The 576,716-nt window shown below is 37.5% G+C and overlaps 12 protein-coding genes and 8 long non-coding RNA genes across 47 annotated transcripts in view; 13 read left to right on the forward strand and 7 right to left on the reverse strand.

Annotated features, from left to right (window-relative positions):
* Nucleotides 1–5,995: 5,995 nt before the first annotated feature.
* Nucleotides 5,996–105,139, reverse strand: LOC107218639 (multidrug resistance protein homolog 49). 15 transcript variants are annotated; one of them, XM_015656569.2, is made up of 17 exons: nt 104,908–105,139; nt 90,172–90,279; nt 78,118–78,553; nt 77,647–77,852; nt 39,503–39,639; nt 33,724–33,793; nt 31,840–31,921; nt 30,284–30,477; nt 28,707–28,955; nt 25,977–26,814; nt 23,217–23,420; nt 17,318–17,669; nt 16,995–17,222; nt 15,938–16,887; nt 14,716–15,117; nt 13,651–13,797; nt 5,996–11,268 (listed from the first exon to the last, which is right to left on the reverse strand). In XM_015656569.2, the coding sequence occupies exons 5-17, from the start codon at nt 39,615–39,617 to the stop codon at nt 11,065–11,067; spliced, it is 4,035 nt and encodes a 1,344-aa protein (XP_015512055.1). In that variant the 5' UTR covers nt 39,618–39,639; nt 77,647–77,852; nt 78,118–78,553; nt 90,172–90,279; nt 104,908–105,139; the 3' UTR covers nt 5,996–11,064. The 15 variants fall into 15 exon arrangements, 14 of the variants coding, with proteins under 14 accessions (XP_015512055.1, XP_046594087.1, XP_015512053.1 ...); XM_046738131.1 differs by lacking the exon at nt 33,724–33,793; XR_001525574.2 differs by lacking the exons at nt 77,647–77,852; nt 78,118–78,553; nt 90,172–90,279; nt 104,908–105,139 and adding an exon at nt 52,704–53,071 and having other exon boundaries at nt 5,996–9,313; nt 10,868–11,268.
* Nucleotides 48,897–52,706, forward strand: LOC124294151. The gene is made up of 3 exons (XR_006904041.1): nt 48,897–49,370; nt 51,456–51,556; nt 52,325–52,706. It is a non-coding gene; the product is annotated as an uncharacterized LOC124294151 (long non-coding RNA).
* LOC124294150 lies at nt 66,969–102,462 on the forward strand. Its single transcript, XR_006904038.1, has 3 exons — nt 66,969–67,070; nt 102,140–102,259; nt 102,326–102,462. It is a non-coding gene; the product is annotated as an uncharacterized LOC124294150 (long non-coding RNA).
* LOC124294143 lies at nt 67,708–71,027 on the forward strand. Its single transcript, XR_006904031.1, has 3 exons — nt 67,708–69,128; nt 69,402–69,590; nt 69,947–71,027. It is a non-coding gene; the product is annotated as an uncharacterized LOC124294143 (long non-coding RNA).
* A 16,544-nt stretch (nt 105,140–121,683) lies between the features above and the next one.
* LOC107218640 lies at nt 121,684–179,408 on the reverse strand. 3 transcript variants are annotated; one of them, XR_006903989.1, is made up of 51 exons: nt 179,039–179,408; nt 156,845–156,921; nt 156,478–156,701; nt 156,235–156,377; nt 156,018–156,148; nt 155,496–155,881; nt 155,062–155,379; nt 154,733–154,985; nt 154,449–154,640; nt 154,133–154,350; nt 152,547–152,757; nt 152,066–152,442; nt 151,590–151,869; nt 149,027–149,209; nt 148,736–148,941; nt 148,195–148,388; nt 145,536–146,041; nt 144,660–145,058; nt 143,921–144,580; nt 142,620–142,829; nt 142,151–142,236; nt 141,855–142,059; nt 140,906–141,084; nt 140,582–140,792; nt 140,118–140,494; nt 139,910–140,040; nt 139,484–139,806; nt 139,196–139,400; nt 138,960–139,100; nt 138,051–138,867; nt 137,729–137,849; nt 137,292–137,482; nt 137,020–137,158; nt 136,735–136,942; nt 133,072–133,215; nt 132,458–132,650; nt 132,182–132,379; nt 131,563–132,102; nt 131,296–131,474; nt 130,568–130,835; nt 130,386–130,485; nt 130,076–130,218; nt 128,663–128,872; nt 128,030–128,210; nt 127,260–127,372; nt 126,347–127,172; nt 126,105–126,253; nt 125,778–125,960; nt 124,792–125,035; nt 124,384–124,533; nt 122,120–122,257 (listed from the first exon to the last, which is right to left on the reverse strand). XR_006903989.1 is itself a non-coding variant. In XM_015656572.2 (50 exons), the coding sequence occupies exons 2-50, from the start codon at nt 156,905–156,907 to the stop codon at nt 122,111–122,113; spliced, it is 12,306 nt and encodes a 4,101-aa protein (XP_015512058.2). In that variant the 5' UTR covers nt 156,908–156,921; nt 179,039–179,289; the 3' UTR covers nt 121,684–122,110. The 3 variants fall into 3 exon arrangements, 2 of the variants coding, with proteins under 2 accessions (XP_015512058.2, XP_046594025.1); XM_015656572.2 differs by lacking the exon at nt 124,384–124,533 and having other exon boundaries at nt 121,684–122,257; nt 179,039–179,289; XM_046738069.1 differs by lacking the exons at nt 124,384–124,533; nt 133,072–133,215 and having other exon boundaries at nt 121,684–122,257; nt 179,039–179,287.
* A 178-nt stretch (nt 179,409–179,586) lies between these two features.
* Nucleotides 179,587–182,928, forward strand: LOC124294144. Of its 2 annotated transcripts, none has more exons than XR_006904032.1 (3): nt 179,587–179,982; nt 181,475–182,635; nt 182,775–182,928. It is a non-coding gene; the product is annotated as an uncharacterized LOC124294144 (long non-coding RNA). The 2 variants fall into 2 exon arrangements; XR_006904033.1 differs by having other exon boundaries at nt 181,475–182,578.
* Nucleotides 182,929–184,115: 1,187 nt separating this feature from the next.
* Nucleotides 184,116–332,634, forward strand: LOC107228000 (glutathione S-transferase 1). 5 transcript variants are annotated; one of them, XM_046731077.1, is made up of 7 exons: nt 184,116–184,248; nt 212,614–212,817; nt 311,210–311,375; nt 311,457–311,515; nt 313,708–313,849; nt 329,324–329,491; nt 332,215–332,634. In XM_046731077.1, the coding sequence occupies exons 3-7, from the start codon at nt 311,232–311,234 to the stop codon at nt 332,356–332,358; spliced, it is 657 nt and encodes a 218-aa protein (XP_046587033.1). In that variant the 5' UTR covers nt 184,116–184,248; nt 212,614–212,817; nt 311,210–311,231; the 3' UTR covers nt 332,359–332,634. The 5 variants fall into 5 exon arrangements, with proteins under 5 accessions (XP_046587033.1, XP_046587037.1, XP_046587040.1 ...); XM_046731081.1 differs by lacking the exon at nt 184,116–184,248 and adding an exon at nt 206,879–207,013; XM_046731084.1 differs by lacking the exons at nt 184,116–184,248; nt 212,614–212,817 and adding an exon at nt 297,915–297,981.
* LOC107218636 lies at nt 246,974–247,783 on the reverse strand. The gene has a single exon (XM_015656563.1). It carries the CDS (start codon nt 247,781–247,783, stop codon nt 246,974–246,976), a length of 810 nt encoding a protein of 269 aa, XP_015512049.1.
* Nucleotides 332,635–340,915: 8,281 nt separating the features above from the next.
* On the forward strand, nt 340,916–365,179 carry LOC107221012 (zinc transporter 9). 2 transcript variants are annotated; one of them, XM_015659851.2, is made up of 11 exons: nt 340,916–341,204; nt 342,539–343,069; nt 343,234–343,429; nt 343,530–343,612; nt 343,801–343,924; nt 353,058–353,196; nt 354,251–354,574; nt 362,625–362,837; nt 362,998–363,132; nt 363,203–363,316; nt 364,759–365,179. In XM_015659851.2, the coding sequence occupies exons 2-11, from the start codon at nt 342,565–342,567 to the stop codon at nt 364,801–364,803; spliced, it is 1,878 nt and encodes a 625-aa protein (XP_015515337.1). In that variant the 5' UTR covers nt 340,916–341,204; nt 342,539–342,564; the 3' UTR covers nt 364,804–365,179. The 2 variants fall into 2 exon arrangements, with proteins under 2 accessions (XP_015515337.1, XP_046587020.1); XM_046731064.1 differs by lacking the exon at nt 340,916–341,204 and adding an exon at nt 342,175–342,218.
* A 4,895-nt stretch (nt 365,180–370,074) lies between these two features.
* LOC124292827 lies at nt 370,075–371,171 on the forward strand. Its single transcript, XR_006902762.1, has 5 exons — nt 370,075–370,105; nt 370,346–370,429; nt 370,536–370,611; nt 370,695–370,760; nt 371,114–371,171. It is a non-coding gene; the product is annotated as an uncharacterized LOC124292827 (long non-coding RNA).
* Nucleotides 371,172–381,188: 10,017 nt separating this feature from the next.
* LOC124292775 lies at nt 381,189–384,100 on the reverse strand. The gene is made up of 4 exons (XR_006902689.1): nt 383,544–384,100; nt 383,211–383,303; nt 382,805–382,938; nt 381,189–381,436 (listed from the first exon to the last, which is right to left on the reverse strand). It is a non-coding gene; the product is annotated as an uncharacterized LOC124292775 (long non-coding RNA).
* LOC124292778 lies at nt 381,763–387,159 on the forward strand. The gene is made up of 3 exons (XR_006902696.1): nt 381,763–382,058; nt 385,422–385,425; nt 387,147–387,159. It is a non-coding gene; the product is annotated as an uncharacterized LOC124292778 (long non-coding RNA).
* Nucleotides 387,160–391,129: 3,970 nt separating this feature from the next.
* Nucleotides 391,130–392,215, forward strand: LOC124293108. The gene is made up of 2 exons (XM_046732615.1): nt 391,130–391,811; nt 392,096–392,215. Exon 1 carries the CDS (start codon nt 391,143–391,145, stop codon nt 391,806–391,808), a length of 666 nt encoding a protein of 221 aa, XP_046588571.1. The 5' UTR covers nt 391,130–391,142; the 3' UTR covers nt 391,809–391,811; nt 392,096–392,215.
* Nucleotides 392,216–395,735: 3,520 nt separating this feature from the next.
* On the reverse strand, nt 395,736–436,590 carry LOC107227009 (SRSF protein kinase 3). Of its 3 annotated transcripts, XM_046735478.1 has the most exons (7): nt 436,516–436,590; nt 435,875–436,355; nt 421,162–421,375; nt 405,617–405,932; nt 400,276–400,869; nt 396,626–396,941; nt 395,736–396,412 (listed from the first exon to the last, which is right to left on the reverse strand). In XM_046735478.1, exons 2-7 carry the CDS (start codon nt 436,081–436,083, stop codon nt 396,121–396,123), a joined length of 1,941 nt encoding a protein of 646 aa, XP_046591434.1. In that variant the 5' UTR covers nt 436,084–436,355; nt 436,516–436,590; the 3' UTR covers nt 395,736–396,120. The 3 variants fall into 3 exon arrangements, with proteins under 3 accessions (XP_046591434.1, XP_046591424.1, XP_046591437.1); XM_046735468.1 differs by having other exon boundaries at nt 435,875–436,585; XM_046735481.1 differs by having other exon boundaries at nt 421,162–421,357; nt 435,875–436,584.
* Nucleotides 408,023–410,190, forward strand: LOC124293661. Its single transcript, XR_006903548.1, has 3 exons — nt 408,023–408,568; nt 409,220–409,674; nt 410,051–410,190. It is a non-coding gene; the product is annotated as an uncharacterized LOC124293661 (long non-coding RNA).
* A 4,593-nt stretch (nt 436,591–441,183) lies between the features above and the next one.
* On the forward strand, nt 441,184–445,889 carry LOC107217745 (nucleolar protein 11). Of its 3 annotated transcripts, none has more exons than XM_015655389.2 (4): nt 441,184–441,509; nt 442,062–442,593; nt 442,675–443,714; nt 445,730–445,889. In XM_015655389.2, the coding sequence occupies exons 1-4, from the start codon at nt 441,378–441,380 to the stop codon at nt 445,856–445,858; spliced, it is 1,833 nt and encodes a 610-aa protein (XP_015510875.1). In that variant the 5' UTR covers nt 441,184–441,377; the 3' UTR covers nt 445,859–445,889. The 3 variants fall into 3 exon arrangements, with proteins under 3 accessions (XP_015510875.1, XP_015510876.1, XP_046602669.1); XM_015655390.2 differs by lacking the exon at nt 441,184–441,509 and adding an exon at nt 441,539–441,755; XM_046746713.1 differs by lacking the exon at nt 441,184–441,509 and having other exon boundaries at nt 442,062–442,144; nt 442,282–442,593.
* A 1,401-nt stretch (nt 445,890–447,290) lies between these two features.
* On the reverse strand, nt 447,291–456,366 carry LOC107217743 (cytochrome b-c1 complex subunit 2, mitochondrial). Its single transcript, XM_015655386.2, has 7 exons — nt 456,210–456,366; nt 455,818–455,957; nt 454,850–455,041; nt 451,826–452,042; nt 450,116–450,547; nt 449,820–450,041; nt 447,291–447,553 (listed from the first exon to the last, which is right to left on the reverse strand). Exons 1-7 carry the CDS (start codon nt 456,252–456,254, stop codon nt 447,467–447,469), a joined length of 1,335 nt encoding a protein of 444 aa, XP_015510872.1. The 5' UTR covers nt 456,255–456,366; the 3' UTR covers nt 447,291–447,466.
* Nucleotides 456,367–458,171: 1,805 nt separating this feature from the next.
* LOC107217747 (nuclear pore complex protein Nup107) lies at nt 458,172–466,058 on the forward strand. Of its 2 annotated transcripts, none has more exons than XM_015655393.2 (8): nt 458,172–458,436; nt 458,785–459,346; nt 460,166–460,641; nt 461,069–461,276; nt 461,402–462,255; nt 462,538–462,855; nt 464,303–464,554; nt 464,714–466,058. In XM_015655393.2, exons 2-8 carry the CDS (start codon nt 458,791–458,793, stop codon nt 464,813–464,815), a joined length of 2,766 nt encoding a protein of 921 aa, XP_015510879.1. In that variant the 5' UTR covers nt 458,172–458,436; nt 458,785–458,790; the 3' UTR covers nt 464,816–466,058. The 2 variants fall into 2 exon arrangements, with proteins under 2 accessions (XP_015510879.1, XP_046602666.1); XM_046746710.1 differs by having other exon boundaries at nt 458,172–458,335.
* A 14,939-nt stretch (nt 466,059–480,997) lies between these two features.
* On the reverse strand, nt 480,998–550,349 carry LOC107217737 (protein Skeletor, isoforms B/C). The gene is made up of 11 exons (XM_046746711.1): nt 549,890–550,349; nt 524,824–525,049; nt 523,352–523,463; nt 493,954–494,192; nt 492,104–492,284; nt 491,517–491,537; nt 488,920–489,286; nt 486,967–487,287; nt 485,100–485,223; nt 483,817–484,111; nt 480,998–481,346 (listed from the first exon to the last, which is right to left on the reverse strand). The coding sequence occupies exons 1-11, from the start codon at nt 549,954–549,956 to the stop codon at nt 481,200–481,202; spliced, it is 2,100 nt and encodes a 699-aa protein (XP_046602667.1). The 5' UTR covers nt 549,957–550,349; the 3' UTR covers nt 480,998–481,199.
* A 25,711-nt stretch (nt 550,350–576,060) lies between these two features.
* LOC107217746 (protein BCCIP homolog) overlaps nt 576,061–576,716 on the forward strand; it is a 6,508-nt gene continuing 5,852 nt past the window's right edge. The window contains exon 1 of the mRNA XM_046746714.1: nt 576,061–576,105. The gene's annotated coding sequence lies outside the window, so the exon portion shown is untranslated. The remainder of the gene's footprint in view (nt 576,106–576,716) is intronic.

Consider the following 576,716-nt stretch of genomic DNA (forward strand, 5'->3'; position numbering starts at 1 on the left):
GTTTTCGAGATCAGGATTAGCAGGAGTGACTTAGAGACAGAAAAGTCGAGCAACTTTCTTTTTTTCGTAAACAATTAGGATGCAACAGGAACGGACCGAGTTTTAGACAGAGCACTTTCCATATACTTATCCAGGTATACTTGCTAAGAAAACTAATGAACCTACCGCCTCCAATTAAGGTCATATTAAATATAATAAATAATCTTATTATCCGTCTCTTTTCCACACCATGTAAACTAAATCCCTTACCACGTCCCTAGTTCCGTACAGTAACAATAAACTGTACGACACTTCTTATCCGACTCCAGAACTGACTCCTACATCCAATTTTTAAACCATTTACTTCAAAATCACCTCCCATCACCTTAATTCGTCATTTAATCGTTTCGAGCTTGACACGTGATCATTCTATACATGCACTAGGGGGGCTTTGCTGTAATTGTTTCGATTTATTACCGGCTCCTCAGTTTAGAATATTTACGGTTCGCTTGACACCCACCGCTGGTGATAGCGCCATTTCGGATTTTTCAATTTACTCAACTGTTAAACTTATTTTTACTCGATTACACTTTCCACAAAAGATATCGTTTCATTGACCACTGAAATGACAAATCTGAGGTAGTTTCATGGACAAAATTTAAACTCGCCACAAATTTTTCTCTCTCTATTGATTCGTACTTGATTTTCTCTCACAGAGTATATGTCAAAAAAAAGATTTCCGTACCTGCAAAAATGAACCTAACTTTTATTGGAGTATTGTATCTTTCAATTCGATGATTTATTGTTAGTGACGATTTTTTTAGGTCCCGAAATGGAACTTGAACGAGAACATTAGATACGTTCGTCACTCGTTCGTAGGATGCAGAATTCAGCATTGCAATGGTTGCCTGAAAATAGAATTACTTCGAAGACAGAAAATGTCTTGAAATTATTATTAATTTAATTTTATTTAAACTTTGCATTGGTATTGAGTGATCAAAAAACTGTCAGCGTCTCAACCAGACAATCGAATGAGGTGTAAAAAAACGAATAAAATTTTCCTTTCAGACTGATAGTTCGGAAGTTACATCTTGCTAAAATTAATTTTTACGTGTACAGAAATCTCGAAATCCATTTTTACTTATTGTTTTCCATGACTGCCTTGAAAAGTTACTCTCAACTCGGCAGAAGAAGTCCGTTTTGAAAATTTCATCTTTTATAATCTTTATTTTGGAAAGCACCGGACAGAAAAATTCAAGCTTAGATCTGTCACAGCCTGTTATTGTAAACTTTTACAAAAAAAATCATTACTAAAATATGAGACGCGGCTTCATTTGTTTACCAGGCTTACTTTCCAAACATGAAAACCATTTCGCATGAGCCACTATAACGCGCAGAATACTTGCTTACGTGAAATTCTATCTTTGCGTAGCCGCCTGGTCGACTCGTGACGCGAGATTTACTTGGTTGATTTATTGCTGTGGGTATAAAAAATGCGTAAAACACGTTGCTGCTTCTCTGCTCTGCCCCCCTATTCAATGACGCCACCATCGCCACCGCTGGTTTTTCCGCCTCCCGGACCAAAAAGGTTTTGTTTGAGCAGAACCAGGCTGCTCGGTGTATTCCCGGCTAACGTCACGCCACTGCTCTTGCTGATGTATCACCCCGTTGAAATTGGGTGCTCTCGAGCGAATCTCCTTCACTAGTTGTCGCCTACGGAATGGAACGTCCACCAATTTCGAACCGGCCGTTTGGCTCACTCGGTACTGGCTCCCGCTTGTAAAGGTCGAGGAAAAACTCTATCGAATGACTGGAATTTATTTATCGATAATCGTAAATGTGTCTGAGCAGATTCGGGCTTCGCTCTATCCCTCAGACTTCTAACGAAAAAAACCAGCTCTGTTTCTGGATATGTGTTTCACCCGCAATATGTGTAGAAATTGCTAGGTGTACAGATGCTAGTCTCGGGTTTTCTTCGTTTTTAAATTCTCCGTGTAAAAGTTCTTTGTTCTAATTCTTGCATTATTACATCGTACGTTCAAAGTGGATGAGCATATTTTTCAACTGCATGCGACGTGACAAGCAACTTAAAATCCAGCTGTTCCTGAAAACATGTTGAAAGAATTAGAGAATTCTCATTGAAATATTTCAACGGTCAAACGAACTTACCTGTTGTGAAGTTCGATCGTAATTGTATGAAGAGTCTCTTTCGAATGATAACTACGTAGATGTCTCGGAAATTCTCTAATTACTGATCTTCGATGTTTAATAATAATACTTATTTATTATCTAATCACAAAATGTATTTTTTTTTTTTTTATTTGACCTCAACATTGGCCGTAACACGTCGCAATATATGTACGTGAAACTAATCAATGACCGCGCTCCGCGCTCGAAAAAGTACCTTGTATCTGATACAATAGGTGGATTATAAAATTTAGCAAAGATCTGAGAATCTTTCGACCAGCCAGCTATACACCGTGAATTCTTTGCTTCTTATATAGAAACGCCTTAATCCATCTACCAATAATTTGAGGATACGTAGCTCAATAAGGTTTTCGAATCGTCATCAATGAATCATCAATATTAATACGGAGTGATTCTGATGTGCTATATCGATGTAATTTTGCATTTCCTATAATCACGATTTTAAAATACTGTCAAAATTCACGAGGTGTTCGCCAATTACAAGTCAGTATAGGGATTCTTGACACAAAAAAAAATTGTGTGCGTCAAGTCCACGCACTACAGAAGTGAAACTTTTTGCTAATTAGTTGTGAATAGAGATAAGTTATCAGTATTGCAGTTAGAAAACCTACAGCGCAGGAACTACGGAGTGCCATTCCTAAAAATCGAATTTCATCGGTTAAGGACCTAGAAAGCCGAAACTATCAAGCGCTAGTCCTGGAAATCGATATCCACCACGTAGAAGGCCTAGAGCATAGGATGCAGGAGATAGAGGACCTGGTGCTCAAAATTTGCGGAGCCCACTGCGCGGTTATTTCCGGACTGAGGAATTCGGCCAATTGATTTCCGTCGTCAAAACTTAATTTCTGGACCATTTCGTAACTAGCAATTCCCCTCACGCGGTCTTAATTTTCGTAACGCTTCACCTCACGCGGTCCTCATTTTCGTAACACTAGAAAATTGTTCCCCCCTCGGCAAAGAAGTTTCACTTCTAAAGTTTCTTGACGATAATGTAGTTCACTATTCCAAAGCTAAAATCCAGGCATTGAAATTATCACACAATTGTATTCTCTGGGAGATATTATCATTAGGGTTTACCGGAAATGTGCTGAAATTTTTGGTAAAATAGTGTCGACTTTGTCGGGAATACCTATTCTTAAACTCGAAATTCCTACTAGTGAACACGGAGAGTGCCTTAGGTGTATAATAAAGCGGACAAATATAAGTAATTCTTCGTGCCATTCAACCAATGAATTTCTGAACAACCTCGTATTTAAAGATTAATAACAAATTACTCCATTCAGTAGAGGCGATAAAATACCCGGATTATTTTGAAATTTGTTTTTCTATCACTTTTGTGATAATGATTTCCCAAAGTTTACCTACCGGCTTCCGTTGCAACATGAGATCAAGAATTGATCACGGTCGCGCATTTTTTAATTTAAAACGAATATCTGCAAATACTATTTTTGCGTGGAAAAGTCTCAGTTTGGAGATAAAAATGCATTGGCTTTAAATGAGCATGAGAAATTGATTTTCTGTATCAGACCCCTTTTTGCTGGCGATGAAAATATTAGTCGTGTCTTATAAGTACCTGCACAAATTACATACGAGTACCACTATATAATTTCATCCCTTTATTGTAACTCCTTCGACTATTTTATTAATGTTTTTATCACGAACTGGTTTCTAACAGTCAATCGTGTATACCTACCTAGTTGTACACGTATTCATATAACATTATTTTTGCCGATGTGATTGAGATATAGTTAGAATAACGTTGCTCAATTTGGCTGAAGCGAATTGCCTCAATTGAATTTGCACAGTTGTGGAGGACATACGGCGTATATACAGCGATTCACGAAAATTTTAATCGGTGGTCATTGTAGAGTCGGAAAAGTTTCCAACGTGGAAAGCTTCCGTGATTCTATAGTAAAAAAAAACGAGGATTGGAGGATGAGATATGGATATAAGTAATCAAAACACTCGATTGAGCCAAGAAAATTATTGCAATTTATTGGCTCGAAGGGGAAAAGCCGCTCAGGCATAAAAACCCCGTATTATCTAGTAATAGTGTCGTGTCAAGAGTGTATGAGGTGTGCGTGCACGATCAATGGTTTTTTCTCGCATGCGGAAGGCTGCCGTGAGATTCAGAGGCCTGAAGGCGTGATTCTACGGAGGTTCGATTGACTGGCGAGAAACTACTGATTTTAATTGAAGAGGAGAGGAACAGAGACTCAACTGAGAGGATGGGAGTATGAGAATACCTAAGATGATCCGCGGCGATGTTACCGTTACCGTAAACTCGATCAGACTGAGCGTACGAGCCTCGATTCCCGGTTACTTATCGCTTTCGTCCAATAATCAGCGCCATCTTTCGTGATTAACGACAATCGCTCATAAAATTGCCAGCGGCTTGCTGGTAGCGGTGGAGATTCCCGGTATCAGACGGGGTAGAAGGCGCGCGCTGACATGGGATAGAAAAGGATAAGTTTGGTATAAACAGTCATTTTATGGTCATAATACTATCCGATACTGCATTATCCATCTAGGTACATGTTACGGTAATATTATTTCTTTTCGATTTTACATAGCGACGGTTTACCGACTTGAGTTGCGCGACACAGAGGGAGTCGCTTGACGACGAATTCACCTCGTCCATTTTCCATTACGGAGAGCCCCATTAGGTCAGCAGTCTTTGAAGAAGGTTCGGAAAATTTATGGAAACACACTGTACATGCATTATCAGCTGATTCGTACTTGCTTCCAAATTTTTGCAATTGACTGTATATCTAAATACCATATATTTTGAAGCAGTCAATTCGCCGTAGTTTTTGTCCGGCTCGAGAGAAAAGCGCCTTACATCTCCAGGCACTGGAATCTCTAGAAAATTCTAAGAGTCCCGTCATCTTTAATAGTTAAGTATAAAGTGGGATAACACTGAAGAAAGTCACATGTTTCACAGAACTTCTGGCCCGAATCAGATTCAAAACTATCCGTAACTGACTTCACGTAATTATTTTCATGGATTTACTACTTGGTAACAGTTTTCAGATCCACTATTGATGGTATATCATTATATGTATATATTCAAATCATAAATTTGTTTGCTGAAAGAATTAACAATGACGTTGTCTCGATCATAGAAAAGAGAGACCGTATTTCATTAATAGATTTATCGAGAAATTTCTAGGAATATTATTTGGTTCTCTTAATTAGTTAATAGTTTGACTGCGAAACGACTGTATTTATGCAGCCTGTACGGGAAAAATCTTATCTCGCTACCAGCGTAAGCTTTGCTTGGTGTCAGCGTGTCTCGCCCTATACATCTCGCCTGGACTTGAGCTAGTTTGAATTCCCGAAACTTACCACGAACTGCTACATCACATCCTCTGCTGGTAATAAAACATTCCTGCGACACTGCTGCTTTTCCTGGCATTTCGCCATCATCTACGGTATTCAACATTTCAACGCAGCGCTAACAATAAGTATTTTGCGATAATAGGCGCACAAATAGGCTTATTGTTAATTCAATTTTTCATACGATAGATACCTCAGTATATGTGTATGTTTTTCAATCGTGTTGGTAGAACACTTATCGATTTTTTCAACGTGATGTTTATGTATGATTGAAAATTCTTCATTAAAATAACATTTTAGCATATAATTCATGAACTTGATTGAAAAATATCTTTGAATAATGCTATTTCGTGTGCCTAGAGGCAGCGTTGCTTAGTATCCAATTATCTTTCAGTGCTGATTACTGTGATATTATAATTTATCACGAGCAGCTGAAACATTACTCGATAATTAAAAAATTCCCAACCAATACTATCGTCATGTTTAATAAATTCATAACTTACATAGAGTATACATAGAAGTGTAGTTACGTGTCATCTAAAACATACATTTTTAGAATGGATGTCTTTTACAATTCTTCCATCATTTGATGTGTATTCGGTGGATTCTCACATCAGCAAATGCTACGTGGAAGCAACTAAACCTTTTAGCTGTACCTCTGCAGATTTTCTGTATATACTTGTCGAAACGTGAATTATATTCTATGTGTAAATCCATGTCCCATAACATACAGTAGATTCAGGCAGTTAGCCAGTATAGTTAGACACATACGAGTACCTCTAGACCCAAGCCTGATATCGTGTACCTAGTCATGGTTTAATAAATCCGTCCCACTTTCTTCTTCCGGTATAAGAAGAGCTTGCAAAGTTTGCTCAAAGTATTCTTACGGATTATTGGTTAAAAAACAGCTCGAAGAAAGCCTCAAATATTTTATTCTATTCTTTCAATTAGAATTGGACCAGTGAGTATGAAATTGAATACTTTAATTACTCGTATTATTAGGACAACAATAATACCGACGTACATCGTACTCACATGTAACGGATTCCCGTTTCCATCAAATTTTTATCTCAACATCTTGGAATTTGCTATTCATGTATTGTTAAAATTCTCAGGTACACTTAACTCCATCATAGATTGAGACGAGGTACGGAAAATTTTATCGAAAGGTAAAAATTAAATTAAATTAAACTGCAACGGTCTGTTGGCTTATAATCATTTATTCATGCTTCTTATTTCAAGTGAATATATACGCATATATATGTATATATGTATAATTATAACAGAATATATGATTTTTTATAGCAAAAAGGAATACTATATTACCGTCATATACTGCTAGTATCACTGTAGGTACATTCACAACAATCACTTGCGTTTTGTCTACAATAAGTAAAATTAAGTTTCTATGTTGTTGAGTGAATTGTGATATCTTTAAGCAAAAAATATGAGTGTTGTGCAACAGAAAACTTCCAGCCCTCAAGTTTGTTACCATCTTTGCGAATATAAATATTGATAAGAATTTGATAATGTAAATACCATAACCAGATCAGGCCTAAAAAACGGTAAACGGTTTCTTTCATTCTTACGTACTCACTGAATTTTCCCGAACGATGAAGATTACTTAACCCTAGTCACATACACCTACGGAAACTTTCACGTTACTTACATGGGTCACCTAGACCCCAGCCAACCTTGGAACGTTATCACTGTACACAACATTACGTTACGACTTGAACAAAATTTTGAGACAAAATTTAACAATTCAGAAACAGAATTCAATCTTAGTTTTAGCAAAAGACGATGGAGGATATGGGAAAAAATTCTTAAAGCAAAAAAAGTAAAACAATATGCAATACATACATGGGGTCTCTAAGGTCCGAAATATTTTTCAATCATTCTTCATTTTACCTGCACAAACAAACATGATTCAATCACGCTGAATTTAAAATTGTACGTTAAAGTCGGTTCTGGAGTCAATTGGACCCGCGTAAGCGACTAGGGTTAATTTTACAGAGAGCAATTCGATTTCGAATTGCCTTCGTTATTTATTCATTTTTCTTCTACATTTCACAATATACTTTGCATATTTTACACAAGTATTCTTAAGTATCATTTAGTCATTAGCGATAACAAGCACCGCTTTTTAGCCCTCACTGCTACTACAGTCATATATATCTTAATCTTGATTACGTATTGTCGTTTCAATAAAGCACTGCGGTATACGTTTTGCGAATTGATTCATTCTTAAGTACTGCGTATCGAATGGAAAGATCGTATTAAGAACTGGCTTGAAAAGCTTTTCACTCTACTGATTGATTAACATCACCCACTTCGTATGATAAATCAATTAACCTGTAGGTACTCCTGGTCACACACTTCAACCCTACCGTAAATTTACAAAGATTTTCAACTAGCATAAAGTATCGAAATTTCTTACTGATTATCGTTACTCTTTTCTTAAGGCTTCACACTACAGTAGGATCGAGGAAAAGGCACTTGTGCTGATTGCGCGAACCACAAACCAACTACATGATGATAAGAAATAGGAAAGTAAGTGGAAACCATGATGGCAAAAAAAGGGTGAGCCACACTCCAGTGATGTATAATCTGTTGCCAAGTGTAACAGATTTTCATAAAACAAACTTTCGTACTCTTCTGAGCAAGTCTTATTGTTAACTATCTTATGAAATATTATTTCATCAAAAAGAGTATTCGAAAATACTCAAGTCATTCATCCGACACGAATCCGTGCCACAGCCGTCACAACCAGCCGTCACTCTAAAATTTTATTATAATTTTTGGTCACATTTTTTATTTCTACTTATACACCTATTCTTTGCGTAATGGTTTGAGAAAAAAGTGATTAAATGGCAACAGTTTTCACTGGCATAAATAATACGTATTTTACATAGCTTGATTAGGTAAAGGCTTAAATTTTTCTCGGAAAGCCTAGTTGTGTAATAATCAAGTGCCGCAATTCTACAGAAATTGTGATCTAATTGTAAAATGAAATTAGAATTTACAAATAACCAATTCTCATCCCTGACAATTTAGAAATAAGCATATTCTACTCCTTCAACTCTTTAGTAAAAAATGTTTTGACAAAAGATTCTCAAAGCTTTTGTCATATTTTTCGTTCGAATAAATCCTTCTCTCGAGAAACAGTCTTGAATACAAGCAACTTGAGCAGTACGTCTACACACAAGTATAAGTACATATGTCGGTTTATAAATAACTCATAATCAATGAGTTTGTCCGAAGATCTCGACAATAATAAAATATGTGAAAAGATCTTCCTCTCTCATAAGTACAGACAGTGAAATTCAATCTAAATCAATTAGGAATTGGTAGGTGTTAGTGAAACAATGTTTTATGTGCTGAACCCATGGACAAACATGACGTGATTCAACTTTTACGGATATAAAAATAATAGCCTAGTAATTACACACATTACATCCATAAGTAGTATATCTGAGAGGTCTGGACACAGATTCCTCCTACCGACACAATTACCGACATCTTATCCAGACTCGAACCCTTCCCCGCGGTGACGTCATCGCATAGAAGGGTTTGAATCTGGGTCAAATGTTGGTAAGTGTGTCGGTAATAGGAATCTGTATCTATAACTCTCACAGCTATACTAGTTGTATATTTATCGTTGAATAATATTACTATGATATAATCAAACGAAAAATCAATTTATATTATTCAATTCAGAATTGTGCCTTTAAGTTTGAAAGGTTGCCAAACCCCAGAACGGTTGAAGTGCGTAATATCCCAATTGCTGGAAAATCAAGTATTTGGTAAGAAATTTCGTTCCGAACAATTTAGCACCATAGTGACAATGAAGGTTTGATGTTGAAACGACTAATGGCGAAGAAGCACGACAATTCAAAGTAGTTGAAAGATATGCTAGAGTGTGGATAATGCATATTTTATATCTAATATGAATGTGCATGAACGAATACATGGGGAAATGAAAATCGAAGCTTTGATTAATAGACGCCGAAGACTCACAAGGTTATCGTGCATATGTAAAATATTCCTACCCTATATGAATATGACAAAATTCTCTCAGTAAGACTTTTCTCTTGGGGATAATTTATTATAGAGTGTATACCAGAAAAATTCCGTGAATGCGACTACTCAATACCGGTAGCTAGGCGATCGAAACTACATCTAGAATAATGGTTAATTCTCGCTCACGTCGAAAGCCGATATTTTTTTCGAGTAAGTTTTTCAACTTACGACTACATTCCAAACTATTTTTGTTTTTGCACTTGCTGGGTTGACCACTTACTTATCAAAAATTTTATAGAATTATCAATTGTCAACTTATGACATTATTTTAATCAAAGTTGACTCGTTCTATGGAAAAAATTACCAAAATACATTACATAAATTTTTATCTGCACGGTTCAAATTGTAATAATCGACATTGTACTTGAATAAAAAATGAAAAAAAGGTCGAAAGTATCAAAAAAAAAAAAAATCAAATTCATACAAACTTTTGACTTTTTTGTAAACATTCTTCTAATTCAGCGCAGATAATTAGAATTGAAATTGTTGAAAATGAATTTATTTCACATATTTGTAAACTCGGTATGCAACAGTCAGTTTCGTTTCAGCGGATGCATATTAAAACATTGATAATAAATCGAGAAAAATTCCTGCCATATTGAATCAAGGATGAAAATGTTTTTTTTTTTTTTTTGCAATTAAAAAAAAGATTATCAAAATCACAAATACTGTATTTTTTGGAAATATCAAATGGCATGATTATTCGATAAAATCCCGTCATTGATTACGATGGAATTCCGTATCAGTTTTTTCACAAATTTTAACATTTTATGTTTTGGCATTTTTTTTTCCTAAACCAAATTATTTTTGAGACAAAGAATCTCGTCAGTTAAGAACTAGTAGTTCTTCGAAATTTACAATACATGATTAGTCAAACCAGTATACGCAAAAAAAAAAACGTTCTGAATTATAGTTTCACGATGAAAAAAGTGACTTAAAATTTGCTTTCATTTTAATAGTTTTATCTTGAATGAGAATTGCTCATAGTTAAGAATACGAAATGTAATTTCAGTTGCCTATCTGCCGGCGTTGAGCAGCGAAATTCACGGAATTTTCCGGTATATTTAATAGCTACGATGATTGAGACTACATTAATAATCTTGACTGATTATAAAATTCAATTCATTTGGAAATCAGTGTAGTGTCGTTGGTACGAAGAATTGTAACATTGTAAACAAAAATAATGACAGTGATATTCCTTTAAAAATAAGTACGTTGATTGTTTACTCAAACAAATTGAACACCAGTTAAAACTCACCTTCGGCTCGGCACTTCTTCTTTCTGGGCGCTTACTTTATATTTGTTATTCTGCCATTGTACAAAGCGTTTCAGCCGATTATTGTACTGCAGAAATATGTATGTGCGATGAACGTTTGCGGAATAGAGAGAAGGCGCAAGGTTGACGGTTGAAGGTGAAGGGTCGAGGGTTGAGATTTAAGGCAAAAGTCACAAGTTCTACTCTAGCGCGGCTTCTTGAAGAGCGTGTAAGTGGGCGTAAAGGCCATCTGCCGCGATCAGATCTTCGTGGGTTCCCATTTCAGCGACAGTTCCCTTTTCCAAAACGCAAATTACGTCTGCATTTTGAATAGTAGCGAGTCGATGAGCGATGGTGATGCATGTCCGGCCTTCCATTGCTTTGTCCAGAGCAGCTTGTACAATCTGGAAAACGAGAGAACAACCGTTTTTGAGTTCAGCGGACTAACAGTAATATAAAGCTCAGAAAGTTTCAAGGATTTGTTTTCTTCATCGAGCCCCTTGATCGTGAGTAATGCATTATGATCGGGTTTATGGATTCACCAAACGTACAGTACGGTCAAAGAGGTGCGAGGACGGAAATATCATGCAAGGAAGGCACGAAAGTGCAACTGAAGTTCATCGAGTTAAATTTACTTGAAACAATATTTCCTTACTATGAAAAACGTTTAAAAACCATAAGCTTCAGGTACAGTAGCATAATTATTGATGAATGAAGAGATTGCAGCATTGAATCTTTCCTACAACGAAGAAATTGCATTGTTTCAACGATTTTAATAAACTCAGATTCATTTTGATAGTAAATCAATTCTCGACAAATCTGCAGTGTCATATTTTCTATTTGGCTTTTCGGTTGATCGAAAAAACATGATGAGTGAAACCATCACAAGTAATAAATAGTAAACTTCTACCTTAGTGAAAAATACTCCAACGTTATGCGAAATCTGATTTCGTAAATTTTTAGAGAATTCATTTACGAACAAAATGAGCCGTAGTTCATGAAAATTGGCCAAACGATGCGATTTTTTTATTGCCAAACTTATCTTCTAGGTCATCGGTAATTTTGCTATTATAGCTATAATTAATGGTTTTTATATTTTTTTTTCTCCACTAAGGAAATAGTGTTCCAACTCGATTACTGTCAGTTGCACTTTTGGACCTTGTCATATCATATTTAAGTATATTTCATATTTCATATTTCACGATTTTTTAGAATTCATGCCATTTCTTTATTTATGCTTTAAATAAAAATGTATTTGAATGGTTTGTGAAAAGCAACAATTCGCGGTCAGTTTTTTTATGGTCCTTTACGGAGAAGACGGATATCTGACTGACAAAATTACAATTATGGTTGAAAAAATATTGTCAATGCAAATAAATTTTATCTTTGTAAGTAGTTTTGCTTAAATCAAGAATGATGATAAATATTTAGATTTATAGGTGTAGAATGTTCGTGAGAATATAAATCTTAAGATAATCAACCATGATTCAAACAAATGACGGTGAACTAAACGTTGAGTAAGTCCATGCCCAGGACTTGAATATTTTAAACTATTTACAGCATATCGTGATACGAGAATAAGTTACATAGTAAAGCAGTGTGCAGTCGGGAATTGATATTGAAAAAAAAAAATCATTGACATATTATACGCGTTTATAATCTTGGTCGTTGCAAATTGTTCGCGTAATTTTTTTCAATATTTAAATCAAAAGTGCTGCAGCATTAAAAACGTCAATAATGACCAACACCGTCCGGCCACTGCAGCTACAATAAAAATACGAAGCTCCGCAGCTTGATTCTTTATTGCCAACGTAACCGATAGGTTCGAGAAAAGAGCCGTCTCAGAATCACTGATCCCAAGTATATCGTACTGGTTACCATTTGAAACTATATAGGACTAAGCATATTCGTATGTAGCAGCATCAATACAGTATGTGTATGTTTATGTGTATATATTCCCTTACATATTTCATTCTGAGGCATACCTTAAATAAAATGGAGCGTGGAAAAGCAGTTTACTTAGCAGGTTTTGATTGCTTTAGGCAAATGCGTCGCGAAAGAAAAAACATACAATAAGAAGTTTCATACCCAACTCGACGAGTTTCACGGGAGAAAAATAATGCTGATACGGGTTGACTTCTGGATTGTGCAATTTTTTAAATATTGCAAGTAGCATCTGATTTTTAATAAAGATCACGTAATTTGGATATGCACAGCCTATAGCGAGATGACAGAAAATCATCAAAAATGTAATAGAAAAATTTGTTTGTAAATTTTTTTTTCGGTTTGTTTTTCATCAACTCAGTTTCCGCACTTATTCATTGTCCTTCATCTTCGCTGAAAGGTTTTTAATCATGATTTATGATGCAAACTAAAATTTACTATGAAAATTATTGTACATCGTTTCAAATTCGATAATGAATACGCGCAGGAGCTAAGGTGAAAGAAAAAGACTGGATGAAGAAAAAGTTATAAAAATATTTCAACAAAATGTTGTTTTCTTTTTTTTTGAATTTTTGAATTTGTCTTTGACCTCGCGATCCTCTGCCATATCCAAAATACGTGTTTCCTACCTAAAATGAGACGTTAATTCCAGAATTTCGCAAATAGCACAATCCGCAAGTCAACTTGTATCAGCATCAAATTTCCCCTTAACAGTCTCCGGATTTTGTACGAAACTTTTCTTGTATCTCTTTTCGTTTCTGGGATATTTATCTGAGATAATTGAAACAGAGTACCCCTTACATAATATATACATGTATGTATCGAGTGCGTACTGTACCAACCTTTTCACTTTGGGTGTCGAGTGCAGACGTGGCTTCGTCCAGGAGTAGAATTCTAGGGTTCCTTACGAGGGCACGGGCAATAGCTATTCTTTGTTTCTGACCTCCGGAAAGCTGAGTTCCCTTGGTTCCAAGTCTAGTCTCGTAACCCTAGAAATGAAAACGCAGATCCATTTTCATCACACCATTTTTTGTATAACTTATTCGCACAGCTCACAAATTAATAGAGGCATCTCACGGACACCGTTAAAACAATAGAGAATCGAATACCTATTGTCCAAAGTTTATATCTAACACCCCGTGAGCATGAATTTTTTACATAACATGTCCCTTCGATTTAAAAAAAAAATTTTTCTGATCTATCAATGTGTATTAAGCAAATCTATGAAGTTCTAAAGTGGTGGGCCGAAACTTGTGACTCAATAATCGTGTGAGGCTCTATCTTCTTTGACTCTGGCTAGACACCCAAGTGACGCCATGATTATTCGCATGCAGAAAATTTTTCGTTTAATTGTGTATATTAATTATTTTTTTCTTTTGTAACGCATGGAAGCTGCGAATCTATTTTCACAGAGACGCATTAACAGAGTCCAATTCTTCTAATTTCACGTAACAAAACACAGTCTAAAGGATTTGATTGAGCTTTGCAACTATGCAACTGGTACTTTATATATTGATAAATTTCACTTTGTTTCGCTAATATGTACGGTAATGGTGAATAAAACTTTAAGCTTTTGAAAAGTTTTATAACTTTTACTCTACCCTGTTTTTTTAACAAAATTATCAAATTACGAAGTTACGTGTGTCTGAACTCTTTGTTCCAACAATAGTTCGTAGCAACCTCACCGACGATTTTAAGGCACATTATATCGATCACGATGTAAAATGATCGTCCGCTGTTTACGATTGCTAAATGGGTCTGTCATTCCGTCTTTCCACGTTAGTGGAAATCTTTCCAAAATAAGAAAAAAATATACACTTTTTTGACCGCGTTATTTACGTGAATAATTATTGAGTCTTTGCGCGCTCCATATTAAATATTATATTATACACATCCGTCATACTTACCAACGGTAAAGAACTGACAAAGCTATGGATGTTCGACTTTTTTGCCGCTTCAATGACCTCATCCATGGATGGTGTGCGACTGTTATCACCATACGCTATATTTTCAGCAATAGTTCTGTCAAAGAGTACTGGTTCCTGACCTACAACACCAAGCTGAGATCGCAGGGCTGATAAAGAGACTGATGATATATCACGGCGGTCCATTGTCACAGTTCCCGACAGTGGATCGTACAAGCGTTGAAGCAGTTGAATGCAAGTTGATTTTCCGCAACCACTTTGACCAACTAGCGCAACCATTTGACCTGGTTTGACAACGAGATTGAGACCTCGCAGAATCTGAGACTCCGTACGAGTTGGATAATGAAATTCAACTTTAGAGAATTGAATCAGACCGTCTGCTTTCTGGAATCACAAAGGAAACGGACATATAGTAACGTATGTGATTGCTAATGGTAAGGAAGATATGTACAGTGTTTAAGATATTGAATGCGATTTGTGATGATACGAATATATTACAGAGACATTAATAAATCATTACTCATTGTCAGTGAATCCCCAGCGTGCATAGCATGGAAGTTTCAATGCGTATCAGATCTTGTGTAATCATTCTCACCATGGTCAACTATTTTTTCACAGTGATGAGACTTTCAATATTCTTACTTCACTAGTTGAAAAGAAAGCGTTATCATCACATCTAAATGAACGTTGCCAAAAATTCGATCGCATTGATAGTATGGAATTGTTAGGGACTCATGGCTAGGTAGAAAAATAAACCATCTCGATCTAATGTTTGATGCTCACTAACTGGTACTTGTACTTATCCCCGAGGGGTTGTTTACTGAGATATCGTCGTATTGCAAGACGAGCTTTTTTACCGTCTCTTACTACCTCTCGCCATCTTGTACACCGTTTCTCTCACCGTCTCTTGCAATCTTTATCGTATTTTCAAGCCCCACTCACTGATTTCTCAGTGAACAATTCCTCAATCATCTCTAAGAGTAGTGAACGGACCATCTAGTTTGATAAACTATCCGCCTGTTTTCCGTTTTCTTTTCGTAAATAAGTGCAAAATGAAATCATTCTGCTATAAAATTCTAAATCTCGATTGTAAAAACGTACTTTACATCATAAACAGACCATGCAGCCTGTAATGAAACCACCCCGATAAAGGGCAAGTCTACGAATATGTCGAGAATTGAGGATAATAAACACTTCAACTTACCCAATCAGTGTCCTTCCCTTCGAGATCCGCAGGCGTCGTGATTTCGGGTACGCGATCGAGTAATCTGAATATGCGTCCAGCGGAAATTTTAGCGGTATTGAAGTTAGGGGCGAAGGCAAGTGCTTGTCCCAACATCCAAGAGCCAAAGATCAATGCTTCGGATACCTTGATTACATTCTGATAATCGAGATTTTCTCTGGCCACTAGGTACCCGCCATAATATAAACTAAGTGCATAGCCAAAGTAGGGTGTAGTTTGACCGCAGGAAAATACTAGACCCCTAAGTCGGTTACGTATTCTCGTAGCTTTGGCGACGTGCGCTAATTCTACACAATAGCGATCCAAGAAGGCCTTCTCTTTTCCCAGACTTGCAACGGTGCGGATATTACCGATTGCTTCAACAGCAATTCGTGTTGCTCCTTCCATCTTTTTCTTCTCCTGTAACCCCTGGCCACTCATGATTCTCGCCTCGAAGAAAACTGCGCCCAGTACCAATGGAATAGACACCACAGAAACCAGAGTCATTTTCCAAGTGTAATACATCGACACACCGATACCGAGGACGAGAGTTGAAAGTGCTTGGAGAATTGCACCGATTCGAGTCCCAGTCGCACCTTGCACCGCACCTGCATCTGATGACAATCTGGCGCATAATGCACCAACGCTGTTTTTGTCTTCGTCAAACCATCCCATTTCTTGCTTCAACATCGCTTCGAAGGTTATCTTTCGGATTCTTGTTGTCATGCGAACTCCAGCTAGACCAAACATGTACATTTGCAGAAATGTGCCTATGCCTGTTATGACACCGACGATAATGAAGAGTATGGAAAAATTGATTGTTTCGTCGCGGACTTCTTGTGGATCCTGTAATCCCAAAACGTAGTAGACTTCACCGAAGAGAACCGCAAATGCTGGAAAAGATGCTCCTACTGTAGCAGCGGCGAGACAGCCTGGAAAAATAAACAAAATGTAGTAGATCCGTTTTATTCGAGCATAGAAACAAGCCAAGAATATCAGTTTCAAGGTATTCGGAAAGGAAAGCTAGCTTGCTAATTACCGACTATATTGAACGGCCATTCGGGCTTGTTCAAACCAAAGATTCGCATTACTGGAGCTTCATAGGGTTTCTCATGTTCTTCGAGTTCTTCTTCGGAGCCCTCGGAAGCAGCAGCTAACGAAAGACGATGAGAGTGCATCGAAAGGGTAGAAAATTGCTTCTTGAGCGGTGGTTTGGGCTTTGGTTTGGCTGCGGTAACAGTTTTTGCAGCAGCAGCAGTTGCTTTAGCTATAAATGGATTTTGGAAGGATTTTCTGAATCAAAGATACCAGTCTATGATGGTCGTGTTTGCATACAATAATATCGAGGATTCGATAATGTACCTTTGGCTGCCGCGTTGGAGTCCGCAGAGACCAGAGCATGATAGTGATTTCCAAGTGCAATCAACTCCTCATGAGTTCCCATTTCGGCAACCTTTCCGTCTTTGATAAAAACGATCCTATCGGCATTTGTGATGGTCGACAGCCTGTGTGTCACTATTACTGTTGTTCTACCCTTCGATGCAGCGTCTAAGGCTCTCTGAACTGTGGCCTCACTATGGAGATCCAGTGCTGACGTAGCCTCGTCTAGTAATAAAATAGCTGGTCTACGTACCAAAGCACGAGCAATAGCTATTCTTTGTTTTTGACCACCTGATAGCTGCGAGCCTCTTTCGCCAACTGGACTGTCATAACCCTACGGCAAACAGAAGGAAAACCATTCACTTTACGTATTATCATCAGACAGTAAATCATTTTTACGATCTGATTCATAATTTACGGCAATTTATATCATTTTGACCCTTACTTTCCACACTTCTATAGAATCACCTACTTTCCAGACTGCTTCACATCCGAGTGACAAAAATTGTTATAAAAAATAAACTGTGGAACATTTTCACTTGAATTTTTTATTAGAACACATTGAAAGTTTACTTTAAAGGATCATGTAGTTGCTTTAGTGAAAAATTGAATTTAAGTAGACAAAAAAAAAAAAAAAATACGACAGAAATTTAAAAAAATAAATAGCTATTTTTACGAAAATATGCGATTTTTTTTTTCATTTCATTCAATTAAGGGAAAAACGAACTTGGGTGGTCTACATCCCATGGTGGCAAGTAAGGGTCAACCACTGTTCACATATTCCGGACTATGCAAATTGACAATGATTTTAGAAGATCTTGACTGATTAAGACATCTTGTAGAAAACTGAAGAAATTCTCCTCAACTATGATAATTCACTGACGTATAATAATTTTATTTGCGAAAAAAGAAATGGCCGCAATTTTATGAATCAACCATAATTTCTCAATTCAGAAAGTAGTTGGTTCCTAACTTCAAAATTATTTAACTCATGCCTTGCCCTTGTAATAATTTTCGATTGTGATAAAATTGGCATTCACATTTTAATGAATTCACTATAGTCTTAAATTCAATAGTAATCGAACCTCACGCTCCGAAACCTTCACAATTGTGAGGTTATTCGCCAGCTTCCATAAAATAGTAAGATTGCAAAAATTTTACGACGGTCTGAGGTACGTTCGGATGATTTCAAAAAATTTCGTCAGCCTTCCAAGAGATTCAAACAAATGTCAAAAATTTTCCAAATATCCAATGACACTACGCAATTCCACGAATATTATGACATTAAAATATTTACAAAATTTTAACATGTTATTCCTTAGGATTTTGGAAGACCTTAGAAGTTTCTAACGTACTTCTAACGATTTCATCAGAACTTAAAGGATATCGAAGCTTTCAAGGGTTTGTCCTAATTTCAAAAGATTCGATTAAATACTAGGCATTAGATTTCAGTGATGTTTTTGTTCATGAAACCGCTTTTATATCTTCGTGTCGCTCATTTTCGTGTATAAAATAGACCTCATACGTACGCAGAAAATTTGAAATCATACGATAGAAATGATTTTTTAAAATTTTCATTAACGCGTGTATTACGTGTACAGATCTCGTTAACGTTTCAGATATGAGCACTATTTTACCAACGTAACATTGGCCATCGGTACTTGTGATTGCCTCAATATCCGTGAGTGAATTTCCACCAGCTGTAGCCAAAGGCCAAGCATGACCCAAATCATACACTAAAGTTGGCTCGCTTGCAGTCTGCAGTCTGGTGCTTTCGGGTGTTCATTCATTAATCGCAGCTTCTTTTCTCGCTTACGTATGAATGACGTCAATAGCATCCTAAACGACTAACGTACATAATATGCATTATGACGCCACAACTCAAACTAAAGACTATGAAATAAGTGCTATTAATATGCTTATTGGTAATTTGATTGAATCACTTCGTATGTAATGGTAAACATTGATCGAGTATGTGAACAAATTCGCAACAATTATCTGGACGTATCTGTTTCCAAAATACAAATGCACCGATGTCATGCCTCTCCGCTGTGTGAGAAATGTCAACGTAATAACTTCCGAATCGTCAAATTCCGTATCGTTTAGAGCTTAGGTCATGTGACAGCCGACGAATGACACGGTCAAATTTAATATTCAAGTGAAACAAATCCTTGGCATTCTCAGACGATTGGCCAATGATCGTTTCGCAAAGTAACTGTATAAATAACTCTCATTTATTTGCTGAGAGTGCGTAAAGGGGATTCACAACTGCTAAAATGCGCATCGTGAATTCACAGCTTATAACTTTCATACCTGTGATCAAATATTGCCATTTCGAAAATAACGATACTATCGTTATTCTTGGGCCTGATATCAGATTTGTCATCGCGGAACAAAGTCACGACGAAAAAAGATTGTTTAGAACTTGGAAAAATGTTTCACTACTTTCTTGTTTTCTGGAACTTGCTGACATTTATTCATGCGTGAAACATTTCAAACTCGACTTACTTGTATTTAGAAAATGGTAAGAGTGTAAGATTTTTAATAGTTATCGAGTATATCTTGATTTCCAGAGGCTATATAGACTGATGGAATTAAATTTTAGAGACAAATCACGGCTAATCTGTCGAAGATGTGGCATGAATTTATATGATGAAATATGATGATTTTTATTCAATTTACACAGAATATCTTACACGACTTCTCGTTGGTCATGAACTTTCTTTTAGGTTTATTTAAAGTGCTTATGCAAAGTATTTGAAGTCACCAATCGTCTTAGCTGAAGTAGATAATAGAGACGGAAAAATTACGTATCAAACAAACCAAAATACAAATGTGCCCTACCTGGCAGACCCATGAAAATTTTATATTTATAAATATTACTTCTATAATTTTACTGTGATACTCTCAATTTATTCTTAAGATATCCACTTTTCTACACGCAAAACAATTAAATGGTTACCATTTCGCCAACGGTATTTCGCACAAGAATCCGAAGCAATTGTGAAAAAATCTGCAGTAAATGTGATAAATTCTCGTTACTGTCTTATGAGTTTTACATTTTAGTCCGATTGCTGTGGATCCTACGGGAAAACATTTTTTGCACAATAGTTATCGCATTAGATGTACAGAAAGCTGGATAGATTCCAACCCTTTTGATATCTCTAGAAATTTTTCCACCCCCGGTTTTGCATGTGCACCGTTTGCGCCTCAGTCCGACCACCAAACAAAAAAGAGTCTGTCGAAAAATTTCTAGGGATATCGAAAGGGTCGGAATCTATCCAACTTTCTGTACACTCTACAACTTATTTTTCTTTTTCTTGTTATAATTGGAAATTCTCAGGACATAGGAAAGTAGCTCAATGGTAAATACTTTTTAGAAATGATATGAAGAATTCGCATAGAGAATTATCATGAAAAATATGTTCTTTTGTTCTCTGTGCTTGTAATTCCGTAGGAGTTAACGAAGTTTAATAAGATTGAGGAGTATATCAGTCTTCTGTGGGATTTAGCGCTCGTTATGGGGTTTCGAGAATTTGAATGGGAATCGCCGGCGGCCATAGTAGTCTATAAATTGTTTTATGTTTTTCATGGAGTCTGTCTTCAATAACTTGTAGACAGCATCAGCAGTGTCCGTATATTGGAAAACATAAAAAAAATATCGCCATGTACTTTTTAGTTCGACAGAGAAACGTGCAACAAGTTTTCGAAGAAGTAACGAACCGAACTGTGCTATTAGTGATGGAATGGAGGTTTTTTTATCATCCAGGTGATTAAACTCTTCTCGGTTAACCCTTTCGTGCATACAATTAACCTTACATGGGATTCACTTGAAATTTTACATGCTTAGGTTTTTGGGGTCGCTGGTTAGGAATCTGAACTGGAAAATCGAAAATTCAAAATGGTGAATCTAATATGGCGGGAAAACAAAATCAACAAGAAGACAAAATTTTTTGGTGACTATTAAGTTTGAGTGACAATTGGCATTCAGATTTTTTTGTTAGATTAGCAGAAAATGCTTTAGTTTGTAAAAAAGTAAGAATTTCGATCATTTTGTTACATGTCCTATTTTTGCAATGAATAAATAAATCAATTTTATATTCCTTTTAAGACTCGGAAATATGTTGGGGACCATGTAGAATCAAAAAAATTCTGCAGTTGTTATCGAAAAAGCAGTTTAATAAATAAAAAGCTGCAAAAAAAAGGTGGGACGTCGAGCGTCCCAACGTGAATTAAAGGCTTAAGGCATCCTGAGAAAAAATATTGCTAATTGATGTTGCGCCACACCTTTCAATTTGAGTTAAACTAATTTTGCAATATTGTTGGCACGTTAATCGGGCATGAGCCATTTTGGCACTACGTAGACATCGAGAATGCTGCGCGGTATCACTTCTAGGCCTTTCTATAAACGATGAAATCGACGGCGGACTCATCCTCAGATATCCGCTTGATGCCAGAACTACGAGGGAATAAAATAATGTACGATCTTGATATTTTTCATAAATTTTAAAATGATCTACGCGAACTACACGTATCAACACGCCATCATTCGGTAATAGGTATCTTTATCAATGCTTGTATAAATCCAGATACTGTGGATTGACAAATATCCCGACAATTATTCAAGAAACGATAAATACAACGTCATTTCCTTGACTTACAATCAGTCCTGTCGAATGGAGCGGGTTTGAAGTTAGGAATTTGAAAGCGCCTAATTCCGTATCATTTGGTGGTGAAAGTTAAAGTAAAGAAATCAAGCTTTCACGAAACAACAAAGTTTTGAACGGCTGGGAAACCGGTGGCTCAAAGTTCCGAAAAGTATAATTCCGATAGAGCAAAATATAGAAAAATTAAGTTTCGATAGAGTAAAATTCCAAAATTTGAAATATCCTCGCGCAGCATAGTTTACTCAACGAGTGGGTGTAAAAAGAGGAAAACCCGAAAGTCAGAATGACCAAGATTGAACACAAAGATCAAAGTGGCAAAATTCCACCGAACCAAAAATTTAAAAAAACTAAAAATCGTCGATCATTCGGAATTTCGAACGTTCGGATTTAAAAATTTTCTCATTTTCGCACTTTCGTAACTTTGACTTTTCCGAGTTACGCCCTTTCGGCCTTTTGTTCTTTCGATATTTTGCCCTTTCTAAACTTTGAGCGTCAGGTTTCGGACCATTCGAAACGTTGATATTTCGTCAAAATTTGATTTCTTTACTTTCAGTTGCGCTACCGAAAAATTCGGAATGCGGCGCTTTCAGAATCTTTTGAATTCGGGATTTCAACCCCGCCCCACTTGAAAGTCCAACTAATCTATTCAAATAATCTTTGTGAATAATATTTACACCATGGTCAACAGGTTTGATTACCGATGCTCTTTGTGTGAAGAGAACTCCGACGGCGATAAGCCCTGCTTTTTAAACTTAAACCCCTATCGTGATCGGCATGAGTACCATAAATTTACCCATATGGATGAGTTGAGTGAGAAATGGGTATATATTTATTATTTACCACCAAAAATTGGCTGCATTTTTGAGAAAATCACGCGTAACGTTATAGGGGGAAATATGATTTGAATCTATCATGGATCGTATGACTTTATGTTTCAGTTCATTGAAAAGCATGGAACCATTATACTACAATGTATGGTATACCTTGACACATTGCATACTGTAAACTATAGTTAATTGCAGTTTAATAAGTGTTATAGATCTCGCTGGAACCGAGAAATGAGCCTTCTAGGAAAAATTCCAGTATGAAAAGTACAATAATTATTTGTGTTAGAAAATGCAATTTGATAGCAGAAAGTCTTCGACATATTGATTATAATATCGTACAGCAGAAGTATCGGTGATTTATAGGAAAATGACTAAGCTTTCACTGACCTCTGGAAGTTTGCTGATAAAATCGTGTGCGTTCGCTTCTTTTGCTGCCTTTATCATTTCCTCTTCCGTTACGTTTTCGTTTCCATAGCGTATGTTCTCGCGAATAGTAGTGTCAAATAACACCGGCTCTTGACCTACAACACCAATATGTGAGCGGAGCCACTGTACGTTCAACTTTGAGATGTCAACCCCGTCGAGATGCACCTGCGTTGGTAAAAAAGTTGAAGCTTTTATTCAGTACTATTCATGCGAACGAGGATTATTCCACCAATTTTTACTGGAATATCTTCACATTTATTTTAATAGAATATGACGGGATCGTATGGTTGTCCGCATGAGTTCAATTCGCTTGTGAAAACTCCATCTCAGAATTTCGCTGAACAACATCGTTCGACCAAAGTGATCTGCGAGTACATACGACGCTTTCGATCGAAATTCTGAGATGGGGTTTTTTTTGCTCTCAGCCGATGAATTGATTATTCGATTCAAAGATGGCAGCTTATCCTAACGACCACAGTAACTTTGATCATTCGTGCAATTTTTTTCTTTTTTTACAAAGAATACTCGTAATAAATAGCTGCTACCAAGTTATCAGCTTCTTTTTTTTTGCTGGGAACTGCGCTGTGCAGTATGAAGATAAGATTATTCATATGAAAATTTGTCTCAATGAGATTAACGACAAACTGTAATCAATTATTGCTAAAAAAAATGAAGTTATGATTTTCATCAATATAATGCAAAAGATAACGATAAAATCCAAAGATTCTTGATACATTAGAAACAACGAACCGTTGACGCGAAAAAATATTGTTGTTGCTTCGAACGTTTTTTTCCAACATAAGAAAAGCATGGATGATGAGATCAACTAAATAATGTACGTTCTTCAAAACAACTAGAGATTCGGTTAAATCAAGTGAAATTTACTTGAAACAATAAAATATTTTTTCGTCATCATTAGCACAAAATTTTTGTTTGGCTGACAATAAAACAATCCTTTCTTGCAGTGTAGATCAATCGCAAACGATCTTTTTTATAAAAATGATTTTATTCAATTATTTATTTTCGTAAAGTTACACCAGAGTCTGGACTCCCAATGACATTAAGTCCTGAGAAAAATTTACCTCATATTTATACCGTAAAATTACTACGACTGAAGCCTATCAGAAAATAGAAAAATAGTAATAGGAATAGGAAATAAGCATTGTTCTTCAACTGGTATCAATTATTAGAACAGTATTAAAGAAAACACCGATCTCGATTAGATAATTCTTATTTCCACTCATGTTTTTTTTTTTTTTTTGCATTTTGCGATGGCTTAGTAATTAACTCGAGGTTTCAATCGATCGATTGAACGAAGATACGATTTGTAGAACGAGCCGATCAATCGATTAATCGAGAAGACGATCAATCGGAAAATTGATTCGACAAAATTTTGAACAACCGATCAACTAACGAAACAATTATTGAAAGTTAACAATTTATCGACTAATCAGATAGCTCTGCTATTGTCGTAATCAGTTACATATTTTCATTAGAATATTTTCGTCAGCTGATGAAACATTGAGAAAAATCTCGAAAACCTACGGCACATGCGTTGTTTTTGAAATTATTTATTTAGGTGCATACGATGTTTACAATAATTTGAAAATGAGTTACATCGGAGAATTGTTGTGTACTTGATGAAATGCCAACAAATATCGGATGTACGAGTATGAAGCGGTTTTCCATAAAGTAGCAGTCCTGTGATTTTAGTAAACTTCCTCTAATATAGTTCTATTATTCCGTGTTGGCAATTCCTTTATACAACGTGAGCATGTCTTACACGTTTTTCATGCGTGTTTTCCGTATACAAAGTACCCGTTTCTACGATGGTCAAGTGAGTCTGCGAATGCGCATGCGCGAAGTACCGAAAAGACCGCTTTTAAGTCCTAGAAGTTAAAAGTGATCCCTTCTGCACTGCGCGCATGCGCTGTAGCGAACAAATCTGACATTACGCGATCCTAACCTCAATTTCGTGCCTCGTCAAAAAATGCGTAACACACTCTTGTTATGTAACGAATCATGCGCAGAAAAGAGGCAACGGTCTTTTTGCCTTGTGTACTTGCAACATTCGTCTTCGGCTCACATGACGACCGAGTGGTTAATCACTCATGGATTTAATGTACACCTGATTTCAAGATTATAAAGGTTTGACAAGATTTCAGGGAATTCAAGTGATTTCGAAAGATTACAAAAAATTTCAGAAGTTTTAAAAATATTTTAAGAGATTCAGATGATTTTAAAATATTACAAGAAACTTCAGATGATCTGAAATGTTTCGAAGATTTTATATGATTTCAAAGGATTGCAAAAGATTTTGAATGATTTCAGACGATTTCAGAAGATTTCTAAGGATCTTCAAGGATTGCAAGTTATTTCAAGAGATTTCCAATGAGTCTAGGATATTTCAGAAGATTTAAAAAATTACAAAAGATTTTGAGCATTTGAGAGGATTTCGTAATATTTCAAGAGACTCCAACAGAATTCGAATGATCTCAAGAGTGATTTCAAGAGAATTGTAAGGATTTCAGAAAATTTCAAACATTTCAAGAGACTTCACAAGATTCAGGGAAAAGTGTATACCAGATTTCAGGAATGATTAACACCTCGCCTACAACTCGTACTGCAAACTTACGCTCGGCCCGAAAAGACCTAACTTGCCTCCTTGCTACACAACATACTATTCTGAGAAAATAACAAGCGAAATCAAATAGTACGCACCTCACCCTGGTGAGGATCATACAGCCTTTGAATCAGCTGAAGGCACGTTGACTTGCCGCATCCAGAACCTCCAACTAACGCGACTGTTTCACCGTGATTAATTTTCAAATTTAAGCCCTGGAGTACTTTCACATCTTTCCTCGCAGGATACTTGAAGTGCACGTCCTTGAATTCTATATCGCCATTGACACCCTTGAGCTTCTGACCGTTGGGACTTAAGCTATCGATAATCGGCACACGGTCTAAAACTGTAAATACGGCAGCAGCCGATCCTCTGGCCACAGCGAATGCTTCGAGATGAGGTGAAGTTAGTCCCATATTTTGTGCACCGGCTAACACGCCGAAAAATACGATGACGAGTACGGCTGGTGTGTAGTCCTTTTTTTCATTCGGTCGATCTTCCAAAATCAATTGAACGCCATACCAGAAAGCTAAAGCATAGCTCAAGTAGATGATGAACCACATGACACCTCCACCTACTCCGGACCACATTCCACGTCGCGTACCCGTTCTGTCAGCTGGAACCAACTTCTCCGCGTAGCGACTTACTTCCTTTTTTTCACCACCGAAGGCCACGACCGTTCTTATCGCCCCAAGCACCTCTTCAGCTACGTTACCCGCCTGCCCATAAGCAGCCAACTCCTGAGCCGTCAGCGAACTCTGAACCTTAGCTACGATCGCCGTTGCTATAACAATTATCGGTGCACAACTAAGGACCACCAGTGTCAGCTTCCAACCGTAAATGAAAGAGATGATTATTGAGGAGATGAAGGAGACCATCAAGTATGTAAAGATACCAAGTTTCTCGCCAATCCCGTCTTTCATCTTGTCAAGATCTCTGGAAAGAGATATAAAGGCTTGATTATTTATTAGGGTATCCATGATTTTTTGCTGGCCTTACAATTAATGAGAATGACAAGCCCACACAGATCAAGCTTCTCATTTTTCAGGTGTGAATTCGGTGTTTTCACCGTTACTGAAAAGAAAAATCAACACTCTTGTTCTTTTCAACAGCTGGCTTAAGTTTAAACTGAATTATTGACAATGATAGAGTGGTTATGAAGTAGGATATCCATTTTGAAACTCATGAACTTTTAATCTTTGTGATGTATTGCCGAAAATTGAATTTTCTTCTTCTTCTTATTATCATTATTATTATCATTATTATTATTATTATTTTTTACACATAAACAAAGTAATCCACATCATAAATTTTTATTATATCACCCATTCTCCAGACAAAGGACTCAGAACCGTACGAAAATCATGTTTCAGTCGCATTAACTGATTTCATGACATTTTGTAATTTCTTCAGGAGACATGGGAAAAAGTCAATCATAATGAATGTAACGTACAATTTCTGTAATTTCTATCCTTTTCTTTATTCTGAGTAGCCTCTTACATTCTGATTTTTGTGTCTGACTTAGAACTTTTCACTGGTACGTGTTTAAAGCTCATAAAACATTATGTAATGATATCTCATGTTATTTCTTTATTTTTTTTTTTTTGATTCTATTTTACTTGAATACTTTGAAAACCACTCAGCTATTGAAATTCCAAAATTCACTCAATTGTACGCTGCGAACACCTGCGTCGTTTGGCAATAAAATCACCATATTAAAAAACCAATCACATCCAAAATCTAATCGGTTTTAAGTTAAGAAAAAGCCCGTCGATTGAGACGAAAATCACTCAAATCTGTTTCATTCGTTCTCAAAATATCGTCGGGTAGAAATTATTTAAATCACACACACACACGGACATATCCATGCATCGGAAAATTCTAACAAAAACTTGACTTTTTATTCTCAGGATGATTACAATCACTTTCCTTACCCAGCGGGGGGTGAGAAAGTTATCGGATCCAAAAATCATGAATATCTATTGATAATCAAGACTCTACATTTTTATTTTTTTTTGTTAATATAATCACGAAAAAGTTGCAGGTATTGAGTTTTTATCAAAATATTATAACTCCTAACCTACAACAATTTTTTTCATTCATTTTGATTACAGAGAGATGGAATATTAAAATTTTATGTGAACGATTAGATATCGATTCTTATTTGAAACGATTTAAAATGGTACAAAGCGTAGTAGATTCGTATTACATTTCACTCCACAATTACCCCACTTTATTCAGAAGAACATTCTCTATACAAACCCACTAAAATACGTTCCTATCACATTGGTATCGTTAAATATTTCATTTTCCAACAATGCACCGATAATTATTTTAATCAAAAAAAGACAATACTGAATTGACTATATTGAGTAGGAAGTTCCCTGAAAAAAAATCCGAGTGACAAAAACTACGTGGTGTTAATCGTGGTAATATTTGAGATGAATGAGTGAAATTTTCCAGTAGATTAGTAATAATTGACTACGCTTGGCGCGAGGTGTTTTTACCTAATGTTAGTGTGGTTGGTAAACATGATCAAATATCGTTATTAAAATTTTAGACAACTTAACTATCGATTTCAATATCTTACTAGAATCTTCCAGTAGCTAACTAGAAGTCAATGACGTTGTAGGTCTCAAAGTATTGTGCATTCTACACGTAGCCACTTCAACTTAAACGTAACACAAGCTCTGTTGCCTTGAACTGATATTACAGATCTACACTCATAGTGCACAAAATTATCGATAGCAGAGAAGTGTATTTGATTCTGAATTCTCGTCACAAACGAGAAGTGTAATATTATGTGATAATCTAGATTGTCAACTTACTCTGTTATCCTGCTGGCAAAGTTCGTTGAAGTGTTAGTGTCGTACCATGCCATGTCTTGCCTGAGCACCGCTTGTAAGAACATCCTGCGTACTCTAGCAATCTGTCTGAACGCAGCTACGTTAAGAAGGTCTACGGTGAATATGGCAAAAAAGAACTGTAAGGCTGATAGTGCGGCACAGGAGACACCGAATGCCTTGGAATCATCGTATAAAGCGTCCATACGTTCATCGCGAGTAGCATTAGGACCTCTGAAATATTCAAAGAAATCGAGTCATGGATTTGTTATTTGAGACGATGAAAACTGACATTGTCAATGTAGCAAGTATACAAGGCTTATTCTTCGGCAACTCAAAAAGTGTCAACATTTCGTTTCTCAGGAAAACATATTTGCCAATGATGAAACATGTAGCGTGTAATTTACAAGCCAGTCAAGGGTGGTAATAAGTTGACGAGAATATGCCCAAGTTGTTATTGGGAAGACAGCATCGTGGCAAGATGTACCCGTGAAATATTCATTGAGTTTTATTCTGTTTTATCAAGTTAGAATAAACCTATTTATTCACTCCGTGCATTCTGAATTCTTTGATTTGATTGTTCTTTTCTTAGGTGAGAAATTTGTCTCGTAAATAGAATATTATTCGACGAATGCTACGTAAAAAAGAGTCTTAGACATGCTAGTCAGATTTTCGGTTACTTTATATAATAACCGAACGTAACCGGAAACTGAGGCCACTCAATCGAGTTAAGTATTAAATGACAATTACTAGGTGCAAGAAATATTACATGCCAAAAACACTAATTATGAGTTTAAGAGAGATTCCTCAGTATTATCGACACTAAGATCGTATTAATATTATCCATTGATATTGAGAATACTCAGTTAAAGAAAGCTAATAGTAAGTATTTCATTGTAGATCAGTGCAATAATTATTCCCTCGATACGATACTAGCTAGACAATCGATTGTTTTGTGTGCCTTGTTAATTCACAGTCCAAAGTACGGTAGTAATCGTACCTTATTATCGTCTCATTGGTCATTAAATTACTTCACTTATTTTCATCAACGCGTAGATAGAATGAAGAAGAAAATCTTAGAAAAAAAGTGAGGTGAACGCTGGAAAACAAAACTGAGCGCGACTTCCTTTATTATTTCATAACAAGTACTGAAACAAGCAAAGTTCTGCGTACAGATCCCGATACCGACATCTTACCGACATTTTTCGACGCTTCAAAGCTCAGATGCAAACTCTTTTTTCCGATGATCGGTAAAGTTGACCAGATCGGTGATTACCCCCACCCGAAGAAAGGGGTTTGTGTCTGAGTTGTGAAGCGGCTAAAAATGTCGGTAAGATGTCGGTATCGGGATCTGCACGGAGAACTTTTCTTGTTATAATGCTATACTGCGAACGTATAAATTACTTATGGCTCTATACTCGTATGATAACCGACGATATTCGCCGTGCATCATGTGACAAGGTGGAGTATTTTCGTCTATCAATACATTATGATACGGTATTGATACTATGACATGCGAATCGAGCTGAAAAAAATATTTGTTGCCATCGAAGTAAACTCACAAAACTTTTCCACCGCCGAACCACTCCAGGATCAAGGTTGGTGTGCTGGTTTGATTTTCCATATTACGATCGACAAGTAGGGTCGTGAACTCGCCGTATTGTATGGTGGAGACGGGAATACAGAGTCCCGTTAGGGTGCCCATAAAGAGTCCACCGAACACTAGCATTAGCTCACTGCATGTCGCGAATCGGAACTGTAACCAGAAGAATAAAAGAATGTAGTAAATAGCACCGGAATATGGAGCTTGGGATGCGTAACTCGTTAAGTGGTACCCTGGTCGATTTCGAGGTTGGCATCCATGTATTTCAAACGCAAAAAGGGTTTAACAGCCCCATTCTATACACAATTCTGAACAAAAACATTCCGACACGTTTTCATTTGACGCAGAAATAAAGAAATTATGTGAATTTGCAAATTTACTACTACGGTTTCGTAGAATTCGTACCATTGCTTTATTTCTACGTCAAATGAAAATTCCTTGCAGAGTTTTTGTTCAGAACTGTGTGTAGAATGGGCCTGGTTGAGCCCTTTTCCGCGTTTGAGAGACTTCGACTTCAATATTTGCAAATATATACGTAAACGTCAAAATCGACCAGGTCACCCCCTTAAAAGGGAAAGTTTACCAAGGTTACACAAATTTCAGCTACATGATTTGTTCGTGTTGAGGGCATAATACATTCATCGGTGCAATAGTTTTTATTTGAAAATCAATAATCGTAAAATAAGAATAGTCCGAACATTTTTTAATCCGTTTCAATTTTTTTTCAATGGAAAAATTCAGTTATACCCACACTTATCAAGGTTGGTTTGTAAATACTAATTTCCTATTTGGCAATAAACTATCGACTTGAAAAATTAATCAACTTACATTGTAGAAGTATGATTATTTCGAAAAACTTTGTTTGCTACCTGAAAATAATGCCGATGTTCTCTTATCACGAATGATTAGTTATGTAATCGGGTTCTATAAAATCAGCTGATTAACAGTGTTTCGGCTCTTGATGGTGAAAAACGATTATTTCAAGGAGAACAAAGTACTTGAAATATTAAAACTTACTTCTTTGATTCAAAAATGTTCTGCGACGTGTAAATAAATTTTTTACGAATATGTACGTATCACGGCGCAAGTAGTTTAGTTCGATGTAAGGCAGTCACAACTAACCCTACGACCGTGACGATCTAGATGTGAGTAGGTCACCTCAATAGCATTCAGAGGTGACTTTAAAAATCTGTGTGACAAATTTTTACGGAAGATGTCAATTTGCTCTTTAAATGATAATTTAAGAAGGGATTCGTCCTGATACAAATTTGTGACATGTTGTTGAAATGTATCCAGACATCGCTAGAATATATTTTCATCCGTGAATATGAAACTTTATTTTCTAGAAGTGGTTATACTTTGCTGAAATAAAAATTTGGGAAAAGATCAATAATTCTTCAATTACGAAATTCTATCATTATTGTACTGTGCACGAATATTATTGAATTATTGACACGCAAAAGTTATTAGTAAAATACAGTGAGCGGCAAATTATTTGTGACCAGATCTACTTACAAGCCTATAATAAGGTACTGGTGGTAGACTTGGCTGAGGAGCTGGCTTTTCCTCCTCTTTCTTCTGTGGAGGAACAAATTCACTGTGGACAGAAAATATGTTTGGTTACTGAGACACCTACAGATAATATCAAGATATATTGAGTATGATTACTTAAAAAATTTTAAGCTATTTTTCCCAGAATTGCGAACAAGCATACAGAGTTGACGATTCTCTTTTTCAAAAAAACAAATTAGGGATTTCTTGATTCTGACCCGTCCTGTTAGAATCCAAAATAATTATTTACTGTATTTCTTTAGCGGTAGTCATAAACGTATGTAAAATCTGTAAAGTTTTCCAAAAGAGTCATCAAGAGGGATTAAATTTGAAAATGTAGTTTAGTCGAAGAAATTTTCCAAATTTTTTTGTTCGAACGTTTGATGACTACTGGAAGTGCACAGTTCCATTTTAGTTTTTTGTTCCAATTTTTTATTCAATCCGTACAGTCAAAATCCTGAAACAACGTGGATATCTAACAATTTGATTTTCACTTTTGAGTGTACTGGTTCAGGCACTTTGACCTTTACAAAGAAGTTGGAATTCACCTGAGGATCCAAGTTTTCATTATATTCAACCATTATGTACGTGTTGAAGTAAGCTCAGCAATCTTAATCTCAAATTGAATTATTGTATATTCTTCACAAATATGATACCAGAAATAATGCGCATAATGGATTGTTTTTTTTCGATCAATATTCAAAAATATTAAAGTAAGGAGAAAACACAAAACGATCCACGTAGTTGAGTGTCAAAAAATTTTCTTATTGTGTTCGTAATATTTGAATATAAGGTAAAACTAAACACAATTAAAGCAGATTATAGGTTCATCCACACAATGTGTTCCAATTTGGTTTTTAGATCAAGCGACAAAAAAAGTGTAGCTAAAGTCGCAAAGAATGTTGAAAATATACTATTTCTAATACTTTGTGTGAAATTTTTTGTCATTGATTAGGAATACATGGTGAAAATGTGATTATAATGAATCTCACAATTAATGAAAAATTCGTCATGTTTTTGTTAAAAATCCACGAAGCAACTAATTCGTCATTTATAGTACTTTTCAAACAACCTTTCGTTGCACAATAAATTTTAGTAGCAATTGCCAGAATATTTTCATTATTCCAGTCTAGAACCCGAAACGTAGGCACAATGTTTGCGTGAATAGCGTTGAGTTCGGTGAAACCAGTATATTTTGTCCACGACGGTACTCTCGATTTAGAATCGTTTTCTGGCATTGCGATAGTACTTCAAGACGGAACGCACCTGCCAAACATATGTCAAAGTAATCGTCACAATTCCGCGCAATTCTGGGAAAGGTAAATATGCAGACGTATACCCCTCTTAAGGTCATGTAGTACTCCTCCCTTTACCTACCGAGCAAGCTTACCTTTTTTTCTTCTTCTATATTAAATAAACAAACGAACAGAAAGGGTTCAAATTTTGAATTTTCGAAATTTAAGCAAAACCGAACCCTTTCCGTTTTTTTTTTTTTTTTTGTGTTATTTAACAAAGGAAGACAAAGGGTGAGATTGCTCGGTCGGTAAAGGTAGGATTACTACATGACCTTAAACCACACGCAAGAGCTCGGCCGAATTGCATTCTGAACTCAATTTCTTTTCAATCCTAATCGGATAAATCGACCCTATTCGGGATCTATGAATTTTTCGTTCCTTTGCTCCCTTTTTGTCGTCTAAAATGTGAATAATGTAACTTGTGGATTCTCATCGTTATCGCCTCTGGAAGATTTTCAGTCGAGTTTCTTTCCCGGATAGGGATTACCCATCCATTCACGTCCAAAACCTTCTTATTGTCATCTAAATTAATTTTCTCAATAATATGCCGTACATTGGTTCGCCATTTTCTTGCAGCATGTACTCAGTCTCCTGATTATCCTTCTCCTTGTCGACCTGCGTGTCTGTAATGAAACACAACTTTCCGTACTCACTCACCCATATCAAAACTGATAAAACATAAGTATAACCACAACCAATCAAGATTTTTGTAATACTATTATTGGAAAAAACAATTAACCCGTAAAATTTCAACAATAATCATGTAATAATATGAAGACACAGACTTTCTTAAGGATAAATTATAGTATATTTATAGCATAATCCACAGTATTGATCGAAAAGTTTAGCTAGCCATATAGACTTATAGTAATCGCCGAAATAAAGAAATGCATAAATTCGTAAAATACATGTTTTGAAAAGATTCCACAGTCCTAATTTTTATGTAAGCTGATATTCATCCGCTATTTTTCGTTATATCAATGGTAGATTTCGATCGTAATCGCAATTGCCGATGAAGAAGAACGACGCAAAATATATCAGATAAGCAGAAAGGCGATTGGCGAAAATCCTAATGGTGCTTGGATAGGAAAAAAGGTGACGTACGTCTTTGCCTCACGCCGTAGCGTGGCGAAAGATTTTGGTCTTGGGATATAAATCAAATTGATGGCCAGGTGGATTAACCCTTGACAAATGGTTCCATTGCTTATTCCTTCACCGTGAAATTACTATTCAATGCGCTTAGAGTAATAATAATATCTGGCGAAGGCGAATATTTCGTTTTCCAAAGTAACTAAACAAAATTTATGACAGCCGTAATTATTGTAACTCTGATCAATTCACCCAGCAAACACGTATAGTTTCGGTCCGTACGGTCCAGATATATTACATTATGTAACAAAGTTTTCACGTATGACATGGCACACGAAATTTGATCAAGAGATATCTAACGATATACAGGGTGTCCCAATTTAAAAGACGCATTACGTTTTTATCCTAACTAATGGTTCAGTTGGAAAATGTATCTTAGAAACGTTTTATGATTCCATGATTCCATTAAAATAAAAAACTGGTCCATCTTCCAAAACATTACCGGTTATGATGCTGGACCACTTGAATTTTTTTTTTTCTTAATGTTCCCATCAGAACCATACAACTTTTGTAGGACACATTTTCCAATTGAACCATTAGGTTGGCTGAAAACGGACGACGCCTTTTAAATTGGGACACTTTTTATGTTATACCAAAAGAATGAATTCATTTGCTAATGATACACTATAGTTTAAGAGGTATCAAACAATTATATGAGATTAGTTTATTTTATGTCACAAATGAACGCAGAATGTTTTTTTTTTTATTTTTCGTATGAGTCGTTCCCGAATTCCCGGAAGAATTTTGTACGTCTCCGCCATCATTTTGGTTCTAATTTTTTTCGTAAATAGTAAGTATCACAAAATACAACTGCTACTGCTTTCAAAATTTTTTGACTCTTAATTTCGTGAAAATCATGGATCATGGATTTTTCGAATAATCAAAATCAAGCCATTTTGTTCGTAATTTTCAGCGCCCCTTTTATACGTAACGAAAAATGAAGCTTAGTTATCCCTGCGTAAAAAGTCCTCAGGATTCTGAAAAAATATAAATTTTGAATTTTGACGTCAAGAAACCTTGGAAAATTGGCTTCAAAGTACAAAAAGTTGTTTTTTATCGCTCTACTTTTATCCCAATTAGATCTTTTGTTTTTTATTCGAAATTCTTTACAACAAAATATGGCTTTTCCAAATTGGGCAGTAGATGGGTTTTCGATGAAACAAAAACATGAATGATCTACGTATTATAAGCACTAAAAATTGGAAGAAGAATTACAAGAATTCGATTATTTAAAAATAGATGCTATGGTTCTGAAAAAAGACAAATCAAAAAAAAAACTGAAAAACAGGATTCACAGTAGTTTGTAATATGGACTATTTAATCTCAAAATTAAAATCAAATTGGTGGAAGTAAGGTAGAAACATGTTCGGAGACTTTGGAAAATGACCCACCATATGCATGTCAAACAAAATTTAGTCCCGAAAAATTGTCATCGTGATTACAAATTTTTATAATACTGCAGTTTATGTTTATCAACCTTGACCAATTCATCGAATTCTTTTCGAAACGGTATTTATATTCCGCAACGTCCATATATCCGTAATTCAACAAAAGAACCACATTTTTATTATGATGTACGTGTTTTCAAGTGCGAGTAAAACTGCTTAAACTGACAGTTGTAAAACATAACCTGAGATTGATGCAGCCCGGTTGCTTTCGCAAGAAATAAATAACTGCAGGTTGATCGAGATAATTCCATCATAACATACATTAGCATACAATGAACTATAATTTGTTATAGCAACTACACAATTATTCCAGGCTGTCAAGTGTTTTCAATAAAAAGTGATCAAGAGTATCGATTAAGAAGTGACGTGTTACGCTAAATTTTTTTCAGAAAATACCAAACTCACATTCACCAAAAAATCATTCTTCATTATGTTCGAATTGATCGTGTTGTATGTTCGATGTAAATTTTCAGTTGCCGGTGCAAATACTGTTGCAAAAGTACAACAGTCTCTCAGCAACTTTGATACAAGTGCTACAGATTGCACATGATAAGTAGTATAAAGAACAAAGGTTGTCATTCGAGTCGTAATCTGATTGATGTTTTATCAGCAAAAATTGTTTTAATGAATCATTTTTATACAATTAAAACTGACATGTACAGACAGTGCAAACTTTCATACTTTTCGGTTGAATGTCAAAAGGCATTCGGGGCGGGATTGAAATTACGAGTTTGGAGTTCTGAAAGGGCCAAATTCTGAATTTCTTGGTGATAAAACTTGAATCAAAGAATGCAAACTTCCGAAGGGACAAAATTCCGAAAGAACAATATGCCGAAAGGGCATAATTCTGACAAGTCAAAGTTCCGAAAACGCGGAAATGAGAAAAAATCCCTAACATCGAAATTCCGAATGGTCGAAGATTTTCCAATCCGTGAATTTCTGACATGGGAAAAGTTCGCACGATTCGGACCTATCTTTGTTTTTCATTTTCGATGTATGTAAGATCGGAATCCTGGTCATTCTGATTTTCGGTTTTTTTTGATTTTTCACACCCACTCGTTGAGTAAACTATGCTGTGTAAGGATTTTTTAATTTTCGAAACTCCAATTCTCGGAATCTTTCGTTTCGAAACTTTGAGCCCTTGGGTTTAAGACCATTCGAAACTTGGTCGTTTCTTAAAGGTTTGATTTCTTTACTTCGAGTTTCGTCACCCAAATAATTCGGAATAAGGCGCTTCGGGAATTTTTCAAATTCGGAACTTCAACTCTGCCCCAAGTATTCATAGAATACTTTCTTTCATGGATTCTAGAAAGAAAAATCCAGTATCTAGTTTTAACTCGTATAACGTGATGCCACCAGAAACCTATAGCTAGTTTTTTTTTCCATACAACGCGCTAAGAATACCCAATTATAAAACGCCCGCCACTTCATAAACATAAAGCATTTCTGAACAAACTGTTGTGACTGATTCGGCGAAGCAACTTTGGAAGATTTACGCATCATGTTCCGGGTCAATAGATTATACAAAGGTTCAGTGCCAGAGTAGCCTGACCCACATTATCGATGAGGCTCACCTTAACTGTCCTAAGCCATTTAAAATGAGCCTTATCGGCAACGTGGGTTAGCCTACTCTGACACTGAACCCTTCATATATCCTCCAACTCAATCCCGATTAGCAAAATTTAACCCTTAACTTGCACACTTCACCACAATAACATGATTCGCACAATGGGATATTTGAGAGCCCAACCTCAGAGAATATTCCCTCCGCAGAAGTTGTTCATTATTTTGACTTGAAAAAATTCCTAGCCAATCGTTTAAAGTTGTTTCAAGATGATTTATAACTAATTTTAGTAAAACTCAATGTTGAAAATAAAATAATTGGAAAATCAGAAAAATGATTTAAAAAAAAAAAACATTTTCACGAAAAATTGTAGATTTTTCTCAAATCTCCTTGCTTGGAGCTGAAATTGTCGGTGGACACTCTTGAGATTAACATTCCAAGAAAAAAATTGTATAACAGTCGAGGCTTAAAAAATAAGTATTTATTTGAAAAGTTGAAAGGACGAATTTCAGCCAAGAAAGCATTAGTCATTTTTACAAATAATGTTTTTTTTTATGTAGAACATGTAACAGATTACAAACTAGACTGGAAAAGCATGGAAATGTATTTTTGGACAAAAATAGATTAACAAAAAATCGTCGTTAACTACCCATTAGCACAGCATCTAATGTAAGCGAAATAAGATTTGACATCATTTAAGAATGTCCAAAAACAAGCTCGACCCCTAAACACACAATACTGAACTTTTGACACATAAAAATAACAAAATTCGTCGAAAATGAAATTGATAAGCAATCACAAAAATAATTATAACCGGCACGCTGGGGTCTGTGACGAGCCTCATCCATTTCGACATACTTTGAACTAATGAGATATGGTGTCGCGAGCATCGTTTGCACGATATAAAGTAGTTTAAGTTGAAGATCAATTATTATCGGGGCTCGTCTCATATCCCATAAAGCCAACTAAGGATTAAGAAAGAATTAGAGAATTATTCCACTCAGATACATTGATATTGGGAAATGAGGACCAGACAGGCGTAACAAAAGTTTCTTCGACTTCTCACAACGTTGCAGTCGCCATTGAGGCCTAATCACAGTTTGAACATGGAAGCGCCATAATATGAAAAATAAAAGAGGAGCCATAAGATTTTTCCAAGACACGGCTTTTCAACATCATAGGGATTGATATCTACAAAAATATACCAACTGGAATCAATCTAAACGAAATGAGAACTACTTATTTTCACGATTACTGTTACTAGTGGAACTTTCGTATTTTTGTAAAACGATTTTAGTGTTGGTTATGTGTTTCCATAGAGGAATACGTAGTTCAGAATTATTCGATGATGAAAACTGTATGGTCTGTTTACACGAACTTTAGAATAAAATATGGTGCGTTTTTGGCTAACGGCACCACACCGAAAAATTCCACCAGCTACCCTGCCTGAAAAAGTTGCTGGGTGAGACAGAAATAACGTTATCACGTAGTATTAGAATTTGCGCAACTATAACCTTTGAAACTTGTGCGGTACGGCTGCCAAAAACCGTCATCATCCTTATTCGTAAATTGAGTATTTATTCATGGGTATGATTATTTTTTACAAATAACAGTGCATAAAAATAATGTTCCACTACGATCGCTCATTTCCAATATAGACTCTCTAGCTTCCAAATTATCAAACTGTTGTGCAGATAACGTGTGCAACGTAATTATACCATTCCAACAGACCATGTCGTACTACTTTTGGATACTACATCGTTATACATGAATATTCCCACAAAACTAGAACTTGTGGCTTTCGGAAAAAATTGTAGTCTCATAAAAGACACAATGGTGAATGAAAAGAACTTCCTCGAATCTGGAAAACCATTTTTCAGACTCTACCAATAAAATGACACACACGATAAGCAGATTTTTGGGGTATATAGCAATAGACTTTCCCATAGCCCAATTGTAGAGAATATCACAATGGACTGCATACAAATTTTTGAAGAAAATCAGAAACAGTGATGGCCCGACGTTGGTTGTATTGGCGTGGAATGCCCCATACACTTGAGCTCTTGCCTTACTTTTTACAGTACTGTAGCAGGTTGCGTAAATTGTACGACACGAAATGGCATGTAACAATAAGTTTATATTGAGGCTACTGAATATGAATACAAACTTACACCTCGAGGGGATTTTTTCCTGGCGGCGTGAGTTTAATTTGAGGGGTTCCATTTGCAAGTCCTGCTGCTGTCCCTCGCGAGGGTTCGAAGACCACTGGTAAATTCTCTGTGTCATTGCGCATTCTCAATTAGCAACTCTGAAACAAAAAGGAGAGGGCAAATTTGTAGTATGATGAAAAGACGAATGAAAAATTGCACAGCAAAAAATAATATCGGATGCATTGAAAAACTACAGTCGGTTACTGAAATTTTTTTTTATCGACCTTATCATGAAGATCGATAAACATAAGGATTATCTTTGTTGTTTTTCTTGCCCTGTGAAGCATCCGTAAATAGAAAGGTAAATAGAGGTATTTAAGTCGCATCGTGTCATTTAAGTCATCGTACGGGTTTTATGTAATACGAGCTATGACTTGCATAATTTTTTGGACATTCACCATTCGAAACCATTTGATAAATGAATTTTTCTTGTGTCCTGGAAATGTTATATTTTGAATGTCCTTGAATAACCTGAAAATGTCCTAGAAATATCTTGGAAATGTTCTCGAATTTTTTACAGATTTTTCACTAGACACCATGTTTATTTATGCAAGAAAAGCATTGAGGTTAGAGTCGCGTAACGTCAGATATGTTTGTGACTGCGCATGCGCGGAGTAGGTAAAAGACCACTTTCAACTCCTAGGAGTCACTTTAATATTATAGAAACGAGTACTTTGCTTACGTAAAATACGCATGAAAAGACGCGTAAAACATGCTTGCGTTATACAAAAGATTTAATTCACCAGACACGGTATTGGAAATGTTTTTTTAAGGGGTAACACCACTGTAAAAAATAAAGAAGAGTGCTTTTTGACCACTTTTTTCGGATGAAAGGAAAAGTAGTAAGATAATAATATTTAAGGAGGTTATTAAGCATTTATTTAAGTACAATACGAAAAATTCATATAAAAAAACATTCAAAAATGGTGACACTGGAGTCATTCTCGCGAGACATGTTGAATTCTGCGATACTGACGCAAATTTGAATCAAGAAAAGAAAACTAATCTACATATTTATAGCTAGAGAAATATATGAAGATTGTGAACGTGTTGATTTTTGTGTAATTAGCGATTATCAGAATAAAAATCTTCAATTTTCGACCAAAAAAGGGCACTTATTTGTTAATAAATAATGTTCAAATTAACTTATCGAAAATCCTCGATGTATTTCTGTAGCTTTTAATATGTAGATTATTTTTTTTTTTTTTTAGTTCATATTTACACCGGTTACACTGCATGCCGCTTGTCTCGCGAGAATGGCTCCAGTGTCAACATTTTTTAATATTCGTAGATGGCAATTTTTTGTATTATCCTTAAATATATAGTTAACAACTTCCTAAAATATTATTGTTGTACCATCTTTTCTGCCAATCCAAAAAAAAAAAAAAAAATGGAGCATCTTTTTAGGTTTAAAAGTCGTATAACTCCTTCATTCAGATCAATGTGCTTTCTCTTGATAATGAAAATTGTTGGTCTAGCCACTTCCTTTCGAACCAAACGGCATTCCATCTTTGGTGAAATCAAGAAATGGATTCCCTGTACGTACTGTTATTATTTTATTTACTCATTTCTAAATGGTACAATTCTGTTCTTTGATGTAACCAGTATCAACATATCAACCTCCTTCTTACTTGTACAGAGAAAAAAATTTCTGAGACCTTGATGAGAGACCCTGAGTATGACACTCTGATCAGGATCGATGTTTCAGGGAGAAAGGGGGTGGAAAAAAAATAACTCTGTACTTCAAAGTAAAGTACTTCAAGCAGCCGATTCGGAGAAATTGAATGTCAAAAATTCAAGTGGATTTGGTCCGCGCTTACGGAACTGACGTCCCGGCTTCAATTTGGGGCATGAATTTCTTTTTTTATGGCTTGTCTGGAAAGTTTCTTTGTTGGTGCCCGTGAAACATGCGTAACGTACCCCACTTTCGAAAAGCGCGGTAAAACGACGTTGGCGCATGCGCAGAACTAAAATGCTATATTTTACGTACTACTACGTGAGATTTCTTTGGTACATGCGCACTTTGAATAATTCCATTTTACACACTGTGTCTTGTTACCAAATCCCAAGTTTACGCGCTCTCGGTCACACTTTTCTTACTTCTGAATTCAGACTTCTCTTCAGAGGTGATGTAAAAATAGCGTGTGTCGGAGATATTAGAGTCATGTGATTACAGTAGGTACTCGCTTTGACACATGTTGCAAACTTCACACTCAGCGGAAATTGTCATCTCCTTAGACCTGTTACACAATATACTATTTCTGTTTATGCTTACATTTCCCCCTTCAATTGTCTTTCTTAAATTTCATGCAGTTACACCTCGCGCTACAAGTATCACCTCGAAAAACAGGTTGTTGAAGTTTTTATTCAAATTACACGTATCTAACATTTTATACGGTTACAGAGAGAAATGATTAGAAAAATCGAGGGTAACAAAAAAAAAGAAGAAAAATAAACAAATGGATAAAAATATTTCTCATACACGATGAACTTGCTGCAATCATTACGAAATGGATTCTCGTAACTTTTTTAATTTGAAGCTCAGGTTCATCTGATCTACTCGTAACCTGCTTACAGTCTATCCCGATCGCAACGTCACACTTGGAGAGTACTTTTTATGAGACCAGGCCGTTTTCCTTAAAATCAAAGAGTTGAAGAGTTACCACGAATGAAGTTTTGAAGCTCAATCACAGACGTAAATGATCGGACTATCTTAGATGGGATATGATGAGGTACATTTATTGCTAATGCAGTGTTGATCAGAATTAATGATTATAAAATATACTACGATTGATTTATTTTATTAGAGGAAGAGATTTCTCGGTACATGGGTCATAGTAGAAGGTCAGCAAATGAATAAGATGTCTATTGTTTATGACAAAATCATTAGAATCGAGAGAATATTTTATACAAGTAAGATTTCTTGAATAAAAAATATCATAGAAATTTGGGTGACAATTCTAAAACAGTAAAAATTGTGAGAATAAGACACTATCACAAAAAATGTATAAATTAGGTTACGCAGGCGAATCTGGCGATAAACAAAACGAGCTATCATGGCAATAATTTAAACAAGTTGGTTCGAGAAATATGAATAATGTGGCTCGCAGCCTCCGATGTTGAGATTAATTATATTCGCAACGATTTTTCGACGAATAATGAATACAATGAAACATAAAACGATCAAGGCTACTTACAATTCAACGAGATAGCTATTCAGTAATTCGACGTGACGAAATGGTGCGAAACGATGCGGAACGGAGCGGTAATTAATAATGACGGGAAGAAAGTATAACGACTGCCAAAAATGACGGTAAACTGCGGTGTTTTATAAAACTAGTTACCCCAGTTGGGCTCGATAAATTAAATAGTGTCAATAATGATGAATGGGATGCATTAACGTTATGAAAGTAAATATGATCAGCCGCGGATATACGGATGATCTAGTTCATTGTCTTATCATCTTGATCTGCTCACAGCTAAGCATATACAGCTAGGCGAAAAAGAGGAATACGTGGTCTTGTTAGAGCGAATAGAACTATACAAGAGAAAGTTAATCATAATTGTCAAATAAATCGAAAGCATCGTAAGGGTTGTCCTACAATTATCAGGTAATTCAATTGTTTTAACACATTTTTACATTTTGAAATGAACGTTTGAAATGTTTCGAAATGACAACTCGCGAAAATCTGGCAACAGTTCGGAATATTACAGGTATGTACGTTAGGGTGGCCCTTAAAAAAGTTATTTCCGAATTTCTATACTCCCAACGGCCCAAGCACTTCCATGTCGATCAAAAAAAAAAAAATCACAAAAAATTTACAGCCCTTACACACTTAACTAACGTGTGTAGTGTAAAAACTTTGGCCGCCGTGGGACAAACATTAGGATTTTTGTGATTTTTTTTGATCGATACGGAAGTGTTTAGGCCGTTGGGAGCATAGAAATTCGGAAATAACCTTTTTAAGGACCACCCTAGTGTACATAGAATGCGTCTTGTATGACATACCATGCGTGAATTAAGGAGGGCACTCCCTTCAGAGGCATCAAAAAATGCATTTTTTTGTGGCATAAATTTATAGTTTCAAGCTTATGGAATACCATGCAGTTAGTGATTTTGGACAATTTTAAAAATGACGCTCCGAGAGTGTAATGTGTGGATATGTATGACGAGGTATATATAACATGTGCGCGATACGTATTGACAATATACCGTATCATAGACATAAGATTGTAATCATTATTGTCATAACGAGCGACGTATAACGGGCGGGGAAATGTCTGACTCTCGCCTGAGACTCGGTCACGGCCGAGTGTACGCTCGTGTGTCTTACTTGAAATGTATACATACGTTAATACAGTAATTTACTACGTGTTATTTAATAACCCAATTATTTGACAGAGAGCCTTTGAACTCCGATCGGCAACGAATCGAGCGGCAAAAGAAGCACAGCTTTTTGGCGACAAAAGAGGTCCCTAAATCACGCAGAGAGCTGAAATGATTATATATACATTACTTACCCTGGAAATTAAATTATAAAAATCACTAAGACTTGACGTTCTACAGGGAGACAAACACGACTAAGAAATCCTGGGTAACATTTTTTTTTTCGATCTAGCTGATACTCCCATCACGACGTAGGAAGTGAAATTCGCATTCTCGTAGAATGACGTCAAAATTTAATGGGAGTTTTATCGGCCTTTGATGACCATTGGCCAGTTAATTTTTGATTACAGGCAATATAAGTCGGATTTGTCGTTACTCTACACGAAACATATTTCAACTCTAGTCTTTCAGTCACTTTTGTGTAACCTGTGAAGAATAAATGGATAACAGGTGTATATTATCCAATTACGTTTGTGAATATTAACAATTTTTACGAACAATCGCATTTAGTGATGTGCGTATCAGATTGGTCGTCGCAAGAAACATTGCTTGGACATATTACAATTTGACTATATAATTTGTATATTTTATAAATAATCGTATTTGTGGGTAGTACTATTTTATTTTGGTTTTCAAACAATACTAACACGCTAGCAATAACAATATTTTATTTCGCTAAACCAGCAGTCGAGATGCTGTGGACATGCTGTTAAAATCATTCGCATAAATCTTATAAGTTTCATCAATCATACAATATTCATGAACTTTTATCACCACCCCGTAAAACCGTGTAGAAAGGCACAAGGGTGACAAGTGATGAACGGACGGATGAGATTAGGGTGAAAAAGTGAAAAAAACGTGTATCACTGCGGTGGGAACAAAGTGACGGTGTGCTCAGACAACTCAGAGAACAGAGGTGATGAATTTTTTTGAAGATGTTTGCAAGTCGTTGGAAAAAATCGAAAGTAAATTACACTTAGTTTTATGTTTAACGAAACAAAAGCCGTCAGTCTTAACAATTTCTGGCTTTGTGAAATTATTCAGGCACCGCTATATTTGTAGCATAGTTTTCAGGGTGTCTCATCAACAACATCAAAGAGGTTAGTGAAATGTTGATAAACAAACCGCAGAGTGAAGGTTTTGCTTGACTTGAATGAAACCGTACTCGATTATTTTATTTATTTATTTTTTTTAACATATTAAGAAGAATTGATTTTCGATTACTGGAATAAATGCTGCGAAAACAAAATTTTTCACAGCCATGTATCAAAGCAATTGCGAATGAGAAAAAAATAAATATGAGATATATAAGTCAGTTAAGCTGATCAGATCCGTAGCTTTTATACCACTCGTGAAACGTGACTGAGATTTTTCGGAGGAGTCGTGAATCTCTTTCAGATTGACTGGGGAAAAGTCGCAAAGAAAATGCGTTACGGAAATAGATGAGAAACACCTCTGATCATTGCTTTTTTCTAACAAGTTTATATGTTACTAGGCCTTCATCTGAACTAAAAAGGAAATTTTAGTACAAATGACGGCTTTTCCCGATACGAATGAGTGATTGTATTTGAACGCGTGAATTGGCGGTAAATTTTAAGGCTGGATCTGCAAGTGGCATTGTTTTCGCATTTAGATAACGTAGGAAAAAAAATACGTACTCAAAAACATCAGTGTAATAGAAAATTTGATAGAGCTGAGTGAGAAACAGCTGTTCACAGATATTTGTGTAGAAGTGGCTGAGTTGTCCTTGAATTTAATCACTTAATACCAAGTTTTCGGCTGAGCAAGTAGCAAAGGGTAGAAGTTCATAGAGAAACGAGGGGAAGTGACAACCTAATTACGCCACCGCACATAGCACATGAAACGTCAACTTCTACTTTCACGTTTACAAGACAAATACCTTATAAGTTTTTTTTATTATTACGGGGAGTTTTCTATACCTCGTGGAATGTACGTAGAAAGTTTTCTCGGTTTAACTAAATGTGACTTAACGTTTAATCGTAAGCCATAACGGGGAGCTGCTTCTCAGAAATAGAACGATTAAACATATTTTACAACAGAATGTGATGTTACAAAACATAATACTGAATAAGTTCAAAGAAAGAAAAGGTAAAGGAATAGAATCCAATAGTATTTTGACTTACATTCAGATACGTAAAAAACCGGCATCAGTGCCGAAAAATAAGAAAATTCACAACGAAGAACAAAGAAAGGTCAAAATGAGATCTGGGTTGTCACCTACAAAGAATGATTCCGGTATTGATGGATTTGAATGTAATTTTTGATTTCAACTGTTTTTCGTAGATGGTGATTCAGCTCTCAATTTGACCTCTGTTTGTTCTTCGACGCAAATTTTCTTATTTTTCGCCACTGAAGCCGGTTTTACGTGTCCGAATGTAAGTCAAAATATTGTAACGTTTTGGACGTTACGTTAATAAAATATGGATCCGCGAGTTTACTTATTATCAAATCAAAAGAAATCAAGAGCGTGAATAAAATATCGTGAAAAATGCTTTTAATGCAAGATATGTGTTTCTTGTTTAAAGTCTGAAACAAGACTGTTTTTACAATAAAGTTTGTTTGGCGCAGCAACCTTATTCTTTTTAAAGACATAAGAGGTTTATAAACGTCTTTTATCTATGCTGACTACTAGATCATTAAAGAGGGGGCAAAACGGGTGATTTCACCCTTTATAACAATATCATTAGATTCTATCCCCTTACCTTTTTTAACTTTCAATTTATTCAGTATTATGTTTTATAACATCACATTCTGCTGTAATATATATGTATATAATTTTTTTCAATAAATGGTTCTATTCCCGAGAAGCCCCCCCCCCCCCCCATTAGAGCCGAAACGTCAACGCACATTTGAGTTTTCTTCTTTTTGACCCGACGACACCGAGAAAAATTTCTACTTGTAAGTTTCGTTGGCTGGAATTTTCACAAGTTGGGTTTTTCCATTGAGAAACTTAGTTCCTTTTGTTTCCACCGCACCAGTATGCCAGTAAAGTAACAATTTCGTACACATCCTCGTACAAACATGGTTCAGCATGTTTTTCAAGATTTACTTTTGTTCGACTCTTCTGTCAATTCACGTTCAATCCTATCAGTGGGTTCGTTTACTACACTGCCGTTGCTTCCGATATTTAAATGCAGAATATATTCGGATTCTGGTTATTTATGTTTTCATCCTATCGTACTGCAAACATAACATAAAGTACTATCAGAATCTGAAGTTTTCTCGGTCCTGTGGGAGCTTGATTGCTATCTCTGTAAAGTGAAGTATGTGATCCGAATGTCCTTTGAAGTGATCAATCAAAAACGGTTGGGTATTTTCCACGCGGAAGATTCCCAAGAAGTTTTTTACGCGAGCGTTACGTATAGATCCTAATACATCAAAGGCGAAAATTATACCTTGTGATTATCTTTCCTTTCGCTCGAAATCAACGCTATTTGAGGATCGTATATATAATTGAATTTATCTCGCTGTGAGGTTTTTTATACTAAAAAGACATCAGAAATGAGAGCGAGGTGGATATTATATTCTTGAGACCGGCTTACCGGAGTAAGTAACTTTGGCTATTGATTCATTTTTCAAGTGTTTCATATTCTAGGATGTGGTCCTATCCAAACCATGTATATCGGTTAAATATCTGTCACAACATTATTAAATTAGTCATCTTGGAAGCAGAGTTGAAATTTCGAATTTGAAGAGTTCCGAAAACGCCAAATTTTGAATTTTTTGCTAGCGAAACTTAAAGTAAAGAAATCAAACTTTGATGAAACATCAAAATTTCGAATAGACCGAAACCCGAGACTCAAAGTTCTGAAAGTGCAAAGTTCCGAAAATGAGAAAATTTTTAAATCTGAAACATCGAAATTCCGAATGATCGAAGATTTTCAGTTCTGTGAATTTCTGGCTTGGTGAAAGTTTACCACTTGGATCTTTCTTTGTTTTAGATTTTCGGTTTTCCTAATTTTTTACACCCATTCGTTGAGTAAACTATGCTGTGTGAGGATATTTTAATTTTCGGAATTTTGCTCTATCGAAACTTCATATTTCGGAATTCTGCTCTATCGCAACTTCAATTTTCGGTATCTTGCATTTTGGAATTTTGAGCCGTCAGGTTTCCGACCATTAGAAACTTTAATCTTTCTAAAAGTTTGATTTCTTTACTTCAAGTTTCTCCACCAAATAATTCGGAGTTAGTTCTTTTCGGAATTTTTCAAACTCATAACTTCAGCCCCGCCCCATCGCTACGATTCACCACTTACAGAACGATTTTGAGGGAATTACAAAAATACAGTTAAAAGCGCTCATTTCCCACGAGCTGTGACTACTGAAATTTGAAATCCCCTCGATAGACGCCATCGCCAGATCACAGTATTAACGTGCGTGTTATTTTTGTCGTATTGAAAGATTTCCCTGACGCGTGTTACATGCCAGTCTTGAGCAGTACCTAATGAGCGTCATGGTATTGGATTGGAAAATCTAAATTTAGAATTTTTCGACACGGACGAGGTTAGAATCGAAATACGGCGGTCTTCGTAATGACTTATGAAAACAGCTCTTATTGGGTTAACCGCATTACAGCAATGTAAAAAAAGTTGTCGCAATTGTTTTTTTTTTTTTGCAATTCCCTGTTACATTTTCCGTCATTAGATTTTCAGGCGTGTGAAATCATCATGACTCAGAACTACATCAACTTGGAATATACAGAACATTTTTCTGATTGATTGTCATAGGGATTTCTATTAGTCTAAATCTTACACGATAGTAAAACGCTAATACGGTTAACGAGATCAATAAATTTTTATAATCATACAAAGAATTGTTTACAGTGACGGTTGAGAAAACGTCATTCCGACTGACTGTGTCAAAATCCCATTCATAGAGCAATTTCAAAAATATCATGCAAATTGGATAATGCATAAGATACTCAGCAATATTCTTTAAAAAAAAAAGGAACTCAAGATCTTTGAAATCATCGAAGGCAGTCGATTTATCGGTGATAATGAGTGATAATCAATTTGAATTATTAATTTCGAACCAACGGTTGAATTTTTGCATTTTTTAATATCAAGGTTGAGTTTCTAGGAACGAACAAGCATATCAGATTTTAAAAAAATATGTAAGTGCCTGATTGACCCTCAGGGTACGGACTGGGTTAGAAAAAACCAAAGCGAATTTTGAAAGTAGCGCCATTTTGGATGAAGTCGATGGTGGGGTCTGGACCTGGAGGGGGGAAAATCTCTGAGGTCCTAACAGTCGGAGTCAGTTGGCAGCGTCAGTCTGCCATTGTTATTCAAGTCAAACACTTTGGAAAATTATAGTCGGGTCGTTCACACCCAGTCCGTACGAAACGTCACAAAATCCAACACTTGTGAAAATTAAAATTTGTCCGAAACGATCTGTTTTCAGTTGAAAAAGTGATCAAAAGTAAAATATCAGTGTTACACAGAAACGCTGCAATTTGTCTCCCATTTCGCTTGACCGCAAAACATTTTATAAATGTTTAAGATGTGATAAGCCGATGTGCAAAAAACATCGATATTAAGTTTTTCATTTACTGAAATTCACGATTTTTTATGGTTTCTGTACGATTTAAGTTTATTTTGTAATATTCACATGTTCTAATCCCTCTTTATAATTTCACTTGAATCACGGAAAATTTGACGATGATTTGATAAAAAAAAAAAAAAAACTGTTTAACCAATTGATGTTGTTTATTCACGCTATACTCATCAATATCATCTATAACAAGTACTTTCTGCATTATCGAACATTATTTTTACGAGATTTATGATGAATTCATTGGATAACTTTTTTTCACTACACCAAAAACCGCTTACTTTCGTACCTCGATGAGAGTGTATTTTTTGAGTAAATTGAGAAACAAATAATACTTATCCAAAGTACAACTTTTTAGCTTTCCTACGCAATTTCTTAAATATCGATACCTTTTTTTCATAAAAATATCAACTTTTGAAGAAAAGAAGAATTTTCAAAGAAGTTTCTGCAGTGCTGTTTATATTTTCAACTATAACGTTTATCAATAAAAAAAATATCACAAATCTGGTAAAACCATCGTATTTCAAAGAAAATTTCCGGTAGATTGTAAGAAAAAACAATGTTTCAATTCATGAATTACAACGCAATACAGCTGATAGTCAGATTGAAGTGAAACTCAGAGTCGAACGAAAATTTTTGCAATATCTTTGTTTGATTTTGTTTTTTGTAATCAATTTCTTCAACTCACGTAACTTTCCGACATAATCATTTTTCTCGCTTTTGTTGACGATTGTTTTGACACACGCGCAACTGGATCGTTCGAATCTACGAAATTAGAGAAATCCGTTAGTCAGTAACGGAAAAATTAATCAAATTAGTTGATCTGATATAACACAAATCTTGTCCACATTGACAAGAAATTTAGTCTTATCTGAGAACATTTATTACTTGAACTGTAGAAATTGACGTTACGATGTTGAAAAAGATTGAATGACATGTTGTCCAAGATTTAAAAAACAAATTTCTGAATAAAATCTCTCCGTAGCCACGACCTTGATATTGATGAAGAAACTTAGTCCAACATGATGTTCAATTCGATGGCAGTATAATTGTGTCAAATCGGTCAATTTCTCCTGTTACTAACGTTCAAATTTTCCTCCCAAACATGTACACTTGGATACTTCAACTTTGTGTCAGAAAGAAAAGAGAAAGAAAGAAAGAAATAATGAAGATGTGCAGAAGCTGAGCTCGTCATCAGTTTCTCGTACACAAAATAGGCGGTTTCTTTCTAAAATTGAAAGCTATAACTTGCCAAATCTCGGGAGACGTGGCAGTCCACAAGTAAACCTAGACCAGCATCACCTTTTTTTTCCAGCCCCTCCCAAGTGTTTCATAAAACTTTTTCCTCTCTCCCTTTTCGTTTTCGACATATTCGCTTGGGGCAATAAATTAAATCACCCTGCAGACTTTACACGATGCTGGAGTTATTTAGAGTTTGAATAAATTTTCATCGGCTCGTCCGGCGTCCGGAAAATTAATTTAAAATGAATTAAAATAAACCTGGTGATCGTCAAAAATTTCAACTACAATATTCAACTCACCCTACAGAAGATGACATATTTTCGCCGATAGCATTTCAGCATCGGACCAATTACATGCGTAAAAAAGGCAAAATTCAAAAAATATTACGTAAAATGCTGCTGCGTGGTTAAAAATTGTCACCACTTTCACTTGAAATTGGTATGGATTGTACATGCCAATACAGTGTTGTTTATTAATACATTTTTAATGAATATTGTGTCAGCAAAGAGGGTTAAAAAAAAAAAACCTGCATCCGTAATGGATGACGAACACGAATTTCTGAAAATTTCGTATTTTACAAACGATATTCAATCCAATAATACATTGATAACTGCAAAGATTGCGAAAATCTATGTATCTTACTGATTGATGCAAAAAATATATACTTGTTGGAGGAAGGTATGATATTCAAAGAAACTTCAATAATTACAGGATTTGGTATGATTTGGATGGAATCGATTTCGGGGTCCATAGAAATCTAATTGGAGCCTAAATAATGATCTCTTTGAGACGTGCACTGCAATTTGATTCAAGTAGGTATAAACAATGGACTTTCGCATTATTATCTGGGGGGCCGAAACTAATACCAACCGACCAGGGATTCATTAATATTCAAAGAAAACTCGGCATTATCACTATCACATCCTATGTTTTCTGTAATTTATGAAATTTTGGCAAATTTTTTTAGCCTTCCTGACCGGCTTTCGAAACAAAAAATGTATGTACTGAGTTAAATTCGGTTTTTTTATACCGACATCCGTTTTCTTGCGCATCCTCTATCTATGGAAGCGTTCTACTGAAGGGAAAAAAATCGTCAAAATACGTTTTTCTGTACAAAGAGCAACCTTTAATTTGGAATCTCAAAAGATGTTTTCACTCATAAGTACGCCGGAAAAATGGTTCCAAATTTTAAGGAATCATCCTAGTGTAAGATTCTCAACAAAAATAGACACCTTTTTTTCAGTTTTTGTAAGTAGACAATTTGTATGAAAATTTAGATGCGTTTTTCTCGAAACGTGGTTTTTCAAAACGGTGCAAAGAAGGAGTTTCCAAGCTGTACGTCTCAAATTTGAACACAATATTCTTCATCCCATTCTTTATTTTACTATGGAAGCTTTTTTCAAATCTTCATATTTTTTTTTTTTAACGAAACTGTCGACCAAACAGACTATAGTCGATATCGTTTTTTCAGACCACTGCCATTTTGTCGATTTTCACAAAAAAGAAAAGAAAACAATAACTCCATAGCAAGATACCGGCTTTCCTACAAATTAATAAACTTTCTACAAATTTTGTTTCAGAAACATTTACGGCCACAATCGTGTAGGTACACCGTGAGGACTCCTTTTTTCGAAGACGTTTTCAATCGTTAAAAAAATGTGAAAAAAAAACAGACGTTTAAAAATTTATCTTCCGTTCTTCACGAGTGCTTCGAATTGACGTGAAAAATCAGACTGATTAGCGTATTTTAACTATCGAAAAAGAAGTCGCGAATATCAACTATTCTCCGATCCGTACACTAGAACGATCCCTTAATAATATCTTTATTCTATAACTATCGATCTTGCAGCAATTACTTTATCGGAATACCCAGAATCGAATGATGCGATTCGTTGATGTTGTATAACATTTATCGGAAATAGCATCTGATCAGCGTGGCCTAATTTATGAAAATCCTACCGTTTACTGCTTCCAATCAATGTCCCAAATATGCCTGATTTCGGATGAGATGGTTTTCGGTGCGATAGCGAGGCCCTTCATAAGTTTCCTTCGCAAGTAACACTTTCAGGGGTCCACTGTCAGGTGATCTATGCACTGTCACTGTTATCTGTTTTTCGTAGAGTGTGAAATTTCACAGATGAGTGTAATCTTTAAGAAATTATAAAATTAACCGAATCGATAACACGTTTACGAAAATTAACGTTTACTCCATCTTGAAAACTATAACACCGGACTATGTGGAATAATTTTTCACTCCCGCACTTATTGTCTCTTTAACAAACACTCAGCGCCACTAGATTCCATCATTCAGGTGAAAATTGATAACACTAAAAATAAGTGACTTAGGTATAATATTCATTCAGTGAAGTTGGTATTGCAATTTTTATTCACAATCTTTTTAATATTCATTCAAAATCAGATTTCAGAAAATATACTCAGCGAGCCTGAAAATTTCTTACGTGAATGATGGAAGCGAGGATTCAATATGAGTTATTCGATTCGAATGATTTTCAGCAATTTCTTGCGCTTTGAGGACAGATTTGACCATGTTAGACTACATAAATTCATTTTTGAAGAGTCAATTTCGGTACAATTCAAAGATGAAAATTAACTCCATAAAATCGGACATGGATAAAACTGTGACCTTCAGTTTCAACCCTTAATTTGACGTGTACAAGTATTGGAAAATTAAAACTAGATTTAAAATCATGGTTAATCCTGATAAGTCGCAGATAACGTTACTCTGTCAAATAACTATTCAAAACTTGCAATATCACTGCAATACTATTGTTCCGTCATCAATAACGAGCTTCAAAAGCCTTACCGGGAGTTTAATGATTAGGAGTTATAGGTGACCTACTCTTAGGCAGGTTCAAATTTTTATGAGACCATAAGTGATAAGTATTTCGTAGCAATACGGGGGCGAATGAAAAAAACCATGGCGAAGGAACTGACTCAAGATGGTGGGATAAACTTTTTCGTAATAATGATAGACTGAATGTAATCAAACTGCATGGACATCTGTAGGACACGTTGAACATTTGAAAAAATAGATAATGCGTCAAATTCAATTCTGTTACATTAATAAAAAAAAAAATTGAGTATGAACTTCTGAATACAGATATATTTTCGAAACTATTTGTAAGATTTCATCACGAATGTCAGTTCGTGCTCTCACAGCTTCAACAGCCGCTTTCACGAATTGATTGGATCTTACTATTACACGCAACATCTCAGAGTTTTGTTTTTTTCCTACTTCGACCTGATCATAAATCAAAAATTTCATCTAAACTTTCGTCATAAATCGTGGTGAGACTACTTGTAAAAAATTATTCTTTCGCGCATGACGATAATTCGAATCAGTTTTATCTGGCCAACTAATAATTCTTCCTCAAAGATGTAACGCAATCATTCTCAAGTCAATATTGCAGACAGAGCGCACAATTAATACCACAAGGGTATCCCCTCCCCGTCCTCCCCCCCCCCCCCCCCCAAATCATCCCTACTCCCCGACGGAGCTTGCGATCCTAGCGCCATTTTGGTCTACCGTCAATGACCTTGACCCCGTACGGACCGCGACACGAGTGGACATTATCATCGAGTTCCGAGGATGAAAAATCTGGTAATTCATAGCGCAGATCGTGTGCACGTATCACCTTTGTCCGATGATTTGTTCTCCTTTGCGGGCACGTATGTGTACAGATCTATACGTATACACTTTACTCTGTAGAAATCTGCACGGTCGAAAAGGGGTTTTATATTTTCGCGTACCGTAGAGCTTTGCGGCGCTCGACCGACTGACGCCACGACGTCCCGACGTCCAGACTCTTACGCAACTACCCTCTTCCCCTCTTCGTCTAAGAACGACGCATTGCGTCCACGAGGAGAACGTCCATCCCCAGATCTGAATGCGGTGGTATCTGGTGCCAGCTACGACACCGTCGGACCAGACGATATTTACCTTTAGTCACGTGTCGAAGACGTCGCGGATTCGTTAACGGCCGGCCGACGAAGATGCGCGCTGTGTGGACGTTTCTTAAATTTCAACTCAACGTGAGACTGTAGCATTCAGACTCGACGATGTGAGCCGGAGTAGACGTGTATTTTTGAAACGCGGCCTAGACTTCCGTGTACAGACAAATTGTTACCCTGCACTGAGAAAGAGTGACGCCAAAGATGTTGTGGCGACCCCCACGTCGCGCGGGTGTCTAGAGCGCAAGCTTGGCTCGGTGCATTTGGGTTATGTTTAGCTTCTTGCGAAGTGCGATCAATCTGCGATTCCATTTAGTGAGTATTATAGGTATGCAACGATGAGCGCAGGGACGGTGCAGACGCGCAATTAATTTCTTCGTCCGAGACGCTTCGAGGTGACGCAACGATCTAACCGTTACCTACTGACCACCGAATCGGGGCGGGGTTGAAGTTACGATGTCGAAAAGTTCCGAAAACGCCTGATTCCGAATTATTTCGTGGCGAAGGTTTAAGTAAGGAAATTGAAATTCTTCAAAACAACAAAGTTTTTAATGGTCGGAAATCCGACGGCTTGAAGTTACAAAATGCAAGATTCCAAAAATTCCGTAGCTTAGTTTAATCAACGAGTGGATGTTATGAATCAGAAACACCGAAAATCAGAATTATCAGGATTCCGAACGTAAAAATATCGAAAAGACGAATCGAAGAAAGATCAAAGCGGTGAAATTTCACCAAGCCAGAAATTCACAGAACTGAAAATCTCGGATTATTCCGAATATCGATGTTTCAGATTTTTAACTTTTCTCATTTTCGCACTTCCGGAACTTTGGCTAGTCGGATTTATGCCCTTTTGGCATTTTTTCCTTTCGGAATTCCAAACTTTCGCAACTTTGGACTTTCGAGACTTTGATCGTCGGGATTCGGACCATTCGAAACTTTGATGTGTCGTTGAAGTTTGATTTTTTCACTTTAAGCTTTCTGTAAATGAATCAATAAGTAAATAGGGTCGACTTAAATTTTACGAAGCACTCCATAACGCGAATGATGGAAAGCTTTTAGAGATCCAAATGTTGAGGGAAAAAGAATTAGCTCGTTTTTTGACGTACACTACACATTTCAGTGTGGCGTATATTTTTGAGAAACAGTGAATCCATACGTGATAAAATTTTAAAAATCTGTGGAATAGGTGAAAGTACAATGATATTTTTAAAGTTTGGATTTCCTGTAGAACTGGTGGAATGCAAAGTACATATTACGATTTTTGAATCTTAACTCTCCAGAGATTGTTCGTTGATCTTAGTCAAATAATATTCATCGTAGTCCATTTTTTCCCAAGTGAATATGGCATAGGTACATTTAAAAAAAAAAAAATCTAAGTACAAGAACAATTTCGAACCCTAAGTTAATAACAAAAGACTGTTAGCCGCAATCATGTGCGATTGGCATTCACTGATCTGGTATTTATACGACTCCAAGATACGGAGGATTATAATGTACTTTGATTTGAGTAGATACCATTTCTTTTTACTAAGTACCTTGTAGTCTTTTTTTTTGACACGCTATCCTAACCTCGGTCTTCAGTCTATTACACTCAAAGCAGAACGCTTGGCTTCAATTTATAATCCGACGTATCAACAGTCGTGCTTTACGAAGTGCTAGGAATTCGGAGACTGATAGGTAAGCTCAAGCGTAAGTAAACTATGTTGATCTTTGATCTTTTGACTTGTGAAAGTGATACCAAATTGTAAATTGTGAACATTAAGCGATAATAAAACTGACTAGCGAAAACGTTTCACTCGCAAAAAAATTCATCATTAGCAAAGCTTGGCCTGTGAGGTAAACGAATTTGGCTTGAAATGAATTTCTTACTATATAGTTTTCTGCATCTGTGTTTCTGCGTTTCACATATATTACCCTGCTTTTCCTATCAGTGTATTTTTTAGTCTAGAAGTTCCTCTCTATAATGTTGACTTTCCGTGAGGATGATATCTCCTCAAAATGTGTAGTTGACGATGATCAATTTTGGACCACCTTCTTGCGTCAGTATTAAATTTGTTCACGTGAAAATTGAGAAATTATACTTATAATATTTATATATTGCTGTTACTACATGTATTTTTCATTTAAAACAGATGTATTTTCATTGTTTCCAAGTTTTTCATTTTCCAAATTCGATGATTTCACAACTTCACATCGTTTTGAATTTGAAAAAATGCTGTGATATTATTTTCCCTTTAACAGGTACATTTGTATAGCATAGTGGATCAACGTTATATGTATACATATAAGGCATTTCACCCCCAACCGACCTACGTCTGACCCTCACAATCGGCGATTTTCTTTATTTTTAAGTATGGTGTGGAGTGTATAAAAAACACATCTTTTACCAAGTTTCAGATTTTTTGAACCACAGGTTTGATTTTACTGCTCCCAGAAACCCGAAAACGCAATTATCTAATCGAAAACTCCGATCGATTGGCTTTAAATATTTCTCATAAATCTCTTTGTCAAAAAAAAACGACAATTTTCAGACCAAAATGGACGCGAGCCAGATTTTGATTTAGAAATTACAGGCGAAACAAATAGTTAAAAAAAAAATACGAAAAATCGAAGTAAATGTAAGTTCCAGAAATTAAAATTTGTATTATATTCGTAGAAATAGTTTTTAAAACTATATTATCCTACGAATAGTATCTCATAATACATTCAATTTACTTTCAACTTTAGAACTAGTTTCCAAACAAAAAGGTCATTGTCAGAATCGTTCTAAACAAGTGAAAAACCATTTTCTTTGATTTCAGACTGAGAAACCAATTGGAGTAAACATCTGAAGCAGTCCTCTTTGTAATATTACACAGGTCGTATGACCTTGATTGAATACACTGGTACCGAACGAAGGGATTGTGACAGTCTCAAAAGTGCGCAGAGGAGGAGCCAGGACGGAACAATTAAAGGGGTGCCCTGATCGATTTCGACGATGTCCTTGTATCTCAAACGCGAAAAAGGTTTAGCAACCTAATTCTATACACAATTCTGAACAAAAATACTCCAATTTCATTCTAAGTTGACGCAGAAATAAAAAAAAAATTGGCACGGATTCTAGAAATTCGCAACAGTAAATTCGTAGTATTCATGCCATTTCTTTATTTCCGCATCAAATGAAAATATTTTCAAAAGGTATTCCAGGTTATTCCACAAGTATCCCTCCAGTTAATGTTCGATTCTTGGCTTGCACATCTCTCACCCACACACACACACACACACGCTACTAAATTGGCACTGGATTCTGGAGTTTACTTCAGCATGTCGCTTTCGCGGGTTGTTCACTGACTGACTAAGACCTGTCGTTCGGCAAAAGGCAGGGGTTGCTTGAAAGCCCCCCTCCCCGTGTCCCCTTTTCTTCTCCCGGTCCGACATTCTGTAGGCAATATTTGTATCAACATACGAAAATAAGTACGGTATTACAAACTGATGAAATGCCTTGGTAAATATAACGATTCTAATGTGATCTATAAGGAATTCTTCCGGGGTTAGACGTACAAACAAAGCAGCAGTTACAATTTCTCACCCGACAATCGACTTCGTGCACATAATTATGTTGATTTCACTTGAACAATACAATCACATGTGACCAAAAACTTGGCCCTGATACTATTGTTATTATCCATTTTATCTGGACGTTTTTATTCGACATTTTTCTTTTTTTTTTATGCGCAATGAAATATCGTAATAATATAGAAAATCCGTGACTAATAGTCAAAATATTTAAATCAAGGGGAACTTTGAAACACCGTATAATCATAATGCCAAGAATAAAAGATCTAGTACAGTAAAATTGTTGAAACTTTGTATAATCCTCGCAAAATGTATTTGCTGATTAGGAGACTTCAACTCGTTACAATAAAATTCAGTGGCTGTATGGCACAAATATTTTCATTCAAGATCGGTCTGTGAATCAACTTTAACGTCACGTGATACTTCTACTCTTACCGACCGAGCAAACTCACACCTTATCGGCCGTGCACCCAGACGGTGGTCAGAGCATTTTTTATTTACGAAATTATTGTAATTGTTAGTTCTCGTCTAGTGACCTCAATATTGCATGAAAACAGACTCACGATGGCTCATTTACTTCTCATTCTTTCCAGAATTGTGTAAAGTATCTTAGCTCTGCATTTTTTGTCCCCCGAAATGCGGGAAATGTGGGAATAGTAGCACGTATCAAAAAACAACAAATTTTTTTCACAATTTTTCCGATATGAGTAACTTTCTGAATTCCGCTAAAAAAATATGATGCACCGTCGAAATTTTAACCCTTTCCGTTCCTTCGTTTATTTAATATGGGAAGAAAAGGGGTGAGTTTGCTCGATCGGTAAGGGTAGGAGTAATACATGTACTTCACAGCACCGAACGGAAATGACAAAGAAACACGATAGTGCAATCATCGTGTCCATGTAAACTACAGTTTGCATTGACCGATACTTTGAGTTTGATTGACTGTGAGCAGGTATTGCTGTGGTGGGCCAGCAGCTTTGTATTGAATAAATGGCAATCAGTGCTGCAGCCAACTCGTCTGGTACACATTGAATGTTGGGTGCTGTGGCAGCCGGTGGAAGCTTTCAAAATTTAATCCACCTGCATTGTATCCTCTTCGACCTCTGCTCATTTGTTAAAACTTATACAGGTTTGAAAATTCACAAAGCACCGTAGCGATTTTTGAATGATTATTTGACATTCCTGAATGGATATTTTGAAAATAGTGCGAACAGAACTTGACAGTTATAAAAATCCCTCTCTTGTGTAGGCCTAATCGAGAACACGTCAGTGAAACTATAATTTTTGATTTTCTTGAGAATTGACCTCTGAAGCTTCATAAATCAAGTGGTTTTCACCCGTTTTCATTCAATCATGTTCCATATAACTCGGGATGTTACTTGGAATAACGTAAAAAAGTAGTGTTTTTTAAAAAGCTCCGTGCAGTACAATGTTTATCATGACAATTACAAAATAGTTCATAGTTATCGGTGGAACGTACGAAAAAAAATTTCTATCCGAAAAGTCAGCGTCAAATTATTCCAATAATTTGCAATCAACCATTGGTTTACAATTAAAAAAATTTATGTGAAAGTTGTCTATTATTACTAAGATGTGAACAGTTCTGAACTCTTTCTTAGATGCTTTTTTATTGACAACGTGAACTACAACGTATAAAATAGTTAGATATAAAAATAACACATTCTTTTCTCTGCAATTTTCTGAGGTTGTGTTATTTATTATAGTTGCTCTAGGAGATGCCGTACGATAGATTTATTAATACCATTTGAATAGCGTTTTAATTCCAAGTAACTAGACGAACAAGAAAGCTTAGCATTTTCGTAACATTCTTAGTACTTAATATCTCAGTTCATATCGTTAATTAAATTTTAAATCTACATGAGAATCTTCGAGGTGGCCTAGTCAATGACGCAGGACTTCAAGATGGTTACCTTGCATCTATTTTAAGCGCGTTTAAGTATTTCAGTGACTCGCTATTTTTGAACGCAGACGGAGCTATAACCTAGCATGCACTCGCAAGTCTTGCGCAACTTATCCAATCAGTTGACCGAATATGTAAAACGATTAAGCATTCATTAAATGAGTAGTACGATCGGTAGTTTTTTAATAATTAACCGTTTATTTAATTTTGTAGAAGTAGTTATAAGAACGTAGGCCGATCGTAACTTTGTACATGCCTACTTTCAACATATATAGACTAAAATTTATCATTGGTACCTTTGAAGTCATGATAGTCAAATACTGTAGGTTTCTCTAACCAGTCAAAGATACAATTGATTGAAACAAGGAAATACATTTGTGAAAAAAAATCATACATGTGTGCACATAAGGTTGGTTCTTACCTAGGGTTGTGACGAATTTTTTTCGCACCACTCCCCAAATCGACTACAAATATCGCAAAAACAACTCCCTGATTTTTTCAGTTTATTTTTTTCTTGGGCAATTTTCAAGCGAAAATGCTAATCACACGGAAATTTATCAAGTTTTTTGACGCCTTTACGGTAGAATACCTACGTATTCAGGTTTACGCGCTTCTAGACCCTAGCCTTGGACATGATACTGAAGTTTGACATGAAGTACCGATGACCTCTGTACACTAAAAAGATTCACCCTTTCCTGCATTCTTTTGTTGAAAACTGAAAGCCTTCTTCGAAGCACTAGCTAAGATAGTACATTAAAATTAACGGTGGAGTAGGTAAGAAAATGTTGTAAAAAAAATATACATGTTCAATGTTTCGCGATGTGTGACAACATTGCAAGGATTCCTTGAGGATCAACGGTCGCCGGTAAGTAGGCAACCGATGTTCATCTAATACGTATTAAGGACTTATTGTTAGTCAATCACGAATATATTTTCAATGCAGGTACATATCAAAAAGCTATCGACCGAGTTCAGATGCTACAAACCAAAAGTCTATGCATATATCACAGATTCTGATGTATTTTCAAAAGAAGAGTCATGCGCCAGCATGGAAAAATACAGCCAGAAAGCAATAAAGGATCCTACGATGGTTCCTACGCTTGGGAAAGAAGAGAGTGAAACCAATTTTGAGGTTCTAATGAAATAATTATTTTTCGGTCCATTGAGTTTTTCATTCTTGATACTTTCGATAAGGACAGAGACCAATTCCACCAGTTTACAGATGATACCGGAGACAAATTTTAACGATTAAAATTACCTGGTGACAATGGAAATATTGAGAGGAGTTTGACTTTAGTTCACCAGAGATGTAACTCTCAACGAATACATACATTTGCATGAATGACATTACCCTTAGATAGCGTGTGAATTTCTGCGTCCACCCAATGTTTGGATTAAGTGATGAAATCACGCAAGTTTTCGAAATATGCCTATGTCTTCTATAAATAAGTTATTAGGGTGAGAACTTATAAAACGGTTGAAGGACAATGCTGTGATAGTTTGAATTTTGCGCCCTCCAAGAAATTCTCAAAACCAGTTTCAGCAGAGGTGGGGTACAAAAATGCGAAAGACCAATAAGTCGACGAGACGAAATCCCGAAAGTCAATCTACCGACAGTTGTTTAACCTTAGAATACGTGTCAATCCAACAAGTCGTTATCCCCGCGGTATTCTAAGGTTAGATTCGACGGTCATGGGTTATGTTATGTTTATTGAGATTGAGTTTGTTTCGCGCTCGGCCGACTATGGCGCTGTAGGTTTCCCTGTGTTGCCAACATAACTGTCTAGTGTAAAAAATTAGCCGTCTCAGATTCATTGTCCCCAAGTGTACATTCATTTTAAGCTTGTACTTGTTTCAAAGATCGATCTGTCGGAACCTTCTGACACGTCTTACAGTGGCGAAAAGCGTTATTACACGAAAGCCGAATGCATATGGATACCTGACGAAAGTAGTTTCAATGCTCGTTGAAAGTCAAATTATCTTATAGGTAATTCAATGTTTCGTTTAGAATTTTTTTAAAATATTTTTTCACAAAAATTCATGCATGAAAATTCTTTTCTCTACAGTTATTAAGTAATAATGATTTTGAGAGCAGTTTACAGTGAAATCCTGCTACAATCTTTCGAATTGTGGAAAACTATACAAAAGAAAAAAAAATTCTATAGAGAATTTCATTGAAATAATTACAGTATTCGACTCTAAAAATCAAAAATATCATTGTGAACGGACAAACAGCTTCGGTAATTCCTGCGAATACCAACGTACCCGCATAATTGTCAGAAAAATGTAGATAGGAATATTTAATCCTGACATTGAACAATTCGGCGAGTTCTATTCTCTGTGACGTCATGGACAGTGTTTGTTTACAGATATTAGGCATAAGGAAGGATCATGAGTCCTAATCTATGAATAGCTTGGGAGAATCTAAAATAACAGTCAATCAGTAAATACAAAACTTTCATAACAACAAAACAAAACATTGGATACACATTATTTCAATCATTGTTTATAGACTTTGAGACATTCGGCAGTTTTCTTGATCCAGAAGAGAATCCTTAAAAAAGTGTAACTGATTTGAGGATAAATTCTCAACCAGATATCGGCAATGACATTTACAACTGTGAGAAAATGCCCACCAAAACATTTGTTTAAAACAACAAAATTATGCAGTTGTACGCTTCGTAAATTTCTCTCTAAATCAACTGTGTATTAAAATTTCTGTTCTCTGGAAAGGCAAATAGTCGTTATAATATTTGCAAGTAAAGTCGGGTCGGCAATAAAGTCAGAAATGAATTACTATGTATTCAGCGAAACTGAGATTTAGAATAATGCAATGCGATTTGTACCCTGATTCCTTATAAGTTATTCAGATTCACTAAGAAGAGCTCCGGCAAAATGTGTCGAGTAACATAAAATTATACATACGTAGGTGTATTAGGTAGAAAAAATATTCGATACACGTAAAATTTACTAATTAACCATTAACATACGGTTTTACGTATGTTATCGAGAGCACAAATTTGTCTGTCTGCAAGGCATTCTCACAATGCACTCCGGAACATGAAATTGTCGATAAATTTTTCGTTTTCTTCGTGAATTAGGCATCTATTTTTTGATCGCTCGCGATCTCTAGATCCAGTTTTACGAATACTAGTTAAAGTTATGCCTTGATTGAGTTTAAATAGCGTGAGTAGAAATTCAGCAATAAATTCAATCGATAGATAATTTCAACCCAAGTTAGTGAAAAAAACCGAAATAAAAGTAATTTCATTGCGTATCTTCCAAAGTACATACTTGTACTGAACTTGGAAGTAAATTATCCGTGTAGGTAACAAATGACGTAAGTACCGAAGATATTGCACTAGAGTGTGCGTCTGTTTGTATCACTGTATCGTGCATCCTTGCTCAATATTGACTCCGCTGCCAAATATTTGACGCAACCATCTACCGTTGTGTTCACGCCCGATGCTTTTCTTGTCCAACGTATAACTCTTGGACGCGGTCAAATTCAATTAAACAAGATGAACCTCAAGAAATGGCTGATATCAGGTTGTCCGAATTCCAATAGGCACTGTTTCGGTAAAATAGCGAAGTCTAGTTCAAATCAAATATTATCTCTCACTCATCACCTTCTGATTTCAAACGCTATTTGGAATCGTCCTATCTATGCATATCATCAGCTATGTATTTTCTCACAACAGTTGTCGTTCTGATCTACCGGGATAAAGTTCGCATCTCCTTCAAATCGAGTACTTTGTATCATTGTTTTAGAAACCAATATCTTTCTTATTTATCATCGCGCTTCACTCACTTATTTTTGTTGTCACCAAATCACGGATCTACCGCAAAGAATTTCTCATACCGAAAGTCTTTTAAACCAATTACATAATGATCAACTGTCTTAGAAATATTTACCAAATATTACGTAACTGTTAGTTGAAAGCTCCGGTAGTTTGACGAATAATTCATACTTCACATAATGGAGATTTAGAAAAGTGAGTTATAAAAACAAAAATCAATTTCTTATTTATAATTCAGAATACAGTAGTGAAGTGATTTTATATAATATTCTACATAGTACATATTTCATATATTCTGAGTATTCTGAGTAAAAAAAACCTGTTTCACACCTACATCCCCTACGCCATTCATAACTTGAAAGGGTATTCTAGTCCGTAACTTTTGAAAAATTTAATTTTCTTTTGTTCTCATCATTTTAAAAATAGTACAAGAATTCCAGAATATATTGGCGATACTCACGAAATTTGCTAGCGCTTTATTTCGTTCCAATTCGTTGTAGGGAAGTTGAATAATAACAAAAACTAATAAAGGTCGCGCCTGAAAGTATGCAATCTAGCTCTCATCCACGTAACACAAAATGCTAACCTGCCCGGCTGAGATTGCCTACTACACTATTACATGCAATCGTTTCCTTGTTTGTACTTATTTTCAAAATTTGTATTGATCGGAGTGAGATCTCCTTTCTAACATTAACATTGATGCCATTTCTATTTCTTACCTTGTCAAGAAAATGTTGATGTGTCTACATATGTTTGTGAACCGTTCGAGTCAAATAGGATAAGCGAACTTAACATAAACCTGTGATTCGTCATTATGATGATGCAAGATAAATTATGTACCAAGTGAGGATTTAACAGGTAGCATCACCCTAATTTCGAGAAAATATTAACTTTACTCAATTTATATAGATAAGTCCATGATTAGAAGTAACTTTTTGTCTCAATAAATGCATACAGCTGGGATTCTGCGTAGTTTGTTTGATTTTTTTTTTTTTTTTGAATGGGAACTGTTTTGCATTCCTACTCAGGACTAGTTCAATAATATGCACGTATGTATTCAAAGCTATAAGTGCGGTGTAAAAGATGCGAAAATCTTCCAATGAAAGGTTTTTACAGTAAAGATTAATAATTATTTTACATATTCGTGTCTCATCTGAGATATTGACCGACGTGATGACCCTGGTTAACATTGAATTGATGCAGACAATCAAACGTGGCATGGATCTGTTAAAAATGAATGCCACAAAGACTTGACATCTCGCTTGATATCTTGATCTATTTGAAATAATAAATCTCTGTGTAAGAGTGGCCTAAGGCGTTCATTCCCGAATTAATTGAGAACAATCCGTTAAAATAGAATATGTGACGGTATTTTTGATGACTTTAACAAATATCTAGATCCCAGTACGAGAGGGGATCGTTTTTACAGAAAGTAAAGCCTAATTTACTCTAGCTTTTGGGGTGATGTGGGCACTTCCGGTATTTTTATCTCCGCGGGTCATAAAAGGGAACACATTCCTAAGAAACTATTCGAATGCCGGAAGAAACTGGAGAGAAAAGTAGAGCGATAGAAGAAAAACTTACTGCGTCGCAAGAGTTTCAGTTTGGATGAAGGCCTCATATTCGAGAGTAAGAAAATTTCTGTAAGAACTAGGTGCTAACCTGTGACATTCTTTTCAGAAAAGAGACAGAGTTTGAAGAAAAAAAAAACCAGTGGGCAAATCATAACTTAAATTCGCGTGTGTATGTGGTCATGGATTCAGAGACGGGTGATTTCTTGGAGAAGTCGGTTACGTTGGCAATGTTGATTTATGATTTTTGTGGTATAGAAGACAACTATTTGTCTGGCAAAATACTTTCGACCTCTGAAAAACTACACACTCGCAGACCTTGACTTGCCGCGAAGTGAGAGTTTTCAAGTAGACGCAGGCCACGAATTTGAGAATTGATAGTAGAAGTTTGTTATTCATTTATTGTTGAGTAGATAAATATGTTAGCAAAACCTGCGTTTGAACGCTGGCGGGGACCCGCGTCAAATCTATTTCACAAATTTGAATAATTGAAATTATGCAAAATTTTTCACAATTGACTAGAGTTCAATTAATATCTATCGTTATTCGTTCATTTCATTTCATAATGTTATCGTTTGAAATTGTAATGAGGTTAGGTAGTCATTGGCTCATTGTTACATCTAAATTCTGTAAAATTTTGTTTCAATTTAGTGACACAGTTGCTTTCGCAAAAACAAATGTAGTTACAAGTTACGAATTGATAAGGAATTCACTGTTCGTTGGACTCAGATCTTAAGGGGCACACCTAGTGTAAAATTTTTAAAAAATCAATTTTTTTTTCATATTTCGATAGGTTATACCTTTAAAAATAACATACTCAAATTTTAAATCGATATCTCAAATAGTTTTTGAGTTACAGCCATTTAAAGTGCAACCGCTCGGCAGTTACATAGTTGCATTAGCATACGGGACGTACCTGAGATATTGTTCGGAGTCTACCGTCTCTTCCAACCACTACAATACGATTGCGGTTTCTATTGCAGGTTTTAAAGTTACAGCCATTTAAAGAGCAACCGCTCGGCAGTTACATAGTTGCATTACCATACGGGACGTACCTGAGGTATTGTTCGGAATCTACCGTCTCTTTAAACCACGATAATACGATTGCGGTTTCTATTGCAGGCTTTCAGGTATACAGTAATAAATGAAACGTTACTCAAATATATAAAATAAGTAATAAAAAAGCTAAGGTCGACACATCATAAAAAGTATAGAAGAGTTTCCAGCTGTGCAGCTGGCGGTCTGTGAATTGACTGAGCAACCAGAAATGCCAGCTTGTGGGCGTATTGACAGGGTGCCGGCACCCTGACAGTACCGCTCCAGTTGTAGTACATGTGAGTCATTTTGTAAGTTAGACGTTGGAGTTTGTCAGCATCGAGTCCTAAATTGTCCGAAATGACGCTGGAGGAAGTCGGTGAAACAGACCCCTGTCTCACAGATTGAGGAACTATGAAGAAGTCATATTTCTCGGGGTTGGTGATTACGTCGTCCACCACTGTTCCCGGCGGTGGGTTTCTTTTCTGCGCGAAAAGACGAGTCTTAATCCGTTTGGTAACTATGATGAACGCCAACTTAAATTCTTGTTCTCCATAGACTTGCGCCAGACGGTCTTTCAGCTGCACAACCTCGTGCTCGTAGACGTAGGGCACTTGGCCTTCGCCGACTCCATCACGATAAATAACAATTTATTATAGAATCTTGGTGATCGGTCAATTAAGTAAACGTATTTTAGTTAACGTTTCGACCCGGATATGGGCCCTCCTCGGAACGATTTATTTATTTAACTGTCAAGAATAAGAAAAAATTTTTTTTTAATACTAGAAGTACAATCAGACATTAAATATTGTAGATGTAATACTCTTAGGGCTGTTATATATTATTGGTTAGTGAGAACAATTTGATGAATTGAAAAAATACGTTTACTTAATTGACCGATCACCAAGATTCTATAATAGATTATATACGAGGTCGAGAATTCATACTCATCGGCATAAATAAAAATTCTCTGTGGCAGTGCGTTGTTCCTCGCCCGGTACGCATGTAGAGCCTTGCAAATGTTCGTCGACAGAGTGTCGGACAACTCCTCGCCGTTTGAATGATGGCTGATAGCACTGAACTATTGGCTGAAAGTATAGTAATCTTTTTAATAGTATAATAAAATTTTTCCTTCACTACCACGTCACGTATTTTCGTAGTCAGATACATTTAGTTTTATCGTGACCGTTGTATCGAGCACTTCGTAAGTTAGCACGTTTTATTTTACTGCAAATGAGTGAACAATCTCCGTATTTAAATAAAAAAAGAACTCACGATGTTCCCAGACAACGATAAATAGCAAAAAAACGCAAGTTTACCGGAAACCGACATACATTTGAGCAATCTACTGCGTACATCAGTACGTCCGCAAAGAAACTATTACAGAATAATGACGATAATGTTGTGATTGACCCATCTCATGGATATCGTATTTTACAGTTTGTCTCAGTTTTTAGTGCAATTAGGAATTTAGTGATGTGCAAAACTTGTCAAAAAGAAATTACTCTTAATCAAGCAAGTCCAAGAGGCCTAGGGTTTGAAATAGCTGTCACTTGTGAATGTGGTAATTCGTACATCAATTCTGGACCAATGATCGATAACGCATTTGAAATGAATAGACATCTTGTGGCTGTGATGCGTCTTTTGGGCGTCGGAATAAACAGGATAAATCTTTTTTGTGGATTAATGGATCTAGCATGCAAATTTTATAATCAAACTTTTGCTGGATGTTTCACAAATTTATGGACTGCAGCCGAAACCGTTTGTAAACTTAGTATGCAACAAGCTGTAAATGAAGGAAAAGAGCTTACATCAAAGAAAGAAAACTCAGAGAAAAATTTGACCGTTAGCGGCGACGGTGCCTGGAAAAAACGTGGTCATACTTCCCGTTTTGGAGTAGTTACGCTGGAAGGAAAATACAGCAAGAAAATTCTTGGTTCATATGTGAAGTCTACATACTGTCAGAGTTGTGTTTTTTGGAAGAAAAAAAAAGAGAGCGATCCTGAAGCTTACGAAGAATGATTATCAATACACGAAGAAGAATGTAATATTAATCGTGAGGGATCTGCCTCGAAAATGGAAGTAGATAGTGTAAAAGACGTGTTTGGTCGTTCGTTTAGTGAATATGGCGTAAAATATTTTCGCTACATTGGTGATGGTGATAGTGCCACTGATAAAGGATTAATAGATTTGAATCCTTATGATATTCCTGTTGAAAAATTAGAATGCTACTTGCATGTGAAAAAAAGAATAGGAACACGATGCCGAAATTTAAAGAAAACCAATAACAAGTTAGGAGGAAGAAGTAAAACATCGCAAAAGTTAACTGTAAATTTAATAAATCAAATACCAAAATATTACGGTTTGGCAATTATGAGAAATCAGAATAATGTAGACGAAATGTATAAAGCAATCTGGGCTACGTTTCATCATTTGTGTTCAACTGATAAAAAACCAAACCATGACAATTGTCCAGAAGGCGCAGAGAGTTTGTGCGCTTATCGCCGCGCGGAAGCTGAAGGAATGATGAGTAAGTTTAAGCACGATTAACTCACACTGGATCCAGAAGTTAAAGAAGCTCTAAAACCTATTTATGAAGACTTATCTCGACATGAATTGCTTGATAGATGTAAGGGTAGTAATACTCGAAACAATATTGAAAGCTACAACGGTTTACTTTGGCACTTTTCACCAAAGCACCTTCACAACGGCCTTAAAACTATCGAATGATCAAATAATTTTGCAACTTCGATATTTAATGACGGTTATTCATCAATTTTGAAGATATTTAATGTAATGGGAGTCATAGTTGGACCTGCAGCAAGAGATTATGCGGCTCTTAAGGACGAGACGAGACTACGAATCGCTAATCATCGCCAACAGGCTTCTTCAAAGAGGGTCGATCATCTCGAAAAAGAGCTTCTTCAGCTCAACAAGCACTTTTTGAAGGAGAGGAAAGTAAATTATATGGGCCTGGAATAGCAGATTAGCTGTAAGTATGATTTTAATCTATTTATAACAGTGAAAACGATCATTTTATCATTAAATGCGTTTTTCTCGAAACAGCATTTTCCGAATTTGCTGCAGTGATTACTCGGAGACAAATGATCCGATCACTATCAAATTTTTTCTACATGTTCTGTATACAGTTTCCCATACAATGACCTACCAGTTTTTTGATCTGATCAAAAATCGAATTTTGGCAGGCCAAAAACGACCAAAATTTTGGGTAAAGTTCAACTTTTTTTTTAAAAACGCCGCCATTTTGTCAATTTTTGATTTTTTTTCGACCGTAGGTCATTGTACGGACAATATCTTCTAGTTTAAGAAGAATTTTTTTTTTTTTAGGTTTCATCCACGGAGAAGGTCGGAATCACTGCAGCAGTGGAGGACCTTTTTTTTAGCGCCGTCGGAGATCGCGTGTAACTCGAAAAATGTTTGATTTTTTTCTTCAAAAATTTTACTGTGTATTCTTAAAGTATGCATAAATATACCCTGAAAATTTTAAAATAATTGATACGGTAGTTTTTTTTCTTTTTATTCTCAAAAATCGCCTTTCTTAGGCTGTCACACCAGGTGTGCCCCTTAAAGATAGGGTTGCCGATCGGGGCAGAATCTACGCTGTTAGAAAAATACCCTCCGCCTGGCGATCGTTTCAGAAGAGCACTCCAAAGAAAGACTTCAAAAACTGCACTTTTTCGATATTGCCCAATTTTATAGTTTCAAACCTATATGGAATACGATGCAGTTGTTGACTTTCGTCAATTTTCAAAAATTATATCGAGACAACCTGGCGAAGAATTTCGACCGGCAACGAATCGAGCGGCAATATAAGTGCAGCCCCTTGGTGACAAAAGAGGCCCGTAAATCACGCAAAGAGCTGAAATGGATGGTCAAAATGACTATTACGAAGAAGCTGAAGGACTATTATATATTGCTGGAATAGCTGACTGGTCAGTAAGTCGCAGATTCATGCGTGTTTCCCTCGCTGAAACTTTAAACGTGATTATCTCGAAACTCTTTTTCAGTGACTTGAAAATCGGTGTACACGATTACTGAAAAACCATTTTACCGATCGAGCTTAAATTTGGCAGACGTTTTCATGACACTTATGTCCAATCGATGAATTTAATACCGTCTAAAAATTATCAAAATAAACTTATCAAATGGAAAAAAATTTTTTTTTGGCTGGATCGGTTTGAAATTTTTCCTGAAAAAATCAACTTTTTTATTTTAAGGCTTCCCCTTCAGCCAAATATCATTTTTTTCCCTATATTATTGCTTGAATAACTGACCACACGTATATACTAATTAATATTTTTGCGAAGACTGTTTTAGATAATCTTACAAGGTACTTACTTGTTTTATCTCCGCGATTTTACACTTTTTTTTAGCTACGAAAAAGTTTCGAAAATTATAAATAATGTAATAAAAAGTATTTATGACCCTGAAAAGATCTTTTCTTACCCTCCAAAAAAATATCATGAAAATCGGGTGAGTTTTTGCGTTCTATAGGGAGTTCCCTCTTTAAGCGCATGCGCCAGTGTCGTTTTACCGCACTGTTCAGAAATGAGTCACCTTACGCACGTTCCACAGGTTTCAAGAATTCAATTCTCCACGCATGAATTGAGAAAAACATGTGTATAAAATATTCATCAAATTACTCTACCGTTCCTGTTCATAAATTACCGAAGCAATCCACATATAGGCTGAAAAATTTCTTTGGAGAGGCGACACGTTTGACAATGTGTTATTTTTCCGAAAGTTATGCACATACCCGTTTATTGGCACAATAATTCTTCAATTTTCGTAACTCTTTTATTGCAGTAATAACCAGTCCACGTTGTACCCAATCGTCAGTTGTATCAGAATGTTGAGGGAAGGATCAAAAACAAGAGCATAGTCGCAATAAAGAATGAAGATTGCAGGCAAAAGCAGAAACGGTCTCTGAATGCAAAAAGCTCGTAACAGAACGATATTGAACTGCTACAGAGTTTGATATATCCAATAGAATCAAGTTATTGTCTCGGATGGTTGAAACTTTATTGATACCCTAAAAGGTGATGACATGGAAAACTACAATGCTGCAGAATTTTCTGATGAAAGGCAAAAACAAAAACAACGTTGAAAATCAAACGCTGCTTACATTTAGTTAAACCTGCATGCATACGAGTATGCAAACTGTGTATCATGCGGATATATTACAGTGACTTGACGAGATGATAACGCCTCGACGATGTGATCGATTGAACCTTACTACTCGGTGCAGCGATCCGGTTAAATATTTAAGTCAGTGTCATTGGTGGCCGTGATGATTGCGATTAACTTCATTTGACTCTTATTGTCGAACAACCATTGCACGATTCTTGAGATCGGTATCTCGGCTATAAATACTCAATCGATCCGTGCATCGACGAGTCAATTGTATTGTTATATCAGCGTAGTCGACTGCGCAAAAAATTAAGCGTGCGATTTGCTTAATCGGTTTATTTACTGCGTTGTTTTTAGCTGATTCAAAGAGATACTACTGTTGTCTTTCAGCTACTGTTACAACCGCCCAATTTAATATGGATACATGCTGATATCCGGTGAATGCAAGCTTTATTAGTAATGGAACATGGCTTTATCCAAAATCTGTTTTATTCACAGTTTAATAGTGGAATTGAAGTTAATAATAATTACACCTTCTTGTAAAGTTGAGAAAGCAGACTTATAAAACATAGCTGCACAGGTTCCTAGAACATCATTTTTTACTTGAAGTCACTTGAGTAAAAAGTATAAAAGATTAGATTTGGGTACGGATGATTATTGCTAATTTTGAAAATTTTGACGTAAAAGGCGGAATATTTTTCCCTCATTTGCGGGAAGAAAGTAGATTTTCTCCCTAAAATCTGATAAAATGTTATAAATTGATGCGTAACATCTTACCTCTCGGTATGTTGCATTTAGTGGGACTAATTTCGTGAATGCGATGAAAACGTGTAATTGGATGTAGGAAGAAGCTCACGCTATTCAATTTACTATAATATGATTCTTCGGTGCGGTCTGCAGTTGGCACTTGTGTTGCAGCGTGTTAGCGAGCACAGCGAATACCAATGTTTTCATAACGTTTGAAAAGAGAGAGAGAGAGAGAAAGGGAGAAAGAGGAAGACAACGCAGCTACCCACCATTCCTTCTATAACTGGCACATAATCATTTTTATTCCCGACTCAACCATAAAGTTAACAATTTCAACCTCAAAACCGGATGAAAGTGGCATATTTTTCCCTAAAACGCATTTACGGGAAATATGAGATCATATTCTCATCATTCCAAAGTATTGGAAAATATGAGGTAATTTTTTTTAGGAGGGCTCTCCGCAGAATTTTAATTTATTTTGAGTGTCATCTGAAGTGAAAAAAACAACGGAAGCAAGCGCCTTGAAGAAAACAGAAGAAGCGAGTGCAAACAATTGCCCACAAAATGCACCGCACTGCCCACGCCGCGGCCAATTTACAAGTCCCAATTTTCAAATACATATTCTGGCCAGAGTTGAGTCGGAAATGGAGTCCTATATGTAACAGAGGAATAAAAGTCGACTTTATTCCCTTGTTACATAATGTACTATTATTGTATTTCCAAGTTTCCATTTTAATCTAATTTAATTTTGAAAAAAGTGTATTTCTGGGAGGCTCTACCCTCCACCCCCCAGTAGGGGCTTCACCCCTACACCTCCACCAGGGCCTATAGTCATGAACCCGCTCCCTCATCCTAGCTCCCGCCGATTGTCATCCATATACGAATTGTATGCATTTATAAGAATTAATTTTGTCGTTATTAAAATTCGTTTTCAATTTTACACCCAATATTGCGAAAGATATATCGAGTCCCTATTTTCAAATCAATAATGTGACTTGAGTTGAGTCGGAAATAAAGTCGTATATCTAACACAGGAATAAAAGTCGACTTTATTCTCTTGGGTGATTACTGCCCGAGCGAAGCGAGATCAAACCCACCCGCATGAATTTCATATCCGACTTTATTCCCTTGTTACGTAATGTACTATTATAAAGTTCGTTTCAATAAATTCTTTTCGAGCAATTTAATTACTTTTCTGCTGTAATACAAATGGCACAAAAACCCGTTCAGGAAAATGGTGGGATTGTTCAGCAGATCGCCTTTATCTATTAATATTCAATGGGATGATGATATTGCGGTAACCTCTGCAGACGCGGTCATTTTTCCGTGACTCCGAGATACACAATCTGTCTGATAAAAAATTAGATCAAGTCTCACTAGCTCTAGGCTTGCATTGGCAAAGTTCATACCTCAACACGGCCAACGTTAATTCGAGAAATTTTGGAGAGATCTGTACCATGTCATCGGTCCCTCAGGACCCCGGTGGCAAAGTACTCTGCGACAACTATCTACACGAGTATTTGTTAGAAATTTACGACCTACAATGTTGCCGACATTAACAATTTTCGGTCTGAATTCATGGGTCAATAAAATTGTCGTTTCTGTATTGAAACCTTCTGTTTGCAAATTTTTTCTTGTAATCTCTTTTTCAAGTTGAATGAACTGGAAACAAGTATTCCGAATTGATAAGAATGTCATTTGCATATTGAGTTAGTCCATTTTTTGCTAGCTACAGATATAGACAATTCCACGCCAAAGAATTGGACTCGTATTTTTCAAATCAATCAAAATTTTCTTACCCAAATCGTACGTGAAAAGAGAAGATACCTTGATTTTACTTTTTTTTTTATCTGCCTGAAGTATTTTTTTCCACAATTGCAAGATATTCAATTTTACTGAAAAGTGAGCCGCGGCCCAACGTAAGAATTAATGTCTCCGGTTCCGTCAATCGTAGAACAATGGACAAACGCCCATATTGACACGGGGAAAGTGAGTTTCATGGAAAAAAATATGAGTTACTGAGAAAGTTAATAAATCGTATCGTCATTTACAGCTGAAATGTTTGAACATTTTTGATGACCCATTTCGGAAAAAAATTATCAACAAACATTAAAATCCTCACTAAATCTGTAGCCATGTAGTTTCATCGGGATAGAATTTCGATAGCTGTTCTTTTTTCCATTTTTAATATCTAATCATAAGAAAGTGATGCGCCAAATGATACAACATTTCTTTCTAATTCAAACAAAGCCGAAGATGGTGGAAATATCTTGTCGAAAACTTTGAATGGTTCATAACAATTCGAATTCCTTAGTTTACCCCGTAAAAAAATTCTTAAAGCCTAAAAACGAAATTCCAGAGTATTTCATTCAATTTTTTTTCTGATGCAAGATAAGTTAACAATTTTTTGGAAGTATTCGGTATGCATTTCTTACATCGTTTAGAGTGAATTTGCTTTATTGGGTCCTCATTTAAATGTATCAGGGTGATACACAGAATATAACGTTAATGGAGTGTAAAAACGTGAAAATTCAATGCGAGCAAAGCTTCTCACTTAATATTTGTAGCGTAGCATACGGATTTTTGTGGCATAATTACTTGCAAATTTCTAAAAATTGTCACCGAATTTTTTCAACGGCTTCGTTTTGAAAGAAATTACATCATTCTTAAGAATCATGACAAAAAATGCACCGTCTTTGAACATGAAGTTTAGGGTATCTCACTCCCAGGTGAGAATTTGGGCAATCCTGTGACGATGTGGGAAGAATAGTAGATAAAAATAACATTCAAACAATTTCATGTGAATCGGTCAGAAACTGTGGGAGCAACCTTGCGTGCATTCAAAGTTTGAACTGTTTATTATATGAAATTGGCCGTATGCAGACTCATACGAATGAAAGGTTTTCAACCCCCGAAAATTCCCCATTCAAAGGAGGTATGTGAGTGTACAAAAAATAAATGAAAAAAACCGAGAATCGATTTTTCGACCGTAAATGCTCCCGTAAAAGATGCGTGGTCAAAAAATTCCGAATTCGCAGAGTTTAACGTGGAATTACCCATATGTGTACATACGTGATAATTATTGACCGTAACCGCAGTAGCGTATGATCGCATCAAGCTACGTATCCAGATACTGAAAAGGCACATGAATAAATTCCGCGAATGAATGCACTTTTCTAGACGCAATACGAGTCCGACTCAAAAGCTAGCAGCTGTAAAGTCTTCCTAAGATCGCCGGAACTGCAACTTCAACAAAACCGCTGACGTTTCAAGGTGTCCGTACCTCAGGTTCGTAACCTCGACTTTCTGAAGCGTTTCCATTTTTTCTCTCGTCAACTACGACGGTATTTCTCACGAAGTCTTCAGTCTCAGATCTCACTATGCCTACAGTAGAACTGTGAGAAGTGGTAAAAACATGGTAGCCGATAGTGCATTCTGCATCCGATGCGCACCACTTATCGTTGGAGGTGAGGATGGCGCAACCTGAGGTTATTAAAATTTAACGAGACTCGGAGCCCGGCAGTATATCGGTATTAGTAGCGCTAAAATTAACCAATGAGTCACCCTCTCTCGTCGTGTACTCTTGATTCTGCTCGCATTATACGTATAACCCAACTGACGCCAGCCGATGAATGAACGTTATGTCGTTTGCGTCGACGTCCGGTGAGATAGTGGAAATTTCCGCGCGAAGCCCGGAATCTTCTCCGGATATAACCAACTGACCGTCCATGATCGATTCGTATTTGGTTGATTGTGAGACATGTACATTATTCGTATATCGTATAATCGCATCACCGGCAAAACGCACTGCGAGTTTCGTCGTAACAACGACTTCTTCGCATCATATAACTTCGTGCCACTGTAATAATTTATTTGCCCTCTTTCTTGGGTCGCATTTACATTTGACAGTTGCCACTTGTCATTTCTGTTTAACACAAGGACAGTCGCGTACCGTCGCTGTGGCTGCTTGCGGTAAATGTAAACCTGGCTTCAATTATACTTTATCTGCTCCGCATGTATCATTTTTATCAAGGAAAGATAAAGCATAAAAGCGCTGCATGGTTATGGAAACGGTAGACTTGGTTGCGGTAGATGCAATATTACTGGCGAATTTAACGGGTGTTCGAATTTACGAGTATTCATTAAGCTCACATCTTTGTATGTAATATGCTTAAGAAATTTCGTGTACGACTTTATGTCTTGCGATTTTACGAGCTCGTCAGTTTGATCTAAGATTAGCTCATGCGAAAAACACTGAACAACGCAACGGCAGACTCGTTATCAGACGAAAAACACCTCGCGAGTCCCAACAACTCTTCTGGGACACTGAATGTACCTCACAACCCGTTTTATGGCAGCTAACAGATAAAACTATCATCAATTTAATAACTTTCCGAAAGAATGTTGAACTACAGATAATTGTATAAATTATTCATTCTTTATGACAAGTGAGATTGATTACCTTAGGTATGAACAATTTGTAAGGAATATTAAATTAGATACGTTATTGATAAATCGCTGATAATAATATATTATCTGCTTCTTCGATTATTATTTATAAGTGCTATGTTTTACTTGTATATCCGGAAAACAGCTTTTACCTTATAAATGTAGTTTGATAATATTCTGAGTTATCTAGACCATTACAAATAGTGATTACAAAAAATACATTGACTGCGGCATTGCTCGAGATATTTTTCTTTTCCATGCGGATCGTACCGTTATGATACCGAGATCAGGAAGTGGTCAGATAATGAAAAATTTTTTCCCACTCACAGTCCGAGGTTATCATCGATCAAGTAATAACTTTCCAAACTAATGAGTCACATTTTTCAGCTCAACTCAAAGAAATCCACCGTGAAAAATTTCTGTTTCTTTTCATTTTCACTTACCACTCGCTTGAAATATTCACTTATCATATAATATTCTTATTGGAAAATGATTATTCGTATTGAAAGACTAAAAGCAAGAGAAAATGACACAAAATAGGCTGTTTTCAAAATAACGCGGCCTAATCGATTTATATCACGCGTCACTATTTTTATATCACAGTCTTTCGCCTTTAAGTCATATTCGTACAGAAGATATCGTAAACATTTGGTTGGCTCTAAGAATATAATGAAAGTAAAAATATAAAAAGTATTACTCACCATAATGGAGATATACTGCCAAGACGGCACAATTGTGGAACAATGATAAAAAATCCCGTGAAAATTTATTGCAAGCAATCACGATGGGCTTTTATGACATACTTCATCAGATATTCACTGGTTAAAAATAGTGCAAATATCACTTTTTCCTTAAGACCACTTTTTCTTTTGTTCCGAAATTTTTCTGTAATCCTACGTTGTCATACCTGTGAAAAACAAATATCAAAATCTATAATTTCAAACGTGAGAGATTGCACTCCAGAGATTGTAGAATTCGGAGTTTCGTCCATACCATAGAATGGTTTTTTAAAAACAACGTATTTGCTACATCAAACTTCAAACGTCGTACATTAAATAGTTGTACAATAATTGACTGATGATTTTGCAGAGTGTATTGGAAGATAAATAAATATTCAACGTGCAATAACAAAGGTTTTTGTAACACGAGGATGATCAATTGTAAAGACTCACCTGTATATAAAAGAAAAATTTAGCTTCTCAGTAAATGGAAATCATATTTCATCACCGGATAGCGTTGTGCCGTAGGCACTTCAATCCGTAAAGACGAAGATTGGCGACTGTTTGGATTGGTGAATTTCAGACTCTCGGTCTGGCAGTGCCGGTTATTAATGGTGCAAATAGATGGTGAGAAGATCCAGCCAAACTGTCAGTTATTGAGATAACTTTTTCACTTTTAGAATAGGACGATCATCACATAATACGAAACAGATCGTATATACACAGCTCAGTGTGTGTTTACGACAAGAATACCTCCACTCTTCAAGGCGCTATTTACAATTAGTCGGATTATAGTCGCCTATGAATGTTCCCGTATATTAATCATTTTGTTGTTGGTATTTCCAATAAATCTTCTCTGCTTCACCATATGGCCACCAGTCAATGTAATCTGTATAACACATAAAGGGATTCTATCAATTTTAGTGCACCTGTTTTCTTAAGGTAATACATTTTCATGCTCAGCAATAGCTTTCAATATTTCAGTGCAGCGTAAACATTATATATGAGCATAGTCGGTAAAAATTACGATAACAACGATATGGAACAAAGGCACATACAGGTCATTATAGGTTTATTTACACTAAATCTTTATCAATGCGTTTCAATAGTGATCTCGAAAAACTATTGACGCCAAATTTTAGGACACCCAAAATTTTCTATGTTGTAAAGAGAATTGAAAAACGTTTCTTATCAAGTACCTTGGCTACGAACAGCTTCGGAAAAAATGAGATTATGATCAGTACGGAACATTTACCTCTACCGGATGATATGCAATACTCTATTCAGACATCCACTTCAACTGAAATGAAATATATTAGTGTGCTCTATTGGAGATCCAAATGTCAGTTTGTTATATATCTCGTAGAAATCTACTAGATATACACACAGATCTCCGTTAGAAATCTCATGGATTTTGTGGAGAAGAAAGCAATATCTTTGGTCGACGTTATTTTCATATTATTTACTCCTATTTCCGTTTACGTTACGTCATTAAAAATATTTAGCAATTATCGTATGCACAATTCGTTCTACCTCAGAGAAAAGTCCAAGGCCTACGTAATATAGACTAGGCACTTTAGGGCAGCCGAACACGTAAACACTGGGAGAAATTCGGAGTAAACGAAGATGCGGAATTGCTGGGGCCTTGTATAATTTAGAGCCCTCCTTTATGGCGAGAAAGACGAGCAACCATTCGCCGCCTGGTGGTTGTCTACGGTACCTCCACTTATGTGCATGGATATTCATAGACATCCAATGGATATCCATGACCGACTTTTTAATATGACCGTAGATATTGTGGATTGCTATTTATGTCTATTAGAGATACACGATCGATATGGACCTTTTATGGAGTTGTGGATCCTGTGTCGACCTCTAACAAATGGAGCATTCCGTGCGGAGAAGGTTAACTATAGCTCTAAAAAACTAATTTGTCCTTGTTTTTATGGAGTCCACCCGATTTTTTAAAAATGCATATGATTTTAAATGTACATATTCTTGATAGTATCCAGAGGCGACTCTCTGGATTTTAGATCTATTATAGATTTTGATGAGACCCGTCGACCCTATCTTGGTCAAAGTAAAAAAAAAAGTGATTCGTCATGATTTGAATTTGAAAAAACCGTTTCTTTAGGCACACTTCCGATTCCTCGGGCCTTACTGCGAAAGTAGAGATGTATGGTAAACTTCTTTCATGATCTATCATTTGGACATGTATCTGACTTACAAAAACATATCCCAATGTAGGAAAGTTGTATTTCAAAGTTCGTGGCATTGTCTCGAAATATGTCGGAGTTAACAGTTGCCATTTTCCAACCGAAAACGGGAATGAGTTAAAAAACTTATTGGAACGTCGTCTCGATGGCAACAACATACTTCGCAAGTCGAATTAAATTGATTCAATGGTTAGTCCTGAATGTTACCGACAAAAAACTCTTACACTAACCCATGTGATTGAAAATTATGAATATATTTCTAGAAACATATTTTTTTATCAGAAGGTTGTATTTCTAAGTTCATTGAATTACCTCGAAAAATTTCAGAGTGAGCAGACTCAAGCAGGAAGTCAAAATAAGTTGAAATTTTACCTTCACATAAACAATTTACTGTCCAAATTTCAGTAAAATCGGTTCGGCGGTTCGTCTGAAAGCCTGCTTACGAAAATCCGACACACACACCCTTTTTTCAAAATATTTGAAAATGATTCAGTACCTGACAAAATATCGTTTCAACGGGATTCTATAATTTTTTTCTAAATCCGACGTTTTATTCGAAAGCAAATGCATAAACCATTCCGTTTGCAAACGATCGGGCCTAGGTCTAAAATTTGAAAAACCACTTTTTGTGGTCACTCGTGTGAAGTTGGACCTAATATTTGGCAGTAATTTGTGTTCCACCATGAGCAATTTCGTGCAAAATTTCCGTCCAGGGAGCCGATCAGCCATTCTTAACCAGCCATGGCCTTTAGAATCAGGAATTCGAAGAACCACAGGGGTATATATCTTCCAACTAATATAAATGATCGAGTTATGCTACAAGATCAAAGAATACTCATTTTTTTCACCATCTAGTCTAACACGGTCTGTATAGCTAGCAATGCTGTATCAGCAAATTGCAGATCGGGCGACTAGATTATTTGCACCTGCTCTGAAATGAGTACATTTTACTCTTGGAATCTCGTTCATCTTCAATATTCTGTCTTCCTGTCCAACTCCTACAGCGTTAAAACAGTCGAAATATCTCCATGCATTCATTCACAAGTTGATGTATTGCAAATTCAACACATTTTGGCATTGGCATACTCGGTTAGTTCTTTAATTTTTTGTATCACAAAACGAGAAAATCTTGTGATCGCCGCGTACTGAATGACCGAAAACTTCAGTATGCGGTGATTACCAGACCGACAATTCCTTCTTTTTCTTCCTTCGTGGCTATATCCCGTTAGGTCAAGTACCAATGGCCCTCCAACTCCTGAGGACGAGAGCATGTTTGAGCGCAAGAGACGAAATCAACTGACTATTGAGATTCGACATACCAGCCCCAAGGTGTAGCGAGAGAGAAAAAAGTTAACCCGTCGTCCTGTCTCATCGCCAAAGTAGACACACATATAAATGCCACTATGATTTTTTGAGTTCGTAATAATAAATTTAAGGTGAATATAGCTTTTCTCTGTCCCAGGTTATTTTTGTAGTGATATTGTTGTGTTTCTTTTTCTTTACACTTACACATCTTTAAGTTAATCGACTTCTCACTCATGCCTCAATAGATCATTCACGTCAGTAGGCTCAAACTCGACAGTTTCTAACCATTCCAAATGAACCTAGTTGAAACGCAAACCGAATTATAAGCAACCGTGGGTCCTGTAGAGATTAGGAGATTTTTTAAACGTCTTTCTGGTTACCACTATCGCATCTTTAAGCGTATATCTAGTATCATCGTTCACCAGAAGAAAACATTGATCACTTACACGCCTTTAATTCCTGAATTCCTTTATTGCGTCCTCCATCTTTGTTGATGATCGACATATAGTTGCTTTTAACAACATATTTTTCAGTCTCTTATATAAAAGTCATATTCAGCACATCAATTCTCAATTATGTTATGACTACTGTTTGAAAGACAACAGAAACGACTCGAGTCATGCTGCTGCTGTTGCAGGAATCATGCTTTACCGTGCTCATCCAAAAGTCCAACTGTTACACAAGTTCATATCAGGAAACGAATGAACGATGTATACTTATGTAAGTACGCGACTACCACATCCATGTGCCTTTACTGATTACGGCAATCATGTTGAACTATATTCGCACTTCATGAACCGAGCTGTGCGTGCAAAATTTATTGGTCTTAATTCGCTTAACACGGATAACTCACTCAGCACTACTTAAGCGCCAATGAGACGATTGCCTCGAGTGTAGCGCACTTTCATCATTTCAACTTGTATCTTGCCACTTTTAGACTGAATGTTTTTGTCTGTAATGCATACCAAAAACTAAGCTTTCTTGACGATTTTCAGTATCTATCCAGGTAGCATAAAACTGAAAGTCGTAAAAAAGATCTTTGAAAGAAGTTATAACCCATGTTTTGGCTTCCGAATTATATCTGCATTAGGGTGCCTAAAAAATGAACAAGGTTTAAAGTTCGCGGAATCCATCAAGAGTAATAAAAATCTCAAACACGTTGATATATAATATTGAACCGATACATTTGATTAAACAAATAAAAGCAAATAGGGTTGATAAATTGCATAACGCTAATAGATTTGAAGAGTTGCAGATTATCGGGAGTTTTGTGGCTAGCCAACTAAAAATGGCGAAGAAAGATGGGGGATCCAATACGGTTGTCTTCGAATACTGAATTTTATAATTTTGACGTTGAACTCGTTTCCATCGACCCCGAATAACCCAGAGTGACAAATTTCAACCAAATCAGATCAGTTTTCATATTTTCAGTCCACCATATTGGATCCGCCATTTTGAATTTCACAATTCTAACGTCAGATTCGTTTTCAGCGACCCCAAAAACCCCTGGGTAACAAATTTCAAGTAAATAGGGTGAATTTTTTTATTTTCAGTCCACGATATTGGATCCCCTGTATTGAATTTTGAAATTTTGACGTTGGATTCGTTTAACGACCCCAAAAACCCAAGATCACCAAGTTCTACGTTTCTAGTCCTCATAACCTTCACGCAATCACATTTATTGTGTGGAAACGGGTATTTTCAACACTTTTCTCATTTATGGGGCTCACAGTATTCGCGGAATGATTATAACCCCTCTTAAAACATAAACATTGACATTTTAGAAGGTCAATTTTGTTTTCAAAAAATCACAGTGATAGCTCAAAAATTGGGGTGGGGCTCAAAATCCCGAAAAACCAAAAAATCGATTGGTCGAAAACCCGAAATTTTCGAGATACGAATTTTAAAACAACGAATGATCAGCGTACCGAAACTAGGATTTTCGATAAATTACCCAGTAGAATGACTGTTTTCCCGAAAGTTCATTTAACCCAACACTCTCTTATCCGAAATAGTATTTTCAGAACAGTCCGCAATTCCGAATGACCAATGCACAGAAAATGGAGATACAGAAAAAATGAAGTTCCGAAATTAAAAGTTGAAAGAGGATAATATTTCGCACAGCCGCAAAACCAAAGACATTAGTTGCCGACAATCGAAGTTCAGAAGGAGCAGAATTACGATCCGCAAAATGCAGAAAGGCCAGAAAGCCCAAAAACCGCAGTACGGTTTTGATAGTTATGTAAACTTATGCTAGATGGCACTGGACACCAGCCATTGGATACGTGTGGCGTTACAGAGAATATACGGGTTTCTGACGTCATCCGACTTTTCTGTATTTTGGCCATTCTGTCTTCAGCAGGTTTCGGGATTTCGACCGTACGAGTCTTTGGTCAGTCGTTATTGATAAATTCGGATTCGTAGATTTTCGGCAAAAGTACGATCCTGACATTTGAATAGTGAACTCTTTGACTCTTCGGTATTTTCGCAATTCAATATTCTGCCCTTCGTCATCTTGGCTATCCTCAAAAAAGAAAAAAATTTCAGTATAAATGTACTTGTATATTATTGAGTTTTCAATTTTTATTTTCTTGCAAGTAATCTTTTCGTATTTATGGTCTTTCTGCGTTTTTAAATGTCGGTAGTTTGACTTCGGGATTTCGTCCCGTCGGCTTTTTGGTCTTTCGCACTTTTATTTCCTGCCCAAAAATTGAATATAAATCTTGATTCATATTCATTATCTCATTCAAAAAAAGTGTCTCATATATCAGACGCTTTGCCTCAAAGAGTCAAAGTCCTATCTGAAGAAATATAAAAATCCTTAATAAACACGACATAAAAGTGGTATTCGAAAATACCAACTCAACGTGTAAATTGTTTTTAAAATTAAAAAACCATTTACCGTTAAAAGATCAATCAAACGTTGTATACCATATTGATAACGTGTGAGAATTCATCCACTCTATTCACATAATTTCACTTGTAACTTGTTACAATTTGCCAGCTCAATTCACACAATTTCGTCAATTTATTCCGCCGATCACCAAACAAATGAGGGCACGGGGCAAAACAGCGCTCAACGATCTTTGCCGAACCACGGTTGCCAACACCGAGCTTCACTCGGTCTGCCGCGTGGCACCGCCTCTCTCGCTATCGTCCCGTAAACAAATGAACATATTAAATGATCAAACGAACTTACCTGTGAAGTTCGATCATAATTACCAGACAACCCCGTCCGAATAGATCACTAGGTAGATTCCCATCTCATAAACTACGTGCCACTACACTTAAAGTTATTATCATAATGCAAAAAGACAATTACAGCCACATCCTATGCGATACCACTCACGACTGACTTTATTCTTCAAAGCTGTGTCGTAATCGCAACAGGGGGATTTGGATTAATCAGGTGGGACTGATCTATTCGGTCGAGGCAAACTTCACAGGTAAGTTCGTTTCATCATTTAATTATATTTTCCACCTCGTTTTCGAAATCACTAGGTAGATGTTCAAAGCATCTTACGACAATGGTTGAGAAAACACAAACGTACATATATATATTTAAAATTCTAATGCGTATTATTGAATTAATCAGAATAATTTATTTTTTTTTAAATATTTATCGGTCCCCAACATTTGGCCATAAAGAAAAAATCATCCAGGAAGTATACTACTCTCGTAAATGAACACGCCTTCTGTAACTGGTCTATTATAAAACTTGGCGAAACAGATCAATCCAAATAAAGCCGCGAGAATAATAATTTTTCTCTTGAAACTTGCGAATTTTCTGATTTTACAGTTTTCAGTGAAAATGATATTTTTTATTAGTTTAAGCAAACGAAGCTTTTTACCTGTATTTATTTCAATAGTCCAGTCATTAGAGTTGATAACAAAAATCAAAAATTTTTTACTACAGGAAGGAATCAGCTGACATTTCTTCTCGTTAATTATAAACTCCAGTTTGAATAGAAAATCTGCAGTCTGTAACACATTATCTTCACAAGACTGCTAATTGTTGCCTGACATTAAAAAAACATTTACATATACGACTGACGTCAGCCCTCTATTTCTCAATTCATTGAGAAACTGTTTCAGAATCTTAGTGAATAGGTAAGAAGTTGTCGAGAGTACAAAGGGTAAGTAGGTGAACTAGTAAGTTGAATTTTCAAACAAAAGTTTCAAATATTTATTATGATTTGGATGGATAAAAATGCAAAAATGGGCATCTTGCAAATCTATAGTACTCGTGTAGCATTTATGAGATATAGAACCTTCTAGCGGTTATGAAATCATTCATTTTAAAATACTTGGTAATAATAAACTGATTCAGTTGCTTCTGGTTTAGAATGAATCCATATGAGCCATTCGCTTTTAGAACCAATGAATATACTTCATAAAAAGCCGTCTAGGATTTGAGCTGCATCACGTAATGGCTTCTAAACCTAATAAATTGTTTATTGAAATTGTGATATTTTCTTTTCGGCATAGTAGACCGAAAACGGGATTTTACGCCCACGCCCGGTTCATAAAATCCCTTTTTACGCCTACGTGGGACGAAACATGTTATTCAGATCACGGGCATAACACCTTACGCCCTTGATACGAAAATAGTTATTTCCATTCGGAGACAACTGTTGCTAAGAAGGTGAAGTTTTTCAAGTCAGCAATGAATCAAACGGAATTTTATACCCGCCTATCCAAGACAACAGTTTCGTGTCATTGGATATTTGTTCCCCGGCAAATTTGCAAAACCTTATCCTTCTTGCCGGATGATTTACGATTGGAATTACTGTTTCCTACGATAACTCTGTGACGATTGTTTGTCATTGGTGGTGAATCTCTGACCCCCTTGTGGTTTCGAACTCCTGCATGTGTCCTGTTGACTATGGCATGGCTGTTGTCAGCATAACCTGGGAGTTCTGGTCACTTACTGATTCTGACAACGGAAATAAGGCAGACTCGTGGAGTTTAAAGCCAATTTCCTGTTATTGTCCAGCTTTTTATAGCCAGGGTTGTTATTTTTCAGATCCAAAGAAATTTTTTTTCTAGAGAATTTATTGAGTTTACCCGCTTTTCCAGAATATTACCGAATAAAGACTTTCCGATTGGAGTCACTGTTATGATTTCCTTATCCGATGGATTAACACTATGGTAGAGGTTAGGAATAACCGTCATGTTTCAGAGTCAGTATGATGTAGATTTGACATCATGCGGCCTGTGTCACTAACGCATTCAACCAGCTGTACGTTGTCCTTTGTCTGGTTCACTTGGATAAGGATTGGCAAACAACAACCCATTTGGTTTGGAATTGTTGCGAGTCTGACATCCCTCTGAATAGTGTTGGGTAACATCGCCGTCCTCGCTTCTGATTTTGATAACGAGGCATCCATCAGAGTGCAATTACGTGGATCTGTGTATTTGTTAATAAACTCTGGCTTTAAATCAGGGGAATGACTGTTTTGAATTGGAACAACATCCAATTCCCTAGGTATTGTTGATCTGCCCCGTCGTGAGGTTGATCGGAATCGGTCTCGTCGTGAGGAGCGTGACAACGCATCTTCGTAACCTGTTACAGAAATTTTAACTGAAAGAGTCTGATTCTCCTGAACTCGTCTGAGAATTCTGTAACCTTTTTTCCAACTTTTCAAGTCGCTTTAAAAGTTCCACAGGCTGGTCGATACCTCTCTTTCACGTTCTTCTGATTTCGATCTTTCTAAACTTACTATCGCAAATTCGATTTCTCGACATAACCAGATTTATTTTAAACTTTTTCCATGTTTTATAGCTACGCACCATGGAATGGAATAAAGTCAGCAGCCAACGCTACCGCATACAATTGCAATTGTCTTTTTGCATTATTATAATAACTTTAAAAGTGGTGTCACGCAGCTCATGAGACGGGAAACTATTTAGTGATCTAGAGGACGGAGCGGAAAATATAATAAGCTCGCCGATAACAACAAATATTAATTTTCCATAACAGTGTGCCTTGTCTCGACGATTCATTGTTTGCGTTCATTTACTTAGCCTAAGATCTCTGGACAGCCCATAGTTTGTGCCAAATGCCCTGAGAAGGATCCTGTTGCTCTCCGCTTCCATATTTCCGCTTCCTTCTTTTAGTATTGCAGAAAGCAATTGGTGCCCACCATTAACTAATAAAACAAACGTGCACGTGGCCAAAGTGTCACGATAGACTGTGACAGCATTATTCTGGGACAAGCGTCTCGATATGTACACAAGATAGTTTATGCACACCTATACGATTTCAAAACATTAGATTTTGAAATATAGGCTTTGGTGAATCACTATTTCTCTTAGGGTTATAAATTCGATTTTGAAAATGACAAGGTCTTTACTACGGAAAACGATTACTATGATGGACCCACCGAAGAAATGATCAATATCAAGACACATAATACAATTAACAAAAGGTCAGATCTATATAACCTTAGTAATTTGTATGCCCCCCCCCCTTCCGCCCCTTTCTAATTTCAGTTAGTATATGAATTTGTTGTATTAGTGGTAATTTAAAATTTTTTAATTTTCGCGCGCTTCTTCGTATCGATTAACTATGGATAATCAACCAATCAATCATATTGCGTTCGATCGTGTCTTACACTTCACTTCTCCACAAGACATGTAACCTACAACACCTCATGTTTGTCAACTGAAGTCACGTTCTCGTAAGTCTTGGTTTTGCATGTTTTCTACAGGTTTTAATAATAAAATTGCAATTGATGAAACAATTTACTTCTGAATAGAAGTTCCTCAGTTTCCTTGTATATATGAGGACCATTTATACCCACAAGTCTTAATTCTCCAATATTGCATTGCATAAAGAAACGATAATCTCCAACCAACCATTAGAATTGGATTTCTTACATGTTATTCAAATGACAAATATAAAATGTCGATGCGCGACCTCTAAAAAAAGTCGCACGGCATTTTCCTTTCAGGAGGTATAATATCATATTATTAACTATAGTTTTATGAAGTGTCCGGTAAAAAACGAAATAAAGTTTTTCTTTTGAGGCACTCTAATCTGAATGTCCAAAAGATAGCTTTCACGACTTTTAGATGTCAAAAACACGCATCGCAAGATGTTATTCCAGCATCACAACATATAATAATTTTCAGTTTTGCGTTCTCTGAGTAGGCAAATGTTTGCCAACCAAAACTCTGAAACACGGCATAATCTAGGTTATATTTAAACGTGACATGTTTTATGTTCTGTAATATGATTCTCCCATTTGATACTCGAAAATGAATAAGCTAAAAATCGTTCCACTGACATATATTCTGAATTTTATATCAAATTAGTTCTATACCGAATCACAAAAATTACTTGAAAGTAAGATTCAAAATAAACTGTTACCCAATAAGTTGCATCCCCAATAATCTTTACAACACCATGATGGTACCAATATTTATTTCATCTCTTCAAAATGCAATTATTCACACGACCGCTGCAGTCTCGCAGGAAATAAACAAGTGAAAGAATTTGTTTGACAAATAAAATTGATGGCTGCATACTAATACATAATTAAAAGTCACAAAGGCTAGAAAAATTCGGAATGAAAGCTGGCAGAATTGTATAATGCTCAACGAAGGGTGTAACTGGATAAACATGTCAGAAAGTGCCCCACAGCTTTTTATTCAGCAATTGCAATAAGTAAATTCATATAAAAATGGGACTTTTCGCCTGAATGTTACTTTCCTATTTTGGTATTTGCGGCCATTAGTTCGAAACCGTCATTTACACTAATCGATTTTCCTCGGGACCTACTGTAGATATCATGTCGAAAGCAAGACTGCACTTGGATATCAATGAAACATAGGAAATGTAATATTTTTGTTGAAAGTTCATTAATAACTTAACATATTTTTTCTGTCAATTCGATGTATTCTACCAACTTAAGAATATGATTCCGACGCATTTTTCAGTTTCCTTTCTGATCATGCTTTGAAATTTTATATTCGAGTGGTGCGCCTACACGAACATCCATAAAATCAACGTATTCCATTTTCTACGTATAACTTAATTTGCACTCAATGACGGCATTTTGGCACATATAAACGTAATACGTAATTAGTTTCTTGAAATTCAAATTTCTTGCTAAGACAATACCATACTACCTAACGTCGACGAAAGAATTCTAAGGACAGTCGTCAACATAAGCTTTGCTGTGCTTCGTAAGACGTTTTGAAGTGTGCGGATGAAATCAAAGATTTTTACTATAACCAACTCTCTTACGCCAGAATCCTATAACAGCATCGGAAGTACAAAAAACTGCAATGACTTGGGTTCCACTGCAGAGAGCAGCCTAAGAGAGCCATTACATGATCTTTTAAATTACTGAAATTTTTTGATTCATCTCCCAACAAAAATAAAATGGCTATTTACAAAATCATCTAATTTACTTCCAAAAAATATTTAAATATAAGTTATTGCCGAGTGTCTTATAACATTTGATCGGATGAAAAATTCGACATCAAGTCAAGCAATTGACATTCATGTAAATGATCCCAATAAAAAATTGGAAAAGAAGATTGAGAAATGGAACGAAACGTTCCGAGTTAGTGGTACGTGTAATAAAGAGGGTCCCAATTAAAAATTCCGCACGGTATAAATTCAACGACATTGTTTTTGGAAGTCCTTAGTTATGTATGAATGTGGATGAATTAATTTTCAGGCCGCCAAGTACGACCAACTCTAGATTTTTAGTTTTGTTGAATTTGAAATGAATGAATTTACGTACACTGATACGAGATACAGAATGTCGCATAATATGAAGAGAAAAAAAGAAAACATTTAGCAAGTTTTAAAATATAGTTGACACTCCCAAGAATAGAATTCCTAATAAGAATAGTACGTTAAAAAGCGGCCTGCAGGTTGCAGTTGTGAACGAAACAATATGAAAAGGAACAACAGCTACAATTAATTTCAAATCTGTAAAATATCGGGGTAAAAAAAGTCTGTACTAACACACATCGGTTACGGGCTGTTTCTCAGTACTTCCTGCTTCAACAACAGATCTGCCAACGGCGTTTCAGCCGCTTACTACACAGGCCATTCACAAGCTCAAAGGACAACCTGGAACAAAAAATATTTAAGTCTGTTTAGATTATATTTTATAAAAATCTGAACCCTGATAAGTCACTTGTGGTGAATATCGCCCCAAACATATTTCAGCTCCTCACAGTCTTATTCGTGAAATGGGCGTCATTCTTCATGCGAAATAAAGCGTTTTTTTTTAAAGACATTTTTGGAAATTTTTGTAACTTTGGCGATGTTTTACAACATTTAAACAATCAATTTTGGTTAGAAAAACTAAGAGAGCTATTTCTGCGATTCTTAAACAATACCTAGATATTTTCTTTAGATTTTGAGAATCCATTTTTGAGGCAAACTATCACGTTTGGGATGAATTTCTGCCAGTTTACAATCAATTTTAACTAATGTAAACAATATTCTCCATTGCGAAGCGCCCAGCCACCGATGCACTGATTCCTCGCTTATTTGACTTCTCAAACTATTACGTTCCATTGAAATACCGGCAGACCTATAATTTTGTGAGAATTCAAGGTCTGCCACTTTACACACGGGTACGCAGAACTTTTCATTTAACAACATTAATTTGTTGTTGCCCCACTATTCTCCGCTAACGCGCTAACTGGGTAGAGCCATTTTTATAAACGCATAGTAAACCATGCAATTCGCTGGAGCTGACAAGTTTATACATCAAGTCAAGAAACTTGACGCTAGCTCCCCGACTACTCGCATCTCAATTGGAGCGAACTAGTTTGCTGCAAACAGCTAGGAATTTTATATTGATCTCGTATTTCAGGTTCAATATCATGATGAGTAGCCAGCTACGTCACGTCCTGGCCTCGGCCTCATAAATCATTCCGATCCTGACTGCGGCACTATGCGTATCAGATTCCTTAGATGCGTTCGACCTGTAGAGTGATTTTTTAATCGCCCCAGGCCGACATCTCCTAAGCAAAGAAAGATACGAAGAACAGTTGAATAATCAAGCCTAAGAGGTCGAACGAGGAGGAAGGAGGAAGGGGACAGTATCAAATTTGTTAGAAATAAAACAGAGAATGACAAGTGAAACTGTACTTGGTTTTTCTCAAATGGAATGGTATACTATTTCGTATTCGATCTGGGAATGTGATTTCAAATTTCGATTTTAACACACGCAATCTCCTTCTAGTGGCTGACATACAGATAACTTAAAGATTAAATAAACGTCGAAAAGTGCATGAAATATTCTTTAAATTCGTGTGATTGTTAAAACAAATTCTTAAAAAAAAAATTTTTAAACTCCGAAGTTCCTAAGGAAAATTTTTCGCAATTAATTTTTTGCCAATCTATGCTGCAGTGCTTTTCAAATTTTATGGCAACTTTATTGAACATTTGAAGATGTGAAAAAAAAATTTAGTCAGTATAAAATAATTGTTTTGACACAACCTGGAGAAAATTGTTGCCTAATAATTTTTCTTCGAGTTGACAAACTGCGGCAATTGTAGTCCTTTTGTTCCTTACCCATTTCGAAATTGCAATGAAAAAATCGATTTTATGTGAAATTACACTATCGATGGAACTAAGAAACATGAAAAAGCTTAACATTTGAATAATGGCGGGACTCGGAAATAGAAGATGCGATCTTTACCAAAAATTTTCATGTTTGTTATGCAAAAAACGATGGCTTAATTCAATTTTTTATTTGTATATATTAATTTAGTATTTAGATTTATCGACAAAGAATCGGAATTATGTATCTATGAGACTTTGAATGAAAAAATCGGTTTCTTTTATCGCTGCCATACGTTTCGAAGATGTAGTTGTGTGTTAAACACGTTAGTTTTTTGCTATTCCGTAGCATCTAAATAATTCCGAATTTCGCTTTAAGATTTTCAGACGATATTCTCAAGATGTTGAACTATCGATTTGAGAGGAGGGGGGGGAGTTGATTTTTTCAAAAATCCATATAGCCATCCCCCCTTAAAGCTGTGATCTGTATCTTACGGCCATGTTGGAAAGCCTTGAATAATATAGATAAGAATCACGATTTACGCATTCGTAACAATAATGGTCGTAAGACTATTTGCAACAAAAACTTTGATTTTACAGGACTGACGATGTAAGAACACCATAAACATTTCGAACTATATTCAAATTCGAGCCAAACGGCTGTCAATTCTCGATATTATTGAGTGATTCAAACAATACTAATTAGCTTTCCCGTAATTGTATTTATAGCTTGGTCACCAGAAGTGTTACAAATAAATGTAAAATGAAAATGTCATTGATCACGATCTGAATTGTGTACATTAAAAGTTTGTCAGGATTTCACAAAAATCTTTATAGGCATACAAATTTACAAATATTTCAATATTCAATTTCAATAAACAAATTTTCAATATTTCTTCTGAGCGGTCATGTTCGAACCAGATATTGTTTAAACCTAAGAATTTGATAGACATAATAAAAATGAAGAGCTATTCTTGTAGATTTATTCACGTGGAAATAACATCGTAGAGTTATCGAATACAGTACATTGATATAGAAATATTATAATAACAGAAGTGTACTCTGAAATAAAAAGTCACGAAGTTATAACGAAACTACTTCTTAATCTAGAAAGATGGAGAAAAAAGCTAGACTGGATCAATAAGCAATGAAGGCGCTAGATACTTGAAGGTCGTTGTACTGTACTTTGATTTGGAAAATTTTAACTTTTTCTGTCAAAGTAATGACTTTATTTTTTACACTGCATCAATGACCAGTGCAATAAGACGCTATTAAACTTCAATGTTATGTATAATTATACCTGCAATAACCGATAAAAGCTTATCGCTGTTCAGTAAACATTGCGTGTGATGTAAGACGTGCGAAGTTGCGTTATATTAATCAAATAGAAATTAGTTGACAAACGTCATTAATTACCTCAGGTGAACGCTTCCACAACAAAATAACTGTCAATAACGATAATCATTCGACTTACTCGAAACGACACAAGATTCCGATCACCGATCACAGTCAATAAACAATATACACTAGATTTATCGGTTCAATATATTACCTACAAAAGTGTTTCGGCAGAGATAAAAAAAAAAAAAATTCAGCTGCGACGTTTCAAACGAGATCCGAAGTGTTCCGATTCGGTCGCGTGACTGCCGTGATAGTAAACCGTCTTGCTTACTGAAAGCCATGCCGCGCGCCGCGCTGTCTCGAAAATTCTCTGTTCTGATTCGCGCAGGAATTACAACTGCCGGTTATGTTGGTCGTGATAAGCGATTAGCATTACGACCGAAATCGATCGATAATTTTAACCTTATCTGGTATAGCAATGCCGCAGGCCAAGCTTTGCCCGAGTCCTCATTTGTATGTGGAGATCAGGCTTGAGTACAGACGAATGTGTCGCAAAACAATATGTTGTTTTTTTTAACCTTTTAATTCGAGCTGGAATGCTCAGCGTTCCACTATTTTTTTGGAGCTTTTTATTAATTAAACTACTTTTTTGATAACAACTGCTGGGTTTTTTGGTTCCACATGATCGCTGAAATATTTCTAAGTCTAAGAAAAATGCTAAATTGATTCATTTATTTGTTGCAAAACAGTACATGCAAACAAGTGGTCGAAAGTCGTACTTTTCCAGAAAAAAACCGTATTTATTGCCAATCAACCATAAAAATTCGAATACTGATTTTTACACAAACTTAATAGATACGCAACAAAAAATTTTACAGAATTTTTTCGATATTTTTCTACTTGTTGCTTTTGTCTGTCCGCCAATTTAAATTTTTCATTCTCGAATTCAGATTCGTAATCAGCGACCCTAAAAACCCGTGTATGCAAGATTTCAAGTTATTCGCATATAAGGAAAAATGTTTGCATGAAAAAGTTAATGCAATTCATTTCGGGATTGTAGTTTGACGATCAGTGTCCACGGCGAACAAATTTTCGGAACTTAATTCTGCAAACATTTACTTGACAAGTATGAAATGAAGTGGTCCAAGAAATCTTTGAGGAGTAAAAAAAAATGGTCATTAGTACTGTAACAAATTGACATTTCACACTATACATTTTCTTAAGCAGATACAATTAACGAGGTATATAAACTGATTTAATGAAATTTGGAAGCATTTTTAAAGAAGTGAGTTTACGAAAAATAAGAGATAATTGGCAATTTTCTTATTTGTGAAATCCCCTCAGGTCGTCAAATATATAGAAGTGGGAAAAAAAATCTCAAGAATGTTACAGAATAGTGGAGTTATTTTCATGAACAGCGGTTGATCTGTGGTCGAGGGAGAAAGGAAGGGGGGGGGGGCGATAAGAGAAAAAGACTATAAATTTTAAAGCTATCCGAACCTTGGTTCGTAAGTTAAGACCTAGGCGCGATTAAAAAATGTGATTCGTGTGAAGACGGCTTCAAAGTTTGCAATTGATATTGGCACATCGGATTAACTAGATTTACTGCAACTTCTGCAATTATTCGAATTTTTTATAGGTTACGGGGTTGAAATATTCTTAGAAGATGAGGCTATTCTAAAATGAAATGAGAAGAATTGATTTTCTGAAAGATTATGAATGTAGAAATGTACATCTTTAAATTGATTGATATAATATGATTGATTTTAATTGAGGCTTCAGTCTACAGAATATTGTCATCGGAATTGAAAAAAGTATCTCCTCAACCTGGCATAGGGTTATTTAGTGAAAGTTTGGAATGGCGAACTCAAAACAGGGTAAATCCGACCGAACTTATGCACGTCAAGATACGTTTTACCTATCAACATTCGACTTACGGTTCACATCAAGTTCCAATCGTTAAACAAGAGGCAAATGCCGATCAGCAAAACGTATTCTCGAGTGTTGAAATGTTCGTGGATTTCAATATTTTATGCCGTTAATTAAACAAATGCAGGCTGAATTATGCTAATTTAAATTGCTCGTATCGCACTTACACGATACAGAATACGCTGTAGGCTGCACTGCACGCATCGGTAATCGTCACCGAACCAGTAGTCATCATCAGTCCTATTTGCATATATTGATAGAAACTTATTTAGATTTATTCTAATGTGGATCTATGGATTACTGTTTCACCGATGATTACCGGCGCATTCACCTTACGTATGGTAAAAGAGAAGCGAATGACGCAATATATTTATCGGCGTGGGCGTCGACGAAATGCTATAAATAACGGTAGCCGAAAGCAGGAATTATCTTGGGCGAGATGCCAGGTCAAGTTCTTAGAAAAATGGGTCGTTTCTGTTGATGAAAGTTGAGCCATTGATATGCAGAAAATGTTATGTCTATCTAGTTGGACTTATCGTCGGTCGATAAGGTAACTGCAGGCTTCGATCTATCAACAATATGAGATACTGTAGAAGATAGGAGTGCATGTTATACGGGTATACCAGTTTTTACAACCTATTCCTCGATCAACGGAATATGCTTACTATGTCGTACAGTGATTCCATTGTCTAAGTCAATTATAATTATAGTTTAATATAATCAATATTAAATTACGATATTTGCATGTTACCTAATTTCATGTAATAAAGCTGAACGAAACTATTTCACTCGGGTTTTTAACACATTGAGAAAGAAAATATAGAGCATTCATCTGAAAGAATATTGAAGAATATTTCAATTGGACGTTCGAATTGGCATTATAATTAAAAAAAATACGAAATCATGGTATAAATTAGAAACCAGTTCTCAATTTAATTTTTTATATATATCTTCCAAGCAGCCATCAATTCGATAACTTGAGAGCAGAGGGAAAGCCACGAATTTGGATTGGAGTTATACTAATTATCAAGATAAGAGTGTGTTTTTGTATTTTTTACAGAAGACATGCATTTGTTAGTTAAATGTCTAAAGTGTAATAGTATTTGAATTTCACCCGGACTATTCGGATCAATGTTGTGTATCAGCATCACACGATGCTTCGTTACTAAACAAATTAAAGTGACAGTTATAAGCCGTGAATATATTGTTGTAATGATTCGAAGTTCACATGAAGTTAATGGCATTTATTACACCCCAAATTTTTAAACAAACTTTGTCCTCAAAGCGCCTATTTTGGTTATTCGTATCAAAGTTTTGAACCTGATTGAAAATTTTTTGCATCGTACAAATATAGTGAAACTATGCTAAATGCTTACAATTAGTTAACTAAACAGATCGTACTGACGATGAAATTTGCTGTGCAGACACTCCGAGGCTTGAGCTTTTTCAACAACGATTGACGAAATTTTCGCGAGTATAATGCTCATAGTATCAAAACGTACAGCAAATTATTTGATCAAATACTTTAATATAACTAATTGAAGGCATGGATAAATCAGTTGGGTGATCCTTAAAAATGTCATTTTTGAATTTCGACTGGCGCACCTCGAAAATTGGTTCCAAATGATTCTAAAACAAATCCTCAATTTTTCATCGGCGAAGTAATGTTTAGTGGTAATATTTGCTTTCAGGGAGCAGTATTTTCGTTGGTCAATATTTTGATTTTTAAAATATTTGAACTTGGGATACAAATTATTTGTGAAACCAGGCTTCAAAAGTAGCAGTATCAAACTAGCTTCACAACTTCTGAACGCTGGAGCATTTTATGATTTGCCAATAACGACAAGGAGTAACTTGAATAAACCATCAGCATTCAAGCAGGCGCCGATAGTTATGCGAATCTTACCCTGTTTTAAAGCCGGGAGCCTAAACTTTATCACTGCTAACAAAAGTTTCATTTTGCAGTATTCAAAATGTCCACCTGGTCCGCTGAAATTGAAGATTTGCAACCTCACAAGTTCTTGGTCTCGACGAATATTCAACGATTCTCTTTTAAAATTCTCTGCTGTTTGTGGATCGATAGATAGCCGTTCTCTTAAAACACTTTATAAAAATCGAGTGCTACCGCATCTTTTCCAGCCTGCGAGCCAGCCGTAATTCGCTTTAAAATTGTGAATATTTAATATTCTAGCAAAACATAACGCCTTCTCTTTGAGAATGGGCCCAGAAACAGATATTTTCCACAAACGTGCGCATGGTTTGATTTTCCGCACGGGTTTGAGTGCGCAAAATGTCCTACTCCTACATTGTGGAAAAGTGTGCGCAAAGTAGATTCCACGTGTAACATTGCCACGCGAGTCATCATTATAATTGGCAACAGTTAATGGGTAGCTTAAATTTTTTAGATTTTTACAGCTTATATACCATAGCGTTATTCGTATTCTTTCATTTCGACGTTTATAGCTGTACATCTGTTGCTATGGCGGATTTCGACACACGAATCACGGATAGCTGTGATGCTCTATTGTTTGCGTTATTTTAGCTGGAAATATTTTTCATTGCCGTTATAAATTCTGCACCTATGTAGCCGCAAAGTTGAAGAACAAATCCCCTGAAATTTCACCAACACGTGTTTTGCTGGCTCCAGTGTCATCGATATTGAATATTATCATAAGTATGAGAATGTTTGGTTTTGTGATTATTATGAATTTTCGAATTTACCGATAATTCTGAACATCTTTAGTTTTCTCAGAATGATGAGTAAAAATCTTAAAAATTTTCTCCTGATTTTTGAGTTTCTTCCTCCCAATCCCCCGAATGGGCTTCGTCCACTTCTTCACCAACCCGCACTCTATTTCTTCGTGTTTATTCTATTGTCATGGATTATTCGTTGCCCTTGACTTTGTACACCTTGTTTGGAAAAAAACTATACGCAACCCGTGCACGCAGGTCATGTCACACTTGTTACTTAATGTACTATAATGACCGAAAACTCTTACATAACCTCAAACTGGAATAATGAAAAATCTAGAGACAGCAGCCAGTCAGTTGGAATGAAATGAGTCACATAAGAATGCTTTCAAATGTTGTGTGCAAATTATGCTGAATATCATTTAACTATAAATCCTTACCACCGATTTCAAGTAAAATCTTGGACATTTTCAGTGTACTCGTATTTTAAATCGATTCGTGTGGTTTCAAATTGACTGCACTAGTTTTATTAAAAAATGATTGGTCACGTTTTATACTGCAAAGTGTTTTCCACCACAAATAACACACATTAGCACATCCATTACACTAATGACATTGCACAAAAATTGCTCGTGATTATGTTTGAGATTAGGAAATGAAACATTCAACACTCCACTTCACCTCATTTGAAATGTTGGTTGTCGATCGCAAATCCTGATAATATTAGAATTTTTCACATAATCGCACGTCCATATGAAAAGTGAGAATTGTCAGTTCACTCAGAAAGAAAGTCTTCTGAGGTTTGTTTTACACAAACATATTTTGAATTTGAGCCTATTAAATAATTTACTTGGTGTCAGTGCGAAAACTCAATTAAAATCTATTTTAACTTGATATAAATTTTTGTTCCGATAAAGCAGATTTTCCAAAAGATTTTTATTCAAATACACCAAAGTTGAGAGACTCCGGGTACACAGGTAGAATTACAGGGAAGCTGTAAAATTCGCTCAAACGGACCGAAGGGAAAATTTTCTTATAACGACGTAGTACAAAATACCAATTGCGATTGTAAGACGAATTAAGTGCAATGAATTATTTTCGAAGAAATAATGCTTTACAATTACTTATGCGCGATTTTATAGCAAGCATGAATTTTTGTTGGTTAATTCCACCAACCTCAAGATCGAATCATTTTTCTTTGAATCTGATGAAGTTACGACGTGGCTACTCGTTTTTTCGTCAAGCAGCACCCGGTATACAAGTTTGGTTTTTCAACAAGTCTGTTATCGAAAAAATGTTTAAATAACGATGGTGGATTGTTTTTTTTTTTGTGGCCATTCAGGGAGATATTTGAGATTTACTTGAAAAGTCGTTCAATATCTCATAAATCATCGTTCACCACTTGACTGTCAAGCCGTCATAGGACCGTCAATTAACCGCGCCTGTGCCGTAACCGCCAAAAATTGCCGAATAGCGTCATAAAGTAATTTAATGTTTCTGGTGTGTGAGTTAAATATTTACTTTTGAAAGCATGTGTTCAAAGTATTTTTGAGGCCAAGGAATCTTATTATGACGATAGAAACTTCTTTTTTCCACGCATTCATACAGTTTTGAGCCCTCAAAGTTAGCGAATTTTTTTTTATCATTTTCTCAAACGGCGTCAGAGAAAAGTTCTTGTGATTTTTTTTTTTTTTTTTTCTTTGGGACTCCCCATGATTTTTTAAGGAATTTAGAACACGATCGTAGTCAACGAATGGAATTTTTTGGTTCATAGATGGCTTGTGCAGTTTGCTGTCAAAGTTACCACAGTGTTACCACGAATTAATGGATTAACACTCAAATTTATCATGGACAAAAGTGCCAGTTGTAAAAATAGAATTTTCATATACCTGAACTCATATAATCAAAAAACTTGAATACCCTGAACTACAGAAACAAATCTACACTGTCGAAACTTAATGAATATTAATTGTATATTTACGCAACAAGCTCAGATCGTACAGAACAAAAGTCACCGTAGCTCGGTTAAAACGGGTTTCTATAACTTTGATACAACACGAATGAACCGCGAACTCGAATAAAGCGATATTGAAGGATCGAGGTTCTACTGCAGTAGTTATTTTTCTTATCGTTAGCACCAGTCACTTTTTCGATTCATAATTTTATCATGCGCCTATTATAATATCTACCCCGGTAATCATTTTTTATAGATTCGTATTACTGTAACATCATACTATGAAATCTCTAGTACGTTTTTACTTTTATGTAAATTGTATGCAGCACTAGCGGTTCGCTGATCCAGAGTTATAATTTTTAATTGTTTTAAAGCATTGTTAAATCGCGCAACGAGCATAAATCTATGCAATATTATGTCGCGTGGTGCTTTTTTGTGATTCCACTGACTCGACGAAGATGTAACATAACACAGGTATCACGCTGTCATGTAATCAGGGAAGCCTAGTTGATACATGGAATTGTCATCACACATTACTAACCTTATAGTTTGCACAAGTTCGATTTAACTATTGTGTAACACAAAGATCGTAGTGTTATATATATATGATGGTAATATTGAAAAATAATTAGGATCTATTTTGTGTGATTCCCAAATTACAAACATCAAAATAATAGCAGTAAAATTGATCAAATAATGTCACTGTTTTGTACAAGCTTCCGAGTCTTTTACTTTTCGCCATACGGCACTTAGTGAAGCCAGCAACTGTGTGAACTCGTTTTAAATTACGTAACGAAAAATATTCGTGTTCAGAAATTTCTAAAAAATCAGGATCTTTCGCGAGCTGGACAGTAGGATACAAAAAAGTAAGAGTGAGACGATTAACTTCGAGATCTAGAAATCGATAACTACTGCAGAAAACGGCGTAAAGCACGGAGATCCGAGCGATCGACACGTGGAAACGAGTGCATCTGCATAGGGCCGCATTAAGTCTTTTTATTCAGAAGTATTTGCAAGACTCATAAACTGAAATTCGTGGACACAAATGTAACATTTAATAAAGGTATTTGAAGCTGCGTAACAAATTTGTGAGCTTTTATATTCTGAAATAAAATATCCACCTTCGGGTTAAATAGCCTAGTCGCAGTCGTTTGAAAATTCAATTGTTACTTGTACGCTGTATCACAATTCCAACGCGCGTGACGCCGGTAAAGGCAGATATAAAGAGGATAAAAGTTGGAACAAGTGATCTCAGATAATAAGAAGCATTGCGATGGGATTGTAGCCAAGTATTCCACAAGTTAGGCATTTTGCAATGCTTCTTTTCGACACGTAGAAGGGTAGACTTGTCGGCTGAAGTAAGAAGTGCATGCCGAAGGGCAAGAGAACTTTTTTGTTCGTCCTACTCGGCTGGAGTTGTTTTAACAGATAACTAAATTTTCTACTCAATATAAAGTTTTATTAAAAAGTTAAATTTTAAAAAAAAATTTCAGTATCAGTGATTACAGCTTCTAAACAAATGATCAATCCATTTTGAACAAAATATTTATTTGCATTTCACAGAATTTCATGCGAGAATACTGAAATTTTGTGGCTTTTTTTTTTTTGAGAACGATATTTTTTATTCATTTTCTGTATAACTGTGTATTTCATGATTTCAAACAAATTGTCAAAATTTATCCACATAGGTAAGTAGATATTTTTGCTGTACAACTTTAATTTCAAAATGCGATCGTTCGAAAAATTTGGGTGCCAAAAAGTCAAAATTTGGTAGCTACGAAACGGAGGCTGAAAAACAATCTATAAATTTCACAAAAATTTCTTACTATTGGTGAAATATCATAATAAATCGGTGGGTAAACCCAAGAGGGTAAAGATCAGGATTTGTTCGACTTGACATGAACTACCCCTTCTACATATTGTCAAAGATGCAGATAAACACCACAATATATAAGCATTAAATCTTAAAATGACAATGGCAAAGTTTAAAACGATCCAACCAAGGTCAATTTAGTACCATGAAACGATTCATTTTTTCAACTCGAACGACTATCCAGCGAAATGTATTTTCCGAAATGCCTTGTTTCGAGTTACTCGGAAATCCTCCTCACAAAATGAAGAGTACAAGAGATGGTTTTCACTTCACAAACTGAACTATTTCCGGTATAAAGAATAAGCGTCGAAAGTATACCACGTTTGAATAAAATCCGCGACTCATACCCCGGTAATTTTATCATTCAGATCAATTGCAAATTAAAAAAAAACTTCTAACGGAAAAAAAAAAACTTTGCAAACCGCGTAGAGAGAAGCGTTCCGATAGAGACAACGGCTATTAGGGTTCAAATAGTGACTTTGTCTGTTCGTAATTTAACACGAATAGGAGAAAATAGTTATTTATATGATTCAATCAGAATCAAACCAATATTCGCCATGGTGAACTTTAATTGATCCGAGGCACTTTTCTTCCGATGGGTCTGAAACAAGGATATATTTTTGCAGGTGACTGTAGATTGAGAGTGAGAATGACTCAAGGTTATGCCAAAGCGTGACGTGGTCGGTGGACTTGTGCGTGTTTCGGTCAGGGTATATTTCGGTGGGGCAGACACCCAGCTTATATAGGTATGTCTTGTAAAATGTGACAAAAACAATATGTTCGCAACAAATTACATTAATTTTCTTCTTTAGGAAATGTCTCCACTGAAATTATGACTTGGTAACGTTACTGTGACGGAGTATGTTTAGGAAAACTCGCTACTTCGCACGCTTACGAATGTCTGACGTTTAGCAAACGAGTACAAACAAAATATATTATTATTTTGAAAAACAAACTCCTTGACGGTCGTTCTAAAACTGTCTAATAACGACGATTTTTTACCCTGACGTTTCGTCACGTTAACGCGACTAGCTCGAGCATCGTCTGAAATTTAATGAAAAAATTGCCAAAAATCAATTTTCTTACAAAATTTAACGAGAACTTTGATTTTTAAAATATTTTCAGCATATTTCAATTGAGGCTAATTAGTATACAATTTCTGCACATCTAATTTTGATTAAATGTGATTTATGAATATTACTCAAGATATTTCAACGTTTGTAACTAGGTGTTAAAAAAATATCATTGTTTTTAAAGACATCTTGTTTGACAATATTAAAAGTTGTACATATTATATATTTACTCAAAAAAGACCAAATGAATTTGGCTTATCAAAAGTAAAACTTGGTTTTTTCTTTCTATTTACGCAATTTAAATCCTATACAGAGCGGATTATTTTGCGAGTACAATAAGATTGTTTTACAATTTTAAATTACAGTATTTGAGGAACGAATGAATAGCTTTACAAATTTCAATAAAAGGTTTCGAAAGTAAAGTTTGAGAATTAAGAGGAAGATAAAACTTATGCTAATTAAAATTTTCAATAAATAAGATTCTCTCTTGATCTTGACTTTCACCCTCACGGAAAATAAACCCCAATTTGGGTGTAAATTCGTACCCCCAACTCACAGATAATGCTAATTTCCCATAAGAAAAAAGTTAGGAGTACGAATTTACACCCAAGTTGGGGTTTTTTTCCGTAAAGGCGTAACCGCATTCACGTAAAGCGCTGTCAACAATATTTATAGGAGGATTCTAATACGTTTTAATAAATTACGTGATTTCGAGGAGGATAAAAGTTGGCATTGTCTGATTTTTGTAGATGATATGACCTACTTCTGAGAATTTTTATAAATGACGGTTGAAATTAGAAATCGATAATTTATTTCGTAACTTGTTCATTTTTGAGTCGGATTATGCTATGCGTATTACACAGAGCGATTCTTTTTTCGAACACTGGTTTTTCAAATCGCGATTGGTTAAACGAGACGTTATCCAACTAAAGGTAGAAAACTTGCAAATAGCCTTCATTCGAAATTTCTATTTCAAATTTTGACAAGTACAATTGGTACAGGGACCAAAATAATTACTGCATATTCTTTCTTGTTGAAAATAGCAATTACATTTTTATAATACATAGCATTATACTATATTATAATAATCCGTCGTATAAGCTGTAACTTTCGTGCAGTGTGAAAACAAAAAATACGAAATAATTTTTTCATAAACTATTTCAATAACTGATGAAAAAAAAAATTTCACCCCGAATTTTGAAAATATTCTATGGGGTCACCGATGAAGTGGCAAATAAAGAATACTTCACACTTTTACTGCACGTGTAAGAGAATTTTCGTTGCACAATTTTCAATTTTGGAACAACATTTGTCGAATTCATGATATGGAAATACTTAATTAATTTATGTCAACACATGGGACATGAAATAGCGTGCATTGCCTGTACTCTGATAACCTTGCACAGAAGCGCATCCAGGCAAAGTAATCGGATCATAACTGCCACGCAAGTTTCCGCTCTGACGTAACTCGTATCTAAAGGCAGTGTTTTTACACGCCCAAGAAAATGACAATGACAATAGAATGTTAACAAATAAAATAGCGAAACTCACTCGCATTTGATGTTTTGAGAATCGGCGCCAATTGCTATGTCAGTTGGAATTTCTAAAACTTGTCCTAATTTTTCATTTTCTATCTAGATTTCAATCGCTACGAATAGATGTGTCGTATCAGCAGAATCGTAAATGATATTGTATAAAAAATTGATCGTACGGACTTTAAACTAGATCATCTTCACAATCCCGTACTTGAAAATAGTCAAACATTTGATTCAATTTTTTTCGTGCATAACATAAATATTTTCTCCTGCATTTATGTGGCTGAGTTTTCAAAATGGGAGATGAATGATCGTGGAAAGTTATTTTTGCAGTTCTTGAGATATACTTAGTGAAATATTTTGTCACCTCGGGTGCCTTTTGAGAGGAGGCAAAAAGATTTTTGAACGCTGTGAAAAATTTTTTTTAATGCACATAACGCTCTGACCACAAACGGAAAGCAATATAAAAACGAAGGAAAGAAAAGCCTTCAACTATTGTCGGGGAAAAAGTCGAACGCCGATAGTATCGGTCAGGAATGCGATGAGCGTTGCATAAAAACCCAAGTCAAATAGAATTTGCGAGAATTCGATTTCCAGACTCGTGAGTGAACATATATCTTGTACTTGACGCGACAGGAAAACGCACCATAGCATTCTATAAATACATGTGGCGCCGGGTGCAGTGAAGAAATCTTTGCACAATCTTGAATTTGCGATTGCACGTGCAATAATGCAACCGTTACATCAACTAACCGATGCGAATATCTGAAATGCTCCAATTTTTACCTTTCTCCGAAGCTCCACTTGGTACCGTTGAGGTCGGACATGTAGTCCAGGATTACATCCACCAAACCCGTTTGCACTAGGCCTCGTGAGTGAAAAATTTGCTCAGAAAAACTACTCGTTTCTTTTCTATGTTTAACATGCGCTAACTGTTCCAGAGCCTGATGCAGTCGAACAACTGCACAGCTGGAGAACGCTCAACGATGACTCTGCTAAAATACCACTGGACACCGTCAGCCAGAAGGCCGTTTTACACTGACTGTGAACGCTGTGGCAGTCCGCTATGTATACCAACCCGTTCTGAGGTTCGTATATGGCTTGGTGTGTCAGTTACGTACGAAACGTTTACGTGTGAGTTTACTTGCTACGACTTTGCATGGTGGAGGGAGGCCTTGTTACACCGATAAACTTGATTCTAACCGCAGTTCTGCGCCGTCGCGTTCGTGTCATTGTTCGTGTCATCAAAAGCATTCGTTCAAGATGAAATACTTCGATTTTCACTGTAATGTATGTTGGGACACGGTCGGTGACCGGTACTTGATGGTTTGAAAAAAAAAGCTGAGGTGACACGCCTATGCTTCCAGATTTGAAATTTCAAACTTCTTAGTCCACGGTACAAATTATACGTACGATAAGTTTGAAGGTCGAACCTCTACCCTTGGGAGTCTGGTCACGTACAGCTTTCAGCTTTTGAATTCCTCAATCGAAGAACTGACGAAGATTCATCTTCACCAGTGTTTGTAGTAACTATCTACCGTTGAGATATCTGACGCTGTTATTTCCGTCGTTATGACGAAATTAACTCTGTGAATCGATCGACATCAACTACGCCAAACAGCCTTACTGATTCTACACATGTAAAGGTGTAAAATGCAAATTAACTGTTCTACACGAACCAAATCACTCACATCTCAGATATTTATCGGATTAAAATCGGATCACGGTTTCGCGCTTCACGCTGCTCGAGATCTAACCCTAAATTTTACATTTTAAATCTTACAAAATAGAATGTTTAAATGGTTTTAAAAACGGTAGTTATTTGTCACGGCTGTTTGTTTTACCTAAGGATCGAGTACCTAACGAGAAATGTTTCGATTTAATGTACGAAATTCCGCACATGAATTGCAACAAAGTTACATGCACGGAGGGAAAGGATTATTTCAGTCAAGTGATATTCGTTTGATTCAATGGAACGCTATAATCAAATGCGGCGAAAACAATACTTAGTTAATTCAACCAAATGCTTTTGTCGGACGAAATATTTGTGACAGCTCAATATGGAATTGAATCAAGCCTTTGAATAATAATATTGACTATCAATTTATTCAAGATAACACGGCGTGAGTTCCTTACGATGAGGTGAATTTTTTATCAAGAAAATGTGTGATTGAAATGACTAAAAATTTGATTGAATGCAGCTCAATCGATCTATTTTGAAAATATGAAATTGTTGCATCGGAACAAGTTAAGCTTGGTCTAATTCATGTTTCGTTGACTCAGGAGTTCAATGGTTAAGGCAGGTCATTAATTCTCAGCCTGTCACATGGTTTTCAGTATACGCGTTGACTGTCACATGAGGTTTTTCGCTTCTTACCCTTATTTTGCCTATTTTAGGTGCTCCAAAAATTATGAAAAAACTTATGTATGTTCTTTGAGGCGTCTAGTCGAAGATGCAATGAAGTTTACCCAATTATTCATTAGCAAAAATTTCATTAACAAAGTGCCTAAGGAAAATGGAATTTTTCACTTTTTTTCAAAAAATTCCCAGTTTTCAACAAATTAATGAAATTGAACGGGGTTGATGGCACAGTGAAGTTGAATAATTATATTTAGAAAAAAAAAGAATCGGAGTTGAGAAACGTAAATTAAATGCTTCATTTTTTACCCTCAAAATGGGCTATTCAACGTTGAGAAAAATATGGCTATTTTGTAATGCAAATTCAAAAATTGACTAATTATTCATTTTGTTTGCAGGAAATCATAGAAAACTGCTGATTTATCATTTTTCATCGGCCAACCAATAATTATACAAAACAATCAACAAATTAATTTCTGTCCGCTTGGGTCCCAAAGACACCAGAAATTCTTCTTTTGATTTCTGAGCCATTTCTGGGTGAAAACCTGACTTTACACAAACGTTAAGTTTCATTTTGGGTCTTTCGTGCCTCCTAGAAATTTCAATAGCTCCGAAATCTGCGAAGGTCGCACGTACACTGCTCTCTCTTGTGCACGCTGTCAGGTCCCCGTCAAAAAATTTTTTCGTAAAGGGGTAGAAAGCCGCGTGCTTTTTTGTTTACAAAATTTACAAACAACAAGAAATATTGCGAGTACGAAAACCCCATGTGAGAGGATAAAGGTTTATGTTGTTCCAAAAATCTTTTGCGTTGACATAACATTACAGTTATCCAAGCCCACAAAACGTGATCTTTGAATTATATCATTTATAATTCTGTAGACTTCAAATTTTGTGGGATGTACTCGATATTTGATGGGTAAAACCCTAGAAATTATCGTTGTACCTGCAAGTCGTCCTCCTCATGGTTCAATTCATCACAGCTGTTCCTTCTTACCGGCACTTTGACCAGCAGCGGTTGATAACGGTTTTCACTTCAATTTCTCTAATTTTCAGTTAATTTCAACTAAAAAATTGTTCCGAAAGAACCAAATAAATAAAAACTAGGGGTGTGCGGGTACCCGAAATTTGGGGTACTCGAACTCGGGTTCGGGTCAGGTTTGCATCGGTTCGAGTTTCTTGGCAAACCCGAAATCTTCGGGTAGTCCGAAAATTCAGGTAAACCAAAAACTTCGGGTAGTCCGAAATTTTCGAAAATATCTGTTCACTTCAGAAATCCCGGTAGTGTTGGAGAAGCGAAAACAGTCACAAGCAAAATTTTCGACAACTCCGCAATTTTCAGCAAACCCAACATTTTTGAGGAACTCGGGAATTTTAGTAATACGAGTTTTTCGGGTGATTCGAAATTTTCGGTTAATCCGAAATTTTCGAGTACCCGACTCGAAAGTAATTCATTGTACCCGAACCGACCCGAACCGAAAAATTTCAGTACCCGCACACCCCCCATAAAAACCTACTTTCTACCAATTCTAGTAAGTTCCATTACTCCCGTTTTTACTGTTGATGGATTTTAACAAAATCACGTTTCAACTTGCTCTTGTAGGTGACGATCTTGCAGTCATTTTGACTGTCTAATTCTTCACGATGTTTTTCTTAACTTGGCACTGAAGCCGTTTCATGTCTAACTGAATGTAAGTTTGCTGTTCCTATTTTCTGACATGTTGTCTATTGTTCTTTCCTTATATATCTTTTATTATTTTCTTCTTTTCTATTTTCGGCTCTAAATGTAATAACTTCTCAATTATTTTATATTAAGGTATAATTTTGTGAAAATAAATGTTATAGTTCTAAGGAGCCCCCCCCCCCCCCCCCAAACGGCCGAAACGTCAATTTTATGTTTTTATTACAATGACCTGGACACTGAGAAAATCCCCTAAAATGTTAAATACTGGACAGAGGAGATAAGGTTAAATTGTGATTCAAATTATTTAAAGAATAAGCAACGCAGTTTGTGCTCAGAGTATGACAAATTTTTTAAAACCAAAAATTCAGAAAAATTGTACAAGTTAATTACTATTTACACTGAACTACGCTTGGCTATTATTTATTTACGGAAACCCAAAATCCACCACAACAAATTAACGCTCGTACAAGGACAAATTTCCTAAACACTGTTTACCTGAGATGAACGCAGAGTTTCCTTCTCTTGGTTGAGCTTTTGAAATAAAAGTTGTCACTTATCTTTAATCGATCCAAATTGTCTTGGATTGTGTGGGCGGCTCTGCGAGTCCAGCGGGGAATGGATAAAGAATAAATTTCGAAATTGTCCGTATCTCTTCTAAAAGCACGCCATTTAAAAATTCTGTAACACTATTTACGCACAATTGTTCTGGCGGTGGCAACTGAATTATCATCTCTGGCTGAACGATTGAAATGTTTACTAATAATTGTTTACCAGCACCTCAGAATAATTCGCTTCATTTTAAAAATGTTATCTACAACGGAATTTTGTGGAAAGGTTTTCGAAAGAAAGAAGGATAATTCACGAAGGCCACATAGGGTACCGGTGGATTAGGTAAATAGGATTTATGTAACAACTCAACATCCCACGTATACTCAAAATCTTTGTTGAACTGCCTCGATTGGAGGGTTTTCAAGAACTGCCACGTTCTACTCAGTGCGACGCTTTTTAAGGATTTGTACTTTAGTGTGCAGATTTCTAAGGCGCTTCCTGATTGGTTCCTTTCATTTTTAAGGAAGTTAGGCCAATGAGGAAGCTTCAAGTATTCATATATAATATTATATTTCGGGCCTTCTTATTCGCCCTGAACCACCCCTGCCTTCTGGGTCCAGCGTAGTGGGTGAGTTACGCCCAACACGGCTTTTCCCATGGTTGCAGGTAAAAAATTCCATACTTGAGTCATATATACAAAGATAACCTATTCTATCCTTAGGACATCGCTGCTCAAACAAATATCTACTGAAAGATAAAAGGTTTTATCACACCACACGTGTGCGCCAGCTTTGCAAGTTCGAAAATACCGTAAATCGATTTTCAGGGGTCTGGTTCAATATTGACAAGATATATCAAGAGATATTATCTACTGTGGTTCTTTTAGTACGCAAGTCAACCTAAATCTGTTTAGATTAAGATTGTCCGTTAAAAATATTTCACCATAATATTAGCATAGGCTAGAACGGGTATTTTCCAAAACGGTTAGATGATTAAAAAGGAGCCGCGTGCATGCAACACACGCAGGGATTTCCAAAAATTGTTTAGGTATAGGAAACTTAGAATGAAATTATAAAGGTTGTAAAAGGATTAAATAAAAAGAGAGTATCAATCATTAAAATCAGGTGCGTAAAGTAAGACGAGCTTAATGCTTACGGGGAGAGAGAATCGAGGATGTGACTAAGGTACACATAAAAAATATGTTCAATAAAGTTAGATATTTGTTGTTTGATTTCATCAGGCTAAAAAATATTTTAAATTACTTTCTACAACAATAAATATTTTATCCTAATTTATTGTGCCAATAAAACAGGCGCTATATAAATATATGAATATCGCCACGGTAAAGACCCCTTGCTATTAAAATACTTACAGAAACGTTACCTTATTTCCACACCGGTTACAAATATTGTTTTTGGCGATCGATTCAATGGTAACATATTGGCAGAATTGGTGTGAATTTTTCACCAGGATCCTAAGATTGTGCCTTTCTTAGAAATTCGATCCACATAAGTCGGTGTTATGTACATTGGTTTTTCAGTTGTAAAATCATTCATTCATAACCAATTTCGAAGACAAACTGTACTTTTTACAATTTTAATTGCCGTTTCTATGTAACAATTAATACGTCTTCTAAATATTCGCCATTTTACAGCTCAGATGCCGAAAACATTCTCTATTCATCCACTAGCGTGAGAATGTCGATAATTATAGATGCGTTTTTCTGCTGAAGTATTGCATACAGCTGGAAAGGGCGTCAATAGATATTCAGTTCATGGGAATGCCGCATCTCCAACAAAGACGTACGGCAATTCTGAGTTGCATAGTTTTTTTTTTTGTTTTTTTTTACGGTATATTTGCATTGGCAAGTTCGAATAGCTTCCACATATTCGATTTTGCAAATACTCCTCCATAACTTTGGTGTCCAGGTGCATCAATGTCAACTAAACTGAATATACAATTCGTGTCACGTACTGATAATAAGATAATATCACGATGACCCTTTGAAATACGATACTTGGACCTGAAATTAGCTGGTGCCAGTAAAAAATCGGACGCGGCATTTTATTAATGATAATAATATACAGGGTGGTCCATTTAACTCTGCCACCGCGAATAACTTGGTTACTATTGATTGTACCGAAAAATGTCTTTCGGAAAAGTTGTCGCATTTGAAGGGGGGAAATGAGTTTTGGAAGTGAATGTCATCTGAAGGTCATATCTTATGAGATTTCGGTGTTTGCGATGGTTATTTAAATGGGACTACCTATTTTTTTGCTCACTACAAGGAAGCTGACATCAAAACGTGTCCAACCGTGTGCAGCAACATGACCTTCGGATAACCTTCGGCTCTAGAATTCATGATTAAGTAATGGAGGTTGAAATTCAAGGAGAATGAATTGTATCAGCACATTCAACACTTTTTCCAAGTAATTCATTTTATTAAATGCTGAAATTGTTGTCCAGCAACCTGAATACACTTGTCAATATGCATAATGAAGGATTCCCTGGCTTTACATATCATTTCTGGAGTAATACTTGCGCACGCATTGATCATACGTTCCTTCATTCTTTGGTCCATTATTCATTGATGGAAATCTGAATGGACAAAAGGGCGCCGACATGTTAACTGACCAGTTACCGGAATTATTAGAGGGTATCCCATTACAAGATCGCCAACGGATGTGGTATCAGCACGATGGTTGTCCAGCACATTTTGCACACGTATTACGTGGTGTACTGAACCGAAAGTTCCCTGAGAAATGGATTGGTCGAGGAGCACAAGTTTGTTGGCCCGCGCGTTCTCCTGACTTAACACCTCTTGATTTCTTTCTCTGGGGAATGATCAAGGATATTGTGTACCGAGACGTCCCAACAACACTGGAGAATATGAAGGAACGTATCATCAATGCGTGTGCAAGTATTACTCCAGAAATGATATGTAAAGCCAGGGAATCCTTCATTATGCGTATTGACAAGTGCACTCAGGTTGATGGACAACATTTTGAGCATTTAATAAAATGAATTACGTGGAAAAAGTATTGAATGTGCCGATACAATTCATTCTCCTTGAATTTCAACCTCCATTACTTAATCATGAATTTTAGAGCCGAAGGTTATCCGAAGGTCATGTTGCTGCACATGGTTGGACGCGTTTTGATGTCAGCTTCCTTATAGTGAGCAAAAAATAGGTAGTCTCATTAAAAAAACCATCGCAAACGCCGAAATCTCATAAGATACCTTCAGATGACATTCATTTACATAACTCATTTCCCCTCTCCAAATGCAACAAATTTTCCGAAAGACACTTTTCGGTACAATCAATAGTAACTAAGTTATTCGCGGTGGCAGAGTTAAATGGACCACCCTGTATATTTAGGTATATAGCTCGTACTTGTAATGTATGATCTGTACATCTTACGTCGATCGTTACATGGTTTTCATCGAATGCACCAACGCAATGAGGAAAATGACGTCGTTTTGTAAAACCCGCTGAAATATTTCACCAATCTTGTGAAGAAGATTCGTGAAAAACTTTTGGGCTCAAATATGGCAAAATTGCCTCACCAGTTACCGCTATGATATTTGATATCGCAGTGAGGGGTATAACGAACAAATAAACCAGCCAGATTTGATGGTCCCCAATGGCGAGATATCTGAAATTTTAATAATTGATGGATAAGATTGATCAGTCCAAAAAGACTATTACTGGAATATTCCGATATTTTCATAATTTGTTTGAATAAGAACTTTGGACGAAAAGATTTTTCTAGGCTCAGGTACTCATACGAACTGGTAGAGTGGCAGTATTCAAGGCAACTAACAATAGTTAAAGAAATCAAGAAATAAAGTAATAAACTCAAGTCGGTAAAAATTGACAAGTCAATCAGTCGATTATTTTCGATTAGGTTCACAAATTCAAGTTAGTTAAGTTGGATTACAAAAGATAGCAGTAATTAACAAGTCATAAGAGAATAGTTCACAGAATTTTTGATGTACCTAATAAAGTTAAACGGTAGCTTTGAACAAAAGAGATAATTAACAGGGAGAAGTGAGCGAAGGTCAGGAGGAGCGATATTATGCAAATGTCTACTTAGAAACTATACGTCAATGGGTAACGTGATTATACCCAAGTTTCAGGAACGATCCTACGGAAATTATTATTCTGTTACTTTGAAGCAGGAGAATAAAACTTTATGAGAAATCGATAGTTGACAAAATTGACGATAGCTCGGAACGTTAGTGATATGAAAATAAGACAAGGTTTACGATAGACAATAACTGATGAGAGAGAGAGAGAGATTGATGTTAATTAGTAATTTACAGAAATCGGTAGCTCAGATGAGAGAATATTAGTTACGGTAAAATACGAGAGGCAATTTACGAGAGCATCATTGTTAGATAATGTAACTGATAATTTACCATACTTCAAAAATTCGAGATACGATTTATAGAGAAATTCTAAACTATAATTTACGAGATAATAGAAAATTGTGAGAGAGTGAGAGATTTGGAGAATGGTTCGCAAGATAAAGGAGTACACTAAATACACCGTATTACGATAAAGTCAGCGATAATAAGCAGAACTTAAATTAATGAAGAAATACGAGATTGCAAGAATTATGAAAATATAGCAGGTAATAATCAATACAAAACTGTTAATAATAAATATAAAAGGTACGGTAATATTTAGCGGCTTAATTTATGCTCGGATGCACTATATGCACGATAAAAAAACATGCACAATTCCAAATAAATATAATAGACGGTATGATAAATAAAATATAATAAGCACTACTAGCACAGCAGATTAAGAGGAAAGCAAGGTAAAGATAGCTGAAAATACGGTGGAAATTACAGAAGCAAGCTAATAGAAATTTACAGGTAATCAGAGAAATTCAGAAATATACGAGAGAAATACTTATTCGGTAATTACGAGGTCACTCACAGACACGAAATCAATTAACTACTGAAATCATGCAGTAACACGACGGTGTACCGAAACTCAGAACTGTAGACCATGATTCACAGAGATACGGGCATCGCACCGTGCAACCAAAGATAAATACGATGCGATAAAACAAAGAATATGAGCAACTACGTAACGATATGTGACAGAGGCAGATGCCTTACTTTACCCGGTGACTCGGGCTCGGAAGCACGGAATTTAGTTTAGATTAAACTTGTCGGTGGCAAAAAAAAAAGAAAAAAAAGAACGGTAATCAACAGAGAAAGGAAAGATACGACAGAGAGTTTTGGAGAAGAACGGTAGCGATAGAACAAACGATAGCGATAATAACGATAGCAATGAGGAAGAAGGAAAGGCAAAGTAACTGAAAGCAAAGTCTAGAACAACGATAGTAAGGAAAGAATGTGATGTCTTCTGCTGGGTTAAGTGTAGAGTGAACGGAGGTGATCCTTCTTCAAGTTGACTGGTCGTTTGTTTTCCACCATAATTAGGTCGTCCCTCATGTGGCAAACATCATTGACGATTACGCCACGCCTTTTCCAGGATTGCCGGTAAATAACACGTGATATTCTGCTTGTTACTTCTTCTTTAGCAACAGCTCGTACGGGTTTCCAGTCGCTGCACCTTACTGTCCATGTTGCCTATCATTCGAAACCCATTGGCGGAGGCACACTCTGAATGTCTCCCGGCCAAGGTTTCCCGACTGGTGAGCGACAGCATAGGTCCTTGCTGACAGACAGAGTCGCTTCCACCGGGTGCCGTCGTGTTGGCAGCCCACGATGAGAACCGTGGTCCTCGTCAAGAGGAACCCGACATCAAGTCTTGCGGATTATTCTGGATGGTGGTAACAACTGCTGGAACGGTAGTAGTTAAGAATCGGTTCCGTGCCTGACCGGGAAGTCGCGAGACGAGAGGCTGCGAAGTCCATCTTTCTCGTGGAACTGTTCACAGTCTCTACGGCATCCGGGAAAACGGGCGGCTGGCTTCTTTTGGAGAAGGTCATTCGGCTGTCGAGAGGATTTTAGCGTATTCCGGTAGGTCGGCAGTCGAGGTGGCACGATAGGTTCGGGTAAACTATAATACTAGGCCTGGTGTTTCTGAAGCACACGAGGAATAGCCATATCAGATAAGGTAGATAGGTAGATAAAGTAATTGGGAGCAGAAGATGGTAGGCATTGGTACCTGTTGATTTCACGGTGGTCGGAATCGTTGTCGTCCTGGCACCTTGTTTGCTTGCGTCGAAGCGAGAAATTACAGAATTTACAAATAAAGAATTAGTTATTAGTAGGTATTGTCTGTTTTGTATCGAGTTTGCTTGGAGCATCAAGCCAGGGACGCGTTTTATAGGAGTTTCCTTCAGTTTTGGGCCCTTGTGACGGACGGTTCTGAAACACCACGTTACAAAACTTACGCAAAATTTCAGTTCTTTTTACAATAGGGCTGATCGTTTTGATCAACTTTTGAAACGGTCCCAGTGGCAATCCGGTGATGTTGCGACACGCCGTTGCGTCGATGTGTGGTAGAACCCATACTAATATATCATTTTAAATAGAGGTTTGTCCTAATATTGCTTTGGCTCATATGGTAGGTTGGAATCAAGAGACAAGAAGACAAGCGTTGCGGTAACAATGACATTTTGTCTTCATGAACTTTCGACGCCGATGTTTTCGCATAAATTATCTTGATATTCCCGGTTTAAAAATGTATAATTTTTCACCCAGCGTATATAATATAAACGTTCTGAATATGAAAATTAAATATACATATTTTTATGAAAATAATGAATACTAACATTCGCATCTGTTACATTGTAAACTGTGTCAATAATATTTGAAGTTGGTCCTTTTTTCTCAAGATCATTTCCAATTCTAGTTATCTATGGTGCTTCGTTTTACAATCTTTCTTATCACTGTTGGACATTGCTGTTGTTATGGGCGGTGTATATAAGAAGCAAAAGGATTAGTAACAATCCGATTTTCTTGGTCGATTCCTCACGTCGGGTGTTAGTGGTGAACTGATCTCTCCCGCTTCGGTCTCCAATTCGATCGTTTCGATTGCTTGTGGCGCCCTCTGCATGCGAAATATATTTATCGCGCGTTTATCACATTTTGATAGTGTATGTACACGAGTTTATTCTTCCGGTATATTCTTCGAGGTAACCCCGAGCTTTGGATGCGAGTACTTTAGTGACACGGGCTTCTTTGCGTTCTGTCTTCTAGAACCACCTGTTGCATCTTTCGTTTACTCTTTGCACTGCACCTTCGGGTTTTTTTTTTATCTGATCCAAACAAGTATTCAGTCATCCCCCCCCCCCCAGGGGCGTGCCTCCGCGTAACAGACAGCTGTTCAAGAACGCATAATATCAACAGTGCCCGTAACATACACAAATCACGACAACAACTGTAACGGACAGCTGATCGAGACCACCATCAACATCGACAGTGACCTACGTAAACCCAAAATAATAAACAAAGACGACGGACGCTGACCAACGCATACCAGGACGATGACCCATAACAGGACACACGAATAGGGAAATGACGTCGACAAGATAAACTGACCACAGCCCTGGAAGAGTATAAAACTGGAGGACCACGAAAAGTGGGTACCAGTTGACCGGCAAAGCGCCGAGATGCGTCATATTGAAACGAAATGTCTAGAGAACATTATCGAATTTAGCTTCAAGTTTAGAGAGAGGAACCTCAAGCAAAGCGCTGAGTTCCAATATTAGGTAGATATTATTTATCAGAGTCCACGATAGCCCGGGACTGCTAAAGAGAGTTAGGAAAGATATAAAACGTTTGAACTGTAGGGACAGTCTTAGAAGCAGAACCGATAAATTCTGATGATTATTATTATTTCTTTATTTTTATTTTATAATTTTGTTCTCTGTTGTTAATTTTATAAACCAGATCGCCGACCTCGGTCAACATGAAATGTATTTGAGTTATCGCTATTAAAGCAGTTTTACATTCTAAACATGCACTCGTCTGTCTCGTTGTCAAACATATTTCTCTAACATAAAGTTTCACCTTGAAGAGGGAAGGGGAAGTAAACCAACACCCAGCCAAGGTAATCCCTGGTCTGGAGGATTGGAAGTGTTTGGGGTCAGTAAACCATAACAGAAATAGGCAGGCAACTCTGTTTATTCCGAGTTCGCAATTAGAATGGAGTACTGGTAAGCCCGTATCTCCGAATAGGTGACATACGCCTCTCTCATTTGTCTCCAGCTGAAAGCAACGGCCGAACAAGCCCTTGTCTTTCCAAAGGGAGCAACGGGCGGAGGTGCCTGTTCACATATCAAGGCGGCTTTGATGATACCTAAGTCCGTATACTTCGACTGTTCAGGGTTTTTGGGTCTGATAAGCTGATCCTGCTTTCAACCCATCAGAGGGGGTTCATTATAAACATACTGTTTCATTATAAAGTGACAAAGAACACACTATAACGGGTTCATCTCATAGGCTCTGGCCCCAAGATAAACCGTACCCGTTACATTTGGCGAGTTACAATAAAAGCAAACGTTAAAAAGAAATTACTAGTTGCATTCATATAGATTTCAATCAATCAAGGAAAATGGCGGATAAAGAGACAGACGTGAGGTATACCATACAGGGAAATGTAGACATAACTTGTAGGGAAGAAGATACCGGGTACGTGGAGGCTGAATCCCCCAGTTTACCACACCATAGTACACGAAACAATTATAGCCCTGATAAAGATAGTAATGATATACTGACACGACTGTTAAACGCTATTAAAGAAAGTGAAGAAAGACCGAGAGTGACTATCACCGGAGGTAGGGAAAGCGTAAATAGAGTAGAAACCGACGTACGACGTACTTTAAACGACAGAGTAGAAACAGGCATAGCTGATTGCACGAATCAGATAGAAACTAGCGAGAATATCCTAAGACAGGAACAAGTAGCTACATATGAAGTTTTGAAAGAAAAGATAAATCATGGCAACAAGCGGAGCCAGGAACAAATCACGGATTCGAGTAACAGACACGAACTGTTGAGGTTAGGTGTTGACAGTGAACTGCGGCGAATTAGAACACAAACTAGAAGTGTAAATCAAAACGTATCTGATATTTCCAGTACAGTATCTAGACACTTAAAACTTCCTAATTACGGGGGAAGGAACAGCGAACGACCAATGGGTTACATCCATGAAATGGAAGAGTACATGGAATTTGAAAATATTAGCGAAGATTCAGTTCTAATTTTATTAAACCAAAGCCTAGTAAACGAGGTTAAGGACTGGTGGAATGGGCGGAGGCAGGTAATACACACGTGGCGGGAATTAAAAGATAGATTTTTAAATCGATACTGGGGCGAAGATACCCAAAGGGAAATAAGGCGCGACCTTGAGTTTGGGTACTACGTAGCCGAAACGCGTGTGAGATGGTCAGAATATGCGAGTCGACAATTCGCGGTCGCAACTGGACTCACCCCACAGATTCCCGAAAACGAAATCGTGAGAAATCTTGTTAGGCCCTTTAACGATCACACTGTAGAGGCAGCTAGATGTCGGAACATCCGCGATATCGATACCCTACTAAGTTTCTTAGATGAAATGCAGAGCAGTGGAAGATCCAATGCACCTCAGCATTTCACGCAACACGCGACGCGACCGAACAATCCACAAACATGCGAGGACCGAGCCAAAACACCTACTTGGAGAGGTGGTAGCCAGAACTATCCAAATATAAAAAAACCGACGACAACCCAGAAAGAGATAAACACGGGGGGGGGAGGGGAGGGGGGGTCAAGAGAAATAGGGAACGGGGTTAGTCCTCAACGCGATGCCAGAACGACAGACTGGCGAAATGCGAAACATATAAACGCGCTCATAGAAGAACCGACAAGTGAGGAGGTAGATACTGATGTAGCTGTAGACGAGTCGGAAAACTACCAAGCGCTGTGAGCGACACGCCGCTTTTGTCAGGGGCACAGCGCGATATCGAGGTAAACGCGGTCGTGAAAATAAACAATGACGATAAGACCAATCGAATAGACGATCCAAGGGAATTCTCACTAGAAGAAAGAGAACAGGAGGTTAAGAAATTAAAAACATGCCCTTTTAACGAACTATCTTCAGAAGAGAATCAAATACAAGCACTTATTGATACATGTATCCAGGTTACATGTGTGTCGGAAGATTATTATGAATAACAGCAAGAAAACTTAACACGCTGCGAGAAACTTCCCGTTGTGAACTGTCAGGTGACCGGCGTAACAGGGGGCACACCTGTCAAAGTTAAAGAATTTACCGATGAAACGATCGTCTTGGATATCCCGAAACAATCAAGTTTAAAATTAGAATCTCATAATAAAATTGAGATTTCGCGGATGATGCTGAGTCAAAAGAGCGAAGGGACTTACGAGAATAAAATCACTCCGAAAGAACCTACACATAGTATAATAGGTAGCAAAGCCCCGGAATATAGAGCTTTAGAGGGTAAAGAAGTAGACTGTTGCAAAAAATTGTTAGTAGAATACCGAGACAATCTCTATAAGAAACTTGAAAAAGTTTCAATCTATGGGTACAATAGCAAAGTTTATGGCGATCGTCCCGTAACAAAGAGATCCTATCCTGTACCGGTAGCACACAGAGGTAAAAGAATTGGGAAAATTTGAGTCAGATCGGAGTTAGCCAGACAACTGAGCAAAGAACAAAAAAATGAATTACGAGTTTTGGGCAAGGTACAGAAACAGGACTTGAGGATAGCTATATAAAGTGTCAGGAAAGGCCAGGGGGCGGATCAAAAGAGGTCCAACCGGAAGTGATGGCCAAATAGGTAACTGAGGAATGGCACGAGATGTACGGACAAGTGGGGGCCGATAAATGCTGTCAGTTATCCAAAGAAGGATTATACTATCCAAAGCTTCTGAAATTGACCAGGCAGGAAGTGAACAGATGCGACCGTTGCTAGGGGTGTAAAGTATCGAGTTAATTCAATTATGCAAATGTGCAAACGATAGTACCGGAGGGAGTCGGAGACCTAGTATCGATCAAGTTATTTGAACCATTACTAGCAAGTAAAAGTAAAATGAACCCCCTCTCATGGGTTAAAAGCAGGATCAGCGTATCAGACCCAAGAACCCTGAACAGTCGAACTATACGGACTTAGGTATAGTATCACTAAAGCCGCCTTGATATGTGAACAGGCACCTCCAATTAGATCGTGGGAATTTTTCGTGACTGAAAGCGCCTATGTTCGAAACATGTGCGAACCTCAGCTGCGAGTAGCGAAGCTCTTCATTTGGGTCCTGGCGATAACGCGAGTTAGAACAAGATACCACGTGATTGTATTAATAAGTCGGAATTGACCATTTTTGTAAATAAGAATTCATATTCAATTGCGAATTATAGGCACAGTTCGGCGATAACTTGTCGGATCGCAATTTTCATAGCAACCTTTCTTCCATACGTTTTCTGATAATCGTGGAATTTAATAAAAAAACATGTCTGACAAGAATTGTACTGCAATAAACTTCTTTGAAAATCCCACGTATTAACGTCATTTCAAATATTATCTGACCAAGTGTACAGTATAATTAATTGAAACGTGGTAAAAAGTGTTTTTTTTTTTATGAAACTTTATTACGAGTTATAATTTCAAGCAAATCAAAAAGTTATATATATATGTTCTAGTTTAGAGGCTTAGATATCGGTTTTAATTGGTGTTTCAAGAACTTATAAAAAAATGTTGTTGGAAAAAAAAAAATTAAAATTGAAAAAGCTATGAGCCTCTGAATATGGCTTTGAAAAAAAAAACGGGTTAAGGCTAAATATTATTGATTTGAGGGATATATACTGAGGGTCCATACCAAATTCAAAGTCAATCTGTTGATAAGAACACGAGATCTTATGTCAAACAGGTTGAAAAATGTAGTTTCGAGATAAGCGTGTCGTAAGTTTACCGGATTGAAGTTGTAGACTCGGATTTGATTATGATTTATTTATCAAATAAGATGAAAATTCCACCGCATTTGCAAGACTGATCCTTCTAACCTTGAACTCTGCTCTAATGAAGGGCACACCGTACATTATTTCACTTAAGTTTCATAAGCTTGTCAATTTTTGGAAATTCGACATCGCGTTTGGGCCAGAATATTCTTAAAAAATATAGCTATAATGAAATGCAAGAAAATTGTTTTTTTTTTAAATTCCTTAAGGAGGCAAAGTAAATCTTTTTACACCAAGCGTAAGTTTGCAACACGAGCTCAAAATGAATAATGTAAATATGTGCAGGGGACCTTGCCTCCATGGTTCACATGACACTAGGAACACAAAAAAAAATATACTACACACGTATTTTTTTAAGTTCGCGTTTCCATAGAGAATGCGCATGGTCAAATGACGAATTGACGAACTTTCAAGTATGGACTGGGATCTGTCGATTCTGTTTTTCGTACTATCGCAGAAACGGCTACTTCAAGTACGGATCGCAGTCATAAAAGCACGCGTAAAACATAGTTAGATTGAAAGATATTGTTCAATCTATAATATGAATGGGACGAATCCTGTTTGGATGCTAGTATTTTTGAATATAACGCGATTGGAGACTAGTGGTGCTGTGGATACGGCCCTATCAGGCCTCAAAGATTGAATTGATGTATTTAAATGTACAATCAAAACTGAAATTGCCAGACGTGGAAAAGTAACGACGAAGTTTCATTTTCAGGCTGATTGTGGAAAACGAAAAATTGTCCTTGAAGTATACGCATATTTGTGAGACACCAGCTTCGTTTTTCAGTTTTGAGCTTTCGACAGTAAACTGCTCAGAGATAATCAATTATCGTGGCGTGTAAGTTACGATTTGTTAACGATAAGACATTTTTTTCCTTTTGATGTATTTTGCCCGATATTACACCATACCTTAGTTGATGTACAACCGAACATGATTTAATATACGTATTATCTTGACCCGTGTGTCATCATATCTCCACAAATCCTACATATTTGCAGGCAAGAAAATGATAAATAACGCATGAATTATAAGGAAAAATTTTATTTCAGAAATATTTGGTTGCAATATAAAAATGACAAACATCTGAAACAGCCTCTTTGATTAAATTCAGCAGGCCTTGAGCAAATAATACAAACAATTTTACGTCATAAGTACATATAGCGAATAGAATAATTGAATTTCCATTTAGAATAAAAACATTTATATATCTGTATGCATATACCATAAGGATTCTGCGAAGCGAGTCTTTTGAGCTATTCATTGGCTCTGTGCGTTAAGTTGAGCGTTCTAGATAGCCCTACCATTGATACAGAACCCACTCTAATGAATGCGAATGGTGTATGTATACCAATTGTAAGTGCTGTATAAAACACATTATACTCAGTATGGAGTTTCACCTGAAATCTTACATACGAAACATTAGCTGTAGATATTGTATGCATAAACTTATGATCAACTAATAGGTAATGGGGTAAACCGTTCACGCCGCATAGTATTCATATGAATGGCGCCAAGATTTGAATACAATTGCGAGTCACTTGAACTTCCATGTTCAAAATTTCTTTCGTCATCCGATTCTTCTGACAAGTTCACCAAAACCTGTAAAAAAAGTTTAAAAATTTATTTCTAGAAAAATGATGTAGATGTTAGTGTCAACTGTATTATCTTCTAAGATCATACAAACTTATTTATACAAATAAACAGCTTGGTCTTACGGAGAGCTTGAAGCTTCGCGGTGGATAACCCCAGATAACACACCTACTGCCTAAAATATATTTCTAAGACACCCTACAATCCCATCCAGAAAGATGTGTTCCAGTTTCTCATAAGCGACAGCTCTCAATAAGTGATGCCTGAACGATGTCGGAAAGATGATAAGTGCTACATTTCCTGACATCTTTTAGTTGTAAACAAATAGACATTTTGAAGAAATCCTTCACTATTTTGGGACGTCTCTGAGATGTCATTTGTATGATATTTTAACCTTTAGAGGGCTGGTATTTTCCCTTCGAAATTCAATATTTTTTAGAGGTATGATTTATGTATATGTATAAATAGTTAACACATCCAGTGCAGTTTTCGAGATACCGGCTGGCTTCAAAAGGAACCGTCCGGCCCTCTAAAGGTTAATAGCATGTTGCTATACAAGTGCACGAAGTATGTGATTCTTACATGAGTGTAGTTAATCGGCCGGGCGAAGCGAGAGTGACAAAAAACGAGTGCAAGGGTCACATGCACGCGTATCGTATTCTATGTTTTGTAGCACCTGTAACTGGAAGTTCAACCCCACGTACCCAAAAGGGCGGGCGAAGTGGCCGATTCCCCGACAATTGCCAAGCCGTTAGGCTGTCATAAAACTATTAGATGATGTCGAAAACTGTTAGATAATGTTCATTATCTAATGTTCATTGATGAATAAACATCAGCTAACCGTTTTCGAAGTATAGAGGAATCGAGCGCGTCGCGCGTACTTTGCGCGAGGTCGAACTTCTCATGCATGTGTTACAAAAAGACAATTATCTATTGTTATAAGAATTTCCAAACACAGCTCGCTAGAACGTAATATTATGACTTAGTTTTGTATATATACCATAGCATTACTTGGTATCGATGTAGGCCAGGAAATTTGCGCAAAACGAAAATAGCTAATTCTCAATTGAAAGAAGTTACAGATGGAATCACATGAATTAATAAAGGTGACGCATACAGCAATGAAATATGACAGTGTGCGGAACACCGTTTAGTGTTCATTTATAATGAACTGTTCAACGGAAAAGACACTTCGCAATCACACTTGTTAATTTTCTCGTTCGTAGATCAGAATGAAACAAATTGAAACATATTGTCTACGAATGACGTGCTCAGACCGCTTCGCTAGGTTTCTACGTGTGCATACTGCGATTTACTAGCCCTTTTCTAGATGAATATCTATTTGACGATGAGAAAGGTTATCAAAAAAGACAGGTCTTACAAGGAACGTATCCCAGGTCGATATCTCCGATTTGATTTCTTTTGTAATATGTTATAGTAGACTAAAAACTAAATGACACGTATTTTTTCTACCAGCCATTAAGCTTTAAGGGACTGAAACCTCCCTCCAAAGTAAGGCATGCCAAAGGGTGACTCGCCAGTTTCACTCGCAACATAATACAGTAGGCACTAGATAAATGGCCATCCCCCACCTCAGCTCACCCATCTCCCACTGCGCTGCCTGTCACCCCCCACCGCGCACGGCTCGCGCTTTCGACGCCAGCAGTGGGAGCGATTAGCAACTAGCCGTTTCGGAGAATTTTCCTCTCCTTGGGCCCCGCGGCAGGGCCATATATCTAGCGTCCACTGCATAGAGAGATTTACCTAGGGTAGCTTCTTTGTTAGAAGTTTTTAAGACATCTTTCAGATACATACTTCATGTCTCAAAATAGTTTCACGGAGACAGCATTATAACGCTTTTCTGCTTCGCCTAAAAGAAATTTTCTTCAGGGGGGACTTCCGTGAAATTTTAATTATCGTTTGAAAATTGCCGTATTAGAAAATCCTTCCATCAATTTATCGATCATGGTAGTAGAGACCTCCAAAAAAAATTTCAGCTTAAAAGACATAAAACAAGTACATAGTCTGGGTCAACACTATAGTTTGTATGTCGTTCCTGTTCTCACGCACAAAGCAGATAGGCCGAGGAAAAGGAGCTTGGTAGGGGGTTCGAGACGAGGAGGACATTTAATCACCATTGGGATAAAAGAATGGTTCCCGACTCTTGTAAACACCTTTCCCTCTCTTCAATGAGTTGACATCCACCATTGACTTCGTCGTCAAAGACGGAATGACGAACACCCAAGTAAAGTCGATTGTGACCCTCTTATTTAAGCTTGGTGTGACTGGTATCATACGTTATATAGGTTATATGACTGGTATCATACGAATATTACGAGAAATATCACTTCATCCTACGTATGATGGATTTGATCTGACAAGGTTTTCGTAAAATCTGACATTTTCAGAAAATTAGTAGATTGTTCTTATGATTTTCATCCCAATGGTATTCGAAGAAATTCATTGCACCCGTTATCGTTAAGCTTTACATTTTTTAGACCTACCAAAAGTGGACGTACATACGATTATTAAATAGCAGTTACCTGATCTAGTGAACTCTGAGTAAGCGTATAGTCCGCATCATTCAATTCACGTGCCAAATCTTTGACCTTTGCGAAGACTGTGCTCAGCTTCATGTCATGATTACGTGGTACCAAAAATCGAGCAGCGAGAGCCTGTCTGGAAGCAATACTAGTTCCTGGAAGGTGCGTGGCTATCGCTTTCAATAGATCTGTTAAACAAGTGGGGCTTTTGAACCGCAAGGACACGATGTAGCCTTCTCCATACCTATAAATTATAGATAAAATGATTCAATTGCATAATTTTATCAGGATCTATAAAGATCACAATTCGTACATCCGAATTAGAGCAGAGTCTCAGATTTCGTCAAGTTGTCTTTACTACAGATTTACGACAGATTTGCTTGATGTTTTCATGTCTTCATTGATCTAATGGTAACGATTAATACCTGATTCTTCAATAATAATAATAATTATAATCAAAACAAAACACGCCATATCCTTTTGAGTACGTCCCCATAAGCAATTAGTTTGTGTGGGCGAGGGAGGAATGCGTTAGCAACTGTCATTATACGTCGGAAGTCATCCTAAAATGTTAAGGGGGCAAGAAAAATTGCAAAAAACCTTGCCCAGATTTAGTCGGACCGAATTCAAACCTCAGCTCGCTGATCCGGCATTTAAACTACATGACCAGTCTTACAATTTTTGCCTGTTACTACTCAGGTTCTCCTCGACGCGCCGGGCATTTGAACCCAAGTCACCCCGTTCTATTTAGTCTCACTCCATAGCGAGACGCTAATACAATCGGTAATATTAATACCATTCGAATTAGACAAATACAAATTATTTTTTTATCAAGGTACCACTCAGAATTGACTTAGGAAATCTGCTCGTCTTGAAACAGTTTTATCATAACCATAACTGTTATTACTGAGCCCATGAGAGCATACGTTATAAAAAAAATTTATTCGTGAATAACGAATCTTTTAATTAGGAAGCTCAATTCTTACTTGTGTTTAAGGTATTGCGGCGATCCAATACATTTTAGGCCTGCTTTGGCCAAAACGCCGACGCGAGTGCAAAGATCTTCACATTCAGCTACGCTATGAGACGTTATTAGCACACTACCTTGATTTTTGAGGATAGACTTCACTGCCCTAGCAACCAGGTATTTTGCTGCTGGATCCATGCCACTATAGTGAACGTGAAATAACCATGACAGAAAAGCAGTTAAAATAACTTTCATACATTTTGATAATAAAATTAGAGAGCTGAAATCAACAATAGTGGACAATGCTGAATGAAGAAGGATAGGAATATAAAAAAAAAACGGTTACCTAGTTGCCTCATCCATTAGAACGACTTGTGTCGGTGCCATAGTGCTAATGGCCGCACATAGTTTTCTCTTATTTCCACCACTAAGGTTCGCTACTCTTTGGTGAGCATATTTGATAAGATCGAAACGCTTCATAGAGAGTTCAACGGCCTGATAAAAATTAAGAGGCGGAGTTAATAGAAATTGATGCGAAATCCCACTTACCAAAGTTTCTTACAGCTTTAAGAACCATTTGACTCTTACCCTCGGAACATTTCTGAGGCCACAGATTTCACCGTGGATAGTCAAAGATTGATGTGGCGTAAGGAAGGGGTCCAGAGCGTTGCTCTGAGGACAGTATCCCAAGTCTCCAGAGCACAGTGGACCAGACCCAACCTCTTTATCATTTATAACAACCTCACCAGCCGTAGGTATAATCTCTGTCGTCAACATCTTGAAGGTTGTACTTTTTCCTGCTCCGTTAACGCCAAAAAGACCGAAGCACTCTCCTGCCTGGATTCCAAAGCTGAGATCCTGGACGGCAACATTCTTTCCAGCAACACTTTTGTACTCCTTACGAAGATTAATTGTCTTCAATACGTCATTACAGAGTCCTTTTTCGACTCTGATCCGCTCCCTGGCTACATCTTCGTCCTCTTCACTGTTTCGATACACGACTTTTTGCTTAAAAATATCTGGTAGCGTGCGACATTCAACAACCAAGTTAATCGCGAAGAGAATCGCTCCTACCGCGAACAGATAAAGGCAGTGCGGACCTAAAAGTTCCCAGCTCAGTGGTGACTTGTAGGTATTCATGTGAAATCTTTCCAAAAGACTAGCAGTAATGTCGTTTTTTGACATTTGTACAAGACCATCTCCAAGAGCATACTGGGGAAAAATTAGTAGTAGTTGATGAAGGAAGTTTCTAAAGTCTTCAGCGGTTTTAGTTTTTCCAAGAATGTCGATTATTAGAATCGTTGCCAGCGATGAGACTCCGATAAAAGTGTTCAGGCAGAAAAGAACCATGTTTGAGAGACTGGCATCATCGAAAATTTTTTCCGCCAAATGCGTGAATGGAATCACTGCCCACCTACAAAAATCATAACATGTACACTGATATAATCTATTTGAGAAACATTCAAACACTTCCATCTCCCCAATATTCTGTGAAACTTACGCGTAAAGAAACAAAATAACACAAACTGATGAAAGGTTATCTCTGGCTACGTAAGCAGGAAGTCCAAATATCTCGAAGACTATCACCGCTAGGAGAATTGATACTGCAAACACCTGTAACAAATTAAGTCTTCTATTTTATGTATTTCCAAATTTCCATTTGATGGTATTATGAATCAGTGATAAATTTGTCAACAGCATTTCAATATTTAAACAAATATCAAATAAACAACAGCTGAGTTGTGACTCTCTTTTGATACATTATTAATCAAGTTGACTTTTTTCAGGTACAATTTTAACAGGTGCCCAATTTCGCAGGCTCTGGTATAGTTTATAATCATGTATGGATGCGTCACAACAACTGCAACTCATTGGCAACTGCGTTGAATTCGGTATTAATTTTGAAATAATTGCGTCGATCCAATAATGATGCGATGACCCATATTGGCAAGGAGTTTGACTAGCGCCTATAACTAATACTTACCTTCAGTCAGTAAAGACCGTTATATTTTGTTTATGCTCCAAGATGAATGGCCAGTATCTTTGATTCAGAAAAACAAGTGTGAAAAATAATGGACAGAAGAAATGACGCAATGTAAATACATTTTTTCATAGTTTCGGAAGAAAGTTGTCCTTGTCCTGTTAATATGTCAGAAAATACTTTCGCCGATGCGAACAAATAGATTTGAGCATTCCGAGGTCATTTTCCACAACGACTACGGTCTTTTAAAAATGTATATCTCTCTAAGAACAAAGAACAAAATGATGTACCAGAATGTCCCAAATCAGCGCAGTGGTCCAATAAGTTAATGGTCGAACTCCGGCTAGGTAGAAAATTCGTTTTTCTTCAGAGAGTCTTTCCCGAACTAGTTCCTTTGCACCCTGAGCACCAACGAGGCTAAAAGCCACTAGCAATACAAGGGCCACACCGACATCAGCCACGTGTTGAAGTCTGCAAAACATTTTAACTTATTAAGAAAACTGGATCTATCATCAAGATTAATCATTTAGATCTACATATTCGTGGCAGTTATTTAGTGCTTTAATGACAAACGAAATCAACTCAAATTTATAGGAAAATATTACAACCTAAGCGTCGTTTGCTTCGCAGATTTGACTTTTTTTCAATTGTTTTTCCACTTTTCACAACAGAGGTTACGAAGAAATTTTATCATACCAAAATAAAAGGAGATAGAGTGTAGTACAGTGACGAGTTTTACGAAAACGAAAAAATTATTTCCAATGCAAAATAACGGCCACTCTAAATTTATACTCTCAGTTCATCAATATGAAAAATCTTTCACTTCGGGTACTCAATATTGTGTACAACCCCCTATTTTTTTGATAGTGGCCTTTGACTATACGCTATTGTTCTTCAAAATGTATACGCTGCATCTTACTCACAAGCTGGTACGGTTAAGTTGATCTCTGGATAACTTGATCGGATGATTTATTGTGGTCAGATGACCTGACGCTCCATTTGCTTTAAAGATTGCCTCGTTGAGAGCGTTGATGTAAGCCGGCAATGAATGGTGTCCCTTATTGTTGTACCAAACCACGAATAGCCCTGTCTTATTCTCCGGCTCCATGTGCGATAAGGACCATCCGCCATACCTGAAGGAAATCAACATCAGAAATATTATTGATTGCCTGAAATTTTGAGAATAGATGAAAGTACATTATGAAACATTTCAATGACGTTGGCCCTTTTTGGATTCAAATTTTCGAAAATTTCGAAATAATTTATATTTATAGCTATGAGAACAATTTCTATGATATGTACGTAGCAATAGGTATGCCTGAATCAAGCATAATGTGACTGGTTCACTGCAGCTTTTGTGCTTGAAATGAAATTTGAATATAGCACCAGTTGCACTTAAAGAATTATAGCTAATTCAGGAATAAATACACATTTTGCCGGTCGTATATTTTCGAATAAATCATTATGATTTGTTCATAAAACTTATATCATTATAATCAGAATGTGATTCACAGTTCATGTAATTTTTTCATAAAATTATCTGATCCTTACAAAGGCAGGCTATAACTATAGGGAAATTAGTGTTACGCTTGATGTACGGATGCTGTTTGAGAGATGTATCAAGATAAATCTCAGACTTAAGAGGCTGTCCATAAACTACATAGCTCTACTTTGGAAATTTTGGAATCCCCTTCCCCCGTGTCGTCTATCACGGATATTTTCCAGATCCCCCTTCCCCCCTCCCTCGTAGAAGGGCACATGGTTTAAAAAAAATTCCACATTTAAAAATTTATAAACATATGGATTTTTAAAAATTTTCAACATTCCAAGACATCTAAAGGATCAAATAACGAAACTAGCTACGCATGCAAATCATTAATAACAAGAAAAGAATTATTTTCAGCTTTTTCGCGATAGCGAAGCTGAGTTTGAAGTGTATCTATATTTGTAGATTAGTTCTTGACACTTCACTGCGTTTTATTTCTTAAATTTTTCACACTCTGTTATTAATACATCTCATTATCTTTTCTATAATATTGACAGCATTTGACGAAATAAGACGTTTCGTTTCTATTGAGGCTATAAATAAATGTCCCATCTGCATCCCAGCATTTCTTTCGTTATTACATACAACGTAATGCGTGAAGTCAAACGTGGTTTCTTTTTCCTACTCGTATCTTCAACTTATATTACGAAAAAACTCTTACGATGACATCAAAGACGATTTCATCAGCTACACATTGACTACGATTACGAACGTACATAAGCAACTCTTTAGTAATATTTGTAACACATGAATTATCAGAGCCTAAAAATTCTATAAAGTATTTTCTTACCTTCTCTCAATATATTGCTGCTGCGTTGATACGATCCAGTCAAGTGTTGGACGACCCGGAAAAGTCTCGATTAAACCTTCATATGGAGGTGGAAGTCCGTAACAAACTTGATCACCGTCGAGGCATTTGCAGGTTTGCTTGTCCTGTTGTAAGTGTTATTAAAATTGATAGGTAGTTTATAAGAGATGAGTTGAAGCTCGGAACGCATGCTGTTACATTTTAAATTGAATATTATACATCCAAAATTATTTCTGTTCGTATGTATGTATGTATGTATACATATATCTAACATAAATAAAAATATTCATACATTCGGTGAAGTTTGCCAAGCTCCTGCATAGTCGTCCCCAAAACGGTTGTGCAGTTGCAGCGAAATACTTCCATGGAATTTATCGCTGGTATTGTCAATGCTGAAATTTCGGTTTCATAAAAAAATATGTACAATAGATGGGCGATCATGCGATCAGGGCGGGCTCAAAGTATTTTGCAAACCTGTAAAAACGTAATGGATGAGTGTTGTATAGTTCAGGGGTCAAAGATAGAGGTGGTTGATTGTCGGAAGGCGGTCGGATCAAAGAAAAGCCCATTGCGACTGCGACGAATAAGGTTGGCAAAACTAGTGCCGCAAGAAGTGCACACCAATCACGTGAAAAATGCCACCATCTCTTTTTCAACAGAGCTTTACCTTGTCGTATCACGGATTGCGGCATCTTGGGTTCATGATCAATCAAGTCAACGTCGTCAGGAGGATTAGCAAGTCCTGCAGCAGTCAAACAATAAAGTTTTAGTGTACTTTTTCGTAAAATACCACCAATAGACTAGAATTTTGTACTTCCGAGTAAGTTGAAAACGTGGCCCGAGTCTTATTTTTCTGGAAGGAACTATCCACTAGATATCGGCCGCTAAATGTTGAAACAAATTACGAACGTAATCCTGTAATGAATATCTACTCTTGTACGGTTCTAGTATATTGTAGTCTACCACTACAGATCTAACGGCGTGCAGGAATCAAGTCTCCAACATCTCAAGTGATACGACCTTAGTTCAACAAGGCAATTCAAGTATATCGTGGAAATTTGAAAATAGCAATTTCGTAGTAGCTACTTTCACGTTCAACATGTGTTCTGAGAAGATATAAGAGTAGAATTCATTTGGAAAGCATACTATTTACTACAATCACTTAAAATTCAAAGTTCAAAGTTGGTCAGTGATTCTCTTACCAATACTGCTAATACTATTCAAGCTTTCCAAACTTGTGGGCTTTGGGTACATCTGCCCGCTGTCCGCATGGGTGCACATATCCAGAAAAATTCTTTCAAGTGTATCACACTCTACATTAAAGTGAGAGAACCCCGCTATGTGTTGATTATCTTCAAGAATTTTCATAACTTCCACCATACTGAAAAATATTCACAAATTGTATCAGCAAACGAGGGTACGTAATAACTCTGTTATTGGATAGGTTGTACGATATTCATGTTACTTACTCATTTGCCATTCCGTTTGCTCTTTGGAAGGGTATAATTATATTTGCTTCTGAATTACTCACACCTTTGAGCAATGTATTGGGAACTACTTCTTCTAGAACGGTCATCAAGGTTTCCAAATGTTCTGATACCATTTGCGAATCATCTCTTCTCTCCTGTATAGTTCTAGTCCTAGAGTCTTGCAACGGAAAACATACGGTAATTTTATAACCATGTCCATAACTCGATTTCAATGACAACGGTGAACCACTGCAGAGAATTTTTCCTTTGTGCATTATGACTACGGTATCGCTCAGCATGTCAGCTTCGTCCATGTGATGAGTAGACAGCAAAACGGTTCTTCCAATACGGTGTTTGTCGATTAAACGCCAGATTCTCCGACGAGCTGCTGGATCCACTCCAGCACCGGGTTCATCAAGAATAACCAATGTCGGTGAACCGAGAAACGCTAAACAAACACATAGGCGACGCTGTGTGCCTCCGGAAAGTCTGTAAACGAGCTCGTCCTCTTGCCCATTCAATTCCATCGAAGTCAACATCCTATCAAGATACAGATAGATAAGTCAATCGAAACAATATACGCTAAGTATTTTGAAGCGGTTCCACATAATATACGCACGTATCAATGTCTCTATCCATATCATATCCGACTTCATTATTCTTTAATCTTGCGTAAAATATCATGTGCTCACGAGCAGTAAGACATCCAATAAGAACATTGTTCTGGGGACAAACTCCTATGTTAGGTTTATTAGAGCTGCTATTGGGCAGCCAGATCTGTCCACTGGTTGGTGCTTCCATGCCAGTGAGCATTTTACTAAAAATTCAAAGCGCATAAATATGTTATTTAAGCTTCATAGCCCAACAGATATTCAATACTTCTAAGCAGACCCACATCACAGTAGTTTTCCCAGCGCCATTTCTTCCGAGAAGAGTCGTTACTTCTCCCTCCATTAATTTTATGGAAAAATCGTCCACTGCAACACATTCTCCACTTTCCGTTTGGTAAACCTTTCGCACCTCATCGAAACGAACTCCGGTTTGCTTCTCGTCGTTTTCATGTAAGCTGCTGGTGTCACCTCCGACATCTGCCATGTCACGATAAAAAAGTACAAATTATGGATGAACAAGAATTGTAATTAAAGTACTTGTGATGCATTTTCATGCATGGATTACACATTCTTTTCAATACAAACTTCACAGCGTAAATGTAGAAAGTTAGCCAGATTATGTTAGTATGTAAGCAAAATTGACCTCGACGACATCGTGACGGTACAGTAAAGGTATAAACATGAAACATTTAAAATAAAAATTTCTGAATATGTATGAATTGTATGAGACGTAAATTAGTAGACATATAATGAATCATGGTAAAAGCGTGAAGCTGCAGTCACGAAAAATGAAAATTTCTTTCTTTGTGACGAATCACCGTAATCAATGTGACACAAAACTCAAGTGAAATGAAGGTGAGAAGCCATGCAGCGTGCCGCGTGCATTACAGAATGATACCTTCATGTGTGCTTGCGGATAGTTCAACAGCATCGTTAGTGAAATACACCTGGTTCTCGAAGGCGAGGTAGCTGGGTCGCCCATAGAACGAACGGGTGTCAGCCCACCATAAGCTAATGGATCTCAATCCATAAAACCCTCTACCTGAAATATTCGATATTGGTTCATTCGAAATATCTGCCTTCCGAAGCATTAAAATAGCAGACATGATTGAAGCGACTGATATATATTACACTCAATGTGAGTTCCTTCTTTGCTATCGTACTAACAGGTTGAAATTATCGAAGACCAGTCCTCATTCGCATCTCCCAAAATAGCGCTTTTGGTAATTTTTTGCTTATTTTAACGCTCAGCTGTGAACTAGGCGACCGAACAGCAGCGTAATGTGGGGTGCTGTGTTGCAAGATTTTATTGTTAGTTGGACGCTTGTTAAATATCACGACAAGGCAATAAGGCGGCAATTGAATTGTCGGTTTATATCGAACAGTCTTGAATGAACGAGTGAAAATATTTGATATTGATGGTGACAAGTGTTTGCGGCTACTTTCCAGATATTCGTAAAATTTAGGTACGTGGAAGAAGTCGTGATGATTTTCAATTAAATTTGTTTTCCGAATTTGTGATTAGAACCTCGTTAATACACGAACAAGGCCACAGACGTACCTCAGATAGTTGTAAACGATTTATATGCAAAAGAAACCAAATATGTATTTTATGCCATAGAATACATATTTTATTCCTTCATTTGCTTTTGAAATCTGTATATAATTTCCAAAATCTACAAAAAAAAAAACGCATTTTTTGAATAACCCCAAACCATTTTTTCTCGAATCAAGTCAACCAAATTTAATGGAATATTACCTTGTTAAGTTAAACTCACGTGAATTATTGAATCACAAAAATAGAAGATAGTGCACAAATATTTTAACTGTACAAATAATTTGAAATAATTTCTCATATGATAATATTAAAAACGCTCGTTTTGCTATCCCCTTTTTAATTACAAGGCTAACTATCCAACTCGTTATGCCATTCACCAAAAGACCAACCACATGAGAAAGCATGTCATAATCATCCATAGACCAAGGGTGATTATTCAAAAGAATAGAATATAGATAGATTACATGTATGATATATTTACAGAAATAGAAAATCCAATATTGGATACTTTCGAGTATCAGTGCATGGGACGTAAGCTCCTGATACTTGACTAAATATACATTATATATTATACACTTATAGGCATCCCCGATTTTTGTTTGCAGCATACAATGCTCAAAATCATGCGCGTTGTACTCCCAGTGTAATTGGCGAGAGTAGGTCTTTTATAGGGCATATTTCAATTTAAGTGGTCTTAGGTATGGCCGGAAGTCGGCGCAACTATTGAGTAAGTAAATAATTAAGAACGAGACAGCGAAGTTTCATTGCTGATGAGACCGTCTTCCATAAGCTGTAACCATTTCTGATCAAACAGCGTCACCAGGCCTTACAAATATTATACTGCCATAAAATTTGGGCAGTATCCTAGCGCCACCTACAATTGTAGCATATTAATACGTGATCACTAATACTGGCGCGGCTGACTACACTTATCATAACAATAGGCATATTCTGCCCTTTTTATTTTATGTGTCAGAAAGAGACGGAGACTCAATTATTATCGATCCAATAATCAAGATTCGTGGCTGCAAAGTCCATGCTACGAATATCCACCCGAACGAACTCAATAGTGACGTCATCATACACGATTGCAGTCAAATCATTGAATATTTCATATTGAGATTCACATGGTTAGAAATCCAAAATTTAATAAGTTATTTGAGGCTTCCGCAGTTGGAATCTGACTAAGACTTGGCTTCCGGGATGGGACCACTATTAAAAACGGTTTTTTGCCAACGTTTCGTGAAAATTGCAGTTCACTTCTTCAGGTCGAGGGGCAACATGATACTAGTTGCTCTCTTGGGGAGGTGTCGCTACATATATCGATTGGATCCATCAAGGTGTGACGTTGCCGTTCGGGTGAAGTTGACTGGATGTTTCCGTAACTGGGAGGCTCTTTTTCTTTGGCTGTCACGTGCACTTTCAAGAGACTCGCTCCTCAAAGCGAAGTCTTTCCCCCCTTGGCATTTTGTTTGAGGTAACGAATTTTCCTCCGGCATATGACTTCATTCTCTCTGTTGACCATTCTAGCTGCTCGCTATCGAATGGCTGCGTCTGTGATAATATGACGAACCTCTTAGTGCTTCACTTGGTGAGCAGGATCTCCTTTGTCAGATGACTGTTTGCTTAGCGTACTGACACTAACTTTTCTGAATGCTCGTCTTCAAAGTGGAACTTCCTTTTTTTCTCTTCACCTTTCTTCTGAGGCGTCATAGTTTTTTTGAGATTCATTTTTTTCTTCACGTTGGACGTGGGACGCAGGTACTTGCGATATGGACCACATAGAGAAATGTAATAGTAATTGTAGAACGCACATTTTACAATTTTGTAGTAAAATACTGTGTCAAGAGCTCACCGCCACTAACAGTGTTATATTTTCTGTAGATGACGAGACGGTGAAATAAAATCTGACTTTCCAAGCAGGTTTTAGAAAAAATGTTCGGACACGCGGATTTCAACTATAAACAACTTATTAGCATTGAAATCATATCATTTCACAGTCTATTGTTCACTGCATATAAAGTAGAATAATATGACTACTTCGCCATTGACAACCATATGGTATTTCCCGTTGAAATTAAATGCTTTTAATCTTGCATTTCTAGATTATTGGACGTGTTTAATTCAGATTCAACTTGATTTGTATCACTTGTACTTCTTGAACCTTTATTGTATACGTTTTCTGGTAATTGAGATCTGGTTTGTTGCTGTTTACTATATTTTGTAGATGCATAATTATTGCGGACACGAAATTGCAGTCTTCGTATTAAATTTTACCGTTTTCGTGTTTCCCGTAGTATAAGATGCATCATAATTTCACCGTACGAAAATATTCGTGCAATTGGGGTAGATGGTGGCAGACAAGTATTGTACGTTAACGGGTTTGAATTACAGAAAACTGCATTTTGTATAACTCTTGCTGGATTCCGTTACAGTCGAGGCTGTTGAAAGTGTATTGCAAGCACTGCAATAACAGTTTATTTGCAGATTATTATTGAAAACGCTCTCATCTCTGTGGAATAAGGCTACGTGCAGATATGATTGGTCTTTATGTCCACAAAAATGGTCTAGATATTTGTCAAATCACTACTTCATGATAGCAAAAGAATTTGTTGGTTGCAAAATATAAATTCTTTTTGTGGAAAAAATTAAATGAGGATGTAACATTTATAAAACTATTTATTACCACACAATTTTGAAAAAAGTGCTATATATCATCTACGACAGAGCGTTTTATAAATGGATAAATGTATAAATTCATCCATTTGAAATGAAAAATAGAAAATAAATATTCAAGTCTATTTGAGATTTGAAATTCGAAATGGGATTTTGCTCTTTATATTCCTATTTTAAATAAAACCATTTCAAATATTACGCACCGTTGTCGAATGAGAACTAATACATGTCACTATGCGATAGAAGACTCCCGCGGTTTAATTTTTTTAGATAAGAAAACAAAAAAAAATATCGCAATTTATTGTCAGTGTAAACTAAGATTCCCACCTGAATTCGTGTATTTGGTGACAAGGTAGCCAATCAACGCATACAAACATCCGTCAAAGGCGATTGTCAGCAATACTAACCCCAGAGACATAGAATCTCCAGGGCTCGTTTCTTTCCAGACAGCATCCCAAGTTAAACCAATACCCTGCACTTCCAATCTAACCGCAAAAAGACATCCGTAACAGAAACTCGTGGACATGCTCAAACACTGAAAAATTCAAAATGTTAATAAGTACGGCACAGATTGCATCCTTATTTTGTGTCTCTTCGAAATAGTGAACATACCAATAGTAATTTGAGAGTAAGTTTCACACTAGCCTCCATGGCAATCACGATAATGTAAGGCATGTACGTAAGCAAGAACATTACTACTGTAGTAACAGCTGCCAAACTGGCTGAGCTGAACATTGTTGAGATCATGTAACTGTAACAAGTAAAAGTATCCGTTTTATCTACAATACACTTATGTATGTAAATATCTATACATATATTCATAATCAGTTCTGTTTATATTCACAGCATTATTACTATGGAATGACTTTGATGCAGTAACTCACCAGAAAGTTACAGATGCGAAGACATAATCAAGGAGTAGAAATAGTACCAAAACAGGATCGGAATGTGGTAAAATTTTACCGGTAATTAATATTATATGAATGCATATCGCTACTATGCTAAGTTCAATCATCGATGTTATGAACCATGCAAAGGTATTACGCCATGGCTTCAAACCCATTACGCTCATAACCTGAAAATAATAAAAAAATATTTTACACATAATGATAATAATAATTATTATTACAATTAAACCAGCTACATCCTTTCGGGTACATCCCCATAAGCGATTAGCTTGTGCGGGATGAGGAAGAGATGGGTTAGTGACAACCATTATGCATCTGCAGCAGTCTGAATATATTCAACAGAAGCCTTCATTCGTACAGGGGACAAGTAGTTGGAGTATTTTTTCTGCTTATTATTCTTTTGAGAAAATTACCATCGCGTTTTGTGACTCTCGCTCCCATACGATGTGCCTTACAGCTGCCCCTACGCACACCATCAATGCAAAGAAGAAACAAACCTGGAGTCCTTGAGATTCGTACAACGATGATTGGAACCTAATGGTTTAGTGAAAACCGTTACAGACAAACCTTTTTTATTTCTCGAATATGTTATACCAATTTTTACCAGAATACCAGCACCGTGGTAAAGTGCAAGACTTACTTTTTTCGATATTTGTGAAACTGCGTTTCAACTTAAGCTAGGTAACGTTTCATGCAAGCAATAGATACCGCACGATGTGTAAAGGCAAAACTCACGTGAAGAACTTCCAGCATGGATACGGCATCTGCTGAGAGACTGTTTGCCATTCTAGTTTAGTCTGTGTTTTGGCTTTTATGAGTGCACGATCGATCGAATCTTGCAATTGGATGAAACCTCTTAGGTAGCGCAAATTTTCGATAAAACTGCTGTCCGGTCCTGGAGTCCAAAATTGATTCTTTAACCTCGAAGTTGAGGGTACAGAGTCAACATCCATACGAATTTTGTAAGTTATGTTTTCCGGCAGTTCTTCTACATAAGATCGCTTTATTCTTACGGGACTTTCATCCATAAAAACGACACCGGCCAGAAAGTCATTGGTTTTGATGAGTCTACCAGCTTCTTCTTCCAACTCCTTTTCGCTCGCAAACCCGATCACACGATCGGTCAAAACGCAGTCCATTAGTCTGTTCAGCATTTGTACAATTTCTACTAATTTATGTGAATTCTTCATCCTCCAAGCTAACTTTCCAAGGTCAAAGTTCGCTAAATCAGTAGCAAGAGAAGGACCACTGAGCGATTTTACCGCTATTTTCATCAAATCTGATGCCAGGATCTGGTTTAAATCTGTCAAATCGTCTCCCAATTCTGTCAGATTGGCGAGAGCGCTCATACTCTTTGCAAAACTATCAATCAAGATACCAAAATTTTCAATGTAGAAAAAAGTCGAATTAACTTCCTTCATAACACTGTCGATAATCTTCGTTTGCGGCGTGTACAATATACGTCCACGTAACAAAGGCTTTACGTACGACCATACAATTTTTCCAGCACCTATTCTTGATATTTCCTTATAAGTATCCCTACAGAAATCATCTGCAATGAAAGGTTTTCGAATACTGTCAGAATTCCGTATCAAATTTTTTATCACATCCGTAAACGGGATTTTATTGAGATAACACACTTACTTGGAAGTGAAGTTAATTCGTCTTCATTGAATTCTTGCCCATTTTCGCGGATATTAGATATCACTTTGTAAAATCTACCGGTGTCCTCGACAACTGGTTGACCACACAACATTTCACCAGTATCGGACAGAAACTTTCCAACTAATGTGAAAAAAAGTGTTAAGAATTAATTGTGACTGTAGATACATATTACACATATATATATATATACATGTGCGTAAATTTTTGTTTCTTACAACTTATTTTTTCGCTAGGTGAAAAAGATTCTGTTTCATTAGCAACCAAATAGTCGGCTGAAAATTGGTCAGACATGTTAGTGACAGCATCCTTCAGAAGCGGTACCAACTTGGCGGCGAACCCCAAGTTATTTATGATTTCAACTCCTTCTTTTTCATTCAAATTTGCGTTCGATAAAATATTTTTTACACTGGCACTCATAATCTAGAATTTCAGTACACGAAAATCATTAAATCATTAATGCAACCATGCCAACAATCTGAACGTCTGTATCACATTCAACTCACATCTTTGAAAAGGGTTCCAAATTTCAGCTTTTTGATTAAACTAATAGTTATAGATTGGATCTGTTCACTGCTGAGTTGACATAAAGAGGCGCTGATTTCTTCTATCATGGTCTCATCGCCCTTGAACTCTATTATTTCTCCAAGTTTTTCCGGTGAACAAATTGTGTCCGTCAAGCTAACGGCTTGACGTTCCTTTGAGTATACAGACAGCATGTTTACTTTTCCTCCGCTCAATGCCTTAGTCACATCACCGGGTAATGCCAAGGTTTTTGTTAGGTATGATCGCAGATTGGGCCAGTTGGGGAACATTTCTTTGATAGCATCTGAACAGCAGAAAACGAAATGTCACTCAGAGTGGTAATTATATATTCAGGTGTGAGACAAAGTAACAGCATTCAGATTTTTAAATCTCAAAGATACGCCTACATTTTGTATTGAGTAGTCCGAGATTTTTGAATATTTCCATGGATTCCAGCGTGCTCAATACAGTACGCAAGTCATCTTTGACTATCGGATCGCTAATGAATGGTTCCGTGTGGTCCAGAAGTTCGTTGAAACTATTGACGAAAAAAAAAAAAAAAAAGTGATGAAACAAGCAAGTGAAAATAAGTTACTCCATAATATTTTGACGCACCCATCAAAAAATTTATCGATTGTTTCTTCTCTCAGCAATTGAATGACTTCTTCAAGTGAGTCGGAAGCTTGCGACAAATCTTTGCTGAAATCCATTCCACTGGCAACATCCAACAGATGCCCGGCTTCGGCAGCAATCATTTCCAAGTTTTTCAGTATATCCTTAAGCCAATATAATTGCGTTGTAGCTTCATATCGCCATATAGTTATTTTTCCTTGTATTTTTCTTGAATCTAAACTTTTGGCTAGTTGTTGAGAAACATCGCTAGTGGATGGAATGTCGAAAGAAGTATTTGAGTATTGTAGAAAATATTTTGCTTGTTTGGAAACAAGAATTTCGTACAACTTTGTTTCGTTATGAACAATATCTGTCGTCAGCTGAAAAATTAAATACACGATTCATTAGAACGTATACCTTGACAATAAGTCAAGCTACATATAGGATAGTATTATTATAATTATTACCATATTCACATTGATTAAAGCACCGTGTAGTAATTCGTCCACTTCGTTAACATCTGATTCTAGTACAGTATCAACTACTGGTAACCAGATTAGCGTGGTTTTTTCCGCCATTTTTCCTAATTCTGATAATTTCTTATGAGTATAAGCAGTATCCAAAAGGTATACATTCTCATATATTAAAGTCAACAATATACGGAACACGTTGACATATCTGCGAAATGATCGTTCAACTGTTAGAGAAAGCTCTTTAAACGAAGCATGAGTGTTTTTAGAATCACATATGTGACAATGACATATGATAATGTTTCGAACAAAAGAACTTACGTTGTTGGTTTTGAGACACGGGAACCGTCAAATTTGTGGTTAACGCAAGAATACATCACCGAATTATTCACCTTGGAAAATCTGAACGCTATTTCTGCTAAGTAGTGTAACGTATTGTTCAACTCCGCCGAAAAAGCTGGGACTGAACTAGCCTCCGTAACATCATCAAGTCTGATACCCTGAATTTTAAGTACGATATTTATAATGTACACTGTATTACTAAAGACATGTACTCGTATAACGTGCATGGGGATTCAGAAGAAAAGTAGAATACACCAATACGGAACATCCATCTCTATTGAACATGCCTAGGACATTCATGATAGATATGCAATACCTCTATTAGACATCAATTCCAACCAAAATGACGTACACTGGAGCTCTATAAGAGGTCCAAACGTTTGCTTGCTCTACATCTTATAGCAGAATTTGAATAAGGGTTCACATGGATCTTTATCGGAGATATCATCGATTTTGTAGAAAAGAAATTAATTTATACAATTGACGTTGCTTTTATATCATCAAATTTTGTGTACGTATTATAAAAATACTACAAATTATCATGTGCACATTTTCTTCTGCCCCGGACAAAAAGTCCGAGGCGTAGGTAACAGATTCGGCACTCAAGGACGGACACTTGGTGGTGGATAATGGACAAAATTGTGAATAGACACAAGGGCTGAATTCATTTTTGTGGCGAGTGTTCCGCGTGGGCATTATTTTCCTCTCTTTTTATGCACTTTATACATATATAGTGAAAATCGCAATTTTTGGATTCATCTTCATTTCAAATGTTTTAAATTAATCGCAGTTTTAAAACAAGTGTCCAGAAACCGCAGAAGGATGTTAGTTTTAATCAGACATTCTATTCGATTTGCACGTATATTTTTCAGCCATGCGTAACAAAATATTGACTTTTCATATAATTAGTGCGTGTGAATTGGTTTACCTTGTTTAATATCCCCTTGGTTTGGATTTGGTTTACCTTGTTCAATATTCCCTTCCAGTTTAGTTTGTCAAACAAAATGACACGTATTTTTGCGAAATCCAATTCCTCGGCCAAGCAAATAAGTGTTGCATAAGTTTCGTGTTGCGATAATTGTGTATTCAAAGTATGTAACAAATTTGTTGCGCTACCACACCAAGAACAACGGCTGAAACGTATAGTGTATATGGTAGTTAAACGGCACGAGGCTTACATCAAACTTGCAATTCATGCCGATACGAAAAGTCACAAGAACTCACCCAGCGGGACCTAGTTCAATTTCTAACATGCTTTCAAGGAACGCTGATATTTGACGGGCAGTCATGTTAACCAGGCTTTGTGGGTCCTGGAATAGTGCAAGAGTAGCAAGCGTCGAAACATTATGGCAAAAAACATTTTCCATATTAAATGCGATGACTTATTCATTTCTAATGTTGACGATACATTCAACTTCATTCGATTGGATGATATTACTTTTATTATTATAATAGGAATATTCTCAATCACAAGTGCTATCTATCGGAAAGTTTGAAAATTAGGTGCTGATAGTCAGTGTGTGCAAATATTTTTTGCCAAACCTTATCCTGATCATTCGGCAATTGTATGGAAAAGTTCAATCAATTGAAAGAAAATTTTTGAAAACGTAAACTGATGAAGAGATATATCAGTTTGACTATATCGTGCAACTTGGAAATAAAATTCAACTGAGAACATTTAAAATTTCATTACCATCGATTCATATTCAGTCAAAAAATCCTTAAAGTTCCCAGCCATAAATGATGTCCAGTAGGCCGGTAACCTGAAATCTTTAAATCCTTCAGCCATTGTTTTAATAATCAGCGATTGCAGTTGTTTTATATGGTTCAGTATAAGGGTCTCTGATCTTGCGAAGGTCAGGTTTGATTCGTTGCGATTGAAGAATAAAGAAGTTGGGATGCTCTGAAATTTGATCAATAAAAATATTAAAAATAGTCGACTGTTTTATATTGTTCTACTCGCTTCTTAGCAGTAAAATATAACAGAACATCTGAATTCAAGCGGCAAGCTGCTGCCCCCTCCGCTTGCCCAAAAAAATTTGGACTATTACTCTTTTTATGTACTTCTTTTCAATTCGGTATGAATCGCACAGATATTACGTGAAATCTGTTCCTCCGGGAAATGGAACAGTTGGGAAAATTTGAAGGTGCACATCCCATAATTTGCACATAAATTAACACTGACTGTTTGGAAGATGTTGTTTTACCATTTTGTAACATCCCAACCATTACTCGAAACGGTTTTGGCATTGAATATAATACACGTAATTCCAGTTAAAAATGGATTTCCCTAAAAATAAAAACCTCATGATCTGTATAAATAGGTAATAAGGGACCATTCAACAAATGCCTTCTCTTTGGAACTGAGGGGTTTTGGGTAGCGTGATTTTCTTTAGATTGTTCGCAACCCAGGGCTGAATTTTTTCGAGTTGGATCTAATAATGTGACATTTGATATTATACTATTGGGCAAGTTTTGTCAGACTTTTTCATTTCATATTTTAGTTGTTGAGAGAAAACTAATTTAGATATATTTTTTCTTTTTTTATCTAAAACAAAGTTGAAACAGATACAACAGGTTGAAAACAAGCACAGTATGACATCATCCATGCTAGAATACATATGGGGCATTCCACGCTAACTCGACCAGGGTTTGATCCTCGATCTCTTGGATTTGGTCCACGATTTTTTAAATTGGAGTTTCAATTCTAAAAAGCTCATTTTTTCCAAGGTTTCAATTGTTATAAGAAAGTTCATTTGAAGATCACGTGCGAGGACGTGTCATATAATATTGCATGATTCATCTTACTAAACCTTGATTGAGAGAGTAAATGTTTAGAAATGTTGTATATTTGGCTTCTCAAAAAAATGTTATACCCACGTTATATTCTAGATTTTGTTTTAAAGTATTTCGAACAGCTTGTCTGGGATGATTCTGTTTTATTTTATAGCAAACGTAATTATCATTGCAAAATTGAGTGTCTCAATAACTTACAGCATCAATTGGAATAATGTCCCTTGCATCATAGTTACGAAGTTGCTGACATAAATGAGAAAAGCTACCAAGAAGTCCCTTTCTCCGCATATACTTTGGCTCTATCAAGTACTTGTTGACTTCACAAAATTTTACTTTCCCCATCACCAGTGCGGTAACATCGGAAGTTTGTATTTCCTTATTGAAGAATGTGTGCACGACCGATAACATCAAGTTAGGCATATCCTCAGCCATCGACAATGTCACTTTCATCACAGGTTTACTCTCGTAAACAGCACGTAACTTTGACCATATATCTCCTCCGAAGAATAAATCAAATGACAGGCTTAAACTCTGAATTATGTAGTCAAAGCCATTTAGATTTTGAGCAATTTGAGGAATTTTGTAATCATCCGAAATAGAGTCGTGCCTATCATTACTGAGTTTTTCAATGTTCATCTTGTCGAAATAATAATGCAACCAAGATCGTTCCGTGTCTTGGATTATCGACCAGGTATCATTGTCAAGGCCCTTCCATATCGTAATATTAAATATATTCGATTTGAAAGTAAGATCTGGCTGCGATTTCGATAAATTTGAAAAAGCTTCGACCGCATCGGCTAAATATTCCGAGAGTGATAATTCTCTTTGTACTTTAGAACGGGGACCATACATTAAATCCTGAAAGAAATATTTATGTGATTATGCATTTTCCTGACTATCCAAATTTCAAAGTAAAACGGCAATACAAATATATTACATAGAATTCTTGGCTTGTTGCACTTTTCAGCAGTTGGTGCGGGTCAAACGAACACACTCTTTTCAAAAAATTAATTTTCTCAGTATTATTCCAGAATCCTGTACCAAAGTGTCGATCGCACATGTTATGTTGTAGATCACGAATCAACATTGGTTGAGCAAGCGTTGGGTCGAACCTAACTATAGTTGCAGCAAGTGAGATCGATTCTGAGGGATGTGCTTCAAGAATTTTCAACAACTGCCGGACATCGCCATCTTCCACCAAATCCCAAAGGTAGAATTTACCACTTGGCACTTTCTTAATTCCGATCTTCTGGAGTGATCCCGCAACGTGTCTCAATAGTTCGGCAATAAACTCTACAGCAACATGAAGGGTATTCTCAGAGTCAACGTATCTAATCTGGACAAAGATATTTATATTAGTGATGAAGTTATGCGAGTAGAAACCCAAATTAATCAACACGGTATATGAGAATAGTGTATTGTGTTACAAGTACGAAAAGTTTGCGATTTCCGATGAGTGTGAAGATTGTAATCATAAGAGTCAGACATCGCCCATTCACGCATGTGACACACGCTATTTTTCCCAATATCTGCGAAGGAAAGTTCGATTGAAGAAACAACTCAAGTACCACTGACAGTCCGAAAAATTGGCGTTAGGTAATTTATATTCAATGACAGAATCTATGAAATTTATTCGGGAGTGCGCATGCGCCAAAAAGCCCTAGTGTGTAAAATCGAGCACTACAGGTATAGGCATGCGCCAAAGTCATGGTACCACACTTTTTGGAAATGGCGCACCTTAAGCACGCTCCACAGGCTTCAAAAATCGAACTTTCCGAGGAGGTGTTGGAACAACATACGTTTTTCAACTCACCTGCTGGGGAGTACGATGTGCTTTTAGGTCATGTGTTAATTTTTTACCAACGGCATCCCAGTACTCTGAAGTAAAGGGTGACTTGATCTTCAACCCATTAGTTACGGCATTTTTCACGGCTCTACCAAATTCATACATTCTGAGGATGGTCCTTCCAGCGTAGAGTGGGTAGTCCTTTACTGGCATTGTACGGACTATTCCTTCGTTCAAAAGAAGATCGGTAAATGCATTGAAGTTTATTGGATCCAAATCACAAGTGCCATTTTTCAGTCTGGTATAGTCCTCCGGAGAAATCTCTTGCCTAAACTCGGCAAACCAATGAAACACATCTGCACAAGTTGGACCACCATACGGATTTTTTGAAATTGACGAAATTTTCTTCATTATGGATGAACTAGAAAGACCGGTGATAAAGGTCGCTGTGAGATCCGGGAGATGTGAGTATGCAATTTTAATGGGACTCTTATCGGTGAATCCAAGTATAGAGAAAGCATCTGTCTTTGGTCCTAAAAAATATTATTGAAACATAATATCACGGGTTTTTTCAGACATAATGCTGAAACAGTATTTTTTCTGTACATGCACGAAAACGCCCATTTTTCTCTCTGTTTTGACGGACCAATGTCTCATTTCGTCTTCTTGAAAGTCTTTGCTCCCTAAAACTCTTTACTCCCTGAAAGTCTTTTCTCGAATTTTGAGAATTGTGTAACGTGACGCGTGAAGTTTTTGCAGAAAATAATGACAAGTGACGAATCTTAGCATGACGAGGAGTTTGTACTGCCACATATTCTGGCATCAGCTAAGCAATTGACGATTCTGCGCTACTCAAAAAATCGAAGAATAAACATACCGCCGCTTATGGTAACCTTTTAGCCTGGCAAAAAAACAGGGCATGCCTTTGTTCAGCGAACCTGTGTTTCAAATCTATTTTGAAAATTCGTCCAAACATTCAACACCTTCGACCTTGTGGTCTATCTATTCAATGCTAAGAACCACAATCGACGTTAATAAAGGCATCGATATAACTAAATATATGGAACTGCTTCTTTTTGTAAAATAAAAAACAAGAGGCTTGGATTTCAAAGTGAGAAGTCCCAAATTTCGACTTCTGAGGAAATGGATAACTTCCTGCACGAAGCTCCAGACTATAAATATTCGTGAGGTGAGGCATTTTTTTTGTAAAAATTCCTTCCTATGCTAGTTTACTCACAACTAGAATGCCCATGGCGAATACGCACGAGCGTATTTACGTCACAGCAGCGATTAGAAAGCATAGCTGTTCTTGAAATTCACAATGAACTTGCTAACTAATTGATCTGCACCTGATCTGAAATGAATTTATTGTAAAAAAAAATAACACGCGCCGTAGGTACTACTTTCCAACTGTTGGAGCGAATAAGACAAAATCATGAAAATCCAAAAAAAAAAGCTAGCCTCCCCCCCCCCCCCCCCCCCCCCCCTTATCCTCACTAATTCCACACCCTCAGTGAAATCAAGTTGCCGACCTTGGATCTGTGACCACAAGACTTATGATCAATCGTCAATGAATCATCGGTCAGGAAAATACACTTATCAACCCAATTTAAATTTGCCAGAAGCAAAAGCTTACACTGAGCATACTTTTCACCGAACATCAGCGACAGTACTTGTCGATGTTGGTGCAGACTTATTAGCCATTAAGCGGTAAGATGGCTGGAAGTATGATCGTGTTGCAGAAGACTACATCGAGGATTCGATCAGTAATAAATCCAGGAGACTGAATCAATTAACAGAAGTGATAAATTTTAAACCATTCTCCACAACAGCTTCGGAGTCCGGAAATCTGTCACCAAATAAAAATAAAGAATATCAGGAGCAAGCGAATTTTGATGAATTGTTATCGAAGAACTTAGCGTCTTCAACGGTAGGAAATGAGAATATCGACGTACAAGGGACGAAAAGTTTCACTCATATTCATTATCATTTTAATACAGCCTTAATCAGGTCAATCGCATTCGATAAAAGAAAGATTGACTTTATTTGAGAAAGTGATATTATCTTTTCAGTGATGCTTCCATAAAAATAAGAATTTAATGATTAAAATTTGAAAGGTAAAATCGTAAATCAACATTCCAGTAAAAGTGATAAGATTTCTAATTTTCCCACTGATATTTCTACGAAGGTGATGTACATTTTTTGTGTGCTACATACACCACTTTTTAACACGTGATTTCATTCTAATGAAGAAGCAATGATGCTATAACATTAATGAGGGCAACGTGATATATGATCGTTCACGTAACCAAAGAAAAAGTGTTTTGATTGAAATTCGTGACATGTTATAGTTCCGTCTGATAAATAAAATATAAAATTATATTAGTGTGGTAAATCAAATCCCAATTATTATTTTTTCATCATGAATTATTGTTTATTGTATTTTTTGGGACTTCGCCAACCAAACCACCTACCAGGTTTCCGCCCCTTGAACCCAGCATGAATCCGCCGCTGGATCCAGTTGCAGTACTTCAATAAACGTTCGTACCATTTCTACTAAGGCAGAATCCTAATATTCGATTCATTCTTTCTACAGCCAAAATTGGCCTTCGTGCGTGTACAAAAAAATAAAAAATCGTGTCAACCTGTAGGAGAAATAAATTATAAATGAACACATCATACGAACCTTTGTTTAGAATATCCGACGCAACGGTTAGAATTTGATAAATTACATGACTTCCATATTTGGCAAGAACACTGAACCTGGTTAGAATATCCACATCATGTTTCGTATTCTGAATTTCATCGGTTGACCAAGTTGAGTAATTGTTTCTACTCACTAGGTCGTTTAATTTGTTATCGAGGCTCGTTACAACGTTACTGCAGGTATATAAACGTTAAAATCAAAAATGTTGTTACAATTAATATCGTGAGCTTCTCGGACAGTTAGAGTCGATTAAGGAAGCTTACGAATTTGTATTGTTTTATAAAAAATCATAAGCATTAAAAACGAAATTAGGAGAGTACAATAAAATTAGAAAAACTGGTATACCCAGCACAATGGTATTATAATTAAATATTTTTCTAAATCACATATCACTCAAACGGCACAAAAGAAAAACAATTACATGCAGTAGGTCACGCACAGTTATCGGTTCAACTTGGGTAATCAGAATCGACTTGACATGCTAGACGTGTATTTAACTAATACTTAAGGGTAAACTCACTTCCAATCGGTCAAGTCCGTAAATTTACTTTTAACGAATCTTGTGGCATGTTTGAAAACGTTTTGGACATCATTGAAAGAGATTTTTGGTTCGCCTAAAATAATGCTCGATTCCCAGGATAACTTGGTAAGATTTGCAACAAGGCGTCTGAATTTTTTGTAACCTCCAGTCCAATCGAACGGTGTCTCATAATTACGATCTCCGTTCTGAAGAACAGAGTGATAGGACAAAGGTGAGTACATTTTGAAGTTTCTTTGAAAGTTAGACACTGATAGGAATGTTAATACTTACGGTATGTATATCAAACAACTGTTTCCATTCATTGATGAAAAATCCAGGGTTACAAGCTATTCTCTCAATTTCTCTGATAATCTTACGAGTTCCATTGCGAACGTCTAGAATTTCACCAACGCTTTGTTTTTTTAAACAAGGCCAGTCTGTTTCGTGAGTTTTGTACTCAATGATTGCGGAAAGCTAAACAAAAAGAGGTTTAATATGAATATTACAAAACCGAAATTCGAAGAAGCAAACAATGACTTCAACGAGCGAAAAAGGGCGGTGATTGATTATAATAAAAAAAAGTGCTTAGTATTGTAACGATCCATACGTATACTCTCGTACGATCCGTGCTCTTTTTATGTGTTACCTCTTTCCTTTGTACTCTGGGGTTACCACCCCTGTGCAATGAAAATTCGTTCTATTCTTTTCTACTCTACATATGTTTGTGACTATAACGATGTATGTGTACTCAGGGGTATAAGGGTTTATCTCGGCTTGATTGTTAATAAATAAGTATATAACCACAGTACCGCAAGACCGGTCACAGGTCAACGGACAGCTGAGGTAAATATATAGTTGGAGCACGGACGGAGAAAGGTGCAAAAGTGACAATGAGCTGGAATAAAAGATGTGGGTACGAAAATTAAGGAAAGTGCTGTATATCCTCAATAAATCTTGCACCTAAACTACGGATCAGTGAAGGCATGATGATTCCTGTCTCATAATTATCAGAGACCCCGTTATGTCATTTACAAAGATTCATATAATTCGCTCCGAATCTGAATGACGGAATCATCACACCTCTCTCAAAGACTCAGCATTTCATATTATTTTTACATTATCTGCAATACCTAATATTATTATGACCACTTTTGGCATGCGAATCGATCATTTACTGTTATAATAATTGTATGTTTAATAGGGTAGTTTTTAATATGGTTATTTTTGAATTTTTATCTGCCCAGGGGCTTAACCGCCTTCAGATTAATTTTAAAAAATTCCACGAATATTTGAGCTCTCTACATCAACTGTAAGATAGTCTGCTTCGTGATAAAAGTATTTTATGGAAATAACATGGGGGAATTGTTTTTTTTTTTTTTTTGTTCTTTTAAATTTTATAAGTCGTTAATGAACATACCGAAAATAATGGAGAATACATATTTTTTGAGAGAATTGAGCGCTCTATAAAAAAGCTTTGATGCATAAAATTCGTTAATGAAAGCGTTCATACGTTAATTAACGAATTTGATTGAACTTTGAACGCCTTCGACTTGAGCACCAATCCGCAAGTTCGGTAGCGAAAACGACCCCTGCTCCCTTGGTGCACAATATACTATTGTATTCATTCTGTTATTTCACTGCATAATTGTGTCAAGTGGTGAATATGAAAATAAAGAGAAAACACCTAAAATAGACTTGCAAATTTTCGCAGTGTCCTTACAAAATAACGATGACGAGGTGTTGTAAACGAAAACAAGAAGTCTTACACGTAATGCGTGCATTATTCTGAAATACTCTGAAACTTCTATAAAGGATAAGTTAGAAATGACAAGCAGAAAATTTGGAAAAATTGTGGCGTAAATTCTCCACAAGGACAAGAGCAGAAAGAAGAGGAATGGTATTTGATTGTGAGATGGAGCTGATATCAGTCGGGAGTTACAAGATAGCCAGAGCATGTTTGAACAAGGTAAAGAAACTCGCTAGGATAAGAATGTATCAAAATAGGACTGGGGCAGAAAAAAATCTTTGAGGAAAGCGAATATGGAGATAAATGAGTGGATATAAACATACGAGAAGAAGGTAGCTTTAAAGGAAATGGATAAAGAAGTGCAGTCACAAGAAGCGAAGGTAAAAGTACGGAACTCAAGATACGATGAATGGTATGAAAAAATGAGGGGGCTGGGAATACCGAAGTGCCTGAAATCAGCGGAAGTGAAGGAAAGATGATGAGGAAAACGAGATTTATGTCCGAAAATGAAATGCAGAAACGGAAAACAAGAGAACCTGCATAGTTTGCAATGGGGAGGTGGAGGGATGGGAACATGTGATAGAGATGCACAATACAACAGGACTGAGGTGATAGTTGAAATGGGTTTTTTTTTCTTTTAGTTTTTTCGATCATTTCAGGGTATCAGAATCAGTATCGCGAGAAGAGCGGTGTTTTCTTTTCTTGCGTGAACTCCCTGGTCTTCTGAATATGAGATTATTCGAATAGTAAACCGATTTTTCAACGTGAAATCGAGAAAAACGTGTGGAATCGCTTTGCGCAACGTAAAAACAATAATAACACAACATGGAAACCGCAACGACGGCGCTCCGACGCGGTATGGCAAATCTTATTAACTAACTCTGAACGTTGTGAACTTACTAGACAACGTGAACTACTGGATGTAATCTCGAAGAACGAGACTCCAAATATAATTCTGTGTTTTATCCAGTAATTTTATGAAGATAATATCAGGAAAAAATATTCAAATACACCGAGAGAATAATACTTCGAAATTATTTTACAGCAAAGTCTTGACATCTTCGACAGTGAATATCGATAAACAATATAAAAACTCCTGTTACTCACATTTTGCATTTTCAATGTTAGTAAGTCTGCGACATCATTGACGCCGTCCTTGATATTTCTCAGAACGATTTCTTCAAAAATTTCGGTTTCCGGCATTAAATTCAACCCAATTGAAGATGTCCCGTTTTTATCCATAATAATCGTAATTCGATCCTCGATAGTCTGAAAAACTTTCGAAAATGCTGTGGCCCACAACTTGATAGTTTCCCATTGTTGATGATACATAAATTCATACAGTCGACTATCAAGTATTTCGCCCAACTTACACAGGAGAGCTACACTGCAAAACAAGAACATGAATAAAGCACACCGTATCTCGATGTGTATACCCGTGTATACTTGTTACTCGATTACTGGATTTTTACTTTCTCAACTTGGCGTTCCTCATTCGAGGCGAAGGCTCTAGGCATTCTGTAATCCAGGATTCGAAATTGGATCCGAATAATCGCTTTTAGTTCTAACGTGTTCGTATTTACCTGATTTCCCAGCCATCGCGAGAAGTGATATTTTTCGTCCAAGAATTAATGAACAGATCTTTCAACTCATGCCGTTCGGTAAAATTGTATTCTGGATACTTTATATGGATAATTCTATCTATATGGCTATAAATCGTTATCACTCTTTTGTTGAAATCTGTCCAATCAAAAGAATTTTGGCTCAGTGAAAAATTCGAAGTCTTCCTTTCATTTTCAGATCCATAATGTATTTTGCCTTCGATGTATTCAGAAATTTGACAAATTCGACGTTTCAAACGAGTCTCATTCGTCCCTTTTGGATAAATGATAAGGTGAGGTGGGTCAGAGACTTTGCAATAAGCATGCGTAAAGTTTGAAATTTCAAAGATATTTAAGACCTGTGAACAAAAAAAAAAAAAAGAAAATAAACAGAAACAACAACATAAATATAAATATTTCGGTAATATTCATTTCGAATATCAATATCTCGTCATAACGATACCTTCGACCTATTTGCGGCAGTCAAATAAAAAGCGTTGACTAGTTGGGGTACGTCTTCGTCAACTTCTTTTACCCAATCCATCGGTTCATTTTTTAAGCTTCGAACTAATGTTTCAGCCAAGTAATCCATTTTAGTGAGGCTAGGCTTAATAGTACCGAAACTTAAACTGCGCAACCCCACTTTTTTGGCAATGCTCAGGTGAATCGCAAGTCTGGAGCATACAAATTCACGTTAGAGTAAACTTTTACTTGACCAACTGCAATACTGTTTGTTGCAATTTCTAATTTCTCCTGAATAAAGCCATGAAATATATTTTCCTTAACCCTTTAACGGTCGAGCCTCTTTCCCGTTGAAAAAAAAAAACATTTTTCTCAGATGTTTCGAATTTTTCGCAATCAAAATGTTTGAGAATTACACTTTTTGAAAATAGAGCTTTTCAATTTTCGTGCCTAAATAAGAAGTTATTCAAATGAAATTATTTAATGGCAACTTTCTTTAGAGTGAGTTACTATTTTTTAAATTATTTCAGGATGTTTAAACTGAAATTGAATAAGATATTTTTAACAATAACTGTTTCGTCATTGTAGCAAATATACCAAAATGGCAAGCAAAGGGTTAACGCGCTAAATCATTCATACTGGGTTGACAATTGATTGAAGAGGAAAATGTAAAAGGGTTGTAAGTTACCTGAATCAAAACTTTTAACAAAGGGATAAAAAATATTTTTTCTACGCTGTATGGCACGAGAGAAACTAATAAATCAACTCGATGTTTATTTAGGGGGTATTTTATAATTATTATTCAAATGTATGATCTAGGTTCGAATGTTTATGGGACCGAACAGACAGTATGGCTAGCATATTTCCATGAAATACATATACCTATGATCCGCAACGAAAGCATACGAAGTGTAATAGGAGCCACCAAAGACCAAAATTATTTTATATTGAAAACACACGAAACAGTTACTGCCAGTTCTTACCAGAAAACATGCAAATCACCAAGACCTCCCTATTTTGTGTAGTAATATCGAAATATAATTCCAAGAGCTACGGGCGCATTCAATTTCAGTATTTTGTCGTGATACATTCAAAGTACATACGCTGGTTTAATTGATTTAAAATCCCGAAGCTCGAATGGCGATAATACAGATTCAACAAATCTTGACGAAACTGCAACATCCTCTTCCAGCTGAAATCTTTTCTTTAATGACATATTTTGCAGTCACTGTTATAGTGTTTTATTCGTGAACTTTGATGGGTTATATCCTTGAAACAATTATACCAATATTCATCAGATTCACAAACCAAAGCATATTGATGGGGTGATGGGGCTTTTTGGCCCTGTGAGTTTAGTTGTAAATTGTTATTTTGGTATTTTTGATCTCACTAAATATCCGAAAATATTACAATTTCGCTTGCGTTGAATGACGCTGTGCAAAAACGAAGATCTATTTCATGTTATCATTCACGAGAAATTAGAAATGAAATTGCAGTTGATCAAATAGATGTATACCATCGTGTTAAGGGTAGCACTAAGTTTGTCAGTTAGTTTTTAAATGATTCATCAAAAGTGTTTAGAATTACATGTCCAATCTGCCCCGAGGACTCATGTTCCGATGTGTATCAGACCAAGTACTGCTTGGGGCAAAAATTTTCCAATCGGGTTCCTTTGATGATTTAGGAGTTTCTAAATAAAGCACAAATTTCTTAACGCTTCGGATAACAGTTGTTAAATTAGAAGTACTCATTGGCACTGGTAATCCTATGGCTCCATAAACAAATGTGTCCAGCATGTTTTGTACCTAAATAAAACAGACAGTGAATAAAAAATTTTTTGTAGACTTCTATCCCATCTCAATCAACGGCAATAACAATATACGTATGTGCATCCACTCCTTACCAGATGTTCAAAATTTTTAAAGTTGAAACTGTCGTAGATTTCGGTTAAAAACTTTTTTCCTTCTTCGCTGCAAAGAATATTTAAAGTAGCTCTGTAATCTTGTGGTGAGTCTTTGGAGTCATTAATAATTTTCTGGAGCATTTTCTGGTCGCAAAATACTTCTCCGGCACCCTTATTTATTTGTAAGAAATTCTGTCAAAAGCAATACGTTCACCATGAAATAAAACAACATGTACTACATCATTAAAAATTCACACAAATAGTGTCTTTAGAAATACACGTACCTCGACTATATCAAGTTGTGATAGGGATTCTACGATTTTCCGATAAATCGTAGGATTTGTCATTAAAATAGAACGTACAAGTGAAGTATGATTCTGGGCAATGTCCCAAATTCTTTTCGAGGTTTCAAAATGAAGAGTAGCAACGTGGTGTGTAGCTTGAACAATCACATCCGTTAACGAAATTAAGTATGACAAATTGTTCATGATCTTCTTCGGAAAAAAATTCCTCAGGCTGTCGAAAACCTCGGCCGTTCTATAATGGTGGAGTTTTATTAGTACTTGCCAGGTTATGTATCGGTAGGTATGTAATATTTTTAATTTGCACATACACTTCAATGTCACCTTGATGCTCACTCAACAAAATCTTAGTAAGCTTGGTACCTCCCAATAATACTTCCCAGGCGGCATCCAAAATTTTACCTACATTTACAGCTTCGTAAGAGTGGAAAGAAGTATTCAAATTTGTCAAAATATTCTCTGTCATTGTAAAAACACTTTCGTGAGTCGATGGGTCGATTGAATTATTCTGAAACGTATTTTTGACCATTTGCAGCATCAAGTTTAGTTTGAGAAAACCATTTCTCGCGATAGGCCAATTAGCTTCATTTTGAAATATTGGGTCCAACAAATCAATCGCATCGGTAATGCTGAAATTATGAACCTTTTGTAATCCGTATCCAAACTTACTAGTAATAAGCTTGAGCTGTCAGATTATGTCAAAAACGAACACTTTTTACAATGTGAACTATTATTAAGTACTTACAATGATAAGTTGATCTCCTTGAAAGTTACGTTTCTAAAGAGTGGAATTATCTTTGGTAGCCATTCCTGAAGTCTTAGCTTTTTTGGTACATGTAAGTCTACCATTCTCAAACTCAATATGGAATCTGCAGTTTGTTGAAGATCTCTGAAAATATCATAACTACTAAACTTGGCCATCACCAAATTTACCATGCTGAACAGTCCGTTGAAATCTAGTTGTTCGGTCAATCTCTGCAGAAGTTCTGGAATTAATGTTGAATTCAGAGAACAGAGTGCTTTAGACACTTTCAAAAGATCCTCGTCAGTTTCGAGGATGAGGAATTGCTTTAAACTCTCTGGCGTGCAAATAATACCATCCATATTAGAGGATCCAAAAGCCGCAGCAAGCTAAAAATAAATTTACAAGTTGGAAGACTGGAATTGTTTAAATTTTTTGTAATAGTTGCAATGTTATGCTTTTGAAATTGCAGGATAAAATGTAGTATATGTGTTAATAATAAGTAAGAACAACGAAATTACTCACATATTGTAGTTTTATAGAAGCATTCAGAATATTATCCACTACTACCGGACTGAAATTAGGCACTTCACGTTGTATGAGATCTCTGATCTCATCATGATCACTGAATAAGTCACCGAGGGAAATACCTCTTTCTGTAATTGAAATTGGCGACAACAATGATAGGTTCGTGTTTAAACCAGAATAATACTTTTGTATTGTTGAGTAAAATACCACTTACCAAATATTTTCTTAACACCTGGTCGAGTTAGAACTTCAGCCATGGATTTGAAAAATTTGATACTCTTAGGTAAAGCTTTGACGACACTGAAGGTTGTTTCATTTTTAATCATTGGCTGCAGAGCGTTTAACAACGGTCCGAGTCTGCAACGTTGAGTGAATAATCATATAATACATGTGCAATTATGGATTGAATTGAAGTAATTATTCGGATATCTGTCAACAAAAAAGCTCCGCGACTTACTTGGCATTCTTGTACGACGGTACTTCCTCGTATTCTGATAGAGGCTTGCAGGGATTGCCCAAGGTACAAATAAAATTTTGCAGAAATGGCAGGAATTCATTTTGAGGCATCAGTCGAGCAGGGAATTGACAAGTTGGGTTGTACTCAGGATCGGTATTATCTCGTACGGCATACAAAACGAGGAATACCAACACTGGCCATAATAAGACCAGAGCCAGCATACCCTAAAAAATAATTTTATTGCATACACGAAGCACACCAACGGTGTATGAAATCGTTTTCGTACAAGCTAAAGTATTCTCTATTATCGTTGTTTTATAATTTAAGGTATAATTTGATTCAATCGCTGAGACGTGGAAATACTTACTGGATTTCGTTTTCGAACAACATAATTTTTCCACAGCAACAGACATAGTTGGTCACCTATCATGATGCGCACCGCCCCTAAAACACAATTTACCACTTTTTTACTTTTACACATGGTAAAAGTCTCGCAAAGTTTCGAAGTTGCATTGAGTGAATTTCAGTACTTTTATATGACGCATGCCTAACTTTTGATCGGAAGTTGAACATTTATCTAGTATTTTTCGAGTTCATCGAATTCGGTGTATAATACGTATGATGCGACATCGTTGCTCGTTATTATAATATAATTTCTGATAACAAGGAGTCCACGCCAAAGTTGGTAGACCTCAGATACACAGATAGAGTGGGGTAAGCTGTAAAACTCGTTCAAACGTACTGTACTTTGCGACAGCCGTCCATAATTTTGAACATTGAGATACGATTTTGAACAGTAGGTGAAAATATCGTGAAAAGATGACATGATCGATCTACTAAACACTGAATATTGCAGAAATAATTGTGAAATGTTTCAGTTGATAAAATAAGCAATTTGCCATCCTTATGAAATACAGTGGAATCTGGTTACAAACAATTTCCACTTTGATTTTTTCAAGTCCGCTCAAACGCAATCCCACACCGCAAGCCAAGGCCAAGCTTAGCGCAACGTAGCTGATTACAAGCAATCTCTTCTAGCGCGGTGATTTTAACTACGTAACTTATACCATTGGGTCTGTCCGTTCTAGGGTTGAAAAGTATGTGAGCATATTGAGATGATTCAAAAGAAAACCGAAAGATGAAATTTTTCTTCTTTCATAAACCTACCCATGGAGTAATTACTGAGGTAAGGTACTACGTAATATGGGCACACGAATGGATTTTGGATTACAAAAAAAAAAAAAAAGAAAATTGTTATTGGAAATACTTGATGAATAGTTACATGTAAATGTATATACGTAGGTATTACCAACGATGAAAATTCAATAATTAACAATGAAACAGAATTATCGTACGTAACGCAATGAGGTTTACTGCATTATAATTTTCAAATTGCACGGTTAAAAAACTTCGAATTTTCTCGGTATTTATTCAAAAAAATGTTACCATAATCTATCCCGTTCTTAAATGGGCATTATCTAATTGTAAACCCTCTTCTTCAATCCCGATTTTACTCCAGCGTTCGTATATGGTCGTCGAAGGCATATTAATCCAAGTATCGTTGATCCAATTGATGTCTTGGAGGGTAATTGCCTTGAGATAATTCCTAACGAAAATTCGTGTATATTCAGTACCTATTATTGATGAAACAAGCCGAAACTTGTACCGTATTTTAAGGATTTCTAATATTTCTTGATCCATCGGTAGTATGAGTGAAGTAACGTTCGGCGGTAAAAACATTACTTCAATGTCACCAACTCATATGAGAACATGAGCCTTAGAATTGTCCACAAGGTGCAATATTTTCGTTCACAGGTGTTTTGATCGTAAAAATGTTTGTATTTTGAGGACGAATTCCTTGTGAAATCAGACTTCAAGAATAGCTTTGGTCACCCAACTGTTTTCTTTTTTTTTTTTTTTTTTGCGTAGGTGTAATGTACTGGTAAATTTGCTTTACAATTTTTCCAACAGTTACACGAATTTTATTTTCTTTAAAACCAGGAGCACAAATTTTATCACTGCTGCCAAAAGTTTTATCTGTTCTGAATTTCCACCTGGTCTTGTTGATATTGAAGTTCTGTACTCTTAACGAATTCACGATCTTATCGAATATTCAACAATTATCTCTTAAAATTTTCTACTGCTTGTGGATCGTCAGATAGCCGTTGTCCTGCAACACTTCGCAATCAAGTGCCATTGCGTAGTTTCTAGCCTGCGTGCCAGCCGTCACTCGAAAAGCCTTCTCTTTTAAAACGGAACTAAAAACAGATATTTTCCGCACTTTAACCTGAATAAACGACATGCATAATTATTGGTCCAATTGTTCATTATCTGCTCTTCGGTTTGTCTTAAAATTTTTTAGATTCTTAGTTTTACCCAATTTATTTGTTTTTGATCTTTGATCAATCCATTATTGCAGTAAACTATTGTCCAAATTAAATTTCATGCTCACCGACTCCCTCGATTCCGTTTCCCGATGTTTAGAAACAAATTTTTTTTTTCCCCGAAAAAAGAACATCTTCGGTTCGTTGCCGACTTTTTCTCAACAATCCCAAGATTAGCTGGAAATCTTTCAGTAGCTTTATTTGATTGTATGCTCGTACTTTTTCTGACCTAGGCTCCGTAGTCATTTGCCATAAGCCGGAAAGTTTATGAGTATCATATAATCAAGTAATACAAATATTATGTAGGGGGTATTCCACGTGAAATGGACCCTTTTTTGACCGCGGGCAGTAAATTTAATGCTAATTTAGGTAACAGTGTTTTGGTATGATGTTAAAATTAGTTCAAAACATAACTTGCGTCCAAATAATAGTAATATTTTTGGGAAGCACGATTAGGTAATATTAAATTATTCGTAAAAAAAAAAAAAAAATAAGCATTTGGACTGACGCACCACTTTTTCTTTCTATGGTTTTTCCCAATTAATAGTAGAGAAAAATAAATTATCTTGTATGTAACGCTCAGCTGCAAATTTTACCACACTTTTGATTCATCTCAAAATACCCTCAATGATTATTTCAAGAAAATCAAGTGGATCCTTCTCGTAGAATTTGATATTTTCTCAGTCTTATACATTTAGAAATTTAGAAAATCTGCTTGTTTTGTATTGATTGCAAAATGGACTAAGAGAGACTAATTTTATATTTTTATCTATACCCAAAATATGTGGTGTTACGTATGCAAAATATGCAATTCTCAATAAATTTTGAATCATGATGAACTATTTATTTTTCCTTTCGTTCACATTACAATAATAAGCGAACAGGATAGATTGGTATTATTGGGTGTGAAGGTCAGCGTAGACAAAAACTTTTATTTATAAAAACCAAAACGTTTCGGCAAGGGCATGGCCAGCCATCCTCAGTTCTGTAAACAATATTTTAACTAAAACTTATTATCTATGTATATTGTAATAATTACAACGGTGGGGGCTAAACAATTTTCACACGAGTAAATAATTATAACGATCACACTGTTGTCAGACCTAATTCGTTGAATTTTTTTATAAGAGGTTTTGGGACCCCACTTCACATTGAGACTCGAAAGTTTATACTATATTTGAATTTAAGTTATTAAAAATTATTTTTACTGCAATATAGGTCGGCCAATAAACACAATTGAATAAAACATAAATCACAACCGTTTTTGTAATTAGCTGATAGTCATTTTCACTTACTTGTTATTATCTTTTATCACGCGTCAAGGTGTTTGAACGCGTCCCAGTGGAGAAGTGATCGAACATCGATTGTTACACGACTTAAATAGTTTATGGTTATGTATCGATATACATAGGTGGTCGAAACCACGGAATTAGAAATTGACTATCAACTATTTACAGAGTTAACAGAGGTGCATATAGATTACTGAAATTATCCATATCAGTTCTTTTATTACATGGAGGGTGTCGACACTAGAGTGTTTCAAAAAAACCGACTATTTTTTTTTTTCGAAGAACATTGAAAAATCTTCCGAGTGTCCCTCAAAAATGACATCGGTAAAATATGAGCGCTTAATATTGATATTTAGAGGTGGCGATTCTCAATTTTCTATTTCCCATTTAAGTAACATGGGAAAAATTTTTTTTTAAATTTATAATTTTGTTGCCCGAAAACGAATCAGTGTGAAGATATAAACAAAACATATTCTTGTACGAAATTTTACACTCTACAAAAAAGATCCGAATAAAGATTTGCGTAAGGTAAGTCGTTTCGGAGTTATCAGGCCTCAAACATCGAACCGTTTGAAATAATGATGTTATTAATTTATAAATGCTACAAAACAAGACATCCTGTACCACTCACAATCAGTATACCACGAGGTTATGCATGACTGTGGATTGCTTATAACCCGCATAGCCCAGGCAACGAAGCTAAAATAAAAATAATAAATCCGAAAGTTTTGAAATTTGGTGAAAATGTTTATTAGAGCTTACTCTTGAACCTGTCAAAAGTCCTGACCAATTAAGGTCCGCAATCGTCGCTATCTTGTAAAAAGGGTGTACTTTTATGGTTTTTGGTCTATAACTCTTTATTTATTAACTTTATCGAAAAAGTTATGATGATCAGAATTTGAAAACATTTAATTTTCTACAAAAAAGGTTAATTCACTTTTTTCATAAAACTAATATTTTCCGTGTGAATAGACGACAAACTTGATGCAGATGTCACGTACGCCGTCTGAATACATACTTGTAAATATATATCATTACTTTACTCCTAAAACAATATAAATTGACGAGGAAGCATAATATTTATTTTCAGGAATTACGTTGCGGGAAATGCACGGAAGTACAAATCGTTCTGATTTGTATTCTCATGTATTTTTAAGGAATAACATTCTCTTACAATTATTAAATTTATACAATCGCTCGCCGGATCCCGGGTCTAATCAAACACCGGGATGAGGCCAATGCGAGACCACGCACCTCGAGGATGATGTTCGCGAGGCGAGCCTTTGTTTCAAAGGGTTTAGCCTTATGCGGCTAAATGTCATGTCAAAAATGCCCCCGAAGATTTTCAGCTGAGAATAAGGGCAAAAAATTTGTCATCCAAAGGAACACATTTCGACCGAAATTGCACCCTCTCTAATCTTCCTACTTATTGCGGACCGTCAAATATCGCGTTTTGGCGTTTTTCCTTTTTTTCTTCGACCTCATTGAAGCCATCGTACTAAAAAAAAATCACAATTCAACCAGTAAAACTAAAAGATCAACATCTTCGCCAATAATAGGCACGTTACTTTTTGATGAAGATAATTGGATTGCAGTGTTCACGATTAAAGAATCTGCATAATCTGTGCTCTGTCGACATCCTGTTCCCTGATCGTTTAGCTTGGTTGATACCATGTCAATTAACCTGCTTTTGTTTTTGTCGTTTGAAAGAAATTGATCATGCTGAACGGTGACACTCATACTTTCTTCAAAATCGATGCCCATAGAATTTTTAGCAGCATATCGGCGATTTTGCTCCGCTTTCTTTGTACTGTTATTCGTATTGGAATAAGCATCGAATACTACTGTGCAATTTTTACCGTAATGTCTCTGAATATAAGTGATGTAGCTCGCCCAAATGGTTGAATAAGTTGAGTTTGGTTTCCAAATGACTCGATGTAAGAGGAATCCACCGTCAACAATGTTAACACAGTCTTGCAGGGTAATGTCTTCGTTTGATAACTGAAAGATTTCCTACATCGCGGATTTTTTTGTTTTTCGCATGCCAGCTTCACAAAAAAGCGACAATGGGTGTGCAGCTAATTCATGTTCCAAATGGTTTTCTAGTTCTTCGTCGGTTTTTTTTTTTGAAATGACTGTTCTTTGAAAACTCAGTAAGGGGTCAAGTAGTACTATCTCAGAACTAAACAGCTGTCGATCGGACCCTATACAGCCCTTCCCCTCCTCCCGACCCGAGCAGGTATACAACCGTCAAACACCGTCCTTGGTGGGGATTATATTATGAAGAAGTTCGTCGTCCATTTACTTGGTAAATGTTGGTTTTTGAAAAAACTGAACTGAACCTTTTTTGTAGAAAATTAAATGTTCTCAAATGTTGATCACTAGCTACAACTTTTTCGATAAGGTTAATAAATAAAGAGTTATAGACCAAAAACCATAAAAGAGCACCCTCTTTCCAATATGGCGGCGATTGCGGACCTTTAGTTGGTCAGGACTTTTGACAGGTTCAATAGTAAGCCCTAATAAACATTTTCACCAAATTTCAAAACTTTCGTACTTATTATTTTTATTTGCTGGAATTCGACCTTCTTTGCCTGGGCTTGCAGTGTTGCACATTTAACCGACGCACTCACACACATTGATGCGCTGTAGTGTGGAACCAGACTTGGTGACTCTTCTACAAATTTTCTCCTGTAGCCCCGAGCGTTTGCTTACAATCAGATTCTTCTTTAAAACATTCTCTACATTCAGTGCGCGAAGTGGTTACTACGCACACTTGTGAGCGTAAAAATTCGTGAATCGGATACTTCGCTTACTACCAACAGACATGAGAAACCGAATTTGGACACTGATTGTGAGTTAAAAAAACTAATTGCTCATACATAAGCACTCTAGTTCGTAGGGTCACGAACGCTTGCGGTTCACCTGTTCCTAGTATTCATCAATCATCGGTTAGCTATCACGACAGTTCGTGAGGACGCGAACAACTCCAGGATAGCTGAATTAAAGTCGACGATACTACTAGCATAAGTTTTTTGGGACAGATCCGATACTACAGGGCACTTGACGCCATGGTGACGTAATACTTAAGAATGAACAAAGTGCCGAGTGTGTTGATTTAGGGGCTAACCGTAGCGTGAACCAAGACAAAGGGCCCTGCAATCTGTCTCATGACGTAGTATAGGGCATCACTTCTGCAACAGCGGAAACTCGGGGCGCAGCTCGGATAGGAGACGCTCTGCTTCAGTTACATTATATAAAAATGTAACCATCCTAAATTGGCATATTCTATTCAAAATCAAGAATTATGCGAATAAATATCGCCCACTGGATGTGAGAATTTCTTCGAACTATTTCATTTACTGAAAAATAAGATAAAAATGTATGCACAATGGATTTCACTGGTATGGTGGCATCGCTACTGCCTAACGAGATACATAGATGCAAAATAAAATTCTATCAAATTTAATGTAATAGTACATGATAAATCGGGAGATAATAAACTGAATTGAATAAAAAAAAAAAAAAATTTGGTTGGTTCTAAATTTAATAGGATAAATATACACGGAAACCAACGATAATTTTCAAAAATAAATAGATTTCAAGGACTAATGTTTGACAAATCGTCACCTGTGATCACGAAAAATCAGATATGAGAATAGTAAACAAATCAATTTTTTCATGCCGAAACTGACATCTTCGTACGCATTGTTTTATGATCGAGTAATAGAATAGACTCAACCCTCACGGAAAAAGACCCCAACGTGGGTGTAAATTCGTACCCTCAACCCATAGATAATGCTAATTTCCCATAAGAAAAAAGTTAGGGGTACGAATTTACACCCAAGTTGGGGTCTTTTTCCGCGAGGAAAGAAGGAACGGCGTGCGCTAGGCACCAGTTGAGGCCAGTGTTTGAAGCTTATGTGGAAGTGTGACTACGATGTTTGTATCAAGTGCGGATACGATGTTGATAATAATTGCAGATATCAACGGGGAAAAACGAATTAAACCTACCGTCCGGGACAAAGAAGACAATGCAATGTTTTTTCGTTACAATTGATTCTATATGTTTGGATTATATACAGAGTGGGATAAAAGAACAGTACCAATCTAAAACGCGGACAAAATACGACCGCGTTGACCGATTTTTTTTTGTTGCTCTTTTTGCGTTTGAAAATCCGAAAAATCTCTGCTTTTTTTCCGAGATACCCGCTTTTGAAGAATGGATTTTTAAAAGATCACTGCGAGGATGAAAAAAAATTATTAGTAAAGAATGTTCCACTTAATTTCCATCCTAAATTGTGATTTGGAGTTTAATTCTGGCAGTTTGGCAATTTTTCTAGATTTTATGAACATGACATGAAACGTTTCTTGTCATATTAGAGTCAAAACACGCGCGTCAAATTGATGAGAGATTATGGCCGAAATCACCGAGCTAAAAAATCCCCGACTAGTACGTGTTGAGCAACAAATGCAGGAAGAGGATTTAACGTCGAAGTGTTACGACTTTTACGCTGCCGGATCGCCAGCACAAGAAACATATTGCTTCAAAGGAATGGGGGTAGGTTTTGGAGATCCAGGGTGCGGCAACAAAATTTTACTCCAGACGTTTTTCGAGAAAATACATCGGCGAGTTGGATTCGAGGGTGAGAATTTGAAGAAATTGTATCATTCGCCAATTCTCTCGTGCTTGGTGGGCATGAAGGCGGTGGTTCTTGAGCAAGGGTTGATATTTATGTTTCTAAATTATTATGACTTGAAGCAAAAAGATGTGGTGTAGTCTATTTATTCATTACCAATTTTTTAATTCCTCCATCAGGCGTGGTTTTGCCATCTCTATCTTAAGCTGGCATCGTCATCGATTCCGGCGAAACGGTTGAAGCAACAAAATCGCGAATACCGTAAATAATTAACAAAAGAGCGCTAAATTCTTATTATTGTAATCCAAACTCATTTTTTCGAGTGATTTATTCCAGCTTATTGTTAGAATATATCGTCAGACGGGGTATGAAACAGTAGGACAGAAAGGCTGCTCTCAACAAAGTTTCGCTAAAGTGTAAGACCAGGTTATGTGAGTTTAACTTCTACGGAGCAGTGAATAATTCTCCCCCATGATTAAAAATGTGAGGCTATAGGTAATGCGCCAATATCAATAGTCAGCCGTAACGCCGTCATAGGGAAATTTATAAAATCTTCGTTTCATGCCTGGTGGTCGGTAGTTTCTGATTAAATTTTAAGTTATTGGCATCATTTATAGTCAACTTTTTTTATAATGGGCTCGCTTGATAATGTCCCGAAAATATAATTTTAACCTGGAAGCATGCGTTTTGACTCTAATATTAGAATAAAGTAGAGTAGAGTTATAATGATACTTTTTACAGAATTAAACTTCGAAGCGTAATTCAAGATGGAAATTGAGTTGAACATTCTTTAATATTGATTATTTCATCCCCACGGTAACTTTTTCAAAACCCGTTTTTCAAAAGCTTGTAATTTAGCAAAGAATGTAGATTTTTCAGATTTTCAAACTCAAAACAAAAATTTTAACCTTTTTATACCGAGCGAAAAAAAATTACTGAAAGTCGGTCGATACGTTCGGATTTTATTCACATTTTGAATCGGTCCGGCTGTTTTTAGCCCACTCTACATACTGCGCGTAAGTAAATAATAAATCTTTAGCAATCACCGTGTAACATTTAAATACCGAACACTCAAAAATGCAGCTTAACCTCGACAGAAATCTCTCCTCACCCCGAAGCATTACTATCAAAAAATACGTTTGTTTTTGTGACTGGGAGGAGGACTTTTAACCCTTTCACGCATAGTGGTAAGTATATTTACCAACTCCTTATCCTTTCGATTTCTTCTTATCTACACGTTCAATTATTATGAGAATGATTATACAGAGGTTTTCGACGTCGCTGGTCACGTCAAGAATTTAAATAAGGCTTCAAAATTAGCTGAGAATGGATATACCAGGGTTTCCACGATTGCTGATCACGATTTTATCATCATACTTTCAAAATTCGAAAGTCCAACATAACATTGCAGTCAAAGATGAGAAAATCGTTTTTTCTTTTTTATATAGACTGTCAGTAATATTCAATTAGTTTATAACAATACATATGGCCACTTTTGCCAACTTTTTCGTATTCCTGTGACTACGCCCCCCCCCCCCCAGTCGACTGTCGGCACTCAATACAAAATGGAATATAGAGAAAAATAAAAAAATAATTTGCCGGAAATATGATCTCTTGGGAATAATATGTTGCGGTCATTCCGGTTTTTCAGGTCAAACAAGTTAATAATACGGTTGAGTTGGAAATAATGATTATTTTTTAATTATTTTGCAGAGAAAATGACCGTGAATCAATAATTTACGCACTAATTGTACGCTATGCTCGGTGGCTCGAGAATCGAAAGATTACTCGACTGTTTCTCTCGAAAACAAAGGATTATTGCACCAAATCGCTTCACACATGTATAAGGATCGTCGAAATCCGTTTGTATTAGGCCTGATGGTTCCCTTGTAAGAGGGCGAAATCCAAAGAATTCCAAATGTTTTACTGCCACGTTGGGTTGGACTTTCGATCCCGGAAATCAAATAGTATAATCGTGATCAGCGACTTCGAAAATTCTAGTATATCGATTATTAGCTGATTGTAAGGCTTTTTTCGAACTTTCGTCCGCCATTTTGAATGTTCGAATTTCACATTCGTAATCAGCATCCCCAAAAGCCCAAAAATTCAAAATTTCATGTGAATCGCACGTAAGAAAAAATGTATACATGGACGCGTTAAAGGTTGTCTCGTGATTATAAAAAAAAGTCACCTATTTCGTACACAGATATCGGCGTTCTTTCGTACAAAATATTTTACGTAAACCGTACAAAACTCCTTGCAAATAATGAACTCAAACGTCAAATACTCTACTGTAACGACAGGGCTCAAGTCACGGCTCCGCTACGCGGATCCGGAAATCGATCGTAAGTGCTACTAGTCGTAAAAAATTTCCCGGATCTTATCAGCTCTCAGATTACAAAATTCTTATATTCTAGCTTATCGCTATCGTCGATGTCTGCTATAGCGGAACGCAGGTTATCTGCAGGACGCGTCGGTGCTTCCTAATTAATCTGTGGCGTGGTGACGACTTCGCGATGCGGTGAGATAGGTACTGATGTTTGAGAGGAAGGCTACGGCAGGGTCTTATAATGGTCTTACATACAGGTTTCGAAACGACTACGAAATGATAGGTACTCGTAGCTGATCCAAATATTGTTACATTTTTCGCCGCTACGTGGCATTGCTGCTTAGTAGTGTGCGACAAGGACAGAGTAGTTTCTATCTGTCTCCTTCAATCTCCTGAACCAGACACATGAGCAGAAAATAACTTATTATTAATTACGGGGAAGGGGGGAGCACAGAAGACACATGGGTGGAGGCAGCCCCCTGACGATCACCACTGCTCGTATACTAAAAAATTGTACGCGTTTTGTCCCCGTTTTTTAGTTCCTTTACTTGGCGCCAGTAGACTTCTGACACGCTCGCTGCCCTCGCTGACCGCGCACGAGCTTGTCAGACAACTACTAGCGCCACTAGTGGTGGAGATTGGCGGCAGAATCGAGGGACATTTTGCGAACCACTGTTAGCAGCGTGTGTCAGAGGGCTGGGTGGGGGATACTACCAGACCGCAGCGACGCATATGGCAGCGAGCGAAAAGAATAGATCACGGTCTTACATACAAGTCTGGAAAGTCGCTAAAAATTTCAGTGGCGGGGGTATGTCCTCTCATTGAAGCACCGACCGTTTCGCCTAGTGGCCACGAGTGTTGCTGCTATCGAGGGATTCAGGCTGTGTGAGAGAGACGGAAACAGATTTCAAAACCACGGACGGTCAACAACCTGTTTCCATCTCTCTCGCACAGCCTGAATCCCTCGATAACAGCGACACTCGTGGTCACTAGGCGAAACGGCCGGTGCTTCAATAAGAGGACAAACCCCCACTACCAGAGTTTCCAGACCTGTATGGAATACCGTGGAATAGATGTTCGTAACGGAGTGACACGGCCTCATTGAAATGAGGCTTCATTATCGGACCTGTACGTAAGACCACGGGAATCCCGGTCGTTTTGGTTTCCGTTGCGGTAGAGCTCCACGTTGGTCTCTCTAATTGAGGCGTTAGCCTCGCCGTCGTCGTCCTTCCTTCGAAAACCTCTGACACTGCTATCACTTGACCTTGTCGAATTGAGCACGGATTCCACGCTTGGTGTCGCACAAAGGCGAAAACAAGAATGAACAAAAAATCTGGAATATTTAATTCGATAGTCTGTAACGTGTCAATTGCCAATCGGCTTGAAGCATTTACGATGAAAATGCATTCGCTTTTGTGTCTCATATGTTTCGTTAATTCGTTATTCATCATTGATGTTATCAAATGTTTTCAACGTCACATTTACACTTAATACAAGTATCGCGATGAAGCTTAATCTCTCTATCTAATAAAAAAGTCCTGAAAAAATGAGAAAGAAGTAGCAACAGGTGAAAAAGATTATAATAACAATAGTATAAAAAATATTATAATAACAATAGTATACGCATGAAGTTGGCGGTGGAGTGAGATGCCGAAAACAAAACAAAAAGCATCTAACAAACAAAACTCCCTTTGACAGCTGTCATCGGCTGTTTATGACAGTCTTTGACAAATATCTTTATAGGTATCTGTTTCTGACACGCAAAAAATAAACATGCAAACGAGAATTATCAAGATGATGCCCGACGGGAATTGTCTTTTTCGCGCGCTGGCGTATCGTGTATACGGCACTCAAGATCGACACGCAGAGGTGAGACTGAGCATCGTTCAAATATATCATACCGGCAAACATGTCAGCAGAAGTAATGAAACAGAACTCGAGGAGAGTTATATCAAAGAAGAAATAGGTTTTTTCGGATCCTGTAAATCCTTGATCCGATTAACCACTGAGTAAGGGCCTTCCTAGTTCCTTTATAGTTTCGGACATCGTCCTTTCTGTCTTCGAGGTTGAAGGAGCCAGACAGAATCTCCGGGATTAAATTTTATATCCCTGGCTCGAATATCATAACGAGTGTTTAATTTGTCTGAAGCCATAGAAATTCTACTTATAGCAAAGCTATGAATTTCTTCTACTGCGGGGAAAATAATAACTATAGCAAAATAAGTCGCCAAATGCAATTGGGGATGCATGGCATCGGGGGTTTTGTACATGTGAGTGGATTCGTTTACGAAAACAATCTGAGCAGACCTGCATAGGGGGCCAATAGCAATGTCGGGTTGATCGGAAACAACCGATCAATAATTGCAGACCTGTCATCAAATCAGCATAAATAAATTCACCTCTCTAACAGACATCGTATAAGGAAATAGTGAGGCGCGTAGCGCCGAGGTGGGGTTGGCGCGCGAAGCGTGTGTGTACTAGTGGATTCTAATTTCTAAATACTAACGCCCAGAATCTCACCCTGATACGCGTATAGTATCAAGAGTTCTGAAATGGCTCATCGTCTTATTATTTCAAAGCATACACTTATTATGGCCATCAATTTTTGTATGCTTTCAAAACTGCACTACTTGGAATTGATCTTGAACCGAAGATGATAGGTCTTTTTTGCTGAAATTGTCATGAATCAACATTAGAGTGAAGTTAAAACTAAAACTTACTCACTTGATCCTCATTTGAGGTACTTATTACGAGGAACTGCTCACTTAGGAAATCATTGAACCATTTTATAAAAAATCAGATAGGCAATCGCTAGGAATCGCTGGAAATCCTGCGAGTCGCACGATTCGACATTTTCTCATGATTTTTCCAAATATACAGGAAATCGTAGGAAATCGCCAAGAAATCACGAAATTTTCGGAATCGCTTGGAATCGCTAATCCCCTTTCCATGCAAGCAAGCCTTTGTCCAACGTTTATGCGTTATAAATTTATCAAACAATACCAAAGAAATTGTAGTGCTGTGGACATGGTATGATTTAACGTTAGAAAAAGTCTTAGTTCCTGTACCGATGGATGTCCACGGTTATATAAATATTAAGCAATATCACCTCAACATGTCATCTCCTATAATAAATGACAATATTTTTAAGAAAATAAAAAAATTCTTCTAATATCATAAATAATCTATGTTATTGAATGGGTATACACGTATCCTGAACCATACATTAATTAATTTCTATCCATAATAATTAATCAATATTTATTTCTCATTTTCAATCTAGAAATCGGTGATTCTTGAAATTTAGAAATCATTCGTAATGTTAGAAGTCAGGAAAATCACATGAAATCGCGAGTAATCTCATTGATTCAGGCGTTACGAAAATCGCAATCGAGATCACAAGAAATCGATTCCTTTCGGAAATCGATGAACCACGGAATAAGCGAGTGAGCAGCCCCTCGACTTATTATGTAATAGTATCAACTGCATCTTCATCTGCATATTTCGACCACAACTGAGTAAAGACTGGAATAGAAAAATTAATAATCTGGTATATGATAGAGATGATGAAGAACAAATTGGTCCCAGACAATCTTATTTCGCAGCACTTGCTTATCGGACTAGAATCAAGTTACAGTTATCGAACAAGAGGCTGCCAACTGTGACCAAACATGATAACGCGATGTCGCAAATATGATAGTATACGCCTCACGTTTTTCGGTACAAGTCTGTATGGGGCTAGAAAAAATTAATTAACACTCTTTAGTCAGTTTTGAAAGCGTTGAAAATTAAAATTTTTATTTTTATTTGAATAATTATTTTCACTCTGGGTTACTAAAATATATAATATGCAGGACAATAATCGGAAACTTTATAGCTCTACAAGTACCGAGCTGACTGAAATATCTATACACGTCTACCACGCACAAACCCTATTACATTCGAATAGGGAAAAATGGAAAATTCTAATTTTTATGACATTTAAACTTACAATTTCAGAACTGATCGATTGAGACGACGTTATCGTAAGAAACGTGATTGTTTTTATCAATTGGGCTTCCTGCAAATTTTTTATTTCCGTTACTCGAAAAATAACTCAGAATATGAAAAATTTGTAAGAAGATACCGTATACACTATTCGTGCAAATAAGCCAGCCATTCGGGTTGATCTGTAAAAAATCACTCACCAGTCTAACACTTGGCATTTCGTTACTTCTGGTATTTCAAATGTGGAGTTGAAACATTGAATTTTGACATCACGGGCAAACCAAAGCCGGTTTTGCTCCCATACACTTCTAGCTACTTTTAATGATTTTTCATAAAAATATTAAAGTTGCGAAAAGTTGTTCGATGATTACAGTATATTTTAATAGATATAATTCTTATAAACATGAAAATTCTCGATATTTTTCTTTTACAACACAACTGTTTCTGGATTTTGTAAACTTGTGTGATATACAAATTTTGACGGCAGGAAAATATTAGATTATTACTTTGTGAATTCAGAAAGGTTTGTACAAAAGAATCGGCCTAACAGTTACATATTTCTCAGCGGCATTTTCTTACGTCAGAAACTCTTTGAACGATGTTTAAGCTTGAAGCTTATCGCAATGCAAAAGTACACAGCAACTTGATCAGCTTGAGTGTAACGAGAAACCAAAACGAAAACAAAATCCCCAGTCAGACTGGCGATCAATGCAACGATAACTAAGTGTTAACAATAGCGAACCACCGTTGGAAAACATATACTGTAATCAGTAACTTCGTATATTTCCCTTTAACATAAATAATACTCGATCGTCATAATAATTCAATATTTTAATGGGATTGAGTTTGGCAAGGGTCAAGTTGAGAGTGAATGTGTTAATAAAATGTCAATTTACGGCTGTCACGTTTTCCACTCCTAAGCCTACGCGTATAAGACAAATACTTGGTTACCTATTTGAACCTTAAAAAAAAAATTATTTATTGATATGGAGATGCAAACGAGTTACACTGCAGTTTTTTGATATGATGATGGAATAATTTCAAAATTGTAATCATTGATTATAGTGGCTCAGTTATTATGCATCTTAAGTAATCGGGTGATTTCCGGGTGTTCTAACAATGGAACTAAATTCGAAAAACTGCTTCCGAACAATTCAAAGGTCATCAACAATATCCAAATTTGAAACCCTAACTAATATATTTTGGAAAGCATTATTTTCTATTAAATTCTGATAGTCTTGAAACGAATTTTCGTTGATTTTTTTTCAATGAAGTTCGAAATAGAATTTGGTTACAAGAAAATCATAAAATTCGCATTAATAAATTTGAACAGATGGATCAATTTACTAAAAGCCTTCATTTCGTCTGCCAAGTAGAAATCGGTGCGAATGATTTCAATGACAATTGTCTCAACACGATAAAAGTTTCCAAAGTTGTAAGTTTTTCGCAAAGAAGTTGAGCAAAATTTCAAATTTCAGTATTTCGAACATTTTTTATAATAAAAACCCATTTCAGAACTGCAGTTCAACTTCTTCAGTTTCGAATTTATTTACAAGAAAACAAAAATCCCAAAAAATTCTTCTATACAATAGAAAAACATGAATACATGGAAAGAGAAAAAAAGAAGAGAGAATCAGTTTTTTCTTTCAGCAGTTATAAGTGAGTATTTCCATAACTATAAATGCATGCAAACAGGAAGAGCAACAGGAAGAAACATCAAGAACAGATTATGTGTGGGTCGATAGCAAACGGTAATCAACTGCAATGACATAACAGTCAGGTTAAGAAGGTTGGAAAACTTTTCTTTCTATACTTTACCTAAATAAAGCAAATGTGAAAAAAACTTGTCCCAGGAGAAAGAACAAACAATTTGAAGCACCATTTCAGTATCAGTACTTCCAGTATCAATCGATTTTTTTTTCAAATCTAGGCAGGAGTGGTGTTTCGCCCAAAAACTGCATCTGATAAATGCCGAAGAAGGGAAGAATGGATTGGATATAGAGTGTCAACTCAACCGGACAGTTATGCAAAACATGGCGTCAACTGTCATACCGCCAACAAGGCTAACTATCGGTACCATTAGTTAGATGAACTGCTTTGAACAAAATTACTTTTTGGTTTGTTTGAAATCAAATTGTTGAAAAAATCAGTGAAATTATCAATATTGTTTGTTTTATTTTCGAATAGTTCATTTATTGAAAATATAAATATAAAGGTGTACACAGTGAAATTCAGGGGATTCTCAACCTTCATAAAGTAACGATGTCCCAGAGCTGAAACTTTTTTAATAAGGGGTATTTTTTTACATAGAATTCAATTATCAAAAAATACAATAATGAAACAATCGTGGTTAGGTTCAATTTGTTTTTCATCGAAAGAAATAAGCTTTATCGGAAAATCCATACGATCGATTTTTTAAAATCGAATTTGCACCACGTACAAATTTTTTCATATTTTTGTATTAACTTTTGGCATTTATGATTTATTTTTTACGAAAAAAAATATTTTTCGCCCTTAACACATTGTTTTTCCGCTTGAAGTATATACTATTTAATGACTGCCTACTCATGTTTCCCGTAATACTCATTACACATATATTGATCCTAAGCCCTATCGCCACAGTCAAACATTGTCATAGATCTTGTGTGCAGATGACATTTTGAATATTGCATGCATAAGAATGATGAAATTCAGGGATAAAAGCCGCATTGAAATTGATGATGCATGTTTTATAATATCTAATTTATATGTATGAATATTTTGAAGCCGCTGATTGAGTTGTGGTTCTTTATCAATCTCCAACACGTCTGTGCTTGCTCCACACATGGAGTCATCTCTAATTGAATGGTGCAATTATGACTCCTCCATCTCTTACGCACTACATTTTCAAAATACAAAGACCGCTTTCTTTTCACCAGCATTCTTACGACGGGTTGGTGTGATGAGGGTGAATGGAGTACAGTAAACGCGAATGCATACTATAAGCAACTAGTCCGGTGTGATAACGGAGGTATAAACGAAGCTTTAATGTCATGTTTTGAGAGTCTGATACAGTTGGCGACTTTCAAAGAGGAAAAATGATCTACTATATTTACCTGAATAGCGTGTCTTATACACAAGCATCATCCACAGGAGCTTGGCTTAAACTTCACAGTGAAATTCCATTTTTCGACAAATCATTGAATACAAATGTAGGAAGTACCAATCAGACGGTGCAGGAAGACAGTCGTACGAAAATACATACACATATGCATGGAGGGTACTGATAATATTCTAATATCGTACGAATAAAAATGATGAACACAGAATGGAATATTCGTGTGCCGTTGATACCGAGTAAAACCGCAATGTTCTGAAGCGAAAAAAAAACATCAAAAATGCAAAAAATTAATTTAAGAATCTGAAAAACAAAATTGTACTCGTTGCAAATTTGATTTAGAACAATCAGTTGTATGAATTTTGCAATAACTCACGTTTTTCGATGAGAAATAAATTAAACAGACCTTACCATAATTGTTTCATTGTTTATGTTTTGATAATTGAATTCTACGAAAAAATACCTCATATTAAAAAAGTTTCAACTCTGGGAGATCGTTACTTCATATAGCTAGAAACGATGGTGGGGCTCGAATTTCATTTATTTTCAAGACCAAGTTGGCTTTTTTTACCAGTCAGTTATTATCGAACCATTGTTTTATCACGGATACAACGAAAAAAATAATCTTACCGTCAACTTGAACTTCAGAAGTGATTTGTAACCTATCATAAAAATTATTCAAATTGCAAAGAATATCGTCCAATGAACCAGATGGGACTGTGAAAAAAATGGTCCTTTTTTTTATTTTTGCTTCAGTTGTAATAATGCAAGTACTCAATTCTAACTGCTGTAAGAGAACATCATTGCCCATTTCCTTTCTCTTGGAAGTTATTTCCGTTTTTTATATTGTATAGAATAATTTCAGCACTAAAAAAGTTGAACCATTATTCGGATAGGGTCAAGAATTTTTATCCACATTTCAGAACTATGACCATTGCAAAGAAACCGAAAACTCATAATTTAGTTCCAATTGTTGGCTGAAAATATCCATGATCATTTGATTTAGGGTGACTCGATACTCATATTTGTGCAATGATCGTGATTATTTTAAATCAAAACGTTAAGCTTTTACTGAAACTAAGGTTTCCTGGAAGTTAAACTAGCTATTGATGAGCAAATGTGACATAACCTCTCATAAACGTATTCGTGAATCGTAATAATAGAATATTACTACCTGAAGAAGCCATTAATGTATCAGGTAATCACGCGACTGTAAGATCCTGTTACATCATATGCCTAAGTATGTATGTTACAGAGGTGTTTTGCAGTATCGATAATGGAAATATTTGCTTACGGAAAAAAAAATTTATTCCTAAATTCAAAGAGTTGAAGAAACTCTCACAATCAGTGGGAATCGTCGTATGAACTTTTAGACTTGCATCGATGAACGTTTTATCAATTCCTAATATAAAGTGAAGCCCCGTGAAATCTAATTAGGCTGAAGTTAGTAACGTTAACGAACGAATCATCAGGGAAATTATCATTATTGCGTGATTTTAGAATGACTTTCAACGAGTCGGCTTTTTAAAATAAGAGTATGTTTTGTTTATCATGGTTTACCAAGTTTCGTATACTCTTCGAGATGCGAAGTAACAATTTTTACTGAATATCATATATTTATTTATGCCTTATCGGCACAAGATTCAAATCGCATGTGAGATATGACGCGGAAAGTCTTAATAATGGTATTTATTAGTACTCATTAGACTTGAAGTACTATTTTATGTTAGTAAATTTCGTTCATCGGTAATGATCAAAGGGTGAATCTCATTTATTATGACGATTCAGTCCGCTCGGGTAGCCGCCTTCAGACTAAAAACCATTTTGAACAAAGAAGTGACAGATATCATGACATTTTATAACAACCTGAGATAAGATTTGAAAACCATAATTTTTGATATAACGAAAATAATGTAAAATTATTTAACACCATCTCAGATAGTTTGAGCTTAGGTTTTCTCTTATGTGGTGTTACAATACGTAACAGAGTGCCGAATCACAATTTTTCTTCAAAATAAGAAGAATTTTTCAAACTGTTCGTAGCAATAGTCTAAACCCAAGCAAATTTTTCCAAATTTCCATATTCTTCAGAGTCTTATTTGATGATCGATGAGCATTTTTTGGGGAAGTGACATTCGATCACAGGGTCTGATATTAACAAAGATCGATAGCTATTTTGGGAGGCGTAATGTGCTGGGATTGTATGTTTAGTTTGAAATTGTCAATTTAATATATCAATGTAAAGATAGTTAAGTTTCTAGATATCTGTACGTTTGCTAGCTACTCTGCTGTCAATATTTCTTGTGACAAGAATCATTTGCTTGGGTAATCTTGTGTTTCTTGTAAGACTCTCTGAGGATAAAATTGTAATATTGTTAAACTAAAAGTGTATCCTTTAGTTGAAGAGAGATATACAAAAGCAAATTCGTCTTGATTCCATGTTTCCAAATCAGCTTTACGACCGCGAATTCTATTTTTTGAGAGTTGTGAAAACTTTCCTATGTAAGTCAATTTTCGCAAGGAATCCTTCCTTATATCTCAATGAAAAGTTTCCGATTCAGTTCTCTATTACATGTTGTAAGACCACATGAAGGAAATCTCATGCCGAAATCAAAGAAAACGCACTATCCTTGGATGACTTTGAATAAATAATTTTGCATATTAACATCGCGCATGAACATTTGTGTTTCACAATTATGAGCTGGGTCATTATTAAATGTAATAATACCGATTATTATTTTTCTTCTGCTTTCTTTTGAAATTATTTTTATTCTAAAAATGGTTGACCTGACCGAAATTCCACGGTAAAAAAATAAAATAAAACTGTCCCTTGACCATCACCGACGGTAGGAGTCTATTAATTATTCATGGTCACTAAAAAAAATTGAAGTTATCGAATTGCAGTTACGACAGTAATGAAACCGGTCATCTTGGTAAATGTGCTTTAGTAATTGAGATCGATAGAAACAAGGTAACAAAATTCTGATCGAAGCAGAATATACTCTCGCATTGATAGGAATTTATTCTACATCACCGGTTCACGCGATTGCCTAGTTACGATTTTACTTACGTAATTGCCTAATTTTTTGCTATATGCTATTTGGCTTCCAACAAATTTCAGTAAAGACGAATTAAATATACACATACAAATATATGACTACAATTTCTTGCTCCGGAATACAATGCCATCTGAGTAACAGTCGAGAAATAACTTACTACCGGCATATGTCGGAGAAGTTGCAAATCAATGGCACTTTGAAAACTGATTCGTTGGGAAGAATATGAAAGATTCATGAATTTTTTTCCTAGGAATAATAAAATTGACGCGGATACGGCAGATCGAGAAAGGGGGCTGCGTGACGTCACCAATGCTAAAGTAAATCTATGATATTAAAAACAGTGACATTCAATTGCATATAACTTTTGCAGCTGTCACAATCGACGAGATTTTGAGGCTTGAAAAGTTTATAGCGTAAACCTGTTGAAAAGTAACGAGAATATGTAATTTTATTAAGATGAGACAGGCTTGTATGATTAAATTCTGTCCTAACAATCAAACATTTGCTACCGCAATTATCAATCTTCCAAAATGTATGACATCAAGCTGTTCAATGTACACACATATATATATATATATATAACCAATAATTACGCCTGTATTATTTACTGTCTTTTCGTTCAGCATCCGAGCATGCAAATTTACATTTTACGTCACGAATGTTAATTCACTATCAATTATTGTCCAATGCATAGCACGAACGCGGATATCTGCAGCGTATATTTATCGAACAAATATTCATCAGGGAAACGAAAATTTCACACAAGTTGTGCTGACAATGAGTGATAGAAGTGGACGTACTATTCCTTGCGTCGTTGCCTCGTAGAAAAGAATATTTACGCGTCAAGTTATCGTCAAAGTCGCATCAACATTTAGACTGCTGCAATCATAAGAAACAATTGTTGCGATCGATTGGAAATAAGGAAATAAATGGAAACAACGTCGGCATTGTGATATTGATTTTTTTTTCTTTTTATCCTACCCGGCAATATAAAAATTGCTATCGACTTCGCAGTGTTAAGAACTACACGTGATCCTCAGTGAATGCGAAAACATAACTTGGTCTTATATTTTTTTTCATAAACGAATGCGACGAAAGCTGCGTGAATAATTACGACCTTGAATTTCAACAAACTACACAAGCATTTATGTTTATCGACAAACCTGTTTAAAGTTCAGAAAGAAAAAAAAAATGCTGTAAGTCGGTACTTGTCGCATCAATCACACGAGGACATATTTAATGCGAATGGAATGACAGGAACAAATATTTTTATTACATACATCAATTCCGAAGAGCTTGGAAAATATCTCGCATTCTACCGTAAGTATATGATTCTGTATTTTTATTTTCATCGCATTATTTCGGTCAATTACTGAAAAATTTCCATGTAGAATTCACGAGTAAATTATAGTTATCTGTCTTGTTCAATACATCAGTTTCCATGAATCTGCAGTTAAAAAGAAAGTGACAAGCATTGATGAATATAACACTGACTTCGAGCTATTAGTTTTTACTTCCACCTGATAAGACGAACGAGGATACCACAATTTCGACGAAATCATAGTCGACTTGTAATGATTATCGAAAAATGTTTCAAATATCGTTGAATGCCGCAGTTTCTGCCCGGAGATTCTTTGACACATTATAATACAGTCAATGCAAGTGCAATCAAACAAGCCAGTCGAGTACGAAGTGATAAAAATCCTATCACACGTACGATCGTATAAACTTGAGCAGAAAGTTGACCCCAACAAAGATAAAAAAGCAAAAACTCACCTCTGGGGCAAGTGGCTTTCCGGTCTAGAACAAAGGACAGTTGAGATGCTAGTCGGCACAATAACACTTTTAAAAATACCCGATACTGTTCATCGCGATATCGTTGGGCTGTGGAAGGATATTAAGAAACACTTGGGAATCACTGTGCACTTGATCGAAGATCACTCTCGAATGTATATACGCAGCATCCAATCGTTCTTTTCCCAATGGCCACCAGCACAAGACTGCCGTCACTGGTCCCGACCACGTGTACCTCGCACTGGTTTTCTTCCAACACAAACCAAATTTATGCACATATTAACATGCCGCTTCGCACACTGTTACGCGGGACTTCGTGCCGGAGCGGCATACCAGAAGTGTGTTGTTGCTATCTTTGAAAGCGAATGTGAAAGACGCGGACGCATCGTTGGTAGTGGGTGAAGTTTATTGTAAACGTAACGGCCTCACTGGTTATTACTGCTCTATATTTATTACCACGCTTCCCAGAATGTCTAATAAGGAATTAGCCAATCGTGTATATTGAAACCTTGCTTACATTTCAAGCGGACCAGTTTACATCGATGTGTGTATCGCCAAATTGTTGGCGTGAGGATAAGTGACGTTTAATCGTAAATGTGGTGTTGCCATGAAATTGTTGACAAGGATTTCAACGGACAAGTACATCTTTCAAGGGAGCCCTGATCCACCAGGGCCGTGCGAAAGATGACGAGTCTTCGAACACTGCTCGTATCACGACTCCTGTTCCCAAGATTACTAGTTTCCGTTTCTTTTCTCTCTCTGATATCAAGTCTATAATTAGATGCAGTTGTAAGCGATATTGGTCCGAGTAGTTTATCAGAAGCATACGAGAAACATTGTCAGACGTGCCAATGTTTCAAAGGAGAGGATGAAAAAGTTACGTAAAGTTGACTTGATCTGATGAATAGGAATCACAGAATTATCATGTAAATTTTTTACCTTGCGTAAACAATCACGCGTTAAAAGCGGACTGGAATTGACCTCGTATTTTTAAATCTTTCGAAACCTTTTTTGTGCAAGGTATACGTAAGAAAAAAAGACGCGTGTTCTTCCGTTCGTTCAAAGTACTTATGTTTGAAAAACGAAACGGTATTCAATTACTTTGAAAGTAAGAGCAGACCGGGCAGCATAATTAATATTTCCGGTTGCGTTAATCATCGAGAATTCGTAAGTGATTGAAAAAGCAAAAAGTCCAAATCGGTATAAACACTTCAAACGTTTGAAGAGTTTTATTGTTTCAATTCAATTTTTACAATATTTCAAAACGTTTAAACATTTTAATTCGTTACAACAATTTAAAATTCTTCACCTTTCACTAACTTACACTATTTTCACGGATATCACTTATCTTTGCTTCTGAATTAGCATACATCCATTTATCACCCTATGACCAATATAACTGCAGATATAACTTGACAGGCGTATCTCTTACTCAATCATTGAAAACACAGCAAAAATCAAATCTATCAAGATATTATCCGGAAAAAATGTGTGGGTATCCCACAGACTTGAATGAAGATTGTATTCATGTTCTTTTTAAACATTTTAAAGATCTCAATGTGAGTGAAAAAATGTTTGAGTATTTGAATTCTTCATAATAATTCGAATTTCTTACTGTTTCAGTAAGTAAAATTTTTATTATGAATGTCGCTTCTTTGTGTCTCATAATGAGCCGTAGTTTATCGTTTCACGTTGAATGGAACCGAAGATGTCAATTATTAAGGAGATGTATAGTCAGTCCTCATATAGACTGACAATGAATAATATGCCCCTCACTTCAACTATTATCAAAACTTATGCATCACTGACATGAAAGTACCGCAGTCAGCGCAATTCTACATATATATGCAATGCCGAATACGAAATTGATCTGAAAGACGTTTTGTTTTACGCAACAATAATGCCAAGGAATGTAGTTGTGTAAATTGAAATGTCACTTATTCCAGGAATAAATTTCCTGACGTTATACTTACATAAAATAAACTTTCAAAATTGGAAATGTCTCTTTACTAACACTTGAACTTGCTCGTCTGGCAAATTATTTTTCCTGTAAACAAATTAAAATATTCATTAATTTACAATAAAAAATGTTTTGATTGATAAGAAAAATCATATTTGCTCTTTTTATGCATGCTCTGACAATGAGTAATAAAGTTTCAACCGGTTTAAAAATTACCATATTGAAAGACTCCAAAATCTGTGTAATTGCCTATATACGTATGATTATAATACAGATAACCCCATTATCGCAATGTATGCTATACGAAGATATAATACGAGAATAATTGATAGAACTAAATATAACATTACAATTAATGATATTGCATACTCATGTTTACATTGTTATGATATTTTGACATTATGTTTTAAGATACTGTAATGAGAGACAATTACATTGAATACTGAATTTTTTTACAGAATGAGTACATGTCGGTGAAATGACGGTTAGTATAACTTTGGTTATCATCATTCTCTTCCTGAGTGTGATACATTATACACGTATGAAGAGCCGTATGATAAGATTAAAAAATGATATTTCACCATTATGCTAGATGATTCTCAGCTCGAGATCGGCTTACCGCAATATTATCTGACCTCCAAAAATTGATTTCCAACGATATTTACAAAATTAAACAAGGTATAAATCTTTCTTTAACTCCAAAACTCCATGCCATTGGAATAAAAATTTGGAAAAAAGATTAGAGCAAACACAGTGTTTACGTTGACAAGTTCCCGTGCAATAAAAAAAAAAAAAAAATCGTTAATATCATAATAGCAAAATATCGACTTTATTCGAACAAAACGAGGACCAACAAACCTATCACTTTGCGGCCGGCGTAGTGTATAAATCGTGTAAGAAGTTAGTGTTTAAATCAGTTTGTCAAGGTAAAAATAATTTCCTCCCAGAACTCATTGTGAATTATATTAGTGTGATCATCCGAAGTATATACACGTCCGCTTGCCGCATAGTTTTCCGATTGTTCTCGCATTTCATGACCGTAGCCGGAAAAATTTCTATTCAAATTTTGTCTCTGTAGTTTCAATGACTAAGACTCAAATATTTACGGAGTTATCGCACATAGTCGAGAGCGCAGGGACAGCACACGGTGAGGTAGCAAGTTAGATACTCGGACCGAGGCGGAGCAACCTTTCCTTCACAATACATTCTTAACTATTGAACCGGGCTGTTTGGCCGGGAAGATATTTCCGAGAATATTTCAAACCGAAATACTACTGCATTTTTTGTGAAGGACATTATATATATATATATATTTCTACAGCATGAAACTGTAGGTATGCGAAACGAAGGTTAACGATGCCCGAGCAATAGAGATAGTTTAGCTCGAAAGTGTTTCGTGGACGGTTGAATTTTCAAAACTAAAATTCCGGACCATCCAAAGGGAACCCAAGGAAATGTAGCTCGAAGATGTACTAAAAAAAAAAAAAAAAAAAAAACGATTTCAAGGAAATCAATTCACCGATAAGTGCGGGGAGAGTTTCGGGCCGAGTACAAGTGACGGTGTAAGCGCAAGTGCCAAATAACTAAGAACTGCGTGCACAGAGGTGCACTTTTTTGGGGTAAAATTTTAAATTCGTCGAGAAAATAGTCGAAGATTCGAACATTTGATTAAAGAGCTTCCTCAATTTTCAACTTTATACTTTTCTATAATTTTATAGGTAGATAATTCCCGGATAACATTTGTTTCTTATTTTTCAGATCAACAGAGAAAAAGCTGCAGCTGCAGCAGTTTTCGCTTTCACGAAAAAGAGGCGTTCGAGAGTCTCCATAACGCCGGCATTTTGTTTTGCACAAGAATAAAAAAAAAATGTTTTTCAAAACTTGAAATTTTTAATAAATCAATGTCAAAATTTAAAAATCATCGAATTATTTTATCACCTTTGAAGAAAATTTTTTTAAATGCCTATTTTTCACGCATCTAAAGGGTTTGCTCCCCTTAACAGTTCCTACAAGCTGATATCCCATGCTGCTGATTACTGTTACGCCTGAGCGTATATTTTCAAAAATTCTGTTTTATTTAAAACAGCAATGCCTTTACTTTTCTCTACCCGCTTAAGGGACACTTATTGCGCGATAAAACAATTCAGTCTCATGTTCTTATAACAACCGCCTTCTCCACCTAAGGTAAACTTCACGTACAGTCGGCAGTATTAGGTATCATAAACGTTCAGATTAGCCAGTACTAGGAACTGAGCTGAGAAATGCTGAAAGTACGGGTTGCCCAACCTAAAATTCTCTCTTTCTGTAAGGATGGATGCTGATCGATAATTAGAGAAAACTGCTTCACTTAAGAGTTCCAAATTAAAATAGAATAATCATACGGCAGTACGAGTACGTGTGTGAAAGTTACATTAGTATATCTTTTGTTAAAATTTCAACTGTACAATAGGCGAGATTGAGAACCGCGGATTACACAAGTTCTCAAGTTCTGCTCTGGCGTGGGGCTCGACCTGTGGATCGGCACCAAGGGGTCACGCTCGCACCTCATTGGCTAATTACCGCGCGCATTAATACAACCAGTATGCAATTACAGGCTCTTGGGTCCTCAGGCCCAAGAAGCCGCGTCTTTCGTCTGTCAAGTCTCGAGGTGCGTGGGCGTCAATTCGAGTTGGCGCTGAAAAATCTTAGTTGTTACCGATCTAATAAAGTCGAGCGCTTAGATTTATTCTGTTAACACTAGAAATACCGAAATTAAGACATAGTTATTTTTACCAAAACCGGCCGAAGTGACTGTTGTTAAAAAAATATCTAATAATAAAAAATGTTCATTCCATATCGATATAAACATTTTCTATTAGTATGATTTTTTCAAGACCAGTCATTTTGACTAATCCGATAGACGCAGTATCAATTGTAAAAGACTCGCTATCACCTATATTACAAATTTACTGTTCTTCACTAATCCTCCGCGTTTCGTGAGAAGACGTGGCGTTCTTTCTGATAATTTTTTCAATTTAATTCAAGTTTGCCCTGACTCCAAAAGAACTGGGTGATATTAAGTGATGTCAATAGTTACAAGCTTACTTTTACGAACGTTTGGACATGACTTTCGTGATAAATTTCAATACAAATTCAAAATTTCACAAAGGCTCAGTGATTGACCAACATCGTTTCGAACCGATTACCGAACAACGACGTCTCTTGCATCAGTCTCGCCGCACTCATCTGAAAGGTAAGCTAATTCGAGCAAGTTCCTGTAAATTGTATTTCACATTGATATTGTTAAAAAATTGTTCAGTTCATTTAAATGTCCAACTACACATTTTGTTAGACCAACGCGTCTTGAATTGATACAAGTAAATATTCATTTCGCCGCTCGTGACCGCACATTTAGTTGATTCAACGACTTTTCTTTCTCATTGACAGCGTATTTTATTTTATTCTTTTTTCGTTAACTAAAATAAAAAATGTGAACATGCATGTAAATTCATAACTTAAATTTAGATGTTACCTAAGATCACTTATAATCGGATTGATTCAATTATTTATTTATTAATGAGTAATGAAACAACTTCATCACGACACAACGGACGATTTGCAGAGAAAAAAAGTTATAAGATAGAAAGAAAAATGATATCCAACGTTGTTATGTTTTCACTAGTCAGATATGTCATTCATTTTCAAATATGGCTCACTGATATTTTCGTGAATTTTCTATCATTTAGATCAGTGCTTCTAAATGTTTTTGAATTTGCGACCCCCTTACTGGTAAAAAAATCTGGCAAGCCCCCAGTTCCATAATAAAACTATGTCAGTGATTTCATAAGATTTTTAAAATCGAAGGATTCCTCGCAGAACTTCGTTTGTGCCTTTTACATTTATCTGTCTTGCGACCGCGACTCCCCGAGTAAGAATTGGCGACCCCCCTTGAAGTCACGACCCACAGGTTTGAAAACACTGACTTAAGTTGAAATATTTACAAAACGACTCGTTAAAATACGTTTTTTTAATCATTTTTGCGTAATCTACGAGAATTAATTATTATAAATTACAGTTTTTTTTTAAATTTTCATCGTTAGCAATTGTGGTTAAATGGTATTAAAAATGTGCATTTTGCCCAAGATTCCCTATTGACTACATGTTTAATATCCAATTTTTGATAATTAATTCCACAAAGACCACAGGTCAGATTTTTCTCAAAAAATCATTTTATATGTATTTATTAGTGATTAATAAGATATCATAAACTAACTTTTCTATCTTTACATTCCTCTAATATCCGAACAACCTTAAATTGTGCCTTTTGAATGTGTGTTGGCCAGCTTCTCTAGTCATCTTTAATTATAAAGCATGTTATGCTCTCAACACTTTTAACAAAAGAATTGGTGGCTAGTCTAAAACAGTATCATTGTGGGTTTTCTGAGAATGAGTCTCTAGTTTCAGCTCAGTCCAATCATTCAATATTTCATCAATTACTGGTTTTATTGCGAAGTTCACGAAGCTCATGCGTGTGAATATATACCGTGAGTTTCTGTATATGCGGAACAGCCGATGCGCCTGACGCGCTATGAACGGCAACCGGTTATAAAAAAAAGGTTATAGAAAAATATCAGCGTTCAACCAATGCCAAACATACTTTCTTCAACTCAGGCATGCAAATTGTTAAGTTTAACACGTAGTTCCTTTTCTACGGCTCTTAAATCAATGAAAATCTTCGCATTTTTTACTGAGAGTAATACTGATCTTGAATTAAAAAATTCTAATTGTGAGGGCTCACAGAGTACATACGTCCAATACATTTAAAGTTTGATTTTCGGCGTTCCCAACGCTGAACACTTTTCTTATTAAGTTGGTATTTTTTTAAAAAGAACCGCAACCAAATGCATCTGTAATAATAATTTCCTGCTAACTTATCTCTTGTATCTACTGCAAAATAGTCTATCAAGATGTTCACTATTTCTAATGCAGAGATTATTGCTATATTGTTCTGAAACACCCTAATATATATCCATTACGAAATTATTACCACTTTGAAAGAGGAATATATATATTATGAATCGATCAATATAATTATAATCAATTTATGAGGTAAATAAATATATTTATATATTTATATATATATATATATATATATATATATATATATATATATATATATATATATATATATATATATACACTACCGGCGGAAAGTTTCCGGACAAGAGTTGGAAAAAGTACCGGAACGGTTTTTGATGCCATTTCGCCGGTAGTTGGCCTAAGCCAATTTGACTAACGGCATTTCAAAGAGGGGGGATTTACCTACATTTTGGCTTTTCAAAAAAATTTTTACGATTTTTTTGACACTTAGCACCCAGTATCGGAAACGACCATTCTTTGTAGTTTTTTTGTTCTTTTGTGAGTGTACCCCGTTTGCAGTAAAAATCTTTTTTATACATTTCTCCGAGTAAAATCATAAAGGGGGAAGCCTAAGCTTCAATTTCGTGTTGTAGAAAAATTTTTGCGATTTTTTTTTCCCAAAAATATTTCGTTTTAAGCTAGATTCTTTACTAGATAGCATAGAAAACTATTTTATATAATGTATTAATGTTATGTAACTGTTTGTAACTGGACTTCTGGCTCGCGGTCATTGCAGAGTTTGGAATGCCGGTATTACACGTACAGAGATGTTTGCTCATAATGACCAAAATCTGGTTCTGGCAACGAAATTTCAGGTTTACTATACATCCGACCAACGATTATTTTCACACAACAAGAAAGTTCAGTTGATTTTATAATCCGCAGCAAACAAAATGTTCCAGTAATGGTTGAGAAAAGGTTTGACTCCACAATTCCATAAATTCCGTTGCGACTGCGAAATCAGATCTATACAGTCGAATTAGTTTGTAAACATTGAAAAATGATCGTTCTATTGTTGTAACAGAAAAAATTGATGCTACGTGAAACGCGTGTCACACCAAAAAATGGCAAAGAAATTTGCCATTGTGAAATGATAGGTTGATTCAATTCTATTATACCACGAACGGATTAGTTCTGCTGATTATATTAGACAGACGCCTGGAGTCCCTTCTAACAACTGCTCGTCTTAATTCTTACGAGAAAGGAATTTTCACGCGTCACAGAGAGTATTTAGCCACTTCAACGAAAAATTTTGTAAACTCACGTTGTAACATATCATTTGATAGCTGTGATCAATTAGTAGCTCCCATGACTTCGTAAAGATTTATCTTCATCCAGCGATAGATTTAGTGAACTGTATGAAGCGATTGAGTGGAATCTCCCAGAGGTTATTCAAGATCTTGATAGTACCATAAAAAAGTATTATTTCATTAGATTGACTAACAATAAGTTAAAATCGAGCCTTCGTATTTATAAGCATATGACGAAGGAATCCTTTCGTCGTTCCATACGGGAGAGTTCCGGGAGAATTTGGGAGGTCTCTTATCGCCGAAACATAAGCAAAGTCGAGTACAAGAGCTCAAATGTCGAGTGGTTCACGTCATCATCCGACCAGATAACGACGTGCAAGAGGAAGGCATTGGAACACTAGACCTCGTGCAGAAAGAGCGTCTTTTTTAAAGACAGCCTTATGAACATAATTATGAAATAGTTCAGCGAAACATTATTCAAAAATTATTGTATTCAACTGTCATACTTGAAGTAAACATTTTTGAAGAGGACTGGCTCAGCCAGAAAACCATTGTCAAATAAAGTTCCCGGTAAAATAAAGTACCTTCTACATACTACTTTTATATATCTTACCACAACAAATGTTATGTTCTCGCGGTAAAATGTTCTACAAAATGCGTCCACAAAACGATTTTTTTTTGCAAGCAGATAGTTTTCTCTGAGTGTAGACCACTTAGGCGTTTGTCCTTCCAATGAATTATTTTCCGTACAGAACAAATGACCAAAAGACTTTTCAAAGCCAGCTAATAGGAACAGCTTTTTTCTTCTGCCAACGATGTGCCTGTTCTTATTTGCTGACTTATAAACTGTTCACATTGCGATCAACATGCTGAATAACTACATCTTTGGGCTATCATTTAGCTCAGCTTTTCGCATATTTGTAACGGATACTTACATCAAATTCCGTTCTGCTGCCTGATTAACCTCTTCTGACATATTGCGATTCTTCATTATGACGATTCTGATATACTGCATTTCTATATTCTGAGCCTTCTATGAGATTACTACACGGAGTTCTAAACGTTCTGATTCTTGACCCTTCGCATTTATGAATTCGACTGTATGAAAATTATTTATTTGTGTTTGCGAGCAATCGCATTTGCTTCATTCTGCTAATGGCCTTTCGGAATTTTCACCAGTTGTGTATTCTAAATTCTATAACTTCAAATTTCGATACTTTTATATTCTCTTTCCATTATTTCTGGCTTAATGAAGATTCATCACTTTGTTCGTGACTGTTAATTTTCGATATATTTATGTCCGGAATTCCGACCATTCTGATTTTTGGTTTTTCTGATTCTTTACCCGCACCACCACTACGCCAAACTGTCGCACAGACTTCGGGTTAACTTTTGCTCAATTAGAGGACGAGATATACTTATATCAGGCACAGAGCTGTCGCCAGATGACATGAAGAGATCTTGTAGAAAAATGCAAGAATTAAATAACTATTTCAACAATCTTAAAGCGATAAACAAGCCGATGAAATAGCTCAGTTAACGAATGAAATGCTCCCAATCAACAAAATATTTATTCTATATAAATGTTTCGTTTATGTCATTGGTCCAGCACACACTGAAAAATTGAATTTCGTTACGTTTATATTTTCTCAGCTGCTTTACACGTTGGATTTTTGTGGCTTTAATTCGACCAACAAAATATTCAAAAGTAGCTAAACTTATTAGCATATACGCGATTGTAAATAGATTCAATGAACTATTTATATGGAAACAATTTTGTTGTTGTTTCGACTGATACATACATTTGAATCAGCAAAAGTACTTACAGTTAGTTGAATTATATTCACTGACTTGCATCATCGAAATAAGTATTACTTACAAAATATAGATTTGTTCAGGCTAAATAACTTAATTTGTTTCTTTGAAGCATCAAAAGTTCCTGACAAAAGGTACATTTACTTCATTCAACCATAAGTATTTGAAAATTTATAAAATTGAACGGAAAGAACAAAAATCACCTAATTTGACGAAAACAGTTTGTTTGCAAAATCACATTTAGGGATTGAATCAAGAGGATCAAATTTGATTCCTGAATATTGAATCTTTGACAGCAAAAAAATATTTGGTTCAAGCAATTGCACGTATTCAACCGCTGGTACCCCCGTCTTCACCCGGATCATTGAGTTGACACAACTAAGTATTGTTTGGACCTATCAAATTTTCGCATAGATCAAATAACTCGTTCGGTTCATTTGACCTGAGAAAATTTAATGTAATAACAACAGTTTATTAATTTTAACAAAATAAGGATTGAAGCGACAATTTTTCATCCAACTGAATCCATTTGGTTGATTTAACGAATTTTTTCTCTCCGTCTATGTTAGAAACATCTTAATCTCAAAGGATCCACCACTAACAGCTTATCTCATCATTTACTTTACAAACATCATACCAGTGTTTCTTATGGTTTCGATTTGTACGGGGTCCAAAATAAAGTTTGATTAATGTTGATAAATCACGTATGTAATCCATATGGATCAGACTGTGTGAAAGCATTTCTTATGCGTATGACCTTTCTTGCGTACAGTGAAAAGCTTTCTTGTTTTTCAGAGTTGTAAGACTTTGAATGGCGCAGTGTGATGTTGGTGAAATTAAACCTCATTACCAAAGTGTATTAGTAATGAAAAGGCTGTGATAAACATCCGAAACAACGAACCCTATTGCTGCCTATTATCGGTCACCGTAGCTCTGTACCAGACTAACAACAAACGCCAGAGTAACAAGCTCGTACCCACATTCCAACATTTCGACTTTTTCATGTCTCTATACAGCATTTCAAAATTTAAATAACCCGACTGGCTTTTAATCAATGTTTATGGTATCGATTAAGACGGCAGAGAAAAAAGTAAAATGGTACCGATTTACTTGAGCAAATGAAAATTTGAACACACTGTGATTCATCTCCTTAGATTGGAGGAAGAAATTGAGATAGAGGTTGATGGCAATCAATTGCGGAACGACGAAGCCTTTCACTTTACATTAATTCGCAAATTGTCACGGTTGCTGTATTTACATTTCGAGGTATACCCGTCAGACTCAATATGGTAATGGATGTTGGAAGGATTTCTGATCAGAAAAATGTCCGCAAAATCACCGATCTGAATACATCAATTAGTATAAGACTGAAGTAGTCTTTTCAAATAACGAGGATAAAAATTCTGTAATTACAAAACCTTGAATACAAAACATGCGTTCCATTCTATATCCATACCGATCTTAAATGCCTGTTGCAGCCTGCATGCGATGTTGCAGGGAACGAAACAATTTATCAAAATCATATACCATATAGTATTGCATATTACTTGCATCGTACGATTAAAGATTCACTTTCAAAATTTAAACTCAATTGGAACTGGAATGTATTGATTCGTCTATGAACAATCTGAAAAAATTATCATTATCGTTAGAAGTGTATTCCCAAGCTGTGGAGCCGATGGAATCTGTGATTCCTGAACAATGCGATAGCTTCAAGTTTGAAAATACCTGTCATATGTATCTGTGATCAACCTTTCACTTTTGAGAATATAAAAGATCGCGATCACTGACATTTCTTGGAAAAGTACCGTGGTGCTGCACATCAAGGTTGCAGCCTAAACTTCTTATTTCCTTGTTAAAGTATTGGCTACATATTTTTAAAGTACGCTCAAGCCTTTACATATAAACACAGAGAACTGTGTTATATCCTTTACGAAATGCGTTGAAGGAACGAAAATGAGTTTTAGATTTATTGACTAATTTCGCTTCATGTCAAGCAATCTTGAATAATTGGCATCTTGTCTAAAAGATGCTGAAAAGTTGATGACACGCACTCTTTGCAAAGAATTGGAGCAATTTTAGATGTTCAAAAGAAAGGGTGTCGTTTCGTACGAATACGTAGATAGTTGGAAGCAGCTTGATGAAAAATAGTTACCCATCAAAGATGAGTTCCAATCAAAATTGAACGATAAAACTACATCCAACGATGACTACTGCCATGAATGTACCGTTTGGCATCGAATGAAGATGATACTACTGCAACTACTGATTTGTATTTAAAAACTGAGGTTCTTCTTTTGTATTATGTCTTTCCAAATTTTCGACTCAGCTGGTCTTCCTTGCAAGCACAGATTCTATCGCAGCCGTAACGTCGTCCCCCGTCTTGCTCTTTATCGGTACACGCCACACATCCTTTGAATAGATGTCTATGACTGTGAGCATGCATTTGCGGTCTTTGTTTTGTACTGCGTATGACGTCATATAAACAAGATCGGCCTGTTACTATACAACGACATTTATAATCAATTTTGTCGTGCCGGCTTATGCAGTTTCGTTACCAGCTTAGCTTGCTTCCGCGTATTTTCCAATTCTCTTAGTTTTGTATCAAACTTGGAAATGATTTCTGTCTGGTGAATCGATAGATCTACACCTGTTTTAAGATTATCATAAAATTTATTCAAAGTTTTCCCTATGGTAATCTCCAAGGCATTTATCATTTGGTCGAGATTATCGATTTGGTTTTGCAGAAAGTTACACTTAAGGTTGTGAGATTTTCAGATTCACAGCATTGGTTTGTTCGATATGATCTGCAACGATTCACAGTCATTTACAGTGTATATCAAAATGCCCGACTGCGGTAATTTAAAATCCTACACCGACCGGTTCTCGACTGCTCGCAGCGGCGTTTTTATCCAGGTGCCGTTCAAACACGTCGGCACTCATCTCAGAAATGATTGCGAAAACGATGCAAATTGGTTAACATGTCCTTGATGACCGACAGTGAACTTTTCATTTAGGCAGCGTCGGTCTCTGAGAAGTGACAGTGAACGGCATTATCAAGTAGCGATGACTACTCGTAAGCTAAAAATAATTATTTTTGGTCATTCTTATTTTACACCGCTAACAACATAATCTCTACGGGATTTTCCAGATCATCATTGTACGTTTCAGTTTTATCATCTTTTGCAAGATGAGGAAATTTCGAAGCTATAAGATATTTCGACGGGAATGCCACACTTGTGTGACTAGTATAATCACAGTAGCAAATTGAAAAATTTGGTTTTCTGTACACACAGACAGTTTTTCGGATTTTCAGTTGATTTTGTGCTTGCCTTAGTCGTACTTAACAATTCTTTGCAAACATTGAATGTGGCTTCAACTTCGTGAATACTCGTACCGTCATGCAAAATGGGCCTGCGATGCCCTTGATCGTCTATACCATTAATAATGTACTGAGTAGTTGCCGTGGTTTCCACACTTACTCGCGATACTATTTCTACTATTTAAAACAGTGATTGTAATACAATTCGTTCAGATTCTTCCTTCTTCGTTGTAGCTCGTTCTGAATAAAACTGATGTCGATTTTATTTGAAATCTCTGAAAACAGTAACAATTGTGTTCTTTTCATTGTAATCATAGTTTTCACTACTGTTATCCTCAAATTTGTCGTCTTCGTACTGATCTTTTAGAATTAATGCCACATTCAATGATGCGAGATGATCTACTTCACTGGCCTCTATTTTCCATGTTCGTTTTTTTGCCAAATCGGTCTTGAGTAGGGAGTCCGTCATTTCCTCCACTTACGTTTTCTCGTCATTTCCGTTTTGCTTCGTTTAAACTCTTAGTCCAACATCTTGTCTTCTCTGCTGTTTACACGCACACACTCACTTTTGTTTCACTGTTCCGATCGCTTTAATCCAGCTGGAAAGCCTCCCACTTGTAGAATTGAGGAAGGAGCACACGATAATTGTTACTTAATACATATTACATGTTACATGCTCGACGAATATAGCGTAAGTATCCGTCTGTATAGGTAAATCCAGTGAGCCTCAGTAAATTACGTGTAGAACCCTGATTACTTGTACCAATTATTTCAAAGTTGCAAGTCACGATCAACACAAGGACCAATTACTCGTCGAGTTGTAGAGAGCAATGCATATAATTACTTTCGAGGATAAAAATATCTTAAACCCCGGCACCAGCCGACCTTGTGATCATTATTGGCAGATGTATCTGATAATATCACTCTCCATGGCATGCATGAAATAATTGACATCATGCGTGTAATGCAAATGATGACTGACAGTAGCGAAGGACTATACACTGATGAATGCCCCACCTTGAAAGTGGCTAGTTAGAGAAACGTGAATTCCCTTCGTCATCCGAGATCCGTTGTTTTTTTTTTTTTAAATACACAAGCACACTGACAAAAATGTACCCACTGATGTATATATAATGAGTGATGAATTCTTAAGTCTAAAAAGTACCTAATTAAACTCAAAAATCAAGGTGTTCGGGTTCGGTTTTGTTTTATAGCGATACGTATCTTTTATACGGGGCATTCAAATATTACGTCACGCTCTCAGGGGGGTAGGGGGAGGACGGGGTTATCTTTAGCGTGACGACCTGCGACAGAGGAATGTGGGTACACTCATAGTGACACGTCACGGTCTTTTATAAGCGTATTTTTTTTTTTTTTTTTTTTTTCATTGGACCATTAACATTATCCCTCATATTGTTAACAAATTATCAATTGTGCGTAGGAGAAAGGGAGGGGGGGGGGGGTAGGCGAAAGATCACATCGCATCGATAGGAGGTAAAAAGCTACCTGGTCATGAAGGGGGGCGGGGGTCCAAAATGGCCAAAAATAGCGCAATGTAATATTTGAAAGGCACCTATAGTGCAATTTTAATGTCAACCTACAAGTAATGCTATTGAATTTTCAACTAACATTGAAAATACGATTTGCGCACGATATAAAAAGTATAGAACTCAAATACCAGGTCAAAATTTTACCCCGAAATCTGCGAGCCAATAATTACAACTGTTTATTTGACATCGATCCAAGAAAACTTGTGTCAAAGTTACTACCCTATGCTTTTGTCATTCATCCACGGTATGGCGATGTTACATTCCAACTTACATTTTTCACAATTCCGCATCATTTTAAATATTTACTTCTTTGTTTACCGTTCAATAAATTCCTGAAAGCACTTGGTGTCTGCCACCTCGGAGTTTTTCTAGTTACGTAAGTTACTTAATTTATTGAACGATCGATGATTCACAAATCGGTTAACACTAAACATCCGTCTTCTCTTAAATACGATATTACTCATATTACTGAGACGCTATTTCCTCCCTCAGAGTGATCAAGTCACGCTTGAACCGATAACGTCCCCTACATTATGTATCCCAAACGATGAAGTTAACTCAAACCGAGAATTCAGCTAAGAAATTCAAAAATGGTACCTGAAGACAAATCGTCAGAACTCTCTACTAAGATATACAGGGTGGGGCATTTAAAGTGTGACAGAGCAATAGTACTCAAACTATTGATGATACTCAAAAAAGTTTTAGATGAAAGTACCATCTCGTTTCTTTTTTGTGGAGGCGCTGAACCTACGTCTAGGTCAACGTCACTTTTTTAAATCGAACAATGTATTTTTTTTTCTACGACATTGATAATGTATTGGGGTATTTGGCGCATATAAGCGTTGTTGAAAAGAAAAATGAGAATTTTGTTAATAACGGGGATTGATCAAGCTCAGAGCCTTTTCGACACACAAGTCTCGAGAGGTGTAAGCCGTATCAAGCTGGAACCGCCACATTCGAAAATCGAAAAATTTCCTATGGAATAATTAAGGGCTAATTAGAGGCTAATTAAATGCTCTATTTTCGAATTAAATGCTCCGCGTTTTTTAAAAGAAACCTGTGGCGGTGCCAGCTTGACATAAACCTGGAACCGCCACACCGAAAAAATACGGAAAACAGGTGAAATTTCGGAAAAGTGTTAGGGTCATAATTAAAGGCTAATTAAAGGCTCTTGGAATTGCTCATCTTTAAATTAATTGCTCGGCGTTTTTTAAAAAAAACCTGTGGCGGTGCCAGCTCGATACAAACCGGACTTGAAAAAAAACGGGAACGAGGTCAAATTTCGAAAAAGTGTGAGGGTCATAATTAAAGGCTAATTAAAGGCTCCCGGAAAACCACCCGCTCGAATTAAGTGCTCCACCCCCGGGGGTGGAAACCACCAAAAAACTCGAAAAATCGGTGTAACTCTCGGACGCAACAACTTACAGAGTTCGTACGCACGTCAAAATGACTCCAGAATTAAAGGCTCCCGGAAAACCACCCGCTCGAATTAAGTGCTCCACCCCCGAGGGGTGGAAACCACCAAAAAACTCGAAAAATCGGTGTAACTCTCGGACGCAACAACTTACAGAGTTCGTACGCACGTCAAAATGACTCCAGAATTAAAGGCTCCCGGAAAACCGCCCGCTCGAATTAAGTGCTCCACCCCCGAGGGGTGGAAACCACCAAAAAACTCGAAAATTCGGTGTAACTCTCGGACGCAACAACTTACAGAGTTCGTACGAACGTCAAAATTACTCCGGAATTAAAGGCTCTTGGAATTCCTCATCTTTAAATTAATTGCTCGGCGTTTTTTAAAAAAAACCTGTGGCGGTGCCAGCTCGATACAAACCGGACTTGAAAAAAAACGGGAACGAGGTCAAATTTCGAAAAAGTGTGAGGGTCATAATTAAAGGCTAATTAAAGGCTCCCGGAAAACCACCCGCTCGAATTAAGTGCTCCACCCCCGGGGGTGCAAACCACCAAAAAACTCGAAAAATCGGTGTAACTCTTGGACGGATTAAGTTAGATGGTCTTTGGAGGCGTTACATTAATCTCTCAATCATAGGCTCTCCGCTGCACAGTCCAAAAGTTTGTGTTTCAGAAAATCCATACAAGTTGACCTCATCCATTCTAATTTCCAGATTTCGGTCACTTCAAAACAATGCATTATTGAATTGTCTCTGATAACAGAAGAATTTTCAACAACACAAGCCCTACAAAAATCAGCAGAGAAATTTGAGTGAATTTCAGGGTACACAACATTCTCAAGTGTTCAGTTGATCTCATGTTCTGTCAACGATCAAACCGATCATTCTGTACTGTTAGTAGTACAAAAGAATTCAAGTTTCACGGGACCGTTTTGCAGTAAAGTTCACTACTTCGTCGCTATCAGGAATCATGATACCCCTTTTCAATCCATGATCCCCGAGACTATTTTAAATAGAGTAATTTCTGGTTTTGCCCGTAACTTCGTGCTGGTGTATAAATGTGGAGTGCTATTGGATCAGGTGTCAACATTGTTGAAAATTGTTCTTCGCTCACAACTTTGCTGCGATAATGTGTTCTGCCCGTATAAGCCATTCACCGTCATCCAAAACATATTTCACTCTACGTTGACTTGGTACATTTTCGACGTTATCGCCCCTGATCCATTGAATTGAATCCACCCATAAATCAGAACCGTAAATCAGTAATAATTAATAATAAAAATATCAATAATAAAATATGAATTATTCATGATCACAAAAATGCAGGCGAACAGAGGGTATTTCGACAATTAGCAAAAAAAGCTTGTCAATGCGCAAACGCTTCGAGTAAATTCATTCAATTGACCTGTGTTAAATTCCATTATGTATCAAAAACTCATCAATTTTATTCGCCTGTAATTGGTTATAAGTACACATTGTTAATATTAAATCTCATCGGTAGGCAAAAATCATTTTTACTCAACAAATTAGCTATTGGTACTCACAGCATGTATGATTTCAGTAGAATGTGGATTGTGTGTAGGCGACCGTGATGTTAGCCATCACGGCATCGCACATCTCGGGAAATATTTCAATTGCAAGAGTTTTTGAAATAATCAAAACTGCCATTTTTAACTTTTCTTCTGTGTTGGGAACATCAATCGACAATATATCGACATATTTGCATTCACATCATGTGCTGTAAAGCTATGTAAGCCCTCATCCTGAAACCATACTCCGTTTTTTCGTACCTCACCAAAGGTAAACATGAGCCGTTTGCATTCGCGGCACATTAAACCACTTAAAACTTTATAATACCCAAAATACTGGAAAAATATCTTCTCGTTTCTTGAGGTCTTAACTATAAGTCACATTCATAATAATATCGAATAATCAATTTTACAACTATTTTGAATGCACAGCTAGATAGTATAAAAAAGTAATTTTTTTTACTTCCAAACAAGTTGAGAACTTCCATTTCAGCACGAAAATACGTCTTTCAAAATTTTAGCTCTCAATCTTAACATTAAGAGGTTGCGCATCGCACTTTTCCATTTTTCAGAAGGATTACATGGGAGAAAATTGTTTGTGGCTCATTCTGATTTTCATCACTAGCTAACGATGCGCCGTATAGAAAATTCATAGACATATTTTTGTAGAGAATGGAACATAAGAAACGTTGAAAAATATCATCTTCCGCCTGGATTCCACGACACGCTTGTCGTCCACCCGCTTAAGTGGTGGAATTTTGCGAATTTTACCAGTATATCTGAGTCTCGATTCTTACGGTAAAAGATCTATTACAACTATCCGCCAGAGGGTGAATTTATTCACTGAGTAAACGTATAACATTGAAAAAAACAGCTTCACGATGCTCTTCCAATCATTCAGAACACCAACGATCGTCTTTAAGGCAGGTAGAGATGCAGCGTTCTAACCTCGTCGCTCATGTGCCGCATGCCCAACGCAGTTTCACAGTCCTGGACGACCGTCGTTGTATCTTATAGGTGAAACACTATTCTTTTCGTGTTTGTTATTATAAAAAAAAGCATCGCAATTAATTTCATCCTTGATAATACAAATTTTTTTAGATTTTTTTACGCCTGCTTATATGGGTGAAAGACGAGTTCAGTCGTGAAATTCAGGCGGAAAACGATATTTTGTGAAATTCTTATATTCTAATCAATGCGTAAGAACACTTTCGCTTATGCGTCTATGAATTTTTTTTGTTGATTTTTAATCGTCAATGAAGCTCTCCCGTAAGCCCTCGTCACGGTGGTGCGTTGGAGAATGTTCATATTACTATTATACGTTACACGGATGATTCATTAAATAAATTGATGTTGCCAAAATGACCCGGCTATCATTGACTCCCAGGCCATAAAAAAAATTGGCAGCTTCTAAAGATTTGAAATTTGGAGTAGGAGTTTTCTTTATATAAGGCACTCACTTTCTCAAGCCTGTAGCACAATTTAGACCATTGTGTCTATCTTTCTAGATAGCGTCTGAAAAGAGAAGAAAGGGCTAAGTTCCTGTGATGGTGACGTCGGTGGCGGTGACGAGTAATGTTTATAGTGTGGAGAGAGGTACATAGAAAATAATCTCCATCACTCACCTGCAATCCACACAAGTGAAATCAATAACTGCACAAACAACGCTTCATTTGCGCTGGGATGACGTTCGTTGGTGATGATGCTGAAATCAAAGTACAAGACACAAAAATTGTAACGAATTCACGCGACACGAGCATTTTTACGCACTGAAAATCCTGGTTCCTGTTTCATCCACCTGCTACGTTGATTCGTAAAGTTCGTGTCTCAATCACACTCTTGTGGGAGGACTGTGAAGCATTTGATTTGTAGGGGCAGTGTATCGAGAGTCGTTGACTGAAGAGTGATTTTGACGCCTCTAGAAACCCTGTAAGTTGTTGCGTCCGAGAGTTACACGGATTTTTCTAGTTTTTGGGTGGTTTCCACCCCCGGGGGTGGAGCACTTAATTCGAGCGGGTGGTTTTCCGGGAGCCTTTAATTAGCCTTTAATTATGACCCTCACACTTTTTCGAAATTTGACCTCGTTCCCGTTTTTTTTCAAGTCCGGTTTGTATCGAGCTGGCACCGCCACAGGTTTTTTTTAAAAAACGCCGAGCAATTAATTTAAAGATGAGGAATTCCAAGAGCCTTTAATTCCGGAGTAATTTTGACGTTCGTACGAACTCTGTAAGTTGTTGCGTCCGAGAGTTACACCGAATTTTCGAGTTTTTTGGTGGTTTCCACCCCTCGGGGGTGGAGCACTTAATTCGAGCGGGCGGTTTTCCGGGAGCCTTTAATTCTGGAGTCATTTTGACGTGCGTACGAACTCTGTAAGTTGTTGCGTCCGAGAGTTACACCGATTTTTCGAGTTTTTTGGTGGTTTCCACCCCTCGGGGGTGGAGCACTTAATTCGAGCGGGTGGTTTTCCGGGAGCCTTTAATTCTGGAGTCATTTTGACGTGCGTACGAACTCTGTAAGTTGTTGCGTCCGAGAGTTACACCGATTTTTCGAGTTTTTTGGTGGTTTCCACCCCCGGGGGTGGAGCACTTAATTCGAGCGGGTGGTTTTCCGGGAGCCTTTAATTAGCCTTTAATTATGACCCTCACACTTTTTCGAAATTTGACCTCGTTCCCGTTTTTTTTCAAGTCCGGTTTGTATCGAGCTGGCACCGCCACAGGTTTTTTTTAAAAAACGCCGAGCAATTAATTTAAAGATGAGCAATTCCAAGAGCCTTTAATTAGCCTTTAATTATGACCCTAACACTTTTCCGAAATTTCACCTGTTTTCCGTATTTTTTCGGTGTGGCGGTTCCAGGTTTATGTCAAGCTGGCACCGCCACAGGTTTCTTTTAAAAAACGCGGAGCATTTAATTCGAAAATAGAGCATTTAATTAGCCTCTAATTAGCCCTTAATTATTCCATAGGAAATTTTTCGATTTTTGAATGTGGCGGTTCCAGCTTGATATGGCTAGAGGTGTACGCAAACTAAGGTACGGGTAAGCGTTGAAAGAGGTACGCTGTCCGGCCTACACTGACCCACACACACACACATACACACTCAGCATCATAATCAAAAACAGATGTACCTAATGACAGAGGCAAGAGAATCACACAAGTTCAACAGACATTATTACTGACTTTGAGGTAAATTCAGTGATCTACAATACAAGGTTATTCTAGGCAGGCGAAGTATGAAAATAGTCCAAAAATCGAATCAAATCAAAATATAATTGTTTTTAAAGGACTTACTAACCTTGGTTTGTGTCTACTTAGAGACGATTCTCGAAGTGATGACCCTCGACTTGTAAGCAATTGTTAATTCGCTGATGAAAAGACCGTCTAACTTCAGCCAACATTTGTATTAGTAAATTAACAGATGCAGCACAGCACAACGAAATGGTGGTATCGGTACGCCGGCAAAGGTGAAATTTTAACGTAGTAATATAAGTAATATTGTTAAAAAATCATGAATTTTTAATGACACTGCAAGCCACAACTTACACATACTTCCATTCTCCATAATTTGCAGATATTCAATTAGTTGAATCAAATATCCAGTGCGGTTGTTTCTGTTCTGGTTGGAGATCGCACAATCAAACTCGCTGGGTTCGAACGTGTCAAATAAATTGTACACAATTATACACACTTTTCATTCTAATTATTCCGATCTTGATCGCTTAATAATGAATTTAACATTTTTTTGTATAGCATACTACGGTCAATCACATGCAATTGTACAAATAAATGTATTACACGTATTATACAATAAATGCATTTCTTTAAAGACATTGTATACATATATGATGTAATTTAAAACCCAAAATTGATTGATTTGTTGAAATGCAAATCATGTTTCTTCATATGTGGAACATATTTTGGTATTTAGGTACACCAAATGCGACCGAACACCAGGCAAGCCTTGTTTAGTACACATCGCAACCCCGTAAATAGTCTGTCTATCTCACGACGAACTAAAACCTCAAGGTCACCCAAAACAGCACGACTCTTGAGACAATTACGTATGACCAAAGTTATGTAGCTTAGCAAATTCGTTAGGATAAAACGTCAATATACAACTGTAAATAAATCTACCAACATTGCTCAATCCCATCTGTTTATAAACAAAAAGGTTCATGCACTATTCATGCTTCAAATCGCGTTGGCAAACAAAACTAAATTTCATCGCAGGTACTTCGATAAGATCAAGGACTTGGCTCTCACCATGTATTATGATTCACCGCGTACATACAGATACCTAAAATCATTTCTTCTACTTCCATCAATCAATACACTGAGGTCTTACCAAAACCAGATCCCCATGAATCCTGGGTTGAATGAAGTAGTATTAGCAATTCTAAAAAAAATTTTGTCATCAGTGGAACCAAGCTCAAAACTTGTGAATTTATTATTCGATGAAATTTATCTTAATTCTGAAATTCACTACGATGCAAAGATGGATGAGTTTGTTGGCTTTGTGGATGATGGGCTTGCACGACAACCTCAAAATGCGACGAGTGCACTCGCATGTATGATGACATGGGTAACTTCTAATCGAAAGCAGCTCGTAGGATATTGGTTCTTGGCTGCCAAAGGAAATAATGATCGAAAGTAAGATCAGAAAAAGTTTCTGACACCGATTTCACAGTGAAAACAATAGGGAGTGATCAGAGACCGCTAAATCGTGGTTTTTTCAAACGTTTAAATATAATCGAAACAAAACCTTACTTTTTGTATAATAACCAAAAAATTCCCATCGTCTTTGACCCTCTGCATTTACTTAAATCGCTACCAAATAACCTACATCACAAAGACCTCATGTATAATGGGAACATAGTATCTTGAGCAGTAATAAAAAAAAATGTATGAACTCAGCAAATAAGCGAAACTGAATATTATTTCGAAAATTAAAGACGAAAATTTAGAGGTATCTGGTTCATTTGTTAAAATTAAAGTTTCGTATGCGGCACAAATATTTAGTTATTCAATGTACGTCGCGATTACATATGTTAGAAGATGATGTTTCCGGAGAAATTTAAAAATTACTCGACCGAGGGCACTATTGCTTTTGTAAAAGATATCGATAATCTTTTTGATATTGCTAATAGTGTGCTCAGTGAAGAAATTATTGCAGAGAAGTACGATTACACGATATCAGTAACGTCGAAGCATCACGAATTTCTAGCGGAATTGAAGACAAAATTGCAAACCTGCGGATTCGTTACAGAAAAGGAGCGACATCCGTATATTGATAGATGAATTTTAACAATTAATAGTATCATTGTATTTTGCAATGAACTACATATTGACGATGGCATTAAACAACTAAAAACTAGATGATTATGTCAAGACCCTCTAGAAAACTCCTTTTCTGTTGTACGACACAGCATGGCTGCAATATAAAGCCATCTCCAAAACAATTTACGTACGGGTTCCGGCAATCTGTAATTTCGCAAATGTCAAAATTATCAGAAAAAGCAAATTGTCAGCATGATGACAATACTGTTGCCTTGATATTGAGAGTTATGCAAACAGAGCTGCGCAAACCGAGGACTCCTGAAAAGGTAGATGCTCTTGATTGTCATATATCAGTTGTAGAAGAAGACGAAGCTGCTATTAGTGAAGCTGTGAAAAAGATGCTGTTGGTAAATTTGGCGAGGACTGTACTATTTACCATTTATAGGTGGCCATATATGCTAAAGATTTCTCAAACTCAACTGTAGGGCATTGCTTATCAATCCGGATCCTCAAATAAGTAGACTCGACGAACACCAAATTTTTACATTGTTGAAAACTTACGAAAATTGTAATTTGCATCATTGCCAAAAAGCTGTTTTCGAATCGATACGAGTTTGGGAGCAAGCATTCAAGATTTTCATTTGAAATCACATACACGTTAAAACGTCGCGCAAATATCGTCGGGATATTTAACGGTAGTCCTTCACTGAGATTGTGTTTGCTGGAACATACTGAAATCTTTATTAAATCATGTATAACGATAAGATGTCATTGGGAAGCTGGATTTTACAGGAGAGCATCAGGTCCTGAGAAAATGCTACACAAGTACTCCAGATTTGTATGTTAACTTCTGTTCGAAATTACCTTATTATTGTTATTGTTATTATTATTGTTATTATTATTATTATTATTATTATTATTATCATCATCGTCGTCATCATTTCATTTCCCTCGCTAGTGATGGAAGAACGTTCTTGATGCGGACTTATGGCGGAACAACCTTATAGAAGCTGAGTCTTGTCGAATTACGTGAGTTCGTGGCTGCGTCTCAATCTTGCTCGATACGTGTTGGTAAAGGTAGAGCGTGAGATTTTTTGCAGATGATGGTAACGTCACTATAATAAACATAGAACACCTGATTTCTTATTGGAGAAGGTAAAAAAGTAACACAGATGTAGATAATTTCATCACGAACGATGGTAACGTAAAGCGCAAAGCGGACGATGGTCGATAACGTTGTCTCGGTGGGAATAATTCCCCCGTCATCCCGCCGCCCTTCATCGCTAGAAAAGAGATTTGCGTCCTAGCTGTGTCCGTAAATGATTGAATAGGGGCAGAACCTGATTTAATATAGAAAATGGAGTAATCACAAAAGTGTCTATTCGCAAAAAGATGAGAGTCAGTAAAGAACAGAAGAGTTGAAATTTAGATGATAGTGAGTCCTTTCCAATTCACAGAATAAATCGAAATGCTCAAATTGACGGAGATAGCTCGATACTTTAGGCCGGTTACTACTAAGTATTTCAAGAACTATTCTTGCTCGGAAGGGCTAACTTGGATTGACGTCCGCGTACCTCGCGACTCAACAGACGAAAAACGTGGCTTCTTGGGCCTGAAGGTTCAAGAGCCTGCAGTTGCAACCAAGTTATATAGAAATTAGCCAATCAGGTGTGAGGACGACTCTCTGGTGCCGCTTCACATGGTCGGTGTTACTCTGGAGCGCGGCTTGAGTGCTTCGACGGTGCTCAATCTCGTTTATTAACATGAGATGTCTCAATGTAATGTTTGCACATTTATTCGTACTGCTTACTAAGTAACCTCTTTTAATTGGATGAAAATATTATGAGGAATTTATTCAAATTATTGATGAGAATTTTGGCTCAAATACACAGATATTATTGAGGTTGAGCTGCTTCATGTTTAGCTCAGTGTTTTTTAGCTTCGTTCTTGGTACCAATTAATCTGATCTTTTATGAAACCTTAAACGGGTGATCGTACGTGACTTTTTCTATGGGTATTGGAGATGGTTGTTATGTGAATATGAGAATGAAATGATGTATGGTGCGATAAATGTGGCTCAAGCGGCTATAGAATAATACTCGATCGTTCTAACGAAAATAGAGTTTTGAAAAAGGTACGTCACAGCGTAACACAGCGTTGTGCGATTTCGGGCGTAGTGGGCGTCGGGTGGAGATAACGGAGCTCGCTACTCACAACGAACCCTAGCTAGGTCGATGCCTCCGATTTTGATCTATTTCATACATGTTGTAATGCATCGAAAACAAAGAGACACGTATATTTGTTTTATCTGCTAATAAACGGTTTGCAGAGGTGAAAACGCTCCCCAAAGATGGGCACCCAACGGGATGATTTCTTGATGCGCTTGGAAGATTTGAATGAAACCAACGCTGAAATGTTTCTATCCATTACTAAATATATGTTGTAGTACATCGAAAACTAAAAGACACATATATCTTAACGTAATATATGGTGAAACTAGGTGAAAATCTAAGGGGCCGACCTACCTAGTGGTCCACGTCAGTATCGTACCTATCATTTTGGCATTTGTGTCCTGCACCAAAAGTCCTCGCTCTGTAACAGGACTAATAGGTGAAATAACATGAACATCGCGGTCTCATTATATCCTACTTGAAATTTGACAAGGTCGAAATCACTCGCTTCTTTGTAACGACTGACACTCGATGATTTGAAATCAACCATTATGTTTGAAATTAACCGTTAGGTTTCAGTAGCTCATAGCTGGGTACCCTTGTCGGCTGTAACCGGGCGTTGACTGAAGACTATAAAGACAGTTACCCCTGGGTAAATTTTTGTGTATCAGTTTTCGGCGGAGAAGTGGGCCCAGGGGCCGGATTCTGAACATGAAGTGAGTTCGTGTTCGTCTTTATGGAAACGGAAATTTGGAGTGTGATGTCAATCTCTTCTTTCCTGAATAGTGTATGGCTCAGGAACTTGCGGTCTGTGCCATCTAGCGGCTAATAAATCGTTCTCTATCTGCTTGTGGTAATTGCCCACCCACTAGTATCCCGTGTGTTTTCTATTATTTTTTTGCCTGTAGTGCCGGTTTCTAACGTAACCTCGCGTTGAGCACACAATATATAACAGACTACTGATCCGAAAAATAACTCTAAAATAAGAAGTATACAGTATACTCAACACCCAACCTTTTGAGAAGGAATAAGAGGTTATGTATGGTTAATACAAACAAACGTCAGAACTAACATCTTTTTTTCTCTCCTTAGCTATCGCCCTCTATCAACAGCATGTGCCACTTCGTAATAATATTTAACATCGATAAGCTCTGTACCGACCATGGTGTTCATTAACCATCGACTATAATAATAGTATGGAGAGCGGAAAACCATAGAACTCACTAACTCGAACTCACTTAGCATAGCAGGAGCGTAGCAGGTTCCTGCTCTATCGACTCTACCTAACGGGCTTGCACTGACATTTGTTGAGGCCAAAGTAGCTTGAGATTGAGACGGTACGAAGTAAGTACGTAAAACTACGTACCGATTGTAAATGTTAGTACCATATCTTGATCGACACAGTCATTATTTTATTCCAATAATACGGATATGCCTTTTCAATGTGACATAATTTTCCTAAAATCGCTTGCCCTCGTTTCTCTGCATTCGACCAAAATGTCTTGCAGAATTAAATACAACGAATTAATTTGAGACATGGAAAACTGTCATAGTTATCTAAATAATTATATTTGTTACAATCATTATATAAAAACAACAGTTTCGATTCCTGGCTCCGTCGTTAACTTTTCAAATCACCAAAAGTTTTCGAATTTACATTCTCTAGCATTTTTCTTCTCGCTAAAATAGATATGACGTATTTTCATATCACTTCATAGACGGCCGGGACCGTCTTACGTGGCTTTTAACAAGTAGTGTCATACACTTGTAAACATGTCACATACATACAAAGATCTATAATTGTGCTTTTTGAGACGAATTTCATAATATATGTATACTTATTATTAGTTCCTTATTCATCTGAATTGTATGATATAAAAGATCGATTGAATGATGTTGTTTATTAGCTTCAGTAGCTACGTTGTAGGTTACAACTGAGTATAACTTAAGGTTCTAAATCCATACCGTTTTGTTTCACTATTATTTATTTACTACTATCCCGACTCTCTCTCGATACTTTTGATATACGGCACTAATGCTCTTCTAAACCTTTGCAGTATTCGTTCTGCCCTTATTTCAGCTGGTAGATCATTGTATCTTCTAAACCCGTCGTATAGCAACATTTTCTGTTCCTCTCTTGTTCTACATGTACTTCTAAGTAAAGTACCCCTTTGTATTGTTTGCATTCCTCCCGTAATTCCAACTAACTCTATTTTATTTTTCAAATAGTTGAGACACTCTCCAATTACCATTTGTGTATCAGAATACAAACATTGTACGCAATGCTTTATTTGATTGACATAAACTGCAACGCCTCCAACATATCTTTAATCCTCATTCTAATATTGCAACGTAATATAATTCTCATGCCCTTATTTTGCAGTTTCTGTATGATCGATAAACAATACTCAAATAACGGCGCTACTATCGTTGTTCGGTCGAACGAATAGTCAGACGTGCCCAGGCACGAACGGTCACTCGCGGGTGTATACAAACACATGCGTCGCGCGGCCGACCCTCTCTGTTTTGTCTTTGCATGTGTTTAGACGAGCATGATGAAGGCGAAGGGAATAGCTCGGGCCAGGCCGCGTCAGTCAAGTAGTCGGGCGACTCGGAGTTAGTCGTTCTTTCTTTTTGGCTTTCTTTTCTTTGTGCGTTTCCGGAGAGTTGGATAAGTCTACGGGGTCTCACTGCAATTCGATCGGTACTCGGATCTTATGGTATCTTGTATCTTCAAATCCTTCCTGATTGTTGCATGCTGGGGAGCCGGAATAACCTCGTAAGTACACTAACAACAAGCGCGGTACGTCCCGCCAGGCACACCGGCGCAGCCCGGTTGTACCAATAAGCAAGCGCAATGCTTAACGCAAGTAATCTACCGATTGTTTGTACATACTTGGATTCGCACAAGGTAATCCTTCCGGTACACCGAATCAAGCGGTGATACCTGAGCACAAGCGCAATGCATATACGAAGTCGCCAGCGACTTTATTTACTACGATTATACTGCACGAAACAGTCAAGACGCCCAGCGCAACCATATATATATATGAGGTATTCCATGCCAACTGAGAGGACATTTTCCCCGACCCACGCCAATTTGCTTCATTATTTTTTATATGATTCTACAACCTAAAAAAAGCACTCACCATTTTTTTCAGATTTTTCATCCTAACCATTCTTTTTTAAAAAATGTTACAACTTTTGAGTAGGTTTCTTTGAACGTGAATTACTAATTTGATCTCTCTACTTTTCTCCTAGCCGCTTTACGTCTTTATTGATTTTAACGCGGATAAAGTTGTGAACAAGCTGTCGTCGATGAAGATCGCATGTTCCGTGTGCAAACCACCCACTGCACCTACTTTGGTTTGATGGTTTGATGGTTTTATTAAGATCTTTCCCATAGCCATGTTGGTTCACAGCGGCTTTCATGTAAGGGAAGAGCTTATCTTCGATATCATAGTCTCCCCTGATTTTCGGATAACCTACATCGAAAACCGCGTTTATCAAGTTGAACACAAACGAAAATTCCGTTGTTGCTACGCGCAAGTTTCCGAAATCGTTTTCCTCTTTCGTTTCGTACGTCCGAAAATATGTAAATATTTGTCTTGGCTGACCTAGTACTGGATTGACTCGGGCAGTACTTCTTCGCAAAGTTGACATCCAGATCTTTCTACGGATTTTTTTGCGGTATAACCCGCAACGTATTCGATTGCGCAGGACATTAATGTTTCGTCGGTGGTATGTGACGCGCTTGCTTCGACGACGATTCTTTCTACATCGACGAGTGGTTCCTCGTCGATCTGTTTATTCAATTCGCCCCAGTAGAGAAACGCGTTAGCTCCTACTGAGTTATTTCCTATCGAGCCAGTCTGCAAAGGCACTTGGACATTATTGGACAGGAGTGCCTCGTCCTCGTCGTCTAAGCAGTTTGCAGATTTGACGGGCTTCATTAAACTCAGCATGATGAGCTTTTGGTAATTCAGGCGGAATTGTTTTGCGGTGGGGTTTTGATTATAAGTTCCACCATGACAACGGATCATGGAAAACATATTTTCAATGGGATCTTGGTTTAATCGCGATGTCATTAAAAATTTTACTCCTTCGAGTTCCAAATCTTTGAACAACATTAGGATTGCATTAATGGTCTGTGGAAAACCATTGAAACACGGAGGGACTATTTCGCCCTTGTCTGTCAGTGTGCGCTAGTTTGCAGATTTGTCGAACATGATCGATAAATTCTCGCGAATATACGGTCTTTGGTCGGACAACGCGCATCGATTAGGATTATTCAAATTATCAAAACAATCAGTCAGCAGTGTGAGAAATTGAGCAGTATGCATAGCCGTATTGGTGTTGATGCAATTATACGTTGCAGCAGCTGATAGCGCTGCAGAGACACGATTGCTGAATACCTGTAGCGCTAATCGACAGTTCAATTTATTTTATACTGTATTTAGGGGATAAGTTTTGTGGTAGAATAATTTGATATGAATTTGTCCTTGTTAAATTACTTTTTCACCCATATGTAGCTTGTTTATTTGCTATAATTAATGGGATGAGAGACAGAGAGGCACGAGATTGTTATCCGCGCGACCAGTGCGAGAGAGAAATTGGGCGATGATCAACGACGCAGTACACACGTAATATTCATGCATGCTTTGCGCCTCTCTGTTGCTACACGGAGAGAAGTAAACACTGGTGGTCAATGTGAAAGGCAGTCGCCAGTGTTTACTTCTCTCCGTGTAGTCATGGATAATATCGCACTCCCAGAACAATACTAAATTGAGTTTGAAAATCCCAAAATCGCCTTTTTCATTCAGTTCAATAGAGAATTGTGTTCCGCATATACCATAAACACAGTCATATTTTGGGATTCTTAGACTCAATTCAGTATTGTTCTGGGAGTGCGATATGTTATAATGTTAGTGGATCGATCTAGTCGGGATGTTTGAAAAATGTCCAAAAACTAGCCGACATTCGGTTTTTTGGTTTTTGTCGATTATCTCGCTTCGCGTTGGTCGTACAAAAAAATGTTCCACAAGACTGAAGCTAGCAGCCAGAATTAGCAGCCAAACCTTGTAATGTTCATTCCAATAAGATAATGAAAACCGAAAATGAAAAATTTTGGAAAGTACTTTGCACTCCCAATATTATTATACAATTATGAGGATAAATCTGAATTGCATTTTTATACTTCCAAAACATTTAAGACGTTTAGCTGCTAACTTTAGCTGCTAGGGTCAGCTTTATAAAAGTTCTCAACAAAGTATGGTCGGCGGAAAATTTTACACAAGATTATGTACTTCAAAATATAATTTATTTTAAACGTAAAAATCTAAATTTATACATTTCTCTCTGTTCTTTTTTCGTTTCGCTATAATTTTTGAAATAAGTGTTGCATATTTTTGCAAATTTGTGAAAAATTATGTATTTGTGTTCTAAAAAAGTTGCCAGAAACCGGAGTCCGGTATTGCAAGTGATTTCGTCATAACGATGCGAAACCGTCAAAACTACGATTGGCTCTCAAAGTATCGCATAGAAAGATAACTCGACTCCGTTAGTGTCATTTAAAAGCTTTTTTCTTCTACTCCTATAATACAAAAAAAATGTATACTCTGACCGTTTTTGTTTGCCTAAACGGCAAAAAATTTGGGCGAGTTCTATTTCCAGCACCATTGAGAGAGTTACGTAAATGTAAACAATTGCAATGGATTCAACGTGAAGAAAATGCGTATTTAACATATTTTCAAAAAAGTTGACTGTTCAAGAGACGTTTATCAAGTTACATTGACGGGTATACCTCGAATACTAATAAGTATTTTCAGTAAAAATTAGGATAAATCAAAAATATAGTGTAACGATTAATATCATTTTTATTTTGTTACACTTTACCAAGAAGATCATGAGAAAATTACAAAAAATCATAGAAATTGTATCAGCGCATTGATAGCTACTGAATTTAGGCTTGCGCGAAAAATGAAATAAAATATATTATTGTTAACATGACAAGTTTAAAAAATTTTAGATAAAATATTATTACAATTGCCATTAAATATTATAAGAATGTTATACTCACCGTGCACAAATAGTAACATAGCTTTTTATTATTGGTTTACATGAAAATAGTTGATTGCAATGAGTTATTCTGTACTATTGTCGTATAAAAATGGTTAAAAACTGAAAGCAATCAATAATTATGTAGCTAAATATTTAAGTAACAACGAAGAAAGGTCAATAATAAAATCAGATAATGGAGAAAAAATATCTTTCACGTCGGGTCAAAGTGGGAACCGGGTTCTTTAAATGATGCCGTATGAAAGATCGGGAAAAGTACACGTATATTTTTTTTTTTACCCAATCAAATACGAAACGGTGATTGTCGGTTTTATTTTTGGATCGGGAGATAACCAACGTAGCTCCTCAAAATTTCGTGTGTATTTTAACTCACATTTAGACAGTACAAGAATAGTGTTTTTCGATACCAGTGCGCGAAGGTGGCAATGCCCGCACAAGCGTGAAGGCGCAGCACGAGCCCGGAAACGAGTTGAAGGGCGAGTGTGGCGCATTCACGCGAGATAGGCATTGCCAACTTTCGCACGTGTATCGAACTCTATTTTTTGCCACACCTGTAATGGAAAGTCCGACATACATGATTATTTTTACACGAAACCACGGCACGATGTCTGTTCAGTGACGATGTCGAGCACGGCAAAGAGTGACAAACTATTCCATCGGTGGCGCTAGTGCAGCTGGTTGCGAAATGCGCAACTGTGGATAAAAGCGTGACCATCTTTTTCGCACACCGCTAGCAATGTGCGAAGGTTTTTTTCTCACACCGCTAGCAATACGCGAAAGTTTTTCCCGCACATGTGTATAAAAGACTACTTTTGGTGCTTGTAAATGTTGCATAAAAATGGACTTTCCGTGCAGGTGTTGCAAAAAATTTTTTTTATCATCAATTGTCGCAAACGGCGAAGTTATTAGCTGACCATTGAAGCGCGCCATTGGAATCTAGAATTGGCAGAAAAGATGGAGTGCGTAATTCTTGCTGAAATGTAAAACCTTAAATTACTTTTAATCGACATATATTTTTATCGTCGATGAACTAAAAAAACCAGAAAAAACTGTTAAATCACATTCATTTTCGTTCAGAATCTTCTTTGTAAAAATCGTTACTTTGTACGTTCGAGCTCGACAATCAATATGATATCACGGTTTGTTGGGTTGTTTTGGATACATCGATAATAAAATGATGTGGGAATTAAAAATAATTTTAGTTTCTACATTTCAGACAAGAAATATGCACTCTATCTTTCCTACCGATCCAGGCTCAAACAGCGAAAGTGTCACACTGGTATACCCCTTGAGTCCGCAATACCTCTTACTGGAGGGCCAGAAGTTGGACAAGGCACCAAGGTTGGAAGGTTTTTCAAAGGGGTCTACCCTCTGAGATCATCGAGGCCGAAGTATGATTATACTTGGGACCCAAGAACTGTACTGGATTACATAAGCGCGACGCCACCAAACGAAGAACTAACTCCTAGAGAGTTGATGATGAATCTTATAACGTTGGTATCTCTTATCACGTGACATCCTACGCAAATATATGCGCTGATAAACATAAAAGACATTCAAGAGTCTGTAGATGCGATCGAAATTCAAATACCCTATCACATAAACACATCAGACCTCAATCGTAAACAATACATATCTATTTCAATTATTCCGTTTTATAACGAATGTTCTATTATATTATATACAGCATCTCTGCAGTGCTACCTAAAAAGAGCTAAGTAAATACGTTCATGCGATTCACTTCTCACATATTTTAGAAAACTTCTGCGCGCGGTTTCGTCTCAGACACTAAGCAGAGGTTCAAACTTTACTATACTCGGACATAGCAAATTCTCGGCCTATAGTACGCGACACTCGTCAACGTCAGCTGCTGAACGAAACGGTGTCGACATTGAGACCATTAGGAAGACGACAAGATGGACGGCCGAATCTTCTACGTTCGCGAGATTTGAAGAGACGCAAAATATAATTCAACTTAGAACTTGTAATAATTTTGTATAACGTTACCATTCATATATTTTCATTTCAATACACGGGATACAACTCCAAAAACCCTAAATTGCCTTTATTCATCCAAATCCAGAATAGCATGTATAAACTAAATATGAAATTGGTGAATAGTGAGTGACTTCCCAACATCAACCAAAGTACGGGCGTTTTCCGCCAGTCTAAAGGAAACAACAGCCTCCCCTTACTATTCCTAGATTCCCAATTTGCTTACAGTACAGGCGTTGTACGCCAGTCGATAGGAAACTTCAACAACTTCGCCAGCTAACCTTAAACCTGTTGTTTCTCTTGTAGATGTCAAGAACCGAAGTACATCGTCACCGTCATGAACACCGGGCAGGTGAACGTGTTCAAGCAAACAAGGTAGCGCGTCGACAATATCGACAAAGAGGCCATCATCTTATAACAGTTAAGCATCACGCGAAAGTTCATACTCGTGCCAACCTTCGAGGAGCTCTTCACTCCACAGGAACCTGAAATCATCGTAGATCGTTAAAGGTAGGAACCTTAAGAAGGTGCCATTTCCTTATTTCTGCGTCAGATGAAAATGCATCAGAGTATTTTTGTTAAGAATTGTGGATTTTGATATTTGGTGACATACACATTGACTCTTACACATCCCCTCCGACGTACGGGACCGACTTCGCCGTTGAGCTATCTTTTGTAATTACATAGGCAGTCGTCGCCTCGATCGCGTTCTGATACATGACAATAAGAATTTGTTACTGTTATTAATCTAATAAACTAAAATCAAAATAATTCTCGTGTAAGTTCTTTGAAAGTTGAGAGAAATCTGATTATTTTTGTACAAAATAATTTATGCAATAATTTGTGATGAGAAAAATGAATTAGATCACCTGGCTCACCGACAAACCACAGTAAATTTTTGTCATCAAGAATTGTAATTCGATATTTACAGAAATGATCCATATTATTTTTCCAAGTTTACTTTTCAAAGTGTGGTGCTATCGGGAGGTTAGGAAATGGATGACGCCAGAGATTGTGGTTGATAGTGATATGGTATTGACAAACTGTTTATTATGAGAGAAATCGAGTTACAAGAATGGGATGGTATAATAGAAATGTGAAAACAGGGAAAAAGACGAAGCTAGTTGGTAGATGCGTATGCGCAAAGAGCACGGCGAAGACGGGTTACAGATCAGGGAAAAATGCAGGCTCGCCCCCGAGTCGAGGCCAAGGGTCGCGTCGCGCCATAAATGCCACATGTCGGGAAATTCCCGGCGCGGTCAAACCCTTAACCCTCGGCTAGCGCGGCGAGGCCTGGACACGCGAAAGTTAACTGTAAAGGGCAATAGTTGTTAAAAGACAGAAATGGAGAAAAGGAAATGTTTTAATGATTTTTCGCCGGCTTGCCGGTGGCGGGTGTCCGCCACACAATGAATAATCTTTTTCAAATTTCAACAAACCTCTTGTTAAAAAGTACAGCTTGGCCAAAGAAGGAGACCATACTTAATCTTGTTAATCAGAATTTTTTGATAAGTAGTTCAATCAAGAAGATTGGAACAAAATTGTGCGTTAATCGTAAGTGGTTAGGGTTCAACAGCACATACTACACACATATATTTGAAATTCATCGCGAGAGGCACATTTAAAGACTTGTGTATGTGACTTGTTGACATGTGCACATGAGACATCTATATGTGGCTATTAATGTGTGTGTATTATCATACATTACATTATTATTTTACCCATTTAAAACAGCCCAGCCGTTCATTTTTTATGATATAAAGGAACCATATCCATATTTTAGCGAGAAAAATTTGCTACAAAGAGTACAATTTCGAAAATTTTCAGGTGAATTGAAAAATTAACGACGGAGCCAGGAATCAAACCTGGTATCTAGAGATGCTTTACCGGAGACCTACACCTACGTGAAGTTAGCCCCCCATTTTGAGGAATCAGAATTTTCGGAAATTGTTCCAGATTGTTCCAAGTTTGTTCCACATTGTTCCAAGACTTGATATTGATAACTCGTGTAACACAATTGAAAAACGCTAAAAATCGTTTTTTGACCGAGCCCCCCACTTTAGAAAAATCAAACTTTTTTTGTTGTTCCGGTTTGTTCTAGTTGTTCTGAACGATGTTCTAAAACGGTGAAGTCGTGAGTTCAACGGCGGGTCCACCAAAAGGAAAAAAGAATTTTTGACTAGCCCCCCACTTTTTGAGAATCCAACTTTTATCGATTGTTCCAGGTTGTTCTCGTTGTACTGAACATTGTTTCAAAACGGTCAAGTCGTAAGTTAAATAGCGGGTTTACCAAAAGGGAAAAAGAATTTTTGAATAGCCCCCCACTTTTTGAGAATCCAACTTTATTCGATTGTTCCAGGTTGTTCTCGTTGTACTGAACATTGTTTCAAAAGCACGATGTAGTGGGTCAAACCATAGGCTCGTAAAATTCAAAAAAAGGGATTTCCGGTCGCCTACATTTTTAGTAGTCAACTTTCCAAGTGTTTCAGGTTGTTCTAGTTGTACTGAATATTGTTCTAGAAGCACGATGTGGTAGGTCGAACCATAGGCTCGTAAAATTAAAAAAAAAACGGGATTTTCGGTCGCCCACATTTTTGGGAGTCAACTTTCCAACGTGTTCCAGGTTGGTCCAGTCGTACTGAATATTTTTCCAGAGAAACGATGTAGTGGGTCCAACCATAGGCTCGTAAAATAAAATAAACGGGAGTTTCTTGTATTTTTCTCAATTTTCGTACTTTATTATGATTTTTGATGAGTTTTCAGATTTCATTTTATTTAATACTTATTAAATTATAATTGGTTGATTTTTAGCCGTGGCTTCTAACAACCGAAATCAACAGTCGGAAATCCCAATTTTACTAAAAGAACTGGATTCTGACTACAATGTTGACCACACTTCTGAACAATGTACAGTAACACTCAATCCAGACAACGTCGAGGCCGTCGAATCCTTAGTAATAGTTTCGATTGGAAATAGTGAGAAAATTTACGATAAGACTGCTGAAAATCAAACGAATGCTACAGATGAATTGATCGATGTTGATGAAAATCCGATCAACGTACACAATTTATCAGTAAACGAAACGTACAATCCTATCGGTGTTTCTCATTCAAGCCCAATATCCGCATCCATGAGTCAGAATAAGAAGCAGCAACTATATTCGTGTGATCTAAGTACAGCGACTTCCGAATTGAATGTTGAACAGAATTGGAGGAATAAAAATGATTCGAAAAAAGTGAAACGGACGTATCTTGATCCACGTCCTGATTGGGATTGTGCTGGGTTCAATTCGAATCGAATTAATATCGGTCTGCTGAAGAATGGGACATTTGCCCTGTGATTTCGGAAAATAAGATGAGAATTATTGTACAAAATACATGTGGCTTTGATAGCATCATACAAATTTTGGCCGCAGCATGTCGAAATGATTCTTTCCGTAAAATTGTCGATACCGTACAAACAAACACCTACGCATTCTTAAGATTATTTTTGGAAAAAGGTGCATCGAATGAAGTGTATAAGTTAAGAGCTAATATTTTAAAGCAAGTCGAATGCTTCAAGCAACCATCGCGGGTGCCTGGACTGTTAAAAATAGATGCACTATCAAATATTTGCAATCTATGTGAATATGTTTTCCATAAAGATTGGAGTGCAATTGCGGAATTTACATGTGACATGTGCAAAAAAAATTAACGTGTTGGAAAGACTATACCACTCATTAACTTAGATACAATAGCGAGTAGCTTCCAGAAATTAGGCGAGTCATTGCAGACCAGTGGTTTTTCAGAAAGAAGATGTTGCAATCAATCATTTTCATCCGTTGTTACATACGGACCACAAATTTTTATTGAATGCGACAATGGTTCGACTAATGCAGTTTCGTTGGAACAGTTTTCAAATTCGATTAAACTGGATCGAACAAAATACATTTTAGCAGGGTTCGTTATGTATGTCGGTGAAAGAACGGCTAGATCACTGGGGCATTACACTGTATTTGTGAACAAAGGTACCAAATGGGTTGAATTCGACGACTTGAAGCCCAAATCGTTATGTCCGCCAAAAGATGCTCAAAAAAAAGCCCACACCTATGTGTTTATGTAAGGACGTAGGAAATGGTTGGAGGATAATCGTGTTCGGTGGAAAAGTTATTTACCAATAAAGCTATAAATATGAATGATATAAAACTGGGTTTATTCTGTCAATTTCTGCATATACTCGTATTAAAAATTCGTTAGTCAAGCGAGGGAGATGACCTGATGAAAACTACTCCCGTTTTTACTTGATATTTTGCCAAGTTGGTCATGCGAGGGAGATGACGTCATGAAAACTACTCCTGTTTTTCCTTAATATTTCGCCAAGTTGGTCACGCGAGGGAGATGACCTCATGAAAAACTACTCCCGTTGTGAATTCCGTTCTCCACGCCGAGTCTGGCTCATGTAGCTGAAGCTAGCAGCGAGTACTAACAGCCAAGAGGCTCTGGGATCGGGCCGTAACAGAGCTCAAGCACCCCGTCCAAATACATAATACATAACAATTTTTTCCTTTATATCCACATCATGACTGAAATCGTAAAATCAATCAATTATGATTTAATAAGTATCAAATATAACGAAATCCGAAAACTCATGAAAAATCATGATGAAATACGACCCACCACATTGTGCTTCTGGAACAATATTCAGTACGACTAGAACAACCTGAAACACGTTGGAAAGTTGACTCCCAAAAATGTAGGCGACCGAAAATCCTGTTTTTTGAATTTCATGAGCCTATGGTTCGACACACTACATCGTGCTTTTGGAACAATGTTCAGTACAACTAGAACAACCTCGAACAATCAAAAAAAGTTGGATTCTCGAAAAGTGGGGGGCTATTTAAAAATTCTTTTTCCCTTTTGATAGGCCCGCGATTGAACTTACGACTTGACCGTTTTGGAACAATGTTCAGTACAACGAGAACAACCTGGAACAATCGAAAACAGTTGGATTCTCAAAAAGTGGGGGGCTAGTCAAAAATTCTTTTTTCCTTTTAGTGGACCCGCCGTTGAATATCCAGTTGTGGAACAACGTAGAACAAACTTAGAACAATCTGGAACAATTTCCAAAAATTCTGATTTCTCAAAATGGGGGGCTAACTTCACGTAGGTGAGACCTACTCCACTAGACCACCTAACCGCCCTGACTACAGTGTCATTAATTCCTCTCATCACCTACATTCGAAATTGTTTTTTTTTCATGTGCCTTTGAATATATATATATATATATATATATTTGAAATTTGTCGCGAGAGGCACATTTAAAGACTTGTGTAAGAAATGCCGTATAACGAATAGCGGAATGAGTCTATATTTATATAATTGCACAAACGTACATGGCGTCGTGTATAATCTTTCGAAACGTTGCATCGCAAAGCGTGGGGCCCACTTGTGCTAGGTACTTATCGCCTTGCATAAACAGTCCGGGCTGCTGGCGCCAAGTTACCAAAATCAGAGACGCTCGTCCCAAGTGCGTCCCTCTCGTAAACATGAGCACCGAGAGAAGTCGCCGTTTTCACTTGTGTATCAAACTTGTTGACATGTGCACATCAGACATCTATGTGTGGCTATTAATGTGTGTGTATTATCATACATTACATTATTTTAGCTATTTAGAACGGCCCAGCCGTTCATTTTTGATGATATGAAATACCCATATCCATATTTTGGGGAGAAAAATTTGCTAGAAATGTAGAAGGTACTTTATTTTAACACGAACTTTATTTAACAGATTTAAAATTGTAACGAATATTGAGGTTTCGGCTTGATCCGTCTCGTGACCTGGGTAACAGTCGAATGCTTCCAGGACCGCCTTCCTCCGAGAGCATTCCTCAGGGTTCTCGAGTCGAGTTGTTCCGTAGCGTAAACATTCGAAAAGTATTGGACGTAAACATATATATTTTCAAAGGCACACGAAAACAAAACAATTTCGAATACAGGTGATGGGAGAAATTAATGACACTGTAGTCAGGGCGGCTAGGTGGTCTAGTGGAGTGAGTCTCCGGTAAAGCATCTCTAGATACCAGGTTCAATTCCTGGCCCCGTCGTTAATTTTTCAACTCACCTGAAAATTTTCAAAATTGTACTCTTTCTATACTACACACAGTTTATGAAAACTTTTGAAAACTTTGGAAAACTTTTTATAACTTCATTAAACTTTTGTAAACCTTTTGTAAACTTCTGAAAAATTTTATAAAGAGTTTGGAACTTTAGAAAAGTTTTGAAATGTTTTGGAAACCGTTTGGAAACTGGATAATTATTGATTTCGACCTTAACATTATTTCTTTCGCTATATGCGTTAGATAAAACTGAAACACGTGTGCGAAGTGGATGGTAGATTTTATTCTTTACGTATGTTACGTTCTGGGAAGAACATCGCGAAAAGTCTTTTCTTCACTGTGTGATTTTCAACTTTAAGTTGATTTACAAACCTTGTGATCTTTAGGTTTCGGTAGAATTTCTCGTGCAGCCTGTCTCGGTCTGGAATTTTGTCTTGGGCCGTGCCAGCTATCACTATACGGGATAAACTTCCGAATAGCTATGACCTCCGATTTGGCTGAAATTTTGCACAGACCTTCTTTTTAACGAAATAAGACATTGCCTGAAAGGATTTTTGGCGACTCGCAATAGTTTGCGAAATATCGAATTTTGAAACTTTATACATTAACACGTGCGTTTATATCTATATCTATCGAGCACGCACTTTTACAGGGACTGTGCACACTAATACACTCTCACCAAAGTGAGAATGCGTAGTCGTGTACATGCATACATTTTTCACCAATAAAGTTTTCCCCAACCAAAACAATAAACCCAAATAAACAAACAAACTGTAATGTTTTTTTTTCCGTTTTTTCGGACTTTTTTGGAGTTTACTCCTCAAGAAACGATTTGAGTTATAAGGCCCGGTGTTATGTTCCGAGAGGAACTTTTTGAGTCGATTCTGAGTCGCTGCGTGATTTAAATTATTCTCCTGACTTACGTAGTTGTTGTATGTAAATCTCGGGAATCCGCTGATCAGCTCCTCAGATCTTCTCCTTCAACTCGCCTACAATTCTGAGAGTTTGTTAGGTAAGACTCGTGCCAACCATCACTACGCGTGATTGAAACAATTATTTATAACAACGCTTGGGTTAACTACACATTTATTAACAATCTCCTTCTATTTCTCAATGATAGGTTTACAAGTGTGGTACAAACTGATGTTGATCACTATCGGAGTCACAAACTGTTAATAAGTCTCGGAGGTTGTGAATTAATTATAATGTGATTTGATTCTAGGATCTCGGTAAAGTTTTGATCTGCTCTCTATGATGTCTGAATCTTCTCTTGTGTTCTCTATGATGTCTAAAGTTCTTCTGTTCTATTCTGTTCTCTGGAAGGGTTGAATTGGAGGGAAAGTAGGAGGATTCAAAAGGAGCCGCGGTTTCTCGCGGGTCTCGGATGATTGGTTAAGGATGATGAAATAATTGGGGGTATGGTTTCTGGTTAGTGCATGAGATCTCGGTGGTGGATTAGCGCGAGGTGGTTGGTTCAGGGCAGCAAGCGGCGAAGCACTAATTGGTCTTATCGTCATTAAAATGAAGGTGCTATCCTGAATTCTGAGAATAAGGGTTTCTTTCTCTGTGAGCTATCCATGATTTCCCTTCCCACATTTCCGGTGTTTAGTCTACTCGCTTATCTTAACTATTGCAGGTGTTTATTGCGGTTGAGATCGTAAATCAAAAGGCTTTTTGTGAAAGCTAATGTTGAAAGGTATAACGGTTAAATGGGAAAAAAAGTATATATATACCATATATGTTATGAACTTGACTGATGAACTAACGATCAATCTAGCGTATGAGAACTATCGATATAAGAATTTGGACGTTACGATGGTAACTATGTGTGTTGGTATTAATCTACGACTATTGGTAGGGGCACGTAAGGCTCTCTTATGGTAATTGCACGCTGGTAAAGTAGGGCGCAGAGAGGGTGCCGCCGTGGATACCGGCTGGCACGTAACACCTCCCCCGTTAAGATTCGAGTGTTCTCACTCGAAGTAAGCGAGTGCTGTTATACCGACGTGAAGTTTCCATAATTCGATTACTTCTAAGAGTAAACATGATAAATCATATAACATATTACATAAAAATTGTGAATAACTTAAATTTACATAAAATTAATGATGAATTATGATTACTTGAATAATAGTAAAGCATAATGAACAAAATATTGATTAACTAAATATAAGTGAATATGCTTAGAGTGAATATAGTAGTGCTTGATATCTGATATTTATGATTATTCTAACAATAAGAGTATGTACGATTAAGGTAAGTAATATTGATATAAATGCAAATTATTATTCTATGACTAAGACATGAATTCTATAAGGTTTGAAATATGTAGTGAATATACTTAAGATTATTCATTAAAATTTTTTAAATTTTATAAGCTACTCTGTGAATTATTACAGTTCTATGAGATATTTCGGTATCATTATTATATATATGTTATACTCTATGAATTATTCTATGAGTTCGGATGTTTTTGTGATCTGAGGTTGTTCGTTTCTATAAGATTGATTGATTTATTTTATATTTAAGATTTTGTATATTTCCTATTGTAATATAAATTTCTGTGTTTTCAGTTTTGTCGTGGGTGGAGTCACTGTTTGAGGAGTAGGAAAAGGTTAGTCTTTTGTTATTGGTCAGTCTCCGTCTGGGGGCTTGGTCGGATCTAGCCTATGAGCCTATATAAGGGTCTGTCTCGAGGAGTTTATCATAAATTTCGATTTGAGTTTCTTGGGGTAAAAGAAAAATTTTCGCTTATTTAACGGATAATCAAAAAAAAAAAACAAAAATGTTCAAGGTGTCCTTCACGGTGAAGAATTTGAAAGTGAGTTTTGAGTGTTTTAGTTTTATTTTAGAGTTCATTTTCGAGTTTCTGGATCTTGATTATTTTACTTGTTTGGATCATTCTTAGATTTCGTGATTTAAAAATGAATTTGTGCTTGTATTGCTGATATGGTCTACGAGTAGTGTTTCGATGTAATGTGTGGTGTTAAGTTCGATTTTTCTTGATTGTTTTAGCCTAAAGTTTCTGGATTTATTGAAATTGAGGAGATGAAGAGGTGCCGACTGCGGAGGGCCGAGTTGCGCTCGGAAATAACGTATTTCGCGATGGCATCGGAGTCGCCGTGGGGAGGCGACGACTTTGTGGATGATTTTGGGATTAGGTGGATGATGGAGGGCCGGTGGGGCCAGGACAGTCCCCACGATGACTGGTACCACCCGGCGTGGTGTTCAGCACAGGGATTATGGTCTATTTACTTCCAAAATTATTAATTAAAAAAAACACATAAAAAAATTTTTATTAAATAAACCTAGTTTCCCTATAATTTTATCATACCTGATTGGTATTTTGTGTTGGAACTTATTTTCCTTCCTGATAGTCTATAAGTTAGTCCGTAAATTAGTTTCAGGTCTTAGTTTTAAGAGAAAACGAATTATTATATGTAAGGTCGTCCGTCAGTTCTGTCCTGATACATTGAATTTGATTCTAATATTCCTGATGGATTCCTCTCTTCTGAATCTTGTGGTAAGTTGAAAGTAACAGTCTTTTTATTTTTTGTTCTAAATGTAGTGACGTCCGTCTGAGCTACTTGATGTCGGTAGAGTTTGTTTCGAAGTTTTGGTTAGGTCTGATTCTGATGATTGTTCTGAGAGTGCTTCAATATTATTTTGATTTTCGAAGATATTTGTATTACTCGTAATTTCGATTGTTTGCATTTCTACGTCTGAATTTCGTTCTCGTGTTCGTCTAACTTCTCCCGGTCGTTTGCTTAAATGTAGTAATAGATTTGTGACAGAATCCCAAATTGCACCGATGAGCCATATGCTCCATCCGTAAACTGAATGTAACGCATAGCCATGAACTAAAGTGTCGATTGAAAATTTAATTCCTCTAAATATTACCCATGCCCCTAGTAAAGTTGCATGAATGTTCCGATTGTATTGATAAAATTGTAAACTTCTCCCCAAGCTTCTTCCAGAGATCTTTTGATTGCTTCTTTATCTATAAGTGAATTGAAAGATAATCCGTGATCAACTGAGATTTGACCTGTTGCTTCTCTGGCTATCGTATTTAACACGGCTGGTTTTTCTACTGGAAACATTATATTTTCACGTAATTTTTCTAGATCTGTGTTTGAATAAATTCCGCCTGTCGCGAGATTTTCTGGCGTAACGTATTTCCAAGATTTCTTTGTATTTGTAGACATTTCATCGCGAGCTATTGCGGGTATTAAATTTGGTGAGGTACTGTACCAAGCATTGTTGATATTGAACATCGGTGATAAAAATACGTTGCATTCAATTTGGCTTCTTGATTTTACTAAGATGTGAGTTCTTGGTAGCATAAATAAACTTTCGTTGCATCTATGAATTGGAAGTTCTTGATAACATTGGTTAGTTTTCCTCGTTCTAACGTCTACTGGTACGCATTTCGCTATACGTACTATTTCTCCTGCGATGTAAGCGATATATCCTGGCTGTTTCATGAGATGGAATGCAAATTCTGCCGGTGGTAGTGGAGCTGTTGAGAGTGCGGTATGTTATTACTTTATTTTCTAATTTGCACTGTTGCAATATGGCGTCGTTATATAGAGCAATGATCTGATTTCTGACGCGTCTTTCAAGATAGATTAATTTGGAATTTACGTATGTCAAGATATCCATATTCCTTACTGTTATACCGTTAATTTCTGTAAAAAAGTTTCCGGTCATTTTATCTGATATGAAAAGTTTAGGGTGTTCTGTTTTAATTAATCTATATCCGTATAGAGGATAGGTTCCGCGAACTGATAATGCAAAATTTAGATCGTTTGTTGCTGCTGAATAAATTTCTTGACCATATTTTCTGATCGTATTATCTTTGATTTTCTGTGCTGCACCTTGATATGAAACTGAATATTTTTCTAAATTACATCTGCTGCTTGGATTATATCCCAATATGTATTATCGCCTTCGACGTCAATACAATTCCCTGATGAATATTCACATCGTAAGCCGCATCTAAGAATTACTTCGTTTTTCTGTATATTTACCGTAGCTTCATAAACTTGTAATGTAATAAAAATTTGTCCGTAAGCTACGACAGCGTTCCAGCTTCCATAGTGATCGGAAAAGTGTTCTCCTTTGCAATTCCCTGAGTTATCTACATCTCCGGCTAAAACTATAGGTCTCGATGTCGTTGACTTCAGTCGTATCTGTGTGGATAGTTGTCTATGAGTTCGGTATGACCGTGCGTGGTGTAGGTCTCTGCATGCGTCACGGGATATTTCGTCTATGTTTTCGATTTCGCCATATGAGACAGCTGATATGGGTAAGTGCATGCCGCAAAAGAATACTGATCTATGAATTTCTACCTTGCATTGGAGTACTTTGACGCTTGAAAATAGTAGTATAACAAGGAGAGTTCTGGATAGAAACACCTTCTTTACCGACCAAGCTGACCAATCCGCCTATACGTGCATCCCAGACGCAAACCCTTGGAAGTTACCCCCACCCTCGTAAGATAAAACGTGCTCTGCCGACCGTTCGTCGGTAAGAAAATCTTCCAAATGACCATGATCGTCGGTGGAAAATCCTCCAAATGGCCATGATTGTCGGTAAAAAATCCTCCAAATGACCATGATCGTCGGTAAAAAATGCCTGAAATTGCCGTGGTGTTGCCGAAAAAGAAACTAATTCCTATCGTTCACGTACAGTGAACAAGTGTCCTGTTACTTCTTCAGTGACCGGTGGTAACTCAAATATGTCCTCGTTTGTCATGTCTATGTCATTCGTTGTACCTGACTCGACGACTTGTATCGCGGCGAATTCCGGATCTAACAGGGCTGGATCCGTCTCGTCTATCGGATTTCTAGAAAGTGCGTCGGCGTTCGTATTGACACGACCCTCTTTGTACTTTATTGTACATTGAAATTCAGCGAGGAGCGTTTTCCACCTGATTAACCGCGCACATGGGTTCTTGTTCTTGTGGAACCAGGATAATGCCTTCTGGTCCGATACTACGGTGAAATCGCGTCCGTAGAGGTATGGTCTAAAGTAGTTGACACACCATACCACTGCTAATAGCTCCTTTTCGAATGTGGAGTAGTTTCTCTCCGCTGAAGTCAGTGCTCTGGATATATACGATATAAGCAAGTCCTTCCCTATTTCGCCCTGGCTCAAGACACCCCCGATCGCATAACCGGATGCGTCGGTCGTAACGAGAAACGGGCGCTCGAAATCTGGGTACTGGAGAATGGGTTTTGCGCACAGCTTATCGCGCAGATTTTCAAAAGCTAACTGATGTTGTTCCGTCCACTCGAAATTTTCACCCTTTTTTAACAGGTTGGTAACTGGCTTGGCTACCTTAGAAAATCTCGGAATGAACCGCCTATAGTATTCTGCTAGGCCTAAGAATTGCTTAATGTTCTTAGTGTTCCTAGGTACTGGGAACTTTTTGACCGATTCTATCTTTTTTGGGTCCGGTTCTATGCCCCTATCGCTTATGATGTGCCCTAGATACGTGACTTCGTGCCTCAGGAATTCGCATTTATCGGGTTGAAGAGCTAGATTCGCGGCCAGTAGCTTATTCATGAGTCTGGAGACTTTACGTTCATGTTCCTCTAGCGTGGATGCGTAGATGACTATGTCGTCTAGGTAGACGAATAGTTCGATACCTTGTAAACCTAATAACACCTGATCCATCAGCCTTTGGAATGTGGCTGGTGCATTTTTCAATCCAAACGGCATTCGTGTGAATTCGTAATGACTGTGTGGGGTGGAGAAAGCTGTTCTGCACGCATCATCCTCATCCATCTGGATCTGGTGAAATCCGGAGGCTAATTCGAACACTGAAAAGTAACGCGCGTTCCCTAATTGATCGAGTATCTCATTTATGTTTGATAACGGATACGCGTCGCCTATTGTTTTCTCATTTAGCTTCCGGTAGTCGATGACTATCCGCCATCTTTTATTTCCCTTGGAGTCGGGTTTTTTGGGGACTATCCATAGTGGAGAGCTGTAGGGAGATATCGATGGTTTTATTACATCGTTCTGCTCCATCTCGCTTACCTGCCTAGCTATCTCGTCTTTATGGATAGGTGGAAATCTGTACTGTTTCGTATGTACTGGAATGTCGTCAGTCGTAGTTATCTTGTGCTTTATAGCGTTTGTATACCTTAATCTGTCTTCTGGTATGTGAAAAACGTCGGCATTTTGTTTGACTATCTTCATAACGCTGTCTTTTTCTTCTCCGTTGAGGTGGTCTAGCCGCAATAATTTAGTAATGGTTTCAGATCGGTCCGTAACTTCGTCGTTTGAATTAGTCGCGTTGTTTATCGTACATTTGTTGACTTGTATGTGCTCGGTTTTGTCTAGCGAAATTGCCTTGCTCACGTCTAGCAGTTCGACGGTAGGAACTATTATTAGTTTGTCTTCGTCCGTGGTGTTTACTGCTCGAATGGTTGCTCTGCCCTCGCTATCCTTGACTAAGGCATTCCCTATATATACTCCTTGACAACCTTTCAAAAGGGGAACATATCCTTCCTTAATACTGGTTTCACTGATCTTGATGGGGAATGCTACGTTCGTTCGTCCGGGTACGAGTACAGTTTCGCGGTCAGTGAAGTAGACAATTTCGTCCAGGACCTCGAGACATTGGTCTGCGTAGTTAATGTTTGCCTCGAATTGTGGAAGGAAAGCTGAACCTAAGATACCGTCGCTCTTTATCGGGAAGGTATTCTTTACTACATGGAAATCGGTTCTAAAGCCAAACATTTCTAATTCAGTTGTTCCGAGACTATGATACGGGACGTCTCCTATGCCTGTGATTGTAATTCGTTTTTTGGGGTCGACCTTACGGAAATCTCTGAGGTTAGAGGCTTCAACGATATTAGCCTCGGCTCCCGTGTCGATCCTGAAAGTTACGGTGGATTTTACGTCCTTTGATTCTAAATCTACCGTGGGGATTTTCCCTTTTAAATAGAGGCAGACGGATTTACTTCCGCCTCCTCCGTCGCTAAAGCGTTGGCCCGTGCCGTACGGGGGCTGCTTCCGCTCTCCGAGGGCCCTGCTCCGTTTCCCTGGTTGTTTTTTGCTGCTTCGTTATATTTACGCTTGCGGCATTCGTCTAGGGTGTGCCCTATATGTTTGCAGTATCTATAGCTTGAATCGGGATGGTTTTACCAATTGCTCCCTTGCCATGTGGATCAACGTACGGGTTGTCCATGCAAATGGGTTTGTGGGAGTCTAACGGTTTCTTTAAATCTCCCTTAGCTTTTTCTAAATTTTCGCGTGCTATATTTCGAATTTCTATAGTTTTAAGCATTAGATTCTTTACATAATCGTCATAGGTCAAAACTTCGTCGAGGGGTGGGAATTCTGAAGGCACACGGGCGTTCCGTCCGTCAACTATCTCGAATGGGGTGTGGATTGTCCCTTCGTGTCTGCTCGTATTGTAAGAAAATGTCGAGTGAGACAACCATTCATCCCAGTCCTTCATTGTTAAATAATGTTTTAAATAATCTACAAGTACTTGATGGCTTCTTTCTAAAGAACCATTTGCGAGACCATTTGATTGAGGATGGAATGCTGTAGTCTTGGATTGTTTGATTTTAAATGCTTTTGTAACTCGTCTCATTACTTGACCAATGAATGCTGCTTCTTGATCTATTAATATTGTTTTTGGACATCCGTATTTACAGATAAAGTTTTTCACAAATGCATCTGCAATATCTTCAGCAGTTGCATGTACTAACGGTATTGCTAAAATGAATTTCGAAAGATTGTCTTGCATGGTTGATACATATTTGTAATCATTTTGGGATGTTTCGAAGGGTCCGACTATATCTAGCGCTACTTTGTCAAATAAGTCTGCAGATGTGTCTGTTATAACCATAGGTTGTTTACTTTTAATGCGCGTTAACTTTTTCTTTTGACAGATCGTCCTGGCTGGACGCTCGGCTCAAGTTATTTGTACATTTAAGATAGTGAATATTTCTGCCAAGCACACGTGGTCCGATGCTGGTTCGTGGGGAATGTCACGTACGCCGTTGAAGGCGGTTTAGAAACGCATGAACAAAGGTTCCCTTTGTGCGAGGACGTCGTGTACTTCGTTTGCATGTGAGTGTACATGTATATATCTTATTCATAGGTAAGTCTCTATGATCGTTTATTATATCATGATTTACATGTAGTAATATTAGGAGTAATATGATAGTACTTATAGATACGATGAATACATTGATTATACGTATATGATAGGCAGAGTGAAACAAGATGGCCGCCCTCGACGTTTGGCGTGACTACGCGTGTGGCTGGTTGCCTGATACTTGATGTCGGGTTCTTCATGTTGTTTCACCCCTTTTGCTTATAGTAATTGGTTAAATGCGTGAGTATGAAATATGCTTACGCTGTAGTGTATTGATTATAGGTGAGGGAAGAGAGCAACAATTCTTTAGTCTAAAGTGGGAAAGAAAAATATAATAGGCGTCATGTAGTAGACGTTCCTGGGGACGTCACACCCCCCTCCTTTATTCAAAGGAAATAAGGGTTTATTTCCGGAAAGATCTCATCAATGTTGTGGATATCTTATCAAATCAAATTGAGATCTTTCGCCCTTTGTTGCGCTCTTTCCTCTAGCTTTTTTAGCTCAATGTCAGAATTCGTGATAAATCGCTTGGAAAGTGGACCGACTGTGACGGGACGTGGTAGATAATTTTATTCGTTTGTTCCGTATGTTCCTGGGCGTCGGTCGTCGTAGGTTGGTTGTTTCTGCGTCCGCTCAGGTGCATCAGTAAATGTGTTACCGAGTCCCAGAGTGATGCGATTAAGTGGAAGCCGCACCCATATGCCGTGTGAAGAGTGTAGCCGTGTAGACATGTATCTATCCGGAATTTTAGTAGCGCCCATATAGCCCAAATTCCCCATATACCTCCGATGATGCTCCCGAAGGTGGTAAAGCCGGAGAATAACTTCTGTGCGGTTGATTCGGCTATACGCGTTAGCGTCTTCTCGTCCAATAGATTATACATGTTTATTGTTCCGGTGCCGATGGTCTCACCTCGTGCTCCTCTGGAAATCGTGTCAAGTAGCGCGGGTTTCTCGGCCGAGAACATTATGTGTTCACGAAGTTCCTGTAGCTCCTGCTCTGTGTAGATTCCGCTGGATCCGAGGGGTCCGGGATTACTGTATTTCCACTTCATGTTGGTTAATGGTTTCAGCTTCTGTGGCTGCTTGGCTTCTGAGGCCCTGGGCGTGAACTTATACCAGGTTTCCTCTACCTTAAACATGGGAGGTACGACCTCGTTGCAGCTTCTTCTCGTTCCTGTCTTGACGAGTATTCTTGATTTTGGCTTCAAGAACATGCTGTCGTTGCGGTGACTAACAGGCAAGTCGTTATAGCACTCTGCTGTCTTCCGGAATTGGACTTCCACCGGAATGCATTTGATTATGTAGATTACTTCCCCTGCTATCGTTGCGAAGTAGCCTGGGCCTTTCATGAGGTTGAAGGCAAAGCTATCCGGCGACAGTTCTGCGAGGTTTAGTGCATTCTTTAATACTTGTTGTTCGAGCTTGCATTTCTGCTCTATTACGTCCCTATACAGGCTCGTGGTCTGCGTTCTTATATGCTTCTCTACGTAGACAAATTTCGAGTTAATGCACGAAAATATGTCTATGTTAGACACTGTGAGTTTAGAACGTTGTTTGAAGACTTCCGCTGGGCTTGCTTCGAATATGAAGAGACGGGGGTGCTCCGTGTTTATTATCTTGTATCCGCAGATAGTGGCTCGAGATCTTTCCATAAGAGCAAATGTCGTACCATCCGTCTGCAGGGAGTACACGGTCGGCGAGTTCGTAGCGTTGATGCGGTTGGCATAACCCGTGTATAAGACATCATACTTGTCGAATTTGCATTCGTCGATTGGTGTCGTTGTCCAGTACGTGTGTCCTCCCTCGTCGTCGATGCAGTGCCCATCTCCGAAGGGGCACGTCGTTCCGCTCTTCAGTAGGATTTGATTACTAGAAATTTTTACGTTCGCGGTATAGGAATATACCGAGATTTTTACTATAGCTTGGACTACGGCACTTTCCCATTGTCCATAGCCATCGTTGTAGTATTGTCCTTGGCAGGTGCCGTCTCATGTGAGACTTCCGGCCAGGGTTGCGTCTCGCAAGGTCGTTGCGTTTGTGGGGATTTCTACCAGGTGTGTTTGGCTCCCGACGGTTAATGTCCCAGTGAGGTGTATTAGCTCGTATGCTTCTCGTGAAATCCTTGGTAGGTATGCTTTTCTTCCTTCATCGGTTACCGAGTTGTGAGAAAATTGGCCGCATCTGTATACGGTCCTGTCTATTTCTACTTTGCATTGGAGAACCTGTGCTTGCTTGTATTCGGTTAGTTGGAGTAATTGTATGTACGTTCGTTCTGTCTCAGTTTCTTCGTGTTCCAGTTCGCATTGGTCGATGTCCAGTAGGTTTATTGTAGTCACATTTAAGGCCGCTCCGCCACAGTCGTATCCTATTAGTGCTAGGATTCCTTCCAACCAACAGATGGTGGGGATTAAAATGAGGATTGTTCTCATGGCTGTATTTTTCGCGTGTTCCCTGTAATGCGTGTTACAATACCTTGAATTTCTGACATCTTGAGTCTAATCTAATTGCGTATAATATCTACCTAGGGCGCTCCTGAACCATGCGCTACCTGCATAAGTGGCATTGGCAGACTCATACTTTGATACCTCGCCCTCAATACCCTTACCGAAATAGGTGAAAGATTCGCCTCTGGCTGGCCGGAAAAACACTATGTGCGGTTCATCCAGCCCAGAAAAAAACACGTCTGTCACGTGGCTTATTATATCCGCGTGGCTATCGATTCTTTTATAAAAGGTTACATAGTCGCCTTCATCTATATCAGTTATCTTCACCATTTTAGTAAGGAGTTTTTTAAAGGCGTCGTTAGATTTATAGTTTAGTGTTATAATTACTTTGTACATTAAAATTTTAATATTCGTTATTTTGTAAGGTCCTACTTGTGGTTGCTCTATGCATACCACTTCTAAGTTGTCCTCTTCCTCGTTGGGCGGGAGTTTCATTGTTCTATTCTGCTCTTTTTCCTAATTTAGTTACAAATTTGTGCAGAGCGATGTATAGTTCCTGTGGACAGATTTTACGGAAATGGAATTAAGCCTTTGCCTTTTTTAGTTTGTCCATGTGGACGACGCGTGTTTTGCCATCTACTAGAATTTTAACATTATTATTTGATAAAACGTCTGTTACTTCATGTGGACCTGTATATTGATCTGCAAATTTGTTCTTTCTTGGTTCCTTTAGGAGGAATACCAAGTCTCCTGCTTTTAACTGTAAGGGTTTGATTCTGCTGTCGTAGTAATGTTTATACTTATTTTTCGCTTGATTTAGGTTTTTACCTGCTAGACTTTGGATCCCATGCAATTTTCTACATGAATCTAACAGATATCCCTCATACGTGCCATCCGTGACAGGCTCTATTGCCATGTAATTTGAAGGTACCCTGGCTTCTCGACCAAAGACTAATTCGTATGGCGAATACCTAGTTCCCTCATGTACGCTAGTGTTATATGAGAACATAGCTAGTTCTAACCATTCGTCCCAATCTGATTTGTCAGTGACGAACTGCATGAGGTATTCAATTAGAACATGATGGGATCTTTCTATTGACCCGTTCGATTGCGGATGTATATAGTATGGTGCTCCCGTTACGTGTGTATGTGCGAGTTTCGGTTCACTTGTTTCCTACTTCACGGTTATCGTTTTTAGTAACTCTACTGATTGATTCTCGACGGAAATCAGTTTTAAAAAATCTATTTCAACGTATCCCACCACTGCCACCATAAATTTTACCCTGTGACGTCCCGAATTTGCTAACCAACAAAAAAAAACTAATTTCTATAGCTGACGCACGCGGCAAGACACCGAATAATGGAGCCCTGATTTATTTGAGGGACCCGGGCCCCCGCTATGGATTAAACTCGACGTTCAAGGGGGTATCGAATGGATAATATTCTTATATAATCTCCTACCTTTAGTCGATGGTGATGATCTCCGGTCCGAAGTCCAGGATGATGACGTCTGGGTCCTCCGGCAAGTCGTCCACGTAGGGAACCGGGAAGATCTTTCTGCGGATGTCAATCTGCTCGTAGAGTAACCCTTCAGCTACTCTGGTGATCGTCTGGGTTACTCGGCGTTCAACCCCGTGGGTAGAGAACGGATGGTAGTCGCGTGTGTGCTCGTAGGCGGTCGATGACGCGTCCGGCTCCGGATGGGAGTCTGGTCTCGGAGAAATCGGACGGATCTTTAGACGATTCTGGACACGCCTGATTCTGGCTTAAAGAGCTGCTAGTTTTTGAGCGCGTAGTCGTTTGCCTGCGCGATGACGATTTTTGCGCGATTGCCTTTTACTGCTCTTGGACATCTACCGATTGGACGAAGGGGAGAAGAGAGGATTAGTTAGCGTTGGTAAGCTGGTTTTTCAAGCTTGATTATGCCGGTGTCTCCGCTAGCAACCAATGCTAATATAAAGGTGTGAAGAATTACCTTGAGGGTGCACTGACTCTAATTTACAGGTAATGACCAAGTGAATACACGAGAAGTTGAATTTTATGTTGAAGTATATTGTTACAATCAAATAGAAAATGATACAAAGACTAATGTATATGATATTATAAATCGCGTATAATTATTATCTTAAACAAGACTGAGCGCTAAGCTATTCGTATTCTATCTCAATCGAGAAGATTCTCACGGTCTTGAACGAATCTAGACTGACAATCAATTCGTCCGACATGTTTCGACTCGACGGTGAGCGACATGCGGTCGAAGGATTTCGGTGCAACGTTGAATTTTAGACAAACAATTCTCGGAATCGTCCGACGAAAACAATACTCGGAATCGTCCGACGTGTTTCGACTCGACGGTGAGCGGCATGTAGTCAAAGGATTTCGGTGCGACGTTGAATTCTGAAAGATCCACTCTGGCCTTGAACGAATTTTAGACAAATAATTCTCGGAATCGTCCGATGAGTTTCGACTTGACGGTGAGCGGCCTGCGGACAACGGATTGCGGTGCGACGTTGAATTCTGGAAGGTTCTAACGTACAATCGAAGACACATCATTTCGGTAGCTTCTAGAAGTTTTTCAAGGATTCTGTGTGCCTGGTTGGAGGAATACAGCTATAAAAGACTGAATTTCAGGTCAGAAAGACAGTCTTGCATCTTCAGCTCTCATGAGGAGAACTCCAAATGAAGCAGAACTAAAACAGCAAATCGATCTGTTCTTAAAAAATATTTACGACTTGAAAACCGTTATTAACCAGAAGTCAGAACTAAACAAAGTGACAAAAAAGTTCGCAAATCTAAATTTATCAAGAAACACGTAACTGCTAAACGTTAAAAAAAAGTGGATTTCACAAAACTGAACAGAGTTGCAAGCATGAACGGATTCCTCCCGACGAAGAAATTGACGGAGTTGGAAATTTTCGAAATCTACAGTCACCAACATTCGGCGAGTCCAAACGAGGTTTGGCCAGCGTGTCGTCACAGATCTGAACGACGAATTCAGCGTATTCTTACCGGCGATTGTGCGACTGCTGAACGAAGACGAGACCCTCTACCAGAAATTGGTGCAGACGCTGGAGAAGGAGCGGTTGCTCTGGCAGTATCTGAGCGGCCAGTACGGTCAAATTGAGTTCAAAGATGCGTCGACTCTCGCTTAATTTGTGCACCGTACCTGGTAACGTGTGCAGCGTCTCCTTCTTACACCACTGTTCCAATTATATATGTATAGAAGAATTAATTACAATAATAATTAACATTTGAGAAAATTAAACAATCGATCGATGTAAAATTTTTTTCAAAAAAATGTATTTTTGGTACAGGATGAATAAAATACATTATGCATTTGTACCTAAATTTTTAGAAGTGTCTGCAGTTTTACATTGACCTGTAACACACAAAAACAAATACTGTAATTTTCGAAATTTTATGTATCTAGAATCACATAAGTTTTCAAGGAAAAAAATAGTTATTAACGAACGAAAGAATCATGTAAAATTCAAAGAAAAAAATTTCTCACTGTAAGAATTGACAAAAATAAAAAGCATACACTTTTTGGAACAGCCAATGATCATTCGTTTCCCGTACTAGACGGGCTGAAACGCCAGCTTGGTATATGAAGATGTCATTTCGGCTACCGTCACCGTGTGCGGTGATTGCCAATTGGACAGCGCGTATCAGGAAGTCCCTTGCCAGATAAACCGCCCAGTCCCTCGGCACGCGTACATAGTGTAGGATATCAACGTATTCCATGTCTGAAAAAAAATTGAAAGAAAAAAACAAATATGAACGCACATCTGAAATCTTGTTTGGCGATAGCAAAAACGTTGAAAAAAAATTGTGATATTCTGATACAACTCACCGGTGTAGATGGTGACGACGACGAACGTTGTTTTTTGAAATTGGAATTTTCGCGATGAAATTTCTGAAAACAAAGCGCACACACGTTAAATTATTTCTATCCACTCAAGTAAAATCGAAAATTGTTGTACACTCAAGATAAAAAAAAAAACTGTATAAGTGCACTGATTTCAATCACCCACCTTGACGGTTTGCAAGCTCAACTGTTGATGAATTCATCAGACGGACGAAGCACCCCACCCTTCGTACAGCTTCTTCATATGTTTTAGGTTCACAATTAAACTAATACCAAATCATAAAGTGGTTAACACTTGTCGGTTACGTTTGAAGGATATATCCTTCTCACTGTGTCCTACTGCACTAGTCCGTAGGCCTCGAAATCGTGAAACTGACACCATAGGCAAAGTAAAACACCCCCATAACGCTCCCGGAGAACGATATCTACTAAGCCTATCACAGTTCCATGTATAACTCCAGCGATTAGTTCACTCTCACAGCTCTCTCTCGTACATGAGGCGTGCGAAACCTTCTCGCCAAGTTCCAAGAACTGCCTTGCCATCTCACAGGCGCTGCAGGTTCGTTCGAGAAATATCTTGAAATTTTCATTAAAGAATATTGCATACGGTTGTCCGCGAATTTTCGACAGTGCGTGAGTCAGGCTGTTGTTGCTTGCCCACAAAAGGGCCCGTGTCAGCGTAGAGCAGTCCTTCTAAAGCAAGTCTCGCTACGATAGCTTTGTCAAGTATGTGCGATTGAAAGAAGAAAAAACAAACATAGATTTTGAAAAGTGCTTCAAATTAATAAAAATCATGGAGATGGCGCTTAAGATTTTATCTAAGAAATCTTCCGACAGAAATTCAAAAGTGGATTAGATTGGGAACCCAAAATACCAGACTTTTGAATGAAATTTTTACGAAACAACGTCTCAACGATCGGAAAGAAGACACGTATTTTGATGAAGAAATTAAATTTTTTGATACCAAAAATCAAGTCATTCTCCAACGGACATACACAGGTGGTTTGAAGAGACCATGAAGCAAAAAGTGTTGACCAAAGTGGTGAATTTCGAAGAAAAAGACTCTGGCTGACCGTTGATCGAAATTATCAATTTGACTAGGAATATTAACAAGTACGTACCAGTACGAGGAGGTGTATTTCATTCCAAAATGCTGATATATTGAACTATTTCACTCAACAAAATATTTCGGTATTGTTTGTAATTTATTTACTAATATCAACAATTGTTGTTATATTTTTAATATTGTCATTTTCTGTATTTTCTCTCTCTGTAACTATGTTTCTATCTTTTTCTTTTTCTCAGCTGTTGACGCGGCGTTGCCAAATCTTTATTCGAGTAAATAGCCATCGATAAAAGAGTTGAAAAAATAAAATTCAACTTTAAATATTTCCAAAATTATATCGGTAATGTAATATTTTTAGATTTTTCTTATATTTCACAATAGTTTAAGTTTTTTGTGTATAGTTTTTTATTCGTTACAGTTGGGAGGTTTATATTGAGGAAAATAAAAATAGTCTCGACAAAAGTTTGTCCGCCATAAGAGCCCATGTATAAGGAAAGAAAAAATGTGATTTTTGAAATTTAACGTCTAAGTAACTAAACGGTGAATCATTTTCAAATTTTAGGATATGATAAATTACGTATTTATTCATATGTATACCTGATTTCTACGCTCAAAGTTGGAAATTATTTTTTACATAAGATTCGGTCGAACCTCCTTAAAGTGAAGTGTACGCTTCGACCGCCCGCAGGGCAACCCAATCCGCTTGACCATTTTGCATAGGCTGGCTCGCCATATGTAAACGAATAGCCCTGTTCTGAGTAGTAAATGCAAGGCAAACCCGGTCATAAACAAGTCGTGCTGTTCTTTCTTGTCTCGACGATGACTGCCTATATCGGAAAGACGTTGCTGTATGTCGACGAGAGATTCGTCGGTACGTGAAATTTTCCATGCCGTTCGAACCTCTCTCGAATATACCGACAAAATATTGTTTTGTCCCGAGTTCTCTAGTTTTTCCCTGAACGGCTCTCCGAGACTTGGAGCTATTAGCTAAATATTTAATGAAATCTCCGGTGAATGGAAATATTGTTCCCGACTTTCGTAAATACGCACGCCGGTGAGAGAGGTGCTCCGTTTACATCCTACACGGTCAGCGCTGAGGTGAAGTACCCCAGCCCCTTTCAATGTACTCGTAATATCAATCTTACCCGGGCAGAGTATATGTATATTTTCTTGCCTATAGAGCGAGTAAAGCCATCCTCCCTGTGACGGCAAATGCGTCCAATATGAGTCTTGCATTGGTTGAATTCTGATGTCGCAAAATTGGTACGCGTTGATCGATGGGTTTATCAACATCGTTATCTCGCATTGTTGAGACGTTGATACCTCCTTAGGAGGGATCTCCATAGAGCAAATGTATCGGTGCTCCACAATTGTACACCCGCCTATATATACAGAGTCTGCCAGAAATTATGTGCGGCGGTCCGCTGACATAATTATATACGGCGGTGATGGTTGTACATGTGTTGACTCATTCAGCCCCACTCCGAGCTGAGAGGCTGGCCACGCGTGCCTGCGATATAGATAGTAAGCCGCTCGCTCCAATAGGAGAATATGGACCACTATAATAATTCTGCCTGAGTAGAATACGATATCCGAATGAACAACACGGGATAGCGATTCCCCTCGTAAATACTCGGTCGTGAGGGAGAATTCGAAGTCAGGCGCTCGAGACTGTACTTCTCTTGCGATGGCTAATAACTGTGCCGCACTCAGAGAAAAATGTGGTTGACTTTACTATAAAAAATAGTGTGCTGAGGGGACAATACGAATTTATGGTTAATAGAACTTATTGCATTATGTTGTTCCGAACTATGAACTTATCGTTACATCTGACAAAAGTTGTATGGTTAACGGTACAATAATGAAGACCTGACCATATTTAAACATTAGTGCGATAAACGTGTCGTAATAACGATTTTTAACAGAGTTTATTTCGACAAAAGTGGTAAAATATTCAAATGCAGTATGACAATTCGATACAATAATTTCTGAATAATGTTTTGATGAACTATTTTATATTTATATTCGTAAGTCTAGCTTTAGAAAAATGCGTCCGGCGTCCTCGAGATCTAGCGTCCTAATCCCTGCCTCTAGCACGTCGTCATCTCGCCCGATGATAACGTGAGACCAACGAACAGTCAAACCCTTGTTCTCGGCTTTGTTTATCTCTAGGCGATAGGAGACCTCTCAAATTCACCCGGGGCTCTCTCGTATACAACGACAAAAAGATTTCGTCGTCAAACGTGATAAACTTATCGTTACTCGATTTATAATTTGGAAATTCAATACAGAAATTTTAGATTGCAGTTTGTTAACTTTACTATATGAGTTGAGTAGCTTCATCGTAAATGTATAGTAAAACTGGAATGAAAAAAAATAGATGAGGAACTCGTAGATAATTTATGTCAATGACTTTTCGTGAGCGCAGACACCATTTTGACAACTTATCAGTAGCTACAACGCGCTGAAAACGCATTTTGGATCGATTGAAACCTGGAGCATTATTTTTAGCTAACCAGGGCTCGAAACCCTTTCGCTCGCAATGTTCAGATTATAAGTCGGGCACCCTACCTACTACGCCAAACTAATTTATGGGAACCTATGACTTTGTTTGATTCATGATACAATGTACGGTCCATACGGGCATCTGGTACTTTATTTTTCTCCCTGGGACATATCTGAGCCCGGGCATAGCACGCAACATCAGGTAGAGTGATGTCTTCATCTCTCTCAATGGCATACCATTCTGCCCTGATCTCTTTGATGATGTCAGGATTTTCTAGTGCCTCTTTCTTGCTCCGGTAACCTTGTAATTTGTAGGGCAATCCACACGACGTTTGCTTTGGCAGGTCAGGGTATGCAGCTACGGCTCCATGAGTCAAGGGAGTCACTGGTTCGCAATCTCCGAAAATATCTTTGTCGACGGATTCCAGAATTGCGTAGTAAATATCTGTGTGAGATCGTGATCTTTTCTCACATCCAAACTCGAACAAGTCAGCTCTTAAATCTTCTAAGTTTAGCTTCGCCCGATGATATTTTGTTCGGACTGCGGAAACTTTTTCTGGATCAAAGTGTTTGTTTATAGCAAATAGAGCGTTTCGATCTATACGACTAGGTTCGTAGTTAAATGCAAATCCTGCCCCTGGCACCTGTGGTGCAAGAAACTTTGAATTTGGTGCAGACATTTCTATATATACGAATATTTTCTTCCAATCAAGGACCAGATTTCCTGTATGACGGGTACAGTCACTGAAAACTGATCAATAAGATTATTCCGTTTATCAAGTGAATTCAGCAGAATGTTTAGTAAATTCCAAGTACCGTAAATGAAAATTACAAATATACCTAATACATTTACTGCACAACGAAGTAAGTTCAAAATACCCTTTTACATATTTCCAACTTAGTTAACCAAAATGACAAAATTTTAATGCACATTTATTGAGAATGTTAGTAATTCACTTTGTAACACAAAATTTGTAATTAGATTTTCAAATATTTTCAACAGTGTATGTATAGTTGTTGAAACTATGTTCTTATGATCTTGTCTGAATAATTACTGTATTAGCGTTAACCATATTTAATTCGAGTCAAACTATGTATGGTGCATTCAACTCTGCCAAAAGTTGCATGAATCATCTCAGGTGGTCCAAATTCTTATCCGTAAATAGTTGAATATAAATTAGTTAATTGGGCTATACCCTGTACTGTCGAAGACTATAGAACGAAGCTCACGGCACGATACCAAAATAATTCTGATGAACATCTATAAATGGTGAACATTAAGAACAAAAATATAGTTAATTGTAGTATTATTATAGTACCTTTGACGTCCTTGCATCAACTATGATATGTATGATAAAATTGATATTGTGTTCATAGTGCGCCAAACGATAATTTGAGTATATTTCACCGTAAAAATTATCGACACGACTGTGATATTTCAACTACACAGATTTTCAACTATATGTGCAAATTTTTCTCTAAGCGCGTAACCAAATTCCCAGAGTAATCGAGTGAAGGCTTGCCAAATAACAGGTAGCCATTTTGGATTTGCGTTGTCGGAAAGTACTCGAAATTCGTTTGCCGATTCTTTTGCTTGGTGACCGAGCCTGAGTTTCGCGTTATGGAGTTGAATAAATTTTGCTGTATTGAAAATTTTTAGTATAGTCACGGTTCCGAATTACATATTTTTTGTTTTAAATTTACGTAAAGCCCGAATTTCGCTCTACAAGCCGCTGGTCAAGTGGCGATATCGTATTATTCAGTGTCGCCTCTCGTGTAGGTCGCGACTTGCCGAATTGGAGTGTTCGAATTAGTGAATAGCGTCTTTGAGGACTTTGAGAAAGTTCTGAGTTCCGATGCGTTGCGATTGTGTTTAGTTGAGTTTGTGTTCAATTGAGTTTACGTTTGTAACCCTTGATTAAATAATCATTAAGGTTGACGTTTCTGTTGTATCTATTTAGGTAGCGGTTGAGATGCGAAGTTTGTGTTATTGAGTTGTAACTGCGTCTGAATTACGATTGACCTTAAGGATTTGTTTAGTTGAGTTTCGCATAGTTTTGAGCTCTGTAGGTTTTGTTTCGTTGTACTAAGTCAAGATTAGAATTACACATTTTTTTCTTCGTCGAAATCACAAATAAATGTTTCCCGTTACTTGTAATCAAAATTTCGAATATCATCAAGAAGAATACTAAAACGTTATACCTAGTACAATCAGAATTATGTAACAACCGAGTGAACTATTACAGTTTTCACCGCACAAGTTATAGAGATCGGCACTACACTCGTTTACCTTTAATAAATCAGAAAATTTCTCAACCATCACGCATTAAAAATTAATAGACGATAAATGATTCCAATCAGAAAGTATACAATAAATATGTCCCGTCTCCTCGCGTCGATGGTACGATACCTGATGAGGTTGTAAATCTCACCACCCTTTTGGTGGAGTAAAAAGGACGTCACGCAAATACGGGAACCCGCGCGCCAACTTTATCTTGCCCGGTGCTTTTATTTTAAGAAAACTTAACACTTTATTCAAGTATACGTTTGTTACAACGAAGATTTCAAGTTATAGGTATGGAATTAAGAAGTTAGTGAGTGGACGTGAAGCTAACAGTCAAACAGTGGATGTGACGATAATAATTCGATGGTTGTCGCTAGACTGACTTCCGTGATTGACAATTTCGAGGTCCTTAGAAAAGAAGGCGTTGTCGTTTACTTCGTTATTCGAATATTAAGAAATAGATGATTGGTCAAGCAGATCGGAAAACCCAAGAAGGAGGTCCAGAGGTCGCCAATCACGGAAGAGTTGTAGTTTAAATTGCCAGATGGAAAATCTGGCGAAAATACTGAGAAAATAAAAAATGTGCGTAGGCTTAAAACGAGAATGCACTCTATAATAATATTATATTACTGACAGCTGGCACGCAGATTTGACAAATTTCTTAACTTAGAAACTTCCCGAGTTTAAGGAATAAAATCCGAACGTGACGGTTAGCGTGGACACAAAGATTAAAAATATTCAAAAATTGTCCATTTGGCAGTGTCTCACATTAGAGACGCAAAACATAAGGTCGCCGTATGGACGGAGAATAAAAAAGCAGAAGTTGAGAGATAGAGTTTGCCAGCTTGTCAGATGAAGGGTTTATAGCCTTCGTTTATGGCCTTCGTTTATGGTGGTCAGGTACGAAAGCATTTTTCGCATCTGACCGTCCATCGGGTGAAAATTTAAATATAAGACAAAATCATCGAAAGACAGTACAAACGATATTACGATAACTATAGTTGTTAGTCTAGATGCTGCTTGATACGCAACAAAATATGTAAAATGTAAGATATCTCATTAAAAATTTAGAATTAGGTCCTTTTACCATAATTTCAAATAACAATATAAACCAAAAGAGGAGATAAAGAAAGAAAAACTTCTGATTTACTTCAAACCGAATCTTAAAAGTACCAAGTTTTCGACCTGAAGATTCTATGCCCACCACACGCCCTCATCATGGCGGAAGACAACCCCGTATTCCTATGAATGTATCCATGATTTCAATGTCCATCTTACCACACGTATTGATAACAGATATCATACGTTACAGCAACGAGATGTATATCATCGATATGCAAGACCTTCGAGGAGAGAGTGGCATCTTCCGTACAAATAAATGAGATGACCATATTGAGATGCTGCAACTACATCATACACCACCTGATAATCTCCATTGTATTGGACTTGTCCATACTACCTAATGAGATTCGACGGACTAACCAGTGGCTAACTGACTATCACCATGGGCTCACCCTGGAAGTGGGCGACAATATCCTTCACGAAACAAAGGAAACCTTAGAATCATTGAGTAAAACAAAAACAATTTTTGTTAAAGGGGTGGAAAATGCGAACATACTACGAATTCACTTTAACAACGTAGAAAACCCAGAGAACCATGAGTGCCCGGCCATGTCTCAAATTGAAACATCCGGAATTCCATGCAACGAAGACATCAAACTCGATTCAGGGTACTACTGCTCTTACCAAAATGCTTTCTCATTGATGATTTACATGAAGACCCGCTACCAGCGACCGACACCAACAACCAAGGATAAGCAATAAATACCGACGATCCGAATAACGAAACGCCAAGCCCGTTGCAGTCAGAGGCTCTGCAGTTGTTAAAGAACGTGGTTTTCGCCTTTAGAGAAATGTATAGTCCATAACAACAATGATTAGCAACTGTCACACTAACTGTACCATGAATACGGGAACCACCTTTCTCCTTATTATTAATGACAACCTACCTTCGTTACAACCGGCATAACCCACATTCCTAATACATGGGTGAAGATAGTAATGAGGATCAATTTTATTTAGTATCACAGGAACCAACATGGACATCAAGGTGATATTCTTTTTCCGTCTGGTCTGGATGACAACCGCACTGAACACTTACGATTTCGACTCTAACATGATGAACATAACCACGGTCTCACTCCTTGAAGTCAGGTCCTGTGATGTACCCAAACTTCAGCCGATCCCCACCAACATCTAAATCCAATTACTCCAGCTGACTGACTGCTCCGAAGCTGAATTCATCCAGTGTAAAGTGGAAATCCATTGGCACGTCTTCCGTTGGGGAATGAACTATCATGTATCAGTTGTAGATAATGGACAACGAGAATACATCCACTACGTATCTACAGAGGAATGCATTCAAATGCAACTATACAAATCCTGGAGACTCGGGCTAACTACCATCATCACGTCACTAAGGCCAAATGACACGGTAACATAGACAATTAGTCTGGGAGGAGCTACCGGTTTTGACGGAACATGCAAAGGAATACAATGCACAGACCAATATAGCACTTGGAATAATGTTATAATTCAAGAACACATAAAGATCATGCTGACGAACTACAGGACAGATTAAACTAAACTCCAACACAATTATCCTTTAATGTGGAATCAACGGCGACTTTAACAAAGTAAACTGCATATACAATGAAGGCAGAAACACTTTTGCGTAACAGTGCCACGACATTCGTTCTACCTCGATATGTACGACATGTAGTACGAAGGGGAAGCCGTTAAGATCAACAGTAACGATGGAAACTACGAAGAACTTTACACAGTCACTATCCAAGACCTCACCTTTGCCTTTACCAAAAACGGTCAACAACAACAGCTATACGGTCTTTCACTGGTACGTGCGGAACACCCGAAAATATTAATCGTGGAGCAACCAAAAAAGAACGCGTTCACTCATAGATAAACCATCTCAACAAGTAATCTGGATACGTTTACATATGTCAATTTGAAATTCGTCTACATCAAAAGACACTCGAGGGCGCAGATGATGACCCTATACCGAGATGTCTTTACACAAAAATGCAAACTTGAGCAACAAGTATTAAAAAAATCTTATCAGCAACGGCTTCAAATAACTCTGACGAATTTGCAAACCATCTTATGAAAGGACCAGGCTACATGGCGATGCCCGCCGGAGAAGTCATTCATGTTATCAGATGCATACCCGGCGATGTAAATATCAGGAAAACCTAAGACTGTTACCTGCAACTACCAGTATTGAAAGGTAATGCTAGCATGTTTCTATCTGTCAAAATCCAAATGCTGTTCAAAACTGGAGTACGAAGAAATTGTATCCCTTTCGTGCCTATAACGTACTACTTCAACGAAAAATGGTATAAATTAATGCCTGAATTAACATCAGCAAAAGAACCTGCAATCATCGAACCATTGAGCGACATTTATTCATCCAAAAACCTGGAGGGCTTACGCGATCACATCATTTCCCCGCGGAAAGACTCGCAATATTAAATGATATGGCAAGATGAATGTCCAGACAAGAAATAGTCAACAAAAAACTGTCCATCAGGCAGTTCCTAACTGAGGATACCATACAGAATTTTTCTGAATATATCTGGGCGCACGTGTGGAATTAGTGAATTTCGAAGCCTACAGCGCTGGATTGCTGGGAATAATCTACCTTTAACAGATTATCAAGGTCCCTCTAGATACGGTAACACACACCTGCACATTGAAAGACGCATACGGATGCATCCTCCACATGCTGGGTGCTGTATGGGATTCTTTAATCAATTTAGTGCTACATCTCGCCCGTAACAAGGAAACAAGGAACGCAGATCCAGAGAAACCTACAGAACCATCCCCTATAACACATCATCCCAATGGCCTAAATATATCTTGGAACTGATATCTCCACCTGACGATGTACCCTAACTCATCGATGAATATGGAACCCAAGCAGGAGGCCGTAGTCCCGACGCCGTCTTCTAGGAACGAATTTACTTCAACCGCAGCACCAGCAGGAAATCAAAAGTTAACTTCTTTCCGCAATCCCAATGTGAACAATTCTAACAAGGAAGAATGATCGAGCATATCTCACTATTCTTATATAAGAATAACGGTGTAACAATCGACCGACTCGTTACAATTTTTTCCTTTCTGTTTCATAACCCCTACACGCCCAACTTCAGTACGAGAATCTGGCGATAGACGGAAAAGCACTAGATAACGCCTACTTACTCTAATCTAGCTATACATCACTAAATTGCAAATTAGACTTCCCTGAAAGTCACGAGATCCTCTTATTTAGTATTATTAACATTAATTATAGTCTACGAAAAACCCCTAAAGGAGGTTTTCTAGGAGCGCATATACTATCGTGACATTATAGGCAACCCCATCTTACATGAAGTAGTTCTGTCAGTAACAATGCCGTAGACATAAGCAGCATCTATACCCGAGAATATTATATTTATATCAAATACTCATATATATGTACATACATACATATTATCCTTCAGGGATATATATAAATATATATGTATGTAGGCAACCCAATCTTACTCGAAGTAGTTCAGTCAGTAACGATGCCGTAGACATAACGAGCATCTTTACCCGAGAATATTATATTTATATGAAATACTCATATATGTGTACATACATACATATTATCCTTAAGGAATATACATACATATATATTATATATATTATATATATTATATACATATTATGAATATTATTTCCCTATATTATAATGCTAAGATATTATTAATCAGATATTGTTAATTGGCGTATTATTATTATTGTTATTATAATTGCTATCATATCGAAGTATCTAGGGAATATTGTTATTCTTACTATAACATAAAGTAGACAACCTTAATGTTGCTTAATTGAATAGAACATAGTCAATGCAATACAATATCAAACTTCGCTATGGGTAAATCTTGTTCAAGTCGTGCTGTATCACCGTCAGAATAAGGCTATTGTCACGTGCGGAGCGGTCTCGCACGCGACTGACTTCACCCTCCAAGATAACCGTAGAGGCTTATATTTATTTTTGTGTGGATAAGAGGTGATCGTCCTCTACAGGGCGATCCTTGAGAATAAGCTTGGAGGATTTATTGATATTATTATTAGAAGTTTTGATGGAATGCAAGCTTTAATGAAATCAAATAGCAAGAAAATTGGTGACGAGGCAGCTTACAGAAAAAATGTTCTTAACCTAATGTTTTCATTCATTCGTCTACTCACTCTTGGGTGGTTTCTACTCACTCTCTCACTTGATTATGATTACACTTATCACTACACGGCTCGACTGAGTTCGTGGCACAGCTTTAAACACTTATTCTAACTTCAAGGACTAACGCCGCGACGCGAGACGCTTTTGAATACCGCTTGTGAAATTAGAGGGGTTCCCTCTCTAATTGTCGGTGATTCTAAGTCTGATACTCTTCACACAACAGCCTTGGAGGATCCGGGTTCCGTAGATGTCGTTCTTAGCTGTGTCTAACGGGACTAACTTCGCTCGCTCGTCCGACACCCCTTGGAGCGTCGGACAGCGAGCAAGATTTTTGCTGATTTTACAATTTTGAACAAAGGCTCGCCTCGCGATGATCATTCTTGAAGCGCGTGATCTCGCGCTCGACTCATCCCGGTGTTGATTATACCCGGGATCTGGCGGGCGCGGGAACGCTGACGTTGCAGCGGTCAACTGCGCCGCTGCGCTTTCGTCGTGCCACGAACTGAATTATAAAATATTTATTATGTGTATTTAATAATGAAATTAAGGCTATGCTTCCTCGTCTACTTTGAAAGTAAATATTAATAAGTAATGAGATGAATGCATAATGATATATTTATGTATGTGTACATGCGGCATGCGTGACAGCGTTACAGAAATATTCTCATTCTAAAGTGTACACGCTTGTTACGTGGGGGTGTGCATGTGCTGAGCGGTGGTAGTTAATGATTAATCAGTAATCAAAGATGCTCCCACGTAACGACAATGAATAAAAATAAAAACTAAGAAAGACTTACTTCTCGATAAGTCGGTAATGTGGGTACGTTGTTGCCTAGTCCTATGCAGGTCTGTGAGAGTTGTTTAAATGGTTAAGGCTAATTTATAATGAAATGAGATAGGGTAGCGTTCAAAATAGATGGTTGAATATGATTTTGATTGGTAGAAAATAACGTATATTCTTCAAACGATTAATGATGATATTGTAATCGGGATCCTGAGATGCTTTCGACAACTAACAATTTATTTAGGTAGTTTTTTTATTGAATTAATGGTTAAAGCCAAGTCGTATCAAAAGTGAAGTTTATTATGTTACAATGAAATGAATTTGGTTCTAAAGATCTTACAGAGGCTTTTACTTATAATCAGGTTGAATTTCTAAATAACGCGTCTCGCTATGTTTTCGATGTTCTGACGCCGGACTTATCGTCTGCCTGCCTTTCATGAACTATTTAGGAGGTCAGTACTGCATCCGTGCATTCATATGTGTTTTACCACATGAGGGAGGTGTTGCTCTGCTTCGTCGCGTTAGCGCATTTCCGGATATAGCCACATCTCGATATTCGAATTGCAACAATGCGTTGAATGTCGTACGCGACTTACTCTCAAGAAAGCCTTTCCAAATGTAGCACGTATTCTCCGAAACGCGTATACACTCGCATGTCCCCGAGAACGGATTAGAAGACCGAGCGCGGTCCAAGTTAAATAAACAAGCCTCCCGTGTAGCGGGTACACTTCAGTGATCGTAAATCCGAGACCCTCGGCCCAAACGTGGCCTATGTTTTCATACACGCGATAGCGGAATATACGCCTGCTATGTCCTCCGCATGAAGCGTACGTTTAACAGCAATATGTATTCGACTATGTCGAACGTTATGGATCATTGAGAAGACGTCTAGCGCCAAAAAACAACGCGATATAAGAAATTATGAATAGTTAAATACTCATATTTTTGAAGATGATGATCGTCGACCACAGATGGCGAACTGGGGGTGGCGAGTCTAGAGGTGATGGTCGGCTGGTTGTAGAGTATCTCTTTGTTGATACGATGCACACTATTATGTATTGTCGAAGCTCCTTCATTGCGAAGTTGCCTCGTAATTTTTTATATATACATTTTTTTCTTATCGAATGTTTAGTTATGTTTTGACTTATTAGACTCTTCATTCACGTAGATTATGTATTGAAGGGCGTCACTCCTTCTTTGTTGCGTCCGGTGTTTAGAGGTTCGTTTTGATCTTTCTTCTCACTACGTTCATCAGTGTTAGATCTTGCCGCATAGAAATGGCTCTAAATCGCTCTGTTCCTATTCCGTCTGGCAGATTTCTTCGGTCGTTGCGGTTGTTGTACCAACCATCTGGCATCTCGAATGGCGTTCGTCCTGTTCCGGTCACACAGCTCCAGTTTGCTACTTTTCCGCTTCTTGTTTCTCCTGGTCCATCGTCTTTGTAAAGTTGGAATCCGAAACAATATGCTACTCCCATTTCAGCGGTAGCGCTGACGGCTGCGGATGTCGGCTTAAGATTTCGCTCATACCATTTTTCCGTGTCTGCTATTTCGCTAGGTCTTGTGTGTATGACATGAGTTTCTCCACCCATCATACCTACGTTTTCGAACACTATCTTGTCTGTTCTGAAAGTGTCCGTGTTTCCTAGTATATCCGATAGCGATATCAGATATCTGAGGTGGAATCGGGTTCCTGCCACATATTCTGTGAATGAGGTCCCTGTTATTCTGAATCCCGCTAGTCGTTGTCCAATTTCTGGATGTCGTGGTCCAATTAGATAGAACTTTCCAGCTAAGGAAGTTGTGAAGTCCGAGTTCGGTGGTTTTCCAATATGGAAATTTAGCGTTGGCTCGGCATCTTGTGATGCGAGTGCCATGACCATGTCTCCGGCTATTCCTAGTGAGGGTATTTCCTCAAATAGGTTATGCGTGTTTTCATTGATTGCTGCTGCGTGGTATCCTCCGAATCCTTGTACTGCAGTTGTCGGTAGTGGCGGAATTGCAAGTAGGGTCTCTTTCCCCATCTTGCTTTGAAATAAGCAAAATCTCTTCATCGTTTTAAAGTTCAAAGTTATTTAATTTATATGTTTATTTGGCTCTTGTGGGGAAAACCTTGCGGCATAAAAACCCACGACGATTTGACAATTGTGTATTTGCGTATGTAAGAATGTATAGAGCTCGCTAGCTCGTGCCGGTTCCATGACTACTGATCACACGACAAAATATTACCGACAAAATATCACACGACAAAATATCACGGGTGCGTTTTATGTACCTCAATGTGTGCGTGGAATCTCGGATGCGTGAAATTTTGTCGTGTGATATTTTGTCGGTGATATTTTGTCGTGTGATCTTTAGTCGTGCTACCCTCGTGCCACTGCGATCTCGCGTATTTTACGTGTGTTACTCGTATTGAATTTCGTTTGATTTGCGTATTATTTTCGATTGAATGTTTGTGATGCCCTTTACCGAGGGTTCGTCAGCTGTTGCTGTCCTTTTTGGTAAAGGGTGTATGGTCAAAGGTCGGAGAATCTAGAAACTTACGGCCGCTCACCTCGATCATTGACCATCGAATGCGTATGGTTTTACTCAGCAGAGTCGCATGTGAAGGGATCCAGGGCCCTTTCGCCTGAGCGCCACCGACGATCGTCGCTCGATGGACGACCGTGATGAACTAACTCAAAATGCACATTGCTCGCTCGGCTCCTTGTCCACACGAGATTTGGCATCCCCCGCTGACGCAAGTTGAGCGAGCGCGGTTAGCTAGGAGATCGCAATGGCCCGAACGCAAATTATTCTCAGTCACTGAACAGTACAGAAGTCATTTCTGGTGCCTATGCGGTCCCAAATTTCTGATTTTTTCTTTTTTACGTGAACATCTGCAAAACCCTAATTCTTTAGTGGCAAAGACCGATTCATTCGTAATAAACTATTGGTTTTTGCTTTTATTTTTGTGTCGTATTCCGGAACAGAAAACTACTTCACATGTAATCAACACATGTAACAGCACAATTAATACAAAAGAATAAGTTAATAACAATCTTCTTGATCATTCATAGCAATATTTGCCTACACAAAAATATGTTATTATTCGACATAATAACGTATCCTTACAATGGTCTGTAGAAAGAATAGGATTAGGTAATGGAATCATCAATATTTTGAAATAGAACAGAAATACACATTTCTGCTTGTATCAAAGTATACAGGAGAATTGCTTGTCAATTTTTTTATTCCACTATATTTGATGCAAAGATCACAGTCTTTTTCATAAGGTATGATCAGTAATAAATCTTACGACCGTTGCCATACCATAGTTACAAAAATTTGAGTAAAATGTTTTCAAAAATAGTTCAACAGAAATATCATCCATTATTAAGGTGCTCCTTAAAAAGCTTATTTTAAAGAGGTCTCTGTCCAGATCGGTTCCAAAAAAAATTGCGAAAATTCTTTAAATGGTAAACAAAAACACTCGGCGACGATGATCAATCGCTAACTTCCAGTAATAAGTGCGAATTGGGAATAAGGACTGATTGATTTGTATTTGAATCATAAATGATTTGTCTCGTTTTCTATCTTCAATATTCAAAGAATTTTTATGTTAAGGTCTGAATTATTTCAGAAGTGTCAACTTGCAAAGCTACGATTTTTTCAAGCTTTCCCCGTTACAATGGGAATACTGTTGAAATAACTGACGTAATAGTTCATTTTTCCCATCGATTTTTCATCATAAGTGATAATGAGTGGTTTCTGCCCAAATGCGAAACTCAAAATGAATTTATGCTCACAAGCACACTTCCTAGTTGAACTAGAACGCTAAAGATTTTTATCAAGATTTTCTCATTTTTTTAACCCATCTAGAAAGCGCAGAGCTGGTTCAAATTCAAAAATGACCTTTTTAAGGACCACGCTGATAATTATACTAAACAGTGCTACATGTTTTGCTTCTTGTATTGTTAAGCCAATGGCCCTCTGAAAATCAAGCATGTACCTAACGCATCAGTCGATCATCAACGTCAGAGGTCCTGTAAAATAAGAAACGAACATTTCAAAAATTACTTTCCAATATCTCGTATGAATTGTAATTTGAGAAAGTGGGATTCAGAAAACTGTGTGCTACTTATGTGGTATGTTCAGGTATGTTTATCTATTGTCCAGAATGATCACGAAGATCTGACCTATGTGAAGCTGGCAACTTACTAAACGGAAAGGCATTTTTTTATATGTTAATCGATTGTACTCGGTGTGTACCTGATTGTACCACCTTCAATTTCGTTTGTACCTTAAGGGGGAAAAAAATATAAGGGGAAGAAAAATTGGTCCGCAACTCATGTGAAGCTAAATATTTTGCGTTAATGCTATTGTTAAAAGCATCGTTTGCACTCGTTTGTACCAATGTTATTTAGAAAAAAAAAAAAAAATTCGATTTATTTCCATTTTTTTCCCCTCAATTTTTCTAATTTATTTCAATTTTTTTTCCACCAATTTATTTCCTGAATAAATGAATAAATAAATATAATCGTTGGTACAAATGGGTACACACGATTTCTCGGAGGTACAATCGATATTATCGTCGGTACCAATAGGTACAAACGATTTCTCGGTGGTACAATGAAGTACAAACGATATAACCGTCCGTACGAACGGGTACAAATGATTCTCGATGGTACACACAAGTATTACCGATTTATTTGTCGGTACAAACGAGTACCAACGATTGCTCATTGGTACAAACAGGTACAAACGATTACCCGTTGGTACAATGAGGTACAAACGATATAATCGTTGATACAAATGGGTACAAACGATTTCTCGGTGGTACAATGAGGTACAAACGATATAATCGCTGGTACAAATGGGTACAAACGATATACTCATGGATAAATATGAGTAAAATCGAAAATATATGTATGTATATCGTTCGTACCTGATTGTACGCCCCTAGAACATATCAGAAAAATAATACAAATCAGCCGAAAGGCAAACAAGAATCAAGAGCAAATGGGTACCAACGAAAAAATTATTCTAGGTAATAAACAATGCTTTAGAGACCCTGGGGGCGATGCTAATAATAATACGCATGTGGAAACCATATATAAATGAAGATACTTGAATCTAAAAACCTGATAGTACCACTGGAAAATCGTCTGTAATCATTCGTACCGATACTCTTATCATTTGTACCTGCTTGTACCATCGAGAAATCGTTTGTACTCATTTGCACTGCCAAAATTTCGTTTGCACCCGCACGTACCAACGAAGATATCATTTATACTTGTTTGTACAAGTTAAAAATCGTTTGTACCCGCAAGCACTAAAAATTATATTATTTTTGCCTATTTGTACTACTCAGAAATCGTCTGTACCAGTTCCTACCATCAATAAATCGTTTGTACCTGTTTGTACCAACGAGTAATCGTATGTACTAGCTTGCACCGAGGGTTATATCATTTGCTCTTATTTTCACCGGCGATTAGATCGTTTGTACCTGTTTGTACCATCGAGAAATCCTTTTTACCCATTGATATCGACGATACTATCGTTTGTAACATATTGTACCACCGAAAAATCGTTTGTACCCATTTGTACCAACGATTATATCGTTTGTACCTCATTTTACCATCGAGAAATCGTTTGTACCAGTAGCATAGTGAGGCGGATTCTACACGCAGATTCCTGTTACCGACACTTACCGACACTTCTCCCCAGACTCGAACCCTTTTCCGCGATGACGTCACAGTCTGCCGTACCGACTTGAGGTGAAAACCGTGCAACCTTACCGACAGTTGTATCGGTCGAAGGTTAAAATGGTGCTGTTTTAACGACAATCTTACCGACCGAAGGTCAAAGTCTTTATGTAGAGCTCGTCTGCCAACGGTAGAGGGCGCAGCGGGGGCGAGAACTTTTATACCGTCCCGCATTCTTTGCCCACGATAGGACTGCTGATGTGTAACATGAACCACTCCAGATTCCTTTCCCACGGTAGGACTGCTGATGTATAACATCAACCACCTTCACATTCTTTTCCCCCGTTATCAACCATGTGACATTCCAAAATTAATAGTTCGGAAAATTATTTCTTATCCACTCCCATATCGCTGATGTGTAACATCAACCACCTCACATTCCTTTCCCATGTTATCAGCCACGCGACATTCAAAAATTAATGGTTCTGAGAATTGTTTTTCACTTACTCGGATGCCGGAATATGCCAGGGAGGGAGCAGCATGGAAAATGTCACGTGCTGACAAATCCCTCGACAACCAGTGTGGAACACCGTTACATTTGTTCAATGGAAACCCCTCTGGAAGAGGTATCGACATCACAGCAATGCGAAGGAGTGATGTTGATAAATCCCTCAATCGACGCATACAGGCTCTGCGATGTAAGAATTCAATCAACGGACAACTCGTTTTGGAAGCATCTACCCTCCCAGGAAGGATGGCTCTATTCGCTCCATACACCGGAACATATTCATCCGAAATCGGTTCTATGCCACCACTGTCTGCCGTAGGGTCTTGTATTTAAGGGGGCCACAGGGTGTGTATTGCGTAAACTGTGCGCGGGAGGAGGGTTTCGATGAGAAAGCATCGTTTCCGAAACAGGAAAGAATCCCGTTCTCTCTCATTGAGAGTCTACCGTCCTGCGTGCGATATCGTCGAGTCCAAAGAGAGTTGCAAACGCATCGATGTGGCCTCTGCAGACATCTTCTGAAATTGTACTGTCGGAAGGAAAATATTGTTTACTACCCAGAAGATGTCTTACGCAACTCGCCTACATGAGAGCATATAAGTATGCAATTTGTGAATTTTCGTAATTCTAGGTTTCTTAAATTTTTTAGAAATTACATTAAATATGTGCTTTCCTTGTTTCAGATCTCTTTAATGATCAACCAACGACAGACAGTTCAATAGTAGTAGTATTAGTAGTAGTGTATCATATAGTAATATACGAATAATTTCACAGTAGTGGAATAAACACGGTTTTTTGAAAAAATGTGGTTCATATCCCCCTGCTGGAGCGAGCGGCTTATCACCTCGACCGCATGCACGCGTGGCCAGCTTCCCAACGCGGAGCAGGACTGAACGGATCGGCTCATATTCAACCGTCAACGCCGTATATAGGTGTGTCGGCGGACCACCGCACATACTTTATGGCAGATTCCATATACATAAACGAATGTACCAGTGTGGAACACCGTTACAATTGTTCAATGGAAACCCCTCTGAAAGAGGTATCGACATCGCAGTAATGCGAAGTAGTGATGTTGATAAATCCCTCAATCGACGCATACAGGCTCTGCGATGTAAGAATTCAATCAACGGACAACTCGTTTTGGAAGCATCTGCCCTCCCAGGGAGGATGGCTCTATTCGCTCCATACACCGGAACATATTCATATACTCTGTCTGGCAAGGATGGAAATTGCAACTACATTGGAAGGTGCTGGTATACTCCACTTCAGCGCTGACTGTGTAGGACGCACCAGAAGTACCTCTCTAACCGGCATGCGCATTTACGAAAGCCGCGAGCAAAGGTGAGGTGCGGGGTCTGCCCAACCTGTGGGAAGAAGATGAGCGACCAGCACTGGGAGAAGTGCTACCTGGAGCGCTACCTCTCACGCCGGAGGCCGGGAAGCAGCAATTGCACCCTCTGCGGCCAGAGCGTGGGCGACCGACCGGGTCTCCACGCAGGCCACTGCGTGGAAGCTTTCGGTCATCTCCTCGGCGCGAAGAATGCCCCCGTCGCCCCTGCAGCTCCGAGAACCATCCACGGGGCCGGCCGAACGACCCGACAGGACGGCGCGATGCAGACGATGACGTTCCGACACCGTCTGACGGTTAGCGCCAAGGAATAGGGTGTCCAGACTAAGCAGGACACCAAGGAAAAGGGGATCCAAACCGACCCCATAGTCATCCTGGAGGGAGAAGAGGCTCCCTTCCTGATAGATTTCCGAAGGCTAAGCAAGGTCATGATTCCCGCGGTGCGATCACGAATCCTGGGACGCTGGCTCTCGCTCCAGCGAGAAACGGACCAGCTCCTCGGACCCGCGGCGGAGGACGCAACAGAGGAAGGCGATTTGATCGCCTGGGAAGAGCTGGCCGGCGAAACACCGCCCGCGACACCAGACTCTCCGGTGAACCTCGCAGATGCTCTGCAAGGTGAACCGGAGGTCGAGAAAACCTTAAAATCATCATGATACGTAATAACGAATTTACCGACGAAGAAGTAATTATCGGATTTGGCAACGCGACGTCAGAGTTTTCGCTACAAGATCTTCTGTGGCTCGTTGAGTGTGTTCGGAGAGCTCGTGTGCAACCGCACAGACTACACAAAATATATTTTCAAGACAAAACGTTAATCCTGACTTTTCAAAAATGGCAAAACAAAGTAATTGCAGTATTATCGGACATCGAACCAGCTGACGATGAACGCGAAGCTGATTTCAGCGAGTGTCGTCAGATCAACGAGGAGTAAGGAAGAAACCGAACCGTATACATCTGATGTTACCCACACAATCGAAGACACATCATTTCAGTAGCTTCTAGTAGTTTTTCAAGGATTCTGTGTGGGCGGAATACGGCTATAAAAGTCTGAATTTCAGGTCAGAAAGACAGTCTTGCATCTTCAGTCTGTCGATTGATGTGATGTTAAAGTGTACCGACATCAAGCTCGAGCTTCTCACCGACATAGATACAAAGCAGAACTAAAATAGCGTATCAATCTGTTCTTAAAAAATATTCACGACTTGAAAACCGTTATTAACCAGAAGTCAGAACTCAACAAAGTGACAAAAAAGTTCGCTAATCTAAATTTATCAAGAAACACATAACTACTGAACATTGAAAAAAAAAATGGATTTCACAAAACTCAACAAAGTTGCAAGCATGAACGAATTTCTGTCGACGAAGAAATTGACGGAGCTGGAAATTTTTCAAAATCTATAAAGTCACCAACATTCGACGAGTGCAAACGAGGCTCGGGCAGCGTGTCGTCACAGACCTGAACACCGAATTCAGCATGTTCTTACCGGCACGGATTGTGTGACTGCTGAACGAGGACGAGATCCAATATCAGAAATTGGTGCAGACGATGGAGGAGGAGCGGTTGTTCTTGCAGTATCTGGACGGTCAGTACGGTCAAATTGAATTAAAAGATGCGTCGACTCTCGCTTAATTTGTACACCGTACCTGGACAACGTGTGCAGCGTCTCCAATTATTCTACGTTGCATAACCTTTAAGAAAATTGTATACATTTTTTGACCAAGCTATTTATCTTATACTATTTAATAGTTCGACGTTCAGTATTGAATAAAAAAATGTATGTATTTGTCACTCAGCGCTAAACTATCCTGTCCACCTTAAACTCAACAAATTGTTGGTAACAGCAATTCGAATCTACTTTTACAATCTGAGAAAGTGCTATTTTGAACACCGATGAGCAAAGATGAAGGTTTTCTAAGCCACGTTTTGAACCTCGTAACTGTAACGTGAACTGTACGATGAGATTTCAGCGGACTCAGTCAAGGATAGAGTGCAAGGTCGACCAATATCTGAGTTAGCGTACGTTTAAAGCCGCAGGTCCTACGGAGTTGGGTTACTATTGATCTTGGAATGCAGAACATGATGACGTTGGTGTACAGATTAGTCCAGAATGAGATGCAAGGTTGAGGCGCGGTTGAGATTTCGTTTGACAAGTTTTTATTAATCTTACAAAAAAGTATTAGATATAATATATATATATATATATATTCGGTTTCTCAACAAAATTTTTCGAAAAGTTTCAACGATTGGAGAAAAGACGAGAATTATCACAACGATCGGACTCTTGAAAGCGCTCGCGGAAGAATTCAAACGTCTTCAGAAAACGGATGAAGGTACGTGGTCGACGAAAATAATACTTGGAATCGTGGAGTTTCGACTTGACGTTGAGCGGCCCGCGGTCAAAGGATTTCGGTGCAACGTCGAATTCTGGAAGTTTCTGAAATTTGGAATTAAAAACGGTTGGTATTGATAATAAAAAAATATTTTATTGGAAAAAAGTTAAGCTAGTGAGTACGAGAGAGTATCAAAATACGATGTCGTTCAAGAATCTGTTCTATACGACGTTGAATTCTGGAAGTTTCTGAAATAAACTTTTGACTAACAGGATAGAGGTTCTCAATCGAAAACGGATCGTGAAACAATGACTACGAGATCTGGTATTTATTTAATGAAATTGAGAATCGGTTTCGTGGAGTCAGATATCCCCTGATTCGTCGTAACTCAAATGTATTAAAATATTATCGAAGACAAAAATGGTCTGCACGCTGTGAACTACAGCATCAAGTCGTGAAACTACGACTACGAGATCATGCAGTTGTTCCTCCTGGAGCCGTGTCTCGATATGACGATGTATATATATGCGACGTATGTTCGGTAGATCAGGTCCCGGAAACATCACATCCTGTGGCGCCGGCTCCGGACTTGGCGGCAAGTTGAATACATTGGAATTTATTTAATGAAATTAAGAATCTGTTTCGTGGAGCCAGATATCCCCTGATTCGTCGTAACTTAAACGTATCAAAATATCAACGAAGACAAAAAAGGTCTGTACATTACGAACTACAGCATAAGGTCGTAAAACAATGACTATATGATCTGGTACTTATTTATTTAATGAAATTAAGAATCTGTTTCGTGGAGCCAGATATCCCCTGATTCGTCGTAACTTAAACGTATCAAAATAATATCGAAAACAAGAAAGGTCTGTACATTGCGAACTACAGCATAAAGTCGTGAAACTATGACTAGATGCGCACAGTTTGAATTAGTATCAGACATTTTGTTCAATTTCTACCACGATGGTCAACCGAAATCCATCAAATCAACGACTTCAACTTTTTTCACTCAGAATTTTCCAAACTTTTTACGTCAACTGTTGAAGCTGCAGCGACACGCGTTCCGTTGTGAAATTTTTTTTTTTTTTCAAAAACCCCTGTTTATCCCACTACTGTAACATTATTCGTATATTACTGTATGATACACTACTACTATTAAACTGTCTGTCGTTGGTTGATCATTAAAGAGATTTGAAACAAAGAAAAGACATATTTAATGTACTTTCTAAAAAAATTTAAGAAACCTAGAATCGTGAAAATTTACAAATTGTATATTTACATGCTCTCATGGACGCCAGTTACGTAAGACATCGTCTGGGTAATGGACCACCACAGTCCGCCGTTGGGTTCATCTTCAGACCTACTCTTTATCGGTATAGCCCACGCATACTTTGAAAAGATATCAATGACTGTGAGCATGTACTTGTAGCCTTTGTTTCGTCCAGCGTACGACGTCATGTCAACAAAATCCGCCCGCCAGGTCTCGTCGATGCCGCGCACGTCGATGCGGGTAGTTCCGGCGTGCAGGCTTGCGTTTCCTCGTTCATATTCCAACGCTCTTAGTCTAGTGCCAAAGAAAACACATATTTAATGTAATTTCTGAAAAATTTCAGAAACCTAGAATTATGAAAATTTACAAATTGTATATTTACATGCTTCTCGTGAACAAGAGTTACGTAAGACATCGTCTGGGTAATATACCACCACTGTCTGCCGTTGGTCGAGCCTTAAACAGATCTGAAACAAAGAAAACATATATTTGATGCACTTTCTAATAAATTTGAGAAACCTAGAATTCTGAAAATTTACAAAGTGCATATTTACATGCTCTCATGTAGGCGAGTTGCGTAAGACATCTTCTGGGTAGTAAACCATCTTTTCCTTCTGACAGAAGATGTCTGCAGAGGCCACATCGTTGCGTTTGCAATTCTCTTTGGACACGACGACATCGCGCGCAGGATGGTAGACTTTCGATGCGAGAGAACGGTATTCTTTCGTGTTTCGAAAACGATGCTCTTTCATTGAGACCCTCCTCCCGCGCGCAGTTTACGCAATACACACCCTGTGGCCCCCTTAAATACAAGACCCTACGGCAGGAAGTGGTGGTATAGAACCGCTGGTGAATGTCGCGTTCTCGATCCGCCCAGCGGATCCGTAGCGGAACTACCGATCCAGCAATCCGGATGATATCAAAAATTGCTGGATCGGTGTTGTTAAATAAACCAGCCATGCAAGCTGAAAAAATGACTTTCTGAGCTATGTGATCTGATATGTACATATATATTTTTTTCAAAAAATAATCAATCTTACTTTCATCCAATTGTTCCGCCATTCCGATGATGATGATGACTTCACGTTTTTGTCTTTTCCAGTTGGTTCTGCTGATAAAAAAAAAATGGAAAACACACACAGACAAGTTAGACAATTGTTTGAACCATAAAAGTATAGTCTATAAGTTGTATGATAAAACTAAAGAACTTTTCAACTGCACTGATTTTTTTGTCACCCACCTGCACTCCTCGCTGGATTGAGAGCAACTGATTTTTTCTCGGCACCACTTTTCGATAAGCATCTTCCTGTGTTTAGGCTACTTGAACTCAACACCACAGGCAAAGTAAACCATCCCCTCTAACGCTCTTCGAGAACGCTATCCACTCGAGTTTCCAGCGAATAGCTCACTACCACAGTTCTATCGTACGTGAGATGTGTGTAAATTTTTCTTCAAGAACTGTCTCACCATCTTACGAACTGCACTTTCGTTCGTGCAATATCTAGAAATTTCTAGACCCGGTCTGCTGCCGACACTCTCGCCGCAGAGGGTGCAATTGGAGTTTGCCGACCTCCGGCGCGAGAGGTAGCGCTCCAAGTAGCACTCCTCGCAGTGCTGGTCGTTTTCTTTCCTCCCGCAGGTCGGGCAGATGCCGCGCCTCACCTTGTCCACCGCCCGGGTCATCGTCGCTGACGTCGTTTTCGCCGGCGGAGGTACCTTCGCCAGCTTCGGCGAGGCGGTCGAAGCCGCCGCCTCAGCCGGTGCTGGTGCTGGTGCTGGTGCTCGTTCGGGTGCTGGTTCTCGTGCCGGTGCTCGTATCGCCATCTCGTACTTCGATAGGCACGAGATTGCGTGGCTCAGCTGCTCATTTTCTGGTCGTTCTGTTTCACATATAGGGCAGGGGCTGAGGTCCGAACCACCTGCCAGGTCTGCCCATCTCAAGTAGCAATTTATCCAATTGGCGCAACTCGTCTGGCTCTCGTGGCAGACCGCGCACGCCTTGTTCGCTGTCGCCCTGGCGAACGTGCGGAGATAACTTGCGTCGGACACTTTTTTCTTGATTTTTGAAATGCACTAAATTCTTTTCCAAGGTTTTCGCGACTGCTCGGGTCTGACTTCAGGAATCGAATGGCGTTGGTTAATCCCTCTGAGGTCCTCTGGCTCTCCTTCTCCTTGGTGTTGTGGTGGGAGAAGTCTCGATGTCATCTACTGTGAAATTATTCGTATATTACTATATGATACACTACTACTAAATACTACCACTATTGAACTGTCTGTCGTTGGTTGATCATTAAAGAAATCTGAAACAAAGAAAGCACATATTTAATGTAATTTCTGAAAAATTTAAGAAACCTAGAATTACGAAAATTTGCAAATTGTATATTTACATGCTCTCATGGACGCGAGTTATGTAAGACATCGTCTGGGTAATAGACTACCACTGTCTGCCGTTGGTTGAGTCTTAAGGAGATCTGAAACAAAGAAAACACATATTTGATGCACTTTCTAATAAATTTGAGAAACCTAGAATTCTGAAAATTTACAAATTGCATATTTACATGCTCTCATGTAGGCGAGTTGCGTAAGACATCTTCTGGGTAGTAAACCATCTTTTCCTTCTGACAGTACAATTCCAGAAGATGTCTGCAGAGGTCACATCGTTGCGTTTGCAATTCTTTTTGGACACGATGACATCGCGCGCAGGATGGTAGACTTTCGATGCGAGAGAACGGTATTCTTTCGTGTTTCGAAAACGATGCTCTCTCATCGAGACCCTCCTCCCGCGCGCAGTTTACGCAATACACACCCTGTGGCCCCCTCGAGTACAAGACCCTACGGTAGACAGTGGTGGCATAGAACCGATTTCGGATGTCGCGTTCACGATCCGCCCAGCGGATCCGCAGTGGAACCACCGATCCAGCAATCCGGATGATGTCAAAAATTGCTGGATCGGTGTTATTAAACCAACTAGCCATGCAAGCTGAAAGAAATTATTTTCTGAGCTATGTGCTCTGATATATAGTATTTTCAAAAAAATAATCAATCTTACTTTCATTCAATTGCTCCGCCATTTCGATGACTTTTTTGTGAATTTTTGTACACTCTAGGTAAAAAAAATGTATGAGTGCACTGATTTGGATCACCCACCTTGACAGTTTGAAAGCTTGACTGCTGATGAATTCATCAGACAGACGGAGCACCCCACTCTTCGTACAGCTTCTTCATATGTTTTAGGTTCACAATTAAACTAATACCAAATCATGAAGTGGTTGACACTTGTCGGTTACGTTTGCAGGATTTATCCTTCTCACTCTGTCCTCCTGCACTAGTGCGTAGACCTCGAAATCGTGAAACTGACACCGTGGGCAAAGTAACACATCTCCATAACGCTCTTGGAGAACGATATCTACTAGGCCTATCACAGTTCCATGTATAACTCTAGCGATTAGTTCACTCTCCAGCTCTCTCTCGTACATGAGGCGTGCGAAACTTCTTCGCCGAGTTCCAAGAACTGCCTCGCCATCTTACACGCGCTGCAGGTTCGTTCGAGAAATATCTTGAAATTTTCATTAAAGAATATTGCATACGGTTGTCCGCGAATTTTCGACAATGCGTAAGTCAGGCTGTTGTTGCTTGCTGACAAAAGGGACCGTGCTAGCGTAAAGCAGTCCTTCTAAAGCAAATCTTGCAACGATAGCTTTGTCAAGTATGTGCGATTGAAAGGAGAAAAAACAAACAAGGATTCAGAAAATTGCTTGAAAATTAATAAAATCATGGAGACGGCGCTTAAGATTTTATCTAAGAAATCTTCACCGACAGAAATTCAAAAGTGAATTCGATTTGGAACCCAAAATATCAGACGTGTTGACCAAAGTGGTAACTTTCCAAGAAAAAGACTCTGGTTGACCGTTGATCGAAATAATCGATTTGATTGTGAATATTAACAAGTACGTACTAGTACGAGGAGGTGTGTTCACATACATACCATTCCCTAAGGATATTCAAGATAAGAAGGCTGTCGTCAACATTCGTAACAGCGACTCATACCCAGTGAACACAATTATGTCAAACTGATGTCAGAATGACGTCATGTCACGTCATGATTTACGTAAGATGTGAGTCATATATGAGTCACATATGACTCATAATTTCCCACTTCCTGACGTAAGATTCTTACGTAAGATAAATGACGTAAATATGACCTCCAATTGACATCATTATGACTTAACTGACGTCAAAATGACATAACTCTGATGTCATAGAGAATTAAAGTCGGTACCGGAAGCTTACAAAAATATGACGTCCAGCTGACGTACTTGTTATTTAGCTGACGTCAAGATGACTTAAATTTGAGGTAAAATAGTGATGTAAAGTTGCTTACAAAATTGTGACGTCTGGCTGACATGATTATAACTTACCTGACATCTCGATGACATAACTCTGATGTCATAGTGATAAAAAGTATTTAAGAATGCTTATAATAATATAACTGTTACAACAGAACTTGTAAAGTCAAAATGTTTATATTTTTCATTTATAAATAGTGATTATTTTGTTACTGTACCTCTATTACAATATAATAATTAATTTTGAAATTAGTTTATATATTTTATTTATGACAATATCCTAATATTTTCAATGTTAAAAATACATTTAATGTTTGCATTTAAAGAGAATTTGCGGTAAGTTAAATTTGGACACTAAATATAAAAGTAAAAATTAAGAAATGTCATATGAAATTCCACTTATGAATTATTAAATCAATACATGATACAACATAGAACATAAATAGAAAAGTATCGTTGATCGTTTTTTTTTATACCGTCGTGACATTAGTATTATGTCACTCGTATGTAAAAGAATGACCGTAAGCTGATGCTTAAGTATGACGTTCATCGTACATCAATTTTACGTAAAATTATGAGTTGTTTCTTACGTAAGAATATGACGGTATTATGATATCCTTTTGACGTCAGAATATGACTTGTAATTTATGTAATTGTATGATTTATTTCTTACGTAAATAATATATAAATTTATGACTTTGATGTGACGTCACACATATGATAGGGATAAGACATAATATTTACGTAATATTTAAGTCACAATCATGACGTCATATAAAAGTCAAATTTTATGTCAGCACTATGTCATAATGATGTCATACTACATGACATCATATCAGAGTCATCAATAAAGTCATTTTTATGTCATATCTATGTAAAAAGTCGATGATCTCTATGTGACCTATCTATGACGTCATATGGAGGTCATGTGTTCACTGGGTATTGCTTTCTTTGGTCGGTCACCGCAGCTCTGTTCCCAGCCGGCAACAACCATCCTAACGTGACCAGCTCGTATCCGCATTTCAGCCCAGTGCTACAGTATGATGGTATAAATTTTCCTATGTCTCTAGATGAAAATTCGTAAATATTGGGGGCGGTGAAGTGGTATATTAAACTATCCGCGTCGGTATACATTAATTTTGCCTGATGTCCAAATTTCGTTTCTATACTGGAAATTGTGAATAAAGGATTTTAAAGATCTTAAATGGAGAAGCCTGCATACATTGGTTTGTTGAGTTTGACTCTCGTTTTTACGCATTTCAACTATTATCATATTTTCATTGAAGATTGTACAGCTGTGGAAATTTGTTTTGGCTATAGTAGCTCTAGCACCGTATCTTCCACCCTATTTCGTAATCAATCCAACATCTCTGTATTTCCGAACGTTCTCCATTGTCTCACCGAAAAACAGCGTTGTTCATTGATTTATAAAAAATTTTCTCGAATTTAATGTTTGATTTTTTTTCTCAAATCCATGTATTTTTTAAACCACGCTGCTTGTCTGAACTTGAGAACTCGATGAATTGTGATTAATTTGAAACCTAACTCTAAACATTGTTTTAAAACGCGATAATGAATAACGTAGTTTTGCTTGATAAGTAATTTGACCGTCAGTTTAGGTTTCAATGCTTTAATCGGAAAATGCGAATCGTAACCTGACAGATTGTGGAATATCACCAGGACAGTATGTGCGTTTTGATCTGAAAGTGAGTGAAACATCTATCATATAACCAAGTACGACCATTACAGAAAATTTTGTTAAGAAGCTGAATATTTCGACTTCCGACTTTTATCCATTTTTCAATTTCTGCTGTTAATGATGATGATTTGCCCAACGCGCGAGGCTGTCCATGTGCGTGGAGCGGTACGCATCAGAACAATTACATGAATCGGCATGACATTCGGTGAACATCGGGACCACCCTACGATATCAAATTTTTACGTTTGCAAAACATAAACACAAGGGTTCATTATATAAGACTGCCAGTCCTGGAACAGCTGATTGACAGTCAAACTCAAGTGGTGTAAAGTGTCTTGTGCCTTCGAATATATATACTTTGCCAGAAAAGAAACGGTAAGTCCTTATACCAATTGCTACCTGACGTAAATTTTTTCAATTTATCACACTCCTTTAATTCTTTTGTTCGAAAAAATTAGATATATTTCCAACTACTTAGGAAAGTTCAAGTGATTTTAAAAACATTTTCAATTACTCAAAAATCTCCAAACTCAGCTTAATAGCTTTCGAATTCGTTTCTCGCCTTAACATTTTTCAACTACTGAAACATCTTCAAATTTTCTGAATATACCCTTTTTTTGGTGAACGTCATGTTTCAACGTACTCATATTTTGAATTCACCACATTTTTTCTTCCCCCAGACCATGGTACCCAACGTTTTCAACCTACCGCCAAGTCCAGAGCCGAAGCCACCCGATGTGATGTATCCGGAACCTGATTTTCCAAATGTACGCCTCATACATATAGATCGCAACATTGAGAGGCGGCTCAACGATGAACATCTAACGGAGCTTATACACCTCGTTTCGCAACTTGATACGGTGGTTCATGGTTTATTTTTTGGGTTTATTGACACTCTGATACACTTAACTTATGATAAGTCAGGTGATATCTGGCTGCACGAAACCACTCGGTGAATTCTTTGAATAAATACATTTTTTTAAACAAACATCAATGAAACTTACCCTTAAGGAGGAGTGTTAAGATTAATTACTCTAAAAACGATCCATGTAAATTAGGTTTAAGGATTTATAAAACGTGCAGATGTGAGTGCGCCTTAAGCATACGAGTATCCGTGCAGCGTTCAACGGCATGCGCAGAACAACAAAAGAAAAATGTGTCAGTCAGCAAGGAAGTCTGTAAAATAATCTATCGTAATAATCACCTCATACTCACTCGCTTAAGTTTTTCCAACAAAATATTTTTTTTTATCATCAAGACCAACCGTTTTAATTAAGAACCTCTATCCTGTCAGCTAAGAGTTTATTTCAGAAACTTACAGAATTCGACGTCGCCCCGAAATCCTTTGACCGCGGGCCGTTCAACGTCAAGTCGAAACTCGACGATTCCGAGTATTATTTTCATCGACCACGTACCTCCATCCGTTTTCTGGAGACGTTTGAATTTTTCCGCGCGCGCTTTCAAGTGTCCGATCGTTGTGATAATTCTCGTCTTTTCTCCTATCGTTGAAGCCTTTCGCAAAATTTTTTCAAGTAACCGAATATATCTATATATTATATTTAAAATTTTTTTTATAAAATAAATAAAAACTTGTCAAACGAAATCCCAACTGCGTCTCAACCTTGCATCTCATTCTGGACTAATCTGTACACCAACATAATCATGTTTCGCATTCCAAGAGCGATAGTAACCCAACTCCGTAGGACCTGCGGCTTCAAACGTACGCTAACTCAGATATTGGTCGACCTTGCACTCTATCCTTGACTGAGTCCGCTGAAATCTCATCGTACAGTTTACGTTACAGTTACGAGGTTCAAACGTAGCTTAAAAAACCTGATCGGTGTTCAAAATAGCACTTTCTTAGATTGTAGAAGTCGATTCGAATTGCTGTTACAAAAATTTGTTGGATTTAAGGTGGACAGGATGGTTTAGCGCTGAGTGATAATGACATATAAGTTTTAATATTTTTTTATTTAATATTGAACGTCGTACTATTAAGTGGTATAAAATAAAAGCTTTGTGAAAAACTGTATACAATTTCCTTGAAGGTTATGAAACGTAAAATAAATGGAGACGCTGCACACGTTGTCCAGGTACGGTGTACAAATTAGGCAAGAGTCGACGCATCTTTTAATTCAATTTGACCGTACTGACCGCCCAGATACTGCTAGAGCAACCGCTCCTCCTCCATTGTCTGCACCAATTTCTGATATTGGGTCTCAGTAGATAAGCAAGGCGGGTTCTGAGTACAAACACCTTCTTTACCGACCGAGCCGCTCCGCGCAGCCCAGACTCAAACCCTTTTCCGCGATGACGTCACAGTCTGCCGTACCGAAGGTCAAAACCGTGCAACCTTACCGACAGTTGTATCGATCGAGGGTCAAAATCGTGCTGTTTTACCGACAATCTTACCGACCGAAGGTCTGTAGTGCTCGCCTGTCCCACGATAGGACTGCTGATGTGTAACATGAACCACTCCGAATTCCTTTCCCACGGTAGGACTGCTGACGTGTAACGTCAACCACCTCACATTCCTTTCCCACGTTATCAACCACGTGACATTCCAAAATTAATGGTTCCGAGAATTGTTTGTCCCAACGTCGCACCGAAATCCTTTGACCGCATACCGCTCGCCGTCGAAACTTGTCGAACGCATTGTTTTGTCTAACCACCTTATCAACCACGTGACATTCCAAAATTAATGGTTCCGAGAATTTGCTGATGTGTAACATGAACCACTCCGAATTCCTTTCCCACGGTAGGACTGCTGACGTGTTACGTCAACCACCTCACATTCCTTTCCCACCTTATCAACCACGTGACATTCCAAAATTAATGGTTCCGAGAATTAGTCGCGGTACAGAGCCTGCGGTGTCGGGTTACTATCGCTCTTGGAATGCCAAAAGGTGCGCGCGCATCCGTACAGCTGCCCTATAAAAAGACGTCTATCGTGATCGTCACTCTGTTCTCATCGTATTCTCATTGTGATCTGTTCTCACTCGTGAAATAACCTCGAAACGCGATGGATCTAGCAAAAGTTAACCACGTCAGCCGCCTGGAGAATCTGCCAACCAAGAAGATGTCGGAACTCGAAATTGGGGGAGTGTATGACGTCAACGGGTTACGACTGGTCAAAACAAAATTCGGGGTACGTGTTCTGGCGACAATCGATGGAGAATACAACGTCTTCTTACCACCGAGAATCGCAAGAGTTCTACAAGAAGATTCCAGTCAGCTGACTGAAATGTGTAGCATGGCCGGGGAAAATCGTCTGCAAATGAAATACCTTGGTGGAGAATTCAACAAGTTCGAATTTTCATGCAGTTATGCGCCTTAAATGAACTATGCGATCCCCCTCTACTTCCACAAAATTCATCCACGGTTCAAACAATGTTTTGTGTGTAAGTCTTACGTATAATAAACAAAAAAGATTGAAATTATGAATATTTTTTCATTTATCCTGTATACCTTTAATCCTACGTACGTTTTGTATCTAGAATTAAGTCTCAAAATCTAAGAAAATGTCCGAACACCACTAAGCAAAGACGGAGGGTTTCGAGCTGCAACTCTACGATGAGTATTTGGACGGGTTCAGACCGGAGTGCAAGGTCGGCCGATAGCCGCGGTCAGAGCCTGCGGTGTTGGGTTACTATCGCTCTAGGAATGCAAAACTCGGTTTGAGTACAGCTCGGTTAAGGATGGAGAGCAAGGTCGAATCTTACATAAGCTTCTGAAAAAAATTCTCTCTTAAGAGCTAAGGTGAAGGTATAAAATTATTTCATGAATATTCTTTAAAAGTTTTATTGAGTACAATTTTTAGAGTACGGTTGACAATTACTTCACAAAAAATAGTACAATAATTCTATTCAACAGTGTCATGACCAGGGTGATATATTCGCCAGGAATGCGGGACCGTTCTTGTAGACGCTTCTGCGCAGTAACACAAATCGTACAGCCTCGCCATCCGGACAGTACGATGATTTTGTAGCCAATTCTGGAGTATGCAAACGTTTCGTGCTGCACAGATTGCGTTGGGTATTGTGTGAAGGTCGCATCTCAGAGACACAGCTGAAGTTTTTGCAGGGTTTCAAGCGACGGGCAGTCAAAGTCCAACATATCGATGATTTCAACTTTCGGAACGATTTTGAGCAACCAATCTCGTTTTTCTTCTCCTTTTACGTACACGGTTCGAGCTTTGCACAGCCTGTCTTGAATGGTCCGCTCAACTTCCTCAAAAGGTACGGTTCCACAGCTCCAACGTAAGCCGTGAAAATCGCGTTCTAACCAAGAATTTTGGCTTTTATATTTGACGTCCAGTAAATTCCATTTGTAAGGTGGTTTGAAGAAAAACACTGAAGGAGATGCTTCCGAGTAGATTGAAATTACAGCCAATTCTTTTAACGTGAAGGTGTTGTTGAGAGGTCTACGAAAGCCTTGTACGTCAACGATGAGCTCCATCTTTGAACTGTGCGAGATGGTGGAAACGGGTCAGCTTTTATACCAACTTTTTCACCCCACCACTGAGCGGGTTGTATTCGACAATACGATCGTGAACGATCAAGCAGTACGCCGATATTTCAGCCGCATCGTCAAAGACGACTGGTGTTTGAATGCTCAAGATTTCCTCCTCCATGGCACGTAGCAGATGATAAAAAAGCAAAATCGGATTTTTATTTGTCGGAAATTCCTCTTCCAAAAGGTGTCAGTTTCAGACCCAGAGCTATCAGGAACTCCACGTTTCGAGGTGTTAGCGGTTCGGGAATCGAACGACGACTGACTTGATCGGGGCATGTCGACTTACTGATATACCTACTCTTCGACAGTCTGTTATATACAATTCCCATCGTTTATTGCGATTTGATGTGTAGTCTCACAGTGATAACTTCTCCACGAAAATTAACCAGGTCTCCGTCTTGATCCACTAACCGGAGCTGAACGTGATCTATGGTCTTGACGGTGATCGGAAGGTAAATGACGTGCGACGGTACTTCCACGATCTTATATCCTGGTGGGACGGTCGGGAAAAACTCGTGAATAGTGTGTACTTTGTGTCCATTGACGTAGGCACCCGTTGTAATGCTACACTCGACTCGCAACGCGTTGACCTTGAGTATAGTTACAGGCACGTCCGATTCGTGAGTTTTGTCAACCTCCAATACACGTGGTGTAAATCCCAAAAGTTGAGCAATGGAATCATTCGGCTCAAAGTTAATCGTGTGGTTGCATGTGATTTCGCTGCGTAATGTATTATTGTTGGGTTTGATGGCGAGTACCGATTGTTGAAGCAATCCTGGACCATGTTGAGAATACGGAGTATTTTGCGTTTACCGAGCGTGAGCAAGTGATTCCACCGGAAGAAGCACGGCCCGACTCAATAATCATATTTGACGATGTAGCGTGCGAGAAGCAGGACAATATTAGAGCCTACTTTTGCATGGGTAGACATCACGACGTTGACTGTTTCTATCTCTGTCAGACGTACGCGCGTATTCCCAAACATCTCGTGCGCGACAACGTAAACTTACTCGTGTTATTCAAACAAGACGATATGAACCTGAGACACGTATACAACGATCATGTGAACACCGATATGTCTTACACAGAGTTTAAAAGTGTGTGCTCTGCATGCTGGAACGGTGAGAAGTACGGGTTTCTGGTGATCGACAAAGACAGTGAGCTCAACGAAGGACGATACAGGAGGGGATTCGATTCTTTTGTTAGCCTGGAAAAGGAATAAAATTTACCGTTTTCGAGCGAGAGACGCAGTAGCGCTGCAGACTCAGTTGCGTCAACATGCAGAGCTCTGAAATTTCCAAGCAAAAAGATGTCCTACATCAGATCGCTCAAGCAAGTGCTGCGATCCGTCGAAAACACAGATTGCTCAAGTCGGGCAGGGAATCTACGACTCAGAAATTGAGTGACGTTTTCAAACCAGTAGTGACTCCGTTGCAAGAACTGGTGAATGTTACAAAAGACACCAAACCTGTCAAACAAGAGGTGGAAGAAATTAAAGAAGAAATAAAGGAGATGAAAAATGAAACGAAAAATGAAACTGTCTCGGAAATGGACGATTCCTTTGCTTCGGCGGGGAATGAAACAGTCGTAGAAACACCGGTCGAGGACGAGTATTTTGCACTGATGAGAGATGCGAAGACAAAAGGCGAATTGGACAACGTGTACGGTGTACGCAACCTCTCAAACGGACTGATGATCGGTGATTCGTTGATATCTTTTGAGAGTGACTACGTTCGTATTGGCGACACGCGTTACCCGAAAACGAAGGGTTTGCTGGAACTTTTGTTCAAAAAGAAGCCCGACGGTTCTTCTGTGAGCGCCGGAGATCGGGAAAATTTTAAAAACATAATCCTCGCAACGAACACGCATAAGAAGTATTACTCATCCGACGGGGCTGTTCGAAACGATAACAGTTACAAATTTAGAAATGTCATTGCCGAATTAATGGATTATTCTCCGTCACCTCGCCGAAAGGGTAAAGGTCTACTTCCGCAAGCTATGATCACTCGACAAGGTGTTGAAACGGAATACGTCTTCTGGGATGATCCAAACGAGTTGGTGGAGCGTCTTCGTTTACTCCTGGCATCTCAGGCAGCGGGAAATCCGAGTCACAATAACGAAATAATCTCCATTATCGAAGAGCTACGCGAAGCAGGAATCATTTATTAAGCAGCTCCCGTCATTTTTGCATTCATTACCGAGATGAGCATCGACGTGTTTGGACGTCAGCTGAATAAAAACACGACCGCGAGCACTCGCGGTCCTCCGGGTGTCGGGTTTCAAATAACAGCGGACGGGCATTACGATATACGGAACAAGAGACTGTGCAACGTCGCGGATCCCGCAGAGCCGAACAATGCTGTAACTTTAAAAACCTTGAGACGAAAATTCAGCGTGCTGCAAAAACGAATCGACAACCTCGATCAAATGATCAAAGCTTTGGAGATCACCACGGAGAAAGCCTTGGATACCTTCTACACAGACTTTAAAACAGGCAGAGACTTGTCGATTCGAAACGCGGAAATCATTTCCAAATTGGACACCAGACTAATAGCGTTGGAATATGAACGAGGAAAAGCAAGCACTGGTGACGGAACTGCATAAGCCTGCACGCCGGAATTACCCGCGTCGACGTGTAGACGTGCGCGGCATCGACGAGACCTGGCAGGCGGATCTTGTTGATATGACGTCGTACGCTGGGCAAAACAAAGGCTACAAGTACATGCTCCCAGTCATTGATGTCTTTTCACAGTATGCGTGGGCTGTACCGATAAAGAGCAAGTCTGGAGATGATGTTACGAAGGCAATGGAATCTGTGCTTGTCCAAGGACGGGTACCGAAAAATTTACACGTCGACAGAGGAACGGAATTTTACAACTCGAAATTCGAATAGCTTATGACACGCTACGGAATCAAACTTTACTTCACGTACAGTAATTTGAAGGCTTCGATCTGTGAACGTTTCAATCGCACGCTGAAAGGTAAAATGTGGACACGGTTCAGCATGCAAGGAAGCTACAAGTGGCTCGATATCTTATCCGATTTGGTTTCGGCTTACAACAACGCCAAACACCGAACCATAAGAATGAAACCGTCGGATGTCACCGTTGCAAACGAGAGGCTGTTATTACGTCAGGCGTACGGAGGGCTTCGAGCGATACCTACCGTATTGGCAAAGTTCAAATCCGGCGACAAAGTTCGAATCAGCAAATTCAAAAATGTCTTCGAGAAAGGTTACATTCCCAATTGGACGACCGAAATATTTACGATAAGTCGAGTGGAAAATACTCATCCTGTGACGTACAAGCTCAAAGACTACCGAGATCAACCCATCGCTGGTGGTTTCTACGAACAAGAGCTTCTCAAGGTTAAGCATCCGGATATCTATCTGGTGGAGAAGGTGCTCAAGAAGCGTGGAAGAAAAATATACGTTAAATGGTTAGGTTTTGACAATACACACAACAGTTGGATAAACGAATCGGACATGTAACATTTTAATAAATGAATTTTTTTTGTAAAAACGTATGTCCCTCTTTATTTTATATCCGATACACAACAAGTATGCGTCTTTTTTAGACAATCGACAGACATGGTACAGTTATAAATTACAAAGCTTAGGCTTGTAGCCCCACGGAAGCGTGTCGGTTGTATTTTGAAACACGATCCGCTTGTCGTCATTCCAGCTCAGTGCTACTTTCTGCTGTTCTACGGTGTATACCTCGTGCTTTCGACTCATGATCAAATGCTGATTTGAGGATAGATTTTCACGTTTCAACGCACAGTCCAAATAATCGTTAAAGGTTATTTTTCTTAACGCTGATCCTCTGACTCCTTTGGCACGTTTAGTGTCTGTCTCATCTCCCATGACTCGGAATGCGTACAGTTTAGCTCGTAACCCTACAAATTCGAGCATGATTTTGCCGTTGTTCTCGTCTTTCATCAAACCGAGAACTTTTTTGTTCGCTAGAGGCATTCCATAAGCGTTGTAAAGAGGATAATCCGACGTTCGATTCGTTTTTGCAGCACGCTGAATTTTCGTCTCAAGGTTTTTAAAGTTACAGCATTGTTCGGCTCTGCGGGATCCGCGACGTTGCACAGTCTCTTGTTCCGTATATCGTAATGCCCGTCCGCTGTTATTTGAAACCCGACACCCGGAGGACCGCGAGTGCTCGCGGTCGTGTTTTTATTCAGCTGACGTCCAAACACGTCGATGCTCATCTCGGTAATGAATGCAAAAATGACGGGAGCTGCTTAATAAATGATTCCTGCTTCGCGTAGCTCTTCGATAATGGAGATTATTTCGTTATTGTGACTCGGATTTCCCGCTGCCTGAGATGCCAGGAGTAAACGAAGACGCTCCACCAACTCGTTTGGATCATCCCAGAAGACGTATTCCGTTTCAACACCTTGTCGAGTGATCATAGCTTGCGGAAGTAGACCTTTACCCTTTCGGCGAGGTGACGGAGAATAATCCATTAATTCGGCAATGACATTTCTAAATTTGTAACTGTTATCGTTTCGAACAGCCCCGTCGGATGAGTAATACTTCTTATGCGTGTTCGTTGCGAGGATTATGTTTTTAAAATTTTCCCGATCTCCGGCGCTCACAGAAGAACCGTCGGGCTTCTTTTTGAACAAAAGTTCCAGCAAACCCTTCGTTTTCGGGTAACGCGTGTCGCCAATACGAACGTAGTCACTCTCAAAAGATATCAACGAATCACCGATCATCAGTCCGTTTGAGAGGTTGCGTACACCGTACACGTTGTCCAATTCGCCTTTTGTCTTCGCATCTCTCATCAGTGCAAAATACTCGTCCTCGACCGGTGTTTCTACGACTGTTTCATTCCCCGCCGAAGCAAAGGAATCGTCCATTTCCGAGACAGTTTCATTTTTCGTTTCATTTTTCATCTCCTTTATTTCTTCTTTAATTTCTTCCACCTCTTGTTTGACAGGTTTGGTGTCTTTTGTAACATTCACCAGTTCTTGCAACGGAGTCACTACTGGTTTGAAAACGTCACTCAATTTCTGAGTCGTAGATTCCCTGCCCGACTTGAGCAATCTGTGTTTTCGACGGATCGCAGCACTTGCTTGAGCGATCTGATGTAGGACATCTTTTTGCTTGGAAATTTCAGAGCTCTGCATGTTGACGCAACTGAGTCTGCAGCGCTACTGCGTCTCTCGCTCGAAAACGGTAAATTTTATTCCTTTTCCAGGCTAACAAAAGAATCGAATCCCCTCCTGTATCGTCCTTCGTTGAGCTCACTGTCTTTGTCGATCACCAGAAACCCGTACTTCTCACCGTTCCAGCATGCAGAGCACACACTTTTAAACTCTGTGTAAGACATATCGGTGTTCACATGATCGTTGTATACGTGTCTCAGGTTCATATCGTCTTGTTTGAATAACACGAGTAAGTTTACGTTGTCGCGCACGAGATGTTTGGGAATACGCGCGTACGTCTGACAGAGATAGAAACAGTCAACGTCGTGATGTCTACCCATGCAAAAGTAGGCTCTAATATTGTCCTGCTTCTCGCACGCTACATCGTCAAATATGATTATTGAGTCGGGCCGTGCTTCTTCCGGTGGAATCACTTGCTCACGCTCGGTAAACGCAAAATACTCCGTATTCTCAACATGGTCCAGGATTGCTTCAACAATCGGTACTCGCCATCAAACCCAACAATAATACATTACGCAGCGAAATCACATGCAACCACACGATTAACTTTGAGCCGAATGATTCCATTGCTCAACTTTTGGGATTTACACCACGTGTATTGGAGGTTGACAAAACTCACGAATCGGACGTGCCTGTAACTATACTCAAGGTCAACGCGTTGCGAGTCGAGTGTAGCATTACAACGGGTGCCTACGTCAATGGACACAAAGTACACACTATTCACGAGTTTTTCCCGACCGTCCCACCAGGATATAAGATCGTGGAAGTACCGTCGCACGTCATTTACCTTCCGATCACCGTCAAGACCATAGATCACGTTCAGCTCCGGTTAGTGGATCAAGACGGAGACCTGGTTAATTTTCGTGGAGAAGTTATCACTGTGAGACTACACATCAAATCGCAATAAACGATGGGAATTGTATATAACAGACTGTCGAAGAGTAGGTATATCAGTAAGTCGACATGCCCCGATCAAGTCAGTCGTCGTTCGATTCCCGAACCGCTAACACCTCGAAACGTGGAGTTCCTGATAGCTCTGGGTCTGAAACTGACACCTTTTGGAAGAGGAATTTCCGACAAATAAAAATCCGATTTTGCTTTTTTATCATCTGCTACGTGCCATGGAGGAGGAAATCTTGAGCATTCAAACACCAGTCGTCTTTGACGATGCGGCTGAAATATCGGCGTACTGCTTGATCGTTCACGATCGTATTGTCGAATACAACCCGCTCAGTGGTGGGGTGAAAAAGTTGGTATAAAAGCTGACCCGTTTCCACCATCTCGCACAGTTCAAAGATGGAGCTCATCGTTGACGTACAAGGCTTTCGTAGACCTCTCAACAACACCTTCACGTTAAAAGAATTGGCTGTAATTTCAATCTACTCGGAAGCATCTCCTTCAGTGTTTTTCTTCAAACCACCTTACAAATGGAATTTACTGGACGTCAAATATAAAAGCCAAAATTCTTGGTTAGAACGCGATTTTCACGGCTTACGTTGGAGCTGTGGAACCGTACCTTTTGAGGAAGTTGAGCGGACCATTCAAGACAGGCTGTGCAAAGCTCGAACCGTGTACGTAAAAGGAGAAGAAAAACGAGATTGGTTGCTCAAAATCGTTCCGAAAGTTGAAATCATCGATATGTTGGACTTTGACTGCCCGTCGCTTGAAACCCTGCAAAAACTTCAGCTGTGTCTCTGAGATGCGACCTTCACACAATACCCAACGCAATCTGTGCAGCACGAAACGTTTGCATACTCCAGAATTGGCTACAAAATCATCGTACTGTCCGGATGGCGAGGCTGTACGATTTGTGTTACTGCGCAGAAGCGTCTACAAGAACGGTCCCGCATTCCTGGCGAATATATCACCCTGGTCATGACACTGTTGAATAGAATTATTGTACTATTTTTTGTGAAGTAATTGTCAACCGTACTCTAAAAATTGTACTCAATAAAACTTTTAAAGAATATTCATGAAATAATTTTATACCTTCACCTTAGCTCTTAAGAGAGAATTTTTTTCAGAAGCTTATGTAAGATTCGACCTTGCTCTCCATCCTTAACCGAGCTGTACTCAAACCGAGTTTTGCATTCCTAGAGCGATAGTAACCCAACACCGCAGGCTCTGACCGCGGCTATCGGCCGACCTTGCACTCCGGTCTGAACCCGTCCAAATACTCATCGTAGAGTTGCAGCTCGAAACCCTCCGTCTTTGCTTAGTGGTGTTCGGACATTTTCTTAGATTTTGAGACTTAATTCTAGATACAAAACGTACGTAGGATTAAAGGTATACAGGATAAATGAAAAAATATTCATAATTTCAATCTTTTTTGTTTATTATACGTAAGACTTACACACAAAACATTGTTTGAACCGTGGATGAATTTTGTGGAAGTAGAGGGGGATCGCATAGTTCATTTAAGGCGCATAACTGCATGAAAATTCGAACTTGTTGAATTCTCCACCAAGGTATTTCATTTGCAGACGATTTTCCCCGGCCATGCTACACATTTCAGTCAGCTGACTGGAATCTTCTTGTAGAACTCTTGCGATTCTCGGTGGTAAGAAGACGTTGTATTCTCCATCGATTGTCGCCAGAACACGTACCCCGAATTTTGTTTTGACCAGTCGTAACCCGTTGACGTCATACACTCCCCCAATTTCGAGTTCCGACATCTTCTTGGTTGGCAGATTCTCCAGGCGGCTGACGTGGTTAACTTTTGCTAGATCCATCGCGTTTCGAGGTTATTTCACGAGTGAGAACAGTTCACAATGAGAATACGATGAGAACAGAGTGACGATCACGATAGACGTCTTTTTATAGGGCAGCTGTACGGATGCGCGCGCACCTTTTGACATTCCAAGAGCGATAGTAACCCGACACCGCAGGCTCTGTACCGCGACTAATTCTCGGAACCATTAATTTTGGAATGTCACGTGGTTGATAAGGTGGGAAAGGAATGTGAGGTGGTTGACGTAACACGTCAGCAGTCCTACCGTGGGAAAGGAATTCGGAGTGGTTCATGTTACACATCAGCAAATTCTCGGAACCATTAATTTTGGAATGTCACGTGGTTGATAAGGTGGTTAGACAAAACAATGCGTTCGACAAGTTTCGACGGCGAGCGGTATGCGGTCAAAGGATTTCGGTGCGACGTTGGGACAAACAATTCTCGGAACCATTAATTTTGGAATGTCACGTGGTTGATAACGTGGGAAAGGAATGTAAGGTGGTTGACGTTACACGTCAGCAGTCCTACCGTGGGAAAGGAATTCGGAGTGGTTCATGTTACACATCAGCAGTCCTATCGTGGGACAGGCGAGCACTACAGACCTTCGGTCGGTAAGATTGTCGGTAAAACAGCACGATTTTGACCCTCGATCGATACAACTGTCGGTAAGATTGTAGGTAAAACAGCACGATTTTGACCCTCGATCGATACAACTGTCGGTAAGGTTGCACGGTTTTGACCTTCGGTACGGCAGACTGTGACGTCATCGCGGAAAAGGGTTTGAGTCTGGGCTGCGCGGAGCGGCTCGGTCGGTAAAGAAGGTGTTTGTACTCAGAACCCGCCTTGCTTATCTACTGGTCTCGTCCTCGTTCAGCAGTCGCACAATCCGTGCCGATAAGAATACGCTGAATTCCTCCCACCAGGCACACAGAATCCTTGAAAAACTTCTAGAAGCTATCGAAATGATGTGCCATCGATTGTGTGGGTAACATTAGATGTGTGCGATTCGGTTTCTTTCTTACTCCTCGTTGATCTGACGACACTCGATCGAATCGGCTTCGCGTTCATCGTCATCCGGCATCCAGTTCGATGTCCGATAATATTGCAATCACTTTGTTTAGCCATTTTTCAAAAGTAAGGATTAACGTTATGTTCTGAAAATATTTCTTGTGTAGTCTGTGTGGTTGCACATGAGCTCTGCGGACACACTAAACGAGCCACCGAAGATCTTGTAGCGAAAACTCTGACCGAAATATTGAGAATTAACTGAGACACAACTGAATTATGGAAAATTAAATCAAGTAAATTCGAATTACTTTGGGTTCATGCCAGAATTATGTGTTTACAGAGAGTGAAAATTAAATAAAAATGTGAAATCAAGTAGAGTTAAGAAAAATAATTTGAATTAATTGGAAATATGAAAAGAATTAATTCAAAACTTTTCAACCTTACTTGAAGTAGCGTGAATTATCAAGAATTGAAATTTATGAATTGGAAACGAATCAAGTTGAATTAAATGAATCTACCTCACTTAAAAGAATTGATTTCAAATGAGAAAATTAAGTTAAAATATATTAATTTATTCAGATTAATTCAACTTAAACAATTACCGTGTCACTCAAATCTCGAATTATTTCCTCCTCGCATGAAACGAACAGTTCGGGTTGCCCGCGCACCATTGATTTTAATGTGAGTAACTAAAATACGGTTGATTCTGATCAGTTGGAAATTTCTGGAGACGCTGGAAGCAATATTTAAAAAATCATCCAATCACGGGGTCAATCCGAAATTGATGAAGACACGAAATTGAATTTTTTAGTGTTCGCATAGATCTTTGAAAAGGTTTGGATATTCTTTACCCCGAAGTGGATACACGGAAAAATGTTGCACAGCAATTAGTAATTTTATAGATACTATCGCGTCAAAAACATTCAAGAAAAACAATAATAGAGAGTGTTGAAACTAGCGAATTTCGCACGGAATGCCCCATACGTACATCTCAGAATAAATTAAATTGAGAAAAAATGTAACGAAGAAAAAAGAAACATACGCAGTGTCCTCGTCCTCCATCCTGGACGGCGTGTTCCACCGCTGCTCGGACAGGGCCATCCCGCACCGGCTTGATGCGCTGCTCTCGTGCCCGCTTCAGCACGCCGTGCTCCTGCTCCGTTGTCGCCAGCCTAGAGATGGGGTTTCGCATACCCGAATCATACATTGTTTCTAATTTTCATAAGCATCGGTTTCTTACAGGAAAAAAATTAACGTGGCCGATGGTTATATCGCATAAATGTTTAAAAAATATTATTCAGGGCAATGCGCGCAAGCTGCATAGAGTTCTAATGCAAATTAACACGATTATGCAATTCTGAAAATTATTTCATTCCGAACATCGTACCTTCGAAAGGACTGCCTCGACGGTGGCTGCCCGTCCTCCGGGAACCGCTCTCGGTACATCCTCGCCGATCCTGTAAAGTTGTTCCCGGTCTCCGCTAGTATCCGATGCATCCTGGTCGTCCGCACGTCCCTGTCCATCTTAATCTCTAATTTTCTAGCAACAACTATTCTAACAATACAGCTACAGTAACTCAACGTTGGTAAAATTAGTGGTAAAATAAAAATATTCTTTAACAGCTAACAACGCTACAGTTGAACGTGTAAAATTACCAACTCTCACAACACTTCACGGTAACTTAACGATTATAAACGTAATGCGAATATTTAAATGATTAAAAATACGGGTAATGCTACGAATAAACGTGGCAATAATCTGGATTTTGGAGAAGTTTTGGGTAAAACTTTGATTTTCGTTGTTAATGCTTCGAGTAAGTCTTCGCAAAAATAGCGAATCGACCTGTTCTTAAAAAATATTCACGACTTGAAAACCATTGTAAATCAGAAGTCAGAACTAAACAAAGTGACAAAAAAGTTCGCAAATCTAAATTTATCAAAAAAAAACACGTAACTATTGAACATTAAAAAAATGGATTCCACAAAACTGAACGAAGTGGCAAGCATGACCGAATTCCTACCGACAAAGAAATTGACCGCGCTGGAAATTTTCAAAATCTACAAAGTCACCAATATTCGACGAGTTCAAACGAGGATGGGACAGCGTATCGTCACAGATCTGAACGACGAATTCAGCGTATTCTTACCGGCACGGAAGTAGTACAGCAAGGGGGGGTTCTGGATACAAACACCTTCTTTACCGACCGAGCCGCTCCGCGCAGCCCAGACTCAAACCCTTTTCCGCGATGACGTCACAGTCTGCCGTACCGAAGGTCAAAACCGTGCAACCTTACCGACAGTTGTATCGATCGAGGGTCAAAATCGTGCTGTTTTACCGACAATCTTACCGACCGAAGGTCTGTAGTGCTAGCCTGCCAACGGTAGAGGGCGCAGCGGGGGCGAGAACTTTTTTACCGTCCCGCATTCTTCTCCCACGATAGGACTGCTGATGTGTAACATGAACCACTCCGAATTCCTTTCCCACGGTAGGACTGCTGACGTGTAACGTCAACCACCTCACATTCCTTTCCCACCTTATCAACCACGTGACATTCCAAAATTAATGGTTCCGAGAATCGTGTTTCACTTATTCGGATGTCGGTTTGATATCAACCACCTCACATTCCTTTCCCACCTTATCAACCACGTGACATTCCAAAATTAATGGTTCCGAGAATTGTTTTTCACTTACTCGGATGTCGGTTTGATATCCAAGGTCGACCGATAGTCGCGGTACATTCAAAGCCATGGATCTGCGGTGTCGGGTTACTATCGCTCTTGGAATGCCAAAAGGTGCGCGCGCATACACAAACTTTGATATCAGCCCCGTGACATTCCTTACCCTCCATCAAATTATGTGGTGGGGGAACGTTATATAAGCGAAAAGTGAAAACTTCATCGCCAGTCTGAAGCTGTTCTTGCAAATGAGAAGTGCTCTGGAACAACGTGAGTTGAAGAAACGACTAGAACTGCTCCTCAAGAATATTGGAGAAGTAAAACATCTGCTGAAAATCAGATCCGACCTCAATCAACTCACAAGAGATTTCGAGCACCTACAACTGGACCGTAACGAACATGGACTTTTCAAAATTGAACGAAGTCGCTCCCCTGGAGACATTTCTGCCGTTGAAAAAGCTCTCGGACCTCGAAGCCTACTTCGAATACCGGGTCAGTGGCGTACGTCGGGTTAAAACGAAATTTGGAGACAAAATCGTTCTGGACTTGGATGACGCTTTCACGATTTTTCTGCCCAACCGACTGACCAAGGCCCTCCACGAAAATGAAGATTTGTTCCAGAAGGTGACGACAGCCAGTAAGGAGATACGGTTGCATCTACGCTATCTTGGCGGACCGTACGGTCAACTTGAATTTGTATACGTATAATATTCGAATATCCAATGTTCTGTGTAAGTCTTACGTTCAATAAACAAGATTTAAATTATGAATATTTTTTCATTTATCCATCTTGTATACCTTTAATCCTACGTACCTTGTAATTGTATCTAGAATTAAGTCTCAAAACCTAAGAAAATGCTACTCCGAACACCACTAAGCAACGACGGAGGGTTTCGAGCTGCGTCATGTAATGTGAACTCTACGATGAGTATTTGGACGGGTTCAGACCGGAGTGCAAGGTCGGCCGATAGCCGCGGTACAGAGCCAAGGATCTGCGGTGTTGGGTTACTATCGCTCTAGGAATGCAAAACATAACTCGGTTTGAGTACAGCTCGGTCAAGGATGGAGAGCAAGGTCGAATCTTACATAAGCTTCGTATTGAAAAAAATTCTCTCTTAAGAGCTAAGGTGAAGGTATAAAATTGTTTCATGAATATTCTTTTAAAAAAACAGTTTTATTGAGTACAATTTTTAGAGTACGGTTGACAATTACTTCACAAAAATAGTACAATAATTCTATTCAACAGTATCATGACCAGGGTGATATATTCGCCAGGAATGCGGGACCGTTCTTGTAGACGCTTCTGCGCAGTAACACAAATCGTACAGCCTCGCCATCCGGACAGTACGATGATTTTGTAGCCAATTCTGATGTATGCAAACGTTTCGTGCTGCACAGATTGCGTTGGGTATTGTGTGAAGGTCGCATCTCAGAGACACAGCTGAAGTTTTTTGCAGGGTTTCAAGCGACGGGCAGTCAAAGTCCAACATATCGATGATTTGAACTTTCGGAACGATTTTGAGCAACCAATCTCGTTTTTCTTCTCCTTTTACGTACACGGTTTGAGCTTTGCACAGCCTGTCTTGAATGGTCCGCTCAACTTCCTCAAAAGGTATGGTTCCACAGCTCCAACGTAAGCCGTGAAAATCGCGTTCTAGCCAAGAATTTTGGCTTTTGTATATGACGTCCAGTAAATTCCATTTGTAAGGTGGCTTGAAGAAGAACACTGATGGAGATGCTTCCGAGTAGATTGAAATTATAGCCAATTCTTTTAATGTGAAGGTGTTGTTGAAAGGTCTACGAAAGCCTTGTATGTCAACGATGAGCTCCATCTTTGAACTGTGCGAGATGGTGGGAACGGGTCAGCTTTTATACCAACTTTTTCACCCCACCACTGAGCGGGTTGTATTCGACAATACGATCGTGAACGATCAAGCAGTACGCCGATGTTTCAGCGGGAAAGTTGGCTTTAGCTTCAAATTCAAGACGGATGTCGACAGGTCCGTACTTCAAAGATTCGTTTTGTTTCGAACAGTCGATAACGAATAAGGGGACGTCTCGAAGGAATTCACTCTTTGTCAGCAACGGCTCGGGGTTCTTGTCGTAGTAGGCAGCTTGGAAGTTTGCGTACATCTCGTACAGGAGCGCGTAGAGATTACGACTCATGTTGAGGTTCAGGTTACCGTACGGATAAGATTGAGAGTTTAAAAATAGCTTGACGTCCGTGATATTGCAATGATCGAAATGACTTGCGTTCTTGCCGGTCTTGTTCTTTCTACTTGTTTGGAAACTCAAAATGACGTACCGAGGTTTTTCAAGCTGAGTGGAAGTTTTCACAGTCCAAACGTGTTTCGATGTCGTGGGAAGTAAGGGATATTCGTACAATTCCCAACTGCGGAAGCTCATCGAAATAGGCGGATCTCTCTGAATGAAATTTAGTAGGTCAACTTTTTTCTGATCCGCGAGTTTCAAATACAGTATTAGCCATTCCACTGCATTGATCGTGATTTTGAATTCCTCCTCATGAGTTAATTTTGACGAGATCAAAAACTGACGTCAACGCAATCATGCAGACTCAGGAGGAGGAATTCAAAATCACGCTCAATGCAGTGGAATGGCTAATACCGTATCTGAAACTCGCGGATCAGAAAAAAGTTGACCTACTAAATTTCATTCAGAGAGATCCGCCTATTTCGATGAGCTTCCGCAGTTGGGAATTGTACGAATATCCCTTACTTCCCACAACATCGAAATACGAATGCGAGTTACAGAAGTGCCTTGACTGAATTTTTTCAGTCTGAGAGTGCAAGGTACAAAGGAAAAAATGCATTTTAGTCTTGTATGTGCCAGACAAACTTTTGCGGACAAATTTTTTCATCGTCATCCAGTTCTGAGATACATACGATAGCTTAGTTAAGTATGTGCGATTGAATGAAGAAAAACAAATAAGGATTCTGAAAATTAATAAAAATCATGGAGACGGCACCCAAAATTTCATCTAAGAAATCTTCACCGACAGAAATTCAAAAATGGATTCGATTTGGAACTCAAAATACCAGAAGTATTGTCCAAAGTGGTAAATTTCCAAGAAAAAAAGACTCTGGTTGACCGTTGATCGAAATAATCAATTTGACTGTGAATATTAACAAGTACGTACCACTACGAGGCGGTGTCTTCACATACACACCACTACCCAAAGATATTCAAGATAAGAAGGCTGTAGTAAACATTAGAAACAACGACTCTTACTGCTTTCTTTGGTCGGTCACCGCAGCTCTGTTCCCAACTGACAACAACCATCCTAACGCGATCAGCTCGTACCCGCATTTCAGCTCAGTGCTACGGTATGATGGTATAAAGTTTCCTATGTCTCTAGATCAAAATTCTCAAATATCGGGGGGGGGGGTGGGGCGGTGAAGTGGTACATTGAACCAACCGCGTCGGTATACATTAATTTTGTCTGATGTTCAAAATCCTTTATTAAAATTCATCACGGGAAGCTTGGTAGGTTGTTTCTCAAACCGCATCTCGGACATGACTGATCGGATTTGCTATAAATACCCCGTTTTAAAGCACTTTTCTTCAGTTAACGCACGAACATGATCGCGTACAGAGGTAAACGAAGCAGCAGCAGGCGGCAACATCGTGGCAAGGGTCTGGTGAATAGAATCATCAACAAACTTCCGATCGAGTTGCATGTTCCCGGTTACCAATACTGCGGTCCTGGTACGAAGTTGACGAAAAGACTAGCGAGAGGCGATTCCGGTATCAATCCTCTCGATGCAGCGTGTAAGGAACACGATATAGCGTATTCGAAACATCGTGAGAACCTTGAGGTTAGAAACGAGGCTGATAGGGTGTTGGCTGAGAAAGCTTGGAAACGGGTTCTCGCAAAGGACGTAAATTTGGGTGAGAAGGCAGCCGCTTGGGCAGTAGCTAATACAATGAAAGTAAAATCAAAACTCGGAATGGGAATACGAAAGTCAAAAAATGTGACCTTGAGAAAAATTGTAAATGCTGCAAAACGTTCTATGGTTCCAAGCAACGATGCAAAAGTAGCTATCGAATCTGCGCTGAAGGGAGCTGAGAACGCCGTTAAAAAAGCGGGTGGTAAATGTAAAGTGCGAACACCTCGCGTCCTACCGGTACCTTCAAAAGTCGGTGGTTTTCTACCGTTTCTGATTCCTATTTTTGCCGGTCTCAGCGCTACGGGTGCGTTAGCCGGTGGTGCGGCCGGTATAGCAAAAGCTGTGAACGATGCGAGCGCGGCTAAACGAGAATTGGAGGAAAGCAAACGACACAACAAAACTATGGAAGCTATCGCGTTGGGCAAAGGGCTTCATATGAAACCGTACAAAACAGGTCTTGGTCTCCATCTTTCAAAAAACTAGATGCGACGCTACCACGTCGAGCGTTGACTGATTGGGACTTGTTGAAATATGCAAAAATCTTGAGGGTTCCGCATTTCCGCGGTGTTTTCATGCGAAACGAAATGCCCGAAAACGGTCCACGAAAAAACGGGTCAGCTATAATCAACCTTGACGACAAAGACGGTCCGGGAACACACTGGGTTGCGTACAAGAAACGCGACAATAATATCGATTACTTTGACAGTTTCGGCATCCTTCAACCACCCTCAGACCTCATAAAATACCTCGGCGTTGGTAGCGTCAAATACAATCATGAGAGGTACCAGGATTATGATACATTTGAATGCGGACACTTGTGTCTGAAATTTTTAAGTGGTGAGCTATATAAACATGGTGCGTGATTCGTCAAAGTCAGTCTACCACTCGCAGTCATGGATGATTCGTTAACGTTAACGATTTGGGGAACCTTTTCGATACTCGAGGCACAATATTTCCCACCGATCGAACTTGCTCGTGATAAAAGTTATGCTCTTGGCTTGGTAGAATTGTTAACCTTTAATTCGATTCCCAACGTTGATGTCGGTCACAATAAAATTTACGTAGCTGACAAAGTGATCACCATACCTACCGGTAGCTACGAGATCGAGGACATAGAGAAGTATCTTCAAAACGTGCTAAGAAATACAGACATCAGGCTCGCCATCAAACCCAACAATAATACATTACGCAGCGAAATCACATGCAACCACACGATTAACTTTGAGCCGAATGATTCCATTGCTCAACTTTTGGGATTTACACCACGTGTATTGGAGGTTGACAAAACTCACGAATCGGACGTGCCTGTAACTATACTCAAGGTCAACGCGTTGCGAGTCGAGTGTAGCATTACAACGGGCGCCTACGTCAATGGACACAAAGTACACACTATTCACGAGTTTTTCCCGACCGTCCCACCAGGATATAAGATCGTGGAAGTACCGTCGCACGTCATTTACCTTCCGATCACCGTCAAGACCATAGATCACGTTCAGCTCCGGTTAGTGGATCAAGACGGAGACCTGGTTAATTTTCGTGGAGAAGTTATTACTGTGAGACTACACATCAAATCGCAATAAACGATGGGAATTGTATACAACAGACTGTCAAAGAGTAGGTATATCAGTAAGTCGACATGCCCCGATCAAGTCAGTCATCGATCGATTCCCGAACCGCTAACACCTCGAAACGTGGAGTTCCTGATAGCTCTGGGTCTGAAACTGACACCTTTTGGAAGAGGAATTTCCGACAAATAAAAATCCGATTTTGCTTTTTTATCATCTGCTACGTGCCATGGAGGAGGAAATCTTGAGCATTCAAACACCAGTCGTCTTTGACGAATCCGTTGCGCATTACGAGATTCACGCTCACAAACCTTACGCCTCGTCAACTTTCAACAACAGCGATGAAATTCGAATCACCGTTCAGCATCAGGATTTATGCATATTACCCAGCAAAAGTTCGGTACATATCCACGGACGACTCCTCAAACCTGATGGTACAGCTACTGTGAACACACAGCTCGTGAACAACGCCATCTGTCATCTGTTTGAAGAAATTCGCTACGAAATTAACGCAGTTGAGGTTGATAGAAGCAAGAACGTTGGCTTGACAAGTCTCATGAAGGGTTACGCTTCCTTACACCCTGGTCAGACTTGGCTGATGGAGAACGCTGGATGGCTCGATGTAGAAGAGAAGAAAAAATTAACCGATGCCGATGGTAACTTTGACGTACTGATACCGCTCAGCATGATATTGGGTTTCGCCGAAGACTACCGCAAGATCGTTGTCAACGCTAAACGTGAGTTAATTTTGACGAGATCAAAAACTGACGTCAACGCAATCATGCAGACTCAGGAGGAGGAATTCAAAATCACGATCAATACAGTGGAATGGCTAATACCGTATTTGAAACTCGCGGATCAGAAAAAAGTTGACCTACTAAATTTCATTCAGAGAGATCCGCCTATTTCGATGAGCTTCCGCAGTTGGGAATTGTACGAATATCCCTTACTTCCCACGACATCGAAACACGTTTGGACTGTGAAAACTTCCACTCAGCTTGAAAAACCTCGGTACGTCATTTTGAGTTTCCAAACAAGTAGAAAGAACAAGACCGGCAAGAACGCAAGTCATTTCGATCATTGCAATATCACGGACGTCAAGCTATTTTTAAACTCTCAATCTTATCCGTACGGTAACCTGAACCTCAACATGAGTCGTAATCTCTACGCGCTCCTGTACGAGATGTACGCAAACTTCCAAGCTGCCTACTACGACAAGAACCCCGAGCCGTTGCTGACAAAGAGTGAATTCCTTCGAGACGTCCCCTTATTCGTTATCGACTGTTCGAAACAAAACGAATCTTTGAAGTACGGACCTGTCGACATCCGTCTTGAATTTGAAGCTAAAGCCAACTTTCCCGCTGAAACATCGGCGTACTGCTTGATCGTTCACGATCGTATTGTCGAATACAACCCGCTCAGTGGTGGGGTGAAAAAGTTGGTATAAAAGCTGACCCGTTCCCACCATCTCGCACAGTTCAAAGATGGAGCTCATCGTTGACATACAAGGCTTTCGTAGACCTTTCAACAACACCTTCACATTAAAAGAATTGGCTATAATTTCAATCTACTCGGAAGCATCTCCATCAGTGTTCTTCTTCAAGCCACCTTACAAATGGAATTTACTGGACGTCATATACAAAAGCCAAAATTCTTGGCTAGAACGCGATTTTCACGGCTTACGTTGGAGCTGTGGAACCATACCTTTTGAGGAAGTTGAGCGGACCATTCAAGACAGGCTGTGCAAAGCTCAAACCGTGTACGTAAAAGGAGAAGAAAAACGAGATTGGTTGCTCAAAATCGTTCCGAAAGTTCAAATCATCGATATGTTGGACTTTGACTGCCCGTCGCTTGAAACCCTGCAAAAAACTTCAGCTGTGTCTCTGAGATGCGACCTTCACACAATACCCAACGCAATCTGTGCAGCACGAAACGTTTGCATACATCAGAATTGGCTACAAAATCATCGTACTGTCCGGATGGCGAGGCTGTACGATTTGTGTTACTGCGCAGAAGCGTCTACAAGAACGGTCCCGCATTCCTGGCGAATATATCACCCTGGTCATGATACTGTTGAATAGAATTATTGTACTATTTTTGTGAAGTAATTGTCAACCGTACTCTAAAAATTGTACTCAATAAAACTGTTTTTTTAAAAGAATATTCATGAAACAATTTTATACCTTCACCTTAGCTCTTAAGAGAGAATTTTTTTCAATACGAAGCTTATGTAAGATTCGACCTTGCTCTCCATCCTTGACCGAGCTGTACTCAAACCGAGTTATGTTTTGCATTCCTAGAGTGATAGTAACCCAACACCGCAGATCCTTGGCTCTGTACCGCGGCTATCGGCCGACCTTGCACTCCGGTCTGAACCCGTCCAAATACTCATCGTAGAGTTCACATTACATGACGCAGCTCGAAACCCTCCGTCGTTGCTTAGTGGTGTTCGGAGTAGCATTTTCTTAGGTTTTGAGACTTAATTCTAGATACAATTACAAGGTACGTAGGATTAAAGGTATACAAGATGGATAAATGAAAAAATATTCATAATTTAAATCTTGTTTATTGAACGTAAGACTTACACAGAACATTGGATATTCGAATATTATACGTATACAAATTCAAGTTGACCGTACGGTCCGCCAAGATAGCGTAGATGCAACCGTATCTCCTTACTGGCTGTCGTCACCTTCTGGAACAAATCTTCATTTTCGTGGAGGGCCTTGGTCAGTCGGTTGGGCAGAAAAATCGTGAAAGCGTCATCCAAGTCCAGAACGATTTTGTCTCCAAATTTCGTTTTAACCCGACGTACGCCACTGACCCGGTATTCGAAGTAGGCTTCGAGGTCCGAGAGCTTTTTCAACGGCAGAAATGTCTCCAGGGGAGCGACTTCGTTCAATTTTGAAAAGTCCATGTTCGTTACGGTCCAGTTGTAGGTGCTCGAAATCTCTTGTGAGTTGATTGAGGTCGGATCTGATTTTCAGCAGATGTTTTACTTCTCCAATATTCTTGAGGAGCAGTTCTAGTCGTTTCTTCAACTCACGTTGTTCCAGAGCACTTCTCATTTGCAAGAACAGCTTCAGACTGGCGATGAAGTTTTCACTTTTCGCTTATATAACGTTCCCCCACCACATAATTTGATGGAGGGTAAGGAATGTCACGGGGCTGATATCAAAGTTTGTGTATGCGCGCGCACCTTTTGGCATTCCAAGAGCGATAGTAACCCGACACCGCAGATCCATGGCTTTGAATGTACCGCGACTATCGGTCGACCTTGGATATCAAACCGACATCCGAGTAAGTGAAAAACAATTCTCGGAACCATTAATTTTGGAATGTCACGTGGTTGATAAGGTGGGAAAGGAATGTGAGGTGGTTGATATCAAACCGACATCCGAATAAGTGAAACACGATTCTCGGAACCATTAATTTTGGAATGTCACGTGGTTGATAAGGTGGGAAAGGAATGTGAGGTGGTTGACGTTACACGTCAGCAGTCCTACCGTGGGAAAGGAATTCGGAGTGGTTCATGTTACACATCAGCAGTCCTATCGTGGGAGAAGAATGCGGGACGGTAAAAAAGTTCTCGCCCCCGCTGCGCCCTCTACCGTTGGCAGGCTAGCACTACAGACCTTCGGTCGGTAAGATTGTCGGTAAAACAGCACGATTTTGACCCTCGATCGATACAACTGTCGGTAAGGTTGCACGGTTTTGACCTTCGGTACGGCAGACTGTGACGTCATCGCGGAAAAGGGTTTGAGTCTGGGCTGCGCGGAGCGGCTCGGTCGGTAAAGAAGGTGTTTGTATCCAGAACCCCCCTTGCTGTACTACTCACGGATTGTGCGAATGCTCAACGAGGACGAGACTCAGTACCAGAAATTGATGCAGACGATGGAGGAGGAGCGGCTGCTCTTGCAGTATCTGGGCGGCCAGTATGGGCAAATCGAGTTCAAAGATGCGTCAACTCTCGCCTGATTTGTAAACCGTACCAGCACAACGTGTACAACGTCTCCTTCTTACACCACTGTTCCAATTATATATGTAAACAAGAATCAATTACAATAATTAACATTTGAGAAAATTGAACAATTGATCGATGTAAAATTTTTTTTCAAAAAATGTTTTATTGAATAAACAAAAAATGCGTATACATTTTTTTTTCTCTTCAACGTTTTAGTCCACTAATGATCTGAAACAGAGAATAAAAAACAAGTAATGTAATTTTAGAAAATTGAAGAAACTTAGGATCATGTAAGTTTTATAATTGTTATGATAAAAAAATGAAGAAAGCAAATAAATTTTGTCAACATCATGAAACTATTGTATCACTCGATACTTTGAAAAATAAAAATGATTAAAAATGAAAAAAATGGTTGTTTTTTTGTTAAGATGTAATATCAGCTTACACTTTTCGAAACCACCAGGTGCCGTCAGATTCCTGTTTCAGCACCGTCAATACTCCTGCCTGGTGCACGTAGATTTCACTTTCGTTGTTTTTAAAAGCAGCAATTGCGATTTCGATCCCGTTCATAAGTAAGTTGACCGGTAATCGACACGTCCATTCTCGTGGCACTCTGATGGTGGCTGTAATCCGTACATACGCCATATCTGAGGAGACATCAAAAAATGAACACACACATACGTTTGAAGTTTTGATTGTCTATTGTTGAAATTTGAGAAAATAATTCCATCAGACGTCCAAAGTCTTGATTGCCCATTACAGAAGCTTAAAAAAATTGTAATATTCTGATACAACTCACCGATCAAGATGGTGGTGAAATTATTTGAACAATTTGTTGAAGGAAGCTGAAAAAAAACGCACACCCGTTAAATTATTTCACCCAAGTAAAATCGAAAATTGTTGTACACTCAAGGTAAAAACTGTATAAGTGCACTGATTTCAATCACCCACCTTGATGGTTTGCAAGCTGAACTGTTAATGAATTCATCAGACGGACGGAGCACCCCACTCTTCGTACAGCTTCTTCGTATGTTTTAGGTTCACGATTAAACTAATACCAAATCATAGAGTGGTTGACACTTGTCGGTTACGTTTGCAGGATATATCCTTCTCACTCTGCCCTACTGCACTAGTGCGTAGGCCTCGAAATCGTGAAACTGACACCGTGGGCAAAGTAAAACATCCCCGTAACGCTCCTGGAGAACGTTATCTACTTGGCCTATCACAGTTGCATGTATAACTCTAGCGATTAGTTCACACTCGCAGCTCTCTCTCGTACATGAGGCGTGTGAAACTCCTTCGCCAAATTCCAAGAACTGCCTTCCTATCTTCCATGCGCTGCAGGTTCGTTCGAGTAATATCTTGAAATTTTTTTCGCTCAAGAATATTGCATACGGTTGTTCCCGAACTTTCGATAATGTGTGTGAGTCACGTCGGTGTTTACCCATAAAAGAGACCGGGTCAGCGTAGAGCGGTCATTCTAGAGCAAGCTTTGCTACTCTATCTTTGTCAAGTGTGTGATCGAAAGAAAAAACATGGATTCCGAAAAGCGTTTGAAATTAATACAAATTATGGAAACGGCGTTCAAGATTTTATCTGAAAAATCGTCACCGGCAGAAATTGCAAAATGGATTCGACTCGGAACCCAAAATACCAGGCTTTTGAATAAAATCTTACGCAACAACGCCTCAACGATCGGGGAGAAGACAAGAATTTTGACTACAATTGGAATTCTGAAATCGTTGACAGTCAAATTTCAACAATTTCAAAAAGTGGGTGACGGATTACGAAGCCGACGAAGAAGCGATCGAGTACGGTGGGAAGATTTGGAGACAGCTTTCGAGAGCCGAATTCGAACGGGAGCCATTATCAATCTGCAGCATAAAGATTTGAACAGGTTTTTGGAAGATGCGAAACACCTCGTCGTTGCAAGACTGAAGAATATGCTACGAAGAGTGGGAAGTTTAAAAGCAAACTGTGTCTTGTGTTGTAAATTCAATATAACGAAAAACGCTGAACATGTTGTGGAAATGAAATATTTTAACACCAGAAACCAGATCATCCTCCAGCCAGCTGACATACACGGGTGGTTCGAAGAGAACGTTGTGACGTTGCACCTAGAGTGCAAGTCATAACAAACCCCAAACCCGCGGGGAAGAGCCGAACGGGTGAGTCCCGTCCCGTCGGGAAAGACCCGAACGTAACCGAAGCCCACCGACGCTCGGCAGAGCCGAGCGCCAGCGGCATTACGACCACGACCTGCGAAGCAGCAACACGTAAAAGAAGAGAAATTCACGAGAAGCGAAGAGGGAGAGAGAGAGAGAGAGAGAGAGAGAGAGAGAGAGAGAGAGAGAGAGAGAGAGAGAGAGAGAGAGAGAGAGACACCCATACTCACACCGTTACACGCACACCATTATCCACACACGCCGACGACGCCGATCTGCTCCTCCCCTCGCAATACCAACCCTTATTTTTTATTTTAAAGATTTCGGAGTCAAAAAAGGAAAAAATGAAAACAAAATTGACAAAAATTAAAAATTAAAATTAAACACCAGTTTAACCTTAAATAACTTCTGAAGGAGTGATTTAATCAAAAATTCATAAGAGATACTTTTTGTAGAGCGTTCAATTTTACACCGGAATATGCTTTGGTTAGGTTTTTATTCTCAGTTGTTTCTGAGAAAAAAAATTAAAAATAAAAAGTCTAAAAATCCCATGTTATTTAAATGGGAAAAGTAACATGATTTCGGCACGGTTTAATTTGAAAATTAAGAGCTGATTTCGGGTGGATAATTTTTTTTAGGTCAGAAACTAAAACTTCAGTGGGCGATAGCTACAAAAAAATCGATTTGGGAAATAACGGACACCCTAGTGATCAGCCCCCGTTAAAGTCTACAACCCTTTTGTACCTTCCGTAGTTTAAGTCGACTCACCCCCCCGATCGCACCACATGTACCCCCCCCCATTTCACAAATACACACACCAAGTTTTACCTATTATATCCGCCCCGTCTCTAATTGTCTCCCCCCCCCCCCCCCCCCCCATATTATTCGTGCGGACTCGAAACCCGTCACAAATTGGCGCCCAACGTGGGGCCTGAGGCATGCTCCCAGTGTGTGGTTCCACACTTGATTCTCCACTCACTGGTACATGCACAGTGGAGAACAGGGTGGACTGTGCTATTGCTGATCTTTGCCTCAGAACAGAGCTCTTAGTTAATTGAGCCCTGTCATATTCTTCTACGAGTTTCTCGTATTGAAACTCAGCAGGCACTCCGCCTGTTGCATATTTGGCTATTATTTTAAACTTCTCCATTGTTAGCTTTTTATTCTTCATTATGTACTGCTTTGTAACTTTAGAGACAATGGCAGCTCTCATCGATGCCTCTTTCAAGTTCCGTGTAGCTGATACAGAAGCACACATAGCAATTTCTGAAGATGACATTAGTAGGTAATGCCCTCCACTCTGACAGCTTTGATCAATTTTGACAATCACATCTGCCACTCCTTCTCCTAGTTTTGTCGCCAGATTAGGTATGTCATCCCTGCTGAAGATTGCTCCAGCCAAAGGGGTCAACAGTATATGAGGCACTGATGCATTGTAAGCAAACATTGCTAACCGAGAAAATGTTTCGAGGGCTAGCAACCCAGCTTGTTTTAGAGACACAACCATGGGTCTGGCAGCAGAATCCTGTTTGTACTCTGACGTTTCCTGCTTATATGTCGCTACGAATACGACATGTTTAACTGATACCTTAGTAAAGATAAATTTCCAGACTTTATCTGATGTCCCTTTCTTTACTTTTCTTGACTCTGGTCCCACCTCGAAAATTATCTTTGCGCAGAAATCAATCGCCATTGATGGCGACCCTGGACTTAAAGGTTCCATGTAATCGATACAATGGGTTTTAAAGTCAGCTTGAAGTTGGGCAAAGTTAAATTGATCCGCAGCATGCTTCTTTACGAAGTCCTCAGGGGTTATACCTGTTATCTCATAGGTTTTCTCTATGAGATGTGCGGCCAATGCCTCAGGCTTCGAGCCCAAGGCATGGTACTCTATCGACATAATTGCTATACTCAAAATTTGACTCGTAAGCACGAATTAGTATCTCAAAGATATGCTTGAGTTCTGCTTTTCCAACTCTGGCAGTTGTATGCAAGTGGCTTAGCAACTGTCTCCAGTTTTCTTCAGTTTCCTCTACCCTAAATCCTATCAGATCGGGGAGCCTCGATGAAATCGTGCCTCTAGCAATAACCTCGTTCACCTTTACCTCAATCACTGGAGGATTAAAGTAAGCTCCACAAGAACAAATATGGAAATTTGACACGTAACTGCCTGTCTGACTTTTCTTAAAACTATAAACTACAGTATCACTCTCTCTGATGATTTTGTACTCGTACAGATAGTACATAAGTAAGTTGCAGCGTGCTGCTGCTCAAACCAGACTGCTCTATTCTTTGAAATTGTTTCCTATCACTAGCTTAACCCTATTAAGATTATTTTCTTTTAGGTGTGGTGCCCCTTTTCTTCGCCCCAGAACTCTTCTTGCTAGTACCAGGTTCGTGACATTCCTTACCCTCCACCAAATTTCAAATTATATGGTGGGGGAACGTTATATAAGTCAAAAGTGAAAACTTCATCGTCAGTCTGAAGCTGTTCTTTTTCTTGCAAATGAGAAATGCTTTGGAACAACAACGTGAATTGAAGAAACGACTAGAACTGCTCATCAAGAATATTGGAGAAGTAAAACATCTGCTGAAAATCAGATCTGACCTCAATCAACTCACAAGAGATTTTGAGCACATACAACTCGAAAGTAACGATCATGGACTTTTCAAAATTGAACGAAGTCGCTCGCCTGGAGACACTTCTGCCCTTGAAAAAGTTTTCGGACCTCGAAGTATACTTCGAATACCGAGTCAGTGGCGTTCGTCGGGTTAAAACGAAATTTGGTGATAAAATCGTTCTGGACTTGGAGGACTCTTTTACGATTTTTCTACCGAACCGACTGACCAAGGCCCTCCAAGAAGATGAAGATTTGTTCCAGAAGGTGACGACAGCCAGTAAGGAGCTCCGGTTGCATCTACGCTATCTTGGCGGACCGTACGGTCAACTTGAATTCGTATACGTATAATCTGAGTATCACATTCAAATATTCAGTGTCCTGTGGAAGTCGTACGTTCAATAAACAAAAAAAAAGATTGAAATTATGAATATTTTTTCATTTATTGTCTAATGGAGCTTATCGTTGACATACAAGGCTCTCGTAGACCTTTCAACAATACCTTCACATTGAAAGAATTGGCTATAATTTCAATCTACTCGGAAGCATCTCCATCAATGTTTTTCTTCAAGCCACCTTACGAATGGGATTGTCTGGACGTGAAATACAAAAGCCAAAATTCTTGGTTAGAACGCGACTTTCACGGTTTACCTTGGAGCTGTGGAACCATACCGTTTGAGGAAGCTGAGTGGATCATTGAAGACAGGCTGTGCAAAGCTGAAACCGTGTACGTAAAAGGAGAAGAAAAACGAGATTGGTTGCTCAAAATTGTCCCGAAAGTTCAAATCATCGATATGCTGGACTTTGACTGTCCGTCGCTTCAAACCTTGCAAAAAACTTCAGCTGTGTCTCGAAGATGCGACGTTCATACAATACCCAACGCAATCTGTGCAGCACAAAACGTTTTGATACTTCAAAATTGGCTACAAAATTACCATACTGTTCGGATGGCGAGGGTGTACGATTTGTGTTACTGCGCAGAAGCGTCCACAAGAACGGTCCCGCATTTCTGGCGAATATATCATCCTGATTATGATACTGTTGAATAGAATTATTGTACTATCGTTGTGAAGTAATTGTCAACTGTATCCTAAAAATTGTAATCAATAAAACTGTTTTTTAAAGAATATTGATGAAATAATTTTACACCTTCATCTTCACCTTAGCTCTTAAGAGAGAATTTTTTCAATGCAAAGCTTATGTAAGATTCAACCTTGCTCTCCATCCTTGACCAAGCTGTACTCAAACCGAGTTATGTTTTGCATTGCTGGAGCGATAGTAACCCAACACCGCAGATCCTTGGCTCTGAATATATACTACCGCAGCTATCGGTTGACCTTGCACTTTGGTCTTGTCTGAACCCGTCGACAATTCATCATAGAATTCACATTACAGTTACAAGACGCAAACGCAGCTCGAAACCCTCCACCGTTGCTTAGTGGTGTTCGAAGTAGCATTTTCTTAGATTTTAAGACTTAATTCTAGGTACAAAACGTACGTAGGATTAAAGGTATACAAGATGGCTAGACAATAAATGAAAAAATATTCATAATTTCAATCTTTTTTTTTGTTTATTGACCGTACGACTTCCACAGGACACTGAATAATTCTATTCAACAGTATCATAATCAGGATGATATATTCGCCAGAAATGCGGGACCGTTCTTGTGGACGCTTCTGCGCAGTAACACAAATCGTACACCCTCGCCATCCGAACAGTATGGTAATTTTGTAGCCAATTTTGAAGTATCAAAACGTTTTGTGCTGCACAGATTGCGTTGGGTATTGTATGAACGTCGCATCTTCGAGACACAGCTGAAGTTTTTTGCAAGGTTTGAAGCGACGGACAGTCAAAGTCCAGCATATCGATGATTTGAACTTTCGGGACAATTTTGAGCAACCAATCTCGTTTTTCTTCTCCTTTTACGTACACGGTTTCAGCTTTGCACAGCCTGTCTTCAATGATCCACTCAGCTTCCTCAAACGGTATGGTTCCACAGCTCCAAGGTAAACCGTGAAAGTCGCGTTCTAACCAAGAATTTTGGCTTTTGTATTTCACGTCCAGACAATCCCATTCGTAAGGTGGCTTGAAGAAAAACATTGATGGAGATGCTTCCGAGTAGATTGAAATTATAGCCAATTCTTTCAATGTGAAGGTATTGTTGAAAGGTCTACGAGAGCCTTGTATGTCAACGATAAGCTCCATTAGACAATAAATGAAAAAATATTCATAATTTCAATCTTTTTTTTTGTTTATTGAACGTACGACTTCCACAGGACACTGAATATTTGAATGTGATACTCAGATTATACGTATACGAATTCAAGTTGACCGTACGGTCCGCCAAGATAGCGTAGATGCAACCGGAGCTCCTTACTGGCTGTCGTCACCTTCTGGAACAAATCTTCATCTTCTTGGAGGGCCTTGGTCAGTCGGTTCGGTAGAAAAATCGTAAAAGAGTCCTCCAAGTCCAGAACGATTTTATCACCAAATTTCGTTTTAACCCGACGAACGCCACTGACTCGGTATTCGAAGTATACTTCGAGGTCCGAAAACTTTTTCAAGGGCAGAAGTGTCTCCAGGCGAGCGACTTCGTTCAATTTTGAAAAGTCCATGATCGTTACTTTCGAGTTGTATGTGCTCAAAATCTCTTGTGAGTTGATTGAGGTCAGATCTGATTTTCAGCAGATGTTTTACTTCTCCAATATTCTTGATGAGCAGTTCTAGTCGTTTCTTCAATTCACGTTGTTGTTCCAAAGCATTTCTCATTTGCAAGAAAAAGAACAGCTTCAGACTGACGATGAAGTTTTCACTTTTGACTTATATAACGTTCCCCCACCATATAATTTGAAATTTGGTGGAGGGTAAGGAATGTCACGTGGTTGATATCAAATACGTATGTTTGTGTATGCGCGCGCACCTTTTAGCATTCTTAGAGCGATAGTAACCCAACACCGCAGATCCATGGATTTGAATGTACCGCGGCTATCGGTCGACTTTGGATATCAAACCGACATCCGAGTAAGTGAAAAATAATTCTCAGAACCATTAATTTTGGAATGTCGCGTGGTTGATAACGTGTAAAAGGAATGTGAGGTGGTTGATGTTACACATCAGCGATATTCGAGTGGATAAAAAACAATTCTCGGAACTATTAATTTTGGAATGTCACGTGGTTGATAACGTGGGAAAAGAATGTGGGGGTGGTTGATGTTACACATCAGCAGTCCTACCGTGGGAAAGGAATTTGGAGTGGTTAATGTTACACATCAGCAGTCCTATCGTGGGAAAAGAATGCGGGACGGTAAAAAAGTTCTCGGCCCCGCTGCGCCCTCTACCGTTGGCAGGCGAGCACTACAGACTTCGACCTTCGGTCGGTAAGATTGTCGGTGAAACAGCATCATTTGGACCTTTTACCGATAAGAATTGTCGGTAAGGTAGTGCGATTTTTTACCGTCGACCGATACAACTGTCGGTAAGGTTGCATGTTTTTGATTTCTAGTCGGTACGATAGAGCACGTTTCATCTGACGAGAGTGGGGGTAACCTTCAAGGGTTTGTGTCTGGGGTACGCGGAGCGGCTCGGTCGGTAAAGAAGGTACTCAGAACCGGCCTTGCTTAACTACTAACAATACTGTGTCATTGTTCAAATGATGACCGGGCAGCCACTTGGGATTCTAGTCATTGTTAATGGATAATACCTCAGTTACAGAAATCTATTTCAAATTCTACCGTTACTGCGCTTCAGCTGTTATCTTTCGTTTAGAAAGCTTTACTTCATGATGAGGTTTATCAAATAATTAAACGTAAGTCCTCTTTAAAAAATTTATTTGTTTGTAGAAGAATATATAGTCATAATTTATATGTTACTGTATTTAATTAATACATTTTAGTTTTCTGTAGAGGATCCACAGTTACGGCCGAGACGTCAAATTTGTTTTTGACTTTACTGACCTTCGACACCGAGGAACTACAAATAATTTCGAAATAAGGTCGACAAATCTATCAACATTACTAAAATAAGTATTCCCAATATCTTACAGTAAGTCTGACAATAACATTTTATCTAAAGTCGAAAGCAAAACAATGAATAATCAACTTCAAAGTTATTCGTCAAAAGTTCTCATTATGGCTTTCCAATTACGGGTTGGTAAAGATATTTTCGTCAGCGGTAAGCAATGATAAATTTTAGGTGATCCCCGCAAATTTCGTATACTTATTCTCACGAGTTATTCAAAATTATTGTGCACTCCATACAACCACTAGGGAGATCTACCAAATTATAATAAATATAGATAGTTTCACATACTTCGTTCGAATACCATTAACGTCAATAGCATGTTTACCGTCGATTCTTCGTATCGGTCACAAGTAAGAGGTGAATTGCTCGACAGTTTCGGACTTTCAGAGCTGCTTTGCTGTGGCTCAACCCGCTCAAGTTGTGTGTGTGCAGTGCATTACACAAGCCGTCTCAGTCAACGGTGTGTGTATGCAACGGACGGGGCCCATGGAAATTGCGCTCGGCTGTGGCCACGCCTCACCGATTTAGCGGCGATAAGAGTCGAAAATTAGTGTTAGCTCCATCTTATATCACTGAATTTTCGCGGGGTAAAACATTAGTATATGTATAGAGCTTAACCACGGAATAGCACTCCGTGAGCTTAACCAACAACGGAGTTGCAGTTGCTGTTTTGTTGTAGGTGAAATAAATTTCAGCGAAATCTAATTATAAGTGCCGTGAATCGTTAAACAACCGAAATGCTATCGCATTTGTTTCAGCGGAAACCATGCGACGTTGTGAGTGTATGAATACGTGTGTAAGCTGTAAAACAATACTTTATAATAATTTTTTTCATTGATTTCGATTCAACTGTGATCTAACGCTGCTATTTCACTCAGATCAGTTTTAAATCAGGAATAATTTCGTCACAAAACATTCGAGAAGTATTTTCTCGTCTTCGAGAATTCATCCCGTGAAATTCACTTGTACGTGTGCACATGCGGTAGTGTAAGAAAAATAAAAGGCATTGCTATAATTGATTCAACAGTACGGAAGATTCAAAGCCGATTACTTACACTTTACCTCTTGCTTCTGTAACACACAAGCCTTGCTAAAAATGTCTATTTTACGACTTCAGAATTTTCGTTTCAATTCCTAACCATTAAAATAAACTTGCCCACAGTACTTTTTACAAATTTAAAAAAATATATGTGTATCATGTGAATGTGATTCGAATATCAACAGCAAAGGTAACTTCTACTTGTCACAGTGATTTTTCAAAAAAAAAAAGAAAAACGAACCGAACGATTTGGTCCAATTTTTTTACGTCAAGACTGTACTAATTCATATCACGCATTAATTATTGGAAAAACTCTCAGCAATAATTTTTATCAAGGCAAACCTTGGTTTAAAGTTTAAAAATGGAAGGTGTGAAATTTTTAAATAGACTCGAGACTTACAGTATTTTTTTACAATCATGAATACAGTATTTTTTCATATTTATAAAATTGACTTGATAATTTTATTTTTGCCCGCGCCTGAAAATGAATATCATACGTTTGTCATGTGAGATTATCACGGTCTTATCATTATCTTATCCAAGTAACCGACATATCTCCCACTATAGAGATAGATTTCCCTACTCCTAGTGCTTCCTTTATGAAATCTTTCAGTGAAGCAAACAGTTTTGTCATTAACGACTGGCAAACGAGTACAGATTATTTTGTGGAAGACAGTTTTTCGCTTTTCAACGACTGTATAAAGATCGTAAGTTACTCAATGTACGTAATATAAATATAAGTAGATATCGGAAAAATATTGGATAACCGTAGTTGTTGATATATCTTCCGGGTTTACCTATGAATTCATGTATTTCATAGAATCAAAGAAGTGGCAGATCTTATTGAACATTGGTGAACCATCCTAAGAAATTCCTACTCGGATGGATTTCAGCACGAAGAATATTATTGAACGAAATCTTTCTTATCAAATTTTATCATGTAATTAAATTTCAAACCACCGAACTGATCGGACCCAAAATTTAATCAGTTCTAACGTACCAAGAGCTACGCCAATTAGCAATAAGACTAACCAATTGTATTGTAAAGTAATCAGTATCAGATAATGCATTGGCAAGATAGGATCATTTTTATTTATTTTTTGATTTTATTGTCGATACTTGACGGTCTATAAATGGAGATAATTTAGTAAATTATTTATTTATTACGTAAATTATAGTTATTGAACAAACTATTTATACTCTAAGTGATTCTATAAACACAGGCAAACTGAAAATTCATTTCTTTATTTTCGGGATGATTACAACAACTCATCCTCACTTTCGTATTTCTTCGGAAATAGGAGAACAGAAAATAGAAACGAATTTTTTTATCCATTATTGTTGCAAACGTTCTTCAAAATCTTTTTCATATAAATCATAAAATCGTCCATGACAAATTATATTTAAAGAACCGTACTTGAACCAAACACCATGGGTTCCGAAATCGTTTTAAACCAGATTTGATCGCTCGATTACAATGGCTAACACCGGTAAGATACGGCAACTACAAAGTCCAGCGATTAGAATAGTATTTGAACATACTTCTGATGTATTACGAAGTTTTACATGCGTAAAAGATTTTTCAATCGACCTTCGCTGACTACGATCACCCAGGGCTATAATTTGTACGAAAACCTCTTTATAACATTAGTTCAACGCTACAACATTAACGCGGTATCGTAATGCCGTTGTAAGTGTGCATGAGAGATCTATCTAACTACGTATAATCATCTATGCTTATACGTACTTTATCCATACAACGATAACCATCAGTGCCATAACATATAGTAAACATGCCCGGCAAATGTATAAATTAACTTTCACCTATGGAATATACGTTTCCAATATTTATTGAAGGTCACGATGTCTGAATCTGATGTTCAGATAATGTTTTACAAGACATTTGTATTTGATACAAAAATATAAAGTTGCCTGACAACATTTCACTTACCTGTATACTGCATACAGGCTGTTAGTAAATAAGTGTGTAAGATCGAAGGAGCGATGTAGTGTACTCGTGGTGGGAGACATTGCGTCCAGGAGATCTCCGTAATGCTGCCTCTCCCCCCCCCCACTTGTTCAAAAAAATTTGAAAAAATCATAGATTCAAGAGCTATTTATTGGCTCTATAGTGCTACCAATCGCGATTTATGAGCTCGCTTCTGTTATAATAACATCAATTTTGAAATGGGGGGCCAGCTTACCGGAAAGCTAACCCCGAAGTGAAAAAAAAAATTTTGAATTATTTTGACCACGTGAGAGTTAGAAGCTAATTAGGAGGTCCTGATATACGTTAGAAACAATGCCGTAAAAACAACCCCTGTGGATATATCCACGCCCAATCACGATAAAAGAAAAAAAAGATTTTTGATTCAAAATGATGAATACTGGCATGTAGCGTGGTTTAGGAGCTTTTAAATACCAACGATTGCAATTTTCAGTCTTCAACTATTAGTGAATAACAAAAAAAAAAAATACCCTTAGAATTCATTACAGCGAATTCTGTTTGACGGCAAAATCTTCAGCGAGTTAAAAACTAACAGGACCCGGGTAACAATCTCAGGTGGCAACTATATGGCGTCTACATGGCCAAACCAACCTAGCTATGTGGTCGCAATGTAGCCAGTTCGTGGTTTTATCCCGGCATATACATGGCAACGACAACCAACACATATGGCAAACATGAGGTTTTGATATGGCATATTTTTATGGCTTATTGATGGTTTCGAGGTGGTGGCTATATGGCCAAAATAGTCAGCTTCAATCTGGTTTTAACCAAGCTCTCACAAGGCCAAGCTCCCATGCGGCTATATCAAAATCAAGTAGGTGCTGGCTAGTTTAGCCACCTGGATGCCATGTCGAAACCTAGAAGTAACTGAGAAAATTCGCCAGCTCGCTGCCATACGGTTGCCGCATAAGTTGGTTGTCGTTGCAGAGTAATAGCCGGGAAAAAACCACGAATCCCTCACATGACGGCTGCACAGCTATAACCGGATCTAGCTATGTAGTTTGCGTACTTCCGCTACCTAGCCGCCACCTCGAAATGAAGAATTAACCATGAAGGTTTGCCAAGTCGCTGCCATACGGCTGCTTTACGAGCTCATTATAAATGCGATATATAAATACAAGAATGACATTTTTTTTCATCGTGGAAGTGCAACTGCATGAATTTATAGCACAATTTATGATATAAATTGTTATGATATGAACTTGTACATTATACATCAAGTACCTCTATATGTATAATGTATATATATGTGCAGTAAACCAAGTCGAACTGAGGACGTCCAAAACGTAATTAACACGAATTAAAAAAAATTAACATAAATTAAAAAGAATCGTCACATACCTAATTCATTTAAATTCTATTTATAATTTGCTTCAATTCGCATTGATTTCGTTTTTTTGACGTACTCAAAAAGGTACGTTCGATTGAATTCATCTGTGCTTACTAGGTAGTATATATACTTTTTTGCGAAAAAACTTTACGACAAATGGATACTTCTGCATGAAAGTTATACGGCGGTATGAAATACCATGGAAAACAAGTTAGAAATATATATATATGTAGTCTAATTGATTATCAGTACATGTGTTATACTCAAAATTGTTGTACCAAGGCCCTTGAAAATATTAGGCCTATAGCAACATTTTCGTTATTCGTAATAATGACAAATCAAGAAAGGCTAGCGAAAAAAATTTTATGAAAATTTATCAGGCTCCACGAGCCTTTTATAAGATCAATTAGTCGAGTGAAATGCCAATAAAATCAATTATTCGTCACGAACCAGACGCAAAAAGACAAAAACGCATTAATAAATCATGTCAATCGCTCGAAAACCCAGTTTGATTCAACCAATCATTTCAAATATATGCTTAAGTCCAAAATAAAAATGTCAGGTTTAAAAATAACATACATGTTGATCCAAACCATGGAGACTTTTTTATGGAAGATATTTATTCATAAAAAACTTCTAAATGAAATACTATTATGTCACACTATTAGCCGGTGCTGCTGCCGCTCTCGCAGCGCACGCCGCGTTCCTATTTTTTCGTCCTTCGCCACGATCACGTGCGCCAATCAGATAGTGGCCCACGAGGCGCAGAATATCTTTTTCACTCTGCCTTCAAACTTCTGATTTTTCATACAATTATGAATGAACTGTGATTAACTCCTAGTCGAGTATTATTTGCAGTCAAGGTTAAGTGGCCCGATCCTTTGAAAACTAAAGAATAAATTAACCAGCAAATGAATATTTCTTTCCTACAGCATGTAAATTTTTTACCGCAAAAAAAATTATTAAAAATGAAAAAAATTGTTGTTTTTTTTTGTTAAGATGTAATATCAGCCTACACTTTCCGAAACCACCAAGTATCATCAGATTGACGCTCTAAAAACGTTAACACTCCTGCTTGATGCAGGAAAACATCACTCTCGTTGTTCAAAGAAGCACTGATTGCCATTTCAATTCCGTTAATCAATACGTTTGTTGGTAATCGATGTGTCCATTCCTGCGGTACTTTTATTGTAGATGTAATCTGAACGTATTCCATGTCTGAGGAGACAAAAAAAAAAAAAAATAAACGCACATCTGAAATCTTGTTTGCCGATAGCAAAAACGTTGAAAAAAAAAATTGTGATATTCTGATACAACTCACCCAGGCGGGCTGCCACACCCGCCTGGTAAACGATAACGTCATTTCGAGGGTTGTTATCGTCGTTACGGTCACCGTTCGCCATGTGCACCCTCATTGCCAACCTTACTGATTGTACCAGAAAATCGTGAGGTATTTCGAATATCCACTCTATAGGCACCCGCACATGTTCTAAAATGTTCACGTACTCCATTTTTTGTTCTTGAAAATAATCTGAAAAAAAATGCACACCCATTAAATTATTTCCATTCACTGAAGTAAAATCGAAAATTGTTGTACACTCAAGGTAAAAAAAAACTGTATAAGTGCACTGATTTCAATCACCCACCTTGACGGTTTGCAAGCTGAACTGTTAATGAATTCATCAGACGGACGGAGCACCCCACTCTTCGTACAGCTTCTTTATATGTTTTAGGTTCACGATTAAACTAATACCAAATCATGAAGTGGTTGACACTTGTCGGTTACGTTTGCAGGATATATCCTTCTCACTCTGCCCTACTGCTCTAGTGCGTAGGCCTCGAAATCGTGAAACTGACACCGTGGGCAAAGTAAAACATCCCCGTAACGCTCCTGGAAAACGATATCTACTAAGCCTATCACAGTTCCATGTATAACTCTAGCGATTAGTTCACTCTCACAGCTCTCTCTCGTACATGAGGCGTGAGAAACTCCTTCGCCAAATTCCAAGAACTGCCTTCCTATCTTCCACGCGCTGCAGGTTCGTTCGAGTAATATCTTGAAATTTTTTCCGCTGAATAATATTGCATACGGTTGTTCCCGAATTTTCGGTAATGTGTGTGAGTCACGTCGGTGTTTACCCATAAAACAGATCGTGTCAGCGTAGAGCGATCATTCTAGAGCAAGCTTCGCAACTCTATCTTTGTCAAGTGTGTGTGTGATCGAAAGAAGAAGAAGAAACATGGATTACGACAAGTTTTTGAAATTAATACAAATTATGGAAACGGCGTTCAAGATTTTATCTGAAAAATCGTCACCGGCAGAAATTGCAAAATGGATTCGATTCGGAACCCAAAATACCAGGATTTTGAATAAAATCTTACGCAACAACGCCTCAACGATCGGGGAGAAGACAAGAATTTTGACTACAATTGGAATTCTGAAATCGTTGACAGTCAAATTTCAACAATTTCAAAAGGTGGGTGACGGATTACGAAGCCGACGAAGAAGCGATCGAGTACGGTGGGAAGATTTGGAGACAGCTTTCGAGAGCCGAATTCGAACGGGAGCCATTATCAATCTGCAGCATAAAGATTTGAACAGGTTTTTGGAAGATGCGAAACACCTCGTCGTTGCAAGACTGAAGAATATGCTACGAAGAGTGGGAAGTTTAAAAGCAAACTGTGTCTTGTGTTGTAAATTCAATATAACGAAAAACGCTGAACATGTTGAGGAAATGAAATATTTTAACACCAGAAACCAAATCATCCTCCAGCCAGCTGACATACACGGGTGGTTCGAAGAGAACGTAAAGCAAAAAGTGTTGGCCAAGGTGGAAGATTTTCAAGAGAGAGACTCTGGCTGGTCGCTGACCGAAATAATCAATTTGACTGTAAATATCAACGAGTACGTGCCACTGCGAGGCGGTGTGTTCACATACACACCACTACCCAAAGATATTCAAGATAAGAAGGCTGTCGTCAACATCCGCAACAGAGACGCGTATTGCTTCCTCTGGTCGGTCACCGCAGCCCTCTTTCCAGCCAACAACAATCCCAGCGAAATCACTTCATATCCACATTTCAGCTCAGTGTTACAATACGACGGTTTGCATTTTCCAATGTCTTTAGACCAGATTCCAAAATTTGAGAAACTTAACAAACTTTCAATTAACGTTTATGGTATAGATAGTACGGAAAAACAAAAGCGTAGTGAAATTGTACCCATTTATTTGAGTCGAAACAAGTCTGATAAGCCTACAATCCATCTTTTAGTAATAGAATCTGAAAACGACGATAACGATGATAGTATGGAAAATATTGAAAAGAATGTAACACATCATTTTGCATAGATTCGGAATTTATCGCGGTTGACAAGTTCCCAAATTTCCAAACGCTCACATCAGACGTGGTTGTGCGATAGGTGTCTATCTCATTTTAATTTCGAAAGATGTTTGTTGAAGCACCGAGTTGATTGCATGAATTCGAACAAAACCAAAGTTATCTTACCAGCAGAAAAGGACAAGATTCTCAAGTTTTCTTACTTAGGGCTGCCTTTAATCATCGATAGCGTTTACAAAGTTCTGACGTCGGTGCCATGATGTTAAGCCTGCAGAGATGAAATTAAGATTTCTGAAAACTGTAATGAGGTCAAAGCACTCCTAAATTTTTATAAATTTTTTCTTCCAATATTAAATTTTTTATGATTATTCAAATCTACTGGAAAATTTGCATTTTTTCAAACTCGATAAGATAGGCCGATTTTTCTCTATTTGTTTTACAGCTCTTCAAACATTTTGATCAAACAAACGAACAAACAAAATTTGGAATGAGAAGTAAGATTTTGGAGAATTTTCTTAGAAGTTATCAGGCGTAGACTATCATTGAAACGATCTGTACATTCGTGAAATTGTCTCCAGCTAGTAGAAGAGGCCGGGATGGGCAGGGGGATTTACGCGCCAAACGACGCGCCAAGAGACGCGCCAAGCGACGCGCCAACTGATGCGCCAAAAGACGCGCGTCTTGAATCGCCGATTTTGATCGTATTTAACGTAAATATTAAGGACCAATTCAAAAATATAATATCAGTCAAGAGAATGGAAATTAATTCTAATTTTTATTTTTCAGATTTCGGTCAAGTCGCTGATCCTGAAGAAAATTAATTTCATCGAACAGCATATATGACCGTTATATTTGCTAGATTTAGACGCTAGCCACATAAAAGTAGGTGGATAAAATCCCCACAACTTCGGCCTCCCCTATTTATAATTGTATAGCCCCGTAATTGAGGTAATTCCAAGATTTCTATTTTCTACAGATTCTAGGGTTCCCGGTTGGTGTAGATATTCCGGTATGTGTTGGGCTGTGGTTGAATTTCGATCAAATTTGTCAAGTTATTAATGTCACCTGGCGTTTTTTTTTATTAATAATGGGATTAGAATAAGTACGAGCGTCGCAGATCGTAACACAATCATTCATCCCGACTCAACCATTTCACAATGAAACTATATGGAAGAATGTTTAATAACGTGAAATTGTACTTACCAAATATCACCCGTCTGGCACAACACTAAAACTGAATTTAACGGTAGATGCGTATATGCGCAAAGAGCACGGCGAAGACTGGTTACAGATGAGGGAAAAATGCAGGCTCGCCCCTGAGTCGAGGCCAAGGGTCGCGTCGCGCCATAAATGCCACATGTCGGGAAATTCCCGGCGCGGTCAAACCGTTGGCCCTCGGCTGGCGCGGCGAGGCCTGGACACGCGAAATTTAACTGTAAAGGGCAATAGTTGTTAAAAGACAGAAATGGAGAAAAGGAAATATTTTAATGATTTTTCGCCGGCTTGCCGGTGGCGGGTGTCCGCCACATCACCCCCCTGCTAGTGATGGAGTCACGAAAAGCCGCCTTGCAGGCTGATGGTGAGCTTAAAGCTGAATTTGTAAGTAACTTGAAAAAATATTTGGAGTGGAAACAAAATACCAAAAGTTACATTATAATGGGAGATTTTGATATTGACCTAATAAAGCTTAACAATGGCGATGCAAAACTTGGATGGCGATGCAAGGTGGCAGCCAGGTAAATGCCAGGTGGTGGCGGGAGCTAGCGAGGCCATGCGGGGCCATGTAAATCTTGGATGGCGGCGCAAAGTGGGAGCCAGGTAAATGCCAGGTAGGAAGCCTATGACGTATATAAATCTGACAGCCATATGGGTTAGCCGTGTAGTTTATATCACGGAACCACATGGCCAGCCAAGGTAAATTAGCCATAATAATGCCATGTCAGAAAAACATGTTAAAGCCCTGTAGCCGCTACATAGTTTTCGAACATCGACCTGCCATATAGTCAGCCACCAGCATTGCCATGCTAATGCTACATGGCTTCAATGTGGCTTGTGGCTTGGCCATGTAAAAATGTTACTCGGGGATATGCATAATTTAATTTTTGAGCTATTCCACCCTGATCACCCCCTGCTCTAATTCGTTTTCAATCATCGCAGAGAACTACCCGTAATATTCGTCGCAGCGAATTCTTTCTTATGGCAAAATGTTCAGCGATTTGAGAGCCAGCCGGATATGCAACATTTGATTTTTCAGTCACATTCACTTCAGCTGACTTACCAATTTAAGAGTTCTTAGAGTACGTTAAGTTTGATACCTTCTACACCTTACTTAATCTTTTACCTCCAGCTCACATTCGTTGCCAATTACTATATGGAAACCAGATTTTCCTCTGGATTTGAATAAATCATCCATCTTGTGAGTGTATGTAGAAATTGATTGAATGTTCGTTCGTATTGTGTTTAAATACCAGTAAAAGGCCCTCTCAAATCGGTAAAACTTTTACCGAGCTTGTTGACTTATCTTTAAACACACATATACTAGTATTCAGATATTTTTATTCCTTCAAGAATATCTACGAGTCAACTGCTGAAGAAGTAGGTGAATTTTGGCAACTTATGTCTCGGCGACCAATCATTCAATTCGATTGGGTTTGTTTTTTTTTATTTAAAAGTGTGTAAGTCGAGCGTCATTTTTATACATTTTAAATTAAATTCAATTAATAGGAAGGATTGTTATTGACAATAACGTCAACCATTTCGGTCGGTGACATGTTTTGCGATGCCCATTATTCCAAGTTGTCAGTTGAACTGAACCAAACAAACCAAATGCATTTTTCAAATCCAATACATAATGCTCGTTGCCACGGTCCCACTTTTTGAAAAATTATTACATTTTCTCTTCTGGATCTATTGCCAACTCGGAATCGTGAGAAACTAATAGTTGCGATCAATTTTGAGGGTAGGTTTGTACTTGCAGGTGACTAATTAAACCAGGGAGGGGGATATGAGGGGGTACATTGAAACTCATATTATGCATATCCTGTTAGCTTTTAGATCGTTGTACATTTTGCCGTAAAAAAGAATTAGCTGCGATGAATATTGGGGGTACTTCTCTAATGATCGAAAACAAATTGGAACAGGGGTTGTCGGACGGAAGTATCTCAAAAATCAAATTATGCATATCCTTATGCTTTTAACTCGCTGAACATTTTCTGTAAAAAAGGATTCGCTGTGATGGATTCTAAGGGTGTTTCTTTTTTTATTTTTCACGAAGGGTTGAAAATCAAAGATTACAATCGTTGGTATTTAAAAGCTCTTAAATCACGCAACATGCCAGTACTCACCTTTTTTTTTATCCGTGATTGGGCGTGGATATATCAATATATCCATGTGGTCTTTCCTTGCTCTTAGAGCTATTATTAATGCTCCAATTGTTATTCTTCTATCCTCTTGTGATGGTCCACATTGATGAACTTCTCTTTCTAAGTATGCTGAAGTTCTCGAGAATTCTTCAGGATTAGTCAAGTCTCTTTCCTGCCATTGAACTTGTGCAATAGAACCATTTACTGATTCTGATATTTGCGTTGACAGTTTAAGTACTTTTTCGGTCGTTTGCATGAAGTCTGAGATCCTTTCGAATAAACCTTTGTTTATCTTAAATTGGTTATCTTCAGCTCCAAAGTCGTCTCTGACGACACCAGCGCCTTCTAGTACTTGACGCTGTTCAGCTGTTAAGGCTGTTGCTCTCGACCATCCTAGCAGGTTCTTTGTTGGTAGTCCTGCTTCTGGCTCTTCTGGAATCAGTCTATCAGGTAAATTCCAGGTGGGATTCCTTGTTGGATCTAGTGTATAACTTAGATCTTCTAAAATGGCTTGCGCGACGATGGCTGGCGCTGGAGAGGTTTCGTATTTGTAATGAGTGTTTGCACTCACTCTCCCAAAGTCGCCAGTTCTGTTCGGCCATGTTGGAAAAACAATACGATATTTGGTTGTCGCATTGTCTTGGGTGTCTCCCACTGATCGTAAGTATTCGTCAACCGGTGTTGGGACTGGGTGACGAGCTCCTTTTACATAGGTTAGTAACCTTTCTTCATTGAAGGTAGCTTCGCCACGGTGCACTTTTATCGCGATTTTCCGCGAATATAGGTGTTGAGTGCAGTACCAAACGAACATCGATTTGGACACAAACTTAGCGAAGTTCTTGTCTACAGTGTGAATTACATCATACTGTCGCTCCACTAATGGGATAAATCCCTCGAATGTATCGGCAAACTCGTTCCTTGCTGCATACGGTGTTAGTCCCTCGAAACCTTCCGCATCGAAGTCCAACCACATTGGGTCGTTCTTTGGAATGGTTTCTACGGTTGAGAGTTTCTTAGGCTGAGGTCTTGCACTGGTGTCTGGCTTAGGTGCTCTTGCTCCTCCTCTGTTTGAGGAAGATGTATCTTCTGTAGCTGATGGTAAATTATCAGTTGTTTGTTGCTGTTGCTGTTGACTCATATTGAAAATATGGTGTACAACTTTTGTTAGCCGAGCTCCGCTCTATACCTCAAAGAATCAAATTGAAAATATAGGGGTTATTTTTACGAATTGGTTTCTGACGTATATCAGGAGCTCCTAAACGTTGAGAGAAATCCTTTATTCACGGCGTGATTTTCAGCCTGTCTCGATCTGGAATTTGTGGGTCGTGCCAGCTATCACTATGCGTGATTTGAATAATTTGATCGACACACACTTTAGTTTAAAATACACCTTTATTAATAATGATATGGTCTTTATATTGGTTTCCGAGATATGGGTTTTTTTTATTGTTATTTACTCGGTTAGTGCACTAAAGTTCGGAGCTTCTGAATACAAGTATTCTATAGCAGACTGATCTATGACGTTTTTTGGTTTCGAGGTGTGCAATGGTTTCGAAGTCTGAATCAGTTCTGTTTCTTTTAATGTCTGAAGTGATTCTAATTTGCCACTGTCTAGTTCGGAAAGGATCTTGAATAGTGGGAGAACTGGAAGAGACTCCTGATTGGTTTTTGGCTACGTCAGTGTAAGACGATTGGTCTTGAAGAGGCCAATCGATGCAATACTGACAAGATAATTAGCTGCAAGAATGCATATTTGAATTCTAAGAATGATACTTTGTGAACTGCTCGTCTTGTCTTTTCTCACGTTCCTTAAATTTGGTCAGTGAGAGATCGTGAGCCTGAGTTGAAATTGAAGATATAAAATAAAGAAATGAAAATGATAAATGAACGATTGTCGGTGCGAGACCATTGCACACCAAGATGGTGACTAAATCTTAACTTAAAGGCTATGGTGTGAGCATGTGTGCTTTCTTATGGTAATTACAATTGCAATTGCACGTCGATAGGTTACGATACCGAGCGAGTACAGCCATAATTATCGGCTGGGACGTAACAAATCTATGATTTTTTCAAATTTTTTTGAGAAAGTGGGGGGGGGGGGGGTCGGAGCAGCTTTACGGAGATGTTGAGGCGGTGAAAGGTATCGAAAGTCACGGGTAAAACGCCTAATTATATAATGGCAACCAAGCTCACCCAACTAATGTTTCACAGCTATTCCACAGAGCAACAAGGCACAGCTTACGAATTTCCGATTACTGGAATATCCATCTATACCAGGAGCATAATGCATCAACCTTGCTCAGGAGCAAGTCAATATACGCTTCGCCTGTGACTACCCAACACGTCTTACAGACTTATGATGCTAATAATAAAATTTGCCTTAGGTTTCATTAAAAGAGGAAAAATTAAAATACGTAATCCATTTTCTTTTAATCCATGTATCAACAATTGAATAACGTTAGAATTGGAAATCGAATACTTATATAACATAGCTTCGATCTCCCTTGCTAATTGACGCGAGCCTGATGAAATGAAATTGCATTTTGAGGTTTCTCAAAAACTTTTGACCATGTAATGTAAAGACAAAGTATTTGTCGCGTTGTGAATTTCATGAGGCACATAAACGCAATCTACGTTTACCAATCTCAAATTCAGCTGAATTGGCCATCCAGTGGCTGGAGCTTGCCTTACCAGTGCTTATTGCAAGGACTATCGCAACCACCAAGCGATAAAAATTAATAATAATAACCAAAATAATATAGTAATAATAAACCCAACAATAATAATAATGATAATCATGGTTAAATTTCCCTTTTTTCCGCAAGCCTTACGATCCAGGAGACAAAGATGACACCTCCAATTTTGTACTCCACTGATGCCAGTCCACCGTGCCGTGGAGTTTTGTTAGCAGTAGCAGCTGCAGGGATCAAACTCAATGTTCAAGAAATACATCTTATGGATGGTGAGCATCGCAAGGAAGAGTTTCTCAAGGTAATGTAACTGTGGTGAGAATATAATTCCCAAGGTTTGACAGATGTTATTATTTATCATTGTCAACATTTGTTTGATCAGATGAATCCACAGCATACCCTGCCAACTTTGGACGATGACGGTTTTCACATTTGGGACAGGTGAATGAACTTTCATGATACTTTCGTCTTTTCACAGTACTTTCATGTGTACTGCAATATCCTCGCGAACAATATTTATTCGCATTTGTCACACACTAGTGTGATCAGTGAATTGTACTTTTGCTCGTAAGCTTCAGAGATTTGCTTAACTGTCTAGAAAAGAATGAAGCTAAATGACCACTCTAACCATAAGAAAAATCGGGAAAAAGTACAGTTAAGAGGTAATTTTCTGTTTGCTAATCTTTCAAAAACACACTCTATAACTTTCATTTGGGAGAAATTCAGCAAAAAAAAAAAAAAACAAACTTCAAAATGTGCCCCGAAAAAAAATCTATCAGCATCGATTAAATATTACATATTACACTAGCAAGAAACATATCCCAGGTCGATCTCTCCGATTAATTTTTTTTTTTTTGTTATATTTTGTAGTAGACTAAATATTAAGCAACACGTATTTTTTTTTTTTGACTACCATTAAACATATTAAAGGGGTGAACATGACCCCCAAAGATGATTATCCAACGGGGTGATTTCTTGGTGCGTTTGATGTATTTGAAACAGAGTAACGCTGAAATGTTTTACTAATGAATATAAACATTTCAGCGTTGGTTTCATTCAAATCTATCAAGGGTATCATGAAATCACCCCATTGGGTGCCCATCTTTTGGGGTCATTTTCACCCCCTTATTACAAACGAAATCAAGTTGAAGAGATTAACCTGTGATACCATCCTTGTAAAGTTTCTAAATTACTTTAGCATTTTATTCTACATATACAAAAAAAAAAATAATATTAATAATCAAACTAACTGAATCTTTGATTCGCTGTGCGGGTACAAATAATCAAGTAATTAATTATCAGTGTGTTGAGTGTAAAAACTGCTGATATCAGCTCAAATTGCTTATAAGTTAAATAATTTTTTCCATACACTGAATTAACAATGAATTACTCATCACTCTGAAAGTGTCCATTCGCTCCTTATTTCAATTTCAAGACAAGGGTCCATTTAGTCCTGTTCTCCTCTGCTCACAAGTTTACCTGCAAACTGGTGGAATTGCCATGTTAAAATAAACAGGGGCAGGGCCAGAAAGCTCATTTAGAAAGGGCAATTGAAAAGTAGACGATTTTTATAGGCAATCTATAAGCCCACTCATGGTTAATTAGTCATCACTATTTTTAATCACTTACTAATAACTGCATAGATACATCTATGTAAACAGTGCACGAGGAAGGACTGGAATCTAAAATATCTCGAATGGGAAACGTTTCACGATAAATTACTGAAGACTAAACGATTTGGATTTTGGATAAGAAATCAAAATGGAGGATATTGGATGCGACCTCACTTGCCGGCCTTGTCAGGCCCAAATTGATGTTTTCTGAATGTTACTCCCTCGCCCCACACACACCTACAATAACATCAAATTGGAAATAATTTTTTGTATTTGAACATCTGTTTTTCATTTTGGGCTCAGGATTCGATTTGGGTCTACGAATCCCAAGTCATTTCTTCTAACAAAAACTACCCGTTTTATATTAATAGGCCGCATATCTTATGTCTCTTGATTAATAATAATGTAAAGGCACATCCAGATGTTCATGATTTTTTATCCAAAAAAAGAAAGCTGACAGATTGAAAGATCGACTGTTACCTTACTGAGCCCCGAGGGAGCCTGAATCCGAATGGAAGACGTACATCCGAAAGTGAAAAATTCTGAATCTAAATCTGCTATGAGAAAGCGAATTTCATTTGAAAAACATTAATTCTCGTTTTATTGCGTCAGTAAACAATTCCAAATCCAATATCGGATGCATCTCATTCCTCGTCTAAAGTCCTAAATATTTTGTCCCCAGCAATATTTTGTGAAATCTTTCCAATTCGAGATATCTAGGGATTCCGTCTTTTGGAATAAAACCTATATAATAAAGCAGACACACAATAAAAATATGTGCGTTGCATAAGTGCTTATAACGTTCAACTGGCCCACATCAATACATAAATTGCCAGATAATGTCAATTCTTGAAATTTCAATATGACTATTGGCATTGGAGGTCATTCCGCACGGGTAAGACAGCCACCCCCATCTCTTGATTTGACCCCTGAGAATAAATGGATTATATTATTTTTAGTCACTATGATTTAGAAAAATTTATGTTACATTTGTTTTAACTATGATTTTGATGTTGACAGCCACGCAATCGTCACGTATCTGGTCGATAAATATGCAAAGGACGATTCAATGTATCCGAAGGATCTCCAGAAGCGTGCAGTGATCAATCAACGCCTTCATTTCGACAATTCAATTCTCTTTCCTGCTATAAGGGAAATTGCTGTACGTATTAGAACAAATATTCGTTTAAAGTACAGAATGAATGAAAAAAATATGTCGCTACTTTGCCGAATAATTATCAATTTTGAGTTCGAGTTTGATAAAGATAACTTCCATACATAGCCGTACAAAACTGACATTGACCTTGATATCTAAGGTAAATCATGATCAATATTTTTTCTGAGAAAAATTTTACCTAACGAGAAAAACAAAAATCTAAAGAATCTGAGGGTCACAAGAGAGTTACTCTGGTTCGGAATCAAATTCAAAGTAAAAGAAAGTCTTAAAACCATAAATAAAAATTAAAAGCTATTCAAATGATTACCTACCGATTTAATGCAATAGGAAGTTCTGGAGAAACACTCTATTAGGAGAATTGGCTGACCACCCATAAATACCCATTCCAATAAATACGTGTGACACGTTACTACAAAAAGGTTTATTCCTAAAATAACACGATTTTCTAATGAGAACTAGACATATTCGCGCCATTATAACTACATATGTGAATAACGTTATGGTATCAAAATTTCCAGCGCACTGCTGCCAAAACTTCCTTGCGCATACACTTTCATCACAGAAGATTGATATTTTTGTTCAGGACGCATACTACCATAATCTCAATTTTAGGAAGGAATGTTTGATAACATTTTTTTAGTCAGTTCAAAAACGAAAAATTCGATATTATAAAAATTTCACCGGAGTCCCCTCTGAAGACCATAAATTATGTAACGAATCACAAGTATTCTTAACTTTTTGTTTATAGGACTTCTATATAATCAAAAGAGAAACTGTCACTGATCTATTTATGCATAAATATTTGAGCGAGCCAGTTATTGGCGAAAATATAAAACAAAAATATAAGTCTATCCGGCGTCAAGAACTGACATGACTATCGATGATTACTTAGATGATTACTAATGCAGAATTTCGTTTTTGTAGGACTGATTTCAGTGTACTTTCCGAAATTACTAATTAATTTCGGAGATCACAAAATGATTTTGAATGTACTGAGACTTCAATCGCTTTCACGAAACACCCCTTGAGTCCCGTTACATGCACCGAAGTATTATATTTTTATGAATGTGAAGCCAAAGTCATTATGGGCCTATTACTGGTTATATTTTTATTCTTTATTTATGAAAAACGTAATTGAATATTGCGATTTTGATTGAAACTAGTTAGTTGTAAAGAAAAAGTATTGAACCTACAGAGAACATATTCAGGAAGTTGCGTAATAGTAGATTGTGCACCGAGGAGACAAAGTAAGTCTTTTTACGCCGAGCGTAAGTTTGCAATATTGCGTAGGCGAGCGCGTGCAGGAGCCGAAGACGAATATTGCATAGATATACGCAAAGCGAAAAAGACTTTGTCCCCATGGTACACACGTTACTTTATGTTAAAAACGTGTGGTTTACACATTTTCGGTTATCGCGGAGTACAAAAAAAAAACACTCTTGAGTACTGTAACGCGGATTTTCGCTGTGACTCGGCCATCCGGAGAAATGACCGAAAACTAACCATGTGCACAATAATTTGTCGACCCGCGATCAAAGGTGGAAAAATTGTTGTTATAAAAGATATCGCGAATTTTATTGGGTGTCTGGCGTGGTCAACACGCTGCTCAATCATCCGCAGCGACAATCCTCGGACGCATCTTTCGGCAGCAGATAGCTCAGTTTCACGGACAGGGGAGGGGTAATTTACAATTAGTGCAGAGAAAGAACGGACGCTCGATACGCTACGCAATTCAACAAAAAGAAAATAAAACAATATGTTATGCAATTGAAGCGATGCCAAAGAAAAAAAAATACTCAATTTGCTCTTCGCGATATCGAAAATAAAAGAAATAAAAATAAACACAATAAAGAATAACCAAATATCAACGAAATCTTAAACCTACTTGCAGTAATCCCACCCTCAGTAATAAAGAAAATAGCCAAAACCCAAAAACAAGAGATTATCGAACGCGCTAGTCGCGATCATCCTTTACTGAACAAAGCCGCTAATCGCAAACTACTTAATATTAGAAATCAAAAATAATTGTCAATTTAATAACATTAACTTGAGGCGACTAATCGCGACGCATCCGAAACTCGCCTAGTACTCTAGAAAAATCCAATATTTCAACAGTCGTATAACTAAATTGATATTGCAGTCGTATAACTGAATTAGTAGTATGGCTATGAGAGTTCTGCACGCAGATTCCGGTTACCGACACTTACCGACCGAGCCGCTTCCCGCAGCCCACCAAGCCGCTCCGCGCAGCTCAGACTCAAACCCTTTTGCGCTCCGCGCACCCCAGACGCGAACCCTTTTCCGCGATGACGTCACAGTCTGCCGTACCGAAGGTCAAAGTCTGTAGTGCTCGCCTGCCGACGGTAGAGGGTGCAGCGGGGGGGGCGAGAACTTTTTTACCGTTCCGCATTCTTCTCCCACGATAGGACTGCTGATGTGTAACATGAACCACTCCGAATTCCTTTCCCGGGGTAGGACTGCTGATGTGTAACGTCAACCACCTCACATTTCTTCCCACGTTATCAACCACGTGAAATTCCAAAATTAATAGTTCCGATGAGATTTCAGCGGACTCAGTCAAGGACAGAGTGCAAGGTCGACCAACATCTGAGTTAGCGTACGTTCAAAGCCGCAGGTCCTACGAAGTTGGGTTACTATCGCTCTTGGAATGCAAAACATGACGACGTTGGTGTACAGATTAGTCGAGAATGAGATGCAAGGTTGAGGTGCAGTTTAGATTTCGTTTGACAAGTTTTTATTAATTTTATAAAAAAGTATTAAATATAATATATATACATTCGGTTTCTCAACAAAAATTTTGCGAAAGGCTTCAACGATTGGAGAAAAGATGAGAATTATCACAACGATCGGACTCTTGAAAGCGCTCGCGGAAAAATTCAAACGTCTTCAGAAAACGGATGGAGGTACGCGGTCGACGAAAATAATACTTGGAATCTGTTCTATGCGACGTTGAATTCTGGAAGTTTCTGAAATAAACTCTTAACTAACAGGATAGAGGTTCTGAATTAAAAACGGATCGTGAAACAATGACTATAAGATCTGGTATTTGTTTATTTAACGAAATTAAAAATCTGTTTAGTAACTTAAATGTATTAAAATATTGTCGAAGACAAAAAAGGTTTGTACATTGTGTGACTATAATGATCTGGTACTTATCTAAAGAAATTAAAAATCTGTTTCGTAACTTAAATGTATTAAAATATTGTCGAAGACAAAAAAGGTTTGTACATTGTGTGACTATAATGATCTGGTACTTATCTAAAGAAATTAAAAATCTGTTTCGTAACTTAAATGTATTAAAATATTATCGAAGACAAAAAAGGTCTATACATTGCGAACTACAGCATCAAGTCGTGAAACAAAGACTATATGATCTGGTACTCATTTATTTAACGAAATTAAAAAATCTGTCTCGTGGAGCCATACTCGTATATCCCCTGATTCGTCGTAACTTAAATGTGTTAAAATAATAATAACTAACACAAAAAAGGTCTGCACACCGTGAACTACAGCATCAAGTCGTGAAACTATGACTAGATGCGGACAGTTTGAATTAGTATCTGACATTTTGTTCAATTTCTACCACGATGGTGAACCGAAATCCATCAAATCAATGACTTCAACTTTTTTCACTCAGAATTTTCCAAACTTTTTACGTCAACTGTTGAAGCTGCAGCGACACGCGTTCCGTTGTGAAATTTTTTTTTTTCAAAAAAACCCTGTTTATCCCACTACTGTGACATTATTCGTATATTACTGTATGATACACTACTACTATTAAACTGTCTGTCGTTGGTTGATCATTAAAAGAGATTTGAAACAAAGAAAAGACATATTTAATGTACTTTCTAAAAAAATTTAAGAAACCTAGAATCGTGAAAATTTGCAAATTGTATATTTACATGCTCTCATGGACGCGAGTTACGTAAGACATCGTCTGGGTAATGGACCACCACAGTCCGCCGTTGGGTTCATCTTCAGACTTGCTCTTTATCGGTATAACCCACGCATACTTTGAAAAGATATCAATGACTGTGATCATGTACTTGTAGCCTTTGTTTTGTCCAGCGTATGACGTCATATCAACAAGATCCGCCCGCCAGCTCTCGTCGATGCCGCGCACGTCGACGCGGGTAGTTCCGGCGTGCAGACCTTTTTTGTCTTCGTTCTTCCATTAAAAATCTGTCTCGTGGAGCCATATATCTCCAGATTCGTCGTAAGTCAAGTGTATTAAAATATAATCAAAGACGAAAAAGGTCTGCACGCCGTGAACTGCAGCATCCAGTCGTGAAACTATGACTATGAGATCGTCCAGTTGTTCCTCCTGGAGTCGTGTCTCGATCTGACGGTGTATATATATGCGACGTATGTTCGGTAGATCCGGTTCCGGAAACATCACATCCTGTGGTGCCGGCTCCGGACTTGGTGGCAAGTTGAATACATTGGGAACCATGATCTGAGGAAGAAAAAAAGGGTATATACAGAAAATTTGAAGATGTTTCTGTAGTCAAAAAATGTTAAGCTGAGAAACAAATTCGAAAGCTATTAAGCTGAGTTTGGAGATTTATGAGTAGTTGAATATGTTTTTAAAATCACTTGAAGTTTCCTCAATACTTTGAAATATATAGCTAATTTTTTTCGAACAAAAGAAGTGAATGAGTGTAATAAATTGAAAAAATTTACGTTAGGTAGCAATTTGTATAAGGACTTACCGTTTCTTTTCTGACAAAGTATATAGTCGAAGACGCAAGACACTTTACACCACTTGAGTTTGACTGCCAATGAGCTGGTCCAGGTCTTGCAGTCTTATATAACGAACCCTTGTGTTTATGTTTTGCAAACGTAAAAAATGTGATATCGTAGGGTGGTCCCATGTTCACCGAATGTCGTTATCTCGATTCATGTAATTGTTCTGATGCGTACCGCTCCACGCATCCGAACAGTCTCGCTCGTTGGACAAATCATCGTTATTAACAGTAGAAATTCAAAAATGGATAAAAGTCTGAAGTCAAAATATACGGCTTCTTAACAGAATTTTCCGTAACGGTCGTACTTGGTTATATGATAGATGTTTGACTCACTTTCAGATCAGAACTCACATACTTTTCCGATACTGCATAATCTGTCAGGTTACGATTCGCATTTTCTGACTAAAGCATTGGAACCTAAATTGACAGTCAAATTACTTACCAAGCAAAACTATGTTGTTCACTACCGCGTTTTGAAACAATGCTTACAATTAGGCTTAAAATTACTCAAAATACACAGAGTTCTCAAATTCAGACAAACCCCGTGGCTCAAAAAATACATAGATTTGAATATCGATTTGCGCAAAAAATCTCAGAACGAATGCGAGAAAAATTTTTACAAACTGATGAACAGCGCAGTTTTTGGCAAATCGGTATTCAAATCTATGTATTTTTTGAGCCACGCGGTTTGTCTGAATTTAAGAACTCTGTGTATTTTGAGTAATTTTAAGCCTAATTGTAAGCATTGTTTCAAAACGCGGTAGTGAACAACATAGTTTTGCTTGGTAAGTAATTTGACTGTCAATTTAGGTTCCAATGCTTTAGTCAGAAAATGCGAATCGTAACCTGACAGATTATGCAGTATCGGAAAAGTATGTGAGTTCTGATCTGAAAGTGAGTCAAACATCTATCATATAACCAAGTACGACCGTTACGGAAAATTCTGTTAAGAAGCCGTATATTTTGACTTCAGACTTTTATCCATTTTTGAATTTCTACTGTTAATAACGATGATTTGTCCAACGAGCGAGACTGTTCGGATGCGTGGAGCGGTACGCATCAGAACAATTACATGAATCGAGATAACGACATTCGGTGAACATGGGACCACCCTACGATATCACATTTTTTACGTTTGCAAAACATAAACACAAGGGTTCGTTATATAAGACTGCAAGACCTGGACCAGCTCATTGGCAGTCAAACTCAAGTGGTGTAAAGTGTCTTGCGTCTTCGACTATATACTTTGTCAGAAAAGAAACGGTAAGTCCTTATACAAATTGCTACCTAACGTAAATTTTTTCAATTTATTACACTCATTCACTTCTTTTGTTCGAAAAAAATTAGCTATATATTTCAAAGTATTGAGGAAACTTCAAGTGATTTTAAAAACATATTCAACTACTCATAAATCTCCAAACTCAGCTTAATAGCTTTCGAATTTGTTTCTCAGCTTAACATTTTTTGACTACAGAAACATCTTCAAATTTTCTGTATATACCCTTTTTTTCTTCCTCAGATCATGGTTCCCAATGTATTCAACTTGCCACCAAGTCCGGAGCCGGCACCACAGGATGTGATGTTTCCGGAACCGGATCTACCGAACATACGTCGCATATATATACACCGTCAGATCGAGACACGACTCCAGGAGGAACAACTGGACGATCTCATAGTCATAGTTTCACGACTGGATGCTGCAGTTCACGGCGTGCAGACCTTTTTCGTCTTTGATTATATTTTAATACACTTGACTTACGACGAATCTGGAGATATATGGCTCCACGAGACAGATTTTTAATGGAAGAACGAAGACAAAAAAGGTCTGCACGCCGGAACTACCCGCGTCGACGTGCGCGGCATCGACGAGAGCTGGCGGGCGGATCTTGTTGATATGACGTCATACGCTGGACAAAACAAAGGCTACAAGTACATGATCACAGTCATTGATATCTTTTCAAAGTATGCGTGGGTTATACCGATAAAGAGCAAGTCTGAAGATGAACCCAACGGCGGACTGTGGTGGTCCATTACCCAGACGATGTCTTACGTAACTCGCGTCCATGAGAGCATGTAAATATACAATTTGCAAATTTTCACGATTCTAGGTTTCTTAAATTTTTTTAGAAAGTACATTAAATATGTCTTTTCTTTGTTTCAAATCTCTTTTAATGATCAACCAACGACAGACAGTTTAATAGTAGTAGTGTATCATACAGTAATATACGAATAATGTCACAGTAGTGGGATAAACAGGGTTTTTTTGAAAAAAAAAAATTTCACAACGGAACGCGTGTCGCTGCAGCTTCAACAGTTGACGTAAAAAGTTTGGAAAATTCTGAGTGAAAAAAGTTGAAGTCATTGATTTGATGGATTTCGGTTCACCATCGTGGTAGAAATTGAACAAAATGTCAGATACTAATTCAAACTGTCCGCATCTAGTCATAGTTTCACGACTTGATGCTGTAGTTCACGGTGTGCAGACCTTTTTTGTGTTAGTTATTATTATTTTAACACATTTAAGTTACGACGAATCAGGGGATATACGAGTATGGCTCCACGAGACAGATTTTTTAATTTCGTTAAATAAATGAGTACCAGATCATATAGTCTTTGTTTCACGACTTGATGCTGTAGTTCGCAATGTATAGACCTTTTTTGTCTTCGATAATATTTTAATACATTTAAGTTACGAAACAGATTTTTAATTTCTTTAGATAAGTACCAGATCATTATAGTCACACAATGTACAAACCTTTTTTGTCTTCGACAATATTTTAATACATTTAAGTTACGAAACAGATTTTTAATTTCTTTAGATAAGTACCAGATCATTATAGTCACACAATGTACAAACCTTTTTTGTCTTCGACAATATTTTAATACATTTAAGTTACTAAACAGATTTTTAATTTCGTTAAATAAACAAATACCAGATCTTATAGTCATTGTTTCACGATCCGTTTTTAATTCAGAACCTCTATCCTGTTAGTTAAGAGTTTATTTCAGAAACTTCCAGAATTCAACGTCGCATAGAACAGATTCCAAGTATTATTTTCGTCGACCGCGTACCTCCATCCGTTTTCTGAAGACGTTTGAATTTTTCCGCGAGCGCTTTCAAGAGTCCGATCGTTGTGATAATTCTCATCTTTTCTCCAATCGTTGAAGCCTTTCGCAAAATTTTTGTTGAGAAACCGAATGTATATATATTATATTTAATACTTTTTTATAAAATTAATAAAAACTTGTCAAACGAAATCTAAACTGCACCTCAACCTTGCATCTCATTCTCGACTAATCTGTACACCAACGTCGTCATGTTTTGCATTCCAAGAGCGATAGTAACCCAACTTCGTAGGACCTGCGGCTTTGAACGTACGCTAACTCAGATGTTGGTCGACCTTGCACTCTGTCCTTGACTGAGTCCGCTGAAATCTCATCGTACTGTTCACGTTACAGTTACGAGGTTCAAAACGTAGCTTAGAAAACCTTCGTCTTTGCTCATCGGTGTTCAAACTGACACTTTCTCAGATTGTAAAAGTCGAATTGCTGTTACCAACAATTTGTCGAGTTTAAGGTGGACAGGATGGTTTTGCGTTGAGTGATAAATACATATATTTTTTTTATTCAATACAGAACGTCGTACCATTAAATGGTATAAAATAAAGAAGCTTCGTCAAACAATGTATACAATTTTCATAAAGGTTATGCAACGCAGAATAATTGGAGACGCTGCACACGTTGTCCAGGTACGGTGTGTACAAATTAAGCGAGAGTCGACGCATCTTTGAATTCAATTTGACCGTACTGACCGTCCATATACTGCAAGAACAACCGCTCCTCCTCCATCGTCAGCATCAATTTCTGATATTGGGTCCCGTCCTCGTTCAGCAGTCACACAATCCGTGCCGGTAAGAACACGCTGAATTCGGTGTTCAGGTCTGTGACGAAACGCTGTCCGAACCTCGTTTGGACTCGTCGAATGTTGGTGTGTGTGTGTGTGAGTGTGTGTGTGTGTGTGTGTGTGTGTGTGTGCGCGCGTGTCTTCGATTGTGTGGGTAACATTAGATGTGTACGGTTCGGTTTGTTTCTTACTCCTCGTTGATCTGACGACACTCGATCAAATCGGCTTCGCCTTCATCGTCATCCGGTTCAATGTCCGATAATACTGCAATTACTTCGTTTTGCCATTTTTAAAAAGTCAGGATCAACGTTTTGTTATTGGTAATGGTTATGATGGTCTCTATATATTTATCAGAACAATCCTTTATTTATAATCTTTGGTCTTTCACACAAAATACTTAATAACAAATTGGCGAAGAGAACGAGAATCTCTGGCTTCTTGTTTCTTTCTTAGTGAGTACCATAGAGTTAAGAAATTTAACATCTGAGAAACTAGACTCGTAACAGAATTACACTAAGGTAGTTTCGCTATCTGCCACCAGGGTTCCCGAACAAAGACAGTCGTTGTTAGTCGTTGTATCTAACACCCTCCCTCAACGAATACTTCATGTAGTCTTGGCTAATCCGATAACCCGCATTTTTCAGATATATTTTTTAATTTTACAGCTTGCAGCGGCTTTGTCAACATATCTGCCAACATGTGTTCTGTCGGGCAATAAATGTAGTCCATCATTCCCTTCTCTTTTAAGTCCCTTACGTAATGGTATTTAGTGTCTACGTGTTTTGTCCGGTGACTAAAGCCTTGATTTTGTGTCAGCTTTAGGCAACTCTGATTGTCTTCATTTATGATGATTTTTCCGTGTGGTTCCTCCTGCAGATCTGTCAGCAACTTTCGAATCCAGATAGCTTCTTGACAGGCTTCTGCGAGGGCTATGTATTCAGCCTCTGTAGATGATAACGAAACGCAACTTTGCTTTCGACATCCCCAACTAACTGTTGCACTGAATAGTTTGAATAAATATCCACTATTAGATTTTCTGTCAAACCTATTCTCTGCCCAATCTGCGTCGGCATATCCGATTAATTCGTTTTTTCCATTCTTGTCTCCTAGTGTCAATTTTCTGTCTCTTGTCCCCTTTAGGTAGCGTAGAACCCTTTTTGCTTCGGTCCAATCTTCTTCTGATGGTTGCTGATTGTGTTGACTTAGTATGCTAACGCTTGCTGCTATATCGGGTCTTGAATTTACTCCAATATATAATAGGGCTCCGATCAGCTGTTGATATTTCTCACTCTGTTTCATTGGCTTTTTGTCTTCTTTAGTTTTTAGATATCCTGGATCTAAAGGTATGTTTGATGGCTTCGCGTCTTGAAGTCCAAATTTTTCTGATAATTTTTGTATGTATTTTGGTTGATTTATGTTATAGAATCCGTCTGGATTTTTTGTTACCTCAATTCCTAAGTAGTTTTGTGGTAATCCGAGGTCCTTTAAAATAAAGTGCTTCTTCAGGAAAGCAATCACATTATCGATGTCCTTCATCTCTCTTCCTGCGATCAAGAAATCATCCACATATATTATTAGGTAGATTTTTTCTTCATTCTTTCCTTTTATGTATAAACATGGATCAGCTTTGCTCTGTTGAAATTCGTATCTCAGAAGAATTTTCTTTAGTTGATCGTTCCAGACCTTTGCAGCTTGTTTCAGGCCGTAGATACTTTTATTTAATTTACAGACCATTTCCTCTGATCCTTCGACGATGTAACCTTCTGGTTGTTTCATGTAAATTGTTTCCCTTAGCGGGCCATTTAAAAATGCTGTCTTTGCATCAAGATGTTTTATCACTAGTCCTCTTCTGCCTGCTATTGTTAGAAGTATTCTAAAAGTAGTTTGTCGCACCACAGGGGCGAATATTTCGTCGTAGTCTATACCGTACTTTTGTGAAAAACCTCTGGCGACAAGTCTTGCTTTATATTTTTTAGTGTCACCTTCGGCGTTTTCTTTTGTTTTAAATACCCACTTACATGTGATGATGTCTTTATCTATTGGTGCTGGTACTATTTCCCATGTATTATGTTTTCTTAACGATTCAATTTCATCATTCATCGCATTTATCCAGTGTTCTTTATTTTTTCCAGATATTGCTTCCTTTCGAGTTGTTGGTTCTTCTGTTTCTGTTGTTAATCCTGATATATCTCTGTATCTACTTGGTGGTATTCCTTTATTCGTTCTTTGAGATCTTCTGATTTCTATTTGTGATTCATCTTGAGTTTCTCCATCATTTGTTTCAACAGGAAAATCTTCATATTCGTCCGTCGAATCTGATGAACTTCCATCAGTGTATTCATCTTTGGTTTCTTCATTTGATGATATTTTAGGCGCAAAGATTATTTCTTGCGATGTTTTGTTTTCAGTGATCTTTGATTGATGATCAGAGAATATTACATCTCGACTGATTTTTATACAGTCTGTTCTTGTATCCAGTAGACGAAAACCTTTAGACTCCTTAGAGTATCCGACAAATGTAAGTTCTTCTGCTTTCTCGTCTAGTTTCTGTCTGTGTTCTTTTGGTACTTGTGCATACGCCTTACATCCAAAAATATGTATGTTTCCCACGTCTGGTTTTTTCTTGTGCCATAACTCATATGGTGTCTTGTGAATTGCTTTTGATGGCAGCTTGTTTTGTAAATAATTTGCTGTATTAATTGCCTCACCCCAATATTTCTTTGGTAAATTCGCATCAAACAGCATACATCTTGCCATTTCCAAAAGACTTCTGTTTTTTCTTTCAGCGACCCCATTTTGTTGGGGTGAATAAGCTGTTGTGTATTGCACTTGAATCCCTTCATTTTTCAGGTAGTTCTGTAAATTTTTGTTAAGGTATTCTCCTCCTCGATCTGAACGTATAAACTTCGGTTTATCTCGGTACCTTGTTTTTGTCATTTCGATGAAATCTTTCAGGTACGAGGCTACTTCTGATTTGTATTGCATGAGGTATATCTCAGTGTATCTGGAATAATCATCGATTATTGTTAGTATATACCGTTTGTTACCTGGTGTCATAGTTTGCATTGGGCCGCAAACGTCGGTATGTATGAGGTCCAATATTTGTTCAGTTTTACTGTACGATTCCTTTGGGAAGGGTTTCCGAGTCATTTTACCTTTTATGCAGCTCTCGCATATCTCTTGTATACCGCATTCCTTGATTTTTATGTTTGTTGCTAATCCCTTTGATTCAAGTTCCTTAATTGCACGTGTTTCTCGGTGTCCGAAACGCCTATGCCAAGTATGTTGGCAGTCATCGTTGTGTCCAGTTTCTGTTGTTGTGCATGTTCTTTCTACAGTCTTGATTTCATATAATTCGGGTGATAGACTAGCTGTAGCTTGAATTTTTCCATATTTCATTATGTTGCATTCGGTGTCTTCGAACAGTAATTTATATCCTTCAGCTGCTAACTTTTTAACTGACAATAAACTTGCCGTTAGTTCTGGTACGTACAAAACGTTTTTTATTTCCATATTTGATGTGTTACTGTTATTGGTTTTGCATCTTATGATACTCGTTCCGATACCCTTTATTTCGCATAACTGTTGTTCATCAGCCAGGCGCACATGACCTTTTCTTCCCGGATTAAACTCGGTGAAACATTCTTTGTAATTTGCCATATGACTAGTTGCACCTGAATCAACGAACCAAGTATTATTTTTCTTTTGACTTCCTCTCGCACCAAAACATGATTCCTCATTTATCTCCAGATCTTCGGGTGTAGTCATCATGAAGCATGATTCATTTTCATCGACTTGTTTCGCTTTTTCATTTTTTTCTTTCCAGGCTTTATATTTTCTGCATTCCTTCTTATAATGTCCATCCTTTTTACAGAAAAAACAGGTTTTTCTTTTGTGCTGTTCGCTGTCAATTTTCATTGCCGATTCATTTTTGTTTTTATCTGTATCTGTCTGCTTTCGCCTCTTATATTCATCTATGAGTTTACTTTTTACCAACTGTATTGTGAGTTCATTTTCCGATCTGCTCTCCAGGCCTGTAATCAATGCACTGTATGAGTCTGGTAAGCTGCCGAGAAGCATAGCGGCTACTAGGTTATCTTTCAGTGTTTCTCCCAACGCGGCCAGCTTATTAACCAAATTTGACATTTCGGTGATGTGGTCCTCCATATTACCACCTTCCGCTAGTGTTAATCTACAAATTCTTTTTAATAGAAAAATTTTGCTGGATAAAGTTGCCTTTTGGTGATAATTCTTTAACGAGTCCCAAGCTGCACGCGCTGTCGTAGCGCTCCTGACGTGGTGCAATTGGCTGTCTTCGACTAAAAGTCCAATTGTTGCACGAGCTTGATCGTCACGTTCTGTCCAATCGTTTGTTACTGGAGATGGTGCATCGTCCCTTATTACGTTCCACACTTTATCCTTTATGAGAAGTAATTCTAATTTATAGCACCATACTTCGTAATTTTCGCCGTTCAGCTTCTCTATCTTAAAACGTGAGCTTTCCGCCATTTTTGTGTGAGTCTGTTTTATTATCCGGATAAATTTAATGATTCTTCGTACCTGGGCCCATAACCTGTTATTGGTAATGGTTATGATGGTCTCTATATATTTATCAGAACAATCCTTTATTTATAATCTTTGGTCTTTCACACAAAATACTTAATAACAAATTGGCGAAGAGAACGAGAATCTCTGGCTTCTTGTTTCTTTCTTAGTGAGTACCATAGAGTTAAGAAATTTAACATCTGAGAAACTAGACTCGTAACAGAATTACACTAAGGTAGTTTCGCTATCTGCCACCAGGGTTCCCGAACAAAGACAGTCGTTGTTAGTCGTTGTATCTAACACGTTTTGTCCTGAAAATATATCCTGTGTAGTCTGTGCGGTTGCACACGAGCTCTCCGGACAGACTCAACGAGCCACCGAAGATCTTGTAGCGAGAACTCTGACGTCGCGTTGCTAAATCCGATAATTACTTCTTCGTTATTACGTGTCATGATGATTTTAAGGTTTTCGCCTCACAAGAATAGCAGTCTGACTGATGTACAAGTTTCACGTGCTAATCTATTTTATACGAACGGTGGACCTGGTCAGATGTTACAGATTTATGTTTGTGTATGCGCGCGCACCTTTTGGCATTCCCAGAGCGATAGTAACCCAACACCACAGATCCTTGGCTCTGAATGTACCGCGGTCATCGGTCGACCTTGCACGCTGGTCTTGACTGAACCCGTTCAAAATTCATCGTTGAGTTCACATGGCAGTTACAAGCCAAAAAATGTCACGTGGTTGATATCAAACCGTCATCCGAATAAGTGAAACACAATTCTCGGAACTATTAATTTTGGAATGTCACGTGGTTGATAACGTGGGAAGAAATGTGAGGTGGTTGACGTTACACATCAGCAGTCCTACCCCGGGAAAGGAATTCGGCGTGGTTCATGTTACACATCAGCAGTCCTATCGTGGGAGAAGAATGCGGAACGGTAAAAAAGTTCTCGCCCCCCCGCTGCGCCCTCTACCGTCGGCAGGCGAGCACTACAGACTTTGACCTTCGGTACGGCAGACTGTGACGTCATCGCGGAAAAGGGTTCGCGTCTGGGGTGCGCGGAGCGCAAAAGGGTTTGAGTCTGAGCTGCGCGGAGCGGCTTGGTGGGCTGCGGGGAGCGGCTCGGTCGGTAAGTGTCGGTAACCGGAATCTGCGTGTAGAACTCTCATAGCCATACTACTTGAATTGATACGCAATTACGAGATCTAAATCAACCTCAAAATTGGTTCGCCAGGAATTAATAGCGCTTACCGCTTCTCAGCCAATTCAAAAACTCGCCGACTCTGTACTTCAACATTAAGAGCTCATCGTCGCAAAGAAGCAGTCACAGATTTTTCGAAAAAAAAGACAAACGATAGAGACCAACGGTCCTCAAACTTGAAATATTCCAGAATAACACAATGCTCCAAGCTAACGCCAGGACTCAAGTGAATAGCTTCGCTACGCTGAGTCAAAATTTGAACATAAGCGCTATCAGTCGCGAAAGATTCCTCAGATCTTATTGGTTCTTGGATTACGAAATTCGTAAAGTCTAGCGTATCGCTATCGTCGTTTTCCACTGTCGCGGAGCGCTGATAGGCTGTCGTGTTTGACGCTTGCGCCATCGTTCGGCAGTGGTGTGATGATGGCTTCGCGAGGCTGTACGTCGTTCGCGTTCTCTTCGTAGCCTCGCGTCAGCCCCTGCGCTCGCGGTGTAACATCGCTCTCATTGTGTCCTCGTCGAAAGCCTCCGTTACCGTCGTCTTAAAACGCGATCGAATTTGTCGCCGATTCCATGCCTGCTGTCGCATGTACTCGAAACAAACAAAACTAAACAAAAATCATGAAATATCTTACTCGCTAGTAAAGGGTCCCCTCTCAGAGTTGCGCATGCGTGACCCTCGTCCTGGCGCTCTCTTTCAAAATCACCAGCGATTACTACCGCGAAATCCTTACTGCTGCGTTCCACCTAGAGTTTGAGTAGCCCTGTGTAACATTCATCAAAGATGCCACGTTACAGTACTAAGAGGTGAAAGTGCACGTTTACATACTTCGATGCTCCTTTTTGTGTACTGTCTCTAAAAAGATTATTTTAGGGACTTTTCATAAACAATTAGATTGCTGGTATCATTTCTTCCTATCACAACTATGTATCACGTTAAGTGATCAATTCCAAACTGTGAAAACATTTTTTATCTTTACTCTTTCATAATCGTTATAAAACACGTATTTTTCCTCTAATTATTTCTTATTTCTAGGCCCCGATTTTGTACAAGGGTGTCACCGAAATACCGCAAGATCGGATTGACTTCATTAAGCAAAACTTCGAATTCTTAGAAATATTTCTGGGAAACTCTGACTGGATGGCTGGTAATACATTAACTTTGGCTGATACCAGCATCATCGCATCAGTGACGTCCTTGATGGTAAGCAGAAGAATTTTTTAAAGAATAATTATTTTCTATCATTTATCGGTGCACCACACTGTCTTTCAATATACATCACCCCGTACTGGCAAAAATAAATTAGACGCTAATGAGAAAGTGTGCGCTTTTCGTGGCCGTCAGAAGGTAGAAAGGATCGCTTTTCCAACCATCATCTTCAGATCTACATTAACATTTGACAATAATAACTTACAAATGAAAATCCTTTCTGCGCTACAGCCCACAATCGGCAACGACGTTATCGATTTTTATAATACTACTATTCTTAAATCGAAATAAGAAATTTCAAGAATTACTGTTGCGACTTCCTTTTACGTATTGAGAGTGAAGAAATAAGTAACACTTATCTAAGTATTTCGCTGCTTTATTTAGAAATAAGAACAAAAAAGGCGCCTGCAACATTCACGATAACATAGATTATAGGCATGTTGCATGGCGATCATTTCCACGTGGGTGTGCATAATTCCAGCTTACATGTTTTGGTTTAATTTAGGTACCTTTTCTTACTCGGCTGACAATATAAATATTAAGTAATGTTTGAGTTTCGATATTTTCATACAACAGCCAATGGATCTATGTAAATGAAGATGATTCAGACGGATGGAGACTTTCGTTTACGGACTTACTTGACTGACTGACTGACTTACTTTTTGGGTTTATAAACGTACTATATTAAAGCTTCAGGCGCATTCGCATCTTCTTACCTATAAATCCTTAGGTCTAGTTTGTATGAATTTAAAGTAATTTATCTGAACATCTACCGAGTCATTTTTCGAATATAAACTATAATTATACTGTATAATAAATCATATTAAGAGCAATCAAATCTAACTGCTACCAAATTATTATTACCTCACGAGTAAGGATATTTTCTTCATGCGAGATTTAGACTCAAAAATAGTATTGTTCAATATTTTTCAAAAGAAAAAGTCTTCCCGAAAAAAGGAAATGATAGCTTGTTCTATGATGCCATTCGAGAAAAAGATCAAAAATTCGTCAACTTCGAGGGCTCAAATATGTATCAATGCGTGAAAAAAATAACTTTTTATGGTGATAATCGAATTACATGGCCTAAAAATACTTAAAACACATGTTTTCAAAAGTAAACGAGTTCTTGTTATAAAACTGGTAAAAAAAAGGTGACATACCGTTTGCGTATGTCTAAGTACTATTTACATTTAAAAATCGTCTAAAATTATGGAATAAAATTAAATAACAAGAACTCCTGTACTTATTGACGGCAGCTTGTTCCAAAACGCGGGAAAATCGTTCATTCAAATACAAGTTCACGTGACCACAACAGCCATTTGGGCCCACCCTAATGGTATGCCAATGGTTTTCCGAGAATTTTTTATTTTGAACTTCATTTTAAAACACATGGCAGACTGACTAAAATCGTACCAAAACGCATAATTTGCGTAAAAATTAAAACTCACTTTTCCATATGAAGAACCCAAAATGACTCTTTCGCGTCATAATGCCCTCTGAAAGGCATACTGAGTAAAATCACGTCCGAAAATCTGTCACTAACTTCCGGTCGAATTTTCACGTCTAACACACGCTATTTTTCCAACAACTATCGAAGAAAGATTGTTTTGAGAAGCAGCAAAGCTGTCACTTACATTGCGTAAACTTATCGAGAAAATAAAAATATCCACAAATTTTATAGAAACCTTTTCGTGTAAAAAAAATATTTTGTTTTTACAAATACTATTTTTACATCCAAAATATCCGTGCATCAGGATTTGATCCTTTAAAAATGGTATTTATTCTTTGAATACTTTCTTTTGTTTAAACAATCGTTTTTCATTGAAATTCTTAAGAGTCTGTGAATGCGAATTAACTGACATGCGAATGTGAGAGAAATATCACTGTGCGGTTCAAAATTTTCAACGACGCGCTGATTCGAAGAAAACATGCAAGTTGCCAAATGCTACCATACAGAGTTCCGTCCGTTGAATAGAACAATTAATATCTCCCTTCAACCGTCAAAATTGGATTTCTTACGTATTAATTAAATGGGAACGCTGATTTCCTTTCACGAGATTCAATATTATGTCAAAAAGTATGATTTCTTCAGTGGGAGAGAACAAAATAATAAAGTTTTCTTTTAAGGCAGTCTAGTATACACATTGTAATTTTATAGAAAACAGTTCAATATTTTTATTTACAATTATTTTGCAGGACTTATTCTGTATTTTTTCACACGTTAATTTATTAAACGGAAATATCTGCCGAAACCATGAGCCATTTCGTAGCGATCTCATTCCAAAAATGTAGGTTTCCGAATGGAAATTTTCCGTGCTTTAATTTCTTAACTAATATCAAAACTAATGTAAAGTTCACTCAACATGCAAAAGTTGCCGTTTTGTAAGTGTGCCTCGTGTATGGGTCAGAGAATTATTTATAACTTTTTCTACGAATCTAGTACTCCAGATTCTATTACTTGTTCTGGATTTCATTCATAGACAAACTGTCAGGGAAATGTTTTGTATGCCAAACAGAAGATTTCGTAGTGAACGGAAGAATTAAGAAATATAATGAGTATTTTCACGTGAAAGAACAGAAAACAACCGATTGAAAACATTCAACGATCTCGCGCATAGAGAAAATGCTGCTCATATTTTTTTTTACTGTAATCGAAATAGCATGTAAAATTAGCGGATACATTTAATAAACGGATCTCATTTATTTATTTATTCCAGGTTTTCGTACCCTTGGACCAATACCCTAAATTGGCTGCTTGGGTAAAACGATGCGAGGACAAAATTCCTGGCTACGCAAAGGCAAATACAGCAGGAGTTAAAATTTTTCATAATTTATTCGGAAAATTTTTCTCCAAAGCTTAGATTCACGGGATGATTACATTTGTAAAATTCTAACTGACGTATAAAAGAGGTACTATCAAATTACCTACGATCACACAATGAAACATTCATTTTTGTTACACACATACCTATGTATCCATTTGGCAAAATAATATTTGAACTCTGCATTATTCCTCCAAATGCAGTACAGATGTAACCACCTGAAAAAATGTCTTCGTCATCTTGAGAACCGTAAAAATAACTGCCCACGATATATTGAATAATGTGCATTGTGAGAATAAAATCCAAATAATATAATTATTTTGAATTCACATTTTAGATTACGCATTAGAATTCTTCACATTCCTTGCAAAGCTGTTAATGGTTACTTCCTTATTTTTCTAAAATATCATCACCCGAATACATGTATCCAACATAAATTTCTGCATACTTCCATTTCTTTTCAACTTCTTTTATTTCTATAATCCTATTTCAGGGCTGAGAAATCAATAAATCATCACAATTTATCCTGCAAATGTTCAAGGTAAGTAAGTACAGTAAAATCTTGTTAGAAGTTTTACAAGTGGTATGGCAATTATGATGTACAAGTGAAAATAACATCGTACTGCATACATGCATAAATGCTTCAATGCAAAATCGTATATAATCTCGACTTATTATTTAAATATCATTGAAATTGACGGTGTAATATCATCGAACAAATAAGACATAACAGAAACAATTAAATAACTTCATGAAATATTTCTTCATTACAGGCCCATCAGCGCTAAACGTTTGCTTTTCATATTGGTATCATTAATGCTCTGATAGATTTAAAAAAATCAAAGTTGAATATAACAGGCTAGAAGTATGAACCCGTACATATTGAATACATTTAAGAGGCCGTCTACGGTCGATTGCTTCTTTTCTTTTAAGAAACACTAGAGTACACCAAACATTCATATTCACATACGGCGCACACTGGGTGAAATCTTAGGAAAATGGACAAAAATCGATAACTTATTCAACATTGAGGGTAATAGTTTGAAACTTGGTACTCCGAAGGTTTTTGGGCCGCCGATTCCGAATCTGAACTCAGAACCGGTGAATTCACGATGGCAGATCCAATATCAGAGACAAAGATAATTTTTTTTTAATCCACACAAATGCAATATGATACTGATGTTTTTTGAGCTACTGATTTTTAATATCAACTTGAAATACCAAAAAAAATAAAAAAATAAAATGATGGATCCAATATGCAGGATCAGAAACCTGAACAGATTGAACATAATCTATGTCACGCTCAGTTCTCAAGGAAAACACTTGACAGTTGGTATCCTAGGTTTTTTAAGCTAATGCTTTTCTTTAATATTGTTCATTATCATATCGGTGTGAGTTTCTCACTTATCTGTATATTCCCAAATCAATTCGCACAACTCTTTTTTCGGAATTTTATATTCTGTCATTTTGATACGAAATTGAATATTGATGGGTGATTTGGTAAATCATTATTTATTAAAGATCAAACGTGAATTTTGTTACATATGGTTACAGTTATGTTCATCAACTGGGATGAGCAACGGCATCCAAGAAAACAAATAGTGTAAAATATGATAGTCCGTAAAGTAATGGAATATTAAGATATGTTATATTGTACGTATGATAACATTTTACGCAAGTAGGAACAGGTATAAATTGAACATAATGTTTCGTAGTAGTATAGCATCAAGTGTAGTTTATTATAAAAGACCATAGAATAACAATGATTTTTCGTGTAAATGATAATGACAGATATAACAGAAAATATCTCGTCACGTCAGCATCGAATACCCGTTCAATATCCCATAATGTAATGTCAGTTTCAACGCTTTTTGTATGTAAGGATTCGAGAAAGAAAACTTCACATACAGGAGAAATCACCATCTAAGGGCAAAAACACGAATCTCATAAGTATGCAAAACGAAGAATCTCCTTGTTACTTTCAGCCTGGAGCTGAACCGACCACGACATCTACTAAGTCGTTGTCTATCAAATAGAGGACGGTTTTCTCTTAATGAACCGTCCTATCGAAGGGCTGTGGCGTGGAATAGGCTAGACTATGCTGACCACGTGGATCTGGTGGATATAGTGTGGGGATCCGGGTCGAGGGCCATCACCACCAGATCGTTCCGGCATGAGGGCTCCGATGAGCGAGGGCCGGAATACAGCGCCAACGAAATAGCCCCAACGGGGAGTACCAGTAAAGCAAGGAGTAAAGTACGATCGGTCGCAAGTCCAAGGGATCGGTGACGCAATATTATCGCACACCTCAGTATCGCAACACATGAGCGGTACGACCTCGCCTCTCACCAACGATGCAGCACAGCTGAGGGTAAACATCTCCGACCACCTTCCGACGTCCAGATACCTCGATAACTGTCGTCGAGGAAGAAGAAAAACAAGCGGCGAGGGATTATCGCCGCCTACCTGTAGACCAGACCTACGCGACCCGCTGGCCTAATTAGAATCACGCAAATTTGAGGAAGAATCACGTGACAGCAGCATGACGAAAATCAGGATCATCGCTCGTCTCGTCACTCTACGTTCAGTTTTCCATCAATCAAGACGTGCTCTCGTAGTACCCAGAATTATTATCGCTATCCATAGATTCAGTTCTCGCTTTATTACCGCATCTTCGGTGCCTGTTCTATCTTCTTTTTACGTAAGTGAGATTCCTTTTCTATTTTGTGAAGCCACGAAATTACTTGCAATATATCGTATCTTTATCTCTCTCTCTCTCTCTATCTTGCAGTTGGTCTGCGTGAGCCACCTGGGCTCGTACCTTATTCTCTACTATTTCTTATCTTGTCCCTTTCTATTTCTTATTGCAAGTAACTTCGCGACTGGTTGACTCTTACTTACGCATTGTTAGTGACTATTGCTTTATTTTGTTATCTCTCTCTTCTAGAGTACCTAAATATCTAATATCGCTGTATAGCAGCGTGTTAAATGATCAATTCTTATCTTAGCTTCTGAGCATTACTATTTCGTTATACTTTCTCTGATTAATTCATAACTGTTTCTTTACCTATTATCTTTGATTAATTTATCTTAGTGAGTGTAGCGCGTGAGCGATCTTACATCGCCGCGCAGTCTCACTGATCGTTCTTATGACTTTGGAGTATTGCGCCGTATCGCATAACATCTTTTTCATTATTTTCTTCTCTAATACCGCTGATCGTAGTTTTCCGTAGTCTCTTTGGTTTGTCGTATGTTGCGCATTAATTCTCTTGAGTATTATTTGTCTTAATCCCGAAATTATCTTTTACCGTACCGACTATTATCTTTCTTTCTTCTCGCACGTATCGCAAACTAGAGACCACGTATTATCTGTTAGTTTCTATATTTTATAGTAATTCTCTACTTGACCTGTTTCCTTGAATTTACCCCGCAATTAATAATTCCCTGCCTCTGTTATATCTCTGATAATTCTGGTAATGTGATAACTATTACAATTTTTGTATTTCGCATGTTTCTTATAATCGCTTCTCATATTTTATGGTTTGCTTGATCAATGCTTAATTTAAGTACCGTATACCTTTTTCTGTTTTGCCTATTCATTATAAAACCGTGTTAATTATTATCTCGAATCATAGTACCGCGAGCCTACGCATATCTCTCGTTTACTCTGAATACGTTCTGTTATTTGTTACATCTCTCGCTTAACTTTTCTCTAGCTGTAAATTAATTATCTCACCTATCTTAATTGTATCTCAATCTCTTCAGTTGTTTGCTTGTTATTAAGATTTATTGCTTCTTAGCCAATATATTCGATACTATTTCTGCTTCACCTGTTTCTTATTTTATCTATTGGATTCAACCCCTCTCCTCTACCATTATCTTGTCTATACTGAGCAAGCTGTGCAAAACCGTCGTAGAACCTGATCTTGTCTTTATCTATATCTTTTTCTCTAATTATCTATTTTCTGACGCATGTGCGTCTGGCGCCCAACAATCATATCTTTCTCTTTTATTATCTCTCAATATCTAATTATTCAGGTTAGTAACTGCGCCGTAGGGTTACCAATCATCTCACTTATTCTTTAACCTTCACACACAAAATTAATAATATTGGTTACAACGTATAACGAAAAATCATGGACGTGAAGTACACTCAAAGCTATGAAAATGTATGTCTCAAATATTTTATAGAGTATTCATAACTCTGCACAAGCCCGCGAAAGAAATATAAAAATATGCGGCTAACGTCGCGGCAGGCAATTCGATCGTTGTTTATGAATAAATGCCGAACTACATTTGCAATATTAGAAAAAATTACACCTTGTTCCACGTAGTTTAGGATGTTGTAAAAAAGAGGAGGTCCTTAGTATTCCGATTTTTCTCCACCTCGCATTCACTGTGCGGCATATGCTTGTCAATGGATGGATCAACTTTGTATGAGATAAACGCGAGTGTCAATGTCATCTTCTGTTAGTATTCCTGCTGAATGCAGTGAAGTCAGGTCGAATTTTGCAATAATTATGTTATTGATAACGATATCTAGCAATCTGCTGGTAATAACAATCCGAAACATGAAGTCTATCGAATCCGTGAATCGATCCGTGTCCTCGTCAAGATGAAATTATCGACACGTTGGCAGGTGATGAATAAACACTTTATTTTTTGAATCGTTAATTTCACTGTGTTTCATCGGCGTAGATATACATTCATGTTCCTTGTTTACCAACAAAATATGAAAATATTTGATGTCATGTTTATCTTGAATTTTTGATTTTTATTTAAGTCGATTCTGTTACCAGTATGCTGGTCACTAATAAATGTAATCTAATCTAATATAATGTTAATTCTATACCCTTATAAATACATTTTCAATGCCTGCGGTAGTTATACCCTCTGTATTATCTGTAGATTTTTCACTGACTACACTCAGCGCGCACAGAATGCAATTTTCCCACTTTTCAACTAAGAGCAGTCAGCTGTGAAAAACGTTTTTGTAGCGTTTTTTTACTGGCTGCCCTCGATGAGCACTGAGTGCAAGTTTCTTAGGATTCCGCGTGTGTTGTTGGTTGAAAAATGGGAAAATCGCACTTAGTGCGCATCAAGTGCAGCCAGTAAAAAACGCCATTAATAACGGTGTCTACCCGGACATGAATGATGAAAAATCCGTGTAGATGGGGTAAGAGACCCGATTTTTCACGATAAAAAAAATATTTCGTTGATTTAAGAAAAAATTTTGAAAAAAAAATTTTTTTTTTCGAATTTGTTTTTTTAATTCTGAAAAAATCGTGATACATCCAAAATGATTGTATGCAACCTTTTACCCTCTTAGTAATTTTACGAAAACCCAGTAGTTTCAGAGTGAGACTACCCCTTATAAATATGGTCGTTTTTTGCAAAAAGTTGAATATCTTTGCGAAAAAAAATCGTAAAAAATTTTCCAAAACATGAGATTAAAGGTTATACTCCCTCCTTCAAGTTTTTCATAGAAAAAAGTCGAAAATTTTTTTTTTACGAGATATGCGACAAAATTTGCACCCTCCAAAAAAAGCCAAACAATGACCATCTTTCAGAGTGCGTACCGGGCTCAAAAAAAGTCGCAAAAATTTTTCCGAAAAAGGTAAATGAAGCTAAATATGTCCTTTTTAGAACGCCGCTTGGGAAATTGAGATATCTTCATTTTTCAAAGAGCGATACAACTTCTTGTGTGGCTCGGATCTGGGGCGAGTATTTCCATACTTATGAACGGTAGTGTATCGTGACAATAAACAAATTTAGATACGAAGCTTTCCTTGTCATACATATAACCTCTCCTTAACTCAACCCGAACAGTATTAGATGCTAAGAAAAAACGTTACCCTGATAAGTCAGAAATTACTATAACTGAAAGTGCAGCCACAGTTGGACTCCAAGCATTGTTAAACCATACAGCTGAACGATTAGTAATAGCGCATTCGGACGTTATTAGAAGTTTTCCTGAAAACAAACTTGGTAGTTTAGAATTGATATGCAAATGGGGATGCGATGGCACTCCTGGTCAACGCACTTAAAAACAAAAATTCAGCAATAAAGACGGCAATGAATCGGATGCCAAAATTTACTTTATTTCATTTGTGCCCTTGCAAATCTATAATGAAGTCAATCCACAGGTTATTATTTGGAAAAATTCACGACCTTCGTCCACCCTTAAAACCGATTCCTTCCTTCTTCTATCATTTCCTGTATTCGGAGTAATGGCACGTAAGCGCATAATCAACATGTAGGAACCTTAAAATAGCTAAATCACACCTTGGGTGGACATAGAGGAGGTTTCGGTAGCTGCTTATCAAAGTCTACACGATCTACCCTGTAACACCGTAATAAGGTACATCAACTCATATTTTGGAAACTGAACACTTTCAAAGTTACCTATTGTGGATTTGCAAATTAGCGGTTCCCTTCTACTCATTTTCTTCTCAAATATTGCATTACAGTAACAATATTAACTTCAACCACGTAAAATCTTGAAAGTGGCAACATATGAGAAACAAAGTATGATGAAATATCAGCATCATTTTTTCATCTGAAATTCCTTCAAGTGTTGTATAAATTTTTTCTTTGTATCTTCATTCGTTTTTAAGATATTTGAAGAATGAATGACGGCCACCCTACAATCTCACTGCAATTCGATACCTAGTGCAAAAATTCCCATGCAAAATTGTTGAGACCTTCGTCGCCAAGATTTAGTCGCCTGATAAGAACAGTTTTTTTGCACGAAATTGCTGACGCAACTAAGACAGAAGTTAATTGTATCGAAGTGCAAGAAAAAACCTTGTGCTCTTTGAAAACATATTTACGGAAAAAAGATTGACATCTATTTCAAACTTGTGTTGACAATGATAGATGGTAAAGTTGTTAATTCGATTACGAATACATCGTGAAGTATGCGTTGCTACCTTTGTGGCGTGTCGTCGAAAGCATTCAGTAATATCGACAAGATATTGCAAAGACCGATCAGTGAAAACTACTTCAAATTCGGAATATCGTCGCTGCATGCTTGGATACGGTTTTTTAAATGTTGCTTGCATGTATCTTACAAATTAGAAATACAAAAGTGGCAAGCGCGCACAGAGCATAAAGAAGAACTTGAGAAAGAAAAAAAATATACAACAAGGTTTTCGTGAAAAATTAAGACGTATTGTTGATCAACCGCAACAAGGCTACGGAACTTCAAATGACGGAAATACAGCTCGGTGGTTTTTCGAAAATTCCGAAGTTTTTGCTTCTATAACGGGAATTGATGAGGTATTGATAAAGCAATTTCATGTGATATTGCAAGTAATTTTTTGTGGTTTCGAAATCAATATAAATAACCAAATTTCGCGACGACACAGAAATTACTGCACGAAAATTCGTCGACTTCCATGCATGATATTACATGCCAACATCAGTGCACGACATTCTCATTCCCGGTTACAAAATTATTGATTATTTGTTATTGCCTATCGGATAAACGTCTGCAGAAGCTCAGGAATTGTGCAACAAAGAGATCAAAAAATTCCAGCGAGATTTTTCACGAAAATGTGACCGAATTAAAACCATGGGAAACGTTTTTTGCAAGCTTTTACTAACACTCGATCCACTAATATCTAGTTTACAAAAAGTTCCTCCGAAAAAACTAAAGGTCATTAACCACAGATGCGGTTGAACTATTGATTTCACCTTCAGTTACGAAATCGAATCAGAGTCCTCTGAATAATACGGAAAGCGATGAATTTAAAGATGAAAATAATGATTTTCCACCGGATTCATCGGATAGCGAGTAAGACTAGACATTGTATAATTATATCGAAATAAATTTTCAGTATCTATATAATAGGGATCAACTATCTTATTCCAAACCTCTTCTTCCCAAACCTTAACATATAAAGTGCCCTAAAAATTTTCTATTTAATTCATATGTGATCATGATTTCGGATCCGTCATTTTGTTTTTCGAAATTATTGCTCGTAATTTATAAGCTGTGAATAAGATGATTGACCAGGAGATTTATTATTAGTCTACTAAGTTTTCGGTCTAATATATCCGCGAGTTTCGTTCCTGCGCGTCTGGTGTAGTAGCCATAGACTTATACAGATAGACCGCGCGCTCTATGCATCAAGATGAAGCCGTGAAAAGACAGAGAGAACAAAGGTTGCAGGCATTCCTTCTCACTCATTGTTGAGTCTTACATAATAATTGGATATAATGGTGTTATTTAATTACGATATGTTAATAAAATAATAATATATAATAATGTATAATAATATTATAGCTCTTTGTAGTTCGAAAATTTCGTAACATGGTTTTAAGCTCTGGTTAATGAATTTCATAGTTATTTTTATCTAGGGATATTTCAAATAGTTCGACAGTTGTTTTAATACCTTCTGGTTACAAGATACTCGTTCTTCGAGTTTGATTAGTTGATAAAAGTGACATATAATAATAATGATAATAATTGATAAAATATACGAACATTCCGGTCGGATGTTACACCCCCACTGTATGACCGCGCCTATGTAAACCCACCCTTATTATTTCGCTTTTACTAGTTGAAACCTGGGGGAATTGCGCTTATTGCGCTCCATCTGCCCACCGAGTACAGCTAGTGGAAATCGCTATCAGTATTCTTGACCCACTATAAACAGAGGCCAATAACTGTTACATACCGTCAACTATTAATCGTATTAATCCTCTATTTTAGATTAAAAAAATCTACCGAAGTTTTTCCTTGCCAGCGGTACTTCGAACCGAATATTTGATTCAAAATTAACCTCCGGAGGACTATACACAGTGTACTACAGCCACAAAGCTGTATCTTACAATGTCAAATTTGTAGGTTAACTTTCTTCACCGGAACATTTAAAGAGGTCTGTGTTTGGAATTTTTACGGATTTCACTTCTTTATTTGATCACTCTCTGTTTCTTCGTGTAACACGCTCACGTCGTGAGTTATTATGGAACTTTCGACAATTAAGCGACATAATAGCTTCTCTGATTTACATATATCAATTCTGAGAAATCTTCATCTAAAACTGTAAAACAGACTTATTTCCGTGCTTTTAGGTTATATTTGACTAAAAACTGCATTTGTCAGATGCATAAGATTCGGTTAAATAGTTGTCACTTGTTACCTCGCTGGTAATGTACTTTTTAATTTTTTACTTGCTCAACAATTCGTTCATGAAATTTTAGACCGTGGGTTGTTTTCACTTGTGCATGAGATACAATTTTCCAAATGCCTTAGTAACACTCCTAATGTTCGCATCCAAAATATACACTTAGAAAATTCTATAGACTGGTTGATCGAAATTAAATTTTATTCTGGTAACCAATTGATATTGTTGATTGTTGACATTTGTGATCAAACGTTATTATTAAGCTTCTATCAAAATTACTCTCATCTGAATGAGAAATTTGTTGACCGAAAAATTTCTGATGCAGTTCCTATACAGTGAAAGCTATAGAATTATATGAATGCTTAGATCCGTCTTAACTAATTATTGTACATTATTCATAGCACATGAACATGTGTGATGCTCATTGTGATTACATTGGCAAGTTTTCAACCATCTGAGATCTCAACGACATGTACTTTAATTTAATACATTTTTTTTTTTAACTGGTGGTACACATCCTGGGGGTAGCCACTAATGATACACCGAGGTAACTCGTTACCCCGCGATTTAGTCTGTCACTTGATTTTTAATTGTCGTAGAAGCTTTGTCCATCCACTAATCTGTTTCAGAAATTGATTACGAAATGATAGATACGTATTTTTTTGAATTTTGATAGACATAAAATGGTAAAAAGTGTATTTAAAGGAATTAAAAGCAAGCTGACGATGAAAATGCTGCGGTAACCAGTTACACCGAAGTACCAATGTAGGTTTAAGAATTGGTATATTGCAATTATAGAATTATCTGATATTCAGGTAATTCTAATCAAGCAGAGACCCCCACTTATATTTTTGTTCAAATGAATGCTTAGAGAACCGTATGTACACAATTCAATTTCTTCGAACTTGCAAAATGATGATTTTTCGTGTACTATTCTATTAATTTACATTATCAACTTCAACCTCATATTTTAGTTGAGGTAAAAAGTAAGCCCAAAACCGTCATGAACTAGTAGCATGCATCGTACTAGAATAAAAAAATTCTATTCTAAGGTTAATTACATTTTTTATTGTTTTTCTGTGCAGATTAGTTGTATTGAAGTGTACCAACAATGTTACACCAGTCATATGGCCTGCAAAGTTTCATTCGGCAAAATATTGTTTGCCATCATAGGAATCAGTGCTATATTTTTCTTGTTGGACAAACAAAGAGACATGCAAGCATATTTATAACATCAAAGGCAAATAGCAAGCATAACAGTAATTTTGTGTTGAATTCACCAAAACTGGGATTACAGCATAAATTGAACATAATTGCGTATGTAAATCCTAGATGGAGATACGTTACAGCGTCTGGTTTATCTAGTATATCAGATGGAGAAACAAAATCTGGGAATGATGAAAAGAAAAGGCACTTCGATGCAGATCAGAAGATACTTAAGGCTGCGGTGAAAGAAAGAATTATCGAATTAAATGCAGAAAACTTGGGGAAAATTAAAGAACGACCTCTCGATACAGAGAATAACGAAGAAAAAGCAATTAAGGACACAACAAAAAAACCAGATAAATCCAAGGATGCCACAGCCAGAGAAGTATCCAGCAGCAGGCCAATTATCAGTAAAGAATGAATCTTAATCTTATTTATTATAATGTTTTGACAGATGATATTTGAATTATTGAATCAAGTTGATTCTTAATGTAAAGACTACACTTCTTTCTCCTCTAACTTAAACTGAAATATTTCATATCTGAGCACTGATTTAGTGTATCCTTTCTTTAAGACCCACCAAAGAAGAGAGTCAAAGTCGATCTATCTGTTTCCTCTTTGGAAAGGAATTTTATTACTCCTATTCGGGCGATGTCAGATTTCTTATTGAAGCCAGCAGATTTAGAATCGTTACCCAAAACGAAAAGGAGATCACCACACGAGTTTGAACCTCCAATAACGGTTTATTGGAGAAAAGATGTTGAAGCTAAGTAAGAATATTAGTTTTCTTCAAATTTGTACTATTTCTCATTTTTCAACCTGCATATTATCATGTAATCGATGAGATTTTAAAGGAAATTGTGATTTTAGAGCTGTAGAAGTATGGGGATCTCGAGAGGCACTGTTGAAAGAACTCCTCAAAAAAGAACTGGAACGAAAAACATACCAGCAAAGTAATTACTCTTGCCAATGATATTGAAATTGTTAGTTGACAAAATGACTATTAGTAACAATATAAACATCATCAATGTGTCAGTAAAAAAAATTCTACAGTACTTTAACTTAATATTTTGAACGCAGATAATTCTTTTGTTTTGGAATCATTCAGTATTCATAAATTTGTCCGTAAATTTCGTTTCAGATGTTTTCACTGTAAAAAGAAGACTCAGGGATTATAGACGTGAAATGGGTAAGCAGGCAAAATCAATTAAAGAAGATGGACTCTTTGGTAGATCTGGTAAAGTTGTTCTCACAGCAATAATAATGTGAGTGATAAAATTAATTAAACTGGATTTAGTATGTTCAAATAACAATGTTGACCACTCTTCCAAGGTTTTATTGGCTATACCTAGTGGATAAATTTTCACATAAACCTATTGAAAACTGTTATGCAAAATTAGTTAGTGATATTCCATATAAAATTCTACATATTTTGTGTTGAATAAAAATTTAGAACCACGCAAACTGATATAATATTAATACTTTAATAGCAAAACAATGGCAATCTGATCTCCAACAGATACTTAATGGGCATTATTTTGCATAGTTTTATCACTCAAAGTATTATTAAGGTAACAAGTTCACTTCTACATTTTTTTACATAAATATGTGGAATCTGACATGAAATAATGGTCCACTAACAACTAATTTTGCATACCGACCGTAGTGGCTCGGCGCGAGCACTCGAGTCTACGAAGCCGAGGGCAGCTCGGGTTCAAGTCCCTGGTCTGTCAATGAGGGTCTGAACGACAACTTGAAAAAATGTAAGACAGGTCACACCGTTCAGGTGTTGAGTTGCTGGTCGATACTTTGAACTAGGTCCGACTACATTCGGGCAAGGTTTTCTTAAGTTTTCCTTGTCCCTCGTGTGAATGCAGGTGTTTCTATTGAACATTTTAAGTCAGCTGTAGCTGCACAATGTTTGTTACTGATTCATCCCCTCTCTTGCCCCGAATAAGCCAGAAAGTACGGTATCGGGTATGGCGGGTGTAGGCAGTAGTAAATAACAATGTTACGTCCGTGATTAGAGTTACTCCTGAGCGGTAAGAGTAAACTGGTTGGCTTCGCTTTTAAGTTCCAGGACAACCGGAAATCAGGATGAGGATCGAATAACGTAGGGTTTGTTTGAGATATTACTAATATATTTATTTCGAGGAAGTTCAGATGACGGTAAAAACGAAGTGTGCTGTATGAAGCTATGTAAGAAGTTCAGATGTGACGTTGTTGAGAGTTAGAATAGAAGTGTCCCTCGAGACGTGAAACGTACGGGTGCAGAAAAGGTGTGACAATGCTAGGAGTAGGAAATGGAATTTGATGAGTAAGCGTGATAGTGAATAGCGTGAGACTACGTAGAGATAAGAGGACAGGACAGAGACCATGAGATTAATGTAAGAACTGTGGGAGAGTTAGCGAGTAGGAAAAATAGAGAGAAGTGGTATGATGGACGTAACAACAAAATAAAAAAAACTACTTTTCAACAATTTTGCATGGGAATTTTTGTACTAGGTATCAAACTGCAGTGAGACTATAGGGTGGTCGTCATTTATTCTTCAAATATCTTAAAAACGAATGAAGATACAAAGAAAAAATTTATACAACACTTGAAGGAATTTCAGACGAAAAAATGATGCCGATACTTGATCATACTTCATTTCTTATATGTTGCCACTTTCAAAATTTTACGTGGTTGAAGTTAGTATTGTTACTGTAATGCAATATTTGAGAAGAAAATGAGTAGAAGGGAACCGCTAATTTGCAAATCCACAATAGGTAACTTTGAAAGTGTTCAGTTTCCAAAATATGAGTTGATTTACCTTATTACGGTGTTACAGGGTAGATCGTGTAGACTTTGATAAGTGGCTACCGGAACCTCCTCTATGTCCACCCAAGGTGTGATTTAGCTATTTTAAGGTTCCTACATGTTGATTATGCGCTTACGTGCCATTACTCTGAATACAGGAAATGATAGAAGAAGGAAGGGATCGATTTTAAGGATGCTAGGTAGTAAGGGAGGCGTTGGTTTATTATTAATGCTCAAGTGTTTGAATTATAACTGTGGTCAGTGTAACGGAGTCCGCTTGGATTGGCATGGAGAGATATAATTAAAAGTCACGTGTGTGAAAGTTAGGATGGAAGTGACTAGTCTAGAGAATGTAGAAGACTTGATAGTTACAAATTAGAGATCAACCTGCCGACTTGGTACGAGAATCGAGGCAGCTTGGTGAAGATAGATAGATTATGCCGGGTATAAAGTAACTGTAAGACTATGGGAAGGCAAACTGAGTTCTGTAGGACGTAACAACGGTTCACTGAATTTTAGACGATCCTAAAGTTGGGAAATAATGATTTTTTCTGAAAAATCGTGACATCATTACAAACTGCATCTTCAAGAAATTTTCTGATAGATTTTTCTCTTTGAATGAGAAACAAATATTGTCCTGTGGGATGGTAGCAAAATCGTTGCAATGTACACTTATGTCTGGATTTACAGAATGACGGAATTATTCTTTGGCATAGAACTTTTTGCGGTTGATAATTGATGTTACAAAAGGAAAGGAGTGCGTTATCCGATCTGTATTTATGCTGTCGATTATTTTCAACCAATAGTTTCTAATTACTACTGAATCAGCTGTTATACCAAATTTTTTGGAGTCGAATTGAGTGCTGGACAATTTGCTTCAGCGTGATGAACTCTGAATACATCTTTGATGACAGCATAAATATAATGTTTTTTTTTTTCTTGTGAATCTGCTTGCAAACGTTTTCATTTAAAAGGTGCAGTTGTGTGTTCATAGCCCTAAGCTATAATAATATAAGCCCTACAATAATCACCAATGCATAGTTGAAAAAGTGGGCGAATGTCAGAAATTGATATCTGGATGATAGAAGTGTCTAAATAGTGGTTGAATCAAATAGTATTCGAATCATTCAAACAACTCGAACATATAACGTTTTTCGAATCATTCATATGGTTCGAATAATTAGAATACTCAGAAGTATTAAAATTATATGATTCAACGATTTACAGCGCTCAACTCTCGGAGCACACGCCTATTTTTTCGATCACAAAGCACACGGTCTGTGAAACCCTGTGCACTATTTCACGGTCAACCATTTGAAAGTTACTAATCCCTTCAACTTGAAAAAATTCTCAGATATGCTTGAAACATTGTAGAATCTATCCCTTATTTCAAATATCTCTTTAGAAATATTAAAACTTCGAGAAAAATTCCTGAAAAAACGTTTTTCCAAAAAAAAAAAAATTTTGTAAAAAAAATTATACTTTCAGAAATTTTTTATATTTTTTGCTAGAACTCTAGGTTTGTATTTTCGAATAAATATTCAGAATAGGACTTGAGGGCAGGATCTGTCAAAGAGTTTGTCAGTCGATCTGTAAACCTTTAGAGGGCCGGCATTTTTCCCTTGAAATTCGATATTTTTTAGAGGTATGATTTATGTATCCATAGGCTTATGGCATACTAGCAGCCCATCCCAGCTTCGCACGGGCATATAATAATATAATAAAAGAAAATACACAATGTTTACAGTGAGTTTCTAAAAAAATAACATTTATATTATTACATAATATTGTTATATGCCCGTGCGAAGCCGGGATGGGCTGCTAGTTTTTAATAAAAGGACGCTTATTGTGACGTAACTATAAAAGATAGAGACATGCTGTCGCGACATTTTTTATAGATAGTGATGTGTCCTGAAAAATTGTAATACATCATTTTGTTCTATCATTAATAGTTTTCGCAGCGCACGCGATTGAAGGAAGTTTTTTGTTTATTTTTTTACAACTTGGGTTAGATTTTTCAAGTTTTAGTAAGCATCCCTAATTTTTTTGAAAATGAAACATAGCCTATGTCACTCGGGAATAGTGTAGCTTGCCAACGGTGAAAGAATTTTTTAAATCGGTCCAGTAGTTTCGTAGCCTATTCATTTCAAACAAGCAAACAAACAAACAAAAAATCAAATCTTTCCTCTTTATGATATTAGTATAGATAGATGGGTCAGGTTGGCCCTCTAAAGGTTTAATTTATTAATTTCTTTGCTTTCCCATGATAATTTGTAAATCTTAGTTTTGTTTCATCTTGTTCTTGGTGATTCAGTTTGAAACGCGACTTCACCGGGAAGGTGGTTGAAAACCTGGTTGAGAAATGTTTAACATAAAAATTCAAAATCCTATTCAGGTTATTTGGGTTAGGTCAGACTAGGTGAATCACCCAAGCTCTCCCTTTTGTTACAAAAGTATTTGGCACCGGGATGTCATCTGCTGCTCGTACGATCAGTAAAACGTACACATTATTTGCCATGATATGTATGAATCATATTCACAAGGAATTTGCCTGCTGTATTACAAATTTTGTCCAACGGCTTCAGGAGGTTATGATTGTGAAAGTGAAAATCTTGGAATTTCTGTTGTAAATCACCCACTCTGTTACAAAAATATTATTGTTGAGTAGTATTGCCACTCTAACTCGAGAGCTTCTAATATTTGATTTAATTTTGCTATTGATTCTTGACAGTTTGATTGTGGGCTAGAGTCTACAAGGCCTGTAACAGCATCTATAATTTTGTCAGAGACGCCGATGAGTATAAAATTTTTGTCTACCTGAAACGCTGTGACATTACACTTATTATTGTTCACGTATACCGCCAAATCACCTTTCTATCTTTTTCTATTGGCTTCCACAACGGCCGCGTTCGTAAAATTAGTAACATTTCACGTCAAGCAGACCGCTTTTGAGTGAACGTCACCGATTTTATCGTCTTAACCGGGTATTTTCTACCAAGTGCAAATGAATTTGCTTTTTTCGACGAGTCTTTTTTACGTAACCGCGACATACATTGCGCTAGCTCTACGCCTTTTTTGAATATTTGAAGCTTAAAATGCTGCTATCTCGAAAATGATTTTAGCTATCAAGATGGGGCACGACCCATCGTTCAGAGCAAAGAATATCCTTGGGATCCAGGATGGAAATTCTTATATTCGATTCGAAAGGCATTCGTAGCCCGTTTCAAAACAGACAAAAAATCTTGGCTATAAATTTCAAATTTCTGAATTATGGTTACCAATCATTCCGAAATTTTTGAATGTGTCGTCATTGTGCCGAAATCTTCGACTCCAATGCTTTTCCTACAAATTGATCACCAGCTCGATAGATACAGTGCTCAAGCGGAATCCTACATTTTACACGCCCAACCCTGCGTGGTCCAAATTTAGCTATAGAAGAAAAATGGATCCTACATTTTTTGTAAGAAGTTTATCAAGCTTCATTTTTCACATTTACTATTTTTGTCGTAGGTTTAACACGTACGCACAGATGTACGAAAAATCATTTTTATACACCTTTTCCGTACACGATTGACGTAAAGCCCTGTGCGGAGACTCAGACTTTCAGATTCTGTTTCTGTCATGAAAATGAACCTGTGTAGAAAACAAGATTTGAATAAATCTGAATTATTTTAATGAAAAATGCTAACTTTTCTGGGCTAGTTGGCTACCTAGCGGAGGTAACAGAAATGCTATTTTCACGCACATTCTCTTATTCTGCGATTTTTACCTCAGTTGTTGAGTAAGGAAAGTTTAGTTGTTCACAGTGATTCCTCGTAGCTAATAAAACGCGCTTTTGAGTCATTACACTTACATTCCTACTCGGCATGAATATGTTACTTAAAACCGCAGTCTAACAAAAAGTTGTACTTTTGTTCTCTAAATGTTCTACCAATTCTGAAATTTTTTATCTATATTTCTAAAAAAGACAACAAATACGCTTAACAAGTGGCAGAGCAGGATTATTGTCGCCCCTTGTTGTCTGCTCTGCAAGTCCCTCGTCCGAGGAAACTTCATACACTGGTTTTAGTCGGTCAATCGAGACTATGCCATGCTTTTCTCAGACTTCAACTAAAAAATCCCCGGTACGGCTTTTGCAAAGAAACTTTCTGGGTATCGACGCATGTAAACACGTAGGTGGCTTTAGCTAGGCCCTTTAACGAACGCTTATATATCACCATGTCATGTTCCGGGTGTAGGGTGTAGATTCAGCCAAGTTTTGCCTGAGTTCCTTGACGTATTTGGGAGCTTCGGCATGGATCGAGGAACAATTGTCAAAATGGTTGTGTCTAGGGTACTCGGAAATTTCAGATTACCCAAAAATTTCGTACCCGAAAATCGTGGGTTTGCCGAAAACTGCCGAGTTTTTGCAAATTTTGGTCACGGCTGTTTTCGCTTCTTCAAAATTACCGGGATTTCTAAAGTGAACAGAGATGTTGGAAAATTTTGAACTTACCTATGTCGTTTCCGAAATCCCGAACGATCTGGAGGACAACTTCGTAACCGTCTTGAATTATGAGTTCTGGAGGTTCTATTCTCAAAAAATCAGACTAGAGGCTCACCGAGAAATATACTCTCGAATTATTTTATATATGCTTCATTGGCACGTCTTCGTGAATTAATTTTATCATCGATCAGTAGAGGTGTGCGAGTACTGAAATTCTCTAGGTCGGGTAGGGTAAAATGGATTACTTTCGGTTCAGGTATCCGAAAATTTCGGGTACTTGAAAATTTCGGACTACCCGATGATTTCGGGATGGCCAAAAAACCCGACCCGATTTAAACCCGAACCCGAGTTCAAGTACCCGCACACCCCTAATTGTGTCATGAACGATTGTGTTGCTTGGATCGAAACGTCACAACGGTTGGCTATGTTGGTTCTCAGAATCTGTATTTTTCTGAGCTGTGAGGCTGACCCTCGTGTAGATACGCCTGCAGTTCGTTATCTCGTTCCTGTGAGTGTGCCGTGGGGCATTGGTGGTATTCGATCGGTGCTGTGACTTTTTTGATCCGCGACAAGGTATCGGTGACGACGTTGTCCTTTTCCGAGGTGTGTCGGATGCCTGCGGTGAACTAATCAATGAAGTCGAAGTATCGGAATCAGCGAGGTGAGCACTTATCAGTTTTTTGTTGGGAACCGGACGTGACTGGCTTATGATCGGTGAAAATCGTGGTATCTCTTCCTCCGACCACTTGCCGGAAGTGTTTCTCTTCGAGGTAGACGGCTAGCTTTTCTTCGATGCTTCGAAAACCTCCCCAACCTTTGTAGTCCACCCTACCGGTGGTCGCCGTTCTACGTTGCCCTGAGAGATATCGCGCCGAGGTGCCTCAACGTACCTAAATAAAGGCTGCAAAAATACGGTTCACCAGAGTTGAGTAACCCAGAGAGCATCCCCTTTAATAGCAAACAACCCCTTACTGAAAAAATAGATTATTTTCATGTAATATTCCATCTAACCATCGGACAATACCTCAAATTAGGGTGGCTCGAGATATGACTAAAAAAATTAAATTATGTGTCAATTTTTCGAAAACACACCTGGTGGTAATATCGTCTGTAAAGATGGCACCTAATCTTCGAAAAAGAAATATTTTGTGGAGTCCTGGACTTCTCTCAAAGAGTTCCAGTGTTTTTACTAATTTTCAGGAGAAATTAAAGCCAATACGACTTCAAAATCATTTTGAATAAGCGGGTTGCCAACATTACGGCACGTTATTCTGGATTTTTTTTTTTTAGTGTTCCCTAATTTGCGACCCATAAGAACAATATTTCTCTATGTGAATAATGCGAGAGAATTTTTTTTTAATACTATCACTATTCCAAAATCACCAATTCCCTACTAAACATAAAAAAGTTTGGAAGATTTCTGAAGTTCTTGAAAAAATTTGATATTTTGTCCTATTACCGATATAATGAATATTATCCACGGGCATTATTTATGACGAAAATCAATTCTACACATTCTGAGGCTTTTTACAAGACTTCTGAGTAGCTAGTTATTGGGGTTTTAAGGGAAGCACCGCTATGACGGGTTACAAAGAGGTCGTTTTTTCATTTTCTTTTTTTGTTTACTAGATTATTTATTTGGGATTATAGAAGAAGGTATATTATTAAGCATGCTTTGAACTTATTTCGTGTAAATTTTTATTAAGAAGAATTAAAAATTGACCAAGTTATTGCGGTATAATAAAGCCTCTGTATAAAAAACGTGGTCCAACCGCCGGGTCGATAACTTGACAATGTTTGGTCTGAAAAACAAAAAAAAAGCTTTATAATCTATATGAATGTAGTTGTCGTTATACGTAGCCGTGTATTGAGAAAAAATTCACAAAGTGGCGGGTGTTAAAAAAAATAAAATAAATTGAATTCAGGTGAAACTTTTACTTATGTTCGGGGGCTTAAAAAATACTGAATTTCAAAAAGCAAAAACGACTGCGTGCATAGAGAACTACATACAGCTGTAAAATCCTGAATATTAGCTTAAATATTAGAGCTGTTTTAATGAGATCAAAAAAGGAACTAGGAAATATCCATAAAATGGTGAGAAGTATCATTATTTAAAAAAAAATTTTTTTAAACATCGACGCACCTTTAGGAAAACTGAAAAAATTACAGAAAATCACCCTAAACCATGTATTCATGCTGTGAAAAACAGGAGGTGGTCACTCTTCAAAATCTACCGGAAATCAGGAATCTGAATGTCTATGAATTTTTAGCCGATGGAGTTTGGTAGCAAAAAATATGAAAAAATCCTGGATGTATGAACAAATGTCGGCTGAATCTATAATTTTTCAAAATAAGTTTTTGAGTAGAAATCAAGTTTTCTTGCGACAATCCGAATAAAATGGGGGTAAAAGGCTGAAATTTGGTATGAGTAATTCATTTATAGAAAATACTAGGCCACTTGCAGAATAAATTTGACGCAGAGGCAGTTTTGGCATGCTCACTCGGCTATAGCCTTTCAGTCAATTCGATTAAGGGCAGTTTCGTGTTATAACTGATTTACGCAGACCTTCGGTAAAAATACACTTCAACGGCGGTGGATTTTTTTTTTTCAAGTAGTATTGAAAATCTCATAGAAAACAGTAACGTTTTTATATAACAACTTTCCTCATGCGTCACATCGATTTGAAGCAGCATGGATCCGAAAAATCGGTGAATTTCTCAAATCCGATTTTCCGGTTGGCCGTCACGGGGAATCGCTGGATCCAAAAAATCTAAAACAATTCATAGCTAATAATTTCAATATGTTTTTAAACCGTGTTGAAGAACAAAAAAATCGAAAGGAGCCAGGGAAGTCGCGGAGCTTCGATTTGATATGGAAAGCCTCATATATTCCCACATAAAATTGTTTGTTTTTCTTCACTGAATGAAGATTCGTAGAAACCTATAAAGAAATTCTAAAGTTTTTTCACCACGGAAAAAAGAAAAGAGAAAAACAAAAGAGCTTTTCGATTGTGACATTACATATATTGTATGCAACGCATGCGTCACGTCATTTTAGGAATTCTTTTGTATGAATCTAACTCACGATTCTTATGTATCCTGTTTGTTTCAGAAACGCTAGTAATTTTCTATTCAAATTATTCGCTTGGTTGTACACTGGTTCTCACAGTATGTTCTCTGAATGTGTACATTCGGCAGCTGACACGTGTAACCAGTTGATTTTAGCATATGGAATTCATAAATCTGTACAGGTATGATATATTTAAAACGTTTTTGCCAGAGAGCTGGTGACAAAAAAATTCACGTCCCTTCATTAAGAAAAATTTCCTTAAGGGGCTGCCCTACTGTAATACAAAATTAATTGTTTTTTCCGTTTAAAAAATAGTTTGAAGAGACATATCTTTATCAAATTATATTTTTTCCGATAAAATATTTGAACACACCCCTTAACGCGTACATAAGTTAGAATCAAAAATTTATTCATATTGCACCGGTAGTTTTTCCGAAATTAACGTGTAAAAATTAGCCTGTTTCGACGTTTGTCAAAGTAAGGTAACGCCTCAACATCGCTAAAATCTGATTCTAAGTTTGCCTTACACAGGAACTTTATATAAGGTTCGAAAAATGAATTCAGAAACGTAAATTTACTAACGTTAATTTTAGGTTTAGTAGTAGGGAATGATGTTTCATATTCAGCATTAACAATGACAGACACTTCGGTTGGTGAAAAGTAGTGGTAGAAATTAATTAAGAGCGCTCAAAAACGTGCCCTACTCCCGTCATTCCATGAAGGTTGAGACAACGATGACTATTTAAAGGATGTCTTGAAAATTCTATATGCATAAAAAAGGCAAACGAAAAACTGGAAACGTGGATTCTAGTTCACAGACACAAACACTGACTTGTCTATTCAATGCGAAACATTTGCCGAGCTCTGTTATACCTGCTCAACGTATCGTATTCTCGAGGTTGTAATTCGAAAAATACTTAGAATTTATTTCTAAAATTTTAAGGTTAGTTGCTACTATCAAAGACGAATTTTGGAAATTCCAATTTTTAGATGCTCTGAACCAGGTTCCCCCGTTAAGAGAATATATATAATAATAAAACGACATTTTTTCTGATGAAATAACGTATATTCTTTGTCACCAACGCTTGGTTTATTTAATTTACATAGCTGATAATTATTATTTGAAAATATTATACATTCCAACAAATCTAGTTATAAATAATTGCAAAAATATTTAATGAGTTCAATTTCGTACTGCAATTGGTGTTGTTTTACAGTACCATCTGATTTTTTAGAATCCAAACCCCGATCACCCATATGGATACACGAACATGAAAAACGTATCCTCTTTAATTTCTGGCGTTGGAATATTTTGCGTCGGGACTGGCTTGTCCTTTTACCATGGTATTCATGGTTTGGTGTATCCTGAGCCTGTGGATTCTTTTTATTGGGCATACTTTATATTGGGTGGATCACTGGTATCTGAAGGAGCGACATTGCTGGTTGCCATTAACTCAATAAAGAAGGGTGCTTTGGAAAGGCGACAATCATTCAAAGAATACGTCATTGGTGGCCAAGATCCCTCCGTAAACGTTGTTCTGATGGAAGACTTAGCAGCGGTCAGTTTTAAATCTAATCATTCAATATTTACACCTAAGTCGCCAACCTTGTATGATTGTATAATATATCTCTACCGCGTTCACGGAGAGAATGACTCACAACCTGTCCCGATTTCGTCCGTATCGCGCACATCCCACCCGATGGAACGCCCACTTTACTCACTCCAAGTCACCAAACCTGACTTGTTGATGGTCAAACCCGACTACACAGGTAGGGGAGCCCATGCAGGCAAACTCTTACACGACATTTCGAACGTTTGACCGTTAGTTGTCAGTGAAAATAGTTCCCATTGATACACACAGTGAAGTTTGCAGCGTGAACCGCGAAGACAGCGCTGCGTTCACACAAATACCAAGTGTTGTAGACGCATGAGTACTACCAGCGGTATGACACAAGTTTCCCCTTCCACTTTCTTATTTGAGAACTTGTGACATTCTATTACCACAGCAACCAAAATAAATGTTGAAGAATAAAGTGACTAGCAAAATTGGTACCATTGATTATAATAATAACAAACAATAGAAATGAGTTTGGTTTTCTATCTCGAGAGGGCATTGCGAAAAAATGGTGTTACCAAAAACGTGATTAAAAACTCAAAAGTTTTTACAATAGGTTGTCAAATAAGGGTCCCATTCTAAAGCATTGAGTGTCACACCGCTGAGTACTACTGTCCGACCTCTCAATAGTGCCTCTGAATAGTTTCGCTTCCCCAGTTTCATCCGCGAACTGCTTCCCCCACTACTCAGAGGATTAGCCACGTGCTCGGATTTCGTATACCTACTTCTCAATAGTTCCGTCAGCTAAAACTTTGTTTTATTCGAGTTTTAAAGCATGAAAGCGTTCGGAACTACTGAGAGATAAGTACAAAAGTGTCGTCATTACTAGTTTCTTTATTTTATGTAATCTGAACAAATAATAGTACATTATACACCAAGGATCTTACGCGAACCTTGATTTCAGAATATGATGTTTACAAGACGAGTAGTAGAATTGCACGGGCCTAAGGCGCGCGCAATTCGAATACTAGTTCTGTAAAAAAGCACATTCAGATTGAAGGGTAGGGTAACTTTCGAAATGCATACGTTATTTTAATCCCAACAAGTACGTTTAGAGCGAGTAACGTCGTCTGGGACAAAGCATAATGCTTTAAAATAGTCCACGGACCTTCGAAACACTGTATTTTGGCAGATCACTGTGCGTGAAGGCGGGATCCAGGGGCGAAGCCCCTCCCGACTCACAACAACCTAAAATCTAATTTTTGATAAAGTGTTTTTCGCAAAATGAAACAATAATGTGATACAAACCTTCTTGAATGGTGGAGAAAAAAAAGTGATACCAGTACATAATAATTCCTAATATAGTTTTGTTTATTCAATTATTATGGAACAATCTTAAAATTAGTCTTTGGAAACGAAAACAAAAACGAAATCGGCAAAAATTATTGCTGCTTGCTACTATAGTTAAATACAACGGAACAGTTGTTGAAACTCATTTACTTCGAATTGGGTGATGCGATGAGCACTTCAGCGGTTGGTTTTTGTATTTTGGTGTTCGTTGTATCAATGCTTATATCATGCAGTATCTTACCTTTCTTTGGTTGCTTTTCAGAATGCGTTATTTCAGAAGATGTAACAGTTGATGAAATTATTTTATCAATTTTCATTTTGTGTTGGAGCGACTCTTCAATGTACCCCTCTTCGGCAGTGCTCGATTTCCATCCCCCATGACATTTCAAACCTCTTATGTCCGCCTCGGAATTAGCAAGCAATATCGCAGAGGTATGCCGAAAGGCATGTCTAGTGTAATTTTATCGATCTGTAATATTTAAGTAACATGGAATCTCATGAGGCATTGTAGCAAATTTATATTTACCAATCACCTGTTCAGTACACTTGCCCTTTCTATAATTAAAAAAAAAAACTCAGTCGCAACATTTTTTGGGTGCAGAGCTTTGTATTTTTTGAGTGTTCGGGCGTGGTCTTCAGGGATGACGAATCGTCGAGCTTCCTTCGTTTGGTGTCCGGTACATCCATGATGAGCAATCTGCCTTCTTCTCTCACGAACTTTTATTTTCATCAACTCATCTCCGCGACAAGCTCTCCCTCATATTGATATTTTAAAAATATTAAAAAATATCGAATACAATTATTAATCAATATTAATTTATATTTTTCATATCCAGAACCATGAATTCAATAATTATTACAATTTATTACTTTAGTTATCATGAAGCTGTTTGAATATAAGGCAGTATTTATTGTATAAATCCCATGAGAAACCGCTTCTGTATGCAAGTACGCCCACCTTTGTTGCTAAATAAACATCGACAGGCGCTTCTGTAAAAAATGTCTCCGTTTCGCGACCGTAAAGACCTTGGATTTTTTGCTCTGATGATTTTTGCAATTCACTTTCAAGAGGTTTTGTAATCGGCCGTACTTTTGAATATCCACATGTTCTTAAAGTATTATCGTTGACTTCAGTGTCGAAAAAAAACTCCATATACTGGATTGCGCATGTTTTTTGCTCAATTCATTATAATAAGCCAACAAAATATCTTCATTCGAATCTTTTATTTACTCTTTTTGTTTCCATTCAGCAAATTTCTTATACGTTGAATCGTAATTCTGTTTCGATTTTTCTGGTATTAACTGTGCACATGCTTCTTCAACGGCTTCTGCTATCTTTGCCGGAACCATTTCCAACGTTCCTAGCATTCGCACTCTGTATTGCATCGTTTCGACGCTAAGAATCTGCATAATAACATTGGCTCGAAGAGCTGTAAAGCGCAGATGCCAGTTTTCGTCGCCGACCCCTTTAAAATCCCGGACAATAAAAAGTCACCTCTGCCCCCGCAATACCTTCAAATTGCGCCGGTCGGTAAACGACTACATTAGGTCTTCGTTTCAGAGGACGTTACGAGCTCTAAACGTGCTTGGTGGGAATAAAAGGATTTTTTTAATTTTAAATAATTTTCACATGCTCCTTTCTAACTTCAGTATTATTAATGAGTTTCGTTGTTTGTCTAAAAGCATACAATACATAGGGGGGACTTCCACATCTATGTTTTCTGCCATTGCACCAATCTGAATACTAATGTAAATAACAAAAAAATAAATCACTCAAAGCCCAACCATATTACGCAACAACTAACGCTCGAATTTATCAAATAAATGGTTGGGATTAAATTCCCGGGCCCCGTTGTCTGCTGTGGCCGGGTTTGACCAGCTGCACGACCCGTTTGGCAAAGTGGAGAGGATAAAATGGGTGGGACGTTGGGCGGAATCTGACCAAACTTGACGAATTCTGTCGCACTGTTGTGTCGTTTTCTCATTGAACGCAGTATAGTGTGAATGCAGCATGAGCTAAGGTGAGTGCTGTAATTACACGAGTCAGATATTGCCCATCCGCACGTGTGACACAAGCTACTTTTTCCAATACCTGCAAAGGTAAGTTTGGTTTGAGAAGCGATAAGGCGTGTAAAATTGGGGTTTGGTAACTTAGAGTGAATTACAGTCACTGCGTAAATTTTGATTATTAGAAAAGTGTACATTTGCCAAAAAAGCCCTCGTGTGTAAAATTGAGCAAGTCAGTTGTCCGTGTGCGCTATCGCCATTTTACAGTATACTTTGGAAATACAGCACTTTACGCACGCTCTATAGACTTCGAAAGCTGAATTTTTCCGGCAGGTGTTGGAGAATAGTATTTTGTGTAACAACGAGGCGAACTCGGTCTTTTAGGGCCGAGCGTAAGTTTGCAATACGAATCGTAGGTGAGCGCGCATGCAAGCCGAAAACAGGTATGCTGTGCGAGCTGAAGACGAATATTGCAAAAACGCGAGGTGAAAAGACCGTTACAATCTCGTTGAACATGATTCTTTATATAACAAGAGTATGTTACGTATTTGTTCAAGAAGTACGAAATTGAGGTTAGGGTCGCGTAATGTTGGATTTTTTGCGACAGCGCATGCGCGCAGCACAGAAATGCCACTTTTAACTCGTATCTTTTATACTCCGCGCGTGCGCATTCGCAAACTCACTCTACCGCCATAGAAAAAGGTACTTTGTGTACAGAAAACAATGCATAAAAAACGCGCGTGAAAAGAATTACCGAGTCAATGTGATTTATTATACAGTATAACTACAGCCTATATTAGAAAAATTCTTGTAATGTCTCATTTAGACTCAAAAATATAATTATTTAATGTTTTTCGAAAGAAAAATTCATTTCGAAGAAAGAAAATGATAGTTTGCTCTATGGCGCCATTTGGGAAGGCATTAAAAAAATTCGTGCACTTCGAAGACTCAAAACTGCATAAATGCGCAGAAAAATAGTAGTAGTTGACTCAACAGTTGCCAATAAAGGCTCAAAATGTGTAAATGAAGATATGAAACATACTGATTGAGGAACAGTTGTTGCAATGCTATTTTGCTAACTAACAATGAACAATTGGAGAAATTACACAATTTGTGCAAATTCATTTTCGGACGAAATAAGCTATAGTTTTTACTTGGATAAATTATACCAAGTATCTCCTTTTGAGTAGCATGATCATATATCTTGCAACCGTCAACCCGCTTACCTACCCGGGAAAACAATACAGACACCGAGGAGCTTGCCAAACATATACGTAATACGTAAGGCGAGAGAGAGAGCGAGTAACGTAATTCGACTAAAGCTAATACCTGAACAAAATTTGTTGGGCGTCAGGTACAATCGTACCGCGATACTGAAATACAAAAATTAGTAAAAAGGAAGGAAAAGGAAACTCGGCAGCTCAGGGACTTAGAGGGGAACGTGGGTCAATGAAGGGAAATATCAAGCACTCTTTTATACAATGCCAAATTCGTAATAAATAAAAAAGAAAGCAATTTATTGAGGCAAAGAAATAAGTAACTAATTATGCCATTTTGTACAGTACCTTGAGTAGACGTAAAATATAACAAGGTAAGCAATTTACGAACGCGACATAAATAACGGAATAACTCTAACGCAAGTACACAAGTTACGAAGTATAAAGAAAAGCTACGCAATCTTAGAGACGAAGTCTTGAAAAAGGGATTAGACTTTCCATCGCGAGGAAATCGGGCGTACTTACACTACAGTAGGTAGCTAATTGACTCGATATAATACAAACGGGCGAAATAACATATACAAGGGGAGTGTGAGTCGCTAGCAAGCTAGGTAACGCGTCTTATGAACACCAGAGTAAATTCGGTAACAAAACGGAGCTTAACAGCTCGCAATAATTACAGAACAAGGTATTGTAGGAAATAAACTTGTTTACACAGGTGTAACGTACGGGTTAAATTAGCATACAAGTAACGCGAATCAGGAGTTAAGATATAATACCTAGCGGGGATCGACTATGGATAGAAATACATAGGTACTAGCAAGCCACGCAGGACGAGCGCGCGAAGGATTCAAGGAAAACTAGGGGTACTAGGTATCAAGTTATAGGTTGTTGAATAAAGGAATATCAGATAATAACGAATCAAATAATAGCTTACGAAATGGTATTTAAAATAAATTAGGATGTAGTAAAAGAAAAACGCACAAAAACCCGAGAGGTGATCGACGTCGACAAAAATTGTCGATAATAGAAAGAAGGAAATGAAAGAAAAGGATTCGGCAGTTCGAACGGTAACAAAAAACTCACTTACGTGATACCAAAAAAAAACGGGAAAAATGCAGGAACCGGTGAACAGGAACGTAATAGCAAACAAACTGAAGGAACTTGAAACGCGAACAATAAAGAAAGACTGAATTAAGGGAAATGAAAAGTGAAGAAGGATAGAGCTCCAGAAGTGTCAACGTTGCAGCTCGAAGGACTTCCTTCTTAGTCGACCGCAAGATCATGAGCCGCGTCGGGACCCAGATCAGAAATGACGAAGTGAAGAGCGATGCAGACCTCCTTTGGGGTAGCTGCGACAACGGAACGGTTGCGGCCCTGACGTCAGGATGAGTTGTGCCCACCGTCTTCGTCATGCCCTGCGTTGCATCAAATATAGAGATGTAGGGCGCCAGCCGGACGATTCGATGCAGCTTGGGTATTCCTTCAAATTCTCTCTCTGCCAGTCCGATAGAGATAAGTAACGTTTGTAGCCTTTCGTCCGGATTTCTCGAAGAACCAGCGTAAGGTGCATGAGCCCATTAGCCCCTGGTTTAGCGGGTGGCGATTTCTCGCTCCGAAGAAGTGGACGGTGGCGGTCGTGCGGAATCCGGACTCCAGAGGAGGCTGTATCGGTAGATTTGTTGAGGCACTGGTTCTAGCGGTGGGACGTTGGGTGGATGCTTTGCTGTCACTGTCGCGTCGTGCCAATTCAACCCCTAGATCCCGTACTCTCTCTCTCTCTCTCTCTTATTCTGCTAAATGCGGTAGCCGGCCTGGCTGGCCTCGTTGGTCACTCCTCGTGTCCATCTCTCGATGCGTGGCTCGTGGAGGGTGTTAGGAAAAGGAAGGATATAAAATATAAAATAGTATCAGAAATTAAGTTTAGTTACTAAAGCATGGCCATGTCCAAAACCTTGCTCCTTGCTGTGGACGACTGTTTTGCGATATACTTGTGGGAGTTCGGAGGTCCAATAACGCGGAGTGAAACAATCTCTAGAAAAATAGATTTTATGAAAAAATGTTCCCAATAAAAATTTTAGGATTCCAAGGATGACGTGAAATGACTCTACCAAAAACATTTGAAGGAAATTTAAACTTCTTCAATAGGAAATCTATCTTTTTATTCAACACAATCATAGTTGTCTTCGAGACAATCATTATGAAAAAAATGTTGTAATCGGTATCGAAAATTCAAGACTTCTGTCACTTTCAAGTTCAAAGACGTTTCATACCAGTCATGCGAAGCAACGACTGCACACGTACGTATAAGTGATTGAGGGCCATTTGGAATCAAAAAAAGGTTATCATTGTCACGTCATCCGAGTTTATAATTTATAACACAAAATACCACGAAAATTTGGCCATTTTAAGTCTAGAAATATCGAAAATTTTAGTGACTCTTCATTTATTCCATTTTTCAAGATAAGCCAAATGATACTTTTCGAGAAATTGGAAAGTTTCAAATTTGATGTGATAATTTGAGTTTCATACTTGAGTATCATAAATTATAGAGTCCACCGAAAGTATCAGAATCATCAATCTGAAAATGTTACATTATTTAGTTTACTTTTTGGTATAAAGATAAATACCCCCCCTTACTACACGTGAACGAGGTTCAAAACTTCTATGGACCCAAATATGTCATAACTTCAGAGCTCATGAAGCTAACTCAAAAAGTTTTTCTAGTTTGATTTAATTGCCTGTCAAAAAGTCTAAGACAACCTGGACCTCTCCTTAGTGAACTTACGAAGACAGTTTATAGCAACATTTTGTGTCCACCTGCATATCCTGAAATTTTCGTCCGAAATATTTTTCTGTACGATCTATTTTGCCCGAGATATTTGACCATGCTATTTAAGATGCAACACCTGATACATTTGGTGTTAAAAAGATCGTAAAATATTATGATCTCCCTGAAGTCATCAACTAGCGTGTTGAAAAATTATTCTTATGAGCAAACGATATTGTTTTGATCAAATTTACCTCTATATTAACTTTAATCATATCTTTTAGTTTTTGTGTTGAGAGTTTTTTGATCCAACGAAAATGACACCGTTTTTGAACTTAAGCGCACGGAGAGAAGAAAAGAGCAATTTCACATAAAATTTCAGGAAAAGAAGAACACATCAGATTTTCTTGGTAAAGTATACTTCGTAAAATGCAGAATTTACTAGTGAATCAGTGAAAACCACCACTGTATGCAGAGTGAAATCTGCTACATTTATGGTAAAAAATATAGTTACATGGGACATGAGATATTCTTTACCAAAAATTTTGATGTGTTCCTCTTTTCCTGCAGTTCTGAGTAAAATCTACTCTGTTTCTTTTCTCCGTGCATAATCTGTACGCGAAGAATGTATACATTTGATATTGTGCAAACGAAAATGTCGTTTTAGAACAAGCTTATCGCCAGATCAAACCTTACTTGTTTTATCTAGGTCTTGGGAGTGACGGCTGCTGCCGGTTGCATGGGGTTAACGTCATACCTGGGTAATCCAATGTTCGATGCGATTGGATCTCTTGTTGTTGGTGGCTTACTAGGTGGTGTAGCATCTTTCATTATTTATACAAATGTGGCAGCTTTAGTTGGACGTAGCATACCTCAAGAAAGTCTCGACAAAATCAATGCTGAGTTGGAAGCTGATATTATGGTGATGATTTTTTCTAACATCCGTTTCTCATCGCATTTATAGAACAACATTGAGTTGAACGTAAATTTTACAAATATCATTCAACGTATTGGTATATTAAAATTAGTATTTTGTTTTTGTTTCAAAAAATGGTGTCTCAGGCATTCAACCATGATTTCAGATTCGTGCCATACATGACGTCAAAGGAATTGACATGGGAAATTCTTTGGTGAGGTACAAAGCAGAATTGGATTTCGATGGACGAGAGTTGACTAGATCATATCTTGATAAGCATGACCTTAATGCTATGCTGGAGGTTACTTCATAACAGGTTTATCATATGAGTAATATTTATTCGAAGGTCCCAAGAATATTTTCCATTTCAGGAGGTGAAGAAAATGGAGAATATCGATGAACTTGAATTGTTTCTGTTGAAACACGGAGAAAACATCGTCGATTTATTAGGCGGCGAAATCGACAGAATAGAATTGAAGTTGAAGGTAAGAATAGCGGCAAGTATATTAAGCTTTCGCTGCAGTAAAACCTCGATTGGTCGAGTATTAATCTGGGATGAGAATTAACCGGGATTGTTGCAAAATATTTTTTTTCGGTTATTTAACGTCGAGAGATAGAGTTTATGTGTCCTGATGGATTCTGTTGTACACATAAGCAAATAGATTCTGACTGAAACTCCAAGAGTGGTAAGCCACTCTAAAAATATAAATATATGTCTTTCTAGTGATATAATGACGATGCAATGGTTATAAAAAAAATGTTATTCTCATTATACTACAAGGGATACTTACAGAGTCAATTAATAACTGTTTGTAAATTTAAAACCATGTCTGTCATTTTCGGAATATCGGTGGACTTCATTTATCCGTATTGTTCTTGGTCCCATTTCACTCGGATAGTCAAGGTCTCACTGTAAATAACATCTTAATTGTTTTGCATTGCAAACGTCGTAATAAAATGAAATCATTATAAAATAAATCAAGAAGTTATGTACAGTTTAATCTTTAAAGTGATGAGTTCAATCAAATCAAATCGTAGGTAACGCACGTGGCAACATATTGTACGAAAACTCAAGTGAATGGGTCCATCAAATTACACAAATTTTAGCTTTGGAATTCGTCCGTCATAAAAAAATGCAATCTATTTTTATCCTCATAATTCTATAAAAGTATAGAGGGTTCAAGGTATTTGTCACAAAATTTCTATTTTCGGACTTCACTACCTTATTCGAATGAACGTTAAAAGGATTGGCTCCTAATTGTGGCTGCTAGATTCAGTCTCGTCACCACTTTTCATTTACTTGTTATAAAAGCTATCGTGTGTAACTAGGGCCAAAAGTTGGCGAACGCAAGTCGTGTGATTTCGCTTCGCTCAGGCGCAATCTTCACAGTCGTCGCAATCACCAACTATCGTCCCTTGTTACACAATATATCTCTGTTCGTAGAACTAGACTTTTCATAACTGCAGTCTTATCACTCATTAGCAGTTTCCGAACCTATACCGCGTTATGATACGAAGGAACTATGCTTTTACCCTAAACACCACAAATAACTTGATAATAACTTATGCTAGATACGAAAAAAGACGCATGAGGAACTGTCCTCACATCTGCAACAACTGGTATCTTAAAGAAAAAGTCACTTTTCATTGAAAACATGGTGGTTACTTTGAATTACCAAAAATTTATGGAAACGAAGGCATTTATTATTAAATCAACAATGCCAACATTTGTCACTTTCAAAACCACGAAACTTTTGTCTGAAACTTTTGTTTGTAAACCGCTATTTTTGAGACATCGGAATGGATAGATTAAAATAAGACATCCTATCACTTTCACTTGAAAGTATTTGAAAAACTATTATTAGAGGCTGAGGCAGTTTCCGTAGGATTGACTCAAAAGATTAAGGATAATATATTTTAATTCCAGAAAAGCCACCCGGAAATTCGGCACTGTGACCTGGAGGTTCTATAAGAAACATGTATTAGGAAAATAAAGTTTATCATATGCGATGTAAATACGGCTTTCACCAACAATATTTTATAATGTGATAAGTAACAGCTATAGGCAGATATTTTGTAATTATGTTTTATTGCTTTGCTGAAACTGCATACTATATGTTAACTAATTGGAAAAGTATTTTCGCTTTTTCTACGCTTTGTAAAAATATTTTTATTCTAATCAGTTACTTCCCTAAACCTATGATTCTTACGATTAGTACGTCAATAAATAACGATTGATTTTAGTCTATCAGTTGTCTAGGTGGAAGTATAATGATCTGTAGAATAATTATAATAAGTGCTGTCATCTGAACCGGTTTCATTGAAATATACTATAAGTTAACTTGAAACTGCCCAATTTCTTTCACAACAATAAAAACCTCACTTTGAAAAATCTATTTCGTTGCATAAGTGTCTTGATTAAAATGTATATTCGGGATTCCATGTCATTTCAACTATCGGTGAAGGTTACCGACGCCAATCTTACTATCCATTTTCTCTCTCGTTTGTACAGCAAAAATAGTGACAGCGCAGAGTGGAGCCAAATACCTAAAAGTTGAACAAAACCTCAAAAACGAAGATTCGATTTCTGGGATTTCCAATGTTGGGTTGGGTAGAGGGATAATGGGTTCATGTCATACTGAAAGAAGAGGGTGGTAATTAATCAAGAAAGGATCACACAACTTGAATCTGCGACGAAAGATTTTTTGCTAAAAAAAAAGAAGTAAGGCTAACCCCGTAGTTTTGCGAGAGAAATTGATTGACCACAGTCCGAATACGCTGCGAACAACGAATCAAAAGTTGCGGCCGAAATAGTAGGAAATTTTTTAGTATGTCTTCAGCTGTTGGTCCTTTGCTATTCTACATGTCTATTTTACATTTCTGAGAGTTCAATTTGTCTTCAAAAATCGCATAAAAAGCAAGGTTTACCCTATAAACAACGGATCAAAAGTTATGGCCGAAACACATAAAATTTTCATCGGGTTCTCAAAAAGGTGGGGAAGAAAAATTACAAATTCATACCTCGAAGTCGTAGTTTATTCAATATGCCACTGTATGCCACAATAAGAGGTAAGGCCACTGAAGCGGCGGAAAAAGTATGCATATTTTGAGTATTTTTTTCATCGGGACAATGAAATAAATCACAATTCTGAAAAAGTGCTTTATTGTACGTATCATAAACTGGATTATTATTTTTTTCAAAGTAATGTAAAAGGAAATGGCGACTGCACAGCTTTTCGTCGACGAAGCCTTTTTTTTCAAAGACGCGTGGCCGGACCAACTGCACCTGCAATTTTTAATTCACGGTAAATGAAAAACTTTTTTCGGTTATACATGCGAATAACTACAGAAGTGCGCAGGATTTTTTTGGTATATCGATTTTTGCACAAACGCCGTGTTTTTGAAATAACAGTTCAAAATTCTGCGCGGCTCTTCTTTTCTGTACGCTTTTTTGATGCGTTGCTCGTCCACCTTCAGGCATCCATTATAGCTGTTAGGCCCGATTTTCATGTCCATAGCATCCATTATGTGCGTAATTCATGAAAGGCCGTCGTTGTACACACAAATGGAAATATTTGTCGCAATATCCAGCACAATTTTTCCGCTGGAAACTGATTTGTGCGCTAAAGCCCACACCGTCGAATTGAAACTTTCATTACTGTTCTGAGAGTAAAATCACCGATATATCGAACGAGAAGATTGTCACTGCTAAGTTCTTCATAAACAGGTTTTATGGCCTCGAAGACATCTTTACTGAGAGCTGGCTCGTGTTTACAGCTGTCAAAAATATTCGTAGCCTTTGTTTTTTGCCAATTTCACCATGAATCTTCTCCTACTGAGCACTTATCATGTTGCGGATTTTCATCTGTCGATAATTTACGGTATAGTGTGGCCCATATATCATTTTTCATTTTTTGCACTGAATCAGTATTTCTTGGGATTGCTAATCCGTAATGAATAGTCAAACTGTCCATTAGCTTTCCGATTAACTTTCCTTTTCCGCCACGGCCTTTTACTTTTTTCTGTTTTGTTATCGCAATCGGGTGCACATTCTTTTTTGCACATGGTCAACGCATTCTTTCTTGAACACTGTAAGGTTTTCATATGGCTTACCATCTATGATTCCTTTGAATGTTTTCGAGTCACCATCACCTACGTAATATGCGTATTTCACGTCATGCAAAGGTTGAGAGCGCTGAAACATTTCAATAACTGCATTAACCTCCATCTTTCCAGCCGATCCTTCGTAATTTGCATTACATTCACTTGCACGACTTTCTGCCCATTTAGCGTATTCTTCAGTGTCACGTTTATTACGTCAATATTCACATGGTTTACAGTATTGACATTCCACCCACCTTAATCATTTGAGTATATCATTTGTAAGATATTAAGGCATCTTTTGAGAAAATTTTTAACAAATCGAATGTTTGAAATTTCCACAGTGGCCTAACCCCTTAGTAATTTAACAATTTGACAAACTGAATTAAATTGAAAGACAAAGGAGACCGCAAAAATTTCAATCAACATTACTTAAGGAATATAATTACTATATGTGGAAATTAGTGTACAGTATACATAGTCTTAAACAGAATTTGAAATATACTATATCAGATGGTTATTAATATAGTATCGAAATGTAGCTTGAGTTTCGACCTACGTACAGTTGCAACACACCTCCGCAGAATAGGATATGTGATGTATGATATTGTACTGTCTCTATTTTATGTAAACTGTATTAAAATAAACGATGAATGAATTTACACCGTGTTTCTATTGTATTTCCTCAGCTGATAGTCCCATGATGATCCACATGCTTTTTTTTTCAATCATTGGTGTCGAATTAGTCTAGACAGGGTCGTCTGAATCGATTCTGAGACGAAAAATTTTTAGCTCGAAAACAGGGAAAGTAAACCCCTTCGAATTTTTTCAATTTAACTTTTGCACATCGAAAAAATGCTGAAATTAATTCATTCCACCGCCATATCGCCGTCATTTCGCAAAAGAAATCCGTTGCGCATACTCTTGCTGCGAACAATGGATCGAGAGTGATATACGAAAAACGAAGAATATCTAATACAGTAAGACCTCAGTTCTACGTTTCGCACTTGTACATCTTTCTCGTTTATATGTAATATGTTCTTGGTCCTGGCAATTTATGCCTTTAAACCATGTAAAAATACTTCACTTATATGTTTCTCGTTTATACGTTTTCCGCACTTATACGCCAACGTTGGCTGAAGAATATAAAGACAGTTGTCCTGATAGGCTTTGGTGTGACAACCGAAAATCGTCGTGCGCTTGCGCTCTCTGAGATGTTCCAACGGTAGAGTTGAGAACTTATTGCAGAACATCAGAGAGTTAACGATTCCGACATGATGCTGGCCGCATTCACCTTCCGAGTAACACAGTCTTCGCAATGCTAAGCCCAAGACTTGTCGAAGATACAAGAAATTAATACTGAGAATATTCGTAGCAAAACAGTGATTTAATTAGAGTATAGGTACCCGAGAGAAGGATGTACACAAAGATCATAAATAATAATAGATCATATGTAATAATGATACAGAGACCAAAAAGTATACATGTATGTGCGGTCCATGTACGACATTAATATATATGATCCATTTATGATTGATACGTGATGCATACTATAAATTTTATAATTTTCCAGGAGACAAACTAGATTATCTACAATAATACGTCTATAATATGAAAATAGAAGAATTATTCATTTCGAAATGGGATTCTATTCGACACGCGCTCGATGTATTCCATAACATTAATATTCATAATTATTCCAACAACATTTGCTCTGTCGATCTTGAATTTTCGCAGGCGTAGAATCGAAAGGCTGTTTTAGCTAGTCGCAAGTGAAGTATCTACGTTGGGTAGAGAAACAGAATTGTTTTTCGAAAAGTGTTTGGATGGAAAAAAAATTCAGAGTAACCATAATACATCACGGATGCGCTAATTTTGATCGATGTGAAATGGATGCTCCGTACATGAAACAGTATTTAACGCAGTTTCCTGATTTGAAGAACCTAAAAGGGTGAATGTCGGCGATTTCTTTTGTTTCTTCTTGAAGCTTCTTAAAACTTCAAGAGTATTTTAACACATATTTGAAATATACGAGCAAAAATTTTTATCATTCTACTGTCGCAGAACGCCAGCGTTATTAGCTGACCCGTTAACTGAAGGATATATCTTCAGTCAACGGCTGACCATCGAAGGGCCTGGCCGCTTGAGTCTGGAATCGGCAGGAGAGATAAAGTGCGTATTTCTTGTATGAAATGTGGAAACTGAAATCATTATACATCATATCATATCATCATACATCGTACATCATACATCATACATCATACATCATCATACATAGTATTAGGTCAAAACCAAAGCTTGGATGTCAGATGTTCAGAAAGTGACGTCACCAATTCAAAATCAGCTAGCCGAATTCCTCAGTCTGGAAACAACCGCGCAGTAGAGCGGACGGATGAGAGTCGCGCTCCGCAAATTTCGAGTACCGGGTTCTCAACCTCCCGGATCCCGCGCTTCGGGTCCGCTACGTGATGAAACTCGACTTCCAGGATAAGCGCTCCGTGATTCCTGGTTCATGTTTACAATAAATTATTTCAATTCGTTTTCCGCGCAACCCCAAATTCAGTAGCTGTCAGTGCGCTAATGAAATTTCTATAACTTTATAATCTTCTCATAATCTTTTTGGTAAAATATGTCGATAAAAAAATTATATTAAACCTTACACATTATTTTTGATTTGTTCTCATGCTGAAAATATTTATTAGTATTCGAGGTATAACTCGAGGTGGTTGGCGGTGGTCGTTGGGGGTGGTTAGGGGTGGTTGCGGCTAATCAAGGTGGTTCCGGAGGAGGAGGACGAGGATTTGTGCTCGGTGAGTTTAACGTTTTTATAATATTCGATGGCAATTGTAATTATATTTCATCTAATCTTTTTCAAACTTGTCATCTTTACAGTAAATTATTTCAATTCATTCTTCGCGCAAGCACAAATTCAGTAGCTATAAATGCGCTAGTGAAATTTATTCTACTAGTAATTAATTAATTAATTATATTAATTCTCACACAATATTTTTGATGTGTTCTTATACTGAAAATCTTTATTATTATGGCAGGTATACCCGGGGTGGTTATCGGTGGTTGTTGGAGGTGGTTAGCGGTGGTTGGAGGTGGACGAGGAGGAGGACGAGGAAGACGAGGAGAACACGGTGGACGAGGAGGACGAGGATTTGTGCTCGGTGAGTAAAACACTTTTATCATATTTGATGGCAATTGTAATTATATTTTGTCTAAAATATCTCAAACTTGTCATGTTTACTATAAATTATTTCAATTCATTTTTCGCGCGAGCACAAGTTCAGTGAATATGAATGCGCTAATAAAATTTATTATATAATTGATTAGTTAATTAATTACATCAATCCTTACACAATATTGTTGATGTGTTCTTATACGGAAAATATTTATTACTATTCCAGGTATAACACGAGGTGGTTAGCGGTCGTCGTTGAAGGTGGTTTGAGGTGGTTACGGGATGGTTGCGGGTGATCGAGGATTCCAAGGTAGGCATCTTAGATTTACGAGCAAAGTCTGATTAGTACTTTGTCAATCTTGTGAGACCTATGAGATAAGTTCCTAACCAGACAAAAATATATTGAAAATTTACAGTATTTGACAACAGTGATACCTTATCACATGGACAATGGCCCACCTCATAATCAAGCTTTACAAGTCCTCATTAAGAGTAAGTTTTACAAGTTCTTGGTAACAGTACCAACAATTACTTAATAACTTCATTCGAAATTAATAATATGTTTTTGTTTTCAGTATTAAAGGCTATTAATGAGGATAGTCCAACGGTGCCCACATTATTAACGGACTACATATTGAAAGGTGGGTTGATTTCTTTCACCTTGTCTTGAATCCGTGCGAGATAAACACTTGTATATTTCACGGTCCAGTTATTATCATGAGGTTGAAGTTGGTGATGTTATTCAGGCGATGAATTTTTAGAAAAACTTGGAATACAACTTCAGGATTGTCTGAAAATAAGTGAACCGTAATAAACCAAATAGTAATCATATCAAGTTATCAGTAATAAGCAATTGCGGGTAAAATATTAGCTTACTTTTGTAAATATTTATGAATATAGCCTCTATGAATGTTCATTGTTGGTGTATAAGGTCTGGCAACGTACCTACTTTCTGTAAGAGATGTTGAAGATTTTTAACATAATTATGTTTCAGTTCTGTGCCCCACCTACTGATCCACTGGTACATATCCTCCGACGTGACATCGCTCTACTACGTATAAAGAAGAAAAGATTTATTAAGATGCAAATTGCTCCTCTCTTCTTGCCATTGTGCTTTCAGCCATTGTTGTGCCGTGTGTTTAAAATTTAGGACAGTATATAATATAGAATAACAGGTACAGCTACGAATATAACACTACAATAAATCTTATAGAAATGAGCTCTCGTTGAGATTTCTCTGTATTTATAACTCGACGCGAGAAGGCAAAAATCAATGTAATGCCATCTGTAAGGTAATTTGACTCGTGTTTGCACAACGAGAACTCGTTGGGCATTTTGCGGTGAAATTTGAAAAATTGTTGTACAAGAAATTAAATAACTATAAAAATGGATAAAAAATATTATCTCTAATTGTGAATGTAGCTAATACAGCTTTAACCGTATATTGATTATGTTAATGATCTATTGTTACAAGATCGGAATTAGATAAGCTCTCTAAATACTCTTTTCTAGACTATTAATTTATATCACGTATATGTATACTATGATTACCCTTGCCACGTTTTATGTTGCGCTTGTGTAATTTGTATATTATTAACCTTACGTTTTACTCTATTTGCGACAAGTTGTGAGTGTTTCTAATTTCTTGGCAATTATTTATGTACATGTATGTGTATATATGTATATGTATACTTATGCATGTGTATATACATATGTACACACATTTAAAACTAGATTTTTACAATAAACACAGAGGTTTTAGTATATTCGCATACGGATTTCTGTGTATAGGTATACTTGAACTAAAATATCCTTATCTCTAACACGGAGTATTTCGTAATTCGCATTTGTTCTTGTAACCCAATGTCCTGCATACGATGGCAAAAATCAAGATCCAACTTAATTGAGTCTCAAAGCCCTGTTGACATAAAAGCAGCTATTTGATAGAAATTATAGTTTATAGTTTACACAGCCCATTGCATGATATTTCATTATAAATACGTATGTTTCAATGTACTTAGGAATAATTTATCAAATATACAGAGGTCATGTGCAAATAATAAATGAATTCGACCGCAGTTTGACGTATTCATTAGAGCTTTAACAATAAATTTAAGCTTTGTTACTTCTTTTATTTCATTATGGATAATCAAAAACATTTCCGACTATTCCTGCTGTGGAAGCATGGGGATTAAACCAAATGTAGCAAAAGATTAGAAACAGTGTATGTAGAATACGGGTATTTTTCTAATAATGCAAACACGTGCCGCTAGCTTAGTTTTGACATATCTAGAATACCACGCCTTGCGAATTAGCTTTCCAGACAGAGATGAATGATGAATTTTAAGGACTGCATTATCGTTGTTGAATAATCTATGCCTCGTGGGAAACGAAAATCTGTAACGATAAAATTGATGCACCGGATCATCGTTGACTTTAACTTTTGAAATGTCCTACAATTTCCGAACATCTCCAACCATCCTATTTACCTATATTACTAGATTAGCTATGATATGAAAAGAGAAGAATTATTCATTTCGAAATGGGATTCTATTCGACGCGCGCACGACGTATTCCATAACATTGATATTCCGATGTATTCCATAACATAAATATTCATAAATATTCCAACAACTTTTCATTTGCTCTCTCGATCTTGGATTTTCGTAGGCATAGAATCGAAACGCTGTTTTAGCTAGTCGCAAGTGAAGTATCTACTTTGGGTAGAGAAGCTGAATAGTTTTTCGAAAAGTGTTTGAATGGAAAAAAATTCAGAGTAACTGTAATACATCACGGATGCGCCAATTTTGATTAAGATGAAATGGATTCTCCGTACATGAGACAGTATTTAACGCAGCGTAGTGATTTAAAGACCTAAGAAGGTGACAGGAAGAGAAGGAACGAGGCTTCTTAACACTTCGAGTGTATTTTAACACACATTTGAAAGGTACGAGCAAAATTTTTCATCATCCAACTGTCGCAGAACGGCAGCGTTATCAGCTGAGCCGTTAACTGAAGGATATATCTTCAGTCAACGGCTGACCATCGAAGGGCCTGGCCGCTTGAGTCTGGAATCGGCAGGAGAGATAAAGTGCGTATTTCTTGTATGAAATGTGAAAACTGAAATCATTATACATCATATCATATCATCATACGTCGTACATCATACATCATACATCATACATCATACATCATACATCATACATCATCATACATAGTATTAAAGGTCGAAACCAGAGTTCGGATGTCGGATGTTCAGAAAGTGACGTCACCAATTCAAAATCAGCTAGCCGAATTCCTCAGTCTGGAAACAACCGCGCAGTAGAGCGGACGGATGAGAGGCGCGCTCCGCAAATTTCGAGTACCGGGTTCTCAACCTCTCGAATCCCGCGCTTCGGGTCCGCTACGTATTTCGAGTACCGGGTTCTCAACCTCCCGAATCCCGCGCTTCGGGTCCGCTACGCGGTGAAACTCGACTTCCAGGATAAGCGCTCCGTGGTTCCTGGTTCATGTTTACAATAAATTATTTCAATTCGTTTTTCGCGCCAGCCCATATTCAGTGGCTGTCAGTCCGCTAATAAAATTTCTCGACTTCCAGGATAAGCGCTCCGTGGTTCCTGGTTCCTGTTTACAATAAATTATTTCAATTCGTTTTTCGCGCAAGCCCATATTCAGTGGCTGTCAGTCCGCTAATAAAATTGCTCGACTTCCAGGATAAGCGCTCCGTGGTTCCTGGTTCATGTTCACAATAAATTATTTCAATTCGTTTTTCGCGCAAGCCCATATTCAGTGGCTGTCAGTCCGCTAATAAAATTTCTCGACTTCCAGGATAAGCGCTCCGTGGTTCCTGGTTCATGTTTACAATAAATTATTTCAATTCGTTTTTCGCGCAAGCCCATATTCAGTGGCTGTCAGTCCGCTAATAAAATTTCTCGACTTCCAGGATAAGCGCTCCGTGGTTCCTGGTTCATGTTTACAATAAATTATTTCAATTCCTTTTTCGCGCAAGCCGAAATTCAGTAGCCGTCAGTCCGCTAATAAAATTTCTCGACTTCCAGGATAAGCGCTCCGTGGTTCCTGGTTCATGTTTACAATAAATTATTTCAATTCGTTTTTCGCGCAAGCCCATATTCAGTGGCTGTCAGTCCGCTAATAAAATTTCTCGACTTCCAGGATAAGCGCTCCGTGGTTCCTGGTTCATGTTGACAATAAATTATTTCAATTCGTTTTTCGCGCAAGCCGAAATTCAGTGGCTGTCAGTCCGCTAATAAAATTTCTCGACTTCCAGGATAAGCGCTCCGTGGTTCCTGGTTCATGTTTACAATAAATTATTTCAATTCGTTTTTCGCGCAAGCCCATATTCAGTGGCTGTCAGTCCGCTAATAAAATTTCTCGACTTCCAGGATAAGCGCTCCGTGGTTCCTGGTTCATGTTTACAATAAATTATTTCAATTCCTTTTTCGCGCAAGCCGAAATTCAGTAGCCGTCAGTCCGCTAATAAAATTTCTCGACTTCCAGGATAAGCGCTCCGTGGTTCCTGGTTCATGTTTACAATAAATTATTTCAATTCGTTTTTCGCGCAAGCCCATATTCAGTGGCTGTCAGTCCGCTAATAAAATTTCTCGACTTCCAGGATAAGCGCTCCGTGGTTCCTGGTTCATGTTTACAATAAATTATTTCAATTCGTTTTTCGCGCAAGCCCATATTCAGTGGCTGTCAGTCCGCTAATAAAATTTCTCGACTTCCAGGATAAGCGCTCCGTGGTTCCTGGTTCATGTTTACAATAAATTATTTCAATTCCTTTTTCGCGCAAGCCGAAATTCAGTAGCCGTCAGTCCGCTAATAAAATTTCTCGACTTCCAGGATAAGCGCTCCGTGGTTCCTGGTTCATGTTTACAATAAATTATTTCAATTCGTTTTTCGCGCAAGCCCATATTCAGTGGCTGTCAGTCCGCTAATAAAATTTCTCGACTTCCAGGATAAGCGCTCCGTGGTTCCTGGTTCATGTTGACAATAAATTATTTCAATTCGTTTTTCGCGCAAGCCGAAATTCAGTAGCCGTCAGTCCGCTAATAAAATTTCTCGACTTCCAAGATAAGCGCTCCGTGGTTCCTGGTTCATGTTTACAATAAATTATTTCAATTCGTTTTTCGCGCAAGCCGAAATTCAGTAGCTGTCAGTACGTTAATAAAATTTCTATAACTTTATAATCTTCTCATAATCTTTTTGGTAAAATACGTCGATAAAAAAATTATATTGAACCTCACACATTATCTTTGATTTGTTCTCATGCTGAAAATATTTATTAGTATTCGAGGTATAACTCGAGGTGGTTGGCGGTGGTTGAAGGTGTTCGGAGTTGGACGAGGAGGACGAGGAAGACAAGGAGATGAAGGTGGACGAGGATTTGTGCTCGGTGAGTAAAACACTTTTATAATATTTGATGGCAATTGTAATTATATTTGATCTAAAATATTTCATGTCATGTTTACATTAAATTATTTCAATTCATTTTTCGCGCAAGCACATATTCAGTAGCTATGAATAAGCTTGCACAATTTATTATATTTTTAAACAATTAATTAATTATATTAATCCTTATACAATATTTTTGATGTGTTCCTATACTGAAAATATTTACATTACATTATTTCAATTCATTTTTCGCGCAAGCACATATTCAGTAGCTATGAATAAGCTTATACAATTTATTATATTATTAAACAATCAATTAATTATATCAATCCTTATACAATATTTTTGATGTGTTCCTATACTGAAAATATTTACATTAAATTATTTCAATTCATTTTTCGCGCAAGCACATATTCAGTAGCTGTGAATAAGCTTATACAATTTATTCTACTATCAATCAATTATATTAATCCTTACACAATATTTTTGATGTGTTCTCATACTGAAAATATTTATTACTATTCCAGGTATAACCCGAGGTGGTTGGCGGTGGTTGGAGGTGGTCGGAGGTGGACCAGGTGGACCAGGAGGAGGACGAGGACCAGGAGGAGGACAAGGTGGACGAGGAGGAGGCGTGGTGGGTCGTGGGAGTGGAGGGGCGGGGGAGGGGGAGAGAAGGGGCAGAGGTGGGCGGGGAAGGGGGTGAGGTGGGAAGGGAAGGGAAGAGGTGGGGGAGGGTGAGGGGGAAAGGGGGAAGGGGGAGGGGGGCAGCGGAGGGGGAGGGGGGGAAAAGGGAGGGGAATGGGGGTGGGGGACGGGGAGGGGCGGGAGGGAGGGAAGGGCGGGCGGGCCGGGGAGGGCGGGCGTGTGGGGGGGGGGGGGGGCCGTTCTGCTCTATTAAGTCCAACGGGTTCGCACTAACATCCGTCCTCGTCCTCCACCCCCCCCCCCCCCCCGCCCACCCCGGCCCTCCCTCCCTCCCTCCCTAACCCTTCCTCCCCTCCCCCTCCGCCGCCCCCTTCCCCCTCCCCCTCCGCTGCCCCCTCCCCCTTGCCCCTTTCCCCCTCACCCTCCCCCACCTCTTCCCTTCCCACCTCACCCCCTTCCCCGCCCACCTCTGCCCCTTCTCTCCCCCTCCCCCGCCCCTCCACTCCCACGACCCACCACGCCTCCTCCTCGTCCACCTTGTCCTCCTCCTGGTCCTCGTCCTCCTCCTGGTCCACCTGGTCCACCTCCGACCACCTCCAACCACCGCCAACCACCTCGGGTTATACCTGGAATAGTAATAAATATTTTCAGTATGAGAACACATCAAAAATATTGTGTAAGGATTAATATAATTGATTGATAGTAGAATAAATTGTATAAGCTTATTCACAGCTACTGAATATGTGCTTGCGCGAAAAATGAATTGAAATAATGTAATGTAAATATTTTCAGTATAGGAACACATCAAAAATATTGTATAAGGATTAATATAATTAATTAATTGTTTAAAAATATAATAAATTGTGCAAGCTTATTCATAGCTACTGAATATGTGCTTGCGCGAAAAATGAATTGAAATAATTTAATGTAAACATGACATGAAATATTTTAGATCAAATATAATTACAATTGCCATCAAATATTATAAAAGTGTTTTACTCACCGAGCACAAATCCTCGTCCACCTTCATCTCCTTGTCTTCCTCGTCCTCCTCGTCCAACTCCGAACACCTTCAACCACCGCCAACCACCTCGAGTTATACCTCGAATACTAATAAATATTTTCAGCATGAGAACAAATCAAAGATAATGTGTGAGGTTTAATATAATTTTTTTATCGACGTATTTTACCAAAAAGATTATGAGAAGATTATAAAGTTATAGAAATTTTATTAACGTACTGACAGCTACTGAATTTCGGCTTGCGCGAAAAACGAATTGAAATAATTTATTGTAAACATGAACCAGGAACCACGGAGCGCTTATCTTGGAAGTCGAGAAATTTTATTAGCGGACCGACAGCCACTGAATATGGGCTTGCGCGAAAAACGAATTGAAATAATTTATTGTAAACATGAACCAGGAACCACGGAGCGCTTATCCTGGAAGTCGAGAAATTTTATTAGCGGACTGACGGCTACTGAATTTCGGCTTGCGCGAAAAAGGAATTGAAATAATTTATTGTCAACATGAACCAGGAACCACGGAGCGCTTATCCTGGAAGTCGAGAAATTTTATTAGCGGACTGACAGCCACTGAATATGGGCTTGCGCGAAAAACGAATTGAAATAATTTATTGTAAACATGAACCAGGAACCACGGAGCGCTTATCCTGGAAGTCGAGAAATTTTATTAGCGGACTGACAGCCACTGAATATGGGCTTGCGCGAAAAACGAATTGAAATAATTTATTGTAAACATGAACCAGGAACCACGGAGCGCTTATCCTGGAAGTCGAGAAATTTTATTAGCGGACTGACAGCCACTGAATATGGGCTTGCGCGAAAAACGAATTGAAATAATTTATTGTAAACATGAACCAGGAACCACGGAGCGCTTATCCTGGAAGTCGAGAAATTTTATTAGCGGACTGACAGCCACTGAATATGGGCTTGCGCGAAAAACGAATTGAAATAATTTATTGTGAACATGAACCAGGAACCACGGAGCGCTTATCCTGGAAGTCGAGCAATTTTATTAGCGGACTGACAGCCACTGAATATGGGCTTGCGCGAAAAACGAATTGAAATAATTTATTGTAAACAGGAACCAGGAACCACGGAGCGCTTATCCTGGAAGTCGAGAAATTTTATTAGCGGACTGACAGCCACTGAATATGGGCTGGCGCGAAAAACGAATTGAAATAATTTATTGTAAACATGAACCAGGAACCACGGAGCGCTTATCCTGGAAGTCGAGTTTCACCGCGTAGCGGACCCGAAGCGCGGGATTCGGGAGGTTGAGAACCCGGTACTCGAAATACGTAGCGGACCCGAAGCGCGGGATTCGAGAGGTTGAGAACCCGGTACTCGAAATTTGCGGAGCGCGCCTCTCATCCGTCCGCTCTACTGCGCGGTTGTTTCCAGACTGAGGAATTCGGCTAGCTGATTTTGAATTGGTGACGTCACTTTCTGAACATCCGACATCCGAACTCTGGTTTCGACCTTTAATACTATGTATGATGATGTATGATGTATGATGTATGATGTATGATGTATGATGTATGATGTACGACGTATGATGATATGATATGATGTATAATGATTTCAGTTTTCACATTTCATACAAGAAATACGCACTTTATCTCTCCTGCCGATTCCAGACTCAAGCGGCCAGGCCCTTCGATGGTCAGCCGTTGACTGAAGATATATCCTTCAGTTAACGGCTCAGCTGATAACGCTGCCGTTCTGCGACAGTTGGATGATGAAAAATTTTGCTCGTACCTTTCAAATGTGTGTTAAAATACACTCGAAGTGTTAAGAAGCCTCGTTCCTTCTCTTCCTGTCACCTTCTTAGGTCTTTAAATCACTACGCTGCGTTAAATACTGTCTCATGTACGGAGAATCCATTTCATCTTAATCAAAATTGGCGCATCCGTGATGTATTACAGTTACTCTGAATTTTTTTCCATTCAAACACTTTTCGAAAAACTATTCAGCTTCTCTACCCAAAGTAGATACTTCACTTGCGACTAGCTAAAACAGCGTTTCGATTCTATGCCTACGAAAATCCAAGATCGAGAGAGCAAATGAAAAGTTGTTGGAATATTTATGAATATTTATGTTATGGAATACATCGGAATATCAATGTTATGGAATACGTCGTGCGCGCGTCGAATAGAATCCCATTTCGAAATGAATAATTCTTCTCTTTTCATATCATAGCTAATCTAGTAATATAGGTAAATAGGATGGTTGGAGATGTTCGGAAATTGTAGGACATTTCAAAAGTTAAAGTCAACGATGATCCGGTGCATCAATTTTATCGTTACAGATTTTCGTTTCCCACGAGGCATAGATTATTCAACAACGATAATGCAGTCCTTAAAATTCATCATTCATCTCTGTCTGGAAAGCTAATTCGCAAGGCGTGGTATTCTAGATATGTCAAAACTAAGCTAGCGGCACGTGTTTGCATTATTAGAAAAATACCCGTATTCTACATACACTGTTTCTAATCTTTTGCTACATTTGGTTTAATCCCCATGCTTCCACAGCAGGAATAGTCGGAAATGTTTTTGATTATCCATAATGAAATAAAAGAAGTAACAAAGCTTAAATTTATTGTTAAAGCTCTAATGAATACGTCAAACTGCGGTCGAATTCATTTATTATTTGCACATGACCTCTGTATATTTGATAAATTATTCCTAAGTACATTGAAACATACGTATTTATAATGAAATATCATGCAATGGGCTGTGTAAACTATAAACTATAATTTCTATCAAATAGCTGCTTTTATGTCAACAGGGCTTTGAGACTCAATTAAGTTGGATCTTGATTTTTGCCATCGTATGCAGGACATTGGGTTACAAGAACAAATGCGAATTACGAAATACTCCGTGTTAGAGATAAGGATATTTTAGTTCAAGTATACCTATACACAGAAATCCGTATGCGAATATACTAAAACCTCTGTGTTTATTGTAAAAATCTAGTTTTAAATGTGTGTACATATGTATATACACATGCATAAGTATACATATACATATATACACATACATGTACATAAATAATTGCCAAGAAATTAGAAACACTCACAACTTGTCGCAAATAGAGTAAAACGTAAGGTTAATAATATACAAATTACACAAGCGCAACATAAAACGTGGCAAGGGTAATCATAGTATACATATACGTGATATAAATTAATAGTCTAGAAAAGAGTATTTAGAGAGCTTATCTAATTCCGATCTTGTAACAATAGATCATTAACATAATCAATATACGGTTAAAGCTGTATTAGCTACATTCACAATTAGAGATAATATTTTTTATCCATTTTTATAGTTATTTAATTTCTTGTACAACAATTTTTCAAATTTCACCGCAAAATGCCCAACGAGTTCTCGTTGTGCAAACACGAGTCAAATTACCTTACAGATGGCATTACATTGATTTTTGCCTTCTCGCGTCGAGTTATAAATACAGAGAAATCTCAACGAGAGCTCATTTCTATAAGATTTATTGTAGTGTTATATTCGTAGCTGTACCTGTTATTCTATATTATATACTGTCCTAAATTTTAAACACACGGCACAACAATGGCTGAAAGCACAATGGCAAGAAGAGAGGAGCAATTTGCATCTTAATAAATCTTTTCTTCTTTATACGTAGTAGAGCGATGTCACGTCGGAGGATATGTACCAGTGGATCAGTAGGTGGGGCACAGAACTGAAACATAATTATGTTAAAAATCTTCAACATCTCTTACAGAAAGTAGGTACGTTGCCAGACCTTATACACCAACAATGAACATTCATAGAGGCTATATTCATAAATATTTACAAAAGTAAGCTAATATTTTACCCGCAATTGCTTATTACTGATAACTTGATATGATAATATCCCCTGTCCACCCCCCCCCCTCCCGCGCCCCGCGCCCCCGTCCCTCCCCTCCACGCCCCTCTCACGACCCACCCCGCCCTACCTACTTCTGCTTCTACTCCTACTCCCAATCCCACTCTAACTCCTACTATTCCTATTTCTACTCATATTCCTACTCCGAGTCCTATTCCTACCACTACTCCTACTTCTCCTCCTATTTCTACATCTTCCCCTGATCCTACTTCTGATGCTGATTCTACTTTATCAAATATTGTAAAAATGTTAAACTCACGGAGCACGAACCCTCGTCCTCCACCTCGTCCAGCTCGACCACCTCCAACCACCGTCAACCACCTCGGGATATACCTGGAATGGTAATAAATATTCTCACAAGGGGAGTGTCAAACTTGGGAATCACAGATTTCCATCACTTTTATATATATTGTAGGGCAGGGTCCCCTCAATAAATATATAAAGCGGCAAGACGCCATTCGTTTTTGTTATTGAGAAATTTCAACTCAAAGTTCTATATGTAAATTAAGTAGAAGGAACCTTTTTACCGGTTGCAGCAATAGTTCCGTGGCGTAGCGGTAACGCTCTTGCTTACTGAGCGACTTTATTTTTGATAATATTGATTACTTTGTTATTATAATTATTACAAATCCTATTTTTATCATTTTTTGTATTTTTTCCTAACTTAAAAATAAAAAAATAATTTATAGAAATATTAATTATTAATTATTTATTTTTGTATTAAATAATTTATAAAAAAAAAAAAAAAAAGTAACTCTAACGGAACTTGAACAGCCGTTCGGTCCCTCAGTAAGCAAGAGCGTTACCGCTACGCCACGGAACTATTGCTGCAACCGGTAAAAAGGTTCCTTCTACTTAAGTTACATATAGAACTTTGAGTTGAAATTTCTCAATAACAAAAACGAATGGCGTCTTGCCGCTTTATATATTTATTGAGGGGACCCTGCCCTACAATGTATATAAAAGTGATGGAAATCTGTGATTCCCAAGTTTGACACTCCCCTTGTCAGACTAAGAACACATCAAAAATATTATGTAAGGATTATTCTAATTAATTATTTAATCAATATGTAATAAATTTCATTAGCGCGTTTGAAGCTACTGAATATGTGCTTGCGTGAAAAATGAATTGAAACAATTTATTGTAAACATGACAAGTTTGAGATATTTTTGTGGGTGGTGGGGAGGGAGGGAAGGGTGGGCGGGGTGGGGAGGGGAGGATAGGGGACCCTACCCTACCCTACCCTACCCTACCCTACCCTTTTTTTTTTTTTTCTCTCTCGATGGGAAAGTGCCTTATGCACACCCTGTGTTTCACGCAAGAAACACAGGGTAGTGTGGGACCCGCCCCCACTAAAAACCCACCGGCCACTGTGGTACGGGATGAGAGACTCCCCGGAACCACCGAAGCATAACTTCGGGGGGTCTCCCGGCACCTCAGCGCGCGTGCGCTCATTCCTAACTTGGGAGTTGCGTCTCCCTTTCCTCCCTCCGCTCCCCGCCCCTTCCCCTCCCCCTTCCCCCATCCCATCCCATCCCCCCAAACCCCTCCCCCCTTCCATACCCTTCCCGCCCCTCCCCTCCACTCCCCTTCCCACTCCAACTCCAACTTCTACTCCTACTCCTACTCCTTCTCCTGATCCTACTCCTATTCCCACTTCTACTCCTACTCTATTCGTTACTTAAGAATGTTATACTCACAGTGCACAAATCCTCATCATCCTCGTCCACGTTGGTTTCCTCGTCTTCCTCGTTCTCCTCCTCGTCCACCTCCAACCACTGCCAACCACCGCCAACCACCTCCAACAACCACCGATAACCACCTCGGCTTACACCTGGAATAGTAATAAATATTTTAAATATTAGAACACATAAAAAATATTGTGTAAGGATTGTTATAATTTTAGTATTGACAAATTTCACCAAGAAGATTATGAGAAAATTATGGAAAATTGTAGAAATTTTACTAGCGCACTGATAGCCACTGAATTTGGGCATGAGCGAAAAATGAATTTAAATAATTAATTGTAAACGTGACAAGATTGAAAAATTGTAGATAAAATATAATGACAATTGCCATTTGATGTTATAAAAATGTTTTACTCACCGTGCGGAAATCCTCGTTCTCGTCTTCTTCGTCCTCCTCCTCGATCAGCTGCAACCACCTCCAATAACCACCTCCATCCACCTCCGGTTATACCTTGAATAGTAATAAATATTTTCAGTATAAGAACACATAAAAAATATTGTGTAAGGATTAATGTAAGTCATTAACTAATCGATTTTATAATAAATCTGATTATCGCATTGACAGCCCCTGAATTTGGGCTTGCGCGAAAAATAAATCGAAATAATTTATTGTAGCCGTGACGAGTTCAAAAAATATTAGATAAAATAGAAGTACAATTGCCATTATATATCACGAAAGTTATTTACTCACCGTGCACAAATCCTCGTCCTCCTCATCCACCTTGTTCTTCTCATCTTTCTCGTCCTGCTCCTCCTCGGTCTCCTCCTCATCCACCTTGATCACCCGCAACCACCCCTAACCACCTGCGACCACCTCCGACCACTTTCAACCACATCGAACGACCACCGCGAATCACCTCGGGTTATACCTCGGATACTAATTAACATTTTCAGTATCAGAACACATCAAAAATTTTGTGTAAGGATTATTGCCCAATTGCAATTGCAATTTGTTGATCCTGGTCGTTCGGTTCTTTTCCCGATTCAAAATGTCATCCGAAGCATGCATGTTAGTTTGATGGTACAAAACGTGACGTTTTCAATAATCAAACTTGTAAACTTGAAAATTAGTCCTGGAGGCCAAAAGTCACCAGATCAATGACCTGGACAGTCAGAATTACGGAGCGCTTGTTCAGGAAGTCGAGTTTCACTGTGTAGTGAACCCGGCGCGCAGAAACTACTGAGCGCTTGTCCCTGAAGTCGAGTTGCATCAGGTAGCGGACCTGGAGCGCAGGAACCGCGGAGCGCTTGTCCTGGAAGTCGAGTTTCACCGCGTAGCGGACCCGAAGCGCGGGATCCGGGAGGTTGAGAACCCGGTACTCGAAATTTGCGGAGCGCGACTCTCATCCGTCCGCTCTACTGCGCGGTTGTTTCCAGACTGAGGAATTCGGCTAGCTGATTTTGAATTGGTGACGTCACTTTCTGAACATCCGACATCCGAACTCTGGTTTCGACCTTTAATACTATGTATGATGATGTATGATGTATGATGTATGATGTATGATGTATGATGTACGATGTATGATGATATGATATGATGTATAATGATTTCAGTTTTCACATTTCATACAAGAAATACGCACTTTATCTCTCCTGCCGATTCCAGACTCAAGCGGCCAGGCCCTTCGATGGTCAGCCGTTGACTAAAGATATATTCTTCAGATAACGGGTCGGCTAATAACGCTGCCGTTCGGCGACTGTTGGATGATAAGAATTTTTGCTCGTACCTTTCAAACGTGTGTTAAAATACACTCGAAGTTTTAAGAAGCTCCGTTCTGTCTCTCCCTATTTAAAAAAAAATAAAATCTCCGACATTCACCTTTGTAGGTCTTCAAATGAGCACACTGCGTTAAATACTGTCTAATATACGAAGCATCCATTTCATCCTGATCAAAACTAGCGCATCCGTGATGTAATGCAATTACTCTGAATTTTTTTCTATCCGAACACTTTCCGAAAAACAATTCTGCTTCTTTACCCAACGTAGATACTTCATTTGCGACTAGCTAAAACAGCGTTTCAATTCTATGCCTACGAAAATTCAAGATCGAGAGACCAAATGAAAAGTTGTTGAAATCTCTCTATCTAATAAAAAAAGTTTCAAACAAATGAACGTAGAAAAAGATTATAATAACAATAGTAAAAAAAAGATTATAATAACAATAGTATACGCATGAAGTTGGCGGTGGGGTGAGATCCCGAAAACAAAACAAAAAGCATCTAGCAAACCCTTTGACAGCTGTCATCGGCTGTTTATGACAGTCTTTGACAAATATCTTTATAGGTATCTGTTTCTGACGCGCAGAAAATGAACATGCAAACGAAAATTATCAAGATGATTCCCGACGGGAATTGTCTTTTTCGCGCGTTGGCGTATTGTGTAAACGGCACTCAAGATCGACACGCAGAGGTGAGACTGAGTATCGTTTCAAATATAGTGGATAATTGGTCTACGTTTGCGGGTTTTATTACAGGTAATGAGTCAAACGGTGCTGTGATTAGGTCACCTGGTGATTACAAATCACATATGAATAAAAATGCAATATATGCAGCTGCGGACATTTTTGAGATATGTTTGACCGTGTATCGCGAAGAACAAATTCATCCACACCGGATCGGATCACAAAATGAAACACAATTCTCGCTACTCTTCACCGGCGACGGAGACAGTGGACACTTTGATGTCTTGCAGTACCAAAATAAAATTCAGATAGTGAGTAATAAGTATGAAAAGTAACAATCAAATAATAGTAAATCTAAATATATCACCAAACACTCAAAAGGACAGCCAGGATTTACGATGACAATGGAGAAAGGAGGAGTTTCAAGCAGCAGACAAGGCGATGAAGATGGTGGATGGTCGGACGTATCACAAAAGAAAAAGGAAAATAAAATTGTAAGTGCGAATAACCAAATAAGCCAGAGAATAATAATAAACAAATATTCCTATAACCAGGCAAGAGGACGACCAAGATCTATGTTAACCACAAGAGAAAGAGGTGTTTTGCGGAGTGAACAGCAACACAAATATAGAGAAAAAAATAATATAAAGAAGGTGATTTTGGAGAATAACGGGCAGAGCGGTAGCAAAAATAATTCAGCAAGTCAAGGATATAGATCGATATCAATACAGAAGGAACACCAATTTTCAATCAACGAATGGAAGCTTCGATTGATGAAAAAAAGAAAAGTAAGCACAGAAGGAATTGAAGTGGACAGCAAGTGCAGACTTGTCATCAAATCAACATGAAGGAATTCGCCTGTCTACTAGACAATGCGTAAGGAAATAGTGAGGCGCGAAGCGCCGAACAACGAGGCGCGCAGCGCCGAGTGCCCAAGGCGCGTAGCGCCGAGATGGGGTTGGCGCGCGAAGCGCGCAGGGACGAAGCCCCTAGTAATTATTAATATTAATGTTATGGAATACATCGAGCGCGTGTCGAATAGAATCCCATTTCGGAATGAATAATTCTTCTATTTTCATATTATAGCCGTATTATTGTAGAGAATCTAGTTTGTATCCTGGAAAATTATAAAATTTGTAGTATGCATCACGTGATTAATATCGTACATGGACCGCAGATACTGCATACTTTTTGGTCTCTACATCATTATTACATCTGATCTATTATTATTTATAATCTATGTATACACGCTTTTCTCGGGTACCTATACTTCAATTAAATCACTGTTCTGTCACGAATTTTAGACTAAATTTATTTGCTTTATTAATTTCATGTATCGCTGACAAGTCGGTTAGTACAGGCCAAGTACTGGCTTGGGTATAGCATTGCGAAGACTGTGTTACTCGGAAGGTGAATGCAGCCAGCATCATGTCGAAATCGGTAATTCTCCGATGTTCTGCAATAAGTTCTCAACTCTACCGTTGGAACATCTCAGGGAGCGCAAACGCACGACAACTTTCGGTAGTCATACCAGAGCGCATTGGCGCAACTGTCATTATATTCTTCAGTCAACGTAGGAGGTGTTTGGAGGTGTATGGCGGTGATCGGTCGTGATCGAGGAGGACGACGAAGACGACGAAGACGAGCGGTCGGCGGGGGACGAGGAGAATGAAGGTGGTCGGTGGTGGTCGGAGGTGGTTGGTGGTGTTCGGAAATGGTAGGAGGTGGTAGAAGGTGGTTGGTGGCAGCAGGATGTGGCAGGAGATGGATGAAGATCGGTAGGAGGTGTTTGGAGGTGGTAGGACATTGTAGGACATGTCTGGTGGTGGTTGGAGATGATGATGGTCGTGGAGGACGCCGCCGAAGAGGACAATGAGGGGGTGGAGGAGGAGGTGGGGGAGATGACCGAGGTGGACGAGGACGATGGTGGTCGGAGGTGGTCGGCGGTGGTTGACGGTGCTCGGTGGTAGTTCGGGGTGGCTTGCGGTGGACGCGGTTACGCTTCTTTTTACGGGGATTATTGAGCTGATCGACATTTTTAAGTCGCAGTCCACAAGTAGTCTTACGTACTCTCTTTTTATCGACTCAATCTCAAGCTTTCATATCGACAGTACTTTGGCTGCTACGAATGTCAGTGCGAGCAAGGAGGCATCCTCCTTGAGTGCGAGCTCGTTAGGTAGAGTCGATAGAGCAGAACCCTCCTACGCTCCCAGGCCCACCTGAACCCACTTGCCCGCCGAAAACTGTTCCAAAAAATGTACCCAGGGGTATCCGTCTTTATGTTCTTCAGTCAACGACGTCAAGCACCTGTTCCATCCCCTAGCCCTGTTCGTTATTCAGTTATACTTTGTATAGTGATTTTTTAGTCGCATCTTTCGAATTCGATTTGATGTTTGACTTGTCTACGACTAGTTATCGCGCGTATTTCGATGTTTTGTGGACTTGTCCACCGCTGGATGGCGCAGCTTGACCTGCGTGCCCACAAGGTCCCTAGATTAGACACGCGTGTTCCAGTTTTTCCCACTATCACGTGGGCAAAAATGTTCTACGCGCGTTCGCCCAAAAGTATCTTATAAAAAATTTTAATATTAAACTTACATTACCGCATTAACCAGTTTTGACCAATTTTGCTCATTTTTTTGAGGTTAAGCATCAACCAGTTGCGCCCATAATTTCCTGACGTTCACGAAATAAATAGAAGCACGTATATATTTTGAGGTTAATCATTGTGACAGGTTAGGAATCAAAACCACACCGGGTGCTTTCCATTTAGAGCTCAGTGTGACACAGTGTACAAAGTTCTGTTGTAAGCGGCCAATCCGGGCAAAGGAATAGACCTGAAATGTTTACACCGTGTGAAACTTTTGGCGAATTCTCACTAATTTTGTTGCCCACGCGTGTCTTGACCTGTCTAATCTAGGGACCTTGCGTGCCTGTTGCTATCCAAAACACGTTGTGGCAAGTTCAGGTTAGCATCTCACCTATGGGAAGGTGTTCTTTACTTACCGTCACTGGATTAACCTTAACCCTTCGAGAACGAACCTATCATGTCGATCATGTAGATCTGGGTCAAATGACCCTACCCCATTTTTACTGTATTACCATTTCAAATGTACGTGTACAATATTAATATGGGTTTAGCCGACAAACCATCAATATAATATAATATAATTAATGAACTCGTTTGCAGTTCGTCTGCAGATGATTGTAGTGCAAATAGAATAGTTTGATAGTGAACCAATTTCTTTAAATAATACAATAAAAAATTCTACAAGTATCTAGCTGACAATTATATATAGAGTTCAATATTTTCAATAAATTCCGTCAGATATCGATAAAGAATCGTTTGTAGGGCAATAATTTATTGTTGCAATTGTTTGGTAGTTAACCCCTTTTTCTCATTTTCGTCGGCTTCGAAATCTTTGAAATAGTACGATTTGATGGATTCAACCCAAGCGGCTCCCGAACCCAATAAATAGTTCCAGTTTATAAAAGTGGGTACGACGCGGTCGAACTTAGCCAGAAAGTCATCAACCAGTGCCTCATTTTGATAGAAAGCTGATAACAATGTAAAAAGTAACGTAGTAATGAAACATTTCTGTTAAATAACTCGCTTGTTTATTTTGAAAATAAATATATCGAATAGGATTACCTTCAAATCTAAACTACGTAAACACACTGCATGTATCGGCCAGTTTTACTGTCAGCTGAGAGATTTCGAGTAAGGTCTGGCAACGTGGTATGTAAAATTGAATTGACGATTTAACTCGAATAATGAGCAGTGTGTCGCTTTTTCACAATCTTGTTGAATATGAATATAGTTTTCTCATATATTAAATAAATACTTATTAATTATAAGTATATATAACGATAGTAAACATTTCAGAGAGAATTGGTAAAGCATGAAGGGCGGCGTCGGGCTCGTAGCGCGAGTAACGCAAGGTCAACGCTAGGGTGGATTCTGTAGAATTACGATTTTTAGGATCATTTAAAACATTTCAGGTATTTAGTATTCAATTTTACGTAAGCTTCCACAGTCTTACGATTTTTTACTGGCGGGCGAGTAGTGGGTGGAGGAGCGGGGTGAGGGGTGGGGGGCAAAATGGGCAAATATCGTCGTACATAAATACATAAATGAATGGCCGTTATCAACAGGCATTGGCATATTAACCACTGCGGTCCACCACCGTTTGCCGACGCGAGTATTTTTTATACCTATCGTCATACATACTTATGTTGAATATAAAATAAAAGCGAATAAAAACTAGTGGAAGTAAAGAACTTCATTTTATGAGAGATAAAACAGCTAGTAGTTGCATCATACAAGTTGTGTTGAAAGCGTGAACTTATTGGCGATAATGGACGATAAAATATTAAATGATATTAACTTTACTGATATTTATTGAAAATGTGTAACATTCCAAAAAAATAGTGCAACCAAATATAGTTTGATTGTTTATAGATTTTTAGTTAACGATTATCATAATGATTGTATTGTAAGTGACAGTGTAATGTATTGCTGTAATCTGATTACGTCCTGAAACATTTCAAATAATGTGCACAAAGTTCTTATACCAAAACCTAAGATATATTTTTCAGCTGATGGGAGAGTAAAATAATCTTCGGCTACTGGATGAAAGTGAAATCAGCAATTAAGTTACCGTTTTATAACATTCTCGATTCATTCAATGAATATACCCCGAAACAATAAGACAATGCCGTGTTTGAAATGTAGTATTACAAAGTTTAATATACTAAATGATAATGCAGGACAAATATTAGGATAGATAGATAGATAGATGCGTATTTGTTTGATTGCGGGGCAACACCCCAGCAGCGATAGATAGATATATAGGTACATAGAAATTATACATACTTACATACAATATAAGGTAAGGTGATCGGTGAACCGAATGAAAATAAAATAAAATAACAAACACATTATACTGGCACAACGTAAATAGGCACAAATCCAAAGAAAAGCATATATACACAGAGCAGCCACATTCGCGTACATCGTACATCATACAGCATACAGTACATCAGACGATTTCACTTATGTTCCACACATAACCCTCGTCGCACACGTTCAGCCGCTTCCGCGCGTAGGTAGTGCAAGTAACCTAGTACGAAACACCGGCAAAGTGGACGCTGGTGTGATTGTCGGGGGCAGAATTCCAGAAGTTAGCGCCAACGTACACAAAAGGCTTTTCATAAACTACTGTACGAGCCGCAGGTAGAATTAGGGTGTCAGTGCGCGATGCGTCGCGACGACGCGATGTATGTTAGCTTGACTGGAAGCAGTCGAATAGGCTAGGAAGCCCTTCGTGTACGGCCTTATAGAAAATACAGAATACAGCCCATAATGTACAGTCGATAATCGGGCATGGTGAGCCACCCGAGCCTTCGTCAAAAGTCAGAGACGTGTATAAAATGCGTTTGACCCCTCAGTAAGGTTAGTAAACACTCTCGCACAGTAGTCACTTATCGGTAAAACTACTCTGGTAAAGTGGTCGATTTAGTTATGAAAAGCAGTTACTGCCAAGGCTGTACGTTCTGGAAAAATAAGACTCATAAGAAAGAATATGAGGAATGGTTCGAACATCATGAAAAAAATTGCATGAAGAATCACGAGGGCTCCGCGAGAAAAATGGAGGTTGATTCTATGATAGAAATGTTTTCCAGATCTGAAGAGAAATTTGGCGTAAGGTATGGCAATTATATAGGTGATGGGGATTCAAAAACTTTTAAGGCCATTCTAGAACTAAGTCCTTATGGTGGAGTTAACTGTTGTAAAAAATGAATGCATTGGCCACGTAGAGAAGAGAATGGGCACCAGACTCCGAAACGTGAGAAAACAAAAAAAACTTTCCGGAAGAGGCAAGTTAATGGATAAAGTTGTCAAAAAACTCTCGAAATATTATGGTTTGAGCATTCAAAGAAATGTAAATAGTGTTGAAAATATGAAAAAGGAGATTATGGCTACTTTGTATCACATTTTTTCAACAAAAGAAAAGCCAAATCACGAATACTGCCCGACTGGACCCGAAAGCTGGTGTAAATGGCAAAAAGCAATCGCCTTAGGTAAAAATCCAAAATTGAAAGATTTTTCACCCTTACTTCACGAAAGTATCCAAGAGCATCTCTTGCCAATTTATCAAGATTTGACCAGAGATGATTTGCTAAAAAGGTGCTTGGGAGGCCATACCCAAAATGCAAACGAAAGCTTCAACTCGACGATCTGGCGATTGGCTCCAAAACATTTGCATTCTGGCTTAAAAATTGTTGAAATTTCGGCCTACATCGCTGTTGGTATAGTCAATGATGGCTTCTCTTCAATCTTAACGATTATGAATGCATTGGACATAGTTGTTGGCACCAACTGCAGAGTTTTTGCCGAAACCTCGGATGAGGCGCGAATTGTACGGCAAAACAGACTGAGTCTTTCTGAGACGAAAGAAGCTCGTACTGCCCGGAAAAAACAGCTGGCGGTAGAAAATCAGCTTTTCGAGGAAGAAGAAGGTCTGCTGTACGCGCCTGGCATCGCTGATTAATCGGTAAGTCACTACAATTACTAGTTTTCACATGTTGAAACTTTCGATGAAATTTTGGGAGATCACACTCAGTAATATTATCGGAAGGATATACCTAAAGTTTGAAAGATAGCGTGTGAATAAATACCTTTTTAGGGGTCAAGTATGTCGAAAAAATGGTCGAAAATTCGAACTTTAGAGTAAAAGCGCTCCCAAATTTTCAATTTTGCACTTTGTCATCATTTTTTAGGTATATCCTTCCCCTTAATATGTCAGTAAACGAATGACACTTGTTAAATCTTTTTCAGATCAACAGCAAAAGAGTGACAACTGCAGCAGTTTTCGATGTCACGGAAAACAGGCGTCCGAAGACCCTTAATAACGCCGCCATTTTGTGTATCATCGCAACAAAAAAAATTCCTTCCAAACTTGAATACTTCAATAAAATTATGTTAAAATTTGAAAATGATTAGATTATTTTATCCCGTTTAAAAAAATTCTCGAAAAATACCTATTTTTCACGCTTCTCAAGGGATTTCTGGCCTTGATGCGGTACGCTTATACACTTCAGAAAATGTGTTTCATGCATGACAGTGTTCGATACAGATCACGAGGTCATTTGCGTAAAGTAAATAGTGACATCGCAAAAGGCACTGGGGGGAGATTGTTTATAAAAAGTGAGAATAATAGCGGGCCGAGAACACTACCTTGCAGTACACCTGACAGGGGAAGACGTAGCCGCGAGGTCATACCACTGGGATGGCGAACCACTTGCGTGCGGTCAGACGGGTATGAGTTGAATCACTCCAGCACGTTGTCTGATAGTCCGATAGATCGCAGCTTTGACAGAAGCAGCGCATGGTTTACTGTGTCAAAAGCTTTGAAGAAATCCAGAAACATCACCAAAGTCACCATGCGACAATCAAGCGCAAACCTAGTCACCCACCGAAAGCAAGAGGGCTGATTGTATGCCCTCAAGAAAACCAGTCTGACGTGAGTCGAGATAATTACCGCGCGCTAGATGCACCGCGAGTTGATTATACACTATCCATCCGAACACCTTAGAGAGTGCGCAGAGAAGCGAAACTGGTCTAAAATCTGACGGGCCAGCGGGATTGCGAACTTTCGCTATAAGTACAACAATTGCGATTTCCACAACGACGGAAGCGATGCCGTTGTTAGGAGCGAATTCAGACAATACACAATCAACGGTATCAGTAGACCTTTTAATGTCTTAAAAGCCTGTATCGGAAGGTTATCGGGACCACATACATGAGTTGTAGTCCGTGCCAGCGCACTGTCGACACATCTATTCGCGATCGGTGAAAAGGTGAAGGATTCTCTCTGCCTCTCGGCAGGGCTCTGAACCGCTGGGCCATCATACCGCAAAGTCACAGAGCTAGACACAAAGTGTTTATTAGGGTCATGAACCGAAGCCCCAGCAGGCAAAGCAGCTGGTAGCTTTTTACACTTGGCAAGACCAAGGTTCTCCATCTCACGCCAAAAACATCACGCACCACCACAAGTATTAAACCGCTCTTGTATGTAAAAAGCCTTAGCGGTTGTTTAAGCACGCCTTATGTTTCTACGATATGCGATATATTTAGCAAAAAATTCCGCACTGCGAGGTCTCTTGATGGGCCGATAGCAGGCGTTGTGCTTTTCCATCAGACGTCTGATATCTATAACGATATTTAAGGCGGAGGTGAATGTCGCTCAGTAAGTTTCGGACAGGCACGTCGCGATCCAGTACCTCATTCATGAGGTTATTAAAGATTGATACCCGTTCATCCACCGACGGCAGCGACGAAAACTGCGAGAAGTCAAACGTAGATAAGGCAGCAGAGGCGATCTGTGATTGGTCATCGCTTGTTCAGAGCTCACCGCCAAGGAGACCAGCATACATTTTGCCGTATGGTCCGATATGGATATCTTGGCAGAAAATACATTAATGCTCTCCTCTTCCAGACCGGTGAACTTGCGGATCCCCTTGTGCTCCGAGGGCAATGCGCGAACGAGCAGAGATACAGGGAGTTTGGTGAGCACTTTTTTCAATCGCTTCGTCGATGCAGACTGCCTTTCAATACTCTAGGTTTCCCTCAAAGTCGGCTAGAATTTGATTTCGGCGCTAGCGTCGGGTGAAGAGCACAATGGGGATCCGCGCACAGTCCACCCTGGGCGCGGTATTGCTCAACTAGGCTGCCAGTCTTCGTCAAATTAAATAGGTCATTTTCCGACTCATTTACGAAAAAACCATTCGTCCAATTGCCGGAGTAATCTGCTGAAGGAGCAGCGCGGTGGGATGACCGCAAATGCTTGGCGATGGAACGAGGCTCGTTCGTAAAATCAATAAAAATTTATTACTAAGAATGATTTATTTACTCTTAATCTGCAATTCATCTACTAGGCCAACACTTAGCATTCTGTACAAAATAGTTATAATGAATCTGTAGCTGTGGTAATTTTTCAGATACTACAAGTGAGGTCAAACTTGATCGTGTACCTATGCCAAATCAGACCGTTCATGACACGGTACATACCATTCCCGACCTGCAACGGCGAGGTGATGAGGAACAGCGTCAGAGTTAAGTTCACCGATTGTACCGCATCGCAACTGTAACTGTAGTTACCCGAGAAAGGTCCCGGAGAAATACCGTAGCCGAGGTAATAGCAATCTCGTACTGTATGCCAAACTACGAGCCTCAGATGACGTAAATATGGAACTTGCTGAGAATTCGGGTATTGGATCATCAAGTTTCCGCCGGAGCCTTTAGCCATATAGACCGCAAGTAAGTTCACGGCCAGAGTGTATTTCCTAAAGGCGACCGATGGAGAGTCCAAACAACGAGCCGTTAAAGCCAATAACAGAGCAGTAGTGGCCGAGGTAACAGAAACTCGAACGCGATGAAGCACGAATACAGCCACGAACGACGACGATCACGTGCGCCGATCAGCACAGAGTGAACCAGCTCGACGTTTTGCCGTACGAAGACACAATCTTTATATCTCGGAGTGTCACCTCGGTTTCGATGTTGTTCTACACTCTACCGTCGTGATGCCTCACCTCGACGAAAATTCAGCGCACACATGATCCAGTGGTATTAGACAGAAAATCGAACTAGGTCTATTCGTTCGACTTACAGTCTGAGCCATTTTTTTCTAGATACATCTGAGTCAGATAAAATTTATATTGCTCCATGAAAATATTAATGAATGAAGTTGCGGATTTTGTGGTTGAAATAAAAAATACAATACAAAATAGGAAACCACAAAGTAAGCGTGGTAGCGGTGGAGGTCTCGCGGAGTAGCTTACTTACAAAATGGAATGCCTTAGTTAAAAATAACCGTCCGATCAATATTTTTTACAAAATCTATTGTTTTTATCTTTATTTTGGAAATTTATTACGCAATATTATAGCGTAATTAATTATTCCATATCAGCTATGCTTGTTATTGTGAATATAAGAATTGCTATACTGTTCCCGCCCTGTACCGTACTGTCTGTAATTTAATATCTAAGTGTTTGTCGTAATTTTTCTAATTCTTCCTTAATTCTATTTTCACGGTTTAACATAAGTTGTGGGTAATCGACGCTTTTCATTTTATGGTACGATCTTACTATTCTTTGTAAGGCTTCGAGCTCGCTCGAGATCCAGCGAAGTATACTTGTCGTAATTACTTTAATTGTGTGGCATAGGCCACATTTCTATTTGATACGTAGGCTATCCAATTAGTGCTTTTCTTACTTCTACGAAAAGTATCATCCCGATGTGTGCAGTCTTTTGCCGCTGCAATAACGAAAATTTCATTGTTACATAACAAAATATTGAATTTTTATGAATATGTTCATTACCTAAAAATGAAACTGAAGTTATAATAGGGCATGTAAATAATAGACAAAAGCGGTCATTCGCTTTTTTAAATATATAATTTAAATCATTATTATTATAAATTATTACAACGTTATACACAATAATTTCAAATTTATATTCTAATGATTTAAATCGTATTGGAATTTTTATTTCTTAACATTCCAGAAGCTTAAACCATTTGCATTCGACACCTATTTTTCTAGTCTTGTTTTGTCAATTTGCACAGAAAATCTAAAAGAATGAACATCTGAGGCTTTAGTTTTTCGAGATCGCAACTATAGCCAACGATATACTGCATAAATAAGATTTTCTTTTAATATCTCCAAGTACTTTATAAATACGGTGGCTGTTCAGATACTGCGCTCTTATGTGTAATGAGAGCTTAAGTTTTTTTCTTTCCCGTTTATTTCGGAAAGGGTGAAGGGTTGAAAAATTGGATAATAAAAAGATTAAAAACGTAATCATTTGACTTGGTTTAACCACGGATGTTTCAAACACTCGGCTGCTGTAGCCCGTTTGCTTGGATCGAAGTCAAGCATAGGAGTTAGAAACTCAGCAAATTCACGCGCTTCGCTGGGCAACCAATCATACTTTTCTGTCAATACTTCGTAGAGGCTCCAGGGCTTGAGACCCGTAATATGCCTCAACTCTCCTTTCTTATTGAAAAATATTCTCGAGTGTTTCCCAGAAAGTGCGATTTTCCGCGGGATTTCCCCAAGTAACTCTATTATGTGGGCTAGGTGGTCTTCGTCTCTGAAAAATTTAAACAGCTATTACGTAAATCTGCACTATTAGGGTACTTTATGCAGAGTCCGTAAACTTCGAAATCAAACTTTCCGAGCAAGTGTTATAAAAATTTAAATTTGACTGACTCAAATTTTTTCTTAAGATATTAGAGTGATGCTTGAACAACTATGTCTATATCTTTCTTCGAACTACGTATAGTGAAATTATTTTGAATCTCACCTGCAGTAATCGTCGCCACTATGAGGTTCAAAAAGATAATCACCAGTGGCTAATTCAAAAGCCATACACGCTGTTGACCATATGTCTGCTGAAGTGTCATAGCCAGCTCCCAACAATACTTCGAGAGACCTGTATTGTCTAGTTTGAATATCTTCCGTAAATTTTTTATGGATCCAGCAAGCATTTCCTAAATCAGCAATTTTCACCTCCACTTCACATTCGACTATCGCCGGATCCAATGGAGCTACCGATGCACGTTTTATTTGCAGCTTCGTCTCTGGAGGGTTTAGTGTCCGCACATTGTTCAATGCATTACCTATTATACATACAATGATCTAAGAAAATTTAGGTCAGCCAAATTAACCACTACTTTCTTTCTCTTCGCCTTCAAGTTTGATTATAATTCTCGTATATAACTCAACCTCCAGATACAAAATAAATAAGTTTACTAGTAGTGTTTCTTAGAAAAAAAATTCCGTAACACCAGTATTTGGATCGTTACAGTGTTTTGCCCTGTTAAAAAATATTACATTGTGTTACAAGTGCAGAAAATGGATGATTTCCGACAAGTGTGAAATTTACACCATGAGCCACGAAGGCGAGTGCTGCAGCCATCGACATGTGTACATACGCTATTTGTTCAACCTCTGTGAAGGAAAATATGATTTGAGAAGCACCAAAAGTGCCACGGGCAGCATGTAATAAAATTACGTTCGTAATGACACAGTGCGTAAAACTGAGTTATTCAAAAGTGCGCATGCACCAAAGAAGCCCCAGTGTAAAATCAATTATTCCAGCTGTACGCATGCGCAAACGTCGTTTTACGGCATTGCTTTGAAACGGGGTACTTTGCACACATTCCACAGACTTCGAAATCGAACTTAACAGGCAACTGTTGGAAAGAAAACAATCGAAGATTTGGAACCCGGCTAACATTGTAACTCGATAAAACGAATCGACCGAGAAACACCGTCACAATAATATATGTATATAAGTACCAGTCGATTACGCTTGAAGAAAACCTCGAGTTTCTGCTTACCCAGATAACTAAGTGTGTTTGTGCAAAAAGTCTATTCCAGTTTTTGTTTCCGTTTCTGCGAACGTTTCCGAAAAATAATTTTTATGCGATAAATGCACATTACAACAATAATTGTTGTGTAAGTACAGCAAAGCTTACTTGCATTTAGTGGATATTGTGGACTTTTTTCAAAATAGTTTACTTGCATTTTGACAGCAATTACGGACACACCTTGTTCTAATATTAATAGCAGCACTTTACAAGCGTTGCTGCATATTGCTTCAACATTTAAATGCACTTTGTTATTTGGGTAAATTGATATTTTATAATAATCAAATACAAGTCCGTGATTTATCCTCTCGTTCACCAGTTTGTCCCTTCGAATAGCTCACCAACTTTTATTTTCTTTTTCAACATTTCAATTTTAGATTTTTCGATCAAGCTTGATTGATTGAAATTTCAAGGACATGATAATGTTATTGTTCTACCGGTATACATGTCGTCTGCGAAAAACAACAAGTGCAAACCATACAAAATCGTCTGCTTTTGCTTAAGGGAGGATACAAATTAACATGAACACGATTCTGCCTTGACCATAAAAGATTCAGGAGCCAATTTTGCACGATGTTGGTAAAATAAAATCGTGAACAATTCAAACGCTTAAACTTTTTCCTCGTTTACAGAAATAATATCGTTATTTCTTGGAGAAACAGGTTAAAATTCAATGAATTTTTGAACTCAGCCAGTAGATACAAAACTTATTATACGTAATTCGTAATGAGTTTGGCCTCAAATTTATATGAACATTGAAAACTAATTGTAAGCAGGCTGTACGCTGTGCTATTAATTTCCCCCGCCGTTCCCCGCGTTGATGACGGTTTACAGGGTTCCACGAATGGAGGTACTCTGAAATCAAAAATCAAATCATTTGGTGTAAATTGATAGTATAGCTAAAATGTAGTACAGGGATATTGGAAAATAATTCAATTATGAAAATGGGACTGATTTGAAAATTACATTTGGCTTTTGATATAAAAATTGAAACTTTAAAAATATGTTTGAAACAACTGATTAATTAGGTTGGAAAATCCCTGTGCTACATTTTAGCTATATTATTCATTGACCAGAAACAATTTGATTGCTGGAGTTCAGAGTGCCCCCACTTTCGAATTCCTCTAGTTACGCCGTCAATGCGGGGAATGGCGGAGGAGTTTTGCCGCACCGTATACAACGCACTCCATTTGTAGTATAATTTCCATATATAATTATAATCAAAACTCATTCAAATATGTAATGTGTACCCGTAAGATGAAACTTTTTTCGCTTACTGGTTGATTCGAACAAAACAGTCATTTTAGAATGCTCTCAGCACGTTGACCTATTCTTCAACTCAAACTGGGAAATTTTTTCATGTCCTCTGATCAGTCCGACAGCGTGCCCCCTAACATCATTCTTTACTTCAGACTCATCCTTCAAGTCAAATCTTTCACTTCATTTCTACTCCATTCACGATAACTTATAAACGATATGATAAATGAAAAATCCGAAAAATAGCATGCAATTAGTGCTCGTGTTGGCTCGTGCTGCATACACACCGGTACTTGTATCGCCAACTTCACACTCGTATTTGTGTGAAACCAGCACTCGCCTTCGGTTCACCATGAAAACTTTATACTTGTAAAAAATCGCCCACTCTCCGCACTTGTAACATAACATACTATTTTCAATTTTCTTCATACCTAGGGAAGATACAAAACTCAATATCGTAACTGAATATGCCGGGTTTTTGAGTTCAGTTGTGCAATCTACGCAAGCTCTAAAAGATCTTCAGAAAGCCATCCCAAAAGTCAATCAATTTGGATGCTATTAGCCCTTGCTACATTTAGGGGAAAAATAGTTTCGGCTTATTTTTTAGTTGATAAGCTAGATGGTTGAAAAAGATTTGTCTTGAACCTGAAGAGAATGAATTCCTTCATCAGTATAGAAGATTTTAAGTGAGAGGATACTAAAACATCATCTCAACGTATTGCAAGAGAAGCTGATATGGCTCATTGATATGACAACGCCACTGATGTTTACAAAAATGACATTAAATAAAGCCCATTGTTGACTACCTGCAAAGTGAAGGATTACCAGCAAAATGTCTTTTAAAAAACCAAACAATCGGCAGAAATCATAGACAGTGTGAAACGAACTTGGAGCAACAAGAACACTGTTCAAATCACTTGGTTCCAGTATCAATGAAAAACAAGCACGAAGACTTTCTGAAGTTGTCAGTTTTTTAGGTTGATTCTTAACTTGGATGATATACCCTTCATACATCTCCAGAAGTGAATTCTGACAGATTCAAGGTCACTGGTATCGCCTGCTACTATCTATTTAACCTGCATATCAGCCGACATGGGTGGCCTTGAATCGATCAGTATCCACCTCAGAAGATGTATGTAACATTTCATTGTGGGACTGTAAGAAACAGTACATGTTTGCAGAGTTGTAGTTTTTAAAATTTGTAACAAATATTAGCCTACTTCAGGCAAACGACTAATCTATAAAATTTTATATAAATTCCGTAGATTTGACGATTGTGACGTAGCACACATACACGCTGTAACCAAAGTAACGAATAAATTACCTTCGCCACATTCAGTCGTCTCCTCCTGATCAGGTGGTAATATACCTTCTCCGCAACTTTTTTCAACATCACGCAGAACGATGTCTTCAACATTTTGGTATTCATCAGGAGGTTGGTTCTCCATTTTTTCTCCTCTTGCTAATCCGTCAACACCATTTGTCCGTGGTATATTTATTTGAGGTACAGAAGTATCTAATGTGTCAGGTGATTCTTTGCTCTCTGTTGCAACGTCTTCTATACTCTCTGTGTTTACATCCGCTGGATCTGAACTGTTGTTTTGGACTTCACCGTTTTCTACAGTATCTACAATGAGTTTACTCTGCTCTTCAATCTCTTCAATTTGTTCCATCTGTTTCTTCAGCAGCTCATTTTGTCGCTTTGCCTTCTTCTTCAACTTCTTCTTTTTGTTCTTTGACATTTTCATATTTGTTGTGGGCTCTTGAAACTCTTTTGGCGCTGTCGATATCAATGACACTGGCAATTTCAAACCCAACGAGTGAAGTTCTGTTGCTTCTGATGCCAATTTTCTAATATAAGTTTCGTCAACACAAATTAATACATTCTCGGGTTTTATGTCTGTGTGAATAATTTTACCTGGAACAGCAAAATATGAAAAAATTATTTCCAGGATTAAAATTTAGTAGAAATGTATAAAATTGATGAGCAATATTATCTACATAATGAAAAAACGATTTCATGGGAATATAGCATAGAGATGAATAGAAAAATAGCAGCTCAGTAATCAAATAATGTAAGAAAAATTTCACAAGGTTCTTTAAAAAAATACCGTTGGCTTAAAATTTAGTACTAGATGTCTCGTTGAGCCAAAGATTCCGATACATGACGACAAGGAAAATCCTATTCAATACCGTTATTTGTATATCCGTGCATGTATGTGGTACTGCGGTTCAAAAATGAGATGGAAATCAATTTTTATATCGTATGTAGTGTATGAAAGATTTTGTTCATCCGATTTCATGTGCAGAAACTTTGATATACACGAAAAACCTATGATACAGTGCGTTTATTGATACACAACAAAGCTACTGAAGAGTATAAATGAAATTCAAAAGTAAAACAAATAGCCCACAGGTACAGAAAATTGTGAAAAGTGAAATCTCGTTATCTGCGCAGATGAATAAGAATAACAAGACACTTTTATCAACAACGTGATGAAAAAACTTTACTGACATAACATCCACAAAATAAATCCAAGGTAGATTCGTACAATAGAATGTTTTGAGGATAAAAGAAATCATCGTGGCCAACTAGCTTGACATGTAAAATCAATATGGAATCTGATTGTTATTTATATTTTTTTTTCTTTTGCATAACAAATATCTAATAAAAGGAAGGTGCGAAGGTTGGCACTGCAGGTCACTGTCGACAAACTTGGAATCAGTAAACGAAAGCGCCCGTAAAAGAGAATCAACCTGAAACTCACGATCAAAGCTGAAGACGAATATTGCAAATAGGCGAGAATAACAATACTTTACCACCATGGTGCACACGATACTTTCTGCACTGAAAGTATGATTTAAATTTTTTTCTGTAGCGGAATGCATAAAAAACACATTTTAGTAATAAGACGTGAAAGTGTACGTTTTGGTACTCAGATGTTCTTTTTTTGTACTATCGCAGAAACTATTTACGTACGGAATGCAGACAAAAAAAAAGACGCATTAACCATACTTGCGTTACTCAATAGTATATATTCCTGTATTACATATAGGACTTCATTTCCGACTCAACTCTGGCCACATGATTGACTTGAAAATAGAGACTCGATATATCTTTCGCAATATTGGATGTAAAATTGAGAACGTAGTTCAATAACGAAAAATTTATTTTTAAAAATACCTACAGTTAGTATATAGGGGTAGGTCGTCTGGGGTGTAGGGGGCGATGCCCCCATCGGGTGTTATTACACTTTAATTATACTTTTTATAAAATAAAATTGAATTAAAAAAAAAAAAAAAAAAAAAACTTGGTAGTACAATAAAAATAATTGTCAGGCATTTATAGAAAAAACGGTTGATAGCTTCTTCTTTCTCTTTCTCTCTCTTTTCCAAAGTTATGAAAATGTTGGTGTTCGCCGTGCTTGCTAGCACGCTGCAGTACAAGCACCAACTGCAGGCTGTACCGAAGAATCATATTATAGTGAATTGAATAGCATGCGCTTCCCCATATTTCCTGTTACACGTTTTCGTCGCATTCACGAAATTAGACCCACCAAATGCCACATTCCGAGAACTAAGATGTTACACATCAATTTGTAACACGTTCTATCAATATTTGCGGGACAAATACGCCACTTTCGTCCCACTTTTTAGGTCGGAAAAGTTAACATTATGGTTGAACCGGGAATAGAGTATTTTTTACCACACATGTGTCGAAAACTCGTTTTCTCGCGCACGCGTTCGCCTACGACTCATACTGAAAACTTATGCTCGGCGTAAAAAGACCTACTTTGCTTCGAGTTCAAAAAAATTCAGAAAAGTTTCCGTTTAGAGCTTCTGTCGGTGAAAATTTTTATATTACACTGCGTTACCGAAATATTGTATAATGTACTCTTTCAAATATATCGACTAAAGTTTGAAATATCGAAAATCATGGGAAATTCTTTTTTGTAGATCTTGATAAGATACATACACTTACTTCTATTACTTGATAAATCACATATTCACCGAGAAATATACAGATTTTTATAAATTGTAAATATTATCAAAATCTACCCGTACTAAAAAAGGTATCTGAGTGAATTTTATACATCAAATCTCTATTAAGATCATTGCAGGAAACGTGATAGTTAATTGTTTACACATTTATTTTGACACAAGACAATTCTGACAAGTGAAATCGAAGATGCATTTAAGCGTTGGTATTAGTTTTATTCAAAGTTGACCATAAAATGCTGTTGGTAGATCTACCATTAATTGGGGCAACATTGTTAACCAAGTTCCTAGCTCGGATCAGATGGGATACCGCGTGAGATATTCAAAAAAAAAATGTAGAAGTGCAAGCCAGTCTCTTGAGCTGGCTGCACAATTTTTGCATTGAGGTGGAGTGGGGGAAACGCGCCACTTCAACTTGTAATAAACAGTATGAAAAATGTTATTTTTGCAACTAACGTGACCAGCGACACGGTACCTGAAAAATCTCGTATAACTCCCGTATTTTCCCGGTCATTTTATAATAATTTTCGGACATTCGTAACATTCTTTGAACTGTACATTTATTGAATATTAGTTGTTTTAAATAATAATCTTTAAATACGCATGATACTTATTGTAAATAATATGCTCATCGATGAATATAAATTTCCGAATCAGTTAAATATCTCGAAAAAAAGGGTTGAATAACCCTATGCCCTGCTTAAGGTGGTGCCTAAGTCGATTTCGACGTTGACGTACATACATCAAAATACCGCGGTCCACGTATCTCAGTCGCGGTAAATGGCTTAACAGGCCCATTTTATACACAATTCAGAACCAAAACACGCCCAATACATTTTGATTTGTCGCAGAAATAATGAAATGGCAGGGATTCTACGAAATTGCAATAGTAAATTTGTTGCTACACGAACTTGATGCCAGCTTTATTGAAAAAGAACAAAATTTTTGAAAATGAATTCCCGAAGAAAACAGATAAACCAAAATTTCGTTGGTATGTTGTTACTTTCGGTACACATGAATAATATGTTTATGTCTTTAACATTTTAGTTACAACAATTTTCGAAAGAATAATTTTGCTGGCTTTTGGAATAACAGTAACACAAAAAATTATATACCGAAAAAGTGAACACACCAGGTTTTGTTGTTCTTTTTTTAAGCTTCTACGTTTTTGCTAGAATGTGTGAATCAAAATGTTACAATTTTCATATTACGGCTTTCATCATTTTTGAAGCAGCAAAATGATGCGTGCGGCTAAAGGTAAAAACGATCAAAATTCCGAATTGCCAAAACTCTGAATAGTCAAGACTCTGGTGGTTACCAAACTTCACATATACCGTAAAGCTTTTACTGCACAAGCGTGAAGCATTTGCCACATATGTAAAGGTTGGTGTGATTTTCTAAGTTTTGACCATTTAGAATTCTTATCGGTTGAAGGTTTGACCATTCGGGCTTTTAATCATTCAGAAATTTGACCAGCGCCCAATACTTAGTACGGACTACGAAGCTTATTACAGAATATTGAATTTACCACTTGCTACCACTAAAATCGATTTCATCAATCATTTTCCACGTTATTTTAGTAGAGTGGCTCGCAGCAGTTCGTAGCGCGCGTTCAGTCTTATTAAATTTGTGCACATGTCGCTGCATGCACATTTGAACGTCCCGGTTCGCCATAAATTCACTGTGTACTGAATATATAGTAGTATATATGAAATTTAACCGTTCTGTGGAAGAGATTTTTATTAATTTATTTGAAATCGACTTATGGGCGGCTCGATCAAAATTCTCACAAGTCTACTCTAAGGGTCATGCTAATACGGCGCATTATTTTTCACAAGCCAAAACGCACAAAAAAATTTTCAAATCGGACTCTGATTTAGTTCATCTATACTCCAGTTAGAGGCCAGTTTTTGCCCTATCATAAATGATTATCAAAGTTATAGGGATCAAACCTTTTGACTTTGGCGTGCGCATTATTGTATTTGAATGTATTTAACTCCTATCCTGCTGTAGGAAATCAATCAAATTAACAGCGTTTTCAATTCATTGTTTCACGCGGTTTTCATTGATACTAAGCATTATACAATAATGGAAAATATGGTTCTATTTTTTCAATAAAAGTAAAAACAAAAACGGAATATCATCAAATTTCGGTATCGGTAATTCTTTTTTTTTTTTTTTATTGCACTTAAAAAGAATCATAAAAGCTTTTTTATCGTAGGTACCCCGAAGCAAATTATAGCTCGGCTTGTAGTTCTCTAGAAACATAGCACACCGTGAACGAAAATATTATATCCGAGCGGAGCAGAGTCCGACCCTATGTAGTGCGCTACACAACCGACTGAGACATAAACTCAATGTGGCCTAATGCAATGGATGTCAGTTTTTGGTACAACACGCAAGGTCTCCGCTTTTCTCAGCTGGTTCAAATGCCGTGGCGTGCTCTACAGGTGGGCCAGAACTTTTTATGCTAATGGCAAACCACCTTCAGCCTTCGTCTTTCTGCCACGTGGTTTCACTGACAATGAGCGCAAAGACAACAAAGAACCCGCGCTGTCGAACTAGGCACTACCGTAAGGGGAGAGAATCATTCGAATTGCACGTGCGGCCGTGAAATTCGAAATTATTAATTGGACATTAAGTAATTGTATTTTCATTAGTATTACATTTGTTATGAAGATAATCCAAGCCTTCGAGAACTTGTCTGATGATGCTCTTCACATTGGTTCTTGGAATGCCTCTGTAGTTCGACTTTATGATGAGTTTGAGGAGGTTGTGACCAAGGACTTCGAACACCATGCAAACATGGAGGCCATTAATTCCACTGATTCTAAAATCGTTCAGCAACTGGACGGTCTTATTCCGCTTTGGGTCGTTGACATCTGTGTCGCGGACGTCTTTGAGTAGTTTTATTTCATCCAAAGCAGTTTCCGTGAAGTGGGATGCTGACTTTACAACTTTAAGAGCAACAAATCGTTTATCCTGTAACAAAACATTCACAGTAGTTTTAGAAACATAACTGTAACGAGCGATACGTTGTAGAGGCTGAAAGAAGACTTCGATTATACATTACATTTGATAAATTAAAGTAGCGCAGTTACCCAGGACTGAATTTGTGGATAACTTGGAAGCGGCATACTAATTATGTCTCTGTCCATTAATAATGATTAAATCGTAAAATATGATGTGATGAACCGAATTATTCCAATGAATAGTTACCCAATTGTAAATTATTTCATTTCGTTCTATGATACGGCTTTGTGGAATTTTTAGATGTGATATTCTAGACCTTTTTATCATAGGAAAATTGCTTGCGACTTTGCATATCTTTTTAATAAACATGATGACTCAATTATTTCTTGACATATTTTGAAACATTATAAGCAGATTATTTTTTTTAACAAATTCTTTCGTGTAGAAATATTCTCAAACAATTGTTTTCAAGAATATAGCTCCTAGAAGACGCTGTATTAAACAAACAACTTGAACTAAGCACATTTTCTTCAGTCTTATTACTTCGATGACTTGATCTGAAATTTCAATGTATAAAAACATACTCTTCAAGTCTGATATTCTCAAATATTAATTTTCTTATGTCAAAATCGGTTTCGAGGTTTACAATGCACTCTCTCAATAGGGCCGCAACAGTACAAGAGGGGAAGCGATTTTTAAGAATTCGGAGGCCCTGCACCAGTTACCTTTGCGCGAGCGTCTCTCAGACGCGCGGATACATTATTTATATCGGCTAGACTCCCATTTCATTTCATTTTAGCCTGGAAATATACTTGTGTGTCAATATTTTATTAATACATCAGTTTTTTTTTTTTTACATAATTATTTATGTAAACATTTTACATGAAAGATTGTGTGTTCAATTGGGAATAAGTGATATTTTACTTCAAAAATGAGTTCTAGAATTTTTTTTTCAATGTCTAGGTATTGTTTAAGAATCGCATATAAAGCTCTCTTAGTCTTCCTAGCTAAAATTGACTTTTTAAATATTATAAATCATCGGCAAAGCTAAAGCAAATGCCAAAAATGTCGAAAAAGACCTTTATTTCGCACGAGGAATGGCGCGAAGAGGTATATTTTCACGACTAAGGGACTGTACGAGGAGTTTGAAAAATATTTAGGGTGAAATTCACCCCCAGTGACCCGTTAGGGTTCAAAATAATTTTTTATTCTGATGTCCACATGAAATATGAAGATTTATAAAATCTATTATTTTTCACTGTATTTCTAATATTTCGTTCCTTTCATTCAGTGATTCAAGATGAGTTTACTACTATATCAAAGGTAAAAAAAACCTTGCTATTCGTAAAAAAAAAGTAGAGGTAGAGAGCAATTTACTTACGTCATTTCATTAAGATTGGAACAAAGTTTATTAATTAGAGTATACCTTCAAGATTCCAAAAACAAAAAGGAAGAAAAAAATCTTAAGCCGAACACCCTGGCAAACAGCGACAACGCGGTACGTTAACGTAGATTTGCGGTCGGACGCGCTACGGATACTCAGAGGACCAACATTATTCTTTGTCTTATTCTTATAGATGAAGTGTGATTATCATTTGTTATTACGCATTTTCTTTGCATATTTGGAACGAAACAATAAGCGCCATTCATACTCACGAGTATTTTGATCGACTAAACGAATGCAACTGTTATTGAAATTCGCATAAACATAAGTAGTAACAAAGATGGTGTTCTGTATGACGTAAGCTCACTACCAAGCGTTTCATTGGAGCGAAAAAGATGTTGGCCTGTCCGATAGAGTAATCGATTATGCGCATGCTCTGACCATGCTGAGGTCCGAAATCGATCAGTTCGTACCGAACCGTCGTGGCGTCGACACGCTCAAGCACAGTACTGAGCGCCGCCGTGCCGCAGCAGAGTTGTTAGCTCGTACGCATGCGTGAGCTAGCGAGTTGCTTGAGAGCATGCGTAGGCAACGCCCGAGATAGTACAGTGATATTCATGTATGCCTACTCACTTTCAGCTACCTATTTTCGGTCCGAAACAAAACGCGAATTCGATTCAATACGAATTTTGCGATAATGGTTGGCGATACAGCCGACGTGAGAGAAGGGGACGCAATATTACATAATTCGTATAGAATCGAAGTCGCATTTTGGTTCGGACGGAAAATGGGCAACCGAAAGGTAGCCGATAGGCATACGTGAATATCACTGTACGAACGTTCGCGGACAAGCGAATGTGAGATCTTACATAAAAAAAAGGAGATAACCCGCGACTATGTTTAAGGCTTCATAATCACCACCGGAATTGGTAGTGGTATCACACGGCCGATAAACATGCTATTTTTAATGAATAAATTATACTCAAACCATAATAACAAAGTATGCGTAATGACCCCCTTCTTCGTGTTTCCGGTCGACTCTCATCTTTTATCATAACTGTACAATGCTGTTCGTCATTCACCGTTCGTTACTGGGAATTGTTTAGCATTACTAGAGAAAAAAAATACACTCGCAAAATTCTATATACTGTAGGATTCGGATGTGTAATATTGATTGTCGTCATTGTCGCCGCCAAATTGATCATCGCACCGTCAACATAATATTCATCATTTTCATCATCTGTGACAGTAATAAAAGCTGGTGAGAATCTAGCAGTGACTGTATCTGCGAGTAATTCATAAAACAAATACATTTGAGTAATTCTCACTCAAGTCAAAGGAATTTTGAATTTTCATTATTAGATTTGAAAAGAAAATTTTGCGAGTTACTCTTTTGACAGTTAAACTGTGTCCCAAAACATTCTTCTTTATAATTACACTAATTACCGATTGAAAACTTATGACATTTTACTTCTCAGAAATAACTTACTCTCGGAACAAAATTGTTGTGATATGAAATATCGATTTTTACTCAAGTTTTTGAAAAAAACGAAAACTTTCACCCGTGATTCAATATAGGATACACTTTTCTTGATGTGCTATCAATTTTTCAATCAAGACCTTCTGAAATAAATCTGAGTAATACAGTGTACTCTCTCCATAGGGCTACTTCCCCGCTTTCGTACACGGTTGCTATCCCCCACTCCTCGACCTAAGTTTATCTTTGAAGCAAAAGTCTCTCATTATCAATAGAGCCGCGCAGCAAATGCAATAGTTCTGTCAGTTCTATTACCACATAAACGAACTTATCCCCTTTGAACACACAATCTGTCGTGTAAAACGTTTACATGAATAATTATGTATAATAAAAAAAATGTGTTGATAAAATATTGAAACATAAATATTTTTTCAGGTTAAAATAAAATGAAACTGGAGTCCATCCGATGTAAACAACGTATATGAGCGTGCACGAGAGGCTGGCCCTGCTGAGAGTGCGACTTTTTTTATAACGTGGGGTAGGGGGGGTCTTCGATTCCTGCAAAATCGCTTCCTCTCTTGTACAGATGCGGCCGTAATTAAAAGGGGAGACCCAGTTGGAATTTTGAAAAAATCGATTTCTTTTTTTTCCATTTTCTAAAAGTACAATATTTCAAGAGTATTTTCCGACCAATTACAAGCAAATCGTACCGTTATTCGCCAAGATATATAACTTTGAATGGCGTCGTGTATGACAAAGCTAACCGGTGCTCCCTCGAAAATACTCGAGAGGCAAGGGTAGCTCGTCGTCGACACAAAATTGCTGCAGGTGCAGCTAACAAAGCGGAAGAAGGCGTGGTATATGGCCCAGGAATAGACAATTCAATCTAAGTAACAAAATAAATTTTTTATTTGCATGCAAATCGTACTGAAAACTCTAAATGCGTTTTTCTGGAAATCATGATTTCGAAGTCGGTGATCACTGTAACTTGAGAACGGCTTTACCGATCGGTTTGAAATTTGTCACACTAATTCTATATATAGTTGTCCTCCGGATGAACGAAGGATTTTTTTTTTTTTTTGGACATTTATTTTTTTTATATAGCCGAAAATGTCAGTGAAATTTTGGTCAAAACAACACTTTTGACTTTCAACGTCGGCCATTTTGTGAAAAATTGAAATTTTTCAAAACCCTTCGTTCATCCGGAGTGATTTATTATACATTATATCATTAACTAAAGATCTCCCCCTCTTTTGTTGGTTTTAGATGATCCGTTGCAGCGCGAGAGTGATCACCGCAACACCCTTTTTTTTGCAGACGTCTCGCCGATTGCCTCTTACCGGCTTATTTTTAAATATTTTTCTTTGAAAAAATTGTAATGTGTACTTTAAATATATATCTTTCATATGGAAAAACTATTGTTATAAATTATTTTGTCGTTTGGCCAAAAAAAATTCGAAAAAAAGCCTTTTTTTGGACGTTCCAACTGAGTTTCCACCCTTAAGAGAGTACAGTGTGTTTTTTCCACCAATTTCCAAAGTCTTCCAGATCTGTCAAATTAATTTTCGAGATATTGCTATACACACATATACACACGCACGCGCGTTTCTATCCGGAAATGGTCGGAGGTGATTCTTTGGAACTTAAAATGTCAAAATCTAGTGTTGTTTGAAATAGGAGAATGCTTCGGATGGCTCGGTTAACGGACCAAAATGTGTCTGTGAGAGTAAAGGATATATTGTAAAGAGAAGTATAACAACTGACATAAGATAAGACAATTAATGAAATTGGAAGAGTAAGAGTGGTATTATCACGCAGCGTAAGTAGGTCGGTATTGGAAGAATCTGTGAAGTAAAGAAATAGTATTAGTTCGTTGTTGGTTGAGGAGGTTCGTCTAGGAACGTAGACACAAGTTGGTTATTTTCCAATGTAAGTAGACAATATCCAGGCTGTAAGAAAACAGTACACATAATGCGTTTTATGAATGTAATCGAACAAGTCGACTAGAGAAAAGAGCGCGAAATAGGCGCTACGTATGTGGATTAAATGCTCTCAAGAAGGTTGCACGAACAAGGTGCCTGAAAGGATCTCAGGAAGGTTGCACGAACTAGGTGCCTTGGATGAGTGCACGAACTAGGTGCTTGAAAGGATCTCAGGAAGGTTGCACGAACTAGGTACCTTGGACGAGTGCACGAACTAGGTGCTTGAAAGGATCTCAGGAAGGTTGCACGAACTACGTGCCTTGGATGAGTGCACGAAGTAGGTGCTTGAAAGGATCTCAGGCAGGTTGCACGAACTAAATGCCTTGAATAAGTGCACGAACCAGGTGCTTGAACTGGGTGAGCAAACAAATAAACCAATGCACAAACTCGGTGCGGTAAAGGAACAGAGCGTATTCAGTATCAACTAGTGATTCAACCAAGGAATGGGTGTTTGTAAATCTCAACGCTGAACAAGCTCGGCTGTGGTCAGACTAGAAGTGAGCGCCCCTCCGCGATGGCGCTTTTATATGGGGTGGTTGGTCGTATCATGAAGCGTTCAGCAGTCGTTCGGTGACGTCACAATTCTGAGAATAGCGACAGACAGATTATCTGCTCCCTTGCCGGATTATACTCTTAGGTGCTCATTCATTCATTATAGGCGAAAGTGAATTCGACAGCGTGAATCCATACATACAGAAAGTTACCGGTATGAATCACCAGAAAAGAAAACATGTAACTAAGGTTTTTCAAACAAGTGTAAACTCAATTTTTCATTATAGGAAGTAAAAAAAAATATAGATGGAAATCTTTACTAAAATTTGTAAGACCTGTATTTTTGTAGGCCGAAATCTCGACGGATTCTACTTTTTTTGTTAATAACAATTAAAAAAGTGAAACACTGGTTGCGTGGCGCGGCAAGTCAAGCTCAGCACCCCCGTGCCGCCGCGCATTTCTTTTCTAGATCCATAAAGTTACCACCCTCACATACTGACAAATTGAAAAACGCATTCAACTACAATTTAGTACTCTGTATAAGCTCTAACCGTCGAACTTTCACCGGACGTAACGCGGAGTTTGTTGGATCCCGAGTTGCACTGTATGCGGATGCTCAGGAGTTAATCAGGGTTTGATGTTGCAACTCGAGCTAAATAGGTTCAGCGATATTCATTCTCTCGAAGTGAGCTTTCGTTCTTGTATGCCCTGTTTTTAGTCTATTGACGATACTAATTCGGACCGTGTCCGAGATCAAATTTCTAAACCATGGACTGAGTTTGAAACTTCCCGCCATTCTGGTGTATCTCACTCCTTTAGATATTGGCGGACTACCATAGGTCTGTATGAACCTTTCAGTGTTCTTACTTGATTGGTCTCTAAAGATAGGGTATAATTCTTTATATGATAGACCCATGAGGTCCACTTAGACCTTGTTACTCTCCTCTTTGGCTAGGGTGTTCGCTCGCACGTTTCCTTCTATACCGCAGTGTGCAGAGATACATAATGACATAATGGCAATGTCATAGCCCTTGCTCTTTTCTTCTAACACGGCTTTTCTTATAAGGGCCAATGTCTTGGAAATTTTGGTGTCCAGTCCGAGTTCCAGTCCCTCTTTTTGGGTACTTTCAACTGCCCTTAACGAGTCTGTACACACCAGTATATTCCCTTTTACTTCCTTGTCCTTAAATCCTTTGTATTCCATGGTAAATGGTCATTATTCCTAGATTATCTATGCTTCTTTTCGGATCTGCCGACCAGGTTATAGGAGGATGTGGATATTAGTTTACACAAACTCCTATGCTACTTACTTTATTGTTGGGACGCCTTGACCTATTCGAATAGGCTACTTTGTAATTTGAGTACTCAAACTCAATCAAGATTTTGAAGTCCGTGGAATTACCTGTCTTGGTTTTCAATATTTACCCCATTCAAAGTTTACGTCATTACTGAGAAATAAGGTATGAAAGTCTATCCTGTATGTGACTCAGCCTTTCTCCTTTCCCAGCAATCTGAGTACCACTCTCATATTTTGCCAAAGGTGTTATAGTTTCGAGTCTAGAGCCTGCCCATTATCTATATAACTTTGATTTTTCAACACCCGGATCTTCTTGAGCTTTCATTCTATGAAACTCTTTCCGTTAGCCAACCTTTTGGATAAGAATCGGTTGAATAATTTGTCAAATCTATCCTTTAGCGTAACCAAACCGCTTAAATGTATGACTGTGTTGATTGGGGTGGCTTAAAAGCAATCTAGACCTGTTCTCATAGCTGAATTGTGCCCACTAGCAGTCCTGCCCATCCCAAACCCGGTCTAACTAGGCCCATTTATACCTGAATTAGTGTCTTTGGATGGGATCCCCATTTAATGCTCGCTATTGATTGTAAGATGTTCAGCAATTTTCCAGCTTTGCTTCTAACTGCATCAGTGTGTGGCTTCCAACTAAGTTTCGCATCTCACGTTACCTCGAGATATCGAGTCTGACTAACGTTACTTACCACATTTCTATAAATTTTTAAACTAACTGTGTTCGGTCTAATATGCGTTTTCTTGTAGTTAAAAATAATCGACTTCGTCTTTAAACACGAGATCTGTAAGTAATTTGTGAAGAGTTTACCCCCCAGGGCGGTTAGATATTTCTGTAGCGCTCTAGCTACCGATAGTGAACTAGCATTAGAAGTCAAGATCCTCATATCATCCGCGTAAGATGGAGTTACATTTTCCGGAAGGTACTATATCCCTGAGATAGATGTTGAAGAGTGGGGGACTAAGGATAGTTCCTTTCGGAAGTCCCTTGCTTGTCGTCTTTTCTCCTATATTTCTCCCATCCGAATATCCAATTATTCTCCTGTCACATAGAACTCGGTCAATGAGCCTGATTTATTTCTCCGTTAGTAGGTGTGTTTGTTAAGTGATCATATTTGATAAGAAAGTTTCCCTCGTTAACGGCTTCCCTTTCTTTGCATAACTTTTTAAACTCTGTGACAAAGGCCTCCCACCTTGCTCTTTTCGTACCAATTATGGACCATGTATCAATGATATGGAACTTCTCTCCCTTCTTTTACTAGGAAAGTGGTCACTCTTCGTTGTATCCGGCAATACTTTCCATTGCGTAATTACACTCAGAGTGCTGGTGATGATTGTTATGTCGGGGACTCTATTTTTTCCCAGTTCTGATTGGATTGTGGTAACTTGTCCATTATTGATGATTCCTAGATTTACTTCTGAAAGGATGTCCGCAACCCATTCTCCTCGGGGGTTTCTTATATCGTTTCTCTATAGTGGGTATTGCGCACACCGGTTGAGTTCGTATTGGACGGATTCCTCAACTACACCTCTCTAATTGTAGAGGGGGGCGAACCCGGTTCCTCGTAGTCCCCAATCAGGCAGGCGTGTATGTACAAGGTGGCTAGACCTGGGATCGATGAATTATTTATTTATCATGTATGGGAAAGGAGTTAAATCTGCTGCCTCTTTTCTCCATTGCCTCATTTATGGCCAGGGCCTCTCTTTGATTGAGAATCGTAAGTAATTCTCAGCCCTTAACTTTTTGGCTTATCAAAATTCTTCTGATATCAATTATTTCCTGGCTGATTTTCATAGTCTCTCTCCTCTCTTCCTCATCTATTCTAGAGTCTAATTTTGAGGCATATTGGCTATTAGTTCTCACCTGAAAACAGGATTCTCCTGGCCTTCCTCCATCAACATGGCAATTATTAACGCTACTTGCCCCAATACTTGGCAGGAGGTTCTCACTACCGCGAATTATGACCTTGGCTGTACCTGCCTCTGTTATGGTACCCCCGTGGTCCACGCCTCCATCTCCTCAAAGTTGGTGCCTATGGAGTCCCTTAATTTGACTACTTATTGATTAAACTTAAATATGATGCATCCGTAGTCTGATGCATAGTGTGGTTCCAAACAGTCAACACATTTAACCTGATTTATGCAGTTCTCCTCCTCATGGCCAGCCCCACACCTGTTACATCTTGAAGGATCGTTGCGGTTGGTCCCCATATGTCCAAAACAGTGGCAATTATAACATCGTTTCATTTTTTGGTTAAATTCGCTGACGATTCTTAAATTTTTTTAAATCTTTTTGATGCTGGTACTACTGTATGTACATACAAATATTTTCGCGATACCTGTACTCTTGTACTCTGGATCCTACGCCCCTACTTCCAACTCTCCCCTCCTTTTTAATACCTCCATCTTTTCTATCACTCTTTCGGCATGACGACAAGGCCTGCCCAAATTTGCTCCTTTGTGAAATCTAGAGGCATCCTGTGAAATATTCCAACCTTGAAGTCATTGGAGTTGGTAAGCGTTGAAATTTAAGATTCTCCGACTGCGTGGATACACTCTTCTACGAAGGTGGTGGACTGTCTCGAATTGAACCGGAAACTTCTCTTGTTCCGCCTTATTTACGCCCTTAATTTTGATGTTGCACTGTCTTATTGTTAGTTTCCGTCCGAAGAGGATAGGGTGATAGTTTCCCAGATTATTTTGCGGGTATTTATCGAATACGTGCACTATATAAGGAAGAAAAGAGTCTAGATCGTATCTATTAACACTTCGTTAAAAAAGTTCTGTCCTGTATTGCACTTGGCTGTTCACGGTGGAGTTCACGGATGGCTATCCTCTAGAAGGTCTCTCTGATTCGCTGTGAACCCGTTTTACGGTATCCACATACTGTGTCTGTGATCTTTCGGTTAATGCCTCTGATTTTTCTCTGTGTGAGTCTAAGCTAAACTCTCTACTCGCACCTATTTTATGTCTTGTATATCCTCTACAAATGGATTTATACTCTGAGGAGAAACTTCCCTGGTGTTTATGTTTTTTTTTTTTTTTTTGTTTCGAAACCGTCTAACTTTGCGACTTCTGCCCCCTTCCCCTCTTTTTTCTGTTGCTGTCTTCTCCAGCTACTGATATGTTAGCAAAACTTTGAGCCTAGAATCTACTCACACAAGGATTGTTAATTATACTTAATAATTACTTTTGCTTAGGCCTACATATACCTGAGTGCTCTTACCCATTATTTATTTAGAGTTATTTGTAACTACGGAGTTGGTAGAAGGATTTTTTGGTCTTACTGTAATGCTTTGACACCTCTTTGCGTCTCCTCTGGATCAGTGCTGTGCCGGTTGTTTGCTTTGTTTGGAATCTTCCCCTGTATCTCGTTTCTTCTCTTGTTTGCAAAACTCTGTCCTCGTTGGCCTCGTGTCTCTCTGGCCTCTCAGTTAATTCTCCGATGGGTTACGGTATGGCGCTCTGTTGCCAATTTGGTTTAGTTCACTGTGATTCTTCCACTTCTTCGACACTTTACCGTAGGAATTTTCTACTCACGCTTTTTCGAATCCGGTCTTCTTCACGATTAGCTGATAATTAGTTTCCTAAGATCATTTTACTTCTCGAATTTTTACTTCTCGTCCCGCCATCTTGCCGGCCTCCCCGATATTCATATACAATTCGGAATATACTGTATGTGTTGCCTAGTGTACATCTGTTCAGGATGGTTGTGGGTGTGTACCTCAGCTAGGTTGCACATCGAATGAATGCTGGCTGAGAATAGACAGAGTTATATACCCCTCGCTAGATCTGACGAAGTAAAGGAAAGAAGCGATGGAAGGGGAAAATAGTACGTCTTTGTTCTTTCAATCGTGAGAAGTCGCCCTTTGCCAATATGGCCGGTGGTGCGGTGTAACCTGAGGAGCTGAACTCGGGGAAAGTGGAAATATGGTCAGCTTGATGTTTTAATCCGCGGTAAAACGGTTGGCTCAATGCGCCTTAATGAACGGAAACCTGGGAGACTCAGAATGCCTAGAAGTAGAAAGTTCAATGCACCTCCGAAAAGTCGATACCACGTGAGGTTTAATGCACCTGTGACAACGTTGCTGAATTCGCTTGCCTCGGTACGGCGTACATCTGTGCGCCACAGTGTCGGTGGCGCGACTGCTTGTTCTGGCTGCGACTGCGGCCGTTATATACTCCGCGCGAGGTGTGACGTCGTGGCCGTGACGCACCGCGACGCCATCTCCCTTGCACAGTCGTGGTGCGAGGCGCCATCTTGGGGCATGGACGGTATCGGGAGACTTTTAGAACTGAGCGTATATTACGCTCGGTTACAAAGCTAACTTTGACTACAGTTGTTAATTTTTTGTGCTTCGACAGGTAATCGGGAAAACACCATTTTTAATAGGGATGTTGAGTTGAATTGAAATGACAGCCCTACACCTATACTACGTAATATTCTGAAAAGTAACATCGCACATGGATTCTGTGCTACTTATATGCTATCAAAAAATGTAGGTCTCTTCATTATTTGAATAACACAATCGCGAGCTTCGTTGTGCGAGTATTGCGTGCCATTCATGTGCTTTCGATAAAGAAAAATGTGTGGTCATTCTTACTCATTGGCTTATATCGGAAAAAGTGAGCGGTTGTAAAAAAATACGCACGGAAAAAATAATTCGTTGGTGGGCAAGTTTTAAACACTATAAAGGCAGCAAAATAATGTGTTGCAACTAGAAATTTATACGTTTAACCCTCAGAATACAATCAAAGTCTGTCAGACCCTTCTTCAAGTTTCGTCCTGAATATCGTTTAGCCAAAAATGTATAAAATTGTAAGAAAAAAATATCAAGAATTGTTTTCGATGTTTTAATCATTCTAACGATGCATTTGCATTACAGGGATTGATTCTGAAATGTTTGAAGAATACCTGAGAATTGTTACAAGTTGATTGGATGAGTAATTTTGAAATGGTAGACCATGAAAATCGCAAAACGTCTTACAGACTTGTAGTGTGCTCTGTGATGAAAAAAATAGGTGTATACTCTGAGGGAAGACTAATAAACTTACTAAATTAAGAAGCTCAGTTGGCTATGAGTTCTCTAAAAATTTTTGCTATAGCAGTGCGAATTCTTGCTTCGGTGGTAAAAGTTCTTGCTGTTTTTACGCAGAGAAGATCTGGTTGAGCCAAACAAAATGGTGGTTACCCATGGTAAAACGCAGATTTTGTGACGACTGAATGTCAGTTAACTCAATAAAATATTTCGTTGCCACTTGCACCTGCAACAACAGTATATTGTGTTATAAGTGTGGAAAGCAGGCGATTCCCGATTGGTGTAAAATTGGCAGTGTAAGCCGCGAAGGCGAGTGCTGCGTTCACACGAATACGAGCGACGCAATCGCACAAGTTCTAGTATAAACTCAGCATAAGCCAAGGCAAGCACTGTAATCATACTAGTCAGTTTCCCCCATTTGCACGTGTGACACATGCTATTTTTTCCAACACCTGTCAAAAAAAGTTTAATTTGTAATGCAACGAAAATGACACTAGCAGCGCGTAAAATTGGGGTTAAGGTACTCACACTTAATGATACAGTGCGTAAAATTGAGTTATTCGAAAGTGCGCATGCGCCAAGGAAAAACAGAGTATGTAAAATATATCATTTTAATTCTGCATATGCACCGACGTTGTTTTCACAATTCTCTAAGCCTGTGAAACGTGCGTAAAGTGTCCCGTATCTGATCGATGGGGAAAACCAGCGTTGACGCATGCTTACAATCCAATTGCTATATTTTACACACTGGGGCTTTCTTTGGCGCATGCGTACATTTGAACAACTCACTTTTACGCACTGTTATGCAGCGTGAATTACCCGACCCCAGTTTTACGCGCTGTCAGTGACACTTTCGTTGCTTCTGAAATCAAAGTTTCCTTCACAGGAGTTGAAAGAATATCGTATGTTACACGTGCGGATGGGCGATATTTAATGCGTGTGATTACAGTACTCGCCTTTGTTCACGGACTCACGCTGCAAACTTCACACTGACCGAAAATACTCAACTTTCCACACTTGTAACGTAATATGCTGCTGTTGTATCAACTCATATGTAATTGTGATAATTAAATCTGAGTACACCCACCACTAACCACCATTTCGATTGGTTCAACCAGATTTTTTTCAGTAAAAATTATTAGACAGTAAAAATTGCTGGTGCATCGAACTATTTTTTCGCGTTTAGAGCTGCTTCATCACGGAAGATACGACAAGTTTTTTGATAAAGCCCAATGAGTGAAAATTATTACTCATTGTTACACACTTTTCGTTATCAGAAGTTCATGAATAGTATGCAAATCCGGCACAACGAAAGTCGCGATTCATTTCGATTTCGAAGCACTTCTCTCTTAGCCCGGGAATGGATTTCGCTTAAGGGGTCATTACGTAATTCGAAAAACGAATGATACTTTCATATTCAAACCACATAAATAACACATAAGTCACGCGCATAGGAACTTTTTAGTATTTCACGGGGTATTGGTGGAGAAGTGTCAGTTCAATTCAACTCAATACGCCCACCGGAAATTGCGTTTTTCCCGATTACCTGCTGCTGCACAAAAACGAACAATTATGGCCATAATTACCACATAAAACCACTAAATTTTAGTTCGTGCGTTTTTCGATTTTGGGATAGCGAGGATGATAACTTCATGGATTCAATTAAGATTGACGCAGTCAATACATTTTCTTTACACTAGATAATACGGCGCCAGATTTTCGATCCCGATTCAAGTCTACGTTTTCAATACTCTACGAAAATTTGCTCAAATTCTTACTGAATCGTTTCATTGTGCTTATTTCGTGACACAGTAACTCTATGCAGCGATATCCAATTTTGAGAGGATAGCACCAATGTACTTTCAATCAATTATTCATGCAACAAAAAATGATCCATGCAACACAATACGCGCGATAGAAGTGTAACTTCTTTTCCATTCTGCCCTCAAGACAACGCCCATGCGCGTTCAATCCTCACTGTCGCCCGCTTTTTCCATCAATGTATTAGCCATCTTCGATCTCTCTCGAACCCTCCATTTAATCGTTACATTTCCATCTCACATTTTCGCGACAGCTTTGAAAAGTTACTTTCGCAACGCGGCTCATAAAGTTTCATTTCAACAAAGACGTTTTGCACTACGTACACCATAATTGACAATGGCTCTTCAATGTTTTCTCAGTAAGATTTCTCATCTCCTGTCATTTCCAAGAGTTTCTTAATTTTGGTGTCAGAAACTACGATACCTAGCGCATATCTAAACGCGCTCTGTCATAACAATTTTACGGATACTCTTGTGTTACGTCTACAGCTCTTTATCCTCTGTATTTCACAATGTATGTTTCACACTTTTGTCTCATGCTGTGTGCACCTGAGGCTGAGATATCATCTCAGACTTTAGTATCACTCTATATATTAATATCACACGTTTTAGATGACCAAGTCTACGTTGTCCTATCATCAGCAATGTCATAAGGAAGACTAAATGAATAAAATGTGGAAAAAAACTGTCTGAATCTGTCGGATCATTGCTATAAGCGGTAAGGCTAGCAGCCAGTTAGTTTACGATTTGCATACAATTTATACCCAATTAACTCAAACTACCGTTCATAAAATATAATTTCCTACCTCCGCCACATCTCAATTACGAGTATACCTCTCAAAAGGAATATGCAATTGGTATCAAGTTAATAAATGAACTCCTGAATTATTTCTATAGGTATACACAGTAATATTCATTAATGCCTCAACATTCCGGCTAACTTATTTTTGGTCCGAAACAAAATGCAAGTTGGATTATATACGAATTCTGTGACAATTAAGTATTCATTTCGCCGTCCGTGAACGCACATTTAGTTTATTCAATGACTTTTTTCCTTCCGTGTAGTTGTAAATAACAGAACGTCGGTGTAGCCAAATTCAGAAAAATCTTTGTACCGAATCCACTGTACTCACATCATATGACAAACATGCTTATTAACACGCGCACGCGCTAGACTCGCGTGTGCGCAGTGATGGTTTAGGATTTTGCGCCGTGGTGCCTGGAATTGCGTGCGCCTTTGGGACCTCACTCGCTTAGAAATTCGTTGTTCGTGCGACAGGTCTTTCTAAATATTGTGCCACTGCTGCTTTACAACTTTAAGGATTCTTTTCCAAAACGTCACATTCGGAGCCTTACACTTTCCATGCTGTGTGACTCAGCGACACGAAATGTCAATGTTTCAGAATGTTGCACATTTTCCATAAAATTGTTCAGGTATTCAGTCGTTCAGACTAATGGTCTTTCGATATTTCAAACTCCACCTACCATTTACATACCGCCCACGAAATGAAAATTAGATTATAGAGGAAGTATTATAGCTACGAGCATTTAGTGAAATTTCAAATTCTTGAAAAACTGTCGATTTCTACAGATAGATGTTCTTAAAAATCTTTTAGGAATTATAATAATTATGTTGCTAAAAGTATTTCTGCGCATCTTATCCACGTTGTCTTACCCGACTTATATCTACCATGTGTTTATTTGAAGTATATCTAATTTAGAAGTCGAAAGATCTTACCTGAAGATCCCAGCATAGCCATACGGTTGAAAAATGTCCCCATCCAAGTTTCCGGGTGACGTGATAACGATTCAGGAAGAGATCCCCAATCTTGACCGGATGGTAGCCTCCCTTGCAGTAGTCGCTGCTGTCTTCTTGCTCTTCATCGTCGCTGCTGTAGATCTCGTCATCGTCCTCAATTGTCTCGTTACTTGAGCTGTGACAAGGCTCCAACCTGTATTAGCGTTCGAGCAATTTGGGTGGATATTAGGGTGGTCCTTATTTAGGGTGTTTTCGAAAATTCCTGCGGACAAGGCGGAAAAAGTTTGCAAAAAAAAAAAAAAAAAAAATGTACGCAAAACTTGAAGCCTGTAGGTCAACTCTAAGAACTGCCTCCAAAGCAGAGAAATTTCCCATTTAAATAACATGGGAATTCGAGCTTACTACATTCTTTTTTTTCCCTCCTTAATAGTGCTTCGATAAATCTGAAATTTGGTTTACGTCTTCCCTGTAGTCATAGGTATTTTAATATTTTTGCAAACTTTTTCCGTCTTGTCCGCAGGAATTTTCGAAAACACCCTAAATAAGGACCACACTAGTGGATATTGAACAGGTGAGACAATATATTCATCGCATGATTTCACTATCAGAATTTCCTTCCTTTTTGCATTAACCGATACCACTATGTAAGAATTATATTCGTTGAAAATCTGTGTCGTATTTTTCCAATGCAGTGAAAAAGCGTGACAGCCAACACATTTTTAGAGACTGAATATTCGCAAAACCATTGGAAGAGAGAAGTCGATAAATGTCTATACAAATTGTCCCGCTTGCAATACAAAACATCCGAAAATTCGTGTATGACAGTGCACGTGTATCGATTATACAACAACATGATTTTTCTAAGATATGAAAATGAAATACTGTTTAGCCGTTGTAATATTCAGTCTTTTGTCCAATGAAATCTGCATTCAGGCAAACCACGTCGAAATGTATGCCGAGAAAATAGATTTATAATCGGTAATCAAGCCCAACCAATCGAACAGTTTTGTGATCATTCGTTATAATTTTGTTACACTTTGATTGGATGCAGGTGTCCCGTTTTTGGAACAACTACACGACGCCCATTTTACCTATAGAATCTTCGTAGATATCTGCATTAGATATTTCTCATATGTGATAAACTTCGGGCACGAATGTGTTTCAAGAATGTTATAAAATATTAGTAAGGTAGACATGTACAGATGAGACGTCCATGAAGCTGCTCCCATCCCCCGCACTTGATGGAAAAGATACATTAAAGAGCTAATCGTGAGCACTGTAACGCCACAAATAACAACGATTTTTCAGCTCGTCTCTGTGGTGAGGAGATCAATTATCGAAAGTGGTGAAGCCAGCTTACCAAAAAGCTAACCCCCCATACCAGAGTTCTGGGCAGCCCCACTAGAGTTCTTTGGATTGTCAGGCACACTCGTCGCGAGACGACTCCGAGTGATCAACCAAGAGAGTAATTTCGATTTCTGGAATCGAAATACGACCGTGACTTTTTTCAATTTGGTTGAATGTCTTAGAGTCAATGGGGCCATCGACAGAAATCGCGGGGGACCAACCACAACTACCGTCGGAAATTCAAAATTGCTCGAAAAATATAACTACATGAAAATCGGACAAAGTAAAAATAAAACAACTACATGGTGCCAAGAAAAAAAAGTATGTCTTTCAGAGTTCTGGGTAGCCCCTCAAGTTCTTTGGATTTCGGGTACACTTGTTGCAATCAGATTTGAATTCGCGACGTTATTTACAATTTTCATTTTGATTTATCGTACTTTTGATACTTAAAAAATATTTTTGGGGATTCAGAACTATTGCTACAACTATGAAAGAACTCTAGAACTCTATTTTGCAGAGCCAGGACTCTGTTCGCATTTCCGATATATTCGAAATGGGGCGGGGGGGCTCCGTGGAGTTAGCTCCCCATATTTTTAAAATCCTTTTTTCCGCGTTCGGTAACTGAACTTTTTTCAATTATCATCAGGAACTCTAAAACTTCCTACAAAGACACCCGAAACTCTCAATAAAACTTTCGATACAGAAGATTGGAGGGTTAGATTCAAATTGGTCACGTAGTAAAGTTGTCATTCGGTACACTCATATTTGTCGTACCTCCTTCTCTTTACAATGCGCTTTAGTGGACATCGAAAAACTAAAATTTGTTCATACGATACTAATTTTAAGTGTAGTTCGGGACGAACGGTGAGAAGCTACATCAAGCTGGAACCGCCACATTCAAAAATCGAAGAATCTCCTGTGGAATAATTACGAGCTAATTAAAAGCTAATTAAATGCTCTATTTCCGAAATAAATGCTCCGCTTTTTAAAAAAAAAAAACCTGTGGCGGTGCCAGCTCGAGGTAAACCTGGAACCGCCACGCCAAAAACCGGGGGATCAAAGAGAAATTTCGAAAAACTGTGCACGCCAGAATTAAAGGTTCATTGAAGGCTTCAGGAGTCCGTGTTTAAAACATTTTCTGACAGCTACCTCTAGGTGAAAAACACCCTCCGAGTTTGAAAAATCGGTGTAACTCTTTGACGGAACAAGTTACGAGGGTTCCTAGATGCGTTAAATTAATTTGACAATTATAGGCTCTCTGCTGTATAGTTTAAAAGGCTGTGTTCCAGAGAATCCATTCAAGTTTTGAAGTAATTCTGTGTTCATTTTTAGATTTCGGTCACTCTAAAACAACGAATTATTGAATACTCTCAGACAACAGAAGCATTATCAACATCACAACCCCAGGAACAATCAGCAGAGAAATCTGAGTGAATTTTCCGGAACATCAAATTTTCCAGTGTTCCTATCTTCCGTCAACGATCGAACTGATTATTCTGTTCTGTTATTACTCGAAAATAATTCAAGTTCCTTGGGACCGTTCGTCAGAATAGTTTGAACTACTTTGACGCTATCAGAAATCCTAAGACCCCTATTCATCAGTTCATGATCTCGGAGACTAATTTACATAGAGCGATTTCTAGTTTTGTCTGTAACTTTATTCCGGTGCATCAGTACGAAGTGTTATTGGAACAGGTGTCAACAATATTAAAAATTGTTCATCACTGACAAATTTGTTGCAATAATATGTTCTGACTGTATAAACCAGTCACTGTCATCCAAACCATGTTTCACTCGACGTTAACTCGGTTTGTTGCCAACGTAATCCCCCCTATCTATTGAATCGAGTCCACCCGTGAATCAGAATTGTAAATCAATGATAATTTATATTAAAAATGCTAGTAATGACAAGTTATTTATTAATGATCACAAAAATGCCGCCAAACGAAAAGTACTTCGACAATATTAGCACAAAGAGCCTGTCAATGCCTAAACGCTAGGGGCGAATTCATACCAATGACCTATATTAAATATCATTATTTTTATTCCAAAAACGCATGAATTTTATTCGCCATTAATTGCTAATAGTACACATTGGCAATGTTAAATTTCATCGATAGAAAAGAATCAATTTTATTCAATAGTTATATTAATTACCTCTTGATGATTCCACAGGAGATTTATCGATTTTCGAATGTGGCGGTTCCAGCTTGATATAGTTACTGTGAGAGCGCACGCGAAAGTATGCAGTGCTTGTAACAACGAAAAGACAATAAAACACTTATTGGCGATTGTACAAATAAATCAAATATTAATCGCAGTGTACTTTGACTTCTCTAACCCCCTTTAATATCAACAGGCTACACATGTTAGCACATGTCTAGGCAAAACTCGACAGGATAGCTAATGAAACTGAGCTAACTCAACGAGCCGGTTGGAACTGAGCCAACTCGTCGGAACGGTTAGAACTGATTGTGAGCTAACTTGACAAGAATGTTAGAACTAAGCTAGCTCGTTGGGACGGTTAGAACTGACAATGAGCCAACTCAGCGGAACGGTCAGAACTGAGCTAACTCGCCGGGCCAGTTAGAACTGAACCAAACGGACGTCTGCGAAGTTAGCAGCTCATTTTTCAAAGAATATATCTTTGCTTTCAAAGCTCTAAAATCTTCTCTTAGAAGTTCTGGAGTTCCTGATAATTTTCAAAATTATTTTTGGACGATAAGGGTTCAAAATATTATTTCGAAAAAATGGAATAGAAAAGAAATAGTTCTGGATGCTAGTCATGGGAAAAAAAGAAAAAAAATCGAAAAAGTATAAGTACCCAATTTCTTCAAAATTGCAAATACTTTGTGAGTTCCAGAGTTTCCCATAGTCAAAAATTTATATTCCGTTGCGTTACTGAAATATTGAACAATGTACTTACGCATACTCCTTGTCAATGAAAATTAATTTTGAGCATTTTTGAGCTTCTGACAAGACTTTGGGTAGCTAGGTAAGAGTTTTAACGATAAATTCAATAACTTTTTGCGTAAGTTTGGAATTTGGCAAATTCTTCAGGTTTTATTTCCTTCAGTTACGTTCAAAAACCAAGTCCCACGGTCAAATATTTTGCAAATTCTGGGGGTTGAAAATTCATCGTAAGGAATGCGCGTAAGTATATCTTTCAACGTTACGGTAACGCGACGAAATATGATTTCCTCCTGAAGAACTCTAGAGCTCTTTCAACTCTCCTTAGATTTCAGAAGAAATTAATGATTTTGCAAAAATGGGGAACTAGTATTAATATTTGTTCTATAATTGAATTCAGAAATATAGAACTATTCGAATACTATCCAGAACTTGCGAAAAAAAATATCTTTGCAAAATCAAAATGAGATGCCTCCTGAATTTAGGGCTCTATTTTTTGAAAATGATTTCTCGAACCCTTAGCGCCAGGAAATAATTCTCAAAACTCCTCCAAAGGATTTCACTACTCCTTAAAAAAATCCTTTTTCCGAAAATGGCATGCTAACCTCACAGGGCTCGCATGTCTCGATTCACAGTTGTCACGACTGAATCACGATGATCACGAATCAGTATTTCCCGGAAGCAAACACGAAGACGTTTATTCTAGTTACAATAAAATATACTGTACACAATTTTCAAAATTAATTGGCAAATCGAGATCTTTTAGCAGCGAGGTGGCCATTAAATCTCCATCACGAAATTCCTTGACTTTTTCGAAGTTTTCTAGACAAAAATCTTATAATTTTCCCTGACCAATTCGGATAAATTGGTTATAGTAAATTGAAATTTTTTTTTTTTTAATGAAAGTACGAACTGTCACTTGTGTCACACTGTCCCATCTAGCCAAAGCGTAGAATCGGTTGCAAGATAATATTTAGGAATATTGAAAGTTTGATGAGAACCTTCCGGCAATGTTAAAAACATTCTTATTCGATGTAATTTATCTAAAGTTTAAAAAAATTGTGTCACGTATTTGTATGATAAAAAATATACTAAACGATTCCCTGACATTTACCCAACTATTCCAGAATTTCAGAATTCCACGAGATTTCCAGGTTTTTCAGAATTCCCTGACCAGTGGCCACCCTGTTTAGATTTTGAGTGAGAACGACAAATACACAAAATCGATCCTCAATCAAATTCAATCAAATTTTCTGCACAAAATGGAATGTTAGTAAATTTAGAATTACTGATTCTCTTTTTTCCCCACTGTCTCAACTGTACAGATAACAGTTTTATTCTATAATGACATGCCGTTTGCTTGTTATATCGCTGTTGCGATGGTGCATATTTGTAACGATCACAATTATTTTTTAACACACCGCGATCGTAGTTATTGCACTATCACATCAACAATGTGGTAAAAAAATAAGCCTCATCTCGTTAACGAATAAAAATTTTCTATGTGGAGCGTGGAGGAAGAGAGAATCAACAAGTCTAAATATTTCAATATTTCAAGGGAAATTGATTGATAAAACTCGATTCATGTCCATGTCTGTCGTTTCCGTTCTCAACTGAGATCTCGATTTGCCAATTGATTTTGGAAATTGCTTTGAGGTACCGCAAATTCGGCATGATGTCAAGAGTCTCTGCAGCAAATTTCCAGTAACCACCCTTAGACCGGCGACCCGATTTACAATATTTTAGGGTAAAGATGCCGTTTGTGGCCGGGGCGCTATGTTTGGTCTCTTATGGCGTTTAAATTGTTTCTGGTATTAGAAATCGTCTGCAGTAAATATCAGTGCAGCTTTTACTGCTCAATAGTTTGAAACTCAAATTTTATAGTGCTTAAAGCTGACGGAACGCTTTCGTTTCATTTATGGCCAGGCTTTTTTTTTACACGCAATGGATATGGTCACAAATGATACGATAGATGGCCGGATACGGTACTAAGATGGGCAAGAACGGTACATCTACCCTATGGTAACTACAGTAGACTCCTTCGCGTTTATTTTGCTTCGGAAAATACTGATTCGTGATTTTTACCGTACAGAACGACACCTATGTGGACCTGGCTCCCACCAGTTGAATAAAAAATTTTTGTCGACGGCATTCGTTTGTGCTCCGTTTGTGCTCATTTATGCAGATTTTTTTTTTTCGTTTGCACTCCTAAGGGTAAAAATTTACCAGAGGGTTAAAAATAGTGTGCCCCTCGTTTTGAAAAATTCGGATTTTAACTACGCCAGTTGTTAACTTTTAAAGTTGTTTACGCCACTTTCGATTTTGATTGTACCCCAAGAAATGGAGTGGTGTTAAAAATGGCCAACTCCTTATATTGAGTGACGAGATTTTCCAAAGTATCGTTTCACTTTGTACCGTTTGTCGCCATTTGCGCCACTGAAAAAATCCCCCCGGTGAGAAGATGCGGATACTTTTCGAAATAACAAACCCTTCACCTCTTCAGAACAAGTCAAAGTATCCCGAGCGATATTCGTTCGTACTCAGTTTATGGCAGTACGTTCGAACAGTGATTTCACTGTCGATCCTTACGTGATTAGGTTGCCATTTTGAATTTAGACCATCAGTGACACCCCCCCCCCCCCCCCCCCTCAAACTATAAAACAAAAAAGAGCTATAAGGGAATTAATGTTATCTGAGGTGGATTTTTTGGTCATAGTAACTGGGCTACTCACCATAGGAGATATGGAAAAAATTCTCTGAGGCACAAACCGGCTCAAACGGGGTACAATCAAGTGGCGTAATTAAAATCCAGATTTTTTAAACGAGGGGCTCACCATTTTCAAGCTTCCAGGTAACTTGTACCCTTAAAGGTGCAAACACAAACGAGTGCCAAGGAAAAAAAAAAAAAATTTAGTTCAATGTCAGGGGCCAGGTTCACATAGGTCAAATGCATTTTCGGGACGCTGGGGTATTCAGACTTTCTGGAGTTCGGGCCTATAATGCGCACCGATTATTTCTAATCGATACAGTTTGAAAAATAAATAATCAGCCAGTACCAAGCGGTGAGCTAGCTCATTTTTGACCCTCCTGATAAGTTGGTTCAGTTCTAATCGTTCTACCAAATTAGCTCACTTCTAACCATTCCGAAGTGTTGGGGTTTAATTTTAACCGGCCTAGGTACAATTTTTAGAAACTGCACATACATTAGATATACCACATTTTAAAAGTTCTGTGATTTTTGGAGAAATGGCAGGACTGCAATTACAATGTTAATTATATGTAATGATGATGATGATGATGATGATGATGATAATAATAATCATTATGCATCGCAGACATCTTAAAATATTAAATCGAAACGCCTGCATTTGCAAAGGGGAAAAGGAAAATTGTAGGAAACCTTGCCCAAGTACAGCCGGACTCGGTTGGAACCTGAGCTTGCAGATTCGACGCCTAAACAACGTGACCCGTCTTACATTCTTGTACGCTGTCGCTCAGGTCCTCCTTGACTCACCGGTGATTTGAACCCTAGTCCTCCCGTTCCCTAGTTTTGCATTCACGCATGACGGCATCGATCACACTATTTTCCAGAGTGAATTACGCGCTTTTTAGTTTCGACAGAATCAATTTCTGCGCCGACTCCCTTTTAGTATTCTCATCGCGACTACTAGGCGTTATCGGAAAAGACAGTACCGTATGCGGCCATCGACCGATTCATTATTTGTGGTCATAAAGTTACCTATAAATGAGGACCTGGTTACAAAAGGCACACAACTGTATGATCAACTTTGATAATTGTAAACATTGGTTTTCAAACGGCGGGTGAATAAATAAGAAGTTCAGTTTATTATTACTTTTAAGCTACGGCTTCGTATAGTTGAATTAATAATGGGTCAGATTCACTGTATTACAAACAAGTCAAACATTTTGTAAGTGTGGCCAAAGATGGTGTAATAGCCACAAACGGTGCCTCTAACCTTATGTCACGTAACAGTTACAAATTTTCATAATTCTCAAAACACATCTCTTGCAAAATTTATATCTCAGGTATTAATCCGTGAATTACGCGGTCTGTATTCTGCATATCGATCTTATTTCACTAAGGAATCTCTGTAAAGTTGGCCATTTTCAAAAGAAAAAAAAAAATAAAGACTTTCGACGGATTTCTAGAATTTCTCATAATTTTGGATAATTCGTTACAAGGTAGATCAGTGGCTAATTCACACGAACCACTTTTGCCTTTCGATTTCGTAGATTATACGTACTAACACATGACTGCTCACAACGCGAGGAAACGGAAGAAAAGTGAAATGAATTTATATCGAGGGAGATGAAAAGGTTGATGGCGTAGACAGTTTCTGAATGTTGATTTAAGGATATAAAAATAAGAAGTGTGTATAGCCTAAGGAAATCATTTTTGTGTAAATTGGATTTCGGAACTTTGATTATGACAATTTGGAAGAAGAAATTCAACTTAACGTCTTAGAAGTGTGAGAGTTAAGATAGTAGGCTGTACTTTATGAAAGAAGAAATAAAAGTTGATTTAACGAAAGTTCAATATAATGAGTACTTGGTGAAATGTAGACCAGAAGTCATTCACAGACAATGTACAATGTAAACTCTGGAATTGTGCAGAAGATTAAAATAGTTGCAGAATACATGCTGCTGAGTAAGGGCAATTGCGGGAGAAAGGAGGGAGATACCTGGCATCGCAAATTTGGAAATCCAAAAATTTATCAATCACAAACATCAGTTCTGCTTGTACCCACGATTAATCTACAGTATCTGACAGTTTTTCCAAATTTATTCATCGATAACGAGGATGAAGCTAGCAGCCGAAATTAGCAGCTAAGCGTTCTAATGTTCATTCAAATAAGGTAATGAAGTCCAAAAATTTAAATTTTGTGAAATACCTAAGACCTCCGATACTTTTATAGACTTATGAGGATAAAACTGAACTGTATTTTTCTATTTCCAAAAAGTTTATCACGACTGGCTGTTAACTTTGGCTGCTAGCTTAAGCTTCATTCATCGATAAACGGCAGAAGAAAGGCTTCGGTACAAGAAATGCGGGTAAATCGAAATTTAGTGCACAGTATAATTAGAATCTAACTAGATGCTGATTAAATACCCTACTCCCGGATTTAATACTCTCCGTTTTTGAAAAAAAAAAAAAACCTGTGGCGCTCGAAATAATACGTTATAACAGAAATTAACGTTCTTCGTTTAGAAAAATAGCTTGTAGCAGTGCTAGCTTGAGATTAAGCTAGAATCGCCACACTGAAAAAAAAAAAAAAAAAATGAATGACGGATAATTGCAAAAAACTCTGGAAGCCAGAATTGAAAGTTAATTAAGGGCTCCGAAAATACAATTTAGTCGATTTAAACGCTCCACCCGTTTCAATCGCGAACCACCCCTCATTCCAAAAACCCATTTTTTTTTATCCGTGAGTCTAGACGCATGGGAAAAAGTCTGCGAATTAAAAACTCTCGAATTATGACTCGGAAAAAATATTCATTTGTTCATTGTATAAAAAAACCTGTAGTAGTGCTAACTTAATAAAATAACCCGATCAAGTGAAAGTTCATCCGTGACAGATCTGAGAAAATTGCTCTCAAAATGCCATCAAAATCTTGACTCAATTCCTTTTGAGGTTGGAAAATAATAGGAAAATTTCAATTTTTAACTTTTTAAAGAATCTAATCCCATACAAACTTTCGTACTGAAAAAGGTGTAAATAATTTTTTTCGTCTCGAGCCCTATATTATTAAATATTTTTAGAATATTGCGCCTTAAAAAGGAAATAACGTCTGGCTCAGTACTTTAGCGATATTGAAATGTGAAAAATTATGTTCAATTGTGGTAGACTAGTTCTGACTGGTGCTTTAGCTCTGAGTTTTTGCAAGAACTTAAAACCGCATCGGTAAAAATTAAATTATTATCAAGTTCCTGGAAAAATTAGGAATCCAAATTCACGACTTTTGCTGAGTTGTGCTGGCCTTACTGATCAACTTCCTCGAACGTCATATATTGATAGGACGGGTATTCGACCATGTAAGTGTAGAAAAATCAAAAGATATTTCCAAATTTCAAAGTTCGTAAAACGAATTTCTTACCTGACGGAAAACCAACTTTCTTCCGAGAAAAAATTGACAAGATTTGAATTCAAATCAATAATAAAAATATGACAACGAACAATCGGCCGATGTAATGATACTCGTCTTAAAACTGGTGGAACAGCTAATAATTTCACTGATACTTGGCGCACGAAAATAGAACGAGACTTTCTTGATACAAAATTCTTTCTGTTGAAAAATGGGAAAGTTACAAATTTTCATCGTTTTGTAAAAATCCAGGATTTGATACGGAAAAAACCATGTACATAACTCTATCAATATCTCAATTTGTACGGAACTTAAATTCATTTGAGGAGTTCAAATTTAATATTTTCTGCATATTCGAGACTTGAGAAAGAATTAACGTACATTCTAAAAAGGTTTTGAACAATTCCAGATTAATTTTGGACAGTCCGAAAATAATCTTGAACGCTCCTTTCAAAAAATTCTGTTCAGTAAAAAATTTGCCTTTTCAAAGTTATTCAATTTTGATAATGTCGTCCCCTACACATTAGGATAGTAATGCAAAAATCGAACTTTCGAAATCACTTTCCAATGCACTGAAAAGTTTCATACTGAAATCCTGAAAGAATTTGTTTATCATTTTTTCCTCATTATCAACACTCAGAACTATTGGTCATGTAAGGATGGAACCATACAAATATGCGAACACCATCCGGCGGAAGTAGAAAAAAATCATTCTTCCACAAATAACGTGGCTTTGGCCCGCCATTTCTTGAAAATAATATTTTGCACCCTAATAATAACAACAATAATCACAAGAACAACAAAGACAACCCAACAAGAAATCGTTAATTGCAATCACTGCCGACGTCCACTCCCGAAAAAGCGTTTCCGCAAAAGCTACTCAAAGCTTGTACGAAGTTAAGGGGGGGAACGGTCATAACGATAAGAACTGTATTTTACAGAACTTTGGTGGCGCGACCCAGAACTCTCGCCAGAACTGTATGCAGAATAACTTTTCCAGTTTTGGTTTCATCGAAAAGCGTCAAACTTAGCCATTTTTCAAATTTTAAATTAATTCATCGTCGATCAGATTTGGCAAACCTCTGTAATAAAACCACCAGGAATTACAGAACTCTTCGAGTAGTAGTTGGAGCTCGTGAAAAAATTCGCTTTTTCCAAAAACGGATCAAACGTACAGCTGGCACTCCATATTTTTGAAACAGATTTTTTAAACCAATAGCGCTAGAAATGTTTATAAAAACTATCAGGAACTATACAAGTTTTCCAAAAGATACCAGAATTCTCAACGAAATTACGTTTTTTTTTGACAAATGCCCCGCGCAAACTTCACAGACGTCTGTCGTTCTAGGTTCAGGTGGAAAGCAAGTGAGAAGCCATGCTCATACTGAGAAAAAAATATTCCAACGGCAAGTATTAATATTTGCTCACGTCCACTAGACCTTACTTGATTTGATTGCAATTTGCCTGAATTCAAGAAATACATTTATTGTCAGATCAATGCGTTTGTTGATAAACTCATTTACATTATTTCTTCGATTAGTAAATTCAAATTAAATCTAATATATTAATTACATATTAATAAATTCACCTGAAATTTACTGTGTGAATTTACTGATGTAAGTAAGACTGGCTATAACTTATTTGCGTAATTTAAGTAGTACTCAACTTTTCAAGTCACTTCATTTGGTGGATTTACTAACATTAATCTAGCACTCGAAAATTATTGAAACTTGTTTATGGAAAGGAGGTTGTGAGCTTAAAATCTTTAACAAATTTTATTTCGAGATGGTTGCACAAGGAATATTTAGCAAAGAAAGATATTCATAAGTTACTAAATTTCCTCTGAAAATATAAGAATATAGAATACTAGAATTATTGTTCAAAGCTTGGATATCAATGTTCAATATTAAATGACAGCAAAATAATAACAAACTTAGTAGGTATGTTCGATTTTCGTTTACGATGGCTCTATTTATTTAAGACATTATTTTCTATATTTCCACCGGAGCACGTCTTTTATTTATGTTGGCATTGTTAAATATTTAAGAATACAATATTGCACTAATATTAATGATGATCAACAAATAGTAAAATTGAATTAGATACTTAAAGAAACAAAAATTTGCTTTCGTCAATTATGAAAATAAGTCTTCTAAATAAATTAAGTCATCGTAGAGTGAAATCGAACAAATCTATCAGACTTTCCATCATTTAGAAGCAATGTAAAATGAAACGTCGATATCTCGGCATTTGTTGAGAATTTCGGATTTTATTATTCTTGGATTTTCAAAGAAATTATCATAGCTCACGAATATATCAATTTGATAAATACTCGATTCATTCAATTTTGGCTCACCAACCTTCCCAAATTTATACAATTTGGGAATTTAGATAGGTTGATGATTTGGAAAGTCCTTAGATGATGTTAACCTAGCTGAAGAAACAGTTTAATTACATAAAAATATAAATACATTAATCTTAGTATATTTTCTTCATTTGGATAAATTTTAATCAAATCAAGTAAGGTGTTGGAGGGTCTGGTAAATATTATACTTACTATGAAGAGGTTTTTTGCTCAATGCGGGCACAGCTTACTATTGGCATATTGCTTGTGTGTTCAAAGAGACGGAGCCACATGGGCGATGTTCAGAAAAAATCTGCCACATTATTGGTGTTTGCAAATTTCCTATATTCAGAAACCACTGAATTACCCCTGTATAATTGTTTGTAGACATGTTTTCTAAATTATATCAAATTGTGTGGTTGTAATGAATTACTTGGGCCGTCGATTTTGATGCGACAACTCCTAACTTTGGTTACTTCACAGAAAATGTGTTGTAAAGAAATTCTCTATCAATGTAATAGACAATGCTGAAGTAAGTAATGTTGAAAAAACAAAACATTGTAAAAAAAATCATTATTCAGCAACTTCAGGATAACTTTGAATCAGTTTACTCAATAAAATACGCGTGGTTTTTTTTATTACACTTCACAGCATCTCTAACAATGTTCCCTAAAATGAACAGCAGCGTTCTGTCGGATTTGACAGTTAAACCTATATAGTGCTTTCAAGTAAGATGATGCAGTGGAAATTTACCACGATAATGCAGCGAAACTGAAGCAGTCGATCGGAAACAGCTTAATTTATTATGAAAATGTATTCTTGTATAAACAATTGTTATGTACATGTTATCAACTCTGAAACTTGGAGCCTTTCTTTGGGATAACATTTTTTTGTCTGGACACTTGCGTCTCCCAGCAAATTTTTATCTAAAGAACTTAAAATTTGGATGAAATTTCTGTCACAAAAGTGACTTTAGTTAAGCACAAGATTTTATTGATTGAAAAATTACCTTTTGAAAATTCAATTAGAAAGCAAGCTACATGTTTTGCTAATTTTTAAAGTTCTATTTTTATACTGAACCATTTTTTGTAGGCTAATGTTTCTAAAAACTCTCATGTTTATTTGAATCTAAACTGACATAGCTTGGCATGCTGAATTTTTTTATTCTGGTAGTCTCGTTCGTGCCAGTTACACAGTTAAAATTACACAGTACTGTAAACCGGAATCGCAAATGATAAATATCCATTGATGAAACACATTCAATTCAATGAAATAAGAACTAGTAACCTATGATTTCCTCTATTACAGGTGGTTTTCCCTCTTAACACATTTGGCTACGAATTTTGGTTGCCAGCTTCAACTTCATTTTCTTAGACAGCCAATTATTAAATGATTTGGAAAATAAGCACCACGATGAAACTAGCAGCAGCTACTTTCATCCCAGCCACAAGCTTGAGTCGGTCAATACGCGCATACCAGTTTATATCACCAGTTTCACTGTCGTAATCTAATCAATGGTCAAGTATCTATTCCCGGTACAGCAGCAATTACATTATTTGGCATAAATTGAAAGGATCTTGTTTGAAATAAATCCAACTGCAGCCCGATTGGTACCTTCAAAATCGTATTAGGAAATGAAATTGAGACACCTAGATAGGTGCTCCATAAAATCTACCAATCAAGGAAATGACAAGAAACTATGCAGAATCCAAGCATCCAAACTTCTGCACTGTCGCACAAGCTTTTACATGGAATTCGAAAGATCTTGAAGTAACAAACAACAGTGTATACGTTGCGACACCTGCATTGTGGGTGCAACTAGTCACCAGAGATCCTGCCTTGGACAGCACTGCCAATGAACACAGCTAGTTAAAAAGACTTAATCGATGTACCCGAGTGAAGCAAAGAATAATATTGGAGAGGACCTGTGGTGATATTATCTAGATTCACAAGGATAGAAAGAATGGAGAACAAGGAAATCAGTACCTGCTACGATTTCCACCGGAGTGAACCAACCGTGGGACGGTATTTTCTTGAGCCGACGATCCAGTTTTCGAGCCTCCCTGAGGTGCATTTGACCCGGGGGGCTCTAATTCCCCTGATGAGCCTTTGCCCTTCCGTTTTCCAGGCTTATGACGTTTTTTCTTAGCCTGAATAGCGAGGACTCGCCTGTTCACGTCGGTTTTAGCGCTCATCGGTTAAGCGCGATGTTAACTTTATTGCCCGTCACCCCCACGGTACTAACGACAATTTCAAACCACGATGATAAGCTTTCGGCACTTTTTCCTTTAGATTATTATCCCACCATTTCGTCACACCGCCAGACCAGTCACAATTCGCATTCGCACACTGTCTCAATCGGCGATTGTTTGAGTATGGCCGACACGCCGTTTAGAGATTTACCTACCTTTGATTTTATTTTTAGCGAGCGCCACCTGCGATCACCGAAACAATAGCACTCGAACGACTGAAATATATAAACGTTTTTCACTGGCTGCTCTCGGGACGCACTGCGTGTGACTTTCCTAGGATCTCGCTTTTGCTATTGATTGAAAACTAGGGAAATTACACTCGGTTATAACATCTGACCGAATTAGTATCTTTTATCGTTTATCGCCATTTTATACCACTAATCCTAAATTAACCCAACATTAAATGTCAAAACCCCGCGATTAAACATCTAAGCCATATCTAAACTAATCACGGTCTTACATACAGGTCCGGAAACTAGTAGGGTGGGGAATGACTCAGATAATGAGGCAAAACCGTGGTTCTCGTCTTCGCCGTCTGCAGCGCTGCCCCCTCGGGGTGAGCCAATCATAAATCAGATCCGAACAGCTGATTTTTCGGAATCAACAATCCTGAATAACACTCAAAAATGAAGAAAGATGCGAATAAAAAATGATTGAGATGTTTACTAGCATCCCATGGTGGGCGTGATAATTGTTTTATTTTAACGGATTTCTCAAATGTTTAAGTCAATAAAATCCATCAACATCAAGCGAGGGCTCACAACTTTTGAGACAGTTGAGATCGTGTGTAGATGATCCACCGTTTACACACTTTACACTGAGTTATGAACTGTCAAAACCTTCGATGAGCAGGTTATCTTATCGGTATATATCTATATCTATTATACTCCGGGCCAATGGCGCCCCTAGCGGATAGATAGGAAACAAGACCGTGTGCCTCACTAACGGTGACACCCCCTACCACTCAAAACTGCCGGAGTTACCAGACCTGTATGTAAGACCGTGAAACTAATCATCTCACTACTTAACATATCTTTAGATGGGAGATACCAAAATACACTAGAGCCCCAGAGCTCACGTTGAGATCACGAGATCAGCAGACTATTGGCGGATTTTCATGGACAGCAAAATGCTGCCGCAGTATTTTGCAACCGCGTTCTTGACGGAATGCCAATAAAGCAGGGTGGCTTGGTGCATGCTGAATTCGAATTAACTATTATATTAGCAATCCCATTTTAGAGCATATGCTGTACATGCTCTAAGATTCCCATTGATCATAAACTAGGTAGCAAAATACCATGTTTGCTGCCCGTGAAAACACAGACTCTGGAGAAATACAAATTTTATTGTAGGGTATTTATCAACGTAATAAACCACAGTGCTTTGTAATATCCATCTAAACAACAAATTTCAACACTATTTGTGAAATACGGACTATAGAGCCGTATTATAAGCAATTGAACTTTACGTGAATTGTTACATCACCTTACGGATGACACGATATTATAATTAATCAAGAATTATACCCCAGTCTCAAGGATAATGATTCAAATGCTTATATATAAAATAGTTAAATCATTTGAATGGAAGACATATAATCGCGGAACATTTGAAAATGATAACAACAATTATCTAGTTCGAATCATATGATTCACGGCGCCGTATTGCAGATAATGTAGTATACAGGAATGCTTTTCAGAGGCTACATGAATAGGACGGTTCACAACATGGACCTACATAGACGTAGTATAGGTCCATGGTTCACAATGTCCGTAGCCGTAACCGTAACCGTGGCCGTGTTGGACGGTCTCTTCTTTTTGATGAATTCCTTCAAAATGATAAGAGCGCACGCGCCAAACGTACTTCCTGCTGCGCGAGACAGGCACGTGCGCAAATTATTACAATGAGAATATAAACTCAAAATTGAACCTTGAAAATGATAGAAATGATTTATTATCTGACTCACCTTGTTTTTACTCCGAGCAGGTTGTAGTCGGCTGCAAGGAATCCTCGTGGAGCGGCGAAGAAATCGTAGATGAGTGGTTAATGTTGAGGAGTCAAGTAATGGTTAAGATTTTTCAAATTAACAAAGGATTCATTTTCCCCAAGTGGTACACGAATGTGGGGTGCAAGGCTGCAAGAATACCTACGTCATACATTTTTCCATATTCTGCAAGATCCGAAATTGTAAGATTCAACGACGAATAACATAATCTACACCAGTTCACTCGACCGCGATTTGTTTTGCAATAAACAGTATGTATGTACCGTCTCACTAATCTATTTTTTGTGCACTACAGACGTACAAAATGGCTATCTTCTGGTGGTGTTGAAAAAGGTGGTGCAGAGTTCCGGATTTGCATAGACCACCTTGATCTCAGTGAATGGATATAAAAATTAAAAAATTGGAATTTTTTATGCAATTTGCATATTTCTTATTATTAATACACGTATTACTACGATTTTAAATTTGTGTATTTTTAACCGTTTAAATACTTAAGATTGCAATATTCGAATTTAAAGCTACCGCTAAATCGAAAAGTGGGGGGTCACTAACTCCACCCCCTACTCACCAGAGGCGCTGCGAAACTGGCTACGAAATTTAAAATGGGCGCCTTGTAGCATCCGACCGAAACGTCTGTATGTTTTATCAATTATTATTATTATTAGGTGTCACTTTTATGAACTGATCAAACTCGAAGTACGAGAATCTTGTAACGAAAAGGTATTAAGACAACTGTCTAACTATTTAGAATATCCGTAGATGGAAATAACTATGAAATTCACTAACCAGAGCCTAAAAACCATGTTATGAGATCTTCGGACTACAAAGACTACAACACATTCTTGAAACTTCACTTATCGCTTTGAGCAGGCCTTGTGAAGGTACAGTATTTTTTTCAGATTCTTCAATCATGTCCTACATCGTGAAAATGACTAAAATAACGCTGCGACGCCACCGCGGGGTAGCGGTGGACGGCAACTGGCCGCTCGCCATTACGTAGAGACTCGGCGCGCCGCAATTTCATGCGCATCGACACCTTTAATTATTTTTTACTCGAAAACGAAGAAAAACACCCCTCTGGAATTAATTCACAGGTTGTAGTACAGTTCAAGGAACAAGTCAGAATTAAAAAAAAATTTTTTGATCGTCTCAGTCACTGTTTTAAAAATCTTCGAAAAATTAATTGTTAAATAAACAATTGATAACAACTTTTTTTTACCATTTCGTATTTTTTTTAAAACTCTATGGAGCTTTCCGCGTAATTTGAAAAAAAAAATATATTTTATCTAATTTTTTGCCAAAGTTATGAATTTTTGAAAAAAATGGGAGTCTAATTTGTTATTGTTAATAAAAAATCGAATTCTGCATTATGAGATTCGCGCTTTGGCACAAAAGTCTAACTCCCCCTACACAATCCACATGCCAAATTAAAAAAATATCTGCGAGACGACTGATCCGGTTGACGCGGAATAGCCCATATGTAAACCTGCTCCAAAACTACGAATTATCAAATTGTTAAATACCCTAAATCTTTCAAGATTGTTGTAACACCAACACCTAAGAATATTCGCAGCAGCGCTATCCTAGTATTAGCTTTAATATTAAATAAATAGTAACTATGTCTCACAAACAGTCACTATTGTACTGCAGGTGAATAATGATAGTAATCAATTATAACACATATGCAATTCTACACATTTACATGCTATAAAACTAACAAAATAACAAGTAGCCGGTATGGTAATCTTAATAGATAAACTTTGTAACGAACAGGATAGTAAGAACATTTAAGAAGTAAACTACGACTAGAACTCAGCGTATCGTGACCCCGAGAGTGCACACGGCATTAACGTCCGCGAAATATAACACCAAGAAACATGGGTCACCTCTAGCGTACGTGCACTGTGATCACTATATAAGGAAAACGCAGCTAAAATCGGCCCAGGTCCTAACGTCTTCGAAAAGGGGGAAAGAAGCACGGTAGCCAAGGGAGCTTACTGCCCTAACACCAAAGCCCACGCGGATAGGAAGCTGATGGCGCAACGATCCTACACCCACACCACCGCACTAATACGGCGTTGTACCATGTATAAAAAGCTCGCAATATAGTAATAGCTAAAGATCACGGGCGAACATGCAACGAAGATATCGTACCCCAGTTTTAATTCCTAGAAAAAGGGGGAAGGTGCGCAGAAGTTGACAAAGAGTTATAAAGAGGGGGATCGTTCTGCGCAGTAATCGATACCCATAAAAACGGCGACCGATCATCGGATCGTCCTCTTGGATTCTACCACTAGTTTCATTATCTTGTCCCGGTACAGTCTCGTGGTAAAATCCTTTTGCCTTTTGCATTCAAACTTTTCCTACGAAGTTACTCTGTCTAAAACTCCAGCGACCTTCCAGCTCCATTTTTGTATATATTAATTCAAAATCTAACAACTTGTAATCCCATTGTTTGTGACTTGAAATCTGAAACTACAAAATAAATCCAAGTTAATCAAAGTACTCAAATATTACATCCAAATCAGTTATTCCGTTAATTCCTCTCACCAATCTGCGCTGCAATTCATCATATCGAGAATATTCTCCAAAGGTAAGCCCATTTAAATCTTTCATCCAACAATTACTCCTTCCTCGGTTCGTTCGATTAGAGCGATAGAATGACCGTTGTCCAATGTATTTCAATACTTTATCGGTAATTGGCGACCCAAACTACTGATGTGAGTCGAACTGTAGCTGTGTGAACAATGCCAGTGTCTAGCATCTGTGAATTTCCATTAGGTACCGTACGACGCCACAGCCGTATGGGACCTTCCACTCCATCCAATTCTAAATTCTCTCTGACGCAACCCAAGTAGCGCTTCCCTACTGTATTCACATTCCTATTGGTCGAAAGCTGGGCAGCAAAGGCCGTGTTCGTAAATTGACTGATAGTACTGAAAATTCCCTAGGACAGAGTCAGAGCTATCCGCGAACTTGGAAGCGCAACAGAAATAAAAGATTTTTGACAGTACTGTCAGTCAATTTTCGAACACGGACAAAATAGTGCGGGTAGCATTTTGCTGCCCCTGAAAATTAACTCGAGGCAAGCTCATATTCAGTGAATATAGAGATCAGTGATGTAAATACTAAATATAAACCAGTGTGTGCGTTGATGACAGCGTATTTTGAATAGCCACACGCAACCACACAAATCTTATAATATACGAGTTGCATTTATTAATATGTTGTAATGGCTAAACTTAGCTCATATTACACTTTGTGCCCACTTATAGATCAACAAAATCTTTTGGGGGTCGAAAAGGATTGTAATCCTGGATGTGTGATAGTTACTTTGGGAAAAAATATCGTTATCAGATACAAGGTTATCTTCAGTCATCATATCTACGACATTCTCGGTCACATTAAAAATGTCCAAAAAATTTTTAATCCTCACACTCAGATAGCGAGATACCGTCTTTCTCACGCAAAAGACGTTCGCTTCGGCCTAATTTTATAACAGCCTTTGTTTCTCATAAAGAACATTGCAGGAAATGGAGTGTCCACATGTGCTTTTAGCAATCGAGTTTGGCAGCAACACAATGTTAACCAAAGCAGAATGCACCCTCAGGTTGACAGAAACTTATTGTACTTCGCCGTTTCACACAATTGCATGGTTGTGGTTTTCCATATGTTGCCAAATTTTTTCTAAGAGCTACATATATTCCTAACTATTTCATTCGAGGCACCTCAAATACAACCATAAGATAGGGACACAATTTATTACTTGGCAGCACAACGCTATCTGGGTGGGAGTTATTTCTCATTTATATTGCCTGCACATTTTTTATATGTGCAAATACATATATAAATACTCACGTTTATCTAAATGGTAAGATCAACTAAGCAGTTGTCTAATTTGATTTATCCTTCACAGCTACAGGATTTGAAACAGTTGAGCAGTTGGTCTACCAAGGACCGTCTTACGACCCAAGTAATCTACGATGAAATAGATGCTCGGTACGTCGCAGTTTTCAATGAAATTTACCTTAGGGTATGGCATGAGAGTGCTAGCGACCTTGACAAAGTAAAGAAGCATAAATTTCATAGCCCATTTCACGCTATACTTCGAATAGATAATTATCCTCCAATCTTAGTCTGTCAAAATGGGTCGACAGCATCACTTACTTGGGCTTTGACAAACCGAAAGTCATGGTATAGCAAAGGAGTCCTCCAAAAGGAAGAGAAGATAAGAGACTGTCAGCTCATAAATATTGGCTCAAAAATGTACTTGTGTATGTTAACATGTATAGACAATCTCCATGATTATATTGTCGTTCCACTTGATGGCCAGACATATGTTGAAGACTCGGAAAATTTAAAGAGGATCAAGCTGCAACGAACTGCAGAAAAACTTGTAGGCCATGTAGTTATCCAAGATACAAGTAATGCTTACCTTCTCACTTTGTGTAAGTAAAGGAAATTAAGTCATGATATGAAAATTTGACTGCTTGTCAAATAAACTACTATAAATTTCCCAAATTTTTTAGGGTCACATGGACGACTCTACAGTTATTCATTACTTGGATGCTCTGCTAATCCACCACCAGGGAATTTACTGAGTGTTGTAACAGCACTGAACACGAAGCACCCAATCATAATGACTCCCTTGAATGAAATAACAATTGCAGCTTACGGTGCTGATATTCAAGAAGAAGGAGCGATTTTGGTTATTTATAACCTTTCGTTCAAGTTGGTACAAGCCATCCAGAAACTTAAACTTTATACAAAAGAGGCGAAATTGTGGAGAATAGAAGACAAGTTGCTCCTAGCAGCCAATCGCCACTTAGCAGTAGCTCCATTTAGCCTAACACCACAGCGGATCGAAGCAATGGTCGGATCTTCGCGTCTTGCTCCAAATTCGACTGTCAATGTAAACGGAGATGACAACGAAATTGTTGTTATACAAGAGATGGAAACTGCTATTTGGGGATCAGAGGTCACAGAGGCTGTAACATTCTCTGATCCTATGCCTGAAGAAATAAAAGTACAGCTCTCAACGCTAGTCAAAGATGGTCTGCCTGAAGCTGTTATATTAGAAACATTGATCCCTGCTCTAATAAAATCTAGAGATATTAGGAATATAATTTGGTGCCTGAAGAACTTCAGAGATGTCCCTGAAAAACTGCTAATCAACCTTTTATCGTTTTGTCTTACCACATCTGACAAATCGTTCGATTCAGATCAGAATGGATTTACCGATTCTTGTGTAATTGAGCCCCTTGGGAGGGCTGTTTTTCTCAATCATATTCTTAGTGTTCATTATTCGGACATTTGCCTAATGTCGCATTTAAAAACTAGTCTTGGCTTCACTGAGATTTTGAGTTTACTCGATTATCTGACTCATGCTCTCGACTCTACACAAGAAGAACACGAACTGCCTCAAACAGGAACTTCTCAGCCCAGTGAAGAACAGCTACTGGACTGGGCCAGCCTCTTACTTGATTCGCATTATCAACAGTATCTTCTATCCCAAGACCCAAGAATCTGTTCATTGCTACAGCAGCTCAGCTCAGTGCTAGAAGTCCATGTAAGTATCATAATTTATTATCAATAAAATTAGTATGAAAGGTGTTGGCAAGATTTGAAATGGTACTGGGAAACAGCTTCATTCATCATTTGGTACAAAATATAATATTCTTGATCTCTTTCGAACGTCAATTTTTAAAAAACCGTAAACACTAAAAGTACCATCATTGACTATTATTTTTCAATAGTCGTTTGAATACGCATAGAAATCAATAGGTTTTAATATCAAATATTGCGAAAGTAGATACATTTATATGAAAACAAGAATATAGCTCGTATATTACTCAATATGTGTACTTGCTGGACAATCTGTAAACTTAGGATACTTTGGTGAATTTTCTAAGACTAAGATAACTTTTTTGAGAAATGTAGGTATATTTTTTTTTGGAACTTATCAATTGTGAGATACTCGTTTTTTGTTACCTTCATATGAAGAATCTTCTTTTGGTTAGGACATTACAAAACCTTAAAAAATCAAAACTGGTGAACTGTGTTACAGTCTATGAATGCTAGATAATGTCTTTGAAACACTTGGCAAAATTTTTGAATTGGTCAGAAAAAAAAAAAATTGATATTTTCAACAAATCTTATTTTTAGATTTCATTGGTCACCCATTTCATTTCATCAGTCTTTAATTAATGCACTGCAATTCAAAGTTCTCTAGTAGTTAAGGAAACGAAATTCGTAAGAAACAGAGGTCATACTTCAAAACGTATACTTACTACTTATACTTCAAAATAATGTATGACCATGACATTGAATACAAACGAAATAGGCTGGTGAAACATTGGGAATATTCATATTTCTGTATAATGTTTTTTTATACACTGAATGAATATAATGCTATGGTCAAATTATGAATATTTTATATATTATTATGTTTTTTTGGTAATGAAGTGTAGGTAACATTGATCTGGAAATCAACAATAATTAATTCAGCTGAAATTTTGTTTATAACATCAGGCTTCGCAATGAAGTAGAGAAAATCAATACTTTAGAAGGAGGATTTGTCTCACGGAGTAGAAATATCTTTAGAAAATATATATTACTATACATATTTCATTTTTTATCACGCACACTATCTTTTATGTCGAGAGAAAAAAAATAATAATAATTTGCTATATCAAATCCTATCAAACTGATTATTATTTTTTTTTTTTTTTGTTATATTCGTCATGCAAAAATATATTCTTCCACAATTTTTTTAATCAAAAGTTGCTGATTTTTGTGTACGCTCAGATAACTACCACGAACAATAAATCGTGCCCAACTTTTGACATCTTCACTTATCAGATAGTCTAAGTTTTTAAGAGGATCTGAACAATATCTAATTGATTTTGAACTTTTGTTGAATTATTTCTCGGCAAACATACTGAACTAAGAAAAAAAAACATCAACTCCCTAGCATTGGTATCGTATGTAGGGTTGCATTCATGATCAATTCAGATCTAATTTTGCACCCATGGACAAAATTGTGTACATGGTCAAGTGGACACTGTTACTGCTAAATTATTAATTCACAAAAAGTTTCAACATTGTACATCATTTAGACAATCATATTGGGTATTCTACGACAACTCGACCAATGTCTATTCCTGATAATCTCCAGTTTGTTTCAAGTTTTGTTAATGAGAACAGTTTTCCGCGAATTAAAAGATTGTAAAAAATGTCTGTAAGTCATTTATTGCGCAGCATTTTCCTTTGGCATCTTCGGTACAAATACCAGTCATATTTACAGCTGGGTTCACAGCAGAGTCAGTATAATATGTTCAGAAAAGTTAACCAATGATTTACGGAAATAGTTTGCGATAAAAAAAGCTTGTCTAACAACAAATTTTTTATCGCTGAATTCGAATTGTTTATTTACGAATATAAATACCCCGTAACTACGAGAAAATTTATGAAATTGGCAGAATCCAGTTGACCTGTGACACTTATAATGTATCATCTCATTATCAATAACTGACTCTTTAATAGTAATTGATTTGATGTATAATTTCATTTTATCATTTCCAGTTTCATGTCATTGATGATCTGCAAACTCTAAGATCACTGGTAGAAAGACTTCGCGACGGCAAATCTCTCGGGCCAACTCCGAAAAGTGCTTCAAAATATTATTCTATTGAAGAAGTAAAGTTGTATTAGGTACAGAGTAAATAAAGATAAATTTGCACATAAGGACATTTGCATTTCGTTTAACTTAATATTAATTCATTCTTTTTCTATCTTTTTATGGGTTGAATCAACCGCAGTGAGTCAAGAATTCATTTTATATGGGTAATTTCACGATTGATATCGTAGCTATCTGGTATCAAAAATACAATTTGTCTTTTATTCTCATATCTCATCTTGCGTGATAGGAGGTGATGATTTGTAAAATACTAACTTTAGAACAAGAAGGAAACACACATGCTACGTTTTAGACGAAACATACATATTATGAAATTCGTCTCATGAAGCACAATTATAGACCTTGTATGTATGTGACATGTTTTCAAGTGTATTACAATACTTATTAAAAGCCACGTAAGACAGGGATCCCCTTGTTAGTGTTTGATTACGACTACGGTTTCAGTCTCACTGATCACCAGGAGAGAGTCTCCTGAAAATCATAGTCTAGACAGCGGGTTCTAAATTCGCAAGCAATACTTGTCAGGCAAGTGTAGTACTTGGCTCTATTTTTTGATTTCCCATCAGAGATTGGCGATTAATTTTCGCACTCTAATAATTACGTACTTGGAGGATGTTTCGAAATTCATAATGCTTTTGCCATGTATTTAATTCTTTGTCCCTATTAAAAATCTGTGTCGAAGGTTTTAACAGTTAAAAAAACAAGAATCTGAAAAATGTTGAATTACACAGGACATGAACTCAATTTTTCTATTTTTTTTTCATCAAATTTGTAAAAGATTTGATACTAAAACAGTTTTAACACCCTGGCAAAATTTTAATAAATTTATGGAAATTATATCCTTTATGTCAATCAGTTTGCATTCTACCTTCTGATAGATTTATTTGTTTTGTCATTATTTAAGCGGTATAGTAATGTTCAGAATTTAGTTGAGATTATACCTCTTCAAAATATTGAAAAAATTTTAAACAAATAATTTCACCTTCTACATATCACTCTAATGATTGTTGAACGTATGGATTTTTGTGACCTGAGAAGTTCCTCGGGGAAGGTCAATATTTGATCAGAAGATTGTCTTCCTCGACAGTAGCCATACTACGAACATCTATGCTATTAGGAATGTCTTTTAACCCTGATAATGGCTGGCTTGGCCTAACCGAAACATCGCCCAATGAAACTTAACAGTTTCACTCCGATCAAATATTGACCTTCCCCGACGAACTTCTCACTCATCTAATGATATTCTCGTTTATACATCGTATTTGCCATACCGCTCGGAAAAAGAATATATAAGTGTTAAATGATACAATTGAAAACGAGTTCTAGGGCTATAGTGACATAATGCAAAGCCTACAATGGCAAAGGATGATAGATTGTAAATTCTTTTATTCCTTGAAGTAAGACGGGACAAGAAGGTAGTCTTCAACAATAACTTTCAGGATGTTATTACAGTTCAACTGTTTATTATTTGGTAATATTTACACAATTACAGGAATTGTAATACCACGATGGCCGTCACTTTATGATCGATGCTCTAGTGACGCTCTTGTGATTTCTGATAAATAGATATCCATTGTTAAATAGTACTAAATGATTGACGATCTCTCTATTTTACTCTGTCTCTATTTTAGTTCTTCAACATATGGAACTGTATCAAGATCGCCAATTCCGGCCATGGACAATTTACCCTTGCCAATTTTAGCAGCCACCTGTAAAAGAATATACTCTTTACTTAATGATTTTCATTGAAGGTTCCCAATAGACAAATTAGGCAAAACAGGGATTCTTCCGAATTCCACTTAACTCTAATAATGTTTTGCAACAACATATGGACTAGTTTGATATTTATGTTAACAATTTGTATCATGCGAACAAGGTATCAAAAAGTATTTATTCTTTCAAATAAATGATTTGCATATGGAATCCAAACATGTAAATTTCTATTTTTTTTATACTTATATTTCGAAATGTCAAGTTTACTACACAAAGACACATTTTTGTCAAGGAGCCCTATCAAACGAAACTTCTAAATTCAACGCCACTCAATCAGAAATCTACTAGATAGGATTTCAATGAAGCTCCTACCATCGTTGCCCTTTGCCGACAACATGGATCTATCAAGGCATAATCCATATTTCAGTGACGCATTTGCCAGAAATATTTTACAAGGGGGTTTCAGCTCTATTCCGTAAAAAAAAGGTGATGGTAGTAACGCCATGTATACTTGCGGGTGCCAATATCAGACTGTTTGCTTTAATACACAGAATGGAGTAGGTTATGCATGAGTCTAGCAATCCAAGTGGTAAGTGATGTTTCCAAAGAGGGAGTTAATAAGAAAAAGATTGAGCACCAAATGGACTACCAAAGATTACCACACAACTGTAAAGCAGCATCATCTGAACATTCTACTTTTCTGTATTTTGTTAACACCTAATTTTTTTTGTTTCTTTCTTTTCTTTTCAATTTCTCGATTTTTAATTGCTGGAATATTTCATCTTTGGAGCTAATGCCACGGAAATGTTTTTTTTCTTGAACACCCCCAACTATACCAACCTAGTTTTCTTTTTTTCTACATCGAACATTAAAGAGCTACGAATTTTTAAGCCCAACAACATTCTCTCATTATTACACTAGCTCTCACTAGTAAAAAAGCCTTCAGGATAAAAAAAAAGTTTCCAGGATAAATCAAAATGTTCCAAGACTTTTCCTATTTAAGGATATTCAAAGAAGCAGTAGATACCCTGTTCATTTGCAATTAATGGAAAAAGTATGACCTAATTCTTAGGGATTTTACAATATTATACAAAAACAAAGTCAACTTTTCAAGACAAACCTACGAAACTTAATTATAGAAAAGTACATTATTCAATAATAGTCTACTAACAACTGTCAATATCAATTAAGGAAGTATAAGACTTGAATGTAAATGTTGTCAACTGTATGGCGACCCAGCCCGTGGGATGAGAATATTTATTTTGAAACTATATTGCGTCTGTTGCTAATACCATTGCATGAGAGCGGTCATGAAAATGAGGTAATTACCGATTGAGGTAACCCGATTCAAAGCTTGAATGTATCCCCTAAAAGGCAGGGCTCATGCCCCTGGGGGGTGTTTGCATATTTGCTTGGTTCAATTAAAATACCTCAAAAGGGCGGATCAGGGAGTGAACGCAATAAGCAATGGCTAGCTCTAAAAGACAGAGCAAGAAGCCCGTGTTACTCAAGCGCTCGCATTCAAAGCTGGAGGTTGCTCCGATCGATATACTGGAAGAATAAACTCATATACAGTAGCGCTCAAAAGTATTCTGACAATATGAAATCCGTTATTATTTTGATCCATAATTCTTCTTGTTGTTCTTTATTTTAACATTATTTTTTAAAGAACGAGAGTTAAATTTCTACAATTATGTACAACATCGAATTTCTTCAATAAAAAATATCATTGATTCTTGTATTTCATATTTGTATCTAATGAACCCAATTACTATCTTTGTCAAAATACTTCTGAGCGCTACTGTACATACACTATCAAATGTGATAAACGCGTGACAAATCTGTTTTGCCGGCAGTGGGCGCCATCAGCAATTGAAGCAATCGAGCTTAAAACCGGAGCGCGAGAGATCAGTTGACCATTAAGACCTGAAGTGATAAGTTGCTGCACATGAGGACCAAATTCTGGCGAATATTCGAACGCTGTCATTTTCAGCAGAAATTAGATTAACTGCAAATGAGAGCAAACCCTTCCTTTGCTTAACAATAATAGTCTGCATTGCATTTTGCAACTGACTACGAAAAAGGAGACATTTAAAAAAAAATTGGAGTACAAAATGCTACGAAGAGTTTAAAATTCGGTGAATATTAGTTATAGTATCTATCTAATTTTTTGGGAAGAATAGTAGAAATTTTTTTTACTATACATATCTTCTTGTATTTAACTAATTAGACATCAGCTCAAGTAATAACTTTAGGACTTACGTTTTTGACATCGGCGGCGCTGACTTTTTCAATTTCCGCAATAATCGCACTTGGGGATGCTACAGTGCCTTTAAATAAAGCCTGCTGTGCGAGAGACTCATGTCTTGCAATGGAATTATCAGTAGCATATAGAACAGCAGCTTTCAATTCTGCTTTACCGCGAGAAATATCTGCATCTGTAACTGAAGGCTTGAGTAGCCATTTACTGGCTGCAGTTGTTAGCTGTTTGGAAAGGAAGAATAGCTTTAGTGAACTCATCTGGTACACATTATTACATACACAATTGAGCAACTTACAGTTCCTGCAATATTTCCAGGTGCCGTTAAAATAAAACCGAATATTCCCGAGTCAGAGTAGCTCGCATTCAACGCTGATACCGCAAAAGGATCTTTACCCGCTGCTGTGGCAACAGTTCGGTAAAGAGGGGCCGAAGTTGATCCCCACTTAACGTGAGGCCCAGTCCCAGCAGCTCTCTGCAATATCGCGAAAGCTATGGCCTCTTTCTCTTTGTTCAGTCCTGCTCCTTCCACAGCCACAGCTACAGTAGCAAGAGAAGATGAACGCTCCTTGCGAAGTTCGCCACCAAAGTATCGAGCAGGTTCACCACTGGATTCGCTGGACCCCACTTGCAGCTGAGAGGCAAATTTATTGAGCTGTTCTTGAGAAACCCCTGTAGCAACAACCGCGCATCTCGGCCCAGTGAACCATGTATTGACAAAATGTTGAAGCTGAAAAATGAAAATAGTTGCGTATTTTGACACAATTTATAATGAATCTTGGGGTGCCAATTGAGGTATTGGAATCAATTTTCGTGACCATTCAAGGTTGTCAAATTTAAAATAAGCTGTGTTTTCTAGACTCATTTAAACGAATACAGGTATGTGTTATCATACACAGAGGTATAGGTTATTTCAGAAAAAAAACTTTCAGTTTAAATTCAAATGTGATTCATAACCTTTGGTTTGCTGGCATTAGGCATATGTTATTAGAACATCGGAGACAGTCTAGAAGGAGAATGCAACTTCATCTCTTCTTGAACACTCAACCAGATGGAAAAATTATGAATACAACTGTATACATACAGATTTACTTTTTCCATTTTTATGTTCAAAGTTTTAACAGTACCTGTTCATTTCCAACCAATAAAACCCAACGTGTAGTTATCTCTTGGGACTCGTAATATATGGTACATAAGGAATGAACACCATGCAAATTCGCAAGGATGATAAGTAATGAACTGATGATGTGTTCGATTTAGATAAGTCCTTAAAGTCACTTAAGATACATGAGAAACCTCAAATGCAAATGATCTGCGTTACCAAATACTTGCTGTACATTCTTTACTGAATCTTGAATTACAAGTTCAATATAACATTAGACCGCTTTTATAATCACTATTCAACATTTTACTCAGATCACGAATAAAAATGAATCTAAATAAAATACGATGCTTGTCAAACCATTATCAATATAAACAGAAACTGGATTCATGGTAAGGAAAAACAAAAAAATTGCAGAAAAAGCTATTTAAAACTTCTGCGTAAATTACAATGTTTGTAGTCTAGTTAAAAAATAAAGTTTCTTTATTAACTGATAGTTTCCCTCATGCGCGTCGTTAAACGTGAAGGTGAAGCCAGTAGCCAGAATTAGCAAGCAAAATAGTAATTTAATGAAGTTTTAGATTTATAAACTTATGAAAGTCAAATCTTAGCATGAAAAATTAAAAAATTTTGATTGATCGGCCTCATTGTCCTATCTTGATCGACATTACTACCTTTGGTATCTAACTCTGGTTAAAACAACTCTATTTGACCAACATATCATTAGCCCACCTTATAAAAGTTTCTTTTCGATCTCAAACAGATGTCCTATTAACAATTTCCTTTTTATGGCAATTTCGAATCCATGGCATTTAGAAATCTTGTTCAGCAAATTTAATTTTGTTTCATGTTTCTGATTTTATTACTCAGTTGGCATCCCAATTAAAAAAAATCGATTTTCATTACATTTTCTGTGCCAATTTTGCCAATGCGCTGTTTAGGGGAGTAGAGTGAGTAACCAAGACCCTTGCGATAGGCAGCTTTGTGTAGTAGTTCAAGGACCCGAGTTGTCTCTGGAATAGATGAAAGCTCATAGCGCAAACGTGGAATCTGGTCATTCAGTTCCCATGGTTTGAATACTTGACGCGTAGCAACATCTTCCAAGAACTTAAGTCCAACATCTCTGCGAAATTAAAGAAAAAAATATGAGGTACAATCTGTCGTAAGTGAAATATTCAAATCAAAATTGAATTATATGAAGAAAGTAGAGTCAATTTATCTTCAATTATTTTGGACATTATGAAAACGTGTCAAGTATGAAGCACATCCTATTCAAGTTAGGACACCAAAAAATATAAAGTAAAAGTACTTTTCAAACACAATGTTAGACACATTCAATATTTATTTCAATCGCTGTTCCTGTCAATCAGAATTTGGCATCTTTTTGGAATACTCTTCAGAGGTTGTTGGTTCAAATAGCTGATAAAGTGACATCATTTTTTAATTTAGAAAACGTTAATATTTGTTTTCCTAGAAACGTGGTGTTTAGAATGGTTCAGACATTTATGACCTGATTCTTGGGGTCACCGAAATGGAAATTCTTCCTGGTACTCCACACCAATGATTGGAGGCTCAAAGGACAATAGTCTGATTGTAGTCGTTTCTGAGAAGTATTGTTTCAAGTCATGATGCTATTTTTTACTGGTCCAGCAGTGCTAACAAGCTTGGAGGTGGCGAGGCTACGGGACTAGGCTCCTAAGTACCATATTGTCAACCCGGACTCAATTCCAAACACGATTGACTTTTCTTCACATCCAATTTGATAATGTATTTTGTTTATTGAGAACAAATCTAACTTTATCAAATATTTCGCGAATTCGAAACGAGTCGACGCTATGAGTTTCTAAATAATAAGATTTGTTACAAAAGTACACCAGGCACATATATAATGATAGCAACAAAATAATTTCCTTCACAAGAATAAGAATATATTGATCGCTGTCTTGAAGATTCTCCATTGAACCTTTAAAAATACTCAGGTGAAAATTATTGTAAATGCACAATAAACTAAAATTGTCTTTATGGCAAGCCTATTTGACAAATGCAATGCTTCGAAAATACATGGTTTTTTCGTTTTACTGTTACATATTTTTGTTGAGTACTTTCGTAACATATCGCATTATTTATGAAATAATAGTGCCCACTCATTTGATTTGAAGAAATTGTTGATTATATTAGACTTATTTCCCATGAACAAACTTGTGTTGTTAGGTTGCAGAAAAAAGTCATCATGTTCATAATCTAACCCGAGATGGCTGCACGATAGACGTATACCTAGTCAATAAGTCATGTCACCGGTCAACAGTCATCTGAAGTACAGAATCAGGAATGAAGGGAGTCCTGACTTTAGTTGAAAATAGTTGAAAACAGGGTCTGGTCCTTTGAGACTAAGATTATTGGTATGGAGTACTATTCTATGCCGGAAAAACTTTATAGTGATGATGGTGACCCTGAGTCTACTTTCTGTCTTTGTAAGATTTTATTTCAGTAGTTCCTCTTCAATGCTTTCAAAATGACTGTCTATTCCAGTGGACATACATTTCAAAAATTCTATCAAAAGTTTCACTGGTTAGATTCTTTTTAAAGGGATGGGTTATAAGCTCGGCCTCTATTAATGCAAAGTTGTAAGCTTGTAAACATTTCGTGTTCACTGTAATGGACATGCATATTACTTTTAATATCTGTTCAGGTGAATTGTAAAAAAAATACAGATATTTTAGTTAAAGGATACCGAGTTAAAATACATTGAAAAAAATATTTGACCACTGGTAGATTGAATTTAGTTCTAAAAGGTATATATACATAAATTTATATGTTAGACCAGTCCAAAAAGCGGACTTTTTTTTTCAAAGTCACACGTTTAATAATTGTAGGAAGAGGAAATAAGACAGCTGTGAAAATTTGAGCCCTCAGTGTTGGGATCTAGTAGTTCCTGGACATTATTTTTTATTTTCAATTTGATTAACAAGCTAAAATAGTTTTAGTTTCATTCTGAATTTTGTAGCTCAGTAACGAGGCAATGTAAATAAATCTTCCATACACATTTTTGTAGGTAATTTAAAAAGGTCTCTTATAATTTTTTGATAACTCAACTTTTTCAAAAGTTATTCAAAGTTGAAGTTGAAATCACGTAAAAATTCACTTTTTCAAGATTAATTGCGAAAATACTAGACTTACCACAAAACATCATGGGTTTCTTTTGTAAAGCATTTCAACCTCTATACAATTATGTCATTGCCTTGTTACTAAGCTACAAAATGCTAAAACTATTTTTGCGTGTTAATCAGATGAAAAATGAAAAATGGTCTTCAGGAACCACTAAATGTCAACGTTAAAGGCTCAAATTTTCACAAGCGTCTTATTTGCTTTTTCTACAACTATTAAACATGTGACTTGGAAAAAAAATCACAGTCCATTTTTAGGACCAGTCTAGTATCTGTAAAGCCAATTTGATATATAACAGGAATACAAATGAAAAAAGTAAAAATCTTGTAGACTTGTATTTAGAACAGTTCAGTATAACTCCTTCCAATAAGTTTATTACACGCTCTTGTAAAACAGACTTCATTAATGTAAGCTTCATAATATCGTCCGTTCTAATTTCCTGCTCAAATCATACTAATTAGACGTTTTACCACACAGAAGCTGTATTTCATCATTGCATGGCCATAGCAAATGAGTTGGAATTAACAACCTCAACATCATTGTTACAGCAACATTCTTACAGTGCAACTGAGACATTATGAGATTGCAGATGTTATTGAAATATGTCTACAAATTCTGTCGTGTCAGGACTAGGGATTCTGTTTAGTATACTGATGACAGGAAGATTTTTTCCTGCGAATACTAAGAACGAAAAGTTATGGAAATAGGTATAGTTTTAAGTACCAGGCTTATCAGATTGAATTAGCAAAGCTGTCGACAACTCACAGTTTATCGCGGGTACATTGCAGAGTGTAGGCAATGCTTTCACGATCCGTGGTGGCCGTTAAATTTCCTCCGATTTGCTGAATATTTCTTGTGATGCCAAATGCGCTGGAGCGATTAGTTGTTAGCCCTGCAGCCAATCTCAGAACATGTGATGTGCCCTGTGTTTCATACGTTTCATTGCGTGGTCCTGCCCTATACGACAAAAGTTGTGTAAAATTGAGTTGAGTGAACAATTCTGATAAAGTAAAACACAACTAGGTCCAAAATTTTCAAATAATAAGCAATTATATTGTAATGTACCATTTTGTTAGATTTACATTATACTGTAGCTACGTAGCTGTAAATGACTGCACGACTGGCAACCATACACAGCTGCACGGTTGCCAGCTAAAAACTGGGTGTGCAGTTATTATCTCGTGTGTAGAATATGCTAATTTATCAAATTCGTCGTAAGAGTATGATAAAAGTTGAACTGGTTCTAAGAAATGAAAAACAAAACAGTTTGACTGACTGGGGTTTCGAACTCAAGCTAGCAAGTTCACTGCAGCAGAACTTTAGCTATTGCACCTCCTGTTTGGTAAAGGATGGTACACCAAAAAAAATATATGTATCAATAGCTGTGCTGTTTCCTAGTTGCCAACCAAACTGCTGTTTATCGCCTCCAATTGCTCAGCATTTCTTGACTGTCTAAGCCCTGTTTGAGATTACGGCAACAATCTATTCATGTTTGGCCAAATTATTGAGTTCCTTGATTCGAATTAGTGATTTGGAGCGACTCTAGGTATTTAGGGCAATAGCGCCAAAGTAAAACTGTACAACCAACAAAGAGTTGATTCATAATAGTATTGTACTTATATTGGAAAGATACTGCTCTGGACTACCACAAGTCGCCCCAAGTGGACAAATTGAAAAAAGGTAATAAATAAAATGTTACTGCGTATTAACTTTCCAAAATTGCTTCTACATACTTGAATGTGACGGACACTTGAGTAACAGGGCTATCGTTGTCGAGCGTAGCAACGGTGATTTTGTTGCTTAGAACCTGAATGTCGAGGTTTTGGGCAGGTGCAGATTGTGTTGCAGCAGCAGCAGCTGCATAGTGTCTGACCTAGAGTAATAAGCGATGATTTACGTCTACTTTGAGTCTCGTAATGGACGAAAGTAAAATATTTACAAAAAATTTCAAACTTGCACTATAACTGCAGACTGAAGTATGGATAACATCCTTTACATAATAGTTTCACGTACAGTATAGCTCGAAATGTCGACACCAAAGTGAACCGTGCGTACAGAAACACTTGAAATCATTTCGTACATAGGAGTTTCAGCCTTGTGGATTCCGATAGATTATTTTACTTACCGTTGTATTACGCAAAAGAGGAGCTCGTACCGCCGAGCAGGCCATTTTCGTGCGATAAAATAGCAGCTTCCAGACCTACTAGACGGAGGGATTGTCTGCTAGTCGAAAAGAATGTCGAAGTAGGGTGATAGATGCCGCTAGTGTATGCTAGGTTGTAGGCAAAATGGTGGAAAATATGAACTTCATTCTGTGCAGGCCTACTTCTGCAGCGTTGGCCTCGTGCTGGGGTTCAGGGCTTGGAATAAATAATAGCGCCATTTACGATAAGAACAAAACTGACTCTGGTAATTACGATTCGCTGTCTTCTCTTTCGGAATTAAAGGAAAAACTTGTACGTGCATGCTTGATTCCCCTTCCCCTGCCCACGCTTGACATGCTCACTCCTTAAGTCACTGGGTGGATTTCACGTGCGGCAACACTTGGATACAGAGGTCTCTCTCGATACAGCATGTGCTGATTGGTTAATTCACCAAAATCACCAAGTATGAGACGAACTAATATATATATATCAGTGATGAGACGTCACCAAATAGTGATTTTGGTAAACTGACCAATCAGAGCATGCTGCGCGTGAAAATCCACCCGCATCTTAGAGCATATACCCGCACTCACATGGAGTTAGGTGTGGCTGGAAATTCTTTACTCCACGCCCACTGTACCATCTGATCGGAATGTACGTATATTTTATTCCTAATTACTATTCTATATCACTAATACGATATTCCAATTTTTAGAACTTAGTTCTGGCCAGACAAGCAGCGCTTTTTCCCACCTTAACTCTTAAATAATTATTATTCAGGTTTTGGTATTCTGTAAACGGTCTATTGAGACAATAAACCCATTAAAATATATTTCATGTAATTCTAATTATATTAAATTAGTTGCTTTTAAACTCCTATTGCCTCTCGCGTCCCCATCGAAACGGAGTAATATCTCAGCAGAGAAACACCTCAGCATTGCAGAGAAATACTTTAGCGGAGTTCGACATTTTAGTATTATGTGCCTTAGAGAATGTACAGTAATGCTCTAAGGTAAGTGCACACCATTATTATTCACCTATTAAAAATAAAATCCGATTTATTTGAAGTGGGCGGTTTGAATCGAGTTGCCCAGTGCATTTTAATACTCAATCGGTATCTGGCGACCCGAAACTACTAATTGTGCGTCTAGCTATATTTTCGTCAACGAATTCTAGTGACTAGCTGCTGGAAATTTCGGGAATTGCCGTTTGACGTCACACCACTTTGGTTGGATATTTGAATATCTTCCCATGACAACGGCGGCCCACGAAATAACGGACGAACAGAAGTTACTAGATAAAGGCATTCCTGGGCTGAGTTCAGAAACTTTACCCGAGTAAACTCGGATATCATATTGTCTTTAACACATGAGATTAAACAAAGACATAACGATACGAGTCACTCGAGTAAGGTTTCTGAACTCAGCCCTATCAGGTTTTGATGGAACTAGCATCCTATCGTACTACAAAAAAACTTTGTTGAGTACGATTTTTTTATGCTGAATCGGGAGATTTCTAGGATCTATTAGTACTTTCGACAATACCGAAATGCATGACTGTCGAATCTATATATTTCGCCCATCAAGTCACCGAATAGAGTGACAAAGACCAATAGCAATAAGGCAAGCGGGGACGTATACTTGTATCTTGATGTTTTTTCTCTTTTTATCGGCAAGTCTCTCAACTTATGCCAACCCCTACATCTTGCCCACTTAGGCCGTGTTCGTAAATTGACTGACAGTACTGAAAATTCCCTAGGACAGAGTCAGAGCCATTCGTGAACTTGCAAGCGCAAAAGAGATGAAAGATTGCTGACAGGACTGTCAGTCAATTTTCAAACACGGCCTTATTCTCTCTATGCTTGTCATAAAGCTCGCCACGAAAACTAGAGATTTCTTCCTGAAGACTCGTGCTAACAATATAGAAATTTCTTTGAACAGTTGGTACAAAATTACCTAAAGGCTTTGATCCGTACACCACGTGAAGACTGGCCCGCCAATTTGTACATATTGCATAGTAACCGGCAGCAATTCCGTACTGTGCTAACCTACGTTGTTTCAGTTATCAAAATTCTTGTCCAAATTTGTATTCTGAAAATATTGACAAGGTGCAACAAGTTTTGAATTCTTATTGTGTTGAGTCCGTGCATACTTGCAAATTGCAACACTGGGAAAAATGAATTAACCTGATACTCGTATTAATCTTACGGTTAGCAGTCAAATTACATGCATGCATCTATTACGGAATCGCGAGTTCTTTTTATTGGTTATCGATATAAATTGAATTTCGTGTGACGAAACAGTAGTTCTTTCTAAGTGCTGAACTACCTGTCATCAAAAATCATCGGCAAACGTTGCATTTTCCGCTAATATCCACCGTAATCTCAAACTTTAAGAAAAATTACTTTCCCGGCACATATTACATTCATTAGTTACTTTACTAGTTCAGAAGTATTCACTATTAGCTATGTTATTGCCCTCGCTTTCATCGTTTTTCACTCAATAGAATGCTGTGACCACTTGGATTATTATTTAATCATTGTAATTATTACATCAGATCAAGATGGAGCCGTTGCAAAAAACTGCAGACAACCTCGACCATTCAATCCAGTTGCTGGGCTCGGGTAGAACACAGAGAACTTCGTTGCTGCGATTAGCAACTAAGAGCACAACGCCTAAACGAATATCATTGCAACCGAATTTCAATCTCGAGAGAAGCTCGGATTCCATTGAAAATGTTCCCAGAAATTTTAGTGATGAATCTAGGTCGTTTCCATCCGAGGCTAAAAACCCACGAATGCGGAGGTCATACTTACATTCGAAGTCATTTGATAAATATGACACTGAGGACTTTGATACATCTATTACAATGGCACCACATGAACTTAGGGATATCATGAATACGACAGAAAAGACTGACCTTACTCTAAGAGAGCTGATGGATGATTCGACTGCCACAGGCTTAGTATTGAAAGCTAACGAACCCTGGCGTGAAGCGAATGCTAAACTATTCCATGAATTCCTTGAAAGTGTTCAGGCACACAGGGCTACACCCCAAGTATTTGAAACCATTGCAGATTTCATACAGACTTGCACAGATACATTAGAGATAATGCGGGGTAGGTACTAATTCGTTCACTATCCGACATACACAAATATGTAATGGTAATTTCTATTTTAAAATAGTCATCATAATTTCCAGTTCATTATACACATATTTTTAAATTCTGGAATTTTATAAATCTCAAATGAAAATAGAATAGTTTCAAAACAAAACAGGTGATTGAAATACTATGAAAATTATGAGAAAAGTCATTTATTCATTAACGGTACAAATGGTTTCAGTATCAACAAGTGTTTCAAAAATACCATTCAATTACTTCTTGTCTTTATCGATTGAAATTACAATATTCAAATGGAAGATAGAGTGAGTATTTTTCATTACTGTTACGTTTAAAAAATTTGTTGTCATCTTGATCACTATTTTTATACGTCTTGATGAAGAAAACACACTGTCAATCTATTGAAACTCAATACAAAGAATTGCCAAAATTCTGGTGGCTCTGTCCATTATTGTAAAGCGTACGAAAAATTATGTCTAGGTCTTACCTTGAAATAAAGTAACGAATTTGAACAGAATACATTTTTCATTCAGATTTGCATAAAACTGTAGTGCTCTGTTTAAAAGCAAAAGAAAGGAATAATGTCACAATTAATTTTCAAGGGTCATATCAATGAAAGGCAGAATAGCCAATTCGGTTTCTCCTTAGTACCTATGAAAAGCGATGTGATTGATATTTTTTGCACTGAGAGTGTATTAAAAAGTACTTTGATACTGAAAGATTAGCCTTCACCTGTACTTATTATATTTATTGATTCTACCTCAAAATTCTAGCGACATAATGTGTAATTTTATTAAGGATTCTCATATTGAACAGGTATGCAGTCAAAGGTCGAAAACACTGAAGTATCGGAGGAAGAGATCAACCTTGAAAATGAAAGAAATACTTGGCGTTTAGTGTACTGTCTGTACCAACACCGTGTAAACTCCTCAAACTTTCAGTCAAAAGTAGACATGGAACTGAAAACTAATATTTCAGAAAAGGATGTGATTGAAAACTTGTACAGAAATGAACCCTCGATTACTGAGTACCAGCTAATTGTCGATTGGTTGGAAAAAAACGCATCTGATCAAGCTGATAGTTTACCAATGATGGAGCATTTTACCGATAAAACTGTAGCATGGGAAAATACTCTTCATCAACTACAAAATCTAAATACGGGAATCACCTTCAAATCATCTCGGCCCATAGTAACATCCTTAGACCCTGATGCACCGATCCGAGAAGGCAGGCCCTTACACGACTTGGACAAAGAAGACGATGTTAGATTAGAAAAAAGAATGTATTTAGAGGTATGTATTATTCTCCTATGGAGGAATCATCACCACTCATTCGATTTTGTTTAAAGAATATTTTTTTTTTTTTTCACCAATTTTTGTGATCAAATTTATGAATTTGAAAATTTTAGATAACTTTGTGCCAATGTCTAAAGAATCCGTGTAGGTTTTTCATATTCCTTTTCTTTCAAATAACATTTATCTTGAATGATATTCGATCACTTCTCAACTTTAAATTATTTCTGGTATATCACGATCATATTATTTGTTGCAAATATCATCAAACAAAATCATTTAAGCACTATTTATAATTCTTAGCGTGTAATATGTATTGTATCTATCAACAAATACCATGGTAGGATATTACTTTTTCGTATTCAGCAATTTTGTTCTTAATCTTGTCTGTCTTTGCACGTCAAAACGGAAAAAAATGTTTATATAGGTAAGATGTGGACGGTTGCAAAAGGCACAGTCTCTATCTGTTCATTGTGGTCAACCATGGCGAGCTGCCTGCCTATTAGGATGGACACCGCATCATGATCCAAACTACACTAATCCCCTCAATAACACAAAACTTCCAATTGAAGGTAATCCTAACAGGAGTGTGTGGAAATTATGTGCATGGGAGTTATCGCAGGATAATCGAGTAGGTAAGTAAACAGTTAGATTGTGAAACTTTTGTTTTCAACTTGAAGTTGTGTTACTCAAATTGAAATTTTACATTAAGTACTCGAAAAATTTTGTAGTGTACCTTTTTTTTGCCAAATTATTTCAGGCGAATATTATCGTGCCATATACGCTAGCTTGTGTGGGAATCTTAATCAGCTGTTATGTGTATCAAAGTCTTGGCAAGACGCATTATGGGCACACATCAAAACATTGCTAGATATCAAAGTAGAAAAAGAGTTGAGAGCTGGAGTTTTAAAGAACTACACGCCAATGCCGGAAGATTATTGGAAAAACGAGATGACAATTGAAGAAGTATTTGATGCATTGCAAGCCTCAAAATATTCGAGTATTCGAATGCAATCCCACAAACCTGATCATTTGATACAAAAATATTTGATGCTTGATCAAATTCCAAAGCTAATGGAAGAAATTGAGTCATTTGTAGACTCTGGTACCTGCACGTCACAATTCCTACGTTTTGTCGCCCATTTAACTCTGTTTTTGAGACAAATTGGTAAAACTGCCAATGAGAGAATAGAGCACAAGATATTGACCACTTACGTACATGTTTTAATCGAAATGGGTGACCCGAATTTAGTTGCGTTTTATACAGCGACTCTTCCGCAAGAGGAGCAAGTTACAACTTACGCGAAATATTTGGAAAATATACGGGAATATGAACTTCGCAAACAGTGCCTTGCTGCGGCAGAGTCAACTAATTTACATGTGGAGGCAATAACCAAATTGGTCGTGGAAAATATAAGGCAGAAAAATCAGGAAGTCAACTCTTTGGATCTGAAAGGCAGTATTACAGAAGCTGATCAAGAAAAAATTGATGCGCTTGACTGGGTTGTATTCTATCAAAGTCAGCGGGAGGAAGCTTTGTGGCAAGCCAATGCTTTGATTAGGTATTTTCTTTCTATCGAGAAAATTGATGCTGCCAGGAAAGCGTTGAACAAGGTGGAGTATATTATTGTATGCCAAACGTGTTCATGCTACTTTAAATGGTTTTCAATATCAAAAATTTTAGAAAAATTATGAAATATGTAGACTGAACCTTTTTCATCTAAACGAATAAAAAATTCGAGCGTCATCGTTTCGACAGTTGAGTCTACATTAATGTCAACGTTCAAAGTGCTGGCTAGATTAAACGTTCTGTTATTAGTAGATAATTATGTTACCTAATTTTATCTAAACTTGAAAGTTGACCTTAATTTTTTCAAACACTCTATTATTATATAGATTCCCATGGATTCGATTGAAGTAATTATGACCGAATATCCGTCTCTAGAAGGGACAATGGCCAATCTGACAATGTCAAACAATTTACCGAAAAAAGCATCAGTGTCGATTCGCGAATATTTATGTTACAAAGCATACCTAGATGCGCAGGAAGGTTTCACAGAATGGTTCACGCATTTTCATCACGGCAAACCCAGCCCGCTACTCGATTTACCAATGTATGCGACGTTCACGGAAAAAGTTGCTCACGATCATAAGAAGGCTCAATATAACTCAGAGCTGGAGAGATGGAAGTGCACCATGCAGCATCACACTAAGGTATGTTTGTTATAAGCCCAGAATGAATGTAAATTATGATAAACTGCCGTCTTTTCAGTATAAATATCGAAGGGTCACAAGCAACAAAAATCGACCCGTTTTGTCAGAGTATTTTCCCGTTAGCAACGTCTATCATAAGCAATTTTACACAAAATCATTAAGTTTTTAGTGATCATAAGCAGTGTAATTTGTTTCATTTACTTGATACGTCATTTGTCTCTTGAGTATGAGTTTAATCCTTGGATGTTTAAAATTTTATTCATTAAAAGACAAACAGCGTGATGCCAATCCTATAATAATATTAAAATACGGAGAGATGTATCCGATTAGATACTCGAAATTTATTTTCAGATCCTTATTTTTTCAGCAGATGACTGAATATGCAACATACTCTTACGTGTTAGATTTAAATCATTTGAACAATTTTATTCAAGAAACTTCTTGAATGCTTGTCATAGATGTATGGATTCCTCTTATGAATACCGCGGAAACCTTATCATCGTAGTTGACCTGTAGTTAATGTCACTGAAACTTGAGAAATGTATGGGGTAGAGAAGAAATGGAAGACTGCTCGCGCCATGTTGGAAAATACGTTGGGATGCCATTGTCTCTCTCGCTTTTGCGGTATAATTCACATGTGATTTGTTTGCGAGTGCGAGCAACATCATGTTTGCCACTTCTACTACAGCGTGAAACTTATGACTCTGTACTATGAGTGCAAGAGAGAATGGAAGTGGCTGTATATTTTTCCTACCCTGTTGAATGCTCCTCCATCTCCTCTCTGCGTAGGGAATTCCACGTGATTTCTCCTAGCATGGATAGTCACTATTCCCAATTTTCTTGTAACTTCAATATTTGATGGTACTTTCACTCATACAACTACCCATATACTTCTGTTCCTCTATATCGCTTATAGTTCCGAAATAGGGAGCCTCTGAAATTGTTATTTTCGGGCCACTTTGACATATCTGAAAAATTCTGAAGTATTGTCCGCACAATCACAATAATTTCAAAAACTTGCAAAAATTGGCTTAAAAGTTATAAATTATTCAATACAGTTCCAATTTAATATATTGTTCCAGTTTTTTCAAGACACTCTGAAATATCTTCATGAAATTACAAGAGATTCTAAAAAAATATCACAGTTTAACGGCTTTTCACTTCGAAATGGCGAGTAATATTGGGAACTAAAGGAATGCAGGTGTTAGTATTTGCGAGAATTACCGTATACTGATATTGCAATAAAATTGGAAATGGTAACCATCCAATGTGAGGTGAAACATAGTATGGAATCCTCGTTTGTTCTTGAATTGTTTTCTGAGAAATCCATTTTATATGACAAATATGGCACATGACATAGGGATAATAATTCTGTGAAATAGAGCATATATTTGTATTCAGGTTGGATCAATCACATTTCTAATATTTGGGCCTACTTTTTGTTTAGGCTGTAAAGCAACTCCTATTCAACGTTTTATTATTCCCTGACGGAGGATGGCTTGTTGATTCAAACTACAACAATGAGGAGCTCTTATCTCAGGAAGAGGAGTTGCGAGAAAATCAAATGGCAAATTTACGAAAATTATGTATTCCAAAAATTGCTTTGCTACTACATTCCGTGATGTCGGAAATGGATGAACACGCAGATTGCGTTGAATTGGCCGATGTATTGGCCTCCGAACAACATAAGCTCTACAAGGTATTTCACGAACGATACTTCTGCCTGTAATATTTAGCCGTTATTGCACAGTGTTTCCAAAAGATTTGGTAAGACAAGTCTTGCACGGTTAGGTCCAACTAAGTCGACTAATTTTTTCAATTTTCCGCTGTTTTAAAAAATCTTTTGCTTATTTTTCAGGTATTTCCCAAAGAACGGCTTCGGGACGTATTTAAAAAAATTTGCGAATCATCTTTAGTATTGATGGATCAGAAAAAGGATCCCTGGGGTTATCCAAAATGAATAAAATGTTTTTTAATATAGATGTGCAGCACAGGAGGATAGATACTTCTTCGTACATTCATTTTTTTTTTTGATAAAGTTCGCTTGTTACAAATAATAAAAATGAATTGAGAAAAAAATAGTGTTTTAAAAGTACTCGGATGCTGGTTTTTTTTTTTTTTTTTTACAAAACCCGTTTATTGTCAACCACAAGAAGTGAATATAAAATTTGATACAATGTTTAATAAGTAATAATCATAATTTATCGTAATTATATGGATATACATATCAACGGTATATCCTTGGTTTTTCTTCTTTTTTTTTTGTTTAATGAGTGATACGCAGTACCAGCTTCTTTGTAAAACTACAGACATTGTAACATGTTAAATTGTAAATAAATGCGTTCACGTTATAAATAGGTATTGTAGTAGGTATGATAAAAATTAATCAGAAACTTTCGTAACATGTCAAGTAATTATAACTACTATAATTTGTAAGTCGCGAATAGTATTTAGTATACAATAAAAATGACGGATAAAAGGATAATGATTAATTTGTGTCACCAATTAAGTATCAAGGTAGAGATTTAAGATGTGAAAATACTATGCGAGACTGTGAGACCTATTTTTAATATGTTTATATCATATTTCTGTACACGTAAATCGAGTAAAAAAATGATTAAACATGTACAAAGGTATACAGTATACAGTACAATAATTGAATGACAATATACACGTATCATTTTCAAATATTAATAATTTGGTTACCGACATATTTCTCTGGGAGCTATTATTATTGATTTTACAAGTTACAAACATTGCTTCGTTCTTTTCTTGTTTTTTATTCCCAATTGAGTATTACGAATTGAACAGATTTACGCATAGACTATATGAACAAAGTAACATTCAAACAACTGGACCTTAACAGAACGTATAATTAGTTCTAATAATTATTATCCAATGGAAGTATACCTTCATCGCTTGTTTGGGGGCACTCCGAATGCCTCGATTATGGGGAAAAAGCCAGGGGGCTTCTGCTTCCCTGCTTAGAAAACTGATAGGATTTGGATAGACACGATTAGGTATTAAAGAATATCTTAGAATAGGATTCAAAATCATGATACAAAACGACAAGTATTTCATATTTTACCAGTATTTTTCATGTCCTATCAAATTTTTTGAGCAGGGTTACGCTAAAAAAAAACAACAACAAAAAAAAAAAACGTATTGTGGCCTTAACTCTGCAGTAAATTCATGATGCTTCACTAAATTAAGACCAATTGATTGATTAAACTTTAATATAATTGTACATGTGTTTTTCTGTTTTTTTCTTGCCGAGTATACCTAGTACTCTCAAATTGCTTTACATTTACAGTTTGGTACTATAATGTATAATTTAAATTTATTTAGTTTAATTATTGTTACTGTTATCATATTTTCTTTTTATTTATTTACCTAGCCTAACACATGAACGTTGAAAAAATGGTTGACAATGTTTGATATAATAATTATATAATGGTATTTTGATACACCATAAGGAATAAATTTCGTTTTTTCGCATTTTTTTTTTACTCATTCTCATATTTTCATACATTTTCGAACTTTTCCTTTATCTCCACTTATATTTTTCGGGATTTATTAGACGTAATATTGAATTTCCACTTTCTCTTTGTTGCTTGTAATGACAGCGGGTTATAAGTAATATTACATTAGTGTGTCGGAAATTACTCAAATGTTCGCTGCAGCTATGCGATGTTGGGACGCCAGCAACACTCCATACTTGTCATCGTTACTATAATCTCACTAACTACTCTACATATTTCAGATTTTACTATAATTTTCCTTCTACGCTAATTAAAGATAATATCCCTAGTAACAAGCTGACAATGAGTGAAAACTTCTCTTATAAATATTGATCAGATTCTTCAGGTTATACGGTAGATCACTAATCGTCTGTGTCCTTATTCGAGTGCGGATCTGTCATCAGACTTTGCAGTACAAGATCTATTGAAGAATTTCAGCAGATATCCGGCAGTTTTTCGAGTAGACAGTACAATATGAAGAACCTGGTGTAAGACTCCAACAACTTTGCTCTGAGAAGGAGTGACTGCGGGAATTGTGCAGTTTGATGGAAAATTGTGTGTTAGAACATTCACACAATCTGCTAGCAGACGGCAACTAGAAAATTATTTCGCAGCATCGGTATTAATGATAAGTTTTCAGTCTCTGTCAGACAAGATTCTTGACGAAAAATCTTCGTCAAAGATTCACTGAAGAAGTTTAATTGTTACTAGGGATTATAGCCCTGAAAATATAGTGAGAATTCTGATATTCATAAGGTAGGAACTAGCCAATAATTTACTAACTTAAAAGGATATAAGTAAAATGTTTGAAACAAAAGCTAGAGCTGACAGATACAGAAAGAATCTGACGGTGAAACTGAAATTTTCTGAAAATCTTTCAGAAAGACACACCACAACACTGTGTCAAATTGCGCGCCCTTTATTTTGAAAGGAAAAAATATTGGGCGATTGAGTATACGAGAATAAAATGTATGAAGTCCCCTTAATCAAAATGCGAATTTGTTAAAATCATTACGGCAGCAGATAATCCATTTGAAATTAGAGTAAGCTGCCCTATTAAAATCAGATAGATCAGGGCAAAGTGAATTGTTTGAGAATTTTATAATATTCCGAACCACGGTAATAATAAGCAATTGTTTCAATCTAAGAAAAATAAAGTAAAGTCAATTCTTGGACAGTATAAATCACTTTGGTGTGCGTGAAAAAATATTAATGATGTAAAACAAAAGAGAGTGATCAAAAAACCTGCTGTATACTTTACCCAGGTTTTTCTTATTTTCGTTAACTAATTACATAGGGAGAAATATTTATCCTAGAAACTATAGTAGAAACATGACAGTTTAAGGACATAATAAAAGAATACCGAGATAAACTACACCTATATTCAGTGCTTCCACAAAAATTTTTGTACGAATTACAATAAAAAATCAGAATGACTTCAAGTCGAATTATGATTCAGATACAAATTTTAACGGACGAATGTAAACGTTCACAAATACGAATGTAGTAAGTCGTACTAATTTTCCATTCAATCTCGGAACTATCATATTTCTACTATATTATAGCATCTAGGATAGAATTTCAACCGTGCACGTATTGAACCGAACGCCGTGTCACTTTCAGCACACCTGCACTAGCGAGCAAAATAGTTAACTCTAGTGTAATCATTTCTCTACCAGCTTTAACGAGCGAACTATGAATACACAAAATAGAAAACCGGAACACAAAGTCTATCCACTCTCATCCTTTACACATTTGACCAAGCTTTGTATTGACAAACTTCTTAAATGCTAAACTTGGATAGCTATTGTCTTAAGTCTAAATCTTTATACGATCATTGTAAGCCTAAAGTGGATAAAATACGAAATTTATGTTATTACTCGTTATTATCATTTCCTTTGAAATTATTGTCTACGTACAGCTCGCGGGTCACAATTATATATATATATATATATATCTACCAATTCTCACTGAACAATTTGGCATGAAAATATTCAATTAATCTGTTATTTTCAGATATTATGTGAAATGCTAGGAAGTGATGATTCCTACAATATAAGTATCGAAACTGTGCAGGTCTTAAGAAAAAAACTCATTCCTTATTTCTGTGCAAAGCAATAGAATTCAGTTTTATTAATTATTGAGTAGTTACGATTAGACTTGCAAGACAAATTCATATACACTAGTCTTTGGAAGATATGTATAGTTGGTCTTAATTCCATGCGTTTTCAAAGACTTACATTGTTTGTGACGAACTTTGACGAATTTAATGTAAAAGAGTTTTCATGATCGTGATATTTACGACGGCCACTTTTCTAGGCATGAATTTTAAGAGTCTGTGAAGTGCGTTGGAAAAGGAACTAATATTTAAAAATGTATGCCTCGGACACTGTTGGTCGTAGTTTTACTGTAATGCTGTTATTACAACCTGATTTATTTTATCTTAATTTAGATGAAATAGTTGATATGAAACGAATTTGAGAAGAAAGGGGAAAACAGTTTTGAAGTATTATTTGATAGATTGAGTCTTTTCTTTTGATCATCACTTTGAGAAGCAAGTTTTCATGAAAGACAAGCACGAACTTTACAGGCAAAAAAAAAAAATGATAAAAATTTTTGTTTGAGAGAATCAGGATATCACAATTTATTTTGAAAAAAAATTTCCGTAGCGAAGCTCCGCCCTCGTGAAAAAAGTAAGATTATTTTAAAGAAATTTAATCTTTTTCACCGTTTTCCTTTTTTTTTTTTTCCACCAGTCTCGTATAGGTCTGAAAAGTGATTAATTAAACAAAATCAGTAGTGTTTTGCAATGGAGTAAAGAATATTTTTTTCCTCAATGCTAATGTAGAGTTACGGCGTTCGTACATTTTATTCTTTTTATTCAAATTAAATTAGTGATTTCAGACTGCTGCATAAAAATTGGTAGATACATACGATACATACCCTAAACTTTTTGTCGTTATATATAGTATATATGTGTGGGTGTGTTTACATGTGTGAGATATTATTATATCAATATCTGTCATAGGCATGTATCGAATTTGTTTTCTTAGTTAACTTAAACTGTGTACATTTCTCATGATTTAGTGTTTCACAAACTTTTCATCAGAGACCTGCAACGTTATAAAATCTGCCCTGACTAAAACGCTTTGGATGCATTTTCACCGTTTTATTATGCCCGGCTTGACAGGTATAAAAATATTTTGAGAACAAATAATTCTCAACGGTGGAATAATAATTTCAATTCTGATCAACAATTATTTTACTTCTAACAGCGGATGTGATGAATTTTTTTAAGTTTCTTCCTTTTGTTTGTATCTGGTTCATTGTCCGAATTTACGGAACACTTTTGCATCTCATCCCTACCAATTTGATTCTAATTTTTTATGTGAATAGTACAGATCACAAAACATGAGATCAGTTTATAACATAGACCAGAACGTTTTTTTTTTTTTTTTAATCTCGCAACTCAAAAAATTAAATCTATTACTAATTTCCAAGATATTATATAAAAACATAAGGTACAGAAAATCGTAAAAATTTTTATCTTTGTTCACAGTGGCCACTCGTTAGGGATTACCTGGAAATCAGAGAAAAATCAGTGATTTCTTGAAATAGTCAGGGAAGTCAGGGGTAAGTCAGGGAATCTTTCAACTGGTCAGGAAAAATGAACGGTGTTCTAGCGAAACGAGAAAAACTAAGCTGATAAAAATCAGTCGCTACAAATTTGTAATCAATAAAATTCGTATTGAGTAAATAGACTGGAGAAGATACAGGGGTTAGCATAAGTGGAAATAACGTCCTAGTTTCTATAAAAGATATTTTATATACGTAATAAGTGCGTTTGTATATGGATCTAAATGTTATTTTAAAATTTTCGTAAAATAAGTTGAAAAATGCTGGCTGTAAACGTTTATATAACAAAATAATTTTAGAAAAATATTTCTGTGCTTAAGCTCGGATGTATATAAATTACTTTCCGCCACTATTAGGTAGAATGTGACCATTTTTCAGAATACCGATCAATTCATAGCTTTGTTAATTAGTTACTTTTATTAGCACTATTACTTAGAATTCTAGTCAGGGAAAGAATCTGAATTTGATAAGGGAAAGTGAAGCAAGAACTCCAGGAATTTAAAAAAAATGTTTTTAGTAGCCACCATGTTTTTTGGAAATCGTTGATTTTTGTAGATTCTCCGTAGAAAACATTGAAATATTACGAACAATTGCCATCATCCACAATTTTCTATAAAATACAATTAAAACTCGAAACTCAAAATTCCGTAAATTTTTGTAAAAGAGTTTGAAATTCGATGCAAATTTCTAATAATCGACAGTTTCGCCTTACGGAGAAGCCGTCGCATATTTCTGAGCTCACTGTGTCTCAACAGTGATTCCTATAAAAAAAAACCAAACGTTAGTTTGCTCTATGAATCAGGAGTTCTAAAATACGTTAAAAAAGTTACATACAATTAAGCGTTTGACATGTGCAAACCGGGTGCAAAAAACAAACTATTCTGAGAAAAATTCTATTTAAATAGTCCGAGCATGTTCCAAGTTGCCTATAAAAATCGTAAGGATTTTCGTAGAAAATCAGGCATTTTTTAGCTTAACCTAACCGAAAGTACCTGAGCATATAAAGAAAACATTTTTTACTTTCTTCGTATTCGAAAGCCTATAACTCGAAAATGCCAATAATTTCAGCTTCACATCTATTGAATTTCTTTTATACCCAACATGATCCTTGGGATGATACAAAGTTTGTCTTGAAATGCATCGATTTGGACATTGTGATTCCCACGGTTTCCTGACGTTGAACATCAAAATTGATATTTTCCTTGGAATTCTTTATTTTTTTTTTTTTTTTTTCCAAAAGTCACTAACCTCATTATTGTAAATAATCTCGATTGTTCAACAAAATTGATGCCAACATTCTGATGAAATCACGAACCAAAAAAATTTTTTAACAATTGGAGTTACTTTTACTGATATATGTAGTATTCACACAAAGAGTTAGAATCACATTAGTGGGGGTGCTGTGCAAAAGTGCTTCTGGAATTCAGAGTTTGGTGACTCGTTTTCGTTTAAGAAATAGCCGTGAAGAATTTGATCTTGATTAAAAATAAAACTGAATACATGTAATGACTGAATATAACTAGACCAGTACGTCAAGAGTTTTATTCAATATTTCAATAATCTGAAAATGAATTGATTTCACTTGTTTCTCTGTGTGTAAAAGAATTTTGGTAACAATGAAGAACCTTATCGATGTTTGAAATGTTATTTGGTATTATCGTATAGTTATAGGTTAAGACGTGAAACAAGTATAATGATGCAGAAGAAGTTGCGTTCCGTTCAGGTGATAGATTGTATTGACAAATTTGACTAACGGTAAGAATAAACTGTAGATAGAACTTTTTTTTATTCAAAATGAATAAAACTTCTTGAATTCAATTTAATTTTTTATTTTTTTATTATTACACATATAATTATTATTGATAGGAATTTAAAATGTAAATTCAATCCAAAAGCCTAACCCAGCTTCTTTTATATTAATTGGCGAAAGAAATGCTTGCTGAATTTTATCGTCAGTATTATTTACTTTGAAACTATCGCCTTGATACCCTTCAATACACAGGTGGAAAATAAAAAAAGTAAGATCGGAAATTGTTCGCACAGGTTATAGACAATTGGTATGAATTTTAAGGTGTATGGTAGGCAACAAATCACACAAAATCCCAATCAAATCATCTCAATAATGCATGGAGAGATAGATCGAAAGCATAAATGCTGAATTTAAAAGAAAAGAAAGCATGTGGATGAAAAGAAGTGTAAAGTTGTCAACTTTTTGTTAGAAGTACAAAAATGAATGGCAAAAGAAAATTGTAAAAATATTCACGCAAGGAGAAAGTCGCCGTAAATGATGCATTAAAAAACTAAAAAGGAATCGGAAATCTGACAATGGAATCCGACAAAAGTATTCATTGGAAAGTCAGAAACCACATGTATGCCGGTGATGTAGAGAGCTAACCGTAACTATTCCGCTACATCTAAAATTATAGTAGAACAAAAAACCACGTTGACCACGTTGATATGCATGTATAGTTGTACAGCTTATTATTCAGTTCAGTATCTAGACCTGTAAATAACCGTTTGATTTCTGTGACATAGGATGCGATTGAACTGAATAAAGAAACTTAATTTTTTTTTTTTTTTTTTAAGTCAACAGTTATTGTCCATTTGACGTGGTACGAAAAAAAAAACTAATTGTATTCATCATAAAATACAAATTAAATTTTTAGTAACAATTTGCTAGCTTGATATGTATGAAAAAATTGATTGCCACTTCTGGCTGTACACCTGACATAAATTCTATTGGATTGAACTTTAAGGTCATACAGAAATCCTACCCTTACCGGCCGAGCAAACTCACTCTCTTTCTTCCTATATTGAATAAACAAACGAACGGAAAGAGTTAAAATTTTGACGGTGCACCGTTCTTTTGTACCAGAATTCAGGAAAGTTACTCAGTCACATTTTTTTAACGATTTTCTGGATATGAGTAACTTATTTGGATTATAATAGAAAAGAGCGAAGCACCGACGAAAATTGAACCATTCTCGTTGGTTTGTTTATTAAAGGGTGATTTTGCTCGGTCGGTAAAGATGGGAGTACTACATGACATCAAACCCTACCTTTCTTAATTCCAATGATATAACATTTTAGAGTTTTTTTTTTTTGTTACCTTGTCATGATGTATCTGGATTTCAAATATTTATGTTATCCAGAATTTCTATATCTAAAATACTCTCAGATATGTTTTTGTACAATGATATCAGACCTTTAAAAGTCGAAGCTTCATAAAGATGAACGGGCAAAATCAATCGTATAATATTACATTAGCTGCAGGTCGTGTGACTGAGTTTGAGAAACACTATACAGGATAGACGAAAGTTTCGAGGGAAAGATTTTTCTTAATTACTAAATTATCATCCGTTTCTTAAATACTAACAATTCTGGGCTATGTTGGGCTGCCGTTAATATATTACGGCGAACAATTGATTATATATACATTTTAAAGATTTTTTTACTTCGTATTTGGATGTGTTTGCTACAGTTTGCTTTTTTTTTTTTTTTTTGTTTTCAAGTCGGTTTTTAATATATTGATATAATGGTCACCGATTTATGTTATTGAAATTTTCGTCACCTTTCTACGGCAGCCAGCCAAACGTTAGTCCGAGAATTGATTTTTATTATTGTCATGCTCACAGACGTAGGAGTTCGATCCGCTTACGAGCTATGTATGGAGGTACATTATATATAACTTTGTGTCTAAAATCTTATTTAAATTAAAGAGACAAGTAAACGACAAAACAACGAACATACGTGCTTGGCTCAAAGAATTATTGTCTTAAGTTGCCATCAAATATTGTCTTATACAGATTCGTGATATATTCTTTAATCGTATGAGGATAGGATTTATTAATTTTTCTCTTTCGATTGTTACTAATTTTTTGCTTTACATCTTATTATTGTCCCTTGAATTATTACTTAATGTTAAAAGTTTGTTATGCCACAAGTAAATTTACGCACAATATGGTATTATTCTTTGAAATATTCCATATATACTATATATATATATAGAATTTAAAATCTGGTCTTCTGTTTTAATTTTTTAATTTCAATCAATTTTGAAGACACCCCGTACGTAGAAACTATAAGTTATTAGTGATTCGAAGTTATCTTTTTAAAAGTAATACCTATATTCTAAGTTGATTATGTATTTTACTGATTTCTTGGTTGCGTTTACTAGCCCCCGAAATAATCATTCCCAGTCGCACACTTATGCCTAATATCCTCTCTCATTCGCTTCTTTCTTACAATTAGAACAAGCTAAATATTTTTTCACAATACTTTCCCGTGCGCAGTGTGATGTTATACGTGTAAATATAATACGTAATACATAATATATATTTTTTTATATATATATATATATATAGGGCATTCCATGTCGGCCAAGCCCATTTTTAGAATCGCTTGTTTCAACTACTAAACTCACTGAAGTTATTTATTTTCTTTTTCAGACGAAGAGAACTATTCAGAGTTCGTTATCACATATCCTCTCATTCAGGGAAAAAATATTAGAGTCGAAATAGTTGCTGAAGATTACATAGTCTCTGTAAAAAAATAGTTGAATACTATTTTCGAGTATTCTAGTGGTCTATAAACAGTAATTAATTTAATTTGCTTTCAGTAGCCACTAACAAATACTACAATTGCGTTGAAATTTTTGAATCGGGAATGAAAATTCAATCCTGATAACTGCAGGAGATACAGGGATTCGCTGTTCGAAAATGCAGTGCAAAAATAACGTAGTTTTTCGATTAATTCATTCTATTTCTATTTAGGACCTTTCGTCACATTTTTCTGGAATATTTATTAAACAGACATTTTTTAAGTTTAATTTTTACAATAAAAATAGAATTAGGTACCACGATTAAAATATACTCAGAAAAGTCATTGTGCACATTCACACCAAAAATGGAAAAATTTCGTGTAGATACTTATTTATCACAGTTATTTAAAGTTGCAGATAAAGTTTTATGACACTTATTACAAAATGATGTCAAACCCTTGGGATAAATAACACGGTACTATTATTCTGATTGACAAAATTAAATAGTAATTGTACAATACATAATTTAGAAGCATTGGAGTGTACCACACGATTGGGATGATAATAGTTACTCGAGTGATTTTGCAATGAAAAAAGTGAAACACCACGCTTTAAAGTGAAAGTGATTTGCCCACTGTCTACGCTGCAAATCGACTTACTTATAAAATTGTTGTGAATAATAAATCTCCAAGCCTTTTGTAGATGTGGAGTGCAAATTTTCGCTTATGGATGAAAAACTTATTCATCGAAATAAGTACTTTAGATGAAGATTTACAAAAAATTGAATGAGATGCACGTGTGATGAAAAACGATCTTTGACGCCAGTTAAAACGAATTGTGGATTCTATGTGAACTCGCAGATATTGTGAAATATTTCGTCAGAAACTCTGTAATTTTCTCCAACTATTTCGACCTTGAAATTTTTAAGGTGGAAGTGTCGGTAAGTACGGATTTATATTAAATACATATTTGAAAAACAAAAAGCAGTGAAAAACGGTTCGGTTGATATAAAATGCCTTATAACATGTACTCGTCTGAAACCTTACCCCGTGGTTCGATGTGGCGGACAAGACGACCTTACTGGATATTTTCTATAAATATCTGCAAAACCCTGTAGAGAATTTTTGAATTTTTCATACACTTTACATTCGTTTAAACAAATTTTACCGACGGTTTGTGCATTCTTCTCTATAATATACTCTAGAATTCTGTATTCCTTTGTGTTTTATTTTATGATTTTCGTACTGCTCTGAGATTGGTTTACTTTTTGAAATCTATCGTAAACAATCAATTTTCCGAATCCCCTTCAATAATCTGTTAAATTTTCAAGCAGTTTTGTGGCGATCTGATTTTTTTTTGAGCTTTTACATAAGATGGGCAAAAATAGTTCTCGATACAGATTCCATTACCGACACAGTTACTGACACTTAGCCAAGACACAAACCTTTTTCTTGAACATTCGGTGGTGGGGGGATATCTCCACTCCGGCTGACTGTATCGATCATCGGATCGAGGTACGTAAGTTAACGGAATCGTTCGATGGGTATCGACATGCCGGTACCTGTATATGAACCGAAATTCCGAGAGTTCGCATAACGTTCATTCATTCTCTGCAATCCTCCCGATGTCTCACTTTCCCGACATGTTAAAACTTCTCGTACAATTTCGAAAACTGTCTGTCAGTTGAAATTCCGAAAATTTGGACAAGGTCAACATTCGTTGCAAGCCTCTACTGGTTGATCGATAAAGTTGGTCAGAGTGGTGATACTCACCGACACTGAACATTCTTGGAAATGGTTTGTGTCTTGACTAAGTGTCGGTAATTCTGTCGTAACGGAGTCTGTGTCCAAAACTCTCATTGACCATCTACTGTGAACTTGATTTGCAATTGTTAGAATTCTTCTGATTTTAGCGAACTTTGCCCAGTGTTTGTATAAAATATCGAAACATTAATTCGATGAGGGTTTTTCTGAATATTATTCGAATTCTTCTCTGTGCCTAATCTGCAATTCATACGTAATCTGGAATACATATTTTCCTGAGATATACACTGAGAAAACGGCATTGTGAAGACTAATCAACGTAGTTGATCCAACTACGCGGAGTCGTGAAGTTAGATACGGCGAAACCAATGGTACAGTTGAGTTAACTTCCCTAAGTAGTTGAAAGTATGTCGTTGAGCGAACTACTCTCGTATGTAAAAGAAATATTTTGGTATTTAACTGGAATAGGTCACATTTTTCATACAATTTTATAAAGAGTATAGGCATAGTTATGAAGAGTTGAGTGCAACTTCAATTGCTGAGGAAATCAGATAAAATATTTAAAATTACAATTACGCGTAATTTGAGAATGAAAATAAAGCAGCTTACAGTCACTTGTTGGAAGTTCCTTAACTATCTAATGTTTATCAACTTATAACACCATCGAGATGTTTTGCGCGTGACGTCATGTGATTGATTTAATAATTTTTACGAGAATCCATTTCATCCTTTCGTAGGAAACTGATTTAATTTCAAATTTTTTTTTGTATCATCCTTTTGAAGTTACGAAGTGCGCTCTGGTTCTCTGGGACTGGTAAATTGTTGTACGAATTAATAATCTAAGAATTTGCAAAAAAATAATATTAAAGCCTGTAGCGGCGAAATAAACAGATGAAAAATCTGTACGATATTTATCGAGCTCTAGTTAACCAGAGCATACTTTCCGACAACAGCAATCATTTCACAAGAAATTTCAGATAGATCCAAAGTTGTACGAAAGGACGAGATGGATTCTTGGAAAAAATCGTAAATCAGTCACGTAGCACCACGTTCAAAACACCTTGACACGAACTATTGCAGTGTGATGTTGAATGTCACTGGGATAACTGCGAAAATTTACAAACGAACAAATAACAGTAGCTGCACTAGACTCGTGTAAACGGAAATATAAAGATATGGTTGATGAAATTACATTCATTATAAATTTTCATATTACGTACGTCTTGATCACACATTTGAGTATCCACACGATATAAACACGGACCGAGAAAACGATAGTATTTAGGACTGAGGTGTCAGTATGATAGCAAATGATATTCAATTGATCTTTGATATCATTGGATTTACTTAATAGAGTCACGTTGATACCGTACACGACTCAACATTTAGGTCCGTATTTTAAATACAGTCACGAATTACTATTAATTCAAATAAACAAAAATTCAAGGGCAAATCTTTCACATAGTCGGCTCAACGACTTGGCTTTCAATGAGACAACTTTCGAGCAGTTGACTTGTCAGCAAAATGACTGTTGGCGTAGCGAGGATTGTTCAACCTCATGGGAAGGTTGGCGCTACTCCACATTTTTTTTTAGTGTACAAAGAAATTTTCAAACTGAAATTTCTTCAGGGGTGATTCAATTCATTGATTCAACGACGCACATCTATTTGATTATAGGGAGCAGTTTCTGTACGTACGGGTTATCAGAGTTCCGAAATATAAAGCCAAATTTTTTCGATATTTATATATCATATTCAATTATACATCTGCACCCAAGGCACATTTTTTACTTTCACTCCGTTGTAGGAAGGTCCGCCGTATATACATAATACATCGTAAATGAATATTTTCATACTTTCTTAATGGTGAATTTTTTTTTATTCCAGGAACTAGTCTATCCCCGAGACTTTTTACACTTGACAATCAGATATGAGTGGCTGCCAGTCACGAGTCGTGTAAAAATTCAAGAATATTTACTGGTAAATGTAATTCAAGCTAATCAAGTTTTAGCAATTAAAAATATCCCCAACCGACAGGAAGAAAATCTCATCTATGGATCGTAGATTTCAATCTCTGCACCCTCAGGGTCGAATTAAATTGAAGACCGGAACAATACGAACTACGTCTTTTTCACCCGAATTATAATTGTTGGCAATACCGTTTTTATGTTTTGTTAATTACTTATCTTTTCATCCCATAATTACGTAAACGAATATGAATAACTATGTTTGCGAAGAATCTTTGAAATACTTACTTACTTTTAATAGTTAAAAAGTCTGCAAAGAAATGCTGTGACTTCATAAAATAGCTTTGAACACTTGGAACAAAAGTAAAAAAATATGAAAACTCTGGTTTCTTAGCAAATACGTCTCTTGTATACGAAATTTAAAATACGAATTCGATAAATTTCAATCCAATCCCAAATTAAGTGTCTACATTGAAATTGGCGATCTAGAGTAAGAAGCTTCGCTATCTGCAGGATACATTTTATGATTCAATTTAATATAGGTGCAAAACTGTTTGACTGTCAAACAACGTTTCAATTTCATCTAAAAAATCCATTTTCTCAACTCAGTGTGCGAATTTCGCACATTGATGCTAAAAAAATTATTTACGATCCACATCCTCGCACTTGTACCGTTATGAACTACGTTACTGTGTATCCTATTTGACATTACGTAATTGTAACGAATAGAGGGTTTTAATTATTTCAAATAATTTTACTGTTTAGGATTTTCATTTGAATATATCCAGTTCCCAGCTGTGCTGTCTGTTTGAAACCTTATTTTTTTCAAAATAATTCGCGCATTTAAAATTCTACTCGTGTACTGTATTTTATACATTCATCAAATTAATACGCAACTATAACAGCAACCATTCAGCTGTCTCGGGTTTTAGATTACTCCTGGCTTATGCGTTATTACCTATTTTCTTTTCCTATGTATACACACATGCAAATATGTTTACGTATTATATTGTACATTTTATATTCACACTTAACATATTTAAATGCATGTATGTATATGTATATATATATATATATTATATATACGTATATATCATAATATATACATATTATATTGTATTTATATAATCTACTTTCAATCTAGTGTAAATTATTGTCAAATAGACAGCATTTTGTTATAATATAATATAACGTTATACTTACATTCTATATGATAAATTTATGTTTTTACATACATATACCTATGTATACGTAGATTTAACTATAGCTTTGTGCAAAATTTACATTCGCTTCACTCAATCCTGATGCGATTGTACATTATTATATATGTATATAGGTATATATAATATATGACGACACAATGGGTAATCGAAAACTTTCAGAAATTACTTGTTGTATCTAATATTATATAACTGTTCTATAATTTTATTAGTCTGGAAGTAACGTGATTTCACGTTATTATTTATACTTATATATATACCTATACATATACATATTTATTTCGTTAACTTTGTATTGTCAAAATTTTATCTGTCACTCCAATTCTGTTTGAATTGCATAGTTATTGTCAAACATTTCGTAATAATAATATTAATTCAATATTGTTATTGTCGCTTTTCCGTTACTACGTTTTTACGTTTCATTAAAATTTTTACCTCAGTTACTTTTCCCAGTAAACTGTTGAATATAATATTATATATATTATATATATATATAATAGATATAATAAATATCGGCAATCTCGCAAATTACAGGTAAACGATCAGTTACTACAACGTCATTTGACTGCAATCTAGATGTGTCATTGTGATATGAAGATGTGAAAATCTCTGAATTGTCAGATCTCTCGACTGTATCGTTGACGAGAAACGGTTTGATTTAATTTTCCACTGAATTCGTATCTTCAGAATTGTAGCACTTTCTGCGGCCGAAAAAAATGTAACAAACGATATTCTTTATGTAAAGAGGCCTGATTTTTTCGAATATGAAATTTATTTTTAGGTAAATTTTCAGCAATAGCTAAACCCCCCCCCCCCCATGGCCGTGAGATATCGCATCTGATTATGGATTGTGAGTTAAATGTTTGTAAAACTTGTGATTGCGCCAATTCACGTTGGATCAATTTTTTCTATCGACAGAAGGTGCTAAGAAACTAAACGCAAAAACGCAGAAATTTTTTTTTAATTTAGGGGATTTTCATATCTTACCAGGTAAATACCCGAAATGTTGGTACCTCACCAATTCTCTTCATTCTACGATACGTTGGAGTACATCGATAAATATTGTACACGAGTCTCTTTGAGCGCTAATTCAGCCGTTTCAGGGGTAAAGATCACCCCTAAAGCTTACCTCGAAACAATACGGGATGCAAACCCTTAGGATAGTGATTCCTAGTGATAATGAATAATGTTCAATTGATTTGCTCAAAAGATGTCAGGCGCTATTACCAAGAAATCTCAAAGAAAATTAATTTCTGGCTGTAAACTTTAAGGGTGGTTTTTACCTCGTTAATGGCTGAATCAGCGCGTGAAAAAAATTGGTGTCCAATGTTTTCGAGGTACAACAACGTATTGCAGAATGAAAAAAATCGGTGAGGCACATATAGGGTATTTCCCTTGTTAGTACATCAGATAACGCATCATAGATCTGAGCAAGATAAAAATGTTTGCATCTAAATTGTTTACCTTCCGTTGGCAAAGTTACCAATATATATGCACCTAAATGTTTTTTTTTTTTTTTGTTTTTACTCGTAAAAGATGAGTTACTTTCTTACAACCTTGTATCATTTATATTACTTTACAACCGATGCTCTATGCACGAAGCACCTCTAGAACTTTCATTGAGATTTATTTGTTACTTTTCACTGTTTGATTTAAACTTTCATTGGAACTAGACAGCCGTATTTACGTGCTAACTCTTCATCTTAAAAATGACAAAATACTTGTTACCATTATAATTGCCGCCCGCAATGATGTCAACATGACTGCTGGGTTCCCATTTTTCTGAAGCTTGAATCCAGGGTCTACCACGCGAATTTTCCATCCCAAGTTGTTGTGAGAATAACACTGTAATCGTGAAGTGGTTTAGTAAGATCTTTCATATTTTATCAAGTTTATTGAATATCATTATAAATCCCTCATTTTAAAGTTTCATTGTAAAGACAAACCATGTTCCAATTGAACGTAGGGATCGAGAGAGAGAGAGAGAGAGAGAGAGAGAGAGAGAGAGAGAGAGAGAGAGATGCGAATAATTTAAGCAAGTGTACATTTTTTGAGATCTCGAGATGTTTTGTTTTACATAATTATATTATATGTTACGTAGTTAAAAATCTGATTTCATACCTACTCAACAAAAATCTCATGTTTTTGTTGAACCTTGATTTTGTCAGCTTAGAATCGTAACCCTTTAATGCCTACACAGCTAAATCACTATTTTACGGGAAGGTAAGTGTTTTCGAAGATTTAAAAGTTTAGATAATGTAGCTTTTGTCCCATTGGATTGGAGCAAAATAGTACACTTTCAAAATGTTATTATTTCAATGTTCTCTGTCATTTTTTCTGCTGCTAATTTCCGATTCGTCAAACTTTTGTTCGATTTTTAATATCTTCTGACAAAAAATATTAACGTCATTCAATGATTCTCTCGAAACAATGATCTTTTTTATAATAAAAGTTTTCTTTAAAATTACGTTAACCATTCTATTTCTGCGTTTGTCCCATAAAAGTCATTCCTCTGGCCTATTATTATCAAGTTGGGTATATACATTAAAACTGACTGAAAGGGCTCTTTAAACTTTTCAATATTGAGGTTATAAATATCCTTTTAGCCTTATCGATGTTTATAACTGTCCTTTTAAAGATAAAAAAAAATTATGTGCCACAGATACCGTACAATAAAAGACGGAATCTTGACATCGCGTCTATCCGTCATTTTTCTGGGAGCATGAAAATGAGTCAATATTCGCGCGGTAGGTGTAATTAATTGCGGGCATAGATTTCAGGGCAATATAATTATAGGGATTTATTTTACCGAAACAACCGATTGCTACTGCCATCAATTTTGTTACTGCCATACAAGTTGTGTGTCGTAAATAAGTATCATAAGCGAACAAGGCATTCTTCTGGCAGGTGTAAACTACATATTATCGATTGAAATAAATTACTGAGTATCTTTTTAAATGTTACCATTAGAACCCCATTCACTGTCTCGTTTTAATATTGGGACTGCCTGATGTATTGTGTTCTTCAGAAAAAAGAATCGTTAAAGTCGTAATTTCTCTGGGTTCGTCTGAACGTTTTTCATACGTACTGCAAAAGTGCAATGTCTTTCCTACTTCAAAGTGTGATTCTGTGTTGATATTCAATAGCTTTGCATGAAAAGATGCATGATTATTAATTCCAATCGATAACAATATTTTTCAGCGTAAAATGTTGGAAGTTACCAGAGAAATTACTTCTTTGAGTAAAACATGTCGAATGTATGAATGACTCATATACTTTTCTTTTTTTAATATTTATTTTAACCTAATACGCCAGAAAAACTATGAGAAATCCATAGATAATACTGAAAACGTTGCAGCGAAATATTCATGTGATTTCTCTGTAGCAGTAAGTATTTCTCTGAAATACGATAGACCGTACAAAAACTGAAATATCGGTTGGCCTACCGTATCATTTCAACCTGATGATCATTCAATCTTCTGTGAATAAGATTTTTTATTCATCGTTTGTTCGTCAATGCAAAATGATCGTTTTGAAAGTAACGGCCAAGCGCGAAATAGGAGGTCAAAAAAATTAGAAATGTTCGAACAAGTCTGTTTTTTAAGGGATTATCCTACTGCAAAATTTTCAAACAATGTATATTCTTTTTGCATTATACGATAGTGCAGACAGGACATTGTGTGGACCTAGCATCGCCGATTGATCGTTAGTAGACGATTCATATTAAAATTCCACATTCGAAACTTTAAGCGTGTTTTTCTCGAAACGTAGTTTTAAAAAACGGTGCACACTCCCAAAGAAAGAGTTTTCAATTTATCCGTCTCAAATTTGGACACAACATTCTTCCCGCCATTATCTTATCTATGGAAGCTTTTGTTTTTAAAATCTTCATATTTTTTTAATCCTAAGACTATCGAAAAAATGGACTACATTAGATACTTTTTTTCAAACTGCCGCCATTCTGTCAATTTCCATAAAAAAGAAACCTCCATAGTACGATAGCGGCTTTCGTACAGTTTAATAATCTCTTTACAAATTTTATCTCAGACAATATTCACGGTCACAACACCGTGTACACCGTGAGGATTTCTTTTTTTCCGAAGATATTTTCAACCGTTAAAAACAATGTAAAAAATATAAACGTTTAAGAATCTATTTTCCGATCTTCATGAGTGCTTTGGTCTGACATAAAAAAATCAGATTGGTAAGCGTGTTTTAACCGCCCCAAAAAAAACAAAAAAAAATCAGCCGTCTTTCGACCCGTTACACTGGGATGACCCTTTATAGGCCCCTCTGTGTCCATGTTAAAACTGACCTGATAGTACAACAAGTCCGGAGCGTCTTCGGGGACCGTCCACGTGAGGACGGCAGGTTCGCCCTCTTGGCACTCGAGCCTCAGGGTATCAGCAAAGCTCTCAAACGTTTCCGAATCCTCGCTCATGTCGATGGTCTTGTGAACCCATTCGCAGTACCGTCCCGCAGCCGTGGGGTATGGTTCATCATCCCTGTTCCATGCCACCCCGGCGTAAACTTTCTGCTTTTTTTGGTCAGCCGAGTTTCTTTGACCGAAGCCACCCTCAGGGTTATCGGTTATGTAGAATGGATGATACCTGGATAAAAAACGCAGCAATTTGCTACATAGACTTAGAGCCGTGCACATTCTCAGCGAATTTTAGGCCCGGTATGTGGAAGAAGCGGGATAATAAATTTGAAAGAGTTGAATGTCCGTCTCTGCTCATTTGGTATTTTTGTATATTTCAGGAGCACTTTGGATGCATGAGAAATATTTTTCCAGATTTCAATGGAATAAGAGAACCTGCATATATTGAGTCGCTGAAATCTATACAAGCTCCCTGATTCAGTTACTACAAAGAAGTCGAATTATTGTGGGTTCGAATAATCAAAGTTTCATTGCAGGATATTAAGGAAAGAGAGCCGGGCTAGTTGTCACAAGGTTCATATCTCCGCCACTAGATGTCGGAACGAGCGGCGCTATAAATTGAGGTTGTAGTTCAATGTTTAAAATTACTGAAAAACTGAAATTGCATCTGGTAAGTCATGATTTTCCATCTTATAAATATTTTTTTTCTCATTCTCTTGGCTGCCTTGGGATATTTCGTAATAAGATAATCGGAATGCTGATTCTTGTCGTTTTCATTTGATATACAGTCGAACCTGGATAAGCGAGAGTTCAAGGAACTGCGATCTCTATTAATAATCATAGATGACTCGAAGCCTAATTTCTTCTAGCCTTCGGAGTGCTTCGTTTATCTTTTGCGTTCGTACTAGAGAATTGTGTATTGCTGTTTCGGATGTGTACTAGCCGCCGGAAGCCCAAATTATACGTAGACGTAATAATGTAAATGATAAAAATATTAAAAATAATGTTAGCAACAATAAAAACAACAACAACACGTTCGAATCTTGGACATCATAATCCACTCCCAAGAGAAATCCAAACGTGGAAACTACGGTGTGCGTCTCATCCAGTGAATCTGTGGGAATTTTGGAAATTCTCCGGACGAATGGGAGTAATTTACCGGACAAGTAGACAGACCAAAACTATCGATATTGTTTCACTTAAGAGTAAAATATTACCTGGCTGGATTATTGGGGTCTGATCCGCCTTCGACGGTGAAAGTGTACGTCTGGCCTCTTTCGACGTAAATTTCGGGAATTAAGAGATCGTTTATATACCACGCTATGCCCCACGACGGTTGACCTGTAATTAAAGAAAAACGTAACCAATGGCAGCACAAAAGTCAACCGAATGTAGGAATTTCTATTAACAATCAAAGCTGATTATCCAAGGTTAAAAAATTTAGATCTATGTATAATAATTAATTTTCAGCCCCGACAGCATGTATTGATAATAAGACAAGGAATTCCATCACATTTGAAATTTGTAGGATTAGCATTAGCAAGAAAGGTTAGTTTCCGTTATTAGTTTTCTCATGTTTGGCAAACTGGATATTGATCATTAAATATTAAATTTTTTAAAATATATCATCTACTTTGAGGTACAAGCACAAAAATCGTCTTAAAGACACGGTAAAAGGAACCACATTTACCATGCGTTGTACACTTGGGGACAATGAATCTGAGACGTCTAATTTTTTACACTAGACAGTTATGTTGGCAACACAGAGAAACTTACAGCGCCACAGTCGGCCGACCGTGGAACAAACTCAATCTCAATAAACATAACACAATCCGTGGCCGTCGAATCTAACCTTAGAATACCGTGGCGATGATGACTTGTTGGATTGACACGTATTCTAAGGTCAGATTCGACGGTCATGGGTTGCGTTATGTTTATTGAGATTGAGTTTGTACCACGCTCAGCCGACTGTGGCGCTGTAGGTTTCTCTGTGTTGCCAACATAACTGTTTAGTGTAAAAAATTAGACGTCTCAGATTTATTGCCCCCAAGTGTACAGCGCATGGTAAATGTAGTTTCTTTTACCGTGTCTCTCAGACGATTTTTGTGCTTGTACCTCAAAGTAGATGGTACCATTTTGAAAAATGAGTTTCTTCACATTTAAATTAACTAGCGGATTTTGTTTTTCAGAAAATGAGAAGATACAGTCAAATTTAAAACGCACTTTCAAAAATTAGTAGTTGAACCGACGTGTTTTTCATGCACAATATTTTGGTATCCGAACGCATATTAAAATACGTATAAATTACAGACAAATGATGCAGTATAAAATAAAATAATTGAATAAAATTTTAACTATCGATAGTGTCTTATGGAACAAGCATTTTCTTGCTTGTTTAGATTACTCGTATTAGTCATGATGCTAGATGTTAGTTCAAATAACGTCAAGAATTGATATTCTTTGAAAAGCTTTTTGCGTCACAATTTTTTTAATTGAATGTGAAATAATTTCGTAATTTTTCTGGTAGAACGAAGAACGAAAGTTCCTCTTTGATTTGCAATTTACTGATTACTTTTGGTTTTACAAATTAGGAAAATCTATTGAATGCATTAAAAATCGTTATGAAAATTATTAACAAAATTAAAATTTACCAGATCTTAAAAATTTGTTCAATTACAATTCTATGTCAATGAATTGCAAGTCAAGTGGAATAACTTGATACTGAAACCTCAGATTGCAAATTGCACGACAGCTTTTGTTCTATACGCTACCGCCACAACTGTGAAATAATTTCATATTTTTATGGGTTGAATCGTAACGCAAAGAAATTTTTTAAAGAATTCCAATCCTTGATGTTATTTAAACAAATATCTCGAAATATACGACTTGCTTCGTGAAACTTGATTGTTAGTTCAAATTTCAAGTCAATGAAAACAGTTTAGAGGTTCAGTAGCGTGTTTCTTTTATATTTTGACCCTCGATAATTACATAATTCTTACATTCGTTTGACATCCTAGAATCTCATCTCAGGGAGTGAAACCCAGTTTGTTGAAATTTTCAGCATTACACCTATTAATTGATTACCTGTGATTGCCGAATATCCTCTGAGGCCTCCAGTGGGTCCGATTCTAGCGCTGAAGGTGGTTTCTCCGGAAATCTTTGCAGGTGGCCACGGAGTTAATTTGGACGGCCCAGGAATTTGGTAGAGGGAGAACTTGCACTGATGATCATTTTTCGAAGTGAAGTCTATTTGTATGTCTTCTGTAGTTCTGTCGAAGCTTTCGTGAGCGTTTGCTTCTCCCCTCGAATTCAAACGCCCGATAGCAGCAATCACGCTGACTTCAGTGTCCGGGATCATCTGGTCCATTACTAGCTCGTTTGTACTGACAGGTCGCATGTATTTCACTGTGGGTTCAACAAATTTTCTCAAACACTGAATTTAAAATCAATCACAAGACATCGAAAATCACGAATCGAGTTGATATCACTACTTTATCCATGATAAGTATATTTTCATTTCATTTAATTGATCCCTTAAAGTCACGGTTTTTGTTGAGATTCGGAAAAACTCGCAGGGTTGAGAAAAACTTGAGATTACTTCTTATCGGAAATCTGTGTAACGATCACACAATGGCAAGGGGAATGGTCTGATTTTTTTTCTGATTCTGCACAATATTTTTTCTTAAGCTATTTCGAGTGAAAATGGAAATATTCTCTATTTGACCAGTTTCTTGAAATTTGCCATTTTGCCACATTATCGAATGATGTAACTGTATTTTAGTCAGGCAAGTTTTCAGTTTAATCGTGACTTGGATCTTGTCGAAAATTTTGAACTTCGCATTTTCATGTCCGGATCAGTGAGACATCCAGACTACAGAAATAATAAGTATCGACTCGGCTGAAACGGATTTCAATGATTTCATGCACTGCTAGGTATCATGAAAAAGACAGGCAACTCTACATTGAATCCGACAAAATTGATCTTGTACTTCTTAGTCAGATCGATACTTTTTTACGAAAAGTGCGCGTAAAAAGAGACGACATGTATTTTTTTATTCGTGTTAACCTTTCTTTTGAAAATTGCAGCATACTCAATTTAGTTAAAATGTGAGTGTACCGTTCCACTTGTATGTATGTACATGTGTAACTCTTGAACGAACTCACATTTCAAAGCTAAGAGAAAGAACTTTAATTAAACAATATAAGTTCCTGAAAAGTGACAAATTTGAATTATTTATTATTGTTTATACCGAATTTGTGATAAATTAGAATTGTATAAAATTGCTCACGCATCGAATTTGTTACATTTCTTCGAATTTTTATAGTGTTTTTTATTAAAGTCCCTTCTCTCTTCCACAAACTGATCAGCTACATGATGACGGAATTGGAAGATATTAGTTGATAAATAATAGGCAGCGTGTTCACTTTAAGATAAAGTTGAATACGTAAGGTTTGAACAGCGAGAGAAAAAAACATATAAAATCATACCGGCAAGAAAGACATGATTTCATTTCACGTATACACTTTGCCTAAGAAAAGTTTTTTTCAAATACTGCGCGTAAAATTAAATTTTATACGTTGTTATGAGTGCGTAAAACGATACTTTTCGATACAGTGTGCGTTAAATCCAAAGGTCGACTTTAACCAATTTGACGCTAAAGTAAAATCACCCCAATAATGTATTCTCACAGCGTTCACGTAAATAATAATATAATCGTATCGTATCCTATGTGTTACTGAATATCGTTTTTTCATATCGTTTCTGAATTCCTTTCATTTTTTTGTTTATTCTATACGTTTGTATAAGCTGATTATTATTATAGTCGTTTATCGTTACGTTCGCATCAAACATGAAAAACAGAATTATTATTGCTTCGTCGGCCACTCGTGCTTTCGATCGCTACCCGTGCGTAAAATCGCAGTTTACGAACTAGTTGCATAATATACTATCGAACGATTTTAAAAATAGCAGGACAAGAAAGTTAAAAAATCCATCCGAGTCGAAATGGAATTGTCCACTATTGAATATTCGCTTACCGGAAGTGAGATCATTTTTTCTCTCTCCGTGAAGGAGGACGACGTCGTTCTTGCCGTGAATTCTTTCATCAGGGCAGACACCCTTGATTCCGTCGCACTGCGCGAGATCCGACATGTAGTAGTCGTCGGCATGGAATTCTTTAGTTTTTTCATCGTACCAGACAACGGCGACATCTCCGCCAATCATTTGCGCTTTACCCTGCATCCCCGACAATCCGAAGGCTACGTACTGATCTTCCCGTATCCTGGCTGTTACTCGGATCTCCACGTTTTCCCCGACCATCTCCCACTGCACTTGAATTCGGTCGTTCAGCATTTCCCTGCAGTTAGTCAAGATTGACTTTGGCGGGGCTCGCGTGCTACTAGTCTGTAAAATTCGAATAGGACTTATTTGATTTTGTTTAATTTTTTGTCGACCACTATCAGCGCTTCAGTTTTTTTCTTTGTTGCAATTATAAGATTACATTTAGGTTACGTAGTAAGTATGGTGGAAGAAGGAACGATGCGAAAGAGTAGCGTAATAAGGTCGGTTCTGCGTACAGATTCCGATACCGACATTTTAGTCGTTTCACAGCTCAGACGCAAACCCTTTCTTTCGGTAAGGGTCATCCACACTCTGGTCGACTACGCTCGATAATGTCTCGGTCTTGTGATAAAATAAACGATGGTGACCTGTGGTGTGATAGTAAGGAGTTTCATCGAAAGCCAATAAAAAAATCTATGCTAACGTAGAGAGCAATGCATATGATATTTTTCCAGTTATCGATAAAGTCGACCACAGTCGGAATACCCTCAACGAAAAAAAGCGGTTGCGACTCAGCTGCGAAGCGAGTAAAATTTTTGAAAAATGTCAGTATCGGAAACTGTACGCAGAACAGGCCTTATTATACTACTCGCAAGTACAGGTGATTCCGATTGTATGATTTACCTCACTTTACTCAAGGACTTGGTTCATGTCAGTCTGATAACTAACAAGTTCAGTTAAATCAAGACATTTGTCGTTTGTTTCAATTAAATACTTTATTTGAGGAATTTGAATTTGTTGAATGAAACTAATCTTTTTACGGTCATGGGAAAATTAAAATCACTAAATGATACTTACGGATCTGGATAAAGTAGTTGAATGAATACGAAATACTACATTGCAGTTGTCTGATTCGACGAAGATGTTTTTTTTGTTGATTCCGGTTCCAAATTTATAGTGATTAAAATAAATTTTACAGAATCAAGTAAATTCTTTCGAAAGTGAATATTGTTTAGCTGAAGTAAAAAAGTGATAGCGCTTATGCATTGGTGAAAATTATTTTTATAAATGTAGATCTGGCAAGTTCTTGAACTTAAAATTATCAATGACAACAGGTGCAAAAGCATAACAAACAAATTTTTTTAAATTGAAGCTGACTGTAAAATAACGAAGGCATGCATGTTATTTTCGAGTTGCTTATCATACTAATATAGAAGAGAAAATGTTGTAAGAACAAGTAAGTGCAGATATCTGTTCATGCCGTTCAAATTTTAGTGCTTGAATCAGCAAGCTATTTATTTTGAACCATTAGTTTTCAGTTAATTCATAACTGCAGTGTAAGCTGTTGGTGGAAGAAGAGTTCAATTTAAAAATAACGAGTCAAACCAAAGCTGAGGCAATTTTTTCAATTGTTAATATGGCCGATAGAATACGTATAAATTGTTTTTAAAACTTTCAAATTGATTTTAAATTATATTGTTTGTGATTTTTAGAAAACATCGAAAATTGCCTACGCTGCAGATACTCAGTATAGCTTGTTTAATTTGAATGTCAACAAGTTTTGAGCATGGTGTCTCTTTTACCGACCGTGCAGCGTTGATTGGCTCTCGATCACGACCATTATTTAGTCGGAAGACCACCTCCTATCAAATTACGTAATATTACCACGTTGCTCTGTAATTTACTCAGAATTCGTGCAGTATAAACCAAAGCATTTTTGAGAACATTTAACATTTTCACTAAGGCCATCATTTTCTTCAAACATTCGAAATATTTTGAACAGATTGAGTATTCCACCACAGATTACTTCTTAAGGAAGCATGCACTGATTTTCATTTACAACAGTGATATTTTGTGAATAAAATTACAAAGAAACAAAAAACAACGAAAAAAGGTTAGCATAACTTACCGCGTAAGCGAATATCAAGTTGGATTTTTCTTGCATCTAGCATATAAATAATAAAGCTTACGTGTACATTCTACACATTATGTAGTGATATAACAGGAGTGGGGAAAATTATGTAATGCATCATTTGGATAAATGAAACAGGCTTTTTATTGACTAGTTTAAGAATAACTGATATGTATAGATGCTCATGCAACAAAAAAACAATTAAAATTCAGGCAAGGATAAATAGAGATGGATAAAGGTTGAAAGAGAAACAGTTTTTCCATGAAACTTCAAACCAGTTATTCTCGACGAATCAAATAAGGACTTCTACTTAATTAATCGTTTGTCGTATCATCTCTCACGCTGACATGAGAGAATTAGAATACTCAAAAATACCCTCTCTAATCTTGCTGACGTTCTAAACAAAAATGAATGACACTTATGTCGTAACATCGTACTCACAGGGTTATACCACCATGGCGGCTGTGCGAAAACGAAAGTTTTCATTAGTTCAAGTTGATATTGATATATAAATGACAATAACAGTCAGTCTGAACCCAAAACTCAATAAACCGAAAGTTTCACCCTTGATGACAAGGAATTTAATACAGAAAATTGAATAATTGTTAACGAAAATCACTTATTCCCTATATAGTATCTAATACCCTCTAACATTATAAAAATAAACAGACTACTGTAAAAAATAATTACAATCATTGTCCCACAAGCAAAGATAGAAAAAGAAAACTCTCGATATTGAGCATAGTCCTACCTAATATACGTGTCGCAGAGAACCAGAATACTTGGCTCGATTGCTTGAAACCTCTACGATTGAAATCTGGCACGAACAATGAAGAGACCCAAAAATTTGATTAAGAAATTTAAAAAATTGATAACATTGAAAAATGATGTCTAAAATCTGATCTAAAGAATGGTTTTTTCTTTGGCTTGTGAATGTTTGAGTTATGTTTTCTTTTTCTCCCTGACGCGCTCTTCTTAACGACGTCGTTTCTTGTGGTTCTGTATTTCAATAGCTCGTCTCGATTTACCGTTATCTTCGTTTGTCCAAGAGCCGGCGGCACGTCGAGGTCCTTCGGTATATAAACGTGGCCAAAATTGTGACGGTATTGTACGCACCATACGGAAAGCCATTCGATATCGTAGACGGTCAAATTATCAGGTAGGACGATCTCGATGTCCTCACCCTGGTATCCGCGCAGTGGATCTAAACTGCCAAGAAGAAGGTCAATTGTACATATTTAAATCGGTAACTGAAACTTTCCGCGAAGATTGGTAGAATAAACTTCGGAAAACATAAAAATTTTACAGCGAATTCTGAGAAACGCTGATATCACGTAATTCCATAATCGGGGGATCCCCTTATACTGAAAGCTTACGCAGAATTTTGGGGAAAAATAAATTTCAGACAGATAGAAAAAAAGGGCTGAAAAATTGAAAAAATTTTCACATAGTTACAGTGATAAAATTTGTTGACTTTACCAAATATGACAATCGGAGATGAGGAAAGACATGTTTTTATGTTTCGAAGCTCACTCAATTTAACTGAAAAAGTGCTCAGAACAATAATGTGCGTTAACAAGTAAAACCAAATTTACTCGAATTCACAAAACATTTCTTTCGTTATATTTGTCCAGACTTCGTGATTCAGCTACATTTAATAAACCACGGAACATCAGTTAATTCAATAATTCGTTCATATTCTTTAGTTTACCATACCCACAGAAAAAACGAAATTAAAAGTCATCATTACTTAATAACTGATATTTGATTTTTCGTTAAGTAAGCGAACGAATCGCTTGTTTAATTAATTTGATCATGTCTTGTAACCAATTCATTGTTGTGAACCAATAAAAAAAATATTCCGCTACTGGAATAAAATATTTTCACACAAGATTCAGAGTGGGAGGACTTTTTTTTAACGAATAGCTCCATTGTCGGGGATTATCAGGTCTGAAAATTGGTATAACAGGGAATTTCAGGGCACGACAGACGCCCCAAAAAATTTGGACAGAAGAAAATGTTTTTGTTTCTTTTCTTAATTATGGCAAAATAATGATAAATTTGTTCGAGATAGATCAAAACAACTTGTAGCCGGTGCTTAAAAGCCACAAAAAATAATTAGCGGATTAGGGGGTCTGCCGTGCTCCGTTCTTCCGTATATTTCTAGTCTGACGTACCCTGAACTACTCTTGAATTACAGACAAAACACAACTTTTAACCCTGGAGAGCCATGCCCAGTTGTTAGTGGATTGATTCGAATACACAGCTGAGTGAAAACGATATAGTCCAATTATTTATCTCAACATAAATCAGTGCTAGAATAATTGAACGAATTCTGTGGTGGTCACAATAACTGAACTATTAACAAGACATCGAGTTACTATTGCATGTCTATCAATTCATTGTGAACCAAACTTTATAAAGAAAAGCATACCATAAAGAAAATCCCTGTACAATGAATGTGTAATAACAACAGGATAATACTTTTTTTGCGTTATAACGATCGGTTCTTACATAACAGATAAAATTTCATACTCCAATTATGGTCAGAATCTCGCTATATCTTTTTATATTTCAATATGTCTATATCGTGGTTGTACAGAAATTGCTTGTCTCCTTATTGGACAGAATGAACCGCATTATATGACTTTTGTATGAATTAAGGTTATGCAGAACTTCTATTTTTACCGACCGAGTCTGATTACCGATCGAGCAAACTTGGTAACCACGACCTTAAGCCCCGATCCGCGAGCCTGTAACCTAGAAGAAAGACCTTAAATATCTTGGACTCGCTTAAGGCCACGTCGATTGATAAGCTCATTATCGAGATTTACTCACCAACTAAAGGTGTAAGTCTAGAGAACTCTTGTCGGCTTACCTTCCCATTTCGTTCGGCACTTTGACACCCAAAGGATTCGGTTCGGTGTCATTGCCCACCCAGAAGTAGGCATCGGGTCCTTCACCGTCGTAATGTAGGTTGGGAATGTACAGTGTTTTACTGTCCAGGATGCTGATGTTTCCGCTTCTCAGGCCGTGTGCGAATCTTGAAAATTCGGGCAGAACGCGTGGCTTCGGGACGTCGAGGTCACGCGGTATGAAAACGTCACCGAAATCGACCTGTGAGCACATAAAATGAATACAAGTTGGAAAGATTGTTCCTATAACGTGTAAGTCGTTTTCGGAGGAAGGCAAATCGATTCAACGAAACTCTTAAATTTGGTCAGTATATCTACAATTTCCATAAGGAAAATATAGGAATTATTCACCGGGGTCCGAATACGTACCCGCTGTATAAATTCCCGCTCAACGTCTAACGGAAGACTGTTGGTTTTGATTTTTCTTCGTAAAATGGAACACGGACTTTTTACGACATTACAGAGTAGCTTTTCTATGACAACGCACACTAGTATTCGTTGGTTACAACAATACAATTTTGCGGTGCGAAAATTTTGGACATTTTTGTCAAATATACATCAAAGTGCAATAATAGCAGTTGTATTTATTTTTCCGCAAAATATTTCATATGTGTGACATATATTTTTTTGCTATATCTGACATGTATCATATTATCGTATCGGATAACAAATTGTTTCAAGGTTAGCGGATAGTAAGAATACACTATTTGAGAATTACAATGTTAATGTTGTGTATTAAACAGTTTAATCTATCGATATGCAAATGTGAAAATGATCCGTGAATTAATATCTGTATCGAATGATTAGAAAGGTCAACATGCCAAGTTACTATCAACAGATCAACATGAGCTATTGTTGCATCGAGCTTTTGTCTCAAGTACATCTTCCACTTTTAACACGCAAAATTCTGGTAGTAGTACCAAATCAGACAGAAATAATAAGTCGAACAAAAAAAAAAAAACCACACAAAAATTTCAATAGCAAAAATATCACATTTGGAATTTATTTCAACATAATTTAATGTTTTTTCAATATTTCGTCACAGATTATTTTTCTTGGGATTTAGTTTTGCGTCGGTTTATTTTTGTTTCACTCAAACGCTTAAAAATGCATACTCTAAACATTCCCACACATGCCTGGATTTCTTCGAAGCGTCTGCTTGTCTGTCGTTCGCTGGTTTGTCTAGATCTACGTCATAAATCTGGAAATCCTTGGTCTAAAAGTCTTCCCCTTATACACATCTAGCCGCACAACCAGCTCGAAACTCCCCCCGATGCTACTCAGATTTCCAAAAAAGCCTTTAACTGGACTGTCAAAAATCGACGACAAAATCACACGCAGTTACTTGCCATGTCGAATCCAGGGTCTAAATGAACTAAATTAAAATTAGCATTTACATTGCACATTACGATCAAGGTCTTACCCTAGTTAGTTTTCTCACTATGCAAACGAAGGCTATAACGTCTTATTCCGGAAAGCCCTTCTCATGTATACCATGTAGTTTTCTACATCAGTCAAGCCGTACTTGATTTATGTATTTCAGCGGGTATTGAGCAATTATTTCTTCTTCAAATTTCAGAAGGCAGTAGAATTATTGATTGCGATAAATTTTAAATAAATAAATCGATGGTTAGAAAAAAATCCCTCGAATGGGGTATGATAATATCGTTGACATAAAGCTCGTTCGGTACACGCACGAAAAACCCACCCAACAAAAGGGTGGAGAAAGAAGACCCCCGTTCTGCCGGAGGCAGGAGACGATGTTGGGCATCGCGAAGGGATTTTTTCCCTTTCCCACTTTTCTTCTTCTTGAGAAAAGAAAGCGAGGCTCGCCCCGCGGTTCCTCACTCTTACCCTAGTCTCTCACCCTCGTATATAACCCACGGTAGTATTTATTTGAAACCCCGTCAAACGCTGAAAGACGACTTAGAGACCGGTCCCATATAATACGAGAGCTTCACCCCCACGTCGGTTCGGCGCCCCATTCCGAAGGGGTGCTTTACTGCCGCGATTGACTCGCTGGCAACGATTTCTCAGCCCATTCTAAAACCCCGGGACAAATCTATCCGAGAAACTCAGGGGGACATTCTCCTCCACGCTGCTAGGTATCGTCGCATATAATTCTACGCTCGGAATTCTGTACTCCTCGTGACGTGCTTGCAGACTCGATTCTTTACGAGGCCGACGTAAGCATAGGGACGCGTTGCATCAAAAATGAAATATGGAAGGAAGAAACGAGTGAAAAATAGAATTAGAAATTCAGAAAGGGAAGGGGGCGGGAAGTGTCAAGATTTATACCTTCGTATCATTTTCTGCGTATGGGAATTAGTATGAATTCATACGGATAGATAATTTTAGAAAATTGTTTTTTGCCGAATTTCATTGATCGAGACCCGATAAATAGTTAATGATAAACATTATAAGGAAACAGCATTTTACACTTAGGATTATGTTTAATACCGGTTGGTTTCTTATGAATAACTAATTACATCATTCAAGTTTTGACTGTGTAGAACTAAAATTAATGATTTATTTACAGTATTGCAAAAAGGACTGTAGTACAAGCTGGAAGTAGTTTTTGTAAGTAATCTCCCTTTGATAAATAAATAATCTACCAGATTGACAAGACTCAAAGGGCAAAGAAAATAACAGTTTCAGACTGTTTAAACAAATTGTGTTAGCAAATTTTTTTAGCAATGTTTTTTCAGGTGTTATCATAAATAGTTTTATCGTAATAACAGTCGTTTTAAAAAATTCTGCAGACTCTTTGAAATTAAAGATTTCAAAGAGAACTTTTTTTTTTCACTTTTTTCAATATGTGAAGGCTTGTGGAGTTTCAAAAAATTATACCGTCACACTGACAAATAGTATATCGTGCAATTATATAAACAAAACCGAAAAACTTGAAGCGCAAAATTATTGAAGAAATATCAAAGAACATTTTTTGTGAGCAACTTTGGTAAAAAACGTAACTTTGTTACATTTTCTCAACATGTTTTCGTAAATGGTCGGAACCAAGTTTGCAACAAAACCCCAAACCAAAACGTTCGCAAAACACGCAAAATAATACATTGTGTATCGAGGACGGAGAGAAGGCAACGAGACGAATGAAACCACCTTCCGGCCGTAACGAAGACAATTTTCTTTGATGAATAGTATAATAACAGCGCAACGAGACGTTTTTTTTTCTGTGGCCCAGGTATTCTCTCCATAAATTTTTTTTTTGTAGGATTGAAGGTGAAGGATACAGGTATTTGAAAAAAGTTATCTCCGTGAATTGTTGTTAGTCCCGCGGAAATGGCAGCGAAATCAAAAAAAAAAAAGGTAAAAAAAAAATTGAAAGAAATTTGTATTTTTCAAAATAAAATTTTTTCGTTTCAAAGCGCATTCTTTTACGAACAGAATGATTGCAGGATCAGTCCGTTCCGATGAATACTTTAGGAGATATGAATTTTCAAACATAGCGGTGCAACAGTTGTTTACAAAAATTCACATAGTTCTAACTCCGTCAGTTTTGAAAAAATTTCAAAATCTTTGAAATGTTATTTTTTTTTTACATAGAACTACGGATATTTTGAATGGCGCAAAGAACCGTGACTTGTCGGTGTTTTTTTTTCAGTGAAGGGACGTGGACCAGCTCGTGTATTGAAATGAATCGAAGACCGATAAACCTTTGAATTTTGACTCATGCAGGATCTAGCAATCGACTAAAGTAATTGAAACGATGACGAACGAGATTATTCTCAAGTGCACTTCTGCACCACACCAATACAGAGCATCCACGTTATATATACGTATAAGACCGTTCGTTCTTTCATCAACTAACTTAAATCACGACGCTATTTCCGGAAAAGTTATGAAGACGTTTATTTCATTACACAGGCTTACCAGGCAGAGGAATGTCCTCGTTCTTCGCGAAGGACCAGTACAACTCTATGTACGAACAAACTGTGCTCCGTTGTTCAACATGAAGATGCTACAACGTAATCAGCCCACACAGAGAGGAGAAAATGGTGTGCAAAATGTTTTACAGATCAAGGATGAATGGTGCAGGGCAAACTTTAGTTACTTTAGTATTTTGGAGCCTGAAAATTATGGTGTGGAGATTGGAGAAATATCAGGGGTAACTTGCTGAACTAGCATAAAATCGAAAATAACGCACTCCAGGTTGCCAAAATCTACGTACAATCTTAGTATTAGATAGTATTCGTTTGAACCTTTTTCTAAATGAATGTCGGTATCTTTTTATCGGATTTGCTCAGCTATGCATGGAGAGATTTTCTCAGTTCAGTCTTGGTAAAAGTCAAGTAAGATCTATTAAACCCGAGAAGGGCGCACTTCACTTTTCGAACACAAAGTGTAGGCATAAAATGAAAAGAGTATACAGATCCAGTCATTTCTTTCGAGTTGGAATAGAATAGAATAAAATAGAATAGAGTTTATTATTATCTATGATGATATTGGCCAAACCTATAAGTAAGGTACAGGAAGAACTTAACACTAGGTATGAAGGAATGAAAGAGGGAAAAGAGAGAGAGAGAGAGAGAGAGGAGAGTGACAGGCACAAGAAACATCGGTTACATTATAGGTAACATGAGCCAAAACAGATGCATCTTGTGAAACTCATCGAGTTTTCAGCAGAACATTCGAATATCAAAGAAGCTGCGATTTCTAGGCGGTTTTATAGGCACAATTTGTAGCCAGACATGTAATGCGTAACTTGTCATGTTACTTCTGGTATATTATAAATTTATTTAAAGATTGAATGATTAGTAACGACATGTCCTACGGTAAATGTTGAATTGAATTTTTTATCATTCAATTGTTCGAAAATCAAATTTTACAGCGGTCAAACATAACCAAACACATACCATATTTTGCGGCTAGGTCTCCATCAACATGTGATGAATGTAAGCACAAATGGATCAATTGATGGCCATATACGACACTAAGGTTGCCAAAAGCTGACCATTATAAAATCATTAAATACGGAAATTATTAAAATTTATATACATTCGAACTGGCTGTTATATCTTTCCATATGCAAAACCAGGTCACCGATGAAACCATCATGAGATATATTAAAATTCTGTTTTTAATACATCTAATGGGAGAATTACTCTCGGTAGATTAATATTGACTAATGGACAGATTCTGAAAAGAATTTACCACCAAAAATACAAAACTTACATTATGTGTTTCATAAGGATTAGGGGAGACTGGTACAAAATGATCTCCTGAACAAAACAACAACATTGTTTTAAAATGTAAGGAACTCATGTTTTTTTCATTAATGTATAATGAAACTATGACTCCTTTTCTACGACTGCTACAATAAAATCTTTGAGTGAAACTGTTACCAATGTTTTTTTCAAAATAATATTGCTAAACGTTACAAAAGGATCATTTTGTTCAATTGAAATACGCCAATTTTTCGAAATAATTTTATTATGTGGTAGTTACGTTTTGTTTTAACCTATTTACGTACAATTTAGATCCATTACATAGAAATGTGTATCGCTTTCGTCTACTAAGCCAGTGCACAGTTCATGAGCCTAATTTTTACACTGGTAGCACTGTATCCATCAATCCCCACTTTTAGATTTTGAATATCGTGAGTTGCAATGCATACACTCAACATCTTTGTCCGTGTCAGAAAGATCTTGCTTTGGTATCATTCTTTTCTTGTTTGTTTTCTTCTGTGTGAGGTAAAATGATCCACGGAACGTTTTATACACACACCAGGGAATCGCTTTACCCCAAACGGTATGTTTACATTTCGAATCAAAACATAACCTCACACGAAATAATACGAACAAAAACATTGTGGAATTCAATACTCGAACGGCAGTGCAATGTTAATATAACATAGCCAATGCTAACAAACACATCTCTAGTTTCATTACGGCTATCAAAAAGAACCTTATCTTAGAAAAAAATAACGCATTCCAATTTCTTGTTAATAACTCACCGAAAATACGGGCCCACCATCTGCCATTATTACCTATACGAACTTCACTTCATTTGTTGTTTTCCAGATGACGTGAGTAAATTCATAGAAAAAAGAAGGGATCGTTTTACTCTGAGTGATCATTTTATACCAGTTTTCCCTACACGTGTATTAAAAACATTATACAATTTCGAATACGGTATGAAGTAATACGTTGTATTTTGATGATGTGAACTAAGGTTGCGTTGCGTGATTTCTGCACAATTTTCAGAAATATTGGAAGAGTCGCAACGTTCGAAGAAATCAAATGGTTATTCAGGCCTGCGAAATATAACTTTCAATTTTCTCTTAAAATAACAATGCTTCTTTTTTAGGTATTTAGTTATGCTGAATTGAAAATATAGCGCTAGTTTCTTTACAGCACATCGAGATTTGTTTCCATGTAAGATATGCGTATTTGCAGATTTTTGAACGATTTTTGGGAAATAATAAAATACAATGAATATAGAACTGAAAGTTTGGATATAAAATAAACAGCATTGCAACATGCAACAGCAAAAAGTTGGTAAAACCGGCCATATGTATCGTTATAAACTTTCAATAATATTCTAGTCTTCAAACAGATAAAACGATCACATTGACGCACGTACAAAAGAATTGTAACGATCTTTAATCAAAAATTCTGAAGGTTTTCAATCAAATCATGAAATCGTGACGAATAAGTTGAAATTTATCAGATGTCTCGAAATTTGATTAAACAAGGATTTACCCATGGGAATAGATATTGGTATTACACAATTGTGCAATATTCAATGACACATTCTCTCTATTTAATAACATAGAAGACTTATGCATTTTTTTTTCTCAGTGGCGAAGGAGGAGAGAAGCCCTCGCTTCCCTCGGGCAGTAAAGCCGCCTGCGGGAATAATCTCTGACTTTATTCCCTTGTTACACAATGTACTATTTTCTCAGAAAATTTACGCGATAGAATTTTTTAAATATTTGTTTCATAGATTCGTGCTTAATACCTACCGAAATTACGACTAATTGTAAGTTTTGTCAGGGGAAAACCATCGCAGGCCTGTGTCATCAGACAAGTCTGCCAAGATAAGTAATTATAAATTAATAAGCATTACTCGAGTAATGAAGGGGTATAAAGTACATATATACATTATATACACCTATAAACGTAACCATACATCCGTGATCACGTACAGCTATAGCTATTGTTTGAGGAACCGGCCTGAACGAAGGCTGGCTGGGTATATAAGAGTAGGATCAATTACGTCCGTGCCTAAGCAGTTTATCTATTCGGTTGCAGGGTAGGACGCGGAGGGCGAGAGCAGCCCTCGCACATCGGCACAAGATCGCGCAGGGTATGTGTGCGTACACACCCTACGGCGCACCGACGCATAATAGCTTTGGATCTAAATCTAAATCCAGGCTTATGAGATAAACGGGTCTATACGGGGGTCCGTGGCGGCCGTTGGCCCTAACGACTAGATCAAAGGTATCAAACTAACGCTTCGTCCCGGGCTTTTTGACGGTGAAGTGCCTTATGCAGGTACATCTGTGTGTATGGAATGTGTTATCATACGTATACCCCGCTCGCGTAATCGTCGCAGCGGTTGCCGCGGTTCCAAAAACCAACCATGAAGGTTGTACCCTCCTAGATATGCGCCCACTTTCGCGCTGCGGATAATGAACCTTTTGACTCGATTGTTACAATTTCACCGCTAAGAATTAGCCACAGCCTGGGTACACAAGGAACTGTGCGGGATCCTTTCCATAGCCATCCTAGTCTAATTCAATAATTCCACTCTCGTACTCTTTGAACATCTCTTCCCGCAACCAAATTATACGTTCTATTGTCGACGTTCAAACATTTCCCAGGCCTCAAAATCTACAATATCATGTACCCTGTGAAAAGGTTGACTGTTTTCGTAGATCGTAAGGTTCATGCATTAACTTCTCGACTTGACCTAAAAATATAAACATGAGAATTCACCATGCATGTCAGTTTTCCCTGAAAAGTAGCAGCTTTATTGCGTTGAGGCGGTACAAATTTGAAATTACTTATCAATTAATAGTAAATCTATAACCTTGCAGAAATCTTGAAATGTTTTGATTCAGTGGGGCTAGGCAAGTTCATTTCGGTATTCGAATTCTTGGAAGTTGTTTCAACGAGTTACAAGGTGATTTAGGAAGTTAAACGCGCGAAGGGTGAAAGTTTGAATATTGAACATAGTACATATGACTAATTGACTGTAGAAATAGAGTTTTTTAAAAATTCCGTTATAGCATTACGAAAGCAGTACACGTGGTCATCGACTTTCAGCTGTGGTTCTCGCAATTCCTGGAACTATAAGGCTTTTGAAACGCATTTGTTGCCAGGGTTCCAATGTTCAGAAAGCTTCAAAGTTACGTACATTACAGAGTTCATTGATTACCCGAGTTATGTTTGTTTGGAAAAGAAGAAAGTTTCGATTTCAGATTGTGTTCTGTTCGAGCCTACGGTAGAAATAAGGACTTGATCGGGTCTGAAGAATAGCATCGATTCTCCATCAGATTTTTTCTGTATCGTACTGTGCTTGAAGTAAACGTCGGTTTGACGATTCATGCAAAAAAATATGAGAACAATAAAATAAATGTGAATTGCGCAATTCGGGGATATCAGTTATTCAATTCGATAAGAAAAATCTCCTGACCTAGGCGTTTAAAATATCGATAGTTTACCTGTAAACTCATTAGCAACCTTAGAGCCATTTTTTGACAACCATAACACAGTTCTAACAATTTTAATGAATCATTGCCAATTATTGTCATAAATTCTCGACCGTTTGTCAATCATTTGAGATAAAGATTTTATTTAGATCTTCACTACGTGAAAAAATATTGTAAGTTATTGGTAAGAATTAAATGGATTACACAACATACGGTAGATTTTGATAATCATTTTAAGTTGTCTGATGTCAACATCCTCTATTGGGAAAATGATTATAGAAAAAGGCTGATATTCGAAATGTGCAGCATCGTGAAGGATTAGAACGCAGTGAATTTGATATCTGACCCTGATAACCTAAGTAATTCATATTACAATAAGATTTCTATAAAGTCTTGAGGTAATCCTTTTCACGGCAGAGGATCTAACTATTTTAATCGTCCTACAAGTATAAAATTTTATATAGATAGTCTTGTCGACGCCATGACACCAGACGCTATGCTGTCGTCAGAATTTTTGATCGGGTTGCCATTCTCTTTCTTATCAATCACGATGCTTCTTCATTTCGGCGTACTCGAGCGGACGTACCACACTGATTTTCGCTCTACATCTTTTATAGATGTTTACCGCGTTCTCTGTTTTCCTTGTATTCTCTTCTGTTCATGCAAACCGTTCCTTCTTTGCTTTTATTAGTTGGTGCAATATGTTTTTGTTATGTACATTATTAAGTATGTAATGAATATTATAGTTCCGGGGACCTCCCCTCCCCCCCTCCCTCCCATCAAAACGTCAACATCATTGACTGCTGCATTTCTTGACCTCCAAAACGAAAAGATCACGTTCATTAGTCAAAAGGGTCGCGAAATTCATCTACATAGGTAAAAATCTATCTCAGAATCAGATAGGTACCGATAAACTGAGACTCTCATTTAACAGGTTCTTGGCATTTAAAAACAAAAAACCATTTTGGTGATCTTTTCCCCTGTTTTCAAATTTCGAATAGTTTTTCATTCCTTGCTACGGTAAGCAAATATCGTATTTGATGTATTTTAATTTAACTCGATTGACTTGAGTTACAATTTCGGATTCAGTTTTGTCGTCATTTTGGGGTTTCAAAAATATTTCGATGATACTGCACCCACAACTACATCAAGGGGTGAGGCTCAATTAATGCCAATAAAAAAAAGATGCTTTCGAGCGACTGGATTCTGCGCATTGAAAACTTCTGATATTGCTTACAATGACAGCAAATTTAAAACCGAATGAGGGTATAAGTAGGCAGGTGGAATCCCACCCGAATATCTAGTCCCGACTAAACAAACCGAAGGAGAGGGAGTCGGAAGGGATAAGAGAATGAGATAATGAAAAGCTCGCGATGTTCGGAATGCTTTGGTCCCCGATATCGCCATACATTATACGGGGTGTAAGGGGTTGTGCATTAATATTCAATACCAGAGAATAAATGTCATATGGAATCAGTCGAGGGTGCAGGGTTCGGAGACAGAGAGAAACAACGGGAGGAAAAGAGACGTGCCTAACGGAGTGGACGGTGCTGAGTAGCCAATTTACCTTTCAGCGATACATACGTGTACATATACGCGTACGTATAATATCGCATTATGAAATTGTACGTGACGGAAATATTTGTAGATGAATGCGTATAATGCGTGAGGAAGATTGATGATTTTTTTCAAGCTAAACACCACGAAGCTTATTTAGAAGAACCAACTGGCATTCACTTACGGAACCGGAGGTTTGGGAAAGATTTTCAGTTTTTTCACGTCTTCTGCCACTTTTTTTTTCCTTCTCTTTCTTCGATTCAAATTGGACTTTGCATGAAAATGAAATACGAAATAAAATGGACACGAGTATCTGGTTTCTGGATTACGGGTTCTGCTCAAAGATCCAGAGTCGTTTCCTTGGCCTACAATACGAAGTCTGCGATATGTAGTTTCATTTTGATACATTTTTCAGGTAAAATTGATTGTAGCAGTAGTGAATGCCACAGCAAATAAAATCCGCTTTACGTTTGGTTTAGTGCGAATCCGTGCTCCAGAGGTCTGATACTTCTCCTGTAAGCCTCCGCGTTGACGGTAATGTAAGTTACACATGTGAATTAACGCAGAAATTGGCGGACGCAGAATTTAAACGCGTTAAATTGATACTCTCAAGCAGCTGAAAAGAGGTTATACATAAAATATTCCTTTCTAACCACGGTAGACGGTCGCAGGGCATGTCCGCGACGCCAAGATCAAAGGCATCAGGTTAAGACGATTTGTCTCATTATATTGCACGGCGCATGGCCGTACGATTTACCAACTTTTGTTCATCGACATTTCAGAAGTGGTTTCCTCGTGCAGTAGCCCCAAGTCTCATCAATTCGTGAACGGGACTCGATATTCAATCAAATAAATCCCCCAACAAACTAGAGGAAAAGATAGCATCAAGAAATATTGGCTCATGCTTCACTTATATACGTATACACGGGGAGCTACGGCGGTATATTATTTTAGCGCCTTATCACCCCCGTATCAGCGCCCCGAGGTTGAGGGTCCTGCCGAGACGAGCGTCGTTTCGGAAATTGAGACATCAGGCCTCGTTACAGGCGATAGCTGCCACCCCTCCTTTCGGCACGCGGCTTCGACATATAGCGTGCATGTGCACAGCAATGATTGGGGATACCGAGAGGGCTGCTGCAGTCGAAACCCAAGGCCAGTGCCCTTCAATTTCACGGGCTGAACCAAAGCTGCGAAATTTCCGTTCTCTGAACAGCAAGAAAACGCATGTTTTACACTCTGGCCGTTCAAAAAAATGTTTATGCTTCAAACTGAAAAATCTTAAGTTAACCTTGAAAAAAGAAAACCCTCCATCTCACTATTCAGGGGTGCCGGTGATTTTTTATGGTTTTTTTTTTCAATTTTTATCGACTAATTTCTAGGCTGTATTTTTTTGGATGCCATGTTGAATATTCCTTTATGCAAAATTGAAAATTTTTGAGTAAAAGGTATTTTCAATTCCAGATTTTTTTGTCTACAATTTGATTTTTTTTTTTTTGATTCGTTACAAAATCCAAGAGGTCAAGGTCTGAAAACAAATAGAATCTTATTTTATGACAAAAATAAATAAATAAAATTACCGGCACCACTCAACAGTGAGATAATATACCATTGGAACTTCGAGGATCTTCTTTTTTCAAGGTTAACTCAAGGTTTTCCAACTCGGAGCATAAACATTGTTTTTAACGGCCTCGCCAGTCTAATGTGCGTAATACTTGAAATCTTCTTTGCGATTGAGAAGCTTGACATATTTTCCGAACAAAGTGGAAGATTTTTACACAATTTTTCCATACAATGGAATCAATGGAAAATTTTTTTCTTAATGTATCTGAAATATGGGTTTCAGAGTTATTCGGAGAAGAAGGTATTGAAAACGCCAAAGTGCTGAACGTAGTATTTCAACAAAAATAGAGAGTTTGCAGCAAAACGTAGTAATGTTCTCCACGACAACTGAGAACAGGAATAAACAGTACTTTTGGCATCAAAAAAGTCTCGCTTCGGGTGGAGTAGAACTCTTAAAACGTTGACCAGACAAGTGATTCACAATTAAAATCCAGAAATCTTGAACATTTACATAACCCATGTGTATAATAAAAGAATAAGACTAATATTTGTACTTTTAACTGCATGAATTGATTAATGCATGTATTGAGTTACCTTACGACGGTTGTAAAACTGCGAGGATAAGCTTCAAGTTGAGGGCGGATTCTTTCTTTAGAAAAAAAAGATTACAGATTATTGGCTCGAAGCAGCAGCAAGAAATGTAACCCTCATCGACAACTCCCGGGTGTTTAAGACGTACGGAATGGGGGAGAGCTCAGTAAATTCTTAAACATCGCAAAAAATCTGGGCTAATTAGACGCCGGGACGTATTTAACGCCAGGGCTTAACGCGAGGAAAAACTTTGCGCGAAGAAGAGGAAAAATAAGGAGAAAAAACTTCCATTAAATCCTGGGGGCGAGAGTAACAGGCGGATCGTTAAATTTATCGCATACTTAAACGAAGACGCTTCGTCGCCCCTCGCAGCAGGATCCTCTTTCAAATCATACTAGGTACGAATTGTTCGTCAGTTCCTAAAATCCTTGGTTCTCAATTCCCTGTTAAAGCATCATTCGTTAGATACAGATGATTTGTAAATGTTATAGCTCGAATTTTTTGACACGTCAAAATTTAGTTACAGGCACCGGCAAAAAAATAGAATATCTATATACCGTTGGGAAAGACTGAAATTCCCAGAGACAGCTTTTGAATATCTCCACAATTTTTCACTGCGCAAGGACTGCATGCTGAGATATTATCCAGAGAAAATTGCTGAAAAAAACTTCCCGGGCTGTAGTGAAGAAAAAATAATTCCAAGTTTTGGTTCCGCAGTGGAAAAATATATTTTCTCTTGAAACATTACTGCTTTGATTTACAGAAATACAGGCCGTAAGTTCATTTTAGACTAATCCAGAGCTTACTGAAATTCCTTTGAAGAATCGACATAAGCTTAGTGATCACGTTAGTAATTTATAGCTAACGGAGTGGAGCCACTAGGGGGATTAAAATCGATTATGATTTGTGAAGGACTCGTCATATCCATTTTTCAAATTCCTTACAGCAATCCGGGATATGGATGAAGCCGATCGTAAGGCATCAGCGTTTTTTAACTCCTCCCTCCCCTGTTTTGCCAGTAAGATAGGGTGCGCGGAAATTCGAACAGGAATAGTCCGCAAGAGTTTTACGATATGATAAAGAACGCGCTATTTTATATTTTCAAATAATTTCGAAAAGACAGAAGGATATTTGATCCATTTTCACAATCAACTATATAAATGCGCTACGTCTTCTTTGCTGTTGGTACGACATCAAATTGTTTTTTACGTGTCAGATCGAAATTGCCGAATCATTATGGCTCAATTAAAAACTCTCTATAGAGGCAATTTGAGTGTATGATTAGGGAAAACTTTTCTGATTCAAAATTTCATTACGCTTGGAAATCATACGTCAAAGTTGTGTGGTTTCGAATAAGCTGGGTATCAAGTGGATTTAAAATTTTTTTCCGTTTTATGATTTATAATGTGCATATCATAGAAATCCACAGTGCTGCCATAATCACTACAATTATAAGTTGCGTTCTTGAAAATCATGCTTGTACTTGCAAGCTTCTTTCATTTCCAACTATATTGAATGATTGGAGACGAAACAAACGGTTTAAAAATTAATATAAAATTAACACCAAAATCAATTATAATTTCCCATGTGATTTTCTGGAAATATTCTGGATAACTCCTAAAATTAGTTAGTGAATCCAAATTATTAGCATCCAAGTCAAAGTTAGAAAAAGAGACGAAAGTGTTCAAGAATCTCCAGCAACATTATTACTGCCCATGATAATAAACATAAAGGTAAAAATTATATCCCTACTATGTAATTGAAATGAATAGAAGGAAAATGGAGCAAATGAAACTAAGAGATCAACAATAATTGGAGAAAAAAAATCCCTAATTTTTTCTATGGACCTATCTTGGGTTAAGAAAGCATTTTGCAAGGTTTCGAGAGGGTGAAAACATTGGTGCGCGATGCTATTCGTAGACTTCTTATTTTAATTTTGGATTCTTGGAGATTTATTTCGGGTTTTGTTTCTCACAATCATATTTATCTCACAGGAAAATAAAAAATAAAATTTCGTTCCAAGATCATTCCAAACTTCAACCACACAGAAAAATGGGTCCAAAAATATTAGAATCGGTTGAAAAGACTGTAGTTACTTATTTTAAACATTCTAATTGGGAAGCCTCTTCTCGAATAGTTGACATCTCATTGCCAGCTTGTATGATTCAAATTTACTTGCGATGAGATTTATTGCTGTCATATGTACAGTACGAATGCTTCATTTGCGTTCACTCCCATAGCTGTAAATGGAATTTCTGGAGATTTTTTAGACTGTTCCTCCCTCTTATCGTAAAGTATCATTCAGACAACCTCGTCGATTCACGAGGTTGAAGTTAGTAACGTAAACGTACCAAAACGTTAAGAAAAAAATCATTATTGCACGATTTCAAAATGCCTTTGAAGGAGTTCGCTTTTGGAAATTAGAGTATATTTTGTTTATCATGGTTCACCAAATTTCAGACATTCCTAAAGGTGCAAAGTAACGATTTTTCCTAAACATGCATCGTTCCACTAACCTTACCAACTTCGCCCTCATGTCTATTAATCCTTGACGTATTTGGAAAGCAGTGAGCTTTCGAGATGGCCAAAGCTACAATTTCCTCGTATTTTGCATCGCATCTTCTACATACGCCCTAAAAGCGCGTGGGCACAATCTGCAAATCTAGCTTCTGATATCCTGTTGAACACAGCAGAGGGTGTATCCGATGGATTCTGCACGTAGGCGTGTGAAATAACGCGACGTGGCTGCACGGAGATACAGTGCAGATATTTGTGCCCACGGCTCGGAAGTCGGACTTGGAAAGCACATCCGTGGCGGTCTCGATATTGGGCTATCCACCCCTTTGCTCGGTGCTGCACACGGGGATCCTTTGTAACCTTTCAGCTCACGTGAGCGTGTATTCCCGACACGCGCCTCTCAAACGACGGATGTCTGACGTCACGTCTCCCGCACGCTTCGCTGGCTACGTCACGCTCTCAATTCAACCCCCGCAACCGGCGTGGTAGGTACTCATTTCGTTTAACGCCGAGTAAATCGCACCCTCGCCGCTTTCAGGAATATCAGGCTTCCGTCGTGTCCGATCCTTGTATACGTGACAAGCACGGCACGGCGTTCGGGCGTTATTGGGCGGAAAATAAAACCGAAAAAAAGCTGTATGGTATTCGGACTGATCTCCGTTAGACACAAAATGAATTCGACGGAATTCGAATGGGTATCGTTAAGGCGTCACACGGATTTTCAAATTTGAAAAAAACAATCGAAGGATTTTTATATTTTGTTTAATAGTACAACATATCAAGAATATTTTCACAAAGTTTCAGATCAATTGGAGTGAAAGTCGAGGAGGGAGAGAGAGCGTTTGAAAATTCCTCTCATTAGACTCGACCAATCGGGAGCGTCGCAGAATTTTATTGAAATTTGGCGTACCTCTTCTAAATCAGATTGAGTAGTGATTGAATGAAGGATTTTTTTTCTTTGATCATAAATTATTTTACAAGGTAATTCAACGTGTCAGTTGCGTCAAAAATCGTAGTTTTTTTGCATAAACTCTGCCAAAAATTGAAATATCAATTTTTTTTTTTTTTAATTCTTCGTTTAATCACTGCCTTGTGATACTCAACCTACTAACAGAAAATATTTGTTTTCTTTGATTTCACGTTGAATTCTACATTAAATCGGAATTTCGAAATAGATCTAATTTCCTGTGATCAAGCGAGTCCATTAGATTATAATCCACGTATTTGTAATATGCAATTGTTTAATTGAAAAAAATAAATTTATGATATTGAACAGCTGCGCTTACAATTTTTAAAGCAATCTTTAAACAAAAACCATAAAATTTAGATCACTCTCAGTTAAAAATGTCTAATTTCATGTTAGAAAAGAATAATGTTTTGAACTCACGTTGCACTGGATATTCCTGAATCTTTATTTCTAGCATTTCAAGTTCTTGAAAAGAGTGACGTCAATAGCTTTGAATATTTTAAATTTTGTTAATTGATTATCGTAATAAACAAGAAATGGAAATTCTTCATTTCTGCATTATCACAATGTCAGCCGTTAAAATCTTTGCATATTCGGAAATGAATCTCCGTATATTTCATGAACTTCAAACTTATGAATTTAAATTCTGAAAATCATTTCTTTCGCGATAACCAGAAAAAAACTTATTCTCGTCGAATAAACTTCGGATTCGATTCTTATTGAAATGAGCTGATCTGAATCAGACATAATTTTTGTCATAGTAAAGACTATAATACGTTCATTTGAACAATGAATAAAAATTCACCCTCCCGAAATAAATACGTATTTTCACAAAGGCGTAATTCTCATTTTGCAACTAAAATCATTACTTTTCTGAATATCTAGCCATTTTTCGAAGCCGATGGAGCCGAGGTGTGTTCTGCACGAATAAAGCGATAGAAAATCAGCGAAGTTAAAACCAAAAAAAAATAAAACAACGATGCATCCTCGTTCCTCGATCACTCTTGATCAAAAAGCGCGATGGGCGTTGTAAAAGTGATTTTTCTCCTTTGATCTCAATTTCTTAACTTTTTTTCTAATCTACGCAGATCTATATTCATCGTTTCACGAAGAGTATAGTACGCCGGTATAAATGCGCGGGGATCCAATTCCTGAAGAAGCTTGAGTATTCCATACTGTATAAGAAAGAGGGATGAAATGAAATTGTCGCAAATTATTGCAAATAACATGGAATCGGCGAATGGGTTCACCGGCGTTACCCCATTTACCATCCACTCCCTCCCCTTATCTCTCTTCCATCTCCCTCGTCGTCGTTTCCCCTACGTTTTACCTCGTTCTGCTCGGCTCGCCCTCACGGGGATGACAAAACTTACGCGAGCGCCCGACCGCGAGGGCGTTCCTCGGCACCTGAGCCTGAACGCGGTCTCCAATCACAGGGACGGAATTTGCGGAGCAGAACTCGTCGGGGTAGGAAAAATTATAACTTTTGGTGAAATACGCCCGCCGTTCTGCCCGGTGGGTCTTCTCCGCAAGGGCTTCTGGAACGCGGCCAGTGAAAAAAAGTTGTATATTACAAAACATCAGCCACGGCCCGGGTATGACCTCTGCTTAGTGGTTGGTACGGTACCTTAGATGTCGAAACTATCTTTACGGTGGCTAGGAAAGTTTTTTTTCCACCGAGCAAAACTCTGCCAGATAATCTACACAGTTGCCGCATGCGCGGAATGACCGTTTTAGTAATGATCGTTGCAGAATTCGTCTCACCTGCGGTCATTTCTGAAACGAGACCAGACAGCGTGATGATTTTAGTGACGCTTCGATATTTTGGTGGTTCTTTCGTAACAGGTTCCATGATTTTTTTTTTTTTTTTGACATTAGCTGTAACGATACCTTCAGGAAGTGGATATGACACAACTTCCAAATTCATCGCAGCTGAAGTTTCTATTTCTATTATTATATTCCTGAGAATCATTACCTGGTGGGAGGCTATTTTTGCAACATGTTTGATAATTATAATTTGCATAAAAAATTGTGGAAAACTTGAAAGCTTTCGAGGATATTGGAGAACGATTAATAAGATTAGAAATTGATTGAAAAGTTTATTGACGCAGCATCAAAAATCTAAATATTGAATTTGTCAAAACTACCATTTGTCAAAAACTTGTATCCAGAACGATGTTCAGCAATTAGAAACATCGATTTTTTTCAATACAACAATAACCAGAGCATCCGGTTTTTGATTTCGTGCAACCAGATTTCCATCAAGTGCTTATTAAAACCAACCGAAATGACCTCGTTAAGTCCGCAATGTGGCATCAAAATTGAATCCTATCAAGGACAATTAAGCTCGGTATATTTTAACGGTGGTGAATTGCCTGGGAAATGATTTAGATCTAAAATTGATTAGCCTCAGATATATTATCTCTTCCTAGATATTGAGTTGGATCAATTCCATTTTCGTTCAGCTTTCATTTTCAAACATTTCAGACAGCTCTTCACCGTTACGGAATGACAGGCTTCATCGTTCTTGACAAGGTTCACTTTTCTCGCATCGTGGACCAAACAAAGTCCTTTAGATATATTTTTTTACCCTGAATCTGAATTTGGCTGTAGGATTTTTTTTTGTCAAACGTTCATTCAGATCCAATTTCTTCAGTTATGTGATAACAAGTTTCAATTTAACAGATTGTATTCAGCGTCAAACACCATTGTTGGACGGATATGTAGCACCTTAGAGATTGTTAATCATTGTATGTAATTCGAACAAGTAGTTTTCAGGATGCTGCTTTTCTAAAATCTTTTTTTTCCTGCAGTTATAGACGGTGTTAGCTCGGTCGAATTCGTATTTCAGCTGTAATGAAACTTGTCTATCATTGGATTGGATTCGTGTCTCCAGTACGATGCTGATCATTGTTTCCTTTATCGCAACCGCGTATTCCATTATTTCTAATTCTGTACTCACTTTCCACTTACCGTGAACAATGAAAACCTCGTTCGAGGCGTAGGCAAGTAGATCAATAAAAAAAATGCGTTTTTTAACTTGTATGTATTCACAACAAACCTCCGCAGGAAAGTTTACTGAAAAAGAGGACCCCATGCCCAGTAGTCTGCTTTGTTTGTTAGCAAATTCTTCGCAAAAGAACAATAAGCATCAACTGCGAACAGAACGGCGAAATGCGTATAACTGAAAAGCAATCGCTGCAACGACACTATCATTTGACAGGGAAATTTTTACGTTTAAAATACACCCTGCAATTACTGCGCCGCAGCCGGATCCAGTTGATGAAAAACGTCGCATTCGGAGCAAAAATCATTACAGAGATTTTAAATACCGCAAATACGATTGGTGGAAGTAACGGTTGACGCCAGTTTGAAGCTACCACTGTAGCGGTCAAGTCTGACCACTCTCGACCATAAGCGAGGAGTGAGTGTCAGTGATAAATTAACAGCCGGTCGGTCGATCATTTTGGAGTTATCTGTATCGAATAAGGGGCGGCTCATGGCCACGAAGCGTCTCAAGGCCAGTCGGCAGAACCGTACCGGTTCCAAGATGGCGTCGATTTGAAGTCCGGGCATTAAGACAGCTGCATTCCTGGCGACGCTAGCCCGGCCAACATCGACCGCCACCCCCAGCGCAGGCGCGACTGTTGCCAGAATATCAACTGTGCTTCAATACCTGATCGTCCCCAACCCCAGATCCACCCCCGAGTCTACCTTCCCCTTCCAGGCCAACCGGCGAGACCAGCCAGTGATCCGACATTATACCTCGATCGTAGCGAAATCACCGAGAAGAGTGAGTCGTCCCGATTTCACCCCGGAAATCCATTGATATCTTCGGGTGGCAGTTATTCGACGGTTCAGCCGAAAATTTACTACGCAGGGTCTCTCTACGCGCAAGCAGTTATCTTTGGGAGTTTGAGTTTCTTTTTTACTGTCCCATTTTCACGTCGATCTTTTGACTTCGGTTGTCTCCATAAACTTCTGCCGTTTGAACTACCCTTGCCGGAATTGGCACGATTACCGAAAGCGGCGTGTCCTTAGGGGACGATGCTTAGCGAATGTGAGTCTCTCGGCTCACCCTGTGACAGTCGCCGCCTCCTGCGGAGACTCTGACGGAACCCGTGTCACCGCTAATCATCACTCGACACACACTTACCCTGGTGGATCCAATGGTTCGTTGTAAGCAACGCTCGAATGCTAACGTATCGTGGAAGTCGAAATTGCTCGACGTTTCGTGCTCGACACCTTTGAAATGGAACGAAAAATACGACCGAGACAAAATCTGATGTGGCAAATGAAGGATAGAAGTCCAGGTCCGCATTTTCCTTCAGATAAGAAATGAGCACAGGTACCGTCAATATGTTGACCTACTCTACGAATATGATATTTAGCGCATTGATGGAATAGATCGCGTATGAAACCTACTTTTTCACGATGTACAGAACCCGGCTTTGATTGAAATTAATTTATTTTGTTAGTAATACCCTTCCGAACAAAATATATTTATCCTTACGGTAGATGTAACTTATTTATCAAAAGCCAAAAAAATGTGTTTATAGTCAGTTACACTAAGTACGGGGAGAAGCTGCCTCGAGAGAAGTGAAAAGGTTGTACCAGCTTTCGGTGTGAAGTAGTAGAGAAATTACCGAGTGTTTTTTTCGTTAAGATGAATGTGTGATTTAAATCTATTGAATCTAAATTGGTAATACGCGCATGTTGATCGGTTTCATTCTGCCCAGCAATAAATCTAGGGAAAAAATAATGCTGCATCATATCTGTGTTTGATGCATAGATCTAATAGAAAAATAAGACTGAAAACGATCATGGAGCTTGTCCAACGCGAAGTATTGAGTATTACACAGGAGGGAAGTTGAACCTACACTCTAACTGGCTAGTTCCAAGTTTTTAGTGCGAACATACGAATAATACCAAATACCTTACGTTTGGAATTTTAAATGGCGGCACTTTGAAATTGTATTCCTGATGTGGAACGCTCCGACTGCCAGTTCTCCCCCATAGTCTCAGGTCTACCCATAGGTATGTAGCTAAGGATTGCTCAGGATTGAAACCCAGGTCATCGTGAAGTAAAGGTTAAGAATGGATAGAAAAATAGTAACATACCTTCGAATGCTTTCATTTAATTTCTTTTGTTCATACTAAAGATGAAAAAAGTTTTACCTATCCAAACTTGGCGATCCATATCTTTTTTTTTTTGATCAGGCACACTTCACACTTGTGCCACGTCTCTACTCCAATGTGCTATCTTACCTAGATGAGTAAGATAGATGGTTTAAAATCATTGTTTTGAAAAATCAGTTACTGATTTGCACTCACAGTCAGACCAACTTTGGCCTAATTCCATCGTTTTCTGTATGAAATTAAATTCGTCCCCAAGGTTTTCACAATTAACTTGCAACTTCATGGTTCGAAACAAGAGATTAATTTCTCATTTTTGTCAGCTGCAAGTTCAAAGTATACTGATCTCAAGTATGAGAAATCATAAATGGAAGAATTTAGTACACCCTAACAGAACAGAAGTCAAGAAATGGAATTAAAAATGAAAACAGACTCAGGTATATTCTTCTTTTTCTCTTTACACATATACATATTAATACCAAAACAGGAAGTTTAATAAATCTCTAAGTACGCGTCGTCGTAAAGATAAATGAAAGTTATAATAGCCAGACGTTCAATGCAAACTTATAGCTTAAAGAACAAAAGTCTTTTAGAAGTGGATAAAGTAAATCGATAATGCGAGGACGGGAAACTTAAATTTGTTTTCCCCACAAGTCGGTGCATTGCAGATATATTATATATATACGTGCTTCCGCAGTTTTGCACAAACAATGCAACGCGTATTTAGATATCCTTCACGGACAGAGTAGTCGTAGCGAAAAGTTTTCGAACTACCGCATCCAGCGATAGTCCAAGAAAATACAACAAAAGATTAAACGGTCAAAGACAGTCCTCGCTGCTCGTTACTTGGCGCGGTATGCGAACGCAACCGGAAGCCGCCATCTTGCCGCTGGTTTGGAATGAAACTGCAGCAGCATCAGCAGCAGCAGCACCGGTGAATGACGCGATGGAAAAGCCGGGTTTATTGTGAGGGGTATACAAGTGCCGTTGCAGAGTTTTCAGAGCTCTGCTATATTATAAGCGGTAGGTGGGTATTAATTGACGCTCAGAGGACACGAAGGGCGGGGTGCAGGGCAGTCCACTTTACATCACGAGCAGGGCTTCCCGAAACTATGAGACGTTTAATTAACTGTAGTGTTCCGCAAGGGAATTCAGATGCAAATGCATACCGTGCGTGGCATGGCGCACAGAGCTGTGAGGGGGGTGGGGGATGGACGTGCAACTAAGCTCGTCCGTTCTATTAACCCTCGAATTGCGAATCTCCTTTGCTCGTTGCTGGTGGCCGATCATTGTCACTGGGAACTGTATTTACGTATCGGGTGCTCTGTTTTTATTTACGTCAGATGTTTTTCCTGTGATAATACAGCCATTTGAACACATACGAAAAAAGGAAAAAAAATCGTTATTGACCAACCCGTTTTCAGATTGCGAATCTTTTTACCCAGTTCTCAGCAAAGTCCAAACCAAGAGTGTTATATTCCGGTTGGGGGTAAGAAATCAGAAAAATCGAAAATCAGAATGGCCAGAATTCCGAATTTAATAAACTCGAATAACAAATATAAGAGAACGGATACTGTTGGAAATTTGAAGTTCCGAATGGTGTCCAATAAAATTCTGCAGTTTACCTAAAATTTATTTAGTAGAGGACTCTATTATCCGAACCCACTTACTGCGGAAAACGTTAATCCAAGAATTCAGAGATGCAGAATTTAATAATGTATACAGTCAATATTCCAGAGAATAAATTTTTAGAAAGTTTCATATTCTCAAATGTCCACATATTATAATAATAAAAGTTAGAACTTCATCATATAGAAATGGCGGAAAACAGATATCCAGAATGTAGAACGGTCATTATTCAGAATCGTACAATTCAGAATGATCAGTATTCCGAAAGTAAACGTACAGATGGCGTATCACCAGAATTTCACATTCTCAGTCTATTCAACTAATCTATTTTGACTTGTCAAATGTTTTATGTACAGAATCAAACAAATCCTTTACTCAATACTTGATAAAGAAGAAAAAACGCTATGCAAATGGACAACTTTGAGTTGATAAAGCTGTTGGGTTAGGTCTTTAGAGTGTGGCCAACGATGTGCATGACTCTTCTGATATACTGCAATTCTATATTCCGAGCCTTCTATGAGATCACTACTCGGAGTTCTGACCGTTCCGATTCTTGATCCTTCGCATTTATGAATTCGAATAGATGAAAATTCTACTTTATGATCCATCCGAAGGTTATTTATTTGTGAATAGAAATAGAATTTTTCAAATTTAGATCTCCAGTTATTTATTTGTGTTTGCGAGCAATCTCTTTTACCCTCGTTCTGCTAATGGCGTTTTTCGGAATTTTCACCAGTTGTGTATACAAAATTCTATAACTTCAAATTTCGATACTTTTATATTCTATTCCCATTATTTCTGGCTTGATGAAGATTCACTACTTTGTTCTTTCGTGATTGTGAGTTTTCGATATATTTATGTTCGGAATTCTGACCATTCTGATTTTTGATTTTTCTTATTTTTTACCCGCACCCTTATATTCCACGATTTGATACTGTAATTTATACATCAGTTTGGAATTGGATGAAATCATTCATTTGTAAATTTAAAAACAAAACTGGCAGTCCAATAACAATTTGGACACTGGCAGACTCCCACTATTTCAGATTTCATCGCTGATTCTGTCTACCTATTGTTGTTCAATTTCTAAAACAGTCTATTTCCAACAGTCTAATTTTTAAAACAGATTATTGACTTTCCGGCTTTCTATTTTCAGAGATAAAGAAAGTTATTGTAACCACCCCGAAAATGAGAAGTCGAAATTTCACTAGACCTCGACGTTTCGAACATTTTCGGCTGGACGTATGTATGTATGTATATATGTACGTATGAATGAGTATGATCAATTTGTTTGTTCAACAATATCTTGAGAAAGAGTTACTGGAATTCCATGATTTTGCTCTCTATTGATGTAGCTTTCCTAAACTTAGAACTTATTAGATTTTGGCTTTGGTCTGTTCGGTACTTTGTGAACTATTTAAATAAGAAGATTCTGAAAAATAAAAGAGAAATGATAACTTGAAAATGGATGACCGGATTTGAATGATAATTGGTCTCACAAGGTTTTTGGAGTCGCTGATCACGAATCTCAGGTCAGATTTGTAGAATCCAAAATAGCGACCCAATGTGGTGGAAAAAAAATCTAAAAAATTACAAGGTGGAGGTTTCTTGGGTTACCGATAACAAATACAAGACTACCAAAATTTGTAATGGTGAATCCATTGTACTAGTTCAAAATAAAAAAATCGTAATATTTTTATGCAATATTACAAATATTTCTGAATTTAAAAGGAAAATAATATCAAATTAAGCCTGTCTTTCAAAATCTGAGAAAAATAGTATATCCGAAATAAAAAAAATAGAGCAACACTCGTGTGTGCTCTAAAGTCTGTTTGATTTCTAAACCAAATAACAAATAATTACATTTGTGGTTTTTGTTAATGAATTAGAGACGTTTCTGAGGAAGGTTCGAAAATTCCTAGGATAAAAATGAGTCGTTCGAAAAAATCTCGAACCTTTTTGGGGCATTTTCAGGGATTCTACTATTATGAGAGAAATCCCCGGGAAAAATGAAAAATATCTTGGTCAATCGTTCACTGAGTTGGCACGGATCACTCTGTATAATATTGGCCAGTTTCTGGTGTCTCTAGTAAGATAACAATTCTTATCAACACTGGTGAGAGTAAAATGTGTTACTGCGGGTGTGCCTCAAGGCTCGGTTATTGGCCCGGAATTATTTATATTGTATGTAAATGATATACCTGAAGATCAAGATACAAAGTTAGCTTTATTTGCTAATTTTGGAAAAATGGAACATCTAACCTGATATAAACAAGTATATACGCAAAATTTAATGTAAAAGAACAAAGAATAATAATAAATATAGCCGTTATGCGCATGGTGTAGATACTCCGACCAATATCACTTTTCACTCCGTTTACTCTGGGTTACTCCCAAGGTTATGTAACGTTATGTTTGTGTTGCGAGTGCATACATTTTTAAAATTCCACACCAACTGAATCATGAAATCGAATAAAATTTTTTTCCAACAATTTCACACTTATTTTTAAAGCTTTCAAGAATTTTTCATCTTTTTGTTGTGGACATTTTTTAGAAATCGTATAAATTCCACAAAAACGTATACCATAAAAATCATGAAACGTCATAGTAACGTAATGTTAAAACCAGAAAATCGACTAAGAATTTCACCGGTTGGTGTAACAAGTGTTAGTATACGGTACCCATCGATGCAACTTCTGGTGTAATCGAGGATCTGGTATTTGCGTAGATGCAGTAGGCTAGAATTCAGCAAGCAAGTGTTTTATCAGTTTCACGTAGAAACAGCTTCACTGATTACTTCTTTGACCGTATCTACCTTGGTTTGATTCCATTGTATACGATGTCTCTTGTTAGGAGGATCTCCGCGTTCGTGTCTCCTTTCTTCCGTGTCCTCGACGGCAGAGATGTGATAGAAGATTGTCAAAGCCGAAGGACCTGCCATGAGCCGGTCACGTGGGTGGATTTCAATTTAAAAGTTCGAAAATTACCCGAGGATTCTGTTTGGCTTGTTTGTTCTTCCAAGAGCCAGATTGTCTCGCATTTTCAGTTTATCAAGATAAAAATTGCGGCTAACCGAGAAGACTGGCGCTTGCGTTCGGTTTTCGGGGATAGTGGGAAGAGAAGGGTGGGGGGGGGGGGGGGGGGGTGCACTATCGGGTGGGTAGCGTTGGACCGAGAGAAGAGAAACAGAGATGGGGGAAGGGGGAGGAAAAAAATGACCAAATCCTATCTGAATCGGTGGACCGTTGAGTGGCGATTTGATATCGGAGTAGGATCTATCCACTGAAAGGAGTTCCCCGTTGGATTTTCAGCCGCATTTATAGAGGGAGTGGGGTTCTGAGACGAAGGCGCGGAGGTTTATCCTGACAATACATCCTCTGAGCCAAAAGGAGTCCGGAGTTTAGGGAGCATTGACTGATAGACAAGCATCGCGGACAGCCAGTTCGATTCTACATATACATATATATACTCACTAGGCCAGTAAAACGCGAACGAAATCACCGAAAAGATATTGCATGTGTGGGTAAGACTTGGATCCATACCTACCACGGATACAAGTCACATCACTCCTTCACCTCGAATTATATCAAGGTCCCATTTTTTGGATAAACTAAATCGGAACGAATCCTAAACATTTTTATAATTTTGCAGACGAGGCAAATGATCGGGAGGTGGCCACTAGTTATTTGCAAATTTGCAACGGTTTGTAATATTGAAAAAGAGAAGCTTAGTGTTATGGACAATTTTTTATCAAATTAAGAAGCTTTTCCAGTTTTGCAATTTTTCGACTTCAAAAAGCATACTTTTACTTAGACTTGTACTTGGCGAGCCCGCAACGATGCTGTGTGTGACAAATGATGTTTGAGGACAGTGAAGATTGATTGTAAAATTTGAAAATCAGAGGTTTTCGAGGTCATTTATTACAAACTTCAACTCAAAATTTGAGAATTCAAAATGGTAGATCCAATATAGCGGTCGAAAATGCAGCGTATCAAATTTCATTCATACTAAATTACATCTTGACTTTTCGTTGGCCGTATCGAATAGACCATTTTCAATTCCGAAATTGTGAGTTCAGGTTAATATTTTTTTTCAATTTCCACATTCCAAGTTGGTCAGAGGTTACGAATAACGTATAACTTAAACAGGCAGGGGGCTAAAGTTAACAAGAATAAACTGCAAGAGCGCGTTCATCTCTTTAAGTAAGAAAAAGAAGTGGATGATGCCATCGCGAGGACAACCAATAGGTGCTACAGGTTCCCGCTGAAATCATCCACTTTTCTCTTCTGCTTGAAAACTTGTTTCTGTTACTTTAAGCTCCGGACTTTCATGCATAGTCACCTTCGTTGCACTTCATCAATTAGGTGTATGCGCCGTGAAGGAATTTTGAATTTATTGTTTACTATCTTCGTTTTTACATATTACTAGTAATTGTACAAAGTTCATCATGCATGATAAATTGAGCGTTTAAATATTCGCATAAATTGCAACTTAGGGTAGTCCTTAAAATGGTCATTTTTTAAATTCAACCGGCTCACCCCCCCCCCCCCCCCCCTCAAATAGGTGCCGAAAATTTCAAAAATAATTCCCTACTTTTTTATCTCAACTCTAACCCGTGCACGTAAGAGGATGGATTTCCCGATTTAATCCTTTCAGGGCAACATCAAATCCACCGAACGGATTTCGATAAAATTTAGTCTAAGGGGGTTTCTTGAGTCGCTGATTACAAATCTGAACTCGAAATTTGACAATTCAATACGGCTGTACAACGTGGCGGACCAAAAACCAAAAAGTCATTCGATTTCGATAAAACTTGATGCTCGGGGGTTTTCGAGGTAGCTGGTTACGAATCTGATCTTGAAACTGCAAAATTTAAAACGGTGGATCCAACATGGCAACATCGAGTGACTTTTGGGATTTTGGTCGACCATTTTGAACTGTCAATTTTCGAGTTCAAATTCGTAATCAGCGACCCAAGAAACCCCCGTATACCAAATTTCACCGGAATCCGTTCGGTACTCCGCTCTTTTGCGGGCACTAGTTGGAGTTGAAATAAAAATTTTACAAACAAGGGAATGATTTTTTAAATTATTTAGAGTCAATTTAGGTGGTGAGCCGATCGAAATTCAAAATTCACAAATGACCTTTGTAAAGACCATCCCATTGCAGCTAGATTGATCGACGGTTGAGATTGTCAAAAATTTCTGAGCTTCTTTTGGGGCGAATTTTTCCTGATGAAATATCTTTGATTTCGAGTCCAGTGATACATAAAGCATCGAGATAACTTGATTTTTGAGGGGACGCCCTATCGGCCGTGTATTCGTGGTCAATGGCGCGTGTGCGATGGATTCGGAAGCCAAGACAGGGGCGTATATATGTATTATTGGGCGGGGAGGTTCCCTTCCTCTTATATTCAGAGGGGTTTAATATCACAGTCTAAGGGGTGCTCCTGGACCGTGACAACCCTCCATCAGCTACGCATCGTCGCCGCGGTCGTAGAGTTGTCCGTTCGTCGTTCTCAATATACCGGGTGTCTAGACAACCGCCGTTTTAGGTAAACACGGCGAAAGCGATAAAACAGAGAGGAAATGACGTGGCGTATTTTTTGTCTTTTAGTATCGGCTTAGGGTTTTTCCACCTCTGATTTTGACTTTTGATAGCTGCTAATGATAAAAGAAGTTTCGCTACTGATTAACGGTTTTAGTATTGAGAGATGCTAGTTTTTTTTACCTGTATTTAGAGTTTTGAAATTTCAAGAATGCTTATTGATTGTTGAAGTTATGTTCAGCAGATAGCTTGAGAAGTCACATTTTTTCACGTCATTATCATGTCTATTATCGGACACTAGATTGGAAAAAAAAAAATAAAAATTTAAACACAGGGTTTTTCAGGTTTACCACACTTTGTAATTATCGCTGGAACTAAAAACTCTAATTTCATAAATGTATTCTCTTTTCAGTACTATTTTCGTAGTTATACTCAATCTTAACACCTCATCTTTAATTCGTAATTCACGGAGTCTATTTCAGAAATCAATCATTTTTTGAAACCTACGTATCAGATTGAAACGTGTACCAAATTTTATCGAAGTCGTACAAATTGTTTCGAAAATTTCCTATAAAAAGTGTTAAGGCGTGTTTTAAATGAAATGAGTGGAAAATCGAGCGATTGTAAACCACTTTTCAACTTTCGAAACCTCAAATAAAGTTAAAACTCCTGCCTGTGAACTGTACTTATTCGTTGGTAAGCTTTTTGGTCTCAATAAGCAGCTGTTCAGAGTTAACTTAAAGCCCAAGAGCAAAATAAATACGTTAAAGTTGTTACTAACAGTGGTGAACAAGCAGTTGCGCTCGCATAGGTCGAGAAGACATAAAACGAAAAATGTCTACCCGATGGTCGTAAATCTTGATAGTTAAACCCGCGTATAAACCTTATGGGTGTGGCAACTGTGATAAGGATTTTTTCCCTTTTATTATTTTTTTCTAATTGTCGACCGACGACGAGTCAGGCGATGCCTGGCAAGGTGCCATTGCCGTGTCGACGGTATTCACTTCCGCAGGTGGTTCCTTAGCGACTGTAAGCCGTGAAGGTGTTGACTAATTCTCTACTTCCGGAATCAATTACCCATACTGCAAGCTCGACCCAATACCACAAACTCTTTGCACGCTTGCGCACCCCTGCATGCCCCTAAACCTCAAATAGCTTTTATCGTTAGTATTTCCACACTTACCGTAAATCTTTGACACCAAACGCTCAGCCATTTGATGTCTCTTATTCGATTTCCCTGCGGTAACCTCAGTATGATGTCACTGTTGTTATACGCTTTCAAAACCGGCGGGTCCCTGCAAAATTGACGTAGGGTTAGATTCAGGTTTCGATGCCGGTGGAAGGAATCGGTGAAAGTTAATCTTGAGAAGTTTGAGATACACAGATTCAGTTCCACTTCGTTAAAGGTACATAATTGTTTTCTCAAAAACTTGGTCTTTGAAACTATTTAGAAAAAGTAACTCTTAAGTAACAGTTGTTTAACTCGTTCAATTTATTTATCGATAGTAATTGACGATAATTTAACTAAAATCAAAAAATTATAATTTATCGGTAAGATGAATATTTGGTCTACAGTCGATCGTTGTGCTGGTCTGCTTTCGATCGTAATTCTTCACGAAACTTAATTTTCAAAACCATCGCGGAAGAGCTGGTTTCATTTATAAAGCATCCACGAGCCTGTATTAATTAAAATGATCCCCCCGCCCAGTAATTATTTGGAAACCTCACGATAACCGAGTCTTTCTATTGAAAAATTATCATTTGTTCCTTTCTTTTCGTAGTTATTGTCAGTTGCTGAGAATCACGAAATATGCGAATTTCGAAAACGTTTCAAGTCTTGAAAATCTGAAAATATGGCTTGTTAGAAAAAAAAACGCTGACGATAAGAATTAAACTGTAGGTATTTTTCCCATCTATCAAAGACTTGGAAATTTCAGAAAACAACAAATGAATCCTTTTAAAATCACACCCATTATCTCATTACGCGAGGAACAAACCAATGGCTTTGTGTGGAAATTCATGATTAACAGTGTGGTTCGAAAACTTGCATATTGATCAAAAATGATTTCTAATAATACATTAAGCGTGATCGGAGTACGTTTTCACCGACTATAAGGAATCCTCGTACATTATGTACTATGTGAACGCTCCAGCCGCGATGAAGCGATTTCAACAGAATAGCAGCCCGGTTTCGTGCGTGGGACCACCCCCCGCTTTAAAAATCTATGACCGACGCATGAGGTTCGAAGCGGTGTTTGTGAAATTTCTGCGGTGAAGAACTCGACGCGGAGAAAGCATCGCGGTCAGGACTGCAGAAGTGTTAGAGTCCTGAAAGCGCACGGGTAACGGGGAATGGGGTACAGCGCAGCAGCCCGTGGCCAAGGGATGAAATGAAACTCAATGAAACTCAAAGGGCTTGTTGTGAAGGGGCCCGGGAGAGGGGAGTGGAGTGGAGGGAGAGAGATTGAGCCGTAGGGTGAGACGGGCGATATGCTGCAGTTAATAAAATTGGAATTACGAGCCTGTTCCCGCTCGGAGTTCATCTTCCCGTTATTGCGTTTTGCTCGATCGCCAGCTAGGGGCTGAGAATCGCGGAAAATCTACAAGCAAAAGTGGCGGGGGTCAGGGTTCAAGGTCCGTCGTGTTCAGACCCACCTTTCGCTGTAGTCCTCGGGGTAAGGGACGATGAAGCCGTCTGGACTAGGCCTGGGGCTGTTTCCGACCCAGAAGTAAGCGGCAGGACCCGTTCCGTCATAGCTGAAGTCTTTGATGAATATCGTGGTGTCGTCGACCGCGTAAACGGTGCCTCTGGTTTGATGGGCGTACTCCTGCAGAGGTCCGATCAGTCGTCCGTAGTAGTTTGGTCCGTACTTGGCGTGCCCTGAAGCACAAAGAGAACACAGACCATTTGATTTATTCGCTTTTCACTCATTGAATGTTTCGAAATCGGTATTTTAGGGTAATACTGATATGCAAGTATGACATTCGTCTTTTTCGACAATCATTCCATGTCGTTTTAACCTTGGCACGGCGTTCGTCCGCAAAGTTAATACCTTATATGCGTTTGCCTTTGCGAAAAACGTCGGACTGACAATGAGAAAAGATTCTGAAACCAAGTTGGAAGGATGTTTTGTCACCTACGCGATTGTTCACAAGTATTTTCGAAAACAGTGTATCGAATTTCGTGAACTCAATACTCAACAAACCACTTGTCGATTTGGCTGAAATTTGGATAGAGATCGGTCTACGTCTAGACAGTGTTGTCGCAACTTTGTCAGACATTTTTCACACCAGACTTCGAAATGGGAAACGTTGAAACTTTTTTCAAATTCGCAGTTTTTGATTCGTTAAGATGATTTATTGTGCTTTGATATCAAACTTTCCACAATTGGAACGTGAGGTTTTTTTTTTGTTAAAATTTTTTATAGGACGGTGTACGAGTTTTTTGCTAGGCAGGGTTTCCGATGAACCGCTGAAACCATTTAACCTAGATGGAATGAAAACTGAAGTACGAAAGTGAACAGCGCAGATACTGTGTGCAGTCGATCCTCTCGCAAAAATGAAATGCTTTTCGGCGAAACTGAACCATTAGTCTGAATTATATTTTAAAGAAGTGTATAAAGCAACATTGCAATTATTTGTTACACACGAATATAACGTTTTTTTCATCAAGTGAATTTCAATTTAACGCTGGATTCCATTCGCTTCAACTCGGGAGTTTATTCGTTCTGATACGTACTAGCAAAATATCTGAACAAATCCCAAGATCTTTTTCATTAGTACCATGACTGGATATTTGTATAAATTTCAACGTACATCTTATTCGTCAAAGCTGATAATATCAAAATGCATGCATTGAATGTATTGACAACTTTCAGAGCGAAATTCTCAGACCTTTCAGAGAAAACTTTGAAAATGACTTATTCTTCAATAACCATACAATGTATCTTTTCATGGTGAATATTGGGGGTAATCACGAAGCTACGTTGTGTAGGGTGAGTAACTTAATGAGAAAGTTGAAGGATCTTTGAAACGTGGCGGGAACCCCAGCTTACGATGTCATCAAGCATCTTACTCCGCAAATTTACATAGGGAAAGTTTATATAATACATGTAATATATATACGTTAATTGTGAATGATGAGTCCAATGCTTGAGACGTTTTGGAAGGTATGTGCAAGTCATTAGTACCAGTCCTTGCACCCTTCTCGAGTTTGGGACGCTCCAGAGGAATAAAGCTATATATAAAAGCCCCTGCAGAAACGCACATATGTACAAGGTATACATCTTTATACATGCAGCACATCGACGTTTCCAATTTCCTGTAGACATTTCCTTTGGAAAGGATCAAAGGATGCACGCGAAATAGCTGTGAATAACAACAGCATCGTCGTTGCCTTAACGTCCCTTCAACTGTACAGGGTGTCCCATTTTAAGAGGAATGGTCCCATAACTCGAGAAAAATAAGTTGTACAGAAAATTGTTTCAGACGAGAACTAAAGAGTTTCGAGCGGGACATGAGATGATGCTACCAAGACCCTTTTTAGTAGTTGTAAGAAGTCATTGCCACCTTTAATTTCTTGATAAACGAGCAATTGGTTTTATTCGACACTAGATCATAGCTGGATTATTTCTCGTGAAGGATCGTTTACCTTGCCTATAACTTCGCGCTCTTATACTATAATACGTCACGAGCATTAATCAAGAACCATAATAATATCCGTAAGGAAGTACAACTATTAAGGATAAACGCTTAAACAAAAATGTCAAAGCAACAAAAACCACGTATAAAATGAAGGTTCAACAGTTAGTACTGAAGTCAATCAAGTCGATTTCAATTCAAACGATATTCTATTAACATAGGAAAAAAACATAAAGTTCAAGAATTTCAAATAAAAAAAGAAATATGTTTTATGCAGAATTATCATCGACCAATAGCTGGATTATCACAAAACATATTAATATGATTATCAAATTCATTTCGAGTGATTTTCAGTACATAAATTTAAAACCTACAAATAATCACCGATTGAATAAAGTTATAAAACCAAAATGGTTTTGGCATCAAGAAAATTGAGCAATACCGTAGTTTTACTGAATTTAGATATTGAACATTCATTTTTGCTGTTTAGAGGATAATTTTTTTCATCAACCTATTCACTAAAACCAATTCCAATTTCGTATTTCAAACCTTGATTCATCACCTTCAAAATTGTTCATTGACTTTTTTTCAATTCCATTTTTCATAACACCCAATACGTTCTCAACATTTCACGTCTCGTCTAACTCTGACCAGGAAATAAAATTTTCTAAAGATTTTCTGAACTAAACTCACGACCAACACCGCCTGCGAAACTCACACTGAGATTTAGTGGAAACCTAACGAATACAAATCTTATACGGCTGAAAGTCCCACCTTCTAAACGGTCCGAGGCGTTCGCGAAACCTACATCGTTGGTTTGTTGAGTTCCGGAATAGATTTGAACTACGTATTTGTGCGAGATGGCCAAAGCGAAATGAAAGGGGACGGTGGCAGAAACTCCTCCCTGGCTGCACAGGTTGAACGCATCAGCACCCCAATACAAAAACGATACGCTGGGGTTCCCTTTGATTTGCATGAATTTCATTTCATTTGCTCTACAGAGCCGTAAAACCGCCTCGAATTGAGATGAAAGCAGTAAAGATTACCGAGTACACCACCTAAACGTATTCCTTGCTCGTGAATCTTCACGTTACGTCCCAATTTTCGCCTTGAAAATAAATCAAACCAATCTCTTTTTTGGAACGCTGCAAGGAACATTCGGCCGCCCTGCGGAACCTAACGCTTTGATTGTTATTCACAATCCATATTTTTGAAAAAGGATCTTTGGCATCACTACATAATATGGCAGAACTTATCGCCAGAGCTACGTCATTCTCCTTTCTGCTGAAACTACACGTAAAAAAAACTTGAGATTATTCATACTTACAAGGAAGGTATCTCAGGTCGATATCTCTGATTTTATTTCTTGTGTAATATGTTACAGTAGACTGAAAACTAAGCGACACGTATCTTTTTTCATCTTCCATTAAGCTCTTTGAGGGGGTGAAACTACCCTCCGAAGTAAGACACGTCAGGGGGTGATTTGGCAGTTTCACACACAAGAACATAACATTTTTTAACCAATCCAACTGGAAAAGTTTTCTCGTAACGAAAGATGAAAAATTTAATTTCCTCAATTAAAAAAACAAAAAACAAAGAAAACTGCTAAATCACCCGTTGACATGCCTTACTTTGAAAAGTTGTTTCACCCCCTTAAATTGTTTAATGGCAGATAAAAAAACAATACATGTGGCTTAGTTTTTGTCCCTCATTATTTCCATAAATTTTGGTGTTTGAGAACGAAGAATTTAGGAATAAAATCATAATTATATTAGAATATATCCCCCCACCCTTGCCCCCCCTTTTAATAGTACAATAACATCAAAATTAGCGCTAATTTAATATAAAGTGAACATTCAAACTCACATTACACCCAAAGTTTTGATAGTTGTTTAACATTTCTTGGACAATATTTTCATAATTAGGATCATTAACGTTAGCTAAAAATTTGGAAACAACAGTTTTCAAGGAATTCCAGGCATGCTTTTCTGAGCTTGTCATGACATTTTCAAAGTCTGCATGTTCATACCAACGAAGTAAACATGAATTTACTAGATTACTCCTCTGAAATTGATAAAAATATTTCTTTCAATAGAGTTCTTCTGAGACAAGCGTCTCTCTATACTTATGCTAATAAAAAAAGATCGTCATGTGATATACGTAACGACAGAGTTGATATTCTGAATCAGCAGACCAAAATCTATAGGTATCATGTACAAGTATCCAGAAAACTTTTTCATCGCAGACCTGTGTAATTGTTCACGTAATGAATTTCGGAATTCGTAGACTCGTGATTGGTTCATTATTATCAGACCCTGATTATGGGAAACTGCTTCTTCTGAACCGTTCTGATCAACGGACTTTGATACCACGCAATATGTGACACCTGTAAAGTCATTATTCCCAACAAGGCACCGTTTGAAAACCTGAACAATGATAAAATTTTTGAAAACTGTCCATACGCAGTCGAGAAAACCGTTAATCAAGAATTAAACTTCATTGCGCAAGTTCCATGCATGACATTCTCCGTCAGCGAGCAAAAACCGTATGAAAGAGTGCCTAAACGACGAGCGGAGTTGAGCGTTGTCGCGTGATAATTGTCGCACGCGGGTCCTTATCTGAAATGCGTTTCAGCTTTTAGCGAACCCCTTTAGACGACGACGGAGTCCGTGCAGGGTGTCCCGTTGAGGTCCCTTTCCCTTTCCCTTTCCCTTTCCCTCTCCGCCGCCCCATTCACCGTCCCGCAGGATATTATGGCCATGTGACAATGAATGCAATGATCACTATCTAACAGGGGTTCTAGGTGCGTCCCTATAACACTATAAGACACTAAACTACCCCTAACTGGTACCCAAACTGCCCCAGCTATATTATGCCCATCGATGTTTATTGGATTATACGCCATACTATTTGTTGGGAACCAAGCTAATGGAACTGTAATTACCGCACGCGCCTGACACTGGGGTTCCCACTACTGGCTGACGTCGCTGTACCGTTACCAAAAACAAACCAGCACTTATAAAATAAACATTTTCTGCACCTGTTCGGTCGGCCTTTCTCCCCTTTCACTGCAACGCGAATCATGCAATATGATCCGTCACTGCGAATCATATTAGCTATGGCATTTAACCGGTCATTTTCAATAATATCGGGAGTTTAATCAGATTTTAGAAAACGCTCAGTCAATGAACTCGTAATAAAATCATCGGTAGTCCGCATTTCCATGCTACATATTGTATACGCATGCCATGTAAAATTGTTCTTCCACCGAAATTCAGTGTCATTTACTTAAGATTACAAATAAATAAGAAGCATTCGTGATAAGTGACATTCGTTACCTTGATATCATGTACGTACATCAGGTATTTCAGCAAAAGTCTCGTATAGAAACCAAGGAGCACCAGGTTACAGTAAACGTCAGATATACTTTTCAATATTACACATTGGAAACTTGTCGATTCAATGCATAATCACTTATTTCCAGCTATATCTATGTATAAGTACGCAGTTAATCTTGCACAAGGTGCGATAGCCGAAAAGCTAATACCAGTAATTTGATTTCTCTTTTTTCAATCAAAATAGAACTTTTCAAAATTATGCGGAATCACTTTGAATCGGTAACCATATGTATAAGATTCAAGGCAAAAGTAAACAACCTGGATATCTGAACTCAAATGTAACTAGGTATTATATTACAACAAGACGTTCTGTTCACGTCACCGAAAACGAAATCATACTTTATAGCCTGTTCAATTACATGCAATTAGCTTCTGCAACGTATATAACATCGATAGTGCTATGGTACATGAATCGTGAGACGATTCATTACGACATTTTTCTCTCCGAGTGTTAAACGATCGTGTCCGGAGGGTGTAGAGCCAAGGGTGGTGTGTCCGGGTTCACGGACTAACGCCAACGACCCATCTCACGCCTACTTCCGACGTGCTTTCTATTTTCGGGTCCACAGCCTGCAACGTTTCCTAACACGCCATTTGTGTCTCTTTGGCTATTTCGATGTGACGAATCCTTTGAATATTTCATGTAGATCCTCTGTGGGAGTTTGAACGAGCATAATTGAAATGATTCTGAAAGGTACACAATTATGATACACGTGAATTCAAAGCTCAACCTCCTAGGAGATACGGTTATCAAAGAGAGGAATAGGAAATTGGGAATATTGCAAACTGTCCGCTGTGACCTATTTTTCAAATGTCTTTACTTCATATTGATCGATCTGATGGTAGAAGTTGGAGATAGTTTAACTGTATGTTTATCGCGAGTACTAAACGATCTTGTTCCAAGATGACCGACACGGATATGACTGCGAATTGTTGCAAGGCGTCAACGGACTACTGGTTCAACTGTGTAAATAACTTTGTTTGCAGTAGAACAAGGGCCAAATCTCATTCTCGTATCAAGCTGAACTTTTTTTTAGGCGAGTAAGAACCTCCGTGGTAACAGGAGGAATCCCCCGAGAATAGAACGAGGCATAGAGTGTATGGCGGCACGTGATAGTTCCGTGTTTGGTTGTAGGCTGAAGAAAGAAGCACCCTGCACCACTCTTCAAGAGGTGATCCTGAAAGCAGGATATGGTCTTGGAGTGGCGGTCGGGTGGAGGAGGACAGTGCGATGGACGCAGAGAAACGAGAGGAGGGGGTTGGTCAACATTTGAGCCCGGCAAACAGCTCTCTCTCCAGACTCTAGCGTCTCCATCGCTCCTCAGGGACCCTCCTTCACCCCCGCAACCTCAGCGTATCTCCGGCGAGGCCTTTGCTCAGTTTTGCATCTGCACAACCCGGGCTGCTGGACCCCCACTTACACTGGCAGAGGACCTGTCGCATCCCCAACTGCAGTGGACGAGGCGCATTATGCAACGTGGTGGATATAAAGGCACTCGCAACTTCATTAAAATCTGACTGTCGCGTCTACTCAAATTACCTAGCGAGTGTTGCTACACTGCCGTGTAGTTACCCGAATAGCGAGTCAAGGGATCATCAACGTTGGCGTGTGAAACATCTTTAGGAAATTAAAAGACCTACAGATCTTTCATCTTCGTACATCACGGAAAAAACGTTTTAATTATACGTGCTATAATGTGGTTTGTTCTGTGATTATATTATATATCAACACGATCGTCAGTTCAGGTTAGAAGTAGTACATTGCGTCACAAGTTAGGAAAATATTGGGCTCATACCACAAGCCACACTCGTTCTGATGCCACCTATCCGCGCATGTCACACGCGATATTATTTGTTGCATTTTCCCGTGAAGTTTGTTTTGAGAAGCACGGCAGATGCCACTGATGGGGAGTAAACTTAAGGTTGTGTAACTTACGTTCAATGACATAGTGCGGAAAATTGACTTACTCGAAAGTACGCATGCATCACCGTTTTCTTCCGCATTGACCGAAAATGGAGCAGTTTACTCACGCCTCACAGGTTTCGAAAAGCGGATTTTTGAAGCAGGTATTGTAGAAAAAAATTCTTCGGCATATAGTATGTCACCCTTTTTGGAAATAGTGCGGAAATAAAAAGTTTACGCATGTGTACGTGCGAATGTTCTTCTCTTCGTTGCAGGGCTTTTTGATAATATCCGATTCGTGTGATCATAGCACTCGTTGAGAAGTCTCCTATAATTAATTTCCGCACTTATTACGCAATACAGCCGGTTTATTATTTTAAACGAGTCATTATGATATCTCGGAAACGTAGCGTGATACTTGACAAAGTTTCGAATGAAAGTTGCTCAATTTTGAGGATGACACCTATCAGAGGAATTGATGTAAATGTAAGCCATGCTTCATTTGAGAAGTCTTCATGAGAACCATTTGTTAAAATGAAAACCGATTTCTTTCGAACCAAAGTTGTAGTTAATATCAAAACGCTTCAGAAGTTTTAGTATTTTGTCTATAGAAAGACTTTCCGCCGACTAATAGCGTTTTGATTTCCCGTACAGGCTCGAGGTTGTGTCCCATTATTTATTTATTTTTTTCTACAATCGAGGCATCTTCTACTGCCAATCGAATACAAATAAGAACAAAAGTGCCAATCCTTATCTCTACATCTGGTTAAAGTTCTCATTCAATGCTGCTTCAACCTCGGCTTCAACTTGGGTATGTTTGCAATTGGTAAAAGTTATGCACTCGCAGTGCCTTGAGGAATTGAGTCACGATATAGAGCAACCATTATCCAGAATTTTAATTACGAAGGTCCCCAAAGCCCGCATACATTCGATCTTAAAATTTCTCAAAGATTGCTCACCAAATGGCCCCTTCTATGCTGTACGACTGGGCGTTCACTGTTCAGGACCGCGAGGCAATGTGATGGAGACTGACGTTAAAATGAAGCGCGGGCCCTTATATTTTTCAGAAAGCGGTGCTCTTCAATGCCGCCCGAGGAAACAAAGGATAAGGGTGGCCAAGGGACAAGCCTGCAGGCCGTGGTGCTGTGCCTTCCGATGCGTTGTTTTTATAACGAACTCTTTTTTCTCTCTCTCTCTCTCTCTCTCTCTCTCTGCATATCGCGTGGACGATATTACAATCGGTTATACGTACGAGGACCGTTCGCGGCACTATGGCAGATAACGCATCAACCGGAAGCTAAGTTCTATTGTCTTTGGCGGACGGGGGAGTGTGGAGTGGTGGCAGCAGGGGTGGCTTAGACATTAACGAGACTAACCGGATTCATCAGGGGGCGTGCGGCTCGAGAGAGAGGGACGTAGTGAAGGGATGCTGGGTTGGGAGGCGCTGATTTTAATCAAGATATGGGCTGGCAGCAGCCAACAGCAGATCAAGCGAGTCGGGTTATCGATCTTCCAAGTGCCGTAGCAAGTACACCGGCCTGATCGGATGCTCAATTTTTAAAGATTAAACTCGGGTTCTCTTTCAAATACGAACGTGCACTTCTGCAGGTTATGGGCAGGATCGGTCGGGTGAAACTTAGTCAAGTGTAAAATATTAGTACAATGTGAAAATGAAATCTAAGATCAGACTTAAAAAAAATCTACAAAACAGTCTTTTCACTTACAATGCAAATATACGTTTTCGTTACGTGAATTCCTTGATGATCTCTTCCAAATTCAATTTTTCAGCATAGGCGTAATATGTGAAGAAAAGCTAAACCTATTATTGAGGCACAGATTACAAACCTTCAACCATTTCGATGCAGAAAAAGACCTTTCAGACGTACATGAGGATCCAGGGATAATTAATACCAATTTTACAAGCCTTAAGAACTCGGTTAAAAACCCAGACCTCGATGGATTCTGTTTGAGAAATTAGAAAACATCCTTTAAAAACTCAATTTGCATCTTTCGGTCAGATAATACAACGAAAGACACGTTACTTTGAAGATTCAATCTCGTCGGGTCTGTCATGTAATCTTTATTGCCAGATTCAAAGAAGGTTCATGGAAAATATGTGCATTACTACCGGTGCTGTTTTTAAACCTTGCCACAATCTTTCGTGGGTGTTGAAGTTCGGGTTCATCTGCAAATACGAAGTTCGACCGCATAATTGAAAAATGAATAAGTATATAAATACGTTTTATTACAATTTATCTAAACTATTTCGAGCAATTATTATTTTTAAGCTATGGAATTCAACACCTACTGAATTCCGGTTTATGGAATTCTCTTTCTATTGAATTCTGAGATATGAAGTATTTCCCCAAAATCACGGTTACTTTGTGGTTCTGGATATGTGTTGCCGGATCTCATGCGTGGACATACGATACGAATAGTTTATGTGCAATCCAGGAGTTTAAGGTTACAGAATGAAAATATTAGGCCTCCGGACCATGGATTCTAACAAAACTTCTCAAGGCACTCCCTTGGCCCATAGTCTGGAGCTTTTGATGTGCAGTTTTATCTGTCAGGCATTCCTTTGACCATTTTACAATCAATTACGTTGCCGGAAATTCTTAGTTATCGCTTTACTAACGAAAACATCACAAATCTCATATTTTACACTAACCAAACGAGCCTAGAAGCTTGAGCAGAATTCATGGTTCCAAAGGGCTGACGACTCTTTCTGTCAGTATGATCACTATCTTACTGACTACCTACACATTGTATGGGCACAGTCTGTAAGTATCAATGGCAAATTTATTTCAGGCAGTTTAATTACAAACATACCTCTTCTGGATTGTCTGTTCGTATATGAAACTCGTATTAGTTTTAGAGCTGATACACTGTTGAACGGCTCAATATTGTCCGTTGGGAATTGATGCATTTGGTGAAGCAGGTATACGCATCACTAGACACCCTTTCCGCAAGCTCAGCGCTCTTCTCGTTCTACTCACTGACTCCCCCGATCCCGGCTTTCCCGTCTCACCCTATGTTTTACTCTCGCGCTCTCTTTCTCTATATATCATGAATATATATATATATACACACACATATATATATATATATATATATAAATATATATATATATATATGTGTGTGTGTACATATTTCTCCGTCTCTCTCCCTCTTTCACTTTTTGGCTCTATCTCTGTTCTATATGCTGCCATCCGAGAATATAATGGCTCTAAAACGAAGCCCCGACCATCCCTCGTCTGCTTTAATCTCTTAACGGGCAAACGACAAAAAATATCATTCATATTCTTCGTTTGGACTTAGCCAGGCTCTGACGATGAGTGGTGCAGAAGATTGGTACAGGGTTCAATTAGGATATTGCGCTGTCTTTTTCAATCACATCTATTGCGAGGCGCTAATCATTCAGACTAGATCCAAAACAATGTATACGTACCGTCAAATAGAATAAATTTTCCTCCTGCGGAAGTAAAAATGTAAGTCGTACATGGACCTCGTACGTATCGGTTTGACACTGTATAAATTTTTTGATGAAAATTGTTTCCTTCTGACGAGGTTGAATTAGTAAATAGTAAAACTCAATCAAAGTTTTTAGTTGCCGTAACTAAATTGTTCAATTATCACACAAAATATTAATCTTCTTTCGGCAGTCTTCCAGTCGCAACGATAACTTTGTTATTCGAAACAAATTTTTATAAACGAAATGCCACCGCAAAAAACGTTAGATTAAGAGTAAATTTTGAAACTATGTTGGAAACACGTTTTGTTCTTGAAATGTATTTTCGAGTATTTTCAACAACGGATGTACCTATAAATACATGTAATTTATGTGTGCGTGTACGGATTTTTATTAGTACGCGATCCGTCCTATAGGTATATAAACGACTTGATCGATTGAGAGAAATTTGGATAGATAATTTTCTACATTCAGTCGGTATTCCATTAACTTTAAACTGGCCTTTTCCACATTCGGATTCAAATTGGCGAAGTTCAAACCTTTAATAAATATGTAACTTTTTCATTCTGCAAGATGATTATTTCAATTTTGAAATGAAATTTTTTGCCACTGCAATGACATTTTTTAGGAATCCGTGTTTCTTTTTAAACCACATTGGTCAGTGTACGAATTTGTTGTAAACAGGATTCCAGGCGAACTGATGAACCGATTTTACTAAATTTAGAATGCAAATTGGTACATAGTCATATGCAATAGACTGCAGTGTTGACTTGGTTGATTTTCACGACCTGAAACCAAGCAAGCTTGCCATTGTCAAGTAACACTGCTGTTAATACTGGCTCCTTGACACTGACAATGAGAGTATCAGGCGCCTAAATTATGGATTCTGATCAAACTTCTACGGTTGTTTTTTCGCCCTAGAATATAAAGCCTATGATATGCATTTTCGTCTCCAGTCCTGTCTTTACTCTGGGTAAAATTGACTATATCAGTAGTTTAATGAGGGCAATGCCATAGTAAGTGAAACCTGCGGTGTATTCATGCTTTAAACATTAATTTTCGTTATTCTCCAATCATGTTCAGATGACTGAATGTCGTAAATTCAGGTATAAACGGATGTATAATTATTTTTAAAACCCTAGTTAAGGATAAACTACGACTGTTCGACGATTTGATCTAACAAAAACTGAGTGAAGGGAATCCCAATGGATGGAATTACGCATCGGAAGCTTAAATTTTCAAATAATATAAACCTTCATAATTTCTCCATTTATGTGTATCCCCATTCAAAATTGTTTTTACGATATTAGGAGAAGAAAACTAATCATTTCAAGAATAGTAAAGCATTTGTACCTATTGCTGTGTTTTATAAAAAATTAAAGAGGTCGGACAGGTGCAAAATTTTGTTATTCCTGGCTGCAATCGAGTTGTGACAAATACGAATGAAAGATAAATATTGACAGACAGTCGATTCAACAAGGAAAAAAGGCAAATCAGTGACGATATGTTCAAACAGCAGCTAGTGGTCATCGCGAGTGTTATATAAATTATATTTCATTACCTCTTATGTTCCTGAAAGTATAAATTTCTATTTATCGCTACTGTACACTCCTTAACTAATTTTATTTTTTACCGTGATCAGAAAATACATATGTGAGTAAAAAAAGAAAATGAGATTATTAGAGCTATATTCAAAAACCCTTGTATACATTACTATTCACTCGTATTGAATTTACTTGCAACTATTGCTATGATATGATGTTGGTGCAGAAAAATTTGATATAAAGGCCTTATCTGACTGAAAAAATGTAGTTAAATAAACAAACAGATTGAATGTTGCAATAACCATAAAATATGTATAATTGACAACTGCAATCCAAGTAAACAGTTAATCCAACGACATTTTCTTGTAATTTGAATAATATTTAAGCTATTATTGTAATTACATATAGCAATTTTACTAGAATTTTCTAGTAATTTCAACAAATTAAATTTGTCTCGATGTACTTAACAAATTTTGCAAGCAATTTTTTTTTACCAAGTACTACGTACCCCTAAATAGGAGGTGGCGGGTAGAAATTACGATGCCTGTCACGTGATCAGATAATTCGCGATCGATACATAATTCATTGATCGATTCTTTATTCTAGCTTATGTCCCACAGTGAGCAGAAGTCTATAAATTACATCTCGTTTATGTCAACTATGAATACTCCAGGGATAAGTTTCGTAAAAAATGACGTCTCGTATAAACTGGATCATGACTATATAGTTCAACACTTCCAGATGGTGAATAAGATTCCGGTAGGTACTTTGACAATTTCTTTATCTCTGACAATTATTCCACTCATTTAGTATCTAAGAATCCACTCCACCATACGAGCAAGTTATTGCACCTAATTTTCATCCAACGGGCTTTCTGCGGTAAGCAATTGTTGGTGCGAAAATTTCCTCATCCCTCTTTTGCCGAGAATGCAGGTATTCCTTGACCCACACCCCCACATACCGAAGCATCGAAACACGATTCTTTATCCTACGCGTGTTACACACGCCACATGTGTATTGCAGGAATGCATCGATATTACACGTGTGAGATCCGCGTGAAGGGACAGAGGTGATCAGTGCAATAACCTTGTACCTTTAATCTGCAGCAAATTCTAAGAACGTAGGCTGATTCCAATGGCTGCAACGGTACATTTGTCATTGCTAAAAATCCCAATCGTTGTAGGCATCGCGTTAATTTGCTTGGTTGGCAGCAGCTCTCGGGCGAGTTCATAACCATGGGTTTATCCGGTTGTTTGAGTTCCACTGCGATGATACGAATGTCTCCCCATGGGAACAGCCCGTCACATATTGATTGTAGAAGGCGCACCACTGTACATAACTCGTACCACGCGCATAACATGAATTTCATGGAACCTCCCATCATCGCCCTATCCCCCTGGCTCTGCTCATCCCGCTTTTGCACTCCGCGCAGTCGGGACAACCCCAAAACCGTTAGGCATAGAACACATCCTAATGACATCAACGACCGCATTTGTCACGTGCATTATATATAATAGGTGCTATATCTATGTGTCCATGTATGTCTGTATTCGCCGTCGACGAATCGCCTCGCATCTCGACGCTGTGAGAGTCGTCCATGGTTCTTCTAATTTTAAGTAACCCAAGGTAGAGACTTCAGTTTTACCTCACCGCACGATGAAACGACGTCTGTCGCAGGTTACGATTGTTGATGGCACGTTGTGGCAAGTACTTTCTCTCAACATCGATCGAGACTCTCCGGTTACTATCAGCATATGTATGCTTTTGATCGGATCGTGTGGTATTAATCAGACTTCCTTTGTCCATGAATGTTGAGAACGAATGATTTTGCGATTGGTGGATTGCAGCTCTGCTACATGACATTGGCACCTAGTAACCAGTGAACAAAGGATTTGTGCTGATGTACGTGTAGGAAAGTACTTTCACAACACGGTTGCGGGCGCCTATCTACACCTTCGATATCAGTGTGTGAGTGCAATCTGGGCACCGGAGAAAGCCTGTTCCCTTCCATTAGTTAAATTGTACGGTTCGTTTTCTCACGTATACATGTAACCCAGGTGTTTAAAATAGGATAGACTGTCTTCGGCTTACCTGCTTTATCGACGTGATATAGCGATAGATTTTTCACACCGATATCAATTCTACTACTGACATTTAAGCATTGAACCTATTCCCTCGACAAAGTCTGTTGATCCATTTATTGTCGTTTACTGAATATTAGAATGTACTGCTTCTAGCCTCCATCAATATAGTTCACGTTGCGAGCATACTGAGCATTCATGAGAGCGAAAAAGCAGCCTGAATAAATATTCGTATTATATACTTAATCGCATAATGTATGTTACGTGTTTTAATTATCAATTCCTTTTATTCTTATTGAGTATACAGCATCGCTTGAAAAAACGTTTTAAAATTCGAAAAAAAAACAGCATTATTGTGATATTTCTGAGAATATTGTGTCTAAAAAACTTTGAACTCAGAGATAATAGAGTATAGACACATCATAGTAGTTTCACCCACAAGAACATAATATTTTTTAACCAATTCAACTGGAAAAGTTTTCCCATAACAAGAAATCAAAAATGTAATTTTCTCAATTAAAGAAAAACAAAAAACAACTGCCAAATCGCCCCTTGAAATGCCTTACTTTGGAGGGTGGTTTCACCCCCTTGAAGTGTTTAGTGGCAGATAAAAAAATTACATAACGCTTAGTTTTCAGTCTACTATAACATATTACAAAAGAAATCGAATCGGAGAGATCGATCTGGGATACTTTCCTTGTGAGATGGCCATATCGTAGAGAGACCGACGCAGCGTTGTAACCAACAGGTAGACAAATGTTAGCATAACCTCTAACCAGCCATGCTCGCATCTCGCGAGATTTAATTCAAAACTGTAATACGGGGTGAAAAGAAGGGGTACGCACACTCCACATGTGACGCATGGTACTTCGGGTAATTGGTCTGACCAATGGGTCTGTATTTAATATGTACTTGTTGCTTGGACTCCAGATGTGCAATTCCCACAGGGAACTACACGGCGGTTCTCGATAATGTAAACCGTCCCTAAATTTTGTGGCGAGCCCTTAATTGGCGCAAACTACTGATTGACGCCCATGGTTGGGGAGTCCAACGTTCCACCCGTACGTTTAGATTTAATTGTTTAGCAATGATTAGGGTAGAAAAACGGCCTGTACCGTCTGAACCAAAAATAGTGTTAAGAGAAAAAGTTTTTCAAAAAATTTCCACCAATGTTGTCATGCAAATGACAGTGAACAGAAATGAAACAAAATCCCTAACGCGTAGTAGGAATGTATCTAAGTAAATTCTAGTAACAAAAACTAAAATCTCAATAATTTAGAAAAAGGTTTTATGGTTAGAACAATCAAAACAAATGAACTCTAGTGCTTTAATCCGATTCTAATGGTTATTAGGGCTCATGTTGATCATTGAACAATTTGCTACGAATTACAGTCAAGAAATTTTATATTATAATATGATACTTGTAATTTGTTAATGTAATTGCTGATGAACTTCTATTGTAATGCACTTTCAAAATCTATTCTTATCGACTTGAGGGATAACTCTTTGTAAAGATCATTTAACTGATTTATAGAAATCTTTATGGTTATCAAAATTAGATCATAAACATCAGATCTGAATCGAGAGCATTAGGGTTTAGCATTTCGCACGGTCTAATTATAAAAGCTTTTCTCAAATCGTTAGTATCCTAAGGCCACGTAATACTTCTACCTTTACCGACCGAACAAAGTCACCGTTTTTCCTTGAAGAAAGAGCGAATCGTCAAAATTTGAACCCTTTCCGTTCATTTGTTTATTTAATATAGGCAGAAAAAGGGTGAGTTTGCTCAGTCGGTAAGTGTACGAGTACTAAATGACCTCAACTTGCCGTGTTACTCAAAATTGCTCAAATTCATACCGATTGCATAGTAGTGATATTGTTTCGTCCACCTTCACTATTATTAGTGAAAATAATATTTCTGGAGTTTTTTTGAACGGGTTTTTCTTTTTTCACAAGTTTTGATTCAAACGGTACGGCCGATTCACCCCTGATCCAGAACTATAAAATTTATTCTGCTACTGTGTAGTTACGTTGAGGCCTGTAGGAAAGGTAGATATTTATAAAGTACTGTTAGGATTTTAAGCGGTTATTATTTTGCAGTGTGAAAATTTACTCAAGTTTTGCATAACTTTATATTTAAATTTGCTGAAGAAATTTAAAAAATGTCTGGCTAAGTAATTTCTTCTGTCGAAAAATCACGTACTTCAAATGGAGTGTATCGAACATTTTGATCCTAAGAGAGAACTAAACAGCCTGGCATTTTACTAAATCTTTGCCAGTGTGATAGTTCAATGAAAGTTTTGTAAAAAAATAAAAAAAAAAACCATAATGTGGTTGGTTGCAGCTAGTAAAAACTTTTATTTACACTGCAACGAATGGATCAGAATCAGTGGCGCAAACTTCACTGAATGCGACATTTCAAAAGAATTATAAGTTAAGGAATAATACGTATGGGGAATCCAGTACAACTAAAGCACCCTCCAAGTCTTAACAATTTCAATTTTTTTCACTTCTGGTATTTCACGACACCGTATAAAAATAACATCACTGATTTTTTTTTTAATTTTAGACCCCTGTTATCCGCAGTTCTCAAAAGCAAAGTTTTGGCAATTTTTGTAATCCAAGAATGTTTAATCCATGATACTTCGAGACTGAAAATACACATCGACAAGAGCAACGTGCGTTACGAAATTTCATAATTTATCGCTTAGACTCTCAGCAATGAATTTTTCATCTGTGGCTGTGCCGTTTGTTGTATACATCAATTGTTTGGAGTACGGTCTACTGACTGGAGAATTGATTCGATTTCATTTGATGCAAAAATCACGGTGTGCGTCAGGAAAACTGAAATTTGGTATAATCACGCGTACCGATATGCATGATACAATAATATGTATACCTATGTGCTTATTACTGGTTACTTGATTAAATGGTGGATTGATTACACGGCTCAGCTTCGCTAAATTTTGAAGGGCACGAAATTTAATGAACTGCTAACAATTATCCTTTTTCATTATTTTTTCGAATGCAATCCTACCCGCCGAAAGTGAGTCATAACTAAATAAGAACTGTAGCATAAAGTTTAAGAAATTTGTAGCCCAAGTAAGATTCTTAAATAAATAAAAATGAATTGTACAAGAATCATAACAAAAGGCAATATACCTATATAAACTGGAAAACTCAGAAGTTTGTGAACGCTGCAATAAAAAGAATTGAAATCTCGTTCATTGGCTTGTAGATTGTTGTCTGCTGAGAGAAAAAAGGATATCCCATAATCTTAGATTAGCGAATGATGCCCTCGAACTGAATTACTATTTAATTAATCCTATTATTTTAGATATTAGAAATATTATGAGCTTTGTGTTGTCTTTCCTAGAATCTCCTACCCTCCAAGAATATTTAAACGCTAAAAAGTTCTGATGTACTTGATAAGAATTTATAGTGTTATTACCTCCTCCTCTTCATATTGTACATTTACGATATATATAAGGGTAACAATTTGGTAATCCAAAAGGTGAAATTTAAGAACGAGACCCTTTTGTATTATCCAATTGGATTGTGAACAAAGAAATAAATTACCCACTCACTTATTTAATCAGCTTCGCTATGAATTTTGGTTTGCGCATTATCCTCTTCATCAAGAATGATACAATTGTTTGAATGAATTTGATGAATTCGGCCAGTAGATAAGAAGCAGCAAGCCCCATTTCTGATTAATTGGAATCGAATCCATTAGTCAGTCAAAAAGCAGTACCGCACCAATTAAAAAATATGCCACAAATGACGAAACTAATAAAGGCATCTACAGTCTGAAGTACTCAAAAATAAATGATGACACTTTGACACTAAAAACATTATAGCTTTCGAATCATTGAAGATTGTACCGACTTTCCTGGAACAATTTTGTAGAACCAAAATTCGAACATTGCCAAGTAATTGAAATAACAATTTTTCCATCTCAAATCCGTTTTTTAATAGCCAAAACATTGTTGAGAAATCGTGAACTTTTTTTTGTCAAAAAATTGGATTGATAACTGTACTTGAATTTAAGTTATTTTTGTAGATACGATTTTTACATGACGGGGTACCATTGATTTGAATTTCTTGGATCTTAAAAATTACCAAATTATGATTATTGAAAGCTCTGAAACAGGGGCCCGAAGGGTAGATACTCTTACTGTGGTACAAAAAAAGTCCCAAAAGGTTCAAAAAACCAAGGGAGTTCAGTTCTGGAGTGTGGTCCTCGAGTTGATTGTGACCTGGATATCTCCATACACTCCAAAGAGACGAAGTGCTTGCTCGCGTATCGGTATACTTTACTTTAAAATCTTACAAGTCCATGTACGCAACCGTATATGAATCTTTGTCAACATGGTCCTCAGTCTCGAATCTCGAATTTGTACTCGTAAGAAAGGTATCTCAGGTCGATCTCGCCGATTCGATTTCTGTTGTAATATGTTATAGGAGACTAAAAAACTAAACGACACGTATTTGTTTCACCTGCCAATAAACACTTCAAGGGGATGAAACCACCCTCCAAAGTAAGACATGTCAAGAGGCGATTTGGCAGTTTCACCCACAAGAACATAATATTTTTTAACCAATCCAACTGTAAAAGTTTCCTCATAACGAGAAATGAAAAATGTAATTTTCTCAATCAGGGAAGTCCAAAAAACAAACTTCCAAATCCAGGGTGGTTTCACCTCCTCAAAGTGTAAGTTTTTAGTTTACTATAAAATATGGCAAAAGAAATCAACTCGGAGAGATCCGTTTGAGATACCTTCCTGGTCAATTGATAAATCAGATAATGGTTTCTCTACCTCTTATCGATTTGGGGGGTGGGGGATCGAAGAGGGGTAGAAGTTATTCTACACAAAAACGCATTACGCTTGGAGATAGGCCCATGTCGAACAAGGACATGATCCTCTTAGCACGAGCATTATACTTTTCAAGTGTATTCCGCAAGGCAGCCATCATTCCTGCGTGTAAGTATGCAGTGTCTGCGCACATGGGCATGCGTATACAAGCTGTACCTTACGTATATTATCCATCAACGTGTAGATACATGGACGTATATCTATATTCGGGGACTACAAGTGGCTGAAATATTTTCTACCGTCCCGAGTAAGCGGGATTACTTCCATTTGGCAACACCCGCTGAGTTCGACTTCCACGGGTTCCCGTACCGTCGATCACGCGTTATATTATACGGAGGAGAAAATCACTCCTTCCCGAAATAATCGAGTAATAATGATATATAAGGGGCTCGACTTTTCCTTTTAGTCACTGAAATCGAACGTTTTCGTGACTAGACGTCATCGACTTTATGTTTTAGCGACCCTGGAATGTAATAGTGCAGATAGCAGATATAATCGACGTAACACATAACCTCAGGTCTCCTTCGAGGCACCAAAACTTTTGTCCAAAACAGTTTTTGACTATGACTTAAGGTTCCCGAGATGTTTGCTCATCACACTCGAAATGGAACACCCTGTATACATGCATAATATGTGTTGAAATACTGTTAAATCGTATAAATTGAATTCGACAGGTCACATGCCAGATTCTGTCAAAAATTTTTGAATATTACTAATGAGATTCACGATCGTATTCTTGAGACTATAAAAATTTTTTAAGTTTGGACAACCTAATGGTTAGTGTAATCATGCCTAAAAAGTTATAATATCACAGACAAGCGTGGCAGTAATTTTTATTTCACGAATATTTCAGATAAATATCCCCACTATTTTCCAATAAATAATATCAATACTTCCGATCTTGTCGATTGGGAAGAGTTCTTCAGCTACATATCTATACGGTGTGGAAGTTCGTTATTAATCAACCTTGGAGATTCATGTGACAAAGTTTTTTTCACAAATTCAGCATTATGTCGAAAAATATTAACATTCGCTGAAAAGATCTTGGAAACTAAGACTTTCACAGAGCATTTTGTAGCTTCTTGACCAGTTATGAAAATTCCGGCTTCGCAGAATTGTTCGTCTGCAGGATTGCACAAAAATTTCTTTCAAGGAAAAAAATTTGGAATTTTAATTACAGTAATTGAACATTAAATGTTTTTGCGCAGTCACAGTACGTGTAGTTGAATGCATACGCAGTGACTCGACGTTTTTTTCCTGTATATTTCGTCTTACAATCACTGTTTCCATTATCCAATACGACTTTCGCTTCTTTTGATAAGAGTAACTGAAAGGAAAAAAGGTGAAGTCAAGACGACCTGCGGCCGCAGTTCTCAAAGAATATTGACACGTATCCGGTCTTTCGTACAGAGACTGAAGACTGTCGACTGGAGACCTCTCAGCTGGGTTAACAAAAAGAGAGAAATCGCCAAGAACTTGGACGAAAGGTACACAATAATGACCAGCCTCATCGATACGGTCATAGAACGAAGGCAACAGTATAATAATAGAGTTGCAAAGTTAAACGAACTAACTGGATTCACTGGGATCAAAGAGATTTTTACTCAAAGGTTCAAGGAAGTTCCGTAAAGACTGCATCTTCTACGGATAGAAATTTTCTCTGATTATTTTATCCAGTGTTTGTTTGTTACGTGCATAGATAAGAGTGTAGACTACGAACCAATAACAATCGATATAATTCAAGAATGAGAAAGCGAAAGATAACGTAGGTTGAAAGCATCGATTTACTATAACAAACTGCATGATAGTACAGAAAAGAACGTACCATGTTTTGATGGATCTATCGTGAATTTATTTTTTATGCCGATCCGTAAGTGGGTATCGATTATCCTAGCTTCGGACCACCGTGCCTTCTCGTCGTTGCGTCCCGTTGTAAGCCCCTACTGCAATGTTTTCACAAGGACCCCCCGGAAGCTGGGATCCAACTGTAAGCCCGATAAGCTGCTAAATGTGCGCAATTTGAGTTCGAGGATCTGCAGAAACAATATTCCCTACTTGAACCCAACTAATACTGAGTTTAGTTTGCGCTTGCTATCAGATCCACGTCTACGAAGGAGCAGCGTTATAACTGCTAAGGGACGTGGGTGTATAACCCAGAATAATTACGCCGGTGATGATGGCAATTTGATGTGATCCATCATCTCATTTTACCAGATTTTACAATATTGTTATAGATTAAGGTGACCAGGTCAAGTTTACTTTCCATCTCAATCTTCCCGCCCGCAAACAAATTACTGTTCTTTTCTGCGATCAGAAAGAATACGGAATATTGCTCAACGATTATATGAGTTACCGAGACTTAGCTTTGCAATTTATTTACACTGGTTTGAATTCGCATTGTTACTTACGGAATGGATTCCTGAAATTGCAGCTCAATACTTCGGGGCTAGCGTATGAACAAAAGTTACTAACCTACACGAAATACCAGTTATTTTTATAGCTTGACATCGGCTCCAACATCAGAGTTTTTACTGCATTTAATCGTTTTCGACGAAAAAGTGGAGTTCTTAGAGATTTGTCCTCAAGAAAAACACCGTGCAAGTCCTACTATTCATCAAAGGGTTACCTAATATTGATGCAGCTCTTAACTGGTACTATCCCTGGTCCAAAAGACTCGTAAACAGCTTTCTCGGGTGATGGACTAGTATTGATCGGGATGGATAATCTTTACTGGATGAAAGAAACTCAGGGTTGATGTTAAATTCGGAAGATAACCGTATAACGGCAAGCTCAATTGTGTACAATGACACAGTGGTTACATAGTGAATATCATGATGATACAGTATCACGACTGCAGTTGAAACCACTGTAAGGACGGTACCATTTTGTGCCTGTGCACAAGATTTTTAGATAACAACCGAATTCGAGGGTTACTTACTTTTGCCACCTGATAGCGTATTGCTAGTCATCAGAAAGTGCGAATGTGAAGTAAAAGAATTGTGAATCTTGCGAGTGATGAAAGTTTACCACCTTCAGGCTTTCGACAAATGTGTTTTATCATGAACGAGCAATAATTTGATTGATCAAAAACCAACTCGTGTATTGTTACACGGGTGTAATCTGTGCAAGGCGTGCCGAGCAGAGGCTTTCGTTGGAAAGTGATGGAATCGGTCAAGCGTGCAAACGATAAGTCGGAGTCTTACACATGATCTCTTGGTCTCGGGTCTACAGTTAAACAGCACGTCATTGAACGCGTCACATCAGTGTAACGTTCTATTGTAGATCAGTTAGGTCAGTACAAGAAACACGGACGATGGGTGAGAGTTCTTGACGTAGAAAAATCAGGCCATGTCTCTTGCTATTGCAGGGACTTCACTGAGATTGCTTAACGAATGCTGATACGCGCTGTAAAATATTATTGTACATGCGGTACGGTTCGTAAGCTGCTATTACTTCAGTGAGTAAATGACAGAGACATGAGAGAAAAACTATATCGGGTACAGTTTACACAGTCATAGAGACAGAGAGAAGACGGACAAATGGTAAATCAAAATTACCGTATCAGCAAGACTTGATCGAGCTCATTGATTCAGAATATGTATCAAATTCTATTGTGCGAAATTAATTGCCATTACTTCTCCGTTTTTTGTACTAAAATTTGAGGTGCCAGAAATTTCTAGCCTGTTCATTCCATGTAAATCCATGTTTAAAGGGTGCAAGGGTTGAACGACTACCTGCTTCCATCTATGAGAGATGATTTAGAACGTAGAATATTACAAATTTCATCATTCAAGAGTCCATAAATCGGTCAACTTTCAAAGTAGCATTCAATACCAATTTCCAGGTTATATTTGCTATCACAACAAATTTAGCGCCCGGCATGTAAATTATTTATGTCAAGTTAAAAATAATTAAATCGCCACAGCATTGTGATAGCTCCTTCTCAAACGGTACCATGAATTTAGAATGCAACGTTGTCAAGGTTTGGCAGAAAAATTTCAAACCGTTTCACGAAACTCGTGCAAGCGTTCACTCTTTACTGCATCAGCAAACTATGGTGATAAAATTAAAACTTCATAATATCTATATGAATAAATTTACCCTCAAGAAGAACCCTCTACAACTGTCCTGACGTCTATAGATTAATACTTTAAAAGTGACTAAGAGCATAGCGAAGGAATGAAAGCGAGAGATAGAGAGAGAAATCAAGAAGGATAGCTGGTTTTAATTTACCTCTCGCCTAATCTCGACGGCACAGACGTTCCGGAGTAGCTAGTAAGTTTGAATTCATCTGAAACAGCGAGCGACGAACCTGGATCCCCAGGGTAATAGTCGACGTTGCATCAACTATCGGAAACTTGGCGGAAACTATTCGCCGTTGTAATGGTCTCGATATAGGGGCCACAGTGTATTTGATTTAGTTGCGAGTGAGGAAATGAAAGGGTAATAAGTTCCCGGTGTCTATGTTTTGTCCTTTTGATCGCCATTAACAGAAGCACAACACCATCTTTGTGTACAAGTTGAAGAATAGCTTATGCACCCTATTTGCCAAATGTCCCGAGATAACTTTATACGGAAAATTAGCTGAAAAGTGACGTTTTCCCGCCAGTGGACCAACAGTACAGCCTCGCTACCATTTCAACGTTAATATGCTCGAATCCGATGTCTGTATTCTTTAACGTATGGCTCGACAAGAACTTGAAAAATCGTGAGATTGCATGTAATAGTACATGATACTGTTACTGTTGGGTGTTTTCATTCGACGGGTATACTATCTGAATCCATCATAGAGGTCTCACTGCGCGAATGTATTTTGGCACACATCACTGTAGTGGTGACGATAATCATCAAGGAAAAGAAGAAGAGGAAGAAGATATTAATGAAAATAAACTCCGAATACAGTGACAGTGATTGTTTTATGTTTCTAAGTTTCTGACACAAGCACCAGTGAACTTTCAATGAATCTGAATTCAAATCGGACATACAATCGGATCACAAAATCATCGATATCAAAGTGATAATTTAGAGTTTCGAAGGTGCAGTTAAAGCTATACTTATATCCTTCACGTAGGAAAAATGCACAAGCCACGAATTCGAACCGAGAAAGCCGAGCTATCAACAATTTTAGTGCAACCACATTATTTTCTTTTTACCTATGCCAAATAATATACCAAGTCTATCAAGCTGATTTATTATTGCTTAATTTGTTCGTCAAAAAATGGACTGAAAGCTTTCGAACATTAACTTGCCTTCAGATTCCCTTGCAGTTACTCGAAAAAGCACTGTAACGTTATACATTGCAAGTGATTCGGAGTATACTTTACACTTGTAAACAAAATGAAGTTCATCGTAATTCACAAAGTATAGATAAACACTTACGTTAGTTTTGCAAAAACTTCCAATGAGTGTTATCCCTACTTCTGGAATTACTGATAAATTCAAAACTAAGACTAACATTTCTCGTGTTTGTCATGTAACGTCAGTGGGATATTTTTTGCGCCAAATTCTAAAGGATAAGCCATATTTGCACTACACACAACACTCGGCATGTACTTGCACCAACGTTGGTGCTGCTTACTCTGGAAAAGTAGCACGTCAGTCACGTAATAGATATTAAACGTGACAAAAGTGTAAACAATTTGGGTCAGTTAATTCACGAAAATTTATTTGAAAAACACAAAAAAAATAAAAATAAATAAAACAAAAAATCCGTAAAGCTGTACGGCTTGTTTTTAGATGTTCAGAGTTAGAGGTCACAGTTTCAATGTAAGACTCATTGTTGATCGCCGAATTATGGGTACTTACCCAAGTCCGGTATGAAGAAAACGCAAAATATAAGGGCAGAAGTGACGCGCAACCCCGTCGCCTCCATTTTCTGTTCTCCAGTTCTCCGCCACTACCACTACCAGACTCTGATCCCGTTCCCGTTGATGGTGCACGCACACACACGAGGCTTACCCGCGCACTTACATCGATCTGTAATCGAAAAAGTCACCCATTCGTTACCATTGAATTAGTTATTCTTTTTTTTGTTTTTTCTTTATAACTATTTTAGTCGGTTTTATTCATTTTTACTTTCATGTTCACAACCGGATGTATCCGGATTTTTATTATACTCATCCTCACGAACTATATACATCTTATCTGTACGTTGATGGAAGTTATTCTACCATTTCCCCGTATTAAGTATGTCACAACAATCGGTGTTCTGTAGCCAAAACTTTGTTCTGCGAGTATTTTTCACACAGAATTCATGATGCTAAACAGCTCCCACTGCTCAAAAAGATTCTACATATTTTCTTGCGTTTAATTACCTTTACCAATTGTTACGGTAACGCGACTGAATAATCATTAGTAAATTTATAATTTTTATGGCATAATTTTTTTTTTCTTTCAACAAACAAAAAAACAACAAACTAACATTTTTGCAGACAGTGTAAAACTGTTGAACGTAAACGTTCAGTGGCAAATAGGTTGAGCCTTTTAATTCTCATTCTCTACTCTGACGACAAAACGCCGATGTAGATGACGATTTTTCACCGAGACCGTAAGACTTCTCAGCTTAATTGTAGTAGCACAACATTTTTAACAATAATACAGTGGTTTAATCCGATTGTTATTTTGAAAAATCGATCAAATCCATTTTCAAACATTTCGGCGGTGTTCTTGAGGTGAATATATATTTCTGTTTTTGTTTTCACTTTGACGAAATGGTGAAGAATGAAAAATGACGGAAATAAAAGAAAATTAAAACAAATCCGTTAACTCAGGAAAACTGCAGGGATACTGTCAACAAGGCTGTCAGACGAAAGTGGCGGGCGATGCGAGCAGAGCCGCTGTACCTAGTTGTTCCAGAAACCACTGCGCGTCACGCTACGAGCTTCGGCCAAGAAAGGACTGAACACGGTAGACGGGACATGTATTGGCTTGGTGGAAAGCTCCGCCCTTCTACTGAGGAGTGGGAGGACTCTGCGGAGGGCGAGCTTGCGCCCTCGTCAGAACATCTACGCGTGGCACAACCCCTTCTTCGCCTTTTTTCCAACTGTCTTTAAGCTCTCGCTGGTGCTCGATGCAATATAAGCTCTTAGGCCGAGTTTCCACTGCATTTTGCCCAGCCAGCCCCACGGTGACTCGACGCGCCCTTGTGGCGAGCGAATATTGTTTCATACATAGGTAGACAGGTAAGTATAACGCTGCACAGTTCGCATTTCCGTCTAACGCGCATATATTACCCGGTACACACGTGTGTCTACTCTATGTAATACGCGTAGTTCTCGGTTGGAAGATGGCCGCCGGCGTGCAGCTGGTCATCGCCAAGATATATCCGGAAGCACTTTGTGTCACTTGAGTTTTCTGCAATTTCTCCAAAAGCTGTCTCATCGATCCCTGAAGCGCGTATCCCAGATCTTTTTCGGGCGATTACACCGCTGGTGTTAGAATTTTGAACCCATTTACAGGGCGACACGTAATTTGGCCTGCGTGTAGTGAGAGTCCGTAGCTGAGTTGTGCATGAAAAATGACAAAGCTGTGATGCAACAAAGCTGGCGACAGCGCATCCGTTTGGTGAATATATCCTTCCTTACCGCCGATTGATTTAAATTTTGAAAATTGGGAGCCCAATTTTAATGCATCCGAAAGCGAAATTTAAAAATTCAAAATGGCTACTCCAATATGGCGATCAAAAATGTATAAAGTTACTTGATTTTAATAACCCTTGGAACCCCGGATATTTTACAAACGCAGATTATGGCTACATGTTTGAATTCGAAATTTGAAGTAGCGGATCCGAAGAGTCAGCCGCGTTAGAATTCTGAATTTCGATTTCATATCGTAATCAAAGACCTCAAATATCCTTGAGTATTAAGTTTTATCCAAATCAAATAACATCTTACATTTTTGACCACCAAATTGGGATCTGCCGTATTGAATTTCCAAATTTACAATGAAGTAATCGGTGATAACGTAATATATACATATGACACGAATGGACGATTTACTGCATCAAAGCTTCGTCATCATGCTCGATGAAGAAATTTATACCTACCATCTTCATTATTCACGTGCAGAACGCCGCTACGGACTTACTATTCGCGAGTTACGGGACATTTAGTATTTACACAGCGCGTGCAAAATGGTCAGATGACGTCACGTGGCAACAGCCAGGAATGGCATACGACGGCGTTTTTCCATTTTTAATCGTAATTATCTTTTTCCTTTGACTTTCTCGTCGACGCATTCGTGCTTGACAAACTTCAAGGAGAAAGTGTGTAACGAAAGTAATCACAGTGTGTATAATCGATGGTGAAAAAAAATTGAAACGCATATTACGATTACAAACTCGTTCTTACATTTTCACTGTTCTTGTGCGGGGGAAAAAAATTATATGAGAATAGGGTTTACGGAAACGGCCGTTAAGATGACATGGTCATAATATCATAAAGAGTATTATGCCTAAATACGAATTACCAGCAGACCGTTGTGTTTCCACCCAGAAATATTTTCAAATGATTTGTCTGGCAAAATTATTAGACTTAGCCATATGCTATCACAGAGTTTTTTGTAGAGTTCATCGAGACCTTGAAAACTGTTCAACATAACTTTCATATATCTGCAAAAGTTTAGTCAGCGTTCCCGTAATTGTATCTCGTTCTGACTTGGTTTATAAATATCGGTATGTTTCCAAAACTATCAATCTGGCTGTAACGAAAGATAGCCTAAGAGTTGTCCAGACGCTATAGTTATCAAAAAAAAAAAATCAAAATCGGTTCACTAGTTCTAGAGTCTGGAGTTGTAAGTAAGACAAACGGTCAGACAGGCAGAGATATTGAGTTTTATACCGAGAGATTTTCTTGAAATGATATGCTAGTAGCATGCGCGATCCAGCTTGCTTAATTTTGATTGGCTGACGTCCGTGCTCGCTCAAATTCCCTAGAATCGACTGGTTGACAAGTTAGAATCAATCATAACCTCTCGCCTTTTGAGAACGTCTGTTTAAAACCTTCTTTAACCGCCAGCTATAGGATTAGAGACCCTACTTTAAGCCTAAACTTGGTAAATCGAGAAATTTCGGACATTTTTAGCGTCAAAGTAGGGGTTAATATTGTATTGAGATAGAACCTAGTTTACTGTCTTTAAACCCTACGTAAGAGCTCCTTAAAGTAGGCGCTAAACTTCAAATCAGTCATTCTGTCTACCGTGTTAATAACATTTTTACGAAGTTGGCTACGATTATAAACTAGACCAGTTGGAACTGTCGAGTAGGTTCTTTCCAGAAGAACACTCGGTATATATAAAGATATACTTAGACCGGAACCAAAAATATTTCGTCGGTGCATCGTTTATATCTCAATGTAACATTGAAACCTATATTATCTGTTAATTTTTCGCATCCATGGGTTAGTGTATATAATATTGTTTTAGAATACTGATGGGTAATTTAATAATTCAATAGTATGCATAATATATGATAAGTAGGCGTGTAGGTACTCGCAATCCATAAAATTTAATGACAGTGAAAACGGAAGAGTTCCTTGTTAACACAAAACGGATTTTAACTTTCGTGTGACATAGTTCACATAATGGCACAAGTTGCTGAAATAAATATCATGTTTATTTTAGCTAAACTCACCAGTGAAGCTCTTTATCGCAGAAATGATAAAACGAGTGATTCTATTCTCAAAAATCTGATGTCATTGTTTATGTTAAAGGTTCAAGATTATCTGATTTTGATTGATGCGAAAAATTAATTACTGTACCATTGAATCTTTGAGATTATACGTTGAAACTCAAACGGTTCATAAGATATAAACCTCGGTTTAGAAAGCAATTTCATATAAATTCGTATGAAAAGATAAACTATTAACTTTACAACAAAAATTCAAATGACATTTTTGTAGAGAATACCATTCTCTTATAAAATACTTTTAGGGTCAAGTAAGTATAATTGTATGCATATGGATGGTGAATTTTTTTTTTCTGAAAGTGACAATCTCAAGTAATTGAAAATGAAAATATTCTAATTCCGAGAACAATCGTTTAAATTGGATCAACATTCATAAATAAATCAACTTTTATAATTACGTATTACATCGTTGTGTTGCGTCTTCACCTTCAGTCCATACTTTCTTTCAAGTTCGTTCTCACATTCTTCCACAGATAAAGAAAATCCCATTTTACAGCTCATGCTTTTCCCAAGTTAAATATCATAAAACTTTGGGAAATGATAGGGCTTGTGATTCTGCTTATGTGTTGACCGAGACAAGTATGGAAAATTGAAGAAAACTAAAGTGTTTGCAGCTAGTTTTCACTCGATTCGAGGTTATGGTACGATGCTGCAGCTAATTCAGATATTTTCGTTGCATTTTATCATCAAGTTTCAGTACTTTTCTTAGTCAACTTATGGTTGCACTTGTAACCATAAGCCCTATCATTTACCAAAGTCTGAAGATCTTTCATTACTCAGTAATTAAAGATAAAGATTTGTAAAATGCGATTTACCGTAACTGGCAGAGGTGTGATATCCCCCCTAGTCTCCCATTCGTCCAACACTCTCAAGACTCCAAACATCTCTTGTTCGATATCCAAACTGAAATCTTTCCTCTTTCCTTCAACGAACAGTTACTACTCCGCATCTCAGAACTATACTCTTGATATCCTTTACGATAAATCAATCATACAATCAATGATGCAACATCAGTTCCTTCCATTTCCCTGCATTTTTTTACTTTCGCCAATCACTTTTAAGTGCGTGTATAGGTCATGGATCGCACGAATCCAAAATAGGCTGTAGTAAAAGCACGGCTCAGTGTGGATGACAACCATCTTACCCCGTAACAGTTATATGAATGGAAATTGATTACGTGCAGGCTTTCAATTTTCCTTTAAATGCACACAAGAACTCTGGTACCAATCCAGTTAATCTGCCATAACTGACATATGATTCAAGTCTACACCATTGATTAATTCATCTACTTGATATATTATGGCATTGCAAGAATACTCTATTGCACAATATTTATATTGTACATGAAATTTTGAATAAAACGATGATTTCTATGAAACATTCGAAATACTAATCATTTTATCTCGAATGAATTCCTCATATGGTCGGCATTGTTGTTTTTCAATATTACGCTCTCAAACGCTGCCCTAAAATATCGCTGTTGAGTCATGTGATGGGTCTAATGCATTACTACTCAATATCGTAACCACCTACTTAATATTTGTATATTTTAAAATTAGCTAATTTGAGTTATCCTTCAATATTTTAAGTATACGGTTGTGCCGTGCAAAATGTCAATAACCTTATATGCAAAAATTGTCAAACATAACGGTAGTTTTCGTTTTCATGAGCTGAAAAGTCTCGAGCTCTTCAATTTGATAGAACTTTTGAAAATTGAGAATGTAAAATTTGTCGTTATAACGATTACGCTATTTTTACGTCAAATCTACGTTTTTCTAAGGGCTAAAGACCCCTCTGAATGATCCACCCGCACTTTCTCTTTAACTTGAAAAAAGTGTCCAATCGTGCCGATAAAGCCTAAGATGATTAACATCGTGTCGAATTTATCGCCTGGTTCACGTGATCAATCATGAGATCAGATTTTTTCGAGCTGTTCCAACAGCGTCGCTGCTTGCTTGGCGCTCATTCACGGAGGGTTTCATGCCAAATTTCCCAGCCTGTGAGCCTGACTATTTCGACAAAAAAAAAAAATTTCTCAACACACGACAATCTTCACCTCAAGAACAACGAAAACAAATTGTCCCTATTTTTTGCAATCACTTTTAAAAAAATTTAATACAAATTATCAAGCTCCGTCAAAACATTAATGAATACATTTTGTTTTTTTTTAATCTAGACGAATTCTGGATTCTAATCGATGATTCCTAGACCAAAACGGGAGTGGGACACCAGGTTTTTATCTTCGCCGGAAGTTCTCAAGTTTTTCGTCTCAATAATTTCAATATAATTATGGTTATTACGTTTTTTTCTGGCCTATCATTGTTTAATTTTGAGAAATGGTAAAAAAAAAATCCTATCATATACAATATTTTCTTATTTCTGTTAATTTCTTTGTTCCGATTAAAGAATGTCGCATTGTACCCTCGACAAGGAAAATATATGAATAAAGTCGGTCCGTAAATGCAATTATGAATCGGCAGTATCGCTACAACTCAGAGTACGTGACGACAAAGAAGATTACAAAGTTCCTCGGTGGAACCAGCGAGTAGCGTACCGTGGCGCAAATTTTGCAAACTTCGCTCGCTCAAATCACATCAGTTATATCACGGATCCGCGTTATTGGGCGGATCGTGAGGCGGCGAGGGGACAAAAAAGATCGCTACTGCTGGTGCACGGGAAATTCTCAGGAAATAAGAGAAAGCTCGTCCGTGCGCTGCGAAATAAGGTGGCAATGCTGAATTTCAAATTAGTTATTCGGTACTTCACGGCTCAGGAGTATCCCTTTACAATATCTCCCTTTCCCGTCCCTTTTCGCTCCCGAGTATCGCCGACGTGCCGGTCGAGAAAAGAAAGCTTTCTTGAGAACTCGAAGGGCGAACATGATTGGCCGAGAGCTTTGCTTCTTGGGACGCTGTGTAGCCCTTGTTGTCCGTGATAGACACAAGGAAGACCCTGCAATTAAATATATGTATACATATACCAGCCGCGATCAAGTCAGTTCCGCTCATTTGATCTTTCAAACACCCTTCTTCGCCCAAGGTGAATTAGGTCTTGGAAGGTAGTCACAAAAAAAAAAAACGGTCAAGTTTTTATCAGTCTTCAAGAATCGATAGATATTTCAGTTTCCTGATCTTCTATGATTATTTCTACACTGGGCCATTCTACCGATTCTTACCCGGACATCGGGCATCAAACAATCGATTCTCCTGCAATTCTTGTAGATGTATATGGTATAAATTTTATATGTGTGGGGCATTCCACGTCAACTCAGTAAACGGTTGGCTATGACATTTTTTATTTTACCAAGGATTTTTCCAACGTCAGTACGACCCTTGAAAACCTTTCAAAAAAATATTACCGTTTTTTTAATCACTCGTCTTTACTATACAAATTTTTAAACCCATGTCAAAAACACCCGAATTAATTGTTATGAACCAAGAAAAATAACATTCAGTTTTAGAAATGGAATATTTTCACGCAAGATTAACAATGGAAGGACAATTTTTTGTGTTTTTTCGTAAAATCATTATATTAATACTTTTGTCCTGTTTTTTTTTTGTCTTCAAATCTGTTCAAAATCTATTCTAGGGTCTGACGAAAATCGTTACTGTATTTTAGAAATAGAGGAACAATTGAAAAAATCAGTAATCAAATTGGAGATGCGATATGTATTAGAATTGCGTTCATTTTACATAGTAAGATGATCTGTAAATTTTAGCCCTTCAACTCTATTGGTCATCAAGGAAAAAATGATTATTTATTTTGTGTGAATTGCAATTGTGTGGTTAGCCAAAAATAGATACTTTTGAATAATTTTACCAAGCGATAATCATACATTGAATATTTATCGAGTTATTATATTCGTAAGCTAGGAAGATTTATGTAAGAACACAAAAATAGAAAAAAAAGGAATTATAAACAAAATTCTAGATGCCGATGCTTAATTTCGAATCTATACGATGGCTCATTTTATTCAAAAGAATATTTTCCAAGAAAGAAATTTCAAGACAACATCACGTTGGCGTGGTTAAATATTTTATTCTAGAACATTGCGTCGATATAAATTATAACAAACAAATTTCTATATTGATTTGAATAGTGAAAACCCATTTGTCGCCTAGAAAAACGGAAAAACGGAGTGCTGAAGGCAAATAGATTTTTAGTTGCATTCAATTCAATTTGAAGAAACTTTTTATCTCAAAGAAATAAAACTAAATTTTTCCAACGAAACGTGGATTTGCAAGAATAAGAATCTTCATTAGATCAACTAAATATTTACCAGCGGCAGATAAACTCTCTACTAGATCAATATACAACTCAACTTTAGTTGCCTCTAGCACTTCATTTTTTTGCGTATACCCGATTTTTAACCGATTCTGAAGCGATTTGAAACGAAGTATCGATATCTAGGCTTTTGTTAATAACCACGATATTTTTTGCGTTTATATTTTTAGAGAGATCTTTGTAGCTAATACAAGTATAGTATTTCAATAAATACTATTAGTTTTGAAAAACCGGAAGAAATCACTTTCTCATTTCATTGTCAGGTCTACTGCGCAAAATTCACTTCTATCATTTCGGGGTGATCAGAACGCATGTTTTTTTATATCTCAGAAGATAAAAATTGTCCAATTGTTCCATACTCGCGTGCGGAGTTTTATCATCGCATCGAATCGATATAAAGTGAGGAGCATGTTCACGGACTCATTACGGGCTGTCAAATTTCGCCCGCATAGCCTCCGGGTCACTCTATTGTCTTGTCAATCTTGAGCAGGATATGTGGTCGAAGAGTCTGTGAACTAGAGGAAAATCGACTTTACTCTTAGAATCCATAGTAAATATCATAACATAGCTATGGTGCGAACATATCAAATTTTCGCAATAGGTAAGTGCAAGTATATCAAATAATATAATCCGGAACCTGGCAGTTTCGAAACTCGAAGCAATTCGAAAAATTCTTGCTCGATCAAACGAAACCCAAAATCACTTTGTTACAAAAGCAGGATGCAAAATGCAAACAAAATCAATATATCGATCTCTGATCAAATTTACGTACAAATTTTTCTAACAAATAAAATGCTTCACAATCTGCTGTTATAAGATCAGACATGTTATTGTTTCGGCCAGAATTTTTTCGGAAACTACGTTGAACAATTTAACGGCTTGTGTATCCTCGGCTGAAGCCTAAAATACCTACTGTGGAAGAGAAGATTTGTCTAAACACGGATTCGAACGGATTTCATAATTGCGTACAGTCAAGAACATGATAACATGGCCATGAAATTAGCAGTGAGCCATTACATCGTTACAAGTATACACTCAGATATGACCCGCCATGGTCTTAGATTTTTTCAAATTTTCAAACTCAACGCATTTTACGGAGGATCCGTACAATTTCCTGCCTTACTCAGAGAATTTTCATTTCGAACAAGCAAGACCATTCATGCTAAAGCCTTTCCTTCCAAGACATCCTGTAGTAAACAATACACCGACAGACAATTTGATTATGTCGATACTCGATATGAAGCACAGGTGCAAAGACTGTTCCTCATAAAAAATGGAACAAGGCACCGGTGGTAAGAGGCAGGCAAAGATTAGTGTCACACAATTTGAACCGAGTATTCTGGTTATATACATGTATAGGGATATCAATTTGCCAACCATTAGCGACTCGGTCTAACACCGGAGCCATCCACCACCTTTAAAACGTTTTCTACAAAATAGTCGGGTCGATATGCATTAGCATGTAGTGAACGTGGAAACGGATTGACAACCAGTCAATAATGCCGCGCTATGGTACAAAATTTTAATCTTCTCTTTTTGTACATTCTCTTTTCTACTTCCTATCAACCAAAGACGATAGACGTAATGTATTGGTCTCAGTCAAAAATCGATTTTTGTAATCCCAATCAGTTCTTACATCTTTGGGTCTCTGGTATCCGAAAACAGATCTTCAGAAATACTTCGTACATCGGTTTGTCCGTCGGAAATCTGTTTGACTGTCCCGACAATCGTCCGCAATTGTCTCGGAAACCGCCTCAATTTTACAATCTTAAATTTACAGAGCTTTACGTTCAGATAATAGGCGTGAAAATGTGATAGGCGCACATTTACTGTACAAAAGAGTTGTCAAATTACGAAATCAGGTTGCGAAATTATAAATTTCGTGCAACGGAGTAAAGTACTATACATTTCCCTTAAATTGAAAATAAAAAAGTTTAATTTTACTAAAATTTACAAGAAGAACACAATAAACAATTTTAATTCGCTAAATTGTGTAGTAAATTTGTTTTATTGGTAAATTGAATAAACAGCCAACGTATGATGCATTCACTTATCCACATCCGAATAAAACTTCCAATACAGTGTAGGAAGTTCCATAAAGAAATTTTCAACAGTATAACCTTGTGACGTTACAACGCCACAGCACAAACAGCGAATTATAACGATTTCTAACTTCACCTGTATCTTTCTTGTGTCGTGAACAGACAATATTACAATACCCTGAAGTGAAAATTTCTACCAATGATTCTCGTTCTGTTAATTTCTGAAAGAACCGCGTGTAACCTAGCCTAGTGTGTAATAGTTGAACTATTAATATACATAGTAGGAACTGTCAAATAAGTACCATACCATATAATATGTTCTCTCTAGGCAGCAATTTTATACACATGAATTGTTTGTTTCACAGGGTGACTCGCGTTGTTATATTGTTAGATTATACCGGGTGTCCCATTTTAACGTACTACCTCATTTGTCTCGAAAACACTGCTCCGATCAAATATTAAGTCGAATAAAACTTTTAGAGTTCAAAGAAGAACGTTCAAAAAAAATTTTGGTTTTTTGTCTGAAATTACACACATGCGAACACATTACACACGCACATTTAAACATGGTATGTTAAGCCTTTACCTCCTCGTGGTACATACGTACATTCTGGGTAGCGCTAATATAGTCGAAAATAGTGTCCTTACTTAAAAATTACTAACTTTGTCGGAAAAAATTTCATACAAAAGTTGTTCGCTGTGATATGATTAATTTTTTGGTAAAACAAAAACTTATTTTTCCATTTCAAACAAACACGTCTGCCATCTTAACGCCGCCATTTTGAATTTTGGACCAGAAACAACATTTTTTTTCAACATCCCCCTTCGAATCCTAAAAGTTTATATGACCGGAGCAGTATTTTTCGAGATAAATCGAGTGGTACATTAAAGTGGAATACCCGATATTGTTAGATTTCTCTCAAAACTGTTTTGTGTAGGGCCAATCGTAACTATTTATCTATAACTAATATTTGAAAAGAAACGTACAGATCTGCTGTTCAAAATAAGTTTTTCAACGGAGCAGATATAAATGTCGCTACGCAACTGAACACCTTTGTAAGTATAATTTATATTGCACTCAGAGGTGCCGAATACATTAATTGCATGTTGAGTGAGGGTTTGTTTATTGCAAATACTTGTACGAAAATTGCAGATGAGCGTCAAATGTTTCCGGTTACCACCTTCTCGTTTCACCTTACATCTGGCATGCCACGAGCATGCTGTTACGTACACTTTAACGCGGCACCTTTTGCGTGCTTATTTCCATTCCCGAACTTGACTTACTCATTCCTCAATTTTCATTACAAATTACCTCATCCGTTAGTCTGTTCAACCTACAGATATACATTCAACGTATTGATATTTTTCTTCCACGTTTACATCATATTATTTCAGAGCAATAGTAAAGTATAACTATGAATTATCGACTATATGATATACTGTGAATCGAGCGGGAAAGGGTCGAGTTTGATGAAAATGCATCAGGAATAAGCTATGTTGGTCAACAGAAGCAACCTCTGGTGTCGGAGTTAGTAGAATCCATAATTAAGCAACTGGATTTGGAGAAATTTTACTACAATTATGAATTCTTAACTTCAAATAATGTTACGACGGTTCCCATTTTGTCACAATTTCTGTTTCCCAAATGTTGCAGTACCTTGGGACTGTAAGCAGGATGGCCACACACCTTAAAAACCTGGAAAACCTGGAATTGTCAGGAGATTTTAAATTTGGTCATGAAGAAAACTAAAAATATCAGTTTTCTATCGTGGGATTTAAAAATGACCTTTTGACGTAACAAGTTTACTCTTTCTCGTCGAGAAAACAAATTGGCTTAAACTGATTTTTTTTTTGTACGTAATATTTTTCTTCAATGCGAATTGAATTTGATTCGAATATAGAGTTGATAAGCTGAACGATTTAGGTTTTAGTAACTTACTAGAACTGGGAAAATGTCAGGGAACACTAGGTTTGAAAAAGAAAAAAAAAATTGTGGCCACCCTGATAAAATCAATTTTTGGTGGGCAGTTGAATTCGAAAGATTCAGATTCGGATTAGCTGAGTGTACGTCTCAGCAGCAGGGTGCTTTGTGTTTTTTTTTGAGGGACTACTTGGATGAACGTCAAAGGTATATATTGCGAATCTCACAGTGCACCCGCGGCAGAAAGATACATAGTTTTTTGTGGACATTCGACGTTGAGAACCACGACTTGCACTGCGATCGTTTCTATTGTGTTGCGAACTTCAATATTCTTTAATACAACTGGGCTATTGACGAGGCAACCCCGCGTCTATGACACGTGACCAACAGTTTTTGTATCATAGACCAGTTGTCGGAGGGTACCAACATGTAATATTTTACAATATTCAACATTGGAGACACCGGTTTATTTTGTATAAATGCTTTATAGACAATTTAATGTCTAGGCTGAGTCCGCCAGCATTTGTGCGATTAGGAGTACATTTTGCCAGAATTCGCATGCATTTTAGCAAGTTAGCTGTACGTTTTACCAATCAGCATCTCTATCATGACCCACGATTGGAGAGATTGAGGAATCGGCCAACCGTAGACAATAAATCAATTGTTGATCAATAAAACGTAATTTTCACGTAGTTAAAATGCACGCAGATGTGTAACGCATTTTCATGAGACATCAAAATTTTGTTTTCACCAACGTGCGCAGCTTTTAGACTAGTTGCGGAGATAATTTAAATCGAAACAATAAGCTTGCCATTCGAAATGCAGGTCTGTAGCCCTCGTCGCTCTTTTCATATTTTATTGCACGTGAGACCTTACCGATCCCGCACATAACAAGACCGTGCTAAGATTTTCCAAAGGTATGACCGAAAAGTACTGGAAAAGTGTCAAATTCATTTTCTATGGTGAGCTAATTACGTGTAGGAATGATCCTAGGAACAGATTTTAGATCGATTTTCACTTTCATAATATTCTGCAAGTACAATCATTCATTATTATACCTGAGAGTGGGTATCATTCAAATGATGTTTCTTCTCTTGAGAATCTTGTTACCCGAGGATAGAAAAAAGTGTAACTATTCCAAGTAAGGCTATTGGGAAAATAGTTGCATTACGTTTAGTCACGGATTAAAATTTCTACAGAAATAACCGCCGATCGATGGTGTGAGTCCGAGTTTGTACGTAAAGTAAATATACCCGGTGGCGGTGAATGTGGAGCGAGACTCTTGTCAAAAAATTGATAGGGTAACTCCCTTCTTCGACTATCTTACTAGCTCCCGCGATTTGTTTGTACGGAGATTTCTGCGCCCCCTATGTCCACTATGCAAAACTGGCAATATACAATACGAGTGAAGATGCATACACATGCTTCAACGCGTTTATATCAGAGGTACGCGAGACACGAAAGAGTATTGAAACAATTAGATTTTTTATAAAAATAGAATTGTACTGATCTCCTAAACCAATAATCAAATTGCAATTAGACCGATCGAGCGAAATAGATTGTTCGGTGAAAAAATAGTGGACCAATCCCCGGTGACATTCTACTTATACACAGTCAAGAGGCCAAAAAAAGCGATTTTTCAAGGATTTTTCATGCAAAGACATTTCAATTTTATAACATAACAATTTATGAACATATAGTGATAATATTGAACTTGATTCTGACATTTTTTAATGTTAAAGAAAAATTATATTTAAAGCTGCTATAGCGGATCTCTGGGAGCACCTCTAAAAAAAGACGGCTTGCGGTGAACAAGATTTCTCGGAAACGGCTGAACCGACCAGTCTCAAATTTTTACACAAGTTTTATAAATATATTTTTAGCTCCTTAATCGAAGGTTTTTTCTCATCGATAAATATTTTCTATTTTATAAACAAATTAAGGCGGCAATTTTTATGGAAGATCGATTTTTTTTTTTTCAGAAACCGCCATTTTGCTAAACATTATTATTTTGCTTATTCCTTTGCTTAAAGGCCAGATAGTACCTTATTTTAACTAAATCTTTTTCGTTTTTTCATTTCCGATGGTCCAGTCCAGAGATATCTTGCTCAAGATACCGCGAGACGCCTGTTTTTAGAGGTGCTCCCGGATATCGGCTATAGCAGCTTCAAAAACCATTATTTTTGCAAATAAAAAATATCAGAATAAAGTTCAATGTTACCCTAATATGTATATAAATTTGTACATTAATAAATTGAAATGTCTCTACATGAAAAATCCGTGAAAAGTCACTTTTTTCGGCCACCCGACTGCGTATAATCCCTTAACGTGCCTCTAGTACCGACAGGTCACGGTAGAAATTGAAATTCAACAACGACCTGGTTACCAAATAGCTGCAATATGGTTTTTTGACATGGCGATGGTAAATTCTTGGTATTCTTTTTCGGTAGCTACCATATACATGGTTCCCATGTACACTGCTACTCATCGTCAGCGCTGGATCTAGGATGTTTTCTAGGGGAGCAAGACCTTAGGCTGCCGCCCCCTACTACTAACTTAACCTAATTGTTACCTCAATTTGCTTCTTTAAGAACTGGAAATACATTCAGGTATTTCAGAAAAGCAATGAAAGTGTGAAGTTAATGAAAGAAACAAATTATTTATTGCACGAGTAAGTCACATGATAACATATTTAAGAAATCAAAAAGGCCGATGATTTGTAGAATTCCAGCTTTTTCTCAAATATATTTGAAAAAGCGGCATGTATCCTAAAAAAAATATCCTCTTTAACCTGATTTGTTTGAAATCAAAAGCCAACCTACACAAAAAGTCTGGAGAAATATGTTATGGGTTGATATGTAAACAAAACATTCTTCCTAAGAGAACTCGTTTTCTCAAATCTATTCGTTCATGAGTGATGGCAGATGAACAATGTCACGAAAGAACCTCTAGGAACATGTGAAGTCAGTATGTTTTTTTTTCTTTTATATTCTATTATCAGGTAAAATATCTTGGGCAAATGTGTTCGCAATCCGGCAGTTCGATTTCTTTCTTTTTGCCGCCCCATGAAGTTGCCGCCCATGGCAAGTGCCCCGGCTTGCCCCCCCGCAATAGATCCGGCGCTGCTGCTGCTAAATGGCACCAGATAGAATTTACGTCAGCATAACTGGCAATGTTTGTATCCCAAGCACACTATGTAACGATTGAATACACTAGACGTGATGACTCGATACACAGGATTTAAATGGCCAGCCAATAATATCGCCCTATCGCCGTTTGGCAGTTTTTAGTCGTCGTGTAGTCGACAACAATATCCAACATATCGGGCCTAAATGTGGAAACAAACTACCTCGCCGCCTACAGATAGGCAACCGGGCGTTACATTTCGTTCATAGGTTGGCACTTTGGAAAGCCGCGTAGCGCGGCAACCCGGCAAGATGACTCAACCTCAAGTTTGAGGTGTTATTGGCACTACGGCCGTATTCGTAAATTGACTGATAGTACTGAAAATTCCCTAAGACAGAGTCAGAGCTATTCGCGAACTTGGAAGCGCAAAAGAAATAAAAGATTGCTGATAGTACTGTTAGTCAATTTTCGAACACGGCCTACGCAGCTTTCCAGAGTGCCAACTCACGAACAAAATGTAACCCCCGGTTGCCTGTCTGTAAATGCGAAGGTTGCTTCCTTCCATGTTTAGACCCGGTAGTTGACTCCGAGATGGTTGCCAAGCGACTATACGTAATACTGCGCAATATTTTTAAGGTTTAGATGCGGCAGCTGGGAACCAGAATTGCCAGTATCGTTGTGCCAATTACTGCACAACAATATAACGTCGTTTTATGCAAGTTTGCTGCTTCTTTGGCGATAGAAGCTAACGTAATCTAGAAGCAAATTCAAAACCGACGCTACATAACATGTTTAGTTTGCCATTGCCAAATACATGCCACGGGTGCGTTCCGAAATGAGCCGGTAGCGTTAAAAACTCCCTAGGATAGAGACAGATCTACCCACGATCTTGACAGCGCAAAAGAGATAAAAGATTGTTGACATCATTGGGAGCTAATATCGGAACGCATCCCAAGATGAGTCATCAATTGACCACATGGTAGTTACGAACCTAGACGGATTATCGGCCGCCAAATAGTTTGCACATAAAACTGATAGTTATTTCTATGATGTAATTGTTGGTATTCACAGTTCAAATTTACTATTTCCAAATTTTTCCCTGCACCAAGAGGAATTTTTTAGTTAGATGCAATTAGATTAGCTTCAGTGTAATTTTTCAAACTTTTATTTCATCACTTTCTTGTTTCAAAACTTTTCTCGACTCAACTATACATCCCGTATATTCTAAACATACTCGTGATGTTGATGTACTTGGCGTAAAATATAGCATTCCGTGATTTTCAAGAACTGTAACTTTCAAATGATTAGAACATTCGAATATCGAATTCAATTTTCATATCGAATTTTACTATTTGCTTAGATTTGATTTGACCGATATTTGCACACTTCTAGTCTGGACACGTTCTATAAGTGTGTACCAGCAGGGTTGATCCGAAGTTATGTCTCGTGCCACAGTGGCGTCATGGTGCAACGGAGACCCGATGATTATCGTAAACTGTTTGCGAAAAGGAAAACAACCATCAAACAAAGTAAGAGTTAGCATGGATCGGGTGTATTCTGAACAGGGGAAAAGGAACCCCTCCGGTCATTGCTGGGCCAAGGGCAAAGGTAAACAGTAAATTCATTTCGATCAAAGCGCAGAGCGTGCGTTATTCTCCGCGAATTTTTCTCCTCGCTCTATACCCGGGGGAAATCTTCAACCTCCGGATTAATCGCATTTATGCGTTTTCTCTTTACGTTCGTTTGTAAAGCTTTACCTCTACCCAAATTATTAAGAGAACGTATACCAAATCAACTACTGAACAGTAGAACACATGACAAATTACGTAATTCAGTTGGAACATCGTGTCTCCCGAGCTGTTCGTGACGTACGATTTATGTCGCATACCTATGTGATGAAAGCTGCTAAATCATGTTGTACAATAGGCAGTAATTCTGCAGGAGCATCATAGGTGTATTTACGTTAGAATGTTTGGAATAAAAATCGATTTTTCAACGGGCTACACGTAGCTAGTTTAGATAGAAGAAAAATTCTGTCAAAAGATGAGCATTTTAGTTTGAGTAGAAAATTGGGCTTATTAACTTTTTAATTTTTTTTATTTTACATTTTTTTGAAGTCATGAAGAATCAAGATGTAGCAGTTCAATTATAGCTCTTTTTAAATTTATATATAACCCAAGGATTACGATCCATAACATAGCGACATATCGAACGGGAGTTTTATTTCCCTAAATTAAAGGTTCATATTTATTATACAACTATTTTATGAGATTGAATGAATACGAAAAAGTTGTCAGATACACTTGTGAAACATCAACTGGAGACTAAATATTACAATTATGAGCCTTTTTCACGACGCAAGTTGATATTATGATTGTTTCAAAAATAAAAAAACTTTTTTGTTCACTATTCTTCATAAATTCATAAAAATATAAAAAAGTGAAAAATCAAATGCGCCCGATCTTCCGCTCAACCGAAAATGCTCATCTTTTGACAGAATTGTTTTTTCTACCTAAACGGACTATTTCAGCTGCAGCTCGTTCGAAATTTCAATATTTTTTTATTCGGAACACCCTAATCTACGTGTATTCCCACGCAGCACACTGGATGAAATTTCGGTTACACAGTTTGATAAATTAAAGTCAAACGCAATGTCGACAGATAAAAAATTTAACTTACAGTTGCTAGGAAATCGGAAAAACAGTGACTATTCGCCTGAGATGTGGTAATAACTGTTAATAAGCCAAAAGTCAAAGCTGTACCAGCCGTATGTCAACGAATCTCGTTAAGATCACTCCAACCCCAAAACAAAAATTAGACAACACATAGAACTCGCTACAGGGAATGTAATTATCGAGATTTTAAAGTTTCGCTGTACTGTTTTTTGATAACGACAAACACTGGTAAATATAAATTGACGACCTAGTGGACATTTTTAATCGTATGTTTGACAAGTAATCAGCTATTGTATTCAAATACGCCATCTTCGGCGGTATCCGATTAGTTGATTTCATTTTTACCGGTATCGTATAAGTCAAATATGCGTCAACTGTGGGTCACTTCAGGATTAGAATAAGTTTCCAATTGCGCTGTCTTACCACCATAGCTACCAGCATCGATAATGCAGAACGTGGAGTTATCACTTTTTCGCTTATGCGAAGTGTTCGCTTTTTCAAAAACGGATTGAAACTACGATCGGAATGCAGGGGCGGGAAATTATTCGTCAGTGGAGTTGGATAGTTGAAAACCTTATGTAACTAGCCATTATTGATTTCTTACCGACCTTGAACGGCAGTGGACCGGACAAATGCGAGGGCTATTCATTTGAAAATCCTTATTGCTAGTGTGCAAAGCAGTTTCTGGAGGGATCTGCAATACGTATTTGTAAATATTAAGATGTTTCGTTAAGAAGCAACATTTTTTTCGCTTTCAGCCGATAAACTTGTACGTAGCAAAAAACGAATCCTCGCGGAAGGATATCTTTTAAATCGGATTTTCGAAGATTTTTAAGTTGTTAATTCTCTACAAGAGATTACAAATACAAATTAATAAACTTTACTGTTTTAAAATTATTTAGAAGAAATGGTCTTTCACATTATACTCTGAATAAATATCTACCTAATACGACCAGGTGATTGTTGAAAAAAAATTCAAAAACCAAAATATTAGTTCATTTACTAAAAACATCTGAAAGATGTTTCAAAAACGTATTACGTAGTTTTGATCCAAAACAATGTCAACGCTACAGGTTCGTGAATCCACTGTTGATTCTGAACTTAATGTACGAGACATGCAAATGTTTAAATTTTAGTAGATTGTGAATAAAATGAATGTGTATCCCACGATCCTTCGAAATGCAGAAGTACAGAGATTTTACCAATGTGTTTCTGAGTATATTAGTTGGGCGTCGGTATGCAGCTAAGCAGGGGCGTACCAATCGAAAATGGCGCCTAGGGCAAGCATCGAAGTTGCGCCTATTCATAAATTATCTAATCACAAAATAAACAGATACACTAAATACAATGGTCGTAAATCTTACAAAACATTTTTATTTTCTGTCTAAGGGCAAAGATTAGTAGTCAGTGAAAGTGCTTTTTTAATAGTCTCAAACTTCAAATTGCACCTTTCTTGCCTTCTGCTATGCGAATAGATTTACAACATTTTCGAAAGTCTACGGATGGCCGTTGTTACACCACTAATCCCCTCTCGCTCGTTCGCGGAAGACTACTAAACGAAGTAAAAGAATTATTTGAGCCAAGTGATATTTGATTAATTCGACTAAACGCTATAGTTAAATGCGGCGAACACTCATTCAGCAAAATACTTTTGTCGGACGAAGTACTTGTGGGAACTTAATGTAGAATTGAATCAAGCCTTTGAATGATCTAGCTGACTATCGATTTATTCAAAATAACATGCGCCGTGAGTTTCTTATGATAATGTGAATTTTGTATCAAGAAAATGTGTGATCGAGATGACGAAAAATTCGATTAAACGTGATTCGATGGTTTTGTCTTAAAAACATGAAATTGTTGTACTAAAATAAATTGAGCTTCGTATTTATGTGTTGTTGAGTCAAGAGTTCAATGGTTGAAACAGGCCAGAAAATTTGTTGCTACAAAAATCTTCTGCGTTGACTGAACATTAGAGTTATTCAACCGCACAAATCGTATTTTTGAACTGAAATATTCTTATAATACTGTTGACTCAGAATTTTGTGGGATTTATCCGATATTTAATGGGCCTAACCCGAAAACTTAGGGTTGTAAACGTAGAAATGTAAATTGAACATATGTCAACAGTTTTTGTTTGTGTCGTCAATATTAATTTCGATAATTCGGAACTTCGTATTATGCTTTCTTCGTTTGTACTTTGTGTTAGGTTATGGTGACAGATCTATCTTACGTTGTCTGAATCAGAACTCATAGCCGACTACCCGTTTTTATAAGTATCTCTGAAGCTACTTCCTTAGCGAGAAAGTTCACCGCCTAGCGGCCGTTTATAGTACGAGTATACCGATGCTTACGATCACTACTACTTGTTTCAAAGCATGTGGTGTTTCTTTTACCTCGTTAACAAATTAGTGCATCTGATTCAACCAGTTACGCCAAACAAACTCCGGTTAGATCAACAAAGTGTGTCATTCAATTAATGTAAATATTTTGTTAGCTAGATTCTTTCTTATTTTATGTGAACCACTTCATTTCTTGTCAATGAACATGCGATTTGGAGGAACAATATATAAACCTCGAAGGTCGAAGGAAATGATATTTGGTTGACTCAATTTCGGAAACACATCGAGAGGTTCATTCAAATGAATATTTCATTCGATTGCGACAAGAAAGGCTTTTGTTGAATCAAGGGATTCTCAACTAAATCAAAATTGTTCAATCGAAGTCATCGTATTTGGAACAAATAAGGGGTACTAGATTGGAGTGAATTGACTCCAGAAAAATGAGTTTTGTTGGTTCAAGAATTTCTCTTCTTCCGTACACGTGCAGGAATCACGGTATTATTTTGATATGAATTATGTTGTTGGTTTATGTCGACTTTTAAGTTTAACAATTTGCGAATCGTGCGCCCCACACTCTTTGAATGGCGCCCAGGGCACGTGCCCTACTTTGCCCCACCCCAAGTACGCCACTGCAGCTAAGGGTGGTAAGTCGAAGCGCGGAAACGTGACACTCCTGCACAAAAACGTGGGTTTTAAACACGGAGTTAATACATCAAAATCAAAGGGTATAACAGTCACTCTTTTCGCACAACATTTTCATTTCCAACTCATTAAAAATAACGAGCCATGAGTCGGTGATGTTTTCCACAAGTATATGATATCCTGCATATTATTGTTACCAGACCGAAATGCTAACTGCACAGCTTTATTCTAGCCGCGTTCAGCCCGAACGAGAGACGATTAACTCATTGAGCATTAATTAATCGATTTCGACGAACGATTGGTGTCCAAATATCGTGACCGGATGTTATTTGGACTTTTCAAATGCCAAAATTTGTGTAACCCAACGTCAAAACACAAGCTGTCCATATAATTACCGTTGCATGTAAATCAAAGGATTATTAAAAATTTATACATTTATAAAAGTTCGTTTCCACGATAAAAATTTAATTCCGATGGGAAGCTGGAAGCGCAGAATTGCTAACTGTGACTAGATCATGGATCGCTAGTCCATCCTCACCGTTTCATCAATGTTCTTACTTGCTCGTCACTGAAGATTTAAAATTTGCTCTACATCGCTGAGAGTTAAAAAAAAATTTCTAGGTTACTGTAAGGCATGGCTTTAAACATTTCTTTTGTACTCAACTTTAAATGGTGTATATATTGTTGCATAATGTTTGTCACTTGCCTTGTTACAAAATTCATTGTTCGTGACAAATGTGAATCAAATGAAATATTCGTTCTGAGGAGGTCTCTCACTCGGGCCGATAATTAAACTTAAAAGTTGTTCGTCTCACCGACCTCCACATCCAAGAATCCCCCAATTCATCAAAGGATTATTCTCTTTCTGTGAGGAAACCGAACTTTCGATGAGCTGACTGCTTGTATTGATGAGAAATGATTAATTCACAATCAATATTTGACCTTCTATCACAATTTTAATCAAAGTTAATGAAGAAATACTTCATTTTCGGTATTTATCCGATTTCTTCGTGTACATTGCAAATGTGGCCATAAAAAAATTTGACGCATCAAAGGGAATTGGAGTGAGCTAAATAATATTTAATACGTAACTCTTTCTTCTAAGTTTGAATTGTAATAATCAAATGAAACCGCTCCTAAGTTGGTATTTTGTTACATATCCTTCAAACCAAAATTATAAAAATAGCGTTTATTGTTGTTGTACGTCGCGCTATTTTTATTTTTAATCTAACGGTGCGCCTCATTGGTAACTGATCATTAATATAATTTTAATAATAATTAACGCTAATAATTTTGTCTTACGTACAATATCAATTCCGCAAACGATGATATGGAATCTTTGCATAATTGTTTCGCAGTGTTTAACGTTATTTCCAAAGTCCACCACCGAAAACCCTGAATCAGATATTTTCGAAAATTTACATATTCTCATTTATCCCACTGTAGTCAAAGTGATACTCGGTTCTAAGTTCCGATGCCATAAGTTTCATGTTGTGACCTAAAACATTTTGAGATTTTTTTGTATTCTGTCTCGTCTGAACGCAGATTTGTAAACGCGGTTGTTACGTCCGACTCCCGTCCAACTACAACAAGTAAAACTGCGACAGGAGCACGAAATGGAAAGGGGACAGAAAAAACTCACGGTGAGAAAGCAAATCAATAAACTTCTCTCCCTCTCTCTTTCTCTTTCTCTCTTCCTCCCTCTCACTTTCTCAGCCTCCTTGTAGCTCTTTACGCCAACCCTCCCATCACACCATCCAGCTTGTACTGTGTAATGCGCTCGGGCATTCCCTTCACGCGATTAATGAGCCAAGCCTCTTTTTAAGGGGGGTGGTCACCCTTTCGAGCTTGATTTTTAAGGTAACTTTGAATAGTTGCTATTGACACGCGGAGATTTGAAAATAATAAACGATTATACAGCTGAAAGATACTGCATAGTTTGACCTTTATTTTTTATTTAAAATTTGAAAAATAATCCAATTTTTTTCAACTCCACTCATTTTACTGGTAACGAATCTTTCCACGCGATAATGTCACAACCGTTGGTGCGATTTTTATGAAAGTTGATACCCATTCTTTTCTGATAATACAGTTTTTGCAGGAACTAGAATGATTCATGTCTGACAATGACTTAGACGATGTGAGTTGTGAATTGGAGACGTACTATTATTCGAAAAGTTCAGCACGTCTCTCGTAATTTTAACGAATTTCAAGAGAACTTTAACATATCCAAAGTTATCGTGTGACAACTATTGAAAAATGTCATTTCAAGTAAAATGAGTTCGGTTAAACAATTATGGACTGTTTATCAAATTTGTAGGTATAAAATGAAGATAAAAACATATTTCAGTGGTATAGTGATTTATTCAAAATTATTATGTTTTAGCTCAAAAATCAAGCGTGAAAGGGTGACCGTCCTCCCTAAGTAGCTTTCCTCCTTGTGGGCCACGAAATCTGACTTTGTCGATTACTAACGCCGCTAGTTCATTAGATTGAGATTCTACGGCACATTAAGGGCTACTTGAACTACATTTTTCCAACTCCACTGCAGCGAACTCGGAGTTCGTTAACGTAATGACTACAACACATTCTATCGTTACCTCTAACTGGCGAACCTCAAAGCGACGAATACCGTTGACCTAGATTCTTAATTCCTTGCGTGTCCATTATCATGTTGATCACTTGTACAGTTTTTGTTCAATGGACGTAAAAATTTTCACGCGGCTTTTCACACAAGCAAAATGTTTGTCTCATATGTTATTATTCTTTAGTATAGATTGATGCTTCTTTTTCTTGACACAAGCATCCTCATTTTGTGAACTAGAAATCTATATTTATTTATCTATATCTGATAAATCTATCCGTATTCTGCGCTAGACACTGTTACGATATGATGTAGCGCGTGACCGATCAATTTCTGTGTCGAGGGTTTGTTTTATTAGTAACGATACTTGAAAAATACAACCATTATGTTTTTAAAGTTCTTTCATGATTGTGGCGAAAATATAGCCTTCTCAAACTTTTCCAGTTAAAGAAGACAGGTTGTTTGTCGCAATAAGTCAGTTATTGCAATAGAATGAAACATTTAGTTCTGCACTATTAAAATCCTGTTAATCAAGTACTGAAATACTTAGAATCATAAATAAAGAGGTTGACAGGTCATAAACTACTGTCAAAATGATCGGAAACATTTAAATTCAGCACTGCTGACAATTAATCGCTATGACTAGGTACTTAAAGAACGATGATATGACATGCATCAAAAAGCGTGACATGTCAATGATGCAGATCCAGTATTGGTATAATATAATGCAGGATGATAAAAGCTGCACAAACTTGCGTAGCTTTTTTCTAAACACCATCATACAAAGTTCTGATAGTAATTAGCACGTAACTACAAACCGAGAAGTAGTCAAGATGAGAGTATAAAAATAAATTTGCAAATATAGATGTAATAGATTGTTAATAAATAATTACTGAGCCAAGAGACAGGTCTCCGACTTCTGATTTCTGAGCTTGCAAAGAATAAATTTACAGGCCATCGGGATGAGTTTGAAAGTTCACTCTACGCATTTGCATATCCATCTATTTGTGAATTTTTTGAGCATTTGAAAAATATTTATTCATTGCATCATCTCCAGTCTGTCACTTTGCTCGGTAACATTTTGCTTGGATAAATTTTTTTTCCAAGGATTCGAAAAATAAAGGAATAAAATTACAGGAACTTAGGTAAAGACCCCTGCGTATAAATCTAATTCCATAGGCCAGTTACAGCAAAGGAAAGGCACAGGCAAGATGCAGCCTAATTGTCATTCTCACCCTAAATTGCATTCGAAATTTGAATAAAGTCATTTGTACACTCAGCAGAATCTAATTTAGTTCCCCCGCTGCAGACTACTCGTCTCTCACTACGCAAAGCGGTCATAAATCAACCAGTTGCTCACCCGCTAGAACGCCACAGTCTAGCACGCCCCTACGATGTCGGCAAATGGGTTAATTTCATTCAATTGTGGTGTGGAAAAATCCATAAAGACCACCACCCGCGGTGAACTGCGACTCGTGGTAACATAGGTATACTACATTCTTTAGTTTCGATATACTGGAAAATACTGCGGCGTTAGCTATGTAGATGAATGATTTCACACATTAGTTATATTACATATATATATAACGTATGCCTTGACAGTTTTATGAAGAAACTTCAATCTGTTTCTAACAGGCTCATTCGTAGTTTAATTTCACAACACAATCAAATTCCCGTTTATAAGCTCATCGGTTCGCACAATTTTTATTTGCAAAGAAAATTTTTTATTTCGGAAGGTATCCGGGTGTCGAGAATATTTCTGAAATTCCTTCGATTTGACAGGCAAGTGAGTAATTTCCATTAATATGATTAACGAACGAGATGCAATTAAGAGCGGTTTATGAAGTGGTTGATTGATCTAAAACCATGTATAGGTTCACACAGACACTTATTGGAAGGTTTTAAGCATTGTAAATAATGATAACTTATATATTCTTCGTTAATATACATATCATACAGATATCATAAAAAATGTAATACAAATTGACGTATTACTGAAAAAATACGTTTGGAAAGGTAGACAGAGGAGAAGAGGCCTAATGGAAACGTAGAAGCAATAAATAAATAACTGAAAAAAACAGTCCAAGGCAGGTGAGACAGCTATTTCTAAAGATATAATGTATCGCTAAACACCCAACAGCCAGAATTTAAAACATCCAATCTCTTTCTCTCTATGTATGTATGAGCATGATATCGTGTAGCACAGAAATTTATTTAAACATCCATCGAACATGTAGACACCAGACAGCCATCTCACCCCCCGCCTGCACACTCTCAGAATTTCACGAGTGTCAAACTTGGTATTATCACTTCCCAATACGAGATTATTATAGGTATGTGTATGTCCTCACTCGGATGCTTCAATTTTATTATTTAACATTACAAACATATAATATATATTATATTATATAAACATATTACGCAGAGAGATCGACGAAATCGGCAATATAAATATATTATGTATATATCAATTTTTAAAAATACATATTTTATAACCTATAATGCGACACTGCTCTTAGACCCGTGCGTGCTACGCTGTGGAGCAGCCTTACAGACTCCGGGAAATTCTAGAAAATAGAATTTCCTTCAGTCATGCGCGAGTAGCGTGCTTTTAATCGAATTCCACCCAGCACCAGCGGCAACAATAGGAACGCACGCTTGAGTTTCCCGAGCGACCACCAAACGCGCATAGAGCTTCTGCATGCAGAGTCACAATATATCCGTCGGTACAGTCTAAAATTTCGCCCGTAGCATGCATACGTATCACTATGTCGTCTTGTTCAAAGGAAAGCCTGGTTCCATTTCTCATAAAAAATACGTAACAATGCCTTCGTATGGACGGTTTCAGATAGCACAAATCATATACCTCGGTATAAATATACACTCGAATACACACCAAGGCTGAATCACGCGCCTGCGTTTATGTATGTAAGCTTCACGCGCATGGCTGCCTTTGAATTCCAAAAAGTAATCATGATAATAATAACAATAATATAAGGTGTTTGGTTATAATGCCTCATTACCTCTCTGTTCAAGCCACAAAAATATATGCATCGAGTCACATCTGCATGCCTGTTTTATAGCGAAAACATGTTGCATTGATCGTTACGATTCTTGTGTTATAATTTATACCATACCATTCGCACCATTTTATTTACGAATAAAAAATAACTCCGTGCTTAAGCCAGCAAGTTCGCTCAATTTGAATGGGGTCAGCGTTATTCTTACATGTATTCGTTTTTAACGGACAATCAAATACTTTTTTTGAATTTTGGATAACGTTCCAAAGGAGCTTAAAATTGCCGCGACGCGACTGAAACTTGACATATTTACAGGT

Source organism: Neodiprion lecontei, chromosome 1 (assembly GCF_021901455.1).
Source record: "Neodiprion lecontei isolate iyNeoLeco1 chromosome 1, iyNeoLeco1.1, whole genome shotgun sequence".
Taxonomy (NCBI): domain Eukaryota; kingdom Metazoa; phylum Arthropoda; class Insecta; order Hymenoptera; family Diprionidae; genus Neodiprion; species Neodiprion lecontei.

Coding starts and splice junctions, on each gene's coding strand:
- LOC107218639 (XM_015656569.2), bottom strand. CDS start 39,617: ATGACACAGAGAATTTACCAGTGGTCTTCGAACCCTCGCGAGGGACAG. Junction 17,670..23,216: donor TTATCAGCAAACTTCCAGAG/GTCAGTGAAAGC, acceptor TGTTTGCCGTAG/GGTTATGACAGTCCAGTTGG. Junction 16,888..16,994: donor ATGGCCGTTCAATATAGTCG/GTAATTAGCAAG, acceptor TTATTTTTCCAG/GCTGTCTCGCCGCTGCTACA.
- LOC107218640 (XM_015656572.2), bottom strand. CDS start 156,907: ATGATAGGTGACCAACTATGTCTGTTGCTGTGGAAAAATTATGTTGTT. Junction 145,059..145,535: donor CACATCGTACTCCCCAGCAG/GTGAGTTGAAAA, acceptor ATCTTTGTCCAG/ATTAGATACGTTGACTCTGA. Junction 142,060..142,150: donor ATTGAACTAGGTCCCGCTGG/GTGAGTTCTTGT, acceptor TATACGTTTCAG/CCGTTGTTCTTGGTGTGGTA.
- LOC107218636 (XM_015656563.1), bottom strand. CDS start 247,783: ATGGGGAAAGAGACCCTACTTGCAATTCCGCCACTACCGACAACTGCA.
- LOC107228000 (XM_046731068.1), top strand. CDS start 298,945: ATGAAATCTTTCAGTGAAGCAAACAGTTTTGTCATTAACGACTGGCAA. Junction 311,376..311,456: donor GCAAGGAAGAGTTTCTCAAG/GTAATGTAACTG, acceptor TTGTTTGATCAG/ATGAATCCACAGCATACCCT. Junction 313,850..329,323: donor CTGCTATAAGGGAAATTGCT/GTACGTATTAGA, acceptor TCTTATTTCTAG/GCCCCGATTTTGTACAAGGG.
- LOC107221012 (XM_015659851.2), top strand. CDS start 342,565: ATGTTACACCAGTCATATGGCCTGCAAAGTTTCATTCGGCAAAATATT. Junction 343,613..343,800: donor ACGAAAAACATACCAGCAAA/GTAATTACTCTT, acceptor ATTTCGTTTCAG/ATGTTTTCACTGTAAAAAGA. Junction 362,838..362,997: donor AGTTGGAAGCTGATATTATG/GTGATGATTTTT, acceptor CCATGATTTCAG/ATTCGTGCCATACATGACGT.
- LOC124293108 (XM_046732615.1), top strand. CDS start 391,143: ATGGATAAAGTTGTCAAAAAACTCTCGAAATATTATGGTTTGAGCATT.
- LOC107227009 (XM_046735478.1), bottom strand. CDS start 436,083: ATGAGCGCTAAAACCGACGTGAACAGGCGAGTCCTCGCTATTCAGGCT. Junction 396,942..400,275: donor GACGACTGAATGTGGCGAAG/GTAATTTATTCG, acceptor TATGTATAATAG/GTAATGCATTGAACAATGTG. Junction 396,413..396,625: donor AGTGGCGACGATTACTGCAG/GTGAGATTCAAA, acceptor TAAATTTTTCAG/AGACGAAGACCACCTAGCCC.
- LOC107217745 (XM_015655389.2), top strand. CDS start 441,378: ATGGCTAAACTTAGCTCATATTACACTTTGTGCCCACTTATAGATCAA. Junction 442,594..442,674: donor TGCTTACCTTCTCACTTTGT/GTAAGTAAAGGA, acceptor CAAATTTTTTAG/GGTCACATGGACGACTCTAC. Junction 443,715..445,729: donor GCTCAGTGCTAGAAGTCCAT/GTAAGTATCATA, acceptor TATCATTTCCAG/TTTCATGTCATTGATGATCT.
- LOC107217743 (XM_015655386.2), bottom strand. CDS start 456,254: ATGGCCTGCTCGGCGGTACGAGCTCCTCTTTTGCGTAATACAACG. Junction 455,042..455,817: donor CAAGTGTCCGTCACATTCAA/GTATGTAGAAGC, acceptor TTTGTCGTATAG/GGCAGGACCACGCAATGAAA. Junction 450,548..451,825: donor GCAAAATTGGCACAGAAAAT/GTAATGAAAATC, acceptor TTCATTTTTCAG/CTTCAACATTTTGTCAATAC.
- LOC107217747 (XM_015655393.2), top strand. CDS start 458,791: ATGGAGCCGTTGCAAAAAACTGCAGACAACCTCGACCATTCAATCCAG. Junction 461,277..461,401: donor ATCGCAGGATAATCGAGTAG/GTAAGTAAACAG, acceptor AAATTATTTCAG/GCGAATATTATCGTGCCATA. Junction 464,555..464,713: donor AACAACATAAGCTCTACAAG/GTATTTCACGAA, acceptor CTTATTTTTCAG/GTATTTCCCAAAGAACGGCT.
- LOC107217737 (XM_046746711.1), bottom strand. CDS start 549,956: ATGGAGGCGACGGGGTTGCGCGTCACTTCTGCCCTTATATTTTGCGTT. Junction 525,050..549,889: donor TTTCTTCATACCGGACTTGG/GTAAGTACCCAT, acceptor TTTGTGCTTCAG/GGCACGCCAAGTACGGACCA. Junction 481,347..483,816: donor CGGACTTGTTGTACTATCAG/GTCAGTTTTAAC, acceptor TCACGATTACAG/TGTTATTCTCACAACAACTT.